The following is a 465,763-nucleotide window of genomic DNA, read 5'->3' as shown; positions in this document are numbered from 1 at the left end:
ATATCCAATCAAACACCAAATCCTGATTATTTTACCTTCCAAATAGTTTGCCTTCAGCCCATCTTCTCAGTTGCTGCTGTTGCTGCCCCAGTTTTAACCCTCATCATCTATAGCAGATTAGTACAAAGGTGCATGACTTTCTTTCCTTCTTTCTGCTGCCGGCCCCATCCTACCCCAAACATAGCCTACAAAAGTTCTAGACTGACTTATTGAAAATGTGAGTCTCACCAAATAGTATCCTCACTTAAATATCCTTCAGGGTTCCCTATTTCTAACACAAACTCAACATAGCCTATAAGGTGCTATAGATCCTCACCTAAAGAGAAAAGCAACTAACAACACTAATAGCGTAGTATGATCCGTGTAATGAGTTACTGTATTAATGAGCTTCTGTATTTAATGACATACGGAGGGCATTGGGTAGAGAAAATGACTAACACATATTCTCTGCCTACTGTGCACCAAGCCCTATGCTAGGGTTTTATAATCTCATTTAATCATTATGCTGGTGAGGTGGGCAGATAGGAATGCATCCAGGTGCAAAAATTAGAATATCTCACCAGTGACAGCTTCAGCCACAAGGGCGGTTAATTTTCTTGTTTTACATTAAACCTAGAAGTTGGTGTCTCTGGCCAGATGATGCCATCAAAGACTCCTAGACTTTTCTATTTTTCTGTTCTGCCATATCTAACGTGTTGGCTTTTCATCCTTATTTTGTTTCCTCATGAATGTAGGGTGGATAGTGAAGCCCCAGGTTTCAGAGAGAAAAAGGAAAAGAGGGGACCCAGCGAACAATTTCTCTGACCCTAACTCCTTTAAAAGGAAGCAAAACTTTCCCACAAGCCCCAAGAAGTTTCCATTTACTTCTCATTGGCCACAGCTGCTTACCTGGCTACTACTATTTGCAAGGGAGATAAGAGAGCAAGAGTTTAGGGAAGAGGGGCCGAGGATAGTGGCTCCCCACATCTCATTGTCTCCCATATACAGGGAGGTTAATGTTGCTCAAAGTCCCTACTGCTGGTAAGTGTGGATTCTGGATTAGTAATTGAGTTTCGTTTCTGAAGTTGGTACCATCTTCCCTACACTTGGGTTCCCTCTTCATTTACTTTAAGACTAGACTTTCAGATATGTAGACATGGTTAAAAGACAGTGCTTGGTACCTGCTCTTTTCCCAAAGTCACACCACAATATGTTCTCAGGCATTGGACAGAACCACCCTGGAATGTTCAAAAGATGAAACCACCCTTCTGCCTTTTTCATAAAGCCACATGTAAACTGTTCCTTTTGTAAATGGAAACATTAGGGACTACACTAAGACTGTTTTCGATTAGCTCTGAAGTGTAGTCCTTAAAAAGTAATCCCACTCAAAGTATTGAAACCAGTATAGCCCATGTTCTCTAGCCTTCCTGCTACCCACCTGAGAAACCTTGTCAGTTTCATCATTTAGTTGTGAATAAGGTTCTGGATATAGTCAGCCTAAACTTTGGATGTTTCACTTGGCCTAATGAATAGCTTGTAACTTAATTAGTAATGAAGGTTAAACCTTCACTGTCGCGGCTGGCACGACAAATCGACCAGGAAACGTGAGGGTAAGAGGATGGTGAAAAGAAATTAAAAGACAAAGAGATGGGGGCAGGAGGGGCACTGGGGAGGATGTCCAACAGTGCTGATTTTATTCCACATCTTACAAGCATTTATAAGGCAGAACACAATAGAAGGAGTAATACACCAGTACCTAGTCAGATGACTGCAAGTTTCTATAACAAGTTTACATTAACTACAAGCAACCCTCGTGATGCCACGTAGTCTCAGCTAAAGCCATTAGCAAGACAATCAAGCAGGGGGTGGGTTATGGGAAGTACAGGAACAACAAGGACCAACTAAGAATTCATGACCCTGACCGCATTGTTCCCTTCTGTGGGGAGAACATGTGGGAAGTCACATAGGCGAGCACACGACACATAGCACAGACCCTTTCTCAGTGTTACTCAACTTTCCCGTCCTTAACCCCTTGTCAAGGTGTCCGGACTTTGAAGGAGACACAAGTCAGGGCCTGGTTTGATTCTTGACTCCAACCATACAGTATCCTCCAACACTTCACTAATACAACAAAGAAAAAAAATTAAATACCTAAGGAGCATGTCTATTTCAACAGGAAATTTCTGAGAGAAAATCTGTTTCTGAAATTGTATTATCTTATGCTTCTTTCATCTTTGCTTTAATGAATGGAAAGCCATGAGACAACAGTCCAGTTTTTTGCCTTTGTATGACTGGGAGTCAAATCTTTATTAGTTATTGTGCAATGACTATGACATCACCATGGAAAGATTATGACTTAAGGTCATAAGAAGGGGAAGAGGTATATGTAAACAGCAAAAACATAAAATGTGAGCTCCACTGGAAATCATTCTTCCCTGACAATAATTCCAGTTCCACCTGCTGAAAACTAATTTTCTATAAAAATGAAGCTGCAGGCAACTTAACATTCAAGGTTACCTAGAAAGTTCTCAGGAACCTGTAGATGGGAAATCCCCCCCCCCCCCCATATCTCAAATCTTTTTCTTGAAGCAACCTAATCTTAGTCATGAAAATGGACTAAAAAGACCCACATCCATCAACAAAGGCTGGATAATCAAGACCATTCATGCTACTCTTGGGGCACCATTAGGTTGAAAATTACTGCATTGTTTCCAGCCTTACTAATAGTTTTAATGATGTTCTCATTTTTTTTTTCAAACTTAGACAATTTTCCTATGACGGAAGTGTATTACTGTTGGAGAACTAAAACGCCTTGCATAAAAAATTTCAGTTTCACACAGGAGAAGGCCATTTCATTACAATCTTTTTCTGCCCAAATCATTTGAAAAATTAAAGTCTCTGTTGTTAGGCAATTTTTTGGATGAGAAAAACTTTAGAAAATGCAATTAAAACAGGCGCATATATAATATGTAAAATCTTGAGACTCTCTGTAATGTGTGGTATGGGGAAGAAAGAAACACAACATTTCAGAAGCAAATCCGACAGCATTCTTCAAACTTAGTTTATGCCACAACAAAATGTTACTATAGAAACGCTAAATCCCCAACAGAATTCCTGGAAGTTAAAGATCGGACTGCAGATTTGTTTCCAGATGCTGACTTGCCTGCTTGTTAAATAAAACTTAGCATTTATCGCATGGGAGATTTTATCTCAAGATATACTATAAAATTACCGGGGACTTCTAGTACAGTGCTCTCAGTGGGAAGAAAAGTATTAATATAGTAAGAATGGCTAGTCTGGTAGGTGTTCCAGACTTTTGGATTCAGTGCTTGTCTGTCTGATTAGTTTTTTCTGTCTGCATCAACACTACCTCATCAACACTTCCTCTAAAGAAGTAGCTCTAAAATAGGATTGACCCTTAATGACCAGATGATGGGAAATCACTTTGTTAATAAAGCTGTTCATCCATCTTAAACAGGCTAAGACTTTCAGAGCACCAGTGAGGAAATCACATTTTCCTGTAGACAGTTCGGGGGGCTCTCTTTAAGAGTAATTTTCCCCCAGTAATTATACAGCAGTTTGCTCTCACAAAATGGACTGATTAATTAGGAAGCAGTTAAATGAGTTCTTTAAAAATGTCTAAAGATGTTCTTCTTCTTTTCTAATCCTCCTCAATCAAACTGACAGCTTTTTTTTAATCCCCTTAAATAGTCAATGCATAACAATTACATTGGAACTCAGAGACTTATCACGGACCTTAAATCGCTTAAAGAAGAAGAGCCTTTAGATCATGTAGGAGTATCCTATTCATCGGGTTCTGCTGGCGGATGTTCTCCCCTCCACTTCTACCCCATCAGATACCACCCACTTCTCTGCCTTCCTCTTATCCTATTGTTTTACCCCATTTGATGGCTTTGACCACTTTAGGAGAAAAACCAGTCCATCTGGGGAGGGGGCGGTATTTGTCCTCAGGAAGGGAGCATAGCCTTCCACTGAGACAATCACTTCCTTCCTTGACAGCCCTTGCTCACAATCACAAAATATCCAACTTCTAATACATGTATGTAAATACAGTCAAAGGCAATGTCGTCTCTTGTGCCCTTAAAAAGGGAGGAGTCCCACTCCAGTAGAGTGGGTTGTATATAGTGACTTCCTTCCCGAAAATACAGTATTGAAAGTGGGGACAAAAGAGTGACTTTATAGTGGAGAAAGCTGGTCAATTCTACTTCAAGCCACATAATCAAGGTCAGTATCAATAATCAAAAATCACATTAATAGTATGTACTTTTTTAAAAGATTTTATTTATTATTTGAGATAGAGCAGGTGAGAGAGAGAGAGAGAGCGAGCAGTCACAGGGGAAGCGGCAGAGGAAGAAGGAGAAACAGGCTCTCTCCACTGAGCAGGGTGCCCAACGGAGGGCTCGATCCCAGAACCCTGGGGTCATGACCTGAGCCTAAGGCAGATACTTCACTGACTGAGCCACCCAGGTGCCTCAGTAGTATATATTTCTGATATGAGATGAAAAATGGCACTATACCTCTGTGGTCTTCCTCCCCAAAGCCTATAACCCTATGCAGTCTTGAGAAAAACATGAGATAAATCCCAATAATGGGGCATCCCATGATGTGTATAACCAGTACTTCTCAGAACTATCAAGGCCATCAAAAACAGGGCATCTCAGAAACTGTCACAGCCAAGAGGAGCCTGAGATGACATGATGACTAAATGAAAAGTGGTATCCTGGGGCACAAAAAGTACATTAGGTAAAAACTAAGGAAATCAGAGAAAACTATGGACTTCAGTCAATAGTAATATATCAATTTTCATTCATTATTTGCAACAAATGTACCACAATGTTGTGAAACTTTAATAATAGGGAGACTGTGTGCCAGCTGGTAAATCTTTGTACCATCTGCTCATTTTTTTGGGGGGGGGGCAGTGTAAAAATTCTATAAATAATCCCTATGAATAAAAATAAGGGAGAGATAGTAACGGCTGAAGTGCATGGGGGTGGCTAATGAGGTATACAAAGCCCGACATTTGCTGTCATTGAATTTGGGCACCAAAGTGGGACTCTAGGAGGGATGCAAGGCACAAAGCTCCACTGGGAGCTTGGACTGGCTGAGGTGGACTGGCCCTAGGTAAGCATAAGAAGCACAGGTTCTTCCTTTCTGTAACTCTAAGCCCCGTTCAGCATCTCCAACGCAAGCACTGATGTTCTGACACTGCACTAAAGTTCTGTAGGTACACTAGCTCGTAGCTAACAACCTTATTGTACAGATGAGAGAAACTGGGGCACAGAGTAGTGAAGGAGCTTCCCCTGAAACACCCAGCTAGTACCACACTGCGCGCTACCACCAGCAGACACACAAGCAATGCTGGTAGTATGACCGGCTCTTTTGTGTCACGTTTCAGGGATGAATCCTTTGTTCTGAACATTTGAAATTCCTCAATTATATTTGGTAGACCCCATTGATCCTTGGCATCCGATGTCCAGTTCTTGGGTTTGGCTTGGGAAGGGCTCCCTGAAAATCCACGGCATGTAGCCATTTGTAATACCACGGAGACATGCAGTAGACTCATCCTGCTGCGAGGCAGGATTGTGGAATTCTGTTTAAGAGTGGTTGGTCATTCCTTTTTGAGTTCTCAAATCTAATCCCTATTGACCTGGATCCTCAGATCCGATTCCTTGGCTGCAACCTTTGGCAGGTCAGCGTACTGATGGAGGGATGCTCCCCCATGGGAGGGTAGAGGGGTGATGGTGATGACAAGCGTGTACATGGATTTCTTACCTTGATGTCTTATTGACATGCCCCACTATATTCGTGGCACAGTCATTAAATAGATGTGAGCTCTAATTGAACACATCCCCAAATGCTTTTCCTGCCGTTTAGACATCCTGATTTACCCGGGACAGTCTCAGCTTATGACTGTTATCCTCACATAATTACCAGCCGTGCCCTCTTTCACTCTCAAAAGTGCCCATCGGAATAACTTGTAGAGCCACTGTATCTATAACACAGAAATAACCCGCCACTCCCAAGCTAAAAACTCTAGAAACCGTGCCAACTGCTGTTTTCTTATAGGCCTGGGACAGCTGGGCCTCTTGTTCCTAGAGCTTCGGTGGAGTGAATTCAACTGAAAAGAAAAGTGGCTGTGAAAGAAATCGTGATTTTCAGGGGTGTGACTTGTCCCTCATGCCACAGGGATCATGGTTTTGCAACCCTGAGGAATTTCAACATTTCTTTTGTAACCAAAGACTGTAACTCCTATGAAAAGCACATTTATTGAAAAAGGAATGTACTGTGTGACCATTACCTGAGCTTCAAAAACTAAATGGTTTCTCTTAAGAAGTGACAGATGGCATGCTTCTCCATGAGGACGGTCAGCATGGTCGCCTGTGATGGTACACTGAGCATCAGGCATCAGTGGCTGCCCTGCTGGCCCCGGGCCAATGGCAGGAAATGCTTTAGTTCAAGTCCGATTGTCATTTCCATTTTTTTGCAGTTCGCATACTTGACATACATCCTGAATTTCTTTTCAGAGCCAATATACCTTGTCTTACGCCGAGCGTACAAAATCTGATAGTGCCACTCCATCACCTAGCAACACAAACCTCTTCTACAGTTCCTTTCATTTCTTCTTCCTTCTAAATCATTTTGCTCTGTCGATCTCTTTGTCATTTATAAGGTTAACAAACTCACTGGAAATTATGGGATTTTACTTCTAAAATCTTTGAAGCTAAGTGTCAGCTATTAATTCCTTTTATTTGCTTTCCCTCAAGAATTTGAAGATTTGTTGTAAAATTCTCTTCTCCCGCAGACACCAACACGTAGCAGCCACCAAGAAATCCAAATATTCACTCAATTCTAAGCCTCAACCAAGGTCACGGATAAAGTGTTGGGTTCTTGGTGGTAAAGGCCACTGCTGTTGACTCTAGCCAAACTAATTGTAAAATAGAAACCAAACCAAATGCTGAACATGGAAGGTGGTGATGATGGTGCAGTTTTTTTTTTTTTAAGATTTTATTTATTTATTTGTCAGAGAAAGAGAGAGAGCGAGCACAGGCAGACAGAATGGCAGGCAGAGGCAGAGGGAGAAGCAGGCTCCCTGCCAAGCAAGGAGCCCGATGTGGGACTTGATCCCAGGACGCTGGGATCATGACCTGAGCTGAAGGCAGCTGCTTAACCAACTGAGCCACCCAGGCGTCACTGAACTTGACACTTAAAGTGGTCAAATTGGTCAATTTTATGTTATGTATATTTTACCACAGTAAAATTTACACATATGGAACACATCAGTAAGAAGCATTGGGAGACGAGGACCATGTGTGCGCGTGTGTGTGTGTGTGGTGTGTGTGCGGGTGTGTGCTTGTGTATATGTGTGTGAAGATGCTGCCTGGCTTGGTTGAAAAAAATGAAATTTTCCCAGCCAAGAATGAGAGAAAGGCAGAAGTCCCTGGACACACATGTGTCCATTGTTGGGTGGTCTAAACACGCAGCGAACTTTTATATGGAGAGATATGGATCTTGCCTTACAGGACCATATTGGCTAAGTGCTGCCCTAGAGATGCAAAAGACCAAGTAGACAGGTATCATACTAAAGATGCAAATAGATGGTAAAGACATTCATTTATTCAACAAATATGTATCACACTCTTGCTACCATATTTTATCAAATCTCAGGGTATGAATTATTAAGCCAGCATATTTTTTTGTATATCTGAAATATCCATTTCAAGGCTCTAATACTTTCACAAATACATTGAGTCCAGGTATGATACAAAGTTACTTCCTTCATACAGAACCCAAACAAAAAGGTGTATATAGGATCACAAACACACTCAGGAAATAAATAGAAACTCCAGGCGCAGAATGGAAAACATTTAGGAGGTAGGGGAGAAAAAGCAGTTAGTGATTAGATTATGCCTAATAATTTTCCTAGAAAATAACTATTTTTTTAATGTCAAGTGCTTTTTCACACATTTAAGGAAAAGGTGGGTGGCTGAAAAATCCTAAGGTCCTATAGAAAATCTAGACATGGCATCTTCTCACTCAAAGCCCAGGGCTCCAAGGGGCACCTGGGTGACTCAGTCGGTTAAGGATCTGCCTTTGACTCAGGTCATGATCCCAGGGTCTTGGGATCAAGCCCCACATTGGGCTCCCTGCTTAGCAGGGAGTCTGCTTCTCCCTCTCTCTCTGCCCCTTGCCCCTGCCCATGCTCTGTGTGTGTGTCTCTCTCTCTCTTTGTCAAGTAAATAAATAGGATCTTTAAACAAACAAACAAAAGTCAAAGTCCAGGTTGCCTGAAGTGGAAACAAGTAAGCTATGAAGAAATTGGTAGAGCTAAAATTGTGCTAAGGTCCCATAATACCCACGGCAATGGGCCCCAGCGTATCAAAGTCACTCAGGTTTATACAAGCAATCCCAAAGGAATCACTGATGATCCAATGATTAACTACACAGGCTTTGGGGTCCCACAGACTGGTGACAAAGCCAGATTTAATTACACACTCACTTACTGGGGCTTTAGAGGAGTTACTTTAAATTCACTCTCTCAGCTCAGTTCCCTGACCTATCATCTGTAAACGGCACTCACCACCTCCTAGGATCACCGGGAAGGTTGAACAAATGGGTACATACGCAGTATCTACCACATCATGCTGGGCACATAGAAAGTCCCTAAGATATGTTAGCTGGTATTATTAATATGTTGAGAAATTTGGTTCTTATTATTGGTGCTGAGTCAGCCCTGGCTCTGACCCTGGAATCAGGGAACAAGGAGTCAGCCCTGGCTCTGACCCTGGAATAGCTAGGAGGTAGCCCAAGGTTAGTACTCCTCATCTCTGTGCCTTAATTTTTTTAACCGTACAGCTAGACATGGTTGCAGGTTGGTTCCTCTTATGGGTGTGTTCTGTCTTCCATATCCTTCACATCATGCTTGCATCTCCCTATTCCCCACTCCTCCCTCCTGTCTCCCCATCAGACCTGCTTTACTCTGGAAGCACCAAGGCAGCTGGTTTCCTTCTCTCGTGGGGACAACCACCCTCTTCTACTCCTCATTTACTCTGCCACCACGTTTTCCTTCTTCCAAGACTTATTCCACATGGCTCCCAGGATTTGCGTTTTACCAGCCAGTTCTGATGACAGCTCCCTGAAGCCTGCAGAGCTCTCTTCCCAGGATAGCCTCTCTCTGCTCACAATGGCCATCCTTCCTCTTCTCTAGCAATGCTTAACATCTGTTCGAATGTCACATCTTCTTTCAAGTTTCTCCAATTACTCTGGGACAAAGCTTTCCCTCCTTTGTGCTCCCACAGCCCTATGTTCACACTCTTTTAGAAGACTGTACTACAGTGATTTTTGTTGTTGTTGAAAGAGAGTGAGCACATGGCAGGATTGGGGGGTAGGTAGAGGGAGAGAGAGAGAATTTTAAGCGGGCTCCATGCCCAGTGCAGAGTGCAGTATGGGGCTTGCTCTTACAGCCCTGAGATCATGACCTGTGACGAAACCAAGAGTCAGATGCTTAACCAGCTGAGCCACCCAGATACCACTATAGTGATTCTTAATAGTGAAACAAGAAAAAGCAAACAATATAAAGTTAAGTATTTTATTTACCTGCACAAGAACTGGAATGTAGTAGGTACTTGGTAAGTGTCAAAGAATTTTAGAAAATACTGCTATGTGACCTGATCAAAGACATGGTCCAATTATTTTAGTTTCAAGTCCATGACTCTTCCAAGTGATAAGGAAAACTGGAGGGAAACTGTGTGAGCAAAATGTTTGTAGAGAGTTAGAAGCTCCAAGATTTTCTGCCCCTCATTAGGTTGAATAGGAGGTCTGTTAAGCTATGGGTGTAATAGGTGTGCAGCTGAGAGGGCAGAGTCTCCCCTCTCCTAAGGGAGACCAGTTAGCAGATGACTGTTGGACTTCAGCTATGACATGACCATCACTTTATTTTAAATTAATTTCCATATCTTATAGCTGATAATTCTACTTCCCAAACATCTCAAGGGGTACGGTCCTCCTGCTACTTATTGTTTCTGCTGATTGCAGCTTGCTTATAACATGCTTGCAATGTAATTGAGTTTTATCTATGGGAATCCTCTGAATCTTGGATTGAAAGTTTATCCCTCTAGGAAGGACTTTTTTTTTTTTTTTTTTTAAGATTTTATTTATTTGTCAGAGAGAGAGCGCGAGCGAAAGTGAGCACAGGCAGACAGAGTGGAAGGCAGAGGGAGAAGCAGGCTCCCTGCAAAGCAAGGAGCCCGATGTGGGACTCGATCCCAGGACGCTGGGATCATGACCTGAGCCGAAGGCAGCTGCTTAACCAACTGAGCCACCCAGGTGTCCCTAGGAAGGACTTTTTTTTTTCCTCTGCTACATGCCCAGAAATACTACAAGGATGTGGTCACTTTATATCAATTTTTACCTTTGGAATTTCCAGGACTAGGTAGTGTAAATGTGAATCCAAACCCATGTGCTAACAGATCTATAGTCACTAACTTTGAGGAGTTGTTTTTACTCACTCAGAACTTTTGCCAAGATGGACACATTAATTTCTCATCTCCCGTTATGGGAAAAATGTTTTTTAGCCTACTCTCACTGAGCATTTACATTTAAGCATTCCAGATTTATATAGCTTTATCAGTCCCATCCCTGACTTTTGCAAAGCTAAGATCTTGTTTTTGTCCCCATAGAGCCAGTGAAAGCTTGTGCCTTGTTTGTGAGATTGACAAATACCTTCTGAGCTTAGGATTTCAACTTCTTGTTTTGGACCCCCAAGGATTTCTCTTCCTTTTTTTCATTCCCACCTTTGCATTTGAGAAAACATTTTATTTTATCCAACTTCCTTTATCCAAGTGTGTTGCAGGGGAAGAGCTTTCAGATTACCACCATAATCCTTCAAAGGTTAGCTCTTCCAGACACAACTCAGGTGGGACAAGATGACTTGTTTTATGGCTTGTCCATACCCTGTCCCTGCAGGCAGCAGCACTGTCACTGTGACTTGGGCTAAGTGGATATAACACCCAGTTGAACAGCAAGAACTTAGGGAAATACGTTTGAAAGTTGGAGCAAGAAAATCACCTAAGGGGGGGGGAGGCTCTGAGTAACACAAGAGAGACTTTCATATGTCACTGAAGCTAGGATAGATTTATACCCCAACCAAAGTTGAGAAATGCTCTAAAATCTTGACATCGCAGGGGAAGGCATTTTACAAGTAGTGTTTTTCACAGGGGTGGGAGTCATCTAGCTGATAGCCTCAGAATTATCTCAAAAATTTGTTTTAAAATGTAGAGCTCTGGGATGCCTGGGTGGCTCAGTTGGTTAAGCGTCTGTGTTTAGCTCAAGTCATAATCCTGGGGTCCTGGGACAGAGTCCCTCATCAGGCTCCCTGCTCAGTGGGAAGTCTGCTTCTCCCTCTGCCCTTCCCCCCTCACTTGTGCTCTCTCTCAGATAAATAAAATAAAATAAAATAAAATAAAATAAAAAGTAGAGTCCTGAGCTCCACTTTCAGATATTCTGATCTAGGAGTCTAAGGTAGGACATGGAAATCTGTATTTTTAACCAGCACCCCAGGGGACTCTTCAGTATGCTGAAGTGGGAGAGGCCAGAATGTAGGCCAGAATGTATGCATGCTTTTTGAAGAGTATGTTGCCTTAATTTGAGAGGCCCCATTGATCCATGCTGTAGGAATAGAAGGAGCCACGCAATAAAAAATCTTCATCAGTCCTTGAGATTGAAAGGCTCTCAGTTTCTGTTGTGTTAAAACCAAAACTTTGAACCATTGCAGAGAGAAACATAGAGTCAGACAGACAGATAGACAGAAGCCCTTTGTCATTATTCAGCAGACGTAATCCAAATACATGCCCATCCAGACACTCATGATGACAGCCTCAGATCGCAGCAGAATTAAACAAGAGTCAAAGAAACAGACAGACCCAGGACCATAGAAGAAGAACTGCTGTAGCAAAAGCAAGACTGAAGCTTCATTCCAGGACCTCCTGAGGAAGATCTGTCCCCCGTGCAATTCAGGAAGAGGTGGTCATTAGTGCCAGAATCCCACTGTATCTAAAGCCATGTGTTAGTTGCTGTCTATTGTATACAGCTTATTCTTTTTTAACTATTACTTAACTATATCTATATATCCAGATATCTGGATATATATCTAGATATATATGGAGGAAAATATATATGCATATATATGGAGGGATAAATATCTAGATATCTGGGTATATAGATATATTTCCCTCCATTATGTGGGTTTTATCCTTATTCCTAAATTAAGTCTTCATGAAACCCAAGCTAAAAGAATACCTTCTGGAATGTTTATATAGAGATACAAGAATCAGTGTCCTGCTGCCCAGAGCAGATACATGTCACATCCACTGAGATGGCACCCAAACAGGGTCTCTGGAGCACTAACAGGAAAGAAAATATGTTACATAATACAGAGTGTGGGAGGGGAAGAGAGACCCATAATCAATAGAATTAGGCAGAGGATTAGGTTTATTAAAAAATTAATTACAATTGCAATGGTTTTAAAGGAACATCATTAAAATGAAATATTTTAAAGAGTGACATCCATTTGGAATCATTTGGGGAAAAATTTGAGACATGCCAAATTAAGAACTTTGCCATGATTGTCACTTTAAGCACCATTTTTGGTTTACAGATTACATGCCACTTTAGAGACAACAAAAGAAACATGATCCAACTGTATTATTCTGGTACCCCATGTATTAACAGTTCCATATGGCTAACATCAGTTAGCTGATTTCTTTAGAAACAATTAAAAGCCTTGCCAGATACACAAGAAGAAACCATGTGAGCATGTTTCCTGCTTGCTGGTGACATTTCATCCTGTCCCCACCATTTTAGTCTCTAACAAATTACTCAGCCCACTGGGGCGGGGTCCCTCAAAGGCCAGGAAATGACGGCCCTCATCTGAGACATCCTATCTTACCACAATCCAAATTCAGCCTTTGGGCAAACAATAACGCAGGAAGAGATCTGTTTTTGTTTCTGTGGCACCAAGTGACAGTATTAAGAAGTGAAGCTCATATGAAAACCAGTTGATAAGGGTCTTAAAATCCAGTAAACCAAGGGAAAGGACTTGACAGTAAGTCCAAAGAATGTGGACCCATTTTGAAATATTGGTCAGGATAGACTAGATTTTGCTGCAGTAACATCCATCCCCAAATCCCAATGCGTTATGATCCTAAAAGTTCGTTTCTCACTCATGTTCACAGTTGGGGTGTGGAAAGCCAACTCACTGTCAAAGTCATCACTCTGAGTTTGAGACTGATCAAGAAGGAAAGCACAAGATCTAAGATACTGTGTCCTTGAGAAGGGGCTCTGCTTCCTGACTTGCTGTCCCCGTCCCAGTCCTGGGAAGAGGAACTATAGAAACTCCAGGTGGGTCTAGGGGATCAGAGGACAGAGAGACATGCACATAACTTCAGGGCTGGGGGAAGTAGGGGAAACACAGAGCAAGCCTGGGAGAGTTTCCTGGCCCTGAGTCTGGCCTCTGAACAGTAGACTCAGCTGAGGGAGGTGCCTAGGCATAAGGACAGGTGGCTGTCTGAATAGACCCTTGATAGGAGGCCACTTGAGAAGGATGGCCTCTTAGTAGAGGCGAGTACAGACAGATGGAGATGGAAGATGGAGGATAGCTACTTCCCCTCCCTTAACCTTTGTATTTCAGCACTTTGGAAACCTTCAAACTTAACACAACCTAGGGATTGGGGAAGGGTTCTCAGTTAATGGAGATTAAGCATCTACTTCTGGGCGGGAGAGAGATTTGCAATATAGGTTTTACCCTTTCACCAAAATTCCTGCTAAAACTCCACCTCTCCCCATCCTTGGAGAGGAAGCATTTGAGAAACCAAGTGTCATCCTAAAAGGTTGGTTTTCTGGAGTGGAATTCTATTCTCTAGAATTGCAGGTGATGTAAAAAGACTCAAGAAACAGAATCAGCCCAGGCTCAGCTCCCAAAACCCTGCCTCCTCTGGTTCTTTCCACTGTTCTTCTGGCTCAGATTCCCCCATGGAGCTGTCTCCACCACATCTCTTTCCTGACTGCTCCTCATTTGTCTTTCATGAATTCTGCTCCCCTCCATATGCAGAGTGCCAAAAAGAGACAGATCCATGAGAGATCATTTAAGATCACATCTGCTTGTCTCTTCTCTTTGATGCAAGGAACAAGGAGAGAGGACAGGTTCCTCCCACTTCTCTTTTTACCCCTCACCACGAACACCTTTATTGCCCAGACTGGAACTGGCAACCCAGACCTTCCTTTGTAAGCAACACTGGCTCCTGGGCTCTCCCTTGCATTTTTGTAAGAATCCAGGGGTTTAGGGAGCCAGAGTGGAATTTTGGGAGGAAGTTGGAAGTGCAATTCTTGGGAACTTGTGTCTATTGGTGTCGAAGTGTGATTACATGTCCAGAGGTGAGGAACAGAAGGACTCACGAGAGACCAGAAAATAGACAAGAATAACAAGAGCAAGTCAGATAAATAATCATCTAGAAGTTAATTCCTGAAGCCTTTAACCACTCCATTAGGACCCTTTTGGTACACGGAGAGAGCTGATCTTTTACCACATAATCAACAAGCACAGTGTGAGTGAGACATTTGATGGTTGGCCTTTTGGTCTGGTCCTAACAAGTATTTGAATGCTTTTATAAACTTGGGACCAGAAAGTAAACGGTGGAGAACAAACACAAAACATGGGTTTGTTGAGTGTGTACACAGGTGTGCACACATGTGTGTGCATTTCAGTGCCATGAATGTAACATAGGGAACGTTCATAAGGAATGTAACAGCAATGTCAGCCTCAGGCAGGTAACTAACTCCCAGTTACCTAACTAATTAGTGGCCATTTCTTTCTTCTGCCATCATGAAATTGGTTTTCCTTTCTTCCTTACCTTCTCATCTGCTTTTAACCTGCATGTCTCCATCTCATGGCAAATCCAAACTTTCCTCTTGACTGTGGTTTGCACTCATTTCTAGTCTCTGTCTATTCTTTGTCATCACATTTGGGGCATGAAAAACCCTTCCTCACTCCCTCCCTTGTCTCCCCAAAGTGAGTCTACTCTGTAGTCAACCAGTTCTGCCTTCTAGCAAAGCTGCTCTGTGGAACCAGAGTCCTGTACTTATTTCCTGTCCCTGCTGAACCTAAGCCCCACATTAGGGGTCTTAAAGCCACACATACTTACTGTCTCACAGTGCTGGAGGCTAGAACCCGAAAGCCAAGGTGTTGACAAGACCGAGCTCCTTGAAGCCTGTAAGGAAGAATCCTTTCTTGTCTCTTTCAGCTTCTGCTGATGGACATCAGTCCCAATGTCTCTCAGTTTGCAGTGGCATCACTCCAATCTCTGCCTCTGCCATCACCCGGTGGCCCCCTGCATGTCTGCGGCTTCACGTGGCCTTCTCCTCTCTGCCTGGATCTGTGGTCCAAATGTCCCCCTTCTTACAAGAACATCAATCATATTGGATGAGGGCAGACCTTCATGACCTCTTCTTAACTCTATGTTTTACAAGGTTACATCAGCAAAGACCCTCTTTTCAAATAAGACCACATTCACAGGCAGCAGGTTTTATAGAACTTCCACATATGTTTTGGCAGACACAGTTCAACTCTCACCTTCTCTGTATTCCTGTCTCTGAGTTAAAAATACAGTCTCCTTGTGTCACCGAATCAAGAGAAGAAGCCTCTGCAGGGCCCAGGAAGGAAGCTGAAGGTCTTTGGTCAGGGAATTCTGGGAAGGACCTAAGAGTGTTGGAGAAGCAGAGGAGTCTATGGGCGTCGGACTCTTGGTTTCTGCTCGTTGTGATCTGGGATTGTGAGATCAAGCCCCGCATAGGGCTGTACGCTTGGCACGGAATCTGCCTGGGGCTCTCTCCCTCTCCTCTCTGCCCCTTTCACCCCTCTAAAATAAATAAATCAATCCTTTAAAAAAAAAAAAAAAAAGAAGAAGAAGAAGAATGGGAGGTGTGTAAGCTCTGGATGGGCACATCCTCTTAGCCCAGAGATGCTGTACCACATAAGGATGAATGCCGCAGAAGGAAGGTCAGTGGAAGGGCCACCCAAAGTACTGTTTCAGGGGTGCCGCATCAGCATCACTGCGAGCTGCTTAGAAATGTGGACTCCCAGGCCCTCCCCAGACCAAATGAATCTGCATCTTTGGGAATGGAGAGTAAGGTGGCAAGTATCTGGGTGTTTTCCAAGCTCTCCCATGATTCTTCTGCTTGCTAAAACTTGAGAGCTCTAATGTGGGCAGAATGAAGACCTCGTTCCATTGTTTTAAAGCTTGGGTGCTAAGAAAGTCCATCTTTCCCTTTTAGGCATCCGAGGGCAGGACTAGCCTCGAGAGCATGCCAACAGAAGGGAGACAGCCTCTGTGAGCCACTCAGATGATGGGGAGGGACATTGCTATCTAAAAAGACAGCCTAACTCTTTGATGGAAAGATCTCTGGAAGCAAAGCTGCATTTCCTTTGTTGAGCAAAAATTGCATCTCTGTGGCTTCTACCTCCTGGTTAACATTACTCATTGGAGCCCCAAAAGAAATCTGTTCTCTTACCCAAGCAGCCCTTGGAGGTATTCAGAAATGGCTATCCCTTCCTCAAATTTTTCCCTCTCATGTCCACCTGTCTAGATTCATGACTTTTAGTGTAGGAAAGGAAGGCATGACATAGGGGGTATAACAGAACGAGCGAAGCATTGTTCAGTTTGCCATTGGTGAAGACACCTGACTTGAAACCTTAAATAATATAAAAGGAGAACATGAAGGTTTGTTTTGTAAAATGTTTATCAAAAAGACCATACATTAGAAACGACCTTTTCAGTTAGATGACAGCAGAAATAAAGAACCCATCTCTTTTTTCCCGGATCCTAGCTGAAAAAAATTCAATGTACTTATAAAGCCCCAAAACAAAACAAAAAATTAGAGAGAAAAATGGTATGAGATTTTGAAATGGAAGAAAGAAATTACTGTCTATCCTTTCTTTTTTTTTTTTAAGATTTTATTTATTTGACAGAGAGAGAGAGAGATCATAAGCAGGCAGAGAGCAGGCGAGGAGGGGGGGGGGGGGAGCAAGCTCCCCGCTGAGCAGGGAGCCCAATGCTGGGCTCCATCCCAGGACCCTGAGATCATGACCTGAGCCGAAGGCAGAGGCTTAACCCACTGAGCCACCCAGGCGCCCTCTGACTATCCTTTCTGTGGAGAGTCTGGGGATTACCGGATTCCTTAAGTATGTGCATCGCTCTCTTTGACTAGGCTTTCTACAGCCCTGTAGAGATAGAAGTGAGCTTGGAGAGTCCAGATAGTGATGTAGGCGATCCTTGTCACAGAAAAGCAATTTCTTGTGTCCAGCGGGATGCAGCTGGTATCGCTCTGTATGTCACCCCTTCCGCTAGACTTACATCCATTTGTAAATGCATCTCTCAAATTCCTTATTGGACCATAGAGATATGTGGTACATTGAAAGGAAGGTTCTAAAATCTTGCTGGTTCCCTCATTACTTCATGGTTCCTTAAAACCTTTGGCATACGTTTGTTTTTGACTTGGATGAGAGTTAGGACTGTATTTTATTTTGAAAATGATCCTTTCACAGTCATTTTTCTTATAACTGGCCCATCTCTCTGACCACCTTTTGGTTTTTGAATCCACACTCCCTTCATTCTGCCCACATTTTGTAGACACAGAAGATCCTACAGTTCCAATACTGTTATCAGGGTAAATTCTGGAAGGGAACTGCCTGAGCTCAAAATTCAGTCAAAATCTTAGTCAAGCTGCTGACCTTTCTGTGCCTCAGGTTCCTGTAAGGTGTGGATACCTCACAGGTTTGTGATGAATAAATCAGTTACACAACCAAAGCATTTAGAAAAGTGTGTGGAACATATTTTTTTTTAAGTCTGTTACTTTTATCACCTTTACATTGCAAGGACAGAAATAATTTCTCTCTCACTCTGGGACTTCTTAAGGGTCCTAAAACCATAACCCTTTCTCTGTTGCTTCTGTTAATGAAAACCAAATTCTAATTTGGGACTCTTTTGGTATGACTACTTTCTCATTTTCTCCTCTATCAGGATATTATTATCAAGTAAGGATTTATATCACAATTTTTATCTGAGGGAGTTCAATTTTTTTTAATAGAATGAATTGATCAAAGCACCACTCACCTTCAAAATTGCCCCACAGATGGATCAGCTACATTTATTGCATTTGCTTATGTGGAACATCAAATTCTAGAACCCCCTGGGAGCTCCATTCAAGCTGAGGAAAAACATCAGTTAGCACAGTAGAAGTGGAAAGACCATGCTACCTTTTAGGCATAAGACGAGTGATCCCTCCTGAAAGGTCCATTTGGGCAAACCGGGAAAAGGAGTTTGTTTTAGCTTCCTTCATCTGTTTCTGGACCCCAGAACTCCTTTTTCAGAATTCGGTTCTTAGACTTAAGTTTCCAATGAAGGTTGTTTCTGGAAGAGTATTCCAAGTTCCGGGTCCCAATTTTATCAGTCAGGAAGGCCTTGTTTTTTTGTTTGTTTGCTTGTTTTGTTTTGTTTTGCTATAATAAGCAACCCTCCCCAGTTTCAATACCTAAAGCTACAAAGGTTTATGTCTAGTTGGTGCCGCATGTACTGACGGTGGTCTCGGCTCCATGGCGTCCCCTTCATCGCGACACAGACTCACAGAAGTGCCGTCCTTTGGAATGTCTCCAGGCTCACAGCAAAATGCAAAGAACATGGAAAATTGTAAAGTGGCTTTAAAGTATTTTTGCCCCCAAATGGCTAACATCCCCTCTGCTCACCTTTCATGGCCAGACCTAATTTCACAGTGGGGGAGTGCACCCCTCCCATGTGCCCAAAATGTGCTTTACCACAGCAGTTATGGCTTCCAAGCCTTTGACCGTGTTTCTGCCTTTGTTCTAATTTACTAGCTTCTCTGTCAGCGTTTGGAACAGGATGTAATTCCATTTCCCTTGGCTGTGCTTCTAACTTCACCACATTCCTAATATTATCTGAAACCTGTGGGGAGGAACGAAGTTCCTTAACAGTACCAATTAGCTTTTTTCAACTTCAAGCTTTCTCTAAACGGGCGCCCTTGGCATTGCCAAGAGGAAGCTAGTTTTTTCCTTCCCAGTTCCCCCTCTGCAGCCCCGCCTCGGTCTCATTGTAAAATGCGCCTGCATGTTTTAAAAGCTCATTATGTAAATGTATCAGAGTCCATATCTATCAACAGATAATTAAGAAGACTCTATACATATTTATGAGTTTGCTTAATACTGCTTTAATGAGGAGGTTTACTAGAAATACAAATCAAGGAGGCAAGAAGAGAAATGATCCTAACAAGGATGAGTGTAAGTTTTCAACAGTTCTTGGTAGTCCCAAGAGCTGTCAGAACACTCAGAGAACATCTCAGAGTCCCTGTGAGCCTTCCATACATGGTAGGAAGAAGCTGGGGAGAATAGACAATGTCACTCAACGTTCTGAAACAAGGCTATACTTTTGGTTTCAAATTACAGCTATTCAAAAAGCACAGGTGCCCTGTTTTCACCACCTGCAAAAGCCAGATCATTATGGGGACGTGGTCAGAAAGCCCGACAAGGCAGCCCCCAGCTGATTCCAAACTGCTGAGAAAGAGCCACTGCTCTGGCCGGGATGATCCCCTGTGCAAATTAGAGAGAGGAGACTCAGGGTGCCTGTGTGCCTCAGTTGGTTAAGCGTCTACCTTGGGCTCAGGACATGATCCCGGGATCCTGGGATCAAGTCCCAGCAGCAGGGAGTTTGCTTCTCCCTCTCCCAAGTTTTGAGGCTGAGGTTATTTTACAACTCCAACAGTCAAAGACTTTTTTCTTTTAAATTCAGATTTGTGATTTCTTTGGCTGAAATGTGGTAGATCTTCTGTTTGCATTTGGTCAGTACTGTGTGTCAGGGTCTGTATCCACAACCATTGCTAGACATCATTCCCAGAGTTCATTTGTGTCTTTGCTTCCTTACACCCCCCAGTTGGTCTTCCTGTCTGTCTGTCTGTCTCTCTTTCTCACTCCTCACCCCCTTAGAAAATGGCCCTAATCACATCTTCCCACATTCCCACATTCTATTGATCAGAACTCATTCACATGGTCCATTTCACTACAATGGAGGCTAGAAAATAGGGTCTTGCTGTGTGTCCAAAAAGAAACAGAAATGGAGCTTAAATCCTTTTCATGATTTCTTCTTCATCTTGCCTGGTAGATAGTTATCCTGGTTGGAAGCCTCCACTCAAAGCAAATATTTGGAATAAAGTGAGGCATCTCCAGAGGAAAAGGGGCTTTGTTTCTAGATGAAAACAGGATCCAAAGCAGACAAAGAAATAGATTCCAGACTGGTTAGAGGTTAAGTATTTTGTGGGACCGGTAAACCTAGGAAGAAACCTTGGCTTCAACACTTACCAGCCTTGACTCTCTTGAGCCTCAGTTGCCTAATCTGTAAAGTGGAGGTAATAACACTACTCCTTTCAAGATTATTGTGAACTTAACATTTGTCACATACTTAACACAATACTATGAAAAAGGAACAGCAGGATATGATAGTGTAGAAGGTAGAAACCTCAGTCCAGACACCTAGCTGTGCAGGAAATTTAACTTTATTTTCCTATATCTGAACTTGGTGTCTTGTTAAATCCCCCTTTCCTTCTGACAACAGAAACTTAATCTCAGTCAATTCATAGGCTCTCCCAGGATCTTTGTAAGTTCCAGGGAGCTAATGTGGATCCAAAATGGCAGGGGTGAGAGGGTAGGCAGCTGTCCTTCCACATTGTTCCTTGTCTATGGTGGCATCCCCGGAGATGATTTTGCATATCATTTAGTCTTTGTTCTATTTGGGTCACAGCTGTGCCCTTGCTTGTTCCCAACCACCAAGCATCTGCAGATCTACCCACTCCATGTGTCACGCCTGGGTCACTCCACAGTGCGCAAGAAATGCTATTGCTCAGATCATCCTAGGGCCCTAGAAACATCTATGAGGTTGTCTTGGGCCTGTCTGTCTTGACTCATTGCCCAGATACGCCTTCCTTTCTCATGCTTTATTGGCTTAGGGACTTCTGGAGTCACCATACCCCACGAAAATGAAGCTCACGTCCTTTTTGCTCCTGGTTATCCAATCCTATCTGGAGATTCCATCATTCAGCATAAACAGATTCCCTTCTTCTCTTGACTCTATTCAGATGAAAGGTCCCAGTAGTCTCTAAGACTAAGCTGTTCAATATAATAGCCAGGTAAAATATGCTGAATAAATTATATTAGCCACATCTCAAGTGCTTGGGAGCCATATGTGTCTTGTGGGTATCATGCTGGAGAGCACAGCTTTTATTCTAGAATGTTCCCAGAAAGTTTTATCAGACAACACTGGTCTAGGATCTCTTACTGGTCTGGCCTTCCCATCCTCTTCATCTCAGAATCTTTATCTGGGTGGTGGGGAAGCCTTGCTTTAATAAGATCTTTTCATCTCAGAACCATCCTACCTCATGTCTAAGCCCAGGTTTTGAAACTCAAAAGCCAGAACTGACTGTCTTGTTCTCCGTGTTTTATGGGGTCATCTTTCTCTGAGTCATAGAGGTTGGGATGACTTTGCTACCAATAGAGTGACCAACTATTTAAGTTTGCCAGGATGGGAAACTTTCAGTTTGAAAACCAGGAAAGTCCCGGACATTCTAGGACAAGCTGGTCACCTTGGTTACAGAGAACCTTGGTTACCAAGGACTATGGGGGGAAAACACCAGTCTTTATATCTCAAAATTCACTTTAATTCTGGAGCTCATATTAATCTAAGAGGGGTTTCACTTTAACCTCCAAAGTGAGACTTGGGTATTACATTTCCTCCTCTCTTTCTGGAAGCTTCCTTGGTCCCCACACTCCTACCCCTTTCCCTCCCTCGTCCTATGAATACTGCAGATGTCATTGGTTCTACCTAGTATATGAGCTGTATCTCTTCAGATCACCTTTTCCCTTTCCCAGCCCACTAGGGGAACTGTTGGAGACTCTGATATTTCACCCTTTTTCAAGGGAAAACTATTGATCTGAGGTCACATGAAGAGTGAACCACATAAAAGACTTCTGTGGGGCAAACTACCAGGGCCAGCTCCAAAAAACCCCTTTTGGCATTAAACTCAGACCTTCAGTGGATTGTTAATAGCTACCTTTTGGCCCGTTTCTTACTCAATAGTGACAGTTTGAAACACAGAAGCTATTGTAGAACTCAGCTGTAGGAAAACCGCTGTCACTCACCTGCTGACTGCCTTGCCCCTTCCTGACACATTCCTGCCCTGGCTTATTAGTTACTCTGTGTGAACTGTCTAAAAATACCTGCACAGCGGCAGCTCAGAGGGTTAATGGAGAAAAAGGAGCCATTCGGTAAGAAGACAAATGTTGTTCTTTCTCCTGATTCCCTCCCTCAGTGAAATGCTCCTCCCAAGGAGACACCAACATAAATTCTGTCAGAGACTCTGACCCAGAAACATGATTTGTGCTGTTCTCTGCTTCTGGAAAGCCTCTCTTCCCCCATTAGCCTTAGCTTGTAAGATCTAAGGCCAGCGTAGCCTCATCCAGGAAGCTGTTCATGATTCACACTGAACGAATCACATGTCTCAACTGCCAATAGGACCGACTGGAAGATTCAAGGTTTATTATACAGCCTCACCCCAGACTTTGAAGGAGGGTGCCGATAAGATGCACTTTAGACAAACACGTCAGGGACTTTAAAAAAAATTCTATTGATACAGAAATCACACTCTATACCATTCACCCATTTCAAGTGTACAATTCGATAGCTTTTAGCATGTTCCCAGTTGTGCCCATCTCACCATAGTCAATTTCAGAACACTGTGATCATTCTGGAAAGACACTCTGTCCTTTAGTTCACACCCACCTCTCCCCACTGCCGCCCTCCCTAACCCTGGGAGGTCACTGGTCCATCTCTGTTGCTGTAGACTTACCCACTCAGGACTTCTCGTAGAAATGGAATCACACTGTATGTGGTGCTTTGGGACTGGCTTCTCTCACTTAGCATCACATTTTCAAGTTTCAGCCATGTCGTAGTGTGTACGGCACTGCGTTTCTTTTCATGCCTGTGTAATAGTCCATGATTTGGATATGCCACATTTCATTTTCCCATTCACCAAACAACAGATACTTGGGTTGTCCTACCACTTCTCATATTGTCTATTATAAATAATACCACTGTGAACATTTGGGTAGCCATTTTGTGCAGACACTGTCTTCATGCTCCTGGCTCTATGCCTAGAAATGCAATTGCCACATTACATGGTAATTCTACGCCCAGCTCCCCGAGGAACCATCAGACCATTTTCCACAGTGGCTGCATCATTTTACATTCCCACCCACGGAGCATGAGGGCCCAGATCTCTCTCTATCCTCAACATGTGTAATTACCTGCCTTTTTAAATTCTAGCCAGGGTATCTAAGCTTTCTGAGATACCGTCACGAAGTAGTATCTCATTTTCATCCTGATTTGTATTTCCCTAATGGCTAGCGCAGGTGCTTCTTACATTCAATGATGTTTGTGAACCTCTGACATACTGCCCTATAGCACAGTGATTGAGTTACCTGTCTGTGGGCCCAACCAGATGATAAGGCCACGGCCAATCTGGATAGCATTCCATGGCTGCCTAGATCCCCTCGGTGACTGCCCTTAACCTGGCACATTGTAGGTGCTCATAAACAAGAGCTAATAACTAGGGGTGCCTCAGTGGCTCAGTGGGTTAAACCTCTGTCTTCAGCTCAGGTCATGATCTCAGGGTCCTGGGATTGAGCCCTGCATCAGGCTCCCTGCTCAGCGGTGAGCGGGCTTCTCCCTCTCCTGCTCCCCCTGCTTAAGCTCCCTCTCTCTCTCTCTCTCTCTCTCTCTCTCATTTTGCTAAATAAATAAATAAAATCCTTAAATTTAAAAAAATAAAAAAGCTAAAAGCTATTGAAGGCTTGCACTGTGTCAGGCACAGGTCACACAAGTTAATTCATATAATTGTCACAACCACCCCAGGAGGTAGGAACTATCATTACCACCATTTTACAGAAGAGTAAACTAAGGCACAGAAGAGCCAAATAATTTTCCCATATATGAACTCAGGTCCTTTGATGCCAAAGTAGACAGCCTGCCTGCTGTGGTAAACAGCGACTGCATAGAAGAATGAGTTGAAACTCTGGAGAAAGGAGGAGTCGGCTGGTTGTAGACCCAGAGCTGACTCCACCATCCCTTTGGCTGCAACACTTGGGAAGAACTGGGAGTTTGAGCCGCCTCGCTCCTGTGAGGGACTTCACGACACTTCCCCAAACCTTAGTTCCTCATGAAGGACATAGCAATTTTCACAGGCCTGGCTTTTGTTTTTTAAGGCAGTGGGCACTTAGCCTGGGTCACCAAGCCCACCAGGAAGTATTTATGGTGGAGGAAGGAAATGGAGACTCATTCTAGGACAGACTGGGAAAAATGCTTGCTCTCCTGGTTTTCCAGAGATGCATCGGCAGTGAGGTTGAAAGGTAGAAAGAGGTCTTTCTACCTCTGAACTGAGCTATTTTAGATCAAATGTCTCCTTTTGAAAGTAAACATGCTGAACAGAATTTTCTACTTCCTGTACAAACTAAACCATATCTTACCAATCAGGGCTGCCGAGCACCAGTGTCACAGCTTTGGCAAATTAGAAAAAGTTGCTCCTTCAGTCTGGGCCAGGGTGCATGAGTTGGTAAACTGAGCATGAGCTGGAGTTCAGCCCACATCAACCCTCTTGGCTGGGCACCATGGTGCAGTGCCCAACCTGAACAACCATCTATGGTAACCCTACCACCAGGCACCTTACATTCCAGAGAGGAGGTGACTCTGTATATTAGAGTCTAACCCTGGCGAACACGGGAATCTTGATAATTAGGGGGCTACTTACCATAAATCAAATAATGGATTCTCAAAATCTCCTAGCTTTGTATAATCCAGATGAAAGAAACAACCATTGGAGCCAACAACAAATGACCGATAGAGATTTTGTCTGACATAATGGACTCTAGAAACCAACTAAACCCAGGCAGACGGCATCCAAGCCAAAGCCATAGCTCAAAGCCAAACTCATTCATCTTGACTTGAGTGCCTAACCCAGAAAGCCAGAGTGCCCTTGGAGTCCTGAAATATAGAGTACGACACTACAAAGACCCGAAGGTTTGCGGCTCAGGAATGCAGACAAGCTGCTTCCCTTGGAGCCACACCAACTTCCAGAAGCCCATCACGCTCCTCAGGCAACTGATGGGGCCATCCAGGATGCAGGCTTTGTGAGGTAGCCCCACAGAGGTCCTGGCCAAGAGCCAGCCACCCCCACCCCGTAACGTCTGCTGGCAAGCAGCTCCAGGAAGCGGCCATGGGGAATGGGAGCAGGTGAGAAGCTATATGAGGTGCCCGAGCAGCTGTCAGAGGAAAGGATGACAAGGAGTAGCACCAACTGTTATTTGTGACTCTCCAAATGCCCAAGCCCCCCATTTACACAGCCCTCAAGAATGTGGCAGGGTGCTGGCTTTCCGCAAGAAACTGTGATCACAGATTGAATAGCAGGGTTCAGAGAGAGAGAAAGATGATGCCTAGACAGAGAGGACGAGATATATACCAAAGGAGGCAGCCCATAAACATGGGCACAAATCTAATAACATTAATAATTATTTATACAGTGGCAGAATTTATTATTTAAAGTTGCTAAATCTGTACTATGCCCTTCACTCCTCTTATCTCACTTGTATTATTAAGTCTGATGGGATGTTAGTAATGTAAGCTTCTCAGAGGTGAGGACACCGAAGCACAGAGAGGGTAAGTAGCATACCCAGAATCACACAGCTTATAAGTAGTGGAGCTTGGATATGGAGCCATCCAGTCTCGTGCTGAAACTCAAGCTTTTGGGTTCCAAATGACTAAATAGATACTGAGGATATGAAGCCACAGTGGGTCTTCGGAGACACTACCTTACAGAGTGGGCATGTTTTACGTCCATCCATCCATGCATCCCTATATATGTACATACATACATACATAAACACTTATTTTTTTAAGGAATATTTATTGTGCTCTGCTCTTTGTATATGTTATTGTATTTAACATTGTTAACAGCTCAAGTTTATTAGGAAGAAATATGGTTCCTACGTGGGGCACATTGTTCCCCAAAATGGCTGCAATACTATCTTTCAACCCTTCCATCTGTCAACCTTCTCATAGATAGGTGGAGCCTATTTACCTTCACCTTGAATCTGGGCTGCCAGGGATGCTTGCTCTGCTCAGTAGATTACGGTAGAAGAGATATCCTGAGATTTCAAAGCCCGAGGCTGAAGAAGACTGGCAGCTTTCACATTGCTTACATCTCAGCAGCCACATAATTAGTCTAACCACCTTGACCCTGCCACACTTTGAGGAAGCCCAAGCTAGCCATGTGACGAGAGTGTGGGCCCATGAGGGGGGCACCGAGGCACCAGGCATCTGGGGAAAGTATTATGGATTGCTCCATCTGTATTAGGCCTCTCCAGAGAAACAGAACCAAAGGCATATACATGCATACACACGCATGTATATAGACAGAGATGTGTGTGTGTGTGTGTGTGTGTGTGTGTGTGTGTGTGTGTTAAATCAAGAGATTGATCTAAGGAATGGGTTTGCATGATTATGGAACTTGGCAAGTCCAGATTTGCAGAGTGGGCCAGCAGGCTAGTGCAGGACCCAGGGAAGTATAGATGTTGCAGTTTAAGTTCTAATGCCATATGGTGGACTATTATCATCTTGCTTGAGGAAGGTCAGTGTTTTGTTCTATTCAGACCTTCAACTGATTGGATGAGGCCCACCCACATTATAGAGGGCAATCTGCTTTACTCAAAGTCCACTGATTGAAATGTTGATCTTATCCAAAAATACCTCCATAGGAACAGCAGAATAATGTTTCACCAACTCTCTGGGCACCACACTTCAGCCAAGTTGGCAGATTAAATTAACCACGGAGTCTAACCCAACCACCAGCACAGTGCGGTTGAGTGAGCCTTTGTTGATACCATAGGAAACATAGGAACCAACCAAATTCCTGTGAGCCCTGCCTAAATTCCTGACTCACAGAATCATGAGAAATAACAAACTATTGGTTTTAAACCACTGATTTTGAGGGCTGTCTATTATACAGCAGTAGAAAACTGCCCCAATAGAACTCATAATTTAGTGACCTTAATAAATAAGTAAATAGAAACATAGAAGTATAATTACATATTTGATACATATTAAGATGGAAGGAACAGAACTGTTCCTTCATTGCATTTATTAAACACCTACCAGGTAAACTGCCTATGGAGGTGTCAGGGTACTGGCAACACAGCCTCCCTCTTCCAGCCTCTGAATTTAACTTGAAGTGATAACCAGGCAAACCACCCACCTCTCTGGACCTTGGCTTCTCCATCTATGAAATGGGCCTGATAGCACTCATTCTCTCTGCCTCATTGGCTTTTGTAAAGATGAAACAAGAGAAGAAACAAAAGTGCTATGATTGCTGAAAAGTCCTTGGCAAGCTACATCACAGCCAGATAAATGCTCCCTTGTGCTAAAATGCAAAATTGCTTTATAATTTATTGCTGAAATGGAAACATCTGGCCCAGGAAACTTGAAGGAAGCAGCAACCTTTCTGACCAAAGCAATTTCATCTAATAGCTTGTCTCTGGAGGCTCTTCCTTCAGCTCTGATTTGTCCGTGGCTTTGAGTTTTATTTTGAAATATGTCAGCCTTGCTTTTTTGGCACGTCTGTTTTTCTATTTTTACTTTTGCCCAGAATAGAGAAAGAAACCCTTATAAATGGTAAATATCCATTGTTGGGCATTCTAGCTAAAGGTTAGAGGATAGAAATCTCTCCATGAATCTATTCACTGATATGTCTTTTAATTCTAGTTATAGAGCCAACTGGAGTGAGTCAGAATTGTGTGGAATTTTGTTAGAAACCTCAGCAAGCTGCGATTAGTCTGCAGACGACTGTGATTTCCACCTGGGTTTTGAAATAGTGAACCCAGGAGTCAAATCCAGCTATGTCTTGTCCCTGTTTAAAAATTCCTTAGTGACTCTTCCATGCCCTCTGTATAAAGCCAAAGCTCTTTGGCATAGCACTGAGGTCCTCCTTGATTGTTGCTTACCTCTCTAGCCTTGCCTCTCACCACTCACATTCTTGGGCTTCATGATGTGTTAATGCAGGTGACTCCCCCCCCAGCCTTTGTGTAAGCTCTTTCCTTCTCCTATATCCCCCTTCCATAGTTTCTTACCAACTCCTTCAAGCCTTTTTGTCTCACTTTAGATGACCTGTCTGAGAAATCTCAAAACCAGCAAGACTGGGTTTGGTATCCCTCATCTGACCCCTTAGCACCCTCCCTCTAAGGTAGTGGCAAATTAAGATTTCCAGAAAGTTGAACACAACTCATAAAACACATCATGAGCCTATGCCAAATTAGTTAACTCATTAACAAGGGAACCAGCAGGGTGATAAAGCCAGATCAAAGGGACATATGAGAAACTGATTATATGTAGCCAGTGAAAGAAAGAACACGGGTGTAAGAGTGCTAATTTAGAGACAAAACTACATGTAACATAACATCCTGTAGACAATAAAATCATAACCCTTAGGAGATGTTTTTTCTAATAGACAGAAACATCTACATCTCCACCAGACAAAAATCATTCACAACTTGTCAATTTCCTGCAAATTAAGATCTAATTTTTCAAAGTCTAGACCTTAACCAGTAGTAATAGCCAAATTAAGGGTATCAGATGGCCTTTAGGCTGGCCTATTAGACAATGACATTATATGACATTGAAAGGGCATAAAGTCATCTTTCTGGATGATTTTTTTTTTTTTTTTTTTTTTTTTTTACCAGTAGTGTGTATTAACTATTGTAATGACTTGTTATCTTGTTGGAAATTCCCAGCCAACTGAAAACTCTTTAGAGGCCAGGAATGTGTTCTGTTCACTTTCGTAGCCTCTGGTCTTAGTTCAGTGCCCAGGATGAGGCAGGTATGCGGCTAATTATTACTGGACGAACTAAAAGGTTTTCTCTTGACAGATTAAAGTGCCTCCTCCAAGGAGCTTTACTAGTTTCTCCTACATCAGGTTATAAGTGATGCAAAATCTGTGCAGCAACTGCAGATCACAGCCCAGCTCCCTCTCCCACCCCAGCCAGTGTCCCTGCCCCTGGTGTCCCCGCCACTGATGTCCCCAGCCCCTTAAACCTTTCTCCTTTTTCCTACTGCTACAGGGAGCTCTGACTGTCACAGGGACGCTCAGCTGCAGAAAGCTAGATGAAAGAAGCTTGCCTCCTCTACTGTCTCCATCTCAGAATCAGGAAGAATCTGGTGGTGACTCCACCCCACCCCCTGCCGCCCTGGCACCCCTCCCCCCAAGGTCCCCTGCCAGCCCCCTGTCCCAGCAGGTCAGCTGGAAACCACAGCCTCTCTAGCTGGCTGTCTCAATTCTTTGTGCTGCTCCCTGAGAGGACAAGGGCACCTTCTATTCCTGGATTCGGCTCCCCAGGGATAGCTCAGGAGGCTGCAACCACAAAGCTCATCGTTCGAAAAGGTGTACAGGGCAGCTGCCGGGTTTTATCACAGATAATGAGCCTGCATAATTTCAATCAAGGCTGATTTATGCACTTAAATACTTGTTGCCAGCATCCATAAACTGCCCTGTTTGTGGCTTGTTTTTAGGAGCAAAGGAGGCAGGTAAATGGGAGACCTGATTTTCAGTTATTTGGGGTCAGGAAATGTGCCTGAAAAGGAGGGAACAGGGATGGCATGCACTCTGAAGCTTTGAGGGGTCTGAAAGGTCTGACAGAAACAGACTTGAAATAGCATGAGTGAGAGGGACTTTATCACTCTATATACACCTGTATCAATCTTGTGGCGACCTTGAAAAGATTCCAGAGAAACAGGGAGTTATAGGGTTTGGACAAAACACACACACACACACACACACAACAAAACAACACAGGGGAGAGTTTGAGAGTCCTAGACTCCTTTGGCAAGAGGTGGGCTCCAGTGAGCCCCTGGGCACTGGTGGGAGGTGGATTGGGCGTGTGGAGAGAAAATAAAGAAAGAACAAAAACCCAGCAACAGGGCACCTGGGTGGCTCAGTGGGTTAAGCCGCTGCCTTCGGCTCAGGTCATGATCTCAGGGTCCTGGGATCGAGTCCCACGTCGGGCTCTCTGCTCAGCAGGGAGCCTGCTTCCTCCTCTCTCTCTCTCTCTGCCTACTTGTGATCTCTCTTTGTCAAATAAATAAATAAAATCCCTCAGCAGCAGAGTGGATTGCTGGAAAATCTAGGAAGCGGATGAAGTTCACCATTAGAGCTCCCAGTTTCTTATTTCTAGCCCCTCTCCCTCCTCCAGGGAACCCTTTTTCTCTCCCCCCTCTAGAACCATGGTGTGAGCCATTTACCTCTTTATTTTGAAATGAAAGCTAGGTCCTCTCTCTCCTTTGCAGTGGTATTCACACTTAAACCTTTTCTCTTTGCAAAGGGAATAGAGTGGCCATATAATTTATCATCCATCTGGGAATATTTTTGGTGCTCTTCGAAGTTACACCAAAACAGGGGCACCTGTGTGCCACAGTGGGTTAAACGTCCCACTTTTGGTTTTGGCTCAGGTCAAGTTCTCAGGGTCATGAGATCCAGTCCCAAGTTAAGATCTGTGCTCAGTGCAGAGTCTGCTTAAGACTCTCTCAACCGGGTTGCCTGGGTGGCTCAGTGGGTTAAAGCCTCTGTCTTCAGCTCAGGTCATGATCCCAGGGTCCTGGGATGGAGCCCCACATCGGGCTCTCTGCTCAGCGGCAAGCCTGCTTTTCCCTCTCTCTCTGCCTACCTCTCTGCCTACTTGTGATCTCTGTCTGTCAAATAAATAAATAAAATCTTTAAAAAAAAAAAAAAGACTCTCTCTACCTTTGCCCCCTCTCCCACTCTCTCTCTGAAATAAATCAATTTCTAAAAAAGTAAAAGTAAAAATAAAATAAAATTACACGAGAGCAACAGGAATAAACCAGAACTATCCAAGAAGAATCCCAGGCAAGCTAGACGTAAGGTCATCCTAGAAATGCAAGGTCTTGTCTTGTGTTGGAGGAACTGTGGGCATCACTGAGCAGGTACAGAGAGGTTTCTGATTCTTTCCAAAGGTGAGAGTAATGGAAGGAAGTAAACAGGAGCAGAGATGTATTAGAATGTTCCCAACTGCCCATAACAAAGCATCCAGCCATGATGGGCTTAAATTAAAGAGATTTCTTTTTCTCATGTAACAAATGGTCCAGAGGGAGGTGATTCCAAGCAGGAGCAGTGGCTCAACCATGTGAGGGCTTCTCTGGGAATCTTCTTAGCACTCTTCTTCATTATCTCAAGATGGCTGCCAAGGCTCCATACGACACAGCTTGACAAAAGTGCATTCAGACGTAGGAAGAAGGAGATGCAGCTTCCCTCTTTTTCTTTGGTCACAAAGATTCTATCTGCCCAGAATTCCCCCAGCAGAGTTCCCTTCTGGTTTACTCTACTGATATTGGGTCACATGACATTGCCAGTGCTGCAAGGGAAGCTGTGAGAGTGAGAACCTCCATTTTCTGCCTCTGTGGTAGGCACAGGTTTTGCAATTTATTGGTCATTTTATTAGTAAATGTATCATCCGTAATTATTAAAGTTATCCCTTGCTCCTTAGTCCCAAGTTCTTACAGGTCCTGTGTGGTTTCTTCTATCTTCCTGCCACCCACTTTCCCCCTCAGCCACTATGCATCAGCAATAAAGGGCTTATTTCTATTTCTTGACTGGCCTGGGCCATGGCCTGCCTCAGGACTTTGGCATATGCTGTTTCCTCTGCCAGGGATGCTCCTGACCCAGCTCCTCTCTTTTCAAGTTTTAACTCAAAGAAGCTTTTCCTAGCCACCTTAATGATGTAATGGCACCGTAATTATTTCCCTCATTGGGTTTAACACTGACATTATCTTCTTACTTGTATGTTTTTGTCTGTCCTCCAACCACTGCCAAAGCCTTCCTGAGGTCAGAGACTTTGTTCTTGACTTATCCCTTTTCAGCTAGAATAATGCCCAACACACAGTAGTTGCTCAACAAATTAGCTAAATGCTTAAGTGGTTTTAAAAATTGAGGCCCAAATCCAAAGCTGAGCAGCTCAGTCACTTCTGGCTATAAAAACACCTTAGAGCACACCTAGGAAACACTGGTCCCATCTCATGCCTGCATTTTAAACATGAACACGGGGCTGGGAACTTTTACCTGTAAGACTCTAGGGTGAATTGGTAACAGAGATAATGAAGGAACATTGGAATTAGAGACTGAATATTCCATGCACAAGCCAAATAGCCTTGGAGAGAGGCTCGCCTGAGTGGCCTCATTGGTAAAATATCCGTTAGACAGCCCACGTCACCGAGTGAGTTTGAGGCTTACCTGAGGTCAGGCGGGCAGAAGAGTCAAACCTGGGCCTTCATTGACGGGGGTGCTCGGAGGAAGATAGCCTCCCTTGAATCCCAGGCTGAGGCCCTTTGCTTCTACCACGTTCTCGTGGCCATGCATCTCTTCCCACGTGACGGGTACCTCCATCTCAACACACAGATCTTGCAAGGTAGAGCTTTTGCAGACTCAGTTTCTCATGGGAAGTCTAGAGGAAACCCCAACAATGAATGAGCGGGGCTCTCTTCATTTGCTGTGGATCCCCATTCCAGAGCCCAGAGCCCAGTGCCCAGTACTGGGGGTTCGAGGCCGGCCGACCAAGACTGAGTCGACCCCATACTGCAGCTAAAGGTCTGATGGAGAAGAGGAAGAGACAGTGCTTTGCAGAATCCGGTAGCTCCCCAAGGAGAAAACCAGCAACCTGGTGTGTCAGGAATCAGGGGGGTGACAGAGACCCACGAAGGGGAAGTGGGGGTCAGCTTATTTTAGGAGAAAGGCAGGGGTTTCCCCCAGCTGGGGGTCATTTGCTTTCCACACTATGGATGGCCATGATGGGGGAGGAGCCCCCCCGAGATTGCATGCAAACTCTCCTGCCCATGGGAACAAGCAGTAGGGTATCGGGGTTACCCCTGCAGGCTCTGGGGTCACAGAGAAGGGGGTTCGAATGCTGGTTCTGCCCTTCCCTTGAACACACAACCATCACTTCCCTGAGCCTCCGTTTCCTCATCTGTGAAATAGGTTAACAACAGCACCTGTGGCAACAAGTTGCCAGCATAGAAGCCTCCCTGCCAAGTTTTTGACATCAACCCGGGTTCAGTGAGGTCAGAGATTTCTATCAGTGTAGACAGTTTTAGATGGAGAAAATTTTCAAAGTTAAAGCATGAGAGGGAGGGGCACAGATCTCAAAGGCGGGCTGTTTGGCTTTCTCGGCTCATCCTTTTCCAGTCTGCAATCAAGGAGGAAGGTAAGATTCAGCCTGCACTCCGCCTTCATGTCCGCCCCATTTCAAGACAACCTCGGGCTACAGAGTTGGAAACTTTCGCTTTCCCAGAAAGGAGACTTTTCCATTGCAGCCCATATAAATGGGCCATGAGAACACCCTGCGGGGTGTATTTGCTGCATGTTTCTATGGATGCCAGCAAAGGAGGATTCTAGTAATGGGATCAGTAACCCAAGTAAGAGAACTGAAAAGGCAAGTCTGAATTTAGCCCTGCCTGTCATGTTCCAGCGAACAATGAAAGCCCAGTAATGGGAAACGCCTCTGCCTTACAAGTTCCAGCCAACCCAGCCCTGCTAGGTACTATTATTAGCACTGATATTAATAAATGCTTCTGACATGTACACAAGGTTCAGTGTGCTGGAGAGCTGCAGAGAGCTTGCCAAACACATAAACTGCCGGCCTCTGGTGGCTCCCAGACACAGAGGACACAAGACAAGGCCCAAATGGCAGAAAACACAATGACTAGGGAGGGGTCATTGCAGGTGAGGCAGAGATTTTCCAGACCTGTGCTGGAAACGAGAGTGACAAGCCTTGACCCCTGCTGTCTGGTCACCAATGTTGTTTGAAGAATCATTCTTGGAAAATTATTGGAGAGAGGATAGGAGTCAAGTGACAGTTCCCTTTGAATGTAAGCTCTACTATCTTGGAGCCTTGAGGGAAGAGGTTAAGATGTGTCCAGCCTTATAGCTAACTAAGGTTAGGCTGGGACAGAAATTGCTGATTGTTCTCCAAAGGGGAGCTATTATTTCTATTCTTTCTTTCCTTTTTTTTTTTTTAAGATTTTTTTACTTATTCTAGAGAGAGAGGGAGGCAGAGAAAGAACAGGGGGAAAGCAGAGGGAGAGAGAGAGAGAGAACCCTTATGCAAACTCCTCACTGAGCAGGGATCCTGTTGCTAGCCTAGATGCGGGGTTCAATCCTAGCACTCTGAGATCGTGACCTGAGCCAAAATCAAACTGCTTACCCAACTGAGCCACCCAGGTGCCCCTCTTTCTTACCTTTAGATACACAACTTTCCAAGATAGCAAGGAATTCTCAGAAGTAGGACTCCTCCAGGGGTAACTAGCAACCACCCACCCTAGCAACAGATGTAGTCACCCAGCTGAGCTCTGTTCATGGGTGGAGAGCAGAAACTCTTTGTCCAACTTCCAAATCACATTTTTGGTCCAAAAGCTTCACACTTCATTTTTTTCTTCCTCCTCCTGTCCCTAGCTGGGGCATGGACCAACCGGAAGGACTTCCTGGGACCAGAGAAGGAAGCCCATGCATTGAAAAGGGCAGATCTCTCCAGCTGCATCCATTCTGCCAGCTCTAGACCTCTTATCTTCCTTTGCTCTGTTGGATGGAAGAAAAACAAACGTTTCTCCTACTTACGCCATGATATTTTTAAGGTCCCTTTCTTATAGTAGCTCATCCCAGACCATGTTCACAGGCCCGGCTTTGGACTCAAGTCATGTTTACACACTTCCCCTTAAGATTGCTCTCCTCTCTCTCCCTCACCTATTGGGTTCCCGCTAAATGGGCTGCTTTTGTGTTCCTTGAACTCATTAGCTTCTTCCTTACCCCAGAGCCCTTTCCCCCTGTATAGATTTGCTGATCCTGCTGTAACAAAGGACCACAGGCTGGGTCATTTACACAAAAGGAACACACTGTCTAACTGCTCTGGAGGCTGGAAGTCCAAAATGAAGGTGGTGGCAGAGTTGGTTGTTTCTCCTTGGCTTGTAGATGGTTTTCTTCTCTCTGTGCTTCTTCCAAACGTCCTCACTTTATGTGTGCCTCCCTAGATATGTCTGGAATTTCCTGTTTCTAAGGACAGCAGTTGCCTTATTTTAGGGCCCACTCTAATGAACTCATTGGTACTTAGATACCTCTGGAAAGACTGTCTTTCTCTAAATAAGATCACGTTCTGAGTATAATGGGTTAGGACTTCAGCATGAGAATGGGCATGCAGTGGGGCTACAATTCAGACTGTAACAATTCCCCCTTAGAATATAAACTTCCTTTATCTGGTATATAGAAGCATTCGATTTTTACTGAATGAGTCAGTATACAAATCCTCATCCTTTCTATTATATCAACATCATTCTCATTATCAATTAGGAATATTTAACTGGCATATCTATACTTCTGTATAGTTGATATTAGTTAATATTGAGCTGATAGATAACAATTCATATTAATAATAATATTCTGGAATGATGGAAAGATCCTAAAATGTAATTTAAATAACTGGACAAAGATTACACTAAGTTCAGTATGATTTTAATGTTGATTTTATTTTATTAATATAAAATTTGGTCACTCATAGGTAGGATTTATAATAATCACCAAATATCAAGAATGTTTGTTTTTATTCTAGTCTAAAATAACACAGGGTTTAAGTAATGTGCCCAAAATAGGATTTCAATAAAATGAGAATAAAATCAGATAAAGTGGGATTAAACAAATATAAAAAAATAAAGCAAATGTTCTGACCATCGGAGTCACTAGAATTGCTCTACTAGAGCATAAAATTGTGTTTAAAACTTTGGGCAACATGGCGGCAGATACACACAATGTGATTTTTTGAAACAATGGAATCTGAGAGGCAGATTCGAAGCAATTTTTCTGGAGGCAGAAGACTTTTGCCTTGTAGAGAACCCAGGGAAATCTCCACAGGGCACAATCTGTAGGGCACAGTTATCCATTGGATCATTCAGTGTCTTCCACAATGGTTTCACCAAGAATTCAGACAAGGACTTTTGGCTTTTTCTTGTACCAGCATTGTAATAGTCGGACAACAGCTTTTAACACAATTTAGTGAAAGTCGTTTCTGAGGTGCATGGTGTAGATGTGAAACATTCCACCCAAGAGCACTTAGAACATATGGATGAATAAATAGATACCACATCCCTTCCACTCCCTCCCTGTAATCTTGTCTCCATTCCACTGGGCTCTTTGCAGGAATGAGCTCAAGTGCAATGGTTAAAGGAGACAGACATCTGGGTCTGAATTTAGGCTCTACCACTTCTGAGCCACATGATAGCAAGTAAGTTACTGGTGTATAAAATGAGGATGATTATAATGCTTGTTGCAGATGTTGGTGGTGAGGATTAAATCATGTCCATGAAGCTCTTATAGAAAGCACTCAGGAATGTTGGCAATTAGTAGCAGTAGCATATTCTTAGATCACAGGTATGTATTTCTACTTCGGGAGCCACATGGGTCCAAAGTAGGGTTCACATTCCCTTATGAAAATCAACATGCTCAAATGGTATTCCCACTTAGAAGACTGCTGAATGTAGGGCTTCTTGTTTATGTGTAGAAAAGGTACCTACTCGGTTCTGGTTTCACTGGAATAGCTTGATCTCTGATAGAAAACAGTCTTAACTGCATTGGCAACTTTCCAACAGCATTACCCTTCATGACCCCTTGTTTTATTTCCTGGTATTAATTCACCTGATTAAATAGAAAACAAATTTTAATTTACCCAATTCTAATCACAAACAAGCAAATAAAACCTTTGTATAGATAACCCATCTTTTGTACAATACAGAATTTGTCTCTGGTTCCTGGGAGGGAGCTTCAAAGTCCTTGGAACTCCCCTGTGTAATAAAAATGTCTTTGTTTCTCATGAGTTTCTTGGATGACACCTAAGTTTGAACTGAAAGATAAGATGACTCAGAATGGGAGCTGGTCACCAGAAAGATTAACTGTGTAAATAGAAGTTTGGGGGTTTGAAACAGTCCAGCCTCTGGAGAGAGGAGGAAAGCTAAAGGCTGAGGATAATCACATGGCCAATGATTCAATCAATAATGCCCATATACCAAAAGCCCATTAAAAACTCTGGGCATAGATCATTGGTGGAGCTTCAAATGTGCTTGATGAATGCATTGATATGTCAAGAGGAAGACGTGCCCTGATGCCACAGGGAGAGGGCACAAAAGATCTCCCAGATATTTCCCTCTGTGTCTCTTCTTTTGATGGGTCCTGACTTGCATCCTTTATAATAAAACTAAAATAATAAGCACAGTACTTCCTGAGTTCTGTGAGTCATTCTAGTGAACCATCAAAGGTGAAGTGTTCTAAGAACCCCCCAGATTTGTATTTTTTTAAGATTTAAGTATTTATTGGGAGAGAGAGAGAGAGCATGGTGGGGGGAGGGGTGGCAGGGAGAAAGGGAGAGAATCTCAAGCAGACTCTGTACTGAGTGTGGAGCCCAACATGGAGCTCGATCTCACAACCCTGAGATCATGACCTGAGCCAAAACCAAGAATGGGATGGATGCTTAACCAACTGTGCCACCCCTGTAGTTTATGGATCAGAAGTGCAGATGGTTTAGAACCGAAGTGGGGGCGTCCTTTTGGAACTGTGTCCTGAAACCTGTGCAGTCTGATGCTAACTCCATGTGGTAGTACCAGAATTGAATTTCAGTGTACCACTTGATGTCAGAATATCATCTAAAGGCCCTTGGGTCTTCAGAACCCCTGGTCCTGCCTGTGAAAAAAAGACCATGAGAGAGGCCTCAGGATGTTTGGGGGTCCTAAGAAAGTCCATTATCAATCCCCTGCTGCTCCCCCGCAAAGGGATCAGTAGGGCATAGCAGTCAAACACTCCCAACAGCATCACTTCTGAGCCCTGGGATCAGGTCTTCTGTTTATTCTAAGACAGAATCCTTCCCTTAAGAGGGAACTTGAGAAAGATTTTAAGACTGATGAAACAGTTTCATTCAGATGATGGGCTCAAATTAAGCCCCATTTATGATGATGAAACATTCGTAAATGTTTCATTGATCGTAATAAACCACAAAATAGTTACTAATTTTTGTAGATTATACTAGTTATTTCCTAGTTCATTTATCATGTTTCCTACCTATCTCTTCTCTCCCCATTCTCCTGGTAATAGATTCTGTTTCCCATTCCTGTGTCATAAGAATGGGCATGAGGCCAGGCCAGCCCAATCACAGTACTTGTTCTAGTTGGGGCCAATCAACTGCCATAACAGGCCCCCAAATGTATAATGGCTCAACTATCATAGAAGTTTATTTCTTGGTCACATAAACAGTCCAAAGCCATCAGGATCAGATTGGGAAAGGAGGCGGTTTTGCTCCATACAGTCACTCAGGGATCAACTGTCAGTGTCTCCTTCAACAAATACTCCCAACATATCCCTGGGCATTAGTATCCAGTGATAAAAGGGGATGAAGGGGTGGAAAAGGTGCAGTGTTTCATAACTTCCTTGTCTGGAGAGTTAGACATATTAGTTTTGTTCACATTCCTCTGATAAGAATTAGGGAAGACAAGGCCATGGAACTAACGGCCTCAGGTACACTTGGGGCTGAGAAAGGAAGTCCTTATCTGGGCTGCTGCTTCCCAGACTGAGCTCTGTAATTTGGAAAAGGGAACACAGATCTTGTTGGACCATTAGCCATCTTAGATGGGTCAAAGTGTAGACCAGACCCATGACATGACCAAAACTGGACCAACCAAAGAACACCTGTGGTACTGATATTTGAAAGCTTGGAGAAACAGAGATTATTGTTTTGTTTTGTTGAGGGGGTAAGTGTGGGGGAGATCTGAATTTGGACTTCTGCAGCCATGCTCTTTGCTGTGAGGTTACAGTCTGCAAATGAAGTCAGGCAGAGAAGGAAAGAAGGAGAGAGACAGAGAGACAGAGATCAAGAGACAACGGGGGTGGTGGTTAAAAAGTGAGTCCTGATGACTTCAACTTCCTGCTCTGGTCCTGGAGGCCCAGGTGCCCATTCTCCCCCTTCAGTCCTCTGAGTCACCCTACTCTCCTTTCCACCTGCATGAGCCAGTGACTTCCCCTCCTTATTAGTGATAAAATTGGTTTTCCATCACCTGCATCCTTTGAACGTCAGCCATATACCAGAAGCTCCAATGGGCATTTTACATACATTTCTGAGTAGATCCTTAAGCCGATCATACATATCAAGTCTGTTTTATAGATGAGAAAAATATCTGGAAATGTGAAGTACCTAGAGGAGCTGGGACAAAAATCTGGATCTATGGTTTAGGACAAGAGTTGACAAACATTTTCTGTAGATGGCCAGAGAGTCAAATACATTGGGCTTTGCGGGCCTTACATCATTGTGGCCACTACTCACAAAAGCAGCAGGGCCAACTAGTAAACTAATGTGTGGGGCCGGGTTCCAATAAAACTTTATTGACAAATCAGGTGGTAGGCTGAATTTGGCCTGCAGGCTAGAATTTGCTGATCCCTCCTTTGCGGGAAAAAGAAACATCACTAACCTGAAAGTCAAGAGAACTGTGGTTTTGTCAGTGACTAAATTGGTGACTTTGAACAAATTCCCTGATATCTGAGGCCTGATAGACCCTCATATCCCTGATACAGCCCTGATATCTTGAGACCAGCTTCCTTATTTATTTCAGTACCTTCATCAGCCCTTTTTACCACTTGTCTCCTTTTCAGTGTCCCCATGCAGCATGCATGCAGTTGTCTCACAAGGGTCCCATTTTTAGGTTGGGATCCAACTGGGAGCTACAGATGCATTTTTATTTTAACTTTGCCTTCTTATGCACACTGTACAAAACATGAATTACTCTTTTATTCCTTACGCCCCCCCCACCCCCATTCATGGCGGGGCCTGAGTGATTCTGCGTGCTTCCCTTGCTTGGGTGCCCCTGGGCTGTGTGGGGATGCAGGCCCCACACTCCATGGCCTGAGCGGGCTGAGCTGTGAGGCCAGCCAGTCTGTTCTCCTGCCCATTCCTGCTGTCACTGCACACGGCTGCTAAGCTACTCCCTAATGAACATTCATTGCTTAGATCTAGGTCCAAGAATGTGTCCTTGTCTCTTCTGGCTTTGAGTAAACTATAACTATGCGCCTCGAAACCCTTTCCCTGGACTTCAAAGTGCAGTTCTAGATGCTGGATGGTTGGCATTCCTAGAAATACGATCCTGGAAGAGTGGGCATTATTTAAATGCCTGCCTGTTTACTATTTAGCAAAAATATGATACTCGTCGTAAGGCTAATTTTGCAGATCACTCTCTCCTTAAGTGATTAGGCTTTTAGAAATCCTCAGCACCTGCAAATGTTCCATAAACCCTGAAAGCCAATGAAAAGAGAAGCAAACAGAAACCGAAGACTCCATAGTCTTCACCCTCAGTGAGGGGCACAGAGAGGCCCCTGGGGTTTTGGGGAGAAATCCCACACTTGGGTGCTGTCAACAAGAGCAAAAGAAGCCTCGGGTCTCTTGGGTAATATTTAGAAATACAGATCTGAGGGTTGGAAAGCATCGAGGATGGATAGATAGTAAACGCTCTCCTTTCCTGATAAAGGAGGGGCTGACGACAGGCGAGTTGTGTTCTATAAGGGGCAGACAGTGCATTACACTCTACATACGCTACATACGGTCTTTGTGGCAAATTATTCTCCCTTGTGTGTGTTGGGCGGTGGGCGGATGAGGGTATGGGGGTAAGAGGTTTGTTTAAACCATTTGAAATTGTAAAAACTATTATTAGCTCCTGGGTGGTGCAAAAACAGGCAAGATCTGGGCCGCAGGCTATAGTTTGCTGACGTATCTCAGAGCACTGAGACATGAGTCCCGGCTTTGCCACTACAGCTATATGATAAGGGACGGGTAAACTAAACTTTGAAAGCCTTGTTTTTATCACCGAGAAAATGATCACTATTACCACCGGCTTGGGGCACATGGGTGGCTCAGTCAATTAGGTATCTGGCTCTTGATCTCAGGGTCCTGGGTTCAAGCCCCATGTTGGGCTCGGTGCTGGAAGTAGAGCCTACTTTAAAAGAGAGAGAGAACACTGACTGGGGTGTTTTATCGCAGTACCTGGAACATCGTAGCATTCAGTCCATGAGTGGTAGCTGGATTTGCTAGTTCCTGAATCCTCGTGAGTCTGTTTTTATATATATATATACACACAATGGGTTATTATTCAGTCTTGAAGAAGCAGGACACTCTGACCCACACCACAACATGGATGAACTCTGAGGACATCATGCTAAATGAGATAAACCAGCCATGGAAAGGCAAATACCATATGATTCCACTTAGGAGATCCCAAGGGTAGGCGATTCATAGAGACCAAAAAATACAATGGTAGGTGCCAGAGACTGTGGGAGGGGAAAGGGTTGGGTTTAATGAAGACTGAGTTTGACGTGTGCAAGATGAAAGGCATTCCGGAGACAGAGGGTGGTGATGGGTGCGCAGCGGTGGGGATGTCCCGTAATGCCACCAAGCTCTGACTATGTAAAGACAGGCGGGCAGCGTGTTTATTCTGTCGCTTTTTTAAAACCACATAGACGCGTATCTCCTCCGATCTGGAAAAATAAAATGAGAAGAGCAGGGGGTATTGTAAGGTGGTGCAGTTTGAAACGGGCCGCGGAGCGGGGCCTCCCTGAGGAGACATTTGAGCAGGAGGGAGAGAGGAAACTGCGCTGTTCGGTAGGTGCTGGGTGGGAGGGCGGTATTCGTAGCAGGTCTGTGAAGCGCGGGGGCTCTGAGACGTGACTGGGTGATCTGTCCACCTCCCCCTCAGCCCTCAGCACACACTGGAGCAGAGCAAGGGAGGGGAAGATGAAATCCAGGAAGGAAGAAGAGAGTCAGGTTGTGCGTGGGGGACAAGGGCACAGAACTTGCTGGGACCTGACTTTCACTCTTCGGGAAATGGTGAGCCACTGCAGACTTCTGAGCAGAGGAGTTCCAAGAGATGAGCTGTATGTGAACAGAAGCTCTGTAGCCGCTCTGTTGTGGGAAAACCACAGGGACCGAGGGTGGAAGCTTGGGGACCAGACAGGAGGTTCTAGAATCATCCAGGCTGGGGACAATGGAAGAGAGGATGGGGGTGCTGGCAAAGGGAGAATTCGTTGGATTAGGGATATATTTTGAGGGAGGGTCAAGAGGATTTGCTGAAGGATTGGACTTGGGGTGTGGGAGGAAGAGAAGACTCAAGGACGGTTCCCAGGCTTGGGACCTGAGCTAAAGCTGGTTGACAAGGTTTGCGGGACACATTCACGTTCATGATCTCATTTCCACCTCACAATCAAGGCCTCACAGGTCCAAACTCCAGGGCTCAGGTGAGGGAGCAGCCAGGTTAACCTCCTCCTGGAGTTAACCTCCTGCTTCTGACACTCATTTGCTGCGTGGCCTGGGCCAATGCCCCTGACATCTTTGCTCTGTAGAAGGGAGACACTGATGGACAATACCTGAGTCACTATTAGGACCGCAGCACCTGGGGCCCAGGAATTAGTCGGTAGCAGCAAAGGTTACTAAGGTAGTGCCACAGCTGGAATGGGAACCTGACCCTTGGCCCCCATTGCTTTGTTCTTTCCACCATGTTCTCTTGCCCTGCTTTCTGGACAGTGTCTAGACAATCAGTCATTCCTGGGAACAGCATTCCATTTTCGAACACTTTAATTATACTGGATCTCACTGAAGAAGATTTTCTTCAACCAAGACACTCTGTCGTAGGAGCCAGAGGGAGTTCTGGAACGGGGGCATGGTCCCATGTGTATTTGGTGAGAAGGGGCAGGCGGTCGTGTGAGTGACTTTCATTTGGTATTGGCCACCTTCCAGGGAAGAACAACATGCTCTAGACCCTTCTTCTCTCCTGACTTAAAGCACTGGGTTGAACTTACTAGAATTTGAACATGTATCAAGCATGGCCTCACTCTGAAGATTTAGTTCTAAAATAACAGAATGGAGAAACCCTTCCTTCCCCTCCCTTCACAGTTTAGTATGCAGACAAAGAGATGGGAAGAGACGCTGATGCTATCACACAGCAGGTCACGTGGGCTGGAGGTGGGGTGGCAGAGGCCCGCGGAAAGAGCACTGTGCGAGGAGCCTCCCGCCTTGGGTGCTTCCCAGCTGTGAGTCCCAATCACAGCCGCTCTGACGTTTAGAGTCTTGGCCATAAAATAGGCATAATTTTTGCCCCCGCTCCTCGGGGAATCAGATTAGAGAAAGCAGGTGAATGTCCGATGTCACAGGTCATGAAATCCGCTCTTTATTAAGTCCCAGTGCATAAACCATCATCTCATTCGTCTTCTGCTCCATCTCAAATCATTGTCTGGGGACTTCCTTCCTCAGGATCATCTGGGGTTGCTTAATGAAATACTGAATTCTGCAGCCCAGTCCAGCCCAAGCCTCCTCCCTCCCCACCAGCTACCTAATCCTTAAACACAATAGAGCTTAGACCCACACTGGTCCAGGAGTTAACCTTGATGGAAGAGGAAAAAGGGATAAAGGATAATTAAGCCCCCAAAGAGCCTTGGCATTCAGATAGGTGCTAACCTACAATATAATGATGGACCTAATTCATTGTGTTTGAATCTTCCCAGTGGGTGGCACATAGAGTTGGGTTAAAAACAGCTGGGTGAAACGGCTTGTCAGGATTTTAAATAGACAATGTGAATTGTTATAAGCCTCCCTTCTGAGGCGAAATTGTTAATGCAGAGTCTTCTCTCCTTTTTTTGGAGATGAATCTCCAGTGTTCTTTCCAGGTGTTTCTATGCCCCCAGAACACTCAGCCTTGGCTTTTCCTGGTACTTTGCGAAGTATCACGAAATCAAGGACTCACTGCTTTTATGCCAGCATTTCAGAACCAAGCCCTTCTCCCGAAGCCATGCCCGCACCATGGCCAAATGAGCCATCACACCTGCGCTATAGATCTGGGCTGGGGCCCGGGGGACAGCCGGTCCACGATGAGGGCGGGCCCTAAAGTTCTAGAAGCGCACTGATTGGGCAGGCCCCAGATGCTTCCACAAGCCAGATGGGCACGGGAGTGCGGGTCGGGGAGTGTTTCTGAACCCTCCACCCGCGATCTTTTAACCAGCCCACAGGCCCATCAGTTCAGCTGCCAGCCCCCAAGTTTTCAGTTGGGCATCTCGCCCATCTCCTCAGGAGACAATAAGCTTTGTGGACACACAGATGCTGTGGAATCCATGTGGAATACGTTGAGCACGTGGCAGAGGGAAAGGGCAGGCAGGCTGCAGAACATGCGCTCTTGGTGGTGGTGGTGGTGGTGGTGGGCGGGGGAAGGGTTGTTCCTTGCGTGTCAGCCACAGCTCCTTTGCTGCTCGGATCCTGTGGTCCGATGGGAGGTGACTGGGGACTTCTCTCCCGGGACATCGCACGTGCACACGCACATGCACGCGCCCCGTGGAGGGCTACAGGCACGTGTGCAGTGCACAGCCGCTGCGAAGCTCGGGCCTTTCAGTGACTACTAGAAGGGGAGGTGGAGCTGATAGCCTGCATGTAAAGTGGAGCCCAGAGCCTGGGGTGACCTTAGGGAGCTATCTCTGTCCAGGAGGCACAGAAGCCTCAGGAAGGGTGCTGAGTGTGTGCATGCTTTGAGGTTTTCTAGATATGGGGAACCAGGATGCTCCCACAGATGGCTGGTTTCTGTTATTGTTCTTGGTATTATTATCATCATAATTGCCCTGGACCCACTGCAGGGGCCCTGGCCCATAGCATCCCCGCATCTGGAATGCCCTTCTTCTCCCTAAGTTCTGCGCATTGATCTCAGGGGTCACCTCCTCTAGGCTGTCTTCCAGGGCGCGCTTGTGCACACACACACACACACACACACACACACACACACACACACAGCTCCACGAGGTTCTAACAGTCATCTTCCTCGTGTTAGTCTATCGCCCTCGCCCCGCAAGGACAAGAACCCTGGTTCGGATGCATCTTCTCTCTCCTTATTTCCGCAAGTCTACACACTTACATACGCTTACATGACCAATCAGTGAGCCCGGTACAGGAGGGAGCGAATCAGGCTGTGCACCTAAACGAACAACTTCGCTAGCAACCAATGCTGTTTACTTCCTCTTTGGGCGATCCGCTTAGTCTCAGGAGGCAATCCTAACCTGGCAACTAGCCAGGCGCCATCTTTTAATGGTGGAGGCCGCCCTGGCCAGGGGCCTGCCTCCGACATTAGTCTGTGCATGTGACTCTCACATTCCCAATTAGATTTCGGGACAGGCACCACGCCTAGGTGTCCTTGCTTTGTCCCCCTCACCACCTAGCGTGATGATGTTCAGCCTCGGCAGGTACTCGGTCATGCCTGCTGACTCATTAGCAAGGGCTAGGACCTGGAAATCCTCTTTAAAAACCGAGTTGGGTAATACGATTGGGCTTTGTGAAAATAAGATACCACCTGAATGGATGATGAGAAACAAGCTTTGGCAAAACGAGCCCGGTAGGATTATTCCATGATTCTGCACCTAAAGGAATGAAGGGTTGAGAGCAAATGAAAGCCCCTGGTGACATCAGTTTTGGCAGTCCCTGGTGGAAAGTGACCCTGCCAGGGCCCGGCTCCCTCATTCAGTCCGGGAACGCTTTCCATTAACGCTATTAACTCGACCCAGTGAACAGGAGTGGCCAGGGCCGGCCAAACGTGCTCCGTTCCAGGTGCTGAGTCATCTCCTCTGTGTCGCCCTTTCTCATATCTTCAAGAATGAGAAGCAGCAGAGGAGGGGAGAGGAGCACCAGGGACCAGCCCACTTTAGCAAATCCTCCGTAGGAAGCAATCTGGCCCATTCCTTCTAACCCTGCCCGCTCTTTCCGTTAAAAACATGTCTCCACCACAGCCGTCTTTTCAACTTCTCCTTGTATCCTCAACCCAAAGGGAAATTGTCAGCTCTCCACCCCCAACCACTTACAGGGAGCAATTCCCTTCTAAGGGCGGAACTCACTCTTCTCAGTGTACAGCTTGATTGCTTGACATCAACCAAGGGACACAGGAACATCCTGACCTTGGGAAAGCAGCCCAGGAAGATCAGAGAAGGCTTTTCTTGCTGTGGCCTGGACTCAGCCTCATCAAGAGATGCAAAAGCCCCCTGGGACTAAAGATGGAGGACATAACCAAAGTAGGCAAATTCTGTCTTCTCTGAGCTGGAAAATTAGAGCCAAGGGAATTTTATTGTTCAGAGAACCTCTTTGCAAAGCAGGAAGGGGGTAAGTCGCAAAGAAGGCTTCACTGCCCTCTCTCGGGGGGCTGCCAGTGTTCAGCCAAGGGCTTTCATTCATGATCTCCATTGCCATTGTACAACCCACAGGAGCCATTAGTAAGTTTTGAGACAAACACACTAGGGAGACCAGACACATCAAGTAATCTGCCTAAGGCCGTGCAGCTAAGACACAGCACAAGTAAGGATGCCAAACCAGGATAAATGATTTCAAAGTTCATTTTCTTACCATTTATCTATTGATAAGTTTTCCTTCTTAAACTCAGTGTCCCACTCGGAGAGTTGGCCAGTGCTTCTGCCTTCTGCGGTGTGTCTCAGAGATATCTCCGTTCTCCAGGTGATTCTAATACATCGCCAGCACTGAGAATTCCTCCTAGCTGCAGAAGAGATACGAGCAGAAACGGGCGTTCCCTCGAAACTAGGATGCTCTGTGTAATAGAGAATAAGCTGGGAAGGTTTCTCTGAAGAAAAATCACGCTGGAAGTATGTAGGCTCAATAGTGGAAAGTTACAGTTACATTTTGTGACATTGTGGCAGGGTGAATCATAGCCCCCCAAAGAACTCCACATCCCAATCACTGGATCTAAAAGTAGGTTACCTAACATGGGAAAAGGGACTCTGGAGACATGATTAAGTTAAAGATTCTGAGATGGAAAGATTATCCTGAATTATCGGGACCTCTCTGAGGTGATCACAAGGATGGCTGGCATGCAGTAAGTGCTCAATAAACAAGGCTTACTATTATGATCCGAGCTGGAGGTCCCGTGATGCAGGAGGTGAAGTCATGAAAAGAGATGTGAGATCAGAGACACGGCTAACTGTGCCCAGATACAATTTCCACAGGGCAAGGGACTGAGGTGAGGGGAAAGCAAAGCAGCAAATGCTGATTCAGAAGGACAGTGACAGCAGGACTGCCTGGCCAGCTGGTCTTTAGAGGGGACTTGCTCCTGACTATTCTGAGCATCTTGTTATATCCGCAACACAATTGGGTCTACCCCCAACCCCCAAAAGTCAGCTCCATTGTTGTAAGAACTTCCCCAGGGAAAGAGGGAAAGGATAGCAATCATCTAGACATCTAAAAGAAATCCAGGTTCCCCAAACTTTCATTCACAGTCCAAATATAGCCAACAGGTCAATTTCTGAGCTTAAAGACAATTTCAAGTTCTTACATCTTCCCAAGAATAAACATTGTTTTCTACCTATTTCGTTTCTGTTGAATTATGAAAATTGATAAGCACTCTACCACCCATTAGACTTGTGATCTTGGGAAAATGACTCTGTTCTTCCTCACTTGTAAAATAGGGACAGGAATAACACCTACCTGTAGGGTTGTTGTAAGCTATAAATGCTTTATGCATTTCAAAGAGCGTAATAAAGTGCCTGACATGTCAGGTGCTCGGCAAGTTAGCCATTAGCATTCTTATCATGGTTATTTTTATTCTGGAAAAAAAAAGTGAGGACAGGTGGAGGAACCACCCACTTAGAAGACTTGACATGAAAGGCAGTAGTTTTTAATACACTTCCATTATTTTATTCTGTTTGGTTTTTTTTTTAAGATTTTTATTTATTTATTGAGAGAGTGCTCAAGCAGCGAGAGGGGCAGAGGGTGGGAGAGAGAATCTCAAGTTGACACTGTGCCGAGTGTGGAGCCTGATGCAAGCCTTGAGTCCACAACCCCATAATCATGACCCAAAATGAAATCAAGAGTCATCCACTTAACCAACTGAACTACCCAGATGCTCCATGGCTTATTCAGTTTCTTTTAAGGAGCTGTAAGAGAAAGTAGCCTAAAATAAGGGCCAAATACAGTCACGGATTCACTCAGCCAACAATTACTGTGTGTCTTTTACATACCAGGCCCTTTTCTAGGAACAAGGAACCCAATGATAAACAAGATCTCTTCCCTGTCCTCAGGGAATGTCCAGTCTAGTGATGTAAAGAGACACAGTAGATTTCCATTAAAGACGGCAGGATACATACTACAATTAGGGTAGGTAGAGTGTGATGAAGATGTACGTAGGAGAGACCTAAATGTAGGTCTAGGGGAGGGGGCACCACCAGGGAAGGCTTCCTGGAGAAAGAGACCTCTAAGATGTCTGAGTGGTCATTTCCCAGAAAAAGGGATAGGGATATGGAGGCTTTTAGGGGGTGCCAGCTCTACTGAAGATTTGAGGTTAAGGGCAAGTAGTGTTTTTAGGGAACCAGAGAGACTCCATACAAGCTTAATACATAGGACCAGGCCTGGGAAGGTGAGATGGTCAGAGATTTGCCATTCAGATAATGAGTAGCTTAAGAACCATGGTAAGGAGTTAGAATTTTGGATTGGGACAGTGAGGAGTTTTTCAAAGTCTTGAAGAAAGACAGTTTTGTAATAAGACGTGAACTTTAGAAAGATTATTCTCAGGGGAGCAGTTGAAGAGAGACAAGATAAAAGTTAAAAGACAAACTGGAAGGCTTCCTCAGTAATCCTCATGGACAGTCATGGATGATGGAGCCAAGGTACTGACAATGGTGTGATCACGGGTGGATAGATTTAGAGATACCAGAGCAATAGAGCTGCAGGCTGAGTTGTAGGGTAAGGGCAGGGGAGAGAAAACCTGTCTCCCAGGTTTGCCTTCTAGGAAATACAGGAACCAGCAGTCTGAGCGGCCAGTGACATGCTTCACTTTAGACATATTGGCCTGAACACGTTGAAGTCCTATAGGGTCTTCAAGTGGTAACGTCAAGTTTGCAGTTCCATGTGTGTACAGAGCTCAGGAGAGAGATTTGGGTTGCAGACAAAGATTGGAGAATCACCAGCCTGTGGGTGGTCTACTTAGAAACCATGGAAGTCATGAGATCACCTAGGGAGAGTAAAAGGCAAGAGGAGAAGATGGTCAATGACCTAAGGTCAGGCAGAAGAAGAGAGGACAGTCCAAAAAGGGAGACTGAGGCTAACCACACCAAGAGGAAAAGGACCAGGGAAGCTGGACATGAGTGTTTCAAGGACAGGACTGGCTCATGGTCCTGAATGCTTCATTGAGGTTGAAGGAGATGAGGACATGGACTTGGAGGCCATTACCAACGCTGCTAGGAGCAGTGTCAGTCTCGGATGAAAAACCCTGAGGGATGCAGCAAGAAGCCGGAGATGCCAGGTAGAGAGAGCAAAGGGGGACCTCTCTCTCAAGATGAGGACTTGACATTCTCATGAGAACTTTGAGAAGAACAAAGGGAGAAGGCAGTAACTGGAAGGAAGCAGGAGGCAGAAGTTTGTTTGTTTGTTTGTTTGTTTGTTTGTTTTAACATATAAAAAATGAGAATATTGAGATGCTGCTGAGCTGGAGGAAGGGGAGAAAGGAAGAACTGAAAGTACCGTGGAGCTCTGTTATTCTTGCATTCCAGATTTACAAATTCTCCTACTTCATCAGATTTATTTGTAATTCCAGAAGCAATCCTTGCAGGGCTGTCCTGGTCATTCCCGAACATGCACGTGCTCAGAAAAGCGAAATGTTTGACTTCCCCAGTGCACGTATTCCCAGCTGAGGTTGAGCAAGGCAGTGCTGAGACTTGCTTCCCTCATCAGGCTGCTCTGGGGCCTGCTTTTGTGTGCTTTTTTTAAATTGGTTATGTCACTGTTTAAAATTGCTGCATGCATGATACTAAAGTGGTGTCTAAGGTTCCTGAGGGCAAGAAGGCTACAATGTGCTTTAGGCAGAGAACAAGTGTTAGATACGTTTCCTTCAGACTTTAATTACGGTGCTGTTGGCTGTGAGTTCAATGTTAATGAATCAACAGTGTATTTTAAGGAAAGGGTCTTTGAACAGAAACCCAGGTGCGACTAGGTTATGTACTGACTGATTATGTATTAATTATGTATTGATGTGGCCAGAGACTCCTAGAAACCTAACCCTGTATTTCCCCCCAGAGGGAGTGGTTCAGTGTTCACAGTGACTTTATAGAACATAAGTCTTGTAAGTAACAGGAGTGGATTCGACAAGAGAGTCAGTAAGAGGTCTCAGAAATGAACTTAGGGGACATGCTTTTGGTTCATGGGGTCATCTAGAGTCCCTGATCTAGTCATCCGGTAAGTTTGCTAGACCAAATATTCCTTTCAAATAAAAACACAGGAACTTGGCTGTCACTGGGCTTTGCTCTGAACAAGCAGCCCTGGGATATGATGAGTGGAAGGATGGGTAGTGGCGGGAAAGTGACATCAACAAGAAGACGTTGAAACTAAGAAGTGGAGAAAGAGAGAGGTCTCATTTTGTTGTGTTCTCTCTACATTGTGCAATTTATCAAGTTAAAAGGGAGGGGCTTTTGGGGGGACCTCCCAGGGAGTCACAGATTTGACTTTCCTGCCTCTTCTGGCGATGCTAAACTTTGTTTTGACCCCTACTCTTAAACAGTGCAGTTTAATCTTTACTTTGTTCATACCTGGATTGAGAAGGAAGTTAATTCTAGACAACTGAGACTTGGCATTACACAGTAATCTCCTTTGTATTAACTCATCTCAGCAGTTGAAAGCATTGGAAAATGCTATAAAAACATTGCAAACAAAACCAAAAAAACCTGTAACCAAGCATATATCCTGTGGGAAACACTTAAGAGCTTTTCCTTCCCACTGCCTTTTTCCTATATTAGAAAAGCAAAACTTCTCTACTCCCAAAGTGAGTTCAAATAAAGGGGAAAAACTACTTTGGTTTAAATGGTGCTGCGCACATTCTAGAGAGAGTAGCAGGATTTCATACAGGAGGAAAAGCAAATTCTCAGATACTGACCACCCTTGCTAGTCTTGGTGAAGTTACCAGGAAGTTCTGAGAGTGGGAGAAACTGACAACTACCTATTTCCATGTCAGGTCACAAAAGGTGAGTGCCTTCTGTTGGCAAGTATAGGGGAATCACACTTACCTGACCCCAGCGATGTGCGATCTCTGATTTATCGGGAGGCTGGACCAAAGCTCGCTTTCTTTGTTCTATCTGAAAAAAATCTTCTCTTAGCAAACCGACAGGGTAAAAAAGTTCAGTTTAGTCTTTAACAAAATAGACTTTTCCTAAGCAGGTTATAAATTTAACAGACAGGTGGTACTAAAGAGTTTTTTTACCTTTTCTTAATGCATGGATTTTTTTTTTTTAAAGAGCATTTCTAAGTTTACAGAAAACTGGAGCACATAGTACTCAGAGTTCCCATGTTTTCCTTTCCCCTCTTCACACACAGGTTCGTCCTATTAATAGCATCTTGCATGTCCAAATGTAGCACATTTGTTACAACTGACAAACTAATATTGACACGTTAGTTTTAACTCTGATTTATACTTTATGTACGTTCACTCTTTGTATCCAGAACAGCCTTTCAGTGTGTTTTAGAAGCAGGGAAGTCATAATAATAAAGCTAACCTTATACAGAGGCCTTCCTTGGGCACCATTGGATACATCATTAACTCATCTTAACAGTCTTGAAAGATAGGCTGCGACTCTGGCTTAAAGAAAAGGAGCTGAGGTTCAGAGAGGCAAGTGCCCTGTCGAAATTCACACAGTTATCAAGTAGGAGAGACAAGAACCTAGGTCTTGCTTCTTTTTCAGTTACGCTAATGCTAATTTTTAAGATGCCACACTTACCCTCATTCCTCAAAGCCAAGTTTACATTTCTAAGCAGAGGATTATGAGACTTGCAGGCTAGTATTTCCACTGAGAAGCAAACTGTGACAAAGGAGATGCTACTTAGTCACATACTGGGCAGGTGAACTCATGTAAGTGCTAATTCATCTCTTGAACTTCAGTATTTAGGGTCTATACTTCCTGCCAATTGATTTGTCTGTTTCCTCCACCATACATGAAGCTTTGGGAGAAAAGGAACCACGTGTGTCTTGCTTACTGTTGTGTCTCTGTTGCTTATATATAATATGTGGATCATAATAGCACCCAAACAGGAGTTATTAAGCAAATGAATGGAAGGATGGTATATTAATATTTATGTGTGTGTATATCTCATATATATCTCATATGTAATATGTATGTGTGTGTATATCATATATATATATATATATATATATATATATATGGAGAGAGAGATTGATTTATTGTGATATGAGGAATTGACCCATGTGATCATGGAGGCTGAGAAGTCCCACGGTCTGCTCTCTGTAAGCTGGAGGCCCAGGAAAGCTGGTGGTGTAGTTCCAGCTCATTCCTAAAGTGCCAGAAAGCCAGGGGAACCAATGGTGTAAGTCCCAGACCAAGTCCAAAGGCCTGAGAACCAGGTGTGAGGGCAGGAGAAGGCAGAGGTCTCAGCTCAGGTAGACAACAGATTTGTGCTTCCTCTGCCTTTTTGTCCTCTTGGGCCCTCAACCAAAGGAAGGTACCTACCCAGTTGGGGTGGGCAGGCTTCTTTACTCGGTCTACTGATTCAAATTCATGTTTTCTCCAGAAACACCCTTACAGACATGCCCAGAAGTAGTGTTACCAGCTCTCTGGGCATCCCTTAGCCCAGTCAAGTGGACACAGAAGATGAACCCATTTAGATATCGTCATCTGTGAGTAGTAATAACCACACATAATTGCTTCTGGAATCCCTTTTGATATCTTCCCTTTTGCTTTTTGGGTTGTTTTCTAATTACTATTTTATATGACCCTCTCTACTTCTTCTGATATTTTGGTCCTCACCATTTCAACCACATTCTGTAATTAAAAGATAACTTGAACGAACACCAAATTTCCTAATTGTTTTCTTTTTCTGCTACATAACAAGGCTCAGATATAACCTACCACGGCTCTTAAGATAACTTTTATACCTTTGGGCTGCCTCCAGCACTGAGATCCTCGTGTGTGTGGATGTGTCAATGCAAATAGCTTTTGCCTTGTACCTTCTCCTCAGTATGAATGGCAGGAGGAGGTGATGTAAGGAACACCAGGTAGAGTCAGGAAATCTAAGTCCTAAATCTAAATTGTGTTTGCAGCTCTTTTCAAGTAACGGAAACTTGTTTCCTTTTGGTTCCTTAACGACAAGAGGGAGATAATACCATGTGTTCTTAAGACGCCCCCTAAAATGATTTTTTTCCCATATAAATGAGCAAACAAGGGACGTTAAAATACTTGGGTATTTCATGATCTCTTTCTTAGTTTTAGCAAACACTGAATCCAAGGTCCTAAAGGGAAGATTACAAATAGGTAGCTCAAGGGACCCTACTGAGTCAAAAAAGTGTTTTGTTGGTCCAGCAGTGTTGTTTTTTAAATTGTAATTCAGTCACTAAAACGTTTAGACTTTGAGAGACTTCACATTAAAATCCTGGCTTCCTTTGAAAGATCTGGGGATTTGGCACTCCAGGCCCGTTGGCATTTAGCAGCTGACCAGTGACGGCCTCCGGGGAAGGACAAAGGGACGCTCTCATTTCCCATAGCGTCCCCCCCCCCTTTCAAGTTAACACACCCAGTCTTTGCCATAGTGCCCGCCACTTCTTCCTTATTACACCCCATGTGTTTGACTTACTTCTGTTACTCTCTGGTTCCTGAAGGCATTTGAATGTGGCAATTCCTGTTTTGAAGGGATATTACACAGCTTGTAGTTGATTTCTAAAGCTGCAGCTTGATTGACCCTATTCACAAAGTTCCAAAGAGAAAATCCATCCTATTCGATAAGCCACACGAACATTACAACCTCTCTCTTCCATCCAGAAAATTTTCCTCACCATAAATAAACCATCTAGAGCTAGATGACATCTTACAGCCCATCTGGCCCAACCCCCCCTTATGTAACAGATGAGAAAACTAAAGTACCAGATGGTGAAGATGCCTCCTTACAGCCCAACGGCCCAACAGAACAGAAACCAAGAGGCAGAACTAAAAGCAGAACCAGCCTCCCAATGGAAAGCTTGCCAGGCGGCCGCCTCCCATTCTTTCCAGGGTAGGCACAGAAAGCAGCTGCTTACTTTCCTTATGGAAAGCACGTCAAGCTTGAACTCAAAGACAAGAAGTGGGTTTTTTCCTCTGGTTCTCGGCTTTAGAGTCTCAACTTGTTTTCCTACTCTCAATGACCATGAAGATTCTCTTTTGAGTCTCGGACTCATTTCCAAGGGTTGCCATCACCCAATGCTCTAAGCCACTAGGCTTTCATATAACAGAAATCCATCCTCTCACAGTGCTAGGGGCTATAATTGTGACCTCAAGAGGTCAACCGAGCAGGGTTCCCTTGGAAGTCTTTCCTTGCCTCTTCCTAGCTTCTGGTGTGCCCTGGAAATCCTTGCATTCCTTGGCTTGGAGCAACACTGCTGTCCACTCTGCCCCCTTCTCCTCCCTGTATCTTTAAGACACCAGTCATTGGATTTAAGGCCCTGTTTCCGCATTCAGTACAACTTCATTTTAGGTAATTAATTACACCTGCAAAAACCTTAGTCCCACATAAGGTCACATGTTGAATTTCCAGATGGACCTGAGTTGGTTGGTGGGGGAGGGGACGAGAGGAGGGGACACTCTTCAGGCCAATACAGCCCATCTCCAAATGTTCCTAAAATTGTAGGCCAGTCCACTGAGGCTGATGATCCCATGGTTCCCAAGTGCTCTAACACCAGTTCTATAGGCCATCACAATGCTCGCTGTTAGAGACAGTCTCTATGAACCTTTGTTACCTTTCAGGTTCTTGAGGCCTTTACCTGCCATTCTTCTAGTGAGCAATGATAGAGTATAACGGTCAACACTTGGGCTCTGGTGTTGGGTGGGACCTGAGTCACCAGCTGTTTGGCTTTAATGCTCAGCTAGCCTCCTCATCGTTGTAAGACAGTTGTCTCAGCTACAGAAGTCCACTCCCGTCCAACCAGTCCATCTAGTCTCAGGTCCTATGGATAGAATCATGTGACAGTCTCCTAGCTCGGGGTTCTCAAGCCTTTTGTCTCAGGACCTCTTTACACTATTAAAAAATATCGGAGACCCTAAGAGCTTTTGTTTTTGTGTTCTATCTACACATACCTACCATATTAGAAATTAAGACTCTGACATTTTTAAAAACATTCATTTAGAAAGGACAACAGTAAATGCATTACAGGTGAAAATAAATATTTTTGTGAAAAATAACTATACTCTCCAAAGAAAAATTCAGTGGGAAGAATGGCGTTCTTTTCCATTTTGCAAATCTCTTCAATGTCTAGTTTAAGAAAACTAATCGAAGAAAGCTATATTCTTTTATCTGCTTCTGCACTCAGTCTCTTGTGACATGTTCTTTTAGCTGAAAATTATAGAGAAAATCCAGCTCACACAGATATATAGTTTGGGAAGGGAAAAGTATGTTGACAGCTTTTCAGATAATTGTGAATATTCTTCTTTGATATTGCACCAAAACTTGAGAAGTAGTAGTTTCTTAAATGTTAGTTGCAATGTGGAATCTTGAAACATAACCGAGGAATTTTCCATACTTGACTACATTAAAATCTTGTACTTCAAACTTTGTAACCTATGCATTAGTCATTTGGAAAATATGAGTTCACTGAGTTATACATATCTTTCTCACATTGACACATTTCATTGTACAATATAAAAATATCATATTTATTAATATCACTACCAATCTCTTCTAATTTCCTTTGAAAGCTTACAGTTTATTACTGGCAACAAATACGACCAGTTGTTTTCTTGGATGTGCTTAACTCACTTCATTTTTTGAAAATATTTCTATCAAATCCCGAAGCCTGGATAATTCTTTCATCACTTGTTGCTTTAAGTAACAGTGGTGTTACACCAAAAAAACCCAGCCAGTTCAGCTTGCAACTCAAACAGTTGCACAAATGCTTTCCCTTGGGACAACCAGCATTTGCTCTGTGGTAGGACCGCTTCTTGCGTACTTCCCAAGTCAAGGGTGGAGAAGCATAAAAGTAATAACTTTTACCACTTTGGGGACATTCTCAAGTAAAATGCTTTTGTATTACTCTGTGTGGTGGTGAAGAAAACAGGGAGAACTTTTGGTGCCATGATTCATGCTACGTCACCAGCAATCTTTAACCACCATTGCTTTTGCAACATTGGTGCAAAAGATGATGGGGAGAAAGCGAATAACATCTTGAAATAATTATATATGTACGCTTTGTTGGATCTGTATGTTCACTAGAGATACACACACACACACACACATACATACATACCTTTAAAGCATGCTTGGCACAAGAAAAGCCCTCCTTGATGTTGGATGTTGTCATGGTAAGTATTATATTGTACACGAGCAGTTTGATTATCCTTCCTACTCCCTCCTTTCTAACTCAAGTTTTTCTAGGCAACTAATTTATTTGATCTTTTCAGTACCCTATGAGATATAATAGGTATTTTTTCAGAGAACTAAGTTAAGTAACCTAAGATCCCACACAAATCAGGGGGAAATGACAAGATCTCCCAGTGTGATTTAGGGCCCCACACCTAGTCCTGTGGTCAGCCCAAGTCTAATAGGCGGTCTTCCCCAAAATCTTCTTGGCCCAAGAATCATAGCTGGTGAAATCATGTCATCATGTCAACTCAGACCTGTAGAAGCTTCTTCAGATAGTTTGGTCCAGAGCTAGGTAGAGTATTCCCCAGGGTTTTGTGTGTGTGTGTGTGTGTGTGTGTGTGTGTGTGTGTGTTTCCCTCTGTGGTGCTAAAGATCTCTTCCTAGTTGGCTGAATGTCTCAAAAGAATATTCTTTAAATTCTACCTCGGTGTTAAATTATGTCCTGAGAGAGCCTGCATTCTTTATTATTTTATTTTATCTCCTTGAAGAAATGTATTCATTAAATGGGTACCATATATCACTGGTATTAAGATGTACTTTTTTCACCTTTTAACATCTTGTAAATTAGAATGCATTTTAGAGTCTATAGGAAGTTGTTATTTGGCAGTGTTTTCCCTTTCTTAGTGATACATAAAATAATGGTGTAGCTATTACCAATGGTGTCTTAGAGCCAACAAAATATGGTATTTAAAAATCTAACTCTAGACTTTTCCAAGCCTGATATAAAAAATAATAATAACTATCTGAATACCACCTCTGCATTTTCTACAGAATTATTATTATGCATCATATGTTTTAGGATTTGGGGCCTGTAACACAACTCTGCCAAAATTAATCTCAGAGTTCCGCACTGAGGAAAGCCCTTGTGTCTCTTCCCGAACTGCCATGCCTCTCTTGTTGGATAGCCATGGGCATGGAACCTTGTAACCTTTCTTTTTGATGAAGACAGCCAAGAAGCTCAGAGCTAAGTCCTGTGCTAAGTTACAGTAGTCTTATTCAACCTGGGTTCTCTCTTTTGAACTTCCACTTACCATCTTTACCCCCTGTTTGATCACAGAGAAGAAGGTTCTTCTTTGTTCTTTCTCAAAAGTGGGGCATAACTCACCAAGTAGAATATGCAGGTCTTCTAAAATACACGAGCTGGGACAGAAATGCCCTCTTAGATCTGGGATTCTCGATCTTTGGTTTTGCATCTACACGTGTGTGACACCCTCATGACTCACAACAAACAAGCAGGAGGGTGGAGGCAAGAGGAAATGCAGTGCATGTGCCTAGAGAAGCACATAGGAGTCCTTGAGGCCTGTGCCAAGAGTCCCTTATGATTTTAACCTACCCCCATCCCTGAGTTTGTTCATCTTTCTATGCCTGGGATAGTGATGCACACACAGTAATGGCTTCATAAATTGCACCTGAAGATGACTGAAAATAATACAAAGTTAGGGATACAAACTTGGGCATTAACATTGGGAAGAGACCCTAGCAATGAATGGTTGGTTCTGAGGTGTAAGTTTTATTAGCCTCTAGGTGGGGTCATGTGCAGTTTTCATTCTAGCCAATGAGAAGAGTACAAGAGTACTATGTGACACCTCCCAGAAATCTCCTTAAAAGGGAGAAGAAGGCCTCTTGTCTTTCCTTCCTCCATTCTGCTGCCTAGAACTCACCCAAGATGGCTCAGGCTCCATCAACCATCTTGGACCAAGAAAATGAAGGTCATAGTTCAGAGAGTGAGAAACAAATTTGAAAGAACCCAAGTCTCTGGTGATTTTGTGATGCTGCCTACAACCCCAGGCAGTTTCCCTCCCAGGCCTCTTGTTTTTTGTGAAAGCATTAAAGGCTTGGGTGTTCAAACCGCCAATCTGGGGTCTCTCTTACTGTCAGCCGGACGTAGTTCCTCACTGATACAACATCATAAAATGAGGCCTACAAGGTCATAGATCAGGGCAGGGATGAAGGTCATCAAGTGAGGCCAGGCCTGGGGCTCAGAAACCCTCTTTCTGGTCTTTGCTACAATAGTTATGCCTTTAACTTGCTTTATGTATTTGAGTAACCCACTTAACCTCTATTTACTTACATTTCCTCATTTAAAAAAGAAATAGAACTTCCTCCCACAGAGTTATGATATGCCCATGGGGAAGTCCTTCAAGATGGTGAAAGCCTTCATCTTTATTATGGTTCGTTGTAGTAATGATGGACCATGGAATAATCCACACCCCCTCCGTTATCCCTGCCAAATGCAGCCAATTCTAGACTCCCATGTCCTGGCCATTGGTGTTGACATTAAGATGAAACCACAGCAGTTAACGGAACTAGAACTGTTTAACAGGGGAGTAGATGATGGGAGAGAAGCAGTCATTGACACGGTCTTGAGAAGGAGAGAGAGTTGCAAAGAGTGATCAGCTATTCTCTATAACCCCCAAGGATAGCCTGTGATTAGAAGAGTGAGAATTTCCTAGTTGGGTACTGTTTTGGAGCTGGTTCCCCAGAAGCAGAGATTGGTATTCTTACATGAGAGATTTCAGGAGAAGGATGTAAGGGAAGTTAGGGAAGCAGGTCAGAGCCTGAGAAGAAGAGAGATGCCGGCTCAGGAAAAGACCAGCCTCACCCTGGCCCCAGAGGGCGCTCTGGAGCCTGACTAGCACCAAGGAATATGCCACTTCAAGATCAGAGGACCAGGCTTATTATCAGTCAGTCACTGGTGTAGACCACCCTTGAAAGGAGAGGAAAATATAATCTCGTGTGATTCTGAGTGAGAAGGCTCTCGCTTGCAAGGACAATTCTTGAGAAAGCGTGCAGCTGACCCCGGATAGCAGTCAACACTCACAGCTGGTGGGGGATAGAGGGACTGGCCCAGTGAATGGACCTGGTGGTGTACCCCAGTGTCTACTATAGGAACAGAACACTGAAACAGTAGAGGCAGGTCATGGAGGAAGTATCTGACCACCTCTCTAGGAACACTGGAAAACAGAACCAACTTGGGGTCCCTGGGTTGATTGGTAGGTTAAACATCAGAATCTTGATTTCGGCTCAGGTCACAATCTCGGGGTTGTGGATGGAGCCCCATGTTGGGCTCCCCACTCAACAGAGTGTCTACTTGGATTTCTCTCTCTCCTTCTCCCTCTGCCTCTCCCTGCCCTGTCAAATCAATCAATCAATCAATCTTTTAAAAAAAAAAAAAAAAGAACCAACTCACCTATCTGGCAGAATCGAAATAAGTGGGCTTGCCGTGAAGAGACAGGCAGATGAAATGTGGTCGCAGTAAGTTATGGAGTCCTGCAGGTGTGTTTTCTGCATCCTGGGAATTCAACGGCAAACCCCGACAGAAAGGAGAATGCGTGGCACTCAAGAGCTCCATCCGGCGAGTGCCCACAGACAGGAGGGAGATGAACCGAGGGACATTTTCTCCTAATTCATTCTCTTCTTCCCCCACACCTTGTCAGTACCTGCTTTTCGAAGCAGTTTGGAATGATCATTAAAACGGCAAGCCCTACCATTATCCCCACAGTTGGTTCTGCCCTGGGACTAGCTAGTTAAGCTCCCGAAGCCTCAGTTTCTCCAACTGTAAATAGGGATAATTCTTTTGGCAGAGGCAGCTGGCTGGCTCAGTCACAGTCAAGGCACCCAGCTGCCCCATGTGTGGGGAGCTGTGCTCCCGGCCGCCTTGCGGCCACCCGTGTCTCATGCTCGCCAGCGGAATGCGAGTGGGGGTGACTGCTGCTGCTCAGAGCAGGTGAAGCGGAGGTGACTTCCCCACCAAGTCCTTCCCCAACCAACAGCTGGAGGGACAAAATTGGAAGCTCTTGGAGGAGGGTCACAGCTTAGGTAAAGGGAACCTCGGTTCCTATGTTACACAGACGGCGGCCTGCCCAGGATTACTCAGAATAGATTAAAGTGAGGGAGAAATCAGCTTCTCATGATGTTAAAGCACGGTGATGGAGATGATCTCTGTAAAGAATTTTAGGTCCCTCAATAATCTCCACTATCTTCTCTTGCAAAGTACCCACGAATGAGCATCGAGTCTGTGTAAGGGCAGTGTGTTCATGTTCCTCAATATTGGACTAAAGAACGTGCAGAAGAGGCTGAAGGACAAATTCCCCAGCCCCTCTGAAAAATCTGATCTATGGAAACTCCGCAGTCACTGTTGCTTAGCAACTTGGCAGCTAATCAACACTGAGAATTGTTGGTTACGAGTATTAATGGAGAAGGGATATAATTGTTTATGGAAACAATAACAAGAAATAGTTAAAATAAATAATAAAATAAATAAATAGTAAAATTGTTAAAAGTTAAAGGCTTGTTGTGTCCTAGACACTGTACTAAGAACTTGGAAATGTTAGGCATTTGATTCTAATCATAAACCGACTGAAGTATGGAAATTCTTATCCCCATTTTACAGACCAGAAAACTGAGGTTCAAAAGTTTAGGTAATTTAGCTGAATTAGCGAGTGGTAAACGTGGACTTGAATCTAAGTCTGTTCAGCCCCAACGCCTATGTCCTTTCCTCTCTATGACGTAACTCGTTCCAAAGCTGCCCCTTAAAGCTAAGGGCTCAAGTGACTGGGGGTAATTTAATCACCACAAAGCTATAGCCAGATCCCTGTCCCTTGGTAGATTTTTTTTAAATCTCCCTAAAGTCAACAGGCCATCTAAGATGAAAAGTAAGCCATAATTTATATAGGTCATCTCACTGTGACATTTTTCAGTCTTGTCTTAATTTCAGCCCCTCCCCACAAATTGGCACATCATGGGGAAAAAGGAACAGAAAACGTATAACAGGGGAGCTAGGAGGGGTGAGTGATTTTTGCCCCCAGATTAAAGATCTGTCCTCAGGCGTTCCCTCCGACTTCCCATGTGAGCTCTCATCATCTGTGATTGTCAGGATAAACCTTCAGAGCTGGGGACTCTGACTGCCAGACATCCCTACACAGGAGGGTGACCCAGAGGGGCCCTTGGCCCAGCCCAATAAACTAGGTGAGGACAATGCTCTGCATCACTCTGGAAAAGGTACTACCTTCTCAGACCATGGAAGCACCTGTTGCAGGGTGACCCGGTGTGGTAGACCACTGCTAACGGTATGTGATAGGGGTGGTGGGTAGGGGGCAAAAGCACTGTATCTTCCTAAAGAATGAGGGGGCACTGTTCACTCCAGAGCCGCTGGACTTGCCTTACCCCCTCTAGGCTTTCCTGTCCTGAGGACGTTCATCCATTGTAAGCCTTCTCAGCCTGCGACGTGGTACAATGCTGTGTCTAGAGCAAGCGCTCGCAATGCTGCATTCTGGTCTTGCTCTTTAAGAGCCACTCAGGGCAAGGAAACCAAGAAGATGTCATTGACACACACGCTGGGCATTTCACATCACAGATTTCTCCACGGCACTGGGGTTTTGAGGGTGTTAATGGAATCACTTTTCTCCTCCCCTCTGGATTCAGAACCAATGGAGAAATAATTCACGGGAATCAAAGATCACGTGAACGGTGTTCCTGCTGAGAAGCCTGGTTTGAAGACTTGGCTGGGATCCAAGGGCAGCAGGACTGGCTTCCCTTCCCCCTGGATTGAAACTGTGGACTGTCCCAGAGGGCACAGGAGTGGGGCAATCACACGCAGGACTCCCATGACACAGAGTGGCAGGGAGGACAGTATGGGGAGCCCGCAGGCGGGCAGACGGTCTCAGCAAGGTCAGCTTCATGCACTTTCCCCATCTTCCCCAGGAAGCCAAGAAAGAATGGTCTCAGCTCTTCGGGAAGGGGGGGACCCTATTCTGTAGGAATCACGAGGAGTGGAGCACACGAGCTTCCCTCCTAACAGACTGCTGAAGACAAAGACAAAGGATCCTCTAATTTTGGAGGCCATGTAGAAGACCCTGGGGAGGGAAGCCCAATCTGGACCTCTGCAGCAACCACACCGTCTCCATCTGTCAGCGGCCCCAGGTCTCCTTTTTTTACACCAAGAAGCTGACCTGCTTTGTAGCTCTTGGCTCAAATAGCCAGACACAGCAGTGTCTATGGATCCAAATCGCCTCTGTCAGAGCTCTCCAGCCTGTGCCCGGGGGCTGTTTTTCTGTGTCCCCTCTCCTGAAAGCATTATGCAGCCCGAAGTAGAGGCTGACATTTTGAAGGATTGCTTTTCCTGAATTTGCTGCATTTTCCCGTCTCGGGGTAAGAGACAGGTTGCAGACACTACTCTGGGGTCGCTGTAGCTCCAGAATGCATTAGTGGATTGGGCCGGGTGCAAATTATAGCATCCTTGACTCCACATGCTTTTCTGATTGGTGTGGTGTTTTCCAATCTGCTAGCATTTCACAAGCAAAGCATTCTTTTAATTACTTTTGGCTATAGGTGGGTCTATTTTGCTGTGCCTCTTCTCCCCCTTGGCCCCAAACCCCTATCTATGGCTCCTCACTGCACTGTCTTCTGCAACGACCTACTTCCAGAGGAGGCCAAGGACAGGGGCCTTCTGGTGCCTCTCCCAGGACCTCAGGATCTTAAGAAACTGGTGCCGGCCCAGTGTTGCACTGGGGTGGGTTGGTTTGGGTGCCTTGAAGCATCAAAGATGTTTAAAACAGGTGTGACTCCCAGGTTTGGTTGATGTGATTTTCTACCCACCATAAATGATCTTGCACTTAAAATACCTGTGCATTTTCAACTGTCCAGCTGCCCAGGCAGGGTGGAAGGTGACAGAAGGGGCCACATGAGTGCAGAGGTTTAACGCAGTGGGTTCTGCAACACTGTCTTTCCCATGGATGCTGCCCGGGAGTCAAGGAGAGCCAGATCCCAACAGAAGCCAACAAGATTCATAGGCAAATATCCTCAGGCTGAGTAACCTCCAAGTTACTCAGGCTGAGTAACCTTCAAGTATCTTGAATTCATCTCGCTTCCAGAAATTCCATAAAAACCAAGGGGAATTTCCATATACATGATCTTGGCTTCACAGTGGTCTTTTCTTTTGTCTTCATTGTGATGAAAAACACAATCCTGTAAAGAGTCTCTACAACACCACCTTAGCACACCCAAGTTCAGGCCATTGCTGTCTGTCCCCTGGGTTGGCCCCTCCTTCCTTCCACGCTCATGACCTCCTGCTCTCTGTCCACAGCTGCTGGCTTCAGTCTCCTAGTGCCCAGTTTTAATCTTGTGTGTCTCTTGGTTGAAACTTGCCAGAGGCTCGCCTCACTGAATGGAGTACAAGGACGCCAGTGTTGGTCCAAGCACAGCCCCCCCCCCCCCCCCCGCCGCCCTGTCGTCCCCACCGTGAAGTAGTACTGACCTAACTTTCTGGACTTCACCTGCAGCTTGCCACCGCTCCTCCCCCAAGCACTTACTCTCTGCGCAGAGGTCAGACTGTGTCTGTTCCCCTCTCTCCTCTGCCAGGACAGCCCCCAGCTCCTTCTCCCTGCAGAATCCTCCCCACCATTCTAGGCCACCTCCAAACACTACCTTCTTCTAAAACCTCCCCTGTCATTCTAGGCAGACACACGTTTTTGGGGTGTTCACGTGTGGAAACACCGTTTCCCATTCTGTTCTCTCTCCATCGGTGTGCCTGTCTTACCTTTCTCTCTGCGGGCAGTTTCTCTGTTTCTCTTGGATTCCCCTCAGCGTGTAGCCCAGTGTCTTACCCTGAGGAATGGTTCGATAAATTGAATTGATTTGGAGTTGAAGTACTTTACTAATCCTGTGCACCGAAACACCATCTTCCCAAATATTTTCTTTTTTCAATTTATTTTTTTAAAGATTTTATTTGTTTATTTAAGAGAGAGAGAAAGAGAGAGAAAGTTCGAATAGAGGGGAGCAGCAGAGGGAGAGGGAGAAGCAGACTCCCTGCTGAGCAGGGAGCCCCATGACGCAGAGCTCGATCCCAGGACCTGAGATCACTGACCCACCCAGGCGCCCCTTCCCGGATATTTTCTATCCTACGTTCAGAAATTGAAATATCCATTCCAAATGATATCAAGGGAGAAAACTTCTCTTCAGTTTTTAGAATGGTTTCTGGTTTCTTCATCAGATTCTAGGCAGCATAGAGGCATGTGGGGGCTGGGGGGGCCTGGGGAACAGAGCTTAGTGACTTAGTGACACCTCAAAGGCTTTAAAATGAGGCTTGAATCCCTGTTCCATCACGGACTACTTGTGTGACCTTGAGGAAGTTCCTCATCTCTCTGAACTTCAGTTTTTCATCTCTAAATAGAGAGAAAACTACCTATTTTATAAGTTTATTTGTGAGAATATTAAATCAGGAAGTTTCTATTAAGCACTACTTCCTTCGGTGGCTAGTCTATAGGCCGTACAAATCATAGTTGTCATACTCACCCTTATCCTAGTAGAAAATCAGCTTCCGTAATCATTCTACGGTCTCCATATTTTACTCCAGAATCAGTCACGGCATCTTTTAATGAGTACATATTGAATACGTATATATTTACCCAGCATGCTACCAACTAGGGGGCGGGTAGAGATGGAGACCCAAGCATCCAAGAGGACAAGAGTCTCATCTGTTTGAAAGGACAATCATAGTGTAAGAACGTTTATTGAACGGTGCTATGGACAGGTGTTCAAGTGCATGTTAAATGGTAAAGGAGATTTACTGAAACCAAAGTGGGGGCAATGGAAAGTGGCAATGAGAAGCCCCTGTTCTCAGGGCCTTGCTGATGCTCTCCACAGGCTGACCGGAGCATTTCTGTTACCCTGTGGCTGCATGGGCCCAGCCCTCTGCAGGTGGCTACCCCTTCCCCACCCCCACTCCTGCACTTGGAAGAGCCCCACACCTGGCTCAGTCCTCTGCTGTCATCACCTTGAAATTCTTCCTACTGTTCTAACAGATTCTGCCTTTGCATTTTGTGCTGGGCCCCATAAATCATGGAGCCAGTCCTGCTTACTGGAATTGGAGGGGTTATGCTGAATGCATTTTCTGTCCCCAGAGTCTGACACAGTATGTGCTCATAAATATTTCTGAAATGAATGAAGTTCACTTCCACAGTTGTATGAGTGACAAATGCTCATACCTCCGCTTTTACCTAAAGTTTTAGACTTGAGGCTTATAAAGTTTGGTACATCTGTGCCTTAGACTTTGAATTTTGTGAAATAGGACATTTACTATTTTCTACAAAATGTCCATGCAGGGGAAGCAAAGAGAGAAGCCATCAGCTGGGTGACTTCTCCACCTCGGTTTCTAACTCCTTGGCTCTTTTTATACCAATGGTTATGACTTAGAGCCCCTCACACCCAACACACACACACACACACACACACGTGCACACACACACCTTTTCCTGAGCTTGTTTTAGGACCGATGGACCCCCTGAAGTAAACAAATTCATAGCCGTATTTTTTTTATTATGTTAGTCACCATACAGTGCATCATTAGTTTTTTTTTTTTTAAAGATTTTATTTATTTATTTGACAGAGAGAGATCACAAGCAGGCAGAGAGGCAGGCAGAGAGAGAGGAGGAAGCAGGCTCCCTGCTGAGCAGAGAGCCCGATGCCGGGCTCGATCCCAGGACCCTGGGATCATGACCTGAGCCGAAGGCAGCAGCTTAACCCACTGAGCCACCTAGGCGCCCCTACATCATTAGTTTTTGATGTAGTGTTCCATGATTCATTGTTTTAATAGCACATACTTAAAAAGCAATTCAAGGGGCACCTGGGTGGCTCAGTCTGTTAAGTGTCTGCCTTTGGCTCAGGTCATGATCCCCAGGTCCTGTGATGGAGCCCCACCAGCAGGAGTCTGCTTCTCCCTCTCCTCTGCTTCCTCCTCCCTGCCCATGCCCTGTCTCTGTCTCTCACTCTCTGTCTGTAAGAGAAATAAAATCTTTTTGTTTCTTAAAGATTTTATTTATATATTTGACAGACAGAGATCACAAGGAGGCAGAGAGGCAGAGAGAGAGGGAGAAGCAGGCTCCCTGCCAAGCAGAGAGCCTGATGCGGGGCTCGATCCCAGGACCCTGAGATCATGACCTGAGCTGAAGGCAGAGGCCTAACCCACTGAGCCACTTAGGTGCTCCGAAATAAAATCTTTTAAAAAATAATAAAATAAAATGCAATTCAAGTACAACTTCTGAAATCTGTTGGAGTAACAGTAGACAAGTCAAAGACACACTGGAAAACACATTCTGACATACATTTTTTGGCATGTGGTAGTAAAATATACATAACATAAAATTAACCATTTTAACCATTTTAAAGTTACAGCTTCATAACGTTAAGTCCATTCACACTGTTACGGTCCCAGCACCACAGTGGGGCTCCAGACCTTCCCATCACCCCCAACTCAACATCCAACAATAAACTCCCATATCCCACTATCTCCCCAGACCCTGGGAACCACTCCCTACTTTCTGTCTCTATGAACTTGGTCATTCTGAGCACCTCACATAAGGAGAATTGTGCAATATTTGTTCTTCTCTGTCTTGTTTTACCTAGTGTAATGTCTTCCAAGTTTACCCATGTCATAGCATGTGCCAGAACTCTGTTCTTCTTAAAGGCTGAGTAATATTCCTCCAGGGGGACAAGCCACATTTTGTCTATTCATCCATCTGTTAATGGACAGTTCAGTTTCAGATATATTTTTAAAAAATATATAAATTTATATATATATATATATTTAATTTTTAACTTTTAATATTCTATTTATTTAATATTTAATTATATTAATATATAAATATATATTAAAAATAGATATAATATAAATAAATATTTATATAAACATAAATTTTTAAATGCATTAAAATATAAATATGTATGAATATTAATATATATTACTCTATTAATATATTTATAAATATATGTTAAATACATTTAAATATATTTATATATAACATATAATATATAATAATATATTTGAAAATATATTAACTATATAAATATGTCTAGACAAATATAATTATTTAATTATATTAATATATATTTATATAAACAAATATATTAAATATATAAATATATTTATATACATACATTTATATAAATATTTAATGTATAAATATATATAAACTATATAAATATAAAAATAAAGTATCAATTTTATTCATAATTTTATAAATTTTTATAATTCATAAAATTGTTATTTATAATTTTGATTTATTTAATTAATTTAATTTAATATATTTAATTTTAAACTATTTAAACTTAAAGTCTTGATGAGGATGGGAGCCAACTTCCCTCATGGCCCGTGAGCTAGCCCGCACCTCTTGCCCATACAGCCTGGGAGATGTGCTGCCATCACAAAGTGAAAGGTGACATCCGCGGAGGTAGACCTTTGGTCAAACCTGGGTTTATCGGCAGTGTCTCAGAAACGTCCACAGAACACCCGCACACCCGGCAGGGACAGGAGCCTAAAGGAAGGATGCAGATGCATCCATCAACAGTTTCATACCCCAGAGATCATTTCTGTATCACCCAATTGAGCCCCAAATCACAGCGTCAGGTTTGCCTCAAAGCTGACTTGGATCCTGTCTCAAGGGAAGTTGTTTGTTCATTCTCGGAGCTTGTGTGGGATGAAGTGTGGGAAGGAAGATGTAAATAGACGTAAATAAGACCCAACGGTTGTGGAACACGCCAACCTGTTACCATATTATATTTATTCAAGTCAGTAAAAGTCAGCAATAACCTAAACTCCATTGACTAACACCGCCAGGAGGAGTTTGGGGAGAATTCTCCTTCCTTCCTATTTGCATTCATTTACTGCATATCTGTAGAGCCTGTGGCATTACAAAAGCGAGCAAGGTGGGGAAGGAAGTTGCACACTTAGAAACAATAAACAAGGAAATACACAAGATGCCTTCAGAGCGTGCAAGTCCTACCAGGGACAGAATTGAGGAGAGGTGACGGGGAGTGGCTGGGGGCAGGAATGGGAGTGTCCCTTTTGACCAGGCCATCAGGTAAGGCTGTTCTTAGTAGGAAAGCCTGGAGCGGAGTCATAAAGGGCCTTCCAGGAAGAGGAACCTGCGAATGGGCAGGTACTATATCTAGAAAGAGCTCAGTGTGTTAAAGGAGTGGAAAGAAGGCACACAACTGTGGCAGAACACAATAGTGGAGGAAGGGAAAAATCTTGGCCGGTTTCCCTTTCTAAATGGGGTGCACACCCTGAGCCAAGGAGCAAGCAAAGGCAGAGGGTCGTTTTCTCCGGGCCTGCAGTAGGCAACGATACTTTGGGGTGGGTGTAGGGTTGGGGGTGGGAGGGTAAAGCTGCATCAATCCCTGTCCCGCGTGTTCTGTAGATAGCTGGACATTCACGTCCAAAGCTCTGAAGAGAAATCTAATCCGGAAATCGAGATTTAGAACTCAACGGGTGGCACGTGAAGTCATAAAAGAGCATGAAAAATCTTGGAAGAATGTCCGTGGAATAAAAAGAAAAGACCAAAAGCCTATCTCCAGAGACATCAACATTTCAGGGTGAGCAGAATAAGAGGAAACAGAAATGGCAGAGAGGGCCAAAGAGAGGCATGAGCAAGGAGAGGGAGTCTTTCAAGAAAGGGTGTGGCCAGCAGTACCAACCAGACATTCACGGCCAGAAGCCCCCCTGCAAATGTGGCTGGTGCTTTAACCATTGGCTGGAACTGTGATGTCCAGGGACACAAGAGATGTGTCCGAGGCAATGGCATCCGGTTCTTTTGACTTGGTCTGGCTTTGTGCACGGAGGTGGGAGTGGAGGAGGAAGGAGAAGGAGATGGAGATACGAGACGTGTCAGACGCACACTCGGCAAAGGTTTCCCAATGAGGATTAACGTCAGTGAAGTTCTGTAGACATCGGCCAAGTTGCCAAGCGTGGAGGAGAACCTATTCCAGGCAGAGAGGACAGCAAGGGAACATCCTGGCCACAGCCTGTTGTCTAGCATGCCCGGACTATTGAGGGCATGTGGGAGAGTCATGTGAGATCAGGCTCCCCAAGACACCACGGTGACAACAGGACTTTCGGTCTTTTTAAGAGTTTACATTTTCTTTCAAGGCAATAGGGATCTACCAAGACATTTGAAGCCCAGGGCTGATATGATTAAATTTACATGTTGGGCTGATCACCCTGGCAACAGAGAGAGGCTGTAGCATTAATGCAAGGTGAGAAATTACAAAAGCCTGTAGCAGGGAGGGTGGCATTGTGATATAGTGAGAAAGGGCTGTCAGGGCATTTTATACATACTGGCCAATTAGATGTTGACACCTTAAGTCAGGCTCCACGGCAAAGGCTAAGGTAACAGAATTTCTAGTTATTAGCTGGGCACACGTCTCCCCAAAATAAGAACTACATATCCCACTTTTCTTGCAACTATAAGGGTTCTGGGAGCCTTCTTTGTGAATTACCCACTCTCTACCCTCTGCCCTTCTTCCTCATCATTTCCTCCTTCCTACCGGAAGTGATGACTAGAACTGGGGCAGCCATCTTGGACCGTGAGAGGACCATGACCTTAGGAAGAGAGGTCAAACATAGAAGAGAAATAATACGGAAGTTACCTTTCACGGTAAAGATAAACTTCTATCTCATTTAAGACACTGTTATATTAGACCCCTTTTAACCTTTTAATTAATTGAGCTCTCATCTTTACCTGTTCATAAAAATCCCAGACTCTGGGAGTCAGTATTCTGTACCACCTCCTCAGCTTTTAGCATATCCTCCTTTGGTCTCTAGTGTCTTTTTGGCTCCTTGGCACCGAGCACATGCCCTGTACCTAGTATATGCTCAATAAGCACTGGAGAGGAGGGGCAGGATGCAGTACCCAGGGCTGTTTTCTTGTTTTCAGATCTTGTTAATCACCAGGTCGCAGAAGAAATTTGCAAGGGGAATTTCATCATGCAAAACAGTTAACGCCTTGCCAAGTGCCTACATCCAGGGAGTGTAAATGAGTAGGGAGGAAACTCCAGGAAGACTGACTCAGGTCCCCTCACCTGGAGATAGGCAGCCTTGAAAACACTGACTCATGTACTCCTGGGGGGCCCTGATTTGCATCCATTAACAGCAGGAAGAGCAGGGAATTCAAGCTGTGGCTAAGATTCAGGTGAGTACTTCAGGTGACTCGCCCATTCCCTCCCCGAGCTGCTTCTTCCGGTAGCATACATCCCATTTACCACAAATTCATGTTTCCTGCACGTCTTGTTCAATAGGTCTCCTCTACTAAATCAGGAATCAAGCCTGCCTTCTTCACCCTGAAGAAGAGGTTGAAGCACCTCTGTGCTCAATAAAATCCTGGCTGGAAAATAAATGAGTCAACCTTTTCAGGCAAAGAGAAAAGAGATTAACTGATAGAATCTGTCAAGCTGTCCATGGGAAAACCCCTTTGCAAGTTTTAAGGAAATTATTGTATTGATACATAAGATTTGTCACTCGGTGGGTGAGCCCTGGTGGGAGCTTGGATCCTGAGTCAAGTTCCTGAGTCAGAGTCCTATCCAGCCACGGAATCTTTCTCACCCAGTGCTCCAGGAAATGCGAATGATTTTCAATATTCGCCTAAAATAAAAATGACCAGTAAATCAGTTGGGAGCAAAAGGAACAGGACAATCAAAGGCTGTGCCCAAAGGCAGACGGAAATGACTGTGAGATGATCCCTAGGCCCAGGCTTGGGAGCCCGGCATGGACGCGGCACGGCCAGGGGCTGAGCAGGGTGGGGTGCGGAGCGGGTGCGCCCGGCGGGGAGCGGGTGCGCGGGCAGGGCGCCCTCTGCCGGGGGTGAAGGAAGAGGCGCCCGCACGCGCGGGGAGGGGACACCGACTTCTTCCAGGGGAGGTGTTCTTCACACGTCTTTTTCGACCCCCGCCCTTACAGCCCCACTCTTCACCGGCTCGAGGGGAAGGACTGCGGTTCACTGCAGATACTGATCGCCCTGGTCCCAGAAAGCTGGGGCGCTCCCCACTTCCCAACCCTGAAGTCCCAAAGAAAGACGAGATTGCTTGAAAGGATCGGAAATGGCAGGTCTTAAAGGACCCGCAGGACCCTCTATGGGCCACGTCCCCATTCCCTCCCCGAGCTGTGAAGCGCAGGGGCCGGAGACCCCCTAGGGCTGAGAGATCTCCGCGTGGGAAAGGGGACTGAGTAGGGCCTGAGCGCCTGCAGCGGGTCCTGGGGGGGAACACCCCCGGGACAGCCTCCCGGCACCGTCCAGGACAGGCCTGAGGCCGAGAGTCGGGACCCCTGCACCTCTGGGGGGGGGGGGGGGTGCCCGGAGGTAGGGAGAAGCGCCCTTGACCCACGTGGGGGCCGAGGCCGGCTCTGTCCCCCGCCTCACCAGGCCCCCACTCTGGTTGCTCATCTGCAGAATCCGGAGGCTGAATGAGATAGTCAGGTGGCCCCGACCCCGAGCCCCTGATCTGTTGTCTGTTCTGATTTAGACTCCGACTGTGCCCGTCGGGGCTGCTGAAGAACAGAGAGGAAGGTCTGGAGTGTGACCCAGAAGAAAACAGTGGGTGGGACCGAGTCACCAGCTCCCTTCCCCAGGAAGGCAGGAAGGGCCCTCCTTAAGGGCCCGGTCGCTCTTTATTGAATCGGGAGTGACACCTAGTGGCTCATGCGCCTCACCATCACGGCGGTGCTGGTTTTCTGGGGTCTCAGAAGCCGCACTTGCCTGTCCTTGGTACTCCCAGCTAAAAGCTCTGGAAGCGCCAGCGCTGACCGAGGACGTTTCCTGGGACTTCCCGGGCTCTGCCCACAGCCTTTTTCCTGCCTTGTTGTCTGTCCAGCTGGCTCGGGCATATCCCTCACTCATGGGCAGCAAGTGCGTTTGTATCTGGCTGCTGTTCTAGGGGCTGGGGATACCAAGATAGCTAAAGCTTGGGCCCTGCCCTCAAGTAAATGACAGCCCAGCTTGTGGGGAATGGAGCTGTAAACAAATATGACATTACATTGGACAGATGTTGAGTGTTTGTTGGATGCTGTCCAGGAAACAGAGGGGGACTTCAACTCTGTCTGGAGGCATAGAGGAAGGCAACAATCCTTGGGCTCAGTGGTCCTGCCCCCCCCCCCCATTTTATTTAAATTCCAGGTAGTTAACATCTAGTGTGTTATTAGGTTCAGGGGGGAATTCTGTGATTCATCAGCTGTGTATATCAGCTGATGTGGTAGGCAGAAGTCTGTGCCCCTAGGTTCCCAGCCCCCCTTCTTCTGTACACACACCTTCTTCCAGCTACTCAAACACGGATTTAGGTTCAGCTGTAAGAGATTTTGCAGACGCCATGAAGATTCACCAATCAGCTGACCTTAAAATCTGGAAATTATCCTTGGTGGCCTGACCTAATCAGGCCACTTTGATAAGACTAGGCTGGTCCGAGCAAAGGAGATTTAAAGCACGGAAAGAATGCATCCTAGGCAAGAATCTCATCTGCCGACTCTAGAAATGAAGGGGGGACACACTGCAAAGAAGGTGGGCAGCCTTTAGGTGCTGAGAACAACCCCTGGCCAGCAGAGAAAGAGGAGAAACTGAGTTCTGCCAACAACCAGTGAGCTGGGAAGAGAACCCTGAGCTCTATGTGAGAACACAGCCCCAGCTAACACGGTGATTTTAGCTTTGTGGGAACCTGAGCAAAGAAGCAGCCGTATTTTGCCCAGCTGCTAACTTTGTGGTAATTTGTTATACCGCTGTAGGAAACCAACACAGATGGCCATCTGAAAGAGAGGAACAGCATGGACGAAGGCTCAGAGGCATAAAGCAACAAGGTGCCTTTGGAAAACTGAAGTTACTCGGGATAGGTGAGTGGGAAGTGTGGGAAGCAAGAGAGCTGGCAAAATGTAATGCAGAGAATTTGGCTTTGGGTCAGAGGGACTGTGCTCTTGGGCTAGTTAACTTCATTCTCTGTGTCTCAGTTTTCTCAAAGGTAAAATGGGGCTCATACTAGTAGTTAAAACAAAGCATTGTTTAATGGGACATATGCCTATGGAGGGTTCAACACAGTCTTGAGGTATGATAAGTGTTCCAAAAATAGTGGGTAGTCCTAGCTGTACCAATTAATCATGTGCAGATGGACCAGACTAAGGAGAGGCTAAGTAATGTGGTTTCCTACAGCGTGGTTGGAGACCACCTTGTGGGATGGCCTGGGGAGCTTATTAAAAATGCAGACGCCTGAGTCCTACCTTGAATTCAGACTAAATCAGACTCTCGGGGCGATGGGGGCAGGGGGGGGGGACGCACAAGAATCTGCACTTTCAGAAACTTCCCAGGTGACCTTTATGGGATAACTAGGCCTTGGTAAGAGCGTGGGTGAGAGCGAGAGACTGACAGACTCAAGCAGCGAGAGCGGGAGGAGGGCGGCAGGCTGAGAGGCTGGTAAGACCTGCAGAACCAGCTAATGTATGGGACATGAAAGCAGCCGGAGGGTTAGCTCGGGACGCTTGGTGGTGGGGGAGGGGGGCAGTGTCGGTGGAGGTGGTGACATTGACTCAGGTTGGGTCTTGAGAGTCCGCATCCCACTGGAAAGTCCTGTAGACAGGTGGAAGGACTAAAATTCAGGAGGTGAGTTGGGGCTGGAATTTTGAAAGTCTGCAAGGATAAGAAGTCGCGGGACGGTGCCTGTGGAGTAAGAGGGTGCTCAGGGATAGACTTCAAATGGACCCGTCAGAAAGGCTGACCGCATGCTGGGAAGGGCGGAGGGCCAGGGAGGCGGCCATGACCATGCCGCTGGCCTTGGAGCAGTCCAGATGGAGAAGGTGTGAACGTACCCCAAGACCTAGCTGCCAGCTGCTCATTGGCAGGATGGGTGAGGCCCATTTTGGTGGGATTAGCTGGGGACATTTGGCAGTGGGGGCGGGGGGCCATGTGGGTGGAGGGTCCCAGCTGGGACAAAGGAGGCCAGACCACCTCAGGCAGGAAGTAGGGACTCTTCTTCAGAATCATGACTGTGAGGAGAAAGAGAAATCGGTGGTGGGGGCGGGGTGTGCCTTGAAGAGTCCACAGCCTTCCCCTCATATCCACTGGTGCAAACCTAGACACAGGCCAACACCACCACCGTGGCTCTGGCTGGGCCCCCCAGTGCCCACCGAACCGGACCGAGGTTCTCAAAGATGGGGTACCTAGGGGCCCAAGGTTGAAGGTACAGATAGGTTTATAGGTGTGGGGCTGGGCCCATGAGGCAAGGAAGAGGAGTGCAGTTGAGACAGGCTTCACCCTGTGGAGAAGGCAGCTGGGAAAAGAGGAGGGCCCACAGGCCAAAGGGTCGCTGAGCTCTGTGGAGGGCCCGGCTGGGAGTAAAGGACCAGAGTCCCGAACTAGTGAGCTTACCTCAGAGGGTCGCTGCTAGGGTCTGTGGGATGGCACCTGCGTGGGGATCGGCCTCAGAAGCACTGAGAAGCAGCAGCTCTCCCAGGGTTACCCTTGTTGTTATTTTACAAGCCAGGTAACGGCACCTCTCTGCCCAGAACCTTCTGGTCGTTTCCCACCTCACACAGAGTAAGAGCCGAGGTCCTCTACTAGGAGCTGAGCCTTCCTCTGCGCCTCCCTCCAACCGCATGGGTCTCGGAGTTCATCAAGCATGGCCAGCTAGCTCCCACCTCCACACCTTTGTTCCTGATGCCTCTTTTCCCTGTAACACTCTTGTTCCGGTCATCCCCGTGGTTTGCCCCGTCCCTCCTTCAGAACTCGGCTGCAGGGTCGCCCTCAGTAAGACCTGCCTTGATTCCCTTCATGAAGGTCTTGGCTCAAATGTCCCCTCTTCAGGGAGTCCCACTGCCACCACCTAAAATAGCCCTCCCTCTCTATCCTCACTCTGTTGTTTTGTTTTAAAGACTTTTATTTATTTATTGGAGAGCAAGAAAGCGAGCATGAACAGGGCGAGAGGCAGAGGGAGAAGCAGATTCCCCCTGAGGAGGGGAGCCCTAGCCTCGCTCTGCTTTGCTTTCCTTCAACAAACTTGTCCACACCTGGTGGACGTATTTGTTTACTTGCATATAGTTTACCTCCCCAGCTAGACGTCTGCACCAGGAGGGCAAGGGTGTAGCTTAGATCACTGTGTATCCCAAATGCCCATGATGGCACCAGGCACAAAGTGGGCACGCGATACCTATTCACTGAATTGCTGTGTTATCATCGTTGTTTACATCATTATTAATAGTGGTATATTGGAAAGCAGAAGGTAAGGAGCAATTGTCCTGCGAGGAGTGGACAAGGGCAGGAGGTAGGTGGTCAGGCAGGACACCCTGAATGCATTTCCAGTGGTAACTACAAGAGGGAACAAGGGTCCTCCCCACCACTCCCTGGCGTAGACTACTCACTACCCCCAGCCCTCTGGGCACCAAAAGCATGGATTTCAGCGCAAGCAGTGGCCCAGAGAGACTCTCCTCCCAGAGTCCCTGGGACAGCATACACTGGTGCTCTGTAAACACTTGGGAAGTGATTGTACAGGAACTTCTTGGAACCTTTGAAAGAGCGTCAGTAACACCAACATCTGGTTCATCTGTTCCTGGACATGAACCAACAGCTCTTCATTTTCAACATGGATCTCAGCCACTGAGGCTAGGTCTGGGGTCTTCTGCTAAGAGGGGAGGACAAGGAAGCAGAGAGCAGGTACCAGAGCCACGCTGCCTGGCCCAAACCCTAGATCCACTGCCTACTTGGATAACCTCTGTGCCTCAGTTTCCTCATCTGGAAACTAAGGAAAATTGTAATACCTCTTAAGGTTGTTATGTGAGCAGATATATAATATATGTATATATTTAACACACATGCAATAGATTAATATTTGTGTGTGTGTGTGAGTGTGTGTACACACATACACACATTTTTTGTCAGTAATTTTTTTAAATTTTTAAAATTTTTTTATAAACATATAATGTATTTTTAGCCCCAGGGGTATAAGTCTGTGAATCGCCAGGTTTACACACTTCATGGCACTCACCATAGCACATACCCTCCCCAATGTCCATAACCCCATCCCCCTTCTCCCAACCCCCCTCCCCCCAGCCACCCTCAGTTTGTTTTGTGACATTAAGAGTTTCTTATGGTTTGTCTCCTTCCCGATCCCATCTTGTTTCATTTATTCTTTTCCTACCCCCAAACCCCCCAAGCTGCATCTCCACTTCCTCATATCAGGGAGATCATATGATAGTTGTCTTTCTCTGCTTGACTTATTTCGCTAAGCATCATACCCTCTAGTTCTATCCACGTCATCACAAATGGCAAGATTTCATTTTCTTGATGGCTGCCTAGTATTCATATATATATTTTATATGTGGTATATATATATATATATATATATATATATATATATATATATATATATATATACCACATCTTCTTTATCCATTCATCTGTTGATGGACATCTAGGTTCTTTCCATAGTTTGGCTAGTTTGGCTATTGTGGACATTGCTGCTATAAACATTCGGGTGCATGTGCCTCTTCGGATCACTAGGTTTGTATCTTTAGGGTAAATACCCAGTAGTGCAATTGCTGGGTCATAGGGTAGCTCTATTTTCAACTTTTTGAGGAACCTCCATGCTGTTTTCCAGAGTGGTTGCACCAGCTTGCATTCCCACCAACAGTGTAGGAGGGTTCCCCTTTCTCCACATCCTCACCAGCATCTGTCATTTCCTGACTTGTTAATTTTAGCCATTCTGACTGGTGTGAGGTGGTATCTCATTGTGGTTTTGATTTGTGTTTCTCTGATGCCGAGTGATGTGGAGCACTTTTTCATGTGTCTGTTGGCCGTGTGGATGTCTTCTTTGCAGAAATGTCTGTTCATGTCCTCTGCCCATTTCTTGATTGGATTATTTGTTCTTTGGGTGTTGAGTTTGCTAAGCTCTTTATAGATTTTGGATACTAGCCCTTTATCAGATATGTCGTTTGCAAATATCTTCTCCCATGACAGACAACTGTCAGTTGTCTTTTGGTTTTGTTGACTGTTTCCTTTGCTGTGCAAAAGCTTTTGATCTTGATGAAGTCCCAATAGTTCATTTTTGCCCTAACTTCCCTTGCCTTTGGCGATGTTCCTAGAAAGAAGTTGCTGCGGCTGAGATCAAAGAGGTTGCTGCCTGTGCCTACACACATTTTTTTAACAGTTTCTGGTATATGCCAAGAGCTATGAAAGGTTTGAGAGTTCACCCTACTCGTGAGCTCATAAGTCACCCCAACACCCTTTCATTAATGTTGACAGATGACGCAAGACTCTGGTCAGGGGCAAAGGATGAAGGACTTTATTGCTTGCATCACTAGCAATGCCAGATTGTCAACATTTGTGCCAGGTCCCTGAACCCAGTTCTCATGGGGCCAGGCAAAGACAACACTACCATGTACAGCAGGTTGTATGGTAGGAATGGAGCCCTGAGCTTGGGGAGTCAAATATTTTATCATGGGCAGTAAGTAATGCTCTTTGCTTCTGCAGGAGACACTATCTCTATCTTCCAAGGGTCTTTGCTAACCAACAGCTCCAGAAAAGATCATCTGGAACAAAGAGTTGGGACCCCGGAGTATGGGAGGTAAGGAAATGTAAGAGATCCCTGGGAATTGTCTCCCAAGAGCGTGTGGTAAGAACTACTATTACTATAAATAGACTACTACAGAAAATGGACCCATACAACATAACTACATTTCTTCTGGTGACTCTGAGATGGATAGAAATTAAAAGAAAGAAAGCCAAGACAGGGACTAAAGAAAAGTTACGAAGACTAATGGCGAGTCATGGCGTATGAGTTAACATTCAGTGACTAGACTACCAAATGCTTTCACAAATGGGTTTCTGGGGGGAAAAACTGCTGTCAGCAATTGATTGTGATCTCGGGCAAATGAGTTTGCAATTTCATGCTGAATAATCTATCATTCCGTATCTTGGAAACTCAGGCACTCAATCTTTTTTGACAGGCAGCATGTAGAGTCTATTGCCAGGAAGGAAGGCGGTTGTCAAATTCCTAATTTTTCTCTGTGAAAAATTAACATTTAACTCAAACATAAGATCTGGAGGAACACATAAGACCTTAATTACATAGCACAATCCATGATTTGTGCTAATTAATAAGCTGATGAAAAATTCATTGGAACTCAGAGAAGAATCAAGGGAAAAAATTGGCCAGTGTGAACACTGAGTTTCTATAAAATGTTTAAGTCTTTCCAAATGGGCAGCCATGGTCTGTCATAATTATAATTTAATCATTCCCATGATTGTTTCATTTCATAAGATTTTAGTTACACATCAAAATCTGTGCAGAGAGACTATTTCTTTAAACTTTGTGATTTCTAATGGTTCTATTATACGAGCCTGTTAGAGATTTTTAAAGAAAGCCGGCTCAGCTACCTGAAATACGAATTTTTTAAAAGATGTGAGGGAAGACATCTGTTTGAATCCTGGCTTTGCCATTCACTAGCTGTGACCTCCAGCAAGTTCTTTGAGCTCTTTGTGCCTGTTCCCCCTATGCAAATGGAGATGATGATGATGCATGAGGTTATGGTGAAGGTGAACGGTTATTGCTGTGAATTAATCATTTGCCTCCTCTCCTCCAGAATCTTAACCAAACCACATCAGGAACCAGATGGAGATTGAAATACAGCAACTGGCTTGTTATCAGTACAGCTGGACAGGCTAATAAGATGGTGCTTAGGCAGAAATTGGGCTCCCTGCCTCCACCCTCTGCACCCCAGGACCTGGCTCTGGGTGATACCAGGAAGTCCCAGGGAGCAGGAAAGAGAGCAGCCAGGGGGAGACCTGCTGTTTTCTGTCCTTTGTGTGGTATGTTCTGGCTTCTTAAACACTGGTTGATGCATTCAATTACATCCACTTATTCATTTATCCCGCAAGTAATTATAGAGGGTAGATGACTTGTCAAGGGTACTGTCAAACAAGTTGCAAATGAAATAATGAGCCAGGCATTGGTGCCTACCCTCATGCAGCTTACAATCTTACCTGCAGAGGGACGGGGGTCAAACCACTGCAGCCTTTCTCCAGGAATCAGGAGGGGAGACTACACAAGAAAAATATTTGTAAAACATTTATCAAAAGTACCTGGCCCCTACTAAGCACTCTGAACTCTTGGTGGCTACTACTATCTCTATCACTACTACTATTATGAACCAGCTTTGTGATTGTGCGTATCACCATACCACTTGGTCTATTAATAATTCTTCCTTAAAACCAGCTTCCCCGAGCAAGTGTCTGTGAAAGGGCAAGTAGGAAAGGCTAGTTATGTTTCTATAATACAGATGAAAATAAAATATGCAATTGTTCAGACAAAATCTGATCATCTGAAGACCTGCCACAATCATTTCCTCTCCCAGCACACCCGGAGGAAGGCTGCTGAAGTCTCCTTCCATCCACCTGCGGAAATTAAACTGCATGAAGGCAGGCATCAAAGCCCGGCTTATTTTTAAGTGTTGCGATTCATTTGCAAGTACCCTCGACAAGCCGTATGCCCTCGCTAATTGTTTGTGGGGAATGAATGAATGGATGTAAATTGAATGCATCAGCCAATGTTCAGGAAGCCAGAACATTCCAGGTGAAGGACAGAAAATAAGAGGCAAATTAAAAATTGCATCAAGCTGCCTTCTGCTTCTCCCAGCCTCTGCCTCTTGGATAACTGACCTGACCTGCCCTCCCCATTCTTTCTCCCTTTTAAAAAAACCAAACTCCTGGCTTATTTGACAGCAAGTTGGATGGGGTTTGAGAATGGAATGAGTCTTGCAGTTGTAATGAATCAGAAACTGGGCACAAACATCAGATCTCGGCAACAGCAGAATCCTCGCTGTTTCACATGCTCTCGTCCCTTAGGCTTGAACAGATTAGAGGCTAATAATTTATGTTGAAATCCCACGAAGCCCTCCACAAAGTGCTATTGCCGGTCCCCATCTTTTGACTGACGGATATGAAAATAGGGACTGATTTGAAAAACCTAAGGCTATTTGGCTGGAGCAGCATTAATCTCTCCATTAGAAACTAAGAAATGAGAGGGTGGGGAGGCCCCAGACAACCACAAAGAAACAGATGTGGAAGGCCACGCCTTTTTCCAAATAGGAGACTCACACCAGCTCTTCCAGCTTGAGTTAGCTCTCCGAGCCACCGGGACCTCAAATTGGCAACAATAATTTTTTTCCATGCTAGTTAAAATGCCCTTAAGCTACAGTCATTAGATTTGCTGGACAGCGGCATCATTCTGATGTTATCGGCGCTGTCTTCCTGTTTTCATGAATAATGTATAAGAAGGAGCTGTTAGAAATGGATTCTTCCATGGCTGACGGTATCGCCACCAGACAGGTCCCTGAATCCTTAGTCATTTTATCTGCAGCAGGAACAGATCTCCCTCCTCTGCACGCTACCCCCCGGGGCCGCCTGCCATGCATATTGGAGAGCCTTCCGAAGGTGCCCTATCTCCCCCTCTAATCTCAGTAGTATGGAAACAGGCAGCAGGGAGACAAGAAGAGGTGCCCAGAACCTTCCTTCCTTTTCATTTTTGCTCCATCTCAGAGGAGTGGTGCGGGGGCTACTGATTGCCAAGTTCATGGGTTTGATTCTCAGCCCTGCCTGCTGTGGGCCAGCCCACCTTGCTCTGTCTGTATCCAGGTGCCTGTGGAGAAAGCGCTTGTCCATGGGCACGGGTGAGGGCTGGGAAGGATAACCTTTTTTGCCTTTTCTTTTGTTTTCTTCTCTGTTTCTCTGTGCTTACATCTATCATAGCTTTACAAAGAAAAGGCACATCTTTCAGCCCTGCCCCTTCACTCATTCATTCAACCTATTTTTATTATCTGTGAGGCTTCTAGTGAAGGAGGCATGCAGTAATCAAGGATTCTAGAAATGAATAGAAAATATGTACAAAGAAGAGCATTCATTGCGGGCGTATAATAGAGGGAAGCAGTTGAGTCAGGGAAGGCAGTGAAAGGAAGTGAGACTGAGCTAAGAGCTGAAAGACAGGGATGTCAGCCAGGCAGCAAGAACAACATGTGCAAAGTCCCTGTGGCAGGAGGGGGGGCAGGGCGCCCATCAGAGGAAGTAGAGCATGACCAGGGGCCACAGGATAGTTTATAAATAAGAGCCAGCATTTCTCTCCCCGCTTTGACATCTTATCCACTCATCCAGTTTCTCCTTTTCTGACAGTCTCTGCTTCCCTTCGAGTCTAAGAATTGCTCAGTCCTGGCTCTCCTCCTCCTTCCTGGCTGTCCCTACTCATCCAGATTCATCCACTATTGCCTCTTAAACTGCAGGCATTAACTTAGAACTTTCTGACGCTCCTGTCCCCTGGTGTCCGGTGCAGTGCCTGTCGAAGGATCCGAAAGAATGCAATGACCATTTATTGTTCTGAGCTCCAACGGAGAACTGGAAAGCATTGTGAATACCCAACATCGGAGTGGGTAGACTGTCACACCCATATACTAGAGGGTCACACAGTCATTTAAAATGATGTTTTAGATAAACAAATGATTTTGAACATTTCTCATGATATAACAGGAACTTAAAAGCAGAATGTAAAATTCATCCTAAAGTGTAATCTCAATTTACATGGAAAAGAAGACCAGAAACAAATCCAGCATTGTATTGAGAGGATATCTCTGTAGGTAGAATTATTTGTGGTTTTATTATTTTATTTTGTTTTAAGATTTTATTTATTTATTCGACAGAGAGCGAGAGAGAGGGAACACAAGCAGGGGGAGTGGGAGAGGGAGAAGCAGACTTCCCGCCAAGCAGAGAACCTGACACGGGCCTTGATCGCAGGACTTGGGGATCATGACCTGAGCCAAAGGCAGACACTTAAGGACTGAGCCACCCAGGCACCCCTACTCATGGTTTAAATTTCTTTTTTTATACTGCTCCATCTTCCCCTTCAATGGGTTAACTAATTTAATTCATAAATCCTTTATCAAATTAGTTAGTTTAATTGAACTAATACTGAAGCCCTTATTACACGCCAGGCATCACTACCAATTCAGTGATGGACAAAACACACACATGTCTGTCGTAAAGAATTACTTTTATAAATTAAAGAAAAAAAATTTTTTAGAAACAAGTTGACTTAAAAATATCACTCTGAGGAAACCACTCAAAAGTGCTTCCTCCCAAGGATGTCAGTGGGGAAACCACCCAGCAGCATGTTGACGTTACCAGCAAAGTGTGCCAAGGACTGAACCTTGATGACCGTCCATTTGTCATTTGTGCCTGAGGCAAGATGCTGGGAACAAGAACTCCCTCCTGTCAGCATCTATTACTCTGGAGTAGAAAACTCTGTACCACTACCTTATAAAATTTAGTCCCCCCTCCCCAGATGCTTGCAGTCACTTCATTCCAGCCCTCCCGTGGGGGACCTTTCCAGGGATTTTGTTCCATTGTCATCAGGCCTCGGAGATTTGAGAAGCTTCCTCCCACGTCTGAAGCCTAGCAGCCTACCTGTTGTTCCTAACCGTGCCCAAAGTGGGGGCTTGTGATCAGACCACAGCAAAAGCACCAGCCAGTATGAACAAGAAGCCAGTCAGAGCCTGAGATTCTCCCGTAAACTAAAAATCTGTTTTCAGGAGAAGGGAGATAACAGGCAGATGAGATATGGGAGATGGACAGAGACTTTTCTGAACCACTGAGGAGTTCTTCCGGGGCGAGGGGTTCTCTAATAAAAGCCCAGCATGTGTATGAACTGGTAAACTATGAAGTTCCATATTTCTTTTCAAGTGGGATAGAATTTCTCTCTCCTGTGGTTCTCTTCCTCCTCTTCCAACCTAGCTGTTTTGTCTCTTCCTGCTTCTCCAATATTCCATCTTTGTCTTGTCTGGAAGAGTCTGTTTCAGAATGGCAAGTCTTCCTGACGGTGAAGAGTGTATCACCTGAGAATGAGCCTAAGCGGTAGACAGAATGGGCAATACTTATTCTACTACTCGTTGTCTATTTTAATGCACTTACGAAAATCTGCGTCTAGCACGTCCAACCTACGATTTCATGATAGGCTCTGGCAGCCTACGCTTTAAAAAGTCAGTTAATATAAAGAGAGCCAATAAAGAGAAAAATGATTAAATATATTGTGATACGTGTGATATGCAAAGGTGGTAAAATGGGTGAAATGGGGCGGGCATGTGGGGTACATGAGAACTAGAGGGGGAATTCTGCCACAAATCCAAGGCGCCTCCTGGGGAAGGGCCAGAAAACTCCCCTGGTTCCCTAGGGTAACTCTGATGCACACATCTGCATTCATCCTGGAGCTCCCAGAAGCCTTTGCCGTTCTGAATTCCAGAACTTCCCCAGGTCTAAGAGCTGAGTTCTCAAGCTGGTAGACTTCATCTCCATCAGGGAGAGGGGTTTTGTTTTCAAAACCAGGCACTCTCGCACAAAAATGCAGGTTTGTGGTCCTCTTTAAAAACTGGAAGTTCTTGGGGCACCTGGGTGGCTCCGTGGGTTAAGCCTCTGCCTTTGGCTCAGGTCATGATCTCAGAGTCCTGGGATCAAGCTCCGTATTGGGCTCTCTGCTCAGCAGAGAGCCTGGTTCCTCCTCTCTCTCTCTGTGCCTGTCTCTCTGCCTACTTGTGATCTCTGCCTGTCAAATAAATAAATAAAATTAAAAAAAAAAAAAAAACCTGAAAGTTCTTGGGGGCACCTGGGTGGCTCAGTGGGTTAAAAACTGGAAGTTCTGGTGCTCTGGGTCTAACCCCTGTACCGAGAAAATCAGGTGACCACCGGCCCTGGGTGGGGAGAGCTAGCTGTTCTCCGACATAAGGTCCTGTGGGTGTGCTTCTGTTCCCGGGAGCCACCCCAAGACTAAGGGTAAAAAGAGGCTTCCTCTTCTGTCAGGTTTCTCTTCCTCTGCTTCTCATCCTTCTCTTTCCTGCCTCACCTCTCTTCCCTAGCAATCCCTCCCCACTCGCCCGCCCACACCCACATAAATACATCTCCAGGAAATGGCTGCGAGAGTGAAACTTCTCTCTTCTACCTCTGATGCCCAGGGTTCTCCTTGCCTGAATGGTGGCCCAGATTCACTGATGACTCCCAGCATGACGACTGATTGCCTTTCAGCCTCGTGATTGGCGCAGGATCATGTGAAACTGCCTTATAGGTTGTTTCTGGGTAGGATGTGTCGTGGACGTAAAAATTCCATTTTCTTCCTGCTACCATACTGTAAGGGAAAGGACGCATGATTTGGAGTCAGGGTATCTGAGTTCCAATCCTGATTCCCTCGTTCATGGGCTGTGAGATCTTGGGAAAGTCATTTAACTTCTCTTCTCCTCTGTTTCCTTATCTGTAGCACAGAACTTGTATGAAGAGGAAATAAATATATATATAGTGCTTAGAATTGAGCCTGGTACACAGTAAGGATTGCAAACATGTGGGCCTATTCTACGAGTAATAAATAGTCTTCCCTCTTATGAACTCCCATTGGGATAAGTTCTAACTCTGTACCCCGGATATGATAATATTAGTCCTATTCCTTTTATCCATTCCTTATTACTGTCACGTAAGTGCTGGGCACTACACGGAGCCTTAGAACACACACACAAAAATAAGAAAGTGTCTTCGCCCTTCAAAAAGCTTCCTATCCCTAGTTGATTTGGAATTTAAGGTTAAGTAAATGTCATACGACAGTTGTTTAAATAATTACAAGGTTAAATTAAGCAAACATCACATAATTGTTTAAATAAGCAGGAGGCCAATGTCGAACAAAGCATTGCGTTATTCGAGATTCAGTCCACAAGGTTCAGTCCCCCAAAGAGTTCAAGACAAATTGGCATCTTGAAAGGTGCCCCTTCTACCTGAACTTACGACCCGAAGAGTGGGAAGCAGCGGAGACTAGCAGAGGCTACCACAAGGAGATGACCTCTTGGATGTGGGTCCTGCACACACCCCCCACACACCATTTGAAGGCATGCAGACTGGCATTGGGATGGGGGGTGGAGGACTGGTGTTGGGAGTGGGGGTGGGGGGAGGAATATGTCCCGGATTCAGAGCAGCTGGGACCTATTCAGCTCTGTTTCTTTGTGTGATTTCAAGTTGATTGAATTCACTGTGCCTCAGTTTCCCTATTTTAATGGACGCATGCTCCTCCTTTTCTCATTGGTATTGAAGTACTTTATAATGATCAGGGTGACATGCGGCACCTGCTAGGTGGTCACGTGGCTAGAATGCCAAATGGGGATGGGGGGTTGTCTACTAGCATTATAGTAGGGCTGGCCAAATCCGGGGGCAGCTGCAAATCTTTCCACAATCAATATCTCCATCAACCACCAGTACTGTGTTAATTAGCGTATTGAATATCAGAATTCGTTTTTTATTGCTGAAATTAGTGACTTGTTAATTTGCATAGTGCAAGCTGGAAACAACTCTCATCAAAGACAGTCAAGACGTGTGATGGGGCTAAAATGGTTCAGAGGCAGCCCCATCCCCCGGACCCCACTTCCCCCCGCTACACACACACACCTGGAAAGATGAGGGAATAAGAATCCAGCCAGCCCCTAAGACCTATACCATTGGGACAGCCCCTGAGGCTTGACCCCGAGTCAGCTTCCGGCCACCGGAAGAGGGGATATCTGATGGCACCAAGCCTGCCGGGGGCCCAGCATTGTGCCTTAGGAACCAGAAAGGATGGAGAGCTGGAGCTTCATCAGGATTATGTCATCAAGGTTTTCTGCCTGGGTGGCTAAAGAAATGCTGTCTAAAAGTGGAAGCGTGGCAGATGTTGGCTTGAAGCTTGCCTCCCTTTAGCCAGGACGTGGGGTTTAGGGGGAGAGCCAACAGCACCACCTGGGGCTCTTTTCTCACCATCCAGAGAAGACACAAGTGCTGTGTCTGACCAAACTGGCCTGTGTCTGCTCCCGAGAAGTGGGGGAGTTGGGAGGGGGCACAGGAGAGCAGCGGGGAGGCCCTGCCCGGATGACCTCTTTGATTTCCTGGGGCTTCTCTTGGTGGGTGGGTCCTGGAAGGTTGACGGGCGTGTTAGCACCTGGCAGCTGTGGCTGGTGTCTCTAGAAGGCTGGTGGTGAAGGAAAGCACTCGATGGTTTTCATCTGGTTTACACGTGCTTCGCATTTCCTCCTGGCTGTTCCCAAGGGTCCGAGGAAGGGCTTCTCGCTCCATGCTACCACGAGTTCAGTCCCCTCCAGCACTTCCCTACTCTAGCTTTACCTAGAGAGCGACTCCCATCAGTAGTTCCCAATCTCCAGGCTGAATCGGAGGGTGGGGGTGGGGCAGGCCAGAAAGAACACAGATCCTAGCCTTCCCGGGCCTCCTGGAGCATGCACGTTAGAATGCTGTCCTCAGACCGAAATCTGGCCACAGTGTGGAAAAAGTCAACTACTGTCGACCATTCGGAAGGTCAAGAACAGAGCTGTACAACAGAACTTTCTACGGTGATGAGCATGTTGTCTATCAGCGTTATCCAACATGGCAGCCACTCACAGCCCAGAGCCGCTGAGTACTAGAACCGAGACTGTTGTGGTCAAGGAGCTGAATTTCAAATTTGACTTCATTGTAATTAACTTAAATAGCCACATGTGGCTCCTGTATTGGATGGCACAAGCCTGGAGCCTGGCCACTCTTCCCAGCCCTTAGGACATTGTGTCAAGCCTGCACTGGTCCGATCAAACGCCAGCCTCTTTCTCCCAAACACTTGTCATGAGCTGAGCTGCCTGGCTCTCCCTCTGTATTTCAATCCAGAGTGTTCCAGCTTGGGTGCATAAAGGGAAGGAACCCAGTGCTTTCCAAACATTCTCACAACAGGGACACACAAGAGGTAAGGCCTCTAGGGAATGGAAGAGTTAAAGATACATGGGATGGACAGAATGCACTATTTGGTGCTGTTGAATATGGTCATGGGTCCTATTATACGAATAGTGGTAACGTAGTGTCCCCCACTTGTATATACGTGTGAGGACGTCATCACAGTGCGTGCTTCAGGCAAGGCAAGGAGAGCAAGAATTAGACTCCCCATTTCAAGGATAAGAAACCTGAAGGTCAGTCCAGTCAAGGGGGTCCTAGAGCAGGTAATGATAGAGCTGAGACCAGAACCAGCTGTCTGACTCCTAACGCCTCACCCCTCGGACATCTGAATTGGCCCTGCTTAGAGAGGGGACATGGAGGGGAGAAGAGAGAGGCCACGATCACCCTGACAATTTGATAGTGTCTTAAATGGGGGCTCTTTTGTTTTACTCCCACAGAGAGCCACACTGGACACCCGTATATTGTTTCACTGTCTAGCACTGTAGAAGCCCAAATGAGTTCCCACAACTCGGGTGGGGAATCTGCTTTCCAGAACCCCAATGAGTCGTCTTGATCCCTCTTGCTTTCTTACTGTTTTCTTAGGGATCTTACTAATGAATCTCTTCCTAGCAGATCGTCTGCCCTTTGCACAACTCCAAAGGGTGCCTTCATGTATGATACAATACGCAGCACAGTCGTATTACACAACGGACTTTATTCCTGCATTGGACAAACTAGGTTCCTGTCTTTCCACTTCAGTTCATTTTCCCATTATTTTTCCTGGGTGTTACCATGAAGCATGAATAAGGCTAAGGGTTCACCACCTTGGCTGTTTATCTGAATTGGTGGTGCTTTAAAAAAGAACAGCACAAAGTTTCACCCCTTGAGAAGATGGGGTTGGGCTGGGCATCTGCTTTTTCTCCAAGCTCCCCCAGATGATCCCACCGCTGAGAACCAAGACTCCTAGAACTGAGAACCAAGACTCCTGTACTAGTAATCAGGACACTCCCATTTCCCACACGCTAGCCTCCCTGAGCCTGTTTCCTAGTCTGTAAAATGGAGAGAGATGAGGTCTGTCCTACTTTGATTAGTTTGAAGCATGTGAGCTTGTGCGAAAGAATTTTGAAAAGTAATCTGTGTATTTACGCTGGTTAGGGAGCTCGTGGCCAGCAGGCAGACCCCACCTGCAAACAGGCCTGGCGCTCAGTGGACGGGTGACATTTCCCCATGGGTTCCCATGGCCTGCTTGCCTCCATCACACCATGCTAAAAATGGGCAGATGGTGGGTGGAGCTCAAAATACTTTAACTAGAGTGTAATTGTGTGGGCAGCTTCCACTTGAGCTAGGTAATTCTGGACAAATGGAAGCTCGCCTGCAGGAAGCTATATTTATTTCCCAAATAGCTGGTGAGAGCCCCCAGGAATGTCAGACACACATTTTGGTTTTATCTGTTTTGAGACCTTCAGGCCATGGGATTAGAAAGCTCCAGGAATGAATCAGAAGGCAGAAATACACAATTATTTATGCCCGACCTCAGAGCTAATACTCAGGGTAAACTCACAGCCATTTGATGTGGAAACATTTTAATCTGAGAAATCAAATGCAGGAAAGATACTACCCCCTTACTCTTCATTTCCAGGAACACACACACACACTCATACACATACCACACATTAAATGCCCAGAATTAGGCTGCTATTGAACCCTAGCTATATACAAATTACAGATTACATAACACTCAAAGATGCTGACAGTACTTTCTGTTGAAACTTCATGGTTTTACCTCTACGCCAAACAGATCTGTGTCATTTCCATTAATTACATTTTATGTATTCAGTGTATCACAAATTAGCCATAGTAGGAAAAGAAATGCATTAAGGATTTTACATTGATAAAGATACTGGGAAGACGAAGTCAAGCTTTTGATTGGCCCCAACACAACTGTCAGACTTCTTATGTAGTAAATTCAAATTCTTTCTGTGAAGACAGACATTTTCAAATTATATCTTCTACCAAAATTACTATAAGGAATAGTTGTTGGTATCCTATCCCAGACCTAGAGAACCAGAAACTATTGGATGGGGGTTGAGTCATCTGTATTTTAAACAAGTGTTAAAACCAGTCCACCTAGCATGCCTGCAGGGAGCCTTTCAGGAGTATCAAAGTGTGATAGGGTAAATAAATCCTATCCCAGTCCCCATCTGAGCACTCCTGGAAAACTTTACACTGAAGGCTGCTTACATGAGAGGGACCCCAGAGATCATCTCTCTGTCTTCCTGATAGATCACTGAAGCACACTGGAACTTTGGATTTCTGACAGGATTGCCCAGTACAGTTGCTCAAGTTGAGCACTGCACAAGAGGACCACTTCTAGAGAACCACCATTTATAGCAAAGGCATTTGATGTGTATATTTATTACTACACTTTTTCTGGCTGATGGCACTATGGGTCCTGTCCCAATGAATCAGCTCATGACAATTTTCCAACAGATAAAAGCAAAAGGTCTTGAAGAAGGGGAGAAGATTTGCTTTTGTAATTCATACATAAGTGCAGTTTGGGCTAGCCCCAGCCCAGTTCAGTTCCTTTCCACTGGCTTCTTTCCTGATCATCCCTGGTCTGGGGGAGGAAGGGCTGCTTCTGCCTCTGGGAGGGCTAAGTGTGCAGTGGCCTGACTCTCACAGCCCAGGAGCCCCTCCGCCTGCTCCCAGGGCAGGCTCCCTGTGCACTGCCAGCTGGCATAAAAGTGAAGTAAGCAGTCTGGCTTCTTACTGGTCAGTTTCCAGGTGTGGCCAGTTTTTCTTGAGTTACCCTGCAAGAACAGAAGACCTCACCCCTTTCTTTCCTTTCTTCCCTGAGTTCTGCTTGGGTTACCCCTGTGCTGTAAAAAGACCCTCTCTTGAACTGGTTTTCAGTTTTTCCTTGCCATAACATCTGGCCTTTACCTTCAAGACATCCAAACTATTCCTACATCTTATCTGGGTGCCTGAACCGTCCCTGTTCAGGGATTTTAGGGTACTGTTGATTACCCCAAAACTTTGAGGTTTGGTCTACACTTCCTTCCTCCCAAGGAACTATCAAAAAGGAAGGGTTTTTTGGTTGTTGGGTTTTTTTAAAAAAAAAGATTTATTTATTTATTTTAGAGAGAGTGTGCACACACTCACGTGAGTGGGGGAGTAAGAGGGGGAAGGCTCTTCCAGCAGACTCCCCGCTGACCAAGGAGCCTCACGCGGGGCTGAATCTCATGACCCATGTGATCATGACCTGAGCCCAAACCAAGGGTCAGGCGCTTAACTGACTCAACCACCAGGTGCCCCTGAAAAGGAAGTGTTTCTTAGTGAAAAGCTGATGGACCCTCAAATTCTATCTTGCCCCTGCCCTCCACTTTCACACCCCAGCTGCTGTCAGGGTAACCTCCCTTTCCGTCTCATCTTCACACCTCTCTTTGTAAACCGGAGTGGAATGAGGAAGTACGAGCTGGTAGGGCTAGTTTAAAATTCTCTGAAGGAGGAACACACGACTCCTAGGATCCGTGTGGATGCCGTGGTGGCTGGAGGGAACACTGTCTACAGCAGGAACCCCAATCCATTCATTTATTCCGTGTGTGCACAACAGGTACACTGATCATTCATTCACTGAGCGTCTCTACCTGCTGGGCACTCTGCTAGGAGTTGAGGGCAAATCGGTAACACAGCCAGCCTCTTGCCTGCAGGGAGTGAACGGTCTAGAAGAGGAGACATTCCATAGATGGGTAAACAAAGAATGACACAAGCAATAGCACACTGCGTTAAATGCTCTAAAGGGAACGAGCCCTGCTTTGGAAGAGGGAATACTAGGAGGAGACCTACTTTAGACTGAGCGAGGGAAGGCTTGTGTGAGCAGATGCTGTGAGATCTGAAGAATGAGAGAGAACTGGGAAGCTTGTTCCAGAAGCAAGGACAGTAATACAGAGACTGAGAACAGAGAACCTCCAGGATATATATATATATATATGTTTCCCTCCTCAGGTTTCTCTCCATCCTAGCTCTTTTGTGATTTCTCCTAGTAAAGTATGAAAGCGCCATTCCAGGCATACATAGTAACAAACACCTGTTCTGTGCGTGCGGCGATTTTAAGTGTGTTTCGTGCCTTAACTCAGTGAATCCTCTTAACAATGCCAAGATGGAGGTACCATGCATGTCCCCACTTTACAGATGAGGAAACTACACGAGGCAGTACGTGCAAGAATAGTCAGTATTAATATTAAAATTAGTAATTTATTCAACCATGCCATATTGAGCCTTGTCAGGTTCCTGGAAGACTGCATTTTATTCATTTCTGACCTTTTCACTACCCAGTTAGGTCCTCCCTCCTGGGCTGTCTTCTGTGTGACTTGCAAATTTCAAGCTTGTTTTTAAAATCCATTGTTCAAGGCATAGGTGGGAAATCTTTTCACACACTGCTGATCAGGCTTTACAGAAAAATTATTTGCTGTGTCCTCCCTAGTTGGCGTACCTCTTCGAGTTCTAGCCAATTCTATAAATGCTTTTTGAGAACCTACTAATTGTCCAATGTGACCCTGGATGCCAGGATCAGATCTAGAAATTTATTTATTTATTTTTAAAGATTTTATGTATTTATCTGACAGATCACAAGTAGGCAGAGAGGCAGGCAGAGAGAGGAAGGAAAGCAGGCTCCCCGCTGAGCAGAGAGCCCGATGTGGAGCTTGAGCCCAGGACCCTGAGATCATGACCCAAGCTGAAGGCAGAGGCTTTAACACACTGAGCCACCCAGGCGCCCCAGATCTAGAAATTTAAAACCAAGGAAACACACACACACACACACACACACACACACAGGGATAGCTGTAATAGAATAAGATCTATGCCCTCCTTGTCTCATCATTGAAAACCAAATACAAATGAGGAAACGAGAGTCCGTGGCTGTGGATTGGGAAAAATATGACCGACGGTCAAGTAGCCAACTGCCCAGCAGGTGTGTTCTCAACCTTAGTTCACTTTCTTGTTGTACAAATACTACATGTGTAGCTGGCCAAAACCCTTTTCAACATTAAGAGGTAACAACTCCCTATTTTGGAACATGTTGCCCTTATTAATCTGATTTGTCTGAGAATTGCTTCTCTGCCCACCCAAGCCACCTCATTTTCTCCTAAGTCCCTACTGTGCATATGTAGATTTAGTCAAATAGAGACTTACCTTTCAAAAAAAAAAAAATCATGTGTACAGAAACTAATAAGCTCTAATAAGTGAAATAGTAATTGTCAAAGAATTGGTGCCCGGTGTGCTTATTTCTAAGTTGAGAAAGAAATTCATTTTTGCAACAATAAAATAGTGATCTGCCCTTCCCAACAGTGTTGGGACACTTCCCTCGTGCTCCCCCCGCCTCTCGTTTAGGTAAGTCCTAAAATAAACAGGAAAGGGGAACTGTGAATCAGCCCAGTCAATTATTACAGCTTTTTATTTGCAAAAAAGAAAAATGACAGGAGTTTCTTATTTGTATTTTAATGCGCAGAAAATTCCCCTTCTAGGGGGACCTGGGTTCCTTCTTGATCCGTTTTCAGAGGGACTTCATGTGATGGGCAAACTGCCTCTCTAGGGGGAAAGCATGATGTCGGCTCCCTGAGCCCTCTCCTATCTCTGAAATGTCCACTTTTGATGAGGCAAGAATACCCCAGAGGAGAAAAAGGACCCAACAGCTACTAAATCAGTGGAAAACACAGTAACACCCACATTAAAGAACCACATTCCAAGGACGGTTCCTGGAGCTGTATTTTAAAAAGATCTTTCCGACCAGCAAGCTGATTGGGTCCTATCCCCTTTCTGTTGTTGAATCTAAGAACCTAATTTTTTTTAAGCAGCGGAATACAGATGATAATGTAATGCCTTGAGTAGGTGGGAAACGACATCCTAGGCCTGTGTCCGCGACAGCAGGGAAACCCATACTGACCCTGGTTTTCAGCCTGGTCCCTCTGTGGTAGAGGGACCTTGGGACAAGAGTTTTTAATCTGGGTCTATGAACTGAGATGGTAAAAACCTAATTACTTTTTCATTTTCCCTAACTGCAATGTAACATTCCTGCCATCATGAATGTAGGCAACGAATTAGAATAGTAATAGAAGCACCTATGACTTTGTCACCAAGAGAAACCACAGATGGTCTTCAACTCCCATGACAACTGTTGCAGATCTCTGGATTTAGACTTATCCCTACTGCAGGTCACGATTACATACTAGAGATGCCATGAGGTCTTATTATTTACAATATTACTAAAGAAGCACATCTGTTACCTTTTCATAATGTTATTATTTTGTAACAGTATTTCAACATAGTCGGCTTCCTTTGTAGTTCTATGTATTTTTTTCCTTTTAACTTTCTTAAAAATCATTTCAAAATTGGGGTGCTTGGGTGGCTCAGTTGGTTAAGCCACCGAGTCTTGATTTCAGCTCAGGTCATGGTCTCATGGGTCATGAGATCGAGCCCCGCACTGAGCTCTGCACTGCACGTGGAGCCTACTTAAGATTCTGTCTCCCTCTCTGTCCACTCCCCACCTCCCCTCACCCCCCAACCCACATGTGCTCTCTCTCTCTCTAAAAAAAAGTCTAATAATTGAAAAACATTCTGAGACCTATCTATAGATTTTAGCAGACTGTCAAAGAAGTCCATGCCCACATCCCACTCCCTACCAAAAAAAAAAAAAGTTAAGAACCACTTAAAAGACTCTCAGTGTTGTCCCCATTGCTTTTGGTGACTTCAGTATGGCCCCATTGCAAAAACCCAGCTTCCACGCAGCGAGGGGCCTATAAAATCAATCTATTGGTGCATTTCACTGTGCCTTTCACATGGTTTTGGCTCCCACTTTTCTAATAACACACCTCCACAAAAACCTCAAATGCAGTACCATTGTGAAATATGGAGTCATTTGATCTTCAAATCACTGGTTTAAACTGCATCAGCTTTCAGCTGTTCCAGAGCTGACTGTCTGAGCTGTGACTGACTGAGGCCCCCTTTTCTCCCTGGTTTCCTCTCTGGCTGTTCACCACACAGTTTTTACGATGGGTCACAGGTGCCCTGGCAGATAGGCACAGCACCTGGGGGAAGTGACATTCAAATGTGACAATTTTCCTACATCCCTAAGAAGTCGTGGATGGGTGGAGGTTGCAAGTGTTGATTAAATTAAGATTTGGGATTACCTGCGGATTTTAATTACTATGCCATTCCTGTCCCCGTGCCCTCTGTCTCCCCCCTCCCCGCCACTGCACCCCCGTAGCTCTAATGAGACACTTATCAGATGCTGTTTTGTATTGTTACTTATCTTTGCAGCGCACATGCTCTCTGAGTTCATGGAACCCATGTTATCCTCTTGGGTAGCTCCGGTGCTTGGCAGACAATAGACCTGCTGGGAAGAGGTGTGGCTGAATTGAATGGTTGTCTACCGAGCACATTTAGTGGGCCAGTGCTAAGAGGATTATTTTCTACCTTGGATTTGTTTATGCAACAGCTATTCTGCAAATACTGAACACTTACTATGTGTCAGGCCTAATGCTAGACATTAGAGACAAAGATGAATACAATCTAACCACTTCCTCCAAGAATGCTAGGACCATCGGGACACTCCATGGCAACAGAGTGTAATGATGGCAGAGTTAAGGGTGGGAACCTGGTAGTGTTGGTGGTACCAAGGGGGGAGTGGTGAGTTCTGGAGAATGAAAGTCAGAGAAGGTGCTGGACTTGGGAATCCGGTGAGTAAGACTTAGCTGCTAGGAAGAGGGGTTTGGAGACCTTCCTGAAATGGGGAACCACATATCTTACTAGAGGAACACACACATCATTCTTTACCTACCCATCACCCATTTCCTCCCCTTCCATCCTTCTTCCCTGCTACTGGAACTTTAGTTTTGTATCTGGAATGATCTGGGATGACCTCAAGGGAGGTAAGCTCCTCACCCCCTACCCCCCTCATCCAGGCTCCTGAGCCAGTCAGGAACCAATCATGGCCATTCCTTTCTATTTTGCCAGCGACTGGTCTCGAGCAGGCATGTGATCACATTCTGGTCAATGAGAAATAAGGGGAAGTCAACTCAGGTCCTTGCTTTGGATATAAAAAGACAAAGTCATGCTGGGAGAAAGCCGGCTTTCCCCTTCTTGGCTTGATATTTGCAAATGTGGCAGCTGTCTTGTGATAGCAAAAAGATAATAAGAGCTTAGGGGTTCTTTGATTTTAACACTGAATAGCAACCAATACTGTCAACTGGGCTCCTTGTGTACAAAAATTTAACCCCTACTTGTCTATGCTACAAGTAGCTAGATTTTCTTCTCCTTCTAGTGAAGCACATCATAACTGATTTACACAGCTCCCCTTAGCTACTTTTCATGGGTCTCCCTGATGGGGAACAACGAGATTGAGTGACTAATACTCCTGAGTTTTACTGGCTGATTATCTCCCACCTGTATAGCTCTAGGACTCAACTCCTTCCTTCTTCAATCTCATCAGTCATTGTAGGGAGACCACAGCCAAACATCTTTGAGAAGTGGCTTCTTCCTTGCCACTCTGTATCACCAACCCCTCCACCCTGCCCCGGGCTGAAGCCGTGTTCTATGCAAAGGCAGGAAGGAAGCCCTACTCTCTGCCTCTGTGTTCAGTATGTCACTGACCCCATGATGCGTGAATGCCTTGAATATCATAAGCCTTGGTCAAAGCACACCTTCCAGCTCCCGCCTACCCCTGCTCCCTGTTGGGGAAGGTCTACTTTTCTTTGTGTCTTTCCACAGAAGCCTAGCATCAACCTCCTCCTTTAGACAGAACAAAGCAACACAGTTCCAGGCATATCAGTCCATACCAACAGGTGCCTCAGAGTTCAGGTTCACTGGTCCTGCAAGATTACTCTCCAATAAGCTCAGCCCAGAGTGTGGTTACATGTGTCTGTGAAGGAATAGCAACATAATATTCCAAAGACAGGCAGGAAGGGAACTTGTATATCAAGCTAAGAAGTGTAAGCTATAATCTCTAAACCAGAGATTCCCAACAAGTATATTCATTATCTGGTGTGTTGAGATACAAACCTACTCTCTCAGCCCCTAGGACTGCTGGCAGAGCCTAGCAGCCAGAGCCCCTAGTCCAGTTACCTCCAGCAGCAAGTGGCCTTGTGTGGGTCTAGGAGGGTGGGTGGGGTGAGGCAGAGTGGAGCTTGACAGGGTCATGACATAAAAAAGACTATAAAACAGGGATACCTGGGTGGCTCAGTGGGTTAAAGCCTTTGTCTTCAGCTCAGGTCATGATCGTAGGGTCCTGGGATGGAGCTAGTCCAAGATAACTTTCCAGCTTTTGGACGGAGCCCTCCACACCCCCCCACACACCCCCAGCCTGCTTCTCTGCCTACTTGTGATCTCTGGCTGTCAAATAAATAAATAAAATCTTTTTTTAAAAAAAGACTATAAAACAATGAGGAGTCATTGAAGGATTTTTAAAAAATAGCAGTCTGATAAACTTGCCATTTTGGAAGAAAATGAGAGGGCAGTGGATAGGAGGGGTGGACAGGGCGCATGGGACCGGGAATGCTGATCTCACCTAAAACAGCCCAGGTCTGAAATGAGGACAGACCCAATTATGGAGTAGAGATGGGAACACAGAAGGGATGTGGGATATGAGAACCCTTAAGGAGATAAAAATCAGTGGATTTACTAGCTGGTTAGATATAAAGAGGGAGGGAGGTGTCCAAGATAACTTTCCAGCTTTTGGACGGAGAACATGGGTGGACAATGATATCGTCAATATTGGGAACATGGTAGGGGGTGTGTAGAAGAAAGCTGGTTTGAGATGCTGGGGAATGTCAAGAGAGATGACCAGATGACCCTTAGACACATGGATCTAACACTCAAGAGATCACACTGGTGTAGAGATTTTAGAATTTGTGTCTTTCTAAGTAATAGCAGAAGCCCATGAGCATTGGTGATATTGATCAGGGAGAGAAGAACAGTGACAGGAGAGTGCTAAAGACAGAGCTGGTGACAAAAGCCCTAACCAGCTAGTCAAAGGGCCAGTCCTAGTGGACCTTGGTCTCTGTCTCTGTCTCTGTCTCTCTCTCTCTCTCAGTGATTCTCTTTGTCTCTGCTTCTCTTGAAGTGTTGGCCCCATTGTCTGCTATTGCAGACAGGACTTTTCTACTGGGCAGAGAACAAAGTCACTGGTAGCCCCAGAGTAGCCTCCTCAGTAAGAGGCATTTTTCCTCCCACAATCCATACAACAAGCTCTAGAAAGAACTCTGATTGGTTTTGCTTGGATGACATGACCTATGCTTAGACCAGACACAACTGACAGATATGGAGCGCTTGGATGGGCCAGACTGGGTCATGTGCCCACATCTGCCTGGGGGTGGGGCTTAGAGGCCAGTTCCATTAGCAGCCAAAGGGGGTGGTAAAGCTTTCTGCGCAGATAAGTACAGTTACCATGATTCCTTCCACATCAGCATTTAAAGAGGTAGGTAGAAGAAGAGGAACCAGTAAAGGAGACAGAAAATTGACATGTCCAGAGTAGATCCTCAGCATTACAAAGACCAAGACCTGTGTCTTCCTCATATCTATTTCCTCCTTCCACCCATTCTCTGGCACCGAGCGCTATGTCTGTAATCAACAAGCATGTATAGACTGAATTTACAAACACTCCCTATGATAAGTAGCACGGCTTTGTCAAAACACATAAAGAGTAACACCCAGAAATTGGATTTGTTAAATATACAAAAGCACATTTTTTAAAAAGTGGCTGGTCACCGCTGACACAGTCATTACCAGATATTCTGGAAAGAGCTGCCTTTTTTCATGATTTGGATGGAGATTCTATATCAATTCGGGCCAAAACAGTTACAGTTGAGGATGTGATTTGGGGTGTGTCTTATGAAAATCAGGTGGCGTTGTTTTGAAGAATGTTCATTTCATTGCTCTGTTCTAGGGCTGACTGTAATTTCATGCTGCATATGCAAGCCTGCAGGCAGGCACCTTAATTACTGCAGATGCCACAGTGAAAGAGGAGGCCTAATCAAACCTTTATTAATCGGTGACATACTTCCACTTTTGGAGAACAGATGCTAAGAAAGAAAGGAAGCTGGAAACCGTAGTACCCAACAACTCCCCTCAGGTACTGATGAACCAGTCTTCATTTTTTCAAGTACCTTTTATATCCACTAGGGGGAACCGTAGTGCACATCAAAAGCTGGCTCGGTGTGTAAGGAATGAATGATATCCCGGCGAAAACTTGCTTGTCTGTTGATGGGTGCCTCCTCGACAGGGTTCAGAGATCTGGCATGTTGTCATATTTTTCCAACAGATGAGAAAATATCATTCAAGGTAGGTTCAAGAAAATCAATTGTTTACATTCTTACTGGCTTTAGAGGGGATCCACTAACCATCTTAGATGAAAGTTTTTCTTCGAAGCAGACATTTCTAAAGGAGGGTTTTTATTTGTTAGAATCTTTGCTTATCAAAAAATAGAAAATGTTGAATCTGTGCCCTTTCAGTTTGAAAGAGCTTAATTTTAAATACCTGTTAGACACTAGTGTGATCTTAATGCTCAGTGGAATTCTTAAAGTATTATTGGTACTCAGTTGATAATTATTATAATTATTATAAGCTTGTCTAACATAATTACAGTATAAGACTCTTCCCTTTTCAACACAAAACCATTTTCAAAGTCTGAAAGGTGCTGTAAATTAACAAATAATCAAATGCAATGCTCAAAGTCAGTGGGTTTTTTCCTCCATTTTGTCAATAACGTTTTTGTGGGATATTGCTTTTCTCCTTCTGTCTTCACTGTCTTTAACAGAGATAATCAATTCACAAATTGATACATACATATTGTGCATTTGCCGGGTGAAGTCATTGTATTTGGGGCTGTGGGTACCCCCGAAGAATGACCCCCGTCCCTAAGGACTTTAGTCTTTAGAGCACAATTCAACCGATGTTTCTTGAATATTGAGTCTATATGGGGCCCAGTAAGCTGCAGAGAGATAGAACAGTCAGTCTAGTTCACTGCCACATCCCCAGCTCTCAGCATGCGTTTAGTGCATGCTAGGTTCTCAGAAAGTATCTGTTAAAGAAATGAGAAGGTAAATGAACAAAAAGTTTGAAGCCTGCAAGAAATCATGGAGAGAAACTGCCTGAGACACCGTCCCCTGACCTCAAGGAATCTACAACCGAGTAAAAGATAGATACACAATTAATGTACGGTGTGTAACGGAAGTTGTAAGATGTAAAGGCTATCATAGACTGGCAAATAAGGTGCTATTCAAGGTCAGAGGAGGGAATTTGTAACCAACTGGAGGAATCAGTTCGGTTAAACAAATTCAACAGGCAAGTTTGAGTACGGTACTAGAAAGGAGCCGGACAAGCAAGAGATACTCATTATCATTCTGGAATAAATGAATGAACATTTACTATACACCAGGTCCTGTGCTCATTCCCGGAGGCACCAAGATGAACGAGAACTTGATTTCTCTTTTAATTTAATCTTTTAAGAAGCTCATAGTCCAGTAGAGAGCTTCTAGTATATTTTCAAGAAAGACTGCCAGGAGAAAGTGGCTTTTAAACTAAACCTTGATGGATGATCTGGAGTTTGCAAGGTGGAAAAGAGGGGAAGGATATGTTGGGTAAAACGTATAAGCATATGCAAGAGCATGGAGGCATGGTAGGGCTTGGCTGGTTTACAGAATATCCCACTGCTAAGAATGAAAGATAGTACCCAGTATATCCCTAGCTCTTACCATAAAGCCCTGTAAATGGGAGTCCTTTAGTAACTACTTATTGTTTTTGATAATAGTGATGGTAAGAGCCAAAAGATGACCAGACATCCTAAGTGTTGGTCAAACCCAAGTAATATGCTTAGGACTAGGCATGTGCCTCAGAAACTCTAGTTAAAATTCCTTCCTAAGGATAGGATTTGAAATGGGTGTTGTGGGCTACCTTGGGTCTCTCCCCTCCCCTATTCATAGGTTGAAGTCCTAACCCCCCCTATCTCAAAATGTGACTGTATGTGGAGATGGGGTCTTTGCAGAAGCAAAATGAATTTAGTCAGGGTGGGTCCCAATCTCACTGGACTGATGCCCGTAGAAGAAGAGATCTGGGCACAGCTGTGTACAGAGGGAAGACCATATGTGTAGGCACGGGGATAAGAAAGGCTATCTATGAGCCAAGGAGAGAAGCCTCCGAGGAAACAATCGGGCTGACACCTTGGTCTCAGACTTGGAGGTCTCAGAACTGGGAGAAAATAGATTCTCGTTGTAACAGCCACGCCATGTGTGGTGTTTGGTTTTGGCAGTCCTAGAAAACTCCTACAATGGGCTAACATAGCCCTGGAGCCCCCTGGTATCTAATAACAGTAATGATAATAATGATGTTATTATTTACTGAGCATTTCCTGTGTTCCAGACATTATATGAAATTGTACGTATTATCTCATTTAACGTGCTTGGAAACCCCATGAGGTGGAAGTTCAGAGAGCCCAAGTCTGCATCGTCATGGAGCAATGGCTCTGGGTCTGGAACCTAGGCCTGACTAGGGCCACAGCTGGCCTACATAGTCTTTATACATAGACATGCCCAACCCCATGCCAGAGAGCAGGGTGCAGTGAGCAGAAGGGGCGGGCTGCATTTCAGTCCTAGCCGGTGGGCTTCCTGGGATCCTGCAGCCACAAGGTGGGGAGGGGGGTCCTTTATCTAGCCTGATTCTGCTAATTGGGCTCAGAACAGCTGTCTTTAGTCCTCACTCAGCAAAAAAAACCAACTTGCTGGGATCACACACCTCCCCTGTCCCCGACATCTCTCCCCCACCCCCAATCAAAGAGACTGACAAGTGCATCTTTGATTATTTTGACTATGAATGTAAGTGTGCCTTTTTGGACAGTTAAAGCTCCGGAATGTTCCAAAGTGCAGCTTTCATGGTGGTGGGGGAAAGGCCTCTGACAGTGTAAATATTTAACCACCATTAAGAATGCTCAATAAATGAGGGGAGTTGGGTTTCAGATTGGCTGGTTCAGATGATTAAAGCACAAAAATCATAGCAGGGTAAAAAAATAATGTACCCTCAAAAAAAGTACCGTCTTTAGAACTCAAGATGATTTCTATTTCTACTCCACAGAGAGCTGTGTGGGTCACCTGTCCTTGAGCCATGAGGGAGCCAAGAATAACCAATTTATCTTTAAAGGTTAGTGGGGGGTGGATGGGCCAAGGTCTGAAGATGAGGAAATTTGGCAATCTCTTAATAATCCTGTGTCGGTAATCATGAATAAAAATGGAATTTCTCAACTGAATTGAAGGGATGGCTGAAGCTCACTCTTAAGGAGAAATGTCTAAAAAGGAAAAAGCAGTATGTTCAGTTTTGTGTCTTATTTGAAAATATACTTCAAACGTTCAGCAGTGTTTTAGAGATCATAACTACCCCTGTCTCCACGTCACCTTCTGAACCCTTAGCTCCCAGTAGTTCCTGGTTTACTTTTAAGGGAAAGCTTTCAGTTTTATGATTTAGCTGGAAAAAAAATATAATCCTACCCAGTCGAGTTTCCATTTCTCTGTATCACCAGGGTGAATGGAGCGTAGGAAAGTCTGTGCCAACAGAAGAAAAGTAGAGCTTTTCTTTTGCCAGGTTTGGGGAGAACCAAACACTTGGAAAGTCTAGGAGTTCCAGTGTGCCTGACGGTCTCTCATGCTTTCCACGGATGGACAAACAGAACATCTGGGTTTAGACATGACGCTAAGTCACTTCTCTATCCATGTTCAGAGGGAGGTGGCGGTAGGGTTCTGACAGGAAGCAGGGGACGCATGCAAACGGATACATTAACGAAGGGCCCATGGCAGACATGTGCGAAAGGGCAGGGCTGGTGACGGAGAAAGGGACTGGCTGCCACAGGCCTGAGGCTGAGGCAGTCGCTGTAAGCCAGAGAAGGCTCTGGGAGAAGGCTGCTCACAGGATCCGTGGTCTTCAAAGGGCACAGCCACATCGCATCAACAGGGTAGCAGGGAAGAAGCTGGGAGAAGAACTATCTGGAAGTCGCCCCTAGCCATCTACCTCTGGATCTCTTGCTGGCACCTTCCGCCGGCTGAATCCAACTGGAAGCCACGAGGCAAGGGAGATGTCCATACATGTCAAGCCCCTGGGCATGAAGCGGGATGGGGGACAGTGGGGAAATGGGTTGTGGAGAGAAATGGAGGATACCCAGCACCGATGGGGAAGAACACAGAAATGGGAAGAATTAGAAAGCGTGCAGAAGGCGGGCTGAAAGCTTGGTCTTCCGTGGGATCTGCAGGCTGCCAGGGTCCGGGAGAAGCTCTTTGGACCTCCATGCTCCCCGTGCCTTCCTCACATGGGGGGACGGGTGCGGATGTCCTTACCACGGGACCAAACGCTGAGCTTCCTGACAGCCATTCATGCTCAAAGCTGATGCCAGTTGCTTCTGGCCCACCTTGGTAGAAGTATTTTCCAGGGAGTGGCAAGAACACAAGAATCAGAAGGGGTAACATTTGGGGGGGGGGGTGGCGAGCCACTGGCCTCTCACCGCCAGGTCCAGAAACTTCATTGTCAGCTCAGAGCTTCTCCCCCTGTCAAGATCTCAAGGAAATGGAAGTATGAGTGACTGTGAAGTTATCTGTGTGTTTATCTTATCTTCTGCTATTCATTTCAAGAGTTTGAGTTATTATTAATATGACGGCCTGTTTCTGGCAGCTCTTCTCTTTGAATGGGTTTGTGCCAAGCTGCCAGTTATCAAAGGATTCGGAGCCTAGGATTATGGTGGCAGGGAGCCTCGGAACCGGGGTGGCAGAACAGAGACACAGGAAAACACACCGTGTTAAAGGGGGATCCGCATTTTGTGTCTAGTCCTTGATGCCCTCTTGGCTCCATATTTCGAAAGAACAGCAAGAAAAATATAAGCAGGGGCAGACTTGAGTCTTGTGAAACTCAGACAAAGGCTTGTGACTACTCAGCAAGTGACAGAGATTCCCCAAATTGGAAGAAATAATTAACCATTGATTTTGTGTACTTCATGCAGGGTGAACCCCCAGCTAGTCTGGGAAAACACTGATGATTTACCATATTTTTCTCTCAACCGGCAAGGGTCTCAGACTTTTAACCACTGATGGTTTGGGGGAATGTTTTGGAGAAAGGGTTCAAAAGAAACTTCTTGACACTGAGTGTATTACCTGAGAAGAGCGGCACTAGGGGTCCAGATGATGTCCTAGGACCAGCCTCTTAAAAACAACCAACAGTTGACATCCCCTCCCTAGGAAACAACTCATGGGTCCCCAAAGCTGACCGAAGGCTCTTATCTAGCTTAAGGGAAGTCTTTGGACCTTGAGTCAAGAATTGTTTCTTTTTGTACCTCCAAACCATTCTCCCATCTACAATTGTGACTCTGCTGCTGAACGACCATGAGCTATGAAGCCAGGACAGAGGAAAGAGGATGGAAGTCATGCTTGGGGTAAATCATATCCTCCCTACGGAAGGAACAGCCCTTGGCCTTCATCGCTTCGACCAAAGGCAATGGGGCGGTATCCCCAAGCATAAGAACGCTCAACAATTGTCTGGGGCCATGTTGGGCGGGCAAGAAGACGAAGCATTGTGTTCCTTTAGCCACATCTTAACTGCGCTGCGTTTGACTGACTTTTCATGTTGATTGAATTGCATTCAACTCGTCTCTCAGCATCAATTCAAACTTATTAAATGGCTCTCCATCTTATCTGCTTTCAACCATCTACTCATCAGCAGACTAGAAAGGAGGCTGGCTCATGTCTTTTTTCCTGTCAGTCACCAAAAGGGGCCAGGAGCTTTGATAAGGACCTGGATGCGGAAGACCATGTAGACTTGAGCAGAGCTGTGGGGAAGGAAGCAGCCTGTCTGAAGTCCTAGCAGGATAGCACTGGTATGATCGGACCCACCGGGGTACCCAAGTGCTGCTGGAGGGGTTGTAACTCCTTGAACGAGGCAGAGAATTTGTTGGCCACCAGAACTGGTATCTTCGGTGCTTTCGATCTCTGTCAGCCTAGTCATCCAACAGATCACTGTCAGATTTTTTTTTTTCTTTAAAGTCAGAAAGAAAACTGAGAACACCAATGATAGCTGTCTTGTGACTGTGACCAGTTGTCTGCTGAACAGTTTTTCATGTCCTGAGCCTCAGCAGGAAACCATTGAATCTATAAAGTCCGGTCCGGCAGAAATGAGTCTGATTGTGGATGGTCTGGTTAACCCAGATTGTCGGAGCTGCCTGGGGGAGCTGACTTTCTCATTATGAAGACTTTCCCATCTAGTGAATGCTACAAATAAAACGGCTCCGAATCAGTCTGAACTGCCTGTTTCCGTGGTAGCGGGCCTCTGTCTGGAGGATAAATTTGCACCGTCTTCTTTTTCTTTGGGTTTCAGCCAGTGGTGTGACAAGGAGTTCCAAATGTGCAGCGAGTGACACCCACCAGCATGGGCTCTGTCAGTGGGAGAGGGACGCCGTATCACCGGTGGGACTCGCACCCCCCCGGGTTGGGCGCCAGAGTCCAGGGGGGAAGCTAGCTGAGCCACATGCCCACTGATTTCTGTTGTTTGTATTTCCCACGCTTTTCAAGTGTGAGATTATGTCCTCCAGGTGGAGCTTTAGTACACAGGAAAATTGGAAAGGGGCAAACATGTTTGTACAAAATGGGGTAGACTCAGCAAAGAATATATTTACATGCTCCCTAGTCTCCTGCCTTTCTTATGCCAAAAAGTAGGCACAGCTTCTGACTCCCTTCCCCATAGGCGCCTGCAGACAATTCAAGGATGGAAGAAAAGGAGGCGTGCTTCCAGGAGTGGGGCTTGTCGTCCCGGATTCTAGAATGGCGAGAAACTGTAGCCATCAGAGCCATTTATGCTCCTTGCTGCTAGTATTTTTCAGATGTTTCTTTCTCAGAACGAGGCGGCAACGAATTGAGTGGTGATCAAAATGCCAACCATAGAGTATGTTTAATCCAAATAGCTCCCAAGATGGTCTCCTCCTGATTGTCGCAGCTCTGCAGGACTTAAGAGAAATTACGTGGTTACCAGTGAAGTAAAACTATCTCCAGAATGGAATTGGACTGTTGCTTCTCAGCACAGCGACAGCCATGCCGCGGCGGGTTCGTGGCAGCAGTGATGATCGCTGTTTTCCTCATCATTCACAGGGAAAAGTGTCACCGTGTCCACAACGGGAATCCGCTCCTATGCTGGGAGGGCTTCGGTGAGTTTCTGCAGGTGTTACTTGGGTACTACTTTTCCCGTTTCCAGCAGAGCAAAAAAGTGATTAAAACATTTCAGGTAGGCAGAGAATGGGGGAGTGGGGCCTGATTATCTTGCAGCAGAGAGCATATCTGATGTGCATTATGGACAGTCTCCCGACTAACGTCAGTCTGGGGTCCCAGGCTTTCTCCCTCACTCATCCCCCTCCCCAGTACCCCAGCTGCCATTGCCACACAGCTCAGGGCAAAGTATTTCCTGCCCACTGGCAGGCAGAGATAATGTCATCCAATTGCAGACAAGGAAATTATTGAATGGGACGATGACCACTGTGAATGCAGAATACGAGAGCCACTGCTGGGATGGCGGGATCCTTTAACTGCATGGCAAGGGCAGAAACTTCTGTTTCTCTTCTGCTTCCTGCCTCAGCCCACCCTCCGTCCCTCCAGCCTCCCAAGGCTCCTTCTCCTGCCTCATCCATCAGCACGGGGGAGAACTTGAAGCGCTATTTTAGAAGCTGGAAACCTGCGGCAGCTGCTCCTTCAAGAGGGTTCAGCATCTGGAGGAAGCCCATTCACCCCATTCCCCCCACCAAAATAGAGTCCATCTAGAGTTGGGGAGCCAGGAAGGGAAGGAAGAAAGATGATGTATCCTGTTACTCTCCCTGGGCCCTGTGGCCTAGAAGCAGCCGGGGAAGGGACAGAGATCTTTTTGCAAAGATGCGTCAGGGTCCTGGGAGCCCCTTATTACACCCCCCCCCCGGGGGTCACCTGCCAGACTTGAAGTGTGCTGTTGGTGCCATCAGCTGCCTCAGGAAGCTGGGAGGCATTTGTGCTTCCTCTGAGAGATCATGAACCTAGCCCCACACGTGCAATGATTCAGAAATTCACTGTGCTCCAGAAATTCTTGGTGGCTTTGGGGGCACCCCTAGGTGGGTTGGTGAGACCTCAGAGGGCCTGAAGAAAAGAAGTGGGAAAGGATGAGGCAGAGAGAGAGAGAGCCTCTAGGGAATAAAGGGTACCTGGCTCTAAAATTAGAAGGCTGGGCTGGGGAGGGCAGCTTGGAGCATTTCACTTGGGGAACTTTGCAGGCCCACTTGCTGAAAATGATCTCGCAGCCTTATCGGATGGGCCACAGGTGGCACCTGGCTAGAGCGAGATGTGTAAGCGGCCCTGAAGCTAGACAGGAATTCGAAACTCACCTCTACTGTTAACCAGCCGTAGGGCCCAGGAGAGTTCCATAACCTCAACCATGATCATTCTCACTAGTAAGTGAGGATGATGATAACAACAGTCACTAATTAAAAGGGTTATTAGGGTATTAAATGAGTCTTAATCCATGGGGTAAATTTCGAACAGTAGCCGGCACATAGTAAGTGCTCAATAAATGTTAGTCAGGACCATTAAGGCTAGATGGTGAGTAGAACTTTCTAAGTGCCAGGTCTGGGAGCCTGGGACTCCGTTGCCAAGGGAGATCAGAGAACCTTTTCAAATATGGGAGCTCTGGCCCTGGGGATTGTCCAGAACCAGAGTCTCGGCGCCTGCCTTTCCCCCACCTCGCTCCTCTGACCCGGGGAAACCCAACCCCTGTGGCAGGGACGCCTCCGTCCCCTGTGCCTCCGGCTCGTGCACGTCTCCCGCGCGCCTCCCCAGGGCCTCCCTCCCGCCGCTCCACACCTGTCAGCCGCCCTGCAGCCTCCCTGTGGCCTGAGCCCTGGGCCTCAGTTGCAAACCCTCGGCGCCCTGGGTCCTCGCTCCCCGGTGCCTGGCGCATCCCCCGGCTGCTCTCATAAACAAAACCCGAGCGTTGGAGCAGCCCCGCGGGCGGACGCGCGCGGGAGCCCGCTCGGCATACTGCTAGCGCGCCCCGGGAGCCCCGGGAGAGCCAAGGGGCGATGGTGGCGGCCGCGGCGGCAACAGCAGGCGGCTCAGCTTTGTTATGAATAGATGAAAGAGGCCACCTACACAGTAACCCAAATTACGAGACCTTCCTCCTCCCTATCTCACCGAATCAAGAGGGGAGGGGAGATGGGCGTGGAGGGAGGGAGGGCGGGCGGGCAGGAGGCGGAGGGCGGAGGAGGAAGAGGATGAGGAAGGGGGCCAGTTGCATCCCACTTTCACAATGGGAAAGTGAAACGCACAAGCGCACCCAACCTCTCCAGCCCTCCCCGCCTGCCTCGCTCCCCTCCGCCCGTCCCCTCCCTTACCCTCCGCGCCTCCCCGCGAGCGCCAGCGCTGCACAGAGGAACTCTCCGGAGAAGCAGGGCGAGGAGGAAGCCGCTCCGGAGCGCGCAGGGCTTGCCGCCGCCGCCGCCGCAGCCGCAGCCGCCACAGCCGCCGCGCAGGCTGCCGGAGCGGCCCCGCCGCGTGCCGCCCTCCCTGCTCTCCTTCCCGGGCGAGCCGCGGGGATGGGGCGGCCGCGGGAGCCCGAGCGCGCGCAGGAGCCGCCGCCGCCGCCGCCCGCGTCTCCGTCGCCGCGCGCCTGAGCCGCCGTCGCCGCCGCGCGCCCTGCCCGGGGGCGGCCCCCCCAGCCCCATGGAGGTCTCCCGGAGGAAGGCACCGCCGCGCCCCCCGCGCCCAGCAGCGCCGCTGCCCCTGCTCGCTTATCTGCTGGCGCTGGCGGCGCCGAGCCGGGGCGCGGACGAACCCGTGTGGCGGTCGGAGCAAGCCATCGGAGCCATCGCGGCGAGCCGGGAGGACGGCGTGTTCGTGGCGAGCGGCAGCTGCCTGGACCAGCTGGACTACAGCCTGGAGCACAGGCTCTCGCGCCTGTACCGGGACCAAGTGGGCAACTGCACGGAGCCCGTCTCGCTGGCGCCCCCCGCGCGGCCCCGGCCGGGGAGCAGCTTCAGCAAGCTGCTGCTGCCCTACAGCGAGGGGGCGGGCGACCTCCAGGGGCTGCTGCTCACCGGCTGGACCTTCGACCGGGGCGCCTGCGAGGTGCGGCTGCTGGGCAACCTGAGCCACGGTTCCCTGCGCAACGGCACCGAGGTGGTGTCGTGTCACCCGCAGGGCTCGACGGCCGGCGTGGTGTACCGCGCGGGGGACCAGAACCGCTGGTACCTGGCGGTGGCCGCCACCTACGTGCTGCCGGAGCCTGAGACGGCTAGCCGCTGCAACCCGGCGGCGTCCGACCGCGACACCGCCATCGCCCTCAAGGACACGGAGGGACGCAGCCTGGCCACGGAGGAGCTGGGCCGCCTCAAGCTGCGCGGGGGCGCGGGCAGCCTGCACTTCGTGGACGCCTTTCTCTGGAACGGCAGCGTCTACTTCCCCTACTACCCCTACAACTACACGAGCGGCGCCGCCACCGGCTGGCCCAGCATGGTGCGCATCGCGCAGAGCGCCAAGGTGCTGCAGTTCCAGGGCCAGGCGGCCCTCGACTGCGGCCACGGCCACCCCGACGGCCGGCGCCTGCTCCTCTCCTCCAGCCTGGTGGAGGCCCTGGGCGTCTGGGCGGGCGTGTTCAGCGCGGCCACCGGGGAGGGCCAGGAGAGGCGCTCCCCCGCCACCACCGCACTCTGCCTCTTCAGGATGAGTGAGATCCAGGAGCGCGCCAAGAGCTGCCCCTGGGACTTCCAGACGGCCGAGCAGAACTGCGTAAGTCCTGCCTCCGGGGCGCCGCGGGGAGTGTTGGTGTTGGGGGGCCGCCGCCGAGGCCGAGCGGGAGGGAGACCCGGTTGCCATTCACCAAGTCCCGGGTTCCCACAGCTCGGTGGCTGCCGAAGAGCCGTTCTCTTACGGTCTCCGAGACCTCGGGCTGCCCTAAAGCACAGCCGGAGTTCCCCAAAGGGAGTGGAAAAGGGAGGTGGAGAGGGTAGGAGTTTGGCTGAAAACTCTAGTGACTGCACCCCAGTGCCGTCGTTTTCTGTCCAAACGACGCTTGTTTGGGGCTGAGCCTCCGCAGGCAGCCTACCCCCCTGCTTCCCTAATCACTTCCCCGGGTGCATGGGCTTATCAGGCGTGTGGGTTTGACCCTTCTCTACACGGTTACCAAACACGGCGCGCTGGGCAGAGAAGGCGGTTGAACCTAAAGGGCGCGCTGCCACACCCCAGCCTTTGCGCCCCCCCCACCAACCAGCAACACACGTGATGTGGTCAGAAGAGTTGCTAGCCTGCTCAGCATGGGTCAGTGCTAGCCTAGAAGAGGGGCTCCCGCTTGGGGGAACAGAACCCTCGGCGTGACCCGGTGTGAGGGGGCGGGGCTGCGGCTGTGCTGTGAGTGCGCTGTGGTCTCCGGGGGGAGAGGCAGGGGAGGCTGAGGTCTCTTTGTGGATAAAAGCTTCAGCCTGGAGGGGAGAGTGAGATAAGAGGTTGGGATGCCGCACAGTTTATAGGCTGCATGTTACGGGACTCGACTGTGGGGCTCAGGGACACCACCCTTGTGTTGTGCCCACCCAGCCAGAGCCCAGGTTCCCGCCCCCCGGGTTCTCAGGGCAGCCACAGCTTGACTCTTGAGATTGGCAGCTCTTTGACTGGAAAATAAAGCGGCGGTTCAAGAGGGTCCAGTTGATGGGGATTAGGGAGCCATTGTGCACTTCTCAGAGGCCGTTTTCCTTCCAAGGCTGCTGGCACGTCGACTCCACATATGGCCCCTGAGAGGGGAGCCTGCTGAGAGCCTCCTTTATAACTGGACAGAAATCAAAGAGCAGAAATTAACGGCTACAGGTGTTGCCATTGTTTTGGGGTAAAATGCGTCAGAGAGGAAGGGGAGACGTCTCCACTTGGAAAACGTGTTGTAGTGATACATTGTTGTGCAAACAGGGGAGCCTGGGCTCTAGGTATGGTAATGTGTGTACAGAAAGACCCTCCCAGCCCCACCCACCCCTTTCTCTGCCAAGCACATCTTACCAAATATTCGCCCTGTTCTCCAAGGAGGGAGAAAGAAAAAACAAAACGGAGGTCCTTTCGAAGGTTCCTTAGATGGTCATTTGCTTCTCCCTCCTTGCCTATCACTTGTGTGCTGGGACCCGCGGGTAATGCCTTCATTTGGTTACTGGTATAATTTTTTAAAGCATAGGTTATAACTAGTGCTCCCTAAATGTCTTCGTCTTGCCATACACATATACTGTTTCATATGTTTTTATTAGATGTTTAGCATCTGAGAGTTCAAGTGGGGCAGAAATCGTTGCCTTCTACTTCTCCATAGAAAGACTTGAACGCACCTCCAAATGTTACTTAGTGCCAAGCTTTAGGCATCCTTGGTCTCTGGAGTTAATGACAAGACAGCTCAGAGGCCCACAGCGGGTAATAACAGTAGAGGTCCAGGCTCTGTCATCTGACAGCTGTGTGGATGTGTGGAGCCAAAACAATTCTCTTGACTGCCTCTCTGTACCCGTTGGGTCCTGGAAGACTTCGCTCCCTTCCAAACCCAGCAGGCATCCCGAGTGCACTCAGAATCCACGTTTTGGCTGGATCAGGTGTTCCTACTTGCTCTGGGATGAGGAGGGGAAGGGAGGGGGGCAGTCGGAGAGCTGTTTATCCCTCTTCACGGGAGCTTCTGGAGAGAGCTTTCCCTTGGAAATCAAGCCAGGTATAAATACACGCTGCCAAAAATCTGGAACCGGAAAAATAAATAATTAAAAGGGGTCCCTCCGCAGCCTTTCTTGCTGCTGTTATTTATCAAGAATTCCCAGTGTGCTGAGAGCTGTGGATTCTGAAAGACAGGGTCCCTACCCCCTGAGCTTGTCATCCAAGTTAAATAATATACTCTGGTTCAAACAATAGCATGTCATGGCTGCACAGGTGGGAGCTTGGAGTTTTGCTTTTTTTTTTTTTTTTTTCTAATTTAAGTAAATTCCTTGCTGCTACTATGCATTAAAGAGCCTTAATGGAAGTAAATTTCAAGAGGGGTTTGAATGGGGGGGGGTGGTAGGTTTGATGAAAAAGCTGACAATTTTTCGAACCTATTAAACAGGCAGATAAGATACTTAATTCAACAGCTATTTGCTTGGCGCCTGCTTGTGTAAACAATGCCGTGTACTGGGTGCTACTGGATTTGCCACTGAAAGGACAATAGCAGGTTGCAGCCCCATTTAATGGGGTCACAGGATCAGCATGCCCCCAACTGTCACTCAGAACAATGATGTCATTTGATTGCATTTGTTCTGCATTTTATTTTCTGGTTTTGAATGCATTTTGGAAAAGGCAGACTGAATTACAGGTGCCTAAAACCAGAGACTGACTTGAAACACTCTAGAGGGAGCCTCAATAGACTTCAACAGCGATTCCTTCAGAGCAGACCCAGGGATTTTAACAGTAACCCAGAGGCAGTGAGGCACAAGCGGCTGGGTTGGCTGGCCTTCTCCTTTCCTACTAGGTGGCTCTCTCTTCTTTTCCATCTTCAACCAGCCATGGGTAGCAAAGTGGCAGGAGTGACTGGGCTGTGTTTTCTCCTTTCTTGGTTCTCCTATGTCAGTGGCTTCCGCTGAGGATTAATTTACGAGGTGCTTGTGCAATGAGTGTGTACCCAGCTGTTCACACGCTGGGTCTTTAACTTTTCTGCCTTGCCACCAACTTTGAATCACTTTCACAACTAGAGCAGGTTACCTTCAGCCTATACCCACGTCAAGGGAGCTGATTTCCGCAGCCCCTTTCTCTGATGACCCTGATAAGTATTGGTACAGCACTTCCCCATATATTATTTTTCTCAGCCCCTGATCAAGTCTAAAGTTGATTCTATGAGGAACAGCCCCATCTACCTGATGAGGAAACTGAAGAGAAGTGACTTGCTCAAGATAACAAAATAAGTGCCTGAGCCTTCTGGCTTAAACTCAGATCTTGAAAGTCTACCTCTGTATTCTTCCCCACCACTCTAGTGTTTTTCAAACTTTCTCTTGAAAGAGGCAGCCACCAACCTCCCGTACAATGTGGGGTTGAAGCTGATCGGTGCCCTTTAAAGTGTTTTAAAATTTCATGTGATTCCCACACCCCCCCCACCCCAGCTCATTCTGTTAAATTACATGCAAGTTCATGAACTTCCTTCCCCTCTGAACTCCTGCTACTCTTGCCACACCAACGCACCCAGAGAAAAGTGGACACACGTTTCCAAGTCTGGCTGATCCCACAGTGGCGTGGTCACCATGGTTGGGTCCTGGGGTTGCTTGTGGTCTACACATGGTGTCCACCTGCTCCATAGACACTAAGGGTGGTGTATTTTTCATAACCGTCGGCTAATAGGGTGGATGCTTGTAGTTCATTCTTAGCTCTTATGGGGAAACACACGCCCTTCCACACTCCCGTAAGTCCAAAGCCTGATAGAATTTAACCGTCATGTGGACAACCACAAAGACACTCACGTGCTCTCCAGCAGACAGTCACCCAAGATCCTGCTAGTGGTGGTGTGCAGAAGTAATGTCCCAGGATCTCTCCGCAGTGCAGACTTGTGCATTGCCTCTTGACCTCAAAATCCACAGTCTTCCTGTGATGTTTATTCCTCCTTTAGTTTCTGTTATGATCCTGTCTAGCCATTTCACAATCTGAAAACTAGCTGGTGAATTCTCCCCCTCTACACACATCTGAAACACAAGGATAGATCTAGAAGAAAAAAAACAAAAAACAACAACAAAAAAAAACCCCAAAAAACAAAACAAAATAAACCCCTAAAAAAACCCAATACCGACTTAGAGGGGAAAAGCAATATAGCTACTATCTACTAGGTTGTTCTAATAGCCAGGCTTTGGGCTAAGCACTTGACATGCCTTATTTTCGGTTGATTCTCACAGTCCTCCTCTGGGGCAAGGACTGAAGTTGCTACTGTGATTTTATAGGTGAGAGAATTGAGGCTGGAGAGCTTTGGTTAGATTCCACAGCTGTGAAATGGCAGAACATTTAGAACCAGCGGGGGTGGGAGGGCTGACTTGTGGACCTGAGCTTGTCAACCACCGCCGCAGGCCGCCCAGGATGTGAATGTTGGGTTCTGGTGTCAGTCCTAACTTGTTTGGAGCAAGTCAGGCCCTCCTGACTGCTCTGATAAGATCAGCTGTTTGCGGACGGTAGATGTGAAAGAATGGAGCATCCATGGCTCCAAGAACGGCATTTCTCTTTTTTGCAGATTGTACAACCAAGAAAGTTCAGACTCTAAGAGGGCCGTAGCTCCTCTTCTGCCAACTTTTGGACTGTTTTGACATTCTTTATATTAAGGCTCACAAACAACCTCAAGAAGACCAACAAGGCCTCAAGGGGCTTCTCCTGGTCTTTGTTCTTGGACACAACCCAGCTCAGGTCCTGAATTGAGAATGCTCAGCCTGTTAAGTCTGGGTTATGGCACCTCTTGTCTCTCTGTTAGCATCCACAATTAAAATGCAAGCCCCAGAAGGTTCAGGAATTGGTAGCATTTTGTTTCCTGTTGAACGCAGAGTACTTAGCCTAGTACCTGGTGTGTAGTTAGGACTTGAGAAATATTTGTGGAATGAGCCAATGCAAGGTCTTAGAGGATCCTGTTGAAAATATTTCCTTGCTTAGGAGCAACACTTTCTTGAGTCTGTCCACTTCAAACTGCTTGAACCATTGGCTTTTTTTTTTTTTTTTTTTTTTTTTTAATGTCTGATGTGTTAGAACCTCTTTCTTCCTGAATCCCAGGCAATCTGGCATTCCTCCGCCCCTCCAGGCCTTCCCAGAAATCCCCATTGATTGGAAGAGTCAGACTTCTGGTTTTACCAATCTGTGAGTTAACTTTGACTATGGAAACCCAGCATGGTTGGAATTCCTATGATATAATTTCATAGCATGTGTGGTTGTGCTTTTCCGTGATGGGAGGAAAGGGCCTGATGCCGCAGGGCAGTGGTTCTCAAAGTGCAGTCGCTGGACCAAACGCATCAGATCAGCATTGCCTGGGAACTTGTTAGAAATGCACATTCTCGGGCTCCCCATCAGATTTACTAAATCAGAAACTGAGTGGGTAGGTAGCATTTTCATTTTTTCTGGGTAAATACCCAGTATTCCAGTGGAATTACTGGAGCCTATGGCAATTCTGTTTTTAACTTTTTGAGGAACCACCATGCTGTTTCCCAGAGTGGCTGCACGAGTCTGCATTCCCACCAACAGTACAGAAAGGTTCCTTTTTCTCCCCATCCTCACCAACACCTGTCGTTTCTTGTGTTGATTTTAGCCATTCCGACAGGTGTGAGGTACTAGCTCTTCGTGGTTTTGATTTGCATTTCCCTGATGGTGAGTGATGTTGAGCATCTTTTCATGTGTCTGTTGTACCCCTGATCCTCTTCTAACTGCTCAAAGCAAATGCCTAGAAAACCTTCTAAACTTTTTCCATTTTTGAGCTTGTATTCTGAGTCTCAAGAACCTAGAGGTCACAGTTTAATTAGCCCCTCCACTCTTGTATACAGCAGTCTATTTGCAATTCATTTCAGGATTTGGGGGGAGGATTTCCAGAGTTTTCCGCTCTCCTGTACATCAGAACCAGCTGCACACCTTGAAATTCTCTGAGCATCTACTCTTTAGAGCGTCAGGGCTCATACGAATCTCTGCATTAGGCACAGTTGGTTACGTGAAACAAGCATCTACTTGAGCAAGCTCAGATTGGGGGCGGAGGGCTTAGTGGAAAGAACTAGGCGGAATTCCATGGAAATCTGGGAATAGGAGCAGGACTGTGTAGGGGTTTCAGGCACAAACTCTGGAGCCAGGTCAACTGGGACCAAAGGCGCCATGTATAAGTTGTGGGACCCTGAGCAAATTACTTACCCTTTCTGTGCCCCAGTTTCCTCATCTATAAATCGGCATCCTGTTTGCTTCATAGGACTATTGTCTGGACTAAGAAGTTAATATGTCTTGGATAAACCCCACATGACCCCTAGGAAATGCTGTGTATGTATTTACTGTCCTCACCATCAGGATTATTGATAGTAACAGGATGTGGCTTCCTCGATATGGAGTTGAAAGGAGGTTCTGGACCCAAGGCAGCTCAAAGAAGCTCAGCAGCAGGAAGTAACAGTTGCTCATTCTAAGGTTCCACTGTCAACATGACTTAGCCTGGCTACTTCCCTCTCTCCTGCCCCCAGTGCCCTCTTCTTCCTCAAACATCTGCCTCTCCAGCCCTCCACATGAATGCTGCAGCCTGCTGTGATACCCACTCTACGTTTCAACAGCATTTAACCTTCTGCTCTGGCTCCCCACTGGCAACAACAATCAGTATTGTTTACTCAGATTTCCAGGAAAGAGATCATGCCTCCAGCTCACCTTTTCACACCAAATTAGAGCCCTAGTTCAGGGTAGGGATTTCTGGTTCTTGGGGCAAGATGCCTGGCCCAGTCAGAAGGAGGGGGTCAATATGGCAGATTCCCTGCACATGGAATGGTGAAGAGCCCTGCTGTGGACGCCATGTCGTTTATAATAACACGGTACCATCTCTCCTCCCTCTAAGCTTCTTGATGTTCTCTGTCTTCCCTGAACGTGTGGTGGCCCGTGGCCGATAAGGACTGAGGCCTGCTCTGGGAAATCCCAAAGTCTGCTGGTGGGGTGGGGGGTCGGGTGGGAGTGGGGGTAGGGCAATTTGGAGGACTTATGGGTCTAACCTGTTTGTAGGAGCGAACTACTACTGTAGAAGTAGTATTGAGTTTGCTGTTTCGCTTTTTATGAAATGTGCCCAGAGTGGGGTTCTTTTGGTCTTAATATTCTGTTTTGAGGAAAATGGTAATTTTCCTACTGTCACAAAATTAAATAGAATTGTGACCTTTTCCCCCACAGTCTGTGGCTGAGTTTTATATTGGTTTATCTGCCTCAGAGTTACAGATACTGCTCGCTTGAGAGGAGGTACAGTGGGGATCTGACCCCAGGAAGCCCGGTCTTGCTACGCTGGCTGGTGGTCTCAGCAGACGTCGGCATACCTTTCCTGTAAAGGTCAGCCCATCGATAATCGTGGGCTGTATGTGCCACACACCTGCTGCTGAGTGTGCTGCTGTTGTGTGCAAGCAATTGTAGATGATACACACGTGAGCGAATGGGACAGCGTGCCAATAAAACTTTATGCACACTGAAGTCTGAGTTTCATATAATTTTCACATATGAAATCTCCTTTTCATTTTTATCCCCCAGCCATTTAAAAATGTAAAAGCTATTCTTAGCTCCTGGGCCATTCAAAGAAAAAAAAAAAAAAAAACCCAAACAGGCGTCGGCCAGATTTGGCCCACAGGTGGGAGCCGCCCACCCTCCCACCCTTGATGGCAAGGGGGAGGGTAAAGCAAGCCTGTGCAATGTCAGGGGACGCGGTGAGAGGTAGCCAAAAGACCCAGTGGATGCCCTTAGATGGAGGGTCAGACTCAGCCAGGAAAGATCTTGGAGGCTTCAGAGAGGTGATGCTACAGCTGTGTCTCGAAGCTGTGTGGAGGAGGCAAGGAAGGGAGTTGCAGAGAGAGGGGACAGCTTGCACACAGGCGGGATGTTGAATAAGCTTGCGAACCGCAGGTAGCTCCCCCTGGCTGGGAAGCATCCAGAAATGAGCAGGCAGGGCCAGATGGCTACAGGCTTAATGAGACAGGCAAAGACGGCTGGACTTTCTCCTGATGGTCAGTCGCTTTCAGATCTTCCAAACGCAGTTCTTAACAATCAGTCTTAACCAGGAGCCCCGTATGAGAGAGTGGTTAGTACTCATCATTGACTTGCTGCACTGGGTGAGTCCCTGGTCAAATGCTGGGACACAGGGGGCAGCAGGGGTTTGGAGGTTCCGAGAACCCTGTGGCATGTCCTTCACCACCTTGCCTGTCCCTGAGGCATCTCAGAGGGACTTCTAGGATTCTGCCAAACAGGGTGTGAAAACCATAGCCATGGCTGATGGAAGACAAGAGTGGGGCGATACGCAGACACGATCTGATGGTGTTCTAGAGCCTTCACTCAGAACAGTGGAGAGGCAAAACCACGGATCAGAAGGATGCTCCCTGGTTCAAACCAACAATTTATTGGGTTTCTATTACATGCCATGTGTTGTGCTAAAATACTTCTGTCAGTGGTAAATAGAAGAGATAACATGTAACAAGTAAAGAAGTTTTGTTTTTTTTTTTTTTACATTGGAATAATAACTAGCATTTATGGAGCACCTACTGTTACCAGTGGTGTTCTAGCACGTTAGCAGCAGAGGCACGGGCTAAGGTTGTGAGCTTAGCTGGTACTAGTGAAGGTTCTGTTTAAGCAGTTTGAATCGACACTAGGAAGATGAGAAAGGGTATTTGTAGATGGCCCCTTGGAGAACTGGGACACAAGTACTCCTTGCACACTGGGCAAGTGCAAGGGCTCAAAGGAGAATGACTTGGCCCGCTGAAAGAACAAGGTTAGCCTGGTTGGGTACTGGGGAGGGGGTAAGGGGAGAGAGTTGGGGTAGGAGGTTGGAGAAGGCAGCAGCAGTAGCCAGATCCTGTAGGCCTCACAGGCCGTGGGAAGGAGAGGATGTTTTATTTGCAAAGCATGGAGGAGCCTTGGAAGGGAAGTGACATGATTGGCATTGAGTCCCTAGATAATGCAGTTCCGTGGGGAATGGATGGGAGGTTGGCTCTGGTAGAAGCAGGAAAAGCTTCAGGCGGGAAATGACGTCACCTTAGTCTAGAGTGGAGATGGTGAACATGGAGAGAATCACATGGATTCTGTGGATTGCAATAACCCAGCTGACGATATGATAACCCTGTAGACGATATGAACCAGGGTGTTGGCAGTGAGGGTGGAGAGGTAGGGATTAAATGAAATACCTTTTTTAAGATGTAGACTTGAGAGGTTTGGCGACCAGTTGGAAGACAAGTTGAATTTAGTTGATTTGGTGATGCCTTTGGGACAACCAGGAAGAGCCACCATGCAGGCGGGGGACAGAGAAGTTTGGACTGGGGATGTGCCAGGCTCAGTGTTCAGCTCGACACGGTGCTATTGAGGCTGGATGTGCCTCCAGGGGAATTGCCAGGTCTGTCTCTTTCCCAAGCGTCATAAAAGGGTCTCACACCTAGTGGGCCCTCGATACACATTTGTCCAAAGGGAAAGGTGTTCTCCATTTCACGGAGAAGATGGTGATTCTAGCACAGTGAACTGAGAGCTTCCAGGAAGAGGTGATACCTGGAGCTATGTTGATAGGAAGCCAGGGAGCCCAAAGGGAGGGACATTTCCCTGTGAGGGAATGAAGCTGGATTTCTTGTTGCTCCCCTATCACCCCCTCACCCCGACCTGATCTTGGAAGAGTCTGCTGGAGAAGCATTTGCTCAAACAACCAGCTGCTCCTAATCATTGCTCACTGACATCTTCCCGAGGCTCCATTTTCAGCAGTGACCAGTCTTAAGAATTGGATTCCAAGTGCTCACCCTTCCTTCTCTGAGGCAACAGGAGTAGTACCTAGCCCAGAGCACCCAAGGGTTGTAGGTGTCACGGAGGGTCAGCCTCCTATGTGCAGCAACATCTCCGTGTCCTCGACCCCAAGGGCTCCAACCACCTTGGAGCCCTTGTGCCATGGACTTCTGTGAAGCCTATAGATCCTTCTCCAAATAACGGTTTTAGATGCATAAAATAGAAATGAATTACAAAATGAACCAGTTATATGGCTACAGAGATAGAGCAAATTGTGTTTTTCAAATTGAGCTATAGTAATACGTCTCTTTTAAAAATATGGATTGATTTATTTTAGAGAGAACGAGAGCGAGAGCATGTGTGCATAAGTGGGGGGAGGAGCAGAGGGAGAGAATCTCTAAGCAGACTCCCCACTGAGCTAGGAGCCTGTTGTGGGACTCGATCTCATGACCCATGGGATCATGACCTGAGCCAAAACTGGGAGTCGGGTGCTCAATGGACTGAGCCACCCAGGTGCCCTGAGATGTAGTAATATATCTTAACACATTAACTAGCAGGATCTAGCAGTAGTAACTCCCATAATTTCAAAGTAGAGATGAGCCTAGATGATATTTAGAGATATCTGAACAACTATAAAATGATATGAAAATAATCTGATTTCTTTTGGTGACAAAGTCACAGTTTCCATTAATACTACTGTGTCCTGCATTCATAATTAAAGAAAATGCTGTATTTCAGTTGGAGTTAAGTGAAATATAGTTGACCCTCTAACAACACAGGTTCGAACTCTGCAGGTCCAATTGGATTTTTTTTTTTTATAAATACAATACTGTAAATGTATTTCCCTTTAGATTCTGTTAAATATTTTCTTGTCTCTAGTTTATTTTATCTTAATACAGTATAGAATACATATAAGATACAAAATATATGTTAATTGATAAGGCTTCAGGTAAACAGATTATGGGTTGTTAAGCTCTGTGGGGAGTCAAAAGTTATACACAGATTTTCATTGGCATGAGGGGTTGGCAACCCTAACACCTGTGCCGCTCAAGGCTCAACTGTAAATTTATTTTTTTAATTCCTGAATTCTATCCATGAACTGTGGATGTCAATGGATCCCCTCCTGAAACCATTCATTTCAGTTGTTATTTCTGAAGCCAGCAACACAAAATATAATGTATTTTCTTTCAAAGCCTATTTCTTTGGCTTATTTTGATAAGAGGGGGTTTATTCCCATTTGTATTTTATAGATCACACTCTTGTCCAAGAGCAAGTACTCCATAAATGATGAGTGGGTAGGTGGACGGTTGGTGGTGGATGGGGAGACAGGTGATGGTGGATGGAGAAAAGTCTCAGACAGGTTAAATGACCTGCCTAAAGACTCACGACCCATAAGTAATAGAGCTTGAACTTGAACCCACATTTTTTTAACTTTAAATCTCTTGTTCTGTTTCTTCTTCCATGGTACCATTATGCTATTTTCATTTTAAAGAGTTAGCCCAATGCAAGGCTGTGTTCATAAATTATGGTATTCTAATCATGAAAAAACAGTCCAATTATTCTTTTTTGGTCAGAGAACAACCCAAAGTACTTTGTTCCCATGGGAGGACCATATTTTCTGCAAACTGACTCTGTAGACTGCCTATGGACTGAGAGGGCAAGAGACCCAGAACTTTCTCTTATGACTTGTGGAGAAACTATGGATGTAAGATTTGGAGAAGGCCAAGATGTATGGTGGTAAGAGGTGTAGGGTAGTTAGTATTGCTCCCTAAGGCAGAACCAAAGTCCACTGTTCACAAGGACAAATTTTGGCTCAACTGCAGAACTTGGTAATGACTAGACCTACTTATCCATGTACCAAGGTATTGACTGAAAGAATTCAAATGTTGATCCACATATTTATTCATGCATTCAATAAACATTTATTGACAACCTACCACATATCAGATGCCTAGGTGTATGCTGCCTTCAAAATGCAGAATCAGAGAAACTATTATTAGAGCTGGGAGTCTGTCTACTGGGAGACAGATAATAAATAAAATTTTGAAACAATCTTGCAGGGAAACGTGGAGTTCTATGATTCATAATAATTGGAATAGGGATGGAAAGGTCTATAGTTACATGTCAGCAAGGAGATGACATTGGATTTGAAACCTGAAAGATTAGAAAGATCCAGCATACAAGGGGAACTAGAAATAACATGTGCAAAGGCCCTAAGGCAGAAATATGGTAACATGTTAAAAAGTCTCAAAGAACTGTGGGAATTGAGGTGGAATGAAAGAGAGGACTGGTGGGAATAAATGAGAAGAAGTCCACAGGGATGAACTCAGGTAGGATCTGGGGAGACATCTGGATGTAGTTCTAGTGTGATGGGAAGGTGATAAAGAAATTTAGGCAAGGGAGTAACATCACTTGCTTTATGTTTTAAAGGATCACTCTGACTGCTGATCAGAGAAAGATTATAAGTTGAAAGGGAGAGATCAGGAGATTGCAGTAGATCAGGAGAGAGATGGAGGGTGCTTAGCCTGGGGGCAGACTATGGAGATGGAGAAGACCAATGGGATTGTTGGCAAATCCAGCTGAGATTTTTCATGTATGGCTGTGGGGAGTGACAGAAAGGAGCTGAGGGTGATTGGTGACACCTTTCATCATGTTGGGGAAGACTGGGGAGGAACACGGTTGGAGGCAAGAAACTTCTAAACAAGCGTTTTCCAGCAACTCCAAAACCTGTGACAGATTCCAGTGGTTCTCAAGGAGAAAGATGCTATTTGTTCAGTATGTAGAGATGTGGGGGAAGGAGCTTTTATACTTAATCAAATGACAGGATGGGGGCAATACTGACATTTTATGGACAAGGGTCAGGGGTGCTGAAAGTCCTGTATCACACAGGACTGCTCCCATGATAACGAAATACCCCATCTAGAACACCAGCAGCTTCCTTGTCCAAAAACATTTGTGGACTGAGAGCTTTTCAACTCTAAGAATATAGAAAAATGTGTTTTTTTCCCCCACTGTCAGCCATTCATCTCTTTTTGTGAATTATTTGAGTCAGGTTCTTTTCAGAACTAATTGACTGAAATTAGTCACAAGGAGCAGATGGAGATTTTGATGGAGGAAGAGGTGTAAAGCAGGAAGGAGGAAGGATAAATCCTGGAGAGTGGGACTTTGATGGTGGGCAGGGCTTCGAGGCTGACACTGGGGGGTTCAGAGGGAGGAGAGAAGACAGAAGAGCAAGTGGGAACAGGCAAAATTCAAACTTCATTCTGTGTTTCCTGCGGTTCGACTGCTAGTTGCCTGATGCCTGCTGGTGTACACACTGTCCAGCCATGTCCCCAAACTTCCCTTCACCCCTTGTGCACACTTTGAACTTTTGCTTTTGATCATTTGAGTCCTCAGGGTAAATTCTTCCTTCAGAGGATCAGAGAGATGCCGTAAGCTTAGAACCCAAGCAATGTTGTGTACTCTAGAAGAATAAAGAGAAGCAACAGGAGTCTTAATGGCTAATGAAATCATGAACTTGGGTGAGAAATTGTTCCTTCCATCTCTCTACCTTAATAAAGATCATCTACTTATTTTCACGTACAAGGTTTTATCTGAGTCTCACAACAATGCTAACAGGCAGAGCATATATATTAGTCTGTCCATTTTATAGATTTGGTCATTGAGGTTCAGGGACATCTCAAAATCAAGCAGCCCATAGCGGGCAGAATGGGAGGAGGAGGTGTGTGTGTGTGTGTGTGTGTGTGTGTGTGTGTGTGTGTGTGTGTGTGTCTGCACAAATCTCGAGTGTAGGACTCCACCTGAGGTTTCCCAACCACAGTGGACCCCTGGTGAGTTCTAGGAAATGGTTTCAAAATAAGTATATGCCAAAGGAGAGGAGCTGGATACAAAAGTAACTGCCCAAGAGGCATTTTCTCAAGGTAGAAGTAGTGAATAAGCCCCCTGTTGGTATCTTTCCTGGAAACACCAAACTGAGGGAGTCTTTTCAGTACCTTGGGAGTAGAAGACTTGACTCTTGCTGGGTCCCTAACACTTGAGGCCCCTCTTTCATGCACATTGCCTCCTGCTGTCCCCATAACAGCTCAAGTAGGGCTGGGAACAGCCTCCATTAGGCGTGATGAGTCAGGCCATCTTTTGCATGGTAGGAGCAAGGCCACGGTGTTACTCAGCTCTGGAGGGTGCCATTCACCCCAGAATACATGACTAGAGCCCCCTGGAGTTGTACGCTGGGAGTGTGTATTGTCAATGAAAGGGCCTATAAGGGTGCTGCCAGGAGGTCAAGCTGTTTCCGCTTGCGATGGGCCCACTGCTCCCCATACACACACTCTCTCTCACACACACATGCCTCCAGCCCTCCCCCTTCTGGGTAGCCTTGGTTCCACTTTGGTACGTGGAGCCCAAGGCTCTCTCTTTTTGAGCCCAAACATTGTCTGAGACCAGGTAGCTTTTTCCCTCAAACGGAGGAAACTTTCCCTCTTCAGGCTAAAGCGTGGGTGTGACGTCGTGGTGAGACATGGCAGGCGGGAGAAGCAGAATGACAACTCTGAGGGAACCAAGAAAGCCCAAAGGGGAGACAAGGTTTAGAGCTAAATCAAGATTGGATTCTGTCATGAAAGGCAGAACTGGCAAAAGCATCATTACAAGGCATTAACCTTGTTACACAAAGACGAACAAGCAGAGGCTGGGATTCAGAAATAAATTACACATAATAAACTAGACAGAATAGGCTGAGAGCAACATTAGCGATGACGCCCTAAGGGGAGAGAAGGGCAAGATAGAGAATAGGCCAAAAAAGAAAAAAAAAATAAAAAGAGTAAGAATAATCTCTGGAAACAGGGGGCCGACTGCACATTTCACCCCTTTTTCGGCTTGGCTCCCTGGCTATTAACTTCACTTCTATGAGGAGGTGTCTCTGAAGGCTGTCTCTCTTTTGTTTTCATTTGCTGAAATGAGCATAAGAAAGCCACTCAGAGGGCCCCTTTTTCCATTCACGGGGACTTGTCCATTTCTGTGTGTTTGTAGCACAAAAGAATCCATTTCCATTCAGCCAGAGCTGCCCTTAGAGTTTACGTGAGGTCCAAGCCGGCTCTTTCCTATTTTCTTCCAGGCTCACTGATGTAATTGGCTGTGCAATCCTGACCGTGGCCAAGGTCTTCCACGGTGAGGGGAATAAGCGTCAGCCAGTTCTTGGTCCCTTGTAGCTGAGGAAAAGCTAGAGTCTTGTGTCACGTCCAACACAACTCTCATTTCTTGCAGCGACTTGCTTTTGGTTGCAAGTAACAGAAAACCCATTCAACAGCAACTTAAACCATAGCATCTGTTGTTAGTAAATGTTTAAAGGCTCAAAGCTGTGCTCCATGGTGTTCTCAAGAGCCTAGAGCCATTATTTACCCCCGCACCGATTTTAGCATGTTGATTTTCATCCACCATCTTGAATCTCATAGAAGCAAAATGGCCATCACTCTGGGCACGGGGGCCTCACACAACAGTTATCAAAAGGAGCAAGTGAGGGGAGAGGGCAGATGGACTCTTCTCAAGAGCTGCTGCTTATCATAGAGATTTCTTCTCAGAAGCCCCTTCAGTGAGCTTCCCCCATCTCACTGGCCCAAACTGGACCAGGCTCGAAGGAGTAGGAAAGCAAATGCTTGGCGGTGGAGAATGAGATTACCCCGTGGCTTAGACCCATCATGGTTTCCCAGACTACCAGGTCAAAGTCAGGGTTGTTGTGGCAAAGAAGGTAGGAATAACTGCCTTGAGTGTGGCAGCAACCATTAGTGTTTTAAAATGAGGTAATGAAAACAAATATGGATCTTGTATTTCTGTGCACTGGATGTTGTTCCAAGGTTCACTGGGCTTGCATACTTAGAGTCATTATCAACCCTTGCATCGCATAGAGGAGGAAACTGAGTCACGGAGAGGTTAAATAACATGCACAAAATTACTTAGCTGGGAAGTGACAGAGTCAGGATTAGGTAAGGTGATAAAATAGTCCGTCTAGTAAACAGTCAGTGCATGTTACTGAGACCAGCAAACAGGGACCAGCATGTTAGGACTTCTGCTATCACTGCTGTACTTCTACTATCACTCTTCTCTATAGTCCCCTACCAATAAGGCTAAATCGTAAGCCTTATTCACAAATGAGAAAGCCAGCCCCCAACAGGGTCACACAAACTGCCCCGGTCAGCCAGGGAGTGAGAACTGAACTTGAATGCAGACCTAAGCTCTCTGACCACCTAGTTCCAGGAGGGCTGTTCATGCCACCGGCTCCCAAGTTCAGGAGTGTTGATTTCATGGCTCTACTACTTACCTGTGTTACTGATCCAGGACTTCATTTGGAAAACTACAATTATTAAGGAACGGTCAGATGTCAGGGAAGGGTGCTCGAAAAGATGGGATGGTAATTTGGAAGCAATTTTTGTCCTTATGTCTTTACAGCTTTTGAGACACTTCTGAATTTTTTTGTTTTTATTTTTGGTTGGTTTTTTTTTTTTTTTTTTTTGTGGGTCTAAGCAGAATATCACAAGCAGAATTTTTCATCCAGCCTCAGCAAAGACTTACTGTGATGTCATGGTTCTTGGCTAGTCAGAATGGCTACACTTATCAAGCACTTATTGTATACCAGACATAGGCATACCCTGTCCCATGTGGTCCTTGTGGATGAATAATCAGCAACCTATAGCCATAACTTTTTCTGTGCCATGGGTTGAGGGGGAATGGAGTCCTCCAGTCAAAGAGAACAGTACTAGAACATTCCAGATGCCCAGACATATGACACCTAATTCTCTGAGTTAGCCTCTCTGCAATGCTCAAATATTTAATAAGAGTAATAGGCATGGTCAGCTGATCTGAATTTGAACAATTCTGGTTTTATTTTAAAGGAAGATGTGTGGTGTGGTTTTATTATTTTTTTCAATCTAAAGGTCATCTGATTTTTCTCTTTCTGCTTATAGTCATGAGGCATCCTTATCTAAACAGTGATCTATTGTTCTGATTCTCAAACCCACAGAATTTTTTTCTTCTTAACTTCAATTTTAACAGGATACTTCCTCATTTTCCCCGACGGCATGAAAAGTATCTAACAGGGGGGAGAAAAGTCTCTATGGGCTTTCTAAAAATCTTCTTAAACTGAGTTCACTATGGAATATTTTATGCAAATAAGTCACTTTCTCTTAGGTTATGACATCTTTCCCTTAAAAAGTGATCACAGCATTGGAGAAATCCTTGCTAGCTTATCTTTTCTTCCCAGCGCAACTTCAACAAAGAAATATAGACGGCAGTTTAAAGGCTTCAGAAATCAATTTAGTCCATGAATCCATTACTTTAGATGTTAATGAAACTTGGTGGGTTTAAAAATAATGAATGTTTAATAAGACATAAATTGAAAGACATAAACACTGTCAGCAATAATATAATGAAGTTAATAAGTCTTAGCCTCCCCCTGCGTACCTCCCCTCCTCCCAGACAGGACAACTTGAAGAGTTCCAGTGAGGCTTACGGGAGTTGGCCAGCTCTCCTGTTGGCTAAAACTTAAATGTGGGTTTGGAAACCTTAGTACAATTGGGAACTGAGCTCTGGCCGATAAAGTATGCTATCACACCGTATTTAGTAGCTGCAGATGGTAACGGCTTGCTCTAGCGCTGTATCTTCCAGACATTTGTGTAACAAACTCAGTTTCCTGTCGTTGAAGGCAGGAAGCACCGTGAAACTCTTCACGCCTTGAACCAAGAAAGACCAAGACATTTTGGTGGACACTCGCTCTGCCCTGGGTTTAAAGAGGGGCTTTAAACTAATGAGCGGAAGCAAGCAAGCTCAGGGCTGTAGACCATCAGAATGCCTTCGGGCTGGAAGCTGAACTTTTTGTTTCTTCTTCAAGAGCATCAGCCCCATGTCCAGCCCTCCTGCTTAGTTCCTCTTTAGCTCTGTGGTTCTGTCCTACCCACCAGCCATGAATGTATCTTTCCCTTTTTACCCTCTGAATTAATTACCCTGTCTTCGGGCTTTACATTGCAGGCATCTGGTAAATCCGCAGTCCCTCCTCTCTGCCTTCACACCCAATGGGATGGTCCACCTCACAGCTTGGGAAGTGGCTTGTTTAACCTCACAGGAGCCAATCCCTCACTAAAATAATTTGCAGGAGGGTCCTGCAAACTGCCAAGCATGGGATTTTCTCCCTCCTAATTCAGCAGTGGGCTCTTTCTTGGCAATAGAGTGGAACTTGATTTCATCTATCAGCTGGGGGAGTGTTGGATGGATGGCTAGTTCACTGCTGGCGATCAATACATGTTAATACACAGTCAACAAATGGCTTTCTGTGCGTTGGGCAGGCGTGGTGATCCTGCAGAAAACGGGGCTAAGCAGTTGCTCCTGGGGGTCTTGTCTAAGAAAATGTGCTTGGGGCTCAAGGAGGATTGTTCCCAGGTGGGCATGAGTGATTACCACTGTTTAAAATGATCTTTTTTTCATTTGTGCGTTTGTGTGCATGTTCAGAAAGAAGGCGAGCAACCTGAGAGAGTCCAGCCAATCGCCTCATCTACCTTGATCCATTCCGACCTGACATCCGTTTATGGCACCGTGGTAATGAACAGGACTGTTTTGTTCTTGGGGACTGGAGATGGCCAGTTACTTAAGGTTGGTTTTTTGTGCCTTCTTCAATGTCAATTTTCATTGTGATCCATTTTGTGATCTTAAATTTATTTACTTGTGGTTTTTTTTTTTTTTTTATTGTTTCTGGGTTATACACGACATCTTACCAACTGCTCTGTGAACTGCTCCGAGACCCTCAGAAATGACCACAAAGAGATTTCTGGAAATCTGTATGTGATGGCCTCCCTAGCCATGTGTAAGGAAACTCGAACCACCTTGCTTCCCAGGAGCATGCCAAATTTTTCTCCCTCCTTCACTCATACGCTTCCGAGGGGAGGTAAATGGGGGTCTGGCCCTCCCGCTCCCCGCTTTCCTAAGACAGTTCACCCTTTGCTCCTTGTCTCCTTTGTAATGGAAATGTACAATGTACCTGATTTCTGATAACTTGAAACAGATGAGGGATGGTACGGTTTGAAAAGTAGAAAGAACAGGTGTTCCTTCCCTCCAACCCACTTGCCACCTGTGGAAGGGTTTTGTTTTATGCCCTTTGTGCCCACATCAGGGAGAGGTTAGAGACCCAAAATCCTTTGAGACACCGCCTGACTTTTATCTTGGAGGACTATTTTTTCCCCACTGTATGGGTATACCATGGGTCAAGTTGAGGTTATGATTCCCTGGGGGTGGGGAGGAGGCAATAGGAGGAGGAGAAGATAAACCCAGGGTTACCTAATGACTTGTCTGGAGTGATAGAGTGGCTGGCCTCTTAGCTTCATCAGCAAGCATTTATTGAACACGTCCCACAGCCTCCGTCAACGTCGGGGCTGGGAACGGCGCAGTTTCTGTCACCTTAGGCTGATGTTCCTCTGCCTCCCGGTAGTCAGTTGATTTACTGTCAGCTCAGAATCTAAATTGAGTACAAACAGATCTGATTTCTCAACTGATCTCCCATCGACAACTAGCTGTGTGACTGCAGGTGAATCGCCTAACTTCTCTGGGCTTCCTTTTCCTCATCTGTAAAATGAGATCGCGCTAGACAACCTAGAAACCCCCTTTCTCTCCTGATGGTCTCTAATTCCACCTTCTGTGCACTTATCTCCCACTTTCGCCAAAACTATTTGCTTGTTTCCCTGATGTGCATTGTGTATTCCGGTCACCCCACCCCCCACCTTTAAAGGTTCATGCTGTGCCCCCTTCTTGTTTTTTCTTTTGTTTTTTTTCTCTACTGAAACCTACAATGTGTCTGTGCTTTGGCTCAGCTCACGCTCTACCTGCTCTCTGAGGCCTCCGAAGCCCAGGGTGACCATGTTTTCCCCTCCTCTGAAATACTCATTAGCTGTCTCCTTCTTTTGGCTCCTTACAGATGTCTTGCTTTGATGCCCAGCCTTTTCACTCCTGTTGGTCTTGCCTCCCCCACTTCATTTTTTAAGCTTCTCGAGAAGGGGGTCCCGAATCCCCACAGACTAATACAATGCTGCGTGCCTGGTAGGCATTTGATTTAATCTGTTTTCTTTGGAGGAAACCCAGTAACATATGGGAGGGAGTTTGTTTGTATACACATTCTTTTAAAATATACATTGATCATCTTTCCTGTTGCGTGAGCTTGATTTCCTGGGGAAAGGTAAACACCCATCCGTCACTCTACGCAAGTTGCTTGGCGCGGTGCGGTGACACATGTGGCTCCACCAACCCTGGGCAGGCGGATTGGACCCATTTCACCTGGCACAGGACGCGGCCATCCGTCCTTCCTGGGGCCTCCTCACCAATTATCTCTTCAGATGGAGGCTCTTTCTGATGAGTTTTGTGACGAGAACACTGTTTCCCCAAAACGGAGCCAACCAAATGGCTACATGGTAAACAGGAGGTGAGGGAACACTTGGCCCTAAATCGTTCCCCGGGGGACGGCCTGGTTTCGCCTGTCCTGTCGGCTCACCCCCCGGGGCTGGCGTGCAGCTGGCCAGGTCGCCGTGTTGTTGTGGCATTAGAGGGCTGGGCCCGGGCTGCTGCTTCCAGCTGACGAGGAGGAGGCAGCTGACTGAAGCGGGGCTTTCCTCAGTGTCTGTGAGGGGCACGCCTTCAGAAGCCTTCCCTGTGGCCTTGTTTTTAGGATCCCAATAACACGGGCAGGTTGGTTTGGGGGCTTACTTGGTGACTGCTGGCATTTGTGCTTTGTTTCCCTAGTGCCTGTCCCTCTCCGTGTTCTAACGAATTCCATCCTCTCCACAACGCCGTGAGGTAGTTACAGACTAGGCCCGTTTTACCCAGAAGGGAAGGGAGGCCCGGAGAACGTGGATGATTTGCCCGAGGTACACAGGGCACAGGAGAGATCTGCATGTGGGGGGACTCCTGCGTCTGCACTAATGTCCCCCGAGCTACCCTGAGTTTGTGATGTCTGGCTCAACCACTCCTGGAAGGTTCCCTGAGGGGAGACGGGAAGCACATTGATAGGGATCCACAGAGGGACAGTGACAGTGGAACCCATGGTCCTAGGGTGTCCGTCAGGGTTTTTAGAAGCACCAGGAAGAATCCCAGCTCTGGGAGGAGGCAGACCATCTGACTGGAGGAATACCTGTATGGCATGATAACTTCCGGGGAGTTAAACCCTGCTCCCGGCTTCACTCAGGAAGGTCCCTTTCCTCAGGAGGAAATTGTGAGGGAAATAGCTGAACTGACTTGGCCACGCCAGATTCCCTAGACCAGCTCAGTAATTCCCAAGACTTCCCCAGGTCTTAGACGCGGCCCATGAAATTACCCAGAGTCCCAAGACCCGGGATTGTGTCGCTGATTGGGAAGGCATAGATAATCCCCGAATGCCTTTATTCAAAGACTTCAAGCTTCTCCCTTGCCAGACTTGTCACCAGAACTGTTAGAAAAGATGAACATTGATAGACACAAGCTTGGCTTCTGAAGCCACAGAGTGGAGGTACTAATAAGCAACGCAAAACACAACCCAACCCGAGGCAGCCGGTGGGAGGAGGAGAAGAAAGAGGGCTTGGATCACCCACAGCCTGACTCATCAGTTTCCCAGTGATCAAGAGCTGGCAGTATTTTGACAGACGCCAGGCACTGTAGTATATGCCTGGTTGGATGAGGGGCAGGAAACAGCAGTTGGGGGCCAATTGCTGGTTTGGGGTTTGTTTTTTGTTTTTTTGTTTTGTTTTTGTTTTTGTTTTTGTTTTTGTTTTTGTTTTTGTTTTTTACCACTACATGCATACACACACACACACACACACACACACTCTCTCTCTCTCTCTCTCTCTCTCTAACTTAAATCTCCGAAAACCTCATGGGATTTTAGCATTGTTCGGTGCGATTTTAAACCTCAGGTTATTTAAATATTTTTTTTCTTATTACAAAAGTAATATATGTTCCTAGAAAAAGTTACAAAGTAACAGGGGGTGAGGAGAAAACAGGAAAAAAACAAAACAAACAAACAAAAAACCCTAGTTCTGTTGTGTAGGGACAACTGATGGCAGCATTTTAGATTTTTTTTTGTGTGTGTGTAGTTGAGGTCAGACTTTATCTAATTTTGCACCCATTTTTTTCCCTTTAACGAGGGAAAAAATGCCTGTATTAAAGTGTTATGGAAAACTCTTTGTAAACAGTATTTTTTAAATAGTTGGGTCATATTCTGCAATGGGGTAACATGATGCTGGGCTTGGCCAGGGATACTGAGTCATCCTTAAAGACCCTCACTGCCTCCAGGTGATGTGGCCCCACCTCCAGAGGTAAGATTGAGAAGTGGAAGAATGGAAAGCTTTGTGATAGGCTAATGTCTGCACTGCCCTTTTTTCCTGCGTTTATTTCTAAGATTCCTTGTAAGATTCTGGAAAAATGGAAGTTTAGAACTTGAAAGGGTCCTTTCCACAGTGCAGTCCTCCCCCTGGTTTTATTGAAGTGTGATCCTAGTGGCTGCGAGTTGGGTTGTGTCGTCACCCTATCCCCCAGGGTTATTTCCTCATTTTACTTCCTTTCTGAGGAAGATCGCATGCTGTACTTCCTTGGTTGTCAGCATCTCCCCTGCGATCAGCTGAGCGAGGATGGCCACGCTGAAGTCAGTTTTTGGGGATTCACGTCTCACGTGTTGCACACCCGCACCCTGCAGGGCGTACCTGTTTTTATAAACATGCGCCGAATCTTTGTCCGGATTGTGGTACAGCTTATTGTGGGGTTTGGGTTCCTTTGAGCTGACTGTCGCATGTAGAAAATTGTCCTTATTTCAAGGGCAGAATTGACTATTTTGAGCTTCTTCCAGGTGGTAAAATAAGTAATAATGGAATATGCATGAAATTTGAAATTTGTAACTTTATGCATGCCCATTAACCTTTCTTGTAAGCATAAAAGACAAGGCAGCAGGCGAGGCATAATAATAGCCAACATTTCTGAGCTCTAACTTCTGTGCCGGGCATGAGAACAGGGGTCTGCCTGGGTTAACTCATTTCATCCTTGTGCGTCAATCGTGTTACCATCCCCAACTTTATAAATGAGAAAGACCTGAGGCTCGGAGAGGTTACACAACTTGCTCAAGGTGATTGGAACTGAAGCAACTTGTCCCCCAACCGAACTGCCCCACTAATTAAAAATGGAGTCTGTAGAGCTTAGTGGAATTTGTAGAACTGGTTTTGTTTTGTTTTTAACATTTTCTTTCAAATATTGGCGGCTCTGAGTTAACACCAAGTTGCAGGTATTTGATGTTTCATGAGAAGGGCTCTGGCTTCTGTGGTTTTAGTTTGTTCCTATTTGGGGATGGCGCCTGGCACCCTAACCCGGCAGGGTGCAGACATCTGTATTAGAAGGCAGAGGCTCCTCCTCTCAGAGCTGCGAGGGGCTCATGGGAGCCTCTGAATCTCCTATGGGACCCCAGCTTCTCCCCTGTGGGCTCTTTGAGAGCAAAGGAAGAAAATCTGTGTTCAAGTTGATTTGGGGAATGGTTCTTGTGGTAGGCGGCTAGTGTGGGGTTTCTCCAACATCCCTAGGACTGAAGTAGGTTTCAGAGGGACAGAAGCCCTATTATGTGTGTCCCTTCCCATATTGAGAAGACAAGCACTGCTTCAAGTCAGGACTGGCTATCCCTGTGGCCTTCAAAACTCTATTCCCCCAGGCGGATTTCATTTATCCAACCATGGAGCAAAAAGTCGGACCAGTTCCAGAAAGTTCTTCCATATCCTTGCAGGAGGCAAAGTGTGTGACACCTGAAGTCTGCCTTGATCCTGGTCTTAAAGTTGTCAAAGGAAAATAAGACATAACAAAAATAATAAGATACTTTATAAGGACAAGCTCTCTTTCTATTCCCAGAGAATATTCAAATAAAGGAAAGGAGGCCATGCAGAACCCGGGACAGGACCTGGGGCCGGAAGTAGGGGTGGTGGGGTTGGCTGAGCTGAGGTAATAGATCAAGAAGCCAAAACAGCAGGAAGTGTCAAAACTTGGAAATGGCCTCCTTGATTGGCTGCTTGGAGTGTCATATGATTGGAAATGGCCTCCTTGATTGGCTGCTTGGAGTGTCATATGAAGTGAGTTCAGGTTCACCTCCATCTCATTCTTTCTAGTTTGTGAGTTTGCAGGGACTCCCCAGTTTAGAACTATTAGTGCCAGGTAACCCACAAACTGAGAACTTGTGGTTCAAGCTGTAGCCTTCTCTTACTATTACACTGAAATAAGTAGACTGGAAATAAAAGAGGAATTTGCCTTAATCTTTATATTTCACCTTTATTACTCCTAACTACTGAAGCCCTTTAAACACTGTTGGATAATTACCTTGCTTTCTCGTGTGTGTGTATGTGTGGTTTATGTCCCCATTTGCAGCATTTCTTAGAAACTATTTATTTTTTAAAAAAATGAGAAGATTGGCTTGGTTGCCCTTTAACTGGAAAGAAATTTGAAGTACATATTTTAGCTTTTTGGACACCCATGGCTTTTCCATGTCATGGTAATGGTAAAGAAAAAAGAAATAGTCTTTTGTTTAATTTTTTTCTCTCCTCCCCACCCCCCATTTTCCTCAGCAAGCTGTCCTTTCCGTGGGTGGTGTTGAACTTGTAACATATCTGTCTGATGTAAAAGTCTCACGCACCACACATTTCAGGACTGGAGTTGGGAGGTTGTTTTGTATGCAACAAAAATCCCAAGGCTAGTTAATAGCTTACCAAGAAGCTTCAGGAAGATGTCGACAGAAACAATATGTTGACACAAACTGAAATTCTCCACTGGGGAAAATTTGTTTTCGACACAGGCTTCAGCTGGAAAAAAAAAAAAAAAATCTGAAGAGCCTTATAAAAATCTTGAATGCTAATAGAATTTTTTTCATTTAATAAATATTTATTGGGCACCTTTTATGTGCCAGACACTATTCTGGGTGCCAATACAAAAATGAATAAAAGAGGCAACCCCCTGCTCTTGTGATGGGAAGAAAAAGACAGAAGATACGTAACTGAATTTACCAGCAATAAAGCCATTTCAGACAGTAGTATGTGCTCTGAAAGAAACAGACTGATGGGTAGACCATGACAGTGGGGTGAGGTAGAAAGGCAACTAGGGAAGGCTTCTCAGAGGAGGCAACATCTGAGACTCAAAAGATGAAGGGGTAAATTGAGCATATGCATGGCAAAGACTCGGGTTGACTCCAGATTCGAGCTATATTAAGGAGAATTCTGGAAGCAAGAGATGAAAATCCACATCATGCCCAAGGAACGCGTATGAATTAGACGAGTGGCTTTTATACAAAACTCAACCCATTTTGGGTTTCTGTGACTCACTGTTACTTCCTGCCTCACTTCACCGATCGAGCTCTTTCCCCAAAGCTGCCCAGTTAAACTGAGCTGAGGAGGGAACATTTCCTGGGCTCCAGTCTGGCTGGCTTTCTTCTCTGTGTTGATGTTGACACGAATTTTGCAGTTAGGAGATCCAAGTGTTGCTTTGATGCCCTGGGAATGGGCTGTAGGGTTGGTGGGGGGGAGGTGATATTAATAGAAATCTAGCAGGAAAGAAAGCCATGTCTCTCCTGTCCTAGAGTCACCTGAGAGAGGTGAGAACCACAGTACCCAGACCCCTCCACGTCACATGTTGGGGTCTCTTTGTGATGAAAATGAGAAGTTCCTATTGTCCTGTCCTCAGGGTTATGGAGATGCTTTTATGTGGAATCTAGCAAAAAAAAAAAAAAAAAAAAAAAAAAAAAAAAACCCAAACCAAAAAACAAACAAATAAAATGAAACAATTGGGTCCACTCATCCTCACTTTTCACATTTAAATCGTATGTATTTGCTTTCTAAGATAATACATTGACATCGTTCCAAATTCAAAAGAACCAAGAGAATATACAGTGAAAACCACACATTCCTGACCTAGGGGGCAAAGAGGGGAGTGGGTTTCTTGGGTATCTTCCCAGAGATATTTTATATATGTTTGCAAGCAAAAGGGGGAAAGATCGTCTTTCTCTCATTTTGTCAAATATACAATATATTAATCATGCTATATATTATATAAACATGTTTATGCAATATATAGATATACATAATATAATGTGTTAAACGTATATAGAAAGAGCTTCCTAATGACTTTTATGGCTAAATAGTACTATACTGTTTATACTGTGTTTAATCAGTTCTCTATGGTTGGACGTTTAGGCTGTTTCAATCTTTTGTTTATAATGTGTGATGCACTAAACCTCCATGTACATATGTCATTCAATATAGATGTGAGGGGCTGTGGGGTCTAAGGGTATGTGCTTTATAATTTTGATAGATAATGCCAAGCTACCTTCTAGGGAAGTCTCACTCCCACCATCAGTGAAACATAACCAATTTCAGCCCAGCATCCGTAGTTACTAGGACAAGCTCTCCGTGTTAGCCACTCTAGGTAGCTCATTTAGGAATCTGGCTGGCAAAGCCTGGTACCCAGTACCACAGAAAGGCTTTCCTGCTGCAATTTGGAGTTCCAGAGAAAATCCTGGTGCCTCATCATGTATGGGTGAATCAAAGTTGCCCCAAGCTGGATCTTTCCAGCCATTACCCATCTGCGTCAATCATGCTCCAAGAATTAAGTCCTGATAAAAACTGCAATGTAGCTTCTGACTCACTTAAAATGGATGAGCGGTGGTGTTTTGTAACTTATGTTTTTCTTCTGAAGCAAATCCCAGACAGTGGCATTTCACCCCTCCGTGCTGCGTTACACATCTCTAAAAAATGCTGTTTCTCAAGTAACTGTACCCATGATGCTGTTACCACAACAAAATTATCCAGTCATCCTTTCGAATTATCTACTATTGCCTTTGCAGAGCTACATTTTCCTCATTGGCTCAAGAATGTCTTTGAAAATTATTTTTGTTCAAACTGGTATCCAGACAAGGTCCTCCAATCACCTGTGGGCTACCTTGTCTCTCTCAGTCTGGAGTGACCACCTTCCAGCCTTTATCTGCTGCCACTGACTGAGGAAGTGAAGCCTGTTGTCTTGTCAGATGCCTCACGTTGTGGATTTGGCTGTTTGTTTCCTCATGGGGTCGTTCAGCTCCTGCCTCCCCTTTCTGCTTCCTGATGCTAAATGAAAGTTCGCACTAAAGGCTTGATTAGATTCGAGGTCCATTTGGTTGGCGCGAATGCCTCAAAGGTGGTTGTGCCCAATGGTGCCTTTGACGTGATGGATTCCTCCTGGACAGCAGCCTGTCTTCTCTCGAGCTGCGCTTGAGAATATTTTTATCAATGTTTTTTAACTGGCTTCCTGTTTCTTCTCTTCTCTATGACCACTTTCTAGAACCTGATCAATTGTTTGTCTCTGAGCTGATTAATAAGGACTATGAATTAGAGATGGGGAGACACGAACCTGGCAGGCTCATACTTGGGCTGTACCTGTCTGATATTTCCCTGCCTTCACGGTTCTCGGTAGGCTGGTGTTGTCCAACAGAACTTTCCACGATGATGGAAATGCTCTGTGTCTGCACTTCCAGGTAGGCACTAGCCAGAGGCGGCTAGCGAGCACTTGAAATGGGCAGTGGCTCCCTCGCTCTCACTTGGAGTGAGAGTAAGGTCTTTATATGGGCCTACGAGAACCTACATTACACACCCCTTCCTCACTGCCCACTGCACTCTGCCTCGCTGGTGCTGCTCGTGCCCCACTGCCCCCCCCACCCCCAGACTGTAGGGCATCGGGACCAAGGGGCCAAACATGTGTCATCCAGACACCCAAGTGACCCACTCCGGCATCTCCTACATGTAGCTACCTAACTACCACCTCTCAGTGAGACCTACCCTGAGCACACATCCTTATCTCTTTACCCCATTTTATTTTGACCGACATCGCCTTCTAATAGGGTTTATAATTTACTCATTGTCGGCCACCACTCCCCTATGCACACACACACGTTCCATGAGGGTAGTTTCTACTCCCCTTCCCTCCACTCATTTGTTCAGGGCCATTTTCCAAACACCTAGAACATGCCAGATATATAGGGGCTATTCAGTAAATATTTATTGATTGAGATGAGTGAAACTTGGGTATGTCCATTTTCAAAGCTATACTTGGCTCTATTTTATATATAAGTACATACCCACCTGCTTGGGCCTGTTCAGTTGTCCTGCTTACATTAAGATGTTTAAGTATGTCAAATTGTATAGGAGAATCAGAGTCAACTGTGCAAGTCATCAAACTGACTTCCTTTGGTCTTAGGATCACTTGGCGTAGTATTAAGGAAGCTGTCACTTGTAGCTTCTTGTAAAGCCGGGCGTATTAAGGAATTATGGGTGTCAAGCTTCCACCTATGAGGTTACTGCCACAGGACCGAAGGCTGGCTGTGCATGTGTGTGCATGCGCACGTGTGTGTGCGTGACTGTACTTGTTCTTACCGGCTTTACGGAAGACTGAGACAGCAGATGCTTGAGGAATACGGTACCGCAGCCCATATATGTAGTGAGTGAAGAAGCACGTGGTCTTAGAACTAAGCTACGAGTCTTGCCTCCCCCCACCCCCGCTATTTGACGTATTTAATAGAAATCATATTTCTCTTTTTGAAAAAAAAAAAAAATAGGTTGTTCTGGGTGAGAATTTGACTTCAAATTGTCCAGAGGTTATCTATGAAATTAAAGAAGAGACACCCGTTTTCTACAAACTGGTTCCTCATCCTAAGAAGAATATCTACATCTATCTAACGGCCGGGAAAGAGGTAGGTAAAAATACCAGCTATTGCTTCTGACTTCCGAATAGAAAGTGTTTAATTAACGTCATTATCTAGTAGCGAAGCTTTTACTTTGAACTATCGGGTTTAAACACTGCTGCAGGCTTCAAGAAGACCCGCAGTGGTTCACGGACGTGGAATTAAAAACCTTGCTGTCAGTAAGTAAGCAAGAAATATTACCTATTTAGACAATTTTATTATTGGCTATATTTCCAACGCTACGTTTTTCAGGGGAGGGGTGTGCTTGCAAATGGGTGCATAATCAGCTAGGTAACTGAATTTACACATTTATTGTGCGGGCACTGAAGGGTTAGATGCATTTATGAATATACCCAATGGGATTGGCTTTGGAATTTGGGGTTAATATCAGGCCATGGTCTCATACACATTCATGAACCAGGAAATATATGGCACTCCCCCTCCCTCCCTTAATTTATTTGTCTGTTCTAGTTTTTCTTCTTGCTTCTGCTTACTGAAATAAAGAGAATATCTTTCCCCATTTTCTTCCTTTTTACAAGGTGCTTTCACCAAGGGAAGGGAAAAAAAACTAATTTTCATTCAGCCCCTACTGACCACGTGCTAGTTACTATTCTAAATAGGGTCTCTCTACGTGCATACAGTTGTGTCTATCCACACACACCTATAAAAACAATGTTGTTGAAATATGTTAATAATTTAATGAGATAAAATTACCCTTGTGTTATACAGGAAGAGCCTAAGACTTGGAGAGGTTAAATAATTCACTCAAGGGTGTGTGTGTGTATGTTAGATAAATATATATGCCTATATATAGATAAACAAGGTCAAATCCTAAACCTGTGAAAACTAGCAGCCTATTCTGGCATAGTAATTTGGCTCCGTGGCCACTGGAACATACAAAGTGCAAAGAAGATCAATGAGACTTACAGAATTCTACAATGGGATAACAGCTGCCCTTGGCCCACCCCCACTTTCCATTCTCTGTCTCTCAGTCTAAGGGGAATGGTAATGATATCAAGCCACATGGTTGTTATAGTCACGAGGTAGGTACACGAGCACTCTGTAGTCTCCAGAATTCCTAGAAAGGCCATATTGCCCTTTGCACGTTGTGAAGTCAGTTACGCAGAATGAGCACATGGTGATGGATGGTGGACCTGGTCTGCGCTGGTAAACCAGTTGTCCACCCAATAGAATCTTCTCGAGCGGCTTGTTTCACCACTCAGCACTTTCCATTCTATTTCTTCCCTGGGCTTCCTTCATTTGAAAGACTTTGGTCTATTCCACAGACTGCCTGTATTAAGTAACTATTCCCATTCCCAGGTTTTATTTATCAAGGGCATCTGGAAACTGCCAGCCGGGGAACAGACTGTGCTACCACACGGAGCCAATAAAATTCCAGCCCAAAGCATAGACGCTTGAAGTCTTGCTTGACCCATGCATGTTTTTTCCATTCAGCTCTTTGAAACATTGCAAATAGCTCACAAGTTCTCATGACTGCTTTCCTTGGGACTCACGACCGTAAGCTGGGAACCACTGGGAGAGCCACAGATAGCTGACAGGTCCTCATTTTCTGGAAGCTGAAAACTGCTTAGCCTCTGGTCATTCAAAGTCTGAAGTCCAAGGGAGAGTTTTTGACTGGGCATTAAAGCTGGTTATTCGTACATTTTTCACTTAGGTTTACTGCTGTGGATCCTATTAGATTCTGGTTAAGCCAGTATAATCCCTAGAGAGCCAAAACCTAGGGAAGGTTCTATCCTAGACTTTTGGGGGAGATAGTAACAGCCAAACTAATATGCCCTGGTACATCTATCAAATATGTGGCCATTAAAAATAACCATATGAAGATTTATGCATTGCTGTGTTAGTCACTATAATGTGTTATTAAGCTAGAGAAGCAGGTCCAATGTAAGTACTTAGTGTTCTCTCTTTTGCACGGAGTTATGTTGTTTGTATGTTTAAGTACACTGTGTAAAGGTTCTCACAGAAGGTTCTAGAGATTATTCCACTAAGTGTTCTGGGCAAAAGTGGCCCTAGGAGGAGATGGTATTGACTGTACCCCTCCTGGAGTATCACGATGCCCAGCATATTCAAAGGCTCTCAGAAGCCTTGCTCTAAGGAAACTGATTTGCCTTTTCAGTGGAAGATTTCACATGTTTGTTGGGCTGTGGAACCCTTTCCCCACACAGTAGTGATAACCAACATTTATTGAGCACTTAGTGTATGCCAGACACATATGGTAACCCCATGGAGTCAGCGGCACCATCACCATTTCACTGATGAGGAAACAAGGTTAGAGAGATTATGTATTTATGAAAACCCCTCCAGAATTAAGATGTTGTGTGAGCTACGAGGAAATAGCCACATTCTGGTTAATTCTGGCTCAGGCTGGTGGTCTGCCCCCGCATCTTTCAGCAGCATCGAGGACTATGAGAAATGGACAGGTTTATCCCCCATGAAGTCAACTTAGAATTGAAGAATACTCCTCAGGATAGCCTATTTTCCTCACCAACCCTTTCTAGAACTCTGTTTCTCTAACCTTTTAAAGAAGTTACTTCTACCTTCTAGCATGAATAACTTCCCAGCTTAATGTGTTCCCCAGGTTTCCTTACTGCCTGCTGTGGGATTTTGCCTGCAGAAAACATGCCATGCAACACTGAGGACCTGTCTGCCTCCTGCCACCCCGTCTCCAGGCTCCTACTGACTGTCTCAGATGCCTGGGTCTGCCCAGCATGGGCACCTGCTCTGTGGGTTGCTTTTTCCCTGACAACTGGAAGAGGTGGCTTGAGGGGCAGGCAGTGATTTGAATATTCCCTGATTGTTTCATTCTCAGCTCCAGTGGAGGGAATGTGAGTGAGTGAACTAGGAGCTGAAGCAATGGAGTTACCCTGGCAGGGATGTGGGTTTGTCCTCATGTCCATGTCCAGTGCCAGCCTCACGCTGACGCTCCTGGGTCAGAGCCTTTGCCATCCCCAGACGCTCCTTTCCAAAGCACCACTGACCCCACACTGATGGTTTTTTTTTTTTTGGAAGACCAGGTGACCCGATTCCACAAGCCCCTTGGAAATCAACACCAACCAATCAGAAACCTGACTGTGTCTCAGACTCACCTGAGTGAGCCCCTAAAAATTTCAGATTCCCAGGCTGGGTCCCAGACCTATGGGCAGGAGTCTGGGCACTGGGGTTAGCAGGGTATCTGGGGATCCACACTTGCAAGGCTTCCCCGGGGGCTTCTGAGGACCACTGCCCCACATCATCGCAGAGATATCTGGAGTTCAAGTCAATCAGTGTGCTCTTCCTGGCCCCTCAACAGATAAGGGGTTGTTGTTTTTCCAGCAATGCCTGTAATTCCGTCTGAACCGCGGGTGTCTTTATTTTTAGGTGAGGAGAATTCGTGTTGCCAACTGCAGTAGACATCCATCCTGCACAGAGTGTTTAACGGCTGCAGACCCTCACTGCGGTTGGTGCCATTCGCTACAAAGGTATTCCCTGATTCTTTCTCACTAACTCACATGTTCGGGGAGGCGGGGGGAGTGTCAGGTGGCAGAACACTTGTTGCCCTACTTTGAGGATCCGTTCCGATGACCTGGGGGAACGGAGCCCTTCGCTGCCCACTGGAGTATCACGGTGGAATCCTAATTGTCAGCGATGTTCCCAGCTGTGCCAGGGCCACCAGACGGTTGGACTGGGACCGTTCAAGGCTGCCCGTGCCCAGGCGTGGGAGCGGGGGAGGCTGGGGTTGTCAGTGCTGCTTGTACTTTCTACAGAGTTCCCCAGGACTCCAGAGAGAGAGAGAGAGAGAGAGAGAGAGAGAGAGAGGGGCAAAAGGTTTCCCCCCCAGAGGAGATGAAAGAATAGGGAGGTTTGAAAATTTTCAGCTGAATCCCCATACTGTCACCATCCGGCTGGCTGGGTGGAAGCCTGGGGATTGATGGCGCTGTCCCCTGCCGTGCGGTACGGCTGGGGGTCTGGTGTACGGTCTCGGTCCCCGGGCAGAATGGGCCCGGCCTGGGCTTGAATTACGATGTTCGCGACCCATCCGGGGCTCTGGGGCGACTTGTAGAGGCTTCCTCCTCGCCATGGCAGCTCCTAGCTTGGCTGGGACCGGGCTGGTTGGATTGGCTGTTGCCATGGCAACCCAGTACTCGGGCTCCCGCTACAGAAGCGAGGAGGAGAGCGCCTGAGCGGTAGCTCTGGCAGGGAGAGGGGGGAAAAAAAATAAAAAGAAAAGAAAAAAAAAAAAAACCATAACAGTGTCTGTCAGTTCGGTGCTTTCAGTTTTTAAAGGTGAAAAAGGATAAGGAGGAGTGGAACAGGTGCAGAGAAGCTGAAGGCTGAACAAGAGGGCAGTTGGGGGAAAGAAAAGAAGACTGGGGAGAGAATGGGGGAGCCCCTGCAGAAGGAAGCCCAGGGCAGTGACGGGAGATGGGGAGAAAATGGCCCAACCAAGAGGTTCAGGAAACAGGCGAAAAACGTGGGGCTGGGATTCATTAGGAGTTCGCCGAGGAAGTTGAAAGCTACGAGGCACCCAGACGCATACTTGCCCTTGCCTTTCGCTGCGCTTCCTCACGGGGCTGTTTCCATCAGAATCATTGGCAGACAAAAGGAGCAGGGCCGGGAAAATGCCCATGAATAACTGTAATTGGGTAGGAACGTTTTCTTCGCGTGGCTCGCCCAAGTCTAGGGTTTAAGGAAATTAACCACTCATCACAGCATGTCATCGCCACACACCCACTACAACGCACAACTGCCCTCTCCTTTCCCACCCGTTCCATTTAGGTCGGTTCCCTGTCTATGTTTGCAGAGCTCCCTGCAGGGGTTCATTCGGTGGCAGCGCCGAGAATTCATTAGCCACACAGAGCTAGTGGCTACTATATTGGCAACCACAGGTCTGGAGTTCATGGACGAAGTGTACGGGCTGGTGAGATGACTTTGGGGTTTAGATGCATCTAGATGGGACGTGGAGAAGCCTGAAGACCAGTCACGGGAGGCCATGTCGACTGAGGGGAGGAGTAGTTGGGGAACTGAGCAAGGAGGTGGCACCGCGATTGGGGGCAGAGAGAGGAAGAGGGAACAGCCAGAAAGGGAAGAGGAAAGGCTGAAGGAGGTGGTCTCCAGGTTGCCAAGGCCAGAAAGAAGGGAGCGGTCCATGTGCCAGATGGTGCTGAGAGGCTGGGCAAGAGAAGAGAACTGATCCATTGGACCTAGCAGGTGATGACTGGTGACCGTGACCGGGGCCGTTGTGGCAAGTGGTGCTAATGCTGCAAGAGAAACATGAAAGAGAGAGCAGAGATGACTCTTCAGAGGAGCTTTGCTGAGGAAAACAGCAGAAAAATGGAGCAGACATTGGAGGAGAAAGTAAAATCCAGAGGGTCTTATTGTTTATAAGGTGTGTGAAAGCACACTATGCTTTGGGGCTATTGGGGAAGTTCCAGTGGAGAAGGAGAAACTGATGGTGCAAGAAAGGGAAAGGGCCCTTGCGCAGTTGTGTCTCAGAAGATGAAAGGAAAGGCGATCTCACGCACACACGCACGCGAGGGGAGGCAAGGCTCTGGAAGGAGGTATGCGAGTCAGCCTTGGTCACGGGAGGAAAGGTGCAGAACATGGGTCCTGGGGCAGGTAGGTGGGGGAAGGGTAAGTGGCATCAGTTTATATTGCTTCCATTATGTTCAGTGACTTCGGAGCCGTCAGAGTGAGGTGGGGGAGGAAGTACTGGAGGTTTGAAGAGAGAAGGGAGAGAAGGTGGGAAAGAGAGTTGGACAGGTAATGGAGATGGGCAATATAGTGTGATCCCTGGGCAGCAGCAGGGCCCTGTGGAGGCCAGTGGTCTTGCTTTTGGAATGAGAACACTCAGTGTGGTTTTGCTTTCGAAGGCTGTGTTCAGCTCTGCTGGTGTGGTCACAGAGTTGGGGAGAACTAGGTTGAGCAAGGTAGGGCTTTGCAGGAAATACACAGTGGGCAGGGGAGGGACCTGGGGACTGAAGGTGTATCCAAGGGAAGCATGATGGTATTGTCATGGATATTGGTACTTAAACTAGTACCAGGGGACCCTGGGCTCTCTGCTGGAAGCAACTCTAAGGAGGGCAGTGAGAGATGGGAACAGGGCATGGGATCTGTCCTTGGGAGGTTGTGGTTGGATTTAAGACTTGTTGGACCTGGGGAACTGGAACGAGGTAGTAGCTGGACTGTAGTAGGGAGGTCATGTGTACGGTGACACTATTGGTAATGGCAAAGTCTAGGTTATGAAGTAAGATGGAAGACAAGATCGTTGGCAGGGAGGGGGTCAAGGAACTGAGGTAGCAGTGTTGGATGAACCATCTGTTTGGAAATTATAGTCGCCAAGACCAACTGTGGAAACAATGTTGGAGTGAGGAGCAAAATAGTCCAGAAAAGGAAGGAATTGGCAGGGCTGGGGGTGCACTGTAGATGGTTGCAACAAGGAGAACTTTGGGGTGGTGTGGGCTGGTGGCATGACTGCCTGAGCTTCCAAGCTGGGGCACTTTGGCTTGGGGGACAGGCTTGGAAAGGGGGAGGAAAGAAGCATCCAGAAAAGGCAGCGAGACACAAGCAGGACACTTACACATGAGTGAGAGGAAGCAGCCAGCCCCTGAGCTGGCTTTGAAGAAACTCTCCCCTGGGCAGAGGCTGGTTTCGTGAGCACAAGAAGGTAAGAGGAATGATCCAAGAAGAGGCTGAAGACACATCATTTATTGATAATGGGCTAGAAGTTCTAGCCTTCTATAAATGACTCAGGCTTCCCCTGGTTCTCCTCTTGCTCCCTCACCCCTGTCCCAGTACTCTCCAAGAGGAAGGATAATTTAAAATCTAAACCAGATCATGTCACTCCCCAGTTCAAAACCTGCATTGGCTTTCTCTCCTAGAATCCAGTTTGACTGTCTGACTACAGGATGAGTACGTTATCTGACTCTTCCGTGCCTCTCATGCCTGTCTCTCCTCTGTTCACTCCATCCCACCAGCTTTCCTTCTGACTTGGGAATATGCCAGGCTTGTTCCCTCTTCTGGTACTTTGTACTTGTTGTTTCCTCAGTCTAGAATATTCCTCCCCAGATCCTTCCACAGCTGATCACCCAGTCTGAAATGGCCTCACCTCATTCATAATCACCTCACTGTTTTATTTTCATCATGGCCCCATCATAAGAAGTGATCTTCTTTCTCTGCCTCTCTTATTAAAATGAAAGTTCCATGAACATAGGGTCCTTGTTTGTCTTGTTCACGACTATATTCCCAGAGTCTACAACAGTGTCTGACACAGAGTAGGTGCTCAAAAAATATACATTAAGTGAATGGAGTAGATTGAGTGATTGAGAAACTCTACCAGTGGCGGGTTGAGCTGTGTGTGTTAAGTCATATAGAATTTTCTAGACTGATGGCCCTTCCCAGCCACATCGGATCACTTAAGTTTCAAAGTGGCTTGATTCTGGCCTAAGACGAAATAAAACTAAGCCTCAGATCTGTGACTCATATTGAGTTCCCAGTACCATTCAAAATTAGGAATTCTAAAGGGGGATCTTTTCTTATAACCGTAGAGCATCCCACTGTGTTTATTTTAAATGTCACAGATTTATTTAGAAAAATAATTTATTTTCCCTTTGGAGAAGGTTGAACTTTTTTGCATATGTGTCTAGAAAATGGATTTGTTGGGCACGGGGGGTGGGCAAGAAAACGATCTTAACTTCCTTTTGATCGCGTGTTAAGAATAGGCATCTAGTATAAGCAGATAAAAAGCAATTAGATAAACAATGAGCTCTAAAAAGTCTAGTATTTTATTGTTGGAACCTCAAATCCAACCTGTGCTGAATTTGCCTGTGTGGGTGGAAAGTGAATTTTTGCAGGCTGAATATCTTGGGTTTGGAAGCAGTTTCTCAGTTTCTCCCATATTGCAAAGCATAGCACATGTGTTCAGTTGTGGATTTCCACAAAACTGGCAATCCTGAACCAATGAACGGGTGAGGTTCCAAAAGTTCATTTGCAAGTTTGTTTGGCACTCAGAACGCATTTTCCCATAGAAACAATGTCATAAATTAAGGACTCAGTCCCAAGCCAGCCCACGAAGTGCAATTTATTTAGTTTCAACAAATATTTATCAAGTATCTACCCAGAACGCAGTGTGGGAAATGAGACAACTAGGTGTTACTGAGAGAAATCAGATGCCATTCTTGGCCCTAAGAATTCTCACGCCAGCTAGGGAGACAGACATGTCAATAACCCATATGCATTCATTCAGTCATACATCCAATTAATAAATATTTACTGAGCACCTGTGATGTGATGAGGCCTCTGCTGGGGGCTCGGGTTATAGTTCTTTTTTGCCTATGTAGAGCCTTCGGTCTCGTGAAGAGTGTAGACAAGTGTATCAGTCAGGTTTCTGCTCCAGTGATACTGTGTTAACAAACTCTTAGGGCTTAGAAGACTTGTTTTTCTTGTTCATGGGTCCGCTCCAATGAGGGTAGGGATGTCGTCTGCCTCAAGGTGCAGGTTGAGAGGCAGATTCCGGTTGTGTTCGCACATCCCCCGTCCTGCACATACCATTGTCCAGGCAGACAGCAGAAGTACCAGAGGCCATGCTAAGCTGGACAGCACGTTCAAAGCCCCTGCTCATGTGTTTGCTGGGGCTCCATTGGCCAACACAGCCCATAGCCAAGCCCAGCATCAGTGGGGTAGGAATATGGTCTGCCTACTCCCGTGGGAGACGATGCAAAGAAGGCAAAGTGTAGGAATGGGTCCTTCCAGTACAGGAGAGCCTGAAGAACCGGACACAGCAATCCAGTCTACCTCAACAAGGAAAAGAACTATCCATCCACCAAGAAGTAAATAGTGTATATGATAAGGGTTCCCACAGAGGCAGGGGAGGATTCCATGGAGGCACATAAAGAACATCTAACCCATCTTCAAAGTGAGGCAAGTTTTGCTGCAGGAAGGAATGTCTAGGCTGAACCTGAGGCCCGAGCAGATTTCAGCCAGGTAAAGCCAAGCCAGGTGACCGGCTGAGGGAACAGGTGCACCAAGGCCGGCGGCTGCAGGAGCTCCTGGTCTGGTGGTCAGTGTGCATGGAGCATACAGCCTTGGGGTGGGGGGTTGGAGGGGGAGCTGTTGAGAAAGTGGCATGGCTACAGGAGCCGTGGAGGACTGGTCCCATAAGCCGTGTAAAGAATTTCCATTTTATTGGAAGGACTTTGGGGAGCTATTGCAGAGCTTTGATTAGAAGAATGACCAGATCGGTTGTGTGTTTTAGAATAAACATTCTGGTGAAGATGGATTGCAGGGGACCTGCTGGTTGCTGGAGGACCTCTTAAAAAGTGACTGTAAACCAGCAAGAGATGGGGAACTGGTCAGAGGGTTGATAGTAGCGATGGGAAGATCTCAAGAGCTCAAGACTCAGGACTCCCGATTCAAGAGCTCTTTGGGAGATAGAATTGACAGAATTTGGCATTTAATTAGATTCCCCCTTGAGTTTGACACAGTCAAAATAGGGCTATAAAATGAAAAATAAAATATCAAGGTGGCCACAGCTACTGGTTTTTTGGGAATATGTGTTCTTTCTCTCTGATCTAAGTCCTCATAAAGACAATAAAGAAGTGCCACCCAAGGGATAGATTCCTACCGTCCCACGCATTGGAGTAGGCATTAGATTGGAGCCCAAAGGATGAACCCGGAAGTCAGAGCGGGAGGACTTGGGAGTGATGTCAGAGCTGAGTGTCAGAGGGCGTTGTGGGGTGAGTTCCTGCTCTTTTCCCAGCAACACAGTGACCTTGGTGTTGAGATGGTGGAGGAAGGAGTGAACAGTGTCATTACTGAGCAGGAATGTTGGGGAGGCACGGTAATGCTGGGGGTGACTTCCGCTCTGGCGGAGGGGAGTCCAGCCAAGGAGGAAGAGTACAGGGCCTGGAGTCAGCTTGCTTGGGATTGAACCCAGGTTTCTTTGTGACCTGCAGGTTTTCTTATCTTCATGTGCCGATCTCCTCTTCAATAAAGTAGGGTTAATAATACTTAAAGGGGGACTGAGAAGATTAAATCAGATATGCACAAAAAGACCTGGACACACAATGCCAGAGTCCTAGTTAGGACTCAAGCAATGCTAGCTCTGGTGATGGTGGAAGCCCAGAGGAGGGAGCTGTGGCTTGTAACCAAGGCTGGGGCAGGCTTCACAGAGGAGGTGGCATTAAAATTAGGCCTTGACCAAAATTAGTACAGGAGACAACGGGTATTGGCGAGGATGCAGAGAAAGGGGAACCCTCTTGCACTGTTGGTGGGAACTCAGGCTGGTGCAGTCACTCTGGAAAACAGTGTGGAGGTTCCTCAAAAAGCTAAAAATAGAACTACCCTATGATCCAGCAACTGCACTACTAAGTATTTACCCAAAGGACGTGAAAATACAGATCCAAAGGAATGCATGTCCCCTGGTGTTTATAGCAGCGTTGTCAACAATAGCCAAACTCCGGAGAGAGCCCAAATGTCCCTCGACTGCTGAATGGATAAAGATGTGACAGACAGATAGACACAGACACACACACACACACACACACACACACAGGAATATTACTCAGCCATCAAAAAGAATGAATTCTTGCCATTTGCAAAGACAAGGACAGCTAGAATGTATTTTGCTAAGCGAAATAAGTTCATCAGAGAAAGATGAATACCATCTGATTTCACTCCTACGTGGAATTTAAGAAACAAAATGGATGAACATTCACGAGGGAGATAAAAAGAGGGAAACAAATCATGAGAGACTCAATGATAGAGAACGAGCAGGGTTGACGGAGGGGGAAGGGGTGGGATGGATGGGGGATGGATTTGAAGAAGGGCCGTCCTGAGGAGCACTGGGTATTATGTGTAAATGATGAACCAGTGAACTCTACTCCTGAACCAACACTGAGCTGGATGTCAACTAACTAGATCGTAAATTGTAAATTATAAGTTGTAAATTTTAAAAAAAGATTAAACAAAAAATGAGGCCCTGAAGCCCAAGGGAACAGGGAACGGAAGGCATCTTAGAGGATCCGGGACAGGGAGAGGTCTTCTGAGGGAGTGACAGGCTGGATAGTAGCCCTAGAAGCCAGAGGGCATGGGGGGTTGGGGGGGACCAGGGTGTGAAGGGCCCTGAGTGTGGTCTGCATGTTAGGGGGTTCCGGAGACCCATGAAAGGGTTTTCAGCAGAGGACAGCATCATCTTTGTGTTTTGAAAAGATCATCCTGGGGCACTTGGGTGGCTCAGTGGGTTAAGCCTCTGCCTTCGGCTCAGGTCATGATCCCAGGGTCCTGGGATCGAGCCCCGAATCCGGCTCTCTGCTCAGCAGGGAGCCGGCTTCCTCCTCTCTTTCTGCCTGCCTCTCTGCCTACTTGTGATCTCTGTCTGTCCAATAAATGAATAAAATTTTTTAAAAAATAAAAAATAATAAAAAGATCATCCTGATGGCAGGGTCCAGCACTACCCCAAGCATCAGCTTCATCAGACTCCCCAGCCGCATACCTTCCAGGCTCCACTGTCCTGCGGCATGTCTGTCTCATAACCAACGAGCTTATCTCCCATCTCCTCCTGAGTCATCCACTTGGCCGCTCCTTCTCCAGCTTTCATGCACTTCCCACCAGTCCCAGCACGACCATGGGGCTCAGCGTGCTCTGGTCCCAGTCACATAAGGGAATCAGGGCTGGTCCTCTCCAGAAAACGGGCTGTGCAGGAAAGGCCAGGCTTCTTTTCTGTCCTACCCTGTCATGCCCGACTCTGCACAGGGACTGTGTAGGGTCAGGCTGCTAATCAGCAGGCACATTAACTAAAGGGTGTCTTAGTGCCTCTGGAGGATTCGTGTAAGCCTGACACTCGCCCATATTCTTCTACAGGTTTCTTCCATATAGACACGTGGAAAACCTTTGAGCAGCCCCCACCAGCTGCTGCTGGTAGATCATTCCTTGACCTGGCATGACAATGGGGCTCTCTGGCTAGTCCCACAGTCAGCCTTCCTGAAGGAGTGGGAGTACCAGAGGGGATTTTGAATACAAGAGAGAAAAACAGAAATGTGACTGCTAAACGAATTTGTTCCCAGTAGCCTGGAGTAACAAATAAACAAGCAAGAAAGAGTTATAGGATTGGCTTATGGCCCTATCCATATTCCTTACACCGCTGTCCTGTTGGGTCTGCCTGCCCTCGCTCCTCCAAGACATTCTCGCCTCAAGCCTCCCCGGCCATTTTTTTGACTCTAAGGGCCATAAGCTGTGACTGCTCAAAAACTCGACCGAGGTAACCTTTGGGGCATGGCAACCCACAAGCACACTCTTGTGAGGTCGGCATTCCTGCGGCCGGGTCTGACCTCCTGGGCGGTGAACAGTGCGCGACAGAGATGCCCACTGAGGGCTTTCTGTAGAGGAGCCCCTGGGGTGTGCCCACAGACCCTTCAGGACACAGTCACAGTGCGCCTCCTCCAAGAAGCCTGCCCCGACTCCAGGCCCACTCTTCGTGGGTGGGTGGGGGGACGTGCTCACTCTACACCAGACACTGTGCCCTGCGCCCCGTGCCCTATACCTGTAGTCCTCCTGCTGCCCTGTGAAGTCTGTACTAGGACCATCCCCACGTTAGGGAGGAGGAAACAGCCTCAGGTTGTATGTTCCTTTCCCACTACTGCGGTAACAAAGGATCACAACCTTAGTGACTTAGAACATCAGGCATTTATTGCCTTACAGTTCTGGAAGTCAGAAGTCTGCAGTGGGTTTCCCTGGGCTACCATCGAGGTGATGAAAGGGTGGTGTTTCCTCTGGAGGCCAGAGGGAGAATTCATGTCCTTGTCTTTTCTAGCTTCTGGAGGAGACTGCCCACCTTAGCCCATGGCTGCTTCTGTGTCTTCCAAGTCGGCAACATAGTCCCTCACATCTCTCGGGCTCTGAAATCTGTTTCCATCGCCATGTCCCCTTCTCGGACTCTGACCTTCCTGCCTCCGCTTGATCCCCCTGTGACTACTTTGGGTCCGCACTGATCCTCCAAGACAATTTCCCCATCTTGAGATCCTTAATCTGCAAAGTCCTTTTAGCTGTGCAGGGGAACATATGCCCAGGTCCCAGGGATGGAGACGTGGGTGTCTTTGGGGGTTCCATTGATGTCGGGTTGCACAGGTAGCAGAACCTGGCTCAATCTCCAGAGTCAGTGCCTTCACCTACCGCTGTAGGGAAAGGGAAGGGGAACAAGGAAGGGATATTGTCCCTGTGGCAGTAGAGGGAAGAGCTAGGTCTAAAAAGACCCTTGGTGGATGACTGGCTCTGCCTACCAAAGACGACAGGACTCAGAACCTACCTGACTTGTAGAAAGCCTTCCACCTTCAAAGTGTGAGCATCCCTGCTTTCAGTTAGCAAGTATCTGTCAAGAACCTAATGTGTGGCCGCCGCTGTTCTAAGCACTAGGATTCTGCCACAGGGAACGGCACAGCCGTAAGTCTTTGCCCTCGTGGAGGTCCTTCTGACGGGGTGTTGCCTTCCTAAGGCTGCCCTAGCCTAGGACCACAATGTAAGGGCTTACAACACCACAGATGCATTCCCTCACCTAGAAATCCAAAATTGAGGGCTCAAGGAGGGAGAGCTCCCTCTCCTTTCCCAGCCGTAGGGGGTTCCTGGTGTTTCCTGGCTCTCTCATGACACGGGCTTTTCCTCTTTGTGTCTCCAGACCTCCCCCCACTTTCTCTTTTCCAGGCGCCGGTCACTGGGTACCTTGAATCCAGGAGGCTCTCCTCCTGGAATCCTTGCATTACATCTTCACAGACCCTCGTTCCAAATCAGGTCACCTTCTGAGGTTCTGGGTGGACGTGAATGTTGAGGGAACGTGGTTCAACTCACCACACGAGGGAAGAGGGACCGTGTGAGCGTGAAGAAAGAGAGAGCATGTCAGATGGTGATCAGTGTTCTGAAGAAAAATACAGCCGAGGACAGGGGTAGGGGGCTCCTGGCTGGAGGCACCAGAGGTTGCCGTTGGAACCCGAGTGGTCCCCGAAGGCCTCACTGGAAGGACGTGTCTGAGCCAAGACTTGAGCTGGAGATGTCCCCCTTCATGGGTACGGCCACTGCCAGCCAAGTGGCCAAGAAGAGAGTTTCAGACAGGTGGTTCTCATTCTGTGTTTGCTCCCCCTCTCCTCCTGATCAGGGTGTGTCCTTGTGCTTGCAGCCTGGACAGTGACCCTCCTTGATGGTCCAGTGCCATGCGAATGGCAGCGATCATGGTAATCATGGGATCTGGCGGCGACCTCTCCTTCTTGGGTGAGGACCCCAGTGTGCCGACTAATTGTGTAGAAGCAAGTAGGACAACTGTCTGTAGGGTGGAAACAGTGGGGGGTAAAGAGGAATATGATTCTGGACCTCGGGGCAGTCCTGAACTACCCTGGCCGAGGCCCAACCCATGCATCAGGGTTAGCAAGAATGCTGAAAGGGATTGGGGGGCCTTCTCACAGTGGAGGGGGGGGTCCCAGGTGAACCCAGATCCGCTGGGTTCTTCTTGATCACTTCCGCTGTCAGGAGCTGTGAACAAATCCTACTCCTTTCAAAGCAGAAGGTGGAGAGAGGATGAAATCATCGAGGGGCACAGCCCTTGGTACCCTGAGAGCTGACAGAGGTCGACCAGGGAGAAGGCTCACTTTACTCAGAAGCCAGTTTTATTTGGAAGTGCTGGCCTCCGAGGTCCAAAGAAACTGCTTACCCACACCATCTCTTTAATTGATGTTCTCTGACTTGGAACAAGGACCATTAGGAACGCCCCTTTTAGTAAATACATGTTTTAATGGAATAGATTTTTTTTTTTTTTTTGAAATGACCTTATCTCAGGCAGCAGGCACTTTCATAAGTATGTATTGATTGGCTTTTAAAAATTCCTCAAATGTTTTCACTTGTCTCTGTGACCTAGAAGATGTCCTGTTCCCAGCACCTTCTCCAGCTTCAAACACAATGTTCCCATCTTCTTTGGAAGCCTTCCAGGCGGCCTTTCATGGTTTTGCTTTTGTAATGTTTTGTAAAGCTGAGGTGCTTATGTTTGGCTGTATAGAGAGGCCCGATGAGGCCTTCGGTATTTGTCCCAGGAAGAGGGGCCACCTGCGTTCCCAGTGGGGAAATGGAGGCCCAGAGTGGCAAAGGCATGTGGGGGCAGAGCAGCTTTGAGCCCAGATCTTCTTGACTCAAAAGGCACCCTTTTCCCATGTTTATGTCCACGTTATGTGTTTTTAAAAACCCTCCCTTAAATTCTTCAGCTCGTGGTTTGTGTTTGGAAGTAAAAAAAAAAAAAAAAAAAAAAGGCCAGCTTCAGTAAACTCATCACCCACAAAAGAACCACATGGGGCGCAGGCTACAGATCCCTTTTGTGTGAGGGTTTCAGTCTGCAAATGTGTCTTATGTGTGCTAAATAGCTCTGAGTTTTAAGACAAAGGCTGGTTTTCCACCAGGCCAGTTAACAGGCCAGCCCAGTGAACAAAAATCAATGAAACAACTTACGCCGGTATCATGGAGACATAGTCAAGAATTTTAGTCACTTTAAAATTGAATTCTTAATTCAGTGCGGCTAACGCTTGTTGCATTCGGGCTGTGGGTCAGGCCCTGAACGAGGAGGCCCTTGGGGAAAAGCGACGAATGAGGCTCTGCCCCGGAGAAGCTCACAGGTTAGGGCGAAAGCGTCCACCAAGCCAATACTGTCCGTACACCGTGGAAAGGGCTCCTAGGCGGTGCTTGAGGCTGGGGAGACCCCAGAGAGCCCTTTTGTCTTGGGAGGAAGGCACAATGTGATTGAGAATCCTCCAAGAAGCTTTGAACTGGGGCTGCCTCCTTATGGAGGAAAGGTACGCTGCATGTTGACCCGGCACATGTGAGTGATGCCGGAGGGCTGTCCGGAGAGCCCCACTGCCCCGATCCCTGCCTCGTCATTACCATTTTGTGTTTGCGTAGCTTAATGTCATCCAAATGCTTGCGTGAAGTCTGTTTCACTTGCCCGAGTAATAAGTATCACAACAATGACTACTATATACTGAGGCAGTATTGTAAGCCTCAATTAAATAGATGCACATTTTGCTAACAATCCCATGAGGTAGAAACCATTAATATCTGCATTTCTGCAGGTGGACAGCCCGAGACACAGAGGGGGCACATGACTTGCCACGACACTGGTGTATAACTGGCAGAAGCATTATCCCCTTTGTGTGTAGCCAGTCTGTCCTTTAGTCAATTCCTCGCAGAGAACAGAGTTCCAAGCTTTAAGTGGAACATGCTGTTCCTTCTCCCTGGAATGCTGTTCCTGTTATTCTTGATGTGACTTGATGGTTTTCATCCTAGACCTTTGAACTAAAATGTCACCTTTTCTGGCCAATCTGAAGTAATTCCTCTGTGCCATGTTCTTGGTTTCTGCAGAAGACCTACCTTAATTTAAAATTATTTTAAATTACTGTTTATTTTCTCGCTGGAATGTAAACTCATTAGTAGGGGGATTCTAATGGGTTGATACATTAATGTGTCCACAGTGCCAACTATGGTCTTTGGTGTCTTGTGGGTGCTCAGTAAATATTTGTGGTGCAAATGCCAAATACAGCACTAGGTCCTGGGGGGGCCAAGGTGAATGAGGTGGGTCTTTCCCTTGGGGGACCTGCTGTCTAGTGGGAGAGACAGGCAATCAGCGGTGAATGCAATGTGCTGTGTACACCTGGAGCACATGTAAGGGGCCACAGGAACACAGCAGAGAGAGCTACTGCTTTGCCCGGAGCTTGGGCAGACATCATGGAGGAAGTGACTTTGAACTCGCCTTGAACAAGGAACACCATTTCACCGAGTATACTGCAGGCTCAAGGGCATTCTGGGGCCTGTGGGAGCAGCATATGCTAGGGACAGCCAGGCGTGTTTGCACTGCACATGTTAATCAAATAGACAGACTCATCAATCCACAGTTGCCTAGGGATGAGTTTGGAGAAGAAGGCAGGAGCTAGATACTAGTGCCAGGGTAGAGACATGACCGTGGAAATGTGTGTTCTAGGCTCCTGGTCATAAAAGACCCATAGGAAGAGGAGTTTGATGCTGGCAAAAGAGTGCCATTGAAGGTTATTTTAAGTAGGAAGTGCTATGATCAGCTCTATGCTTGAGAATGACCTAGATGTCTGTCTGGAGGCTGATTGGAGGCACTAGAGTTGGCAAGGTAGGAGCCCAGCTACAAGGTGATGGATGAGGGTAGAATGTAGGAGATAACATAGAGGAATGCTTAGAATTAATAGGTCATTACCAGCTGAATATGAGAGTTGAGAAAAAAAGCCAAGGAAGACCCAAATTTTCTAATTTGATCCACTGTTTGAATTACTGTTCATTGACCAAGTTCAGGCAATATTTCCCAGTGTGCATGATGAGAACTTCTAAAAAAGTTAGAAGATGTTGCATCATTCATTCCTGTCTTGGAAAGTTACAAAGCACCCCAGTATAGCCAAGGCTCTGAGAAGTCCTGCAGCAGAGAGATTAGTTTAATTTTATTTTCCCAGTGTCTCCCAAACCTCTTAACAACAGGACCCTACTTTAGATACCTCCAGAACAACCCAAAGAACACTGGTTTTCTGAGAAGTGACTAAAACCTATATTTTCCTATGTGGCCCGTGCTCGAGGAGGACCTGTTGACTTTTATCTTGGCATTTATGATGCCATTATCCTGGGAAGTTCTTGGAAACTTTGAGGAATTTGGCACAGGAGTAAAGACTGCTGAGGTTCACACCGGGCCACCTGACCACTCTGCCTTACAGTTTCCTCATCCTTGCAGGGGAGCCGATAATAATAATGTCTACTTCCTGAGGTGGTTGTGAGAATCAGTGAGTTGCTTTCTGGGAAGCCCCAGGAGAAGTGCCTAGCCTACAGGAAGAGCTCAGTAAGTGTTAGTTTCTGTGCGAGGCCATAGAGGCGTATAAATGAGACCACAGATGTAGGAAATGGCACTGCTTGGTTTTCATGTCTCAGGCACTCAGCTTGCTAACCCCGTGACCTTGGGAAAGCAATATGGTGCCTTCTGCACCTCAGTTGCCCCATCTGTAAAGCAGGGCCAATGATCGTTCTTACTTCATAGGTTTGTTATGAAGACTAAATGAATCACATTACATGAAAGGTGGCGCTAGCATGTGAGATGGTTTCATTTTTTTTTTTTTTAAAGGTCTTCTAAATTGCTTCTGGAATTAGCATAATTTGATCATGTAGATTACCTTTTGGCTCCAGTGATGGAGGTCCAATTTTTCAGCTTCCCCAGCACTTATTTGGATCTGGTGTTTTGGTATTCCCCTTTCCTGACTATGGGGACCTGGATTCAGCATGTAGTTTGCCCCGGGGGGCCATCCTATTCTCTTCTATTTGGTCGAGTTTGGTTCCTTCGACTCTTGGACTGATGATGTCAATAAGAGCCCCCATATTTTGGGGACCATCTAGCTCTTCCTCTGTGCCTTTCCTAAAAATGCAGGCATCTGCTTGAAATCCCTTAGCAGAAGACCTTGGGATGTTCTTGGAGCCAAACCTCCCCCCCCCCCCCCCCCCCCCCGGTATGGACACAGCCTCCTGCTCCCTGAGACAGAGGCTGGATCGTTTTCTTGTTAAAAGTTTTCTGATATGATATCAGTATAGAATCTTTGGAATAGGTCACACCAACCCCACATTCAAGCCAATTACCTGGTATTTAGTTATGGGACTGTCTGCTTTTGGCGAACAATTAGATTAGGGGATGCCGCTGAAAGTCGAGCGGCAGGAAGTAGAAGTTACATTTCTGAGTTCAGAGTTTCCATTTCAGGGTTCTATTGCAGAGTGAGCTTTTTGAGGATGGAGGCGGGGAAGATGCCTCCTCCCCCACCATGCCCGTTCGGGCCCCTGTGGGTTCTGAGTGGGAAGTTTGAGGTCCACCTGATTCCCCTGGGGGCTCCTAGAGGAAGGACAGGGTCCTAGGCTGTCTCCAGAAGAAGGGCCATGACACTGTGCTGTGGATTTTGACATTCGGAGTGAATGTCCGGGACCCAGCAGAGACTCAGGTGTGGTAGATCCTTGGGGACAGTCCTCCAGGGGTTTCCATGTATTTTTGCCAATGTTGTTGTTAGCAGCTTACATTTTCTGTCAGCAAGAGTGAGTGTGATAATGTTGAAGTCGTGCAAGTTATGGGATAGTTTATGTGTTGATGTGGGATTTTTTTTCTTTTTTGGATTGGAAGGAGGCCGAAGTCCTAGGAAAGGGATCGCCCTAGGGAGGGGCGGCTGGCAAGGTGTCTAGTTGGCACCATCCAAGCCCTGGAGCCCTCTCTGAACTGAGGCCAGGATACTGTACCCTGCGGGGCACAAGAAAAAATTCCCTATTAAATTCTGCTAGGATTTGGGGCAATTTTTGCACGGTAATAAGCTTTGGGTTGCTCTTTGGGCTTCTCAAAAGGGAAGTGTTAACTCAAAGATTGTAAACGATGAAGTGTTCTGGCATGCTGCTGACCTAGTTGGATAGTCATAACTCCGAGAGCAGGTGAGAAAAGGCCTCCATGGTCCCAGGGTGTCAAATACTAAAGACAGAGGAGCTCACTTACATGCCCAAATTCACTTTTATCCTAGTTTTTCAGGGCTCTGATATCTGTCACTTAACTTTTAAAACTCATATTTACAAACACTATGGTAAGTAATTTCAGGGACACCTGAATTGTGGGTCTGAAGCTTTTTGCTTATTGTAGTATTGATTATACTGCTTCATTTGGTGACTAGAGAAAAGTAGCCTTCCATTTATTTTTATATTATTTTACAAGTTTTTACCAGCAGTCGTGTATGTGACATTTACCTTGGTAGCTAAGGACCAATAGCCTCTCACTGAATGAGAAAAAAGAGAGAGAGATTTTCTGGCCTGATAGAGTCAGATTCCAAGGTTCCCTAGCCCACAGCCATTTTATCTGCCTGGGAACTTTAGGTCTTTTTTTTCTTTTTTTCAGAAGTGGGTCTCCCTGTTCTTTATGTTGGCATGAAGACAATTAATAATTTAAATCCTACCCATTAAAAAACCAGAAATAATGTATAAATATAATAGTGTAGTAATAAATTTAAAAGTCGATCCAGCTGGGCAGTGTTCCCAGACTACCAGCTGAGCAAAAATACAAATCCGTAAGGTAGGAAAAAACTGTTATAGGATGCAAATGGCCACAGTCACATTGTTTCCTGCTACTCTTTATTGCAAATGTACAGCCTTGAAGTTACATTATGGATAAATAGGTTTTGTGGGCTAAACCGGGGACCTAATCACTGTTTATAACATTATTTCTGTGGGGAGAAAGATGTAGTCCATATTACAGACAGGTGGGTAACAAGCAAAATGGGGGGGGCACAATAGGTTTGTAAATTGGGGGACTCCTGGGATTTTAACCTGTAGATGGATGTGTTCAGGGCTAGGGATAGATGAAAATCAGAGGCCTCTCAGAATCCCCCCCATCCCCCTCAAGTCCTTGCTGTCCTTTCAACCTCGAGACTCTGCCTGACTTTCTCTAATGTCAGTCCCCGGGGTGCTCATCCTGGCGTAGCCCCACCCTCCCCCACTCCTACTGGGGCCCCAGGAAGCCAGCAGGCACCCTGAATGTCTTTACCCTTTCACACCTTAAGTGGGTAGTTAAGGTTCATAGGAGGCCACGCAGATGGGTGACCAAGTGGGTGGCTCTGTAGGCAGATTTCTGTCGCTTGTGGCTGTGTGACGTTGGCACGTTATCTCACTTCTCCAAGCCTCTATTTCATGCCTTAAGAAGGAGGTGGTTGGGAGGACTAATGTGGGAGTGCCGCCTGTAAGCATGCGGGCCAGTGCCTGGGATAGGACAGGGTTCCCTCCTCATAGGTGCTTGCTGGGCATGTTTCTCACTGATATTTGAGTTCAGACAGATTTCCACGAACTCGGGAAGCAAACCCGTACTTTAAAAGTACTTTCTGGATTCTGAGCAGCAAACCTAGAAACAAGTGCCTGGGACCTTTCTGTTCAAGAGTTGAAGCCTGGATGGGTTTTGAACATAGTTTTGTCATGAGTTGGGGGGAGACGGAGGGGGTGATCCATGCACTCATATAGTTGAGTGGGCAACGTCAAAGTCTGTTATTGTTTTGTTTTGTTTTTGTTTGTTTCTTGTGGGTTTTTTTTTCAAAGTTTTTTTTTTTTTAAGATTTTATTTATTTATTTGTCAGAGACAGAGGGAGAGAGAACGAGCGAGCACAGGCAGACAGAGAGGCAGGCAGAGGCAGAGGGAGAAGCAGGCTCCCTGCCGAGCAAGGAACCTGATGTGGGACTCGATCCCAGGACCCTGGGATCATGACCTGAGCCGAAGGCAGCTGCTTAACCAACTGAGCCACCCAGGCGTCCCTTTTTCAAAGTTTTTATTCACTTATTTGACAGAGAGAGACACAGCGAGAGAGGGAAGAACATAAGCAGAAGGGTGGGAGAGGGAGAAGCAGGCTTCTGGCTGAGCAGAGAGCCTGATGCAGGGCTCCATCCCAGGACCCTGGGATCATGACCTGAGCCAAAGGCAGAGGATTAACAACGGAAACACCCAGGCACCCCTCTGTTATTGTTTTGAATAGATGAAGCTTTACAGCAGATTTCATAGAAACTCATCAGACTAAGCCTTCTTAACTAGTTTTTTTTCACTAAGGTGGTTCCACATACTGTGTTTTTCACCTAAGGAAAATGGTTTTCTGTTTTTAAAAAATTTTTGGTTTGGGTTTAATTTTGTTTTGTGTTCTTCAGTGTTTCCTGATTTGCAAACAGGCGAATGTCTACGTATTGGCTTTATGGTGTAGGCATGAGATCAGATGGAAATAAGGACTGGAAAAAGAAAACAGTGACTGGGAGTCTAAGGGCTTCCGGGAAACCCTCAGTAGAGGATGGGGCCTGAGCGGTAACACAGAGGAAGAGAAGCAAATGTGTCATTTGCCTGCCATGCCCAGTCTAATCCAAATCCCATTGTCCCCTTATCTGTCGCCTGAAGAAATTGAAATGAAGCCACTTAAGAGATCAGCCTACCTGAGAGCACGTCACTGAGGATCAGCCTCACGGAGAGCTGTGTCTGACTGCGAGGTTTTAATTTCATTTGGGCAAAGGTTTAAGTGTCTACACCACCTGACCATTGCTTTTGTGACACATAGGAGGGGATAATTTCAAAATAACTGCTTTTATTTTATTCAGATGTGGGGGCTATAAGATCTCCCGCTCCTGAAGAAATGTGAATGTGTGGGTAACATGCTGTCATGAAGGTTTTATAATCTGCAATATTGGAGAAGTAATAAGATGTTGTTGTTGGTTGACCATCTGGTTGTACATTCTTGGTGTCACGGTTTGCTATTTCATTTTAAAAAATTTATTATTTTTACTGGTGAGAAGCAAGTAATGGGAGTTTAGAAATTTCAGAGGTGTTTTAGAAGCAAGAAATTTAGGTTAATTGCTTAACATGGTTAGATTTTGTTTCTACCTTGTACAAAATGGGAAGTAAAAGGTTGGCTATGTATTTTTTCTTTTTTTCCCCCCCAAAAGATAAACTGGAAACTCCTAATCTTTTCCTCTCTGGCCCCAGATTGGACCTTTGAGCTTCTATTAAAAACAGTCTCTTTGTCATAAGGAAGAGTCTGACATAAATTAGAAGAAAATTTTGGAAAGAAAAAGCATGCACAGAAAGGACCTATAGAGATTTCATATTTCATCTGTCCATTCAGAAATATTTATTGAGATCCCAGTATTTGCATATCGTGCTGCCAGACCCTGAGGGATTTGTAGAAGAAATCTTAAAGTCATTCTCCCTTCCTTTGAGGAGCTTAGTGCTTACTTGGGGGTGGGGGGAAGATGACTGCGACATATGAAACAGTTAAGTTGTAATTCAACACAGCATATGATTAAATACCAAAATGTATAGTTCCAACAAGAAATGCTATAGGAGTTCAGCAAGGGGGGGTGGTGAAAAGTCAGTGGCAGTACTGTGTTCTGCCTACAAATTGGCACAGTACAGCACTATTTGTATGAAATATCTTACACTTGTTTTTTTGGCAGCCTTAGGCCTTGACTTCCAGGCAGCATTAAGAGCCCACGACAATATTTGTACTCCAGTCTCCCCAGAACTGGCTTTTTGTTGTTTTGTTTTCAAACAGACAGAGTTAGACAAACCAGAGTGCCCAGGAGAGGCTGGGACTTTTGACAGTCATAACCCCTTTCCAATATAGAATAAGAAACCAGCTCCGTCATCCTGTTTTTCAATCCAGCCGCACTTATCCCTCGGTGGCAAATGCTCCCTGATACCGACAGGCCGTTTAATTTGAACTTAATGTCCGTGACGGACGAGCTAGCCATCAAGGGTCGGATGAATTGATGGCTTTGGAAAAGTGCTGATGAAAATCCCCATGGTCAGGACATTGGAGAAGGAGCCCACACAGACGTAGGGGAGTTTGGACGCAGATGTGCTCCCAGCAGACAGGGTTCCCCAACCCTTGCTCAAAGTACTGTGCCCGAGGATGATGCTTAATGAAACTCACCGGCTTCCTGTTCTATTTTTGTCATATTCAAATGAGCACAGAGCTCAGAGATGAAGCCACGGGGCCTACATTTGTACAAATTGAAAAAGGAGAGGAGAGGAAGAAGAGGAAGTAAAATGCTTATGAAGTCTGATGCCCTTTCAGGGACCACATGACCACATCCCGCCCCTCTCCGACCCTTGGAGGGACAGATGAATGCCTTCATCACTTGGCTGCTTTTCGATCTTGTGATTCATGAATTTTCCATTTCTTTTCAAACTCACGGTTGCTGGGTCTCCTCAACCCCTCCATTTTAACCTCAGGACTTGAGGAGGCATAGATAACAAGGATGTTCTGGTCTCTTGATATTATCCAATGGAATAGTTGTGGAGTTCAAGGCTTTTGAGCATAACACAGCCCTTGCTGTTCCTTCTTTTTGTCAGGTTGCTGGCCTTTCTGGTGAGGCAGGAGCTCCCAAGTGAGTGACCTAGAGTGGCTGAGACAGCCAGCAAAAGAGTGCACCCCACCCTACCCCCCCTTAGCTCCTGGTCATGTTTATTAGAGGACTTGGCCCCAACCACAGCTTAAGATTTATTTGGGACATCCTCTGCGCTGCCAGACTTGGGAAAGTGGCCCTGGAAAGTGTTGTTTCCATATCTTTCGATATAATTGGGTGTCTGTCTAAATAAATGCTTTGTAGCAGATGGTTATAGAATGGCTTATCACATTCTTGGGGAAGACTCTGCCCTCGAAATATTTATATTTAATTCTCAGACTACAAAGCACAAGATGGCCTTATTAGTGTCTTAATAACAGAAAGATTCCCACAGTAGGTTGATATTCTGGGAATGAGCCCCAGACCTAAAATTTATATAATATGTAAACCATTTCTTGGACTTGTCCTTTGCACCCGGGTTTTTCTTGAAGGGAGCTCTTTAATTTTAGAATCCACGAGAGGATGTGCTTTGGGTGTGTTTAATGATGTCATCCCGAGAGAGGCCACAGGAGCCAAAGTTCAGCGTGTTTTCTGCATTGGTTTTCTGCTTGTAGACATGATGGAAAAAATGCTCTGTTCTGGTCCCATTGCTTTTCATGGTTTTAGCATCACGTTCCCATTCTCGCTCAAAATCAATAACCCTCTGCACAGAGCCTGCCGTTCTGTACTGAAGCCAAGTATGAGATATTTTAACTAATGCATGTGTGGGGTTGCTGTTTTGTTGCCTTTTCCTTTTTTGGATAGGTGTACTTTTAAAGAAGATTGTGTACACCCAGAGAACCCTGAAAACTGGCTGGATATTTCGTCGGGAGCTAAAAAGTGCCCTCAAATTAACCTGTTCCGAAGCAGTAAAGATAAGGTAAGAGGAAAGATTATAATTTGTCTCTGTTGTCTCATTTTGCACAATTGATGCTAACTTCCTTCTGTGTGTGAATTATCTTCTAGCATTAAAGAACCTTAGTTAGAAGAGTCCATTCATTTAGTTACTAATAACTGAATGCCTGTAGATGCCGTACTCTGGGCGAGATGCTAGAGAAATAGCAGAGAACAGACAGATGGTGAGCTGCCCTCATGGAGTCTGTTGTCTTGTAGAGCTGAAGACTACCCTCATTCATTGAATTTAAAGAAAAAAAAAGAACTATTAATGTAGTAGAAAAATGTATTGTTTAAAAAAAGAAGAAGAAGAAAGTGCAGATTCATGGTCAAAAAGATTACTTAAGGGACGCCTGGGTGGCTCAGTTGGTTAAGCAGCTGCCTTCGGCTCAGGTCATGATCCCAGGGTCCTGGGATCGAGTCCCACATTGGGCTCCTTGCTCCACAGGGAGCCTGCCTCTCCCTCTGACTCTGCCTGCCACTCTGCCTGTGCTCGCTCGCTCTCTCGCTCTCTTTCTCTGACAAATAAATAAATAAAATCTTTAAAAAAAAAAAAGATTACTTAAATGTGACTTAAGGGTAGAATGTTATTTTATGGCCCTTCCCCTAATGCATGCAGGCTTCTCCTAGTAACTGTCTTATATATATGGCTTTAAGCAGTACTGGGAGAGAGGGCAAGAAACCACCATGGCCAGTGAATATTACAAATGTGGTCCCTTGGAAATCCAGTGGGCTCTTGTTATGGCCATACCACCATTGGCAGTCCCTCCGCCCTGTCACTGGCCAAGAGAAAGGACGCAATGAGAAGCATATGATTCAAACATCTCATTCACGCACGGTCCATGCCCTATGGGAATATGGAATTCCTGCCTTGTAATTTCAGCAGTGCTGTAAGGAGACATTTTCTCCCTAATTATAGTTCTTGTATTATGAATAATTGTACAGAATCCCCATCAGCAGCCAGTTGACCTGTCTGTTGAGCTTGCTCTGTTTTATTTGAATGCCACATTAACAAGGAAATGGGCCACTTTCTCTTTTCCCGTACACTTTGCCATTTCAAATAGCAAGAACCATACCACTTAAGATGATTTAACATTTAATAAAGGAGAGCCAGAGCATTTAATGAGTGATAAATAATAAAAGAATAAAGCTTTCAAGTCATAACTGATCAGAACTTACGGATTTAAAGTTATTTGGCTGTTACCACTTTCTATTGTCTTCCGGCAGGTTGGGGTTGGGGGGGGGAGGCTGTGAAAAAAGAACTTTCAAAGCCTTCATCCAAAACTCCACCAGCCCTGAGTCAGACTGAAAAAATTGTGTGAAGAAGATGCTTAGGTATCTCAGCATAGGTGTGGTCAAATTTTTCTCTTATCAGTCTTAAAAATAGCTAACTTTGGTTCTGATAGAGAATGGTTTTTTTAAAAAAATGATGTTTGAATACACCCAGGGCTCTGATAAATGGTTAAGATTATGCAAGATTTTTTAAAAATCATTTTGAAAATTTTAAGGGTGCTACTTCAGCTCAGGGTAGTAAGAGAAAGTAGCTTGTTTATTGTATGAAAGATGCTGCTTACGCAATTTGCTTACCAATCTTTGGACTCGCTGGTATAAATTAATCACCATTTCTATCTAGTTTGGAACATTGCAAAAAATATTTACCACCCAGACAACCACTAGTGCTTTCTTCTCTACCCAAATCCCACTGTGGTTTACCCAAATCCCTGTAGAAGCTTCCCACACAACCATTACCTTGCTCTCCAGCTACCATTGCTCTCAAGGTAAAGGAGATAAGAATTTAGTAATCTGAGTAAAGTTCATCTTTGAAACCAACTTTGGACTGATTATTTTAATAACATTGATAAGACATGTGATGCCATCGCTTAGTCATATTGTCTGAAAATATTTCCTACTCTTGTGGTCATCTGTGACTTACCCTAAAGTTCCAGATCTTTGTTGATTTAAGTAATACCGGATCCTGATCTACAGAGATGGCTGTCTATAGCTTGGGTCAAAGAGTGTTGGCTACCTGCCCATCATATGCCTAGTAACATTCTAGTAGCTTTCTGAGTCCAGAAAGACCCTGATATAATGCAGAGCCTCTGCTTCCAAGAAGCATCATCTCTTTACACAAATCAATTAGAAGATTGTATATCCTCATCCTCATTACAGAATCGGCATTAACAAGAAATAATTGGAGCAATTCCAGTTGGCTTGGAGGGATTTCGTGAGGTTTTGTTGAGCAAAAACAGCAAGATGCAGAAAAGTATGTGTAGCATGATCTTGTATTGATCAAAAACTCAATATATGCTATTGATATATATAGCATATATGATATGCTATTGATATAGCATGATCTACTGTATATGTTTATGTCTCTATATAATTATTTGCGCATGAAGAAAAAATATGAACGAATTCTTACTAGGTCGTAAAAATGGGCTCTCCTGATGGCGGGACTGATGATGTGGTGAGAGGGAAGGCTGAGACAAGTAGGAAAAAAAAAAAAAAGAAAAATGAAATTCTCACATACACAAACACAAAAAGGATGTGTGACATCCCATTTTTGCATTATGCAAAATCATTTGTTTACCTATAAAGAGATTGTAACAATCAGTGAAAATGGCTAATACTAATAAAAACAGAAAAGACAGAAATAGAAGTATCTCCTACAAACAACAGGACTCTTAAGGCAGAAATACCAAAAACATTCTTTTACAAATCGGATTGAAAACAAGGACTTCCACCATCACTAATGCAACGAGCATTATTTTTAAAGTTGTGTTTGGTGCAGTAACACAAGAGACAAGTAAGATATAGTTATGGGAAAGGAATAGATTAAAAAGTATCCCTATTTGCTCATCTGAAGTGGTTGTATATCTTCCAAATCTAAATATATTAGCTTTTAAAATTACTCTAATTAAAATAAAAGTGCTAAATGTTCAACAAACATTCAAATATCAATAACATCAAGTGAGGTAAAGGAGTTAAGGTCAATTAATAAAAGATCCCATTCATCGACAATAACCAAAATACTCAGGCATGAACTTAAAGGGTGAGGTGTATACCTTATATTTTAAAATCACTTTCACTGGAAGATACATGTTGAAGACAGCTACCAAAAACAGAAATTTGGGCTACGCAATAGCTTGCCTTAAACGTTCTTTCTAATGGTAATTAGTGGGGCAGTGGTCTATTGCAGCTGTTTATAATTCACGATAGAAAAACCTTACCAATAAAAAAAAAAGCATAAATAAAAATAAAAGCAAAAACACACAAAGTATTTTCTTGGAAGTTAGGAAAAAACATCTTGAATACATCCAGACACATACTACGTATCTGGGCAGTAAGCTATCATAAAAATGTCATTTTTTTCCTCAACCTATTTTCTAGATTTCATGTCATCCCAGTGAAGATTGGAATTAGACTTTTTCTTAAAAGTAATATAAATTTCAGCTGGAGTACTAAGAACTGGTCAAGAATATCCAAAATGTATTTTGGAAAAACAGAAATGTATTTAAGCTAGACCATTTCCATACAATTATAAACTTGTAGATAGCAACAATAACTCAACCCATGATTCTGTTTAAAAGTAGGAATATAGATCGTGGGAATAGGCTACAAAGCTCAGAAATAAATGTAAAAATTGTAAGATCAGATATCATAAACTAAGAAGGAACAAAAGAATTATTTCCTAAAAGAGGCTAAGATAACAGACTTACAATATGAAAAGATAACAATTCGTATTTTACATTAAATATAAAAATTTAAGCTAATTAAGAAATTCATAGAAAAAGCTAACCCTAAAAAACAGAAAATAGAAATGGGCATCAGATAATTGGAAGTATAATTTCCTTAGCTCTGAAGCAATGTAGTATGCATTAACAAAGGGAAAACATTCATATACTTGTCATTTCAAAATATATAACAAGAAAGATAACTAAAGCACAATTCAGGAAAACATTTGCAGCAGGCAAGATATTCATTGCAAGATATTAAATCCAGGAGAAATTAAAAAGATAAACACCAAAGAGTGGACAAAAGCTTACATTCTCACAAGAGGAGGTTTAAAGAGTTAGACATAGTTAGGGGAATATGTTCAACTTCACTAGCTATCTAATAAATACAAATTAAAGTGATAAGATATGCTAACATCTGGCATTGGCAATGCCAATTAGTACAGCCTTTTTGGAGAGCAATTTGCTGTTCTGTTTCAAAAGTCATAAGTATATTCATTTTATTTGAAACACTAATTCCAGGCTTTAAATTCTGAAGAAGTAACTTGAAAGAAGCAAAAATGTAAGCATGCAGATGCCATTTCGGTAGTTTTGTAGACTGAGAAACCTGGAAATAACCACATTGTTTGGCAATAAGCAGAATGGTTAAGTAAAATAAGGTCTGCCAACCTGCTAGAATGTTGTGCAGCAAGCTCTCTGGCTCTGGGGGAATTACCAGCTAATTGACATTCAAACTCTCTATTTCATTTGACTCTTTGTGTCTTCATTCCCTCTCTATCCAGCTTAGTTGGGGAAGGAGCTGTCAACCTGATAAGGATTCCCAAGTCAGGTTTATTAAGCCAGGTGTCAGCTTTTTATCCCTACTTGCCTGGAACCCACACTCACACAAAAAATACCTTCAGGTCCCTGGCTACCCTCTCCTTCCACTGCACTTGAAAAAACTTGCTATTTTCAGGTCAGCTCCAACCTGGCTTCTGCTCCAGAGTTCCCTGTAACTGTTCTTGCTGAGATCACTAGCGAACTCCTTGTAGCCATTCCAGCAGACACTGTAAACCCTCCTCTTACTTCATCTGTTGGCTGTGTTCTTGAAACCTCTCCCATTGCCCTCGCTCCCTTGGCACACCTTGTCCATGCTCTCTTCCTTCTCTCTGGCCATGCCGCAGCCTCCCTTGCTGGCTTCATCTCTCCTTGACTCTAAATACTGGAGTTGTTTTAGACCCCGTTTGCACTCTTCCTGTGGTTAGCTCTCTACTTTCTCTAAAGACCATTTTATCCACTCCCTCGTCTTCATATCTCGTCTCTGTGTTCATTGTCTCCTTTATCTCTAGCCCAGATTGCTCCTCTGAGTTCCAGGCCCATATCTAACTTGACCTATCTCTTGATTATTACACAACTATCTTGAACTACAGGCAAACACAATTGAAATCTTGCATTTTCCACCCAAAGTCTGCCTCTCCCTTGGTGTGTCACATCTCAGTACACGGTACTTCTTTCCATCTGCTTTCCTTACCCAGATCCTCCATATCCACAGGCTCTACTTCTCGTCCTGCCCCATGCTACTGCTAAAGAGTATCCTGAATCTGTCAGTTCTTTCCTTCTCTACTGTACCATCCTAGCCCAGGCTTCTATCCCATCTTAGAGATCTCTTCACACCAGATGGCCATCCAGTTTCTGAAAGGTGACATCCCCATGTTTCTGCTAGACTATAAGCTCTTCGAGGGCAGGAACCACAGCTATTTTGTTCACTAAAGCACTTAACACCTTGCACCGCCCTTGGCGTGTGTTAAGGGATTGATAAATAGGGAACCAATAAATGCAATGATTATGGTTACGTAAAAGCTATGTGAGAATTGGAAGGAAATATGGAAAATTTGATTTCACAAGAATTTCTGATTCTGTTGTTGTAGCATTTGAGTAATGAAATAAATTTAAGGCCTGTATGCATACAGGATAATATATGATCATGTGTTGAGATGTGTGTGCATCTGGGTCGAAGGAAGCAGCATGAATGAGAGCTCAGCCATTTATTGGAGGTGAGCTAGTGGGAGTAGTCTGGGTTTCGTTTCGTTGTTATGCTCTAGTCTGCTAGAGATGGTTGGGTTTCAGTCTAGTTAAGGCTGGATTATAAGAACTTTCCTTCTCTGGCAAGTTTTTACGGCTGAGAAACAGAGTGTCTTGAAAATGGAAAGATGGTGCTGACCCCAGGACTAGATTAGATGTAGCAAGCTTATTTGAGGACAAGAGACAGCAGAGTTTGAAGCTGGCCATTTGGAAAGTCCAGGTGAAAGTCAGAGGTATAACAAAAGATGAACACCTCCCAGGGTGTCTGGGGCTATGGCCCTTCGTCATAGGTGGCAAGTTACCACTCTCCTGCTCCCATCTTTCTAATGCTTAGCCCACCTTCCCACCAGATCCCTTTCATGCACCTGCTGCCAAAGGAGTCTACCACTGGTGTATTAATTCCTTGAATTTCCTTTTTTTCCCCTGACCTTCATTTTCTTTTTTTTTTTTTAACTGAAATGCAATCACCTAACATTGTGTAAATTTAAGATGTACAATGGGTTAGTTTGATACATTGATCTATTGCCATACAATTACCACTGTAACATTAACATCTCTATCCCATCACACCGCATTACTTTTTTGTGGTGGGATAACTTTCCTCTTTCAACATGAGCACTGGCTGCCTAGTTTGTTTAGGTAATTCCTTTTGGGAAGAAGTTGCTTTAGGGGAAATTTCAAAGTTTTCTCTTTGTGTCCATCTGTGTACACACACATACATATAGCCTCCCACCCCAAAACTCTGATTGTATGTTTGCCCGCAAATGAATCCTTAATTTTAAATAGATTTCATAGGTCTCCTTCCTTAACTATAATCTAATAACAGTACTGGTAAGAAATAAAGAAATGAAAAATGTATTTTAGCACCCAGGAAATCAAGGTCCAACTTCTTAAATAAACCCTGGCCCAAACAGAAATAAATGAAAAAAAAAAAAAAATCACGTGTTTGGATGGGAATACTTAATATCACAAATATATAAGATCTCCTAAAACTGATGCATATACTTAATACAATTCCAATTAAATTCATTGTCTCCCCACCCAGTTTGGGTAAGATAATCTTAAAATTTATATGGAAGAGCAATGTCTACGAGATGCTAAGAAAATTACAAAAATAACGATAGAGATTTGCCTTTTCAGATGTTAAATATATTTAAAATCACAGTAGTAAAAGCTTGACATTGGGATAGAAGTAAATCAATAGATAATTGGAACAGAGCAGAATTCAGAAATAGATTCTAGATACATGGTAATTTAATATATGACAAAAGCAGTATTTCAGGTCAGTGAGAAAAGGAGGGTATTTTTTAAGTAAGTGGTTATGACATAACTGATTAACCATCTGGATAAAAGTAAAGATGGACTCTTATCTCATACTATACATAAAAATACCTTCCAGATAGGTTATAGATAGAAGTTTAAAAAAAAAAAAAAACAAAGATGGTGGAACAATTTTATACTTTTCTATAAGCTAAAGTTTGGGAATAACTTTAAAACCAAGACAAAAACATGATACCATAAAAACGTCGTGTGGGGTAAAAGATAACCACATGTACAAGTTGCAAGACAAAGAGATTAGGAGAAAACATGTCAGAAATATGGACAGATAAGGATTACTATCTCTACAGAGCGCTCTTGAAAACTGATAAGAAAAATACACACAGAGCAGAAAAAACGGTCCGAGAATAGGAATATGAGATTCACAGAAGGGCAAAGCAAATAGTGGGTGAAACCTCTCTTTCTTTACATCTCCGGTCTGAGAAGTTCTCCTTGTCTGGCATGTCAGAGGGTGAGTTCATGTAAGGCTCGAGGATGGATGGAGAGGGTATGAAAACAACAACGTGGTTCCTGAATCTTCTTCTTCCCCACACAGACTACAGTGACTGTGGTGGGAAGCTCCCCTCCCAGGCGCGCGGAGTGGGAGTGCGCGGTGAAGAGCGCGGACACGGGCAGGCAGCTCTGTAGGGGTAAAAGTCCACCAAGCAAGCCCTGCACCTGCAGCATTCCCACGAGAGCGACCTACAAAGGTAGGTGGACTTTTGGCTGGTTTTTTTTGTTTGTAAGTGAAGAAAGCAAGAGAACCTCCTGAGCACAGATGGCCCAGGAAGCAAGTTGAATGGGAGGGAGAGTGTCTAGCCTCCCTCCCCCATAGACTCAGTCTTTGCCTACCTCCCGCTCTACCTCCCCCCTCCCCTTGGCTGTTCCCCTTGGCTCTCCCTCCTCCTAGGACTCCAGCATCCCCCTCTTCCGTGTGAGTGGAGGATGACAGCAGAAGGGGGTGCTGGAGACACCCAGGGGGTAAAGCTAGAGACCATTGGGCTGACCCTACCCAAAGGGCTCAGGTAATTCAGAGATCAGAAAAGCTGGGAACACCCTGGACAAGATGAGAAAATAGGACAGCTAATATTCTATCACCTTAACATCATTGTACCCATTCAGAAAGGAAGTATTTTTCGAGTATCTACTATGGCCCGGGCACTGTGCTAGGTGCTGGGGATATGGTGACCGAAAGACAGCTGGAGGTGGAGACAAGCAGACGACTTGTTACAATGCGGTTGTGTGAATGCACAGAGAACCGTGGGAGGTGGAGGGAAGGGGCACCTAACTGAACCTGGGCGGTGGCTGACGGAATGAAGAAATGGAGGATGAACAGAGGGGAGCCGCAGAAAAGGGAGAAGAGTGTTCCAGGCAGAGATCAACTATTATGATGGCTAATAAGAGAGAAAAGCCAAAAGAGCCAAAAGAGGTTCTATGTGGTTCAGGCAAATGGGGTAGGGACAGATGGAAAGCAGAATGATAGAAAATAGACACCAAAGAAGGCACAGTGTCTGGTGTAAAGAGCCATTTACAATCAATAAATTTTTGTTGAATGAATGAATGAATGAATGAATGTGGCCACAGGTGGAGGATGTCTAGAAGAGGAAAGGAGTGAGCTGTGAAAAATCAGATAGAAGAAAAGCCGTTGGGGTGATCCCGGTGGGGGGGACCGTGAAAGCGGGTGCCAAGACAGATAGGGATGGAGAGAAGTGGACAGATTCCAGAGATAGCTAGGAGTTATTGTGGACACACTCGGGAATCTCCGTGGGCAAGAAAGACGAGAAGTAGGGTCACATCTTTGGTACAGGCCTCCTAACATGGGACAAGATCATGATGGAATGGAGTTTTGGGGTGAGAGCTGGTATTACTCAGTTAATCCCAAATCTCTCTGAAGGGAATTTAGTGCACCAGACCAGAGCCCCAAGCTTTAAAAAATGCCTCTCAGCCTCTGGGCTCTTGGTGACTGTTTGGGATCAGATAGCTTGGAAAATGATTCCAGTTCTCCATTTTTCTTTGTTTATACTATGCAGCCTTTGTGATATGCTTCTAGTTAAATGTGGTCATTATAACGCATATATAAAATCTGTTTCTCAAGTATTTGCAATCACCTTGTAAAGCTCTTTGGTTGCATTTACAGCTTCTCTCCATTGCACCTGACCTCTGCCTGCCTTTTTCTTGGAATGCCTTGCATATTCTCAGCCAGCAAACTCACTCCAGTCCCACCTCCTGTACTCACCCAGCCCATGGTCATTGCCAACGCCCTGTCTGTGCCCTCAACCCTTTCATCAAATCCTGTTGCCCTTCTGCTCTGAAACATTGGAGGAAGAGTCACTTCCTTCATAACAGTCCAGGCTGCTCGGGCACCCCTCACAGGCCCCACAGGCACCCCCATCTTGGTAGGCAGGTGCTACGTGGAACTCAGATCACTCATAGGCTGTTTCCTTGAGTGTCCGTCCTGTCATTGTTGGGTTTTTCCACCTAAGCCATTTAATCTCTCATAGAATCACTGTAAATCCTACCAGAGCAGAGATCAAATATATACGTTTCCTTGGGATATTTCCCAGTAGTGTTTTGTGCACAGCTGACATGAAGAAAAGTGCAACTTTTCCTGGTGTTCATCACTGAACCTTGTAGATTCCACTGAAATGTGTTTTCCCTGGGAGTCTTTCCATGCTTCCTGTCTGTATGTCCATTCTACCGACATTTACAAGTGGCTGTGCCAATACTCTTGCCGGGAGGTCACTCCAGCCCTCAGACCTCTGGGTCTTTGCAGCCGGGGGTTATCCTTTCCCACATAACCACGTTATGTGGACAGAATTGTGTGTGGCATCCTGACTTCCAGAATGAACTCTACTGCTGTAGAGAAGTGTCTGAAGGTAAGGGCTTTCAGACTTTGGGAATCACACGCTAATAAAAGTTCACGAAGAAAAGTAAGGAGTGCCAACCAACTTACGCCAACTTCTTATTTGGCCAAGTGAAGGCTTTTATTTTCAAAGGCTCGTCCTCTGTCTTCATTAACTCAGAAAAGGAAGACAGTATCCTACCAACCGGATGTCGGTGAAAAACTCACAGAGGAGCACTGGTTCCTGGACACGGTGGGCTTTGAGGGGGCCACTCTGGGCTGTGACACCCAGCCCCGCCTGTACACAGTCACGTCATGGGGGAACATGCCCCACCACAGAGTCCCAGAGGCTCTCGACATGTGTTACGTCAGGATATCAAGGAGCATGGCCCTGGGATCTGTTTTTATCTGTTTCTCAAGTGATTCTGACACACCACAGTGTTGGGGAGTCGCCTTGGATACAATATAGAAGTTAAGGACATACATGATCTATGACATTTCTCCAATGCTGATTGAGCACGGTTTTTATCTTTCTTGTTACTTTATTTTTTTGAGGGGCTTCTACCCAGTGAGTATGTTTTCCAAAGCAAATAAGAGAACTTTCTATCATAGATTTGGCAACAGTTGACTCTAAGAGGCTCATGGAAGCCGGCCCATGGGAGGCACACTTCGAGTCTGTTGGGCAAATATTGGTAGTGTGGATGTTGCTGAAGCTACAGGATTTTCGTCTCTAACATTCTGGTTAGCATGTTCTAGGCAGTTCTTGCTCGGTGACTTGTTTTATTCTTATGCTGTGGCCAATTACAAGCTGAGATAGTGATCCCGGGGAGAGGATGAGATGTAAATGGGCTGTAAAATGGCTTTTTCCTAGTGATTATCCATGGGAGGCTTGGAACGCGAGGTGGGCCCGGGTCTGTTTGGAGGCTTGTGCTGTGCACTTTGGCTGCCTGATGTGAATGGCCCACGGGAAGGAACCACATACTGATTGAAATGCTGGCAAGCAGCTGGCACAGCCCCACCCTCTATGCAAAGGAGGCAAAAATATTTATTTTTTGCATTTACAGCTTTGCTTGACGATAGCGGGACTCCACCGTAAATGACATTTTTTTCCCCTTTGCTCCAGATGTTTTGGTTGTCAACGTGACATTCTCCGTCGGTTCTTGGCGTTTATCAAAAAGATTCAACTTTACCAACTGCTCATCATTAAGAGAGTAAGATTTTATTTGAAATTTAAATATTCTCTCATTGGTTTTAATTTATTTATTTGCTTTACGCCTCCATCTCCTCCGTAAAGAACTCTTTTGTGGGGTAGAACTTTCTACAGTGCCTTTTGGAGCATGGCCTAATGGGAGATAGGGGGGCCGCTGAGCTCATCACCTGTCTGGTTCAAGCCCTAATAAGGAAGGTGAAGCAGCTGAGGAGAAAAACTGGGCGTAAGTGATCCTACCAACAGGGAAATACGTTTTCCTCAGACCAAGAGGTGCCTTGGAGTGAGTCCAGGGAGGGGCATGGTGGGAGGGGGGCCACAGTGTTCTCCCCTGATCTGAAGGACGGCTTTGGGAACTTGAGTCAAGGGAGAGGGTGGGAGCATGAGCCAAGGGAAGTCATCAAGGAGGAGGACCAGATGAAATCTCTTTCATCGAAAGACCGTGTTCATTCCCACCCCCCACCGCCAACTTTTCATACCACCTTTGGCCGTGTTGGGCTACGTACCCCCCCTGAGGTAGGGCCACACCTCACTCCTTGCTTCTAAAGCAGAGAGAAGACAGGGAGGAAATGTGTTTCTCAGATTCCTGATTTTCCAGTTGAAAGATGGGTTGGAGGTTCCCATGGAAACAACAGGAAGCTGTATTATTAGTGATTCTATAGTTCATTCAGTCGTTTGATTGACCGACTCTGTGGGTATCGAATGCGAGTTTCTTTTGGCCTGGCCTGAGAACCACTGTGGCTGGGGGGCGGGGGGGATGAGTTCAGGCTCAAAACAGAGTCGGAGGGCCTCTCTACTGCTAGCCGAACAGGAGTGCCGGGACCCCATTTTCACCACTGTGGCACTCTTAAGGAGGGATCAAGTTCGGTTATTTCTAATAAACTGGTTGCATTTGGGGAGGGGGAAGAAGCCAGGCTTGGAACAGAAAGCCTCAGAAGTCTGTGAAAATGGGAAAAATGGGGGGAGAGTTACAAAGAGTTTGATGGCTCAGTGAGAGCTGAAACAGAAAGCAGGTACCCCTTCCCCCGTGTAGAGGCCAGGAGGAAGGAGGTAACTGGCCCCCGGCCCACAGCTAGGTCATTAAGAACCAGCTGCTCAGACCCGCCGTCCCCCGAGAGGGGGAGGGTGCTCTGTCCTTGAGCACCTACTTCTCTTAGGAAGGGGCTCAGTACAGGACCCACTCCTGAGGGGCCGTGATGGGAATGCAGATCACAAGCCTGCTTCGAGCACACTTAGGTGGCTGCATACACACTTCAGGGAGCCTGTGTTTCCTTCTCCCATCGAAGTGGCCATTTCTCTAGATCAGAGTCACAGAACACTTTGGCTTTCTTTTTTTTTTTTTTTTTTTGAAGACCTTAAAATACGAAGTGTGTCCCCTCTCCCTGCACTGGCTGTCCTGCAGTCCCGGTTGACCTCCTGCAGCTGTGTTTCCAGACCAACCTCAGTTTCTGTTTCTATTGTTCCTTCAACTCTGATTTTCCTATGACGAGCTTCTCAGGTCCTCTGCTGTTAATCCCCACGTGATAGGTTATTTGATGAGTAGTAGATGCAGTTCTTCCTTAATTTGACTAAAATCAAATTCTGACACCCCCTTCCCTTTACTTGCCAGGCGATACTTACACGGTCTCGCATCTTCTGGGCAGTTGAGGGGTGTCTCCACTCCAGCGAGTGAGGGCGTGCTGATCTCAGGGTGCAGACGGGGAGGTCGGTCTCCAGAGGGGAACTTACCTGAGGGTGGACAAACAGCAGAACCAGAATCAGAAACAGAGCCTGTGGGTTCTTGTTATCTACCAGCGCAGCAGGTGATCCCGAGCTTCCGGTTTCCATAGCGACAGCCCTGCAGGTGTGATGACAGTCCATCAGCCCCGGGGGCTGCCCAGAGCGGGCACGAAGTCAGTGCTGTAGCCTAGCCTCAGAGGACCGTCCTCTCTCCCCAGGGGTGGGGGGGGGGGGTCATCAGTCTGTCCAGGATTTGGGGTCCCCCCGTTTTTTAAATGCTCGCACCCCGCATCATAGAGGGATTTTCTAGGTTATGGACATTTTCCTAAAAATGCAGGAATTAAGTTGGTTTTCTGTGTTGCCAGGTGTCCAGTGTGTATTGGAACTGGCTGTGCTTGGTGTAAAAGTGAGAGGAAGTGTATCCATCCCTTCACAGCTTGTGACCCTTCTGATTACAAGCGAAGCCAGGTAAAGTACCATTTTTTGGTGTTACAAGGTTTAACCAAAAAATAAATGTTTGTGGGGCACCTGGGTGGCTCAGTGAGTTAGGCCTCTGCCTTCGGTTCAGGTCATGATCTCAGGGTCCTGGGCTCAAGCCCTGCATCAGGCTCTCTGCTCAGTAGGGAGCCTGCTTCCCTCTCTCTCTCTCTGTCTGGCTCTCTGCCTACTTGTGATCTCTGTCAAATAAATAAAATCTTTAAAAAAAAAACAAATAAATGTTTGTGACCCCCCAGTCCCAGTCTGTCTTTCATGTTTGTTTCAAACTGTAAGTGTCCCATCTGTTTGGGTGTTGAAGGGCTATTCTTCATTCCAGGAGCACTGTCCAGTCACTGTGGAGAAGCGGACACCACCCGAGACAGCAGGAGGAGGAAGATTCACGGAGAATAGGAGTAATAGGACCCATTCCGGCTTGCAGGTCAGACCCGGTTTGGGACTCCTAATGGAAAAAATTCCCCTTTTGAATGACAATACCAACTCCTCCCACTTTGAGCTCCTTTTGAAAATGCCCTGTTTTACTTTCCACCAAAATTCCCTTTTTTACCTTCGATTTTTAACCAAGTTTCACTTAATTGGCTCAATACATCAAAGGCTGTGCACTCACATAAAAGAAATTAAAATTCTGTAATTATGAAAAATGATATCGTTCCAGTAGGAGTAAAATCTTCAAGGTGACTTGGCAGCTCACTCTGGGGGAGTTAGAAGGAAGCAGAGAGTGCACAGTACTGAGGGGATTTCAGTTCGACACATTGTGGTGACTTTCCTGGGGGTTATTGGGGTGAAGGGAGTCTATGCAAAATATACCAACTAACTTCCTTCAGATTGCCTCTCTTTACTTTGCAGAGGTGACGTGACCCATAGTTAATTGTGTCAAAACAAAGAGTTGTTTCTTATGACATACACTTTTCCCCAAAAATTTTCTTCATGGAAAAATATTTTCCATCAAATTTTCTTGGAAATTCCATGGATTTCTTGGAAATTCTTGCAAATCACCAAGTTCAACCAGCAGACATGTCTGAAAAGTAAGGATAGGACAATGTGAACGTTCTAGTGGTTGTGCCCAGTGGCTGACTTCACTGAGCCGACAGGAGTTAATTGAGCATGTACTAGGTGGTGACAAACAGAAAAGGATAGGTTCTTGCTCTTATGAATCTGGAGGTTTAGCAGGGGCAGACAAATTAAAACACGACATTTCTTTTTCTAAAAAAAAAAAAAAAAAAGACTTTGTTTTCTATTTCATGACTAATCTATGGCTTTGATTTATCCATTTGCTGTTATTTAAGGTCAAGTGCCAATATAGTAGATAAGTAGCACATTTTTCATCGCTACTGAAAAGTTGATAATAACTTCCGGTGAATAACTACCAGGCAGAGGGACTGTGAATCAAAATGGATTACGAAGTTAATTAAAGGCATTAGAAAGCCTTGGTGTGCCAGTCTCTCCAGATTTGAAGTCTTTGAGGTTTTATTAAGTGGTGGGCTACTACTCTTCTCTTCCCATTAGCTCATAGAACTAAGACAGAATGACAGGTATTTGGATCAAGAATGCAGTGGCTTTTTTTTTTTTTTTTAAAGATTTTATTTATTTATTTGACAGACAGAGATCACAAGTAGGCAGAGAGGCAGGCAGAGAGAGAGAGAGAGAGAGAGAGAGAGAGGGAAGCAGGCTTCCTGCAGAGCAGGGAGCCCGATGCGGGGCTCGATCCCAGGACCCTGAGATCATGACCCGAGCCAAAGGCAGCAGCCCAAACCACTGAGCCACCCAGGCGCCCCAAGAATGCAGTGGCTTCTTAAAAGAGTTGTTGCTGTTTTAATTGTTTCCTTCAGTTTTAGCAAGACACACCTAACAATTTACCATCTTTGCCACTTCTAAGTATACAGTTAGTGGTTTTAAGGACACGCACCCTGTTGGGGAACCATCGCCACATTCCCTCTCCAGAACAGATTTCACCTTGCAAAACTGAAACTTTGTACCCATTAAAAAATAACTTCCCATTTTCTCTCCCCCCACCCTGCCCCCCGCCAGTCCCTGGCAACCACCATTCTACTTCCTGTCTCTATGAATTTGATGACACTAGGTACTTCATCTAAGGGGAGTCATATAGGAACTGTCCTTTTGTTGACTTACTTCATTTAACATAATGCCCTCAAGGTTCATCCATATTATTAGCATGGAACACGATTTCTTCCCTCTTGAAGGTCAAAAAACATTCCACTCTGTGCATATAGTACATTTTGTTTATCCATTCATCTGTGGATGGACACTTGGGTTGCTTCTACTTTTTGGCAATTGTAAATAATGCTACTATAAACATGGGTGTACAGATACCTCTTGAAAACCCTGTTTTGATTATTTAGGGAATATATCCAAAAGGGGACTTGCCAAATTGTATGGCAATCCTATTTTTAATTTTGGGGGGAATGCCGTGCTATTTTTCATGGTGTTCTTCCATGTTACATTCCCACCAACAGTGTACAAGCATTCCAGTTTCTCCACATCCTTCTAACTCTTGTGATTTTTGTGGTTGTTTTTAATGGTCACCATTCTAAGTGGGTATTAAGGTGGTATTTCATTGTAGATTTGAGTCATTTTCCCTAAAGGTTAGAGATACTGAGCATCTTTTCATGTGCTTATTGGCCATTTGTGTTTCTTCTTGGAGAAATGTCTGTTCAAGTTCTTTGCCCATTTTTCAATCAGGTTGTTTTGTTGTTGTTGAGTTCTTTATATATTCTGGATATCAACCCTTTATCAGATACATGATTTGAAAATGTTTTCTCCCATTCTATAGGTTGCCCTTTCATTCTGTGGATTGTAGACTCCGATGCACAGAAGTTCTTAATTTTGATGAAGTCCAGTTTTATTTATTTATTTTTAATTTTGTTGCCCATGCTTTTGGTGTCCTATCCAATCATTGCCAAATCCAATGTCATGAAGCTTTTTGCCCATGTTTTCTTCTAAGAGTCTTAAAGTTTTAATTCTTACTTTAGATCTTTGGTCCATTTTTAGTTAATTTTCATATATGGCATAGAGTAAGGATCCAACTTCATTCTTTTCCAGGTAGATATCCAGTTTTCCCAACACCACTTGTTGAAAGACTGGCTTTTTCCCATTTAACGCTCTTGGCACCCTTATCAAAAATCATTTCATCAGATATGCAAGGTTTTACTTCTGGGCCATCTGTTCTGTTCTGCTGGTCTATATGTCTGTCTTTATACCCCTCTCACACTGTTTTCATTACTGTAGCTTTGTAATAAGTTTTGAAATCACAAAGTGTGAGTCCTTCAACTTTATTTGTCTTTTTCAAGACTGTTCGGGAAAAAGTTAAATTTTATTTTGAGGTAATTATAGATTACATGTACTTTTAAGAAAATAATACAGAGAAATCTTCCATATCTTTTGCCCAGTTTCCATCAGTTGTAACATCTTGCAAAACTATCACACAATATCACAACCAAGAAATTGACAGGGATAACAGTCAAATACAGAACAGCTCTATCATCATACCCCCTTTCCTCCTCCCTCTCACTCCCCATTTCTAGCCCCTCATGTCTACTAATCTGTACTCCATTTCTATAATTTTGTAATTTCAAGGAGGCTGTATAAATGGAATCATCCTGACATGCCCTTTTGGGATTGGCCTTTTTAACTCAACATAATTCTCTGGAAATTCATCCAAGTTCTTTTACAGATCAATCGTGTGTTCCTTTTTTATTGCTGAGTGGTAATCCAGGCAATGACTTTTAAAATTTCTTCTATATTAGTGTCTTCCTGTGCCTTTTGACCTTTGACACTGGGCTGTTAAAAGAACTGGCTGGGTTACCAAGAGGGCAGAGCGAGGCTGAACACAACTGGGAGCCCAGGCCCATCTCGAGGGCTGCTATGCAAATGACCCTTCTTAGTCTGGAGAAAGGTATTTTGTTGATACTGGAATGTTTCCTTTAAATATATAGCTCAGGGCAGAATCCCAATTTAGGATCATAAGGAATGGTGTAGTATTGGTCACAGGAGGGATTTCTCCTGCTCTGACATATACGACTGTCTTTTGTTATCCTGGGGATGTGTAACCCCACATTTCCAGTCTGGGTCCTGTGTTAGCCTTGATTGAAGTACTGAACGCTCTTCCTAGCAGAGAAGCCACTGAGAGCTCTCCCTCCATACATCTTTCTGCGTCACCCCTGTACCGAGTGCTTCCCGTGGGCCGGGCGCTGGAGACAAGAGATGGCAACAGTGCAGACATGCTCTTTGGCTTCATGACGCTGAGCTAGAGTTGACGCTTCCTACAGGTGTCGTTTTGAGCATCTGGTTGATGCCATTATATCGAGCTTCGTAGCTGTAATGAGGAGGGCACAAACGAATCCAGCACATGTCTTGCCATCAGGCTCACGAATCTTGTACATGAGTACATAAGAAAGAATATAAAATAAAAATATTAGCATAGGAGAAGCACCAGAAAGTATGCCAACTCAGAGAGCCTGGCTGTGCCCACAGCCTTGGCTCAGTTGTTCCTATTTATTGATGCCCAGTGCCTGGCAGCTGACGGCACTGAATCAGCGTGGTTGGTGAAGGTTTTGATGGACAGATGGATTGATGGACAGAGATGGAACTTCAGCCAACCGTTGAGGGACGAAACACATGGAGACAGAGGACTGAGTGTTCTCAGCAGAGTGGCTAGTGTTAGCAAAAGCATAATGGGTCACCAGAAAATTCCAGGGCATCCATACCTGGTGGCTGGGAGACCCCAAGTAATTCAGTCTGACCAGAGATGGGTGCAGGAAATCCAGGGACACAGGGCTGACATGACCCAGTAGCCGGCATCTGTGGGGCCTTCCACACCAGGCCGAGGAGCCTGGCTTTTGTCCTCCAACAGCTGCAGAATGCTACTCAAGAGACATTTATCTTTTAAGCTGGGAATTGGCTCATCCAAGGACGTGGCACTTAGGAGACAGGATTCCTGGTTCCGGCTCGGGTTGGGCCTCCTGCCATCATGCTGGTCCAGGTACCTATCCCTAGTCCCTTTACCCGAGCTACAAATATGGTCATGTATCGGGGAGCGGCCTGCCTTAAGGAAAAACATCACCACAACAGGGAAGTGAACTCCAAACCCTATGTTTGCCCTTTGGCTGAGAAGTGTTTTCAGCTGTGGAAGCCAGTCTCTCCCAGGGGGTTGGCCCCGGGGACCCTGCACTCACTTCTCTTCCTTTTCTTAACAGTCTTCCACCTGCTGAGAGAAGCGCTGGCTGCTCTCCCTTTCCTGTTCTCACGGAAAGGTTGTGAAGGTCTATGATATGATGTTGTTCTAATATTTGCTACTCTTCGCTGTCTGCTTATCTCGGTCGGGTGGAAACGCGCCCTACAAAGCCATGTCTCCTGCTCCCGAGCATTCACCTACGTTCCCCGTGTTCTTTCTTTGTCTTTCTCGCCCCTCCTCTTCTCATCCTCCATCCTTCCGAACGTGCATCCTAATTTCTCACAGGCAGTTCGAATCGACTCCTTCACAGACCTTGCCTTTAGCAGCGAGATGAAGTTTAGGACCTACCTTGTTGCGTGGCTTCTGTGGGCGCAGCGGTGGGCTCCGTGCCATTGAAGGCACCGGCAAGTGTTTATTGATCCAGTCATTCAAACTGTGTTTATTGAGCACACTGTGTGCTAGACAGGGGGGCAAAACCTGTGCCTTCAAGGAACTTGCATTGCAGCACTTACAATATATTGGAGGAAATAAAATCCATTTTCGTGAAGCAGTTCAGTGCGTGCAACAGAAGAAGGAATAAGAAGGACCGCCGGGCTGTACTAGCTTGCACGGTGGTGACCCACAGTTGCTGAGCCTGTGCTGTGTCCTGAACACAGAGTGGCTCTTTACGTGAGCTCACAGTGTCCCCATTTTACAGACAGAGAGCTGTTGGCGTGCAGAGGATAGGTAGCTAGTAAATGATAGTCAAGAGCTCTGAACACAGGCAGTTCTGACGCCGGAGCCTACAGTTTTAACCACTACGCTACTCTGTAGGACCTCGAAGGAGGGAAACAAGCATGAAATGATGTCGTGTTCATGGTAAGAGTCAGTCTGGAGGGGAGAAAACTAACACTGGCTTCTCTTGGCATTTAACTGGCAGAGCCTGGCCCGCCCATGGCACAAACATGGGTGGGCTGAAGACCTCCAGCCAGGGCCGGGGGGTTATCAGCCTCCGAGCCCCCAGAGAGGGGAGGCTGAGGTGTGGTGAGAGTAGAGGGAGCCGACCCCAGCAAAACTGGTATCTTCTCCAGGACTAGGAGAGCCAAAGAGGCCCAAGGTGGAAAACTGAGGCCCAGAGGAGACTGGAATGGCACGAGCATCATGCTGGAGTCAAAACCCAGCAGAGGGGTGGATTTGGAGAGGTTGAGTCTAATTTACAGTCAGGCCTCTCTCCAGGTGTGGAGCTGCCCACCCTGGTCCCGGAGTCCCAGTCACCCAAGCCAGTTCTGATTTGCCACACTCGGAAGGTTAGCGGCCAAGAGTGACTACTATGGGGACTGGTCTTGGCAGCCCCTCCTGGGGCCGTATCAGCCTCCCGGTAGAGTCCCCGTGTCAGAGGCGAGCCTTGATCGCCTAGCCCAGGACCTTGGTCTGTCATCTTCTGGTCTATCTCAGTTGTCGTTCTGACTGTTGCTATGTCCCGGGACCCCCTGGAGATCGGAGGTTACATCCCAAGTTTCCTGGGGCCTGTCCCAGGGCTGCCGGGAGGGAGCGTGACCTCCTTGTTCTCTCTAGTGCTCTCCTTTTGCTTCGGCGGGACTGTATTTTCTTTCAGGATCTCACCTCCTTTTATACCGCCCCATTCCCGCTGCCGGTCACCGCTTTTTTTCACTTTCTCCATTTCATGAATACATTACTTCTGTCCTTCTCAGTCATTAATAAAGATGTTAAATAATTCTGAACCAAATATTCACCCCTGTCGAGCCCTACAGGACATTTTCCTTTAATTAGTTGTGCTACCTTTCATCTCTCTAATGTCCTTTGGTTTCAGATTTCCAGCTGGTTTTGAATCCATGTGACTTTTCATCCAGTCCTGTTTGAACTAATTTCGCCAGTGAAACTCTGAGAGACGTTTTTCTGAGCGTCGATTTGGGTCCAGGCCTACCGAGAGCTTTGCTATATTCAGATTTTTTTTAAACAGATTAATAGAGCACAATTTGGTCTTAATAAATGGAGCCTTCGTAATGCACCTCTTTCCGATGTTCTTTTCAATCATGGCAATAGTTTCTCCATTAATGTCACGGTAATTTGAATTGTGTTGACGTCAGACTTCACAAAACGTACTCTGTCAGCAGCGACCCTCTCAGACCTTTCCAGAGATAGCTATTCTTAAGGGCTGTGCTGTTTCCAATCTTCCACAGGGACTTCGCTTTAAGAAAATAAAAACAAACGGGGATTCTGTAATCACCTAATTAACCAGTTTCTAATGTGCTTTCATATACAAAATGGGAAGTAATTTCAAACCGGTGAGTGACCAGAGTTCGTAGTGTTTTATGAAATAATTTAAACTTGGGCAGCCATTGAAAAAGCGTTCTTCTGTCTGTAAAATGTAACTGACAAGAAGTGGACTGTTCTGAGGTTAATTGCCGAACAACGCAGGTTGTGAAGGTTACCGTCAGGGGTATTTGGATTTGGCGTTTGGAAATCCTTGGTCCTAAGATGAGGGTGGAGTCCTACTGTATGGCTGGAAGAAAGGATCTCTTTGTATCAAACTAGATCCTGTTTTTAAATTAACCCGTTCTGTGTGTCAGCTCGGGGGGGCCCATGACTTCTGACTGGGCTGTGAGATTAACTCTTGATTAAAATATAAAAATAGGTTTAAAGTAAGTGTGTGAAACATTTGTTGGGAGGTCATTCTTTGCCTTCTGTCTGTACAGGATTTTTAAAACCTTTATCAGTAAAAATAGAAAATGCTATATTTCTAAGAATTGTTACAGCCCCATGGTACAGCCGTATAGCTACCCGCATTTTTATTTTTTATACCTGCACAGTGTATTCGATGAGGTCCTCTTGCTAGCTCTTTAACTCACTTATTAAGAGAGGTTCTCCAAGCAAACAAAGGGCAACTAATCTGACCCTCTTTGCAAACAGACTAGAAGCATCTGCTTTCAGGAGATAGACCAGGGCTGGATTTCATCCTAGACTGCCGATGGAAACTTCTCTAAACAATAAGGTTTAAAAATAAAATCCTTTTGAAGTAGCAGGGCTCTCTCTGCTCAGGGAGAAATAAAAAGTTAATAAGGCAATGTGGTGGGTCTTCCGATGGCATTTACAGAACCGTTTAAGGAGCAAAATACAACCCCCCCCCAAAATATATATATATTTTTTTACATTAGTTATAAGGTTCTTTTTATCCTCTCCCAAGGGTAGAGAAGTAGCATTTCTTTGGGGTGTGTGAGACTCTGGTTGGAGCAGATATCCCAGTATAAATACAGGAATCCAGAAGGGCTGTCCAGAAAGAAACATGGAGATTGTGGCAGACTTGGGCGAAAATGTGAGTCTTCATTGGGATTAACATATAACAAAACACAGGCTATCTTGCTACCCTAAGGCGGCAGCGGACTTCCCCCATGCAAGGGCTGGCATGTTTCTTCTCCAAAGAGCCAGATGGTGTAAGGTTTAGGCTTCGTGAGCTCCGTGGTTTCTGCCACAACTACTCCCCACTGTAGCGCAAAGCAGCCACAGGCGAGCCATCATTGAATGGGGTGGACACTAAAATCTGCATTTCATGTATTTTCACATGTCATGGAACATTATTACTTCTTTGACATTTCTTTCATGGGTCATACAAAGGCAGGCGATGGGCTGGATTTGGCTTGCTACAGGCAGATCCACTAGTCAGCTAACTCCTGCTCTGGTGCCCACAGAGATCATGTGCCCCCACGACACCTGCTGCAGTTCTGGGGACCCCTACATGTTCAATACATATGCGTTCACTTAGCTGTCACCGTGTCAGAGTGAAGAGTAAGCCGTTAGCCATAGAGCACGCACTTGACATTTGCAAGGGATTTATCTTGAAGTCTTTGCTAATCCCCCCACTCCAAGTACCACTCCTGCAGCTAATTTCCCCCATAAAGTGCAGTTAAGTATAACAGAGTAATTAAAGTGACCCTTTCAGACCCTTCGTGATTCTATAAATATGGGGCGAAAGTCCTCTACTAAGTGATTAAAATAAATTCTGCCACGGAAATCAATTCTCTGTCACATGACATCATTGCTGGGATGACACGAACGATGAATTTACCTCAACCCACAGAACCAATCCATAGTGCTAATGAGTGTTGGTGACCGCTCTGTCATACAGCACCTGTGTTTGCCGAGGAGCAGAATCACACCTCCCTCTCAGCAGGAGGCTCTGCCCGAACAGCCCCAAAAGTCCACTGTGACAAGCATCACACCTATAAAGGAGCGGGGAACAGGAGGCTGCTTCAGGAAGCAGGTGGTAGGCAGGTGTTGGGCATGACTGATGCTCTCCCAGTGCCATTGGTGGCCTCTTTCTGGATTGGGTCCTCCACATGGATACACTGGCATTGATAGCTTAGCCGAATTTCGCATGACTCTGTGTCTCTAGCCCTGGAGGTTGTTTTCAAACATCAACTGTGCGAGTATGAAACGCTGTCATGCTAGAGATCTGCTGTACTTTATATCGGCCAGAATCAGAATTTTCTGTCCTGTTCTGATCACCCCGTCATAGAAGAACACAGACACGCAGGAAATGGTCTATACGAAAGAACGACAAAATGATCAAAACGATAGATGGTAGCATCTGTAGGAGAAAAGTGAAAGAAATCAGAATTGTCTCATCTTTGAAAGGGAAAGTGATTCTGCCATCACATGAAGGCCTTTTTCTTTTAAGGAGAATTTGTCATTTTTTTTTCCTTACCTGTGTGGAACCCTTCTGATTTTTTTAGATTTTATTTATTTATTCATTCATTCATTCATTTGAGAGAGAGAGAGAAAGAGCATGAGTGGGGGGAGAGGGAGAGAGAGAGAATTCCAAGCAGACTCTACTCTGAGTGCAGAGTCTAACACAGGGCTCCATCCCATGACCCCGAGACCGTGACCCGACCCAAAACCAAGAGTCAGACTTTTGAGGAAATTTTGTTTAGACATTGCAAGCAGAAGTAAGGTGTCTACGCGTACATGAATGGGTACCGTGGAGAAGACACAATTGACCACACCGGTTTGGCTTCTGACTATTGGATATTAGGTGGCAGATTGGGTTGATTTTCAAATAGCCCAACTGAGACAAACAAAAAATAGGCACTGCTTTCTAGGGAATTAAATTTATCCAGAATGACATTTATTCCAGCTTAATGATAACGCTTCTTGGCCTAGCTTCAGCAGACGCCTTGTCTTTCCTTTCATGTTGTTGGATGGGGAGCCGTAAGGCCCTGAGCATTTGCAAGACTCTGATGAGATCTCACCCTTCAGACAGAATGTCAGACTCTTCAACTGTATTTTCAACTGTCTTGTGAGACGAAGACTAATTGGTTTGACCTCATGCTGTCGCATGTTGAGAGACATGAATCTTCAGCACTCTTCCTTGAATTCATTGATTTCATTAAACACTGTCTGCTTGTGTTTGCAAAATGTCGTAATTTCCCAGTGATTTCTTCGAACGGCAGCACATAAACAGATTTTTTGGAACAATGCCATTTCTTAGCTTTGATCTTGTGTGTGAATCTTTATTTCCAACAGGTCTTTTACATAAAGTCCATTGAGCCACGGAAGATATCAACTTTAGGGAAAAGCAACGTGATCGTCACGGGGGCAAACTTTACCCAGGCATCCAAAATTACTATGATCCTGAAAGGAACCAGTACTTGCGAGAAGGATGTGTGAGTTGACATAATAGTCATTTATCCTTGATAATATAGTAAAAAGCTCAACCTTATGCCAGAGGCATATCATGGTGATTACGATCTTCTCAAAGTATTGCCATGTGCCAAAATGGGCCGTTGGTCTGCATATTTGATAAGACATAATTTCAAGAAGGAATAATTTAAACACCACATTTGAAGTTAATTGTGAGAGAATCTGTTCCCTCTTACCCCCAAAACCTCAGAACCCACTAATTTTAGGGCCTTGCCTATTTGAGGTCTTAATTCATATCCATTAATAAAATCAAGTATTTTGGATAACAAACATGATCTTGAAAATGATCCCCTTAGGAAATCAGTTGCATTCTTAGGAATTTGAATAGAATAGAACAGCTCTTCCAATGTATCACCCGAAGTTGAAAAAAGAAGCTTCCTGATCTGTTTTATTCGTTATAGCCTTCTCTTCATTGGATTGGTGTCAGGCTACATGAACTAAATGGAACATATGTTAGTAGTTAAAGAAAAAAAGACCAAACTCCCCAACACAGATATCTGGTTGAACATCCGTTTGAACATCATTATTTCTGGGATTTCTTTTCCCCTAACTCATCCTTTCAGTGAAACTTTGAGAGAGAAAATAATTTTTCAGTGTCTCCCCAACATTCTTGTGCAAATGTTACCCCCCAAGAGAGAAATCGTAATAATAACTCAATAGATAATTTGAGTTTTCTGCTTGTTAGCTTTTATAACTTTGAGTTAAATTGAAGTAAAAGACATCCACAATCTCTATGAAGTATAACACTGAGCTCGTTCGCATCGTGGAAATGCATAGGAGCCAACGTGTTGAAGCATGATGTTTTGGTTTTTAACTACTACAACAGATTTGTATGGCATTTTAATCTGCCATACTTATTTACTGAATTTTCTGTTTTAATTCATTTGCTGCATATCACTGCCATCCTCTTCCCCCTCCCCGCAGTAAATTTGGGATGTCTGTCATCTTGATGGAGAAAGCTGTTTGTGGGAGGCTCTGCTGTTTACCAGAATTATCAAGCACACATTAACGGCTATATCTATGCGGCATAGGCATTTTTGTGCTGTTGATCCCAGCTAAATACCTTATTGCAAAAATCTTTCATTTTGTGTAGCAAAATCTGTGAAGTTAGACACCTGTGTGTTCACCGAAAGGCAATCATCGTCACTGGAACATAAGTCGGTGTTCAGAGCATTACCCTATTTTTGACTCTTTATGCTCTCATTTCAATTCCGAATGTGTCTTGAGAGACTGCAGTTATTAGATTAAATGACTCTGAGGCCTTTCTGCGTGTAGCATTTCAGTAACCACATAAGAGTGGTGAACCCAAGTTCACGAGGAGTAAACATAATACCCAGTTAATCCTATATGGGAGTTCATGCCGTAATCCCGAACTCTTTTACTATGGTATTTTTCAAATGCCTAATTATTCTGAAGGGAAAAAATACAAGAATAATAGCAGAATGACCCACATGTCCGCCTGTCTCCTTCCAAAATTTGTAAACAAGTCTGGATTTTAATGATCACCCATTTGACAATGAATTTCCTAGAGCTTGGCTCTGAATATAAAGCTTAGAATATAAATCCGAGGAGGGTGAATGCACACTGACTCACATGCTTTTTGAATTTGCTTTTTGTTAGGATCTGTTATTACTACCTACAGGATATGTGTGTAAGCGTTAATAATCGTGCACATATCCTCTAGTGTCAATAAAGTCACGTGTAGCCTAATTACACTGAGCGTTATTCAGCACAACCCAGTCTTAATGAATTTTTGCTTTACAGAGTCATTGTAAACATGATGTACAGAGGAAGTGCAGGTTGCAGAGGGAATATTCTAGAAGGCTTTGCTTTGACCCCTAAAGGCTGTGGAGGACAGGCCCCCCTGGATATCAGAAGCACCCAGGATACTTCCAAGCAATTTCTTGTCTGCAGCTCCTTGGGAGGCAGCTTGGTTTGATGCTGATTGAACCCGGAGACCCCTAGGCTCTTGGGATGGGCTCTGGTCATGCCAGAGCATGCTGTCTGCCCTCTGAATGTCAGAATCATCTATCTCTACCTAGGATGGGGTTCTAACCTGCTCTACTGGAACTTCTCTTTTTTTTTTAAGCTTTCCACCATGGAAATTTCCAGTCATACCCAAGAGAGAAGAGTACTTCGAACTTCTCTGTACCCATCCTCCAGCTTCAAAACTTAGCAACATTTTGCCCATCTCATTTCATTTTTGGAGGGGAGGGAAGGATGGTGGCTAGGGTTTTTAGAACCGTGCTGCAGACTCCATATCCTTTCCCTCACACATATCTCAGTATATGTCTCCTACAGATGAGGATAGTGCCATTCTCATGCTCAGAAAAATTAACCAGAATTCCTTAACATAACCTAGGCCCATGTCCGTGTTCCACTTTCTGTTAGGAGTTCTTAAGGGAAATGGTTACATCTCCTTGCCCCACTTCCATGGGAAATGCAAATAAAAACATACACATGCGCAGAAGAAAGAGGAGCCCTGCCCCAGGTGATGCCCACAGTGGTCAGCAGCCCCTGATGAAGCAGCAGTTGCCTCCAACTGCTGTGATAGTGGGTGGGTTGTTGCAGTTCAAATAAAAGTCATACACGGTCATGTTCAGAAGTCAGCTGGGCTAAGCGTCGGGGTCCTTTAAGAGTTGTTTTTCTGCCCTTTTCTAGGATCCAGGTTAGCCACGTGCTAAATGACACCCACATGAAATTCTCTCTACCATCAAGCCGGAAAGAAATGAAGGACGTGTGTATCCAGTTCGATGGCGGGAACTGTACATCTGTGGGACCCTTGTCGTACATCGCTCTGCCACATTGTTCCCTCATATACCCTGCCACCACCTGGATCAGGTGCTTTCTAGATTCATATTTTTCTGTCATTGTGTGTAAAGGGGCCATGATCTCAGGGTTGTGAGAGAGAGCCCTACATCAGGCTCCGTGCTGGGCGTGGAACCTGCTGAAGATTCCCTCTCTCCCTCTGTCCCCCTCCCCCTTGCCCCACTCTCTCTTTCTCCCTCTCTCTCAAAAAAAAAAAAAAGAAAGAAAAAGAAAAAAGAAAAGAAAAGAAAGAAAGGGGTCATATGCATAAAGATCATGGATTTCACTCAAATAAAGATAGAAATAGTAGTCCTTTGTAAACTCCTCTCACAGAATTCCCCTGAGGATTTATTCCTAGAAAACACACAGACACAAACACACACACACACACACACACACACACCCGACCAGTAGTTGTTCCCTTCAAAACTGCGAGCGTGTCCTGCTTTCCTCTGAGCTGTGGCTACCACAAAGCTCACAGCTAAGTTGTATGTTCATACTGTGGTTTCTCTTCAGTTTGTATGTCTTTCACCCTTTACAATGTTCGTTCCATTGCAGTACCTATGCTTAGCCTGCATTTCTGGTACATATACATGACATCTCACTTCTGCCCGTGACACAAAGCTTCTCTCTTACATCTTTCATTTTATAACCTTTCGAATAAGCTGATTTGAATAATTCGAGGAAATATTGGGAGCTATCTAAATGAAAAGCAGTATCTGCATTTCAAAGATCCTCCCTAAGAGAGAGATTGACATTCCAAAATAAACTCTTCCAATATATTAAAAAATTTTTGTCTAGTTGAATTTAAATTTTCATTCAGATTTTGGAATATAACCCTAAAGATATTTTCATAGTAAGAGATTTCACCTAACACAGCATGAAGCTGATTTTCAAAGTACTGTCTAGATGAAAATGTAGATGAACCTTTGTTTTTAAAAGAAAAAAGAAAAAAAAGAAACGGGAGAAAAACACCTCTAGTCCAGTGTTCATATTTAAGATTAAGTCAGAGGTGGATGTCAGGGTTGGTTTCTTTTCTTGGCTTGTAGGTAAATGGTCTCTTCCTTGTGTCTTCATATGGTCTTCCCTCTATGACTGTCTGTGTCCTACCCTCCTCTTTTTATAAGGACTCCAGTCATATTACTGGATTAGGGCCCACCCCAATGACCTCATTTAATTTTTAAAGACCCTGTCTCCAAATATAAGAGACGGGGGCTTGGGACTTCAACAGTTCTGCCCGGAACAGTGGTATGAGAAAAAGTGAACTCTCCAAACCAAGCCTCTGGCATTGAACCACCTCCGCTGGGATCTAAATCCTTCCTACAAATAAACAGAAACAGTGACATGGCCCTCCCCACATGCCGTGTGTGTTTCATCTATTAACTCAGTTTATTGTCACAAAGGGAGTAGCCCCTTTAGCAGAAGAGGAAACTGAGGCATAGAGCATTCCAACGACTTGCCTGGCCTCCCAGGCATTCTGGCCCAGGCTGCTATGTGCCAAACCACCAGCATTCTGCTTTGCCATCAAATAAGAGGCTTCTTTATTATCTTTTTAATTGAAGTATCATCGACATATGATATTACAAGAGTTTCAAGTGCACAGCATCGTGATTTGATTAGCTTCTTAGTGTCCAGTCACCTGTGCTAATCTGAGCCCGGGACCCTGAGTTATGCCGGGGCCGGGATGTGGCTCTTAGGCAGCTCAGCCCCAATTTCTAGAAACAGCAACAGGCTGGCATGAGGCCAACTCAGCCTTTTCCCCCTTGTGACTGGGTCACGGCCTCATGTCTTCCTTCTGCCCTATACAGATTGGCCTCCTCATGCTCACCTCGCGGTCTTGTCACCCTGGGCCTGGCTGGTGCACAGAGCTGACATTCCCAGGCTCCTGTCCCCTGGAATGACCTACATGAATGGGGAGGGGGGAGATGAGGGCGCCAGAGCTGGGGACAGCTGTTTATTTCACATCTAATGACCACTTGGCTTCTGTGCGATTATGTGCTGAGAATATGTGAAATCATTTGGCTTGGTTTTGGAGAGAATGGAGCTGTTATTTATATGGCCTACCAAATGGGAATTTATAGTTTTAATGTCATTTATAATTTTACCTTGTCCAAAATGTTCCCTATCTCCCTAAATAAAGTATAATTGGTAGGTTGGGAGTTTGATTTTGAAAATTGTTAGATTGAAGTATCTTAATATAGATTAAACAGCAATCAAACAAAATTCTGTTTAGTGAAACCTTTTCAGGGTATAGCCAATGATCTGATTATATGTGGCAACGTGACACAGCAAGGCTCCAAATTCTGTAAAAGAATTTGGGCATTTTCCTAGAATTAACGCCGGATCTGACCTGAATTTTTATATTTATGTATCTTAAAAACTATACGTTTGTGGCCGGTATCATTAAAAGAGTTATAGAATTGTCCCACATTTGAAATTAAAATGTATTACTTGGCTCTCACACATAACTGAGTTTTATATTAAGTGTGAATAAAGTGATAGCTTTGTTCATAAATGCAAAATGCCTGCCTGTTTACTATGAAACTCCTCTTGTTGCTTTTTTCTTTGCAGTGGTGGTCAAAATATAACCATCGTGGGCAGAAATTTTGACGTAATTGACAACTTAATCATTTCACACGAGTTAAAAGGAAACATAAATGTAAGTCTCCAGCTACCTTGTAATCATAGTAATTTTCAAGGATGATTTTGTTTTCATCACACTACCATCCCTTGGGGAGTATCTTTTATTTCTGTGCCTTTACAAGCTTTTACCTGTTGGGGGATATACAGTATCTGGGCTCTGAGGGCAGTAACAAGACCTGTCCTTGCGGTGCAGTATTTCCCGTTGTGACACAGAGGAGAGAGAATGAGCTTGGTATGACAAGGTCTGCCATTGTCACCATGTGGGCTTTGTAGGGAGGCACTTTAATGGAACCATGTTTAGAAATAAGTGTGAAAATGCCTGTGAGGGGTGAGCGTGTGATGGCGTTCCCATTGTGTGGACAGAGCTGAGGTTCTGAGGCCAAGTGACCTGCCCGAGTCCCCGAAATCTTGCCATGGACTTTCCTGCCATTGTCTGATTTGGTCCCTTTCCTGCTGACCTGGCCTCCTCTTACCTGGCATTTTCCCCACACGGGGGTCTGGTTTCCAGCCCTTGTCCACTCGTTAGCACCAACAGGAGGCCCAGAAGGGCCTCGTCCCACAAAATGAAGCATTTCAGATACAGGTTGGGCCTCTGAGGGCACTCCGACCCTCTTCTCGAATGCTCTCCCCATTCTCTCTTCTCCGTTCTCTCCTTCCTTAACGAGAGATGTGAGAGAAGCAGCCTCTCGGGGCCCCACCTGACCACTTCCTGCCAGAGTGGGCAGGTGTGCTCGTGGCCACAGACATGGCCGTGCTTTGGACCCATGTGGCTTGGGGCCTGGACACAGACAGCCTTCCTGAGTCACCCTTACAGCCTCATCAACACACATCCACCCCCTGACATAGCTGGAGCCAGTTCCTGGCCTCACTTCTCTATGTGGACACACACCGGTTTTGGGTTCTTCACATCGCCAGAAATGCACATAAGAGCTCCAGGGTTAGAGAGGTGTTCAGGGGGAGGGAGATGTTGTCTGTCTTAGCCTTTTGTGTCAGATCTTCCCACCTGTGGCCTCTTCCTACCCTCTCTTTTCTTTTTCTTTCTTTTTTTAAAGATTTTTTTTAATTTTAGAGAGAGATTGAGAGAGCACATGGAGGTACAAGGCAGAGGGAGAGGGAGAGTCCAAAGAAGATGCCATGCTAAATGTGGAGCCCAGTGTGGGGCTCAATCCCACAACCCCGAGACCATGACCCGAGCTGAAGTCAAGTCAGACACTTGACCAGCTGAGCCACACAGGGGCTCCCCCCCGCCTCCCGCCCAACCCCGCTCTTTTCATCTCCAATAGTAGAAAGTCAAAAACAGGTGAACTCCCACCTGAGATTTTTTTCACAAGTCTTACTGCTCTCTTTCGTTTTTTTGTTTTGAGATTGTATCTTCAAGCATCCATACCCAACGTGGGGCTCAAACTCCCAGCCCCAGGGTCAAGTCACACAGCCTGCAGACTGAGCCTGCCAGGAGCCCTTACGGTTCTTCTTCAAGACCTTGCTCAGTCTCTTTTCCAGGGGCTTTCTGTGCCCATATCTCTGCACCCCTAAAAATGACAGTATTGACATTTTTTGTGACTAAACCTGTAAAACAGGCCACACTTTCTGTGTTCTCTCCAGCCTTCATGCATTGCATTTTCATGGGGCCACATTGTCCCTTTTGCTTTTGTTTCCCTGATTTCCTGTTAGGCCTGCAAAACCTTTTCCTCACTTGGGGTCAGTGATCTCCGCTAAGCGCCACAGACATTCCCTGGATGAGGAGGGATGTGGTCAGTGGTGTGCAGGTCACCGCAGCCTCCCTGGGGCACCGTCCACTCCCTGCCTGCATTTCCCAACCCACCTTGAGGACTCTCGGGACACACAGACCCTGCAAAGTCTTTGGTGCCAAGCATCCTTCTTTGTCTTGGCTCCTTCTGTCTGCGCCCCTTTCTCCGTCGCATGACCCCAGGAGCAATCGCTAAGAGCATTTGCAGGGACAGCAGCTAGCATCTGTGGAGTGCTGACTGTGTGCCTGGCATGATTGGAAGCATTTCTGCACATGTAATCCCATGTAATTTCACTCCCATTTAGTTGAATGAGCCCTCATCACATTTAATGTGATTTCGGGTTCATTCAGCTCTGTAAAGGGAGGTAGTATCAGTTTCCCCAGTTTGCAGATGAGAAATTAGAAGCACAGAGAAGTTCAGTTGCCCGGGTCACCTCGCTCCTCCTATGCAGGGTTGGGGCTCAGAAACGAAGTTGATTTTTGTTGCCTTTTTAATTGGTTTTGTTTGTTTGTTTGTTTTTATTTGTTTTTAAAGGTTTAATTTATTTATTTGACAGAGACCGTGAGAGAGAGAACACAAGCAGGGGGAGTGGGAGAGGGAGAAGCAGGCTTCCCGTCAAGCAGGGAGCCCAGGGCTTGATCCCAGGATCTTGGGATCATGACCTGAGCCAAAGGCAGCTGCTTAACGACGGAGCCACCCAGGTGCCCGGGAACGAAGTTGTTAAAAATGCTCTTTTCTCCTCCCTCAGGTCTCTGAATATTGTGTGACAGATTCCTGCAGGTTTTTAGCCCCCAGTTTAAAGAGTTCAAAAGCGCGTACGAACGTCACCGTGAAGCTGAGAGTCCAGGACACCTTCTTGGACTGCGGAAGTCTGCAGTATCTTGAGGACCCTAGGTTCACGGGGTGTCGGGTCGAACCCGAGGGGGACACAGAGCTGGAAGTAAAAATTCAAGTATGTTTCTTGCTTCCTTTGGGTGGGACGCACCCCCCACCTCAAAGGGCAAGGACAAGGAGTGGTTGGGTCTGTGGGTTCCCTTGGGTGCCCTGATTTCTTCTTCTCCTCTTTGTTCTTCCCAGAAAGAAAATGACGAGTTCAACATCTCCAAGACAGACATTGAAATCACTCTCTTCCACGGGGAAAACGAGCAATTAAATTGCAGTTTTGAAAACATTACGAGAAATCAAGATCTCACCATCATCCTTTGCAAAATCAAAGGCATCAGTAATGCAAACAGCATCGACACCTCGTCCAAGAAAGTTCGTGTAAGTTACCTGAGGGTCCTACCTATTGATTATACCTTATTTGAGGCACTTGCTTGGCGACACAGGAGCCAGAATGGCATCTGTCACAGATCTCTAGCTCTTAGCTTTAAATAGCAGATAAACAAAGCTGCTATTGCAGGCGCACTCACAATTCTTCCAAAATAACTGGCGGAACCCATCCATATGCCTATTCGAATGTTAAAGCATTGAATGCACCATTGTCTATAATGCTAACGAGCCTTGATAGCTTTTGTTCTAGCCATACATTTAGACAGTCGCACCTGCAGGCGGAATCTCCAGATCACGGATGAATGATCCACTGTTCTTTTGCCAAATGTAAGGATGACATGTCTTAGCAGAAACCCAGAACACTCAGAGTAACATTCGATTCTGATGGAGACCAGATGATCTCTGGGCCGTGGGCTGCTTCCTCCGTCATGGAGTCAGGCTTGCCACAGTTCTCGTCCCGACATGTTTTGAGGGGCCCATCACGGGTAAATTTATGTCCCATAATGAAGATGGGAGACCCTTGGGAACAGAAACCTATTAGAAGTCTTTCTTTATGGTGTTCATGCCATATGAGGCTCTCTACAGTCTATACCCTCCCAAAAATGCTTTATGATCTGTAGTCATAAATACTGAATAAAGGTCAAGAAAAAAGAGCATCAGACTAGAGCACCCACACCCCCCCCACACACAATATGTGTTCATGTCCCAGCTGTGCCAGCTAATAGTTGCATGGCCTTAGGTAAGTCACTTGGCTTAGCTGAGCCTCCCTTGGTCCATCTGTGTGGTAAAGAGGATAATCGATAATCAACATGACAATCAGTCAATACGATCATCAGTAATGACAGCTGAACTCACAAGCGCCCCCACGGGTCACACTGGCTGAGGAGAGCAAGGCTAGCTATCTCTATTCAGGAAATGGTCTCTGAGTGCCTCTTCTGTGATGGGAACACAGGGGAGAAGAAAACAGATCCCCCAGGTTCTGCCTTTGTGGGGATTACCTAAAGAGACATGGAACGAAGAATGTACATGAAAAATGTGTGAGGTTGTGGTGATCGCCATGGAGAAGCATGAAGCAGGGGCAGGCAGTGCTGCAGGGTGTGCAGGGAGGGCAGCCAAGGACTCTTTGGGAAGATGACATTTGAGTAAGGACCTCCAGGAGGAGAGGGAATGAGCCAGCACCTCTCTGGGGTAGAGAGTTCTAGGCCTGCAGGTTGCAAAGATCTTGAGGCAGGAGCCTGTCTGGTGCATTTGAGGAGCAACAAGCAGCCCAGTGTGGCTAGGGCAGAGGGAACAAGGGGGAGTATTCAAGGAGGCTGGAGAAGTAACCAAGGGAGTAGGGAGAGGTAACAGATCATTAGGAACGTGTGGGCCAGGGCCTACTGAGCCTGAGTGGCTCAGTTGTTTAAACACCTTCCTTCAGCTCAGGTCATGATCCCAGGATCCTGGGATTGAGTTCCGCATTGGGCTTCCTGCTCAGTGGGGAGTCTGTTTCTCCCACTGCCCCTTCTCCCTGCTTGTGATCTCTGTCTCTCTCAAATTAATAAATAACATCTTGGTGGGGGGAGTTAAAAAACAAAACAAAACAAAAAAACGTGCGAGCCATTGTGAGGGCTTGGCTTTGAGCTTTGGGAAGCCACTAGGGAGTTTTGGCTAGGACTGTCTTGAGCCCATTCACTCAAATGATGCATTTAGTCTTCGAGACAACTTTCTGAAGAGTCACTATCCACAGGAAGTAAGATAAGGTAACTGTCTGCCTCAATTAAGTACTAATGGGTGAAAACCCAAATCACAACTTTGGGAAAGGAATCACAGGTACGTGTTGAGGGCTTTCGAAGCATTCTTTAGGGTGCCTCATCAATACAAAGCTGGATTACAAAGGTGGCATCTTGGTTTATGAGGAAGGTAAAGATAAGGTAAGGCTGTGTTAAACCCCTAGGGCAAAGAGGACTCAATTCTAAAATCTTCAGGTGCAGTCCAGTGCTCCTCAACTGACATATTTGGAAAGTGAGGCACAGTGCATGTTCTCGATGTGCTCAAGTTCACATAACCAACCCATCTGAGGTGGGACTTGAATTCATATATCCCACCTAGCTTGTCACCTTTTTGTATCTTGGGGGAAATAATCTGGAGGAAAAAATGTGTCCATACATATGGTGCCGAACTCAATGAATCTAATGACATTCTGTCCCATTAGGTCAAACTGGGAAACTTGGAGCTCTACGTTGAGCAGGAAACAGTTCCTACCACTTGGTATTTTCTGATTGTCCTTCCCGTCTTGCTAGTGATTGTCATCTTTGGTAAGTGTCCTGTTCGATTTTGTCAGAGAAATGATTCCCTGGGGCCTCTCGTCAGGCCAGCAGACTCCGCTTTCAGGAACTGTCTGCCTCAATTAAGTACTAATGGGTGAAAACCCAAATCACAACTTTGGGAAAGGAATCACAGGTACATGTTGAGGGCTTTCAAAGCATTCTTTAGGGTGCCTCATCAATACAAAGCTGGATTACAAAGGTGGCATCTTGGTGTTTGAGATACATCGTCCACTTTTCTTCCCCAATACTGTGAATCATGATGACAGATGTCCCATTTACATTATTCTTTCAGAATTCCTCTGGCATTTTGGACTTTCAGGATCTGGTCATCTCCTCCTGCCTTCTCACCTCACCAAACACCACCCCCGGCTCCAACCCCAGCTCTGCTTTTCCTGGCAGAACTACCTTTTAGAAGCGCAATCTGTACCATCTATTAAAATGTCGCAAGGCTCATCCGAGCACAGCAATCTCAGGGTTGTTGCTTGCTGGCTGAATCTGGGCCACCAATCTGTTTTGTTTGGCCCACACAGCATTTTTTTAACTATGAAGTAGCTGATAGCATTTTAAAATTAGGTGAGCCACCTATGTTGTATACCTGAGACCAATGTAACATTTGTGTCCACTGTACTTCAACTAAAAAATAATTTAAGTTGAGTCACATTTTTAAAAATATCTCTAGAAAATTTGAAAGATCTGGCTCATTGCATCTCCACTTTTCCATAGCATCAGTTTACAGGAGCTGAATAGCAGTGGCACCATGAGGGAGGGCATGTGGTCACTGGGGTTTTGCCACAGTCCCCACCACACCCTGTTGTCTCCACCTGGGCCACATGACTCACCTGCATACCAGACCCCTGTAACAATTTAGTGTGTGACCTGGTTCTGAGCTGCTTTTCATCCAAAGTCTGTTTCCCCTTGCCCATCTCAGAAATAGAACCCCTCTCCACCAACTGAGAGAGCACTTCCCATCTGTTGATTTCACACAGGTGTTGCCTTTCTAGCACTTTCTGTTAATAGTTGCTACTGTTTCCTTCCATCCACTCCTTCATTCATCCATCCCCACACCCACTGAACACATGTGTTGTCGGTAATAGTGCAAGCCTCCGGAGCTAGAGAGCATAAGGGAAGGCCCGGCCCTTTCTCCCGGTGGGTTCTCAGTCCAGAGAGGGAAAGATTTCTGTGTGTGTTTAACTGGCCCGATGGAATGAATTCATTTTGCAGAGGCCCTATTTTGGCTTGTGGATGGTCATTTCAGGTATTGTCTTGTGGCTTCTTCTCACGTTGTCCACCCCTGTTCTGTAGCTGGAATCCAGAGTTGGGCTTGATATTTTAATAAAGTCCTGGCTGGCACTGCCTTCAAGTAAGAAGATTACGTATAAATTCTAAACACTGAGCTCTATTTTGAGAATCCGCCAGTGGCAAGCAGCTGTAGACAGCAGTCTCCCCATAAAGTCCTCTCCGCTTTGTGACTTACTAGCAGCCGCTGATCTCTTCCTGTGCCGTGTGTGACTCAGCGCTCCTGTCCCCTCACTGTGGCATAGACGTTGTTTGTGCTCTTTACGGTGAGGTGGGCTCACTTTGACCCATAGCTTTGGCTCCACTGGTAGTGGCAGTGCCCTTTAAAATTCTCATCCCCTTTTTGCCATGATTCTAGGCCATTATGGGTGACCAGCAGCTTGAGCAGGTGTAAAGTGTACAAGTATTTTAGCCCATCGGTCACGTCATTAGTGAAAACACAAAGCGTCCTGGCCAAGGCCTGCCGCCTTCTGAACATCTCCACTGTGGCTTCCCCAGTTGTCAGCCAATAAAAACCCACTGCTGGGTGGGTGCCACAGCCTCACTGCCTTTCCCTGCCCTGAGCCCTTGTAACCTGAAATGTGGCCCAAAGGATGCTGACCCTAAATCATGCTCCTGGAGGAAGAGGTTCCGTGGCCACATAAGTTTGGAAATCACTGTGCGCCCCATCCTTTTTTGAAGATGCATAGTGCATGTTAGGGTGAAGACTGTTGAGTTTGTGAAATGATCCAGTGAAGAACCGCACTGAGTTTTGCTTCCTCCAGGATCCTTCATATCTACGGGTCCTTCAATCATGCAGTTGCTATTAAAGGAGGGAAACCTTTCCAGAATAATAACGTAGTTGACCATTGTTGAATATTCTTTTTAAAAAAACAACTTCTGAATGCTTTCTGTGAGTTACTTCTTGCATTCGTCTCAACATCACAGTGAGGTGTGAGCCCTTTGGCCAATAAAGCAGCCAGGCACAGAGATGCTAAGGAACTTACCCCGGGGTCACACAGCTCATAGTTGGCAGAGTGGGGATGTGAACTGAGAGTGTTCAGGGCACTGTCTCAACAGCACAGTTAGAAGCAAGACAAAGTGGGGAAGAAGCCATGTCCCAGATGCCAGGGCTCATTGTGGACCGCTCCCAATGTCAGCCGACTTGATCTATGCAAGTTTGCTTACGGAGCTCGCTGTGGATCTGTGATTTCCTTCTGCAATTGTGGCTTGACTTTATTTCTCCAGGGATGTTTAGAAACATTGAAAAAAAGAATGGAACAATATCAGCCACCGTGGCTGCAGGGAAAACGTGGCTTATTTCATTACTTTTCAGCCAGCTGGGATCGTTGGTTACAAGCGAGGTTATTTGATTTAGTTCTTACTTTTAAGGTGGGTGGTTTTCTGTTTCCCTGTTACATTTCAGCATCTTCCTCTTTAGAGTGACCCCTCACTGGGACTTTTTCCCTTTATAAATTCCACCTCTTAAATGCTGTTCTTTTCTCTCTTCCTCTGTCTCTGTCTCTGTCTCTCTCTCTCTGTAAAAGAAACGTCAAGGTTGGCTTCGTTTTCCTTTTTGTTTTTGAAGTTAACGTGTCAATCTGATGCTAGATTTCTGTCTCCTCAGCGGCCGTGGGGGTAACCAGGCACAAATCGAAGGAGCTGAGCCGCAAACAGAGCCAACAGCTGGAGCTCCTGGAGAGTGAGCTCCGGAAAGAGATACGTGATGGTAGGCTCCAAAATTTTATTTGTGGAAAAAGGAGCTTTTTTTTTTTTTTTTTTTTTCCTTTTTTAAACAATCTTCTCACTACCACCATGCCCCGCCCCGTTAAATGGAGCTGGCCAGAGTAACAAGAACTGTTGTATAATAGAAGACATCTGAGCGGTGGGGTCTAGGCCTGGCTCTGTGTTTATTTCAGCTCTGCTCTGCAGCCAACCAAGTAATTATCCATTGTTTCTTCTTTAATGAAAACCAAGGTCATCCTCCGTGTTAGACAAAACAGCAGAAGATCTTATCCATTGTTTGTTGAGTTAAAATATTGCTCTTGGGATTCTGTTTTGCAGGCTTTGCTGAGCTGCAGATGGATAAATTGGATGTGGTTGATAGTTTTGGAACCGTTCCCTTCCTTGACTACAAACATTTTGCTCTGAGAACTTTCTTCCCCGAGGTAAAAGAGCATTGATCATATTCCTTAAGGTTGAGTCTTGAATAATAATGAAGGAGCTTGTTGCTCTCATCAAAAAACGGGTGTTTTCTTCCAAGGCAGCTATAGATAATGTGCTTGGTATGAAATAAGGGCTTCAGTTTGAGCAGAGCAGGGAGAAGGATAATTATTAATTGGATTGATTAGGGCATAAAGCAGTGATGGGTCACTGACGATTATTCTTTGTCCAGTAACAAAAACCTAGGAGGGACAGAAGTTCAGAGTGATGATTTTTGTTTTATTTTACTACCTGTTTAGAGCTGAATTTGTAGCTGGGAAGCGAGCTAGTTTATTTAAAAATCAATAAATTGTGGGCTGGCCAATTTGTTGTGTTTATCTGCATGACTTCCATTGCAGCTACTAGATTTTTCACTATTACTTCTCAATTGGAAATGAAAAGTATTGTGGGCCAGGAGGAAGGGAGGGAGACATGTATGGAATCTTGAGTTGATAGCAGCCATTTTTAGCAATGTTGAGTTTTTCATGGTTCTCTCCACCAGTTGTTCTCTGCTGATCAGTCCATATCATCCTCATTTCATAGAAATAGATGCACGAAATGATTGACGAATGCATCCTGGGACCCCGAGGAGCAGTCTCCTTTAGCCCTTTGGGTTTTCATCTTGCTCTGTTCTGACGCCTCCATCTTGTCTCCTACTCACTCAGCCTTTGTCCTTTACACTCCCGAGTCTTGAGCAAAGTACACTCATCTGCCCGTCCCCACCTTCACATCCTGATTGCACCCCTGCCCCACTCCGCTCACTGGTGACCACAGAGGGGCCCAAACTCTGGAACATCAACACAGACGATCATATTTCAATCTAGACTTCTGAGCAAAGCCAGGTCAAAACAGAGCTGTATCACCTTACCTGAAGCTTCTCAGCTACATTTGGCCCAAAGCCTAGGGTTCAGAAACTCAGACACAGGCAGTAAGCAATTTCCAGCTTCTCTATATTTCTAGAAGCAGACACCATGATATGTGATGCTGTGTCTGGAGGTTGGGATACCTCCATAAAACATCCACCATATAAAACACCCATGATATATATATATATATATATATATATATATATATATATATATATATTGGGGGGGTGTTGTAAATCAAGAAAACTAGAAAACTATAAATGAGACTTCAATTTTTTTGTGCTTGTAAATATACTTTTTTAAACTTCTCCTCCCAGAGTATCAGGCACCAAGGCTTGTATTTGCCCCCTCACCCACCCATGTCCACGGCAGAACACCACCGAGGGAGAAAGTTCAGTTCCCTGAATCAGGATGACTATGCAGGACATCATGAGTCCTATTTCCCAGCTATCTGAGATCCCCATTAAGAATTTAATAGGAATAAAACAACAGCGATTTCTACCATCCACACGAGGCTTGTGTGGGCTTTTACAGTTAATGATTGCCCTTGAGTGCTGAAGAGAGTCATCTGTGGCCTGAAAAAGAAATTGTCCTATCTTCTAAATTCAGTAATCAAGAGCGAGATAAGTGATGAATGCAAAAGACGCTATTGCAAGTTGAGTGTTTTGAGGGAAAAAGAAAATCCCGGGTAAAAGGCTGTATTATTTTAGAAGAGAGATACAGTTGACCCTAGAACAACACAGGTTTGAACTGCACAGGTGCACTTATACATGGATTTTTTTTTTTCTCAATCAAATAGTGCAGTCCTATAAATGTATATCCTCTTCCCTGTGATTTTCTTAGTAACATTTTCTTTTCTCTAGCTTACTCTATGGTAAGAATACAGTATATAATACAGAAAACATACAAAATGTGTGTTCATTGGTAAGGCTTCTGGTCAGCAGCAGGCAATGTATTAGTAGTTAAGTTTTGGGGGAAAGTTACACGCCAATTTTTGACTACCCACAGGGTCCGTGTTCCTCCCCTCATCCCACATTGATCAAGGGTCATCGGTAGTTGCAGGAAGCCAAACAGACTTAACTCAGGGTTCTGTGTAATCTCGAAGAGCAACTGGGAAAGCCAGGAAGACTGAAGTCAGGAGGAGTCAGTAAAGGAGAAGACCAGGAAAAGCGGGCATCACTATCAGAACCCTAGCAAGACCTGAGTTAAAATGGACTTTATAATGAAAGGTCTAGAGGATGGAGGAACATAGTCTGCGATGTCATAGATCAGGAACCCCATCCTCTAGGCCTGGGGACAGCTGGTAGACTGAGAACTTGAGCAGTCAGCACCTACTGGACACCAGTAGACAGAACCAGAGGAAATGGTAGGTTCGCAGAGGCCGACGTATGACCCATTCTGGCTCTGCGCTGGTTTTTGGCTCTTCACAGTTTTCCTTTTCATTGTATTGACTACTTTGTTTTGCTTAGAATAGGAGCAAAAATAAGGGTGAGCAGTGCATCCCATCTCCTAGAAGAAGGAAATTTAAATGAAAGGAGGAAGGAGCCTTAGAACACAGGGAGCTGTGGTGGCATTTCCCTATTTAAGGTCAGGAATCGATCTGCTTAAACTGTCGTCCATATCAAGTTGGTTCAGCAGAAAAATGTTAGGACCTAGAAAATGCAAACCCAGGGTATGAGTTCTCTGCATATTACTAAGGGAGGGCATGACCAAAATAGTTTGAGGTCGTCTGCTTAAGCTAACAAATTTGAAACTATAAAGCAAAAATTCTCTGCAGAAGAAATTTACTTTAATGAGGTGTGAAAATAGACTAAAGTTTCAAATATTACCCCCAAAAAAGAGGAAGAGAAAAACCTGAATGTTCATGTTTTTATTTTCATTCTGTTGACTCATTTTTACTCAGCATGCTTTTAAAATTTAATCCTTTAATTCCAAGAAGACTTATGATACATTAAAAAGGGAAACTCAAATTGAAAAGTTTATATCCAGGAGCAACATAGCATAGCACATAAAAATAATTGTGGAAACCAGCAGGACAATAACACTGTGATCTAGTTTGCCATAAATTAGTGATAAAAGCAATAAACTTGGCTGAGATAGAACTTACTGTGCATGCATTCATTTTATTTTCACACCAAGTCTAGGAGATGAGAGTTAGGAGTGTCCCCACTTTGCAGATGAGCAAAGTCAGGCACAGAGAGCTTATATAACTTGTCCAAAGTCACGTGACCAGTAGGTGCTAAAACCAAGACTGAAACCCAAGTTTCAGCTTCAGATTTCTAACTTATAACTGCCCCGCTTACCCCATCTCCATGGCACAGTCTCTTGAGACAGTGGATACTACAAAACTAAGACTTATAGAAACTTCGGGACACAACTCAGTATTTATCCCAAGGGGGCAAACTGCTTCAGGAGTGGTCTGCACATTTGCATAATCTTCTTTACCACTTCTTTCACTTTTGAGTCTGTTCTTTGAAAGTGGGAGAGGCCTTCCTCTACCAAAACTGGAACCGATGCAATGATAACGATGCTTCTTAGAGGCTTTCACAACTCACCGGGGCTTCTTGAGAGCTGAATGATTATTTATTATGTATTAGAGGATATAAAATGAACATAAGCCCGGGGCTCTTCAGATTAGCAAACAGAGTCTCCGCTTTATTAAAATGGACTTGGGTATTGTAACAAAAATACACTATTCATTTCCTTTGGATGTTATGAATAATAAAAGTGTCTCCTTCCTCTCAGTCAGGTGGCTTCACACACATCTTCACTGAAGATATGCATGTAAGTCTATAAGTTTTCATTTTTAGCCCATGACTGCCTGCCTTTCATAGTGTCCTCCCCTTCATCATCATCTCCACTGTTGAATTTTTGTGAGCTTTTTGGAATCATGGATTCAGTATTAAATAATTCATTGTCTTCGAAAACCCATTGTGGATCTACCTTCTAACTTTAAGTTTTTAACATTATATTATTATTTTATGTCATATCATGTCACATCATATCATATCATAGAATATTCATTTATTTTTTCCAGAACAGAGATGCCACTGACAAGAATGAAAGTCTCACAGCTTTGGATGCCCTGATTTGTAATAAAAGTTTCCTTGTGACTGTCATCCACACCCTTGAGAAGCAGAAGAACTTTTCAGTGAAGGACAGGTATTAATCAATTTATTTACATTTTGAAAGTCATTAAATACAGAAAATAAAAATGTGAGCTCCTTATTTTATTTTCAGACCACAACCTGAACTTGGTGTCCACATGCCTTGAAAACATGGATTTATCTAGAGGCTGTCTAATCGGGGTCATGAAACCATGATAGCTCCATTTTAGGTCACATGACCCCAATACAGTTCTGTTTTGAAGACACACGCGTGCGCGCGCACACACACACACACACACACTCCTCCTCCCCCACAAAGAAAGCCCTGAAAAACCCCAACACCAAGAAAAAACACGAGTCCTTACTCAAAAAAAGCAGAAGTGCTATTTTCAGTCTTTAAAACACCTAAAAATTTGGGAAAGATACTCACTTCTTGTTTACCACTCTGGCTTAAGTTTAAGAGCCATAAAGACATAAAATGTGCTTGGGTTAACACCGGTGCATGGTTTTTATGGGTTGAGGACAAAGGTGGTTGACCTAAGACATTAAAAAGAACCCAGGTGCCCATAGGATAGCACCCCATTGCCCCTCAGCTTCCATGGAAATTCCCATCAGCGTCAACCTAGTCACGGCTGATAGTTAACCTCATTAACCAAGGCCCTTTGTTTATGTGGTTCTTTGTCATCTGTATATCTTGTTTTTTTCTTCTCTCTCCGTTTTATTGAGATGGAATTGGCATACAGCACTCTAAGTTTAAGATGTATGACACAATGATCTTCCTTGCACCTGTTGCAAAATAATGACCATAACAAGTTCAGTCAGCAACCATCATCTCATACAGATACAGGAAAAAGGGGGGAAAAAATCAACTTTTGGGATTTATTCTTAGAACTTTCAAATGATACAGCAGTGTTAACTGTAGTCACCGTGTTGTATGTTACGTCCGTAGCATCTACTTATCTTGTAGCTGGAAGTTTCTGTGTTTTGTCCACCTTCCTCCAATTCCCCCTCCATTCTCCACTTCTGATAACCCCAAATCTGATCTCGTTTTCCATGAGCTTGGTTATTTTTCTTCTTTTTTTCAGATTCCACATATAAGCAAGATCATACAGTATTTGTCTTTCTCTGATATTTTCATTTAGCATAAGGTCCACAATCCATCCACAATCCATCCGTGTTGTCACAAATGATAAGATTTCATTCTCCTGTATGGCTGAACAGCATTCTGGGGTGCGTGTGGGGGGGGGGGTGTATACACATACACCACACTTTCTTTATCCATTCATCTGCTCACGGACAGTGGGTTGTCTCGATATCTTGAGTATTGTAACCGAGGCTCTGTTTTTAAACAGGTGTCTGTTTGCCTCCTTCTTGACCATTGCACTGCAAACCAAGCTGGTCTATCTGACCAGCATCCTGGAGGTGCTGACCAGGGACTTGATGGAACAGTCCAGCAACATGCAGCCGAAACTCATGCTAAGACGCACAGAGTCTGTGGTCGAGAAACTCCTCACAAACTGGATGTCCGTCTGCCTTTCCGGTTTTCTGCGGGTAAGTGTCACCTCCCGCGGCAGGGTCAGAGGTAAGACAATAGGTGGTTATTTTTAACAGATGCTGATGTCTTTGCCAGGATAAGTCCTGAGCATTCCGTGGTGTCAGCATTTAACCTCTTGTAGACACGGTCCTTCCGAGGAGCACATGGAGGAGAAAATAAAATTGTTTTTGCTGGAACTGGCCTATGGAAATGCAGTTCATTTAGATCTTTCTTTTTCACTTTTAAACAATTTTACTATGGTAAAAAACATCATGAAACCTATCCTCTTACTTGATTTTTAAGGGGTGCCCCCACAGAGTAGGCACGACGTGGTACGATCGATTTCTAGAACTTACTTATCTTGCATAACTGAGATTTTATGCCACTGACTTTTAGCCCACCCTCACATCAGTAATTGACAACCAGAAACCAGAAAATGTCCTGGGTGGAGGGGATATTTCCGATATTGAAGGGAACCCAGTGCGTGCAGGGCCTCTGAAACATCTTGGAAATACCCATTTACCTCCTCATACTGGAAGCTGATTATGCTCAGTTCTAACTAGTCATCCCACATTATTCCATCTGTTTAGCAAGTCCCCAAAGAGCCGCGTGCCCCTCGAGTTTGCTTTGTTGGAATTACTGTATGAATGTGGTCGTAGTCTGATTGAATCTTAAAATCATTTTGAACGCCAACTTGGCGCAGACTTCAGCGGGCAAGGTCATGGCTCCTGGAGCCTGCTGTCCGGTCCGCACCTGGACCCCGTACCCCGCTAGAGGAGGCTTCTGCACCTCTCTGAGCCTTGGGTTTATAGCCGAGAGCCCTATCTTAGGACTACTCTGAAGCCCAGATGAGAGAATGGGTGCAGTGGTTTAGCACCAAGAAAGCACTCCGTATATGTTGACCGTTACTGGTATAAAATATTAATAGGACAAGAGGAGTGTCCCGTTGAACCCGATCATCATACAGCCCCTCCGAGGCCCCTGGTACAGAAGCTTCTTATCCTTGTTTAATTTCACCAGCCATCCAGATTCCAGCAAAACTGCATAATTGTGTATTTGTAGCCAGTTCCAAAATCTAATTAAACTTTGAATAAGATACACTGCTATGCCACAGGTTTTAACAGTGCTACTTAAGTTTGGATCCAAAAGCAGCACTTTAAATAGACTGTGCTTAGTTTAATGTTTAATGCAATCTTACAAGTAGATGCACAACATTTTTTTTTTTTTTTTACGAACGCCGTCCTCTCCCAAGGCACTACCCATTTATTAAGATTAATGAAATCTGCCTTCTTTTCTGTTTACTTGGTATAAATCATCATACGCTTTGGGGAGGTGTTGAGCAGTTATTTCTGGGGCAAATATTTTCATATTTTCGCTTCCCACCATCCTTGCTTCAGCCACAACCGCATCGAAAGAGAGCCGGCAAGACCCACACCCAGGGCTGGGTCTTGGTCTTTAAAGTCAAACTCCTGCCCCACCACCAGCACCACTGAATCAGAAGCCCTTGGTTGCGGGCGGGGGGGGGGGGCAGCAGGGGGAGCCAGAAACTGATGTTTGCCAAGCTCCTCAGGATAATTGCCCATGCCTTGCATTTGAGAATCCTGGGGTGGTACAAGGAGCACTGGACTGGGAGTCTTGGTTAGAAGCAGCATCTCAGCCCCAGATGGCTGTGTGTCTCTGGGAATGGCACCTTTTCTCCGGACAAATGTTTTCTATCCACAGAGTGAAGGGCCTCGTCACTGGTTTTAAATTTCTTTCTAGCCCTTTCTTGTGATCTTGCGCTTGGAGCCTTGCTCTTGCTGCCCTTGAGCCTACAAGGGGTAAGATGGTCCAAAATTCCGGGCCCTAAGCCCAAATGGCTCCTTGGAGCCAAGGATTCAGGGTCCCGATCCTGCAGTCTGATTCAGGAGGATCCTGAGCATGAGGGCGGCACGCTTAGCAGGAGGAAGTGACTTCAAGCCGCCCGGTGCTTTCAATTTCGGTGGAAAAATTCCCTCTGGCACAGGGGGGTCTGACTTCCCACAACCGGTGCTTGAGGGGATGTGGGGCTCTGACAGCCTTGGTCCCCCTGCCCTGCCTCCACAGACATCTACCCGGATGCCCCTAGCTCGGTGACCCTCAGGTGCCCGCCTCCTCTGAGCTTCCAGGGCTCTGCGAGTGCCGTGGTAATGCCAGCTGCTGTTTGTCGAATGTGCCAGACGTCATGCTAGGAGTTTTGCTTACTTTTTCCGCACTGAAGCCTCTCATTTAATCCTGTGAGGGAGGGATCGTCATGGCCACTTTGCACGGGCTGGTGGGGGCGGTGGGATTTGGAGCGGAATAGAGGTGACTTTCCCCAGATCCCACGGCTGGCGAGGGACGGCACCAGGGTTTGAGAGCGCTTAGCTACCACTTCCCCAGGGAGGTAGGTACCTTCTTAGAGGCTTAGGGAGGATTTAGGGCTGGAAGTAGATCAGGGGCATGAAAGTCTTCAGCTCAGCCAGGGCTGGAGTCTGGTCTCACAAAGGAAAGGAAGGTGAAGGGGGTGGAGCTTCGTTCCCATCCAGGTAGGGTGGGGTGGGTGGGGCTCGGCCAGGTGCGCTTGGCTACAGCTGGCCACCTAAGCTGCTGTGTGTTCCCTGCTCTAATAAGACACCTAAGGCCCCAGCAGGTAGGACTAACTGAGGACTAGTGTTTAATAGTGGCAAAAAACCTCATGGCTTTCAAAGCCCTCTGGGAAGGTGTTCAAACCACAGAAGCTCTGGCCTCCGCTCTGACATTCGGGGTCTGGGGGTCTAATGTAGGGCCCAGGCATCTGAATTTTTTATGAGAGCCCCCGGGGAGTTCTGCTAATGATTACCCAGGGTTGGAACCATGAGTAGGGTAACAGTATAAGACCAAATATCACTTCTCTCAGGCTGGTGGCTTTCCGGAGAATTCTGGGGAACTCCTGACTGCAGAGACTCTGAGTCTGTAGCTACCCCTCCACACAGGCCCGCAGAGCTCACCTGTGGTCCCCAGCTGCACCCTCGGTGGCCCAACTGGCCCACGAGGCTCACAAGGACACCCACCCCTGTCTCTGATGTGTGCTGGAGGAAAAAGGAGAAGTAGAAGTTCTAGGTTTGCAGTCAGGACATTACCCCAGAGGGCAGAGGGAAAGAGAAGAGAGCAGTGTGGTTGTGAACCACTAAATAAAGGAAGTGTCCCATAAGAACTGAAATGTCAGGTGCTAGTCCCAACCCTCTCCCCATCTGGGAAATTTTCGAACATTCCACCTCTGTCCTACACTAAGGAAGAGACTCAAGGATCTGTCAGCAGGGAAGAAAAGGATAAAAATCCCACGTCAGCGGTGGGATCTGGGGAAAATCACATCTATTCCATGTGCCCCAACACACCCCTGTGCAAAATGGTCATAACAGTATTTCCCTCACAGGATTAAGTGAGACGATTCAGTGAGAAAAGGTCACAGGAAAAGTGATGGGAAGCCAGTGGGGAATGGGGTGGCAGGAGGGGGTCAAAGGAAGCCCTGGAACTGGGGAGGACATGTGTCCTTGTAGGGACGCGGGATGCCAGGAGTCATGCAAGAGGTCTCCATTGACTTGTTCAAGGCAGAGCAGGGGAGAGAGCTCAGGGAGCCCTCCTCTGAAAGCCAGACGGTGAAGCTTGACTGGAAACAGTGCTTCAAGCCTCAGTCGTCTGGCTGGCTTCTTCATCACCAAGGGTTTGACTGCCAGGTTCTGGCCTGAGCTCTTCCTCTTCCATGTGCGTGGTTAATGCCCGCTGATGGCAGACACTGATTATTTGGTGAGCGTGCTACTGCCGATGGAGGGCTGCTTGCTCTGGGAGGCGTCTGTGGAAGCAGAACGCACAAGCCTCCCGCATGAGCTGCTCAGAATGTGAGCAAGCGAGGGCGGCTGTAAGGTTGGAGGCATCTCAGCCAGCATGAGAGGGCAAGCCCCGGTCGAGGAGTAAGTGCCCACAGCAGATGTTTGCAGACAGATGCGATCGGGATGCGCCAAACCCCAGGGAAAGCCTTCGAGCCATGGACGTGGCTCTGGTCCAGGGAAGGGAGTTCAAGAGCCACCTCCCAGCCAAGGTGCTCAGGGGTGTCTGTGCACCCACAGCTCTGCAAACCACAGCAAGCTGGCCGGGATGGCCGCAAGTTGTGATAACTAAAGGCCGCTTCCTACCCTAGAACCTCTTACCACCAAAAAGCCTCCTCCCTGGCCAATGTACAAAATGTTCTGACATTTATTCTGGTTACCAAGGCTAATTGTTGTGTATTTTTATTTAAATGACATTTATTTTCGGTTTGCTCAGAAAGGCAATTAAATAGGGATGTAAGCAAAGGTTAACCCTTCACCTCTACTCTAGGCATTAGCCAGCCGATGAGCATCAGTCCGACCTCCAGAAGCTTCAACATCAAAGAACCACCCGCTGAGGACTTGGTGTTGCTCTTGACTGGGACTCTGTGCGCGTGTGTGCATGTGCGCGTCTGGGCACGCTTGCAGCAGGGCAAGGACGCGTCGCCTGCGTTTTGCGCCCAATCCTGAGTGGAGCGATGTGTGTTTTCTTGAGTCTCATGTTGACTGTTAGAAAACACTGCCTCCTGTCTCCTGTCGCACTGCCATAAACTGAAACTTTAACTCTTTGGAAAGTACAGTGGATTCCGCAGACCGCTGACTGTCACTCTTGTGTCTCTTCCAAGGAGACGGTTGGAGAGCCATTCTATTTGCTGGTGACGACGTTGAATCAGAAAATAAACAAGGGTCCTGTGGATGTGATCACCTGCAAAGCCCTGTACACCCTGAATGAGGACTGGCTGCTGTGGCAGGTTCCGGAATTCAGTACCGTGGTATGTTGGCTGGGACGCCTTCCACCCCCCCACCCCGCCCTGGAACGGAGCCGGGCTGGGAGCTCGGCGTTCGGGGTGATGGGGGTTTTAACGGCGGTCACTTAAAACAAAATGACATGGTTCCTACTGCGGGAGGCCTCAGACGATGAGTTAATTAAAAACAGTAGTTGATAAAATATTAACACGTGTTCACATAATAGATTTTAATTACTTGGGTGGGGGGGAACTGTAATGATGCCTGGGGTACTCATCAATTTCCAAAGATTTTAATATCAGGAAAGCTTATAGCTTTCAGCATCGTCAAAGGAAATGCAAAGTACTCCCTATTCAGCGCTTATAATTGCAATCAGAATTTCTCAAATGGCTCTGCTCTGGAAGACAATGTGTGAAGATATATTTCAACCAAATTGAGGCCGTCTTATTTTAGAACGATAACACAAGACAAATTCCACTGTGTTCCCCGTGCAACATGACACCCTTACTTTATTTTCATGGATTAGTTACAAATGTTTGGTGTCACGCACTTAATGTTCTGTGATCTCATAGATATTTTTAGAGGAACGCTGTAAATCACTACAGGAAGACGGCTGCCTGGCTGCCGGAGGGTTTCACCCATTCGAGAACTTCTTTTCACCCATCCCCGTCCCACCCCCAGCCTCTTCCCTTCCTAAAGGAAGAGAGGAGAGAGCAGTTTCTTGCACATTCACGATTTGTAGAGACAGGGCCAAGTGTGACAAGTATCTCCAAAATTACTTGGGCATTTTCTGTTCGTAGGGACTGGGGAAAGAGATCGTTGTCATTCAGGTTGGTCTTTAGCTTTATGGAGACTCGGGCTTTTTCACAATCTCATTAGTGGAAGGAGGAGGGAAGAAAGACAGTGGGGTTTGGGTATTACTCAGTAAGGGAGCTGAGTCTCCTGTGGCTTCGCTCTAGACGGTGAGACCTGTGGAATCATCCTGGAAGAATTCACTCCCTAATTGGGGAAGGCACCATGTCACTGTGGGCCGTGTTATGGCTATGCTCTCTGGGGGGACGATAGACCACAAATCAGCCGTGTCCAGTTCTAAGTCCCTGCCAGAGGTAGTTCACCCTCCACTAAAGATGGTACCACGCTGGACTGCCATCTGCAAGGCGGGAGCCTGAGTAGAGAGTTAACATTTCTCGATGTTCTGATTTTTGTTTATGTAACTGTCCCCGGCTGAGAGGCGGTGAGGAGCAGTGGTTATAAACCAGCACGCAGCGGAGGGCACAGACTCCGGTGTGTTTGTGATCTGCCTGCGCCCATCCGCGTGGTGTGGGGCAAGTTTTCAAACCTCCCGGTGCCTCAGTCTCCTCACCTGTAAAATGGGAAGGATGATCATAGTGCCAGTTTCATGGGGCCATCGCAGGGGGTAAGAACAGTGAATGTGGGGTGTCTGGGTGGCTTTGTTGGTGAAGCACCTGCTTCGGCTCAGGTCATGATCCCTGGGTTCTGGGATCAAGTCCCCCCTCTCTCCCTGCTCAGCTGGGAGTCTGCTTCTCCCTCTCCTTCTGCTGCTCCCCCTTCTTGTTCTCTCTCTGGCTCACTCTCTTTCAAACAAATACAGTCTTCAAAAAAAAAAAAAAAAGAACATTGACTGTCATGGCTTTCTGTGTAAAGCTTTACTAAATAGTTCCAGCTCAGGTCATGATCTCAGGGTCCTGGGATTGAGCCCTGTGTCGGGCTCCATGCTGGGCGTGGAACTTGCTTGGGATTTTTTCTCTCTCTCTCTGCCTCTGCCCCTCCGCCTGCTCTCATACATGCGTATGCTCTCTCTCACTCTCTCTTTTTCTATCTCTAAAATACATAAATAAATCTTTAAAAAAGAAAAAAGAGATGCCGATCCAGACAGACCAATGTCTGGGCCTTTCCTCAGGACTGTGAAATCAGAGCTGCTGGGGAAGAAGCCCAGGCAGACACAGGCGCAGGCATGACCAAGGCACAGCCTTCTTGGACAGAGCCCCCGGCTGTCTTGGAGAACAAAAGACAAATTTTGCCTCAGGACCTGTTGACATCCTTCTCGACCTAGGACGGGGGAATGCAGGTCCCACCCCCAAAGATGTGTATGCTTTTCCTCTGAAACATTTTGGAAGCCCCATAGGGTCCCAAAGAGAAATATTTGCAAGGGTATGTAGGTTGGGGGACCCAGCAGTAATTTCCTTTCATGAAAACATAAACCCCTGAACCCCGACAGGAAGGAGAGGGAAGGAGGGGGCCAGACTGGAAGCGGGGGAAGAACTCAAATGCCTGAAGCAACTTCTGAGGTTTGAGTCCTCTTTAATGCTTAACATGGCAACACTTTTTCCGCCTTTCATTTTGAAACATTGTTTATTTCACAGTCCATTAAGACCATGTGTTTCGGATTTGTTAACTCCCAGCTCCTCACCAAAATGTTTCTTGATGTTGAAGGGATTCCTGTGGACTCTTGGATTCTTTTTTCCTTTATAGCCCCTGGGGAAAAGGCTAATGGGAAATTAGGATTTTAGAAATCCAGATAAATCTTCCTTTACAAATTCAGATTTGCCAGTAGACAGAGACTAGAAAAGGGGTGGGCCACTGGTTTCTAGGGTCCTCGCTTTAAAAATGATTTTTAATGCTTTATTGTACCTGTCCCAACCTGACTGTTTCATGGTAGAGGGTTACCTTAGAAACTCCAGAGGAGGCACTGTTCTGGGCGATGCTGGCGTGACAAAATGTTAGCAGAAGGTCAATATAAAAAAATTTAAGGTTTTTCATTTCCTTTCAGGCAAGTTCCCTCCGTCTTAAGCATCATATTATAATTTTCTCCTTCCTCCTCTTTCCTCCCCCCTCCTCTCTCCTCCCCCTCCCTCTCCCTCCTCCTCTCCTCCCTCGTCCCCCTATTTCCTCCTCCCCCTCCCCCTTCCTTCTACCTCCCGTTTTCTCCTCCCTCCTCCCTCCTCCCTCTTCCCCCTCCTTCCTCCTCCCTCTTTCTCTCTTACCTCCAAGGTAATCCCTCACCCCAGTCATGTATGCACAGTGGTTTGCGATCTTGATTTTCTTAAATTTGCCTGAGGTGGTTGATGTAATTGAAAACCAAGGTATGCTGAACAAACTCCGTTCTGTGTGTATGTGTGTGTGTGTGTGTGTGTGTGTGTGTGTGTGTGTGTGTAAATTCTTTCAAGGAAAGAAAAGTCAGAGAAAAAAATCGAGAGCCATCACATAAGCAACTTGAAATGCCAGAGCTTGGTGCCATGACAGGGAGACATCTGGAAGAGGCTCCAACCTCCTGTGTGGCTCAGTGCTCAGCAACACAGCCTCTCACCCAGCCACCTGAAAGTTAGGTTTCACACCTCTAAGATTAGGATGTGTTCTCCCTGAGGTGTGGGGTGTTTTCTAGAACATGGAGACATTCTGCCAATTTCTTACCCATGAAATCATTATACTCACAAATAGGCTCAGAGGAGTAATCCTTCGTTCGGTGGGTTCTGGGAGGAGAATTCCTCTCTTTCCTCAAATCTGAGCAAAGCCCCGTAGAGTCACAGTCACACTTGCTCTAGCACGGCAAGAATCACCCTCCTCCCTCCGCGCCCTGCAGGCTGGCCCTCGGGCAGAGTCTGTCCCTGCGGGCTCATCTCCCACTGTTGGAATGTTGGATGCCCCGGCGAGGGCATCTTCCCCATGCATTGTGCGGGGGGACTCTGCCTTCCTCCACCAGCAGGGAATTCAGATAGGACAGCGGGAGAGGAGTAAGGCTTATTACCCTGTGGTTCTTCTCCCTTTGCAACATTCTAGGCAATGTTAAGGCTTATTACCCTGTGGTTCTTCTCCCTTTGCAACATTCTAGGCAATGTTTGATTTCATGGCTGGCGACTCTGGAGCCCGTCTCCATGCGCACGTATGCGCACGTGTCCTGTGCTGCAAGGAGGATCTCAGAGCAGAGTCCCTGGAACTTTGGGAGCCAGGGAAGGCGCGAGGACTTCAGTTCTAGGAAAGCACACCACACGGAAGAAGGGACATGGGCTTCACTTTCAAGAGGAGATGAAAAAACCCAATACCAATAACTCGTAGCAAGTGTGCTGAATTAGCAAGAGAAGGTTGACTTGTAATCAAAGTTAAGCGAGAAATGGTTTTTTGAACTCTTAAACCCAGGAAATGAGCCTGCCAATCTGCTGTATCTGAGAGATAGCATCTTGGCACCCTGGGGAACAGTGTTCTGACAAACACAGTATTGCCCTCCTTCTCATATCTGTGTGAAAGTCTTTAAGATTATTAGAAATTCTTAGAAAAAGTGCAGATACATGCCTGTAGAAATCTTCCCGCCTCCGCTGTGGTCCGTGACGGCTGATGCCAGCCTGCCCCCGCTGGGTCTTTTTCACCCGGTCGTTACATTTCGGGGACAGTCATGTTTAATAAACTGTTTCCTCTGTAACAGAGCCCTCGCTGTCTCTCGTGAGAGTTCCACGTCTCCATGCTTGCTCTAACACAGCGGCTCTCCCCACTACTCCCCAGCTCCTTCTGTTCCATTTACTTTGTCCCTTTCAGAAGATCCATTATCCCCATAATTAAACAACCCACTGTCCCGATTAAGTCATTCTCTGTTACTTCAATTACATCCCATTGTTCATTAAATCCTGATGTTTGTACTTCAGCAGTCTTGTTTTTAATACTCCTAGCATTTGTGGAGAAACAGTGAAGTTAATTAACAATTCTTGGGGTTTTTTTTTTTTTTCCTTTTTCTCTCTACCATAGTACAAATCATTTCCATTATGACTTGCAATAATACTGAAACCATTACTAACTTCATAGTTACTGTTCTGAGCCTCCTGATCAAAGAAGTGAAACCACTTTTTTATAATCATTTTAGGTAAGTCATTCCCTAGTCGATGGCAAGCAGTGGAAAATGAAAAATTAACATTAAATGAGTGCTTGCAATGACTTTCCTCTTCATACTTTTTCTTCTCATACCCATAATCTTGGGATTAGGAAATAATTTAGTTACCTAAATACGAAAGTATTTAATTTTCTTCTTTATAGCTCAAATGTTACTTTATTACTTCATTGTTAAGGATCCTTATTTATACTTCTACTCCTCAGAGAATGGTAACTTTTATAGTACATCATGGTGGAGATAAAAGGCATTTTTTTCCATATGTTTTTTCTGACACTGTCAAAGTCAGCATTTCATTTGAAGGCTCCATTGTCTAGAGCAGGGATCAGCAAACAAGAGCCTGTGGGCCAAATGTGGCCCTGCTGTCTGTTGTTATAAATAAAGTTTTATTGAAACACAGCCATGCACATTCATTTACTGCTGTCTATGGCTGTTTCCCTGCTACAGCTGAAAAGTCAACTAGTGGTAACAGAGACTGTACAGGCTGCTGAGTCTTAAATATTTACTATCTGGTCTTTTACAGAAAGTTTGCCAGCTCTTATTCTAGAGCCTGACATAAAAGAGAAAAAGAACTAGAATCTGCCCTCGCACTAAACCCTAAAACCCTGAAAGCCTTGGTCTCTTTCCTCTTTTTCTGGGGACACATCAGTGGGAATGCCTTACCACTCTCCATCAATGTGAAACTCATGGGAGTGCTTTGCCAAAAACCAAACCGTGACATAGTCATATTAAGCCTAAAGTACTGAAACCAGTCATTCTGGGCTTAAGTAAGACAGATTCTTGCTTGATTCTATCATGAACAAATGCTAGCAAATATAGAAATTTGTGATAGAAACTCACATTTGAGGAAATTCTCTTCATTCACTTAATTTTTTTCTTCAAGGTGGCAAAGGCCTCCCTTCCTCATTGTTAGGCTGGAGGGGAAAGCTCCTTGATCCAGAAAGCTTTGGGCTGTGTTGGGGGGAAAGGGAAAGGAGGGGAGCAGGGATGCAGGGCAGCCAAGAGCAGCATTAGAGGGGGTATGTGGTAGCCGTCCCAGGGCTGCCTACTCCGGCTTAAGGAAGACCTCAGCTCAGAAGCTTCTGGGACTTGCACTTGTAACTCTGGGCTCAGGCTACTTCTACTGAACCTCTGGAAGCGTGTTCTCTCTCACCCCAAACCCCTCTAAATCCAGTTGGTATAAGAACCAGATCTCTCTCTCTCTCTCTCTCTCTCTTTCTCTTTTTTTTTTTTTTTTTTTAAGATTTTATTTATTTATTTGACAGAGAGCAAGAGAGCACAAGTTGGGGCATGGCGGGGAGCAGCAGGCGCAGAGTGGCAGAGGGAGGGGGGAAGCAGGCTCCCTGCTCAGCGGGGCTTGATCCCAGGACCCTGGGATCATGACCCCTGAGCCAAGGGAGACACTTCACCGACTAAGCCACCCAGGTGCCCCCAGACTTTTCTCTTGACCTTCATTTGGCTTTCAAATAAAATTATAAAAAATATATTTTATAGGTTTTATTTAATGAAAGCAATTATTGACCTAAGACCTTTTGTAATAAAGTGGCTGGCTTGTAATAAATTTTTTTAGAAATTATTTTCTAGGTATTATAAGGCATTACAGAAAGGATGCAGCAACAGCCCTGCCCTTTCGAGCCAAGCCTGTGGCTGAGGAATTAATAAGGTAGCTGGATCAGCCTCTCCCCACCAAAGTGTGCAAGAAGTTGAGGGAAATGCCTCTTCCCCTGCCTTTGATTCATCCCGCCAGCTCCCCACCCCAGCCTTATTTTTTTCTATTTCTAATTATGTTTTTTTTTTTTCTCCTTGCTACCTTAACCCACCAAGTTGTGTGAAGAAATGGTGGGCAGACCTTCTAGTGAACCCCGAATGTGCTTGTCCGTCTAGCTGCTGCATAGCTTAGTGCTGAGAGGCGGGGGTTTAGAGTCTGACTGTCTTGGGTGTGAAGCCGAGCTCAACCACTTTACTGACGGGCTGTTAGTGACTTTGGGCAAGTCACCAAACCTCTCTAAACCTGTTTCTTCCACTATAAACAGGTGATCAGAAAACCTAACCCTGTAGGCTTATTATGAGGTCAGAAACTAATCTATGTGAGATGGCCGGCCATCACACCTCAGAGGAGTTTTCATCATTTATTTATGACAGTTTTTCTTGTCTGGGCAGTTTTTGTTGTCCGCTGTAAGGTCTACTAAGCACAATGTCCTCTCACCCTTCTTCCTGGTCACTGATTTATTGGTGATGAGTGATACAGGGAGTTGATCAGCTGAATCCACTGTCATTAAAACCTCATGTTACTGTTAAAGATGTTACCCGTAATTGGTGTTTATAGTCTGTGGCACAAAACATCCCACCGGACAGGTGTGAACAGGAGACCACAGTGATGAGTCTGACCAATGACCTACCTACACGGGCTGGTGTGTGACCCACTTACGGAAGAACCAGGTCCTTCCCATCTGGTCCTTTTTCTGGGTTCTGGGCCATGCGTCTTCCAAATACCCTTCGCTGGTCCTCAGGCCACCTCACGGTCTTAAGTGCTCTCTCCCACACAGCCTTCTTCCACATTCCAGACAGCAGGACATAAGTAGGGCTGTAAAAAAGGGGACAGATGGTCACCAGCTATCTTGTAAGGAAGCTTCCCAGAGGCCACCACAGGACACGTCCTCTTAATCCCATTGGCCAGCGTGCAGTCGCATGGCCACGCTGAGCTGCGGTAGAGGCTGGGAAAGGTGCTCTTTCCTCTGGCTGAGTGTGAGCTCCAGAAAAATGTCTGTGGGTGGTACTCGCACCAGCCCACAGGGTTCTCCAGACTGAGTGCTTTCCATGGGGTTCTAGGCCAAGCCAAGCCAGGGAGGTCAGGCCTCCTCTTCGAGGCTGTCTGCATCCAGCCTGCCTTCTCTGAGAGCATTTATCGAGAACCCCAGGCCCACCCAGACTGCCACTGGACGTTTATCACCTTGATTGGCCTTTGGGGTTTGCAGTTAAGAGGGTGGACATAGCCTAGTGATGGCCCTCAGCAGCTCTGTGACCTTGGACACATTTCTGAGCATCTTTCTGTCTGTTTCTTCACCTGTCAAGTGAAGCTAATGATAGTGTCCACTTCACTGAGCAATTCTTCAATGCACAGAGCAGGAGTAAATGAATTAGCACAGCGTGTGGGACAAGTCCTAGTAATGGTTAAGTGCTCGGCATGCTGTATGTGAGCGCTGTGATTATTAGAAACCTAAAACAGTGGGTTTTTTTTCAGCTTTTGTTTCCATAAATAATAATGGAAACCCTCAGATGGCAGATGGTGATTTTGAAAGGGCAAACACAGTTCTTCAAGTCCTCCACCCTCCACTCTACTCAAAGGAAGTGGGATTTTTTTTTTTTTTTAATCTAGACTTCCTGACCTAGTAGCCCAAATAGAGGATTGAAGCTTGCTACTCACCAGTCTAGCTAGAACTGAAGCCAGTTGTGTCATGGTCCAGAGGCCTCCTCGTGTACTGCTGCCTGTGCAGTTCCTTTCCAGACCCAATTCAAATGTCTCTTCTTCCATGCAGTCTTCCCTGATTTCTCTCCCTTTGAAAAACCTCCTCTAAGCTAGAGGTAATTCTCTCTGAACCCCTTAAGCACTCTACCTATACCTACTATTTTCTACCTGGTATTAGAATTCTTTGTATACATTCCACAGTTTTTCTGCCAGTCTTCAAATACTTCCCAGTCAGGATCACTGCTAGGTTTCTATTTTGTATATTCTGCAATGCCCTGTTCCCGATAGGTGAGCCAAATAGCTGGGTGTTAGTGAGTGAATTTAGCTACCTGAGCATCAACAGTGAGCTCTGTCAGGTTGGATACATTCAGCTGTAAGTAAGAGAAAAACCCGAATAAGGGAATTGCATTCCAGTGCAGAAAGTTAGGAGGTGAGCAGCCCAAGGCTGGTCCATCTGCTCATCGGGATCATCATCTTTATTATTTTTCTTTTTCTTTCTTGCTTTTTCTCTTTTTCTTTTTTTTTTAAAACATCTTTATTTTTTTTTTTCAGTGTTCCAAGATTCATTGTTTATGCACCACATCCAGTGTTCCATGCATATGTGCCTTCCTTAGTACTCACCACCAGGCTAACCCAACCCCCCACTCCCCTCCTCTTCAAAACCCTCAGTTTGTTTCTCAGAGTCCACAGTCTCTCGTGTTTCATCTCCCCCCTCTAATTTCCCCCAGTTCATTTTTCCTTTCCTTCTCCCAATGTCCTTCCTCCATATTATTCGTTATGCTCCACAAGTAAGTGAAACCATACGATAATTGGCTTTCTCTGCTTGAATTATTTCATCTCCTCCAGTCCTGTCCATGTTGGTACAAAAGTTGGGTGTTCATCCTTTCTGATGGAGGCATAATACACCAGTGTATATATGGACCACATCTTCTTTATCCACTCATCTGCTGAAGGGCATCTTGGTTCTTTCCACAGTTTGGCAACTATGGACATTGCTACTATGAACATTGGGGTACAGATGGCCCTTCTTTTCACTACATCTGTATCTTTGGAGTAAATACCTAGTAGTGTAATTGCAGGGTCATAGGATAACTTGATTTTTAATTTTTTGAGGAATCTCCACCCTATTTTCCAAAGTGGCTGCACCAACTTGCATTCCCACCAACAGTGTAAGAGGGTTCCCCTTTCTCCACATCCTCTTCAACACTTGTTGCTTACTGTCTTGTTGATTTTGGCCATTCTAACTGGTGTAAGGTGGTATCTCAATGTGCTTTTGATTTGCATCTCCCTGATGGCTAGTGATGATGAACACTTTTTCATGTGTCTGTTAGCCATTTGTGTGTTTTCTGTGGAGAAGTGTCTGTTCATGTCTTCTGCCCATTTTTTGACATGATTGTCTGTTTTTTGGGTATTGAGTTTGAGGAGTTCTTTATAGATCTTGGATATCAGTCCTTTGTAGTGTCATTTTGAATATCTTCTCCCATTCTGTGGGTTGCATCTTTGTTTTGTTGATTGTTCCCTTTGCTGTGCAGAAGCTTTTTATCGTGATAAAGTCCCAAAATTTCATTTTTGCTTTTGTTTCCTTTGCCTTTGGAGATGTGTTTTGAAACAAGTTGCTGTGGCCAGTGTCAAAAGAGGTTAATGCCTATGTTCGCCTCTAAGATTTTGATAGATTCCTGCCTCACGTTGAGATCTTTCATCAATTTCGAGTTTAGCTTTATGTCTGATGTGAGAGAATGGTCAAGTTTCATTCTTCTATACATAGTTGTCCAGTTTTCCCAGCACCGTTTATTGAAGAGACTCTCTTTTTTCCATTGGATATTTTTTCCTGCTTTGTCGCAGATTATTTGACCATAGAATTGAGGGTCCATATCTGGACTCTCTACTCTGTTCTACTGGTCTGTGTGTCTGTTTTTGTACCAGTACCATGCTGTCTTGATGATCACAGCTTTGTAGTAAAGCTTGAAATCAGGCAATGTGATGTCCCAGCTTTTTTTTTTTTTTTTTTCTTTTTGAAATTTCCTTAGCGATTCGGCGTCATTTCTGGTTCCATACAAATTTTAGGATTGTTTGTTCCAGGACTTTGAAGAATGCCAGTGGAATTTTGATTGGGATGGCATTGAAAGTATACATTGCTTTGGGCAGTATAGACATTTTAACAATGTTTATTCTTCCAATCCATGAGCATGGAATGTTTTTCCATCTTTTTGTGTCTTCTTTTTTTTTTTTTTTTTTTAAAGATTTTATTTATTTATTTGACAGAGAGAAATCACAAGTAGATGGAGAGGCAGGCAGAGAGAGAGAGGGAAGCAGGCTCCCTGCCGAGCAGAGAGCCCGATGCGGGACTCGATCCCAAGACCCTGAGATCATGACCTGAGCTGAAGGCAGCAGCTTAACCCACTGAGCCACCCAGGCGCCCCTTTTTGTGTCTTCTTCAATTTCTTTCATGAGTGTTCTGTAGTTCTTTGAGTACAGATCCTTTACCTCTTTGATTAGGTTTATTCTGAATTCTATATGAGTTCTAGTAGTTTGGGGGTGAAATCTTTTGGGTTTTCCACGTAAAGTATCATGTCATCTGCAAAGAGAGAAAGTTTGACATCTTCTTTGCCAATTTGAATACCTTTTATTTCTTTTGTTGTCTGATTGCTGTTGCTAGGACTTCTAGTATTATGTTGAATAATAGTGGTGAGAGTGGACATCCTTGCTGTGTTCCTGATCTCAAAAGGAAGGCTTTCAGTTTTTCCCCATTGAGAATGATATTCACTGTGGGTTTTTCATAGATAGATTTTATGAGTTTGAGGAATGTTCCCTCTACCTCATACTTTGAAGAGTTTTGTTTGTTTGTTTACTTTGAAGAGTTTTAATCAGGAACAAATGCTATATCTTGTCAAATGCTTTTTCTTTATCAATTGAGAGGACCATGTGGTTCTTCTCTCTTCTCTTATTGATTTGTTCTGTCACATTGATTGATTTATGAATGTTGAACAACCCTTGTATCCCAGGGATAAATCATCTGGGTCACTATCTCTGTGCTCCTCTTTGGCCTCCCACCTAATTACAAAATAGCTGCCACAGCTCCAAATACTACAGTTCCCTTCTGTTAGAGTAGAAACTCTTTCCCTTTCTATCTCAGTGGCCAAAACTGGGTTAAACGACCATATACCACTAACCGTATCTGTTGTCCCAGCTTTGTTGATACATTTATGCCAAAGAAATAGGGAAAGCCAGAGCTATTCAGGGACAGATTTCTGGAGAAAAGACCAGCATAGATTTTCAAGCACTTTAGTCTTTTGTGGGTACTGAAGACCAATTGCCATCCTATAGATCTGGACCATGCTTAGTTTACAAAACATTTTCATATTTTGAAAGGCAGGATCACCAAAGTTTTGAGAACCTGAAGCTTAAGTGCCTGCTTCTACCATTTTCTTGCTAGGTGATCTTGTGTAATTTCCTTAACTTCTCTGTGCCTCAGTTTGTCATCTGTAAAATGAGAATAATAGAATCTATGAGATAAGCTTTCTGAGATTCTTAAATACAAATACACAGACATACTTTATAACAGTATTTGGCATATAGGAAGCACTCCTTAATTTGCTATTATTATGTCATTATTTGGTGGTCTTGTCACTCCTTTTAAATAGAAACAGTGAGAGTGTTGGCGTGCCTGGCTGGCTCAGTCAATACAGCATGTGACTCTATCTCAGGGTTGTGAGTTCGAGCCCCACAGTGGGTACAGAAGGAAAGAAGGAAGGAAAAGAAAAGAAAAGAAAGAAAAGAGAAAAGAAAAGAAAAAGAGAAAGAAAGGAAGGAAGGAAGAGAGTGTTAAGGCTCAGAGAAATTAGATGACTTACCCACACTCCCACAGTTAAGTAGCATAAGAGGATAATCCAGATGATCTAATGCCTGTGCTCAGAGCTCTCAGCCTGTCTGGCCTCCCTTCTTGAATTTTCTATCAACACTGACTGAGGGGGATGCCCTTGCACCTAGTGGCTAAATACTGTTTCAAAGGTGATGCTGTAGTTTGTCAAACACACTGTGAATTATCTAAAAACAAGGACTATACCTTAAGGTCCCTCCTATACCCCACCCCTAACACGAGTAGGGCACAGGGAAGATTCTGGCTAAATGGGTTTGTAAGGGGAGAGATGGTGCTTCCATGGGGGAATCTTTCCCTGTGGGAATCAGAGCCCAGTGTGTACTCCCTGAGCCCCGGGGGTGGGGGTGGGGTGAAAAGGTGGGGCCCACTTGGGAGCCCCTGATGCCAGGTAAGCCTTTAGGAAATTGCTGTTGGAACTAAGGTTTGCAGTATAAAAAAATCAATTTGTGTCTGAATTGACTCTCTGAATTCCCTGTGGCCTCTCTCAAATCCCATTTTACCCTTCTCCCACCCATTTAGCTATGGAGGTAGTGGCAGATTTACATTATTTTACATCCAGTTAAGATTTTTTTTTTCCTTTTGGTTATGTTTTTAAGTAGAACATTTATTGCCTCTAAAGGGGTGTTTTTGTTAAAGACAATCATGCCCTTTAGGTAGTCACAGTGTTATTTCACAAATACCTATAAAACTATGAAACAAGCTGGGATTGCTGGAGCTCTGATTAAGAGGGGCTTCCCAGTTGTCTTTATCTTTGGAAGCCCCATGAAACAGTGTAACCACCCTCATTCCCTGGTGCGACAGCAGCATGCAGAGTTGTGGGGAGACAGGGACAGGTCTACTTGGACTGTGAGGGCAGGACCCGTGTTTCCGCCTCTAGAAGCCCCGTTTGTGGCGGGCGTTTCGCTCAGGACTTTGCTTCCAGCTTGTCCCAGAGGCCCAGGGTTCCTGGGCTGTGGGTGGAAGCAGGGGTGAGAGGGGACTGGGTGTGGGGACACCCCGTCGCTGAGTGGTTCACCGTGCCCACTCCTCGCTCTGCCACTTACGAGTTGTGTCTCCGGCAGGCGTTATTTGACCCCTCTATACCTGCAGTTCCTCACTCAAAAGTGGGGATAATATTACTTTAAAAAGTCAGTGGGGGTCAGAGGTGGGCAGGTGGCTCAGTCAGTTAAGCTCAGTCAGTTAAGCTGGTTCTTGATCCCAGTTCAGGTCTTGATCTCAGGGTCATGAGTTCAAGCCCCACGCTGTGCTTGGAGCCTACTTTAAAAAAAAAGGGGGGGGGGATAATAAGAACACAGCCCCCTAACTAGGATGTTGGGAAGATTAAAAGAAGTGTGTCTAGAATTGAAGTTGGCAGGGTGTCCATCAATGTGCTGAACCGGGAAGGCAAGGGAGAGGACTCTGGCACAGGAGTGGCCTCTGATTCCTTCTAGATGGTCCGCCCAGCCCTTGGCCTCCTGCCAACACACCCTGCCTTCCGTCCTGTCCCGTAGGTCTGCGGACTTCAGACCCCACAGCCTCAGAGTGTTTATCGTGTAGTTGGGACTGGACCGAAGTGGACTGTGTGTAATTGTCAGCAGGAGTGTAGAAGCAAGGTGCGAAGGCCTTGACAAGAACCCTCCCAGGGTTTGCCGTCCCCTCTCCCATGACCCTGGTTCTTCTGTCATCGCATTTCCCAAGGGTTCGCCAGCCAGACCCCGTGCTCTGTGCCCCGAGGTTAATTCAGTTGCCAGTCCCAGAGCCCAGGGCAGTTGCCATTGTGACTCCCACTGGGTAGCAGGGAAAACTGAGCGGAAAACTGACGGAAAACTCCGTCCCCAGAGCGGGTGGTTCCCCTGTTCGCAGGCAACACGACCCTTGCCCTGCTGGACACAGAGCGTGGAGTCTGAGCCCTGGCTGCTCGGCTTCAGCGGGCTCTCTGCGTCTCCTTGTGGCGGCACACGACACTAGCTATAGTAAATGTTCTGAGAAGTGACACGAGACCGTCGCTCACCGCTGTCATCGTCATCCTCAGCATCAGTGTCCAGCCCGTCCCAGCAGCCTGTCCCTGTGCCAAGCGAGCGACAGGCATCATCTCATTTAATCTCTGTCACAACACTAGAAGGCCCACGGTGTTACTATACCCATTTGAAAGTTGAGTGAACCCTAAGGATCCCCGATTTCCCCTTAATTGTGTTTTCATTTTCATTTTTTTTTAACATTTCCAGTAATCATTTTACATTCCATCATGGCAACCAGGTTCAAAAATGTTAAATGACTGGGTATTTCACACCAGATTCTCGATTCTGCCATCTCCAAGGTGCCTTCAGATCCAAACTGTGTGCTATGCTAATTACAGGAACATTCCCAGCCTTTCTCTGAGTGGGATCCCTCCCAGCCCCCTGAGGAGCTGCAGTAGGGAAACTTGGTTGTGTTACGTGAGTCGGTTCTCAAAGTAAACCTGAAAGGCTCCCTAGTTCTGTGTTTTCACACGTTCACCAAGGCCTTCCATCCCCCAGGTGTCCCATTCTGAGGGTTTGATATACCGGGAGAGCGTTAACTGAGGAAGTGTTAAGTAACGGGCGTTGAGAGGTAAAATAAAGCACGTGAGACTAGTAGTGCTGGGTGGGGGCCTCAGGGGGGTTTAATGAAGACTCGGGAAGCTGACTGAGGATGTCCAAGTGAAGGGGGCGATAAATGTTCTTGTCATTAATGCGCACATTGAAAAGTGACCTCTTCCAGCAGGATCAATATGGGGACCTCCTGACCTTTTCTTGTCACCTGGAACTTCACTTCTGGGACTCCGTGGTCCTGTTAATAAAAACAATAATCACCAGCCTGCCCTCATCTACTGTGGAACATTTTCCTTTTTTTTTTTTCCTTTTGGAGGGGGAGGATGAAATTAGAAGTCACGACTTCTAGAATATTTATGGGTATATATGTTTTACTCTCGGATATATTTATTCAATACTGGCTCTGTAATGAGAGTTTTCACTTTTCTGTTTTCCTTTCCATTATCCCTGAAAAGAATGGGTTACGGGGAAGAGATTAACGTAGTATAATGCGACACAGTGTTTGCTAAGGTGCCGTCAGAGGTATTAGTAGGACTCGCCAAGGTTTGTGTCTTTTATGAATGCCTTTCAGATGGCAATTATCTAATAGACTGGGAAACCTGTTTGTGTTCTTGCAGGCATTAAACGTTGTCTTTGAAAAGATCCCGGAAAATGAGAGTGCAGATGTCTGTCGGAACATTTCAGTCAATGTTCTTGATTGTGACACCATAGGCCAAGCCAAAGAAAAGATCTTCCAGGCTTTCCTAAGCAAAAATGGCTCTCCTTATGGACTTCAGCTGAACGAAATTGGCCTGGGTAAGGCAATGAGGGAGTTATTTTGCCCCCACCCCCGGGTGCACGTCTCCCCACTATCTCCCCCTTCCTCCCTGCCCACCGCCCACAAGCCTCCGCGGATGGAAGCTCACTCCCCCAAACCGCTCCCAGCGGGCACCTCTGGGGGCCCGGAGCCTGCACGGCTCCCGCACGAGCAGCATGAGTCCTCCTAGGAAGCATTATCCTTCAAAGACGCTGGTTTTTAAAAAAATACATTATGTTTGTAAATCAGATTCATGAGATTGCTCGCCCCAAGACGGAATGGATTCACCTTGCATCGGGAAGTACAGAAAGGCGGGCACCCCGCGCCCTCTCTCTGTGTTGCGTTTCGCAGTGGCGTTTGATTTGTTGGTTGTGACACCGAGCGGGTCATTAGCGGGTGGCTCAGACCCTGGGGTCGACTCCCGCGCCCTGGAAAGGTCCTCCTCGCTGCTCATTGCATCCTGCATCAAGCGTGGTCTGCGTCCTGCCCACAGCCCGGAGCAGCGTCTGCTGCGAATTCTTTCTGGGGCTCTAGCTGTACACTTCGGAGGCGAGCGTCCGCATGAGCGAGCTAACCGGGCTCCGCTGCACTCAAATGTTCGTCAACGTTTTCAAGTTGAGCTCCCCGCGGCCCTCCCCAGAGACCGCCGTGTGGATTTTATAGCAGATAATGGGACAGGAAAGAAGAGTAAAATCACAGCGGTGACAGACAGCGTAACCAGGTTCATCTTCCCTCGAGGTACGGCTGTAGCCTCGGTGAAGCAGGCAACTGAAGTCATCCCACCCGGCCCTCCAAGGCCAAACCTCCCACCAAACGGCCATTTAGAGCAGCCAGGTGGCGGGGCCTGGCAGGTGCAAGGAGCCGTGCAGGTGTGTGGCAGCTGTGTGACGTGGCTTCAGAGAGAGGGGCCTCTCTTCTGTGTCCTGTGGGTGGCCCGTCGGATGCTTGAAGGCCACTGTAGCTCACCTGGTTAGCGGCCAGGTCAAAGAGGCAGACCCAAATGGGAGACTGTGGTCAACCTGCCCAGAAGCATCAACCTCGCGCAACAGCCTCCCTCTGGCCAGTGTGTGGTTCTGGCCGCCAGGAGCTGGGTGCGGGGAGCCGACAGCCACAGGGAGGACAGCCTGACGGCCTCAGTCCTGTCACTGAGGAGTCCGCGGCAGCACCTTCTCGCCGTGCCCTGAGCCCACCACTTCCTCCTGATAGGGCAAGGCAGGGAGCAGAGCAAGTCAACTAGAAGCTTCACGTGGTAGCCTGATGAGAAGTGGAGGCACAGCCTCCCAGCCTGCCAGGCTTCCGCTCTCATGATGATCTTGTGGGCCACCTCGGGTTGGCCTGGGGAAACTAAGGCGAACCTTCAGAACCAGCCTTACAGTTGTACTAGAATCCGATCCCAGAGCAGCTGTGGTGGGACGGCCTCTAGCAGAAGCTCACAAACTCAGAGGCCCAGAGGGGCAACCACTGTATTGGTCCACTTAGGACACCAGGAAATGGGACCCACCTTCATTGGCGGAGGACTCCGCATCGAAGGGGGCAGGTCCCACTTACCCTCAGCCAATAGTTGCATGTGGGTCTTTGGGGGTCAGTGTTAGCAGATGACCCCATTCTTTTTTTTTTTTTTTTAAAGAGAACTCAGTCTGAATTTTTATGAGCCATCTCCTGATCATTGACTGGTGGTGTTGAATTGACATTAGTAATAAGTGAAACACTGTGAAGGTTCACAAAAGAAAATACACATCAGTGGGCCACATTCTGGCCCTAGGGCACAAGTTGGCAACCTCCATGAAAGAGCTTGAGACCTGTGGCTTGGGGTGTTAGCCCACCATTCCCCCCCCACGCAGGGATGGACAGGAGACTGGCCCCAACGCACCTGTTTGGGAACATACAAATTTGGTGTTAGAATTTTCTGCAGAGCTTCATCTCTCTAAGGATACATTATTTTGTTTTCATTGGCTTTACTTCCAGGCTTAGCCTCAGAGTATAAGCTTCAGGGAAACATTGTCTTAAAAGTCAAAGCCCTAAACACAAAACAAAAACAAAACAAAACTCGGGCTCCCTGTCTGGCTGAGATATCACCGAACCTTCAAACTAATATTAACCACTTTATTTAAGCTGTATCCATAAATAATAATTGCTACTGTTATTACAGAGGAACATTTAAACTTTCTCACTATAATGTCAGAGGAGAACAAAATAGACTTTTTTGTTTTCCTTCCCAGAGCTACAAGTGGGAACACGACAGAAAGAGCTGCTGGATATTGATAGTTCGTCTGTGATTCTCGAAGATGGAATAACCAAGCTGAATACCATCGGCCACTACGAGGTAAGAGCAGGGCTGAGACCCCGACATCTTCCCCGAGCCCCGTCCTGACTGGATTAGATCATCTCCAGGTAATACCATGGAAATTCTTTTTTTTTTAAATTACACAACTCCCACCATTTTCTGGCATAGTTTGCTGATTGTGTCCTTCATTGCTCATTCGGAAGCTCCCAGGAACCCCCGTCTGTCGTGGCCTGTGGTTCCCCCGGCGTCCTCCTCTGCCAGGCTGTCGATTTTCTTTTGACGGATCGCTCTCCATCCTGCAGTTTGGGTGGGAAACCTCGCCTCACGGCTGTCCACAATGTTCACAGAACCTTGTAACCTTTGTGTAGTGTCCTTCCCCCCCACCCCCGAGGAAGTTCGACATTTCTTTTTTGTTTACAGTCCTCAGTCAAACCTCCTGGGGCCCATGACCCACATGCTGGCTGAGTGCCAAGGTGGGTATGGGGTGCACGTGCCCTCTCAGAGAGCTGTGTGCCAGAGAAGCCTATCTAGAAAAAGAGAAAGGAGACAGGGAAGGTTCCTGAACATGCTGGGACCGTGGGGATTATTCAGCCACATTACCCAGGTCTTTGTGGACTGTCGGCTCTGTGCCGAGTGCTGGGCTTGCAGGTTCCTGACCTCGAGGAGCCTGCTGCCTCAAGGAGGGGGAAGAGGGGACGGAGACAAGGAAGGAGGCAACATGTACAGTGAGACGGGGCTGTGGCTTGGAGCATCAGAGAAAGCTTCCTGGAGGGAAGCTATGACTCAGCGGAGACCTGAAGGGAGAGGAGGACTTAACTGGGCTGGGGTGGGGCGCCTGCATACCCCACAGTTCTTCCACAGAAAGACTGGTCAACTCTCTAAAACTCGAGAGGTGTGAGGGTGGCCATGAGAGCCAACAGCAGCCAACGTGATGGAGGCCTCACCGTGCCAGACGCTGTCCTCCGCCCTGCCCCTCCTTTTTGCTTACTCCATCCTTTATATAGCAGACCTCTGAGGTGGGGGCTGTTATTAACCCTCTTTACAGATGGGTACACTGAGGCACAGGGAGGTTTACCAGCAGCTAGCCAGTGGCGGAGCCAAGATTTGGACCAAGAGAGTTGGGCCCCAGGGTTCACCACAGCCTGTCAAGGCGGAAGGCAGAGAAGTGGGGTGGGAAGCCATGGGTGGGGGGAGGGGGACCTATTGTGCGGCTCTGTCAGCTTCTTCAGGAATTTGACTTTTGTCCCCAAAGAAGCCACTGGAGGATCTTGAGGGATTTGTGTCTCAGAAATGCCTGCGGCTGTGTGTGGAACATGGGTAGGAGGTACAAACCTGGTAACAGGGGGGCCCTTGGAAGCTGCCACTAGAAGAATTTCAGGTGAGGATTGATGACGTAGTGGCTGTTGAGATGGAGACGAGCAGAGGGACTCAGAGATGGGAAGGGGATGGAGAGCTTCTGGGTGATGGAGGGTCAAGATGGCGCTCAGGGATGGCGGCGAGCCGAGGCCCCGACGCAGGAGCTCTTCCGGCGGTAGAGGAGGGCAGGAGCAGCTTCCCAGACCTCTTGGAAAGTTGGCGCCTCCTGTCTTTCGAAGTCACAGGAACACGTGGTTGGCACAGGAAGGCCTGTGGAGCCTGCGGGCTGCCCCCTCCCCCCGTAGGAAGAAGAGACTGTTCCTGAGAGAGCAGAGGACGGAGGACCCCTCTCCCTCGGGCCCTCCGGCTGAGTGGTTCTCAGAGCCAGTTTGGGAAGAGCTGCTTGGGGTGACCCCTGGCTGGGTGCTGTCCCCAGAGCCTTTGCTGGAGAGCACCTGGCAGAGAGAGCTACAGAGCCACAGCTTGCTTCTGGACTCGCCCTCCTGCCACTCAGACTTGCCAACCCGGGTGTCCTCTTGCCAAGAGCTCTTGGCTGGTGGAGTTGGTGAAACTCCCCAGGGGACTTTCCTGCGACGCGCGCAGCACTGCGAGACACACTGCTGGGGGTGGGGGAGGGGTGTTGTTTTAACGGAGAGGAGGTGGTTAGGTCGGGGGGCTGCCCTGCAAGTGGAAGTCCTTAGAGACGGGCTGAGTATGGCTTCAGTCTGACGTTCAGTGAAGCCTGGGAGCCATCTCCTTCCTTGCCTGTGTCCGAGCAGTGAGTGTGTGTCTGGCCAGTCTGGAAGGAACCCCATCACTGACGCCCTCCTTTGATGTTCTTGACTAGGGTGCTTGCCTTCTCAGCTGTGCGGGGGCTGGGGGGAGGCAGCCTGGACAGGCTTCTTGGCGTCCCCCAGCAACCCTAGCTAGGGCACAAGGTGTGCCACAAAGGAAGGGGTTTGGGGCCGGGGGGAAGGCAGGACTAGACTCTCCAGTAGCGAAAGGGAAGAGCCACCATAGCTGTCTGGAAGGCCAGGGGAAAGCTGTCAGGAGAGATAGGACATCAGTCTTCACTGGAGACATCGGCCGTGCTAGACACCTATCTGCTTAAGGATGATAATGAAATTAATCCGGCCTGTAGTCACTTCCCGTCCAAATGATTTATTGGCTTCATACCCTAGCATTGCCACATGGTGGTAATAAATGACAAGACTAGGACACAAGGGCTTAAAGGATTCTCCTTATGTTTAAAAAGCTAAGCCGTAAGGCAAATAAACTCAGAGAGCTTGAAGGAAACTGGGGAGGTCATCGGCCCTGTGCTCTCTACGCATGGACCATCTCAAATGCCCTGTTTTTCAAAGACTGCTCAGAAAAAAGTATCCTCCATCACCCTTGGCCGCCTAAATCTGTGCTCCGTTTAGTAGTTCCCCCGCAGATTTAAAATCTGGAGTAATTTGACAGGGGTAGGCTGACGCTTACTTTTGCCCTTTCGTTAAAAAATTTTCTCCTAGAGCTGGCTTTTCCCTCCAAAGAGACAAGATGCTAATTACCACTCTTATTCATTTACTAAAGTACCCTAGTTTGAGTCACTGTAAGTGCTTGAAAGCAAAAAACTATATTTCATTTAAAAATAGGGTCTAACTCAGAATTTTAAGTGATTCAGACTCATCTCCCTCCAATTAGCCCAAATTAGTTAGGTTTTAAAGTTAATCTTTAGTGACGGCCAGTTCCTCCTCCTATCTAAACAAAGTCCTGTTGCTGGAGTGGGAGCCTGTTTCTTCTTGCCTCTTCTGTCCTTAGGGCAAATAGAGTGTAGCTGGTCTCTGAATGATTTACTGTCCAAATATTTGAAGAACAGGTTTCTGGAGGGGATCTGAAGACACGGCAAAAATACAGCATCTCGTGGGCCAGATGCAATCTCCACAACCCTGTTGCTGGCCGTGCTCTGTCCTCTGTAGTAAGGCGTCCTCGCCAACCCCAGACATGCACAGGATTGCTTTCTACAGGGACCACAGCACTGTTTGCATGCATGAGCACTGATCACATTCACGATGGCGAAGGTGCTCTTCTGACCCTCCTTTTCCATCAGATGAGAGCAGAGGAGGGCCAATGTCTGCTGAGGTCTCATTCTGTCCCATGCAAACAAGGGGTAAAACCAGCATCTCTACAAACACACTAAACCAGAGGCATCTTTCTCCCCTATAATTACATCTTCCCCAAGCGGTTCCTTAACTGGCCGTCGCTGTGTGTCATTTACAATGAAGGAAACTTCGGTGTGTTCGGGAGCTGAGGAGTTGTGGGGGGGTGTCTCTGGGTCCAGGCTCTCTCTTCCCCTCCCCTCTACCCCCATGTGACATTTCACTGGATAGTGTCACGGCCCTCACACCCTGCGAGAGGGTGGTATCGAGGGTGCAGAACAGGTGTTGTGTCCGGCAGGAAATGTTCTCTGAACATTGCACGTCTCATTCTGAGCTGCGAGAGTCTGAGGGCAGAAAAGAGGACTAACCACTCGTGGTGTTGAAGAATATTCTCACAACAGTCCTGTGCTAATGCCACTGCGGTCTCTGCTAATGCCACAGTTGTCATTCAGATGACATTTAAAGCTCATGGAATGTTCCAAAGTGTCTGCTAGGTAAAGTCAGGGGTCCTTCCAGTCAGGTGTGTCATCCGTGACACTGTGGTAAAGGGATTTGACTAAAGGTCTCTCATAGTGTGGGTAACTTCAGAGATTGATTTGTTTATTTATTTAACATGAGGGGAGTGCTTCTTGCCCACTGGGCACTGTTCCAGCAGCTCTTACAAACGGCAACTGTTTTAGTCCTCGCTACAGCCTGGCAAGGTAGATCCTGTCATTCCCATGTCAGGGCACAGGGAGGCTGAGGAACTTGACCAAGTTCACATAGCTCTTCTCATGGGTACTCCAAGGCTAGAAGCCGATGCAAAAAGAATCATTTGCACCCTGTCCTTGCTTGGAAGCAGGCTTGTAGCCTGTGACCCCGGCTTCGAAGGCAGCCTTGGCTAGGAAACTGGACCGCGTCATGAGAGATGCTGGTAGTTACTGTCTCTGATGTCAAAGTCAAGAAGGTAACATCTCTTAAAATCTTCTGACAGACCTTGTGTCAGTGAGTTTATTAGAATGGTGCCTTATTTCTAATCCTACCTTAGTATCATTAAAGGCCAGCAGTCCTTGGAGAGCACAGTGGTTGCCTCCCTCAGATAGGAGGCCTCTTTCAGGCATCAAAGAGCTCACAACTCCAGCCCGAGAAAAGCAGGGGAGTACTTAGGTTCCCAAACTCAGGCACCCTCTTGGAGGCCAAGCTCACTCCCAGAGGATGAGGTTAGGGTTCTCTCTGATAATCCTCAGAGGGAGTTTGCTACTGGCCCAGGCTTAATTCCAAGTACCAAAGAAGAAGCAGGAGCCCTACTGGCATTTTAACTAGTTGCAAGAAAATCCTTTAGCATTCTGTCCTGGGTGTCAAAAACCACGTGTGTGATTTGTGTGTTGAGAATTTTCTGGTGGGTCCTTTCTAAACACTCTGATGAGTCCTGAGCCTCCTTTGCTCATGGACTGAACAAGGTTATCCCTTTGGCCCTGAGAAATTAGATTCCTTTTTCATTTGCCTCCAGCCTTGGGATGTCAGTGGGAAGAGCCAAAGCAGTAGACGGGGAGAACAGAATTGATGAGTGGTTGCAGGGGCAACACTAGTTGAATAGATCTCTGTTTTCCATAGAATATCATTTTAGGAATGAAAGATACCAGTATGGGTTTCCACATGGTGATTTGTATTGATTATTGTGTTTTCAATTATTTTTCTTTAAGAAAAAAAGTATCACAAAATTTCATAATTTTCCATAAAATTCTTAGGCTACAATTCTAGCTTTTCTCTTAGGCTAAACAATATGAAATGGTCAATATTTGACCGTTTTTACCTACAAAAATGGCAGATCTGTAAGGTTAAATCCAAGTTCAACCTTATATATCTAGAAAATCTATTTTTATGGAATTTTCTTCAACTTAGGCTTCAGAGAAATATTTTACAACAAGAAAACCTTCATTGCACATGCTTTGGAGGATGTGTACCTTCTGTTTATTTCAGGAGTGACTTGAAATTGTTGAAATGAGTCCTTTTAGCCCTGTGTGGTCATAATTCCTAATGCTGCTGCCAGAGGAGTCTCTAGTTTTCTCCACCCTGTTCCAACATGGGCCAGTCATCACCGAAGGGGTAGAGCCTTCTTGTCTCATTGAATCCTGGAGCACTGTGAGGCTGGAGGGAATTTAATTTGAAATAGCCCTGTGTTACCAGTTCTGCTCTGGGCTGGGGAAACATTCCTGCCGAAGATCCATCTAGTGACATTAATCTTTCTTTGATTTAATTTGGTTTTCATTCCTAAAGTAGGGGCCCAGAGGATGCTCCCTGCCTCACAGGAGTACAGGAGGATTAATGAGTCACTCTTAGGAAAGCATTTGGAGCTCCTCAGATGGAACAAACAGCATCATATTTTTAACACTTTAGATTCTGTGGCCCTTTACAAAAAGACATTTCTGTCCTTAACTCAGCAGCAGCTGACTTGTGCAAAATAGAAAATGGAAACCTTCCCCCCCACCCCCCGCCCCGCTCCTCAACATCTGTAAATAAACTACTTTCTGTCTCACAATGGCGGTAAAGTGTCACGTGGGGGGAAATGTTCCAGCCCTGGAGCAGCTGTGCAAGTTAGAAATACACTCACACACGCAGGCTCAGACACACACACACACACACACACACACACACACAACTCATCCACTAATAAAATGCTTTACACTTGCTCTTGGGAGATAATTTCAGAGTAAAATTTCCTTGGTACAAGCTGCGTCTGCGCTCTTCTAATGCCTGAGCTCAGTGCCAGCCGCGAGTCGTTGCCAGCTCTTGAGAAGACGTTTGAACTTCTGGCAGCGCTCCTTATCGGAAGGCCCATCCGTGGTGTTTGTGCTTACAGGGTGAGGGTGCTCACGCTTAGCCAAACAAAGCGTCTGACAGTAGTGGAATATTGGCTCAACACTCAACAGGATCCATTTGGGATTCATTCTTTGACAATTACCCAGAATGAACCACCAGCTTCCTTTTATAAAAAGATATTTATTGGCTTAGAAACAGAGCCTATCCAGCTCTTCCTGGGGAGGAATTTTATAACGCTGTTCAAACGGTCTCATAAACTTGGTGTCTGAGTGTTGCTAAGGGGGTGCCGGTGCAGAGTGTTTACTTTAATTGCATCAAATATGGAAGAGAATGGAAAAAATCAACCAGGAAACAATGAATGGCTCAAGGGGAAAGGAGAGGATGTTTGGCAATAACAGCAGAGCAGAATTCAATAAGAGTTCAGAACCCACGCTGGAGACACTTGTCGGAGGCCTGACGGCCCAGCCAGCCCCCGCACCTAGAACTCCCCCTCCCTCTAAGATGCCGTGAACACCAGTGGTTGGCGGCCTCTGGCCTCAGTGTAGCAGCTGCTTAGACACAGCTGGCTGGACAGCTGCAGTCAGGGTGTCTGTGCAGGGTTGGCTTTGCTCTGTGTTCCTTCCTCTGTGGTGCGACCTGAAGGGGATTCGGCTTTAATCCTTCGGTGCTTGCTAAGCAGGTTTGTACATTCTGATAACCAATGTGCAGCAGCCCAGAAGAGAAATTCTAGGTTTCTCCTTTCTCCCAAACTGGGGAAGGCTGGATCCAAAGTAGTATTAGAATTCCAAAGACTGAGAACTTGAGAATGGATGGGAATAGCACTTAGCTGACCATGTTCCAAAACAATAGCATTAATCCTCCCTCCACAATCCCAGAATGAAGGCAAGGATCTGTGTATCCCTGACCTGCCTCTTCCTCAAGGCCCCTTTGTCTTAAAGTTTTGTAAACTAGCCCCTCTGAACAGTGAGGCCTGCCTCTGCATCTTGGCAGCTAGTCCCCTTGGCCTGAAAGGTGCTTCTTCACCTGGTTGGTTGTAGGGGAGGGCTGCACCGGACGGCCATTTGGCCCTGAGTTGCACAGTCCCAAAAGGCCTCAGGTGAGAACTCTTGACTTTATTGATGAAAGAGAGTATGCATGGGCATTACAATAGTGTGTCAGTGTGGTAAAAGCATTTATTTGTCAAATGTGTGCACTTAAAATCTGTGGCACTTTTTTTTTAGCAGCTCTATATTGAGATGATTTATATACCATAAAGGTCACCTTCTAGAATGTACAATTCAATGGTTTTTGGTGCATTTACAGAGTTGTGTAATCATCACCACAATCTAATTTTAGAACATTTTCATCACCCCAAAAAGAAACCTTGAATTCATTAGCAGTCGTTCTTCAATCTTCCAACCCCTGCTTTAGGCAACAAGTAATCTACTTTCTGTATGTATAAATCTGTCTATTCTGGACATTTTATATAAATAGGATCGTACACTATGTGGTCTTTTGTGACTGGCTTCTTTCACTTAGCATAATGTTGAGGTTTATGCTGTGGATGTATCAATACTTCTATCTTTTTATTGTATGGGAGTTTTTTTGTAGTAGATTCATAAATGCAATCATACAAAGTAATTTTAAAAGAAAGAACTACTGGTGGCTACAACAATGTGGATAAACATCACAGACCTTTTATTGACCCTAAGAAGCCAGACATAAGAATATAACAGTTGACCTTTGGACAATGCAGGTTTGAACTCCACAGGTCCACTTGCATGCAGATTTTTTTCAATCAATACAGTAGAGTACTATAAATGTATCTTCTTTTGATCTTACTATTTTTTTCTCTAGCTTTATTGCAAGAATGCAGTATATAATACACAAAACATACAAAATATGTGTCAATTGACTGGTCTTGGTAAGGCTTCCTGTCGGGCTATTAGCAGTTAAGTTTTGGGGGAATTAAAAGTTATATGTGGAGTTTCAACTGTGCATGGTGGGGGAGTACCCCTAACCCCCATGTTATTCTAGGGTCAGCTGCATTATATGATTCCATTTATATGAAGTTCAAGAGCAGGTGGAAGTCGGACTAGTGATTACCTCTACCTGAGGATGCTGTGGTTACTGACTGGGAAGCGAAAATGGGGGTGCTTCTTGGGACCTTGAAATATTTCATATCTTCATGTGGGTAGTGTTTATGTAGTTATATACATACATGAACATTCACTGAGCTGCACACTTAGTGAATGTTTAGTGCTTTCCTGTAAGTCATACTTAAATGTTAAAGTTTTTATTTAAAAGTATATGCAATTTTTATGACTTTACAAGCTTTTTAAAAAAATATGATATAGCTGCAGAAAAGAGAATAAATCTTAAGTATACTGCTGGATGAATGGTCACAGAGTGAGCACTTCCTGTGAGCGCCACTCAGGTCAAGGAGAACATTACAGGCTCTTCAGAAGTCCCCTCCTTACCACTAACTCCTCTCCTGCAAACATCTGACATCATAGTTTGACTGTTTTGGTGTTCATTTGTTTTCTTTTTAGCTTTATGTGAATGGATTCACACAGTACATTTTCTTTTGTGTGGCTTCCTTTACTTCACGTTATCATTGTGAGGTCTACCCATGCAGTATGTAGAAATAATTTGCTCACTTCCGTTTAATACTCTATGGTACGGACATACCCCCAAAGTACTTCATCATTGATTATATCTGGTTGTTTCCAATATGGGGCAATTACAAATAGTTAACTCTCGCGATATGGACTTCTTTCTCTTGGGTATATACCTAGATGTGAAATCGCTGTCCTAGGATTAGATACCTGCTGTAGATAAGTTTTTGAACACCTGTTTCAGCATTTCTTAAAATAGTAGGAACCTCAAAAAGTTAGTGGCCCTCTCTTGACCCCTGAGAGGCCAGGGTACATCCTAGCACAGCCTTGTCTTCCCCTCCTCCAGGGCTGTTCCACGTCCCACTGGCCCTACAGTGTCTTGGCCTGCCCCTCCCAGCCTCACTACACCTCACAGCCTTGTCTGTCTCCTTCACAGGACTGTGAGCTCATTGAGGGCAGAGATAGTGTCTTGGTCATCATTATAGCCCTAGCCTCCAGGACAGTGCCTAGCATGTAGAAATTCTTGATAAATATTTAATAAGTGAGAGAATGCAAGAACCATCCAGCTATCTAATTCATGGATGAAGTGGAGAAATACATTAAATTTTGAAAACTCATATATTTTTTATCTTTGCTTTCAGATATCAAATGGATCCACTATAAAGGTCTTTAAGAAGATAGCAAATTTTCCTTCAGGTAACCAATATAATGTTCACCCTTTGTTCTTACTCACCTTTATAAAGTATTGCTTTTTGCCTCTCTGATGTATCATCACAAAAGTGAGATTGAGTTGTTGCTATATAATTCTTTGAAATCGGAGAAAAGCCATTTTAATGTGTTTCTATTCTGAAGAATGTGAGCCATGCGAGGAGGACAGGAAACAGTAACCAGTGGTTGACTGGGACAGCCCAGCACTAAGGAAGTTGCTGCCTTCAACAACCCTAAACTCGGGACAGAATCTTAGCCTTCCTCGCTCTGTGCCAACTTCTCAGTAAGATGGGGGCTAAGAGAGGAACTCCTCTGGCAAAATGAGGGGGAAGCTTGTAGATAATCACACAGCCCTGCAAGTGCTGAACAAACAAGATAATCCACTTAGAAATCCAAATCTCCTTTGATAGCCTCTGCAAGATTCCCAGAAAGTGAGTGAGGCAAACTAAATGGGGAGATTTTATGGGAAAGTCTATAAACTAGTCTCTATCCTCTCTACCACTTCCGGACAGGAAAACACTGTGATGGTGCTTTGAGAAAATCCCTAGATCCTAGCCCAGGTTTGTCTCCAGAGAAAATACACCCCAGCCAAGACAGTCAGTTCAGCTCTTAGAAGGGTTCCGGGCCTCATAACAGGACTTCACATACATACATGCATACATACATACACACACACACACACACACACACACACACACACACACACACACACCCCTGGAGGGGAGGCTTCCTGATTTCTAGATTTAATACTAAGAGCAGCCTGGTAGGTCCCAAGACCTAGTCAGTGCAAATAGGGAATGCAGGGACTCCAATTAAATAGAAAGGATAATTTGGTAGGTTGTAGAATACCCTTTTAGGGATCCCCCCCCCCCCCACCGCAGTCCATCATTATATCTGGCTATAGTGAGAGAAGGCATCTTCCAGAAGGTGACTGTCATTCTGGCAGAGGGGAATTGGTGTCCTTCTAAAAAGTGGAAGAGCTTTGTATTTTAAGCTTCAAAGATCAGGCCTTTTGTAGAGCTTACTGTTTGGGGATCTTGCATTTGGATCTCTTCATGGGACCTCAGAGCAGTCAATGCCTCTGCTGCTTCTCTGTCCAGTTCAGCTGAGAGTCATCATTTTGATCACTCCCCTGCTAATCCTTCAAACCTCCTGGGCCTGTCCCCTTTCCCCACCCTCTCAGTCACAACCCCAGCCCTGGATGAACCCAACTACTGGCCTTTTCTGAACCTATACCCAGGCAACCACTGGAGGAAAGTACAGTTGGAGTCACTGTAAATTCCTGGTGCCCAACAGGACCAGGACCCTCAGTGCAGCCTGCCTCCACTGTGTTTCTCTAGGTAGCTCGCTCTGTGTTCTCCAGAATTCTGCCTTCTCTCTTCAAAGCTCTGACCCACACAGCATTATCACCAGCTGACTTGATCCCGTACCTCACAGAGAAAACTGGAATCAGAACTCTCTCAATGTCCAGCACCAAACCTCCCCCCCGTCCTGGGTCTGCCCGGTTTTTCCTCTGTGCCTTCCCTGGCATCCCAGAGCTGTGCCTCTCTCCTCCAAGGCCCGTCTCTCACCTGTGCCTTTGATCCCATCCTTTCCAACCTGCTGTACATTCTTAACCACAGATAATCATCTCTCATGTGAACTGTCTATACCTCCTCACCTCTTGCAGTTTTTCCCTTAGTGTTCCAAGGTGTTCTAGTCTCCCTCATCTTCAGTACAGAGAACCTAGTGCCTTAATCCCTCTTTCCCCCCAATTCACCACTCCCTTCACTGCCACATTTCTTTCAGGACTCTCCCCACTCTGTGCCACTCTTGCACCTGCTCTAGGAGCTCCACCTCATTGTCCTTTCCGATCCCAGAAGGGGTACATTCTTCCTGTCTTTGGGTCTCCTCCATTTGCCAGGCTAACTCCAGTCGTTCATTTCGGTTCAGCTCCAACGCTCTTTCTTCTGAGAAACCTCCCAGAGTAGGGTGGACCCTCGTTAGTTACTTTCTTAGCATATACTTCTTCACAAGCTTTATCACAATTCTAATTATATAATTAATTGTATAATTAACCATAGAAAGTCCCTCATTGGCTAGGATGTAAACTCCATTGGGGGTGGGATGGGAACTAGGTCTGTCTTATCACTGCTCTTTGCCTAGAAGCCTCTGGCACTCAGTAGGTGCCATGGGTACATTTGCTAACGGAGAAGGCTTGAACCTCTCCTATCCCCGCCCCCAGCAAGGGACCATTCAGCCTATTGGGAACCTGCTTCCTACTCCAGGCCCTGGCCCGTTCTGTCTTCACGTTGTTAAGATCTTGAGATGCAGCAGGGTGAAAAAAAATGTACCTATGAAGAGCTCAAGTAACCTCTTCTGTTTATAGCACAAATGGGGCGTTTTATGAGAAGGCCAATTAGCCCATGGTTGTTTTTTTAATAGACCGTTTTCTCTCCCTTTCTCCGGCATTCAGATGTGGAATACTCAGAAGACCACTGCCATTTGGTGAGCTCAGTCTTTCTTGTGCTTTCCCCTGAGTTGGATGCCTTCTGTAGTAGAAACGGTCTCCTTGGGTAACGCTTCTACTGTTTTCCATTAGATTTTACCAGATTCAGAAGCATTCCAAGATGTGCAAGGAAAAAGACATCGAGGGAAGCACAAGTTCAAAGTAAAAGAAATGTATCTGACAAAGCTGCTGTCGACCAAGGTACACTTACTGTTCTGGGAGTGCTTTTATGGCTACCTTGGGGGTGTATGATGTGTTTGACTTAATTTCCACTGAAGTGTGAAAATGTTACAAATCCCTTGTGCCTTCTAGCAAAGCAAAATGAAAGTTTAAATTGTAAACACTTCCTACCCTCCTCTTTCTTATAAGCCACAAAGATAACTGCACTTTACAAATTTTGACTGTTGTATCTTCAATCAGGGATTTAATATTGTTCCCAGTTCCTTTACCCACCATCTCACTATTGTTATTTTTTAGGTTGATGGCATAATTATTCCTTTTTGTTTACTTACTATAGATGAGTGATAAAACTCCCACTCTGAATTGCAGATAAATGAAGGGTGGGGTCAGTGTCTATAAACCTAGTATATCTTTTTTTTCCCTTCATTTTAAAGTCAAGAATGCTGTTCCTCTATAAAAGTGTCAGGTGTAAAAGCCAGCGGAATACTAAATCAGAAGCAAATTTTACTTTATCTGGTTTATAGTGGGATTAGCCGAAGTCTGTGGTGATCATTTTTTCCCACCTTGAAATGACTAGCAATATAAACGCTATTATGTACACCTGGCCCTGGTCTCCGAGTGGGCACTCTTCTTTAGAGTATAGCAGAAGGTATGCTTAGAGCTCAGTAGATTTGTTTAGTTGGTAGAGGACAGCCAGAGCCTCTTGATTTTCTCATCTGTCCCACAGAGCTCTGCCTATTTGGCTTTTGTAAAACACTCAAAATGCTTTGGAAAGTACGTAATAAAAACCTATGATGGAAATACTTGCAACGAAAAAATTCTGGGAACTGAGCAACATTGAGTTTTTCCAGGCTGAACATAACTATTAAAACTAAACATCCGTGGCTTCTTGGTTTATGTATACAGCCCTACAACTGCCATTTCAACTGCTAGAGATTTTTGTAAGATATCCTCTCTGTTGACTGAACAATGTTATCAGCAAGAAGCTGGTGAACCAAATGTAATCCTGGGCATGGATTTTCAAGGCCCTTGTCCCATACTGTGAGCGTGTTGGCCTCATTTGATAATTTGACATATTTTCGTTTCAGGTTGTTTTTTCTGTTTTGTACATCGTTTTCTCTGAACTAGGATCATATTTTTCCATTGTATTCAAAACCAATCTTTCTTTCTTTTTTTTTTTCCTCCAGTCTCCCAAGTCTGATGTTCTCTGTCTTTCAGGTGGCAATTCATTCTGTGCTTGAGAAACTTTTTAGAAGCATTTGGAGTTTACCCAACAGCAGAGCCCCATTTGCTATAAAATACTTCTTTGACTTTTTGGATGCCCAGGCTGAAAACAAAAAAATCACAGATCCTGATGTCGTACATATTTGGAAAACAAACAGGTGGGAACAAATAGTAGGTGATATTACTATTTTCAAGAATCTGGGACAGAATCTTACCTGAAAGGAGGGCATGGATAGTCATGAAAGGATTCATTATTCTTAGATCAGAATCCTTTGGCTTGGTGTGCTATCATGTCAGAGCAGATTCTTCCTCTGTTACTATTTTTAAACAAGAAACAAAACTCTTCCTATGCTGAGATCCTATTCTTTAGGACAAAACAAACAAACTTTATTTTCTTTAATGCATGCAAGGACCTTATATAGAATGTTAAATTTAGCTTGACCAGCAAAAGATAAGAAATCAGTATTTTGTGGTTTTTTATTATATGATGATTTCCCATTAGAGATTAATCATTTTTCAGTTATCAAGCTATCTGTCTGTACTCTGATTCTGCATGGATATTTCTATTTTTATTTGATTAAATGCAGTACTTAGATACTATGAGAGTTTTCCAAAGGACTGTGTTTTGTTTTCTAACATTTTACCTAAAGCTGAGGCGAGGCATCCAGCTCTATTCTCAACTTCTTCTCAGTAAAGAAACATGGCTCATTACCTTTATTTGAAATACTTTGTCCATGAGCTGTGAATAAGACTTGGTGTTAAGGAGTAATAGAAGTTTCCAGGGTCATCCCAAGCCCTCCCAAGTACTGACGGTGGGCAGAGCATTTTAAATAAATATTAAAATCTGAAGTTCCAGAGCTCTAGGTCTCATCTCCTCCCATTTAACCCAGGTCTGTCCCAACTACCTACACTGGTTCACTCCCATCCTGTGTCCCAGCCTCTGATTTGCCAGTCCTGCCACTCCTACACCAGGCTTGGGTGCCTCAAGCTCCCATTTTATTGGGAAGGTTGTGGCATCTGAGCAGGGGCAGGAGTCAGGACAGTAGAGCTACAGAGAGGCCCAACAGCCTTACGATGGAGGGAGTTTGCTAGGCCCGAGTTGAGATAATAATGGAAGGACTCCGAATATTCCCAGGTTCATATTCAAATATTTGAGCTGTTAGGTGCTGGAAATACAGCAATGAACTGAATAGGCAAAAATCCATGTTCTCACAGAGCTTGCATTCTGATGGATGGAAGAGACCATAAATAGGCAAATTATAGTATATTAGAAGGTTAGTAGAGCAGACAGCATGGGAAAGGAGGATGGAGAGTAATAGGGCAGTGGTCAGAGGAGGCTCACAGAGATGATATTCAAGTCAGGTCTTGAAAGAGGTGAGGGCATAAACCATGAGACTATCTGTTTGAAGATAGTTTCTGGAAGATGGACAACAAAAGCAAAAGTCCTGAGGCGCACGCTTGCCTGATACGCATTAAGAACAGTGAAGAGGCCAGTGGTGGAGTTGGAATAAGGTGAGGGCTCGCAGAAGACAGCCTGGGCCCAGATCGTGCAGGGGCTTCATCCCAAGGCCCGTGGACAGCACAGAGGGTTTTGAGCAGAGAGACAGGATCTTACTCTGTGCTGTGGGAGAATTAACTGAGAATTAATGAGCCCCTGGGGGGTTAATAATCCAGGCAACCGTGCCTTAGGTCAGGGTGTGGCACTTGGGGTGAGAAAAGGTCAAGTTCTGGAGACTCGATGAAATGTTTTCATGGGTGGCCATCAACTAATGCGATCTAGATCTGGAGAAAATTCTAGTCTTGTCAGCGGCCACTTTCACATTTCTCCTGCTCCAGTCCTCCCATTCCGCAGTGCCTGTCAGTTTAACCCTTTCTTGCTCCGAGTGACGCTGCCATCTGTCACTTGGCATAGTTGGCAGAGCAGACTTGCGTACTTCAATAACAAGGGCAAAAACACCCGTTTACAAACTGTGATAAACAGAGCAGCCGCCTCCTACAAAGGGCTGTATCTGAAGAGATTTCTCTTTGGAACAGCCTTCCTCTTCGCTTCTGGGTAAACATCCTGAAGAACCCTCAGTTTGTTTTTGACATTAAGAAGACACCACACATAGACGGCTGTTTATCTGTGATTGCCCAGGCATTCATGGACGCATTTTCTCTCACAGAGCAGCAACTCGGGAAGGTAAGGCCTAGCTTTGGTATTTCTTATATGCACTCCTGTGAGTTGTAGCATTCTTTCTTTTAAACATCTAAACAATAAAGAGTCATCCGTAGTCATTGAAAATTTGCTTTCCTTTAAAAGCTCTCATTTTCCATCTAGTTTTTTAAAAAATAGATTATTCTCCTCATCCTACTGCCGAACTCTGCCTGTGAATACCTTTACCACAAAGTATAAATTTTGTTTCCTAGAAAAACATTCTGCAGACACTACTAAACTATGAAACTACTGAAATCAGCTTAGCTAAATTAATCCCATCTGAATATAGTTGACCCTTGAATAATGGGTCATGATGGGCACCAATCCTTCATGGAGTTGAAAATTACCCTGTAACTTTTAGCTTCCCCAAGACTTAACTATTAGTAGTCCACTGCTGACCGGAAGCTTTGCTGCAAATATAAACAGTTGACTAACACATATTTTATATATTTATATGTATTATATACTGTATTCTTAAAGCTAGAGAAAACATCAAGGAAATCATAAGAGAAAATATATTTACAGTACTGAATCATGTTGAAAAAACTCCACAAAGAGTAAAGCGGACTCACATAGTTCAACAGTGTTTTTCAAGGGTCAACTGTACACTCAGTCTATCTGAATATAACAAATTGCTCACGGGGAAGAAGATCTGGCCTGAGATTTCTATTACCACTAGTTTGTCAATTCATAATCAAAACATCGATACTGTTTTTCTTTTGGCTTTGCTGAGCAGAAGCCCCAGGAAATCAAAGAAAGATAAAAATACAGAGCAAACTTTGAAAGGGATGTTTTGGTCTTATTCAGGCACTCCAAAATGTATTAAACTGAGCAGTATCAGTACCTAAATGCTTTCAGAAAATCTTTTAATGCTGAGCAGTGTCCCTTTGGTGTAAGGTTTGAGAGAGTGCCTGGAATGAAATGTGGTTGGTGTCTCATAGGTGCCTCGGCCTCCTAGTCTAAATCTATACTGTCACCACCATTTCTGCAAAACAGACCTGTCCTCACTTTTGTCTTCCTAGCATCACCTTGTCTCTCAAGGTAAAATTCTTTGTGTTATCCTTGACTCCTCCTCCTTTCTCCCTGCCCCTAATTGGTTACTACTCATTGCCATCTCCAAAGTGTCTCTTTTTTCCCTTCATTCTATTCTATCCCTCCATCCCCTTCCCTGGGAGAACTGCCTCAGAACTGGCCTCCTGGTCCCTGCTGTCTCATCCGCTACCTTCTCCTTTTTCGCTGTGTCTTGGGTTGTCATTCTAAAACAAAAATCTGGTCTTCTCCATCTCCTGCTTAAAAATTTTAAATACTTCCCATTCCCTACCAGGTAAAATCTTCACAGTGCCACAAGGCTCTTCCTGATTGGGTGTCAAGTCTCTTTTCTGGCAAACCCCATATACTTTCTATGCTACAGCTTTTACTTTTCCCAAACTTACCATGAACTTGTTTTCATATCCCTGTCTCATAACTCCTCTGTCTAGTAAAACTCTTATTCATTCATTCACTCCACAAACACAGCTTCCTCATGTGTACCAGGAGCTACAGGAGGCTATGATCAGTCTAAATGTAACTACTCTATGGACTTTCCCTGTACACTGCCCACACCTGTTCTTCATCTGACCAATGCAACGAAAATGCTTCTTTATTCACAGGAAGAAAAATGGCTCTTAACTCATTACTATGTTCTTGTTATATTTCACTTAATCATCACAAGAACCACATAATGTAGTTATTATTACCCTCATTTTATAGGTGAGCAAATTGATGTTCTGAGAGGTTGCAGGTCTTGGTTAAGATCCCTCCAAGTTGTTAGGATCCCTGATTTGTCCAGCTCCGTGGTGTTTCTCTTTACACCCTGCCACTAATTATTGGTATCACAGTAACCACTGTGTACCTTTGTCTTTTAAAGGCAGGTACTGGTCATCTTTACCCTTTTACATTCAATGTCTACCACATGGCAAGCATCTCAGTAATAGCTCAGTGTAGGCATCCTTCACAATGACGCAGCCACCGATACGGCTCTTCGTGCCCTCAATACATTGAAAAATGTACTGGGACATCAGCCCTATCATTAACTCACCCATTTTCCCTGAGTAGGAATTTCAAAAATTTTGTGGAAAATGGCTTTTAAAAATAAAATCTTAATTTTTAATATTATCACTATTATAATTACATAAAAGCATGCAAGCTGACAGGGAACTTTTGCAAAATCAGACATCAGAGCCCCCAGTACTAATGACCATGTACTTCCTTGAGAACAGTAGAAGAGCTTTATAATCTAATAAAAGGGACAAGCAGAAAAATCCACCACCGCCAATTACTTACCACTTTCATGGTTATATAAAGGGCTCAATCAGACCTACAATCAAGTCTTTCATAAATGCCAAAATTCACTGGTGGGTGAGGATGAGAGCAAATGTTTTAATTCAGGCTTTTTACAACCATTAGTAATGAACTATGATAGAAATAAGTTCCATTGTTACAGTAACTCAAAATCATGCAAAAATAATAATTTTAGTTCTTTTATGAGAGGAAGGCAGAATATATTAGCATTTAATCCGCCTCAAAAGAACAGTGACTCACCAGAACTATCTGGATAGCAGTCAGTCATTCAGTCAACATTTATGAAGGCCCACTGCATGCAAAAAGCTTTGAAAGCTTTGTTACTAGGAGATAATAATGGTGGAAGTTCAGCTACACTGGTATTGTTATAAAATTCCCCATGGTTTTTTATTCTTGGCCGTGGCTGTTCTTTTTTTTAGGAAGCACCAACTAATAAACTTCTCTATGCCAAGGATATCCCAACCTACAAAGAGGAAGTAAAATCATATTACAAAGCAATCAGGGATTTGCCTCCATTGTCATCTTCGGAAATGGAAGAATTCTTAACTCAGGAATCTAAGGTATTGTTAGAAAGCAGAAATAAGAGGGGTGCTTGGATGGCTCAGTTGGTTCAGCTTTCCAGGCTTGATTTTGGCTCAGGTTGTGATCTCAGGGTCCTGGGATCAGGCTCCATACTGGACGTGGAACCTGGCTTTAAGATTCTTGTCCTCCCTCTCTTAAAAAAAAAAAAATTGAAATAAGAGAATATTTGCTTTTTTAAAAAGTCATTTCAGAATCTCTCAACAAGACTCTCTTTCTTTAAGAAACATGAAAATGAATTTAATGAAGAAGTGGCCTTGACAGAAATCTACAAATACATCGTAAAATATTTTGATGAGGTAAGATTTTTAAATAACATTTTAAAAAATTGATATTAGCCTCCAGGATTTGGGTGTAAAGCATTCTGTAGGTTTCAGGACAGCTCTGGCATCCCTAACGGCCAGACAGGGAAGCCAGGAAGCCTGTCTGAGGTGTGGGATCCTGGCACCAAGCCAGACCCTGCACGTGGCTGCCCCCTTCTTAGTTTTATCATGCTGCCCACCTTCGGACCAGCCTGAATTTACATTTGAGTTAATGGGGTCTGTAGCCATACTGACTTCAGGATAACTTTGATGAGTAAGCAGTGGTCCTATTAAATAGGGCCAGCTTATGCTTGATTGTAATCTGCTAAAATGAAAGCTAAGCTTGTTAAGTTGCCTAGATTCTGTATTCAATAGGTATATGAAAGTATAACATATTTCTAACTTAAGCAACTATTTCAATAAACCATTCTCCTTTGATTAATTCTCCTTAATCTGGATTTTTTTCTTTGGGAATTCACACAGACACAGTCATCAGATGCGCTGTTTCCAAATATATGTTAATTCCCCCTTCCCTGATTCCCCCCCACTCAGTCATGCTGGGACAGGCTATCCATGTCAATGGTGAGAATAGCTCACCAATTCCATTTGCTACTTGAAGATCAAGTGAAGCGCTAAGGTAGGGTAGAGGCAATGAGTTCCTTACACATGATAAGCATCCTTCTTTCCAGGGGCCAGGGGTTAGAAGGGAAGCACTGGGGAGGGGAGGGGAGGGGAAAGGAGGCACCACACTGCCCAGGAGGGGAGGGGAGGGAAATACTTAACTGACCAGGATGCCCCTGCCTGCTGCATTTAAGAAGAAATACTTGCCTGCATGTTGGCTGCCCAGAATGCTTGCTGTGCTTGGAATGGCTGTGACATAATGCATAAAACAGGGCCTTGGAAGTCTGGCCCCATATTTGTAAGCAAATAGTTGGTACTTCTTGCTAGCTTCTATTTTAAGCCAAAGTGTTGTTGATCCTGTGATAATGACTTAGCAAAACAACTTGCAAAGTGAGTATGTAAATGATGGAAGAAAATGTTGGCATCTGTTTCATACAGATTTTACCACTCACAGCAACAGGAATGCAACCCCCCCCAAACAAAACAAAACAAAATTAAAAAAAAAAAAAAAAGAAAAGAAAAGAAAGAAACAAAACCCCAGAACTGTAATGCTAAAACCACAATATCTAAAATAACTGTTCTAATTGTCAACAGATTCTAAATAAACTAGAAAGAGAACGAGGGCTGGAAGAAGCTCAGAAACAACTCTTGCATGTAAAAGTCTTATTTGATGAAAAGAAGAAATGCAAGTGGATGTAAGCACTCTGGGGACTGGCTTAATCTGGCAAAATTCTTCAGACGACTTGGGAGCAAAATGGCTGCTTGAGCTACTCTGTGTCGTTAATTTTTTAAAGTTTGCACACAGGTTCCACTTTAAGCACAGTCTTTCAGAGACCAAGGCACATGCACAGCTTTTAGAAAGCATACCCACCATTGTGCCTGTGCATATACTGTGGGAACCTTTCTGTAAATAGAGTCCAAGTGGTTGTTGTAAACAGCCTCCTTGTTTACAGAGAATACAGGGCCAGTAAGCAAGTGTCAGTATTGTTAACTACAGTCTCCACTTAAGCACAATGACAACAGTGGTTTTGTTTGAAAACTACAGTTCTGTAGCACTTGTGACTACACTGCACTTCTGCAGAAAAGGGACACTGCCAGTGATGACAAGAAAATGTGAAATGAGTCATTTGGAAACAAGGCGGGAGTGTTAGGGCAACCTCGAGGATTTGCGGCATCGAAACTTTCCCCAGTAGTTCTTGGAAAAGCTGACCGCAGAATTTGGTAGTGTGTACACTTAGCATTTGTGAGTGTGTGTGTGTTTTTAAACCAAAAACTGACAGTGTTGCAACATTGTTGAAAGGGCTCGTGTTTTTCAGTGGTCGCCAGTTACACTCCATCAACTCACCTCCATCTCACGAAGGAGCTCTAAAGCAAGGAGAGTGAGGAGGTTTATTTAAAATGCAACAGCATTTTACCCACTTTGTCCTGATGTGTTCCTTTTTTCATTTTTTCATATAAATGTATTTGATAGTGGACATGTTGGCTGTTGTAAAACAAAACAAAACACCATTAGTTTATTTCTGTCTAAAAACTTTGATCAGAACTAACTGTAGAAGAGTAACTTCCTCCCCTAATCCTACATTTCTGTACTTGGTGTCTCCTTGCTTTAGATTTCTGGTGAACCCTGTGATTATAAATACTTGTGTGTGATTACAAAAAAAAAAAAAAGATACATTTTACATTTCATGAAATTGCTGTTCACACTGGAGTATTATATATGAATATATATATTTGAGGCCCAAGGCCTGAAAAATATTAGTATACAACTTGGTATCTTAGTCTTACTATGTACTTTTTGAAAGTATTCCTCACAAAAGAAAGAATTCAAAATACCCAATTTATTCATGCCTTTCTTTTTAAAGAATCCCCTATCCAGTTACACTGTAGTCTTTTTATTGCTGGTTTTTTATTCCTGAATTTTTGCTGCTCATGACCAATTTTAATACCACTGTGTTTTCCTTCTATTAAATCAAAAGTAAAAAAAATGTAATTGGCAACTCTCAACTTTCCTTGTGGCACCTTTTACCCTTGGTGCTCCGAATCCCAGATTAAGGAAAGACATTTTTTCAAGTAGCAAATAAAACACTGATCATCTATTCCTTAAAATCTTATACCAACACTGTATGGGATATCAGGATATCAGTGTGAATTTGTCTTCGAAAATGAAATTCTTTGTGCTCCTCAGTATCTAGCAAAGAGTAAGAGGTGATACCTCAGCAGAATGATCAAATAAGCAGTTATTACCCTGATAGGCCCCTTCCTAATCACGTCACTTTTGACCATTGTCTGTCCAATGGACACACCTCAAAAATACTACCAAATAGGTTACTTACAAGTATAAAGGTGAGAGGTCTGGTCCCCATCTAAGGCTGTGACAGTCTTGATGTGAAGGCATTCATAAGAGAATAACAGGACAGTTGAGAGCCAAGGGTAGGAGAGTTGCCCAAAAGACTTCCCCTTCTTTAGGGTACAGAAATGCTAAGAAAAGGATCAGCTACAGCTTTATCTAAGTATTCAGTAAATGCTACATGAGGGTGTCCCTGTCCAGCTCTCTGGCACATGAGTCCCATGGGGAGACCTACCTCCTCTTCCGGGTACGATGCTGCTGGGAACTTTGGGCAAGTCACTTACCTCTTTGTGCCTCAATTTCTGTATAATATTTCTAACCTACCTCACTGAGGTGGTGTGAAGATTCACTAATGTATGTAGCGTGTTTGTCAATCCTCCAGTGAAAAGCACTATCTAGATCACATTTTGGATCACATTAGCCAAATGCAGTAAATGGCCAAATTAGATGTGTGCTGAAGACAATCAGTCACTGGGTCTATATTAAACAGCAACCAGAGAAACAAATGGCAAACAATTTCTATTTTCAAGTTTCTTTGCATATTTTTTTGGTGCAAACAATTCATTTATAAACTTTTTTTTCTAACACTAGCGTCTACAGCAGCATTTAAAAATTATTTCTGTTACCTTTTCCGTATTAGGGATCTAAAGTCTATTTCTTATTGTATACCTGATTGAAGCTGTACTTGGAGATGAATGTTTTAAATGTCTATATCCAAAAATAAACATTTTGATGTAAATGTGGACTGTCTTTTTTTTTTTTTTTCCTTCAAATGTTCTATTATAGTAGAGTTTTTATTCTAAGTAGCTCCATGGAAATTATCTGGGTGCCAGCACATATGTGAATAAGCAGCTCTGTAATGGAGTAAGTACATCTAGTTTCTTCTAAATGATGCTAAGGACTGCTCAGTTACAACCCTGGCCTCCACTATCTACCGGGACTTTTGATCCTGAAGACTTCTGGACAATGAACATTCCACTTAGTTTGGCAGACTTGAGCTCTGCCTTGTTGATGTGAAGTTATTGCAGCAGAATTCCTTTAAAAGAGGTTAGGGATACACAGAAATAAAACATTTATAATAACTTGGTTAGATCCACAACAGTGGGGGCCAACATTAAATACCAATAGTATTTCTAAGGGACCCCAAGGGATTCAAGTTTTACAATGAATGGCCCTTGTTTTATACGGTCATAGGATATAATTATTTGTACTTTGTGGCTTTGGGTTAGAATAGAAAATAACAATGAGATCTTCTACATTGCTAAATACACACTGTATGGACAAAATAAAATTAAACACACAACAATATAGAAAAATATTAAGTTCTTTAATTATGTGCACACAGCTTTTAGAATGGTAGCATTTTATAATATTTAGATATCTTCAAGTTTTGTTTTTTAATGCTGACTTTTAAATTGCCATCTTTTTTCAAGAACTAGAAGTTTAGAACTCCTGTATAAAGTAAACTGGAAAATGTTTACTGACCCTGTTACTGCCAACCATCTCAAAGAGGCTGAAGGAATTCAACATGGGCATATTTTAGGCAAAATGCCAAAAAAAAAAAAAAAAAAAGCCAAAAAATTTTGAAGTGAAATTAATAAAATAATTTAAAAACTTGATTCCTTTTTTTTTAAACATTCTCAAAGGGTTGTCAATAAATATTCTAAATATCTCTTGAGCTGTTTTAATGCTTCGCTTATCATTAGTATAATCCTAAAATCCTGACACTGATGCAATATAGCATGTAGCCAGTACCTTTTCTCGAAGCACATTCAAATGTTCTGGCAAACAGTAATACAATATCTAAATGCCACATATGTTAAAACTTCAAGCTTTATTGAGTCATGCTGATTTCATCTCTTTTATCTGCCTTTTCTCCAAGAACATCATTCCCCAGGAGAGCCAAGTTCCTCTAGTTGTTTCCTTTGTGTTGTTTCTAGTTCTTCTAGTCTTTTGCGAAGTAGAGAGAGTTCCCTTTGATGCTGTTCCTCCTTAAAAGTAGAGAAAAAAGGTAGGGGTGAAGCAAGCTCAGAAAAACAGCTGGAAAAGTAACTGGAAGGCAACAGCCTGAGTAGCTCTTTCACTCAGGCCACAACATCTGGCATAGAAAGGATGACCATTTTAGCAGTCTGAGAAGACAGCATCACGGGCCAGACTACTAACTAGTCCTTGCTTCTCTTCTGCCTCAGGCGCCAGCCCTTGGCAAATCCCAAAGTCTGTTCGTCTATCTAGATATAAAACTCACCAGGGAGTGATTTGGAAAATACTAATGCAGGGCCCAGACATACTTACATGCCGATGTTCTAACAAGGCTGGAGTTTAGTAGTTTATTAAAAACAAAGCATTTGGTCTGAGATTCAGCTCAGTGACTAAAATCTTTGGTGCTTATAATATTATAAAATGTAATTACTTAATATATCATCTTTTGAAAATCATCCCATCAATTTGATTCCTTCAGTATCTCAGGGACCTACTTTGTAGAATGAGCCCAGGATATGGAATCAAACAGATTTAGGTTTGACACTCAGTTCTGTGACTTATTAGCTACGACCTTAGGCAAGTTACTTCACCTCTGACTCAGCTTCCTCATCTGTAAATTGGAATAACACCTTCCCTCAAAATATTTTCCATTAGGATTAAATAAAATATTATACGGAAAAATGCATAGTGCACAGCATTAGTAAACGCTCAGCAGCAGTTAGTAATGGAGTTAGCTGCAAACTCCAGGTTACTCAAAGACTCATCAGTCAAGTTTCTTCTTTTTAACTGTCCAGGGGATTTCATTCCTAGCATCATCACTAAAGGACAGAATAGATTCAAATCCACTTTGCTTTTACCAGCAAATTTCTATAGTAAAGAAAGATTTGAGTTGTTTTTTTTTTTTTTTTTTTTTTAAAGATTTTATTTATTTATCTGACAGAGAGAGACCAAGCAGGCAGAAAGGCAGGCAGAGAGAGAGAGAGGAGGAAGCAGGCTCCCTGCCAAGCAGAGAGCCCGATGCGGGACTCGATCCCAGGACCCTGAGATCATGACCTGAGCCGAAGGCAGCGGCTTAACCCACTGAGCCACCCAGGCGCCCCCAGAAAGATTTGAGTTTTTAACTCTGAATTTAAATGGGCAAAAACTTACAGAAATGTTAGTGCTTTTTTAAAACAAAACAAAACAAACAAAAAACCCAAAACCATAAATGCTCGTACCTGCATATGAGGAGGAAAGGACAGGTCCATGCCTGGAACCATGGCTGATGACTGAAAGGTAACAGGATTGATAGATGCTGTTGGAGGTATGTTAGGAACCAAAATTAAACTTCGAAATTCATTATGTCTTCTCTGTATGTCCTTTAATCTTTTTTGAAGCCTTGTATATTCTTCAAATGGAACATTTTGTCTTAAAAAGAAAAAAAGTGTTTCTGTTCTTTAATAGTTACACTCTATTGAAGAACAGTATGATCCACAGAATTTCAAATGGGAATAAAATGGACTTCAAAATTATAAAATTTATCTTGTATGATTTATACATAAAATTCTATCTAGAAAGATAAATAGAAATATGACATCTTAATCATGTATTACTGTTAGTTCTGCAAGCTTTCAACTCATTTTTATTTTTTTAAAGATTTATTTATTTTAGGGGTGCCTAAGTAGCTCAGTCTGTTAAACATCTGCCTTTGGGGACGCCTGGGTGGCTCAGTTGGTTGGACAACTGCCTTCGGCTCAGGTCATGATCCCAGAGTCCGGGGATCGAGTCCTGCATCGGGTTCCCAGCTCCACGGGGAGTCTGCTTCTCTCTCTGCCCTTCTCTTCACTCATACTCTCTCTTACTGTCTCTCTCTCAAATAAATAAATAAAATCTTAAAAAAAAAAAAAAAGATTAAAAAAAAAAATAAAGTCTGCCTTTGGCTCAGGTAATGATCCCAGGGGCTCCCTGCTCGGTATCTGCTTCTCCCTCTGTCCTTCCCCGTTCATGCTCCCTCTCCTTTTCTCTGAAATAAGTAAACTAAAGAAATCAAATCTTTTTAAAAAAGATTTGAGAGAGAGAGAGAGGGAGAGCGAGCGCACACCTGAGTGTTCACACATGCAGGAAGTTCTGGGGAAGAGGGAGAGAGAATCTCCAGCAGACTCCCCACTGAATGGGAAGCACCACTCAGGGGCTTGATCTCATGACCCTGAGATCATGACCATAGCCAAAACCAAGAGTCAGCTGCTTAATCAAGTTAGCTGCCCAGGCAGCCCAATTATTAACTCATTTTCAAGTTTTATTTGCTAATTAATTGAAGAGTAAAAATTTCCACTCCACTCCACCAACCCATGAATCCTGAAACTAAAAGACTCCTTAAACTAAAAGGGTGCCTTTTATTATCAAAGGAGTCAAGTAGAAATAGAGAAAATACTAGGTTGAATCTTACAAAATTATCATTTTTATAGGTGAAATATGGCCCAATACTGGAATTACAGCCTAATTATTAAAAATGTAGCTGATGGGAGTGTCTGGGTAGAACAGTCAGTTAAGCCAACTCTTGGTTGGGTCATGAGATCAAGTCCCACGTGGGATTCAGTGCTGAGCAGAAGCCTGCTAAAGTTTCTCTCTCTTTCTCCTACCCCCCTCCAGCCACACACATGTACACACACACTCTCAAATAAATAAATCAATCTTAAAAAAGAAATGTAACTAATGACAAAGGTAAAGCTACCCATTAACTTTTGGGAAAAAGGATCTGGGATAAAAAAGCGAACTTTTCACGCCTTTATATACCATCTCCTTTTTGGACATGAATTTCCTGACCATCAACCACACCACTAATTAAATACAGTTTTCAAAACCATTCAAAGTTCTAGATGATCAGTGCCACATAGGTGCCCAATCCTGAATGGATAATATTTCAAAATTAATGGTTATAGAAGAGGTAGTAAATTGAATTTTGTTTTAGAATAAATTTGGTGGCTTTTTACTTTGGGTCAGAATAATTCTAAAGCTGGCATGAATTTGGGATCCCTGGATAGCTCAGTCAGTTAAGCATCTGACTCTTGATTTTGACTCAGGTCATGATCTCAGGGTCATGAGACTGAGCACCATCTGCTTAAGATTCTCTCTCTCCCTCTGCTCCCCACCCCCACTCTTGTGATCTCTCTCTGAAAGAAAGAAAGAAAGAGGAAGAAGGAGAGAGGGAAGGAAGGAAAGAAAGGAAAGGAAAAAGAAGAGGCAAGAATTCCACAGTCTATATACTTCAGGTGTTCTAAAAAAACAACTTTCACATTTTGGTAATAATTACACCCAAGGAAGACAGGTGCACATTACGAAACATCACTGCTTGATATTTTAGGCAATTTCCATTACAGGAGAGTCTGACACTGTCTTGTGCTGAAGGCTACCACTGAAATTAGCTGAATTTGAAAAGTCTGTATTACCTTGAATCAAAAGGGTCAACAACGCCATTACCACTAAGTTAATACGGCAAATCATCTCTGCTCAAACATGCTCATCATGCAGATTAGCTGTGTTTGTGTGTAAACAAAAAATCAGAAGCTTTGGGCCAATAATATTTTTCTACAACAAGAAATCAAAAATCTTGATTCAAAATTCCAGCCACATTTTTGGAACTATGCAATGTTACAACTCTCTTGTCTCAGTAGCTAGCAAGAACTCACACCACTCCTGGCTACCAAAGGCAGGGACATTTCCTGTCAGTCCCAACCATAACACAAATGCCTGGCATATGTTAAAGACCTTTTGGTTTGAAGGAACATTCAACCAGAAAAAAAATAAGGGGGCGCCCGTGTGGCTCAATTGGTTGGGCGACTGCCTTCGACTCAGGTCATGATACCAGAGTCCCGGGATCGAGTCCCACATCAGGCTCCCAGCTCCATAGGGAGTCTGCTTCTCCCTCTGACCTTCTCCCCTCTCATGCTCTCTTTCTCTTTCTCAAATAAATAAATAAATCTTAAAAAAAATAATAATAAGGAAATGAATTAGGAGCACAATGAACAGTTTTAGAATTCTTTCAAACATAAAAGAAAACAAGTGTATTACAGAGAAAACAAAGAAAGTACATTTTAAAAAGAAAAAGTGTGTTACACTCAGTATCAAAGTTCTATAATGTCAAAGTCACTACATGGGATATGTATTTATACAGTTACCTATTTAACACCTGATTTTCTGTTTCTAATTCTTCTCTCTTTGCCTCTAACACTTCTACTTTCTCTTGTAGTCTCTTCAATTTGTTTTCATGAAGAGATTTTCTCTAGAAAAAAAATATGAGCAAGTACATTAATACAAAATCTCCTCTTTGAACAAAATACAGAGAGAATATTTTACTCAACAAAAGAATTTTCCTTAGAGATAAGTATTTTCAGTGAACACTAGCAGGAAAGATTAGTAGATATGATTCTTATTGAAAAATGCAAAGATATTGAGCCACAGATGTACCTCATATTCTCACTGTGACAAATAGAACTGTTATGAATGCCAAACCAGAAAATGGGTATCAATAACTAAACTGCTGCAAATAAAATATCTAAAAAAGGAAGGAGTCAAATTTACTAATGAGCTTACCTGTCACCAGATAAGGAATCACAAGCTCTTTACTTTCCCAAAAGATATGTGTTTTATAAAAGAACCAAAAATTTAAAATTAAAAGCGTGCTTACAATTGATAAATTTCTACCAAAGCAATAAAGGACCAGAAAGCTAAGGGAGATTACGGATGCATCTCAGTTTGAAAGTATGCCCTTCTAAATATTAAAAAGAAAAAAATTTAAATTGTACAAAGGAAAAATTTTCTAGTATGGAAAAATCAGGGTATAATGTCAAAGTGGTATAAAAACAAAGGTAATTAATTTTTCATTTTTATAAAGAGGTTGTTTTTGTTTTTTATAGAAAAATATGTATAAATGTTGCAACTCATTTAGTAGCTATAGGCCTTTCAAGTATTTGTTTTGTAACTCGTTCACTGAAGTATATCAAGCTTATAGAAAAATGCACAGAACGTAAATATAAAGCAAAATGTAAAAGCACAAAGCAAATGCCGACCCTCTTACCTCGCAAGGCCAGGAGCACTGCCTTATGAGAAGTGCCCCAACCCCTCCTCCTTTCACTCTCTACTCCCTTTAGTTCTCTGAAAAGGCAACCAACTAATTTGCTTCCAAAGTTATAGCATAGTTTTGCTGATTTTTGAATATTATATGAACAGAATCATAGTCTTTCTGAAATTCTTTTACAAATGGCTTTTTTCTCTCAAGATTGTGAGGTGTATTCATGTCGTTGCTTACAGTAACTGTTCATTGCCACATATTGTCCTGTCCTTATGAATATCACATAGTTTAATGTATCTACCTGGTCTAGTTTCCTCTAAGGGAAAAGCAACCTCATGTGCCATGCTCATCTCTCTCAGTTTCCTACCTCTCCAAGATCTTGGCCTCCTAATTCTTTGCTGCCCTCCGTGGAGGTATTTTTTTAAAATACTTTGCCCAGTTCTTCTAGTTTTTATGTGGCGAGCTGATCCACAGACATATGTCTGTCATTATCAAAAGCATATGCTTTTAGGAATTTTAGTTCAACTAGCAGCAGACATTTTAAAGATGAAAATGCTTAATACTTCATCATTGTATTATTGTATAAATCTGCAATCTTAAAACTTCTCCATTTTATCTCCAAATAGTCATATTTCTCCATTTTTATTGTTCATTTAAACTATAATACAAAATTTATTTTATCATCAAATCTTAAGTACACACACACACCGAGTACATGCTTAACTGGGCCCTATATTAACTATACAATACAAAATACAGGGACTTCTGAAGGGAATTCCAGTCTATAAGTACCAAATCATTAGAAAGGGCTTTCTAGAAAGGATAAGAAATTAATTAGGGAGAATCTGTAGTACAATGGGGATGTGGATTTGCCTGAAGCGTCTCCAGCAAGGGACTGATAAGTAAAAGACATTGTTTTAAGAAATCTGATATGGCATCAGTGTATGAGATAGACTTTGAAGTTTGCCTCTTAAGAGGAAAATCTGGATATAAATCTTGAAGCCAGGGTTCAGGACAATGCTGTCCCCATCCTCATCATCGTAAAACAGCCAATCATTTACTGAGCACTTGCCAGGTGCCGGGAAATGAGCCAGAACGCAATAAAAGCACTGGTTGGTTAGTAGACTAAAAGACCTATTGAATGCCTTAGACCCCCTCATTAAAATCATTTCTTTGCAGACACCCTCATTACCTTGACCCAAATCTCCCTCTTCTTCAAACTCACCTGGAAAAACCTGGATCTTTATTAAATATGATGCTCTACTGTCTGGACCTACACAACTGGACACAGTTGGCAAACACACACACAACTATGTGCTATGCTACCTGACCCTCCTTCTAATTCCCCAATCCAATCACTCTTCCAAACTCTTACATTCTTTTTGTTTGTTTGTTTTTTATTTTTTTTTTAAGATTTTATTTATTTATTCGACAGACAGAGATCACAAGTAGGCAGAGAGGCAGGCAGAGAAAGAGGAAGGGAAGCAGGCTCCCTGCTGAGCAGAGAGCCAGATGTGGGGCTTGATCCCAGGACCCTGGGATCATGACTTGAGCCGAAGGCAGAGGCTTTAACCTACTGAGCCACACAGGCGCCCCCCAAACTCTTACATTCTTTTACAACTTCTTCTCTCTCCTCAGGTATCCAACACCTGCATTCTGCAGAGTCTGAGCTAAAGATGTGGAATCTTTTTGCACTTAGAAAATTGCCCACCAGGAGAAAACTTCCACACATCTATCAATTTACCAGAAATTTGCCTCTTTCCCAGTTATAATAGATACACCATGTTCCTATGCCTTCCACCTCTGAATTGCTACTATAGGATATCATTCCTGCAACTGCCCCCTTTCTCCTGCATTACTGATTTTCCCCTTGCTGCGGAATCATTCTATAATTCACCCCTCCTTTTTAAGAAATTCTTTGAACTCACAACCCTCCTTAGCTACCATCCCCGTTCTCTACTTTATACAATGAAATTCCCTAGACAAACTCTATCTTCCACTTCAATCTGGCAACTACTCCTGACAAGGCCACCAACAGTCACTGCATAGCCAAATGAATCCCTAGTCTTCATACTGCTATTGTATCATCTTACTCTCAACATCATTTGATATAGTCGATCTTTCTTGAAGCACTTTTCTTCACTTGGCACCTAGTATCTTCTTGGTTCTCCTACCATACTGGCCACTCCCTCTCTGTTTCCTCCTTTTCTTCTCAACTTCTCAACTTCGGCATTCCTCAAAGCTCAATCCTCAGACCTGTTCTCCTCTTAATCTTCCTTTTCTTTCTAGTTGACCTCATTCAATCCCTTTGCTTTCAATACCATTTATGTGATGTGGACTCCCATGTCTTTATTTCTAGTCTAGTCTTCCTTCCTGAATTACCAATTCATGGATCCACCAGACTACTGAACATTTCCACGTGGAAGTCTATTGGGTATCTCCAAGAGTTAACATGTCCCAAAGGTCTTTATTTTACTGCAAAAACCCATTCTTTCTAAAATCTTTCCCATGTCAGTAAGTAGCAAGTCTATTTTAACTAAGTGCTCAAGCCCAGCATCTTGGTCATCTTTGCTTTACATATTTCATGCTCTACAACTATGGCAAACTCCACCTTTAAAATATATACAGAAACTGACTACCACTCAGTATTTGTCCCTCTACATAACAGCCAGAGATTCTTCTAAAATACACTGCAGATTATATTATTTTTCAATTTAGACCTCTCCAGTGTGTTCCTATCACATTTAGAATAAAAACCAAAGAATAAAAATATCACCTGGCCTATTACTTCTCTCCGTTCCAGCTATCTAGCTGTCCCTCTGCATTTCTTCAGCATACCAAGCAGACCCCTGCTTCTCTCTTTTACTTGCTATTCTGTCTGGAATACTGTTCCCCTACATATAGAACACAGCATCCACCGTCCTTTCCTTCAGGTTCCTGCTCAAATGTTACCTTATCAAAAAGTCTTCCCTGACCACCTATTTAAAGAGCCCCTTCTGGGTCGTCTGGGTGGCTCAGTGGGTTAAAGACTCTGCCTTCGGCTCTGGTCATGATCCTAGGGTCCTGGGATCGAGCCCCGAATCGGGCTCTCTGCTCAGCAAGGAGCCTGCTTCCCCTCTTCTCTCTCTCCCTGACTCTCTGCCTACTTGTGATCTCTGTCAAATAAATAAATAAATAAAATCTTTAAAAATGAACAAATAAATAAATAAATAAAGAGACCCTTCTATCCCCCTTAGTTTTCCTCTTAGCATACATCTCCACCTGACAAATATTTGTTTCTTTAATCTGTCACCCACCCAATACAATGTAAGCTCCCCAGCACAGTCTTTACTTCTGTATTCCAGTGAACAAAACTACCAGATACATTAAGTAGGTACTCAATAAATTTGTTGAGTAAATTGGTTAAATTAATACAGAGAAATCTGGTAGTGGATAGATCCTGAGCTGAGTGTTAGCAACAGGAATAAAAGGAAATGAGGTGAGGAGGGGAAAAAATGCAAACACATTATAAAGGAAAAATTTGTAAGCCTGATAAGTATACTGGGTTGAGCAGTGTTCCCAGATATTCATGTCCACTGAGAACCTCAGAATGTGACCATTATACAGAAAGAAATTTATCTGGTCTTTGTCCTGGGTTTCTAGCACAGAGCTCCTAAAATCCTTGGAATTTCCTGAGTGACAGAAGTGTCCTTTGTTATTCATAGACTAACAATGAATAGTTGTCATCTTTGATTTATATCTTTCATGCTCTAAAAGTACTGTAAACTCCACAAGACACACAGGAAGAACACCAGATGAAGACAGAGGGACAGAATGAAATGATATGCCTACAAGCCAAGGAAAACTCAGGGATTGCTAGCAACCACCAGAAGCTAGGCGAGAAGTGTGGAACAGATCCAGCCTTAGAGGGAGTATGGTCCTGCAGGCATCTTGATTCTGGACTTCTGACCTCTAAGACTATGAAATAATACCTTTCTGATGTTTTAAGCCACAGAGTTTGCAGTAATTTGTTACAGCACCCCTTGGAAACCAATACAGTGACTAGATCTGGAGGGAAGGGAGCCCTGAGGATGAATCAAAGGTTTGAAGCTTAAGTGATAGGAAGAATAACATTCTACCTCAAAGAAATGAGAGTTCAGAGGGGAAAATGGCTGTAAAGAATGATTTTAATTTTGACTTTAGTGGTCCAATACAATCAAAGGATTGTCAAGTGGATGTCTTAGTGTTAAAAGTATTATTCAACACAAAGGAACAATAGAAAAATCAAAAGAACACAAACCTAGGATTCCTCTTTTACCATCTTACCGCCAAATTCAATGAACTCTTTTCAGTAATCATGCTAAATGACAATTTATCTTTGATACCTTTGTTTTCCTGTGACTTCTACAATACCATATCATAGCTTCTACCTCCATGACCATTTCTCTACTAAATCTAGCTCCTCTTTCTAAGTCAACTTAATTCTTAGTTGTTTTATTCTTCAATCATCTCCAAAATCTCAAGGGTCTAATTCTTTATCTCTAATCTGAATTACCGATCTCTATGCTTTCCTTTCCAATATTTCTAGCTACTTACACAGCACCCTGACTGAAGATGCTGGGACATGAGTACGGGGAATCCACACTCTGGATCACTCCAGATCTGACATGCATTTAATGGAACATATCTTCTCTTTCTACTCCACAGCTGACATGTGTTCTTCACTCCATCAGGACAACTCCATCTACATCCTCTCACAGGTACAACACTTCATATTTTTCTTTCTTATTTAGCACCATATCCTATAACTTTTCAAAATAATTCTAAAGAGTCACTTTTTCACTTTTATTCCTATATCACAAGCCCAAATTCCACACTTCTTGCCTCAATGTATTAAAATAGCTTCCCGGGGCGCCTGGGTGGCTCAGTGGGTTAAAGCCTCTGCCTTCAGCTCAGGTCATGATCTCAGGGTCCTGGGATTGAGCCCCACGTCGGGCTCTCTGCTCAGCGGGGAGCCTTCCTCCTCCTCTCTCTCTCTGCCTGCCTCTCTGCCTACTTGTGATCTCTGTCAAATAAATAAATAAAATATTTTTAAAAATAAATAAATAAAATAAAATAGCTTCCTAACTGGTCTCCCTGTCTTCAGGCTTCCTTCTCCCTGACACTGGTCTCAAACTTCAGCATCCACACAGATCACCTGGGAGTCACTATTAGTATTCTTTAGGTACTGCATGTTATCTTCTTTCTCCAGCTAGATTATATGGTCATCAAACGCAGGAATTAATCATGGCTTCTATTTTCCCGTAAGTGTATAATAAAATGTTAGGCCACACAACATATTCAACAGGTATTTTACAACTTCAAGACTACAGTTCATTTTTTCCCCCAAAAACATTCATAATAACAATCTAATCAAGAATAATTTCAGAGAAATATACCTTAGAATAAAAATAACAAGCTGTCATCTCAAGTGTCTCAAAAGGAAAAGTACAACCCATTGTGCTCAGGATCAAGAGGTCTCTCTTCATACTTATACTTCAACAATGTATAGAGAAAAACATACACAGAAGTCAACAGTCACAGAAAGGCGATCCAACTCAAGATACCTAGTCAAGTTTTCCCAAACAAATCCATATAGCAAAATATCATTACACAAGACTTTACCTAAAAACACTTAACAGAAATGACATAAGCTTTGTGCATAGGAGTTGTAAATAAACATACTCAGGTGGCAGTGAGCCATTTTTCTAGCCTTGGGGGAAAAAATGAAGCTGCTACTCCCCAGTTATAATAATCACTCACAGGAAAGCAACTCTAAAGGATTATGATTTCTGCCCTATAGTTAATATTTTGTGACTTGTTTTAAGTCTTACTGCATAAAAAAGTTATTATTTTTGTCATCTAAAAATCTTAAAAAGTTCTTAAGAATTATATTTATGTAATCTCACAGCCAAAATTTTCATATAGAAGCATTATCTTTAACTTGAACAGGAAAGAGTTTGAATTAAAGATATTAATTTTATAGTGATTATTCTACTATAAGAAATAAGACTCATATGGATACAATGAAGAAAAAAGCAGTTATGTATTTAAAATAAAAGAAATTGGGAAATTAAAAGAGTAAAAGCACAGAAAGAACACAGGATTAAGAACAGAAAAATGGGGCGCCTGGGTGGCTCAGTGGGTTAAGCCGCTGCCTTTGGCTCAGGTCATGATCTCAAGGTCCTGGGATCGAGTCCCGCATCGGGCTCTCTCTCTCTCTGCCTGCCTCTCTGTCTTCTTCTGATCTCTCTCTGTCAAATAAATAAATAAAATCTTAAAAAAAAAAAAAAAAAAGAACAGAAAAATGTAAATTATAGTCATGGCACTGAATCTTACTAGTCAAGTAATCTTGGCTACCTACCGCTTTAGTTTCCTAATCTGTAAAAACTACCTAAATGCTAAAATCCCCCAGCCCTAAAATTATACATACTCAAAAATTTTTTATAGTATTTCTATGTCACATATATTGTCTATTTTTCCACTTTAAAGTTATAAGCCTCTAAAGAAGTGTCCCATAAGGTGAGACAGCTCTGGGTCATAATTATTCACTGAATTGAGCTTAACAATTTCCTATGACTTAAAATCATAACCCACAGATCACATTTTTAAAAATGATACAGATACTTCGTATGTTCACACCCATCATTTGGCAGGTATTTTATTAGAAGAAAAAATTCACCCCACATCACAACATTGATGAAAGGTTACTTTGCCAGGTTTCTTAAATTATCAGCTCTTCCCCTCTTTCTAGTGTACCTACAATTAGTTGGTAATCTCTCTCACCACTGGATGTCACCTTTGCTCCAAAAGAAGTCAACCCAAACTAACCTCAGTAGTAATTAGAATCTGATCTCTAGAAACTTATTTCTAAAACCTTAACATAAACATTTCTCTGTGAAAGATAAAATCAGTTCTTATAATTTCTACAGATTTTTGGCTAAAATCTGGCTTTACATGCTTCTAAGCTTCAAATAGTACAAGAAATCATAAGTAAAATTTCTAAAATCATCCCGAGCGTAAAACACTTCACCGAAATCCCATCAATAACCATAAGTACTCAGTATTTACACAGACAGAAAGAAAAATAAATGATAGACACAGGGGGAAAAATAAAGACAGTATTTCTGTCTGTGTAAGTACTGAGTACTTATATAAAGACAGTATTTATATTTGAGTATAAAACACTGAGAATTCCCAGATAGTAAATGCTGTTTTCTAATTTCAATGTTATACTACTTTGGGCATTACGGGAAGAGAAAAAGCAATATTCAGAAACCAAGAAGCAATGACTTGTAGACTCCTATTGTCATTCCAGCTATCAGGGACGCATTTGGCGATTAGATCCAATAACCATAAGTGGGTGACTAGGAACTGTGTCTTTGGTGTCCAAATTCTTTATATGTAAATGATATACAGTTCTCCTCCCTTATGCAAATATGAAGAACTAACCTTTCCAATTAAATATACAGACATTAAGATACTGAGGTGCCTATGCCTTGAAGGGCCTTCGTCTCATTTCAGACCTTCTTACCTCCCCAAAACAAATGGCCTTACTAATGGAACTTATCAAATGGAGGCATATTACATCATTTATGGGATTTTTTTAACACTACTCCCCATCCCCCACCTCCATACCCATGCACCAGATCTTGTTGGAAGTAAGTGCTGAATCACCACACCATGAGTCAAAGTTACTGAGGGGGCCATGCTACATTCCTTGGGTTTGCTGCAGTAGAAAAGAAGTTGTAAACCACTGTCTTAGATGAATCATCTGATTACATTATTTCCATGACGCTCTGAACTATTTCCAATAAAACAAAGGTTTTAGGTTACGAAGCAAATATGCTCGCAAAAGTGAAACTTAAAAAAGATCACAGCTGTGGTAACTATTATGGCTGTTTCAGAAGCCATGGGGCCTACTTTCTCCTCGTGGGCAAGGAGATACTTGCTCCTACATTTCTAACTTGGAAACAAAAAAAAAACATTTTAAACAAGAAGGATGTTACACCATTGAAACAGACGCAATCATCCTGTAATTTAAGTGCAGAATGAGTTAAGCTAGGCTTATATGGGCTAGTCTAGAAACTTTATCAATGAAAAACCACTGTGGGTAAACACATGTCAGCTCTGAAAAACCAACTTGGAACATGAAATTTAGAAATAAACCTGTTGAGCAATTTGCATTTTCCCTATTTATCTCTGCAAGGTTGATAGCAAAATGTCATGTTTAAATATCAAATTAAACATACATGAAAATCTCAGTTTTAATTACATTTTATCTTCCCAGAATAGTTAATTACGTTTTTCTCTACAGAAATCACTTTAATAAGAACCACTTGCCTTTTTCTGGGCAACCGCAGCTCGCTGCAGTTTTTCTTTAGCTTGATTATACTTTTCTTCTCGGTCACTGATACGTTCCTGAAGCTTATGCTTTTCTTCCAACCACTGTATCTGTTTTCCTTCCAAAGTCCTGTCAAAAGAATGTACACAAAACATGGAAGTTAACTCTTAAGATTAAAAAGATGGTATCCCAAGTATAATCAAACTCACTACCTGCTTCACCACACTGTTAAGTATCCAACTGTAGGTTCTCCTGCATATTTGCTAATTCTCTCATTACTGAATACCTCTCATGAACTAGGCACTGTGCTTACAACAGCGTGTGTACTATGCCATTTATTCTTCACAATAACCCCTTGAGCTAGGTACTTCTATCATCTCCATTTTACAGATAAGGAAACTGAAGCCTAGAAAGTAGTTAACAAATTTGCTTAAAGACTTATACATAGGGGGTGCCTGACGGGCTTAGTGGGTTAAGTGTCTGGCTATAGCTCAGGTCATGATCTCAGGGTCCTGGGATAGAGCCCCAGGGTCAGGCTCTCAGCTCAACAGGGAGTCTGCTTAAGGCTTACACCTTTTTAAAATTCAGCAGCAGGGCAAACACTTGATAACCAGCTTTGAACCATGATAACAACCAAGCTAATAAAAACTAGATCTAGCCTGGGTGATGGGTATATTAAGAAGTGTGGGTATATTGGGGCGCCTGGGTGGCTCAGTGGGTTGGGCCGCTGCCTTTGGCTCAGGTCATGATCTCAGGGTCCTGGGATCGAGTCCCGCATCGGGCTCTCTGCTTGGCGGGGAGCCTGCTTCCTCCTCTCTCTCTCTGCCTGCCTCTATGCCTCTATGCCTACTTGTGATCTCTGTCAAATAAATAAATAAAATCTTTAAAAAAAAAAAAAAAAAAAAAAGAAGTGTGGGTATATTAAGAAGGGTACTTCTTAATATACTTATTATTAAGTATATTATATTTAATGTGCCCTTCTTAATCTTAAGAAGGGCACATTAAGATGAGCACTGGGTGTTATATCTAAGTGATAAATCACTAAACTACTCCTGAAGCTAATATTACACTATATGTTAACTAACTAGAATTTAAATAAAAACTTGAAACATTAAAAAAAAAAAAAAACAACTGGGTCTAATAAAGCTGGTTAAAAATCAACCCAGATATCAAATCTTAAAGTAGGATGTTTTCTGACTAGAATAAAATTCATATAAATGGTATTTTAAGATAACGTAACTTATATATATTTGAAGTTATTCTGCATACCTTGCATAATTTTTAGTATCATTACTACATATAATATGGCAGTACAAATAAGATTTATAAAATGAGATACCAGATGTTCTACGTTTTAGCTGGAACCTAAATCGTATTTGATTAACACTTTATTTTTTACTACATAATCCTATAAGTAACATTCAGAAATCAATGATCAATTACTTAAATTTGCTAGCCATACCATTGTTAGAATTCTTAAGTGCATTTTAATCAAACAGTTGAGGATTCCAAGATATACATTTCTATTTTTTGCAAAATATAAGCAAAATAATTTGGACCCTGTGGAATGTCACAAGGTATTATGGACAAACACCTTGCTTACTTTCTTAAAATCTCATGTGTGAAAGCCTTAAAATATGAAATCATGAGAAACTGAAGGAAAAAAAAATTTTATGTGGCCAAGTAACCTTCAGAAGAGAAAATTCAAACAAAAACACTAACATTATGATGATAAAGCAAATACAAAAAAGCAGCTTTCTAACACATCTAAACAAAATTTTCCAGAGAATATAAGATGTTAAACATCACCAAAATCACATCCTTGCCAGTTTACTACACACTATTACTAACAAATTTCAAGGCCAAAAAATAAACAAATAAACGAACTTTTCAAAGGAAAAATCCAAGAAATTATAGCTCTAATTTTAGGAAGTTTTGCAAGTCACAGAATTGTTTTTCTGTTCTCTGGCATTCAGAAGGATAATTTGGATAGTTGAAGTAAAAAATGTTTTACTGGGGGCGCCTGGGTGGCTCAGATGGTTAAGCCTCTGCTTTCGGCTCAGGTCATGGTCCCAGGGTCCTGGGATCAAGTCCTGCACCAGGCTCCTTGCTCAGAGGGGAACCTGCTTCTCTCTCTTCCTCTGCTGCTCCCCCTGCTTGTGCTCTCTCTCTCTCTGTCAAATAAATAAATAAAATCTTAAAAAAAAATTTTTTTTAATGTATCATTGTATTGGTTTTCTCAATGAATAAAGAAGTGTTTGTTTATCTGAGGGTTTTCAGAATATTGTGGTTAGGCAGAATTTTAAAAAGTCTTCTACCCTAAACGCCTTTAAAAATAAATAAATAAATAAATAAAATTCAAAAGTCCATAAAGCTCATTCTCTAGAAAGTACATTACCTAATATCATTGTACAATGTCAAAGGGTATTTGTAACTAGTACCCAAAACACATTCAACATTAGAATCATCACTAAAAGAACTACATATAATATAACAGAAAGAAGAAATAGTTTGTACATAAAAAACTCTACCGTTCAACTTCCAGTTGTGCTTTTTCAGCTTGGCTTCTTAAATTTCGGCATTCTTGTTTTAACCTCTCCACCATTTCTTTCAGCATTTCGTTTGAATTCAGCAACTCATTCTCTGACTGTGCAAGCGAGGTCACTTGGTTCTGCAAACTACTGATTTGCTTAAAACAAAAGAAAGAAGAGAAACATAAGGCCATACACGTAATACCGTATGAGAAAGGCAGAGGATAGTAAGCTCTTCCTTCTCAAAAGCCCCACCCAATTCATGTGTCCTTGAGGACACTTAGAAATTAAATAATGAACAGCAACAGCATTAGGATCCAATAGTATAGGATCATTTCTTAATATAACCAGACTATCAAGAACCAGATACCTTAGTCTGCCACTAAGTCCTCTCCCCTTCTTCCCAAAATAAACAGGTTGGAAGAGGTATTGGGAGTAGGAAAAGGGTTATGAAAAGGAGAATAAGAGAAGCGAGAAAGGAGAATCCAACCATTAGAGAGATTCTCCATTGGACTTCCTATAGCCTCCTAGGAAAGAACAGATTTTAAAAGCACATCAGATGGAAAAGCTGCTAAGGAGATACATTCTCCCATTTCCATATACCCTATGATCAGCAACCCTTCCAGGAGTTCTGCTTTTTAAATAGTTAGGAATCATAAATACAGAAGGGATCAATATTACATTGTTTTTAAGTAGTTTCAAAGCACTCCATACAACCAGTGTTGGGCAGAAGATATTCTAAGAAATTTAATGAATGGCAAGGATTCCTTGGCTCCTACAGCCATTTATCAAACTATGATATGTCACTCGGACTTTTTCTACATCCTAATTTACCTTTATCTGGGAGTATTTTTTCTTATGAAAAGTAGCTAATTATCTAGTTACAAATTAACACACTTTTAAGATACATCGAATAATCTTCACTTGGAACAGTTATACTTACTTCCTCCATAAGCCATTTTACCAATTAATTAACAAATACTCATTTTCTATTTTTTTTTAAAAGATTTTATTCATTTGAGAGGCAGAGAGGGAGCAAGAGCACAAGTGTGTGTGTGGAGGGGGGAGGAGAAGCAGAAGCAGACTCCCAGCTGAGCAAGGAGCATGATGAGGGGCTCAATCTCAAGACTTTGGGATCATGACCTGAACCAAAGGCTGATACTTACTTAACTGACTGAGCCACCCCGGTACCCCAGAAAATACTCATTTTCTTTCACCTTGTCTTACTTCTTAGCCATCCTCTAAGAAAACTCAGAAGGAGAGAATCAAGAGACACAGGACCAAAAGAACCCATTATAAGACTCAAGAGTCTAAAGAAACCAGATTCTTTACTCAATGAATTAAATAAATGCAAAATAATTCCAGTATTTCCTAAAAGCAGCAAACCAAATAAGACAAGATTATGTATATCAAAAGAGCAATTGTCAGAATAAAGTAAAATGGTATGTCTCAGATCTGTACTTCAGAATAAATTTCTCCACAAAGAACTACTCAGCCTTTATTTTTAACTGGAGTTGTAAATATTAAATCTGTATTACAGTTGACTGAACAAGTAACTTTTAAGGAGCTTAGTATCTTTCGTTATCTAGTAAAGGACAGAAAGCCCAATGCCCCTGGTACTAAATAACTTCTCTCAGAGTATCAAATATTATGTCTGCCTAGTTGAGACTTAGAAACCACAACTGCATGTGGAAAGTAATACCAGCTAGCTTGCAAACATAAATCCTGAAAATGGAATCTTCACTACCTCATAACTTTAAACAAAAAAATAATAATAAAGAACACTCTTCCATGTTTTACCCATATAAATTTTTCTTAAACTCAAATAACTTTAATTAAAATACAAATTTCCTTCCAACAAATACAACCCTTAGATTTCACATTTCATAGGGATATAATAAGATGCAGCTCATGGAGCAAGAAATAAAGTTACAAATCAATGCTACAGGGAACTTAAAACCTAGATAATCTTTCTAATCAATTTTTAAAATCAGATTATTAAAATACTGTTCTTTAAACTACAATTTAAAAAATTCATTTTTTAAAAATTAATTTTAAATTCAGCATATAAATTCAGTCACAGCATATAAAGACCTTCAGAAAAACAGCAGTTAGGAAAAGCAGCTTACTAATTAGAGCTTAAAGAGATTTAAACATTTTATCTTTGTCAACCTCATCGATATATTATCAATTATAATGATTATATTTTCAAAATACTGATATGTGAAATTCCAATAGATTCAAAAAACACTTACACAAGCAACCTTAAGTGTCCATCCACGGATTAATAGATACATAAGAGGTGATATATACATACAACGGGACATTACTCAGCCCTACCAAAGAATAAAGTCTTGCCATTTGCAAAAACATGGATGGCTCTAGGGGTATAACGCTAAGTGAAATAAGTCACAAAGACAAATACCATATGATTTCATGTGGAATTTAAGAAATAAAACAAAACAAATGAAGAAAAAAAAAACAAGACAAAAAACCAGACCCTTCAATACACAGAACAAACTGGTGATTGCCAGAGAGGAAGATGGATGAAATCAAGGGGACTAAGAGTACTGTAACCATCCTGGGGGTGGGGGGGAGAGGATACTTATCATGATGAGCGCTGAGTAATGTAAAGAATTGTTGAATGATTATATTGCACACCTCAAACTAATATAACACTGTATGTTACTTAGACTTCAATAAAAAATATCAGAACACACATTCAAAATACAGACTTAAAGAAGCACTTAAAGAAATAAAAAGAAAATGTCTGCTAAAATCATACCTGTTTCAGGTCAAAATTTTCATTTTTTTCTTTCTCTGCATTTTCAATATTCACAGTTTGTTGTTGAAGTTTCAACCTAAATATCACAACCCAACAAACATCATTATTAAGAATCCATAGTTCATATATTTCAATGAATTAATTAGATAATCATTTGGGGGTACCCATATTAACACCAGATATTGTGCTTGCAAAGTGGCAGATAAAACGATAAAGATTTTGACTTTAGGCAGTGAAGTGTGTTCACATATAACTAAAATGTAACAGATTTCTGCTTTTGCTATGAAAAAACTATAAACTACCAGCATAGAGAAAATGAGAAATCAAATATGTCTAAGAAGATGAGAGACTGTTTACATGGAGATATAAATTTGATGAGTAGGATTTTAATAAACATAGGGAACAATCAGAACAGATGGCCTTTGGTGGAAGAGTGAACAATGTGTCACTAAGGCCTCAGAAAGTCATCCAATGTGGGAGAAGCCATCTTTATCACCATACAGTATTTCATAGATTTTAGATACGCTGCTGCCTCACCTGCTCCCTACTAGGTTGTGGAGCTCCTCATTGTATCTTTAATGCTCACTCTGATATCTATAGTAAAACAGGCATTTAATTAAGGCTGGCCATTTTTTAAAATTTTTATTTACTTGTTTGACAGAGAACAGAGGGAGAGAGAGCACAGAGGGAGAGGGAGGAGCTGACTCCCTGCTGAGCATGGAGCCCAAGTCAGGACTCAATCCCAGGATCCTGGGATCATGACCTGAGCTAAAGGCTGACGTTTAACCAACTGAGCTACCCAGTCACCCCAAGGCTGGTCATTTTTAACAAGAGTAATTTCTCACAATAATTCTATGGAAGTAAGTAGAGTCATTTCAATTTTACAGATAAAGAGATTGAGGCTCAGGCCCAAATCATATTGGCTACCAACCAGTCAAACGAAGATAAGACTCGGGTCTTTTAACCCAAGTAAGTGTTTCTCTCCCATTTCATTATGCATCAATTTTAATGATTTTAAGTTCAAAATTTACCAAAAAAAAACCAAACAAACAAACAAAAAAACCAAAACCGTAACTAGTACAAGACACCATAGTGAATTTTATAAAATATATTACAACCTTTCATCCCTGAGGTGAATGTTTACACAATTCGTGTCCTTTTCAAAAGGAACGATACATTATCAATGAGAACCTTAAAATGTAGAGTATCTCTGGTAACCAAATGACAAACCACATGAGAAAGACTTAAAGCTAACAGGATATGCCAATATGTGATAGGATATGTCCTCAACCACTCCGTTTGTTTTTTTTTTTTAATTTTTAAAAAAGATTTTATTTATTTATTTGACAGACAGAAAGATTTTATTTATTTATGCAGAGAAGCAGGCAGAGAGAGAGGGAAGCAGGCTCCTTGTGAGCAGAGAGCCCGATGTGGGACTCAATCCCAGGACCCTGGGATCATGACCTGAGCCGAAGGCAGAGGCCTAACCCATTGAGTCACCCAGGCACCCCCCATTTTTTAAAATTCTTTAAACACTTACCTGAAATACAAATCATTTCACATTTAGTATATACAGTTTGGCATTATTAGCATGCCTTATCAATCTAATTAGAACTGCTTATTAGAAAGACAACAGTCTCAAGAGCCTAGGGCTGTGCTTTAAACACTAATAAGCAGTCAATAAATATTTGTAGGTGAACGAATCAACCCAAATTTTGGGTTAGACATTTAAATGTGTAAGGGACAATAAGACATGACAGAAACCAAAGACCCAATGCTTCCTGAGATATTTACACACAAATGCCAGAAACACAAATGCCCTTCTCTAAAGGAAAAGAGACAGTCTGGCTCTTTCTTTGCTTCTTTAACAGTACCAGTCATACTCTTATTTCACAATTCCAACTATATTATTACCCTCTCAAACTTTCCATGCATTTCACCCTTACGTTTTTAGGGATGTTATTAACTCGGTGCTTTTAGATTATGGAGTTAATAAAGGTTTCTTTCTACAAAGTCATGACGATAGAAACAGAGGAGAAAACACTGTGGGTCCCAGCTCAGGTCCAGAGTTAGAAAGTTAGGCCCAAAGTAAATCTTAGCTCTGGTCAAGATTTTGGATATACCTGATGAATCAACAGGAAAGCAAATCCTGTTCAGAAAGCAATGTGGCCTAAATGTTTTCTAAATAAGTTATATAGATAAGAAAGGAAACAATGCCCTACAAATAAAAACTGAAGTCAAAGAAACTAATGATAAAGAGTATCTGACTTTCACTAAAATATGAAAGGAGTAAGAACACCATTATGGTAGACTATAAAAGATAACATGCAAAGTTTTCTTCAGTTCACTTCACTAAAGCAGTGCAGGGTCAGAATCTATAACTGATTAGATGGGTTTTTAAAAAAATAATTAGTCCATGATTTGAGATCATTACAGTTAGGATTATGAGGGATAATGGAATTTAACATAAATAAAAATTAATAGAGCTGATTAGGGTTTAGTGAACAAATTCAATGGTCTTAATCTCAGAAACAAAAGAGTTCAGAACAAATTATTTCAAAAGGAACAAAGTATAGTATCTCTTTTGAGGAGAAGATTTTGAATATTTAAGGTATGTCACAACAAATCAAAAGGAAGCAAGTCTTAAAATAGAACTAAAAAGTAATAGAAGAAAGTGCAATTAATTAACTTTCATTAGGATATCAGTAAAAGCAGGGCGCCTGGGTAGTTAAGCCCCCGACTCTTGATTTCAGCTCAGATCATGATTGAAGGGTTGTTGAGACTGAGCCCTGTGTCAGGCTCCATGCCACTGTGAAGACTGCTTAAGATTCTTTCTCTCAATAGTCCCCCACACCTCTCTCTGTCTCTTAAAAAAAATAAAACAAAACAAAACAAAAAAACAAAACAAAAAAACTATCAGTATCAGTAAAGGCTACATAAGACAAATGCAATTTGGACTGGACCTTGGAAATCAGACACAGATGAAGAAGATAATGAAGTAAGACTCTAGAGAAACAAAAGGGATGGGATTCAGAGCTCTTGAGAAGTAAAGGGAAAATGGGTATTTTCATTAAAATAGAAAGGGAGGGGCGCCTGGGTGGCTCAGTTGGTTGAGCAACTGCCTTCGGCTCAGGTCACGGTCCTGGAGTCCCGGGATCGAGTCCTGCATCGGGCTCCCAGCTCCATGGGGAGTCTGCTTCTCCCTCTGACCTTCTCACCTCTAATGTTCTCTCTCACTGTCTCTCTCTCAAATAAATAAAGAAAATCTTTTAAAAAAAAATAGAAAGGGAGGAAAGAATAGATGAGGATATAGAAATTCTCCATGAGAAGTTGAGAGAATTTATGTCCACGAGTTTTTTTTCAGGTACAAGTAAGAGCACAGTTGAATGGTGGAGAAATAGATTCCAAGTTGAATGGGAAGCAAGGGAAGCAGGCTAACAGACTAGAGAAAGAAAGAAAGTACAAGAACTCATTTGAATATCAATTTGAGTATCAAACTGCAGTGTCTTCAGTGAGATTGAAGTGGATAAGAGAAAGAAATTATGTCCTTGAAATGGTCAGTTCTAAGGGATGGCAAAGTCCAAGAAATGGCTAAGTGTAGGGCCTGCTAAACTGGAATAAAGATAAAGAATACCAGACAGAAGATAAACTATAAGGCTAAGGTGTTAGATGAATCAGCAATATGAATGGTGCAGTCACAAAGAACAATGACAAAGGATAGAAAATAAAAACAAATTGAGCGAGAAGTCAAGGTCTTCAGCGACTATTGGGGAACATCATGCAGGTTAGTCATTGACAGAAAAGAAAATGGGAATAAGATGGACACAACAATTATCAAAAGCAAAACCATTTTAACCCAAGTTAGTCAAACAATTGTCTAGAGGCAAAAGTGGGGTTCACAAACACAGATTTCCTCTTTGGTCCCCAGTTGCAGGAACGAAGAAGGAAGAATAATTCCACTTAAAAACCTTCTAAAAGGTTGCCAGGACAAGGTGAGGTTTCAGTGAGAGTATATTTTTTTAAAATGTGGAGACGGTAAAAAAAAAAAAAAAATTATTGGTAATGGAATAGAAATTTTAGAGACTACAGCAAAAATTGTTGAGAGTTTAATGGGTCAGCCATGAGCAGAAATCAAAAAGGATGAATAAGTTGCCAAATGAGAAACTATGAGATCAAGCACTTCATATTTTTTAAGTAATTATGGAAATAATTGAAGGAGAAATAGTTGGTACACCAGCTAACAGTTGATAGATAGCTGGTAGACCAGAGGGCCAAGGTACAACAGAAAATGGAATGATATAAAAGTTTAAACAGAGACAATATGAATAACAATGAGATGGAATCATTCCTAGTTCTCTTCAGAGTACAGGTACCTAATTATGATGATTATTGCCTAGGTTTTCTGTGATAGGCAGCTCATATGTGTCTTTTCAACATTCAACAAATATTTACTGACTACCTACAAATGCTAAGCTTAATCCTAAGTGTCACAGATATACCAGAGAATAACAAAAACAGAATCCCTATCCATAGGAAATTTTTAGTCCAATGGTACTATCTGATTAAGGTTTTTTTTAATGATGGAAATGTTCTATAATTGATACCACTCAATATGATAGCCACTAGCTCAGTACATGTAGCTATTTCAAATAGTGCACATTTCAAACAGTGCAACAGAAGAACTAAATTTTTAATTTTTAAAAAATTTTATTAATTTAAAAATTAGATTTAAATAGTTCTACATCACTACTAATTCTGTATCAGGCACCCAAGTTCTGAGTCTAGCCATTATTAGCAAAAAGAGACTTCCCTGGGAGGGCATGAGACTCACTGAAGCAACAGGAAACTAGAGAACCAGAACCAGGCTAAAATAATTGACCAGAAGCACCAGTAAGGGCATACTAAAGAACAATCTGCTCTTCAAATGTTGCCACATATTCATCTATCACTGACTCTGCAGTTCAAATTCTAGAACAGAACTTGTCCAACTGCCCAAGTATTGTCCCTTCCTGCCCAAGAAGATGATACACAACAGATAATTCATCTGAAGATGAAATATAAATAGAAAGGAGGCATATTAAGTAAGAGATTTATTTTTTCAATGTTTCTGAAAAAAAAAAAAAATCAGAAAGCCACAAGTGGAAAATAAGAGCTCTGGCTTTAAGCAATGCAAAAAATAAGGGATTCACTATAGGATTAATTTAAATGATCATGTTCCCTCTCCCTGAGCTGGTAATTGCTGCTCTTTCCCCAATATACCTCCTCTTCACTTCTGGTAACAAAACCGTACTTTCCCCACCCCCACCACTCTGAAATAGGCAAAAAACCTAGTTTGAGCCAGAGTCCACTATTCCCCACGTCGTAGTGATGGACCCAGGGATGGGCATGTGAACCAGGCCCAACTTCTTTTCTAGATTTTTTCTGACTTACATCAAATAAGAATCCTATCTCCTTCAATTTCAAAAATAAAGTCGTGGCTTCACAGAGAAAGCAGTAAGAGAGAAACAGATACAAGGGTCAGAGGAGAGGAGTAAGATGAAAGGAGGGAAGACGGTTTCTATATCCAGATGTCTGTGAGACCAGCACAATCTGTTCTTTTCACAATCTATGTCTGCTAATAAAGACCCTTTCTTCACTTGTTAGCTGGAATTGTATTACTGTCACAACCAAAAGTTGACTAGTTTCTTACTTAAAATCATTTTTAAGGGATGCCTGGGTGGCTCAGATGACAAAGCATCTGCCTTCAGCTTAGGTCATGATCCTGGGGGCCTGGGATGGAGTCCCACATTGGAGAGCCTGTTTCTCCTTCTCCCTCTGCCCCTCACTGCTGCTTGTGCTTTCTCATTCTCTCTCAAATAAATAAAATCTTTAAAAATAAATAAAATCCTTCTTAAAATATTTTAAATAACTTCTCTATATTTTTAATTTATAGGTAACTGTAAGTCTTATAAACTCATTGTGGGATGGGACAGTCTCCTGAAATACAGAATACTGTCAGAATAACAATTTTGGGAGGAGTCAAGATGGTGGAGAAGTATCAGGCTGGGAGGACATCAGGTAGCAGGAGATCAGCTAGATAGCTTATCAAATCATTCCGAACACCTACAAACCCAACAGGAGATCAAAGAGAAGAAGAGCAGCAATTCTAGAAACAGAAAATCGACTACTTTCTGAAAGGAAGGACCAGCAGAGAAGTGAATTCAAAGAGACGGGAAGATAGACCACAGGGGTAGGGGCCGGCTCCCAGCAAGTGGGAGAGCAAGGGAGCACAAAATCAGAACTTTTAAAGGTCTGCTCCACTGAGGGACATTGCTCCAGAAGCTAAGCTGGGGGGGGAGGGGAAGAGCCCAAGTGGGGACAGCGTGGTCTCAGGTCCCACGGGGTCACAGAGGGATTGGGGGTGTCTGAGTGCCACAGAGCTCGCAGGTCTTAAAGCGGGGAAGCCGCCTACAGAGATGGAGCTGAGGAGTGATCTCTCAACTTGGGGTTACCTTAAATTGTGGTCCATGGCACAGGCCACTGCTCTGTGAGGAGAGACCCCAAAAGATCTGGGGAGACCCCCCAACCCCACCGAAGAGCACAGGGATCTGCAGGGTTTGGAGACTCCAGGCAGGGCTGTGTGCCAGAGACAGAGACGCTTGGTCACAGGCTGGGTGAGCTCGGAGCACAGCCAGAGGCCAGGGAGACAGGAGTGATTGAGCGCTTTTCTCCAAGGGTGCACTGAGGAGTGGGGCCCCGAGCCCTTGGCTCCTCCAGGCTGGAGATTGGGAGGCCTCCATTTTCATTCCTGTCCTCCGGAACTCTACGGAAAGCACTCAGGGAACAAAAGCACCCAAAAGCGAACCTAAGCGGATTACTTAGCCTGGCTCCTGATAAGGGCGGTGCAATTCCGGCAAAGGCACTTGAGAATCACTACAACAGGCCCCTCCCCAGAAGATCAGCAAGAAATCCAGCCAAGACCAAGCTCACTTACCAAGGAGAACAGCGGAATTCCAGAGGAGAAAGCAAAGCATGGAATTCATGGCTTTCTCCCCATGATTCTTTAGTCTTGCAAAGTTAATTTTTTTTTAATTTTTAAATTTAATTTTATTTTATTATTTTATTATTTTTTATTATTTTATTTTATTATTTTATTATCTTATTTTATTATTTTTTTCTTCTGCTACATTTTTTTAACTTTTAACATTTCCTCTTTTAGCACTTTTTAACTAGTTTGTCTTACCAATACCTTTCATTAAAAAAAAAATCTTTTTTGAACCTTCATTATTATAGTCATATTCTATCCTTCATGTATCTAACTTTATTTTTTGTATACACATAGGTTTTTATTTCTTCTAAAAATATTTGGGGGGTGCCTGGGTGGCTCAGTGGGTTAAAGCCTCTGCCTTCGGCTCAGGTCATGATCCCAGGGTCCTGGGATCGAGCCCCGCATCGGGCTCTCTGCTCAGCGGGGAGCCTGCTTCCTCCTCTCTCTGCCTGCCTCTCTGCCTACTTGTGATCTCTGTCTGTTAAGTAAATAAATAAAATCTTAAAAAAAAAAAAAAAAAACCCTCATCATTTAAAAAAAAAAAAAAAAGTAAAAATATTTGGGATGCAACTTCTTCTAATAGATCAAAATAGTCCCTAAATCTACACAGGGCTTTGTTCTAGTCTCCAGCCTGAGCAAATTCTCTCCATTTTCTTTTTCTTTATTCTCCCAACCAACTTACCATATCAACTCCTTTTTTAGAAATGGTTTAAAATAATGTTTTTTCATCTTTATAGTCATATTCTATCCCTTCATTGTGTTTACCCTTATATATGTTTTCCATTCTTTAAAATTTGGGGAGGTGGTTTCTTCTAAGAGACCAAAATACTCCCAAAATTAAGTGGGTGACCCTGTTCTATTTACCAGTCTAATATATATATATATATATTTTCTTTAATTTTTTTTTTCTAAACTTCTTTTTCCCCTCTTTCTTGCCCCCACGATTTGGGGTCCCTTCTGATTTGGTTAAAGCACATTTTCCTGGGGTCTTTGCCACCCTTTTAGTATTTTATTCCCTCCTTCATATATATTCTTATCAGGATAAAATGACAAGGCGGAAAAACTCACCACAAATAAAAGAACAAAAGGTAGTACTGAAGGCTAGGAACTTAATCAATATGCACATTGGTAATATGTCTGATCTAGAGTTCAGAATGACAATTCTCATGGAGCTAGCCAGGCTCGAAAAAGGCATGGAAGATATTAGAGAAACCCTGTCTGGAGAAATAAAAGCCCTTTCTGGAGAAATAAAAGAAACAAAATCTAACCAACTTGAAATAAAAAAAGCTATTAATGAGGAGCAATCAAAAATGGAGGCTCTGACTGCTAGTATAAAGGAGGCAGAAGAGAGAATTAGCGATATAGAAGACCAAATGACAGAGAATAAAGATGTTGAGCAAAAGAGAGACGAACAACTACTGGACCACGAGGGGAGAATTCGAGAGATAAGTGAAACCACAAGACAAAGCAACATTAGAATAATTGGGACTCCAGAAGAGGAAGAAAGAGAGAGGGGAGCAGAAGGTATATTGGAGAGAATTATTGCAGAGAATTTCTCTAATATGGCAAAGGGAACAAGTATCAAAATCCAGGAAGTGCAGAGAAACCCCCTCAAAATCACTAAGAATAGGTCCACACCCCATCATCTAATAGTAAAATTTATAAGTCTTAGTGACAATGAGAAATTCCTGAAAGCAGCCCCAGACAAGAAGTCTGTAACATACAATGATAAAAATATTAGACTGGCAGCAGACTTATCCACAGAGATATCGCAGGCTGGAAAGAACCGGCATGATCTATTCAGAGCACTAAATGAGAAAAACATGCAGCCAAGAATCCTATATCCAGCTAGGCTATCATTGAAAATAGAGGGAGAGATAAAAAGTTTCCAGGACAAACAAAAACTAAAAGAATTTGTAAACACCAAACCAGCTCTACAGGAAAAACTGAAACGGGTCCTCTAAGCAAAGAGAGACCCTAAAGTAGAAGATCAGAAAGGAGCAGAAACAATATAAAGTAATAGTCACCTTACAGGCAATACAATGGCACTAAATTTATATCTCTCAATAGTTACCCTGAATGTAAATGGACTAAATGCCCCAATCAAAAGACACAGGTATCAGAACGGATAAAAAAAAAACCAAAACCCCCCATCAATATGTTGTCTACAAGAAACTCATTTTAGACCCAAAGACACCTCCAGATTTAAAGTGAGGGGGTGAAAAACAGTTTACTATGCTAATGGACATCAAAAGAAAGCTGGGGTGGAAATCCTTATAACAGATCAATTAGATTTTAAGTCAGAGACTATAAAAACAGATGAGGAAGGACACTATATCATACTCAAAGGGTCTGTTCAATGAGAAGCTCTAACAATTTTAAATATCTATGCCCCTAACATGGGAGCAGCCAACTATATAAACCAATTAATAACAAAATAAAAAAAAACTAATCGACAATAATACAATAATAGTAGGGGACTTTAACACTCCCCTCACTGAAATGGACAAATCCTACAAGCAAAAGATCAATGAGGAAATAAAGGCCTTAAATGACACACTGGACCACATAGACATCACAGATATATTCAGAACATTCCATCCCAGAGCAATAGAATATACATTCTTCTCTAGTGCACATGGAACATTCTCCAGAATAGATCACATCCTGGGTCATACATCAGGTCTCAAACAGTATCAAAAGATTGGGATCATACCCTGCATATTTTCAGACCGCAATGCTCTGAAGCTAGAACTCAATCACAAGAGGAAATTTGGAAAGAACCCAAATACATGGAGACTAAACAGCATCCTTCTAAAGAATGAATGGGTCAACCAGGAAATTAAAGAAGAATTGGAAAAAAATCATGGAAACAAATGATAATGAAAACACAACAGTTCAAAATCTGTGGGACACAACAAAGGCAGTCCTGAGAGGAAAATATATAGTGATACAAGCCTTTCTCAAGAAACAAGAAAGGTCTCAAATACACAACCTAACCCTACATCTAAAGGAGCTGGAGAAAGAAAAACAAAGAAAGCCTAGACCCAGCAGGAGCAGAGAAATAATATAGATCAGAGCAGAAATCAATGAAATAGAAACCAAAAAACCAACAGAACAAATCAATGAAACTAGGAGCTGGTTCTTTGAAAGAATTAATAAGATTGATAAAGCCCTAGTGAGACTTATCAAAAAGAAAAGAGAAAGGACCCAAATTAATAAAATCATGAATGAAAGAGGAGAAATCAAAACCAACATCTAAGAAATACAAACAATTATAAGAACATATTATGAGCAAATTTGATGATCTAGAAGAAAGGGATGCATTCCTAGAGACATTTAAACTACCACAACTGAACCAGGAAGAAATAGAAAACCAGCAAGGAGATTGAAGCAGTCATCAAAAATCTCCAAACAAACAAAAGTCCAGGGTCAGATGACTTCCCAGGGGAATTCTAACAAACATTTAAAGAAGAATTAATTCCTATTCTCTTGAAACTGTTCCAAAACATAGAAATGGAAGGAAAGCTTCAAAACTCATTTATGAGGCCAGCATTACCTTGATCCCAAAACCAGACAATGCCCCATCAAAAAAGAGAATTACAGACCAATATCCTTGATGAACACAGATGTGAAAATTCTCACCAAAATACTAGCCAATAGGATCCAACAGTACATTAAAAGGATTATTCACCACGACAAAGTGGGATTTATTCCAGGGCTGCAAGGTTGGTTCAATATCTGCAAATCAATCAATGTGATACAACACATTAATAAGAGAAAGAACAAGAACCATAAGATACTCTCAATAAATGCTGAAAAAGCATTTAACGAAGCACAGCATCCTTTCCTGATCAAAACTCTTCAAAGTGTAGGGATAGAGGGTACTTACCTCAATATCATCAAAGTCATCTATGAAAAACCCACCGCAAATATCATTCTCAATGGAGAAAAACTGAGAGCTTTTCGCTAAGGTCAGGAAAACGGCAGGGATGTCCCATTATAACCACTGCTATTCAACATAGTACTAGAAGTCCTAGCCTCAGCAATCAGACAACAAAAAGAAATTAAAGATTTCAAATCGGCAAAGAAGTCAAACTATCACTCTTTGCAGATGATATGATAGTATATGTGGAAAACCTAAAAGACTCCACTCCAAATCTGCTAAAACTTGTACAGGAATTCAGTAAAGTGTCAGGATATAAAATCAATGCACAGAAATCAGTTGCATTTCTTTACACCAACAACAAGACAAAAGAAAGAGAAATTAAGGAGTCAATCCCATTTATAATTGTACCCAAAACCATAAGATACCTAGGAATAAGATACCTAGATACCTAACCAAAGAGGTAAAGAATATATACTCAGAAAACTATAAAGTACTCATAAAAAAAATTGAGGAAGACACAAAGAAATGGAAAAATGTTCCATGCTCATGGATTGGGAGAACAAATATTGTCAAAATGTCTATGCTACCTAAAGCAATCTACACATTTAATGCAATCCCTATCAAAAGCCCACCTTTCTTTTTCAAAGAAATGGAACAAATAAACCTAAAATTTATATGGAACCAGAAAACACCTCAAATAGCCAGAAGAATGTTGAAAAAGAAAGCCAAAGTTGGTGGCATCACAATTCCAGACTTCAAGCTCTATTACAAAGCTATCATCATCAAGACAGCATGGTTCTGGCACAAAAACAGACACACAGATCAATGGAACAGAATAAAGAGCCAAGAAATAGAACCTTAACTCTATGGTCAACTAATCTTTGACAAAGCAGGAAAGAATGTCCAATGGAAAAAAGTCTCTTCAACAGATGGTATTAAGGAAATTGGACAGCTACATGCAGAAAAATGAAACTGGACCATTCCTTACATCACACACAAAAATAGACTCAAAATGGATGAAGGACTTCAATGTCAGAAAGGAATCCATCAAAATCCTTGAGGAGAACGCAGGCAGCAACCTCTTTGACCTCAGCTGCAGCAACTGCTTCCTAGGAACATCGCCAAAGGCAAGGGAAGCAAGGACAAAAATGAACTATTGGGACTTCGTCAAGATCAAAAGCTTTTGCACAGCAAAGGAAACAGTTAACAAAACCAAAAGACAACGGACAGAATGGGAGAAGATATTTGCAAATGACATATCAGATAAAGGACTAGTATCCAAAATCTATAAAGAACTTATCGAACTCAACACCCAAAGAACAAATAATCCAATCAAGAGTGGGCAGAGGATATGAACAGACATTTCTGCAAAGAAGACATCCACATGGCCAACAGACACATGAAAAAATGCTCCACATCACTCGGCATCAGGGAAATACAAATCAAAACCACAATGAGATACCACCTCACACCAGTCAGAATGCCTAAAATTAACAAGTCAGGAAATGACAGATGCTGGTGAGGATGCAGAGAAAGGGGAACCCTCCTACACTGTTGGTGGGAATGCAAGCTGGCACAACCACTCTGGAAAACAGCATGGAGGTTCCTCAAAAAGTTGAAAATAGAGCTACCCTATGACCCAGCAATTACACTACTGGGTATTTACCCTAAAGATACAAACCTAGTGATCCGAAGGGGCACATGCACCCGAATGTTTATAGCAGCAATGTCCACAATAGCCAAACTATGGAAAGAACTTAGATGTCCATCAACAGATGAATGAATAAAGAAAATTTGGTATATATATACAATGAAATACTATGCGGCCATCAAAAGAAATGAAATCTTGCCATTTGCGACAATGTGGATGGAACCAGAGGGTATTACGCTTAGCGAAATAAGTCAGTCGGAGAAAGACAACTATCATATGATCTCCCTGATATGAGGAAGGGGAGATGCAACGTGAGGGGTTTGGGGGGTAGGAAAAGAATAAATGAAACAAGAAGGGATCAGGAGGGAGACAAACCATAAGAGACTCTTAATCTCACAAAACAAACTGAGGGCTGCTGTGGGGAGAGAGCGAGGGAGAGAGGGAGAGGGTGGTGGGGTTATGGACATTGGGGAGAGTATGTGCTATGGTGAGTGCTGTGAAGTGTATAAACCTGGCGATTCCCACAGACCTGTACCCCTGAGGCTAATACTACATTATATGTTAATTAAAAATTTAAAAAAATTTTTAAAAAAAGAGTAACAATTTTGTTATTTAATAATGTAATTTAAGAAGAAACCACTTCAGTGAGGACAGGATACTAGTATGTAATTAATAATTTAAAGCATCTGCAAAAGCAGTAATTAATCCTACTTATCACAGGTATTTGTTGTTTGTAAATAAATGGATACTTCTGGTTTATATGACTGAGACTTTTCAGCTCCTTAAGCAAGACTTTTTTCTCTACAGGTAGTCTCTTGCTGACTTATTATAAATTCTAAATAAGACAAGCTTACAATCATGATTATTTTAATAAATGACCAAAATAGATCTAGTTTATGTAGGTAGACTTATAAATTAGAAAATCAGAACTGCCATGAGAAAAACACAATTGCAGACCATTAAAAAAAGAAGTGGTACAGGGCCGCCTGGGCATGTCAGTTGGTTAAGTGACTGCCTTTAGCTTGGGTCATGATCCCAGAGTCCTGGGATCTAGCCCTACATCAGGCTCCCTGCTCCTTGAGGAGCCTGCTTCTCCCTCTCCCTCTGTTTGCCGCTCCCCCTGCTTGTGTTCTGTCAAATAAATAAAATCTTTTTTTCAAAAATGTCATATAAATTTTGCAAATTACTCTTTCTGCTATATTTTATGTTAGTTATTATGTCCTCATTTTAACATAAGTTGGGGTTAATTATACATTAGAAATGATCTCGAGAAACTGAAGAGAAATCAAAAAAATTATCAAAGTGACTAATGGAAAATTATTTCTGTTAAAGAAAAGCTGAAGAAATGAATGCTATTTTATATAGCAAAACAAACAAACAAAAAGCCCTAAGGGCTATGTTTGTTATTGTCTCCAAGTAGTAACAGTTTGCTTGACCTCTATCACAATGTCAACAGAAACCAAACCAGGAGAATTAGGTTTAAATTCTTACAGAAAACATTCTAACTGGCTAAACTGTGGAATCATAATAGGATAAAACATTAAAGTAGGGGTTTTTGTGGGGGAAATTATCTCTCTCCTTTCTAGATATTGTCAAGGAGAAATAAACAAAAAAAGCTTCACCTGTGTAGAATGGTGAAAGAAAAGAAAATTACTCCTCTAAAAGCGAAGAGTACGACAAAATTGACTCTCCAAATCCACTACCAGATTTGACTCCAGAATTGTAGCAGTCAACATTTAAAGTAATCATTCATAAAAACTGACATGAGTAAATAATACATATATCTCTGCCTGAATTAATTTTTCCCAAGTAATGAGATTAATAAAACACTGTACATTAAGTATACTGGAATTTAAAGCTCACTTTAGAGCATGTTCAGTGTTGACACAAAATTTTTTATCCTGGGTGTCTCACTTGCTTAATCCTAGACCTGGCCCTAATATATTATGTCACACACACACACACAAAATCAATGCATTCCATAAATTAGAACTAATAGAAACAATATTCTCCGATTATAATGCAATAAAACTATAAATTTAAAAAAGCCTCCCAGCTGGAAATTAAAAAACCCTCTGCTACAAACTGACCTGTGTCTCCCCCAAATTTGTATGTTGATGTCTCAACAGGAGTATTTTAGAATGTGATTGCATTTGGAGAGAGGACCTCTAAAGAGGTAACTAAGGTTAAATAAAGCTATCTGGGTGAATCCTAACCCATATGACCGGTACCCTCATAAGAAGATGGAAAGGTACTAGACACAGGCACACAAAGGAAAGGCAGTGTGGGACCGAGCAAGAAAGTAACCATCTATAAGCCAACAACAAAAGAGGCCTCAGGAGAAACCAAGTCTGACAATACCTTGAGATCTCAAATTTCTAATGTCCAGAACTATCAGAAAATAAATTTCTATTGTCTAAACCCTCTTGATGGTGGTACTTTATTCTGACAGTCCTAACTAACTATTAATTTCTTCTCTTATTAAACAACTACACCTTCTATTAATACTTCTATTAATTCTTGGGTGAAAAGGAAAATGTAAACTCAAATTACAAGTCCTAAAAGATAATAATTAAAACCTTAGAGAATATACTTAATATACCTAAAACAGGGATAAGAAAAATCTCATACTAGAAACTTTACTAACAAAAATGAAGAATACTTGTTGAGTAAATTCCCAACTCAAAATAAAACAAAAAAACAAATTAAAAGAAAGCATAAAGTATATTAACATGATCTTAGAAAACTCAAGATCTACAAAGCAGCTAGTAGAAAATACATGAGTTTAGTAAGGTCACAGGACTCAAGATCCTTACATAAAAGTCCACTGACTATATTTCCACATGCCAGCAATAAACAGAAAGTGAATTTTTTTATTTTTAAGAGTTTATTTATCCACTTGACAGAGATCACAAGGAGGCAGAGAGGCAGGCAGAGACGGGGGCAGGCGGGGGGGTAAGCAGGCTCCCCACTGAGCAGAGAGCCAATGTGGGGCTCGAACCCAGGACCCTGAGACCATGACCTGAGCCGAAGGTAGAGGCTTAACCCACCCGCCATCCACGTGCCCCAGAAAGTGAAATTTTTAAAAAACTGTTCCCATTTATAATCACATAAAAATGCTGAGGAATAAAATGTAACATTAAGATATGCATGACATATTCAATGAAAACTATAAAATTCTGATGATAGAAATTAAAGATGATCTGATTAAAGAAGAGACATGCCATATTCATGGATTGGATAGGCTCAGTACTGTTGAGATGACAACTCCTCTCAAACTGAGCTACAGATTCATTATAATTCCAATCAAAACCTTAACAAGCCTTTTTGGGAAAAGGTGATAGGCTGATTTTAAAATTTATGTGGAAAGGCAAAGGACTTAGAAGAGCCAAAACAATCTTTCAAGAAAGAACAAGGTGGGGCACCTGGGTGGCTCAGTTGGTTAAGCAACTGCCTTCAGCTCAGGTCATGATCCTGGAGTCCCAGGATCAAGTCCCACATTGGGCCCTCTGCTCATCAGGGAGCTGGCTTCTCCCTCTGCCCCTCGCCCCTTTCATGCTCGCTCTCTCTCTCTCTCTCTCAAATAAATAAAATCTTAAAAAAAAAAAAAAAGAAAGAAAAAGAAAGAAAGAAAGAACAAGGTGGAGGACTTGCACTACCTGCATCAAACTTACTATAAAGCCGCGGTGGTCAAGACAGTGTGATATTCATGTGAAGACGGACAAACGGATCAATACAATGGGACGGAGTCCAGAAATACACACACTTAAATGGACAACTGATTTTTAACAAAGGAACCAAAACAATTCAATGGAGGAAAAGACTGCCTTTAACAAATGATGCTGGAACAACTGGATACCTATGTGGAAATAAAAAATGATTGTCTACCATCACCTCACACTACACAGAAATTAACATGAACTGGATCATATAACCCAAATGTAAGAAACAAAATACTAATCTTTTAGAAGAAAACAAAATAGTAATTTTTGTGACACAAGATCAGGCAAAGCTTTCAAAAAATTAAAAAAAAAACACACAAACTAGAAAAGAAAAAGAAATTATAAAATTGACTTTGTCAAAATAAATTTTGCTTTCAATAGACACAATTAAAATAAACAAAGCAATCCACAGACTTAGAACATACCTGTCAAATATGTATCTCACAAAGGGCTTGTATGCAAAACAAAGCGCTGTTACAACTCAATATGAAAATAACATCCTAATTTTAAATATGGGCAAAATATGTGGATGAATACTTCAAAAATCCATATTACAAGAATCTAAACATTATTAGTCATTGGGGAAAATCAAATTAAGACCACAATGATACATTACTACACATCCGCTAGAGTTAGGTTAAAAAGACTGACAATAACAAGTGTCAGTTAAGATGTGTGAATCAAATGGAACTGTCATAGGGGAACTCTCATACGTTGCTATGGGAATGAAAAACAGCATGATCACTCTGTAAAACAGTTTTGCTATATATGTTGCAGAACAGTACTGCTATATGTCATCACTCAGCAATGTCATTCCTAGATATTTAACCAAGGGAAATAAAATTGTATGCCCAAAGACTTCTACACGAATGTTCATAGTAACATTAATCATAAAAGCCCCAAACTAATAACAACCCAAATATCTGCCCATCAAAAGGAAAATGAATAAACAAATCATGTTACATCCATTCAATGGAATCTTAATCAGCAACAGAAAAGAATGAAAAAGACTGATATATGCAACAACATGGATAAAGGTTGGGGATCAGAGAAAAGGTCAAGTGCAAAGAGACACAGGGAAAATTTTAGGGTAACAGAACTGTTCTTTGCTTTTACTATGGTGGTGATGATTACAAAACTTTATACAAATACCAAAAGGCATCACACTGCACATTATTTAAATGGGTGAATTTTATTTTATGTACATTAAACACTAATAAAACTATAAAAACTTCTTAGTGGCAGAACAACACAGAAAGAAGAAGAAAGTAGAAATTAATGAGGTAGGAAATAGAAAAACAGTTGACTCCATAAATCTAATTCCTAGTTTAAAAAAATATGGAACTATATGCTTAAAATGATTAAAACAGTGAATTCTGTTATGTATATTTTATCACAATAAGAAGAATAAAATCAACAAAGCACTAGCCGACTAGATTAACAAATAGAGGAAGCAAGCACATATATAAATAAGAAATAACCCAGGGAAAGTAAGCATTCATTAAAACAGAACAAATTGAAAAATAAAAACTATTCTGCAGACCTCTATGCAGACAAATTTGAAAACCAAGATGAAGTAATTTCTTATGAAAACACAGATCATCAAAATTGATCCCACAATAGAGACAGAGAGATTTAACAGATTGTTTTCTATAGAATAAACAGATAATTACTCCAGAAATGGAGGTTGGTTCAAGATTAAGAAATCCATTAACACACAATATTAATAGTGCAAGAGAGGAAAAATTATGACTGTCTGCAGAGATGATGAAAACCTTTGAAAATTTGTGACATCATGCCTATCATTTCTACTATAGTGTTTGCCAAATGATCTTTTCCTATTTCTGTCATTTTCTCCATGTTTGTTAGTTGGAATTCTCCTGACAAGAGCTTTTCTTCTAAATATTATACATTATGTCATCTAGACACATAGATTTTTATTTTATCCTATGGATTATAACATTATATTATAACTTATTTCTTTGTTCAAATTGTCTCAGATTTGGTCACTGGGTGTTAAGATTAGTGGAAAAATGTATGATGACAAAGTATGACAAAAAATATTTACATAGTCTCAAAGTATTTACCCATAAGGTAATTATATATTACAAAGAGAAAAAAACAGTCATTTTATACTGGAAAAATCTGGCCAACATCATCTTAACCAAAGTGAACATCACTAGTAAGGGAACAAGTAATACACCTCCTAATATAATGCACTGAAGAAACATGACTTTGATTTTGGTGTTATTTTTGCTAAAAATATATAACCTGAATTTAATCATAAAGAATTTAAGACAAACTCAAATTGAGGGATAATCTCTAAAATAACTGGTTAGCAATCTTCAAGTAAAGGCAATGTATGATTCTGGACTGGATCTTGGACCAGAAGAAGGATATCAGTAGGACAACTGGTAAAATCTGAGTAAAATCTATAGGTTTGATACAGTACTATTTATTTCCTGATTATATTAATGTTAGTGTCTTAGCTTTGATTATTGTAATATGGTTATATAGGATGTCAATCTTTAGCGATCTCAGTGAAGGTCAGGTAGGAATTCTGTGTATGACTTTTATAATGTTTTGATAGCTCTAAGATCATTCATTCCAAAATGAAGTTTAAAATATATATACGCATAGATAACCTAATACTCTGAAGTTCCCTTCTGGCCGACTCTTCTGCCATCTGTGAAGCCCGCAATTTCTCTTCACACTGATCCTTTTCAGATTGCCTCCAGACATCATGTTCCACTTTCATTTTCTCTAAATCCGCTAATCTGTTCTCAAGTTCTATCCTAAAACAACAGATGATAATTATGTTACAAGAACTACAATGAGGATGCTATGACAGCAAAATGTTTTCATTTGCAAGGAGACTGAACACAAAATAAGGTAATTAAGTACTTACTTTTCATCTTGTAATACCACAAGTTTTTGATAACCTTCTTCCTTGGCAGCTTGTACTTTACGTATTAATTCACGATCCTTTTCTACTAGGAGAGCTTTGTGGTGTTCGACAGCTGATTTGAGAATTTCATTGTCTGACTGTAATCCTAATATTTTTTTAAGGAAAAAGATATGCTGTATTCAAAGTTATCAAGCTGAAAAATCATAACAGCAAGCATCCATCAGCTGGTAAGACAACTAAAAGACTGCAGAAATTTAAGTCTGGATATGTATTCTCAAAGATCTTTACGTTATTAGTAAGCCTTTTAAGAATGAAATAGACTAAAACTCAGTTAACTATTCTGTCATTTTATTTAGCATACATATATAAACACTTTAATAAAAGACTAGATATATTTACTCGCTTGACTCTTGAGAAGTGGGGGCATCAACCTAGGTGATATCCAAAGAGATATAAATATTTACTCCACTTCTAAAAGGGTTTTGTAATCTTAGCCCCAGAGACAGCATCATCATAAAGCTGGTTGAAAGTAGAGTGAATAAAATCATGGAACCCTTCAAAATCTATCATTCTAACAGAACTGTTGGATTACCAATAGAAATAAAAATTGGAAGGGCACCTGAGTGGCTCAGTCAGTTAAGTCAGGCAGGTGCCTTTGGCTCAGGTCATGATCCCAGGGTCCTAGGATCAAGCTCCACATCAGGTTCTCTGCTCAATGGGGAGTCTGCTTCTCCCTCTCTCTCTGCCTCCCAGCTCATGCTTTTGCTCTCACTCTCTATCTCAAATAAATAAAATCTTAAAAAAAAAAAAAACAAAAAGAAATAGAAATTCGAAACTTTCAAGTTTATCCAACGAATTCACAAATTTTCCTTACATTGATATGTCAAGTATTTTGCCGATGGAATAACTAAGACAAATTCATATGTAACACAAAATTTTAAAAGAATGCATAACTAGATCACAAACACTTTACATCCCTTGAAAAATTACTCCCTAAATTCTATAGAAATTCATGAATCAACATCAAGTAGAGATTAATGATACAAACACTAATTCATCATAAGCTCTGCCTAAAGCCACAGAGGCCAGTTCAGCTAAAGACCAACTTGAGAACAGTTATAGGCCAAAAACAGCTGATTTAAACACCCTTTAAAAACAAATGAGGCTCAGTAACTAGCCTAGTGTCTACGTAAAAACAAAAATTGGGCCTACGATCTACCTATCTTCCTTATGTTATTATTTTTTTTTAAAGATTTTATTTATTTGTCAGGAATAGAGAGAGAGAGCACAAGCAGGGCAGGCGACAGGCAGAAGGAGAAACCACCCAGATGTCCCTCTTCCTTATGTTCTTAAAATGGTCTCACATCACTAAAATGGTCTGGGACTAATAATCACATGATCTAAACAGATTCACAACTATAAACCCAGAAAGTATGGAATCCCATTTGGAAAGTTTCACTTAATTTATGTGTTAATCAAATAACTGTATAAACATAAGACTGATTTTTTTAAGAGATACAACGCAAAATGAACATTCAACATAAATAAAAAACAATCCATATGTGCTCTAAGATTAAAATTCAGTTAGGCTCAAAAATAAAAATTTAGTTTGATCTATATTAATAATTTGTTTCTATGCAAAAAGAATAGTAAAAAGCATGGGAAATCATATATTACCATCCAGTTCACTTTGAATCTTATTTCTTTCTCTTTCTAGCTCACTCTTAGCTCTTGCTGCCTCCAGTTTGATGTCTGTTATTTCTAGTTTGTTTGAATGTTTAAGTTCTTTTACCTGTTGATAATTAGAAATTGAAATTACTATAGGTCATTTTCTTGCCATTAGCTGCTTACCCAAAAACATCAGTAGAAATGAGAAAATGTTTTGGAAAGCAGAGTACACAGTATAAGCACCTTCCAAGAGGGAAGGTGCTTCAGGGCTTTGAACAGTATCTGGTACCAAGAAAACAGAATTTCCTAACAGAATCGAGTTATTTCTTTACAATATCAGGCTGGGGTCACCTGGCTTAATCTTGCCTTAAAAGGCTTACCTAAAAGTACCTAAAATCCAAGTCAATGACCGGCTCATCTTCAAAGAAAAAAACCAAAAACCTCCTTTTAATAAAAGTGCTGGTGCCAAGAAGGCATTCTAGGTAGAAGGAACAGCACATAAAATGTTATAAAGGTATAATGTCACAACAGTATCCTTGCAAGAAAGCAACAAGCTATGCGTTCACGCAGAGGAAGGCATGCAATCAATCTGTGAAGTGGCGGGGAATAAACATTATCTGCTGCACAAAAGGGCCGCGTAGCCTGTTAGCTACTGAAGGTGACACAGTCAACTTTGTTTCAGAAAATTAACTCTAATTGCAAATTAAGATTGAGAAAATGAAAGTAAAGATGCCAATTAGAAGGCAAAGGATTGACAAAGTGGGCAAGAAGGAAGAATCAGCTGAATTTGGTGTGCGTGCGTGTGTGTGTGTGTGTGTGTGTGTATGTGTGGATGTGGTGGTAGTGGGAAGAATGAGTACAAAACATATAAATCTAATTTAAACTTTTACTGCCCAAATCTAATTCTCTGAAAAGCCCTGAGTGAAGAGAAATAATTGTCAGTATCTTCCATATGATTAACTAATCACATACCATTTTTAGATTTCTCTGAGACAACCCTTCTGAAAACGGAATGATTTTAGTTCATGAGTAGTATTCATTCATTGGATAAATATTTACTGAGTACCTATTATGTGCCCCAGTACAGTTTTAGGAGCTGGGGTTACAGAAGCAAACAAGAAAGCTTCATCCTTCCAGCTATCTGCACTGCCCTCTACTATTTTATATCCTTTCCCTTTCATAAGGTGCTTCTAAAGTTAGTCCTAGAGTTAATCCTATAACGAGGATTTAACCAATACAGATATAAAAATTTGATAAATCTGTACTCTGACACACTAATGCATAAAACTGTGAAATTAGAGGAGAAAACCACACATATATACAAATCAAATATGTAAGATGGTGGGAACAGGAGGGTAGAGGATCATATACTTCAGTGCAACAGAAATCTATATAAACTGAAGATGGGAGTTAGAAACAAATGAGAAAAAGCTTCTAGAGCCAAAGAGGGTAAGGATGAGAAATAGAAGTGTTTTACCAAAGGAGATTCCATCTATGAAAGGTCTTAAGAACACTGTAAGGAATGGTTTGGTCAACATTCTCACTTAAAGAAAAATAGAAAAGCAAGTACTGTGCTGCCTTTGTACTGCTAACCACATTTAAGATGCATGTTTTGCTTCCAAATAAACTTACAGATTTTTTAATGACACTACATAAAATGAATACATTGTGCTGACACCAGGTTTGCAATTTTAAACATTACTGAAAATAAGTCTCACAGAACAATGTTCAACTACATGAAAGCAGCTAAGAAATTTTATTTATTTTAACAACTTAAACTTTCTGTGGATTGGGCTCTACTACATTTTAATTTCATGGACAGACAGAATTAAAACTATAAATGTCTTAAAATTTTGAAGAAATATAACTATAATGAAAATCCAATTTCTATAACAAATGAAATTCTAACCTGCTATTATATACTAGCTGTAAAAGGTTAAGAATAACATAGCAGTTAATTAATAAGCCACACTGTAGCCTCTCTAAATATGAGGTGGAAAACTTTAGCCATCTTATTTTGCAAAAATTTCATTCATTTCAACAAGAACTATGAAATATATAAAAACCTATTTCTTCTGAGAAAATATTGTTCTACTAAATTGTAATTACTGAAACTGAAAGAACAGTAGACAGGAAGTCAAACAAGTGAAGTCTGACTTCAGGCCTACTTTTATTATTAAACTAGTGGTATACACTCAAAGTATTTATCCTTGCTGCATTTGAGTTTACTTATCTATGGATCTATAGGAGTTTCAGTTTTCCTTTAGTGCCACGTTTCTATAATCCTGAAATAATGAATGCACTTATAGTAATTTTTAACTTCTTAAAAATATATTAAAAGGATTAAAAATGAAAAACTTACATGAATTGTATTACTGAGCTATGACAAACAGTAGCACTTCCTATAAGTAATCTGAATCAAATCCCAACTAGTCACAATAAACTTTTCTTTCTGACCCTAGATCCCTGGTTCTTTACCTTTCTTGTGATCAGGCCTCAAAATTCCTAGGAAAACTAGAGATCATTTCCTAAACAAAATGTATAAGGTTACAATGTTACATATAATTTCAAGAGATACAGAGTCTTCTGAAGCTCCCCTGGGGCCAAGATGTCCTGTCTCTCTTGTTTTTTCTCACAATACATTTTCCATTTGAGCCTTCATGTTGCCAATTTGCTTTATGCTTTTGATGTAACAGAAGCTCTGTATCCAGAAAGTACTACCAGTACTAACTTTAAGAACCATAAAAAATGGCAGTATTAGGCATTTTACAAGGGTTCAGAATTTGTTAAAATTACACATACACTTATACACAGACATGCAAGAAAACATATGTAAGCAAGAAAGATAGAGTTGGATAACTGTATTATTCAAGAAGCTCTTGACACAGATTCCAAAGAGATAGTACTTAAACTCTGATCTTTTTTCAAAGGTCTGAAGGATGGTATGACCTCATTAATGTAGCTAATAAGGATAACTATGTGGGATGATTTCCTTAAACTGCATATTTTATTGGAGTTTTAAAGATCAAACACTTCCTGAGGAAACCAGAATTTATCTCATTGAATGTAAAATACCTTCAAGGTTGCCATTTTCAGGCCACCATTAGCAATACTTTTTAATACAAGACACTGAATCACACTGACATAATTCTGTTCAAAAACCTGACAAACATTTACAAAATTTGAATAACTTAGACAAATACACCCCAGGTGCTCCTTTGCATTGCAAACAACCATTTGCTAGAGTTGCAAAATATTGATGAAAATCTCAAGTTGCAAAGAAAACTGTGACAATCATGTTTGAAATATCATTTTAAAATTTATCCTTCCAATGAAATCTTTTTACATGCATGATTCCAAATGAAAACTTGGTTTGTCTAAAGCTGAAGGGTGGTTTTTAATATGCCATTTATATGCAAAAAACACAAGTGTGCCCTTAAAATTAGGAAACTCTTAGCAATATCAGAATTGGAAAAAAGGCATGGCAGAACTTCCTGAATTTACTTCTTTGTATATTCCATTTCTTTGTATACTCTACCACTGTAGGAACTCTATCTCAATATGTATACATTTGGATGTATAAAAAAATCTACTTAGGTTAATCAGGAAGCAATTAAATTATTAATTTATTTTACAATCTTAGTAGGCTGGATGAGTTCCTAGGGATGAGCCAGAATGATGTTTCATTTCATCTATGAGGAAACTTGCTTACAGTTCTACAGATTTATATAATGAGGAATGGAATTTATATAATGAGGAATGTCATAGGCTTAAAGTTCCATGTTCTTCATGTATATCTTTTTCTCCTTTAAGGATATCACTAGTGTAAAACTGTTGCTATTATGTTCATCATAGGCTACTATCTACTGCATTCAATACCATCTTTAATCTTAGAAAAATCCTGGAAGAAAAAGGCATTGTTCCCACTTAAAAGTTAAGCGAATTAGAAGTCACACAGGTAATGAGTGAGATAAATGAGTCAGGATCAAAAGATAGATTTATCTGATTCAAAGTCCATGAACTTTTCTATTGTACTTCACTACCCCCTCCAAAATGACAGTTTTTAATTTCTAAATACATTTTAGTCTCAACATAAAAGCTAGCCTAGAAAACACCTGAATTAAACTATTTCAACAATTAAAAATCTTCTTGCCTAATTTTCACATATTCTTTCTAGCATCAGCTATGTCTAATGAATTAAATACACTGGCTACAAAACCACTTCGTAAACTGTAAAGTAAAAAACTCAAACAAGAATTGTAAACGTCACTAGAGACAGAATCTACAAACATAAGAGTATGTGTTTGCCATGGAAAAAACTGGGTAGACTATCTCCCAAGGGTGGCATCTAATACATGCAGTATCATGGCTTATGGCCTTTTGGACACCGAAATCACCACTCTCAAGGCTGGACTCACATTAATAAAGTTTATAAAGACTGGTTTATAAAATCAGAGCTGTGAGAAAAAACTATAATGGAAAACAGAACACTCAAAGTCTGAAGGACCAGTGTGCATTCTCTCCCTGTAGACAAAATTACATGGGAAATTAAGTAACAGAAAGTTGTTTGGTGATCATATAATCAGAACAAATGGAATGAAATGAATTGATAGTTTCATGCCCACCATTTAAAACAGATTGATGAATTCCTTCCCACAATAAGAATTATCTCTTCAATGGGACAGAATTCATAGATTCTACTAAAACTCTCACTTCTATTATGAACACTGCCTAAGTTCTCTCAAGTAATTTCTTGGCCAAGTCATTTATGATGACTACATTACTCCTTTAGATAAGTTCACTTCTACTAGGCTATAGTAAGTTCCTTCTGGTCTGGGACCTCTTTTGTTTTTCAAGGTAATTTTACATAACTCTGCTCTGATGAAAAATAATTGATTTCACTGATTCAGAAACCACACTTATTTCTAAGATCTTGAAGATGCCCCCAAGTACTAACATTAATAATAGTTATTAATAATATTTGGGTAATTATCTACTAGACCTTATGCAAAGTGCTTTGTGCATAATATTGCATTTAATTTTGCCATAATCTATAAGGTATATATTAGTCTTGCATTATAAAGAAAAACACAAATTTTCAAGGAGAAAGTAAATTGCTCAAGGTCATACAGCTAGTAAGAAAAAGAAATGGAATTTGAATCTAGTCTGTCTTAACTCCAGAGAAGATATGATATTGTTATTCACTACAGTCTTCTAAAAAATATTTTCATCATTGCTCTCCTATTTCTGGTTATCAGATTCTTTATACATAAAGCATATGAGGGGAAAAACTGTAAGCTCCTGAGAAAAACCTAGTATATAAAAGACATGCAGGGGCGCCTGGGTGGCTCAGTGGGTTAAGCCGCTGCCTGTGGCACAGGTCATGATCTCAGGGCCCTGGGATTGAGTCCGGCATCGGGCTCTCTGCTCAGCAGGGAGCCTGCTTCCTCCTTCTCTCTGCCTGCCTCTCTGCCTACTTGTGATCTCTCTCTGTCAAATAAATAAATAAAATCTTTAAAAAAAATAAAAATAAAAAAAAAAATAAAAGACATGCAAACCATTATATATATTCTTTCAAAAATAACGTAAGAGCACCTGGGTGGCTGGGTTGGTTAAGTGGATGGCTCTTGACTTCAGCTCAGATCATGATCTTTGGGTCCTGGGCTCAAGCCCCATGTCAGGCTCAATGCTCAGTGGGGAGTCTACTTGAGATTCTCTCTCTTCCTCTGCCCCTTGCCCTCTCGTTCTGACACAGTCTGTGTCTTTCTGACACACTCTAATAAATAAATATTTTTTAAAAAAATAACTAAAAATAACATAAATGCAGACCCTGCTGCTATTATTAATTCACTCATTTAACAAGTATTTATAGAGTGCCTGTTCCAGGAGATGGAGATACAAGCTTATATTTGATTAAAGGAAAATGGGGTGGGAGAGAAAAGGAGAGACAAAAAATAAACAAATATAAATATACCAAATGCTGTTAAGAGCTATGAAGAAAAATAAAGCTGGTAAAAAAGACAGACAGTGAGGCAGAAGAGGGAAGATGGTATTTCACAAAGTGAAGACAAGGAAGGCCTCTCTGAGAATGCGATGTCTGAAAGAGGCAAGAAGGCAAACTACATGGATCTGAAGGAAGACCATGTCAGCAGGCAAGTGCGAAGGTCCTAGGACAGAAGTAAGAGTGAGAAGAAAGCCAGTAAGGCTGGAGCAAAGTGGACAGGAGGGAAAATGGACTGTGATGGCTCTAGAAAGACTGCAGAGGCAGATCATGCAGAGCTCTGAATAGGTAGAGAGTCAGGAGGTTACTGTAAAAATTGAACCTAGAGAAATCATGGCTTGGAGAAGAGTAGTCACAGTAAAAGTAGTAAAAATTAGTCAGATTTTACATGTATTTGGAAGGCAGAATGATAGGATTAAAAAAGATTTCAATATAGAGAAGTAAACAATTTCAATATAAAATTTGTCCTTATGCAGAATCAAGCACTCCAAAAAATGAAGTAGAAACATTAAAATGACTTACTTTACTGGTCAACGTATTTATTTCCCGCTCAGCTTTATGCAATTTACTGATTAGAACAGTATTTTGTTCAGTGCTTGATTGTAGTTCTTTTTCCAAACGTTCAGCCTGTAGTTTAGCTGACTGTTTTTCAGCCTTTTATTAAAAAATATTTTTAAATTTATTCATAATTTTATAATTATATAAAAAGAAACACTATTTATTTTTAAAATAAATTTGTGTGTGTGTGTGTGTGTGTGTGCCTGTGTTCCAAAATTCATTGTTTATGTACCTCACCCAGTGCTCCATGCAATACATGCCCTCCTTAATACCCATAACCAGGATCACCCAACCCTCCAACCCCCTTCCCTCCAAAACCCCCAGTTCGTTTCTCAGGGTCCACAGTCTCTCATGGACTCCTCCAATTTCCCCCAATTCACTTCTCTTCTCCATCTCCCCATGTCCTCCATGTTATTCCTTATGCTCCACAAGTAAGTCAAACCTTATGATAATTGACTCTCTCTGCTTGACTTAATATATGTATAATCATACTACCCCAAATTATTCAAAACCTCAATAATATTAACATGCACCAAAGCAACAAGAGTTTTCTCAAAGTAATTGGTAGAATTCAAATGAAAGATATTTGATCCAGGAAATATACAACAACAGTCTCTGGAGAAATGACGTATCGATAGCCACCAACAAAATAAAACATATACTTCTCTCATGAAAGAGAGTACCTAATGTACTCACTTGATACCGATTTACTCTTATTGTTGACACAATTCAAACAAACATTTTGGGGGGGTTTCAATGCATAACAGAAATATAAAAGCATAATAGAAAGTAGAAGAAAGGGTTCATTTGTAATAGTGAGAACTAAAAATCTGAAAATCAAAGTAGATTAACAAATAAAAACACGAGATTTAAAAATTCACAATCCTCAACTAATCTGGAGACTCTGGAAGTACGAACAAAGAGCTCCACAGCTCTTGAACCCATCATATCATAAAGATTCTTAAATCTGTAAATTGTCAAGAAAATTTCTGGTTGATAACACTCATAGTACTCTTTCATTAGAAAGTGAAAACTAAATGCTTTTTAAAAATAAATTTCAACTCAAAATAGTTAAAATTAAGACATTTGAAATTTAAGAATAAGCTTCACAGTTTTATAAGATCTCATTTCCTACATATCTTAAATATGACAAGAGTATATTCAACAAATAATTCAGGAAAAAACTGTTTTCCTCACATATAAAATGATACTCTTTGGGCACAATGACAGCCAGAAAAATCTAAGAAAGAAATGCTTCTCTTCATTTCATCTGACAAATGATAAAATTAACTACAGGCTCTTTTGAAAATGTCACAAATGAACCTCCCATCTTTTGTAATCATTCAACTTGTCCTGAAAATCATCATTCTAAATGACCTGAATGAAAGCTCTGCATTGGGATCATATGCTATATTCAATTGCAATCATCCCACTTATTCTGTCACTATAAATACATTAAGGATGGAAGGGTAGCAACATAAGAGTACCATTCTGAATTGCCTCATGTCTAAGGTCCAACGATAGAACTTTAGTTCAGGAAACCAGCAAATACTGTCAGAGGCTTCATCCAAAAAATAAAAAGGTGACTTCTACTCTTCAAAACATATCAATGTGCTCCCTGTACCCACTTTGTTGGCAGCAAATAAATAAATAAATATTTTGCTAGGTGCCCACTAATTTCTCTACAACTCTAATCATTTCACAACTATTCTAACACACACATGTGCTCTCTCGCTCTCTTTCTGGATTGCTCAAAATAAATAAAAACAATTCAACTGGTATTATCCATTACATCTTAGACACTAAGAACTATGAAAAGTAAGCACACCTAAACAAGATAGTTAAGGGATGCAGAATATGCCACAGTGGCATAAAAATTATTTTGAACTGAAGGCATTTAATAATCAACAGACACAGGAAAAGGTTCTTCCCTGAACTCGTCTTAGCTGCCGAAAAGCAGAGCCTCCAAAAAGAATTATAAATCCCCTCCCCTGGGGTTTCATAGCCAGTGAAGACTGACTCCTATCAAGGGAGAAATCAGTACAAGGATAAGAAATCACCTACACATTGTCCCAAAACTGTCATCTCTCCCACCTATTTTCCTAAAGGCTCGTTTGTCTTTCCTAAAAGTCATTTGTGTTCCTATAAGTGCCCTTTCTCCCCCTTCCTTTCCCTAGTAAGCTGGTATGTAAGCCCCAAATTCTAACTACCACGTGGAGCGACATTATTCTGTGAACTCCTGTATACATATTTGAATAAATATTTTTTCTCTTGTTAATCTGTCTTTTGTCAGTTTAATTCACAACCTCCAACCTGTGAACGTAGGCAGATGAAGAAAAAGCTTTTCCTCTTCAACAATAGAAACCAAGAATTTTCAGAGAATACCTCTAGGCGTATCAGCCTACCTCTGCCAGCTCTCATCTTTCTCTAATGAACTCAAAGAACTATTTCACTGAAGACTTATATACATTAGCACCAAGTTGAATTGTATTGCTCTGGCAAGAAGCTGTCTTAAGATATAAAAGTATGGTATTTTTATTTATACAGGACTTAGGATTTTAATATCTTGAATTCCACATAAGGAAATAACTATTTAGGAAGAAACTGTTTTTCTGGTTTGAGAGGACTTTCCTCCTCAGAAATTCAAATTTTAAAAATTTGGCATATTCTACTTTCCAGTATTTCAAGAGTTAATTCATTTCAACTAGATGTCTTGACTCCCAAAGAATAAATAATCCCTTTGTAAATGTGGTAGCATAGCTATTGCTTATGAATCAATAGCTTTCTTCTTTACAAAAAGAATATATACTCTTGGGACTCTACAAATGCGTCAGCATTAGACTGGTAAGCATACATTTATGCTCTAAAAATCAAAGGCTTGTCAATTGCACTTTTAAAAAAGCATGCCATACTCTACCGGGAAGCAATTAAAATCTTACCTCCAGGGATCTGACTGTAGCCTGCATCTCAGCCAACTGCCGCACCTGAATTCTTTGGACATTTTCTACCTGAGCACCAGAATTCTCTTTTTCAGCCCTTAATTCTGCTACTTCAGCCTCTAAACCTTTTACTTTCTGACACAAACGAAATTTCTCTTGAAGAAGATGCTCCGCTCGTTTGCGGTCTCCTGAGGGCTCAACCATAAACAGTTGATTATGTAGTTCTTCTTTATCTTTCCTCAGGCTTGCAATCTAATAATAATTTGAAAGAAAGCACAGAACCTTAAATTATTGAATTTTCAGTCATGAATAAGCTTTACAAGTCAATAAATTAAAATTTAAAATTACACAATATAAAAAAGAAAGCTCAGGTGGTGAAATCAAGTACAAAGGGAAAAAACCTAAAATATCACGTTCTTCATTCTGCACTCAGCATGACTCAAAGGTGAGGGCAAGGACCTTGGCCTATTTTTCTTCTATCTCCCCATGGTGTCTAGAACAGGGTTTCATCAATTGCTGACTAAAATTCAAAATTATAAATAATACTATAAAAACAATTAAAAATGTGTCAAGTATTTTATAATTCATCAGAACATTAAGGGGTTTATGCAAGATCAGTATGCTGATTGTAGGGCGCCTGGGTGGCTCAGTCATTAAGCTCCTGCCATCGGCTTAGGTCATGATCCCAGGGCCCTGGGATCAAGCCCCATTCGGGCTCCCTGCTCCACGAGAAGCCCGTTTTTCCCTGTCCCACTCCCCCTGCCTATGTTCCCTCTCTTGCTGTCTCTGTCAAATAAACAAATTAAAAAATCTTTGAAAAAAATATGCTGACTGCTAAGCTTTTCCACAAGTGACAATAATTCTTGGGCTATATCTATACTAATAAAATTGTCTATTCCAAGTCACTTAATTCACAAAAAAGCTGCTTGTCTGTGTAAATAACTACAAATGTGACTGATGAGAGTTTTTAAATGATAGCTGGGAGTTTATTAAAATCCTAGTTGCACTAATGGCCTCATTCTTACTTCTTACATTCAAGAAAGAAGTAAAAATCATTACCAGGGTATGTGGAAATCACAGGGGAACCTGATGAGCAAAAACACTAAAGACTTTCTCATTTGTGCCAACCACCACTGCCAGATCCCAGAAGCCTCTGAATCCACTAGTTTCAAATTGCTTCCTAACCTCAGGGACACTCTAGAGAACCCTAGCCTCCAGGAATGAGAGGGCTAAGTTATCACGGTAAAACTCATTCTTTCCTGATCCCCCACTACTCACCCACCACCACATCTCAGCTAATCAGAGCAGCTCCTCTTGTTAAGTCTCTTTCTACATATGGGGTCTCTTCATATGATTCAACTAAAGGATTCAGCTGATTGAAGAAAAAAATAAGAAAAACGAACGAAAAAGCCACTGCTCTTAACAACTAGCCAGGATGATCTTAGAAGGATCACTCTAAGCCAAAAGGACCCCATGCTCTGCAACCTAGGCAAAAGTGACCCAAGAGATGATTGATGGCTCACGTTGCTATAAATGAATCTAAGAAGGGTGAGACCTCCACCCCAGCACAGAATCTGTTTTCCTCATCTATAAAATGAGAGTTTAGACTGGAAGCCCTCAAAAATCACTTTCAGTTTTAAAATCCAGTGATTCCAATTTGGTTTCAGACATGTTGAAATAAAGATGTCAATGGGAAATGCAGGTAGAGATATCTACCAGGCAAATATCATTTTTTTTCCAGAAAATAAAGTTCATTGTAGAAGGCAGCTATAAAAGTCAGTATCAAGCGCAGCTAATTAGTGTCTCTCTCCTATTTTTCCTGCCATTCTTTACATGACAACATTAGCCTCAGGTTTGGTCCCTGACTACATTTTCCCCCACTCCACATTCTCTTTTCTTCAGCTAGTGGTGTAACTTTGTGCAAGTTACTTTTTCACTGTGGCACCAATTAAAATGAAGGTCTTGGGCTGGATATCTTTAAAATACCACTTAGCTTTTTGCATGGGGTATCTCAAACACAGTCTTAATGTGCTATATGAGAGGTGTGGTGGCTCATCTACGTCAGGAGTCCATGTGTAACTCAAGTTCAGACAACAGTGCCCTTTACTAAGTATGATGGACCAAGTGCTGAGCTAAGTACACTAGACATATAATTTCATTTACTAACAATCATTTCTCTTGTCCTCTTCATTTTACATATGGGGTCAGACAGCTAATGTTCTGGATTAGCATGTTTCCTACATTATTGCTCTCTCCAGTAGTTTTGAGAGCAACCTATGGGACAGCCGAAGTGGTAGCTGAAACTATGGTCAGAGCTGGCTAACAGCATAGTGAAGGTTAGATCCCACATTCATAACTCCCAACTAGAGCTCACTATCAAAGCATTCCTACAAAATCTGGTGATTGCTGCCTTCTGAATCTCGATTTGTTTGCTCATTCATGTAACAAATATTGACTGAGTACTTACTATGTACCCAGCACTGTTCTAGGTAGTAAAGATACGCTACAGAACCAAGCAGACAGACAAACAATCACAAAATCTGTGCATTCCAAGAACTTCTATTTAACCACTACTATGACATTGCTCTCGTCCGGGTCATCAGGACACAGATCTTAGACACATCCTCAGCCCTTCCTCTTCCTCTACTCTCAGTCAGATTCACAAGCAATCTTCCTTGATACCCGTAATTTGTTGTACTCTCAATCCTTGCTCTAAATTTCCCAAAGGCTTTGTCTGAATTTCCATTTTATGACATTTTTTTCAAATGTGCCTATATTACAGTTACCTCTACATTTACTTTATTCTCTTCTAGAATATAAGCTTACTTGACAGGAAATATGTTGTATTGAAATACATATGAAATATGGTGTATTTTACTTTTAAAAGATCATTGAAGTAAAGGAAACAACAGAAACAAGAAACAAATCCACAACTAGGAATAATTGTTATCTTCTTTCCAAAGGATGGCTGTACCATTCTAACGCCCCAGGCACACAAAAGGAGAAAGTGGTATATGCAGTTGCTCCATCCATCTCTGCTTTTATTATCTTTAGGACACAGCATAGAGAAATGGTTAAGAGTACAGGCTCTGGAATCAAACAGCCTAAGTTTTTGTTGTTGTTGTTTTTAATACTTTAAAGATATTTCTCTACTCTCTTCCGGTTTATATTATTTCCAAAAGGAAGTCTGTTTTCAAACGCAGAAAATACTTTTTTTTTTTTTTTAACCTTTAAGATTTATTTGAGAGATTGAGAGAGAGAGCATATGCACAAGCAAGAGGGGCAGAGGAAGAGGGACAGAGAACCTCAAGCAGACTCCAGCTATGGCTGGAGGCCACCACGGGCTCTAACTCATGACCTTGAGATCACATCATGAGCCAAAACCAAGAGTTGGACACTTAACCAACTCCGTTACCCAGGCACCCGTATTTTTTTTTTAAATTAACCATATTTTTCGATGATGGTAAATTCATATTCAATTGTACATCCCTCCTCTTCTATTTTCTGAAAGATACTGCACAGAACTGGTTTTCATTCCTCTTTAAACACTTCATAGAATTCTCCAGTGACACCATTCTTTTGCTGAGTTTTTCAATATGAAGTCAGTTTTCTTAATAGATATATAATATTCACATGATTTACTTCATATGGGGTGAGTTATGGTAGTATTTGCCTGTTGATCCATTTCATCTATGTTTGACAAATTTATTTGGTAGAGCTGTTCACCAGATTAGCTTTTTACCTTTTTGGTGTCTGCAAGATCTGTGGTGATATTGTTTTATTCCCGATATAGGCAATCTGTCTCTTCCCTCTTTTTTGGCAATCCTGCTAGAGGTTTGTCAATTTTATTAATCTTTTCAAAGAATAGCTCTTTGCTTCACTGATTTTCTCTACTGCTTTTGTTTTCAATTTCACTGTTTCTGCTCTCATCTTTCTTATTTCCTTCCCTCTTCTTAGTGTTTATTTTGATCCTATTTTTCTAGGTTCTTTAGGTAGAAGCTTAGATTACGGATTCGATCTATTTTTCTCTTTTCTAATGAATATATTTAGTGCTATTTCTGTGGTTAGAGAACTCACTCTGCATAATCTCAATTTTTTAAATCTGTAGAGTTTGTTTCTGGCCTAGGATACAGCCTGTTTGGGTGTATATTCAGTAGCCACTTGAAAAAAATGAGTTCAGGTGCTCTTGTTGGGTAGAGTGTTCTATAAATGTCGGTTAGATTCTTCTGGTTAATGGTGTTTTTGAGTTCTAGATTCTTCCTGATTTTCTAATTTTTCTATCAATTGTTGAAACATGGGTGCCAAATCTCCAACAATAATTAAATATTGCTCCTTGTAGTTGTATCAGTTTTTGCTTAACATATGTTACAGTTCTGTTTGGTTCAAACACATTTAGTATTCCTGTCCTCATGATGGACTGACATTTTTTATCATTATGTTATCTTCTACCTCTGGTATTTTTCTTTGCTCTGAAGTCTACTTTATCCACTATTAATATAGCCATTTCTACTTCTTTTAACTAATATTTGAATATTTACAAGACATACCTCTTTCTACCCTTTTACTTACTAACTATACATATTATATTTGAAGATTTCCATAAACAGCATACAGTTGGGTCTTTTGTTTTTAAAATCAACTCTATAGGGACACCTCGGTGGCTCAGTTGGTTAAGCCACTGCCTTCGGCTCAGGTCATGATCCCTGGGTACTGGGAACGAGTCCCGCATCAGGCTCCTTGCTTGGCAGAGAGCCTGCTTCTCTCTCTGCCTCTGCATGCCACTCTGCCAGCTTGTGCTCTCTCTCTGACAAATAAATGAATAAATAAAATCTTTTAAAAAAACATAAATAAAATCAATGTTGCAGGGATATCTGGGTGTCTCAGTGAATTAAATGTTCAACTCCTGATTTTGGCTCAGGTCATGATCTCATGGTCATGGGATCAAGCCCTGTGTCAGGGACTCTCTTCCTCTCCCTCTACCTCTCCCCATTTGCGCTCTCTCTCTCTCTCTAAACAAAATCTTTAAAAAACAAATTAGTAAAATCAACTCTGCAAATCTCTTTGTTCTATTTGTACCATTTACCTTTATTATGACTATGAATATGTTATGGTTTTAAGTTTTTCATTTCTTTTCCTATTTCCTGTTCTAAGATTTTTTTTTTCCTGCCTTCCTATGGTCTCCATAAACATTTTTTTTTTAGGATTCCATTTTGATTTACTCATAATGTCCTGAGTATATCTCTTTGTATAACTTTCTTAGTTACTGCTCTGGACGTTATACATACATACCTTGTCACAGTCTACTGGTTTCATTTTACCAGCTCAAGTGGTAGTTAAAAACTTTACCTCTTTTTACATCTTTTTGCCCTTGTTTATGATCGTCTTAATTACTTCCACTATATACATTTAAAACTACATCAGACAGCATTATGTTTGCTTTAACCATCAAACAAAATTTAGAAAAGTCATTCAGGAAAGGAGTATCTATTGTATACACCCAGAGTTCTGATTGTGTTCTTTTAGACTTCTTGATATTTTGAGGTTCATTCTTTTACTGTTTTCTTTCTGTATAGAGAATTTCCCACAGGCATTCTTTTGAAACTATTGGTAAGAGATTGTCTTAGTTTTCCTTATTCTAAGAATATCTCGATTTACTTTTCATTCCTGAAGGACATTTTTGCTGGATAATTAGGAGTTGATACTTCTTTCCTTTTAGCATTTAATAATGTCACGGCACTTTGTTCTGGCCTCTATGGTTTCTGATGAGAAATGTCTTGGAATTGTTTTCCCCCATAAGCATCATACTTCTCACTGCTTTCAAGATCTTTTTCCCTATAGTTTTTATAAATTTGAGTATGATCTTTCTCAGGTAAATTACTTTCATTTTATCCTATTTTGCTATTCACTCAGCTTCTTGAATCTATGTTTGGGTCTATCATATATGGGGAGTTTTCAGCCTATATTTCATTAAGTACTTTTTCAAGACTGTCCTCTCTTTTCCTTTCAAAAACAAAAATCTTTGATCTTTCAAGATGATCCACAGGTACCTTTGACTCTCTGTGCTCATTTCTTTTTTTAATGCATTTTCTGTAGCTTGTTAAGATTGGGTAATTTCTAATGTTCTATCTTGAAGTTCACAGAGTCTTTCCTCTATCCCCTCTCTTCTGTTGTTAAGCCCAACAACTGAGGGTTTGTTTTTCGTTCTGTCTTGGGGAGCGGGGTTTCAATGATGAACATATTTTACAGTTCTAAAATTTTTATTTGGTTCTTTACACTATTTCTTTGCTAAAACTCTTAATTTTTCCATTTGTTTCATGTTTGTAATTGTATATTAAAACATTTTTACCATGGCTGATTTGAAATCTTTGCCAGATAATTCTAATATTACTGTCATCTCAGTGTTAGCATCTATTGCCTTTTTTCATTTAGTTTGATATTTTACTTCAAATTTTTATTTAAATTCTAGTTAACCTGTATGGTAAAACCAATTTCAGGTGTAGAATTTAGTGATTCATCACTTACATGTAAGACTTGGTACTCATCACAATAAGTGCCCTCCTTAATGCCCATCACCCATTTAGCCCATGCCCCGTCCATCTCCTTCCACCACCTCTCAGTTTGTTCTCTACAGGTAAGTGTCTTTTGCTTCCCCATCTCTCTTTTCACCCCTTCCCCTATGTTCATCTGTTTTGCTTCTTAAATTCCACATGAGTGAAATCATATAATTGTCTTTCTCTGACTTATTTCACTTAGCCTAATACACTCTAGCTCCAACCACATATTGCAAATGGCAAGATACTATTTTTGATGGGTAATATTCCATTACACACACACACACACACACACACACACACCATACATCTTCTTTATCCATTCATTGGTCAGTGGACATTTGGGCTCTCTCCATAGTTTGGCTATTATTGATAATCTTAACAACAGAGTGCATGTGGCCCTCCAAATCAGTATTTTTGTGTCCTTCAGGTAAATACCTAGTAGTACAATTGCTGGGTCACAGGGTAGTTCTACTGTTAACTTTTTGAGGAACCTCCATACTGTTTTCCAAAGTGATTGTACCAGTCTGCATTCTCATCAACAGCGCAAGAGGGTTCCCCTTTCTCCAAACCTCGCCAACACCTGTTACTTCTTGTGTTAATTTCAGCCATTCTGATAGGTGTGAGGTGGTATCTCATTATGGTTTTGATTTGTACCTCCCTAATGAGGAGTGATGTTGAGCATCTTTTTATGTGTCTATTTGCCATCTGGATGCTTTCTTTGGAAAAATGTCTGTTCACTTCTTAGCTGGACTATTTATCATTTAGGTATTGAGTTTGTAAGTTCCCTACAGATTTTCGACACAACTCTTTATCAGATATGTCATTTGCAAATATCTTCTCCCATTTCATAGGTTGTCTTTTAGTTTTGAGATCTTTCAGGTTCTCAGTACGTCAACTGATTTTCTACTGAAATTTAAACTTTTGGGGTATTGTATTAGGAGACTCTGGATCTTATCTAAAGTTTATTTTAGTTGGCTTTTTAGGACATGGCTCTGCCAGGGAAAGGATGGTGTCATCACCTCATTACTACCAGGCAGAGGTAGTAGTATGGATTCCCCACCTTAGCTCTAGGACACCCAGGATGGGACAGGCTTCTCATGACACCAAGCTGGGTAGAAGTAGGAGTTCCACCATCCTACATTGTTGGTGGGAATGCAAGCTGGTGTAGCCACTCTGGAAAATAGCATGGAGGTTTCTCAAAAAATTGAAAAGAGAACTACCCTACAACCCAACAATTGCCCTACTGGGCATTTATCCTAAAGATACAAATATAGTGATCTGAAGGGGCACCTGCTCCCCAAGGTTTATAGCAGCAATGTCCACAATAGCCAAACTATGGAAAAAGCCTAGAAGTCCATCAACAGATGAATGGATAAAGAAGATGTGGGGGGTGTGTCTGTGTGTGTGTATACACATATACACAATGAAATAACATGCAGCCATCAAAAAATGTGAAATCTTGCCAATGACATGGATAGAACAAGAAGGTATTATGCTAAGTGAAATAAGTCAATCAGGAAAGACAATTATTCAATGATGCCACAGATATGAGAAATTTGAGAAACAAGATGGAGGATCATAGGGGAAGGGAGGGAAAAATGAAACAAGACAAAGCCAGAAAGGGAGACTAACCATAAAGACCCTTAATCTTGGGGAAACAAGCTGAGGGTTGCTGGAGGGAAGGGGGATCGGAAGGATGAGGTGGCTGGGGGATGGACATTGAGGAGGGATGAGCTCTGGGGAGTGCTACGACTTGTGTAAGACTGATGAATCATGGAGAAAATATTTGCAAATGACATATCTGATAAAGGGCTAAGTATCCAAAATATACAATGCAGCTCCAAAACCCCACAAATAATTTAATTTAATTAAAAATGGGCAGAAGGCATGAACAGATATTTCTCCAAAGACATACAGACGGCCAACAGACACATGAAAAGATGCTCAACATCACGCATCATTAGGGAAATAAAAATCAAAACTACAATGAGATATCACCTCACACCTGTCAGAATAGCTAAAATAAAAAATGTAAGAACCAAGTGTTGGCAAGGATGTAGAAAAAAAGGAACCTTATTGCACTTTCAGTGGGAATGCAAACTGGTACAGCCACTGTGGAAAACAGTATGGAGGCTCCTCAAAAAGCTAAAAATAGAATTATCCTACAATCCAGTAATAGCATTACTGGGTATTTACCCAAAGAAAATGAAAACACTAATTTGAAAAGATATATGCAACCCTATGTTTACTGCAGCATTATTTACAACAGCCAAATTATGGAAGCAATCCAAGTGTCCACTGATAGATGAATGGATAAAGATAATAGGCTATGTATAAATACAATGAAGTATTACCCAGCCATAAAAAAGAATGAAATTTGCCATTTGCAGCAACATGGATGGATCTAATGCGTTTAATCTAAGTGAAATAAGTCAGAGAAAAACAAGTACCATATAAGTTCACTCATATGTGGAACTTAAGAAACAAAACAAATGAACAAAGAAAAGAGAGACAAAAAAAAATTCTTAACTATAGAGAACAAGCTGGTTATGAGAGGGGAGATGGGTGGGGAAATGGGTGAAAAAGGTAAAGTGGATTAAGAGACACTTCTGATGAGCACTAAGTAATGTACAGAACTGTTGAATCACTATACTGTACACCTAAAACTAAAACTAATAACAATGTATATTAATTATACTGGAATTTTTAAAAATCTTAATATTTTAAAAAAGTCTTTATGTTTTAGATCAGTTTTAGGTTTACATCAAAACTGCACAGAAAGTACAGAATTCCCATATGTGCCCAGCCTCGCCCTCTATCAGCATCATACACCAGAGGGGTAGATTTGTTATAACTCATGAACATACAGTAATGTATCATTATGACCAAGTCTATAGTTTACAGGTGGGTTCACTCCTGGTGTACATTCTATGGATATTAATGAATGTATCCTGACGTGCACCCACCACTTTAGTATCACACAGAGCAGTCAGTACTCTAAAAATCCTCTGGGCTCCACCTATTCATCCCTCCCTCTCCCCTAATCCCTACTAACCAGAGATATTTTTAATGTCTCCATAGTTCTGCCTTTTCCTATATGTCATGTCATTGGAATACTACAGTACATAGCCTTTCCAGATTGGCTTCTTTCACTTAGTAATAAGTAATAAAGGTTCCACCATGTCTTTTCAGTTCACATAACTACTAACCTATTGAAGGACATACTGGTCACGTTTTGGCAATTAGGAATAAAGGTGCTAAAAATAACTGCACAAAGTTGTGCAGAAATAAATTCTCAGTTCTTTTAAGTAAATATCAAGAAGTATGAGCTAAATCTTATGGTAAATTATGTGTAGTAAAATTATGTTTAGTTTTCTAAGAAACTACCAAACTGTCTCCTTCGAGTTGTTGTACCATTTTGCACTCCCACCACTATCGGTGGGAAGTCGCATTGCTCCACATCCTCACTGGCAATTAGTATCACCAGTGTTTTGGATCTGGCCATTCTCAATGTGTGTGTTTTAGTGTCTTGTTTTAATTTGCAATTCCCTAATAACATACAAAGTTGAACATATTTTCATATTCTGATTTGCCATGTGAGATATCTGGTGATATATCTGCTATATAGATAGATAGATATATCTATTATATATATATATATATATATATATATATATATATATATATCTCAGTATTTCATTTTGGGGGATGCTAACATAAATGATACTATGCTTTTAAATTCCAATTTCACCTATTCATTCCTTTTACACAGGAAAGCGTCTTTTGTACATTAACATTGTTTCCTGTAATTTCACTGTAACTGATTATTAATTTCAAGAGCTTTTGGTTCACTGTTTCAGATTTTCTACATAGACAATCAGTTATCTGCAAGCAAAAAGTTTTATTTCTCCCTATCAAATCTGTATCTTTTACTTCCTTTTCTTGTCTAACCATATTGAATAAGACACCCAGCATAATGTTGAAAAGGCAAGGTAAAAGGATATCCATGCCTCACTCTTCCTGATCTTAGTGGGAAAGCTCTACATTTCTCATCATTAAATATGATGTTAGCTATAGATTTTTTGTAGATATTCTTAGACAAATTAAGGTAGTTCCCTCTTCTATTTCTAGTCTGCTGAGAGTTTGTATCAAGAATGGATATTGGATTCTCTCATGATTCTTCAGCATCTACTGATATGATCATGTAATTTTTCTTTTTTGGCCTGTCGACGTGATGGATTACATTAATTCATTTCCTAATGTTTAACCAGGTTTTCATGCCTATATAAACCCTACTTGTTCATGGTATATTATTTTTATACATTGTTGGATTTGGTTTGCTAATATTTTGTTCAGGATTCTTGAACTTTTGTTCATGAGAGGCAGTGATCTATAGTTGTTGGTTTTTTGTTTTTTGTTTTTTTCTTATAATGTCTGTTTGGTTTAGGTATAAAAAAAGGTAATAGGTATCTGGCCTTTAGAATGAGGTAAGAAATACTACCTCTCATTCTATTTTCTGAAAAAGACTGTAGAGACCTAATGTTTCTTCCCTAAATGTTTTGTAGAGTTCATTTATAAACCCATCTGGGCTGCCCAGTCATTTTTTATTGGATGTCAGACATTGTGAATTTTATGGGGGAAAGTTCACTTAACTACTGGAGTAGTTCCCTGACCCCCCCCCAACCCATCCCCCCTTGCTGGAGTCTTCTGGATTCCTTTACATACTTTTAAATCTTTATTCTGTTATGCTTTTAAGTTACTTAGAAACAGTCTGATCCTTGCAAATCTTGCTTTTACACTTGTTAGGGAGAAACAGAGCAGCCTTTAGTGTAGGGCTAATTTGGCTTTACTACTGAAGTAAAACCTTTCTGAGTCTTCTACTCAATGCACCATGCATGGTAAAGCCTTTCCACTCTGATGGACATAATATGGCACAATCGTAGGGCTGACTTCATTTGTTTTCCTTCTTGTAAGGATCACTGCACCTTGTACTACCTGTTTCTCAGTGTCTGGACACCACTGTTTTCTGTATTTTGTCTCAGTTTTCAGGCAAGACCTTAGAAAAATTCAGTTCCCTATTACTCCATCAGAGCCAGAAACAGAAACTCCTAGACAATATGAATCATGGTTCTACCATCTACTATCTGTAGATGGACAGACCGTGGACTAATCTCAGTACTTCATGAGTGTTTTTTCAGAAATGAGTGTTTTCTCATTTATAAAATGGGAATAATGATTATCTAATTCTCACAGCTGACAGAATTCAAGTAAGTATAAAGTGATTCTCTCAATAAGTATGAATTTATTCTACCTCTATGTATTTCACTTCTTCAACTTCTGCAACTTGTGATTTACAAATCTGAAACCTATTTTAAAAATCTGCTATGTTTATTATGATAATTAGCACTATGATTAATGCTATCAGGTCCTAATAGTAGTAACACCATTACTGTGTGTCAAGGCTATTATGGTAAATATTTTGCACATGAAGTTTCATGTTCTCAGATCTCAGTTTTTAAAATTAGCTCACCTTTTTTATGTTACTACTATTCTAAGTTTCTCCTCTCCTCCTATATGCACTAGAATGAACTTTTCCTAAACTAATGATGGAATACAAAAACACTGTGATTTGTTTATACTTAATGGAAGTGACACTTAAATTACTTACAAATCTAAAGTTCATATTTTAATCTAATTGTGGATGTTATAGTTGCCTTTCTTTATATCCATATTTTCTCCTAGTAAAAGAAAGATAGTCACAGGGAAAAAGCAATTCCCAGAACTACGTACTTGCCCCCCAGACATAGTTAGGGAAAAATTAGGGAATGGAATACAAGAACTATTGGGAAATGAGCTTATGTTCATTTCGTCTTAAAAAGAATTGAATTGAGACAGAACAAGAGAATACGGAAAATAAAATACATGCTGCCAGGGCACAGGGCACCTGAAAGCAGAGCAGTCCAAATGCTAAGAGTGAGATGAAGGTGGAGGGCACAGGAACTGAAATTAGAGATGCCCTGGAACTATTTATATCATCTGAATTATAGACCTGACACTGAAGACTCCAGCATGCTAAGCAAGAGAATCAAATACTCCAAAATGTTGAGGATGTGTTAACATTTATTCAATATTTGCTGTGTGCTAGGTACTTATGTAAGTATTTTACATACCCCAATTTATTAAATCTTATAGATCCATGAGATATATATTACTGTTAACACCATTTTACAGATAAGGAGACGGGGGCACAGAGAAGTTCAATTTAGTTCTCAATGTCACATTAAGTAAACATCTTGAACGTTTTAAATTTTACCTGTAAAAAATTTAGTTTTTGAGATAGTTTAAACTGCATCCACAGAGAATTATTTTTTATTGTTTATTCATTTTTAAGAGAGAGTGAGTGAGAGCATGAATACGGAGGAGGGGGTAAGAGGGAGAGGGAAACGCAGATTTCCTCTGAGCAGGGAGCATGACATAGGGCTTGATTTCAGGATCATGACCTGAGCCAAAGGCAGATGCTTAACCAACTGAGCCCCCAGGCGTCCCCATACAGAGAATTTTAATGAGTAAGATTTCACAGAGCCCTTCTAAAAGGTTTACCAAAATTCATTTCAGAGAATTCCCACTGGGAGGTAATTTAGTTTTAATTTGGGAGACTTCTGCCCATTATAATATGGTTTATAGTACTCTGAGAAGGGTGCAAGTCAGAGAATTTGGAATATTTTAGATAAAGGAGCCATATGGGCCACCTAGAGCTTCAGAACACACAAGGACAAAATTAGGAAGTGTTTTAAGAGGTTTCATGATGTCTATTGGTATTTGTATCAGGATAAAGACCAAAACTTGGAAATCATTATGTTACCAGTGTTGTAAGAAAAAAAATACAATGTGGCAACAAGGACCCAGAAAAGTTCTCCTTTCTGCCACAGGAATTTTGGTTTCTCACCAGCCCCATAAAAACCAAGGTACAGGGGTGCCTGGGTGGCTCAATCGGTTGAGTGTCATCAGGGAATCTGCTTTTCCCTCAGTCTCTCACCCCGATTGTACTGTGTTTCTGTCTCTCTCACTTGCTCTCTCGCTCTCTCAAATAAATAAATCTTCAAAAAAGAAAAAAAAAGACACCTGGGTAGCTCAGTTGGTTAAGTATCTGCCTTTAGCTCAGGTCATGATCCCAGGGTCTTGGGACTGAATCCGGACTTGGGCTCCCTCCTCCATGGGGAGTCAAGGAGTCTGCTTCTCCCTCTGCACCTCCTTCCACTTATTCTCTCTCTCTCTCTCAAATAAATAAGTAAATAAAATCTTAAGGGGGGGAAAAAAAAAAAAACAAGGTACAGCTCAGTTTGGAGAGCCAGATGGAATAATCTCAGGGACTTGTCATTATATATTGTCACTCTAAAGTTTTTCATATGATGCAGTGCTCACTGCCCCTCTTTCAACATCTTCACACTTGCCCCACTGGATTACTCTTGTTCTTGCACTAGAGTTCAGTAGACCAGTATAATCAACTATACCTAAAACTCTCTGTATTGTTCATTATTTGCAGAACAAAAATTAGACGCCAAATAACATAATGAAAACACAACAGCACGTACCACTTTGAATAATGCCTATATATACAACTTTAGAATTTCATCTGTATGAAGTCCCAGACTTACTATGTTCTTATAGCCAAATGCATTGAGAAATCATGACCTCATATTACTTATAAAGACATCTACTTTCATATATATATTTTTAAGATTTTATTTATTTATTTGACAGAGAGGGAGATCACAAGTAGGCAGAGAGACAGGCAGAGAGAGAGGGGGAGGCAGGCTCTCGGCTGAGCAGAGAGCCCTATGCCAGGCTCGATCCCAGGACCCTGAGATCATGACCTGAGCTGAAGGCAGAGGCTTACCCCACTGAGCCACCCAGGCACCCCTCATACGTTCTTTTTAATTCAGAGTATCACTAGAGTGCTTCTCATGAAAACACTAACAAAATCTTCCTGAAGTATTTACCTAAGAACACAGTAAAGAATATTCAGTTACTTCTTTCATCTGTAGAAGTGAAAATGAACAAATATTGTGTGAATCCTTAATTAATGCAAAAAAAGCCAATTATTTTTAGTACAAACTAACATATTTTATACCAATTTTAACTGTAAAATTGGAAGATGTTAAGAGTAGGCTTTTCTTTGAAGTTACTGCTATTTCATGATCCCCAATCATATCACTAAGTTTTACTGCTCTTGTGTACAGAAATTAGTGTATAAACATAAGTAATGGAATGAAAGGACAAATATCCAATTGTCCAGTAATTAATACTGTTCCTGCATAACCAATCAGGAAGTATAAAGAAAAGAACTTTAATCTTATCAGAAAGTTTTACTTTTCTAGACTCTATTTATTAATAATGGCTTCTTAGCTAGCTGTTTATCTTCAGATTTCTCCATAAAAGATATTTAAATTGGGAAAATTAATGATGCCACTGACCCCTTAAAAACTTTAGTGAATATTATTTGGTCTTCCATGGGTGAAAAATAGATTAGTCATCAGATTTCAGATGCAAGTTTCATTCTTTAGAAAAACAATAAAACTAAGAAACTAGAGAATGCCAATAATTATTGCCAGATAAACATCAACATTAGATTTTAAATGCAAAATATAAAATAAAGCACCAGTATCCTTAACCTCAGTAGTTATTCTTTAATACACTAAACCAACATTTTAGACTGAAAATCTTTATCATTCCTATTTTCCACAAGAAAATTTTTAAATGTAATTCTTTTATGTCTATCATGATTACAGATTTAAAACCTTTTGTCATCACAAGTAGTATAAATTGACAGATCTCTTAACAAAATTAGTTGCTGGATGGCTCCTAACTACCAGAGATTTGAAATTGCCACACCAAACTACAAACTTTGTGCTGGTAGTTGGGGTACCTGAGTTCTACCATAAACTTGGCTGCTGACTTTTTGTTAGACTTTTGGGCAAGTTGCTTACCTTATGCTTCAAGTATCCTCATTTTAAATGGATAAAATAATACAGTTCTGTCCCATCACAGTGACTATTATAACAAGAGATCATAACAAGAGATTATAACAAGAGGTCATTAAGCAACTTAAAGTTGTGAAGAAGTTTTTAATAAAAAATCCTAGGGGCGCCTGGGTGGCTCAGTGGGTTAAAGCCTCTGCCTTCGGCTCGGGTCATGATCCCAGAGTCCTGGGATCGAGCCCTGCATCGGGCTCTCTGCTCAGCAGGGAGCCTGCTTCCCCCCTCCCTCTCTCTCTGCCTGCCTCTCTGCCTACTTGTGATCTCTATCTGTCAAATAAATAAATAAAATCTTTAAAAAAAAAAAAGCCTATTTTAAATATTCATAGTTTTCTAGTATTGTATTACCGATGGACTCAAATGTTCCAATGTTCATACAGCTTCTTATATATCAAACAATCATGAAACAGTTTGCCCACTGATTAAAAACAAATATTGTGGAAATATCTATGCTACCTAGAGCAATCTACATATTCAATGCAATCCATATCAAAATACCATGAACTTTTTTCACAGGGCTGGAACAAATCATCCTAAAATTTGTGCAGAACCAGAAAAGATACTGAATAGCCAAGAGGAATATTGAAAAAGAAAACCAAAACTGGTGACATCACAATTCCAGACTTCAAGCTCTATTAAAAAGCTGTCATCATCAAGACAGTATGGTAATGACACAAAAACAGACACATAGGTCAATGGAACAGAACAGAGAGCCCAGAAATGGAACCTCCACTCCATGGGCAACTAATCTTCGACAAAGTAGGAAAGAATGTCCAATGGAAAAAAGATAGTCTCTTCAACAAATGTGTTGAAGAAATGTGTTGAGAAAATGGGACAGCCACATGCAGAAAAATGAAACTGAACCATTTTCTTATACCATACACAAAGATAGACACAAAAAGGATGAAATATCTAACTGTGAGACAGGAATCCATCAAAATCTTAGAGGACAGAACACGGGCAGCAAGCTCTTCTACCTCGGCTGCAACAACTTCTTGCTAGACAAGTATCAAAAGGTAAGGGAAGGAAGGGCAAAACTGTACTACTGGGACTTCATCAAGATAAAAAGCTTTTGCACAGCAAAGGAAACAGTCAACAAACTAAAAGGTAACCTATGGAATGGAAGAAGATATTTGCAAATGACACTACAGATAAAGGGCTAGTAGTCAAGATCTATAAAGAACTTATGCAACTCAACACCTAAAACAAATAATCCAATCAAGAAATGGGCAGAGGACGTGAACAGACATTTCTGCAAAGAAGACATCCAGATGGCCAACAGACAAATGAAAAGATGCTCAAAACCACTCGGCATCAAAGAAATACAAATCAAAACCTCAATGAGATACCACCTCACACCAGTCAGAATGGCTAAAATTAACAAGTCAGGAAATGACAGATGTTGGCGAGGATGCGGAGAAACGGGAACCCTCTTAATACTGTTGGTGGGAATGCAAGCTGGTGCAGCCACTCGGTAAAACAGCATGAAGTTTCCTCAAAAAGTTGAAAACAGAGCTACCCTATGCACTACTGGGTGTTTACCCCAAAGATACAAATGTCGTGATCCAAAGAGGCACATGCACCCCAATGTTTATAGCAGCAATGTCCACAATAGCCAAACTATGGAAAGAGTGGAGATGTCTATCAACAGATGAATAGATAATACACAACGGAATATTACTCAGGCACCAGAAAGGATGAAATCTTAACCATTTACATTGACGTGGATGGAACTGGAGGGTACTATGCTGAGCTAAGTAAGTCAGAGAAAGTTGATTATCCTATGGTTTCACTCATATGAGGAATTTAAGAAACAGCACAGAAGACAATAGGGGAAGGGAGGGAAAAACAGAATGGGAAGAAATCAGAGAGGGAGACAAACCATCAGAGACTCTTAATTAACTATAGGGGAGAAACTGAGGGCTGCTGCAGTGGGGGGTGGGGTAATTAGGTGGTGGGCATTAAGGAGGCCACATGACTAAAAAAAAAAAAAGAGAGCGAATAGGATGTGATGAGCACCAGGTGTTGTATACAACTGATGAATTACTGAACTCTACATCGGACACTAATAATGTTCTAATATGTTCAATGTTGGCTAATTGAATTTAAATTCAAAAATAATAAAAAGAATAGATCTGTTTGATCCAATTAGTAATTAGTAAAGAAAGGTGAGTATATTTTCATTCTTAATTCCAAAAAAGATGATGCAATAAATAAATAATGCAGGTGTGTTTACACATAGAATATTTCACATAACTATAGATATCAAGATTTTTTTTAACATATTCCACTAGTATTAGATTTTTTATTTCAATATAACAGAACTGATATATTTCTTTCTTCTTGAAAAATCACATAAAAGTCCATAAAGAATGATAAACACAAATTTTATTTTTGACAAAAATTAGGAAATGAAACATAAAATGAGTAGAAAGGCTGCCCAAGCAGTAGAGATAGAGTAGGGGAACATGCTACAGGCAGCAGAGAGAAAATTCTGCAGTTGTAGAAATCAGAAAGAACAAAATACACTTCTTGAATGTGATGGGCACATTCTAAAGTATAAGCCCCTTATTTCTGTTAGTAGAAACAAGGTACATGGGCTGATAGCCAGTTCTCCTCATGTGGTTTTGTTCCAAAAAGTAGAGGGGGACAGTGCTACATAAAAATTCATATAAACAAACTATATGTGCAAAAAGAAATTTAACTCTCTGGCTATGGAAGATAAGAGACTGTCTACCTCCATTGACTGGGGCAAAATAAAGGAGGAACAAAAGAGGAAAAGCTAACAGCCAAAAAGAATGTTCACCAATAAAAATCTTAATATAGAACAGATGAATATCATGCCAAATACTTCACCACTAATTAATGAAACTTAATTATGCAATTAACTAACTTAGAATTTACAAAAAAATCATAAAATTTTATTGACGAGAAGAAGAATAACTAAACCAGTATAACCACTCACCTCTGATTCATATTTTATTTTTTCTTCTTCTAAAATACGTGCAAATTCTTCTTTCTGGTGTTCAAATTCTGATTTGAGAAATGTATGTTCATAGCGAAGCTTATTATATTCAGTTCTATACTTTTCCACTTCCTAAATTAAAAGGAGACTATAATTTATGACAGGTTTATAAATGAAATTTGTACTCACTCCAAAAATCACTTTTGCAAATATAATTTTGAAGTACATTATATTGAAAGCCATTCTAAAAAGCAAAAAATAAGCTCAACAGAAATATAAATAAATCCCGGAAAACTCTTATGACAAGTATCCTACATACAGAATCAGTACATTCTTGAGAAGGTGCCAATAAAACACATTACCATTCAATTTACCCTATTTCCTCACTGATTCTCATAATAATGAAAATGAATAGCACATCAGAAGTTTTGACCTGTAGGCCTAATAAAATAATATTTAATAATGTATTATACCTTTCTAAATTAGTTAACTTTTTAAAATTAACTCTATAGTAAAATATAAAACAGCCTCCTAAAAGACAGGATGAATTCTAAGTAGATAAAAGACTATTTGAATATTTAGTGTAACAACTCAAGGTTCAATCAAGTATTATAATGATAGTTCAACATACCAGTCTGAAGAATATATGTAGCACCAAATTTCCTGACTAACTAGGAACACATGCAGATCTCTGATATGCCCCAATTCTGATAACACTACAAAAGTTGCTGGCATTCTAAAGTCAGTAAGAACTTAGGCAGTAAAGAAGATGAAGGAGACACTATTTCAGCATTCATCAGGAAATTAAGATATAAAAACACCTTCTAAAATATTCAGCTCACTGTAAATCTTTGGTTGAATGATTTCTCTAAGCCAGTATACAAACCAAGAAAATGGGTTTTATGATTTTATTAAAAATATACTTAAACAACAACAACAAAACCTTTTATTTAACTAGATCACCTACCTTAGGTCTAAGTGGCTTTAAATCCAAAATTTAAGTCTACTCCCAACCATAAAGCTTTGGTTACCGACCAGGACGATATTCAAACGATGACCTTACAAACCAGTAAGTCATTTATAAAAGTCATGTATAAAAAGAAATTTATAAAAATGGAGAGTAATATTCAGTTTAATTCATTCATTTATTCATCAATGCTCGGGAAGAGTCCAAAACCTCACCGAATGAATACTTCTATTATACAAAGCATTCTGCAACATACTATATAATCTACATAACAAACCTGTTTTGTGCAATGGCAGCATCACTAGACTATAGCTTTCCAAAGGAGGTCCATTTTGAAGGGGACAATATTCATGTGCTATATATAAGACCCAGGCTATTCATTAAATAAAGTTGCATTATATATATACATATATTATATATATATATGTCTGGCATAGTACTTAATATAGGCCATCTTTTCCTATTTCATTTATTAAACAGTTAATTATATTTTACAAACATGAAATTTCATAAGAGGAAGGAAACATTTCAGTCTGAAGGAAAACTGTAACAATTTTCTATTTTTCTAGGGTTGCATGAAAACACTCTTTCATTCCACAAATATTGAGTACCTACTGTATGCTAGGAATTTAGAATATACAGTGAACCAAACAGATAAAGGTTCCTTCTCTCATGCAACTTACATTCTAGAGATGGTAATAAAGAAAATAAAAAATAAGCACAATAAATATACAGCATATTAGAGGATAAGTAATAGAGAAAAGTAAAAAGTATAGCAGGGTAAATGAACATCCAAAGGTCTAAGAAGTGAAGGGAGAGGCAGGAAGCAATATTAAATAGAGACACACACTGTTCACAAAGTAGGCCTCATTGAGAAGGTGATATTTCAGCAAAGACTTAAAAAAGTTGAGGAAGGGGCACCTGGGTGGCCGAGCTGCTTAAGCCTCTGACTTTGGCTAGGCCAAGTTGAGCTCCCTGCTCAGCAGGGAGTCTGCTTCTCCCTCTCACTCTGCCCTCTACCCCCCTGCTTGTGCTCTCTCACACACTCTCTCTCTAATAAATAATTTTTAAAATCTTTAAAAAAAAAAAAAGAGAGAGAGAGAGAGAGGAATTTGGCTTAGAGATACCTGGAAAGATACTATTCATGTCAGAGGTAACAGTTATACCAAAGATCCTTTTTTTTTTTTTAAGATTTTTATTTATTTATTTGACAGACAGAGATTACAAGTAGGCAGAGGAGATAGGCAGAGAGAGAGAGGAGGAAGCAGGCTCCCAGTTGAGCAGAGAACCCAATGTCGGGCTCGATCCCAGGACCCTGGGACATGACCTGAGCTGAAGGCAGAGGCTTTAACCCTCTGAGCCACCCAGGCGCCCCTATACAAAGATTCTTGATTTGTTTCATTTCTGGAGTGCCAAAGAAACATCAAAGAGGCCAATAAGAATGGAAGAAAGGAAGTCAGACAGATAATGGGATCTGATCTTGTGCAGCCCTAAAAGCTCCTTAAGTTAGAAGGGGAGCTACTGCAGGGTTTCTGAATAGGGGAATGGTGCTTTTGATCAGTCACATAAAGATAAATGCACAGTTCCTTCTATATAAATTACTTACTTCATCCAGATTCCTAAAACGTTCTCTCATTGGAGTTTCTAATTCTTGTTGTATTTGGGCTCGTAACAACTCCAACTTTTGTGGAGTTAATACCTAGTAATGCAGAGAAACAAAGAATTCTAAATATAAAATCACAATATTAAAGAATTCACCAAATTTTAATGCTTAATTATAACAATAAAATCCAATTCATAGAAATTTCACTACATACCTAATTTTACAGTAACACTATATAAACAGAACCATCATTTGAAAGAATACTTGAAGGCCTCAATTTCAGGCTCTCAAGAGACATCAACAATTCCATTAACATGAGATAAAGATAGTCACTGATTATTATTATTATTATTATTATTATTATTATTGTTAGAGATAACTATGTTGGCAGCTAAGGTTATCATGTTTTATATAATGGCTAATTATATTTCCATTTCCTAAAGCAATCAAAATAAAGGTATAATAATTTGGTACACCACAGAGAATTATTCAGACTTATTTTCAATCAGAAAAGGCTGACTTTTACTCTAGCCACCAAAACAAGGCTCCTCCCTATTAAGCTGTCTTACAGAACTCATATTTCAAAAAGTGATTAAGTATTTACATAAGCTCCTGAAGGGCAAACACAGTCTTTATTCACCATAATGTGTTCTCAACACCTCACACTACTGCCTGGCACATTGGCTCACTCAATTATCAAATACTGGCTATAAAAAAAACAAACAAAAATCCGGTTTGTACTTACATTAACCTCTGAAAACATTTATTCATCAATACTCCAAATAGTTCAAAAACTTCACTGAATGAATACTTGCTATATATAAAGCATTCTGCAACTTACTATATAATCTATATAACATACTGTTCTAAATACCTTCCATGCATTTACTAACTTAATTTAATCCCTGCAATGATCCTCAACATAGCTAAATTATCATCCCCCTTTTTTATAGAAACGGAAGCATACACAGAGTCTTACTTTCTAAAGATCACAAAAACTCACAAGAAGCTTCTGCCCCATAAGAAGTTCAAACTCATGTGAAAATAACATACATACAAATAACTATAAAAATAACTAATATAGACTTATCAGACTGGTAAAGACCAACAGCAAAGATACTAAGTAGAGAAATAGTGGCACATGAAAGGAATGGGAAAACTAAAGTTTAGGTAGAACAGAAACTTAAGAATGGAAAACATTTTAAATTCTCTGGGGAAAAAAATGTTCCTCAAAGGTAACTTACATGCATTTTGCATTGAACTGCACTAAGCACTACAGACCATTTAGAATCCTGGATCCTTCTACATTAACGCTCTCTAAATACTGTGACAATCAAGGCTGCGCTGAAACATTTCCAAATGTCATTTAGCTGCAGAGCTAAATCCTGGCCGGGAAAAAAGGGAAAGAGGTGGGAGCCACAGGCAGAGGATTCCCAAGTATCACGTTCATACTCTTATAATCTACTTAGTATTCAACAGTAGTTACTTAAAAATTTTTTAACTTAAAATGAATAAATATAATTAGATACATAATTCAAACAAAAGAAGTATTAAAAAACTAAGTCATCTTCCTTCATTTATCCAGTTTCCCTTTTAGGAAACAATCATAGCTTAAATTTCTTATGTATCTTTCTTGAAACAATATATAAGCATATATATATATATATATATATATATATATATATATATATATATAACTTTTTAATTTTAATTTTTACATAAAGAAAGGCATACTATACACATTATTTCTTCTGTACCTTGCTTATTCACTGAAGGTATTCAAGCTTAAGAAGGGCATCACCATATCTATATTTTAGGAAGAAGTTTGATGGATCAAAACCATGGTGAGAGTAAACTGGGGTGGGGGGTGGTGAGGAGGAGGCAGAGGAAGGCAGTGAATGGAGCTGGGAAATCACATAGAAAGCTCTTCTTAAAATCTGGTTTAAAATATGTCAAGAGTCTGGGTGAGAGTATCAAGAGTCCAAAGAGAGAAGGGGTAGTAATTAAAAGGTAAAGAATAATAAAGATCAAGATAAACCTTATTTAGATCCTGTTTCAAACAAACCAACTTTTAAAATAAGCAAAACTGGGGGCACCTGGGTGGCTCAGTTGGTTAAGCATCTGTCTTTGGCTCAGGTCATGATCCTGGGATCCTGATCCTGGGGTGGAGCTCCAGGTCAGGGTGCCTACCAAACAGGGAGTCTGCTTCTCCCTCTGCCCATATCCCATGCTAGTGCTCTCTCTCATTCTCTTGCTCACTCTCTCTCTCTTGAATTAATAAATCTTAAAAAAAAAATAAGTAAAACTGTGGGATAATTAGGGAAATGTGAACAAAGATATAGTATTAAAAGATATTAGGGAATAAATACTTTAAGGTATGATAATGGTACTGTGGCTATGCTTTTAAAGGAAAGACTGTCTTGCTATATAATAGAAATACATATACTAAACTACTAGAGCTGAGATAACACAATTTGCTTCAAAATAATCCAGAAGGGTTGAAAGACAGAGCAGGGATGTCAGAAGATAAAACAAGACTGGCTAAGAGATGGTAAGTATTGACGGGTATGTGAGGATGCAACACTACCACCCTTTCTACTTTGGTACTTGTTTGAGATTTCTGTAATTAAAGGTTAATTAGAAATAAAAGTGCTTCCACTTCCAACAGATGGCATAATAGAGATCAGATTTATTCTCCTACATAAAACAAACAAAAGAATAAACAGAAATCAAATGTTTTCCAGATACTGGGCATAATTAAGCAGCAAAGATCTTTGAGAGACAAACAACAAAGAGAACTAAGCTTCCAGGCCATGTATAGGAAGGGATATCCAAGCAGGGTCTGATGACTCTCTGATTTAAGCAAATGGTACTACAAATCCAGGGAGAGCAATGCGGCTAGAATCACAAGCAGGGTAGCAGAAAAGAACGTGGCACAAAAACAAAATTATGAAGATCTGCCAAAGGCTCATTCAGAAGAGTACCCCAATCAGCATATGCATGTAAGGAAAATATTTAATTAAGGCCAGGAAAAGAATGACCTGAAAGAATTAGGTGAGTAATCTGACCTCACACAGAGCCAAGAATAGTTCCTTTTTCCAAAAGCCAGACTGAAAACTGTCATTTCATTGAGAAATGAGTACTCAGAAGGTTCTCAGCAGTGGCAAGTAATGAGCACTAAGCATTATTCTGCTCTCACTTAGCAAATCTTCAAAGCAAACCTCCAAAACATGAAACTGTTTCCAAGTAACTGTCCCAGAACAAAGCTCAAGAATATCAGAATACAAAAATATCTAGCATAGTAAAATTTACTATGTCTAGCCTCCAATAAAAATTTATCAGGCATGCAAAGAAGCAGGAAAATATTACCCAAAACAAACAGGAAAATCAACCAAAACCAACCCAGAAGGGATACAGTTGTTAGAATTAACAAAGATATTAAAATAGTTATTATAACTGAATTCCCTATGTTCGAAGAGCTAGAGAAAAGACTGAACATGGTAAGTCGATATAAGGAAATTATTAAAAAGACCTAAATCGGACCTCAAGTGTAAAAACTACAACTTCTGAGCTGAAAAATATATACTATATGGGATTAATGTAAGATTAGATACTGCAGAAGAAAAAGATCAGTGAACTTGAAGACATGTCAAAAGAATCTACCCAAAATGCAACAAGGAGACAAAAAAGATTGAAAGCAAAACTTATATGTATTCTTACTTTAGTCCTTAAGTCAATAGGGAAAATGTACCAATGGAAATATAAATCAACACAAAGGAGAAAAGAAAATTGAAGTTAGTAACTAACCAAAAGTCTTATAATCTATAAGGTGTCTGATAAAAAAGACTCTCAACAAGATTTTTTTTTAATCTCCTAAGAATCTTACAAAAAACAAGCACACATGCATGAGAAAAATCCATCTTCCCTCCAAACCCCTGCCAAAGCACATATACAACAAAGACAAAAAATTAGATTATTTTCTTCATGCCATTTTAGGAGAAAAGTACACTGTGTCCTAGACTTCTAATGGAATACTGCCACCACTTATCTCAAAAGAAACTTATAAGAATACTTTATCATACAATAGTCCATGTGTCATTACCTATACTAAATCTATATTACACCAACAATTATCATGTTAAGAATATAAAATAGACCACTGTTTTTCAAAGAATTTTTTTCTAAGATTTTATTTATTTATTTAACAGAAAGGGAGATCACAAGTAGGCAGAGAGACAGGCAGAGAGGGGGAAGCAGGCTCCCCGCTGAGCAGAGAACTTGATGCAAGGCTTGATCCCAGGAACCTGAGATCATGACCTGAGCTGAAGGCAGAGACTTAACCCATTGAGCCACGCAGGCGTCCCTCAAAGAACATTTTAATATAAGAAGGCAGATATTGTCGTGTCAGAGATTATTTAAAAAAATGAAAAACTGAATAATAAATTTAGTTCAGAGCTTCCTGGCAGCCAAAGAAAATGGGAAACATACTGGGTTATATAGTTTCCATTGCCTGGCACAAAGAAAGCATATGAATTTTTGGTAAAGTAATTTTTAAAATTTGTAACAGAAATATTATCAAACAACTCATATTTTAAAAAAAGGTTCTGCTAACATGGTACATAATAACAATATAAAAATAGCTAACATGTTCTATTCATTTTCTACATCAAAGCACTATACTAACAATTTCTATGCACTGTTTCATTTCATCTTTACCATCACCCTCTAAGTTAGGCACTATTATTATTTCCATTCACTACAACTACAGCAGTGACACAGCAATATTCTTTAACTGACTATCTTTGATATCATTTTTCTATAAATGTCAAAGGGATATTAAATCTAAGTTCAGAAAAGGCATTTTGTAGGTAAAAAGGATAATACATGAATATCATCTTTGATATCTGAAATATAATCATCTTTCAACTGAAAATAATCATCTTTCATAAACATTTATTATTTTTTATTATTGATTCTACTTTGTTGAATTAATTTTATTCAATTTGCAATTTGTATAAATTGCTAACACCCATAGAGCAAATAGCTAAATTTAGTTCCAACATGAATATATAAATATATAAATCTTTATTTTAGCTTAACTTTCCCAGATAAATATCATAGAGAAACCACTTATGGTTTATCTTGAAAAAAAGAAACCTTACCAGACAAATTAGATTTGTCAGCAAACACCGGCAAAGTTACCCCATGGAGAAATGTCCAAAGTTATTTTGTATAGACCCAAGGAACAGTGTAAAAACCAAAAGAGAGGCTACATGGAAGATGATTTCATTTCAACATGAGAGGGAAAATACTTAACATACTCCAATCCATGAATGGAACTGGATCACTTTAAACATTTATGAGGTTCTCTCCCACCGAAAGCACTGAAGCAGAGAATAAAGATCCTGTGTGACAAATGTTCCAAAAAGGAATTCGGCTTTGAATGGTGTATGAGTTTCCTAGAGCTCTGACAACAAAATACCATAAACTGGCTATCTTAAAAAAAAAAAAAAAAAAAAAAATCCAGAAATTTATTGTCTCACAGTTCTGGAGGCTAGAAGTCCCAAAACAAGTTGTCCACAAGGCCACACGCCCTAAAGGGAAGGATCCTTCTTTGCCTCATCCTAGCTTCTGGCAGTGTGCTGCTGATCCCTGTTCTTCCTTGTCAGCTGCAGCCCTTCAATCTTTGCTTCTGTCATGACAGGACATTCGGTCCCCCACCCCTCGCCCCTCACCCTGTGCTTCTGTCTTTGTCTCTGTTCTCTTCCAGAAGGACACCAGTCACATTGGATTAAGGGCCCATCATCCTTCAGTATGACCCTCATCTTAACTAACTACATCAGCAAAGACCATTTTCAAACACATTTTGAGATACTAGATATTAGAAGTTCAACATATTTTTTTGGCAGACACAAGTTAACTCATTACAGATAGGAAACAACATCATTGACTCTAAGATGCTTAAGCTTTAGGTAGATATGAGATAAGAAATAACACTATTATACATATGAAGAGAACAACAATTACGAATCATTCATTTATTCTATTTCTTCAAGTCATTCATTCAACAAATATTTGCTAATATATTATAAAATATATAAATACAAACAAATATACCTGAGCACTGAAGACACACTGAAAAGAGGTCCTGCCCTTATGGAGCACACATTCAAACAGAATAAATGCCACCACTTTTGAGTATCGACATGTGTCAGACACTGTACTAAAAATATACATGTTATTTCATTAGTCCTACAAAAACCACCGTTAACAACTTTTATCCTCTTTACCACATGACAAAACTAAGACATAAAAACAGATGTTTGTTGAAGGTCTTCACTTCAACACTGGTGACCTGACCTTTTTTTTGTATAAAAATGATCTTTTTATCTTACATGACATTTTTTGTCTTGAAGTAAATTTTATCTGATATTAGCATAATTACTCTGTTTTTTCAGAGTAACAAGTAGACATGATTATTCGTACCAAGCACATGCAAACAATAAGCTAAAGAAGATTACAGTGTTTATATCTACAATACCAAAAGAATACTTTGAATTCCTTGGGGTCAGTACTCACAGATTCCCATTTCTATGGGCCTCTCAATTTTTGCAGAACATATATATCTACCAATTCTATAGGCTTACATTACATTTGCCTATTCAACTCATATTTCTGAGATTTTTGTTTGTTTAAAATGTCCCAAATACACTTAGGAATAAAACACCACCATACAGGCTCTAACCTAAGCTTAGTGGTATTTTTCCGAACAATGGAACAGCTCAAGAAGATACTAAATAACCGACTTCTAACACTGCTGTGAAAGGAATCCATGAATTGGATGATATGTCATACTAGATGACTTGAAAACATAGCTTTTTACTCTTGTCAATTTATGACTCCAGTATTAAAAATACCTTATCATTTGTGCCAAGCACTCGATAAACAGAAATACACAGCTGGTGCCATTTAGAGATTAAAGGAATACAGGAAAATATAACTGCTAATATCTACTAATTTGAAATTTATAATAAGTTTGACTGGTGCTACACTAAGTTTAGCTTTGGTCCCCTTTCCAGGCAAATGAGAAATGAAACAATAGTCAGTACTATACTTTGCTTTAGAAACTCCATTTACCGTATAATGCACACATAAGTTATGTGCACATATTATTTTTATAGTCTTTTAAGAAGTCCCTTAAAAAAACTATCAGTCTTGGGACGCCTGGGTGGCTCAGTTGGTTAAGCAGCTGCCTTCGGCTCAGGTCATGATCCCAGCGTCCTGGGATCGAGTCCCACATCAGGCTCCTTGCTCGGCGGGGAGCCTGCTTCTCCCTCTGCCTCTGCCTGCCATTCTGTCTGCCTGTGCTCGCTCTCTCCCCCTCTCTCTCTCTGATAAATAAATAAAATCTTTAAAAAACAAAAAAACAAAAAACTATCAGTCTTATCAACCATACCACAGTAATAAATAAATTTTTTAAATAAATATCAGTCTTTTTTAGCTCAGTTTCACTTATAATACTTAAAGGAAAATTAGTAAAACTTTCTTTAAAAAAATATTTTTAACTCTGATTATGCATCAATTCAAATTGGCCTTTCCCCCAGTTATTCTGAATAGTGAAATACTTAGAACAGGTACTTTAATACAAATTTACATGAAACAACAACTTCATGGCTAAATTCCACATGGTAGCTAGTATTCCAGAATATATGAAAGAATATTAAATTATACCCCATGGACAACAGCAAAATATTCATTATGAATATAGGCAGAATTTGCCAAATTTACCAACATCTGACACTTTTGTACCACAGGGGCAAAAGGCAGGCCTCCCCTTCTTGGGATATGTTGCTTTGGCATGAAGATTACTTTGAGGTAAAAGCAACCAAAACCCAGCAGATTTAGGAAAAGCTCTTTACCTCCCTCTCAACTGCCTTAATTTAATTGGAAAGGAGAGCCTACATCAAAAATAGAGCTATTAATCTGTTTACCTAAGAAATCTATCTGCTTTTAACAGGGCAACATTTGTTTTCCAAATATCTCCTCTAACCATCCTGCTAATGATCTTCTTTCCCTTTGTATCCCTAGACTCTGCCTGTCTCTCTAGCTCAGGATGTCATACAAGCCTATTGTTCCCTATCTTTGCAATTTCATGTTTGTGATGTTTGTGTGGATTCTGCATACTTCCAAAATTAATTTTATTTTCTCTTGTTAATCTATCTCATGCCAATTTGATTCTTAGTCTGGTTTAGAAGGACCTTGAAGAGCAGAGGAAAACTTTTTCCACCGAGTGTATTAAATGAAATATATTTTCTTACCTGCAGTTTCATTTCTTCTAAGTCTTTAGCTTTCTCTAATAATTCCCCTTTTAGCTCTTCAAGAAGCATATGAAATTTTTCCTGGTCAGTCTGCTTTTCATTTAACAGACGCTTTAGTTCATGTTGTGACTTTATGTACTCATCCTGCAATCTGATTTTTTAAAAAAGAAAAAATTCAATGTTAAGGATTTCCTTTGCCAACTGCATTATTTTATGTAGAGTCAACCAACACTACAGAACAAGACCAATTTCATATACTCCATTAAATTCATAAACCTCTTTTCTTTATGGAGTTTAATTATTAACACTATTTTATTAATACAATTTTACTTAGGGGTAAGGAAAAACACACTTAACCACCTAGATACATTTAATTTTATATGTTTTGCTACTTTCAAAGCAAGACTTACAAATTCATAGCATACTTGAGACCATGTTTAATTTTGAATAAAATAATTTTAAAGCAAAAATTTCACTGTATTAAGGAAGTTTTAAATATATATACTGCAAACTAACAAAATTATACTGTATGTTCCAGCGCAAATGTCCAGACAAAAATAATTTCTTAATAAAGCCCCTTACCTCCAAATTTAAGCAATTTACCTTGTATGTTCAGCTTTAAGAGTCTGATAGTTAGTTTTATGATGTGCACATCGTGACCTTTCATCAATTAACATTTTCTGAAACTCAGATTGAGAATCTGTCAGCCCACCGTCTCCACCAGAAGGAAAAATCGTGGGAAAAGTGTCCATATTGGCAAGTGAGCAATTAACCATGTAAAAGTAAGTTTGGCTTCCTTTTTGTTTTAGTTTTCTTTTCAAGGGTATTTTCCACTTCCTTCTTGCTAAGACAGACTCTCAGGATGCCAAATTATACCTGCAGAGAAATGCACTTAGTTAGCGATGAATTAAACTCCTTCAGTGTTATTCTTTTTATCCCTTCTTATTATTCGTCTATCCTTTCTATAACAAAACCCAAATTTTCAGATTTTTTAATTGTTCATCAAACAAAATGAACAAAGTTGAATTGCACCTTAACACATTTTCTCTTCTCCACACTAAGTTTCTGTGACCCTCAACATCACATCAAGTATTAACCTAACTAGAATTATTGACTTTTCTAGTTCAGGTACTCGCGGATTCACAAACCATGGATATTTCCTGAAGCTACTGGGGTAAACATCACAGAATGATCCTAGTACAAAATCTATACTCTGAAATGAGAGAAAAGCCATTTAGCACTTGACAAGTGGTTGGAGAAAATGATAATCTTCACAAAGATGATCTTCAGCAAGTTAACTATGTGATTAATGCTACAAAGCGTCTTTTATTTGACACAAGGTAGACTGCAGACTCAGATGAGAAATCAGTCAACACAAAGATGTTAATCACATATGTGTTATGCACTGTGCTAAGAACAGGAAAGTAACTCACCTCAGCTATCCCCAAAAGCACTGATTCAGAATTATGAAAGTAACTAATGTTTATTATATGTAGAATTTTTAAAAAACGATGACAGTGTTCTTATTGTAAATAAAGACAAAAGTTTTCATCAAAATAATTCTGTTCCCTTTAGCTTCATTAATCTTTGTCAAGACTATTACATGAATCTTTTCCTAATAGCATTTCCCTTAGTCATGAGTCATCATGAAATACTTTTTCCTACTACAAGATCTTTAGCACATGAAAACCAACCATCAAATTTCAAATTAAATACTACCTAAGAAGACTTTTAAACTAAAATTGAAGTTACTCTGGTTTCCTGTCAAATCACATTTTAATACCAGGGACAACGTCTTCCACAAAAACTTTACTTCTTACTCATGTTGAATGTGCAACAGTGCACTGTTTGTAACAGCTGCCACAACATTATCCTATCAAAAGTATTTACTTGTCAGGGAATTAATTAACTGGATCATAAAAATGGCATGTAATTTTAACTCTGCATTGTTTTTTAAGATTTTATTTATTTATCTGACAGAGATCACAAGTAGGCAGAGAGGCACGCAGAGAGAGAGAGGGGAAGCAGGCTCTCCACGGAGCAGAGAGCCCAACTCAGGGCTCGATCCCAGGACCCTGGGACCATGACGCAAGCCGAAGGCAGAGGCCCTAACCCACTGAGCCACCCAGGCGCCCCAGCTCTGCTTTTTTATCCAAATTAATTTTTAGAAGATAGAAACATACAATAAACTTACCTCATATTTTCTAATAATACCCCCAAAAGGTATTATAAGGTTTTAACTTTAATTAGCTAAAAGCTAAAACTACATAAGAAACAACCAAGAGATATCCTTTACTCCCACTACTAATGAAACAAAGATTTTCTAGATAAAATGAATAATTTTTTCTTTTTTATTCCAGTTGACAGTAAATATTCTAACTCCTACTTTAAAATGGAAGTTCAGTCTCCATGCAGATAAAATTCACTAAGACCTGGACATTTTAGGAAAACACGGTTAAAAATGATTTAAATCCTTCCCCCTTTTTGCACTAAAATCTACTACAAGTGCTTTCCAGGACTAATTGCAGCATATCCATTTCTCAATCACCACCACCATTACCTCATTAACCTTAAAAAAAAAAAAAAAAAAGTTTCTTCCTCCAGATGGGATAGTAAAAGGAGCATCCAGGTGCAAGATGAAGTACATATCTTCCTGTTGGGTCTACAACTGACTATGAGTGGTAGGAGTGAGAGCTCCCCGTGCTACATCTCCCAACTCCATTTTAATGAGGTTTCTCATTATTAATTTTCACAACCTCATTGCCAATTCTAGTTCCATTATAAACACAGGTGTACTGCCCTCCAGGATCTTCTTATCTCAAAGTTATGAACTCCTGGGTTGCATATGCCAAAAGTCATTTTCAGACTTTTCTCCTCTAGGAATATCTCAGAATCACAGAAAACTATCTGTCCATTTCCAAAACTCTTGGCAAGGTCAGGATAAATTTTGTATCTGTTTTTAGGTGGTTTGCACATAAATTCAGTTTTCTGGTTCAGTACTGATTAATTTATCAATGATAATCTTGGAAAATATAGTATCCTCCAAAGAGATAGCTAGTAACATAGAGAAAGGCCTCATAAAATTCAATTCTTTCTCTGACCTTCAAATGTGGTTCCACAATTCTATATTTAAGCTTACAAGGAAAAAACTTGTATCTTTTATGTGAATTACATAAAGACGCTTTTGGTTAAAAACAAAAACCCCAGTTACCTTAAACGCTGTGGGAAATGTATTATCAATCTCTTACACCAAGAAATCTGAAGATAGTCTTCACTTCCAGTACTAGAGGAAAAGGTAATTTAGATAAAGCCTCTTGCTTAGGACAAGAAAAGCTAGACATGGGCGCCTGGGTGGCTCAGTGGGTTAAGCCGCTGCCTTCGGCTCAGGTCATGATCTCAGGGTCCTGGGATCGAGTCCCACATCGGGCTCTCTGCTCAGCAGGGAGCCTGCTTCCCTCTCTCTCTCTCTGCCTGCCTCTCAGTGTACTTGTGATTTCTCTCTGTCAAATAAATAAATAAAAATCTTTAAATAAAAAAAATCATTAAAAAAAAAAAGCTAGACATGTGTTTTAATAATCTGCTTGAAGACACTGGAAAACTAACAAGAGAATAAATATTCACTGAAATGGGAACAGGAGAGGCTATGGATGCAGAAAGATGAAACTTGGATTTGGAACTACTATTCCCCTACAGGCATCTGCCAGTTCCAGAGAGGTGGCTGGAAGACTGAATGCCTTCTGACAGTCTTCAAATTCAAAGATACACAGATTAGACCAGCAAGGAGTCAAGAAGCCCTAGTGAACACCCCCTCCATTTTGGATACAGACTTTAAAGGTTTAGCCTTATTATTCCTAACAAGGGTAATTCAGACGAATGATACTAGAATAGGCTGCAACTTGCTCTAAAAAACAATTTTACAAATAAATGTGACGCAATAATTTTTTTAATTTTAAAACTCAAGCCCAGTGAATATAAAGTGACATGAATTAACGTCACAAGAACCAAAAAGACAATAAAGGGGCCTCACTATTAGAGTTATTAGAGAATGATTCTAAAAGAAATTTTCTTTTATTATTATTGTGTACAAGACAATAGAAAACAAGGTTGAGAATTTTGTGAGAGAATAAGAAACCATAAAAAGAAACCAAAGGAAATCTCTAAAACTGAAAAATTCTACAAACCAAATGAGAAAGTATAATAAAAAAAAAAACCCTCAATGAGCAAGTATAATAGCCGACATAAGACATAGCTTAAAGAAGTAATTAGAAGATACGTTAAAAGAATATATTCAAGCTGAAGTAGAAAGAGAAATAAGGATGAAAAATACAAAAAAAAAGGACCCAACACTATATGGCCAACTATCTCTAACAAAGCAACAAAGAATATCCAGTGGAGGGAGGTCTAGGTGGCTCAATCAGTTGAACATCTGACTCTTGGTTTGGCTCAGGTCATGATCTACGTTGTGGAATCAAGCCCACTTCAGGCTCCATGCTCAGTGGACAGTCTGCTTCTCTCCTTCTTTCTCTCTCTCTCTGCTCCTCTATGAGCATATGTATGTGCTCTCTCTCTCTCAAATAAATAAATAAACCTTAAAAAAAAAACTTCAAAAAAATATATATCCAATGGAAAAAAGAGTCTCTTCAAGGTGCTGGGAAAATTGGACAGCAATATGCAAAAGAATGAAACTAGACCATTTTCTTATACCATACACAAAAATAAATTCAAAATGGATGAAACACCTAAGTGTAAAACAGGAAACCATCAAAATCCTAGAGGAGAAAGCAGGGAGCAAACTCTCTGACTTTGGCAACACCAACTTCTTCCTAGGCATGTCTCTAGAGGCATGAGAAATAAAAGCAAAAATGAACTATTGGGACCTCATCAAGATAAAAACCTTCTGCACAGTGAAGGAAACAATCAACAAAACTAAAAGAAAACCACTGGAATGAGAGAAGATATCTGCAAATGACATAACAGATAAAGGGTTAGTGTCCAAAATCTATAAGGAACTTACAAATTCAATACCCAACAAATAATCCAGTTAAGAAATGGGCAGAAGACAAGAATAGACACTTTTCAAAAAAAGACATCCAGAGGGCTAATAAACACATGAAAAGATACTCAACATCACTCATCATCAAGGAACTATAAATCAAAACCACAATGAGACACCACCTTACACCTGTCAGAATGACTAAAATTAACTCAGGAAACAAAAAATGTTGGAGAGGATATGGAGAAAGGGAAACCCTTTAATACTGTTGGTGGGAATGCAAACTAGTACAGAGAAACAGTATGGAGTCTCCTCAAAAAGTTAAAAATAGAACTAACCATGGGGGAGCTGGAATGGCTCAGTGGGTTAAAGTCTCTGCCTTCAGCTCGGGTCATGATCCCAGGGTCCTGGGATGGAGTCCCGCATGGGGCACTCTGCTCAGCAGGGAGCCTGCTTCCTCCTCTCTCCTCTCTCTGCCTGCCTCTCTGCCTACTTGTGATCTCTGTCAAATAAATAAATAAAATCTTTAAAAAAAAAAAAATAGAACTAACCTATGACCCACCAATTGCACTACTAGGTATTTATCCAAAGGATACAAAAATGCTGATTCAAAGGGACACATGCACCTCACCTCATTGTTTACAGCTGTGCTATCAACAATAGCCAAATTACAGAAAGAGCCCAAATGTCCAGCAACTGATGAACAGATAAAGAAGACATGGAGTGTGTGTGTGTGACAGAATATTAATCCCCCATCAAGAAGAATGAAATCTTGACATTTGTTATAACATGGAGAGAACTAGAGTATTAAGCTAAATGAAATAAGTCAGAGAAAGACAAGTATCATATGGTTTCACTCATATGCGGAATTTAAGAAACAAAACAGATGAACACAGGGGAAGGAAAGGAAAAAATAAAAAACAGAGAGGCAGACAATGCATAAGAGACAAATATAGAGAACTGAGGGTTGCTAGAGGGCAGGTGGGTGGGGGACTGGTTAAATGGGTGATGGACATTAAGGAGGACAACTTGTTGGGATGAGCAGTGGGTGTTACTTTTAAGTGATGAATCACTAAATTCTAGTGAAGCCAATCCTATATTAAATGTAAACTAACTTGAATTTAAATAAAAATAAATAGATAAATAAGAAAAATACAAAAAAGGAAAGAAATACAAATAATAAAGTTAAAATGTCATTCTAACAGATATGCCATTGGAATCCCAGAAGGAAAGGAGAGAGAACAGTACAGAAACAATACCTGCCCTCCCCCCAAAAACTTGCCAACTTCCTCCAAAAATGTTCTATAACCCACAAGCACATAAATAAAAAGAAATCACATACATCCCATTAAGAAATCCACATCTAAGAACATCATCTTAAGATTTTATTAAGAAAAAGGGAAAATCTTAAGATCAGCCAGTTAAAGAACCAAAGTGCCTTGAAAAAAAAACAACAAAAAGAACTGACTTAGGGTGCCTGGGTTGCTCAGTCAGTTAAGCATTTGCTTTCGACTCAGGTCATGATCCCAGGATCCTGGGATCGAGCCCCATATTGGCTCCCTACTTAGGAGGGAGCCTGTTTCTCCCTCTCCCCCTGCTCATGCTCTCTACTTTTTGTCTCACTCTCTCAAATAAATAAAATCTTAAACACACACACACACAAACAGACTTCAACAGTGAAAGTCAGAACACATGTAATATTACCTTTACAGTGCTGAAAGAAAATAACTGCCAAACTAACATTCTATAAATACAAAATAATAATAATAATACTAATAATAATAATCTTTCAAGAATACTGGTAAAATAAAGACATTTTCAGATAAACAAAACACACTCATCCCAGAAGATGCACAATAAAAGAAACAATAAAGGACTCCTTCATACACAAGGAAAATTTATCTTAGATGTGGACAATACAAAAGATAAATGAAAACTGAAAATATGTGCATAATTCTAATTGAATACTGACTGCATAAAATAGTATCATGGGGATTTTTAACATAAATAGACTTAAAATAAATAAAGAAATGGCTTATAAGTCAGTAAAGGTAGAATTACAAGTGTTATAGAGCCCTTGTACTATATGGGAAAAGGCTAAAAGTATCAACAAATATTACACTTTGATAAATCAAGAATGCATATTGTAATCTCTAGGAAAGAGGCTGACAAACTATAACTCATAAGCCAAATTTGGCCTGCAGCCTTGTTTTGAATGGCCCAAGCTAAGAATAATATCTCTTAAAAGCTTATGGATGCAAAAATCCTCAACAAAATATTAGCAAATCGAATCCAACAATGTATAAAAAGATTTATACACCATGACCAAGTAGAATTTATTCCAAGCAAGTAAGACTGGTTGAACATTAGAAAAATCAATTAATGAAATCTATTACATGAAGAGACTAAAGCAAAAAAAATCACACGATCTTATCAATAAATGCAGAAAAAGCATTTGACAAAATTCAACACAACTCAACAAATTAGGTATGGAGAGGAACTTTCTCAACTTGATAAGGAACATCTATAAAAAAATCTACAGCTAACACTGTATTTAGTGGTGAGAAAGTAGAAATGTTCTAAGATCAAGAACAAAAAAGAATGTCTCCTCTCACCACTCCTTTTTAACATCATAGTGGGAAGTCTTAGCTAATGAAGTAAGAAAAAATAAAATAAAAGGCATGTAAATACAGAAGGAATAAAACCATTTTTCTTTGTAGATGACATGACAGTATGTGTAGAAGACCCCCTCGCCCCCCAAAAAATTCTCCTGGAATGATAAGCAATTACAGTAAGGCTTTACGATACAGAGTTAATATACAAAAAGTCTATAACTTTCCTATATATCAGCAACGAACAGATGGAATTTGAGATTTATGATACCATTTACATTAGTAACCCCCCAAAAAGAAAAAGCTCTAAATTTAATATGTGCTTTTTTAACATGAGGAAAATTACTAAACTCTGATACAAGAAAAAATCAAAGAACTAAATATATGAAAGGGTATTTATTCTATGTTCATGGATAGGATGACTCAATACTATCAAGATGTAAGTTCTTACAAACTTGATCTACAGTTTCAATAAAATCCCCAAATGTTACTTTATGCTTATCAACAAACTAATTCAAAAATTTATGTGGTGAGGCAAAAGACACAGAATAGCCAATGCAGTACTGCAGAAGAACAAAGTCAGAAAACTGACACTATCTGACTTTGACATTTAACTATAAAAGCAAGAGTAATTAAGACGGTATAACATTGGGAGATCTGGGTGGCTCTGCCAGGTAAACACTGACATCTGACTCCGCCAGGTAAGCACTGACATCTGACTCCGGGTATAGGCTCAGGTCATGAGACCTCAGGGTCATGAGACCAAGCCCCATATCAGGAACAGGGAGTCTGCTTGACATTCTTCCCTCTCCCCCGCTCCTACCCCAACTATGTGCATATTCTCCTCTCTTTCTCTCTCTCCCTCAAATAAATAAATTTTTTAAAAATTTTCTTTTTAAAATATTTATTTATTTGAGAGAGAGAGTGAACAAGAGCACGAGCAGGAAGATATGCAGAGGGAGAGGGAGAAGCAGGCTCCCCACTGAACAGAGAGCCCAACAAAGGGCTCAGTCCCAGGACCCTGGGATCATGACCTGAGCCGAAGGCAGAGACTTAACTCACTGAGCCACCTAACCCTAAATGAACAAATCCTTAAAGGGTTTGCTATTGGCAATTTAACAGACAAATAGATCAATGGAATAGAATAGAGTCCATATATAGACTAAAACAAATATAGTCAACTGATCTTTGACACAGGAGCACATGCCAAAAAAAAAAAAAAAAAAAAGTGGATCTAGGCAGACATTATACCCTTCACAAAAATTAGCTCAAATGGGTTATGTAAAATGTAAAATGCAAAACTATCAAATTCCTAGAAGATAAAAAAATCTCTGATATGACAGTAACTTTTTAGATACAACACCAAAGGCAAGATCCACAAAAAAAATAATAATAACAATAATTGGTAAATTAGACTTCATTAAAATTTAAAACTTCTACTCTATGAAAGACACTGCCAAGAGAATGAGAAGAGAAGTCATACACTGGGAGGAAAATATTTGAAAAAGATGTATCTGATAAAGGACTGTTAACCAAAATATACAAAGTCAAATTGAGTAAGAAAAAAAATGGAATTAAAAACTGGCTCAAAGACCTTAACAGGCATCTCACCAAAGAAGATACATAAATTGCAGATAAGCATATGAAAATCAGATATGCAACATCATATGTTATTAGGGAATTGCAAATTGAAACAATGAGATACTACTACAAAACTATTAGGATACTACTACAAAACTATTAGGACAACACCAAATGCTGGTGAAAATGTGGAGCAATAGGAACTCTAATTCATTGGTTTTACCATACAGCCCAACAACAGCACTCTCTCATAGTTACCCAAATTACCTGAAAACCTATATCCGCACAAAAAAAACTGCACATGAATGGCTATAGCATCTTTATTCATAATTGCCAAACCCTGGAAGCAATAAGATGTACTTCAGCAAATGAATGGATAACTGTGGTTTATCCTAACAGTGAAGTATTATTCAGCCCTAAAAAGAAGTGAGCCATCAAGCCAGGAAAAGACATGAAGGAACCTTAAGTGCATATTACTAAATGAAAAAAAGCCATTCAAAAGGGATACCTATTATAGGATTCCAACTTTATGACATTCTGGAAACATTAAAACTATAAAGACATTTAAAAAATTAGTGGTTGCCAAGGGTTAGGAAAGAAGAAGAGATGAACAGGCAGAGCACAGAGGATTTTTAGAGCAGTGAAATTATTCTGTATGATACTATAATCACAGAACACATAACAACACACATTTGTTAAAACCCACAGAATGGGGGCGCCTGGGTGGCTAAGTGGGTTAAGCCGCTGCCTTCGGCTCAGGTCATGATCTCAGGGTCCTGGGATCGAGTCCCGCATCGGGCTCTCTGCTCAGTGGGGAGCCTGCTTCCTCCTCTCTCTCTCTCTGCCCACTTGTGATCTCTCTCTGTCAGGTAAATAAATAAAATCTTTAAAAAAAAAAAAAACCCACAGAATGCACAATACCAAGAGTGAACCTTAATGTACATTATGGACTATGAGTGATAATGACATGTCGGTGTAGGCTCATCATCTGTAACAAATTTACCACTCTGCTGTGGGATGCAATAGTGAGGGAGGCTGTACCCGTGTGGAGGCAGGAGGTATATAGGAACCCTGTACTTCCTGCTCAATTTTTATGTAAACCTAAAACAGCTCTAAAAATGGAAAGAACACATAACAGAAACTCTACATGACCTGAAGAATCTAAAATACTTAACATAAAATATGCTGAACCTTCCTATAGGATAACCATGGAAGAATGCAGACAGAGAGGGAAAATTCCCATTACTCAAAACACTCTAAAAAAGGGTTTCTCAACCTTTGCACTACTGACTATTTAGACTAGATAATTCTTTGGACAGGGTGGGGGGCCTATCTTGTACATTGTAGCATATTTAGTAACATTTCTAGTCTCTACCCCTTCGATGCCAGTAGAACCACCCCCCACCAAAAGGAAAAACAAAAGTTCTCCACATTTGTACCCTAGGGGGGCAAAAATCACTTCCGGCCCTCCTTTGAGAATCATCCCTCCATTAAGAATTCGATTTAAAAGAACGGAAGCAGGGAGATAAAATAGAACATAAATAAGTAGGGAAATAGGAAGAGTAAAGCAATAGACTTAGATACATGGATAATTACATTAAATTATACACAGTAATGCTTCAAATAATCAGAAATTTAAGAGAAAAATATAACCAACTATATAACTTTTTATAACAGATTTTTAAAAGGGAAGGGCATAAAGGTTGAAAGAAAAAAAGCAAAAACATAATTAAACACTAATCTAAAGACAGATAACAGAACTACACTAATATTAAATAAAGTAGATTTTAAGACCAAAAAAAAAAAAAAAAACAACAAAAAACCCAAATAGAAACAGTTCTAGAGATGAAAAAACGCATTTGTAAAGATAAAAAAAGGCATTTGTAAAATTTGTAAATATAAAGATATATCTAGAAAACAGTTTCCAGTAACTAGAAAGTACACATTCCTTATAAACACACACTTAACATTTATAAATACTGACCACACACTGGGTATTTCAAAAAATCTAAAACATTTTTAAAAACCAAAATTACACAACTATTTTTCTGACCAAAGTGCAATTAAACTAAAACTCAAAACAAAAAAAGTAACAGAAAAAGCTACATATGCTTAGAAAGAAGACATTTCTAAATAACGTGAATTAAAGAAAAGGTCACGGGCGCCTGGGTGGCTCAGTGGATTAAGCCGCTGCCTTCGGCTCAGGTCATGATCTCAGGGTCCTGGAATCGAGTCCCGCATCGGGCTCTCTGCTCAGCAGGGAGCCTGCTTCCTCCTCTCTCTCTCTGCCTACTTGTAATCTCTCTCTATCAAATAAATAAATAAAATCTTAAAAAAAAAAAAAAAGGTCACAATAGAAATCAGAAAATATCCAGAAGTAAATATGATAACTGATAATACAACTTAAAACTTGTGGAATAAGACTTCTACTTCTGGGATGATGAAGCAGAGGTACATTTCCATATTAATACCACTAATACAAATAAAAGTCCTGAATGGGGTGTGTGTGTATGTGTGCGCACGCGTACAGGACATATATAACACCTCTCCTCTGAAAAATGGAGACCAGAGGCAAACCAGCTAATAACCTCAGGATATAAGAATTGACAGACGGTGGATTCCCAGGGTAATCTTTTAATACAAGATCTCCAACCTGGAGCTGAAGAAGCTAGCAATGGGTTCTGACTGGGGGGAAAAATGCCTTAACAAAAGTCTGCTCTCTAGTCAAAGTAACAAGCAAGTAGCAAGACAAAAATGTTTTAGACAATAACGATCTACTCCAGGAAAATACTACAGAAAACACTATGACTCTTCCACCAACCATGCCAGCAAAGGCCAGACTGAATGAGGTACCCTAATATCCTGGTTGGATGGTATACAAGAAGGCCAACTAGAAAGCTGGGACTCTCATCCCTGCTGAGCAGAAATGCAGCCCCACGCTTCTGCAATATCAGGGGAGACTACTTGGACACCCAAACTTCCACCCCTACCAAGAGAAAAGAAAAACACCTACCTCACCGTGCTGAAGTACCATCATAACCATCAGTAGAGAGACAAGTCTGGCACTATCACTCAACAGTAACAAGGCTATTCTTTTTAGGGAATGACAGTGGAGACCACATGAGGAGCCAAAACTCCATGCCACCCAGCAATGATGATGATCTCCCACAACTCAGGTGTCAACAGAAGCCAACTGGGGAACCTAGACTTCTGCCCCCATCTGGCAATAATGAGGTAGCATTTCCCCTCTTTCCTGTGCCAGAGATGTCAGGAAAAGCCAGAACAGGAAACACAGTCTCATAACATTATACTCCCAAATGTCCAGGTTTCAATAGAAAATCACTATCCAAACCAAGAATAGGGAAGATCTTGGGGCGTATGAGTGGCTCAGTCAGTTAACTGTTCACCTCTTGGTTTTGGCTGAGATCACGACTCATGACCTCATTGGTCACGGGATGGAACAGTAAGACTCTACACTCAGCAGGGAGTCTGCTTGAAGATTCTCTCCCTCTGCCCTTCCTCCAACTCCCATACACATCCTCTCTCCTCTGTCTCTCTCTCCCTCTCTCCCCTTTCTCAAATAAATATTAGAAATTAAGAAACAAAGAAAGACAGACCGACAAGGAAGATCTCAAATTGAATGTAAAAGAACAACTGAAAGATGTCAACAGTGAGCCAACAGATGTATTAAAGTTAGCTGACAAAGCTTTTAAACAAGTCATGTTAAAAAATATTTCAGTGAGTGCGGCGCCTAGGTGGCTCGAGAGCCTGCTTTTCCCCCCTCTCTCTGCCTGCCTCTCTGCCTGCTTGTGATCTCTCTCTCTCTGTCAAATAAATAAAATCTTTAAAAAGAATTTTTCAATGACCAATTGCAAATAAGCTTGAAATAAACAAAAAAGAGAGAGAGAGAGAGAAACATAGCAAAGAAATACAAGTGTCAGCAAAGAATAAAAGATATAAAAAAGAACCAAGTAGGAACTATAAAACTGTAAAAATATAATGACCAAAATAAAAATCTAACTATGAGCTCAATAGCAGAAACAGAAAAGAATTAATGAACTGGAAGACAGAATAGAGATTACCGAACCTGAACAACAGAAAAGAAACATAAAAAGTAAATAACAGATTTTCATAAACTTGGACTAGAATAAAACATTTACCATTTGTGTCATCAGAGTATGGTTCCATTTATAGGTAATATCCAACATATCCCAAGTCCACAGAGATAGAAAGTATACTGGTAGCTATAAAGGGCTGCAGGGAGACAGAAAGAGTGACTGCTTAATGGACAAGAGTTATCTTTGGAGGTGATAAAATGTTTTGGAACTAGACAGAGGTGGTAGATATACAACACTATGAACACACAAAATGCCACCCAACTGCACACTTTAAAACATTATATTTTGTTATATGAATTTTACCACAAGATTTAAGAAAAAGAAGAAGAAACAGCAAACTGGGAACTAAAAGGCACCAATTTCGTGAAAGATGTATACAAAAAGAATATAGTCGGGGCACTTGAGGGGTGCAGTTGGCTAAGTGTCAGACTCTTGGCTTCAGCTCAGGTCGTGATGTCAGGGTCATTAGATTGAGCCCTGTGTCGGGCTCCATGCAGCATCTGCTTAGGACTCTCCTTCCCTACCCACCACCCCTCACCCCGCCCAATCTCTTGCTTTCTCTCTCAATTTAAAAAAAAAAATCTTTAATCAAAAAAAAAAAGAAGAAGAAGAAGAAGAAACACTCTTGATTCTAAAATCTTCAGTGCCTTCCTTTCAAAACATGATCACAACAAGGATGTCCATTATCACCAATTTCATTTGACACTGTACCAAAAAATGTGGAACAAAAGTATAAAAGGTAAAAATAATTGGAAAAGGAAATATGAAACTTTCCTTATATATAGATGTTCTAACTGTGTATGTAGAAAATCCAAAAGAACTTGTAGAGAAATCATTGTAAGTTAATATGATTACTAGGTAGAGGAATATATAAAAAATTAATTGCACCTATGTATCAGCAACAAAATATTTTAAAGACATTCTTAACAGCATCAAAACACAACAAATGCCTAGGCAAAAGATGTGCAAACCATTATACAGATACAATTGGAAAAACTAAAAAATACCTAGGTAAACAGATATGTACCATACACTGGAAAATAATATTCTAAAGATATAAATTCTCCCCCAAACTGATCTATAGATGCAACACCAATCAATATATCCTAGCAAGTAGGTGTATGTGTGCACATGTGTGTGCGGGGATGTGTGTGTGTGCATGTGAAATTAAGCACATTGATTCAGAAATTTACATGGAAATGCAAAGGCCAGAAACATTTTTAAAGAACAGCAGAAACAATTTTAAAAAACAAGATGGGAGGACTTAACCTACTGGATATCAAGACATTTTAAATCTACAGTAATTAAGCTGTTATGGCATTGAATTAATTATAGACAAAGAAATCAACAGATCAGAATACAGCCCAGAAACATATCCACCGATGTAAGATATTTAAAACCACAGGCAGTTTTGCTCATCAGCGAAGAAACAGAAGTCTGCAATAAAAGGTACTGGGACAACCAGATCACTTTATGTAAAAAAAAAAGAAAAGAAAGAAAAAAACCTGGGCCCAACTTTGCAACACTAAAATTAACTGTAGTTGGACTGAAGCTTTAAACATGAAAAAGCAAAATAACAAAGCTAGAGAGTATTTTCAATAACTCAGGGCAGGGAAAAAAAACAAAGAAAGCTAAAAGGCAATTCCCTGTAAAAGAAGACTGAGCTGGGTGCCTGGGTGGCTCAGTGGATTAAAGCGTCTGCTTTCAGCTCAGGCATCCCAGGGTCCTGGGATCGAGCCCCACATCGGGCTCTCTGCTCAGTGGCGAACCTGCTTCTCCCCTCTCACTCTGCCTGCCTCTCTGCCTACTTGTGATCTCTGTCTGTCAAATAAAGAAATAAAATCTTTAAAAAAAAAAAAAAGAAGAAGACGACGACGACGACTGAGCAACTTTTCTTTGTTGACAGGCCATTTGGATATCCTCTTTTGTGAAATGTGTATTTGAACCTTTTGCCCAATTATTTTTATCGAACTGTTTGCATATTCATGTATACATATTACATATTCATTAAAATAATAATGAGAAAGCCAAAAAGACTAACAATAACACATTTGAAGAAGATGGGAAGCAACAAGCTGTGCTGTAAACTGGCATGTCCACGTTAGAAAAAAATGAGCATTACCTACTTAAGTTAAAGATCTGTATATACTATGACTCAACAATTCCTCTACTTGAAATATACGCAACTGAAATGCTAGTACAAGTACACCAAGAGATTTCTGTTGTAATATTACTGTTAATAACAGTAGTATTCCCAAATGAAACCTAGAAAAAAACCAGATGTCCATTAAAATAGATGATGACACAAATTGTGGCACAATGAAACTAGCACTATACAGCAATCAAAAGGACCTACATATATATTCTACACAGGTGAACATCAAACACAGACTGTGCAAATGAAAGAAGCCAGGCACAAAAGCATATAAAATTATTCTAAACATAAAGTGCAGAAAAAATTAAAAACAGGAAAAACTCTAGTATTTAGTGGATGCATGCTTAGGTTTGTTTAGGTTATAAAACTATAAAGAGAGAAAATTATTAACTTAAGAGTCAGGATAGTATAACCTGAGAAAGGCTGGCAGTGTTCTACTTCTTAATACTCATGGTTACATGGGGGTTTACTTTGTAAATCATTCAAAAGGACAGTTTCTGTGCACTTTTCTGCTTTTTATAATTCAGGTTTGTTTGTTTTTTAAAGCATTCAGAATCCGGAATTCTAAAATTCAAAGTTTTAAATTTTTATTCAAAAATTGGGCTCAGTATCATCAAGATTCCTGGTCTTTTTCATTGAAAATGAGTACAGAAAACCTCCTTTAAGAGAGAAATAGGAGGCCTGGAAGGGAGAGATCTCACACACCACCACTCACTGTTGTTTATAATATATATTATATATTATATATTTATATATTACTGTTCTTCCCAATGGGAAGAAGCTTACTTTACTACTTCAGCAGGAGGAAACAAGATCTTCTCCTTCCAGCAACACAACAACCAATGAGAATTACAACTCAGCCACTGAAAAGCTACCACAACCCCAAACTCTCACTCCTCTCTAATGGACTTTCTTTCCTAACAACCTCTCCCAAATCCTTTCCTGTATAAAATAACACTCCTCTCCTTTGTTCTCTGGGCTTGCTTATGAACTTGGGATATAGTTTCTATATCCCGAATTGCATTTGGGGGTATTTGTTCTACTATTCCTGAATAAACTCTTTTTGCTAGTGAAATGACTGGATATTTTATGTTCAAGGTTGACACCATACTTCTGCCAGCACATCCTGTAAGTTTAACTCTCCTTATGGTTCTGAAGCTATCACAACTTCAGACATCACGTGGTTCCAGAAAACAGACCATTAATCCACCAGTTCTCCTAGGTTTAGTCTTTTTGTTTCAACGTAAAATTTACATTTAATAAAATACACAAGTTTAAATATATAATTCCATGAGCTCACAAAGAATCCAAGAGTATTCTACTGTTTAAGTATCATATTTTTACCCATTTTCTTACTGATGGGCATTTGGATTATTTCTGCTTATTATGAATATTAATTATAAATAAATCTACTAGGAACATTCTTGTACAAAACTTTTTGTGGACATGTCTTCAGTTGGAGAGGGGGTAAAAATATAAGTGTAAATAATTGTTGCATCATGGAGTATATGCTTATAAAAAACTGACAAATTTTTTTCCATTGTGGTTATACTATTTTCTGTTCCAACCAAAAATATGAGAGTTGTTTGCTCCACATTTTTGCCAAAATTTTGCCAAAAACTGTGTTGCCAGTTGTCAGAAGACAAACAAGACATCTGGGGAAAATGGCAAAGTATGAGGACCCAGAGCTCACCCTGTCCCACAAATACAGAAACAACCATAAAACGAATAACAAAATGGCAATAAGTACATACCTATCAATAATTACTTTATATGTAAATAGACTAAATGCTCCAATCAAAAGACACAGGGTGATGAAATGGATTAAAAAAATAAGACTCATCTATCTGCTGCCTACAAGAGATTCATTTCAGACTTAAAGATACCAGAGATTTAAAATGAAGGGATGGAAAAGCATTTATCATGTAAATGGATGTGAGAAGAAATACCAGAGGAGAAATATTTCTATCAGACAGAAGAGACTTTGAAACAAAGACTAATAAGAGACAAAGAAAAACAGTATATCATCATAAAGGGGATAACCCAACAAGATATAACAATTGTAAATATTTATAAGCCCAACATGGGAGCACTCAAATACATTAAAACACTTAATAACAAATAGAAAAGAACTAATGGATAGTAATACAGCAAGGGTAGGGGATTTTAACAACCCAGTTACACAAATGGTCAGATCTTCCAAAAAGAAAATTGACAAGGAAATGGAGACTTTGAATGACACACTGGGCCACATGGATAAATTCAGATATACTCAGAACGTTCAACCCTGAAACAGCAGAATACATGTTCTTTCCAGTGCACATTCTCTGGAACAGAACATTTTCCAGAACAGGTCACATATTATAATAAAACAAGTCTCAACAAATTAAAAAAGATTAAATTCATACCAGGCATCTTTTCTGTCCACAATACTATGAAAAAATAAAACAACCACAAGAAAAAATCTGGAGAGAGCACAAATACATGGAGATTAAATAACATGCTACTAAACAACGGGTCAACCAAGAATTCAAAGAGAAAATAAAATATACATAGAGAACTAATGAAAAAGAAAAAAATGATCCAAAATCTTTGGGATACAGCAAAAGCTGTTCTAAGAGGAAAGTTTACATCAGTATAGGCCTACCACAAGAAGGAAGAAAAGTCTCAAATAACAGTCTTACACCTAAAGGAGCTAGAAAAAGAACAAAACCCAAACTGAGTAGAAGGAATGACATAGTAAAGGTTAGAGCAGAAATAAAGAAAACAGAAACTAAAAAAACAATACATCAATGAATCCAGGAGTCAGTTCAATGAAAAGATCAAGAAAACTGATAGACCTTTAGCCACTCTCATAAAAAAAGGTAAAAGAATCAAAGAGGACTCAAATAAACAAAATCAAAAATGAAAGGGGATAAATAACAAGGGACACCACAGAAATACAAACAGTTGTAAGAGAATATTATAAAAAAATTATGTACTAACAAATGGACAACCTAAAAAAAACTGGTAAATTCCTAGAAACATGTAACCTCCTAAAACTGAATTAGGAAGAAACAGAAAATTTGAAAAAACCAATTACCTGTGTATACCTGTTGTGATGAATACCAGTGATGTATGGAAGTGCTGAACCACTATACTCTATACCTGAAACTAATACCATACTGTATGTTAACTGGAACACTCATAAAACTTTTTAAAAATTAAAAAATACCATCTTCTTTAAAAAGTTCACCAGTTGCTTTTCACTTTCTTTAAATTCCAGTGTAGTTAACATACAGTGTTATATTAGGTTCAGTATACAATACAGTAAGTCAGTAATTTTAAATATCACTCTTTGTTCATCGAGATAAATATACTCTTAATCCCCTTCACCTGTTTCACCCATTCCCCTCAACCTCCAACTGTGGTAACAATCTGTTTGCTTTCCATAGTTCAGAGTCTTTTTTTTTTTTTGGTTGGCCTTTTTAAATTTTTCTTTTGTTCATTTGCTTTGTTTCTTAAATTCCACATATGAGTAAAATCATAAGGTATTTGTCTTTCTCTGACCTACTTCACTTAGCTTTATATCCTCTAAATCCATCTATGTTGTTGCAAATGGCAAGCTTTCTTTCTTTTTATGGCTGAATGATATTCCACTGATTATATGGTTTATAGATAGATAGATGTTCCATTGTGTATATGGTTAGCTTTACTCCTAGATAGCTGTTTTTGGTACAATCGTAAATGGGATTGATTCCTTAATTTCTCTTTCTGCTGCTTCATCATTGGTGTATACAAATGTAACAGATTTCTGTATATTGATTTTGTATCATGCAACTTTACTGAACTCATTTATCAGGTTAGCAGTTTTTTGGTGAACTTTTTCAGGTTTTCTATGTATAGCATCATGTGCATCTACAAATAATGAAAGTTTTACTACTTCCTTGCCGATTTAGATGACTTTTATTTATTTTGTTCTCTGACTTCTGTGGCTAGAACTTCTTTACTATGTTGAATAAAAGTGGTGATAGTGGACATCCCTATCTAAGAGAAACAAAATTTTCAAGAGTTTATTTGAGCATCTACATCAATTTCAATCAGTGCCAGAGTGAAAGTGGTTAGAAGCACACCACCAAAAGGATTAAGTGGAGTGATTTTTATACAGAAAATATGGAAGTAAAAGAAGGAAATTATGTGATGAATATACAGCTTAAAGAGTTGCCTTAATCAAGAAAGCTTAGTTGACTGTGATTAGTTGTTCTTAAGATTCATTTTCTTGAATTCGAGTGCATGGATTCTGGCTTAGGCTCTGGTTTGGTCACAAAGGCTAAAGGAATTAGAGCCACCTCAGCCCAAGAGTGTCCTCGTTTAATTACTTTAACAGTCTTTTTAATTTTAGCCATTCTAAGGGATGTAGAGTGATTAACATCATGGCTGTAATTTGCGTTTCCCTGAAATACTTCCCAACCCCAACTCCCATATTTAATGGCCAAAGATCTTCTCAATCTAGGAAAAGATCTGTGCTTTAAAAATGTTTGCAACAAAGAATGTTTACTTTGCAACTGGTAAAATAATAGTGATTTGTATACTAGAAACAAATACGAATTTAAAATTTATCTCATGCAATACTTGTAGCTTCCTGAGCACATACTGCTGTTTTTTACCTCCATGTCTTTGCACATACTAATTTCCTCGTGGGGAAGGCCTTTTCTTATCCCTCTGTAATCTGTTCTAGTGAATTCCTCATCAGCCTTCAAAACCCTGTTGAGGAACACATAACTTCTTCCATGAAGTACTTCCTGACTTTCCCAAACATAATTAGGTAACCATTCTGTCTTCTATCCTATATTTTAGTATGCATAACACATGCAGTGTAACATCTTCCAGGGCAAGAAACAGGTCTTACTCATCTTTATAACCCCACACCTAAAACAAACACAGGCACATATCAGCTCAAAAATATCAAAATAATCATGTTATATAGAAATAATTATACAATATAATATATAATTATATATTATATAATTATAAATTAAATATACAATATATAATTAAATATAAATAATTATGTTAAATTAAATATGTAATTAAATATAAATAATTATGTTAAGTATAAAAAGTTATGTTCACCATTCTAACACTGCTTTAGGTCCAAAAATTTTTACATCCACTTTCATAACTGTGGCTTCCAGACTGTAGCGGGCTGAATGCTGGCCCAGAGGAAGAAATGTCACTTCCTAATCTCTGTAACCTAAGGATATTATCTTGTATAGCCAACAGATGTGATTAAATTAAGGATTTAAAAGGAGGCGTTTATCTTGGGTATGGGTGGGCCCTAAATGTAATCATATGTATCCTTCTAAGAGTGAGGCAGAGGAAGTTTTGAGACTGAAGAGGTGGCAGCAATGTGACCAAAAAGGCAGAGATGCTGCCCCAAGCTAAGGTATGCTCGGAGCTGTAAGATGGAGGGAAACGATTCTTCCTTAGAGCCTTTGGAGAAAGTGCAGCCCTTGATTTCAGTCTTCTGGTAGCCAAGCTCTGAAAGAATAAATTTTTGTTGTTCTAAGCCCAGTCAGTATCTGTTCCAATAGCTACAGGTAACTAATACACTGGCTTCCTTTTTCTCTATTATTCCCAAAAACAGAATTTTATCAAAAATTTAAATTACTACCATAATTGGGCTTTTCTGATTTCAGTCAACATACATGTATAAATTACAAAACATAGAAATGTTATTAGGCACTCAAACGATATAATAAAAGAAACAACTCTTATTGTACAGAGTTTACCAAATGAACTCACAACACAAATTTTTTTAAAAGTATATGGTTGAAACAAACTTTTAAAAAAGAAAGGTTAGGGTGCCTGAGTGGCTCAGTGAGTTAAGGGTCTGCCTTTGGCTCAGGTCCTGATCCTAGAGTCCAGAGGCCAAGGATAGAGTTCACAGCAGGCTCCCTGCTCAGCAGGGAGTCTGCTAATCCCTCTAACCCTCTTCCCACTTGTGCTTTCTCTCTCAAGCTCATACTCTTTCTCAAATAAATAAACTCTTTACAGAGAAAGGAAAGATGGGAGGGAGATTGGCTGGTTAAACAGATTACTTTGATCAGCCTGTTAATCAAGGAGCACTTATTAAATGAACTAGTCTCTGTGAAAAATTTTTTTTAAAGACTCAGCACAACCCCTCTCCAAATACCTCATCTTCCTCACCTTGCAGCTCTTACTCTCATATAACCATACCCACTTGTCCTTCCCATCACTTCTTTTGACTAGTCCCAGCTCTAGAGACTTACCTATGACATCTTCTTTGCACAGGGGCTGTATTTCTTAAGCAGTGGTACAATGTCTACCCCAAAGGATGGAAACTCAAAATATTCTAAAAGCACAGCTGCTGATACTCATGGAAAGCTTCCAAAACACACTCCACTAAAAAGCACATGCTATGCCTCTGAACATTTCAAAACATTGTTTTAAATACTACATGCCCCTAAAGTGATTGTTGTTTTTTAAAAACATTAGAAGTCTAAGGAGAACTACATCAGGCTTACATTGCACTTATAACAAAATGTTAGAAATCAATGCCTTTGAAATCCAGAAAGAATATTACAACAGTCACCGAAACAGCCTTTGGAAAGCCATCCCAGGATATCTTGTATACCAAAAAATGTCACAACTTGACACCCTGCCAAAACCTCAAGTGCAGCTGAGAAGAGACCCTTCAAAACCCTGGTAAGGTGCCAGGCCCTAAGAATGTAATTGTGACTTAGAATGAAACAGGAGGGCAAGGAAAGAGGAAGGGAAGAAGATATGTATTAGAGTGGCTAGCAATCAGCCACCAACCACTCTGAATTAAAATGTTATTTTATTCTTATAATTGCACTGTCTGCCTCTGTACAGCTTAATTCATACAAAAGAATTCTAGAAAACAGGATATAGTAACCAGTCAACCTCAGAAATAAGTTACAAAAGTCTCTGAAAAGTTCTGATCGGAAAAACAAAGCTGACTGTTGCCTAAACTATACTTCAAACTCATTTTAATGTTTCTTAGTGTAGGCTCTCTTAAATATAACATGGGACTTTCCAAAAGATTTATCAGTACTTACTACCTTTGTGCAAGTTGTAGAGGCTTCTTTGCTAATAGGCCCATACACCTGAAACACATAAAGCTACCATACAGCTTGTAATACAAAATGAAGCCCTTTTATTGATCTGACAACTTATCCTGGGAATTATTTTTTTAAATAAATCTGAATTATTTCCATGAGCTTTATGCCTTAGTCTGAAAAGTTAAGTAAAAGAAAAAAAAAAAAAGGAAAAAGGAAAAAAAAAATTGATGAGTTCAAATGAGTTACATAAAGCAAAGTAATGTATTTTTGTTCAAGTTAACACATTCTCTTTTCCATCCTTGAGGATCTACCAGAAAGTATAAAATTTTTCAGAACCAGAAAAGGGAAATACATAAAAGTCATTCTCATGACACAGATTGATTTTAAAACCTTAAAAAAAAATGCAATTAAACAATCAGTATTTATTGAATGGAGAGGTCACCACACCATATTTACTGAGTGATCCACTTATACTAAGAGAGCTCTAAGGGGTATACAGAAATAAGCAGACCATCAAGTCAGGCAGACTTAGCAAGGAAGAGCTTGCCCATATTAAGAGTATTACAGACAAGGGGCGCCTGGGTGGCTCAGTGGGTTAAGCCACTGCCTTCGGCTCAGGTCATGATCTCAGGGTCCTGGGATCGAGTCCCGCATCGGGCTCTCTGTTCAGCAGGGAGCCTGCTTCCCTCTCTCTCTCTGCCTGCCTCTCTGCCTACTTGTGATCTCTCTCTGTCAAATAAATAAATAAAATCTTAAAAAAAAAAAAAAGTATTACAGACGTTTTCTAAGTGTCTGTTAAATGCTAGACACTGTTAGGTATAGGGATGCGGTAGTAAATAAATGAAAATCCTTGCCCTCAATGAGTTCATGTTGGTCAGTGAAACATACATGTTAACCAATAATTGCTGACTGAACAAGGGTAAGAGAAAATTTTACTATTTATTAAATTCTTTTTGTACTTAAAATTTTTTTACCATGTACATATATTACCAATTCTAAGTAATATATAAATTTGGAAAGTTTATAAAGTATAAAGCAATGTAATGTATTTATAGATGGCAGGGAAGAGAGGCCTAATTCTGCTAGAGAAGTTGTCAAGAAGACATCACAAAGAGGGTAATCCTGAGATAAAGAAAGAAGCAGAGAAGAAATATCCAGTAAGGAAGGCATGGAGATGGAAGACAACTGTGTGGGTAGGGAATAAAGGGGTGGGGAGCAGACAAGCCTGCAGAGGTAGGGCAGGGCCTCGAAGGCAATGCAATGTACACTGACTCGAGTTTATCCTCGGGTCTCAAACAGCCAATGAAAGGTTTTAAGCTTGTGGGTGGATGAGAGACAGTATAGGGTGATTTCAGATTTGTACTTAAGAAAAATAACTAGGTTATCCAAGGTTTGTAGAATAAACTGGGGTGGAGTGGAGGGGAGATCTTAAGAGAAAAGGAAAGGCTGGGAAAGTAATGATAAAGATCGGAACTGAAATACCAGCAGCAAGCAGTCAACAGGGAATGATCCTGAAAATAAATTTAGGGGTAGCAGTAAAATAAATTAGTAGTTAGATATTGATACCCCCTCCCTCAAAAAAAAAATAAAATAAAAACTATTTTAATATTAGTTAAAAGACCAATCAGAAAATCAGAAAAGCAAAAGCAAAAGCAAAATGGAATCCAGTTAAAGTGAAGAAAGGTTGTTTCAAAGATTACAAGCACTAATCCTCCATATGAAAAAAGAATCAAGCAAGGAACCTTTGCAAAAGCATCTTAGTAAACGCAAATACCATCATAGTACAACACTCAAAATATCTACCTTTCTTCCACAGGGATTTCACCAGCAGAGGGATAAACACTAAAGCTTGCTCTGTCAGGAACAAAGACATAAAATAAGTATTTTGTTCTTCAAATGTCCACCTCCTGTAACTCCTCCTCATTCTTTCCTTCAAACAATCATCTCTATAGCAACATACTCTTAAGAAATTCGTGGGTGGAAAGCATATGTTTTTGCAAAAATATGTGAACTCAAGAACACGACTACTCTATTTTTCCCTTTAATATAAGAGATTCACAATACACCCTAACTGCAAAATAAAGATAACTGCAAAATATGGAACAAAAAAATAGACTTAAAAATACAAGGAAATGTAAAAATTGGTATTGCACACACTTACATGGAAATTCTTTTTATAGGTTACAATGACACCTTGTGGTAAGGCTTTTTAAACAACAACTTACCTTGGAAAATATTTTTTTTAATTTATTTTTTATTTTTATTTTTTTATAAACATATATTTTTATCCCCATGGGTACAGGTCTGTGAATCGCCAGGTTTACACACTTCACAGCACTCACCCCAGCACATACCCTCCCCAATGTCCATAACCCCAGCCCACTCTCCCAACCCCCCTCCCCCCAACAACCCTCAGTTTGTTTTGTGAGACTAGGAGTCACTTATGGTTTGTCTCCCTCCCAATCCCATCTTGTTTGTTCGCCACTTGGAAAATATTTTTAAAACAGAAATAAAATAAAATTGGTTTGGAAAATAGCAGAGACCAAGATCATATGCTGAGGTGGAATTAACATGTAACATAATCCATTTGGAAAAATAAGGTAACGGAGGCTCTTTAAAAATTAAAAATAGAACTACTATATTATCCAGCAATTCCATTCTTGCTATTTACTAGAAGGAAATGAAAATGCAAACCTGGAAAGATAAAAGCACCCTGACATGTGCTGTAGATTATTTACAATGGCCAAGATACAGGAACAACCTAAGTATCCATGAACAAATGAATGAAGAAAACTGATACAGACACACAAAAACACACAATGGAATATTATTCAGCCATTAAAACAGAATGAAATCTTGCCATTTGTGATAACATGGAAGGACTGTGAGAGCATTATGTTAAGTGAAGTAAGTCAGAATTAAATAAGTGAATAAGTAAAATAAGTGCCCCCCACCCCCAACACACAAGACACCCCAACCTCAAAGACTGGTGGTTACCAGAGGCAGGAGATGAAGGTTGGGGAAAAATGAATGACCTGTTTTTATTGTTTAAATAAACTGAATTTTTAAAAAAAGAAATGAAGGGGCGCCTGTTTGCTCAGTTGATGGAGCATGTGACTCCTGATCTCAGGGTTCTGAGTTCAAGCCCCATGTGGGGTACAGATACTACTTAACAAATCTAAAAAAAAGAAAAGAAAATTAAGGACAAAAAAAAAAAAAAAAAACAAACTTTAAATAACATCATATTAAGGGCACCTGGGTGGCTCACTGGGTTAAAGCCTCTGCCTTCGGCTCCGGTTATGATCCCAGGGTCCTAGGATCGAGCCCCACATCGGGCTCTCTGCTCAGCAGGGAGCCTGCTTCCCCCTCTCTCTCTCTCTCCCTCTCTCTCTCTGCCTGCCTCTCTTTCTACTTGTGATCTCTATCTGTCAAATAAATAAATAAAATCATAAAAACATAACATCATATTATATAGGGTAAAGCACCTTACAAACTATAAAGTATTATACTATTCTTTTCAATTAAGCTAAAATTAGTTTTGAAATCTGGGGCAACCCTTTTACATGACAATAGTAACTGACATACAGTTTATGAACTATGAAAACAATTTTGTCATTACTCCTTTCTTCTCAATTGATAATACATTAAAAATTTCAATCTTGATTAATCCAATTAACAGAACTTATAATCATCTTTCATCAAGACTTAGTTTACTAAACCATGCTGAACACTAGTAAACATAAAGAAAGGTTATTAATACACTTTGCACACAATCACATTTATGAATCTCCAAAATATTCTTCTCCCTCAGCACCTACAGTACCATGATCACCTCTTATCTCTTTGACCTCTCTCCTTTATTTGTTCCCTTTCTCTCAGTCACCATGAGAATCTCTGATCCACTATGCATCTCTATAAGAAAAGTCAAGTTTTCTCTGACTACTTCATTTTTTACACCTATTTGAATGACACTCAAATTTACACCCACATTCCTAATGCAGCACATAACTCCCACTCTAATCACATGTCCCATCCACAACAGAAGCTCAACATAAGAATTACACTCATTAACTGCAAATTTCCATCTGCCTCCTTTAAAAAAAAATTACCACTATCCTCCCCTTATTTCTTAGTACACAACTCATTCCCCGACTCCTGTTAGTAATAAATTATTAATCTTGCTGATTCTTCTTCGTTTGTCTCTTGATTTTAATCATTCTTCTTCATTTCTAGAGCCATCACCCTCTAGAGCAAAACCGCAAATATTTTACACTTGATTTAAGAGAAACCTCCTAAACATGTGCCAGATTTTGGTCTTTCCTCATCCTTACATAACCTACAAATATCCACCACGACAATCCTTCTCCTACACTGTGTCCATTACTATAATTGCACTTTTATAATCCTCCTATTGTTTACTGGATCAAAGCTAAACTTCTCAAACTCAAAACCTTGGATTAGCCAACTCCCCCTACAAAAGCAAACATTTCATTTGCTGCCTCCTAACACTCCTCTGCTAGAGTCTATTAAGTTAAACATGCTTAACAGTCCCTCATACATGTCGCTTACTTTTACCTTGACAACTGTGTTCAAATAGTTATGCCAAATTAAAATACCTTCTTAAATCTCTTCAATTAATCCACAAATCAAGGTCAGACTAACCTGAAACCCTATGTCTAAACAATCAAGATACTACTTTCAGGGCTTATAGTTACTCTAAAAGTAAACATAAATAGGTTCTCCCTGTCTTTCTGCTCCACTGATTTCTGCCTTCCTTGTGCTTACTTCAGAACATTTATTCTGTATTCTATCACATCTGCACTTTTCTCCACTAGTGCTTTATAATTATATAAACTATCTTTTTAAAGAAACTGTAAGTTTAAAGAAACTGTAAGTACCTCAAAGGAAAGAGGATAATCTTCTACTTTTTGGATCATCTTCCTAACTCTCAGTTCCAGTAAAATTAGTTAACAATGAGGCATCTGGACACTATATCATACTCAAAGGGTCTGTCCAACAAGAAGATCTAACAATTTTAAATATCTATGCCCCCAACGTGGGAGCAGCCAACTATATAAACCAATTAGTAACAAAATCAAAGAAACACATCAACAATAATACAATAATAGTAGGGGACTTTAACACTCCCCTCACTGAAATGGACAGATCATCGAGGCAAAAGATCAACAAGGAAATAAAGGCCTTAAACGACTCACTGGACCAGATGGACATCACAGATATATTCAGAACATTTCATCCCAAAGCAACAGAATACACATTCTTCTCTAGTGCACATGGAACATTCTCCAGAATAGATCACATCCTTGGTCCTAAATCAGGACTCAACTGGTATCAAAAGATTGGGATCTTTCCCTGCATATTTTCAGACCACAATGCTCTGAAGCTAGAACTCAACCACAAGAGGAAGTTTGGAAAGAACCCAAATACATGGAGACTAAACAGCATCCTTCTAAAGAATGAATGGGTGAACCGGGAAATTAAAGAAGAATTGAAAAAAATCATGGAAATAAATGATAATGAAAATACAACGGTTCAAAATCTGTGGGACACAACAAAGCAGTCCTGAGAAGAAAAATATATAGCGGTATAAGCCTTTCTCAAGAAACAAGAAAGGTCTCAGGTACACAACCTAACCCTACACCTAAAGGAGCTGGAGAAAGAACAAGAAAGAAACCCTAAGCCCAGCAGAAGAGAAATCATAAAGATCAGAGCAGAAATCAATGAAATAGAAACCAAAAAAACAATAGAACAAATCAACGAAACTAGGAGCTGGTTCTTTGAAATAATTAATAAAATTGATAAACCCCTGGCCCGACTTATCAAAAAGAAAAGAGAAAGGACCCAAATAAATAAAATCATGAATGAAAGAGGAGAGATCACAGCTAACACCAAAAAAATACAAACTATTATAAGAACATACTATGAGCAACTCTACGCCAACAAATTTGACAATCTGGAAGAAATGGATGCATTCCTAGAAACATATAAACTACCACAACTGAACCAGGAAGAAATAGAAAGCCTGAACAGACCCATAACCAGTAAGGAGATTGAAACAGTCATTAAAAATCTCCAACAAACAAAAGCCCAGGGCCAGACGGCTTCCCAGGGGAATTCTACCAAACATTTAAAAAAGAACTAATTCCTATTCTCCTGAAACTGTTCCAAAAAATAGAAATGGAAGGAAAACTTCCAAACTCATTTTATGAGGCCAGCATCACTATGATCCCAAAACCAGACAAGGATCCCATCAAAAAAGAGAGCTATAGACCAATATCCTTGATGAACACAGATGCAAAAATTCTCACCAAAATACTAGCTAATAGGATTCAACAGTACATTAAAAGGATTATTCACCACGACAAAGTGGGATTTATTCCAGGGCTGCAAGGTTGGTTCAACATCTGCAAATCAGTCAATGTGTTACAACACATCAATAAAACAAAGAACAAGAACCATATGATACTCTCAATAGATGCTGAAAAAGCATTTGACAAAGTACAGCATCCCTTCCTGATCAAAACTCTTCAAAGTGTAGGGATAGAGGGCACATACCTCAATATCATCAAAGCCATCTATGAAAAACCCACGGCAAATATCATTCTCAATGGAGAAAAACTGAAAGCTTTTCCGCTAAGGTCAGGAACACGGCAGGGACGTCCATTATCACCACTGCTATTCAACATAGTACTAGAGGTCCTAGCGTCAGCAATCAGACAACAAAAAGAAATTAAAGGCATCCAAATCGGCAAAGAAGAAGTCAAATTATCACTCTTCACAGATGATGTGATACTATATGTGGAAAACCCAAAAGACTCCACTCCAAAACTGCTAGAACTTGGAAAGGAATTCAGTAAAGTGTCAGGATATAAAATCAATGCACAGAAATCAGTTGCATTTCTCTACACCAACAACAAGACAGAAGAAAGAGAAATTAAGGAGTCAATCCCATTTACAATTGCACCCCAAACCATAAGATACCTAGGAATAAACCTAACCAAAGAGGCACAGAATCTATACTCAGAAAACTATAAAGTACTCATGAAAGAAATTGAGGAAGACACAAAGAAATGGAAAAATGTTCCATGCTCCTGGATTGGAAGAATAAATATTGTGAAAATGTCTATGCTACCTAAAGCAATCTACACATTTAATGCAATTCCTATCAAAGTACCATCCATCTTTTTCAAAGAAATGGAACAAATAATTCTAAAATTTATATGGAACCAGAAAAGACCTCGAATGGCCAAAGGGATATTGAAAAAGAAAGCCAACGTTGGTGGCATCACAATTCCGGACTTCAAGCTCTATTACAAAGCTGTCATCATCAAGACAGCATGGTACTGGCACAAAAACAGACACATAGATCAATGGAACAGAATAGAGAGCCCAGAAATAGACCCTCAACTCTATGGTCAACTAATCTTCAACAAAGCAGGAAAGAATGTCCAATGGAAAAAAGACAGCCTCTTCAATAAATGGTGTTGGGAAAATTGGACAGCCACCTGCAGAAAAATGAAATTGGACCATTTCCTTACACCACACACGAAAATAGACTCAAAATGGATGAAGGACCTCAATGTGAGAAAGGAATCCATCAAAATCCTTGAGGAGAACACAGGCAGCAACCTCTTCGACCTCAGCCGCAGCAACATCTTCCTAGGAACATCGCCAACGGCAAGGGAAGCAAGGGCAAAAATGAACTATTGGGATTTCATCAAGATCAAAAGCTTTTGCACAGCAAAGGAAACAGTTAACAAAATCAAAAGACAACTGACAGAATGGGAGAAGATATTTGCAAACGACATAGCAGATAAAGAACTAGTGTCCAAAATCTATAAAGAACTTAGCAAACTCAACACCCAAAGAACAAATAATCTAATCAAGAAATGGGCAGAGGACATGAACAGACATTTCTGCAAAGAAGACATCCAGATGGCCAACAGACACATGAAAAAGTGCTCTATATCACTCGGCATCAGGGAAATACAAATCAAAACCACAAGGAGATATCACCTCACACCAGTCAGAATGGCTAAAATTAACAAGTCAGGAAATGACAGATGCTGGCGAGGATACGGAGAAAGGGGAACACTTCTACACTGTTGGTGGGAATGTAAGCTGGTGCAACCACTCTGGAAAACAGCATGGAGGTTCCTCAAAATGTTGAAAATAGAACTGCCCTATGACCCAGCAACTGTACTACTGGGTATTTACCCTAAAGATACAAACATAGTGATCCAAAGGAGCACGTGCACCCGAATGTTTATAGCAGCAATGTCCACAATAGCCAAACTATGGAAAGAACCTAGATGTCCATCAACAGATGAATGGATCAAAAAGATGTGGAATATATACACAATGGAATACTATGCAGCCATCAAAAGAAATGAAATCTTGCCATTTGCGACAATGTGGATGGAACTAGAGCGTATCATGCTTAGCAAAATAAGTCAAGCGGAGAAAGACAACTATCATATGATCTCCCTGATATGAGGAAGTGGTGATGCAACATGGGGGCTTAAGTGGGTACGAGAAGAATCAATGAAACAAGATGGGATTGGGAGGGAGACAAACCATAAGTGACACTTAATCTCACAAAACAAACTGAGGGTTGCTGGGGGGAGGGCGGTTTGGAGAAGGGGGGTGAGGTTATGGACACTGGGGAGGGTATGTGCTTTGGTGAGTGCTGTGAAGTGTATAAACCTGGCGATTCACAGACCTGTACCCCTGGGGATAAAAATATATTATATGTTTATAAAAAATTAAAAATTAAAAATTAAAAGAAATTAAAAAAAAAAAAACAACAAACAGCAATGCCCTGAGTGGAATCAAACTTTTCATATCCTTCTCACCATCTCCAAAATGGAAAGTAAGTGTATTTCCACTGAAAGGTTTTAATTAAAAAGGCTTTTGGCAAAACAACAAACAAACAAACAATGAGGCATCTAGGTGGCTCAGTCGGTTAAGTGTGTGCCTTCAGCTCAAGCCATGATGCCAGGGTCCTAGGAATGAGCCATGCAGTGGGTCCTTGCTCAAAAAGGGGCCTGCTTTACCTTTCCCTCTGCCTCCCCCTCCTTTTGTTTGTGCTCTCTCTGTCAAATAAATAAAATGTTCTTTTAAAAATTAGTAAGTGAGGGATGCTTGGGTGGCTCAGTGGGTCAAAGCCCCTGCCTTCCGCTCAGGTCATGATCTCTTGATCCTGAGATCAAGCCCTGCATCAGGCTCTTTGCTCAGCAAGAAGTCTTCTCCACCACTAACCCCCACACACACCCCAGCCTGCCTCTCTGCCTACTACTGATATCTGTTCAAGTAAATAAATAAAATCTTTTTTTAAAAATTAGTTAATGACAAAAGCAAACCATAAAATTCCTTTGATGTGAATCCTACTTTCCGGCAGGCTTACAATGTAATTTCAGAGATGGGGAGGAATGTAACCAAGAACAATGTTTGCAAATCAATTATGCATGCCTTATAACAATTATCCATCAAGATATTGCAGCTGAAAAAAATTCTGAGTATAGTATGGTTGCCAAAAGCCTTAAAAATGAACAGATCCGGGTGCCTGGGTGGCTCAGTGGGTTAGGCCGCTGCCTTCGGCTCAGGTCATGATCTCAGAGTCCTGGGATCGAGTCGCGCATCGGGCTCTCTGCTCAGCGGAGAGCCTGCTTCCCTCTCTCTCTCTCTCTGCCTGCCTCTCCATCTACTTGTGATTTCTCTCTGTCAAATAAATAAATAAAATCTTTAAAAAAAAAAAATGAACAGATCCTTTGACCTAGCACTTCCACATGTAGGAATTAATTTTAAGAAACTAATCAGGTATGCGTACCAACATTTGTGTTGAGGGATCACCTTCATTTAATCATTCTGTGAATATTTACTGAGTACATTCCAAGGGCCAGCTAGAAGTGGAAGACACCCTGCCTTCACGGTGTCTGAGGAAGCAGAAGCTGCCTTCACTGAGATGAAGTCTGCTCTGGGGCAGGCTCTCATCTTATTTGTTGAGAACATATTTCTCTGGGTTAGTTGTTGCCATTTTAGTATTTTGTCCTCTCGTTCATCTATTTTTCTCTGGACAGAATAACAAGAGAGAAAAACTCACCTCAAAAAAGGGAACAAAAGGGACGCCTGGGTGGCTCAGTTGGTTAAGCAGCTGCCTTCGGCTCAGGTCATGATCCCAGCGTCCTGGGATCGAGTCCCACATCGGGCTCCTTGCTCGGCCGGGAGCCTGCTTCTCCCTCTGCCTCTGCTGCCACTCTGTCTGCCTGTGCTTGTTTGTGCGCGCTCGCGCTTGCTCTCTCTCTCTCTCTCTGGCAAATAAATAGGTGAAATCTTTAAAAAAAAAAAAAAAAAAAAAAAGGAACAAAAGGGTGCCTGGGTAGCTCATTAAGTTAAGTATCTGCCTTCGGCTCAGGTCATGATCCCAGGATCCTGGGATCAAGCCCCGTGTCAGGCTCCGTGCCTGACGGGGAGCCTGCTTCTTCCTCACCCTCTCCCTCTGCCTGCAGCTCCCCCTGCTTGTGCTCTGTCAAGTAAATAAATTAAAAAATAAAAAAGAAAGAGAACAAGAGGTAATACTGACTATCAGAGATCTACTCAGTATGGAGGTTATATAAAATGTCGGAACTAGAGTTCAGAATAATGATTATATGGGCATGTGGATGGCTCAGTCAGTTGGGCATCTGCCCTCAGCTCAGGTCATGATCCCAGGGTCCTGGGATTGAGCCCCACATTGGGCTCTCTGCTCAGGGGGGATCCTGCTTCTCCTTCTGCCTGCTGCTCTACTTGTGCTCCCTCCCTCTCTATCAAATAAATAAATAAAATCTTAAAAAAAGAATAATGATTATAAAGAAACTAACTGGGCTTAAAAAGAGCCTATAAGACACTAGAGAAGCCCTTTCTGGAGAAATAAAAGAACTAAAATCTAACAAAGTCGAAATTTTAAAAAAGGGTACTATGAGCTGCAATAAAAAATGGAGGCTCTAACTGCTAGAATAAATGAGGCAGAAGAGAGAATTAGTGATACAGAAGACCAAATTATAGAGAATAAAGAAGCAGAGAAAAAAGAGAGATAAACAACTACTGGATCATGAGGGAAGAACTCGAAAGATAAGTAATACCATAAAATTAAACAATGTTAGAATAATTGGGATCCCAGAAGAAAAAGAAGGGGGGGAGCAGAAAGTATACTGGAGCAAATTAGTGTGGGAGAACTTCCCTAATCTGGGGAAGGGAACCGGCATCAAAGTCGAGGAGGCACACAGAATCCTCCTCAAAAATCAATAAAAACAGGTCAACACCCCAATATATAATAGTGAAACTTATAAATCTCAGAGACAAAGAGAAAATCCTGAAAGCAGCTAGGGACAAGAGGTCAGTAACCTACAAGGAGAGAAACATTAGACTGGCAGAAGACCAATCCACAGAGACCTGGCAGGCCAAAGAGGAATGGTATAATATATTCAGTGTGCTAAATGGGAAAAATATGCAGTTAAGAATACTATATACAGCTAGGATGTCATTCAACATAGGACTGATAAAAAGCTTGCAGGACAAACACAAACTTAAAGAATTTGTGATCACCAAAATAGCCCTACAAGAAATATTAAAAGGGATCTTCTATGCAAAGAGAGAGCCCATAAGTAACATAGACCAGAAAGGAACATATAACAGATCAATGAAACTAGGAGCTTGTTCTTTGAAAGAGTTAATAAGACCAATAAAACCCTGGCCAGACTTACCAAAAAGAAAAGAGAAAGGACCCAAACAAATAAAATCATGAATGCAAGAGAAGAGATCCCAACTAATGCTGAAGAAATCCAAACAATTATAAGAATATATTATAAGCAACTATATGCCAACAAATTAAGCAATCTGGGAGAAATGGATACATTCCTAGAAACATAAAAAATACCAAAACTGAACCAGGAACAAACAGAAAACTGCATAGACCCAAAACCAGCAATGAAATTGAAGCAGAAACCAAAAATCTCCCAACAAGAGCCCAGGCCCAGATGGCTTCCCAGAGGAATTCTACCAAACTATTTTTTTAATTAATTTATTTTTTTTTACGATTTTATTGTTTATTTATTTGACAGACACAAGGTCACAAGTAGGCAGAGAGACAGGCAGAGAGAGAGGGAGAAGCCGGCTCTCCACCAAGCAGAGAACCCAATGTGGGGCTCGATCCCAGGACCCTGAGATCATGACCTGAGCCGAAGGCAGAGGCTTTAACCCACTGAGCCACCCAGGCGCCCCTCTATCAAACTTTTAAAGAAGAATACCTAGTCTTCTGAAGCTGTTTCAAAAAACAGAAATGGAAGGAAAACTTTCAAACTCTTTATATGAAGCCAGCATTACCTTGATCCCAAAACCAGACAAAGATCCCACCAAAAAGGAGAATTACAAACCAATATCCCTGATGAACATGGATGCAAAAATTCTCATCAAAATAGCAGCCAATAGGATCCAAGAGTACATTAAAAGGATCATTCACCAAAACCAAGTGGAATTTATTTCTGGGCCACAAGGGTTAGCTCAATATCTGTAAATCAATCAATGTGATACACTGCATAAATCAAAGGACAAGAACTATATGATCCCCTCAACAGATGCAGAAAAAACATTTGACAAAGTACAGCATCCTTTATTGATTAAAATAGGAAACATACCTCAGTATCATAAAACCATATATGAAAAACCCACAGTGAATATCATTCTCAATGGGGAAAAACTGAGAGCTTTTCCCCTACAGTCAGGAACACAGCAGGGATGTCCACTCTCACCACTGCTGTTCAAGAGAGTACTAGAAGCCATAGCCTCAGCAATCAGACAACAAAAAGAGATAAAAGGCATATAAATTGGCAAAGAAGAAGTCAAACTCTCACTCTTTGCAGATAACATGATACTCTATGTGAAAACCCACAAGAGTCCACCCCAAAATTGCAAGAACTCATACAGTAATTCAGCAAAGTGGCAGAATATAAAATCAATGCACAGAAATCAGTAGCTGTTACTAAAAATGAGACAGAAGAGAGAAAAATTAAAGAGTCTATCCCATTTACAACTGCACCAAAACCCGTAAGATACCTAAGAATAAACTTAACCAAAGAGGCAAAGGATCTGTACTCAGAAAACTACAGAACACTCATGAAAGAAACTGAGGAAAATACAAAGAAATGGAAAAAACTCATATAACTCCTGGAACATATACTGTTAAATGAACAGAACAAATTCTGCTAAAATGTCTATGCTATCTAGAGCAATCTTACATTCAATGCAACCCCTATCAAAACACCATCAACTTTTTTCACAGAGTTGGAAAAAATAATCCTAAAATTTGTATGGAAACAGAGAAGGTCCCAAATAGCCAGAGGGATGCTGAAAAAGAAAACCAAAACTGGTGGCATCACAATGCCAGACTTCAAGCTCTACTACAAAGCTGTCATCATCAAGATCAAGACAGTATGGTACTGGCCCAAAAACAGACACACAGATCAATGGAACAGAATAGAGAACCCAGAAATGGACCCTTCACTCCATGGGCAACTAATCTTCGACAAAATAGGAAAGAATGTCCAATGGAAAAAAGACAGTCTCTTCAACAAATGGTGTTGGGAAAATGGGACAACCACATGCAGAAGAATGAAACTGGACCTGTTCCTTTCACCATACACAAAAATAGATTCAAAATGGATGAAAGACCTAAACGTGAGACAGAAATCCATCAAAATCCTAGAGAACATAGGCAGCAAACTCTTCCACCTTGGCTGCAGCAACTTCTTGCTGGACATGTCTCCAAGGCAAGGGAAACAAAGGCAAATATGAACTATTGGGACTTTATCAAGATAAAAAGCTTTTGCATAGCAAAGGAAACAGACAACAAAAAACTGACAGAATGGGAGAATATATTTGCAAATGACAGATCAGATAAAGGGCTAGTATTCAAAATCATTAAAGAACTTATCAAACTCAACACCCAACGTACAAATAATCCAGTCAAGAAATGCGCAGCAGACATGAACAGACATTTCTCCACAGAAGACATAAACAGCCAAGACACACGAAAAATCCTCCACATCACTAGGCAGCAGGGAAATACAAATCAAAACCACAATGAGAAACCACCTCACACCAGTCAGAATGGCAAAAATTAACAAGTGAAAAAACGACAGTTGCTGGTAAGAATGCAGAGAAAGGGGAACCCTCCTACACTGCTGGGGAGAATGCAAGCTGGTATAGCCACTCTGGAAAACAGTATGGAGTTTCCTCAAAAAGTTGGAAATAGAGCTTTCCTATGACCCAGCAACTGTCCCACTGGGTATTTACCCAAAAGATACAAATGTAGTGATCTGAAGGGGCACATGTACCCAATGTTTATAGCAGCAAAGTCCACAATAGCTAAACTATGGAAAGGGCCAAAATGCTCATCAACAGATGAATGGATAAAGAAGATGTGGTACACACACACACACACACACACACACACAATGGGATATCAGTCAGCCATCAAAAAATGAAAACTTGCCATTTGCAATGCAGTGGACGAAACTAAAGAGTATTATGCTAAGTGAAGTAAGTCAACCAGAGAAAGACAATTATACTACAATCTCACTCATATGTGGAATTTAAAAAACAAAACAGAGGAACATAGGAGAAAAGAAGAAAAAATAAAACAACATGAAACCGGAGAGGGAGACAAACCATATGAGACTCTTGATCTTAGGAAACAAACTGAGGGTTGCTAGAGGGGAGGGTGGGTGGAGGGATGGGGGAACTGGGTGATGGACATTAGGAGGGCATGGATATAATGAGCACTGTTTATTATATAAAACTGATGAATCACAGAACTGTACCTCTGAAACCAATTAATACATTAAATGTTAATTAACTGAATTTTAATTAAAAATGTTTAAACACTGAAAAAAGAAAAAAGTGAATATATAAACAAATTGAGGTATATCCATAAAATGGAACACTATTCAATAAACGTTAATTTCTCACCATAAGTGAATCTCAAAATAATTATGTCAAGTGAAGAAAATCTAAACAAAAAGAGTACCTGTTACATGATTTTACCTATACAAAATGCAAACCAGTCAAAATGCCAGAAATGAGATGAATGGTTGCCTGGAAATGGAAGACAGCAAGCAGCTGGAGAGGTTAGGAGCAAAAGGGAATGATCACAAAGGGGCATAAGAAAACTTTTGCGGGTGATGGATATATTCAATATCTTGACTATGGTGATAGTCTCACAGTATATACATACATCAAAACTTAATTTTAAAAATGTACAATTTGTGGGGAGGAGTCAAGATGGCGGAGAAGTAGCAGGCTGAGACTACTTCAGCTAGCCGGAGATCAGCTGGATAGCTCATCTAAAGATTGCAAACACCTGAAAATCCATCGACAGATCGAAGAGAAGAAGAACAGCAATTCTGGAAACAGAAAAACAACCACTTTCTGAAAGGTGTTTTCTTTTTTTTTTTTTTAATTCTTTTCTTTTTTTTCTTTTTTCTCTTTTTTCTTTTTTTTTTTTATTTCTTCCTTTTTGAACCCCTTTTTATCCCCTTTATCCCCCCTCACGATTTTGGATCTCTTCTAATTTGGTTAAAGCATATTTTCCTGGGGTTGTTGCCACCCTTTTAGTATTTTACTTGCCCCTTCATATACTCTTATCTGGACAAAATGACAAGACGAAAAAATTCAACACAAAAAAAAGAACAAGAGGCAGTACCGAAGGCTAGGGACCTAATCAATACAGACATTGGTAATATGTCAGATCTAGAGTTCAGAATGACAATTCTCAAGGTTCTAGCCGGGCTCGAAAAAGGCATGGAAGATATTAGAGAAACCCTCTCGAGAGATATAAAAGCCCTTTCTGGAGAAATAAAAGAACTAAAATCTAACCAAGTTGAAATCAAAAAAGCTATTAATGAGGTGCAATCAAAAATGGAGGCTCTCACTGCTAGGATAAATGAGGCAGAAGAAAGAATTAGTGATATAGAAGACCAAATGACAGAGAATAAAGAAGCTGAGCAAAAGAGGGACAAACAGCTACTGGACCACGAGGGGAGAATTAGAGAGATAAGTGACACCATAAGACGAAACAACATTAGAATAATTGGGATTCCAGAAGAAGAAGAAAGAGAGAGAGGAGCAGAAAGTATACTAGAGAGAATTATTGGGGAGAATTTCCCCAATATGGCAAAGGGAACGAGCATCAAAATTCAGGAGGTTCAGAGAACGCCCCTCAAAATCAATAAGAATAGGCCCACACCCCGTCACCTAATAGTAAAATTTACAAGTCTCAGTGACAAAGAGAAAATCCTGAAAGCAGCCCGGGAAAAGAAGTCTGTAACATACAATGGTAAAAATATTAGATTGGCAGCTGACTTATCCACAGAGACCTGGCAGGCCAGAAAGAGCTGGCATGATATTTTCAGAGCACTAAATGAGAAAAACATGCAGCCCAGAATACTATATCCAGCTAGGCTATCATTGAAAATAGAAGGAGAGATTAAAAGCTTCCAGGACAAACAACAACTGAAAGAATTTGCAAACACCAAACCAGCTCTAAAGGAAATCTTGAAAGGGGTCCTCTAAGCAAAGAGAGATCCTACAAGTGGTAGATCAGAAAGGAACAGAGACCATATACAGTAACAGCCACCTTACAGGCAATACAATGGCCCTAAATTCATATCTCTCAATAGTTACCCTGAATGTTAATGGGCTAAATGCCCCTGTCAAAAGACACAGGGTATCAGAATGGATAAAAAAACAAAACCCATCTATATGTTGCCTCCAAGAAACACATTTTAAGCCCGAAGACACCTCCAGATTTAAAGTGAGGGGGTGGAAAAGAATTTACCATGCTAATGGACATCAGAAGAAAGCAGGAGTGGCAATCCTTATATCAGATCAATTAGATTTTAAGGCAAAGACTATAATAAGAGATGAGGAAGGACACTATATCATACTCAAAGGGTCTGTCCAACAAGAAGATTTAACAATTTTAAATATCTATGCCCCCAACGTGGGAGCAGCCAACTATATAAACCAATTAATAACAAAATCAAAGAAACACATCAACAATAATACAATAATAGTAGGGGACTTTAACACTCCCCTCACTGAAATGGACAGATCATCCAAGCAAAAGATCAGCAAGGAAATAAAGGCCTTAAACGACACACTGGACCAGATGGACATCACAGATATATTCAGAACATTTCATCCCAAAGCAACAGAATACACATTCTTCTCTAGTGCACATGGGACATTCTCCAGAATAGATCACATCCTCGGTCCTAAATCAGGACTCAATCGGTATCAAAAGATTGGGATCATTCCCTGCATATTTTCAGACCACAATGCTCTAAAGCTAGAACTCAACCACAAAAGGAAGTTTGAAAAGAACCAAAATACATGGAGACTAAACAGCATCCTTCTAAAGAATGAATGGGTGAACCGGGAAATTAAAGAAGAATTGAAAAAAATCATGGAAACAAATGATAATGAAAATACAACGGTTCAAAATCTGTGGGACACAACAAAGGCAGTCCTGAGAGGAAAATATATAGTGGTACAAGACTTTCTCAAGAAACAAGAAAGGTCTCAGGTACACAATCTAACCCTACACCTAAAGGAGCTGGAAAAAGAACAAGAAAGAAACCCTAAGCCTAGCAGGAGAAGAGAAATCATAAAGATCAGAGCAGAAATCAATGAAATAGAAACCAAAAAAACAATAGAACAAATCAACGAAAGTAGGAGCTGGTTCTTTGAAAGAATTAATAAAATTGATAAACCCCTGGCCCGACTTATCAAAAAGAAAAGAGAAAGGACCCAAATAAATAAAATCATGAATGAAAGAGGAGAGATCACAACTAACACCAAAGAAATACAAACTATTATAAGAACATACTATGAGCAACTCTACGGCAATAAATTTGACAATCTGGAAGAAATGGATGCATTCCTAGAAACATATAAACTACCACAACTGAACCAGGAAGAAATAGAAAGCCTGAACAGACCCATAACCAGTAAGGAGATTGAAACAGTCATTAAAAATCTCCAAACAAACAAAAGCCCAGGGCCAGACGGCTTCCCAGGGGAATTCTACCAAACATTTAAAGAAGAACTAATTCCTATTCTCCTGAAACTGTTCCAAAAAATAGAAATGGAAGGAAAACTTCCAAACTCATTTTATGAGGCCAGCATCACCTTGATCCCAAAACCAGGCAAGGATCCCACCAAAAAAGAGAGCTATAGACCAATATCCTTGATGAACACAGATGCGAAAATACTCAACAAAATACTAGCCAATAGGATTCAACAGTACATTAAAAAGATTATTCACCACGACCAAGTGGGATTTATTCCAGGGCTGCAAGGTTGGTTCAACATCCGCAAATCAGTCAATGTGATACAACACATCAATAAAAGTAAGAACAAGAACCATATGATACTCTCAATAGATGCTGAAAAAGCATTTGACAAAGTACAGCATCCCTTCCTGATCAAAACTCTTCAAAGTGTAGGGATAGAGGGCACATACCTCAATATCATCAAAGCCATCTATGAAAAACCCACCGCAAATATCATTCTCAATGGAGAAAAACTGAAAGCTTTTCCGCTAAGGTCAGGAACACGGCAGGGATGTCCATTATCACCACTGCTATTCAACATAGTACTAGAGGTCCTAGCCTCAGCAATCAGACAACAAAAAGAAATTAAAGGCATCCAAATCGGCAAAGAAGAAGTCAAATTATCACTCTTCGCAGATGATATGATACTATATGTGGAAAACCCAAAAGACTCCACTCCAAAACTGCTAGAACTTGGAAAGGAATTCAGTAAAGTGTCAGGATATAAAATCAATGCACAGAAATCAGTTGCATTTCTCTACACCAACAGCAAGACAGAAGAAAGGGAAATTAAGGAGTCAATCCCATTTACAATTGCACCAAAAACCATAAGATACCTAGGAATAAACCTAACCAAAGAGACACAGAATCTATACTCAGAAAACTATAAAGTACTCATGAAAGAAATTGAGGAAGACACAAAGAAATGGAAAAATGTTCCATGCTCCTGGATTGGAAGAATAAATATTGTGAAAATGTCTATGCTACCTAAAGCAATCTACACATTTAATGCAATTCCTATCAAAGTACCATCCATCTTTTTCAAAGAAATGGAACAAATAATTCTAAAATTTATATGGAACCAGAAAAGACCTCGAATAGCTAAAGGGATATTGAAAAAGAAAGCCAACGTTGGTGGCATCACAATTCCGGACTTCAAGCTCTATTACAAAGCTGTCATCATCAAGACAGCATGGTACTGGCACAAAAACAGACCCATAGATCAATGGAACAGAATAGAGAGCCCAGAAATAGACTCTCAACTCTATGGTCAACTAATCTTCGACAAAGCAGGAACGAATGTCCAATGGAAAAAAGACAGCCTCTTCAATAAATGGTGTTGGGAAAATTGGACAGCCACCTGCAGAAAAATGAAATTGGACCATTTCCTTACACCACACACGAAAATAGACTCAAAATGGATGAAGGACCTCAATGTGAGAAAGGAATCCATCAAAATCCTTGAGGAGAACACAGGCAGCAACCTCTTCGACCTCAGCCGCAGCAACATCTTCCTAGGAACATCGCCAACGGCAAGGGAAGCAAGGGCAAAAATGAACTATTGGGATTTCATCAAGATCAAAAGCTTTTGCACAGCAAAGGAAACAGTTAACAAAATCAAAAGACAACTGACAGAATGGGAGAAGATATTTGCAAATGACATATCAGATAAAGGACTATTGTCCAGAATCTATAAAGAACTTAGCAAACTCAACACCCAAAGAACAAATAATCCAATCAAGAAATGGGCAGAGGACATGAACAGACATTTCTGCAAAGAAGACATCCAGATGGCCAACAGACACATGAAAAAGTGCTCCATATCACTCAGCATCAGGGAAATACAAATCAAAACCACAATGCGATATCACCTCACACCAGTCAGAATGGCTAAAATCAACAAGTCAGGAAATGACAGATGCTGGCGAGGATGTGGAGAAAGGGGAACCCTCCTACACTGTTGGTGGGAATGCAAGCTGGTGCAACCTCTCTGGAAAACAGCATGGAGGTTCCTCAAAATGTTGAAAATAGAACTGCCCTATGACCCAGCAATTGCACTATTGGGTATTTACCCTAAAGATACAAACGTAGTGATCCAAAGGGGCACGTGTACTCGAATGTTATAGCAGCAATGTCCACAATAGCCAAACTATGGAAAGAACCTAGATGTCCATCAACAGATGAATGGATCAAGAAGATGTGGTATATATACACAATGGAATACTATGCAGCCATCAAAAGAAATGAAATCTTGCCATTTGCGACAACATGGATGGAACTAGAGCATATCATGCTTAGCGAAATAAGTCAAGCGGAGAAAGACAACTATCATATGATCTCCCTGATATGAGGAAGTGGTGATGCAACATGGGGGCTTAAGTGGGTACGAGAAGAATCAATGAAACAAGATGGGATTGGGAGGGAGACAAACCATAAGTGACTCTTAATCTCACAAAACAAACTGAGGGTTGCTGGGGGGAGGGGGTTTGGGAGAAGGGGGTGGTATTATGGACATTGGGGAGGGTATGTGTTTTGGTGAGTGCTGTGAAGTGTGTAAACCTGGTGATTCACAGACCTGTACCCCTGGGGATAAAAATATATGTTTATAAAAAATAAAAAATTATATTAAAAAAAAAAAAAGTACAATTTGTTATTTATTATATTTATATTCAATAAAGCTGTTTTTAAAAATAAACATTGTAAATTACAGGAAAAAAATTTTTCCTAAAAGTGAATTTTAGGTCCAAATGTCACAGTAAAGTTTTTCTTTAAAAAAAAAAAAGTTATGGAAGGGTACTTAATAACATCCGGAAATGTTTGTTACAGAAGTAGAAAATGCAGGGGTGCCTAAGTGGTTCAGTCAGTTAAGTGTCTGACTCTTGACTTCAGCTTACATCTTGGATCTCAGGGTCATGAGTTCAGGCGCCATGCTGGATTCTATGCTGGGCATGAAGCCTACTAACACAAACACAGACTACAAAATACAGCATTATATAATCCTTATTTTGTAAAAAGCCTATTTATATGCCTATATAAGCATAGAAAAAAAACAAAAGATAAGCACTAAAATATTATATATGGAAGACAGGTGTGATTTTATCATTTGCTTGTACATTTCCTGTACCTTTCTTATTTTACAACAAGCATAAATTATATTTAAAACCACGGGAAAAATGTCAAGCCCACCTGAAAACCAATGGAGGAGGTAAAAGGGTTCCTTCTGTCCTTTGCACATCAGAAAACAGTGACCAAATACAAAAGAAAATGAGACTTAAGTTAAGACTGGGGGCGCCTGGGTGGCTCAGTGGGTTAAGCCTCTGCTTTCAGCTCAGTTCATGATCTCAGGGTTCTGGGATCGAGTCCCACATCGGGCTCTCTGCTCAGCAGGGAGCCTGCTTCCTCCTCTCTCTCTGCTTGCCTCTCTGCCTACTTGTGATCTCTCTCTGTCAAATAAATAAAATCTTTAAAAAAAAAAAAAGACTGAAGTTAAAGCCTCCACTTCAAGAAATAACCTAGAAGTCCTCAAATTCCATTCCTTTTCACACAAGTTTATGCAATACTCAAAAACATATTCAACAAAAACAACTGATTGTTGTTGGCCCCAAATCCACTCTACAAAATTATCATCTACGACATCACTTAAAGGCCTTATCAGTGTAATCCGGATTTATCTAAAACAGCACTATTCAGTTATTTAAACATCTGCCCTCTGCTCAGGTCATAATCCCAGGCTCCTGGGATAGAGTCCAGCATTGGGCTCCTTGCTCAGCAGGGAGCCTGCTTCTCCCTCTGTTCTGTGCGTGTGTATGTGTGTGCCTGACAAATAAATAAAAGAAAAAAATCTTGAAAAAATAAAATAAATAAAACAGCAGTATTCAAACAATTTTAGCAAATGATCTTTTTCAAAATTAAATCTTATAGAACTCTGATATTTAAAAGACTGTCATTTTATTCATGCATATTAAAAATAAAAATATTAATTCAGAGTATTTTATATCAAAGATATATGTCAGATCTTTATTTCCATTTTAGCTAATATGCTGGAGGTCTCTAATGTTTTAAAATACAGTTTACAGCCCATTTGGATATATTTATCTTTTATTGTGACTTAAAATGGTTGAAGATATAGGTAAACAACATTCAAAACAAAATTCGGCAGAATCTTAAAGTATATCCCACTCAACAGTTTTGCAAAACTTGTCAATAATGATTATTTCAAGCTTATTAACATAGTATACAAAAGCTTTCACAATCTAAGCCTTCTTTACCCTTCCATTCTCATCTCTCACAACTCTATGATATATACTTACACCCTAATAAAACTAAACTGCTTGTAGGTCACTGAACTCACATTTGCTCACCTCATATTGATCCCTCTGCCTAGAATGCAATCTCCTAATCTCACCTTTCAGTCATTTTTAATATTCAACTCAGTCACTACTTCCTTCTGAAAGTCTTTTCTAGATGTTTCCCTTATTTTCTTCTAATCCATTCCGAGTTAAGAGTCATTGTGAGCTCTTCCATAATGCCATGTATTTATCCATATCAATTTATTTACTTCACTATATTCTAATCAGCCATTTGTATTCCGATCTCCTACACTAGGCTAAATCGTCCTTAAGAGCAAAGATTACATCTTAGTCATCTTAATACCCCCAAACCTTACATAATAGCTGGTACATGTCAGGTAGTCAATAAACACATGTTGAATGAATATTAAGCATTCTTCCATTTAAGAAAAGGACAGTAAAAGCAAGAAATTGCACAAGTCTTGGGATTCCACAACCCCAAAAGCTTTATAATTTGATGCCTAAGGAAAATCATGGAATTTAACTCAACAAGTACATTTGGAGTAACTAATAAATGCCTAATATTGTGCAAAGGATTAATGAGTGATATAAAGGAAGTATGGGTCAGGGTGCCAGGATGGCTCAGTCAGTTGAGTATCTGCCTTTTGCTTGGGTCATGACCTCCAGGTCCTAGGATTAAGTCCCACAAGCAGGCTTCCTGCTCAGCAGGGAGTCTGTTTCTCCTCTCCCTTTGCCACTCCCCCCAACTCATGCTCCTTCTCTCTCCAAAAAAAAAAAAAAGAGGCAGTATAGGTCAAGTTTCATCCTCCAGAGAGAAAAGTTCCATACAGAATCATGAAAACTGACTTCCTGGGGCACCTGGATGGCTCAGTCAGTTAAGTGTCCCACCTGTGGTTTTGGCTCAGGTTATGATCTCAGGGTCATAAGCTCACCCTGGAGTTGGGCTCTGTGCTCAGCAGGCAGTCAGCTTGAGATTCTCTCTCTCTGTTCCCTCTGCCCTTCCCCCACTCATATTTGCTCACACTCTCCCTCCTTCTCCTCTTTCTCTAGAATAAATAAATCTTTAAAAAAAAAAAAAAAAAAAAAAAAGACCTCCTGCTTCCAGCATGAGAGAATGAGCAGGTTGATAAATACTCTTCACAAGAGTCAAACAACAACCATTTCAGTGATGTGGAATTCAATCAAAGGCATTCAACAAACTGAAAAGTGTTTACTCATGAAACAACTGGGTAGGACATGAGTCTACAGCAATCTTACCCTTGGCTACTCCCATCTCCTCCCACCTCTGTCAGTGTAGGAGTTTTAACAAGGGTAAGGCAAACTGGGAAGACCAGGATCACCACTGCTGGAGGGTAATCTGTTGATCTGATGCACCATGAGTTAAAGTGGAGATTTCTGTGGTCACCTAACTGTGAGAGCCAGTGGCACCTTTAGCCTGAGTCTGTAGGACTCTATGTGGCAAGCAACAAACTAGCAGGCTAGCTAGGGATTTTACAGGAATTCTGGAGGTTGAGACAGCTGGGGGGGTGGGGGGGGGTGGGGGGCAAGGGAGACTCAATAAAATATTAACTACTACAGGTTACACTAAGACTGTGTACTGGAGACTGAAGCAGGTCCATGGCACTCACACATCCTTGGCCAACAAAGCTATACATATGGCAAGAGAGGCTGGTGCAAAGTAAAAGCCAGGGCAAGCCTGAAAATGACTGGTGTCTGAACGCACTCTGTTACCCTCATTTAGATCCATCAGCAGTACTAGCCATATTAGTATTAAGCATTCGCTGTAATAGTCAAATTGTCTGAACACAACTTCTGACCAATCCTTGAACACTAAGGTATGCAGACACAGGAAGCCAGGTTTAAAAAAATAAATAAAACCAGCAGACATCAAGAATGACATAAAGTAGGGGCACCTGGGTGGCTCAGTCAGTTAAGCATCTGCCTTCAGCTCACTTCATGATCCCAGGGTCCTGGATCAAGCCCTGCACCGGGCTCCCTGCTCAGTGGGGAAACTGTTTCTCCCTCTCCCTCTGTGTCCAAGTTCTTCAGAATAAATTCAGTGAAATTCAATGAAAGTGCAAGAATTATATATTGCAAACTAAAAAAAATTGAGAGAAATTAAAAACCTAAATAGAGAGACATAACATATTCATGAATTGGAAGACTCTTGAGTTAGCTATTTTTCCCACACTGATCTATGGATTCAATGCAAATCTTATCAAATCACAACAGATGTTTTTTGTAGAAACTGACAAGTGGGTCCTAAATTTTGTATGTAAATGGAAAGAATCTGGAATCACTTTTGAAAAAGTTGGAAAGATTTACACTACCTATTTTGAGGTTTTTTTTTGGATTTTTATTTGTATTTATTTTTCTTAAGTAAATGTGGGGCTCGAACTCACAACCCCAAGATCAAGAGTCGCATGTTCCACTGAGCCAGCCAGACACCCTGAACTACCCACTTTGAAACTTACTATAACACTACAGTTACCAAGGCAGTGTGGTACTGGAGTAAAGATAGGAATCTAGATGAATAGAACAGGATTGAGACTATAAATAAACCCTTATGATATAAGCAACTGATTTTTTTAATAGAGATGCCAATAGAATTCAAGGGAAAAAAAACAGCCTTTTTAATAATGATAGGGCAATTTGATGGCCAGTTGGTATAAAAAAAATTTTTTTTTAACTTTAGGGTAACTGGGTGACTCAATCAGTTAAGCATCTGCCTTCAGCTCAGGTCATGATTCTGGGGTCCTGAGATTGAGCCCCAGGTAGGGCCCCCTGCTCAGTGAGGAATCCGCTTCTTCTCCCTCTGCTCCTTCCCCCACTTGTGCACATGGATGCACGCACACTTGTTCTCCCTCTCAAATACATAAAATCTTAAAAAAAAAAAAAATGTTTAAAACTTCGACCATACACAAATGTTAATTCAATATGGGTCCTAGATCTAAATGAAGGAGCTAAAAGTAAACAGAGGAGAAAATCTTTGTGATCTTGGATCAGGCAAAAAGTTCTTTAAACACATTATCAAGATCCTAAGCCCAAAAAGGAAAAACTTATAAACTATACTTCATCAAAAACCTCTGTACTTTGGGGTGCCTGGGTGGCTCAGTGGGTTAGGCTGCTGCCTTCGGCTCGGGTCATGATCTCAGGGTCCTGGGATCGAGTCCCACATCGGGCTCTCTGCTCAGCAGGGAGCCTGCTTCCTCCTCTCTCTCTGCCTGCCTCTCTGCCTACTTGTGATCTCTGTCTGTCAAATAAATAAATAAAATCTTTAAAAAAAAAAAAAAAAAAACACCTCTGTACTTCAAAGACACAAATATAAGAAAAAGTAAGCCACAGACCGGGAGAAAATCTTTGCAAATATATCTCTAATAAAAGACTTTAACACAGAATATATAAAGATCTTTTACAACTCAATAATAAAACAAAAAAACAGAGGTTAAAAATGGGCAAAAGATTTGAATAGAATTGCACCAAAGATGACTTATAAAAGGTTAATAATAAGCACAGAAAATGCAACATCATTCATACTTAGGGAAATGCAAATTAAAATCACAAATAGAGTTTTGGGAGCCCCCAACCCCCATGTTGTTCAAAGGTCAACCATAGATTCTTTCTCTATATTATGATGCTAACCAAAGACTTGACCTATCACCATTTGCAAGTTCACATCTCTGTAGAGAGTATCTTTGTATAGATGGGTTTACATTTATAGTGCTACACAATGTTTCTTGACTAACAATTTTCATTTAATCAAAAAACTAAAGGTGATAAGCATTCTTCTCTTGGCTTCCAGGATTCTACCCTTTCCTGGTTTTCCTCCATACTCTCTCTTTCCACCTACCCACTACATGTGATGTTCACCAGCCCTCTTCTGATTCCACACATCCTCTTTAGCAATCCCACCTACACCCAGGATCTGAATTACCAGTATTGCTGATGACTTCTGACTCTCTCTCCAATTCAGAGAAACTTCTCCCCAATTTTACTTGATTCGTTAACTCCCTCCTGGTTAGGTTTAATACTTACCTGAATACACTCAGATTACACTTACATACTTCTAATCTGACATTTCCTTAATTATAATGTATTCTCTCTGCAGTTCTAGGTCAGGTGTCCTTCCAACATGCCACCAATTACACTCTCATTTATCTTTATAGCACCTTCGATTTATATTACAAATAACTACATATAAATTTTAAATAACCATTCATTTTCTCCCACCAGGCACTGCTTGAGACTTGGCACTATGTCTTATTAACAATCTTCCCAGTACCTAGTATAGTGCAAGACCCATGACAGGCACTCAAATACTGACTAAACCAATAAACAGAAGAAATTAAACATGCTTTAAATTGTAAACATATAGGGCACTTGGGTAGCTCATTTGGTCAAGTGTCCGACTCTTGGCTTTGGCTCAGGTTGTGATCTCAGGGTCATGAGACTGAGCCCCATGTTGGACTCTGCACTCAGCACGGAGTCTACCCTCTGCCACTTCTCCCCCACGTACACATGCACTTGCACTATCCAAAACAAACCTTTAAAAAATTAATGAAAAATAAATTGTAAACACACTACCTCTGAAAAAAAACTTTCAGTAATTTATTTTTTCTAAAGAGAAAACGGGCCAAAAAAAGTTAAGTGACTAACTCAGTCAAGTCTTCATCTCCTGAATCGTCCCCAAAATCATAATGCCTATTAGTTCATGCTTACTGATCTAAGCTTCCCATTAACCTCCAAAAGTAACATAAAAATATTATTTGGAGAAGAACCATTTCAAATGCATCCACCCCAGCTTTTGCTGGCTTTGTCAGCTGTAGGTAACTCAGATATTAATTATTACTTAATAGTTGTTCTGTTCAACATAGACTAATCTTTAATTTAACCAGTCTTTTCACATATCCTTCATATATAATTCAATATATATCACACATCTGTATGTGAAAAATAATGTGCAAGTTACAATTTGTCAGCACTCCAAAAATATCTAATTATATCGTATGCTCTTTAAGTTTAACAATATCTCAAGCGTCTGCCTTAAACCAAAATGTGATTCAGAGGTGAAAAACATATTGAACGTGAATGCTAAAGATAAGCACTTCAACTTAGCAGAAAAATCCCTATAGTCCATTGCTAACGTTTTCAGTGGTTGCTATGTTATCCTGCAATTGTGTTACTGGGCAACAACTCAGAAGCTAGGATAGCAAGCTTACAAAAAAACAAATGACTCAAACCAGGATTTATAAAAATACTGAGACTCTACTTGTTTATACCTTTAAATGAAACAATTCCTGTCATAAGCATCAGACATAGGATTTACAGCAAGACTACAAAAATTACCCAGAATTTATTTAAAGACATATTTTGGAAGTGACAGGCACATTCCAAAATGAAATGGATAGGTTTAGGTTCCTCCCATCTCTATGAATTTTAGTGCAAAAGAAATTTAAAGTTATAATATACAGAAAACAAGTAACTGGGCACATCCTGCTTTCTTAATTTCTTTACTACTGGATTATATCTCAGTTACTTTAAAAAAAAAAAAAAAAAGCTGGACTAGCTAGACTATACAGCCTGTGATCTCTCCATGACCTACAGAGGCAGCCTCAATGGAAAAACATAAAAATTAAGATAACTGTTACTTTATGAGGGCCAAATAAAAGTACTGACATAATTCATAAATAAGACCTGACCAGGAAAAAAGTAAAACGGAATAGAGTAAAATGGAGAGATAGGGAGAAAGGGATTATATAAGGGAGGTAGAGGGAGGAGAGAGTTGGGGAAGTGTTTTTAAAATCAAGATTCTACTAAGGAAGAACCAGGAAACTGACCAAACTCCCCAAGCCCACTTGAGAGTAGTGCCAGCATTCCTGAGAGAGTTCTTACTGCTGATATTGTCATGGGAAATTATCAAATATCACACTTTCTAGGAATAAAACTTTCCTTCCAATTCCCATGAATTCATGCTCTTTAATTCCCTTTCTTGTGATTTACAGTTGCCCTTCCTCTCTCAGCTACTCTCTCAAAGATTGTCTTTTACTTCTACTACACTATAAAAGGGGGAAAAAAGTACAAATGCGCATTCATCTCTAAGAAACATTTATTCAGCGGGAAAAAAGTACAAATGCGCATTCATCTCTAAGAAACATTTATTCAGCAACTTCTATTTGGAAGATACTAAGGATACACATCAGTGAGATCTGGTATCCTGCCCTTAAGGAGCTTACAATCTAATTAGGAAGGTAAGGCATATATATCCAAAATGATAAAATGCAATATAAAGTTTCAGATGAGAATGGCTAATAAAAACATCCTATAGAATTTCAGAGAAGAAAGAGTTCAGAACGTGTTACCCTAAAATATTCCACTTTGGCATATTATTTTGAGTTAAAAAAACTTAACAAACACCAGATGCAAGAGAGGCACTCTGACCCTTCTTTTTCTTCCTGAAAATAGAAAATAAATATCCCAGAAGAAAAAAACTCTGTACCAGAAGTGAAGAAGACATTCTTATCACCAGAGATAGGGAATCAAAGCCAAGAAATATGTACAAACAAGCCTTATTAAACTAATCTTTATCTTCCTAGTCACTTCCCCACAATTCATGACTCAGCACAAAAACCTTTGTCTTTTTTACACAAATTTATTGTTTCTTTATCTAAAAGATATAAAAGCTTTCTACTCAGGGCACCTAGGTGGCTCAGTGGGTTCAGCCTCTGCCTTCAGCTCAGGTCATGATCTCAAGTTCTGGGATCGTGCCCGCATCGGGCTCTCTGCTCAGCAGGGAGCCTGCCCTCTACCCCCACTGCTCTCTGCCTACGTGTGCTCTCTCTCTCAGTCAAATAAATAAATAAAATCTTTAAGAAAAAAAAAAGCTTTCTGCTCTGGTTGCTTCAAGTCTTCTTTCTCCTGTGAAGGCCCCCAAGTACACATAAAAATTTTTTTAAACTTGTATGCTTTCCTCTGTTAATCTGTTTTATGTCAATTTAACGCTTAGGCCAGCTAGAGACTCTAAGAGTAGAGAACTTTTCCTCCCCGGCAGAGATTACAGTGGAGTTGAACTTCATAGAAAAGGAACAATTCAGATTTTAGGAAAGAAGGAAAGAAATCAGGACGGTAGGCAGAATAACACAAAGGCTTGGAAGAAAGGAAGAAAGCACATAGGAGTTTTAGAGGATAGTGAGGAAATCATTCTGGACACACAGTTTTTCTATGAAGAACATGAACATGAAATGGCAGACTGAGAGGAAATTTTGAAGAGTTCAGATTAAGAAATGTGAACTTTAGGTAGAAAAAAGTACTTCAGGAAATTTTTTACAAATGTACATACACACATGCCCTACAAGTACACACAGATTAGACAATCTGACAAAATCACTGAACTTAATACATTATGTATGACAAAATTAAAATAAAATTCAATTACTTTAGACGGAGATAGTACCTAGAAAACACACAAAGAATTCTGACAATTAACTAATGTTTCCGTTAAGATTTCATTCTTCTAAACTTCTTGAATTAGAACTTCCATGTTACAAAATACTGACTTCCGATTACTAAGAACTTTATTATACAACATGAGTCATTCTTGATTTTTCTTCTCTGCTTGTCTTGCCCAACTCTTGAATATTTCATTACTTCAACATCAGCATATGGAAAAGAAAAAGGGGGAGGAAACTATAATGAAGTCAACAGATTTTTGCAATGTAGTAAGTCATGCAACTTCAAGTTCCAATTCCCATTACCAATGGTTTGATTTCAAAGAAGTCATTCAGTCTCATAGTGTCTCAAATGTTCTCACTTCCTTTCTTACATACTTGAAAGTTTATAGAACTCAAAAAAATCATGAAAAAGTGCTCTGAAAACTACTGCCATACAGTCATACAAATTGTATCAATAAGGGTTCAATGAGCAGGGAAAAGAGTAAGGTTATTCGCTTGACCAAGGCTTAAAAGCCACTTGTAGATTGTGTTTCAATCTCCCAACACACTATACCCTAAATTGGTATTATCTTATTATTTGAAAAATTCCTGAATATAGCCTGCACACTTCATCTGGTTAGAAAATACTCAAAAGAAAGAATACTGGACATACACTGTCCTATATAACCAAAGGGTAAGAGCTTCGCTGCGCCAGGGTGGACGGGCTGTCTCCGGGTAGCGAGGCGGCCCAGTGGCTGCCGACCCGCCGACACGCCACCCTCAAAGCCACTTGCCACTTTGAAGAGTCCTGTATGACACGAATATTCAAAATATTCTAGTAATTCCACACAAAATGATTTTGAAATCAAAACTCAGTACAGAAGGTGCCTATTAACTAAAACCACCTACAGGCTAAACCCATGAATTTACAGAATTCTGAATCCGGTTAATTGCAGGATAGTTACATTTAATTATATTCTAGTTGAGTATTGGACTTGTTTACGGAGACGTTGCTGGGTGACAGAAGCACTGCTTTCACAACCTACTCAGTTTTAGATCTCAAGTATTCTCTGCTCAGAGTCTAAACACTATCAACTGTAACATATATAAGAAATTAAGAACAAGCTTCTTGCCATCCTAGACATCTCTGAGCCTTCACTGAAACAGCTTCACAACCAAAACAGCTTTACAAGGAATGTAACTGTAACTTAAGGTTTTAAAAATACTTGGCAGTGGGCATTTTTAAGAGCTAAGTGCCCATTTATTACGGTCAAAAGCTGGTATAAGGATTTATCAAAATGTCCATTTAAGCCAGGCATTCATTTACTCCGTCTAGACCTTATCTCTGGAATTAAAATTGTCTGCGGGGTCTTGGAAAACGGCAGCATAGTTTTTTCATCACAAATGAAACTGGTGGTACCACACGTCCAGCCACTTAAACTAGCTACACAAGCGCCAAGCTAGAGTGCATCCAAAAACACCCAAAAGGGGCGCCTGGCTGGCTCAGGTCCAAGAGCACGCGGCTCGCAATCTCCGGGTGGTGAGTTCGAGTCCCGCACGGGGTGCAGAGATTACTTACATACATACATACCGCACTGGGTGCAGAGATTACTTACATACATACATAAACTTAAGAAACAAAGGAGAAGAAAAAAAAAAAAGTCCCTAAGAAGTTTCACGTGCACTTAACTCGCCACCGAACATGTCTCAGCGCCTCCATTTCTAACACCCGCTCCAATTACTTTACAGGAAAAGTAACAACACAACATTCAAAGCCAAGTTGTTTAGAAAAGGGGAGCATCCCCAAAACGACGGACCAGACAGCGTCCCCACAAAAAGAGGTTACGTACCAGACTCACACACAGTCCCTGCGACTTGCGCGCGTAAAACTTAACAGCGCCCGGTGCTGTGGCCGCGCTCGCCACCTGGGAACACCGGCACCCGCTCGACTCTCCTCGCCCCGGCATTGGGGCTCAGGGGTGCAGTTCCACACGCGGGGTGCTGGCCCGGCGGGCAGCCGCTCGCGGCGCAGGCTGAAGAGGACGAGCAGGGAAAGCAGGGCCGAGCGCGCCCCTCGGACTCCCACTCCAGGGAAAAGGTGAGGTTTCCCTGGAGAGCTCCGAGGACCGAAAGGGCGGCGGTGGAGAGAAGAGCTTCGCTGCGCCCGGGTGGACGGGCTGTCTCCGGGTAGCGAGGCGGCCCAGTGGCTGCCGACCCGCCGACACGCCACCCTCAGCCCGCCGCCCGCCGCCCGTGCAGCCCCGCGGAGCGCGTCGGTCCCGAGTCCTGAGGGCGCGCGAGCCAGGAAGTCCCGCCCCTACGGCGACGTCACCGGCGCCGCGGACGCCGGCCCCGGTCGGCAGCCGTTAGAGGGAGGAGACGAGCGGAGTTCGAGCGGGAGCGACGGCCGACCACGGCGGGAACGCCGGGGGGAGGCAGCGCTACGGCGGAGCGCCGGGGGGCCACAGAGATCCCTCCAGCCGAGAGCGGGCACGTGCTTCAACCAGCCGGACTGAAGTGCGTGGCTGAGCGAGGAGCCGGTCTCCCTCGCCTCCTCGCAGCGCTAGGTTTCTAGGGGGATTTTCCCCCTTTTCGCGCTTCCCTTTGCCGGCTCTTCGCCCAGAGCAGGAGGTCCTGCTTCTGCCTTCGTCCCCGATCGTGCACATTTCATGATTCTGGAGTCGCCTGCCTGCCACGTCAGCCTGGGAGCAGGAGCTCCCGAGCGGCGAGTCCGCTCAGCTTGCCTGGAGGAACCGGCCGGGTCAGCACCAGGGCCCCGGGGTGAATACTTCCCCGCCCCCCGCATCCTGCTCCAGAGTCAGGGTGCCCACTGGGGATAACATTGTGAGCTCTTTATCTTGAGGTTGCAAACTAAAGTTGGAAGAGAAGGTACCAGTTTTTGAGAGCGTCGGTTCTATGCCAAGGGCTGAAATAAGGTAGTTTAAGTCTCTAAGAATATGTAGTGGAAGGAACAGGCGCTCTTCCTTTCCCACGTTTGCTCAGTGACCTGGGTTGGGGTGGCGGTTCTCCTGCATTGTAAAGCACAGCTCATTTTTACATAGGCTGTAGCCGTGATTGGAAAGGCAACTCAGATAGGACCTTTTTGGGGGGACCATCTTTTTTTTTTTTTGAAATGGGGAAAGAGGAGCCATTCCACGAGAGGATGCGCTGGCTAATGGAGTGTCAGCACATGGATTACAAAGGTGTGGGATACAGTACCAGTGAACAGAACATAGAATCCAGAAGCATACTGCTGTACCTTGTACAAGTGTTTAATAATACGAGCTCACATTTGCTGAGCATTTAGGTATCAAGTACAAGAGGCCTTTTTCAGGTTGTATTAGTTAACACTAAGCCAGGTGCAATTATCTGACTTTAGAACATTACCCAGAGCCATTCCTGGTAAATGTTGACGCCAGACTTCTGAACTCCAGAAGTCTTGGTGGTCATCAGTAAACTATATGCTATAAATCACTGCTAAGTGGGGAAAAGATTATCTGAGAAATAACAACCAATGGAGACAGGCCCTCGATCTCCTTTCTCAAATAAATACCAGATGAATCAAAAATTTAAAGAAATGTAAAGAATGAAGCCATAAAAAACACTATAAGAAGATCAAGGAGAGTATTTGTATAATCTTGAGGTGAGAAAAGCCTTTGCTAACTATGAAATGAAAAACAGAAATCATAACAGAAAAAATTGGATGAAGAACAGAACAGCCTTTGCTAACTATGAAACAACAGAAATCATAACAAAAAATAACATGAAGATGATAATCTATATACAAGTTGTAATCTTCTATACACAAATAATGAACCACCGGAAACTACATTTGTATCGTGCAGAAAAAGAAGGAAAAATACTAATATACAAAGAGCTCATAGAATATCAATTTTAAGGGGTGCCTGGGTGGTACAGTCTGTTAAGCATCCCACTCTTGGTTTCAGCTCAGGTTGTGATCTCAGGGTTGTGAAATTGAGCCCTTCAGTGGGCTCTGTGCTCAGTGCAGAGTCTGCTTAACACTCCCTCTCCCTCTTCCCTCTCCTTCTCACCCCCACATGAATGCATGTGTGCTGTCTCCAATCTTTAATTTTTAAAAAAGTTTCCAAAACACCACAAAAAAATTACCAAAGGAAATCAATAGGACATATTTAAATCAAGAAAAACAAACATCTAATTAAATGAAAAAGATGTTCTACATTCCAAACAGATCCTTTTTGTCCCTCTGCATATATAGGGATATGGGGTTACAACTACTATTGTGCACTATTGATGTTAAGGTTGAAATTGGGACAGTCTTAATTACCAAAATTTCATTAGCCTTTGCCCCAAAATCTCATTTCCTGGTCCATTCATAAGGAAAACATTCATATGGATGTCCCTCACTCCCTTTTTTTCCTCACTCCCTTTTTTGTAATAAGTGTTTTTGGAAACAATATAAGTGCCATCACTAGGATGCTAGTTAAATTACCGTGCATGTGCACAATGGAATACCCTTATGCTATTAATAACATGATGAATCTTTATTTACATGAAAATATGTTCATAACATATAGGCCCTCCCATAAAAGTAGACTATAAATCAGCAGGAACAGCATCTTCTTGACATGAATATATATGTGTGTATAAATATACAAAAAGATCTGGAGAGATGTTGGCCAAAAAACAAGTGATTTTTATTTTGTCTTTTGGATTTTTTTTATCTCGTTTGAATTTTTTTATGTCTGTATCATTTTTACAAAAAAAAAAAAAACTTTTATTTTTAATTAAAGCCAGTGAAAGGGGAGCCAGTTGACTGTAGATGCCCATAGTTAGATGACCAATGTGAAATAATTATATCTGAGAGCTAAATTCTCAGCTTTTTAAGTATCCATACATTTGATGATATTAATTTACCTCAAGTTGGTAAATGTAACTCATCACTTGGACGTGATGATTCCGACTTCTTAAATTGGCCACTGTATCCATCCTATGTTTTGTTCTCTGTGTACTTCTCATGGTATTTGTCACACTGTCCTTCTTTCTGTCACTAGACTATTTGCTCCTATAATATGTATCCTTTTCTGCCATATGTTATATATTTGTTTTCCCCTGATACATTATTTGTCATCTATTTTATTTTTTATGCAGAAATTTTACTTTTAAAGCAGTCAAAATGCTAATGAATTATACAGATAATATTAAGGGATAGTTCAACTTTATGCCAATAAATTTGACAACTTAAGTAAAATGAACAAATTCCTAAAAAAATAAAAAGAACCGACACAAGAAGAAAAAGAAAAGCTAAATGGACCGATATCTATTAAAGAAATGGAATTTCTAATCAAAAACTTTCCTACAAAGAGAACTCCAGGGCCAGATGACTTCACCAGTAAATTTATCAGACTTTTAAAGAAGATAAAATACTAATCCTATAGATTTCAGAGAATAAAGCAGGAATGAACACTTCCAAACTCATTTTATGAAGCCAATATACTCCTGATATCAAAACTTGACCAGGACATTCTACAAAATAATTACAAACCAATAACCCTCATGAATATAGATGATAAAATGCCTAATTAAATATTGGCAAATTGAACCTTGCAATATAAAGGATGTGATGCTAAGGAAAGTGTGGTTTAGCACTGAAAAGTCAGTGTTAGTTCACTACACTAACAAAATGGAAGAGAAAAATAAAACAATGGTCTCAGTAGATGCAGGAAAAGCATCTGACAAAATTCAAACCCATTCACTTAAAAAAAAAATTTAAGCAAGTTAAGTATAGAAAGGAACTTCCTTAGTATAACAATCATCTTTGAAAAATGTAGTGTTGAAATATTAAATCTTTTCCCCCTAAGTTCAGGAACAATGTAAGATTCTAAGAATGTTTGCTCTCACCACTTCTATTCAGGGGTATGTTGAAGGTCTTAATCAATGTAAAAATGTAACAAAACATAATTGATGTAATCAATGTAACAAAATAATAAAATGCATAAAAATTGGAAAAACTTGGACTTTATGCAACAAAACTACAGTAGTCAACACAGCTGTACTGCCAAAAACATACATATAATACAATATAATATACATATACATATAATATACATATACATACAATTCAGAGTCCGTAAATAATACCTTTACATTTATGGTCAATTGACCTTGACAAAGGTGCCAAGACAATTCCATAGGGCAAAGAACAGTCCTCTCATAAAGTTATGCTGGGAAAACATGGAAAAGAATGAACTTGGACCCCTATACATAATACAAATGTTAAGATGAAGCAAAGATCTCAACGCAAGAACTAAAACTAAAACTCAGAAAAAAGCATAGCCATAAATCTTCATGGCATAACAATGGTTTCTTAGATGTGACACGAAGAACACAAACAACCAAAGGAAGAAAAAATTATACTTTATCAAAATTAAAAAATTTTGTGCTTCAAAGAACACTATCAAGAAAGTGAAAAAACCACATCTCCTGGTGTGCCTCTCAAGCCAAGCCTTGCCCCCACACCTGCCCGGCTACCAATGAAGTGTGAACACCATATGTGGAAGAAGATTCCATAAGTTGGTTGATACCAAGATATTTCTGAGTAATCGGTGTGTGACAACTGTGTGACCGAGGAGGAAGGGATCCAGGTTTCCCAGCAGAACACCAAGGACTTCTTTTGCGTTCTGAACCTTAAGAAGAAATGTGATATCTCACAGCCCAAGGCGCTGGCAGTGCCGATATATCCACGGCCTCTGCCTTATTTTGCTAGTAAATTCTGCATCAGTGTGACTGATGCATCCAGAAGATGCTATGGCTTCCTCAAAAGTCTGGGGGTGTGCACTGTCTTTGATAGGATAGCTGGGGATTTCAGCTTCCTGGAGAGTCAGAAAGAACCTGTGCCTCAATACCACTAGCACAGTGAGGAAGAGCCAGTGTTCCCCAAGCTCACCTCCACCTATCCCAGCTGGGTCCCCTACTTGGAACGTGTGCTGGGCCACCCTGTCACCCCACCACCACCACCACCTCTATACCACCAAGTCTTCCCAGCAGATCATGAGCTCTCTGGTGAAAGATTACTTCACCAGACAGCAGAACCTGTCTTCAGACAAGATTTTCCACATTATTATGGTCTCTGTTATAATAAGCTGAAGGCCCTTCGAGAAGATTTTCCCATAGCTTCCCATGGTTCCTGGGGTACTGACTGAGTGCGTATTAATCTCAGGTGAAATTGTTCAGATAATGGAGCAAAGTGACCTCTGGTGTAATGACACTGCCACGTATACCCCGTTTTCAGGCCTGTAGGAGAAGGTGAGGCACTGACACCACGATGGAGCTGGGACCAGCAGATATCTGGCGCACAGCTTCAGACCTGTGGCCCAGCAGCTGTTTCATGAGGATGTGAGGGAGGTCACCTGCTGCACCCTGAGGAGCAAAGACTTCCAGGAGGTCACCGCTGAAAAGAATGGGGAGGTTTTGTTATGCTTTGCTTCTGGGTACTGCTTTCGAAACATCCAGGATATGGTTCTGGAGCTGGAGAAGGGCAAGTTGCCATGCCACTTGGTGGAAGTGCTTGCCTGGACCAGTGGATGTTTAAATGACAGAGGTCCAGCCTAGACCAAGGATGGGCATGCAGACAAGGTGCTGCTGTGGCAGATGGAAGGTATCAACACTGACCTCGTTGTGCAGCCCCTATACCAGCGCCCACATGCAGGAGCTATACCAGGAGCGCCTGAACAGGGCCAACTCCCCTGGAGCCCAGGAAGCCCTGCACACAATGTACCAGGACCCAGGGCTCTCTGCCGTCACCGGAAACATCAAGAGCTAAAGGTCGAAAAGGCTGGGAGGCAGGTCCTATCAGCTGCCCAAGGAGGGCATCAAAGACCCAGGAGGAAAACCACTCAGCTTCTCAGTTATCACTTTTGTTTTTTCAGAATTCTCTACCCCCTAATTGTTGGTGGCTCCCTCGGTCAGTTTGATTTGGTGCTACCTTTGTAATAATGTGTGACTGGAATATTTTAATAAGAGAAGGACTGCCCCAAGTTAAGTATCCTTTTAGCTTAAGACCAAAAAATAGGGCACCTGGGTAGCTCAGTCATTAAGCATCTGCCTTTGGCTCAGGTCATGATCCCAGGGTCCTGGGATCAAGCCCCATATGGGGCTCTCTGCTCCTTGGGAAGCCTGCTTCTCTCTCTCCTATTCCCCCTGCTTGTGTTCCCTCTCTCGCTGTGTCTCTCTCCAAGTAAATCTTAAAAAAAAAAAAAAAAAAAGACAAAAATTATCCTGAAGAACAAGAATAAATGTAGATTACTATCTTTTAGGCTAAAAAAATCCCAAAAATGTCCTGTGAGGAGATAAGACCCCAGAAGTTCAGATTCATGTACCTCAGATTTGATGTGGAAATTAAGATAGGAAGCAAGCAGGCTGCAGGGTTTGTGGGGTCACACTCCACAGTCTACCTGATCTGGCTCTAATTTTTACCCACTTACATCATTCCTGAAAATGTTTTTGCGAGAACATGAATAAATTGCAACCTTTGGGAATCAGGGGCTCATATACAAATCTGGATTTCCAGCTTTTCTGACAACAGTGGGCCACATTCCTCAGTGCTGTGGTTGCCAGAGTACAGTAGCAGCCTCCTCCTGGGACTAGCCCTCTAACGAGGGGACCCTGTGGATATTTGTGGCTGGGGCCCCATACTCATACTTTTATATTCAGCCTTATGGTGAACCCACCTTGAGGCGGAGAAGGTCTGGCAAGGGTGACAGTTATTACTGACAGAAGCATGTAGGGTAGAGATGGGCTGCCCTGCTTAGGCCAGGCTGTGGGTTCAGGAAGGACTTACCTTAATTCCTCCCCAGTGGGGTTAGCAGCAAAAGATCCTCCCGATCTGCTGTTGTCCTGCCTCCTCCCTACCTGTGTTTCTTGAGGGACCCTCTCATCCTGCAGCCTGCACCGCTCCTGTGAGCGCACCACAAAGAGAAGGGACTAGCAAGCAGCCAGAAATCTACAGAATCATGGCCCTCCACATCAGGACTCATCCTTGAAATGCATGACATCCTTGAAATGGCCTAGTGTTGGGTTTTCAAAGCACTTGGATTTTGTTAGCATAAACGATGATGTCCTTAAGCCCTCCATGTTCTAAAGCCTTAGCAGCCTCAGTTTCTTTCATCCTATTCTGTATCATGTTGTACCCGTATACCTATCCAAGTTGATAGCTAGATATTGTGTAAAGTTGTATGTTTTGGGGGCACTTGGCTGGCTCAGAAGAGCATGAGACTCTTCATCCTGGGGTCATGAGTTCAAGCCCCACATTAGTGTAGAGATTACTTAAATAAAAGCTTTTTTTAAAAAATCGTATATTTTTTTCCTTTCGATCTGTTCACAGATTTCATCCTCTGCAGAAACTTATATGAAATAAACAGGAAGAATGTAGGGAGAAAAAAGAAAGTGAAAAGACAACCTATAGAATGGGGGAGAATATTTGAAAATCACATCTGATAAGAACTTGTATTCAAAATATATCAAGAATTCTTACAATTCAACAATAAACAGAAAAGCTAATTTAAAAATGGATGAAGGATTTGAACAGAGACTTCTCCAAAGGAGATATACAAAGAGCCAATAAGCACATGAGAAGGTGATCAACATCATTGGTCATTAGGGAAATGTAGATCAAAACTGTGATGAGATACCACTTTATACCCACTAGCATGGCGTGGACATTAACAAGCATTAGTGAGAATGTGGAGAAATAGGAACCCTCATACCCCAGTGGTGGGAATGTACAATGGTACTTTGGGAATCACTTGGCATTTTCTCAAGAGGTTAAAATATAGTTACCATATGACCCAAAAATTCCTAGATACATACCCAAGTGAATTGGAAACCTATGATTACACAAAAATGTGGATACAAGTGTTCATAGCAGCACTATTCATAATAACTAAAAGGTAGAAACAATCTAAATCACCATCAACTAATGAATAAATAAACAAAATGTGGTATATCTATACAATGGAATATGATTCAGCCATAAAACTGAAAAGTACTGATTTATGCTACCACCTGGATAAACCTTGAACACATTATATGCTAAGTGAAAGCTACATGTTACGTGATTCCATTTATATGAACTATCCAGAATCGGAAAATCCATAGGGATTAAGAAAATAGATTAGTAGTTGTCAGGGGCTGGGGCTGGGGATAATGGGGAGTAACTGTTAATGAATACAGGGTTTATGTTTGGAGTGATAAAAATATTTTGGAATCAGATAGTGATGAGGTTGCACAGCTTTGCAAATATACTAAAAGCCACTGAATTATTCACTTGGAAAGTAAATTTTATGGTGTATGGATTATATCAATAATAGTCATAGACAATATGATAATACCTATTATCATAAGTGCATACACAGGGTACATGTGGTAACCACATAGGTTATGTGGTAACCTATGTAATACACAAAAGAGCTACTAGAACTAGTAATTTAGCAAGTCATAGGCTATAGCACCAATATACAAAAATCAATTCTAGATCTATATACCAGCAACAAACAACTGGGAATTGAAATTGAAAATAATACCATTTATAATGTATACAGAAACATCAGAAACCTAGGGATAAAGAAGACAAAATATGTGTAAGACCTCTATATTGAAAACCACAAAACTTAGCTGGGGAAATTTTTAAAGTCTTAAATAAGTAGAGAAATATGTCATATCCATGGATGGTAAAACTATCATTAAGTTCTCCATTCTTCCTAAGTTGATTTGTAAATTCAACCCAATCTGTATCAAAATTCCGGCAGGCTCTCTTTAGTTTTTTTTTTTTTTTTTTAGACATAGATGAATTAATTCTAAAATGTAACTTAAAAGCTGAAGGACATAGAATAGCCAAAACAATAAGTAAAAAGAACAAAGTTTGAAGTCTTATACTACCAGATTATAAGATTTCTGGAAAGTTATAGTAAGCAAGATAGTGTGTTACTACATAAGGATAGGCTAGTAAATAAACAGATCCAAGTCTACAAATAGAACTCCACATATGCAGTCATTTCATTTTTGACTAAGGCACTAAAGCAATTAAATGTGAAAGAAAGTTGTTGTTCCTGTTGTCTTAAAAAATATATTGCTGGGCGCCTGGGTGGCTCAGTGGGTTAAGCTGCTGCCTTCGGCTCAGGTCATGATCTCAGGGTCCTGGGATGGAGTCCCACATCGGGCTCTCTGCTCAGCAGGGAGCCTGCTTCCCTCTCTCTTCTCTCTGCCTGCCTCTCCATCTACTTGTGATTTCTCTCTGTCAAATAAATAAATAAAATCTTTAAAAATATATATATATATTGCTAAAACAATCTGATATCTATTTGTTTTTTTTTAAAAAAGAACCTGGGCCTTATTTTACTCCATATACAAAAATTAATTAAAGATGGTTCATAGGCCTAATATAAAACCCAGGTCTGTAAAACTTCTAAAAAAAACATAGAAGAACATCTTTATAACTTTGGAGTAGGCAAATATCTCTTGCATGGGACACAAAAGGCACTAATCATAAAAGAAAAATTTGACAAGTTAGACTTCATCAAAACTTAAATTTCTGTTCTTCAAAGACAGAATTACACTACAGAATGAGAAATCTGTACCACACATGTATCTAGCACAGAACTTGTATCTGGAATATATAAAGAACTATAAGTTAGTAAAAAATTAAGTTATGAACAATAACACACTGAAGATAATATCTCAACAAAGTAGGTGCAGAAGGAATATATCTCAACATAATAAAAAACACATATAACAAACCCACAGCTAACATCATACCTAACAGCGAGAAGCTGGAAGATTTTCCTCTAAGATCAGAAACAAAACAAAGATGCCCATTCTCACCACTTTTATTCAACATAGAATTGGAAACGCAACTAGTAATCAAAAAGTGTACCCACACTCAGAACAAAGGCAGGTATATGATCCTGAGGGATAAAATCCAAACTGCAGAAAAGCTCCATAAGCTGTCAAACAACAAATGGGTTTGTCTGCCGTGGCAGATAAATGAAAGAAAGAATTACCGTAAAACTGAAGGTTTTGGTATTATGGAGCTAACAAAGTTCACATTACGAGTAAGTGGAATAATGGGGTCTTTAGGAAACTAATAGGAAATTGTTTACAAGTTTAAATTTAAAATGAGAAAAAGTGAGGACATCTGTTTGGAGTATTTGAGCAAGAAAAAAATGCTCTAGGATACGGGAATTCCTTAAATAAAGAACAAGCATTCCAGTATTGCTTTTCACATTTAATACTTTGTTGCCAGAGCCAGAACTGATGTAGAGAAATAAGCTTGTATTTCAGAATGTCAAGGAAAAAAAGCTATATGTCATATGGCTCAGTGGCAGACAAAACTATTTTTGTCTCTTAAAATTTCACATACCTTCTCCTTTTCTCATCTCTCCTCCTCTCTTATTCCTCTTATCATTCTACTTTTCCCTCTTCTTCTGTTTCATCACCTTCATTTTTTCTTCTTCCTGAAGATCAGGTTTCTCAACCTTAGTTTCCTTTTTTGACTCCCTAAGAAGCCAGTTTAGATATTTCTTTTCCTAACTGCTTCCTCTGCCCCCTATGAGATCTTAAAGCACAGATATCTCAAATGTCTATTTATATACAGCGGCTCTTTGGAGGACCACAAACCATTGTAATATCTCGGGGGTTTTTGCCCATCAAGAATGCATGCCCCATATAATAAGCTCTTTGAGGGAATCATGTTTGGTTTACCTCTGTCTACTCTTGAGCTTAGTATAATTTTTGGAACATAGTAGGGAATCAATAAATATACTAGATGAATACTCATTGGGTAAAAAGTGAAAAATGATCTCTGCTACAAACTTATCATCCAACTAAACTAATATTCTTGGATCTTTTTTTAGACAATGCTACCTACTGCTGATTACTGAACAATGCCTCCACATTCCAAGAATGTGTTTCTGAGACTATATCCTTGTGACTTGGTAGAAACTTGGAAAGCACTCTAGTCACAAAAGCAGTGCATTTGCAGCCGGTTCTGAGGGTGGGTTAGTTACACAGCTAATTTAATCTATCATAATTAATGTTCTTTTCCTAGTTTCAGTTTCAGATACTGATCACTGCCTAAATTCTTCACTAAATTCTGATGCTATAAGTATCTTTGTATCTCTGATGCTATAAGTATCTTTGTATCTCTGATGCTATAAGTATCTTTGGTACTTCTATTCCATTATTCAATTTTATCAGTTTCAGCTGAGGTACAAACATTAGAGGATGAAAAGAAAGTGGAGGCACTGTGGGAGAGAGAAAAAAGAAATAGAGGTCGTTACACTTTACTGTTTCTTTTTTTATCTGTAAGAGCTCTTCTAGCTCTAAAATTTTGTGATCTTGATGGTTATGCTCTGAGTGGTTCAAAATAAAACCATTTGGCAATCTGTGGAGATGTTGCTAGTTGCCTCAAGATGAGGGGGACAATGCTACCAGCATTTGTGGGTGAGGCCAGGAATGCTAAACATCCCATAATATACAGGACTTTGGTCAGTTCAGGTCCTTGGAAAAGAAGACACCAGGACAGAATCAGATGAGCAAGAGATTTATTGAGGAGAATGGCTGTTAAGAATAAAGGAGAAAGGAAGAAGTAGGCCAGGAGTGCCTTCATGCTGATGTAGTTCTGCTACTCATGAAAGAGAGGGAAGGAATCAAGGTTAGGTAGGAAGAGCCTCAGGCTGCAATACAGCTCTGAGAAAGTCTTGGCCATGCCAATAGGGAACCTTGGAGCAAAATCTAATCCCCATTTGAGGGGTCCCAATTTGGGCAGGCATGGCCTGGCTCTAGAACCTTCCTGTGCTCAGCCACTAGTGGGAGCAGGGGGTAGGTAGTTCAAGGAAGGTAAGACTGTAGCATAAATGCTGGGGTGAATCGCCGAAGTATGGCACTAGAAGATGGTCCACGGAGTACAAGCCCCACAGTAGGCACTCAAGGGTGCTTGCTTTCGCTATTTCTTGCTCTCTCCTTTATAATTCGCAATGGTTTGTTTCTTCTTTTGACCTCAAAAGGTGTTGGGGAACTTAGGGAAAACTATATGTCATCTTTAAAATTCTACATATGGTCGTCAAGAGGAATAGCATCAAAATTTAAAAGAGGTGGTACCATCTGGCTTACAGTATCAATAATCTTATCACAGATCCATCCCTGTGGTTTCTGTTCAGACTCTGAGGCTCTCACTTCACTGTCAACCTCATTCACGTTTACAGTTTTAACACTGCAGCTGACCATTTTTTTAGTTGATGGTCTGCAACCCTTTGCCTGAGCTATAGGCAGAGTTACTATGGGTGGGAATCTTCACATCATCATTAACAAATACTTTACAGGTTTCTTTATGTGGCTAGCAGGTGCTTCTGAACAGGCCAGCTTGGAGGAATTTTCTTGGCATGATTTTTAATTTGTATCTTGATTTTTGGAGGTAAACTGATGTTATTTTTAATTGCTGCCGGAGGCATTTTGTCAAAGGATTCCTTTTTGGTTCCTTTATATTTGTCATCTGCTTCATCTTCTTCATAAATATCATTTCCTGATATTTCTGCAGATTTGGAAAAACTTGTATCTATTATTTATTCTCCTCTTTATGATTTCTTCGATCCTATTTTTTCTTTCTAGTCTTTCCAGCAAGTTCCCTCTCAAAAATCCAAGCAGTGTATCACATGACCACCATAAAATACCCCTTGCACCACACTGATCGATTTCTCCACTCACATTCTGGGAGCGGCTCCTCTAAAATTCCCCTAGACTTCTCTTCCTGAGCTAACGCTTAGAAGGAGATTCCGAGGACAAACTACACCCCCATCACTCAGTTGGTCTCAGGGCTACATCTGCTCCTCCTCCTCCTCCACTACCCATTCCAAATCCTACTGTCTTCTACCTGTCGCCTCTGCAGGTCTTAGTAGCTTACCTGGATGTGACCCAAATCCTTTTTCTTAGTGAGAATGTATGTTTATTGGCAACTATACCCTTCTCGGGCAGGAACTACGGCACATACTCTTCTACATTTCCAATTACATACCCAGAGGCCTCCAAGCGAATCACCAAGGATCCACATGTATTTTTCCCTTTATAGGAAAGCAACCCTTCCTCTTCCTGTTGATCTGGGTCATTTATCCCTACCAAGAATGGGGACTCCTCTTCTTGCCTGCTGGTGGCCAGACACAGGAAGTCCAAAGTGCCCAAACAGTAGCCATCGCTTATAGTTCAGTGGGACTCTTACTGTGTTCCTTGACAAAAGTGTACTTCCTTTGGGGACCAGAAATTCTAAACCTGCAAAGCACAGAGTTTTGAGAACAGGAAGCACAACATCTCCCATGGACTCACTGAGATGGTAAGTGGGACCACTTTTGCTCCCTCCACTTGTTCCTGGACGCACATGTTCTTCCTATTAGGGGCGGTGCCCGTCAAAGTTCTCTGATTTAGTGTATGTACTGCATCCTGAAGGAAGGTACTCAATCCTCGCAGAATATTGCCTCTAAACTGCCACTTTAGCTGTGCCTTCAGTAGGGTGTCTAGTGTTCTCATCAGGCTGGCTGCTTCTGGGTAGTGCAGTGGGTGGTACAACCAGTAGATGCCCTGGACATGAGCTTCATACCTACATCACCTTTACTGTGAAGTGGTTTTCCTGTTGGGATGCTATGTTGAGTTGAATCCCATGCCAGTGGATATGGCCTTCTGTGAGCTCCTAGATAGTAGTAGATGTTGAGGCTATGCAGGCACAATAGGTGTTGGGTCCGTTATCAAAGGAACGAGACTGAGACAAAGTTACGCAAGGCCTTATTCTATGCCAAGCATTAGAAGTTAGACTGACCAGCCAGGGAACGAGGCTGAGACAAAGTAAAAGTTACGTAAAGCTTTATTCTATGCCAAACATTAGAAGTCAGACTGAGTGGCCAGGGTCGCCTCCGAAGAGAGCGATGCCCCTTGGTCTCACAGGCTAGTTTTTATAGGGCACAATCGCAGACATCTGCATATGTGGCTTTGGCTGATTGGATGTCTCCTACCTGTGTGTTTTAGTAACGGTTACCTGGAACCGATACTAGTAACTGTTGGGGCGCTTATTAAACAACAAAATGGCCTTGTTTTAGGTGTGTGTTTTAGTAACAGTTACCTGGAACTGATATCAATAACTGTTGAGGCATTTATTAAACAACAAAATGTCTACCTGGGCAACATGGAGTCACTATGGCTAAGTAGGCCCAGGCAGGCCCTAGGGGGTTAACATGTTTTAACGTGGAATCGACCCCAACATAGGCAAACACATACCCAGAATAGGTATTTATCCCTGTGAGGATGAACTACTGTTCACTACAGAATGGAAAGCGCTCAGTGTTGTTGACTTGCCACCAAATGGCTCGCTAATCTTAAGTAAAATGCCTTCTCAGGGACTCAGTGTTAGTCTCTGTTGCTAGCAATTTAGACCTCCAGAGATAGAAGCAGTTAGATTGGCCTTGAAGTGGGAATTCGTGCCGTTGGGCTCATGCGTGACCTCTGTCTCTGCAAACATGAGCATTCCATTCATGTGCCCACTGTGCCAGTTTTGAGGTAGGCCGTGACAAAGCTTGGCTAACATCAACTGGTAGAATCTTGATATCTACTTGACTGTTCCATACCCTTTCCAATGTTGGAATCAGCATGTGAAGTAGGAATCTTTACCCTTGTGACCACTCTATTATGTCTGTCCACACACCTCTACTCCAGACCTCCCTGTCTCCAATCTGCCAGGCTTTTCCTTCAAAATCCCCATCACAGGTGCTGCTTCTTTCAAACAAAGCAGATGACCAACTATACTGCTTGAAGCTCTGCCCGCTAGGAAGATTTTTCTCTCTCTGTTGTCTTTTGGGGACACCACTGAATACGGCTGTAATGTACCGCCATCCATTTTTTAGTTTCCATCCACGTACCAAGATGACTCATTGGTAATCAAGCTTGAACTTTTTCTTCTCTTCAGCTGGCCATAGCGCCTGAGGAAGGGGTGCTAGTACAAGCATAGTGGGCTATGTGGAGCGGGGACTACTGTTTATGCCTTGAGATTTGAGTATGAATGCATCATTTCCATCTTATGATGAACCACTGCTGGGCCCATCAACTTTACGACAGGGTGTGTCTGACAGAATTCAGCTCACGGTGGCACTCCTGGACGCATGGTAACTTGCTTGGTGCCTCATGGTCAAGCTTTCTGCCTCTACTGGGGCCCAGAAGAATGCCAGCGGCTGTTTCTTGAGAGGAGTAAAATCTTCTGCTCCAGATGGCCTGGCCTTGCTCCAAAATCCCAGAGGACTATATTGCGATCTCCTACTGGGACTTGCTTTAAATTCCGCACTGACTGCTGCAGAGTGCACTGCCGTTCCAGGCCTCACTTAGGACTGGCAACCTTCCACACACCCCAGGATCTGAGCCAGAGTGGTATTCCTTGATGTGGAATTTGTGCTTTTGGAACCCAAAGAGGCCCACCAGACACTGTGTTTTGTTATAGAAGGAGACGCACGATACAGAAATTTGTCTTTTACTCTGGAGCGCATATCTCCACATGTCACTGACTATTGGACTTCTGAAAACTTGACCGAATCTTCTTACAGTTTATCTCCCACCCTCGGGAGGCATATTATCTTACCAAGGCCTCTAGCGTGCAAGCCATTTCTTGCTCATCCTACCCCCGAGTAGATGACCCTAAATATATTGGTATAATATATCCGTGTAGAGCTCTATAGGATACCCAGACAGTCCAGATCTTTGGACTGTATTACAACAGAGGGCAGAAGAAGTAACATAGTGTTACTTGACCTCTTCCACATGAGTGTGAATTTCTTTTTTTTTTTTTTAAAGATTTTATTTATTTACTTGACAGAGAGAGATCACAATTAGACAGAGGCAGGCAGAGAGAGAGAGAGGGAAGCAGGGTCCTCACTGAGCAGAGAGCCCAACGTGGGACTCGATCCCAGGACCCTGAGATCATGACCCGAGCTGAAGGCAGCAGCCCAACTCACTGAGCCATCCAGATGCCCCGACTGTGAATTGCTTCTTATCCTTATTTCTGACTGGAATATAAAGGAATGCTTTCACCAAATCAGTGATCACATACCATGTACCTGGGTCCTTTTTTTTTTTTTTAAGATTTTATTTATTTATCAGAGAGAGAGAGGGAGAGAGCGAGCACAGGCAGACAGAACGGCAGGCAGAGGCAGAGGGAGAAGCAGGCTCCCTGCTGAGCAAGAAGCCCGATTTGGGACTTGATCCCAGGATACCTGGGTCCTTCTTAATCTGCCCCCACAATTACAGCATGCCCAGCACGGCCTGACTTGGGACTGCTGCTCGCTTAAGCCTGCTGTGCCAGTCTACCTTCGTGCTGCAGGATACACAGTGGCACTAATCACCCCCATCAACCCTGGGACACAATATCATTTTTTATTAGGTTAACTGAGGTGGGGAACATTTTCAAATGCTCGTTGGCCTTCCTCACTATGTTAGTTCTTATCTAACAGCCTAAGGACCCAATCCTTCAACTGTCAATTACGTCTGTTGCAATTATATATTCAGGTACCAGGGAAACGAACAGGAGGTGGGTCAGACTTTAACCAGGACTCTACTGGTTGCTTCTGTAAGCCAGGCCTTACATGGACCCCGTGGCGTGCTGATGACACTTTGGATCTCCAGTTATCAGACTCTGCTCAGAACCTAAGTCTAAAGCTCCTTGAAATGACTGGGCATTCCCTTTACCCATGCTCAGTATCCCACTCAAATAAATGTCTTGGGTCCCTCTGGGGAATGAGGAAAAGTTAAAATATGTAGTTTTCATGATGTCGCAGAGTCCTTCTCCTAGGGTTCCAGTCACTTATACAGTCAGTGGACTCCAGATTTGAAAATTGGCTCAAATTCAGAAACTCAGCAACACGTTACGACTTTTTATTGAGATTACCGCGCCTCCATTCTTGCCTGCTTCTGATTATAGATGTTATTTGCACCCTTATTAGCTGCCTATCTATTTTGCCCCCAAGGTAAGATGAGAGAGGTCCTCTTGCTGTCACAACTGGGCTTTGGCTGTCCAGCCCCCAATTGTTCATCTCTCTCTGCAGGGCATCAGTATGACTTAGTAATAACTGACCAACTCCACTGTCTTTCTAAGCATTGCTCTCCCCATGTCTTTCAAACACCTGAATCATTATACAGGCAAGGATATTCCCCACACGAGGAGAAAACTGTGGTTTGTTTTGTTGTCCTTTACCAGTTATTTTCCCATTTTGAAAAATTACATCAGCGGCAACACTGATCTGATATTTGAATCACCAATACAATATGCCTTATCTGAATTCGTGCCTGTCTCATGTATACATGCGAATATGCTTTCTTAACCTTTATTTCAAGATATAAACATAAATAAAATTGCTAACAATATTCCTTTGAATATTGTTTTCTCTAAACTCTAAAATTATTTTAAGCATGTGGCATTCTCACCCTTGTTGGTGGGCATATAAATGATATAACTTCCAGAGAGGGAATTTGGCAATATCTAGCAAAATTAAAAGTTCATTTTAATTTTTACCTTAAATTTTTACCTTAAAGGGTAAAAAATTACCTTTTAATTTTTACCTTGACCCAGAATCCGACTTCTAGGAATCTATCCCAAAGAAAACACGACAAAAATACCAAATTACAAAAATGCAAGGATATTTATTACAGTGATATTTGTTTATAGTCTAAGACTTCTTTCAATCCAGATGTTCATCAGTGGGGGACTGGTTGAAATACATTGTAATGTATCTACACATGGAATATTATGCAGTTATTACAAAGTAATAACTATATGTATTGTTATGGAATGATCCTAGAACATGATAAGTTATAAAAAAAAAAAAAGCAAGGTACAGAACAGTGGTATGTAGTGTATTCCTTTTTTTTTATTAACTTTTATACTTTTATTAACAATACTGATGTTGTTTAGAAAATAGTTCTATGCAAATATACATATAAAGCAAATAAGTGATTATGCTAGTATCATTAAAAGAACTAAGAATTTTGGGGAATATCTGGGTGACTCAGTTGGTTAAGGGTCTAAATCTTGGTTTTGTCTCAGGTCCTGATCTCAAGATTATGGGATTGAGAGCCCCACCCGCCTGTCCCACGTACTGGGCTCTGGGCTCAGTGTGGAGTCTGCTTACGATTCTTTCTCCCTCTGTCTCTCCCTCCTTACTCCCTCAAATAAAATGAAATCTTTTAAAAGGAACTAAGAATTTTGGTGTTAGGGAAGATATACAAATATAAAATCAAAGAGGAGAAAATTTTCTGTAATCTTACATTTAAATTAGAAGCATTAGTATGTTCTTAAGATATAATTTCCTATTTTAAAATATATATTTCCTAGCTCCTTCTACTGAAAAAGCCTATTTCAATGAGCCCTCCCACCACCCAGGTTATGATTTAAAAACTATTTTCCTATAAAAGGAAGAATAGCAGAATATGCCATCCCAAAATATGCTACTTAAGAATAAGGATAATTTTTACCTGATGACAACTGAGAAAAAGGCGATATGAGAAAAGCTCTCTGCTCTTTCCCTATTTGTCTGAAAGCAGGACATAAACTTGTAAAGGTGTCCCCTCCCCGCTCCTCTACCAAGAAAATGTCTTCAGTTAATCTTCAGAGACAACTCCAGACCCTTATCAGCCCAAAGAAGGCACCAGAAGTATCATATAGAACAATCCTTGCTAAAACCAGCCCTTATCTACCATTAGCTTCCCCATAAATACCTTCCCACAATTTGCCACCCTTAGAAGCTTAAAGTCCTTTTCCTTTGTCTTGTCACTTTTCTGTGAAAGTATCGTTCTTTGCTAAGATGCTATTTATAAACTCAAATTCTAACCAATCCTTTCGAGTTACTCGCCGCTGAGTACTCCCACTGAGGATGGATGTGTGGCACACTTGTTGATAAACTTGTCTTACTCCTGTTAACCTTTTGCCTAAATTTGCAGGGCCTCGGCCAAGAAACCTGAGACAAGCGGAGGAAAATCCTTCTCTGTAGAACCAAGACTCTTTTGAGAAACAGTTGACTCCAGGTTGGGGGAAAAGTAAAATAAGCCTGAAATACCTTTTCATCCCCGAAAGCAAGGGAGGCAGTGAAGACTGTTAAAGTCAACTCAGAAAAACTCAGGAGCCAACTTAAAGAGGCTCCATCTGACCAAAAAATGAGCCAGTGTAAGCATCATAATGAATAATGACTGAAGTAAATTAAGAATATCGATTGTTTTAAAATCCTTAAACACAGGGGCGCCTGGGTGGCTCAGTGGGTTAAGCTGCTGCCTTCGGCTCAGGTCATGGTCTCAGGGTCCTGAGATCGAGTCCCGCATCGGGCTCTCTGCTCAGCGGGGAGCCTGCTTCCCTCTATCTCTCTCTCTGCCTGCCTCTCCGTCTGCTTGTGATCTCTGGCTGTCAAATAAATAAATAAAATCTTAAAAAAATAATAAATAATAATAATAATAAAATCCTTAAACACATAATGATATTCAAAAGTAAAATTGGGGGCACCTGAGTGTCGCAGTAAGTTAAAGCCTCTGCCTTCGGCTCGGGTCATGGTCTCAGGGTCCTAAGATCGAGTCCCGTGTCTGGCTTTCTGCTCCCGGCCCCCTCTCTATGCCTGCCGCTCTGCCTACTTGTGATCTCTGTCTGTCAAATAAATAAATAAATCTTTTCTTAAAAAAAGTAAAATTTTATTGTACAAATTTATTTTATAAAAATAGTTTATAAAGTAAAAGGAATTAAACTGAGCACTTACACTGCCTATCCTTGAAAATTATATTCCCTACATAAATATTCAAAGAGGGACACATGGGAGGCACAGTCAGTAAAGCGTCCAACTCTCGGTTTCAGCTCAGGTTGTGATCTTTGGGTTGTGGGACTGAGTCTCCTGTGGGCTCTGCACTCAGCTTGGAGTCTGCTTACGTTTCTCTCTCCCATTCTCTTTTCCCCTCCCTCTGCACTCTCTCTCTAAAAAAAGTAAATATATTTTTTTTAATTTTGAATTTTTAAAAGTTTTTTTTAAGATTTTTTTTCCTCTCTCCCACTCTCTTTTTCCTCTCCCTCTGCACTCTCTCTCTAACATAAGTAAATATTTTTTTTTTTAATTTGAATTTTTAAAAGTTTTTTTTTAGATTTTTTTTTTTTTTTTTTTTACTTGAGAGAGAGAGAGCATGAGAGGGGAGAAGGTCAGAGGGAGAAGCAGAGTCCCCATGGAGCTGGGAGCCCAATGCGGACTTGATTCCAGAACTCTGGAATCATGACCTGAGCTGAAGACAGACCTTTAATCAACTGGGCCACCCAGGCACCCCCAAAGATTTTTTTTAAGTAATCTCTATACCCCAACACGGGGCTTGAGGTCACAACTCAAGATTAAGAATCACATGTTCTACTGGCTAAGCCAGCCAAGTACCCCAAAGAAATTTCTTTAGATCTCAAATAATACAGAAAAAAATATATAAAATTTGGGATGCCACCATTTTTCAATTCTTAATGAAATAATGGACCAAGGCAAAGATTGTCAGTATCTGCTAAGACATCAGAAAAAAATAAAAAGCCAGATACTGATGTGCTTACTGCTACGATGCAGTGAGAAGGGCATAGCGACATTTGTGAAATATTCCTGCTCCCCACAGGGTGCCTGGGTAGCTCAGTCAGTTAAGCATCTGTCTTCAGCTCGGGGCATGTGGGATCGGGCCCCGAGCCGGGCTCCTTTGCTCAGTGGAGAACCTGCTTCTCCCTCTCACTCTCCCTCTGCCTGTAGCTCCCCCTGCCTGTGTTCTCTCTCACAATATCTCTACATGTCAGATAAATAATTATAATCTTTCAAAAAACTCCTGCCCCCCCAAAATAAAATTCAAATATCTTCAAGCCTCTAGATCTAACAGTCAGATAATAGTAAATATTACAAAGGTAAAAAGAACATGACAAAATGACAACATAGGGACATAATCAGCAAAATCCTGAATGTGAGAAATTATGTGACAAATGACCCAGTTTCTTCAACAAATAAATGGCAGGAAATAAAAAAGGGAAGAATTACGATAGATTAAGAGATTTGAGAGATATATCAACCAAGGCAATTGTTTAAACTGATTCAAACAACTGTAAAAAAACAAAAAATGAAAATCTGAGAAAATTATTTAAATTCTGAACATATTATATTCAGGAATTATAGACTTTTGTTAAGTGATACAGTGGTGTGTGGTTGTTTTTAAATTGAAATAATTATTTATGAATGAAATAATACATCTGGGTACTATCTGGGATTTGTCTTAAAATAATCGGAACAAGTGGGATGTTATACAGATCTGTGGTTCTCAAACCTTAGTGGACGTACAAATCGACTGGATAGATGGTTAAAACCCAGATCCCTGGACCCTACTTTGGAGATTCTGATTCAGTAATCTGGGGTGAAGCCAATGAATTTGCATTTCTAACAATATCCCATGTGACACTGATGCTGCATGTCCCAGGGTCACATTTTGGAGGATGAAAAAGATTGGTTATTTTTTTTAAGATTTTATTTATTTATTGGACAAACAGAGATCACAATCAGGCAGAGAGGCAGGCAGAGAGAGAGAGAAAGAAGCAGGCTCCCCACGGAGAAGAGAGCCTGATGTGGGGCTTGATCCCAGGACTCTGGGATCATGACCTGAGCCGAAGACAGAGGCTTTAACCCACTGAGCCACCCAGGTGCCCGAAAAAGATTGGTTATCGATAAGTGATCATGGAAAAAGCTGGTATTATGCATGCAGTTAATTTTTTTTAAATGTAAGCTCTGTGCCCAAAGTGCGGCTCCAACTCATAACCCTGAGATCAAGAGCCACATGCTCTACTAACTCAGCCAGCCAGGCACCCCCAGCAGATAGCTCATTATACCGAATATAAGTCTGAACCAACATGCATATGGGGGGGGAGGGCAGGGTCTCCCATACCACCAAGCAGTTCTTCAGACACCAACCGGGTGGCCTACAGTTCAACTCAATTCTGACGCTGTCTACCTGGGGACAGCTTCAGATTCCACAAGTTAAGGGATCAGTCTCACGAGACTGAGTTCCCAACCCCATCCCCTTTAGATGCCAATCACAGGTCTAGGCTATCACCTGTGCTTCTGACTGACAGGCTATAAATTGGAGGTTCCCATGACTCCCTCCTCAGGTTTGATTAATTTGCAATAGTGGCTCACAAAACTCAGAGAAATGCTTTACTTACTAGATTACTGGCTTATCACAAAATGATAGAACTTGGGAGTACCCAGATTGGAAGAGATGCACAGGGCAAGGCATGGGAAAGGGGCACAGAGCTTCCATGCCCTCTCAAGGGCCCCCACACCTTGAATCTTCACATGTTCAACCCTCAACCAACATACAAGCTCTCCAAACCCCACCCTTTTTGTGGGGGCTTTATTACATTACATAGACATGATTGATTAAATCACTGGCCATTGGCAATCGATTCAACCTCCAGCACCTCTCCCCTCCCCTGAGGTTGGGGAGGAGGGAGCGGTGGGAATGAAGTAAGTTCCAACTCTCTGATCACATAGTTCCTCTGGTGACCAACCACCATCCTTAGATGCATTGCCAAAGTCACCCCATTAATATTAACAAAAGACACCTTCGCTGCCCTCCTCCCTTAAGAAATCCCAAGGGTTTTAGGAGCTCTATGCCAGAAACCCTATCTCATAATATCACAATACTCTTCTTCCTACTTCAGCATGTGTTTAACCTTCTTCATAATAAAATTTTTTTATAAAATTCATATGCCAGCCCCTGACAACTTCATTATGTCTGCCAAGTTTCCCCATGAATTTACATACTGCAATATGAATTTTTATTACAAATTAACCTCATTTTATTTATCCTTTATACTACAGTTAGGGCATTTTATATGCATATATATTAATGATTAGAGGTAGGTTGCTTTATATATACTTGTTGCATTTGAGGATGGTGAAGAAGTGTTACAAATATTTATGATAAAGTGGAAATATTGAGTCCTGGAGGGGTGAAAACTGCTAGTACAAGACAGTCTGTGGGAAAATGAAGGCTATGGAGAAAAGCAAGCCCCCATGGCTGAAAAGGGGGCATCGGTGCGAACCAAATCAGAGACCCAGGCCCACCAGGAGTTCCCTTTCCCTAATAGAGAAGCTTAACTAATCCGAAGTCTTCCTGAATCCTCCTAGAACATGTTCTTGTTCACCGTTTGGGATTTCCTGAGTATTCAAGATGGGAAAATGAGTCTGAAAACACATCGACTTTTCTCCGACCAGCAGTAGACTAGTTATTAACATTTGGCGAAGTTGTCCGAGATCTCCATTTCACTGAACTGCAGCCCAGCACCAGACAAGAGAACGGTTTGAGAAAGATGGCCGAAGGCAGTGGCTGCACTTTGGACTCCAAAGGGAAGGAAAATACTGACAGTCTGGGCCCCACCCTGTGATTCTGATTTCATAATCAAGTGTAGGGACGCCTGGGTAGCTCAGTTGGTTGGTGTCCACCTTTTTGGCTCCTGCCATGATCTTGGAGTCCCAGGATCAAGTCCTACTTTGGGCTCCCTGCTCAGCAGGGAGTCTACCTTTTTTCCCCCTGCCCTTCAGCCTGCGTTCTCTCTCTAAAATAAATAAAATCTTAAAAAAAAAAAAAAAAAGAACTGCTAAATTTGTCACTTTTTTTATAGAACACCATTTTTTACTTGAAAGAATGCTGACACAGTGGCTGTTTAGACTTGGGTATTTGGGAGACAGCCTCTCAAAAATAAAGTGAGCCAGTCACTTTGAGGAAAACAAGTGACAATATTAGATGCCAATGGTAAAATCTGAGTTTTCAAGGGAAAACTGAAATTTGGAAAACTTGTATCTACCATAATGAGCTTGACTCCATACCAATATTAGAGATTTCTGTGGTAAATTGGTAGTGATATTAATAAATGTGATTTGGGAGATATTGTATAATCAAATGTGTTAACACTTGGCGATCCATATAACTCAGCCAGTATTCTCCAAATGAATAGTGTATCATGTTACAAAATCATGTATGGATGATAGAACCATTCAAAGAACGAGTTAGACCAACTGATTTTAAGGTAACAGGGTACTGTAAGGTTTCAGATTCCACACTGCGACTAACCTTCAAAAACTACCACCCATGGAGGCACCTGGGTGGCTCAGTCAGTTAAGCATCTATCTGCCTTTGGCTCAGGTCATGATCCCGGGGTCCTGGGATGGAGCCCAGGATCAAGCCCTGTGCGCTCCCTCATGCTCATTCGCTCTCAAATAAAACCTTAAAAACAAAACAAAACAAAACCACTACCTATGGAGTTCTGGTGTAGCACGAAGAATATCCACAGATAGCTGAAAAGGCCACTAAAATACCCCATCCCTTTTTTTCAACTACATAGCTGTACGCCAGATTTTCTTCATACACCTTAACCTACAGGAGTGGAAAACCTTTCCCTTTCTCCCATCCAGATTCTTTGGCCCAAGAAATTGACAGAAGAAAAACAACAGGAGAAAAACGAATTTAATTTTGTGCTTATAGGAGCCCACACGAAGACACGGGACCCTCCAGCAGGCTGGTAATTGAGGCTTATATACCATTCTGAGCCAAGGAGTAGGGGATTGAAAAGGGGAGGGAGATAACTCACAGGAAGGTGAAAAGAGCAGATGTTCGGTAAACAAATGTCTGCCATGCCGGGCCATGCAGACAAGTCTTTCAGATCTAAAAAGTTATTTTTGGTAAGAGCTGTCTTCCTGGTACAGGTTCCCTATCTGGATTCTTTTAGGCAGTTCAGGAGGAAATGAGTAGCTCTTCCTGAGTCTGTTCTTAGGTCTAAATAATCCACAGGCCAAAGTGGCACATTCTAGGGCAGCCTGCCCCAGACCCCCCCCCCCAAACCAAACAACACATCACACTAGACAGAATGCAGAATCGGGGATGAGAATCCCAGTTGTCTCCTCTTAAACTGAATATTAAAGGGGGGTCAGGCTGGCTCAGTTGGTAGAGCATCTGACTCTAGATCTTGGAGTCATGAGTATGAGCCCCACATTGGTCATAGGGCTTACTTAAAAGTAAATAAACTATTAATGAGGTCTAAAAAGGGGGCGCCTGGGTGGCTCAGTGGGTTAAGCGTCTGTCTACCTCTCAGGTCATGATCCCAGGGCATCATAGTCATTGAGGGTCTCAAAATTTGTAAAAGCTTAAGGGGATCTCGGGACCAAACATGTTGAGCATGTTCTAGAATTTCAGAAGTGTTCTATTTCTCCGTTTTATGGTGGCTACATCGATGTTTGTTTTGCAGTTATTTCTTACAGTATGTATAATACTTTTACATACTTTTGTAAATGTTGTATTTCATGATTTTTAAAATTGCTATTAAGGAAGCTGGTTCCTTGCTTATTAAAAGGAGCAAGGCTTTGGAAGTAAAAATTCATGATTCGGGGTGTCTGGGTGGCTCAGTTGTTAAGTGTCTGCCTTTGGCTCAGGTCATGATCCCATAAATAAATAAATAAATATTTATTATAATATTTATAATATTATAAATAAATAAATAAATAAATAAATTCTCTGTCAAATAAATAAATAAAATCTTTAAAAAAAATTAATGATTCAAGTTCTCTTTATCTGTGTTAACCTATTGTATGGTTTTGGGGGAAAAAAAAAAAAAAGACCATTACAACCCCAGCTTCCCTAAAGCATGAAAGTGCTTTTTATCAACTGTCATGTAGAATGCAAGTGTCAGCCATTATTAGGGCAGGAAGTAGCAACATGTATCCATTGAAAAGTTTCTCTCTCCCGGTGAACCTGCCTGTGACCTTGAAGCAGATTTTTAACTGACAGTTCCTTAAACCGTCATGTTTTCCATTTTTTACTTCCAGAATACCTGAAGTTAGATTTGGGGTTTTTTGGTAGGTTTGTTACAGATTACTTCTCCTCCAAACAGCCCTTAATCTTCTTGATGTATCTTTCTTAAACTGCCTCAACTTATATGTAACTCAATATCATCAACGACCTCAAATACTTTGTGGAAAAAGAGCAAGACAGGAAATCTCACATAAATAATAAAGGACACGGACGGTAACAGGAGAGCACCGTCCTTGCGTGTCCTCTTTCTACAGGTTGTGAGGCAATGTTTGTGGCAATCACATTTCGCTCTTTCTGCAGCCCAACACCCTCAGATAAGTAAATAAAGTGCAGGACTTTCATTTCCAGGCAGTTGTCATAGCAACTTTTGACTACCCAGAGAAGAAGGAATTCTCATATCTTAAGCCCCGACTCCAGAAGAGCTAAAAAGACACAAAGACTAAAAGGAACATGAAAGAATGATCTGCAGGATATGAAGAAACTGGGTATCCCTTATTCAGAACTTGCCCACTAAATACACGTACCCTTCTCCCTGACACAGACTTCCCCTTCTAGATCTCAGAACTCAACAGCTGTAGACTAATAACAATTACCATTTATCATTTACTAGACGCGAGACACATAGAACATTACATACATTTGGGTGTTTTTTTTTTTTTTAAATACTCCCAACAATACTACAAGTGTGATACTATTTTTGTCCACATTTTACTGACGACGAAATTGAGTGTAGAGAGAGAGAGAAAGATGAAGCTATTTACAGTAAGCTACGCAAGAAGTACTCAAACTGAAGCCTTCAACACGGTTGACCACTTGCTAAAACACTTCTCTAGTTTTCTGGATTTCCTCCCACTTTACCGAGCAAATGCTTTGTCGGCTCCTTTGTTTCTGCCTGACCTGTAAATGCCGGCACACCCAGGATTAAGGCCTGGGCACTCTCTCCCCAGATGATCTCTTCCAGTCCGGCAACTTTACATGCTTTCTGTGTGTTGCTAATTCCCAAATGTATATATCCCACCCCAGACATCTCCCATGCATTACAACTGCTTCTTTGACACTTGGATATCTGATAAATATTTCAAAGGTAATAAATCTTGTACAACTCCTGTCCTTCAGTCTTTCCTGTTCAGTAAATGGCAGCATTATCCAAATGGATACAGGAACCCAAATCCCTGAGTGCTCCTTGATTTCTCCTCCGCTCCACTCCCACCCCAGCTGCTAATGTAGAAACAAATCAGTCACATTTATATCCAAGATCTATCTTAAATCTACTTCTTTTCATCTCCTTTACCACCACTGTAATGAAGACCACTGTCTTTTCCCTCGACTCCTAGTCAGTGACTTCCCAACCAAGGCCCCTGCTTCTACTCTCCAGAGAACAACCAGAATGAGCTTTCAGAAACCATACACTGGACTTTCCTAGCTTCCAAGCTAGCAATGCCTTCCCTATTGCTTACATACGATCTGGACTCGTGGCAGCAGCCTAGAAGGCCCGACGTGGGCTAGCTCCTCCTTCCTGCCCAGCTTCTCCATTATTCTGCTGGAATATTCACAATATTCTTTCCTTCCCCTCTGTTCAACACAAAATTCAACAGAGTCCATTTGAAAGAACTCTTTGGTTTTATTCAGTGATTCATGAATCAGGCAGCATCCCATCTCGCAGACAGAAAGGAGCTCCAAGGAGCTGAACCAAATGAAAGACTTTTAGAGGCAGAAGGGAACAGGACAAGGAAGGTACATGAGCAAAAAGTGGGCTGGTTGTAGCGAGGTCATTTTCCTTTAGGGGCTGGATGTCAGGGGTCTGTTGGGCTGATGACCTCACTAGTGCTGATCAGCTAATTCCTAACTGACTAGGTTAAGATTCCATTTCTGGGAGCAGCCAAAAAATGTTAATTCAGCTAAGTCTTGGTTTGGTGACATGGGGCCCACCATAATGGACTCCATTTGGGACCTGCTGTCTTGTCTTCAACACTTCAAACACATCAAGCTCCTTTTGGCCTTGGGGACTTTGCTGCATAAACAGTACGAACTATCTCAAACTTCTCTCCGCTCATCTTCTTAGCTCGCTCTTTTTCATCCTTTGGGTTTCAGCTCAAATATCATCTTTCCTAGAGACTGCCTTATCTAAAGTGGCCTCCTGTTGGATCTCTCAGTTGATCATATCATTTTTATTAAAAGCACTTATGGCCTCCGTAATCTACTCTCTTCCCCCGCCCGCAGCGACTAGAAGCTTCATAGGGTCAGGAATCATACCTTTCTTTCTCATCTCTACATTCTCAAAGCTTCGGAGCCTATAGGAGGTGCTTAATCAACACTCACGAATAGAAGAGAAGGAAGGAAAGATAAAGAAGGAAGGAAGGGAGGGAGGAAAGAAATTTAGTGCCAGGTTCCCAACCCAGGATTATTTTGCACCAAACTTCTTTTAACTACCTCCTTATTTTTAGCTTTTCGAGATGATTCCAAGTTAGGTGATTTCGTTCTGACTCTAGACTGATGCCTGAATTTCCCAAGACCTTAAGTTTGAGATGAGGGCAGAGGAGATGGGCCAGGATTGAATAGAACTGGAAGGGTCCCCCAGTAACCACAAACCTACCTTCTCCTGCAAACTCCTTTAGCTTTGGGGAGAGGACAAAAGATAGAGACCACTACAGCATGGTGTTGACTCCCTCAGGAGTGACGGTTAAATCCTGGAAAGTAGGAAAACATACTCCCGGTCACATCCTTGCCCACCAAGTCCTCAAGATGTTCAGAAAGTTGTTTTAGAGCAAACATGATTCCAAAACGTTAGCTTTTGGGATAGAATCGACATTGCATCTCATTGTCACTCATTAATTATTGGCACTAAGATGATGTCTAAGGAACTTACAAGAAAGGAGGACAGAAGGCCGCAGCACAGGCTACTCACACCGGAAGCACTGGGAGGGTAGCCTGAGGAAACTTAGATGGAGGGGAAGAAAAATGTCTTTTTTTTCTCCTGTACCCTTCTAAATTCTTTGGTGGGGGGGAGTGGAACAAGACAGATTAACAAAAGAAAAGCATATCAATATACATTAAATACGGTTTACATGACACAAGAGCCTTCAAAAGGAAATGAAGAGCCAACAAAACGATTAAACCTGAGTGTTCTCACCTCAGGTTTGATGAACTGTGGTCAGTGAGGAAAGGGATGACAAGAGAGCAAGAGTGGTTCCCTCCCATTCCTCTCTGTCCCTCTGTCTTCAGAGACAGGAATGATCCTTTCCTTATGATAATGGAGAAGGCACCTCCCACATAAGGGTTTTATGACCTGCTTCTGGAGAAGGTTAAAAGTCCTTCCTGCACAGGCTGTTTCTCACATTTCTGCAGCTTAAAATAGTCAATGAGCCAAGGCACTATATTTTGCGTTAGCACGTTCCAGACCTCATCATGGACTTTGCTCACAGCTGAGCACTCCGTACTGACCCAGAATTGATTGTAAATTCCAGTTCTTTAGAGGAGGGAATAGGAAAAAAGAGGTTCTTCCACAGAGAATACAGCTCCAATTTACACAAGTTTCCAAAGAGCTTGAATCTCAAATACCTCACTCTACTTCTAGCACCAAAAAGAAGCATGCCAAGACCTGAGAGAAATAATTTGTTATAATTTGCATGTTAGTTGGCTTTCAGGAAGCTTGGCTCCTGAGCATCTTAAATGTCAAGGATTTTAGCATTAAAACACTTAGCTTTCCACACTTTAGAAACTCTCAATGCTAATGTTTTTGTTTTCTATTTTAACTAACAATTCTTTGGCTGACATCATTCATTTTCAAAGCGTTTAAATTCCTAATAAGTAAAAAAAAAAAAAAAAAAAAGCAAGGCTTTGGAAGAGTTTGGACCATAATGATAGACTGAAAATTAACTTTACCCTTGACCTTGATATTGACCTGCTGTGACCTTGCAAAGATCATTTATCTTCCTTTTTTCAGTCTTTTCATTCTAAGACATAAAAATAATGTGGAGATTATTTTGGGATCACTGGAGAAAATGGATAAATCTAGATTATTTGTAGATGTACTCATATCAAATCCAATTATGTAAATGCTATTTTTAAATATCTTTCTAATTCTGTACTATATGATTTATAAGTTTCATACAGTGAAAACAAAATTTAATTTGCTAGTTTGTCAAAATCTAATATCTCTAGTTTCCTTTCAATTAGGGTGAAAGAGCCATAGGAAAACTGAAATAATGAAGTCTCCAGAGTTAATTTTGCGTCTTTTTCTGCTGCACAAAACCATGACTCTTAACTCTCTGCCTGAAAATTTCTCATTACTCAGGGGGTTCAATTCTCATGTCCCTGACCTTGGATCTATAAACACAATTGTATATGAATAGATGTATCACAAGAAATAGGGACATCAAAGACATTAAAACTATATAATTTCTCTAGTAAACAAAGAATGCAAATGATGAAGTTCTTGAACCTAGGTGAGGTTCAATGGAGTGAGGTTTGGAGCCGACGGCTAAGAAAGAATTCTTAAGACGTCTTTGGTGCAAAAAGGTGGTTTATTAGAGCACGGGGACAGGACCCGTGGGCAGACGGAGATGCTGCGCCGTTATCCTGAGGAGTGGCTGATTATATACACAGGAGTTGGGTAGGTGAGGACAAAGAGGGTGATGTTAGTCTCTAAGGAATTTTGGAAGCAAAGTCTCCAGGACCTTGAGGGGCTAGCTATTGTTGGGAGAAAGCTTATTTATTACTAGTAGTAAAAATCATCTTCTGAGACCCTTCAGATGTCTGTCCGTGGGCCATATGCTTGGGAATGATTCTCGACACTTTCTTGGAGATCTAGAGATAAAGTTTCACATTTCTCCTATCAAGTGTCCTTGTTAGTGAGATTTGGGTTTAGAAGAAATTTAACTTTATTTAGGGCTTGAGGTACTGAGTTATTTGTGCTATTATTAGATAGCTTCTTTGTTGTAAATCTCTAGGACATTGGTAAACCAAGGGAGACTCCTGTCTTGCAGGACTGCGATCTCTGCAAGTTAACTATTTGTTTTTCTTTTAGGGCAGCCAGAGGTGCCTGAGGAATGTCACACATACTACCGAGGGGAGTGGGTGGAGAGGGGGTGCAAGGTGCCAGCTTTTGCTTTGTCCTCAGCCAGCCTCCTGCGCCTTCATCACAAACTCAAATTAAGTAACTTTCTCACCTCGCCATTTGGCAAATATTAAAAAATTACAATTTCAGCATTGGCTATGGTATAAGGAAACAGGTTTTCATATAATTAATGGGAGTATAAACTGGTAAGACTTTGTTGAGGAGCAATTTAGAAATAATTATCATAAGTTTCCAGTTTTTCTCTGAACAGCATGGTAGTTCATCAAGTTACAAACATACAATATCAAGCGTCACTGGGGATGCAAAGACAAGAAACCTCTCTTACACCGCTGGCGGGAAGATAAGCTAGCATGACCATTTCCAAACATGATCTGATAAGGCTGAAGTCGTGCCTCTCTTATGACTCAGCAGTTTCACGCCTGGGCACACAGTCAAGAGAAACCTTTGCACACGTGCTCATATCCCCACTGTAAGACCAAGAAAACGGAAACAGTCCCAGCTGTCAATCAACAATGCCACAGAGTGAATTACATCCACTGGCAACGACACAGGTGACCTCAGGAACAAGCAGCAGCAATAATGTATACGGCACGATTCCACTTGTATAAAGTTCAGAAACATGCAAAACTCATTCATATGTTATTTATAGGAACATATATGTGGTGAAACTGAAAACAAGGTAATGAGACACATAAACTCAGGATAGAGGTTCCCCCTGAGGAAGGGGAGGGAGGAGGAGGCAGGCAGGGGGCTCTAAAGGTAACAAAAATGTTTAATTTTTTTCCCTTGGTGTTAAGTTAAGGGTGTTTGGTGATAAAAGTGCTTCTTTTTACTTTATAAAATGTTTTTGTATCTAGTCAATGGTTTATAAAAACAAGTTAGGGTACCTGGGTGGCTCAGTCCATTAAGTGTCTGTCTTCGGTTCTGATCATGGGATCCCAAAAGTCCTGGGATGGAGTCCCACATCCACTCCTTGCTCAGCAGGGGGTCTGCTTCTCCCTCTCCCTGATGTTCCCCCGCTTGTGCTCTCTCTCTCTCTCTGTCAAATAAATAAGTAAAAATCTTGAAAAAAAAAAAAAACGATAGAACTTAAAAATCCAGAAAACAGCCATTAGTCAACATAAATAGAATGATTTTGTTCACATGAAACTACACCTTTTGTGCATATGAACAGCATATAAAATGTCTGCAAGGACATACACTAATGTATTGATCACTATGATTACCTAGTGACTGAGTTCGGATAGACTTTGCTCATTGTTTCACTTTACTATGTTGGTTGTTCTTATAAGGGGCATGTGTTCTTTTATTATAAAGACAATAAAGCTGTTTTTTTTTAAAGATACAAATATTAGGATGTTTATATATATATGTGTGTGTGTGTTATATGTATACTTTTTAATATATTACATATTGTGCTGCAAAGAAGTAACCATAACCAAAGAGAGGTCTGGCCTTTGATCCCGGCTTCTGGGCAGTAACCTCTAAGCTCCCGGGATGCCCTGTCTGTTAAGAGCGTCTTTGTTCACCTGGGGCTTTGGGCGACACCAGATCATCTATGCCTTGATGGTAGGGGGCCTGGAGCCACGTGCAATCAGCTCAGTCTGCAGGTGCTGGAGGCTAAGGTCAGCCAAGCAGGCAGTAAACCATATCTCTGTGACCAAGCCCCAGTAAAAACTCTGGACACGAAGACGCAGGAGAGCTGTTCCGGTTGGCAGCACTCCATGTATATTATCATGTGCATTGTTTCTGGGAGGAGTTAGGGCTGCCCACGACTCCACCAGGAAGGATAGCTGGAAGCTTCCCACTTGGAACACTCTTGGACTCTGGCGCACGCACCTCCTCCCATGGCTGTTTTTAATCTGCATCCTTCCATGGTAATAAACTGCAACCATGAGTACTACAACTTTCAGTGAGCTCTGTCAGTCCTTCCAGCAAATTCTTGAAACTGAGAGTAGTTTTGTGGGCTCCCAAATTTACAGTTGCTATCAGAAGTGACAGTGGCCTTGGGAAGCCACAAACATTGCACATAATATTGCATATTATGACAGCAAAACAAACAAACGAAACTTAGAGACCGCCTGTCAAACAAGAGAAAATGAGTAGAATGAATTCTGGTATAGCCACACTTTAGAATACTATTGCCATTCAAACCCTACAGAAGAATGTTTAAGTGGTATCCTGGGAACAAGTGAGGTGCCTGGCTGGTTCAGCTGGTGGAACAAGCAACTCTTGATCTTGGGGTTGAGTCTGAGTTCCATGTTGAGTGTAGAGATTACTTTTTTAAAAAAGGAAACAAGAACTAAGACAATAAGATTTCTTTTTTTTTTTTAATTTACTTATTACTATCACTATTAATTTTCTTAATTTTACTTTGGTAAATTTACTTACTGCTATTACTATTAATATTACTTAAGTAAATTTTTATTTACTTATTTGACAGAGAGAGAGAGAGAGAGATCACAAGTAGGCAGAGAGGCAGGCAGAGAGAGAGGGAGAAGCAGGCTCCCTGCTGAGGAGAGAGCCCAATGTAGGACTCGATCCCAAGACCCTGAGATCTTGGCCTGAGCCAAAGGAAGAGGATTAACCCACTGAGCCACCCAGGCGCCCCTAAGTTTTCTTTTTTAATGAAGAGTGTGCATGTGTGTGTATGTAAGAGAGAGAGATTCTGTGAGGAATGAATTAGGCACAGAATTTGCCTCAGAGCCCAGCATCAGATAGTCTTTCAGTGTGCACATATATTATCCAAAATCTCCTGAGCTTCCTGAGCCTGTACATGGCAGCCCCTTCTTCAGTGAAATTTTCCCTCTTACACCAACCATATGGTTACAGTTATATTACCAAATTCTTCATGGTCCCAACCCCCTGCCCTTGTTAGTCTGCAGTGGGTGACTGACTTATGTTGGGCCTGTCATGATACCCCAGCCCACTGGCCACAGCTGACTGGTGGAGGAATAGGAGAGTAAGAATTCTACCATAGAATTCTTTATAACTGAAAGTAGGAAAAAGCCCTTGTCCCTACATTGTGAAACACAGGAACTGCCAGTGGCAATCAAGAGGGAACCAATTGGCAGTGAGAGAAAATACCCAAAAACAAATACAGTGAAGAGAATTAGAGGGGCATGGTTATGTTTGAAGTCACATCCAGTTTTCCCAAGACACAATTTCATCCCCTCCCCTTTGCCATATGGTTATAAGACCTTCAGTGATTTGATCTGCCTCAGTATCTTCCCAATGGTTTCCCTTTTGCTTGGACTTTTCAAGATGGAGTTGTGTCATTGGCATTTAAGGGTGTTTATTAATAAATATACTGGCCATGTCAGAAGCGTGGTATATCTTTGATTTCTCTCTCTTACTTCCTTTTTTTTTTTTTTAAAGATTTTATTTATTTATTTGACAGGCAGAGATCACAAGGAGGCAGAGAGGCAGGCAGAGAGAGAGAGAGAGGGAAGCAGGCTCCCCGCTGAGCAGAGAGCCTGATGCGGGACTCGATCCCAGGACCCTGAGATCATGACCTGAGCTGAAGGCAGTGGCTCAACCCACTGAGCCACCCAGGCGCCCATCTCTCTCTTACTTCCCACAAACAAGCAATCACAACATTTTGTTTATATTTCCATGTAATACCTCTCCAGCCCTTTTCTTTGATTGCAAAAGCCTCCTAACTCTATTCATTAATTCAATTAATCAGTAAGTATGTACTGAGTGCCCAGGATATACCAACCACTTTTTCAGGTGTTAGAGAGGTAAACAGTAAACAAAACAAAGCCCCTTCCTTCGTGAAGACTTCATTGTCATAGAAGGATACAATAAATATACAAACAAGCACATAATATAACATCTAACAGTGATCAGTGCTATGAAAAAGCACTGGCCCAGTATTGCAGTAATGATCCCCAATCATGCCTTAGGTATTCCCCCTCCCACAATGATTCTGGCTTAACTCCAGGACATGTTTTAGCCAATGTGACATCACCAAACATGGCACAAGCAAGAGCTTAAAAAATACTTGTATATTGGACTTGCTTTCTCTTGCTTCTGAGAATACTTCTGCCACCATGTCAACTAGTCCCAACTGTCCCAGCCATTTCAGCTGTCCTAAGGTCTTACACAGGTGAATATGGTCCCTAGATCATCCAGGCACAGCCAAGCCAGCCCAAGCCAGAAAAACTGTCAGCCATGCCACAGGATGTTTAAAAAATAATAAATATTTGTTGTTTGCAGCCAGTAGGTTTGGGTTATGTTTTGTTACATGGCAAAAGCTAGCTGCGAGAGTGTTACAGTGAAATCAACAGTGATGAGGAGGCCTCTTTGAAGAGAGAACATCTGAACAGAGAGCTGCACAAAGAGAGAGATTAAACCATTTGGCTCTCTGAGGGAACAGAGTTTCAGGGGGAGGGAATAACATTCCAGGCAGAGGGAAGCATGTGAAGAGCTTTGAGGCAGAATGTTTGGCAAGTTCGGTGATAGTAAGTTTGTCAGAGTAGCTCGAGTTTAGTGCTCCAGGGGAAAGAGCAATAAGAAGTTAGGTCAAAGAGGTGGCTGAGGATCTGTGCTATCCTACGTAAGGGTTGCACTTTGGTATTTTGGTATTAATTACAATTACCAAATTGTAACAAGTTATCATCCCACTGGTAAAATATGTTACTTGCAATTAACAAATAGGGTTATTATTAAGCTATTGGTCTTTGCCAATCTGATAGGTGAAAAGATGGTGTTTTAAAAAAAATATTTTATTTATTTATTTGACAGAGAGAGAGAGATCACAAGTGTGCAGAGGGGCAGGCAGAGAAAGAGGAAAGCAGGCTCCCCAATGAGCAGAGAGCCCCATGTGGGGCTCGATCCCAGGACTCTGAGATCATGACCCAAGCTGAAGGCAGAGGCTTAACCCACTGAGCCACCTAGGTGCCCCAAAAAGATGGTTTTAATTTTTCTTTTCTTTTTTTTCAAAGATTTTACTTATTCATTTGAGAGAGAGACAGAGGGAGAGGAAGTGAGCATGAGCAGAGGGGGAGGCACACCTCACTGAACAGGGAGCCTGATGTGGGGCTCTATGTGGCTCTCAGTCCCAGGATCTCAGGATCATAATCTGAGCCGAAGGCAGACTCTTAACAGACTGAGCCACCCAGGTGCCCCTAATTTGCCTTTTTCTTATTATGAGTGAGGTTGAACAATTATTCATCTAGTTTAAAGCCAATAGGATTTCTTTTCTGTGACTTGCCTACTTTTCTGCTGGGTTGTCAGTTGTTTTGTAGTTCTTCACCTACCAGACAAATAAGGCTTTGGCTGTGATTGAATCACGTGTTGAAAGAAATCAGTCTGGCTTCTGTAAAGAACAGACCGACGGGGCCACGCAAAGCATCCAGCAGAGCTGGCCGACTGCCACGCTAATGCTCCAGGTGAAAGAAGATGCCAGCTGGGATTAGAAATGGAGGGTCAGGATGGTGACAAGGGGTCAGACTCAGGATAGTATCACAGTAATAGCTAATATTCATTGTAAGTTCACTCTGTGTATTAGGCACTGCGGTAATGGCCCTGTAAGTACTTTCCCATTCTACTTCCCTAATAATTCTGAGGAAGTTGCTATTTTTTTCCACCTACAGAAGCAGGGGAAGTGGGTTTGCCAGCAAAGCCCACCCACTCCCCTGCAATGCCACACTCCCGACAGCCTCTCCTACCCGTTGTCCTACCATCTGTGCTCTCTGCAACCACAGTTCTGTCATTGTCATTCTCCTGCTTAAATACCCTAAAGTGGCTCCCTAAGCCTCCGGTCTCCAGAGTCTACAGAACTGTGAAGACGTGGCCTGAGTTGACTGTTACCCCTCCCCCGCCTGCATTCCTCCCCCCCTCAACGGCTGACCTGACCTGGGACGCTCCCGGCCTGGAGCCCACAGACCTGCACCCCAGCTTCAGACCTGCGTGGGTTCTCCATCAACAGCACCCTTTCCTCTTCCCACTTCCTGTCCCAGACTCAGTCCCACTGGCCCCTCAGTCCCACCTTAGACGTGTATTCCTTTGGGAACTTTTTGCCTCCAAAAAATGCTGAATTAGGTGGCCCGTATCTATTTTCCCAAAGGAATCCTGAATTCTCCCCTCGGCAGGACTCAGCACACTAGCGTGCATAACTCCATCACAATCCCTCCCAACTGGACCACAAACCATTTCCAACTGTACTATAAACCCAAACACAAGCAATATTTGTTTTTTTTTTCCTTAAATATTTCTATACAATGATTTTTAAAAGGTAAAGAAAATTGACAGTGCTTACAGATCAGAGTATAAAACTACATACTGGAAAAGTCTCTCTCCCCTCCTCCCACCACTTCCCATGCATTTAGTTTTCTTCTTCTACAAGAAGCTATTATAGTTTCTGTTTCTCTCCTAGAAACTGTTTATGCATATTCAAGACTACGTGTGTATTCATTTCTCCTATAAACATTTCACACAAATGCTAGCATGCCATACACATTTTGCTGTACCTTTTTTCACTTAGAATGTCTCGAGGAGCTTTCTTTTTTTTTTTTTTTAAGATTTTATTTATTTATTTTGAGAGAGAGAGACAGTGGAGGAAAGGGCAGAGGGAGAGGAAGAGAAAGAGAAGCAGGCCCCCTGCTGAGCACAGAGCCTGACATGGGGATGATCCCATGACCCCAAGCTCATGACCTCAAGATCATGACCCAAGCCAAATCCAAGAGTTGGTCACCTAATCGACTGAGCCCCCCAGGAGTCCCTCTGGGGTCTTTCTATACCAATACATAAGGAGCTGCTTCTGTGTGCGTGTCTGTGTGTGTGTGTGTGTGTGTGTGTGTGCGCGCGTGCATGTGGGTGAGAGGCCCGAGCTACATTTTGTTCACTGTCACATTCCTCATTGCCTCATAGGGGGTCTGGCACATGCCAGGGACAAAACGACTCTAATTAAATTGCAATATAGGAGAGGTGCCTGTCGGTGGAGCATGTGACTCTTGATCTCAGGGTTGTGGGTTCGAGCTCCATGTTGGGTGTAGAGATTACTTAAAAAAAAATAAAACATTTAAAAAAAGAAATTACAATAGAGTGGCTGGATGATGGACATTGGGGAGGATATGTGCTGTAGTGAGTGCTGTGAATTGTGTAAGACTGGTGGTTTACACACCTGTACCCCGAAACAAAGGATACATTACATGGTAATAAAAATGAAAAATAAAAAAATGAAACAAATTATAATACAGGAAATTGATAAGTGCCAAGGATATTCAAATGACTAATAAACACACAGAAACATGTTCATCATCATGACTCTGCAGAGACATGTGAATCAAAAGCATGGTGAGAACTTACCACCCACCACCAGAATGGCTAAAAAAAATCAAATGAAGATCCGGTAACAGCAAGTGTTAGAGAAGACACGGCCCACCTGAGGCCCTCACACTCGCTGCCGAGAACGTAGATGGATGCAGCCACTTTGGGAAAGTGGTGATAAGAACTACTAAAGTGGAACATATGCTTAAGCTATGACACACACTCTATTCTTAGGTGTGCATCCAACAGAAATGCTGGATGTGTTCACCAAAAGACACATAGAAAAAAGTGTGCAGTGAAGGATTGACCTTGCCCAAAGAAAGATTGGGTCCTTCGCCAGCTCCTGGAAGGTAACCTCTAAGCTCCCCTAATGTCCTGCCTGAGAAGAGTGTCTGTGCTTTCCTGGGGATTTTGGACCACACCAGCTTGCTTATGTCAGCAGTGTGACTTATGGTTAGGGGCCTTGGGCCACCTGGTATCAGCTTGACATCTGGAAGAGCTATAGTCTAAGGACAGCCACACAGCAGTCACCATATCTACATAACTTATCCCCCCCCCCCAGAAAAAATTCCTGGACACAAAGGCTATTGCCCCCTGGCTGGCTATATTCCATGCCTGTTGTTATCCGTCATTGCTGAGAGAAGTAAGTGCTGGGAAAGGACAACTATGAGCCCCCACCGGGAACGCTCTTGGATTTGCCCTCTAACCCTTTTCCCATTGCTGATTTTAGTCTCTGTTCTTTCATTGTTGTAGACCATAACTGTGCATATAACAGCTTTCTCTCCGAATTCTGAGCTCTGCCAGTGTGTTGTTGAACCGAAGGAGGGTCTGGGGTACCTCTCAGAGAGCAAGAATGTTCACAGAAGCATTATTCATAACAGATAAAAACTGGGGGGAAAACCCAAATGACCATCAGCAGTAGAATATATACACCAACCGTGGAGGTTCGTACGGCGGAGTACTCTAGAGCAAGAAAATAAACAGAAGTACAACTGCACGGGACCATAGGCATGTATCTCTCAAACGCAATATTGAACAAGGGAAGCTACACAAAGGAGTACATAGTGTCTGATTTCATTTCTCGGGGGTTCAAAAACGAATCTATGGTGACAGAAGTCTGAATAAGGTTGCCTTTGGCATGGAGCAGAGGGAGAGGAGGCAAGCTCTGTAGCATCTCTTATAGGAGCATTGCATGGAGCAGAGGGAGAGGAGGCAAGCTCTGTAGCATCTCTTATAGGAGCATTCATCCCCTTCATGGAGCTCTACCCTCATGACCCCACCACTTCCCAAGGGGCCCACTTCCTAATACCATCCCCTTGGGAATTGGGATTTCATCATATGAATTTGGGGGGAGGAATACAAACATTCAGTCCATAACACTGGGAGAGGGCACAGGGGTGTTTCTGGGGTACTGGTAATGCTCTGGTTTCTGATCTGGGTGGTGGTTAGAGGGGGGATTCACTCCACAAACATTCATCAGGTTTGACACACGATGTGTGCACTTTATATAATACATATATGTACATATAACATGTATATTATACCTCTACAAAGTTTGCTGCCGGGCACACCTAGTACAGTGTCAGTGAAGGAAATGGGAAGAGGGGGAGAGGGAAAGGGAGAGAGGAAGGCGGGGGGGGGGGCAGGGGAGAGGTCTATACCTCTCTAATGCTAAGTGCTGGCAAGTGCGCAGAGTAACTGGAATTCTGGGCTGGACAGACTTGCCAAATGGTAGGACCACTCTAGAGAATGGTTTGACAGTTTCCTACCAAGTGAAACAGACACTGACCACGTGATCCAGCGATCCCACTCCAAGGAGTTCCTCAAAAGAAAGAAAAACGTATTCACACAAACACTTGTCTGCAAACGAGCAGCTTTACTCATTAGCTTAAAAAAACCTGAGAGAACTTAGATGCCCTTCAACAGGCGAGTGAGTAAACGGGCGGTGATGCATCCACCCGGCGGAGCGCGCTACTATTCCATTCAGCACGGAGCGGAGCCTGCACCAACCGCGAGGGCTCTCAGGCACCAGGCCACGTGAAAGAAGTCCACCCAGAAGAGCTCCCCCTAGACGGTTCCTCTTCTATGACGTTCTGGGAGAGGCAAGACTTCAGTGACAGAAAACAGATCCCTGGCTGCCTGGAGCTGGCAGGTTGTGGGAGGGGTTGACTGCAAAAATTATATTCAACTCCCTACAAGGGAATTCTGGGGCCCTGGATGCCTGCCACCACGTGACTCTGCTGCTGTTGGCAACTGTAGGTATTTGTCAAAACTCAGAGCTGTCTGCTAAAAAGGATGAGTTTTACCTGTACCCAAAGGATACCTCCCTAAACCTCAAAGGATGTATAAAAATGTTCAAAGCTTCCTTTAAAATGATAATGGGTGCCACAAGAGATGTAAGGAATGAAGCCCCGAATACGGAAAGTTTCTTTCGAAGCAAGAATCAGGAAAGCTTTGAAGGAAACGTTCGTGTTAGAGCCGGGCCTGGAATGTGAATGATGCCTGGGAAGTCACCATCTTGAAGAACTAATTTCTTTTTTTTTTTTTTTTAAAGATTTCATTTATTTATTTGACAGAGAGAGACCACAAGTAGGCAGAGAGGCAGGCAGAGAGAGAGAGGAGGAAGCAGGCTCCCCGCCGAGCAGAGAGCCCGATGCGGGACTCGATCCCAGGACCCCGAGATCATGACCTGAGCTGAAGGCAGCGGCTTAACCCACTGAGCCACCCAGGCGCCCTTGAAGAACTAATTTCTAAACATGAATTCGTAGGAGAAAATACCAGAGAGAATCCTATGTCTGTGCTTCTACCATTAGCACCTCTGCCGGAGACACAAACCAGCTAAACTCTCAGTCACTTAGAATCGTCGTGCAACAATCCAGCAACCACATTGCGTCTGCTGAGAAACGATTCAGGGGCTCAGAGAAGTGGGGTCCTTGGGTCCTTCCTCCACAATGTTGTCCCCTTCAGAGTAAGAATGTCCCAGTGATGATAAACCTAATACTTACATTGCACTTACAATGTGCTAGGTCCTGTTCTGAATTTTTACATATATATACGTATATAAAAATATAATTTAATACATATACATATAAATAGATTTTATATGTAGAATCTCTATATTTCATATATATGTTTAAACTAATAAATATACAGTATATAAAATATGTATCATTTTATCTCTATAAAATATGGAGAGATAGATGAGTCCATCCTCACAGCAGCACTATGTGGCAGGTGATTTTATTATCAACCTCATTTTACAGATGAGAAACTAGGGAACAGCTGCTTAAGGAACTTGCTCGGGGTACAGAATTAAGGAGGGTGGAGGCAGCCTTCAGTCTGAGCGGTGTGGCCGCAGAGCCCGTGTCCCTGAACACAACGTTGGAGCCTCTCCCCGTACAAACACTGGTCAAGTGAGATCCGGAGCATGAGCCCGCGCTCTGCGCCTGGTCTGGAAGGAGGCACTGGCGTCCCCATCTGCCCTTCCACAGCCATAAGCAAGGAAGGCAGACCGGCAGGGGGGATGCTCATTTCCCCCCTGGAATTCAGCCCCCGACCCCAGTGACCAGCGAAGCCTCTGTCAGGTGATAAGGAGGCCTCACCACCAAGCTGGAAGCAGTGCCGCAGAGCTGTTCACAAGTGCTAACATGAGTCAGACAGCCTTCCTTCCCAGCCTGCCTTCCCCCTTTCGGTAACTAGGAAACCTGGAGCTAGTGACTTCTTAACCTCTCTCTGCTTCTGCTTCTTTATCTGCAACATAAGAGAAATAAAACTACCTACTGAGTAAGAGAAATAATACGAGTAAAAACTTCGAACGGTGCCAGGCATAGTCAGGGCTCCAAAAATGCTATTACAGTGAAGCCTGCTGCGTTGGGCAGACATTTCCGCTGTAAGCCTGACGTTGTGGAGGCCGTCTTTTCTTCCCCCAGCTTTTCAGAGGTAGAACTGATATACGGCATCCTGTAAGTTTAAGGGGTACAACATGTTGACTTGATTCACTAATATACTGCAAAATGACTGACCATACCAGTAGCTAGCACCCCCATCCCATCCTGTAATGATTTTTTGTGTGTGTATGGTGAGAAAATATAAGATCTACTCTCCTAGCAACTTCCAAGCGTAGACTACAGTATTATTTGCTGCGGTCGCCATGCTGTGCATTAGAGCCTCAGGACTTGCTGTCATGGCTGGAAGTTTGTACCTTTTAACCAATCTCCCCCTTCCCCCTACCCCCCAGAAGCCCCCAGTAATGTCCCCTCTTCTTTCTGTTTCTATGAGTTCAGCTTTTGTTTTTTTTAAGATTCCACATATATGATGGGAGCGAAAGCTCCCTTGACCTTGACCTTGACGTTGGCTGCTTGTCTCTCCCTTCCCTGGCGGGGTCAGAGGACTTTTCCTGTCCTGCTGTCAGTCTGGAGTGGCTTCTCCCCAGCCTGAGCCAGGCCGGTGGTTCTCCTGGTTGCTTCCTGCGGCCGGCACTTTTTCTTGTCTCTAGCTATTATCATAGCCTTCTTCGGTTCATAAATACAGCATTAAAAAGTCATTGGCTCCTCTCCTTTTCCCAGGTTCCACAGCTGTAATAGGTCCCCCAGGAACAGGAGTCTAGACCCAACTGCAAGCTGGGATAAGGAATAGGAAAATGAATTCTCTTGCGGTAAGGTTTTATTTAATGCTGTTTTTAGGAGCGGAAGCCTGTCCTCCCTACTCCCTGCAGCTTTGCGTCGAGGCTGGGATTTCGGGCCTTTTCAAGACTGCAAATAGGCCTGACCCATCTGGTGAATCTCTAAGTCAACTCCTCCGTAGTGCACCACTGCTCCAAACTGGAGATATTTAAATTCAACTTTCTCCCCGACCTGGAGGAAAACAAACATCTTAGTGCTGCTTTAAGGGTTCCCACGAAGTCCCTGATGCCCCGGATCAGAAGGATGTAAATAGCAGAGGCGGTCTCTTCCCCTGGGTCATTTGCACGTCGTCTACTGGAGGAGAAGTCATTTGGAAGAACCCTTTGAAACTGCAAGAATGTCCCCAAAGGGGGTCCGTATTTTTAAAAACTCTGTACCTCTTCCTCCTCCTTATTTAAAAATTGCCTTCTCTGTGGGAGGCAGATCGAACCCTTCCGGCATCTCCGCACCTCCCCTCTTCCTTCTGGTTTTCCAAACCAAAGGGTGGAGTCTTTACAGAGTCTGAAAATGCCTCAGATGCGTTTGCTTCCTCAGCCTCTCTTGGGGCCGAGCGCAGACATGTGACCTGATTCCGGGCAGTGCAATGTGGGGAGATCTGACAGAGGGCATCTAAGAAAGGTTTCTTTGAGATGGATAAAGGAAAGAAAGACCTCTCCTTCTTTGCTGGACACGTGTCTGGCGGCAGGAGATGCCTTGGGAGCCTCTTGTCCTCATCCCTTCCATTCAGGGCTTCCCCTGGTGCCAGGCCTGGCTCTGTGCCCATTCTTAGAAATCTCAATCACTCACGTGGCTTCACCAGTTACTTCGGTAACTCAGCAAATGTATATTAAGCACTTAACTCTGTGCCATGTTCTAGAAGCTAGAAGAAGATAGACAAGTTCTCTACTCTCAGGAAACTTGCAGCAGCTCCTGGCACAGGATCACCAATGGTCTCCGATCCATTTGTTTCTGTCTGGTGGGGCCACCATCCCTGACACAACACTTCTGAAGTTAGATTCACTCTCTTTTCTCCAAAACTGACTTCCTTGTTTCTGGTAGTGAGTCCCAGGCTCAAAATCGTGACATCGTCTTTGTCTTTTCATTCACCCTGTTGCTTGCCTACCCCACTTCTAGTCATTGACTCTACCCCTGCTGCCAGGTGCTGGAGTTACAAAGATACAATGTGCAACACACAGATAATCACAATACAGTGGGCAATGTGCATCAGTAGAGGCTTATCCAAGATGGCGGGACGGAGTGTCCTAATTCTTCCAAGGGAGGCAAGGACGGAGAAAATGGGGAGACCAGGAGAAGACTGCCTGAGCCACAAATGGAAACTTGGGAAATAGAGGACAGAACCATGTCAAATGCAGCCCAGAAGTCAGATTATGAAAGGTCCTCTGGCAGCCTGGAAAGGTCTTTCGGTTTTGTAAACTAGGAGTGATCTTGGTGAGAATGGTTTCAGTGGAGTGTGGGTCCGCCTGGGGTAGGTGAAGGATGAATGGAGGATGGTGAGGAGGACTGGTTTTAATTCTCAGCATCTATCCTCCCTTCCGGAAACACCGTCTTGATTATCCTTTGGGATCAGGCCTCTCTCAGACCTTACTTGGGTAGAGCTGGCCGTACCTCCAGGTCCAGCGCCTCGCCCGTCAGATCACCACATATCTGTGGCCACGGAGATTTATTCAGGGATGCGCTCATGACCAAATCCTGACCAGTGAGAAATGGGTGCTGAGCTCTGAGGAAAAGAGGTGTTCTTAGTCTATACCAGTACAAACCCAGACTCTTATCTTGTCAGAGATGGACCACCACACTAGTCCTTTTACCAGTCCCCTTGTCTCCTCTTTGTGGTGACCACAGTTATTCCCAGCGCTGCTTCAAGAACTCCTGAGCACCCGTCATTAAATATCTTGTGCGACTCGCCTCCAGCTCCACAATACAGACTGAATATACCATTCCTTGCACCTTCCTGTCAACAGGGCTTTACTTTTGTAAAAACCCTTCTCTGAGGTTGCCCACCCCTTTCCTTCCTACTGTTCAAATCCTTCTCATCTTTCAATGTCTCAGCTCAACTGCCATCTTCCCTGACTCTCATTTGGTATCAATATGAATTGATGGTAATTTTTGGAAAACATGATTTATTGTCTAGTTTTATTACCTCTCATTTTACATGTTAATTTTTTGCGTTCCCAAACTACCTTGAAAGGAAGTTGAAGACAAAGACTGTCAAAATCACTGGTGTAGTGTATAGCATCTATGACAGGGTTCTGTATGGTAGACATTCAAACATTTTCACAGAATGACTAATAGACATTTCCGAGTTGGCAGTGGGTGGCAGAAAATAGAGATGAATGCAAAACTACAATTTAAATTATGAGAAGACATTTGGTCAGAGGCAAGAGAGGAGAAAACATTGAATGGATGTAAATAGCCAAGAAGACAGAATTGGAGGAAGTCAAACTTGACAAGGCAAGGGGCAGGGGACACAAAGACAAGCTCTAGACACACTGGATAGTCTGTGATCCATGGAGTGATGGGAAGGAGAAGCTAGGTGACCTAGTTGAGGGAATCACGCAACTGCTGACTTCAGCAGCAAGGTCTCAAGCAACTCAAAGTGGGTGCAAGGTGGGGGGACCTTTGGAAGTAGCATTCAGTAGATTTAGGACATTTTATCACCCTCTTCAACTCTCTCTGAAGATGCTGTAGGAGAATGAAGGAAAGCTCCCAAAAGGGCTTCATGAGGAATGTGGAATCGTAATGAATAACCGTTCCTGATAAGGTCCCAGAAGACTTTCCCATTGTAATTCTCACCTATTTATGATTCCCTTTTCCTGACACATTCTCTTCACTGACCCTCTCTCTCATGGTTGTGCTTCTAATGAATGGTACCTTCCTTCTCAGTCTCATTCATTGGGTCACTCCATCTTTATCTCCCTGGCCTCTGAGCAACAGACGGTGCCAGGCCTTCATCCTTAGGCCTCTTGTTGTCTAGATTTGTTCTCGAGTCCCAAAGGATCTTATCCAGATCCAGGGCTTTTATGAGCGGATGACACCAAGTTATGTATCTCAAGCCCTAACTTTTCTCTCCTCTTCCTCGACCTTTACACTTGTATATCCGTTGTCTACTCGTTATCTCTACTTGGAGTCCTAATCACTGTTCCAAACTTGGTATGTTCAGTATTGAGTTTTCACATACACACACATACACACATGCCACCTCCACCAAAGCCTACTTCACCTGCATTCTTGGCCATTTCTGTTAATTACTACTCCATGCTACCAGTTGTCAGGCACAACTCCTTGGGTCATCCTCACCTGTACCCTTTCTCATAGTTGATATCCAATCAATCAGTAAATCTGGGTAGCTCGGCCTTCAGAAGAGCTTGATTCTGAAATGTCTCACCATCTCTGCCACTACCACCCAAGCCCAGTCCACTGTCCTTTCTCATCTAGATGATTATAGCAGCCTTATAATTGATCTTTGTGTTTCCACCTTTGTTGCCTACCATCTCTTCCTGCAAAGCATCCAGAGGTTATCCTTCTGAAATGTAAATAAAATCCTACCACTCCTTAGCTCAAAACCCTCCAGTGAAATTCTGACCCATGCTACAACAAGAATGAGCCCTAAGGACGTCATGCCTGGTGAAATAAGCCAGATACACAGGACAAATATTGTAGGACTCAACTTATAGGAGGTAGCTAGAATAGTCAAACTCATAGAGACACAAAGTAGAACAGTGGTAACCAGGGACTGGGAGGAAAGGTAATGGAAAGTTTTTACTTAATGGGTACAAAGTTTCAACTTGGGATGATGAAAATGTGCTAGAGATGAATAGTAATGATGGTTTCACAACAATGGGAATGTACTTAATGTCACTGAACTGTATACTGTAAAATGGTGAGGATGGTAAATTTTATTCAAGAAATTCTAAAGCCTCTAATGGCTTCCTATCTCATTTACAGTCAAACCCAAAGTCCTCATCAAGGCCTACAAAACCTTACCTCCTGCTACCACTCTGACCTCCTCGGTTACCACTCTCTGCCTGTCACACTGACCTCCTTGCTATTTCTCAATTAAGATACTGACACTCCCTCTCAAACGTACCAAGCACTGTCCGACATTAGGACCTTTGTGTTTGTTATTCTTTCTGCCTAGAATTTCCCCCATCCTCACTCCCACCACCAAAAGTCCACATGGTTCATGTCTCCTGCCCATTTCTTGACTGGATTATTTGTTTTTTGGGTGTTGAGTTGGATAAGTTCTTTACAGATCTTGGATACTAGCCCTTTATCTAATGTCATTTGCAAATATCTTCTGCCATTTCATAGGTTGCCTTTAAGTTTTTTTGACTGTTTCCTTTGTTCTGCAAAGGCTGTTCTTGATGAAGTCCCAATAGTTCATTTTTGCCTTTGTTTCCCTTGCCTTTGGAAGCATGTCTAGCAAGCATTTGCTGTGGCCAAGGTCGAAGAGGTTGCTACTTGTGTTCTCCTCTAGGATTTTGATGGATTCCTATCTCACATTTAGGACTTTCATCCATTTTGAGTTTATCTTTGTGTTGCATTTCTATTCACTAACAGTGAGACAGAACAAAGAGAAATTAAGGAGTCAATCCCATTTACAACTGTACCAAAAACCATTAGATAACCTAGGAATAAACTTAACCAAAGAGGTAAAAGACCTGTACTCTAAAAACTACAGAGCACTAATGAAAGAAATTGAGGAAGACACAACAAAATTGAAAAACCTTACATGCTCATGGATTAGAAGAATAAATATTGTTAAGATGTCTATGCTACCTAGAACAATGTACACATTCAATGCAATCCCTATCAAAATCCCATCAACTTTTTTCACAGGGCTGAAACAAATAATCTTAAAATTAGTATGGAACCAGAAAAGACCCCAAATAGCCAGAGGAATGTTGAAAAAGAAAACCAAAGCTGGTGGCATCACAATTCCAGACTTAAAACTCTATTACAAAGCTGTCATCATCAAGACAGCATGGTACTGGCACAAAAACAGACACATAAATCAATGCAACAGAATAGAGAGCCCAGAAATGGACCCTCCACTCTATGGTCAACTAATCTTTGACAAACCAGGAAAGAATGTCCAATGGAAAAAGGAAAGTCTCTCCCACAAACAGTGTTGGGAAAATGGGAGGGCCACATGCAGAAGAATGAAACTGGATCATTTTCCTACATCACACACACAGATAAACACGAGTTTTTTAATGTAAGTTTTTAATGCATTTTTCTTAGTCTGAGTACTCTGAAAAGTAGAAACAAGTATTGAAATGCTGACATTTTATTTGGAAGAGTTGCAGGGTGAAGAGAAAAGGGGACATGAGTGAGGCAAGGGGAGTTGTGAAGTATTTCCTTGTGAGGCCTTATGTTGGCCACCACTTCACGACAAGCCATGACAGAGTCCCAGCTTGTCACTTGGCAGATGTGTTCACACGGCATGAGGGACTCTGGGAGGTTTGCAAAGGTTTGCACCTCAGAGTAGTCCAAGGAATGGAGAAATGTGGGAAATTACTGCCTCACTCCTTTCTGTCACCTAATTCCTATTGATCAAGCTCCACTCATGTGAAACAAACTTTCCACAACTTCCAAGTTACATCAAACAACCCCTTAGTGGCTACACGTGAAACCAGATCCTATGTCTCGTGGTGTGACATTTCAACAGAGTCTGGAAGTGAAGAGGCCACTTAGTGTCATGAACCAATCTACAAAGTGAAGGAAGGCAGTCAGGAGATTTTCAGAAGTTGCACAAGATTTGTATCAAAAACAGTATTTTAAACAAAACTGGGACCATACCACACAGGTTACTTACATCATTGAGATATAATTCATATACCATAAAATTCACCTTTTTTAGTGGACAGTGCCATGGTCTTTAGTGTATTCACAAAGTGGTACAACCAGCGCCACTACCTAATTCCAAAACATTTTCATCAATTTGAAGAACTCCCATATCTATCAGCAATCACACCCCATTTTCCTCCCTCCAATCCCCAGAAACCACTAATCAACATTCTGTCTTTATGGATTTGCCCATTCTGGACATTTTCTATAAATGGAATCACACAATATGCAGCCTTTTGTATCTGGCTTCCTTCCCTTAGGGTAGTATCTTCCAGGTTCATCCATGCCATACCATTTATCAGTACTTCATTCCTTTTTATGGGTGGATAGTATTCCATTGTAAGGATATACTGCATTTCATTTGTCCATTCATCCAGCTGAGGAAAATTTGGGCTGTTCTACTTTTCTTGGCTATTATGAATAAAACTGCAATGAACATTCATAAACAAGATTTTATGTGGACATATGTCTTCATTTTTCTTAAGTATATATCTAAAAGTGCTATATTTTCTTAGGTGTGTTTTTTGTGTTTCTCCTTTTTTATTGATAACCAAACATACTTCAAAATAAAATAATGAGATAACTCTGGAAATCCCAGGTTTTGTTGGTGTCATTGCTTCTGATTGTTATTGTTTGTCTAGTGGCTTTGTGACCTAATTCTGTAAAGTCTGATTTCTTTGTTGTGTGTGACCACTGCAATGTCTACTTAGCTTAATGGTCAATTTCTTGACATACCTGAAGCCAAACAGCATCTGGGTGGTTCAATGGGCTAGGCTTCTGCTTTTGTCTTAGGTCATGATCCCAGGATCCTGAGATAGAGCCCCGCATCAGGCTCCCTGCTTAGCAGGGAGTCTGCTTGTCCCTCTCCTTCTGCTCCTCCCCACTGCTCATGCTCTCTCTGACTCTCTCAAATAAATGAATAAAAAAAAAAATTACACCCCCCCCAAAATGCCTGAAACCAACACATTGCCCAATTTTTGTTGAGGGTCTCTGTGTGTATATTGGGGAGAATGCTTTCAACATTCAAACAGTGGAAAGGCAATTTACAGTTCTTGCCTCAGTTTTCACTTCCTGCTTTCACAGAGCCTTAAGGTTAGCCAGAGGTGAGAGCTTAGGCCTTTCTTGTGTCTTGCTGAGCATGCGCACAGCCCTGGTCATATGCACAGACATATGCATGAATACAGCCTTCTTGACTCCCAGAAATATTTGGAACTTTTCGAAGTCCCATATGATAATCTCATATGTTAGATTTTCCTTTTAAGCTTTTTGGTTAGCCTATTGTTTGCCCAATTTAATCCACCAACTAAGGCACCCATAGATGTTAAGCAATTATCTCTGATTGTTCTAGACAAATGCCTCTGGGGTAAAGGCTGTTAACAATGGTTTACCTTTGGGTCACATCACACAGCTTTGTGAGTAGTATCTTCCAGGGAACCACCGGACAGGTCAAATAATGTCACTTCTCTGGGTTTGGGTCTATGAAGGAGCTCCAATACTGTTCTGCTCTCTCTGGTGGCTGCCAGTCTGCTGGTTTTCAACATGATTGTGGGTGTTCATTTTCAAGGCAACTGCAGAACTAGGAAGAGGAGGATGAGAATCGGGCAAATTAAAATGCCACAAAGCTCACTGCTTTTATTGCAATCCAATAATTTTTCTTGAACTAGCATTATTTGGTTGATTTTAACAATTTTGCCAGTTTTTGCATGGCTTTTATGGAAGAGAAGATTTTGAATACTTTTACTCTGCCATTTTCTCTGGTATCACCCCATACAGTTTTACTGTTTTTTCTAAATAAGCTCTAAGCCCAATGTGGGGCTTAAACTCACAAACCCAAGATCAAGAGTCACATACTCTACTGACCGAGGCAGCTAGACACCCCTCACCTATACAGTTTTAAATATTAATTTTTTATTATGCATGACCATTTTCCATACTCTTAAATATTCTCCAAAAAACATGAATATTAACAGATGCTTAATGTATCACTGAATTGATTTTATTTAATTAATCATCCTTTTATATTGAACTTTTAGATCATTTCCTATTTTGCTTCTCTATAGATAATGCTTTGATAAATATTTTTTTACTGTATCTCGGAATCCTTCCTTAATCTAAGTGGATGGATCCAGAAATACTGGTTTCAAGACAATAAACTTTTTAAAAAGATTTTATTTATTTATTTGTCAGAGAGATAGAACACAAGCAGGGGGAGAGGCAGGCAGAGGGAGAAGCAGGTAGAAAGAGAAGCAGGTCCCCAACAAGAAGGGAGCCTGATATGGGACTCGACCCCAGGGCTCCAGGATCGTGACCTGAGCCAAAGGCAGATGCTTAACCAACTGAGCCCCCCCACATCCTGACAACAATCATTTTTAAAGCTGTCTAAGTTAGGAAATAATAGAAAGCCAGCTGCAAGTAACAGAAAAGCTAGCTAACAGCTGGGATATTTATTACTTACATAACCAAGAAGTCTGAAAGAAGGTAGAGAAATCAGAATTTCATGTTTTTTTGCTCCAGCATCCTCAGGATGTTGACTTTTTATCTATGTGCTTATTGTTTATGGTAGCAAGACGGCTGCAATTCTCCCATGGTCACATAAGCAAGACTCAGAGGTGTACGAAGACAAAATAGAGACAATACTCCTCATACACCACTATCCTTAATTAGGAAAGAAAACCTTCCCTATAAACCTAGAAGAATTCTCTTACTGGATTATTTCCAATATTTGTCACATAACCTTCATTAACTGTTAGGGAATCTAGGAAAACAAGGACCTGGTCCTTTCCAGATTCAATAAAGAAATAAGAGGTTTGATAGAGCTGCTGAAGATTCAATTACATTAGATAGCAAAACTCACAGTAGTGCTGGATAACAAATCACCATGAACTTAGGGTTAAAAAATAATAAGCATTTTTTTTTCTTGCTCACATCTGGGAATAATTGAAAACTGACTAAACTAGGCTGGGTTTTGCTAAACTTGTCTATGGTTGGGCTTGGGTCTGTTCTATGCATGGTCACTTTGTTTTGCTTTTACCTTTTATTGTGAAATAAAATACAAAGAAAACAATGCAAAACAAATATAGATATAGCTATATCTATCTTAATGAATTATTATAAGATAAACATCCGTGTAATTACCAACCAGGTTAAGAAATAGAACTTTGCCAGTTCAATTCCTTCTCTCAAACTTTCTCTAGTGATGCCTGGCTGGCTTGGTCAGTAGAGCATGTGACTCTTGATCTCAGGGTCATGAGTTCAAGCCCCATATTGGGTGTAGAGCCTACTTAAAAAATAAAAAACTCTCTAGTTATCCTGGTTGCCTAAAACTTATTCTCTAATAAATTCCTCAGGAAGTACTCACAGGAATAATATTCCCTAAGTGCCTGCATATTCATAACAGCTTGTCTGTGTCCTTTATACTTGAATGTCACATTTTCTTAAGTATCCAAATATTTTTTTCTGACAAAGTATCACATTAAAAAGTCTAATGATACCCTACAACCCAACAATTGCACTACTAGGTATTTACCCCCAAAATACAAATGTAATGATCCAAAGGGTTGCACGAACCCCAATGTTTATAGCAGCAATGTCCACAATAGCAAAACTATGGAAAGAGCTGATATGTCCATCAACAGATGAGTGGATAAAGAAGATGTGGTACCCACACACACAATGGAATATTACTCAGCCATCAAAAAGAATGAAATCTTGCCATTTGCAATGACATGAATGGAACTAGAGGGTATTATGCTGAGCGAAATACATCAGTCAGAGAAAGACAAATACCATATGATTTCACTCATATATGCAATATAAGAAACAAAACATGAACATAGGGGAAGGGGAAGAAAGATAAAATAAGATGAAAATTCAGAGGGAGGCAAACTGTAAGAGATGCTGAACTCTGGGAAACAAAGTAAAAATTGCTGGAGAGCCGTTGGGTGGGGGGAAGGGATAACTGAGTGATGGGCATTAAGGAGGGCTCCTGATATAATGAGCATTGGGTATTAAATGCAACTAATGAATCACTAAACTCTACCCCTGAGACTAATAATACACTCTATGTCAACTAAATTGAATTTAAATTAAAAAATCTTTTTAAGGGGTTCCTGGGTGGCTCAGTGGGTTAAGCCTCTGCCTTCAGCTCAGGTCATGATCTCAGGGTCCTGCAATCGAGCCCCACATGGGGCTCTCCGCTCAGCAGGGAGCCTGCTTCCACCTCTCTCTCTGCCTGCCTCTCTGCCTATTTGTGATCTCTTTCTCTCTGTCAAATAAGTAAATAAATAAAATCTTTTTAAAAAAATCTTTTTAAAGTCTTCCTTCCTTCCTTTATAAACCAAATGTTCTTTTGGCCTAGATGTCTAAAGAGCCTTTTTCTTTAAAGTCTAGAAATTTCACTAGACTATGTCTTAGTGTTGACCATTCAGTCCAATATTTGCATATGCTTAGTGTGCATTTTTAATATGTGCTTTCAAATCTATTTTATTACAGAAAAACTTTCTCCAATAATACCATGTAGTATTTGCTCAATCCTCTTGCTTCTGTTTGCTTATGCAGGAACTTCTGCTCACCATATGTTGGATCTTCTTTGCCCAAACTCATTCAATAGTTGTGTTGGTTTTCAACTCTTTATTGCTTTCTAATTTATCTTTTATTTTTAAAATTTCCCTTCCTGGGACACCTGGTGGCTTAGTCCATAAAGCATCTATCTGTCTTTGGCTCAGGTCATGAATCCCCGGGTCCTGGAATCGGATTCTCTGCTCAGTGGGGAGCCGGCTTCTCCCTCTGACCCTCCCCCATCTTGTGTTCTCTCACTCTCTCTCAAATAAATAAATAAAATGTTTTTTTTTTTAAATTCCCTTCTTTTCATCTTCTACTTCTCTTAAGGCCATATCTGTGTGTTTATTCACTGGATTCTTCATACTTTAGTACCCATTTTTTTTTTTTCTGTATTTTTCTTGATCTCTCTCCCTTCACTTCTGAGTTTCTCTATTTCTCATTAATTTTTTCTTTCATGTTTTATTAAGGACATTTTTTTCCTGAAGATATTAGTCTTTCAGCTCATTTTGAAATACTTCATTAATTTCATTTTTCCTTTTTCTGTCTCGTGTTTTAAAGCAAGTCTTTATGCCTGCTTTCATTATCCGTGGTGATATTATTTATTCTCATTTTTCTTAGGATAACTTTGTATGAGATTTAGTCTCAATACATTTCTGCTGATCATTTTTGTACGAATTAAGTACGAACTTTCAGAAGGAAGCCTCGTTCAGGATAAGTTTTCTACTCCATAAAGTTACCTATTCTGTTGCGTTTCATGTAGCGCAACATTTGTGAGATTTCCTGGCCATATTCCCCTCTGCCACTTTTACTGGGACCTTCCTTTCCTTCATCTCCACCATGGCTTTTCGGCTCCCAGCAGCATCCTCGGGGACGGGCTGCGTCCTGAAAGGCCAGCTCCCCTAGCGAGTGAATTCTGATTGCTCCTTGGGGCTATGCTGCTCCAGACTTCTAGACCTTACCGCAGGCCCCCTGCACACACCTGCTAATTGGAGCAGGCAAAACGGGTTCAGCTGTTGTTCTAAAATGAGCCTGCTGAGCTTTCCAGGGAATGTGTCCTGGATATTTGGGGGGGGGGGCGGGGCGGGGCGCGTTGTTGACAGGTTTGTTAGATGGCCCACTGCTTCCCTCTGCTTCCTCGGGCACAAGGCTGCTGAGACCACGTGGCTCCTGTGACCGTCAATGACTTAGCCCCACCTGCCTGTATTTCAGACTTCGTAGGAACCCCTTCCCACCTGGCTCTGTTGGAAATGCCTGTGGATTTTTTTTTTTAAGATTTTATTTATTTGACAGACAGAGATCACAAGTAGGCAGAGAGGCAGGCAGAGAGAAAGGGGGAGGCAGGCTCCCTGCTGAGCAGAAATCCCCGACGGGGGGTGGGGAGGGCTCAATCCCAGGACCCTGGGATCATGACCTGAGCTGAAGGCAGAGGCTTTAACCCACTGAGCCACCCAGGTGCCCCACACCTGTGGATTTTGGTTTTGCTCTTTAATTGTTCTTTTTCTGTGGAGATTAGGCAAGTACTAAACACTATTCTGACCCTACCCCTTCGTCTTCCCCAATCCCTGTGTTCACTCTGGCGCCCAGGCTGAGGGGCGGGAATATACACAGGAGAAACCCACAGGCCATTGTGGTAAAAGCAGAAATGCAGGAGAGCAAACTGCAAGCCAGAGGATGCTTCAGCCTCTGCTTGCAGCACACATCTACTAACATTGCTTCACCCAAAAACAGCCATAAAGCCAAGAACGACATCAACCTGCCAGAAAATACACTTTGTTTCTAGGGAAAGGAACTGCAGAATCATGCAAAGAACATGATGAAGAATTGGGAACAATACCACAATATTCCACGCCGACCAACGACATCTGCCCCAAAGGCTTTTTCTAAATCTTGCTAAATCACTTTCCAGAAGGGTTTAATTTGACTTCCATCCCCAGATCTGAGAGTGCCTGTCACACTGCCACATTTATCTTTATTGAATATTTTTATAGTGCTGCTTATTTCCTAAGTAAAATATATATATATAAATATGTGTGTGTGTGTGTGTGTGCGCGTGTGTGTGGTTTAATGTTTGGATTACACTTCTTTTACTTCTGTGAGGTTTAATATTTTTTATTCATTTATTAGCCATTTCTCTTTCTTAATGACTTGTCTGCTCATGTCCTCTATCTACTGCTCTAAGGCAGATCTTGTTTTTCTTGTTGATTTATAAGGCCTTATTACATATTGAAGATTTTAATCTTTATCTTTCATATTTGTTACACTTATTTGTTCCAATTTATCATTTCCCTTTTGCATCATTTATCTAATTCTGCATAACAAATTGCCTTAAAACAGTGTTCTAAACCAAAAAACATTTATTATGGCTTATGAATCTGTGTCAGCAGGATGGGTCTGATGACCTGGACCAGGCATGGCTGATCTCTGCTGGGCTCATTCACACATCTGCTGTCTGCTGGTGGTATGGGTAGGGAACAGATGATCCAGGAAGGTCTCACTCACATATCAGCTGTTGGCTTGCTGCCAGCTGGCACAATGAGGATTATTGGCTAGTGTTACTACCATACCCTTTTTTTTTTTTTAAATTGCATTTCTATTGTCTTTTGGTTTACATTTAACTGTGTTATATATTCAAAGCTATTGTTTTTTCCCTATGCGATTTCTTTATTGTTGTCATGCTGTTAAAGTTCTTCCCTAGTTCCAAGGTCTCATACATATTCTCTTGGGTTTTCTTCTAGATTTCCATTCTTGCATTTATTATCTCTAAGTCTTTAATCCAGTGGAAATTGATGAATGTGAAGTAAGAATTTAAATGGTGGCTTTTCCTCATGTAGTTAACCAATTATCCAAGCACCATTAATGGAATATTCTTTCCCTTTCTCGTGGATTAGTGGTATCACCTTTTATCACAGAGTGGATTGTGATACAGTCCTCAGGTCTGGTTCTCGGTTCTTGCCTTTGCTCCACTGACGTGTCTGTCTGTGGGTTCTTGCATGGCCCAAACCTACGCAGGCAGGGGGTGGAAGGAACTCAGGGTTGGGTGAGATCATCGCCATTCTGTCTGCAAGTGAAGGTCATACTGCATAGCTTCTCTGAAGACTCCGGATGAGCTCTGAAAGTTCAGGAGGGAGTCACAGGGGGGATCCATCCAGACCTCTCTGAGGGCAGAAGGCTTTGAGCAGGGGGAGAGCACTTAAAAAGATGAGTACCAGGGCACCTGTCTGGCTCAGTGGGTTAGGCCGCTGCCTTCAGCTCAGGTCATGATCTCGGGGTCCTGGGATCGAGTCCCGCATCAGGCTCTCTGCTCAGCGGAGAGCCTGCTTCCTCCTCTCTCTCTCTCTCTCTCTCTGCCTGCCTCTCTGCCTACTTGTGATTTCTCTCTGTCAAATAAATAAATAAAATCTTTAAAAAAAAAAAAAAAGATGAGTATCCTCACCTAGCATTTATTGGGAGAACAGAAAAAAGGGCCATAATTACAATCCTGATAAGGAGAGAAACACGGCTTTTCCCGCAGCTGTCTGATGCACCCGGGGCACCCCGGCCAGACTGGAGTCCCAGCGAGCCGTGTGACCGCTGTCCGCCCAGCACCTAGCAGCGCACTGCAGTCTTTTACCTGTGGCAGAATATATAATATTTATTGATTTTCCTCTGAGTAACAGGTTTAGTGAAGATTGTCAGTTCTCTGGGGGGATAAACATGAAATAGATTCCCCCCCTCAAATCTATCCGTTATGCTCTGTGAAACCTCCCTTTCCCGCTGGGTAGCAGCCCCCATTAGGTATACGTGTGTGTGTGTGTATCTCCCAGTCTGGTTCTACAACTTTTCATCATTTTAGTTATCAAAACGGTTTCTCCCCAGTTATTAAGATTCAGCTCTGTCCAATTTAAAATTTCAGTCTTCTACTTGATTCAAAGCTTTCCTCTTTGCCTCCAGTGCAGGAGAGGCTGCAGGCTTTAGGAGAGTTGGGGGTGGGGAGGGGAGTGAGGTCATGGCCTCCTCTCTCCCACTCCTCTCCTTCCTGCTTACCCCTCTGGCTTCTGGGGAAAGCTGAATATGGCCTTTTGTGGTCTGTGGCAGAACTGTGGGCCCCCATGGCTCACCAAGTGGTCCCCTCAGTGCCGAGCAGCTTCCGGTGGTCCCTTGAGGAACGTGGCTTCCTCTCCCAGCTTGCCCCCAGCACACAGCCTTGTGCAGCTCTGCTCCGATGAGCACGGCTCTGCCCAGCGTATGGCCATCTTCCTGCATGTCTACGGCCCCCAACTCTAGGGCTTGTGAGCAGAAGGATCCACCCCTATTCTGAAGCCCGGAGGTTGAGAGGGTGACCCCAGTCGCTTCACACCATCCTGTTACATTTCCATCCGCTAGACGCTGGCGCCGGGTTCCCGCAGATCCCAGAGCTGGGGTAACCCCAGGCTCTGTACATTCATCTGGGCTCTTGATGCTCTAAATGTCTCCACAGTACATTGGTTTTGACAACTTGCATGATTAAGTAACTCACTATAAGATCTTAAGATCTGACAGAGAGGCGGAGTCACTTTCCTAAGACCACCCCCCAAATCCGTGCCATGCTCGGATTAGAACGTGGTGTCATTGCTCTCTGTCTCTATCTCAAATAAATAAATAAATAAATAATCTAAAAAAGTAGAGGGGGGTGCCGGGGTGACTCAGCTGGTTAACTGACTCTTGGTTTCTGCTCGGGTCATGATCACAGGGTCCTGGGAACAAGTTCCCCAAGCCTCGGAGCGCGGAGTCAGCCTGTCCCTCTACCTGTTTCTTCCCCGGGTTGTACGCTCTGGCACGTGCTCGCGTGCTCTCTCAAATTAATGAATAATTTTATTTATTTTTTAAAGATTTTATTTATCTATTTGACACACAGAGAGAGAGAGAGACAGTGAGAGAGAGAACATAGGCAGCGGGAGGGAGAACTAGGCTTCCCGCTGAACAGGGAGCCCGACTCAGGGCTTGATCCCAGGACCCTGAGGTCATGACCTGATCCGAAGGCAGACGCTTAACTACTAAGCCACCCAGGTGCCCCAAATAAATAATTTTAAATTAAAAAAAAAAAAAAGGATTTAGTGTCAGAGTATAGAACCCAGGATTTTTCCATCAGGATAGGATTGGTCAGGCTTCCAGAAGGATCAGAACTGAGAACCTGGGCTTTGCTGTCAGGTCTCATCTGAGTCCTGGATGAACTACTACTATCTAGCCGGGCAATCTTGGACAACTTAGTTAACTTGATTTCAGTCTCCTCACCTGTAAAATCAGAAGAATAATAACAGTATCTGTCTTATAGGTTTATATTGCTTAAACGAGACCACGTAAGCAAAGCCCAGGCCTGACACCTAATGAATTCTCACTGATGGCAGCTGTTTCATTTTGGCTTTTGTTTTTGTGTTGAGGCATAATTGACATGCAGCATAGCATCAGTTTCAGGTGTACAATGTAGTAATTAGATATTTGTATATACTGCCAAACGACCACCACAGTAACATCAGTTACCATACATAGTTATGATTTAAACCTCCTGAAGAGGACTTTTTAAGATTTTATTTTTTATTTGACAGAGAGAGAAACAGCAAGAGCAAGAACAAGCAGGGGGAGTGGGAGAGGGAAAGTAGGCTTCCCACCGAGCAGGGAGCCCGATGCGGGGCTCGATCCTAGGACCCTGGGATCATGACCAGAGCTGAAGGCAGACGCTTAACAACTGAGCCACCCAGGCGCCCCTCCTGATGAGGACTTTAAAGATAACAATACTGTATTGCATATTTGAACATCACTCTATTGGCGATGTTCAAATATGCAATACAGTATTATTAACTATAGGTATATAGTAGTTATTGTTGTTCTAAATAAGCAACTATGCTTAGGCCATGGCTGAACTCACATAGGTCCAAATGTCACCGCCTTGCAGAGGGTTGAGTCGTATTCCCGGGGTTAACTCCCTCACGGGGGACCTGGTGTGTTGTTGAGGTCCTTCCACCTCTGTGGTGACCTTCTGCTCACCTCTTCTCACCACCTGCTTGATGGTGAGACAGGGTGGGAGCAGATTCGAGGAGGAGTGGCTACGGATTGGTACAAACACATTACTTTTGCCAAAACAAAAAACAAAAAACAAAAAAACCAATTACCGTTTATGTTTTCTACTTGCAGAGACCATGTACCAGAAAACTCTTAAAATATTATCTCGTGTTTCTTCATACTTAGACCTACTGCTTTATGACAGATTGCCAAGTGGTGGTCAGGAGTCAGTTCACATTAAAGAAGAACAAAGATTATGGGACTATTGACCCTTTAAAAAAATCATTCCTGGGGTGTTCATTATTCACACTGCATCCACGCTCAACCCACCCTCTGGGTTTCTTATTTTACACTTATTTCCAGATTAATAGCCCAATTAGAAACCTATTGACTAAGGCTGTACTAAAGGCAATGACCCTTCACGCTACAAGCGTGCTCTTTCAAAACCTCCCTGAAAACCAAAGAAGTGCGTTGGCGCTCCCATTCCTGGACTAACCGCGCCCCCTACTGCTCACTCTCACACTCGGGCACCCGCGCCTCAGAGTCTCCTTTGTCATTTTTTTTCCTCCTGGGACATGAGCAGAGAAGGCCTGTCATCTCCACACCCCGTCTTCTCCAGCCCCTAACCCCCATCAGCCTGTTCTGTGTAGATAACCGACCGAAAGGCTCAGATGTTGCTTCTGGCTCGTGTATTTGAAATTAATTTAGCATATCCATCTTATTATGTGTTAAAAAGTGTTTCTCAGCAGATTGGTTAGGATAAACCTCCCTGTGGGAAAGCGAAGGGGGTGGACTCTCCTGCACTGTGTGGGAAGAGGGATGTGGCTTTCAAGTCCTACTTTCAGACTAGAAATTCACCTTCCTTGGCCCTGAGCTTCCCATCTTGTAAATGGAAACCGTGACCTTGCTCTGGTGGTTGCATCCTTGACTTGCAAAGGTTGAGCGAGACTTAGCGGTGGCCCCCTGAGCCTGCTCTAGCCTTCTCCCCACACACGGCAGGGTCCAGGAACTTGCTGCAGGGGCAGAGTCCCTGAGGGAAGGCCAGGGAAGGAAGGTGGTGACCACACATGGTCATTCCTGACGGACTCCTGGCAATATTCTCCATAGCACTGGATTGGAAAGGCCAGAGGAGCAGTGGACAGAGGCTGAGGACCAGGAGGTCTGGATTCAGTCTCTGTGGCATCATAAATTGTGTGACCTTGGCAAAGTCATTTCACCTCAATGGGCCTCGGTTTCCCCAGCTGCAAAAGGAGGCAGCTGGGCCAGGGGTGGGGAGGGGGAGGGTTTCTCTAAGGGCCCTTCTGACTGTGGCATTCTGAGAGTCTGAGAGAAAATAGCAAAGCTCTTTGAAAACAGCAAAATCTGCCCTGTGTAGGTTTCACTACTGGAACCTCCTAGAAGAAAGAGACAATGTTAATTATTTGAGCAGCTAATTTTTTTTTTTAACAGCATTTCCATGTGTCAGGTCTTAGTCTAAGCTCTTCACTTATATGAACAGCTATCTGTAGAGTTATCCGGGTACAGCAATTATTAATGTGCAATTAATAATTAAGTGCTTTGGGGGGATAATTTCTAAACAGGAGTCTGATCAATAAGCCAGTTGGGGGGGGCATCTTCAGCTAATTAAGGGGGCGACTCCCTGTCTCTGCTATGAAAAGAAAAATGTCACCAAACATTACACACAGCCTGAGGGGTACGGATAGAGGAGGAAGGGGCTGCCGTTGCCAGGCAACTAGCTCCTCATCACTAATCATGAGCATAAAAGCCCTGGGTCTTCGTTTTCCACACAGCCAGTGGGCCACCCCCCTCCTTCCACCCCCCGCTCCCCACAGCTGGCTTTTGGGCTCTGATTCCAGACACCTGGACCTTGGAAAAGGCCCGGGACCCCCCTCAGTAATTCAGGGTGGACTCTGCTGCAAGAAAGCAAAATGAGAAAAGATTCTTTGTGTCCATCTCAGATGGGAGGAAGGCCTGGCACCAATATTCCAGAACACCCTTCCCTATACTACGGCCTTTTGAATAAGCCATCACCCCAGAGGCTTGCTCAGATTTGAGGAAAATCCCTTCCTGACCCCTGCATTCAGGGAAGGCTCTCGCTGTTTGCCGTGTGGATGCTGAGCAAACATGTGGGTCCCCGGGCTGCCTTCCAGCGTGCTCTGCAAACACTTCTCTCCGGATACAGCCAACTGTCCAATTAGGCGAGATGTAAGCCTCGTCCTCTGGGGATTTGTTGTCTTTAAGAGCAAGGACCCAGTGTGACCAGAGAGTTTACACAGCATGTGTCCTACAGGGAAAATGCTCCCACTGGGGATGCCGCGGTCCCACGGGGGCCTGGTCATCTCTCGGAAGCGCAGATGGCTGTCGCATCTGCGCACCATGCACGGGCTCACGGCCGGCCGCCATTGTACTACATGTTTGCATCTGTTTCCTTCTAAGGCACACAGGACTTCGAGGATGACAGAGGACTGCTTTGGTGCTATGAAGGCAAAATACTAGGTTTGGGATGTGGAACTGGAGTGGTCCAAGGGCTGCCTTGATCTATTTCAGAAAAAAAAAAAAAAAAAAAAAAAAAGTCATTCCCAGCATTGAAAAGATAGACATCGCCCCAGAATGTGGACTGTACCACCAAGGCACTTATCTCCCATAGTCTGAGAGCTGTCCTGATCGCATGTCTGAAGCTTGGAAGGGGAACTGTCTGCCTTGGGGATCCTGAATGGCAGACAGCAACCCTGGCAGGCCAGGTGGGCTGTGCTGCTCCTGAAGGGGGGACACATTTCAACTACCTGTTGCTGACCCTCTGCCCCCCGCTTCCCCCCACCGCTGCTCTGCTTATGTCACACTGGGCTCCTTACTGTTCCTCAAAACTCCCCATGCCAGGCCTTGGCACGTGTCCCCTTGATGCCCCTACCTGGGTTATCTGGACATGAGAGCTTCTTTCACCCTACCCTGCCTGAAATAACAGATCGGCCACCCCCACTTACTCTCCCCACATGCCATTTGTAACATTCTTCAAGGTCCCTGAGTTTTCCTTCCCTCCTTCCTTCCAGAGCACGGCCACTTCCAGCCCTCAACCCACATTTGTGGAGTCAGTCACGATTCCTGTGCTTCTGCTCTGGTCCAGGAAGGCGCCAGGCTTCCATCCGCACGCCCCAGGCACCTGGAGCTTCTGTCTGGAGGAGCTGATGTAGGAGCTTCTGGTGTATCTTTAAGGATAGTTTATGTTTATTCAAACAAACACACATACAGAGCTATATTCTTCCCAACTGTCCTTTCCAAAAAAGTAATAGTAGAGTACTGCATGTTTCTTCTACATCTTGATTTTCTCACTTTGTATATCTTGAAGATCATTTCTCATCAGCTCAAATAAAGCTTCCTCCTTTTTTCTTATGGCTGAGCAATGTTCCAGTGTATGGAATTCACTCCTGCCCATCAGTGCAGGAATTTCTGTGTTTGGTCAGATGGATACACAGGCTGTCCCTCATCTTTTGTTGTTGCAGAATGTTGCAAATAATCTTGTATAGATGATACATTGTGCATATATGATCACATCTATAGGATAGATCTTTAGGAGTCAAATTGCTGAGTCAAAGGGCATGTGTACCTGTAATGTGGATAGGTATTTCCAAAGTGCTCTGGACAGAAACTCTATCCATACTCCTGCCAACAATTCACGAGGGACTTTGTCTCCCCTCACATTCACCGAACTTTCTTTGATCTGTGCCAGTTGGATAGTTGAATAAGAAATACTGCAGTGTAATCTTATTTTGCATTTTCTTCTTGAGTAGGGTCACTATTTCTCCAATTATCTGAGAGGCGTCTGTATTTCCTTTCTTATGAACTGCCCATTTTTCTATTAGACGGCTGGTTTTTGGGAAAAAAAAATCAATCGATAGGAACACTGACGTATTAGAAAAATTTACGTTGGCTGTGGTAGAGGACCCAAATATTTCCCCCAGATGCCATGTGCCTTCGGATAAAGCCATGGTTCTCTGTCTTACAGAGTACTTGGGGCCTACTGCATTCATAGGTGTGTGTGTGTGAGAGCTCTCCCTTCTAGTTTACCTTTTAAATCCTTGACTGGATGTCATTCTGTGTTTAGCAGTATTCTTGAAAGCTGCGTCTTTTATTAATTACATTGAAATTGGTGCTTCCCAGATAGGGTTTAGGATTCTCAACTCTTGAAGAACTGAGAACTCTATATCTTGAAGAATCTTGAGATTTTGGAAAGTACCCAAACTGTGGTAACCCTCATCTGTTTGATGTTAGTATTTATAAATCTCTGTTTCAGAAAGTGACATTTTTTTTTTACTCTTTTTCAGGATTCCAGAATGTACCACCTGCTCTGGTCTTTAATCATCTCTCTAGTCGTTACAGGTGCAGAAGGTTGAAGCAGCTGGAGTACATCTGTTCCCAGAGAAAAGGATCCCCCCCACCCGCCATGTCACTCTCCCTGACACACCATGGAAGGCACACACCATGCACCTATTGTCACCTCAGTGGGCCCACTCTCCCCGTGCCTGGCATTCCACAGCCTCCATCATTGGAGTTCCCCCCTCCCCCTCTCTCCCTGCTGCGACCCTCATTTGCAGCCTCTGCCCTCAGTAGGCTGGCCATTCCATCTCCTCATGCGTAGGGGCTCACCCAGGTTGAGTGGGGCCTGAGTCATGTTCCTCTTTTAAAGAAGATGAATACAATTACCAGTCCAAAATTAAGTATGAAAATACATAGGCGGAGAACATAACAAAAACCATAATGTTTTAAAAGCTGGAAAACCCACAAAAATACCAAATGCAGAAGAATTACATATTAGTTTTTGCTGGTTGTCTGACATGCTTCTTAAATACTTTTTCCTGGGGTGCCCGGGTGGCTCAGTCAGTTAAGTGTCTGCCTTAGGCTTAGGTCATGATTCCATGACCCTGGAATCGAGCCCTACGTTGGGCTCCCTGCTCAGCAGGAAGCCTGCTTCTCCCTCTTCCACTCCCCCTGCTTGTGTCCCTCTTTCACTGTCTCTCTCTCTCTCTCTCTATCAAATAAATAAAATAAAATCTAAAACAAACAAACAAACAAACACTTTTCCCCCTCCCTTTTGGCTACAGACTCTTTGTCTCTTTGTATGACAATGACAGTAAGTGTGAGATACCATGATCAGTAGGAAGCATAGAGAGAGACTTTTGGCTTTTTTCCAGCATGGCTAATCATTTAGAAAAGTGCTTTTTTGGTGATGTGTTGCCAAGACCAGGTCCAATACGTTAGAATGCATGAGTCATGCACGCTCACTCTTGTTTTAATCTTGCAAGATTAAATCCACAGGAATCCTGAAAATTCCATTCTTCCACAATTTCCATTTAAAAAGCAAAGCATGTATAGTGTGTTGATGTAGCTTTATGTGGTATATTCCTGATAGAGGAGAATTTAAATTTTGGCCAGAAGTCAAGAATTCAGTCCCTCATTTTATGATTCTACACATCTGATGATTTGAAGAGTTTTCCAAAGGACTAACATTTGGCTCTTTGTTTCCAACTCGTTTCTCCTCCTCACCCCACATATTTCTGGTGGCAATTGCCAATGGTACACCCTGATATCACAATGCCACCACCGGCCCTGCTCCTTGTTGTCACCAGGCTGGGGGAGTCAGTGCCGTGAGAGTAACCCTAAAAACCATCCCTACACCCGGCCAACAGGCAAAGTTAACAAAACAACCGGAGGCCATAGAAACATATCGCATTTAACACACAGTAAATGTATTCTCATCTCAACTTCCTCTTCCTTGGTTTTCAAAAATGCCCATGGTCACGGCCAAGCTAGGGGGAGGGAGGATTTCCTAGCGGGGAAGTGGAGATGGAAACTGACGAGGTCCTCCTCACTGCAGCTAAGGTATCTCCTAAAAATGGTGCAGGAACACATGAACTGGGGTCCCAGCCAGGGCTGTGGAGGGTCTCCCCTGAATGAGAGGCCTTATAGCTTAGACCACATTAGCTTCCAGAGAGAGGCATTTCTGCCCCTGCTGGACCCCCAGCCCCCACTGTCTGGCCATCATGCAAAATAACTTGTGTACATGTCAAGACGGTTTTGATTTCCAGGGACAGTAATCCAACTGAAACCAACTGAACAAAGGATACACTGATTCCTAAACTTCGGGCTTCGGGAACAACAAGAACCAGGGACTACATGCTCCCAGCACTGTCTCCACGGCTCGGTCTCTGTCTCCACCACCGCAGACTCATGCCTCGCCCTCAGAGGACTGTTCATCTCCAGCAACCCCAGAGCACGGCCACTAGAGGGAAACCCTCAAGGGACTCAGACTCGGCCAGCGTGGATCACGTGGCCATTCCAGGACTGTGAGGGGTAGCTCCTGAGTAGACATTCAAGGTTGGAGTAGGGAAGAAGGGAGGGGGGGCTGTGGTAGAGAGAACAACAGTCTCCTGAAGATGTCCAAGCCCTAATTCTTGGAACAGAGAATGTGTTACCCTATATGGCAAAGGGGCTTTGTGAACAAGATTAAGCAAAAGATCTTGAAATGGGGAGATTATTCTGGGTTATTCAGGTGGGCCCAATAGAATCAGGTCTCTTTTTTTTTTTTCTTTTTAAGATATCATTTATTTATTTAAGAGAGGGAGAGAGAGCACAAGCAGTGGGAGACGGAGAAGGAGAAGCAGGCTTTCCGCTGAGCAGGACCCCAGGATTATGACCCGAGCCAAAGGCAGAGGCCCAACCAGCTGAGCCACCCAGGTGCCCCCAGGAGGTCTTTATAAGAAGGAGGCGGGAGAGTTAAAGAGGAGGGGATGTGCTGCTGTAGGCAGAGATCAGAGGAATGGGGCCCTGAGCCAAGGTATGCTGGCAGCTGCCATGACCTGGAAAAAAGCCAGGGAACAGATTCTTCCCAATGGTCTGCAGAAAGACTGCAGCCCTGCCAACGTGGGATCTTACGATTTCCAGAACTGTAAGAAAATGAATGCATGTCACTTAAGCTAGCACGTTTGTGGCAATTTGTTAAAGCAGCAGAAGGAAACTAATAGAGTTCCTGAGCAGATGATAAAATGCAAGCCCACGGGGCCTTTTCCCTGCTCCCCGCTAGTCCTACCCACCTGCTGTGGGCTGAATTGTGTCCCCCAAATGCATGGGTTGAAATTCAAACCTTCAGTCCCTCAGAAAGCTGTATATGGAGTATTTGGATTATACTGGGAGACAGAGTGAAGGTAAAATGAGGTCATGGGGTGGCCCCTTGTGCCAGGCACATGTCCTTACAATGAGAGGAGATTAGGACACAGACATGTAGAAAGGGAAGGTGATATGAAAATGGACATGGAAGATAGCCATCTCCAAGCCAAGGAGAGAAGCTTCAGAAGGAACTAGCCCTGCAGACACCTTTTCTCTGACTTCCAGCCTCCAGAACGGTGCAAGACGACATCTCTGTTGCTGAAGTCACCCAATCTGGGTATTTGCTATGGCAGCAAACAGATACACCTTCCTCCAGGGCAGTGACGTTCTACCCCCTTCGCAAACTGCCTTTGGGGAGCCCAGATCACAGTGACACTGTTGTCTCAGAAAACCTGGTGGCTGAGAGTCACCCCAGTTTAACACAAGGATCACCTACAGGGGCCAGGAAGTAAAGTGGCCAAGTACAAGAAACGTGGTGTTTGCCATGTGCGTAAATCGCACCTATGTGATCTACATGGTCACAAAAAGCAGCTTGCTCCCAGTCATCCCATCTGCCTTCCATTTCCTCACCTCCCACTGAGGACGGGTACAAGAAACACTCTTCTCCTTCCCTGGCAGTGCTGTGGGTCAAAGCCGCAGAAGGAGGGGAGCAAGGGCCCTTCTCCCATCCTCCAGGTGCAGGGGCACATGGGAGGGGCCGAGGTGAGCCAGGCACAGGGGCAGGCACTGCTCGGCTCCAACCAGTTGTCACCAGGGCTGCTAGAATTTTCCAGTTTTTCTTTTTTTAAAGATTTTATTTATTTGACAGAGAGAGATCACAAGTAGGCAGAGAGGCAGGCAGGTTGGGGGGAGAAGCAGGCTCCCCAATGAGCAGATAGCCTGGGGCTCCATCCCAGGACCCTGAGATCACAACCTGAGCCAAAGGCAGCAGCCTAACCCACTGAGCCACCCAGGCGCCCCAATTTTCCAGTTTTTCAAAAGAAGCTAGAAATTTCCATTCAAACAAAACAAAACACAGGAAATCTGTGTTTTTTTTTTTTAATATTGACACCTTATTCAAAAATTTTAAAACCTATGCTAGCTGCTTCACACCCATTAGGATGGCTACTACCAAAAGACGAAGGTATTGACAGAGATGTGGAGAATTCGGGACTCTGGTGCACTGTTGGTGGGAATATAAAATGGTGCAGCCACTAAGGAAAAGAGCATGGAGCTTCCTCAAAAATTCATAGCAGCAATGTCCATAATTGCCAAACTGTGGGAAGAGCCAAGATGCCCTTCAACAGATGAATGGATAAAGAAGATATGGTCCATATATATAATGGAGTATTATGCCTCCATCAGAAAGGATGAAAACCCAACTTTTGCATCCACATGGATGGGACTGGAGATTATTCTGAGTGAAATAAGTCAAGCAGAGAAATTATCATATGGTTTCACTTACTCGTGGAGCATAAGGAATAACATGGAGGACATGGGGAGATGGAGAGAAGTGAGTTGGGGGAAATCGGAGGGGGAGACAAACAAGAGAGACTGTGGACTCTGAGAAACAAACTGAGAATTTTAGAGGGGCGGTGGGTGGGAGGATAGTTGAGCCTGGTGGTAGGTGTTAAGGAGGGCACGTACTGCATGGAGCACTCTGTGTGGTGCATAAACAATGAATTCTGGAACACTGCATCAAAAACTAATGATGTATTTTATGGTAACTAACATAATGTAATAAAAGATAAATTAAAAGTAAAACCATTTATACATTTAAAAAAATTAAAAATAAGACAGCCATATAATCCCACAATTCCACTTCTGGCTATATACTCAAAATTGAGAGCAGAGCAGGGTCTCAAAGACATATCTGTACACCCATGTTCATAACCAAAAGGTGGAAGCAACCCAGTGTCCACTGACAGATGAATGGAGAAGCAAAATGTGCTGTATACATACAATGGAATATTCTTCAGCCTTCCGAAGGAAGGAGATGGAGGAACACATCCATTTGGATGAATACAACATGCATGAACCTGGAAGACAACACACTGAGTGAAATGAGCTGGGCTTATTATTTTATTTCACAACAAGACAACTCCTACAGGATTCAATTTATGTGAGATCCCTAGAGTAGTCAAAATCATAGAGGCAGAAAGTAGAATGGTGACTGCCAGGGGCTGGGGCAGGGAGGGAAGGACGGGGAGTTAGTGTTTAGTGGGACACAGAGTTGTGCAAGACCAGAAAAGTTCTGTGATGGTTGCGCATTATGAATGCACTTAATAGCGATCAAGTGTACCCTTAAAAACGGTTAAGATAGTAAATTTTATGGTATGGTATGTATATTTTATTAGAATAAAAAAAGGTGGGGGAGACTTTGTTGGCTGCAATTGTTATTGCCAAATAAGACACATTTAAGGACTCAGTGGAGCCCATGGGCTACCAGTTTGCAATCCCTGGTTTAACACTTAAGTTTTTCTAGTTGTTTCGTGTGTTCATATCTTATTTACACAACAAGGAGGTGAAATTCTATGGAAGCAGGAGCTGTATCTTAAACACCTTTTGGGGGCACCTGGGTGGCTCAGTCTATTAAGCATCTGCCTTCTTAGGTCATGACCTTGGCATCCTGGGGTGGAGCCCCGCGTCAGGCTCCCTGCTCAGTGGGGAGTCTACTTCTCCCTCTGCCTGCTGCTCCCACCCCTGCTTGTGTACTCCGTCAATCTCTCTCTCTCTCTCTCTGTCAAGTAAATAAATAAAATCTTTAATAAAACACAAAATTCCTTTCATATCTACTAGAGCAGGTGCTCAGGACTCTGCAGTGGGCAAATCACAGGTGTCCTGCCAAATATTTGACACCACACACACACACACACACACACCCCTAATAATGATAAAGTTGTGCAGCACACGGAGCCGTGAGCAAAGGGGGCTGCGCTGCGGAGGCTCGGGGAAGGAGAGGGCATCCCTGCAACTCAGACGTGGAGATGGTGTCAGGAGACTAGAGGCCCAGTAGGTAGGTGGGTCGGGAAAATGGGTCTCAGAAGTCACACTGAGGAGCCTCACTGCCATCCCAGTGGGCAGGGGACAGTCCTGAAGGCCCCTAAGCATGGAGGGACAGGACCAGATTTGACTCTGAGATGAATCATACAAATCATAAAAACTGGAGCCCAGGGGGTGCCTGGTTGGCTCAGGGGGTTAAAGCCTCTGCCTTCGGCTCAGGTCATGGTCCCAGGGTCCTGGGATGGAACCCCACATCAAGCTCTCTGTTCAGCAGGGAACCTGCTTTCTCATCTCTCTCTGCCTGCCTGTCTGCCTGCTTGTGATCTCTCTCTGTCAAATAAATAAATAAAATCTTAAAAAACAAAAACAAAAACTGGAGCCCAGGAATGACACTCAGGAAACAGCTCAACGCCCCTCTGCTTAGCTCTCTGGAGCCTCGCCGGCCTGTGTTTGGAGAATGGGGAGGTTGGCATCCCCGGGAGTGGGGGTGGGGAGGAACTGGGGAAGCCCGAGGGGCCTCAGTGGGAGGGGTGAGGGGTGACCCTTGAATGTGTGCCCCATTCAGAGCAGGTTGCTGTGTGTGCACAATGCCGTGTGTGCCTGCCTGTGTGTGCATATGCGTGTACGTGTGTGCATGTCTATGTATATGTGCATGTGTGCTGGGACGGGGGTGGCACATGCACGTGTATTTGGAGTAATTGGAGTAATTCCCAGGTGGATCTTGGCGAGCTGACTGTCCATGGGTTCTGCCTATTTCCTTCCTTTACACCTTTGCTAACCAGGTCCAGGCCCCGTCAGTGAGCGGAGATGGTCCTGTGGTCCAGCCATGGGATCGGTTTTGCCCCCTGGGGAGACCACGGGGAGACACTGATTGACAGTTCTTGCTTCAAACCCATCTGAGACACCAGTCCCAAGCACTCAGTAGCCCGTGGCAACCCCTAGAGGCTGCTGCAAGCTCAGCTATGAGGATGGCTGTGCCTAGAGAACCCACTGGTTCCCCAGACACGGAAATGGCTGAGCCTGGACGAGATCACGCACAGTCTACACACGCATGCAGTTCTCGCTCTGGCGGGTCTGAAGGGAGAAATACCCATCCCCCGAGCACCCTTCTCTAAGAGGAAGATAAACAATAGAAGAAATGATGTGAACAAATATGATACTTCTCCAGTGGCCACAGTTATTAACTGTACAACGTTTAATAACTGAACATTTATTAAGTGTACTTCTCTCCGTTTGCTCAAGGGCATTTCTTCAATACTGGGACTCGAAACAGTTTCTTCAGCAATAACTAACCAGCCACAATGAGTGGTGCCTCAGAAAGCCTGGAAAATACTGTGGCCAGAACAGCTACGTGGCCAGAGCAGTTTGAGGAGTGGTAAAGTGTGGGGACAAGGACCATTGTTTTTGGGGGGGGGGCAGTCTCGTGATTAGGACCGAGGGGTCTGCTGGCCCCAGAGATTCTGTACTGTGTGATGGAGGCCTCACTCTCTCTTCCCAATCTCGTGCATCGGTAAAGATGCCAGGACAGCCCACCATCTTTATCTACACGTACTCGAATCAATCGACACTTCTGAATATGAGCAGGCGTGCTTCCAAAGGGGCTCAGAGTTCTGCACTGTCCCCAGTGGCCTCTGCTGCTTCTCTTCTCTCCCTGAGCTGGATGTCAGCTTTGCATCTCCTCTGCCTGTGGTGCAGTAGGGATTCTGCTTGATGCGTCCCCTGAGCAACCAACAGCAGCCTCCAGAAACATCGAGAGATTCAAGATAAGTCTCAGTCCTGCTCCTGACCAGATCACCGCTCCTACACCCCAAGCTGGACTTCAGACCTTGTGCAGGAGATGGACATGGTCCCTGCGTGACACGGGGACAGCCACATTTCAGGTGTCCCATGGGTGACCTGGGAGAAGTCAAGTAGGAGGTACACTGAGGACAGAGAGGCTAAATGAGATGGAGCCCAAGAACGCACCCCACTTGGGAAAGCAGGGTTCTATCTTTCCCAAGCCCTGCTTTCCGCATAGTTTACTCCCGGCCTACCCTCAGATCACCCATTCTCTGAGTGCAGATAGACCCCCCCTACTCTCCAGGTTCAGGGCCCCACCCACTCTCCAGGTTCAGGGCCTGTGCACTTGGCCAAAGGGGACAACTCGCTACAGCCTTAACCGACTCCATGCACTCCTGCCTCTGCACGTCTTTACCTCAAAGGCACATTTGAGGGAGGCCTGTTCCATGTGACCATTCTGACCCACGAGATGTTTCATGGGGCTGTTTTATAACACCCTCTATGAAATTACTCAAAATACTGCTTTATCTTAAAACTTAAAAGCAGTTTTAAGTGAAAGGGACAAATAAGGGGCACCTGGGTGGCTCAGTGGGTTAAGCCTCTGCCTTCGGCCAAGGTCATGATCCCAGGGTCCTGGGATCAAGCCCCGCGTCGGGCTCTCTGTTCAGCAGGGAGCCTGCTTCCCTTCCTCTCTCTCTTCCTGTCTCTCTGCCTACTTGTGATCTCTGTCTGTCAAATAAATAAATAAAATCTTTAAAAAAAAAAAAAAGGGACAAATAAGGGACTGCGTGAAGGTTCATATCAAGAGATGGGTACGTTATCTCTTAAACACACTACTTCGCAACAACAACAACAAAAAATTCACTCTTTGGGGGAGGGAGGCACTGATGGGAAGGAGGCACTGATTCTACTTTTTAATGGTTTGAGACGTCTTAGGAAATGAGATAGTAGAACATATTTCTTCGGGAAACATGAGAGGTGTGGTCACATGAGCATTCTGGCCCAGGGATTGTAAGGTTGGTCTTGTTGAGGGTCTTATAGAAGAGATCTTCCCCCCCAGTAAAAGGCAAGGATTAAGGAGAGCCTACAGCTCCTATTGTGGTTTTCCGTGAGGATGTGATGATTGGAGCTGGGGCAGCTATCTTGTGACCGGGAGGGGAGACATCATTAACACACTGAGGTTCGCAGAGCAGAAGGATGACATGAGCTCGATCCTTGATCTTCACTGAGCTGATGAACTAACCTTGCAGCCACCTGCCTCCCCGCTTCTTTTTAAGTGAGGAAAATAAGTCCCTGTTGCTCACGCCCCTATTACTCTGTTTATGAATGGTGTGTTGAATGTATTGTGCATGAGATGGGATAAAAATGGACTTTAGAGTTGTTTCTCAGCATCCCTGGAAACTACTCAGAGGAGAGCACATCTCCATACTCCTAGATGAAAACTAGGGCAGACCCTTAGGTGACAGACAGTCTGAAGTCACTTTCAACAAATGCAGTCACAATTCTGGAATTCACATGGTCCAAGATTAATTTAAATATTAAAAAAAAAAAAAAAAACCTCAACCTGATTTTGTATCAAATCTCCCCTCCACCACCAGCCCTGTGTCAGGCCCAAAGCCTAAGATGGAAAGGGGTACATCGCTGGCTTCTCTCTTTTACTACCTCTTTGCACCCGACTCGCCTCTACCAGCCTTCACAAGTGCATTTGATCCCTGAGGGAATGGGAGGGTCTTTCGTGAACAGGTCCTGCCATAAGTAGGTTGAGGCTTTCTGGTCAAGGCAGATGTGAAAGCTGACTTTCTTGCAGGTGCCTCTGAGGGCGGAATAGTCCTAGAATATTCCCCTATCTGAGGGTTCTTCTTTGAGGGTCTCCTTGACCTGAAGAAAGGCATCAGTGCTGGGGTCTCTCTCCTCGGCCCCAAGGCTGTGCCCACCTCTAGCTTCCTTCACTGTGACTCCCCCCACCCACCACCTCACCCAGTCTGAGTCAGCCCAGGCCAATCTGCCTCCTGTGGGGCCCATGGCAGACCGAGAGGAAGCCCTGGGCACCCTGTGGCTGACCCCAGCACAAGCCCATCTCTCTGCCAGCCACAGGCCTCTTTTGCTTTCTCACTTGTCAGTCAAAACTCTCTTTGAGGGGTGCCTGGGTAGCTCAGTGGGTTAAGTCACTGCCTTCGGCTCGGGTCATGGTCCCAGGGTCTTGGGATGGAGCCCTGCATCGGGCTCTCTGCTCAGCGGGGAGCCTGCTTCCCCCATCTCTCTGCCTACTTGTGATCTCTGTCAAATAAATAAATAAAATCTTAAAAAAAAAAACTCTCTTTGAGACCTGCTTTAAGGTAAAAATGGTAGAACCCCTACCCTAGCCACCACAGAAAAAATCTGAAGGAAAAACTGCTCAAGAATGCTCTGTCTTTCCTCTCTCAATCCTCCTGTGTTCTCCATCCTGGGAGTGGCTCAAGAGCTTCTGGAGAGGTCCTCCGCCACCGTCTTTGGAAGCTCTGCCCATGACAGCCGGGCTCTGCAGTGTGACCTTCTGTATTCTGGTGTCCTGCTCAAAACTGGGGTTTAACCACCCCCCTCTGAAATGCTTCTTACTGAGAAAAATAACCCCCTAGTGTCTGAGCTTGCGTTAATCACCTGGCTGCCCAGAAAGCCGCCCAGCAACTTTGCCAGGCCGAGCGGCTGCACGACACTCCTGACACAGTCAAGTCGAAGCTGGTAGCTTGTAAGAGGGGAAAAACGGTCAGTGTCCGACGAGAGATGAAACCAACGAAACATGTATAGGTTGGGAAATTCCGCTGCCATTTAAAACAGTATTTCGGAAGTATCTAAACACAGGGACCTAGGACGAGGTTCACATTTTGTTAAATTACATACAGTCAGAGGAAAAAGACTAACAGGAAATACGTAAAAAAAAAAAAAAGTTCAAAGTCCAGTTTGGTGGCAAGTGTAACACAGGTGCATTCTATCTGCACAGAAAGTAGCAGGGTGGACACCTGCCCCGCCCGGGCGGGGGGGGGGGGTTGGGAGAAGGGCGAGGAGGGTATATGGGGGAGGTGACTCTCACCTCCCAAGTTCTCAACTGTATACAAGTATTCCTTTTTCTTTTCTTTTTCTTCCTTCCTTCCTTTCCTCCTTCCTTCCTTCCTTTTCTTTTTTTTTCAGATTTTACTTTTTTATTTGTCAGAGAGATAGAGCAAGAGAGCACCAGCAGGGAGAGCGGCCGGCAGAGGCAGAGGGAGAAGCAGGCTCCTCACTGAGCAAGGAACCAGCTATGGGACTCGATCCCAGGACCCCAGAATCATGAACTGAGCCGAAAGCAGATGCTTCACTGACTGAGTCACCCAGGTGTTATACAAATGTTCCTTTTTCAACTAAAAGGTCAGTGAGTTTGGTTTTTTTTTTTTTTTAAGTTGACATTTTTGGAGGGAAAAGGATAATAACTTTTTTTTCCCCTTGGTGGAAGAATTAAGGGGCATTTAAAAAAAAGTCTTTTTCTTTGTTTCTTCTGTATCTCCAAATCATTATGTACTACTAAAATAAACACACACACCCATACACGATACAACTGTCCCCCCAGCCCCATTCAGGAACTGAACAACTGAGTCCTAAAGCCATGAGAGGCAGAAAACCAGAGCAGGATGGGGATGCGGGGGGGGGGGGGGGGGTGGATGGCCCCAGCAGAGCCCAAGCAGAGGGAGAGGACATAGCCTGGGGGTAGACTGGTGGAGGACACAAGAGCCCAGAGGGGTGAAGACAGCTTCCTCGCATTTCAAAGCCTGCCCGGGAAGGGAGGGATCATCCCTGCGGGGGGGGGGGGGGGGGGTAGGGGGGGTGGGGGGGTGGGCAGCCAGGGTGCTCTGAGTGCAGGGGGTGGGAGGGTGAGGCGGCTTGTCAAGGAGCGTCAGCACCCAAAACCACCCGTGGGGGAGGTGTGGGGAGCAGAGACAGAAATCAGGGACACGCAGAGGGGTGGGCAAGCGGGCGAGTATAGGAGAGGCCATGGAAGCCAGCGTCTCACCGTGGGAGAAGGGACTTGCAAACAGGAAAAAGAAGAGGAGAAGGAGTTCACGGGTGTTTTGGGGATCAGAGATGTGGGCGTGTGCTCGTAGTTTTCAAAATACAGATAGAGGCAGAAACAAGCTTAGAACTAAGCGTGTATCTATACGAATTTGTGTTTAAGCAAACAGAGATGTAGCTTAGCTTGGGATCCTAAAATAAAGCATCACAGACCAGGTGGCTTAACCAGTGGGCGTTTCCTTCTCAGTTCCAGAGGCTGTGAATCCAAGGGTGAGCTGTGGCAGACCTGACTCCGGGTGAGGGCGCCCTTCCTGGCATGTGGACAGCCACCTTCTCAGCTCACCTGGCTTTTCCTCAGCATACCCAGGTGCAGACAGACAGATCTCTCACGTCTGGTGTAGATAAGGCCACTAATCCCATCCGGAGGGCTTCTCTCTACCGTCTCATCTAGCCCTAATTACCTCCCAAAGGCCCCATCTCCAAACATCATCACACTGGAGGGTAGGGGCTTCAACATATGAACACCAACATTCAGTCCACCAGATGTATAGGCGTGAACATATATCATATTTTATATTACATACCATGCCTCAATCCATGTACAGGCACCACATGGGTTCCTTGCCCCCCGACAATGACGGGGCCTACCTCAGTAGCAAAGAGCCAAGCTATCACCCAAATCTTGGCTTTTACATAATTTTCTACTCTACAAAAGCCGGATTCCGTGCAGAAAATGGCCCTTTCCAGCTCTAGGAAGGGAAAGCACAAAATGAGCCTGGAGCGAAAAGCAAGGTGTGGTCAAAAGGACTGTCAGAAGGACACAAAAGACAGCTTGAGTGAGTTCTCACTGGGAACAGGGGACAATGGGCCATTGTGATGAAGACTAATAATCATGGGTTTTGGGGCACCTGGGTGGCTCAGTGGGTTGAGCCACTGCCTTCGGCTCAGGTCATGATCTCGGGGTCCTGGGATTGAGTCCCGCATTGGGCTCTCTGCTCAGCAGGGAGCCTGCTTCCTCCTCTCTCTCTCTGCCTGCCTCTCTGCCTGCTTGTGATCTCTCTCTGTCAAAAAAATAATAATAATAATAATCATGGGTTTTAACCCTTAGATTCAAAGAGGAAGTATGATTTCAAAATGATATAAGAAGTGAATAAATTGAAAGTTTGATACTGACTAGGAGGAACATAGTACCTTCCCACAAGTAATTATTAATTACTAGAGGGGAAAACGTCTCTGCCGTGAAGCCTAGCAGATGCCACCTTAATCCAGGTATCAAAGTGAAATCATCAGTAATGGGACAAACCAAAATTGCAGCCCATATGAGAGGATACAATGATACAGCACCATTTCTGTGATGTTCCTGCCAAAGATAGATAACCTGAATGGAATCAAACCCACCAGAAGGGACATTGGTCAAAGTAATTGGCCTGTCATCTTTTAAAGTGCCAAAATCACAAAAATCAAGGATAGGAAGAGGACAAAAGTGAAAACCCAATGCAACTCATAATTCTGAATGGGATGTTTTGGCTATGAAGGACATAGTTGAACTTGACTGAGGTCTGAGAGTTGGATGTCAGTAATATACGCATCTAATGTCCTGATTGTTGATGTTTATAGTGTTTGTATGGAGGAGAATGTCTTTATCTTCAGGAATTACACACTAAAGTATTGTAGGTGACTGGACATCAGGTTGGCAACTTATTCTCAAGAGGTTTAGGAAAAATATAATTCTTTGTAGTAAATATCCAACTTTTCTCTAAGTTTGTGATCCTTTCATAATTTAAAAATATTTAAAAAAAAAACAAAAAACAGTAAATTTGAGGTGCCTGGGTGGCTCAGTGGGTTAAGCCTCTGCCTTCGGCTCAGGTCATGATCTCAGGGTCCTGGGATCGAGCCCCATATTGGGCTCTCTGCTCAGTGGGGAGCCTGCTTTCCTCCCTCTCTCTCTGCCTGCCTCTCTGCCTACTTGTGATCTCTGTCAAATAAATAAATAAAATCTTAAGAAAAATTATAAAAAAATAATCTTGGGGTCCTGGGATCGAGTCCTGTGTTGGGCTCCCTGTTCAGCAGGGAGTTGGCTTCTCCCTCTGCTCCTTCCCTTGCTTGTGCTTTCTCTCTCTCAAATAAATAAATTACTTAAAAAAAAAAATTCTCGGGGCACCTGGGTGGCTCAGTGAGTTAAAGCCTCTGCCTTCGGCTCAGGTCATGATCCCAGGGTCCTGGGATCGAGCCCCGCATCGGGCTCTCTGCTCAGCAAGGAGCCTGCTTCTGCCTCTCTCTCTGCCTGCTTCTCTGCCTACTTGTGATCTCTGTCAAATAAATAAATAAAATCTTTAAAAAAAAATATTCTCTCATCAAAAAACCCCACAAAAATAGTGTTTTCTATTTCTAAAACATAGAAAGTGTTTCTATGTACATGTTTGAATTAAATATCCCTAAATATGTAATATATATGATTATATACTACATATTAACACACTGATAGCCTCAGAACATGCTACATGTGTAAACATGTAGTTCTGGGGCCTGGAGACAGACCTGGACCTCCTGGTGAGAAAACAGTGGCTGGCAAGCCCCTGCGGTTCCAGAGTTCTAGAGAGGTGGGCCGGTCTTGGGAGGGCCAGGTGACTGCAGCTGGAGGCTGGGCCCTGCTGTAGCACCTAGACACCCACCTCTGAAGGCTTCCAAAAATCCTAGAAAACTCAGAACTATCATAAATTCAAAATTTCCAACATTCTGTCCCATGGTCCTCAGAAGTCACTGAAATCCCAAAGATTCTCCTATTTCAGGATCCCCAACTCAGGACACAGATAGCCTCGTGCTCTTCCGGTGGCCTGAGGGGTTAGAGGCAAACAGCGGAGGGTTTGAGTCCCAGCTCCACCCTGTTGGGGCTGTGCCTCTGGCACTTCACACTGAAGGGCAACTGCTTCTCCCAGGGCCATGGCAGGGGGTTGCTGAAAGCACATAACTGGAAAGCCCCCACACCCTGAGTCAGGTAGATGACAAGGTCTAAGAACAGGAACTGTTTTTCTTTATCAGTTAAAAGTTCACATTTCTGGGATGCCTGGGGTGACCAAGTGGCTCAGTTGGTCAAGCCGCTGTCTTCGGCTCAGGTCATGATCCCAGGGTCTGGGACTGAGCCCCGCATCCGGCTCCTTGTCAGCGGAGAGTCTGCTTCTCTCTCCACCTCTGCCTGCCAGTCTGCCTGCTTGTGCGCTCTTTCTTTCTGTCTCTGACAAATAAATAAATAAATAAATAAAATCTTAAATTAAAAAAAGTTCACATTTCCTTGTTTTAGGTCTAGAAATGTGGCTGGCCATTTAGATAAAAGTGAAAAGCCTAGGCCTGGTTCCGAGGTGTGCTCTCTTTTCAGCCAGGAGCAACTTCTGACCCCAGCGAGGTTTTATGAGACCTGCTTTATGGTCCTAGACTTTCTTCTGGGACAGGGGGAGGTAAAGGTCAGTATCAGGGAAAGTGAAGCTGAAGGAAGACTTTTAAGGAGTGTCATTGTTCCGGGGCAGCTGGGTGGCGCAGCCGGTTGGGTGGCCGACTCTTGCTTTCGGCTCAGGTCATGATCTCAAGGTCCTGGGACCGAGCTCCGGGCATCGTGCATCAGGCTCTGTGCTCAACGAGGAGTGTGCTTCTCTCTCTCCTTCTCCCTCTGCCCCTCCTCTCTCTTTCTCTCCCTGATCAATAAATAAATCTCAAAAAAAAAAAAAATAGAAGTGTCACTGTTCTAGTGAGATATCCTTATCCCTTCACATTGGCAAGAGTTTCTGGTAGAAAGTTTGAGCAGACCCAGTCCATGTTCAACAATGGCTATGGAACAACAGTCTAGGAATGGCAGATAAAGAAGAAAGAGCTACAGTCCCAGCCCGAGAGCTCCCAGAATAGAGGGGAGGGAAGGTAGCGCCAGAGAGTTTCCATCCCTACACTCATCTCGTCTTTGACCACCACCCCTGCGCCTGGCACTGGGTGAGGTCCTCGGGGTGGGGTGTGGCTTGGCCACAAACTCACGGGTTTACCACAGGAGAGAGACAGAACACAGACACCTCCCAAGCCTCAGGATAAAGGTCTTCTACCAAAGCATTCCCTCACAGGAAACCGCGAGGAGGGAAACTATGAGAGGGTCCAGGAGACTGATAATCAGGAGACGTGGGACCCCAGGCAGGAGGCGGCACTGGGAGTGACACTGCAGACTGGATTCCAAGGGCTCGTGCGGGGCGTGGGGCAGGAGAACAGGATGAAGCTGGGTTGGATGGAAATTCAGACTTGGCGGTGGGCGGTGGGACACCATGGAAGGATTTCAGCAGTGTAACAAGACCTTCCGATTTGTATTCTAGAAGATCCAGGCACAAGGGGGATGGGCTGGGTGTGGGCAAAACTGGCTATTATGGCTGTCCTAGGGAGAAATAATGGTGCCCTGAACTATGGTATTGGCAGGTGGGGTAGAGTGAGGGGGGCGATTTGGGGGTTTATTTGGAAGGCTGATGCTAGTGAGGACAGATGGCTCCGAGGGTCCTAGTCCAGGTAGGGGAGTGGGGGGTGGGTGGGGCCGTTAACAGCAGCACAGGAAGAGCAGAGTTGACACAAGGGCATAACAACGGTTTGGGGTTTATATTTTGAGGGGCCCTGCAGGTACCAATGTAGAAACGAGGGGTAGGTGCATCTTGGAAAGATGGGTCTGTGGCTGGGAAAAGAACCAGGTACTCACTGCCTGAGATGGTGATTATTGGTCCCAAGGTTGGCGGCTGAATGATGAAGG

General features: G+C 42.6%; 2 protein-coding genes, 2 long non-coding RNA genes and 1 pseudogene across 8 annotated transcripts; 4 read left to right on the top strand and 1 right to left on the bottom strand.

Moving 5' to 3' along the window:
- The first annotated feature begins 73,202 nt into the window (after positions 1 to 73,202).
- On the top strand, positions 73,203 to 98,379 carry LOC309869005. The gene is made up of 3 exons (XR_014313924.1): positions 73,203 to 73,265; positions 77,887 to 77,980; positions 98,323 to 98,379. It is a non-coding gene; the product is annotated as an uncharacterized lncRNA (long non-coding RNA).
- A 9,214-nt stretch (positions 98,380 to 107,593) lies between these two features.
- PLXNC1 (plexin C1) lies at positions 107,594 to 251,490 on the top strand. The gene is made up of 32 exons (XM_082739261.1): positions 107,594 to 107,656; positions 107,798 to 108,956; positions 127,110 to 127,250; positions 137,215 to 137,349; positions 140,719 to 140,819; positions 162,046 to 162,160; positions 169,843 to 169,996; positions 173,252 to 173,339; positions 175,420 to 175,522; positions 175,869 to 175,970; positions 186,261 to 186,400; positions 189,099 to 189,278; positions 191,817 to 191,904; positions 194,385 to 194,588; positions 194,714 to 194,899; positions 197,103 to 197,205; positions 200,120 to 200,221; positions 200,557 to 200,660; positions 204,306 to 204,344; positions 204,598 to 204,722; positions 206,020 to 206,218; positions 210,889 to 211,035; positions 226,413 to 226,590; positions 228,811 to 228,914; positions 238,407 to 238,461; positions 240,929 to 240,960; positions 241,055 to 241,162; positions 242,360 to 242,523; positions 244,400 to 244,547; positions 247,322 to 247,462; positions 247,706 to 247,780; positions 248,999 to 251,490. The coding sequence occupies exons 2-32, from the start codon at positions 107,892 to 107,894 to the stop codon at positions 249,101 to 249,103; spliced, it is 4,731 nt and encodes a 1,576-aa protein (XP_082595387.1). The 5' UTR covers positions 107,594 to 107,656; positions 107,798 to 107,891; the 3' UTR covers positions 249,104 to 251,490.
- Positions 251,491 to 252,059: 569 nt separating this feature from the next.
- Positions 252,060 to 386,465, bottom strand: CEP83 (centrosomal protein 83). Of its 4 annotated transcripts, none has more exons than XM_082739297.1 (16): positions 385,563 to 386,465; positions 331,865 to 332,137; positions 331,262 to 331,412; positions 322,947 to 323,039; positions 320,374 to 320,505; positions 301,820 to 302,071; positions 298,845 to 298,976; positions 292,331 to 292,445; positions 290,654 to 290,798; positions 290,391 to 290,540; positions 271,457 to 271,532; positions 268,672 to 268,829; positions 266,140 to 266,269; positions 256,886 to 256,989; positions 253,949 to 254,138; positions 252,060 to 252,742 (listed from the first exon to the last, which is right to left on the bottom strand). In XM_082739297.1, exons 2-16 carry the CDS (start codon positions 332,035 to 332,037, stop codon positions 252,638 to 252,640), a joined length of 2,106 nt encoding a protein of 701 aa, XP_082595423.1. In that variant the 5' UTR covers positions 332,038 to 332,137; positions 385,563 to 386,465; the 3' UTR covers positions 252,060 to 252,637. The 4 variants fall into 4 exon arrangements, 3 of the variants coding, with proteins under 3 accessions (XP_082595423.1, XP_082595422.1, XP_082595421.1); XM_082739296.1 differs by lacking the exon at positions 385,563 to 386,465 and adding an exon at positions 363,929 to 366,023; XM_082739295.1 differs by lacking the exon at positions 385,563 to 386,465 and adding an exon at positions 336,593 to 336,756.
- Positions 375,447 to 382,888, top strand: LOC309869006. Its single transcript, XR_014313925.1, has 2 exons — positions 375,447 to 382,360; positions 382,411 to 382,888. It is a non-coding gene; the product is annotated as an uncharacterized lncRNA (long non-coding RNA).
- A 410-nt stretch (positions 386,466 to 386,875) lies between the features above and the next one.
- Positions 386,876 to 391,513, top strand: LOC309868816 (nuclear prelamin A recognition factor pseudogene; annotated as a pseudogene). The gene is made up of 2 exons: positions 386,876 to 386,967; positions 390,255 to 391,513. The product of its transcript is annotated as a nuclear prelamin A recognition factor pseudogene (transcript).
- The last annotated feature ends 74,250 nt before the right edge of the window (positions 391,514 to 465,763 follow it).

Source organism: Mustela nivalis, assembly GCF_964662115.1.
Source record: "Mustela nivalis genome assembly, chromosome: 7".
NCBI classification, from domain to species: Eukaryota; Metazoa; Chordata; class Mammalia; order Carnivora; family Mustelidae; genus Mustela; species Mustela nivalis.
Note: the sequence above shows the minus strand (reverse complement) of the source record. Positions and strands in the feature narration are given on the sequence as shown.

What these genes read in the sequence shown, in the direction of transcription:
- CEP83 (XM_082739297.1), bottom strand. Translation starts at nt 332,037, where the DNA reads ATGGTTAATTGCTCACTTGCCAATATGGACACTTTTCCCACGATTTTT. An exon ending in TAGAAGAAATGAAACTGCAG is followed by an intron (nt 323,040 to 331,261) that starts GTAAGAAAATAT and finishes CTGCATTACTAG; the next exon opens with GTATTAACTCCACAAAAGTT. An exon ending in GCACAACTGGAAGTTGAACG is followed by an intron (nt 266,270 to 268,671) that starts GTAGAGTTTTTT and finishes TTCTTTTGACAG; the next exon opens with GACTTTGGAAGGAAAACAGA.
- PLXNC1 (XM_082739261.1), top strand. Translation starts at nt 107,892, where the DNA reads ATGGAGGTCTCCCGGAGGAAGGCACCGCCGCGCCCCCCGCGCCCAGCA. An exon ending in TCCGAAGCAGTAAAGATAAG is followed by an intron (nt 162,161 to 169,842) that starts GTAAGAGGAAAG and finishes TTCCCCACACAG; the next exon opens with ACTACAGTGACTGTGGTGGG. An exon ending in AACTTTTCAGTGAAGGACAG is followed by an intron (nt 204,723 to 206,019) that starts GTATTAATCAAT and finishes GTTTTTAAACAG; the next exon opens with GTGTCTGTTTGCCTCCTTCT.